Here is a 576,716-nt window from a genome sequence, read left to right on the forward strand (position 1 = left end):
AACACAGCGGGAGCAAATCAAACTGAATAAAACATCTTGTGGGGCGGCGGGTGGAAATTTTTGTTATTATATGTGGAATGTAACGTAGTTGCAGATAATTGTTGTTATTTATATATGTAGAAAAGATGCATTTCCCTGCCGTTTAACCATATGTGGGGCGGCGGGTGGAATTAATTGTTATATAAATATTCCTGTTACTTATGCTGTCTTTTGCCGTTCTCAACACTGGCTCTCTAACTACAATATTGGCAACCAGAAAGTGATTAGCAAAACGCGAAGCCTGTAATTAGAATTCCTAGTGCCCACTTCATCTGAGAAATACACTTATAGCTACAGCTTATAGCTTTGAGGAATTAGGAGATTGTCCGGGATTCATAATCAAAACGATCCTGTAAAAACGTTCGCTATATTCTGAAAGTCACAGATCAAAAAAAGGAATCCACACAATCCAACTACCAGAGCAGTTCAGAGTCTAATGCGCTGATGCAACTATAACTGTCCAAATTAAATGTGAATGCTCGCCATAATTTGATGATAATGTTCATCAAACGCCACGCTAAATAATGTCTGTCCCGCGGCGGCACGTAAAAATACGACATACGCAAACTGAAGATAGATTATTAAAGTCATCCCAGAATTAACACTTCACTCGAAAATGATTTCATGGTTACGCGTATCCCAAGTAACTTATTACGGCATCGGAGGCTGTTTATAGCAATGATACCGACGCGACGCGACTCCCGGCACAGATGGTGCGCACATCAGCGTCTGGAGAGAACTGGGGGCTTTCCTTTCTCCGCGGTGCGGACGGCTAAGGGAACGCCTGATCAAAATTGCTCTCCCGACTAGCCGCTGGGCTAGTAATGCACCACTTCAAGTTATTGAATAAATCATCGCTTCCTTTGCTGATGGCTGTTGAAGCTCACAATTTAAATGTGCAATCAGCACACTGGTAAGTAATCATAATAAAAGTCTGACGTGGCTAAGTCAAATATTTTGGGCGAGAGAATTAATTTAATTACACTACACACAGTAGACGAGCTCTGAACTTACCCTTTGGAGATAGGCTATCGCTATAATTTTATAGTTGTTCTGTTGAAACTTCTCACATTTTTATTATTATAGCGGATCTCCCTTCTACTTAAGTTTAAACATCCTAGCCCTATTTATTCGCCTACTTAATCTATCTTGCTTCCTTAATTTCTAAGACAAAAACCAGAAAATTATGAATTTCAACTAAAATTTTAATTTGTGAGATCCAAAATACTGTTTCTACTAAATTATTATGAAAAAGGAATCCAAATATAAATTTTTAAGTTTCTAGCTCTTTTCTGTTGCGCCAATGATTTTTACAGAAAAATGTCCAAATTTCGAAAATGGTTAAAGTTATTGAAGTGATATTCAACACATATTGATTTAGTATTACTCCTGACATGCTAGAACCGTTTCAGGTTATTTACTTGATTTTTAAAGTATTGCGCAACATTTATGACGTCAGAGCTAGTTACAGCGGACTAGGCTGGCACACAATGGAAAGACTGATGAGAATTTTATAATGCGTGAGTTGGCTGCTTCCCTACATCACCCACTACTTAATTTTTTTTAATGTTAATGAACGAAAAAGAAATTTAATTAAAAAAAGGGAAGCAAGAGTACAGCTTAACTCCCTATGAAAAAATTAAAATTGAAATGTACACATATAGAAATATTAAAAGAAAACTGATTACCTATTTCAATTATTTAAATTTCTGGCATGTTCACTGCCTCTTAGGCAACATTATCACTCAAAATCTAAGCAAAATCAATGAAACACTTTGGCATACATATTGCCTTAGACAAACAAACACATGAAAATATGTAAAATTATGAAATTCTTAAATCTATTAAATACATTTTTACAAACACAAATTCAAAGAAAATAACATTGTTATTCACGATACATAAGCAGATGATTATATCTTAGCAGTCTTTTCTAAACCTGAAAGAAAATTTCACAAATAATGACAATTTCATTCTTACACACGTGGTTGTAGCCGCTTTGGCTGGCTGTTCTACACTTCCATTCACAAGCGTAGAGGAGGGGAAGTTGCTATGGTGTGCGTCCTTCACGTTCACTCTAAATTACATGGGGAGAGGGGAGGGGTCACTGTGAGTTGTGTCCAAGTCACTCCACGCTTTCACGCAGCTACCAGGCTGCCATTATCTGGTTTGTCCTGTAGAACAAACAAAAAGAGTGCCTCAGACTCTGTTCACTTAATATCTAAGGGTTGATCACAACGAAATGGGGATGTATACATTTTATCTTTCAATATGTTACTGGAACAAAGTTAACAGAACTTTCTCAATTGTACTCTCGCAGTTACTTAATTGTCATAAAATCGGTAAACAAATGGCTCAAAATGCCGTTATTCACGTACTAGAGAAAATTTATGCTCAAGGCATACAATCATGAATCCTATTTAATCTCAATTTATCATTTCTGGGCCGGAACACTGAAGCAATGCTCTGTACATTCCTGATACATTTGTATTTAATTTACTTAGCTGACTCATCTTCGATTACCTTACTCTTAGAGATAGTATGAGTATATTTGGTTAGTAGTTGTCTTCTCAGCTTCTTTGTACATGTGAGTAACTTGTGGTAATAGTACAGTTCTGAATGTTCAAAACACACTACGTTTAGTTCACTACTAAATCCACTTATTGGTCCTCTGCTGCTGTGTCAGTTCCACATCTGCAATTCATTGTTGTCCGTTGTTGTTGGACTTAGAATTTTTCTCTGTCTATTATTTTACTTGTCTGTTTGTTGCTGGAAAACTCACTTCCGGTTGCGCAACCTTGTAGATAAGCACTTCCTGTACAGCGTTAGCAGTTAGTTCTTAAAATAGATTGAAGTGTATTTATGCTGAGCTACAAATACTGCTTCACGTCTGCCATTATGTTACTCAATTGTGTTGCTAGTGTTTGTACTTATTTAACACTCACCTATTAACATTTAAAGCATAGGATAGCACATTTATTTCACATCTATAGTATATTGCAGCTGATCAGTTTGCTCACGTGGCAATCCATTTCCACTCGATCGTACGCTGAAACCACAGGTAGTCTCTCTCGACCTACCACTAAAGTGCATCAAGTAATTACGGACGAGCGTAATGCTTAATTCCTTAAACCTATAGGACACCATGAGCTGCTCTGTCTCATCTAACATAAGGTACCTATGGTCGCATTCACGCCTCCAACTCATAACCTCAATACGTGTAGGTGTGCCCTGCCACACACTACACCAAATAACGGCCAGCTCCAACCTTATAAATACTTCAGGGACGTGTCCTTCACGTCTCAACCACAAACACTACTCAATTCTATTACACTGCCATTCCTTGCTACACAAGGTGAGTTCATTCTTACAACTTATCTGCATATTTTTCATAACACTAAGCAATCTCTTTTACTATTAATTAGTTAGCTCTACAGCATACAATAGGTTTCACTGCCACTTCAGATCCTGCTTGTACACGAATTCGTATATCTTTTTAATTTATTGTGGTGGACCATTTCAAATAAAACAACACTTTCTACTTACAATATTACCAGGGTTCTATACATAATTGTTACTCAAATACATTTGTATCTTAATTACGTCATACTTCTCTATTGTTTATGTCACTGTTAGGTTTGTCACATTAGGTATTTTCTTCACTAATCGGTGGATAGAATGGTTACAGAACTAATGGCTTGATAGCCATGATGGAAAATTTTTGTATTGCAAAGAAGGAGTCGAAACTTTGGTGGATAGGAAAGATGAAGATAGAGTGAGACCTGAAATGTGAAAGAAGATCTCACACAGCTGGGACTGCACAGCTGCCACACTGTGTAGAGGTTGCAGAACAACCTCCTCCCTACAGAATTCATTGGTTTCAGAAAATTTTCGTATTGGAAAGAAGGGGTCGAAATTTTTGTAGATAGGATAGATGAAGAATGAGTGAGACCTGAAATGGAAAGAAGATCTCACACAGCTGGACTACACAGCTGCCACACTGTGTAGAGGTTACAGAACAACCTCCTCCCTACAGAATTCATTCACTACCTATGAACTTCTTTAGGTCGATCACGTTCCTGAGACCTAATATCTTTTTACTCTTAGGGTACTCTAGCCTATATGCATTGGCATGTGGTTTTCCTATGATCCTGAAAGGTCCTTGATATTTACTAAGATTAACACCTTCGTCCCAATACCTCCTATTTTTCAAAACTCGTATAGGCAGCTCCCAAGTTTCATCATTAGTCACAACATGTTTATCACTAAAAGGTACTGTAATTACTCCAGTTATTGGCAAGACCATTTTTAACTGGCTTCTTTCAAAGTCGACAACACTCTGATATTTTGACAAGAAATCTATGCCAATTAAAACCTCAATACTAAGATTATTTACAATTAAGCATGGATGATCAATTAAATTACCATTAATGTTAAAGGGCAGCAAAGCTTCTTGCTTTGCCGTTTTTGACACCTTGCCAGTAGCACCAATTATTCTTAGTCCTGATACCCTCATTACTGTAAGCTTGTCTTTACCGGGTAATGCATCAAAGAAAGATTGAGATATCGCACTCACCTCACTTCCACTGTCTAAGAGACAATGTACATTGATACCCAACATATTCACTATTATTATAGGGTGGCTTATTCTAGTTTGTACAGGTGGTTCCTCAAACTCATCCAATAGTTACTTTTGGATTTGTCTCCAGCTAAAGTGATCGACATCTGTCTTCATTACATTTAGGTCAAAGTGTGTAGGGGTTTCCTGAATTACATTTTCAGCTGCCTTTTCCAGTCGGTCTATTAATTTCAAATCAGACACCGCACGACTTCATTACATTTAGTTTGTTGAACATGATCCAAATCACTGTAGTCTGAGCGATTCTGCGCCTCCAGACCGGGCATGACACTAGTTACAGCTAAACCACTTTCACTATTATCATCGGGTTCCTTCTAAAGTGACAACTGGTCACAGCTACTGGTTTCATCGACCCCCAACAGGCTATCCTCTACATTCTCACTTACCTACTGTCCTAAATCTATTAGTTCAGTATCAACATCCTGCACAGGCACTTTAGATAAGAGCACATCATCCTCATCGTAAATATAAGCATGAATTTCTTCTGCTTCTTCACCTGACAATTCAGTATTTTGTAGCTCTTCCCTATCGTTACACTGCTGCGCCTTCTCTTTCCCTTCCCACTTAGAAAGCGTCTATAACACGGTACCTATGAAATAATGTGAGTGATCTAATACTTCTGCTGTATTCTTAGATGCTACCTACCCTTCATCCACATGTTCAGTCTGAGTATTCTGATCTGCCTTACCAATTACTGTAATTACTGGCTTAGGAAAAGTAACCGCCTGGTGAGCGCCAGTGTCCTCATAGACGGGAACTAGTTTTCCTGCCTCGGCCTACTACTGTTTCCTTTATTTCCATCATAGTTAACTGGCACAGCATTGCTTTCCACACTGTTGTTTACCAGCATAATTTTGTTCAGAACAAAATTACTATCATTTGGATGCCATTGTTGGTTCTGATAATTATTTATCCAATTCCTACCTCTCTTAGGATGGCGAACACCTACTGTTCTGATGTTTACGTTGCCATTCTGCTCGTTCTTAAAATTACTACTAGCGTTATTAGCATTTCTGTTATTACGTGCTTGCTCCTCATTGGCAGCAACACGCTCTACACGTTCCAAATATTCGATGAAACGATCCAGATTGTCTCTACGGGCAGATATAATTCTAGTTTGCCAATACCATGGCAGTTTGGCTTCAAGACCTAGTATAATCATTTCCGGTTTTAGCTTTTCCGCCAAATGTGACAAACGTGAAATCCATGACCTAGCAAACTCTTTAATAGATTCCGTGCCTACATTGAAGCGTTTTACACTCCAAAATTCTCTCAACACTTCATTTTGCTTATTGCTAGACCAATACTCATTAATGAAAGCTTTTTTAAATTCCGCTAATGTTTTACACTTCAACATAACATCAGCTGACCAACGCATGGCGTCACCTGCTAAATGGCTTCTAATAAATGAGATTTTCTCTCGTTCAGACCAAGTTGGTGAAATCACATCTTCAAAATCGTTCCAGAAATCTAGCGGGTGGATATTTTTATCTGGATCGAACCGCAAGAACTGCCGACACCCGATAAAAGCGGCGTTTGCAAATACAACTTGTTGTATACTACCATTTCCAGAAGTTACTAAAGCTACTTTATTCTCAATGTTAGCAATGTTAGTATTAATATTTTCTACTCTCATTTCAACATTATCTACTCTTTGCACAATATGAGTAGTATCAGTTTTGATTGTGTCTACTTCTGCTTGACATATGTTTACCTTTATATCAACATCTTTAAACCTATCTGAGCACAGTTTAGATTCCGCCTCGATCTTTTCTGTTAACGTGTGCTCCAGCTTCGCATCTTCCATTTGGAAGTCACTGCGAACCTCACCAACTTCGGATTTTACTGTTTTATACATTTCAGAAAAATGTTGAGCAACCTTTTTCTTAATATCCTCATGGTTGTAATCAATTTTATAATTTAAACTGTTCAGATCCTCTTTCAACTTATTGCAACCAGCCTTGAAGGAAGTTTCTAATTCAGCATTATTGGATTCTAATTTATTATCCATTACCTCAAACCGTTTATTAAAATTGGTTTGGCTGGCCACAATTTCAGACTTTAATTCAGCTGTCATTTTAGCATTACTGGCTGACATTTTTGCGTTACTGGCTGCTATTGCTTGTAATATAACATTTAAATCAATAGCCCCAGTATCTTTGGGTTGCTCACTAGCTGGTTTTTTATCACACTGAGGTGACAAAAAACTAGCTCCAACACCAGAATCATCAAAACTAAATGAAACTTCTGATTGATCATATACACTCCTGGAAATGGAAAAAAGAACACATTGACACCGGTGTGTCAGACCCACCATAATTGCTCCGGACACTGCGAGAGGGCTGTACAAGCAATGATCACACGCACGGCACAGCGGACACACCAGGAACCGCGGTGTTGGCCGTCGAATGGCGCTAGCTGCGCAGCATTTGTGCACCGCCGCCGTCAGTGTCAGCCAGTTTGCCGGCATACGGAGCTCCATCGCAGTCTTTAACACTGGTAGCATGCCGCGACAGCGTGGACGTGAACCGTATGTGCAGTTGACGTACTTTGAGCGAGGGCGTATAGTGGGCATGCGGGAGGCCGGGTGGACGTACCGCCGAATTGCTCAACACGTGGGGCGTGAGGTCTCCACAGTACATCGATGTTGTCGCCAGTGGTCGGCGGAAGGTGCACGTGCCCGTCGACCTGGGAGCGGACCGCAGCGACGCACGGATGCACGCCAAGACCGTAGGATCCTACGCAGTGCCGTAGGGGACCGCACCGCCACTTCCCAGCAAATTAGGGACACTGTTGCTCCTGGGGTATCGGCGAGGACCATTCGCAACCGTCTCCATGAAGCTGGGCTACGGTCCCGCACACCGTTAGGCCGTCTTCCGCTCACGCCCCAACATCGTGCAACCCGCCTCCAGTGGTGTCGCGACAGGCGTGAATGGAGGGACGAATGGAGACGTGTCGTCTTCAGCGATGAGAGTCGCTTCTGCCTTGGTGCCAATGATGGTCGTATGCGTGTTTGGCGCTGTGCAGGTGAGCGCCACAATCAGGACTGCATACGACCAAGGCACACAGGGCCAACACCCGGCATCATGGTGTGGGGAGCGATCTCCTACACTGGCCGTACACCACTGGTGATCGTCGAGGGGACACTGAATAGTGCACGGTACATCCAAACCGTCATCGAACCCATCGTTCTACCATTCCTAGACCGGCAAGGGAACTTGCTGTTCCAACAGGACAATGCACGTCCGCATGTATCCCGTGCCACCCAACGTGCTCTAGAAGGTGTAAGTCAACTACCCTGGCCAGCAAGATCTCCGGATCTGTCCCCCATTGAGCATGTTTGGGACTAGATGAAGCGTCGTCTCACGCGGTCTGCACGTCCAGCACGAACGCTGGTCTAACTGAGGCGCCAGGTGGAAATGGCATGGCAAGCCATTCCACAGGACTACATCCAGCATCTCTACGATCGTCTCCATGGGAGAATAGCAGCCTGCATTGCTGCGAAAGGTGGATATACACTGTACTAGTGCCGACATTGCACATGCTCTGTTGCCTGTGTCTATGTGCCTGTGGTTCTGTCAGTGTGATCATGTGATGTATCTGACCCCAGGAATGTGTCAATAAAGTTTCCCCTTCCTGGGACAATGAATTCACGGTGTTCTTATTTCAATTTCCAGGAGTGTATATTTAACTTCTCCTTTTTAAACTCTACCATCTCTGATGACTGTTTCATTTTTAATTCATCAGAGTAACTATCATCCAATAACTTAACAATTTCTGATTTCTGCTTTACTACATGGGTCTCTGTTATTGAATCATTGCCCTTTTCACACTACTGTCAGGAGACAATACTTCATATTTCACTTTAACATTACTATGTTCATGCATATTTACACTTGAACCGTTGTCTGGATTTACAGTTCCCTCAACAGACATAGTTTCTGATTTAAGTTTAACCTCAGTTTCTTCTGGCGGTTCCATCGCTGACAGTCTTCTAGTGCAGGTTAGTAAAATTTTAAACAGCTTTTCACTTAACTTAGTTCCTTCTACACGACGTATGGCGTTGCCGGCGCGGCGTACCAGGATTACTGATGAGACGCGGTGCGTTGAACTGCAGACGGCACTCCGACGGCTGCTGTGTGTTTGCGTGGCCCGCAACTGCAGGCGCGGCTCCGTTTGCTCCGGCAGACGACTGTGGTGAGGCGAAACTGGCTTCTCGCGATGCCGGCAGCGCCGATAGACTTAGTGCCAGCTCCATTAATCCAGATGCGTTGTTAATCCAATTGCGTCGCCCACATGCACATGTAACACTATCGCTGTTATATTACTCAGTTGCATGTCGCATTTCACTCCCGAATCCAAATATTTAAAAATCACTTTCACTTTCATTCAGTTTCTTTCTGGCCGATGCACCATATGTGGGGCGCCGGGTGGAAATTTTTGTTATTATATGTGGAATGTAATGTAGTTGCAGATAATTGTTGTTATTTAAATATCTAGAGAAGATGCATTTCCCTGCCGTTTAACCATATGTGGGGCAGCGGGTGGAATTAATTGTTATATAAATGTTTCTTTTATTTATGCTGTCTTTTGCTGTTCTCAGCACTGGCTCTCTAACTACAATATTGGCAACCAGAAAGTGATTAGCAAAACGTGAAGCCTGTATTTAGAATTCCTAGTGCCCACTTCATCTGAGAAATACACTTATAGCTAAAGCTTATTGCTCTGAGGAATTAGGAGATTGTCCGGGATTCATAATCAAAAACGATCCTGTAAAAACGCTCGCTATATTCTGAAAGTCACAGATCAAAAAAAGGAATCCACACAATCCAACTACCAGAGCAGTTCAGAGTCTAATGCGCTGATGCAACTATAACTGTCCAAATTAAATGTTTAAGTAAATGCTCGCCATAATTTGATGATAATGTTCATCAAACGCCACGCTAAATAATGGTAGAATGTCTGTCCCGCGGCGGTACATAAAAATACGACATAAGCGAACTGAAGATAGATCATTAAAGTCATCCCAGAATTAACACTTCACTCGAAAATGATTTCATGGTTACGCGTATCCCGAGTAACTTATTACGGCATCGGAGGCTGTTTATAGCAATGATACCGACGCGACGCGACTTCCGGCACAGATGGTGCGCACATCAGCGTCTGGAGAGAACTGGGGCCTTCCTTTCTCGCGCAGCGCTCTTATATATAAAGCCGCGGTGCGGACGGTTAAGGGAACGCCTGATCAAAATTGCTCTCCCGACTAGCCGCTGGGCTAGTAATGCACCACTTCAAGTTATTGAATAAATCATCACTTCCTTTGCTGATAGCCGATGAAGCTCACAATTTAAATGTGCAATCAGCACACAGGTAAGTAATCGTAATTTAATTACACTACACGCGTAGACGAGCTCTGAACTTGCCCTTTCGAGATACGCTATCGCTATAATTTTATAGTTGTTCTGTTGAAACTTCTCGCATCTTTATGATTATAGCGGATCTCCCTTCTATAAAATAAATATAATAAAATAAAATAAAATATTAATTATGTATAATAGTGATAGTGATTGGTTGTAATAAACGTTGCCATATCTGGAACGTGGACGTTTAATTATTCGGTATCAGACGCTTGACAATGGCTATTTGGAAAAGGCAATGTAACTCGTAGTTGACCGTGAAAGAAAACTAAAATAATCGGACTTCGTAATTAAATCGTTTCCAAAGACTGCTGCGGTAGGTACGGACTCATGATCTAATCTCAATATTACAATGATTTGCCAGCCATGCCAATACGTCGTACAGAGGTGATTGTCTACTAAACATAAAAAAGTTACACAGTTAGTTAAATCAGATATATTCAATGAAATATCCTACAGTTCATAATCCTACTTACTTTCATAAATATAAATTCATTACAGAATCGAGTGCCTAGTGTGGTTGCAACTCGCAGTATTCTTCTATAACATGAAAATATGGCAGTGTGCCAGACAATAAAATAAAATACGTGCTTCTCGCACCACTTCTACCTGAGCTCTCTCTCTTCTCTTAAACAGACATAAGAGTAACGTAATTATTCTTTTGTCTTTATCAGCGACACAGCGCTGCAGTTGTGTGCCATAGGCTTTATTTATTAGTCACTGATTATTTATTTAATTAATATTTCGCGTTTCCGCGGAAACTCACGCTCGGCATGCAAATGTGCCTTTATATTGCCCCCTGAATTGCGAGGCGAAAGGACACACCTGCAGGCGAGCAATTCACCTAAAGGCACAAGTAAATCTAAGTTATCTACAACTATTCACATGACTTACATTACACACATTATACACATTATATACAAAATTTGAATGACGCGGGTGCGCCGTAAAAGTTCTTATGTTGGCAGATAGAGTGCGCGCATGCGCAGAAGCGTCTGTGTGACTCCGGCAGTGCCGTTATATCATACAGTTAGATCATGCGGCACAGTAATGCAGTTCATATTGTTCGTGTGCGCGCGTATCTTAGTCGTTGCACAAAGAAAATATTCAACCAAGATTACATATGAAGACTACATTCTATAACAGGTAACTTAGTTTTAAATTTACAATATTTGTTATATCACAATACAACTCAGATTGTTGAATGTTCTTAGTTACATAGTATTGTTTTGAAATACTTCAAAGAAAAATGTCCGTATGTTTCAGGTGCGTCGACCTATTCACATCGTGTCGTTATTACAGTTCATATTCATCTGCTGCACAATAATTTTTTACAGGTTAGTGTCGTCGTGGCGAAGTTTTTTGATCACAGCAATATCGCTGTATAACAACGTGATTGATACATAAGCATGTCCATTTCCTATTTCCATTATAGTCGTTGTGATGCAGTTCGTTGTGACAAAAAGCATTGTTTATTACAGATCAGACGTGACCCGTCGAGTAATTGGTCCATATGCAGTTCGTTTTCGATATTCCGTGGAAGCTTGGTTGCAGAACCTCGGACGGCACATAGCTGGCGTCGATCCTTGGACAGTCCAGGTAAGTGTGTCCGTCACATTTCGAGAACATTCCATTCCCTGAGGTTCCAACCAAAATTCTTCCACTCGTCGTGTTGTTTTCTGGACAGGCACTTTGTGTCCGTTTAATCCAGTTAACATCTTGAAGTTAGGTACTGTAGTATTGTCACTAGACGATGCACGAATTACGCACTTCACATTTTCAGTTTTTTGCTGAATATAGCTCACCTAAATGTTCGTAGTTATTAATCAAAGAAATGGTTCATCGCGTTTACATAGGTACGATGCATAATGAATGTCATTAACAGTTTCTTTCCCATAGGTTTCTGCGTAGTTGCAGAGTTAGTAATGTTCATTAATGTCCGTGAACAATGGTTCACTATGCAATGACCTTTTGGCACTCGTTTTGTTCAAATTTCTTTTACATAGTAACAGTTACATTATACATCATTGAAAGAGAAGAAAAAAAAATATAAGTAATCATACATACACACGTCACATATTTTCTTAGCATAAACATAATACAGTTGCACATAAACATGTTTACATCATTATTACATAGCTATAAATTATCTCATTGTGTCACATTTGATTACATGAATTGCAGATATTTACGTCCTCTTTATCAGTTTTGCTGGGATTTTATCGATGTTTATTTTGTGATGTCATCTGAAATTAAGATAGGTTAGACACAACATTCATTACATCAGTAGGCAAGACCAGGCGTTTTCACTACTCAATAAATATTCAAAATAATAAGAGACGGAAAACTGTTCGATTCCTCGCGTTTTGTGCGTGTGTGTATAGTGTCTGTGTGGCCTTGGCTACTGGTAGATGCTTTTCTTGCTGAGAGATGTGCGTCTAATCTATTTCTCGAAGTAAAAGATCGCTTCACAGATGACGTCTGTCGGTTCGTCAGGTGTCATACCAAGTCAGTGGTACCTACAGTCACAAATGTTCCGTGAAAAATTTATGTATCATTCACTGCTACGTAATCATAAATTTTACTTTAATATTCAGTCTTCTCGGTGGTGCCGCGGCGTTGAAAGAAAAGTTCTTCTGTCTTCAACTGCGTCACTGGAACCGCTGAAATGAAAATTTCTAGACTACTTATAATCTATGTTGTGATTTGTTTTAGTTCTTGCCACACAGCAGGTCGTTGAGATAACGGTACGTTATATGTCTTGTGGTAGAAGATCTTGTGAGGCTTAACTTCAATCTTGTACGCTTACGTGTTGATAACACCTATTCGCTTGGCAAAAACTTGTAAATATTTGGATAACACTTCCTGTAGTTTTATACGTTCATGTACACTGAGAGCTGTAGCTTCATTTATCTTATGATCAAGCAATGTTTTCAAGTCCATTAGCTCTGTGTCAGATGAGTGTGTGTGCGTGTCTTGAATGTCATTGTCAAGTACTAACTGAACCTTGTACCCTGTACAGTGTTTGTCATGCTTTAGAGTTCTCCTGTCCAAATCAATAATAATTACACTGCCTTTATCATTTAAAATACATTTACCTTTGGAGAAGTCTATAATGCAGTCCTTCTCGCTCATAATATCTATTCCTAATATGCAATTTGTCACAAGGTTTTGTACAACCAGGAATGGCCATTGTACGGTTCCATTCCCTATTTTAATGTTTACAAAAACTTGCTTCGTAACCCTACATGACTTATTACCTAGAGCAGTAGTTATTTTACAGTTTTGAGCAGGAAACTCAGGCACAGGCTCCAATTCACACATCTTTTTATAGAAATTAAAAGACAAAACGCTCACAGCTGCACCTGTATCTAAGATAATAGTAGTTGGAATCCCACCTACTACACCAGTAGTAGATGCTAAAACAATTTCATTTGTGTTTGAACGACATTGTGTACTGTCTTGCAAAAGTTCATCTGATATATTGTCATTATGGTTGTATCTTATAAATAAAACAGGTAGTTTTTGTTTAGAATTATTAGGCATATCATTATTTTGTTATTCAATTGTGGTGTCAAATAACTGATTAACATTGAAGTCGCCCCCCAAGAATTCTTCAGCCACGACCAGGGGCATAGAAGTGACTGTTTCTAGTTTGTTGGATTAGCATTTGTACTAGGTACTGACACAGATTGAGGTTGTGTGTCAGGTGTCATTTCTATTATATTCACATTCGGATATTGCCTATTGTGATCTCCAAACTTTTGCGGTTGTTGTTGCTGTTGCGCATTATAACTTACCTGTCGGTCATAAGGTATGCTCCAATTTTGTCCTGGTGGCTGCTGTGGTAAAGCAGTGTTTGAATGAAAGTACTGATCGTTACGAGTCCAGCCTTGACGCTGTCTAGGCTCGTAGTTATTATTATTTCTGTTTCTGTTTGTGTTTTTGTTGTTGCCTATGTATCCGTTGTTACCGTTGTAGTTATTACCGCGGTGCCTTTTGTATGGATTGCCGCATGAAGTGTTATTACTGTTGTAACTATTGTTTGTATTGGAATACGCGTGTTGATTTTGATTTCCGTATTGTGACGGCATGTGAGTTTGCTGTTTTTGTTGTACCGCGTATCCAACTGTGGGCGCGCCAGAATTGAGTTGGCAAGCCTGCATGTTTTGCATACCACTAGTATAAACATTGTGGCTGCTGTTTTGCCGCGCGAAGCGCTGATCTTCTAGTAACATGTCGACCGAATCTAAAGCTGTTAAAAAATAATCTGGATCGTCATCCGGAATATGTAAGAGTTTTTCTTTAATGTTGAAAGGCAATTTGGCCTTCAACGCACGGAGTATATCACGTGTTGCGACTGGTTCGTCTAAAAAATGTCCCATGTTCAAGTATTTTTCAAAATATCTGCGTAAGTTACCATTTTTACTGTTAAAAGTTTCAGGTTCTAAAATTTGTCTTCTGAGTCGCTCCTGGACGGATTGCGACCAGAATTTGTTCAGAAAGGCACGCTCAAACTCACTGTACGTGGTACATACGTCAGCTTGACTGTATGCCCAGACAGCTGCATCGCCTTGGATGTAACCGACAATATATGAAATCTTTTTCCGGTCACTCCAAGTGCGTGGAAATGCGTTACTAAAAGATTTAAGAAAAATCACCGGATGAATGGTTCGTTTTTCTGGGATAAAAGCCTGAAATTGCCTGTGTTTTATTAAGCTTTCTTCTTCCTTTGCATTATGATATGGATTTGTTCCACTGTAATTACTGCAATGCTCAGCTGGCGAGTAATTACGATAATGTTGCTGTGGTTTACCACGATAATAGCTTGTGTTTGTGTTTGCCCGTTGTGGTATGTGTTGTTGTCGTGGTGTGTTTTGTTCTTGTGTGTATGTTGTGTACGGTATGTGTGCGTCACACTCGTATGTATATTGGTTTCTGAACTGTACATTTTGACTGATATTTTCGTTACATTCAGACTGTGGTTGATCGGTGAATTGCGTCACTGGTGCAGTGACAGTCTGTACTGCGTCACTAATCAGCTGTTTGTTATTAGTGATGTATTCCGCTACGGAGTCGTGCACAATTGTTGGTAAATTTTCACGTATGCATCTATCAAAATGTTTGTCTTTGTTCTCTACCCAATCATGAAATTCTTTATTAATATTTTGAAAATGAGCTGTGGCATCAGATTGTAAGATGTCAGTCAGGTGTTGTTCAACATCGTCAAATTTATTCTGCACGTCAGTAATTCGTTTTTCAAGGTTGTCGTGTACTGATGGATATGTTTGAATTTGTTCAGTAAGAGCTTCACACGTGACATTAAGGTTTTTTACTTGTCTGTAAAAGTGCTACGTCATTTGTAGTCTTTTCTTGTATTAAGCTTGGAAAATTTCGTACTGAGTTCAGTCATCTGTTTGGTCAGTGTGGCGTCTATAAGTTCCACACGTTTACACAAAGTGTCACTACCTGTCTTGAGTGCTATGAGATCAGATTTACTTTCGTCATTTTGTGTCTTTAACTGTTCATTTTGTGTCTTTAAGGTTGCCATGTTTTCCGCGTTCTGTTTCATTAACATTTGTAACATGTTGGCAATGTTTACTGTTTGCAAGGTCTCTGCCCCCGCCGCGTCATTAGACGTGACGTCATGTATTAGCATGGGCTCTGACTGAGACTTTGAAATTTTTGTGGTGGACGGCCTATTGTCAAAATTTCCGTTAACACTTGCGTCAATATTTGATGAATCGTCACTACCGGTTGCTGTCGTAAAGTCATTTTCTAACATTTGTCTCTCGTCCGAGTCGGATTGCGCCTGAATAGTATGTCTTTGCTGTTCCATCTTTGCGTATTGTTTTCTAGTTATGACCATGCCACACGTGATATATGTTTCAAGAAAATAATGTTTGACACTGGTTTTAAAATAAAATGCAGTTGAGCATGAATCGCTCGTAGCAACAATGGCTGTTTGTTAAATTTAAAAATGTAGACTGAATATCGGATTATTCTTAATGGCTGCTGGCCATGTTACAACGTATCGTACAGAAGTCGGCCATATTGTACACTCGTGTATTGGTATTGTTGCAGGAGTTATTGTTTAAGGAAAAGTACTGAGAATGAAATTTATCACTGAAAACTGCTACGCGCGAAAGAAATACTACAGAATCTACTGAAGAGCTAATACATTGAATTATGCGTCTGGTCAAGCCTGCCAATGCAAAGATGCTGCGTCTTACCTTATTTTGCTGGAAGCTTCATTGCGTCTTCCCGCAAAATTTTATAATTGGCAAATATCTTCAGATTTTTGTTATTTCTCATATAGTCAAGTCCAGGTCCAGAAAGTTGATTTTTCACATGAAACAAAGAGAACAATGTAACAAATGACAAAATAACAAGTCCGACACGCAGTCGCCAATATAAAATAAATATAATAAAATAAAATAAAATATTAATTATGTATAATAGTGATAGTGATTGGTTGTAATAAACGTTGCCATATCTGGAACGTGGACGTTTAATTATTCGGTATCAGACGCTTGACAATGGCTATTTGGAAAAGGCAATGTAACTCGTAGTTGACCGTGAAAGAAAACTAAAATAATCGGACTTCGTAATTAAATCGTTTCCAAAGACTGCTGCGGTAGGTACGGACTCATTATCTAATCTCAATATTACAATGATTTGCCAGCCATGCCAATACGTCGTACAGAGGTGATTGTCTACTAAACATAAAAAAGTTACACAGTTAGTTAAATCAGATATATTCAATGAAATAGCCTACAGTTCATAATCCTACTTACTTTCATAAATATAAATTCATTACAGAATCGAGTGCCTAGTGTGGTTGCAACTCGCAGTATTCTTCTATAACATGAAAATATGGCAGTGTGCCAGACAATAAAATAAAATACGTGCTTCTCGCACCACTTCTAACTGAGCTCTCTCTCTTCTCTTAAACAGACATAAGAGTAACGTAATTATTCTTTTGTCTTTATCAGCGACACAGCGCTGCAGTTGTGTGCCATAGGCTTTATTTATTAGTCACTGATTATTTATTTAATTAATATTTCGCGTTTCCGCGGAAACTCACGCTCGGCATGCAAATGTGCCTTTATACTTCTACCTAAATCTTAACATCCTAGCCTTATTTATTCGCGTACTTAATCTGTCTTGCTTCCTTAATTTCTAAGACAAAAACCAGAAAATTATGAATTTCAACTAAATTTTTAATTTGTGAGATCCAAAATACTGTTTCTACTAAATTATTATGAAAAAGGAATCCAAATATAAATTTTTAAGTTTCTAGCTCTTTTCTGTTGCGCCAATGATTTTTACAGAAAAACGTCCAAATTTCGAAAATGGTTAAAGTTATTGAAGTGATATTCAACACATATTGATTTAGTATTACTCCTGACGTGGTAGAACCGTTTCAGGTTATTTACTTGATTTTTAAAGTATTGCGCAACATTTATGACGTCAGAGCTAGTTACAGCGGACTAGGCCGGCACACAATGGAAAGACTGATGAGAATTTTATAATGCGTGAGTAGGCTGCTTCCCTACAATCTCTTCAAATGGTGTTAACCATCTCCGAGTTAGTTAGAGGCTGCATCCATCGCCCGCGAGTCCTTTTACACAAGTATCTTGCCATGGCAGCAGTGTCGTCTCCCAACCAGCTGGCACAACGAAACTTCTACAGGCCAGTCAGGAGCCGGTACTTTCCTCCTCGTCAGTTTTGATTTCAATACATTTTATAAAGTAATGCTCAATTTGGAAACCAATTAACATTCTCAGATGATTTGGAGATATAGAGTCCCTCTTGAAATAAAATGCCACTTTTATTTACAAATTGGTCATACAAAAGTTAAATACAAGGCTGTTTTCGTAGGCTCGGTGTTTTGGAGAAAACCGGTGCACCGTTGTCCCCTCCCCAAGAGCGAGCTGTATTCTTTCTGGCACCAGTGTGTGTGTGCATTCCGTCTCTCTGTGCAGCCTACAAAGTGTTGAGTGGTACTTAAGATAGGTAAATAAATTAGTGAAGTCAATGTGAAGTGAAGTAGAAATTAGAAAATAAATGATAAACTTAGTTGATTTTAGAAGAATTACACACTGGTAAACAGCGGACAGAGCAGCAGTGGCAATGGCCGGCGCTTGCAAGTCAGCACGTTGAAGAGAAGCCATCGCCCTCCCCACATAAGCGGAAGCTATCGATTCAGCCTTCAGGGCATCGCCCGACCGGCTCACGTGTTTCTCAATTGTCACATGTGAGCAAAGGCCCTCGCCTACATTCCAAGAGCCAATGACCGACGTTAAGAAGATTCTTCAAGGAGCTTTTCAACGTGACAGAAGAGGCAATGACCGTGAAGTCGTTCACTTCCAGTGAACTGAAGTGAATAAATACACGAGACGCTGTGGGCTCGAGAGGAGTAGTTTTCAGTTCACTTTCGGTGCTGAAGACCGTCATGCAGGAAGAGACTACATCGTGCACAGAAACACCAAGTCCGCCGCTGTAATGGAATAGCAAGCAGCAGCCTCGCCGTCAGAAGACAGAAGTTAGAAGGTGTTTGAAGACTGATTTTTACGTACCCGGGTGACTCGTGAGGACGGGAAGGAGACGGCCTCACATCAGCAGTCACCTGTGAGCTGGGATGAAGATCGGACAGCCGAAGACTGGCACGCTGGAGTCCGTTGTTCAAGCCCGGGACACCGGCCTTCTCCCGCCGCGCCGCACCGCTGGCCGACGCACAACACTGACACACGCGGCCGATTAGAGAAGAGAAACACTGGCACGCCACATCCAAGGTATCACCATCCGATGCACGACTTCGTTCTCAATAATTAAACGGGCCACAGCACAATGCGCGTCTCCTGTCAACTGGGCGAGACAGCGACACGAGATACACACCGCCACGCGTAATCAGACGCCGCCGCTGCCGCAGCAGAAGGCTTCGCAAACGACACAGCTGCCGCTCTCCCAGCCAGAACATCCAGTAAGGAAACAGTTGTACAAAACTTTCAATAAAAGTTATCTTATGTAAAAATGCTGTTTCAGTCTACTTCATACCCGAGCCAAGGAAGAACCCACCATGCCCACATGTTGTTAAGAAAGAAAAAGTAATTTATTTAGCGTTTTTCACCCTGACTTAATGCTTTAGAATCAAAGGCCCTTTGCAGTAATGCTCATCCTGACAATTGACTAGCATCAAAAGAGAAAACTCAGTTACAAAAGATCTATCCTGGTCATTAAATCGTTGGTTCTACTGTCTACGCCTGACTGATGCTTTCAATTTCTAAACCACTTTAAAAGCAACCTCAGCACCAAACATTAAAGCTTGTGGTCCGCTTTGTAAGTGTTTCGTCCCGTTACAAAATTTCGATTCGGGTCAAGAAAAATAGTAAGTTCCAAAATTTATATTTCTTCTTATCACTACGACAGAGAAACTATAGGACTACAGCCTTACATATTAGCAGTTGGAAACAAGGACAACTATCAGACGTAAATAAAGGAGTGACGACAATCAAACTTCGTGCTGCACCGGGACTCAAACCTGGATTTCCCGCTTACAGCGAGCGGTCCGAGCATGACTCACAGCGAGATCGAAACTTCCATACCTCGTCAACCATGTGTCTACAACCTGTACTCGTACATCCATTATGTATATTCCAGTACAGGGAAGACGTTTTGTTGTGGTTGGCAGGAGAGCCAACACCGTGTTGCGAGAGGAGGCCGAAATGCACGCGTTTTAGCTCACGCAGGCTGGCGTGAGGTCTGGAACAGGACAAGGAAAATAGAATTTAGAAAAACGGACGTAGCTGGTGGAATACTTAACCTTAATCCATTAAGGGGCTCCGGAACGCCCTATACTTGCAATGTTAAAATAACGCTTATAAATTACATCTTTCCTCACAAAGTATTTGAGGTAGGAAGTTGAACTTTTTACAGATTATTTATTGGAATATGGGCTACAACTTAACACAGGGATTTTACAAAATTTTAGTTCAGTTATTAAAGATGATTTTTTTTCAATTGTAATGAAAATTTACAACATTTTTTTGCAATTTTTTATATATATATATTCAAAAATGTACAGTTTTTTGGAAAAAGGTTGTGTTAAATTATGCAGAAGGTACTGTGTAACATTTACTGAAAGTTTGAAACAAATATGTTTGGAAGATCCTTAGAAAACATGTATTTAGTATGAGAAAATAAAAGTTTTGGGAATCGAGCGACAAAGATTGGATTAACTTTTTAGTGCATTCCAGGTCCATAGGATGGATTATCTTCATCCTCTGCAAACTCCTCCTCCAGCTTCCTCTTGTTCCTCCTCCTGTTTACTCTTGCTTGTATTTCTAGACTCTTTACAGCCCTGTCTGCAGCCCGAAGGCGTTCCTTGTCTAAAGCAAGCATCGCTCGTACCATGTTAGAACCTATCTTCATTCCCATATTTCTAAATACCTTTGGCTTTCCAACATTTCTCCTTTTCTTAAAAGCCTTCAGAGGATTGCTAATAACTTTACTTTTACTCATTATTATACTTCAACAAAACAGAGACTCAAGAAACAGAATTAATTACGAATATTTTCGAGATAACGACAGAGTAAATAAACATGAAACAATCGACAATCACACCAGCGATATATATTGAACCATCACAGGTTAGCCACAACACATACTTTATCTCACATCACTAAAATCTACCTGATGAACACGGACGTTAATAATAACACCATTTGACAGCAATTTAACAGCGCCACAGTGGGTCACGCCCATGTAGAACACATTTCAAAAAAAATTTAAAAATAGTTGTAGTCTTCGGAATTGAATAAATTATATATCTATTAAAAGGTAATAGTCTGCAGATTCAGAAAACGCAAAAAAGTAAAAACTGAACTTTTCATGATTTTGAGCCTTTCCGGAGCCCCTTAATGATGAACGTCGCTCTTGACCGTACATGATTCACAATATCAATAGTAACTGAATATGGCGCCTTGCTAGGTCGTAGCAAATGACGTAGCTCAAGGCTATGCTAAACTATCGTCTCGGCAAATGAGAACATAAGTAGGCAGTGAACCATCGCTAGCAAAGTTGGCTGTACAACTGGGGCGAGTGCTAGGAAGTCTCTCTAGACCTGCCGTGTGACGGCGCTCGGTCTGCAATCACTGATAGTGGCGACACGCGTGTCCGACGTATACTAACGGACAGCGGCCGATTTAAAGGCTACCACCTAGCAAGTGTGGTGTCTGGCGGTGACACCACACGTTTCATTTGGAAGTCGCTCGCCCCGTTTCGGCGGATAAACACGATAATGCAATGCCTCTGTTATTCCGAGTTACGATGCAGTGCTGCTTTCGAAGGAGAGCGGATGCTTTGAACTATGACACATCCACGAAAATAATGTCACTGAGATTGTAAAAGTTTCGGGAAGGGATCGATGAAACTGTGACACATTCATGACCTCAGCGTAACCCATATTTGGTGAATTTCTGGGAAAACTTGTGAGCTCTTCGGAACCTCAATCTCGTCATCACACGTGACGTGACATTCAAAAAGATTGTTTCCAGCGTGGCTGGTGAGCGTCGTGATATTTTCGGCTACACATAGGTGGCGCCTGTCACACAGATTTTGCTTCCAAAACAAACACACGTCAAATACAGTAAATTCATTAGCGATTTTCATAGACGCCTTCAGAAAATCATAGTGGACGTACAGGAGGTTTCAGTGGGTTAACAACTCCAGACGCGATGAAAAAGAGAGTCTAAAATATTGTGTTTCCTCTTTATCACAACATAGCTGAATATTGAAACCTAGATCCTGACATTTGTAGCGAGATAGTCTCTTACGTTTCACGAGAAATCGATCATTTTCATATACACATGAACTGAGGAAGAAACACGCTAACTCTGTCTACGATGCAAGTATCGTAGTAGTATATCTCATACACGGATCCACAGTCCGATAATGGGCAGGATCACTCTTTGATACTGTCTCCCCCACCTACCCACAAAATACAACCTGCCATCGTGCCCCATTTTAATGCGCCACAGACGCCTACAGCTTTAACAACAATAGTAAATAAAATAATTAAAATGCTTGATTACAATAAAATGTATAACAAAACTTAAGACGATAATCTGTTTACATTAGTGCCTAGTACATAGCCTTAGTACAATGTCAAAGACATTGTATTTCAGGCTAATGTGTCACATGAAAATTTACAAAGTACGTGTGTTATATGATTAATTTTATTTTATTATAAGACATAAGTTCTCACTCCTCTGACATTGGCGTTATTTACACACTATAAAATCGAATTGGGCATTCACCACTATCAGTATTCCACATAGCAAAAAAAAAAATGGCTCTGAGCACTATGGTACTTAACATCTATGGTCATCAGTCCCCTAGAACTTAGAACTACTTAAACCTAACTAACCTAAGGACATCACACAACACCCAGCCACCACGAGGCAGATAAAATCCCTGACCCCGCCGGGAATCGAACCCGGGAATCCGGGCGTGGGAAGCGAGAACGCTACCGCACGACCACGAGATGCGGGCTCCACATAGCACTATGACTGTGAACATGAGTCTGCAGACTATGATTAATGTGGAAAACCTGTCAAGTAAATAACTGGGAAGTATCCTGTGTTAAATGAAGTTTGTGATTTCTATTATTACTCGCCATTTTAGAGGCTCCTATGTTTCAAGCTTAATTGTAGAGTCTTATAGCACAAGGAAGCAAGGGAGTGGATGTTGTTGTGGGTGGCCAGTATCCTCTATCTACGTCAAAAATGCGCACACGGATTAATACCGTTCTTTATTTACATGAACTGGAAACATTTACTCAACTTCAATAAAGTCTTGTTTTGTAGTAAAAGCCCATCAGTAATAAATAGTCCTCTTGCAAGCTGATGTAATGTTAATATCGGTAATCTTGCTATTGCAAAGTTTAGTTCCTCAGTGCTAGTAAGGTACAGTTTTGGTTCAGGTAAACTACTCCCAATATAGTCAGTAACCTTAGCGCTAAGTACTGTTGTAGCCTCTGACAAAAAAAACCCGCTCTCGAGTAAACTGATAGACACCAAACTCGATGTCTCAGTGAGGTCCTCCGGTTAGTTCCAGCGGCCTAAATACACTACTGGCCATTAAAATTGCTACACCAAGAGGAAATGCAGATAATAAACGGGTACTCATTGGACAAATATAATATACTAGAAGTGACATGTGATTACATTTTCACGCAATTTGGGTGCATAGATCCTGAGAAATCAGTACCCAGAATAACCACCTCTGGCCGTGATAACGGCCTTGATACGCCTGGGCATTGAGTGAAACAGAGCTTGGATGGCGTGTACAGGTATAGCTGCCCATGCAGCTTCAACACGATACCACAGTTCATCAAGAGTAGTGACTGGCGTATTGTGACGAGCCAGTAGCTCGGCCACCATTGACCACACGTTTTCAATTGGTGAGAGATCTGGAGAATGTGCTGGCCAGGGCAGCAGTCGAACAATTTCTGTGTCCAGAAAGGCCCGTACAGGACCTGCAACATGCAGTCGTACATTATCCTGCTCAAATGTAGGGTTTCGCAGGGATCGAATGAAGGGTAGAGCCACGGGCCGTAACACATCTGAAATGTAACGTCCACTGTTCAAAGTGCCGTCAATGCGAACAAGAGGTGACCGAGACGTGTAACCAATGACACCCCATACCATCACGCCGGGCGATTCACCAGTATGGCGATGACGAATACACGCTTCTAATGTGCGTTCACTGCGATGTCGCCAAACACGGATGTGACCATCATGATGCTGTAAACAGAACCTGGATTGATCCGAAAAAATGACGTTTCCCTTTCGTGCATCCAGGTTCGTCGTTCAGTACACCATCGCAGTCGCTCCTGTCTGTGATGCAGCGTCAGAGGTAACCGCAGCCATGGTCTGCGAGCTGATAGTTCATGCTGCTGCAAACGTCGTCGAAATGTTCGTGCAGGTGGTTGTTGTCTTGCAAACATCCCCATCTGTTGACTCAGGGATCGAGATGTGGCTGCACGATCCATTAGAGGTATGCGGATAAAATGCCTGTCATCTCGACTGCTAGTGATACGAGGCCGTTGGGATCCAGCACGGCGTTTCTTATTACCCTCCTGAACGCACCGACTCCATATTCCGCTGTCATCGGATCTCGACCAACGTGAGCAGCAATGTCGCGATACGACAAACCGCAATCGCGTTAGGCCACAATCCTACCTTTATCAAAGTCGGAAACGCGATGGTACGCATTTCTCCTCCTTACACGAGGCATCACAACAACGTTTCACCAGGCAACGCCGGTCAACTGCTGTTTGTGTATGAGAAATCGGTTGGAAACTTTCCTCATGTCAGTAAGCTGTAGGTGTCGCCACCGGCGCCAACCTTGTGTGAATGCTCTGAAAAGCTAATCATTTGCATATCACAGCACCTTCTTCCTGTCGGTTAAATTTCGCGTCTGTAGCACGTCATCTTCGTGGTGTAGCAATTTTAATGGCCAAAAGTGTACATGCTGTCGAGAGGGTATTGGCGGTGTGTTGCCTGTGGGTGTGTTCTCTGACTTCTCCTGTGATAGGCGCATTTATAAAAGCAAACTAAAATCCGGATCTTAATATTAATAAGTACCTTAAAATTTTATTTGCATGCCAGTATGATATATGCAACGTTACACCCTTATGAAAGCAAACTAAAACTGGGATCTGATATTAAAGAGTACCTCGAGCTTGTATTTGCGTACAAGTATGACATATAGCCAGGTAATGCCGCAACTAACGACCGTTTCTGGTAGCAAGACGGCAACAACAACAGTAATGATCAGGGACAAGCCCTCAGACCTTGGAAATATGTTGTTGTTGTGGTCTTCAGTTCTGAGACTTGTTTGATGCAGCTCTCCATGCTACTCTATCCTGTGCAAGCTTCTTCATCTCCCAGTACCTACTGCAACCTACATCCTTCTGAATCTGCTTAGTGTATTCATCTCTTGGTCTCCCTCTACGATTTTTACCCTCCACGCTGCCCTCCAATGCTAAATTTGTGATCCCTTGATGCCTCAAAACATGTCCTACAAACCGATCCCTTCTTCTAGTCAAGTTGTGCCACAAACTTCTCTTCTCCCCAATCCTATTCAATACCTCCTCATTAGTTACGTGATCTACCCACCTTATCTTCAGCATTCTTCTGTAGCACCACATTGCGAAAGCTTCTATTCTCTTCTTGTCCAAACTGGTTATCGTCCGTGTTTCACTTCCATACATGGCTACACTCCATACAAATACTTTCAGAAACGACTTCCTGACACTTAAATCTATACTCGATGTTAACAAATTTCTCTTCTTCAGAAACGATTTCCTTGCCATTGCCAGTCTACATTTTATATCCTCTCTACTTCGACCATCATCAGTTATTTTACTCCCTAAATAGCAAAACTCCTTTACTACTTTAAGTGTCTCATTTCCTAATCTAATCCCCTCAGCATCACCCGATTTAATTTGACTACATTCCATTATCCTCGTTTTGCTTTTGTTGATGTTCATCTTATATCCTCCTTTCAAGACACTGTCCATTCCGTTCAACTGCTCTTCCAAGTCCTTTGCTGTCTCTGACAGAATTAAAATGTCATCGGCGAACCTCAAAGTTTTTATTTCTTCTCCATGAATTTTAATACCTACTCCGAATTTTTCTTTTGTTTCTTTTACTGCTTGCTCAATATACAGATTGAATAACATCGGGGAGAGGCTACAACCCTATCTCACTCCTTTCCCAACCACTGCTTCCCTTTCATGCCCCTCGGCTCTTATAACTGCCATCTGGTTTCTGTACAAATTGTAAATAGCCTTTCGCTCCCTGTATTTTACCCCTGCCACCTTCAGAATTTGAAAGAGAGTATTCCAGTTAACGTTGTCAAAAGCTTTCTCTAAGTCTACAAATGCTAGAAACGTAGGTTTGCCTTTTCTTAATCTTTCTTCTAAGATAAGTCGTAAGGTTAGTATTGCCTCACGTGTTCCAACATTTCTACGGAATCCAAACTGATCTTCCCCGAGGTCCGCTTCTACCAGTTTTTTCATTCGTCTGTAAAGAATTCGCGTTAGTATTTTGCAGCTGTGACTTATTAAACTGATAGTTCGGTAATTTTCACATCTGTCAACACCTGCTTTCTTTGGGATTGGAATTATTATAGTCTTCTTGAAGTCTGTGGGTGTTTCGCCTGTCTCATACATCTTGCTCACCAGATGGTAGAGTTTTGTCATGACTGGCTCTCCCAAGGCCATCAGTAGTTCTAATGGAATGTTGTCTACTCCCGGGGCCTTGTTTCGACTCAGGTCTTTCAGTGCTCTGTCAAACTCTTCACGCAGTATCTTATCTCCCATTTCATCTTCATCTACATCCTCTTCCATTTCCATAATATTGTCCTCAAGTACATCGCCCTTGTATAAACCCTCTATATACTCCTTCCACCGCCGGCCGCGGTGGTCTCGCGGTTCTAGGCGCGCAGTCAGGAACCGTGCGACTGCTACGGTCGCAGGTTCGAATCCTGCCTTGGGCATGGATGTGTGTGATGTCCTTAGGTTAGTTAGGTTTAAGTAGTTCTAAGTTCTAGGGGACTGATGACCACAGCAGTTTAGTCCCATAGTGCTCAGAGCCATTTGAACCACTCCTTCCACCTTTCTGCCTTCCCTTCTTTGCTTAGAACTGGGTTGCAATCTGAGCTCTTGATATTCATACAAGTGGTTCTCTTCTCTCCAAAGGTCTCTTTAATTTTCCTGTAGGCAGTATCTATCTTACCCCTAGTGAGACAAGCCTCTACATCCTAACATTTGTCCTCTAGCCATCTCTGCTTTGCCATTTTGCACTTCCTCTCGATCTCATTTTTGAGACGTTTGCATTCCTTTTTGCCTGCTTCATTTACTGCATTTTTATATTTTCTCCTTTCATCAATTAAATTCAATATTTCTTCTGTTACCCAAGGATTTCTATTAGCCCTCGTCTTTTTACCTACTTCATCCTCTGCTGCCTTCACTACTTCATCCCTCAGAGCTACCCATTCTTCTTCTACTGTATTTCATTCCCCCATTCCTGTCAATTGTTCCCTTATGCTCTCCCTGAAACTCTCTACAACCTCTGGTTCTTTCAGTTTATTCAGGTCCCATCTCCTTAAATTCCCACCTTTTAACAGTTTCTTCAGTTTCAATCTGCAGTTCATAACCAATAGATTGTGGTCAGAATCCACATCTGCCCCTGGAAATGTCTTACAATTTAAAACCTGGTTCCTAAATCCCTGTCTTACCACTATATAATCTATCTGATACCTTTTAGTATCTCCAGGATTCTTCCAGGTATACAACCTTCTTTTCTGCTGTCGAAACACCAAAAACATCGTAAGCAATCACCGGCCGAAGTACAGAGGACATAAATAAAGACGCAACGTGTTACATACTTGCATATTTGGATAGTGCTTTCAAATTAATAGCTTCCTACTCTTATGGATAAGTTTGAACTAACCACAGTTTTTCTCTTTATTAATGTAAAAGATGTAGTCTTGTGAAATTGGATGAATCATTCTGAAACACCCTGTAATTTATCTACTCAGACATTGGTCTCAGTTCTACTAGATGAACAGAGATGCTCAAAGACACTGAGCAAAAGGTCTATAAAGGTTTACATTCCAATCCTGTATCCTTATACTAACAGATAAGGTAACGTTTTTAAGTACTGATCTACAGTTCGGTGACATTTTATTGTTTAGATAGTATCAAAAATTACCTTCTGATATATTTTTTATTGCCAGAGCCTTTAACTAAACATTCTCGAAGCACACAAGTTGTAACAGAAGACAAAACCCCTAAATGCGGAATTTCAGCTCTGGCAAGCTGGATTCCAATATAGCGTCTGCTCTGTTAAGCCTGTAATGTATGGGTTCACGTTTCGTAGTACAATAGCGAAATGCGGCAGAACGTAATACGCTGGTGTCGCATGTAAATTCCACATTATGACGCCACAGACCTCGTTCGGATTCACGTCCACGTAGCTTTCACCTTCCTTGTAAATATGGCTTTAGCTTCTGTTGAGTACGCTTGACACTTCAACACATCTGTAAAGATCATATCTCATAGAACCTAGTGTTGGCACCTGCCAATGAAGAGCGCGACGTAGCGACTAACAGAGCTGATGTTGAAAGTACTAACATTATTATTGATCCAGGTCATAAAATAAAAGATGATGGGTCTGGTTTGACCTACAGTCATCAGACTGTTTGAAGGGCGTTATTGTCTTCACCAAGACCGCATGTTTTCTGAGAATAGTGTTTATTTGTGCCGCTACTGGCGAGTTCAAAGTTTACTAACATGAAGTTAGGCCACTTGTTACAGAATTTACTAACTATTATAACCATTGGAAATAGAAAATAAACGAATCCTATATGATTGCACAACACTATAAATAAAAGTAGTAAGATGTTAAAAATAAGGAAGTTACCACCATACATAAACAATTATGGCGTCTTACCACGATGTATTTGTATTAGCGCAGTATGTCAAACCCAAATTATATGAGGTATGTGCATAATTTCCTAGCATTTTTGTTTTGCATGTTGCTATTACGGTTGCTATTGGTTCATTTATCGACTGTTACTGTTGTCATTTGTGTTTACATATTTCCTGATTTGGAGACAATGAATGGAGCTGTGGACCCCATAAAACTGAGTATTAAGTGGAAAAATCGGAACGTTCCCGACATATTCCTCAGACTGAGCTCAATTGAAAGGTGACAGCAGTTGAGACAGTCGGAAACTTTTGCGCCGCGATCTTGGGGATAATGCCACTGGACAAAGCGTTGCAAGAAAATAGTTTTCTCATTTTAAGAATGATAGTTTTGACGTAAGTAACTCTCCATGTTCAGGGAAACCTTCAGGGTTTGAGGAAGAAATTTCAAACGCATTAATTCACAATGATGCAGACAGTGTACTCGAGAAGTGGCAAATGGGATGAAGTATGGTCATTCCACCACCGTGCGACATTTGCATGCATTGTAGGAGGTTCAGAAATCGGATATATGGGTACTGCATGTTCTAAGCCGAAATCACAGAAATCAGTGGGTGCATCTCTGCTTGCTCTTCGCCAATTGGTTCGTAGACAACACCGTCTGTTCCTACCCTGTGTCGTTACTGGTGGAAGGAAATGGTGACTTTACGCTAACATAAGTAAATGGAAGGAATTGCTGAGGCCAAACAAAGCAGCGGGTCCCCGCACAAAGAGTTGCACATCTGGTGGAACTGTGATGGTGTGGTGTGCTATGATTGCCTCCCCAAGGTGTCACAATCACTGCTGACATTCATTGTCAACTGCTGAGACATCTTTAGATTAGATAAAATTAGATTCCATAAACGAGATGATTCTCGTCGGTGGGGAACATGTCAGAAACTGTAACATGAAAAACAAAGATCATTTGAATATACGGGGTGCATTCAAGTTCTAAGGCCTCCGATTTTTTTTTCTCCGGACTGGAAAGAAACATGCGCATTGTTTTAAAATGAGGCCGCGTTCATTGTCAATACGTCCCAGAGATGGCAGCACCGTACAAGAGATGGAATTTTACCGCCAGCTGTGAGAATGAGAGCTGTTTTAAATACTTAAAATGGCGACGTTTTCCTTACTTGAACAGCGTGCAATCATTCGTATTCCGAATTTGCGTGGTGTGAAACCAATTGAAATTCATCGACAGTTGGAGGAGACATGTGGTGATGGAGTTATGGATGTGTCGAAAGTGCGTTCGTGGATGCGACAGTTTAATGAAGGCAGAACATCATGTGACAACAAACCGAAACAACCTCGGGATCGCACAAGCCGGTCTGACGACATGATCGAGAAAGTGGAGAGAATTGTTTTGGGGGATCGCCGAATGACTGTTGAACAGATCGCCTCCACAGTTGACATTTCTGTGGGTTCTGTGCACACAATCCTGCATGACGACCTGAAAATGCGAAAAGTGTCATCCAGGTGGGTGCCACAATTGCTGACGGACGACCACATGGCTGCCCGTGTGGCATGTTGCCAAGCAATGTTGACGCGCAACGACAGCATGAATGGGACTTTCTTTTCGTCGGTTGTGACAATGGATGAGACGTGGATGCCATTTTTCAATCCAGAAACAAAGCGCCAGTCAGCTCAATGGAAGCACACACATTCACCGCCACCAAAAAAATTTCGGGTAACCGCCAGTGCTGAAAAAATGATGGTGTCCATGTTCTGCGACAGCGAGGGCGTAATCCTTACCCATTGCGTTCCAAAGGGCACTACGGTAACAGGTGCATCCTACGAAAATGTTTTGAAGAACAAATTCCTTCCTGCACTGCAATAAAAACGTCCGGGAAGGGCTGCGCATGTGCTGTATCACCAAGACAACGCACCCGAACATCGAGCTAACGTTATGCAACAGTTTCTTCGTGATAACAACTCTGAAGTGATTCCTCATGCTCCCTACTCACCTGACCTGGCTCCTAGTGACTTTTGGCTTTTTCCAACAATGAAAGACACTCTCCGTGGCCGCACATTCACCAGCCGTGCTGCTATTGCCTCTGCGATTTTCCAGTGGTCAAAACAGACTCCTAAAGAAGCCTTCGCCGCTGCCATGGAATCGTGGCGTCAGCGTTGTGAGAAATGTGTACGTCTGCAGGGCGATTACGTCGAGAAGTAACGCCAGTTTCATCGATTTCGGGTGAGTAGTTAATTAGAAAAAAAAATCGGAGGCCTTAGAACTTGAATGCACCCCGTAATATTCACTTACCTCATCATTTGTCAGGAGATTGTCGTGATTTGTGAATTCTGCTCTCTCACGATGCCTAATGACTACTGAAATCGCTGATATTGAGCACCTGGCAGCACAATGCTCCTTGTATGAAAAACGTGTTTTTTGAGGGGATGTCCGGATACGTTTGATCACATAAAATATATGGCACTTTCTCATACATCGCCATTTTAGAGAAAAATTGTAAAAAATTGTCCCATGTTGTTTCAGCTACTAGATCACCAAGAGTACATTACAAGACTACACAAATGTATACATTAGTTTTGTGTATTCTGACCAGTAATGAGACAGCTGTTCATCATACGCTGTGTTGAAAATCGCCATCGGCAGTGGCAATACATGCTTTCATTCTGGTACGGAATGACTGCTGCATACGTGCTAGCATTTCAGCAAAGATGTCCGACCCGGCTGCAGTAATACGTTATGGTAAATGTAGTTTCAGCATTAAACAAGATACGTGATACATCTGGAGTACCATGTAGCTCTTGATGGGAAGAAATGTCATTCGGACGGAACCTATGTCGATGGAGAATGCATAGGACACTTGCCTGACTCATGCCACTTCCTCAAGCGATTCTTCTTCTTCTTCAGTAGCGCTACAGCCTTTGGTGAGGCTTGGCTTCTTCAACAATCTTCCTCCACACTTCTCGGTTGTTTGCTGCTCTTTTACACCCCCAGACTCCCATATTATTGATATCCATTATTAACTCGTCGATCCATCTTCTTCTAGGTCCCCTTTTCGCCTAACTGAATGGATCATACCTTTCATCATTTTCTTTGGGATCCTATTGTAACCTCCCCCTCACTTATCGACCTTAATGACAGTAATAATTAAACTGCGTGCACCTAATGGAAATTTGGGAAAAGCAATCGTCCCCGAAGTAAATTTGTTGGTGAAGAGGGAGGAAAGGATTACATTTAAATGAAAAGAAAAATGCAAATGAAATTGGTGGAAATTAATTTTCAGGAAAGGGTAAAATTAATAAAGAAAGTAAATGTGCGGTCGTTACGTTAACAATTAATTGGCGTTAATTAGGTATTTGAGATTTGGGGAAAATTACGGACGCCAGTCCTATGGACAACTACTATAATAACTGAAAATGTAAGATTAATGCACATATAATTAGCACTAAAAGCGTGGCAACTGAAGGTTGACACGTATTGTGTGAAAACTGAATGTTTGTCAGAAGTAATAAATTTCGCTACACTCTGACGTAATTTAGCAAAAGAATTAATAAAACCGGAAAATTGAAAGTTAATTTAGTGACTGAAATTAATAGTGAACTTTGTTTCTGAAGCACTACGAAATTCAATAAAATAAGGTTAGTCTTGGGCTACCTCAACAATCATATCAAAAGCTACTTGAATCTACACAATTTAGAAATAAGAGATTTAACTTTGAACCTGAATTAAATGGTTCTGAACAATTAACAATAGTAAAATTTAGTACATACCAAGCTGAGCTGCAGTCACAGGTAAGCTAAAATATGGTAACAAAACTCGCACTCTTAATTTGTGCTTGTGTAATCTAAATATAGTAGCCAGCTATGAATACCTTAACTGAACTTTGAAATTAAAGCAGTGAAATGGAATGATATTACTTTAATGCTGGTGTTTGAATTTCAACGACACTCAAGTTCATTTCGGAAAAGGAAGGGTTCCCTGCTTGGTAATGCAATTGGGACAATGAGCAACGAATGTTCATGCTAAGTTGCTGTAATTTAAAGAGGCAAAGGGAACAATTTTAAAAGCTGAGGTCTGCCATACAGTTCTAAAACTATACGTGCTTCCAGTATTCCTTGTTGGTTGATTGAAAGTTTGAAGTCGTCGATCGAGGAGGTGGTGACAATCACTTATTGTCGGACGTCGCTGTTGCAGAAGCTGGATGTTGGCGCGCCTTCTTCTCGACACTGTCACCAGGCGAAACGGGCTCTTGATGTGCGCCAGCTAATGCTTCCCGTCCGCGACGCCGTGTCAGAAACTAACATAGCAAATCGAGCGCAATTACATGCTGCCAAACCCCGAAAGCGTGGCAACGCGTGGGAGCGTCACACAACAAACCTGCTCCACTAACCTACTCCAGCCAGACTCTGCTCTGCCCGCGCTCCATGCGGCAGAGTTAACACTACCAAAGATCCTAACACTTTTGTTCTCCACACGACCTATCGATGTAGTCGTTCGATAGCATAGTTTTCCCTAGGCCAGACCCAGCGTAAAAATACAAATAATATTTACAAAACAAACCAATTATACATCGACATAAATGCATAAATAGTAAAACAATTACAATATATAAAGACACAGAAATGTCATATCTTCAGGTAACAAAAGAAGGAAAAATATTTATAGTACAATAAATGGAAATAGGAGGATATGCATTTCCGGCGTTACACTATCCTCTGCCATTCTCTCCAAGTGTCCTAGCCTCGTATTCGCTGTGATTTCACATATTTTACTATGTCCTTGCCTTGTATTAACTCTTGTAATTCGGCATTGTAGCGTATTCTCCAGCCTTCTTCCTCCCTTATAAGCCCATAGATTTTGCGTAGTATTTTCTGCTCAACGCTTCTTAGTGCATTTTTATCGTGTTCTGTCAACGTCCATACCTCTGAGCCGTATGCAATAACTATGCGGACTAGGGAATTATATATTAAAGTTTAGTTTTTCTTGTAAAAAGGCTATTTTTGAAAAGCTGCATATTTGCAAAGTAAGCTCTGTTTCCTGCTTGTTTTCGTTTCCTTATAGCCTTTCCAATACTGTTATCATTTATTATTAGGGCTCACAAGTAGTTAAAAGAGGACACTCCATTGAAGCATTTCCCATTGATGTTTAGGTTTTTAGGGGTTCTTCTGGCCTCAGATTGTGATATTACCATATATTTTGTTTTGTTTTCATTTACTATGAGACCAATTTTTAAGACTTCTGTTTCCATTGCCCGGTATGATTCTAGGAGTGTATTGGTATTTCTTCCTACTATAGCAATGTCATCAGCGTATGCACATATCTGGCTAGTTTTCATAAGTATGGTGCCTCTTTTGTTGATTTTATTTACTACACTGTGCAGGGCTATATTGAATAGGACAGTGGAGAGACTATCCCCTTGCTTCACACCTTTATTAAAGTCAAAGCTTTCACTTGTTCTGCTAAGGACCTTTACTTTTGCTCTTGTCTCTGTCATTGTCATTCTGATTAGTCTTATTAATTTAGCACATATACCAACTTCTTTCGGTACTCTGTATAGTTCTTGCCGATTTATGCTGTCAAAGGCTTGTTTGAAATCGATGAATTGGAAATGCAGATCTATATCATATTCATAGAACTTTTCCATCATTTGTCTTATCACAAATATTTGATCAGTTGTTCCTCTGCCTGGTTGAAAGCCACACTGATATTCCCCTAGTATGCCTTCTGCACACTTCTGTATCCTTTCGTTTAATATACTTGTGAAGATCTTATAAGCTGTACTTAGGAGCGTTACACCTCTATAGTTTTCACATACTGTTCTGTCCCCTTTCTTATAAATGGGGACTATTATTCCAATTTTCCAATTATCTGGCATAGTTTCTGTTTACCATATATCTGATATTAATGTGTGCAGTTCCTTTATTACAGCCTCACCTCCACTTTTTATTAATTCAGCAATTATGCTGTCTTTCCTTTCCCAGGGGCTCGATTGTGTTTTGACTTGTGCACAGCCTGGGAGACCTCTTGTAGTGTTGGCTTTCTTGCCTCATTGGTTTCATTGTCTACTTCCAGCTCCACTCTTCCCTCCTGTGCGGCTGTCTCTTCACCTTCTAGGCTGGTGCTTAGTGTATCTTTGAAATACTCTGCCCATCTTCCCACTATCTGTTCTTCCTCCCTTATCATTTTCCCATCTTTACTGGAACAGGCCATTGTCTTTGGTTGGAATATATTCTTCATTTTGCTGTGGCATGATAGAACTTTCTTATTTCACTCTGTTCCTTTAGTTTTTCTAGTTCTTGAAATTTCTTCTTATTCCACTCTCTTTTCTTTCTCTTGCACAGTCTATTACCTCTTCTCCTTAATTCTCTATATTGCTCCACATTATTTCTGGTTCCTCTCGGTAGCACTTTTGTTCTTGTCCTGTTCATTTCCTCTATTGCTGACGTGCAATCTTCATCAAACCATTCCTGGGTTCTTCTGTTCCTTCTTATGCCTATTATTTGCTCCGCAGCATCCTTAATGGCTTTTTCAAACCTGTTCCACCTTTCATCTACTCCTACTGTGGTCTCTTCATTACTCAACATTCTGCTTAGTGTTACTTGATATTTTTTTACTTCATCAGGCATGTTCAGTTTTTCTGTATTCCATGTCATCATCTATCCCATTATGTTGCCATTTGTTAGTGACAGTTTCTCTCTCAAGACTGATTTTATCACAAAGTGGTCTGAATCACAGTTTGGTCCTCTGCAGCTCCGTACACCCGTAACTGACGTGGAGTGGCGTGCAATCACTAAAATATGGTCAATCTGATTGACTACTCCATTGGCTGCAGACTTCCAAGTACCCAGATGGATCCTTTTGTGTGGAAAGCAGGTAAATTTAATAATCATATTATTCCTTGCTGCGAATTGGCGTAGTAAGTCTTCGTTTTCATTGTTTTCTTCATGTAGTGAATATTTTCCAGAAACTCCATATGGTTGTTCATTCCTCCCTACTTTTGCATTAAAATCTCTTATTACTAGCATCAGGTCATATTTAGGTACTGCACAGCATACTCTTTCCAAGTCTTCATAGAACTGTTCTTTAATTATATCCTCTTTTTCCTCTGTTGGTGCATGTGCGTTAACTATTGATATATTCCTAAATTTACCTTTTAGTCTGAGTCTGCACATCCTTTCATTTATGGGTTCAAATTCTAGGAGGGTTTTCCTAACTTCTCTAGTTATTATAAACCCTGTTCCAAGTTGGTCTGTTCTTTCTTCTGGTCCACTATATACCAATGAGTACTCACGTTTATCTATCTGCCCATTCCTCTGCCGCCGGCCTGTGTGGCCAAGCGGTTCTAGGCGCTACAGTCTGGAACCGCATGACCGCTACGGTCGCAGGTTCGGATCCTGCCTCGGGCATGGATGTGTGTGATGTCCTTAGGTTAGTTAGGTTTAAGTAGTTCTAAGTTCTAGGGGACTGATGACCTTAGAAGTTAAGTCCCATAGTGCTTAGAGCCACTTGAACCATTCCCCTGCCATCTTATTTCCTGTAGCCCTACAATATTATATTTGAATTTTAAAATTTCATTGGCTGTTTCTTTCATTTTTCCAGGCATAAGCACTGTCCTCACATTCCATGATGCTACTGTTAGATCCTTTATCCGTTTCGTTTGCCGGGGTCGTGATACATGCTTTCCATCCAGTTTCCGGAACTTCTGTTGAATTTCCGTAATATTCTTTTTTTTTTTTTTACAGTATGGGTTTATTAGCCCCATGCCCAACCCCCAACCTGGAGGACCAGGATTTGTATTAGGTTTACTCCTCTAGGGAAGGTGGCTTCACTACGCCTCTAGAGCCCTCCCTGCCCTATGTTGTGGGACACACTTTGTCTGGCTCCTCTGTCGAGACCAATCCGCCTTGTTAGGCCCTGCCAGTAGCTATGCTACCGCCGACATAGCTCTCGACTTCACCGAAGCATGCAAACCCTCCCGCCCGGCACTGAAGGTGCCTACTATAAGGCGGTGTCCCATGGGAGGGACCTCAAGCGATTGTGCGGGAATTAACGTGCATATTAACTGTAACAGCAGCAAGAACAACAATTTTCCCCTCTTCTGTCGTCGCTTGTTTCCTCCTGTTACGTCGTCTAGCTATTACACTACCACTTTCACATAACTGGATGAAGATGTTGATACATGATTGGCGAGATGGTTGAATTCTGTTCGGATGTCTTGACGCATACATCGTACAAGAACCAACTACGTTCTACTTACACTCTCCATACACCACGGGCATGCTGGATTTTTCTATGTTGGTAAATCCCATCATCCACTCGTGACCTACTGCTTTGACTGTGACACACTGACTACCAAGTCGCAGTGCACTCAAGGAACACACAAGCACACAGTAAGCAAACATAACAACATCGTACCTAGCAACTACGCAGGTTGAATGGCACAAACAAGTGTCGATGTGGAAAAATTTCAAAATACACTCCTGGAAATTGAAATAAGAACACCGTGAATTCATTGTCCCAGGAAGGGGAAACTTTATTGACACATTCCTGGGGTCAGATACATCACATGATCACACTGACAGAACCACAGGCACATAGACACAGGCAACAGAGCATGCACAATGTCGGCACTAGTACAGAGTATATCCACCTTTCGCAGCAATGCAGGCTGCTATTCTCCCATGGAGACGATCGTAGAGATGCTGGATGTAGTCCTGTGGAACGGCTTGCCATGCCATTTCCACCTGGCGCCTCAGTTGGACCAGCGTTCGTGCTGGACGTGCAGACCGCGTGAGACGACGCTTCATCCAGTCCCAAACATGCTCAATGGGGGACAGATCCGGAGATCTTGCTGGCCAGGGTAGTTGACTTACACCTTCTACAGCACGTTGGGTGGCACGGGATACATGCGGACGTGCATTGTCCTGTTGGAACAGCAAGTTCCCTTGCCGGTCTAGGAATAGTAGAACGATGGGTTCGATGACGGTTTGGATGTACCGTGCACTATTCAGTGTCCCCTCGACGATCACCAGTGGTGTACGGCCAGTGTAGGAGATCGCTCCCCACACCATGATGCCGGGTGTTGGCCCTGTGTGCCTCGGTCGTATGCAGTCCTGATTGTGGCGCTCACCTGCACGGCGCCAAACACGCATACGACCATCATTGGCACCAAGGCAGAAGCGACTCTCATCGCTGAAGACGACACGTCTCCATTCGTCCCTCCATTCACGCCTGTCGCGACACCACTGGAGGCGGGCTGCACGATGTTGGGGCGTGAGCGGAAGACGGCCTAACGGTGTGCGGGACCGTAGCCCAGCTTCATGGAGACGGTTGCGAATGGTCCTCGCCGATACCCCAGGAGCAACAGTGTCCCTAATTTGCTGGGAAGTGGCGGTGCGGTCCCCTACGGCACTGCGTAGGAACCTACGGTCTTGGCGTGCATCCGTGCGTCGCTGCGGTCCGGTCCCAGGTCGACGGGCACGTGCACCTTCCGCCGACCACTGGCGACAACATCGATGTACTGTGGAGACCTCACGCCCCACGTGTTGAGCAATTCGGCGGTACGTCCACCCGGCCTCCCGCATGCCCACTATACGCCCTCGCTCAAAGTCCGTCAACTGCACATACGGTTCACGTCCACGCTGTCGCGGCATGCTACCAGTGTTAAAGACTGCGATGGAGCTCCGTATGCCACGGCAAACTGGCTGACACTGACGGCGGCGGTGCACAAATGCTGCGCAGCTAGCGCCATTCGACGGCCAACACCGCGGTTCCTGGTGTGTCCGCTGTGCCGTGCGTGTGATCATTGCTTGTACAGCCCTCTCGCAGTGTCCGGAGCAAGTATGGTGGGTCTGACACACCGGTGTCAATGTGTTCTTTTTTCCATTTCCAGGAGTGTACGAGATCTCCTAAACGACTCGCACTAGAATCCTGGAGCGAACACCACTGACATTCTAATTCAGACAGAGTTTAGTTCGTCAATATCGATAGGCAATATTCTATTTTAAAATGTATTTTTGCAAAAAATACACTTTCTAACTATTATTAAAATTTGTTTATTGACTAACAATACCAGCCACTGACTACCAGTGTTTTCTGTGAAAACCGCACATCAATAGCACTTTGCATTTGGGCAATATCTGCGGTGCTTGTTTTAGGTGATTTACCCTTCATATATACAGGGTGTTTCAAAAATGACCGGTATATTTGAAACGGCAATAAAAACTAAACGAGCAGCGATAGAAATACACCGTTTGTTGCAATATGCTTGGGACAACAGTACATTTTTCAGGCAGACAAACTTTCGAAATATCCACCATGCGTAGTAATAATATGGCGTAGTCTCTGAATGAAATTACCCGAAACCTTTGACAACGTGTCTGGCGGAATGGCTTCACATGCAGATGAGAAGTACTGCATCAGCTGTTCAATTGTTTCTGCATTCTGGCGGTACACCTGGTCTTTCAAGTGTCCCCACAGAAAGAAGTCACAGCGGTTCATGTCTGGCGAATAGGGAGGCCAATCCACGCCGCCTCCTGTATGTTTCGGATAGCCCAAAGCAATCACACGATCATCGAAATATTCATTCAGGAAATTAAAGACGTCGGCCGTGCGATGTGGCCGGGCACCATCTTGCATAAACCACGAGGTGTTCGCAGTGTCGTCTAAGGCAGTTTGTACCGCCACAAATTCACGAAGAATGTCCAGATAGCGTGATGCAGTAATCGTTTCGGATCTGAAAAATGGGCCAATGATTCCTTTGGAAGACATGGCGACCCAGACCAGTACTTTTTGAGGATGCAGGGACGATGGGACTGCAACATGGGGCTTTTCGGTTCCCCATATGCGCCAGTTCTGTTTATTGACGAAGCCGTCCAGGTAAAAATAAGCTTCGTCAGTAAACCAAATGCTGCCCACATGCATATCGCCGTCATCAATCCTGTGCACTATATCGTTAGCGAATGTCTCTCGTGCAGCAATGGTAGCGGCGCTGAGGGGTTGCCGCGTTTGAATTTTGTATAGATAGAGGTGTAAACTCTGGCGCATGAGACGATACGTGGACGTTGGCGTCATTTGGACCGCAGCTGCAACACGGCGAACGGAAACCCGAGGCCGCTGTGGGATCACCTGCTGCACTAGCTGCGCGTTGCCCTCTGTGGTTGCCGTACGCGGTCGCCCTACCTTTCCAGCACGTTCATCCGTCACGTTCCCAGTCCGTTGAAATTTTTCAAACAGATCCTTTATTGTATCGCTTTTCGGTCCTTTGGTTACATTAAACCTCCGTTGAAAACTTCGTCTTGTTGCAACAACACTGTGTTCTAGGCGGTGGAATTCCAACACCAGAAAAATCCTCTGTTCTAAGGAATAAACCATGTTGTCCACAGCACAATTGCACGTTGTGAACAGCACACGCTTACAGCAGAAAGACGACGTACAGAATGGCGCACCCACAGACTGCGTTGTCTTCTATATGTTTCACATCACTTGCAGCGCCATCTGTTGTTGAAAATTGTAAGTACTGTAATTTCGAAAGTTTGTCCGCCTGAAAATGTACTGTTGTCCCAAGCATATTGCAACAAACGGTGTATTTCTATCGCTGCTCGTTTAGTTTTTATTGCCGTTTAAAATATACCGGTCATTTTTGAAACACCCTGTGTATATATATACTGGCCAACAAAAAGGTGTAGCAGCCAGAAGACAACGTCATATGTCAGTGTATATTCGAATACCATTGGTGGGTATGTAAATGATTAGAGCTGCAATTCTCTGTGACAGGTAGAATGGCCACCAGTGTTGTTTATGTTTAGTGTTGCTACCAGACCTAGACATGGTGATACCGTGGATTCGTTTGAGGCAATTATATCAGCACCTGACGGTTTGAAAGGGACCTCGTTATTGGTCTCCACTTTTCCATCTGATCAAATCGTGTGGTACCCCGATTAGTGAGGTATTTGGTTGTGACAGTGGCCCAATGTTGGACTGCATGTGAACATGAAGGATGGCATACTCGTTGACTAAAAAGGACAATCATCATATTACGCTCCAAGCGCACCTTAACCTCTTCACGTATGTACATGCCAGCCGATAATAAGTAACAGACTCCATGCAACATTCTGTATCATCCTACACAACTGGTCATTGTTTTCAGTGAAGACTCACGGTTATCCACTATGCCAGATGACCGTCATTGGTGAGTATGGCAGCAGATTGTGAAGAGGTCTCATTCCTGCAATATTTTAAAGTGTCACATAAGGGTTATTCCGGGCTTCATAGGTTGGGGATCTGTCAGATGTGAATGCAAGTCACAGATGGACGTGTTTAAGCGAGAATGTAAGTGAATGCAGGTGAGTAGGGAAAGCATCCTGTAATGCACGAGGACAGCGTTAGTAGTGTATTGCTTGACACAGGTACATCAATTAAATATCCAGGCATAGCGTTGAGGAGTTATACAAAATGGAATGAACATCTAAGGACAGGAGCAGGGAAGGCCAATCATCGACTCCGATTCATTGAAAGAATTTCAGGAAAAGAAGGCCATGTACATACCACTAGTGTGACCCAGTCTGCAGTACAGCTCAAGTGTTTGGAAACCCCACCAGGTCAGATTAAACCAGGTGGGCTGCTAGGTTTGTTACCGGTAGTTTCGATCAACATGTGATCGTTATGGAGATGCTCCATCAACTCAAATGAGAATCCCTGGAGGTAGGGCGAAGTTCTTGTTGGTGGAGCACTATTGAGAGAACTACCGCCAACATACAGTTTTAGATAGGGCAACGCCGAGAAGATAAGGGAAACTAGGACTCGTACAAAGCCATAAAGACAGTCGTATTTCCTTCGCTCTATTTACGATTGGAACAGGAAAGGAAATGACTAATAGTGGTAAAATGTACGCTCCATCATGCACCATACAGTGGCTTGCGGAATATGTATGTAGATGTAGGACTCTGCAGGTGCAATGATACATAACGGACATTCAGCGAACCCATGTGTTACCGTTCATGTGACGACATCATGGTGCGATTTATGAACAGGAGAATGATCGTCCACACCTGGCACGTATCTCAGTGAATTGTCTACATGATGCTAAAGTACCCCGTGCTGAGCACGGTCCACTGGCCTGCCCCAGTAGAACATGTATGGCAGGAGCGTGGACTTCAACAGTATCCAGGAGATCAAGGACTAACTACAGTTGTAGGCCAGCTCTCCTCAGCGAAGAATACAAAGGCTTTCTGACATCCTTCCGAACAAAGTTATAGCATTCGTCCAGGTGAGAGGGGATGCAACGTTGCACTGATCAGTCCACTCACAGCCTAATTCTTTGTAAATTTCATTCAGTATTGTAATCATTCAAATAACACACTCACGCTATGAGTCATAAAGATTCATTTCATTTCATCCTCTTCTGTGCAGTCACTTTTCATATACCAGTGGCTACTTACAAGGGAATCTCCTCATCGCACCCCCCTCAGATTTAGTTACAAGTTGGCACAGTGGATAGGCCTTGAAAAACTGAAAACAGATCAATCGAGAAAACAGGAAGAAGTTGTGTGGAACCGTGAAAAAAATTTGTAAAATATACAAACTGAGTAGTCCATATGCAAGATAGGCAACATCAAGGAGAACGCGAGCTCAGCGGCGCCGTGGTCCCGTGGTTAGCGTCAGTAGCTGCAGAACGAGAGGTCCTTGTTTCAAGTCTTCCCTCGACCGAAAATTTTACTTTCTTTATTTTCGCAAAGTTATGATATGTCCGTTCATTGACGTTTCTGTTCACTGCAATAAGTTTAGTGTCTGTGTTTTGCGACCGCACCGCAAAACCGTGCGATTAGTAGACGAAAGGACGTGCCTCTCCAATGGGAACCGAAAACAATTGATCGCAAGGTCATAGGTCACCCGATTCCTCCACGGGAAAACACGTCTGATATATTCTATACAACAATGATGACGGCATGTGCTTCACATGACAGGAATATGTTGTCGACTCACCTAATTTGTACACTTAGCGAATGGGTAAAAAGATTCTTCTACCTTGCCCGATTTAGGTTTTCTGGCAGATGTGATAATCACTCCCAAAACAGTGATAAAAACATAAAAGTTTGTCACATAAACTGAAAATAAAAAATTAAACTTTTCACTCGAAGGAAGACTTGAACCTAGGACCTCTAGTTCCGTAGCTGCTCTCGCTAACCACAGGACCACTGCGCACCTAGACTCCCACTCTCCTTGATGTTGCCTATCTTCGCATGGACTACTCAGTTTGTATGTTTTACTAATTTTTTTCGTAGTTCCACACAACTTCTTCCTGTTTTCTCGATTGATCTGTGTTCAGTTTTTCAAGGTCTATCCACTGTGCCAACTTATAACTAAATCTGAGGGGGGTGCGATGGGGAGGTTCCCTTGTTAGTGTGGCTACTGTGTGGAGTACCATGCCACTCGTGTGCTGATCCCGTACCCCACCATACAGAACCAGCACTGACACCATTGGTAGGGTATGGTATGGTAGTCGTTCAGTCCCAGAGCTTTACACTGAGTCATGGGATAGCGATATGCACAAATACAGATTTCGGTACTATCGCCTAAACACGGTATATAAAAGGGCAGTGCTTGGAGGAGGTTTCATTTCTACTCACTTCAGGTAAAACAGTTTCTGACGTGATTGTGACTGGGTGATAGGAACTAACAGACTTTGAACACAGAATGGTAGTTGGAGCTACACGCATGGGACATTCCATTTCTGTTATCCACTGATCCACAGTGTCAAGAGTGTGCCGAAAATACCACATTTCAGGTATTACCTCTCACCACGAACAATGCAGTGGCCGATGGCCTTCACTTGACGACCGAGAGCAATGGCATGTGTGTTGAGTTGTCAGTGCTAGCAGACAAGCACAGCTGCGTGAAATAACAGAATAAATCAACGTGGGACGTACGAAGAACGTATCCATTAGGACATTGCGGTGAAATTTGACTGTGGTGGGCTAAGACAGCAGACGACATCGCCTGCAGCACTGCTCCTGGGCTGGTCGCCATATCGGTTGGACCCTAGACGACTGGAAAACCGTAGCCGCGTCAAATGAGTCCAGATTTCAGATGGTAAGAGCTGGTAGTAGGACTCGAGTGTGGCGCAGACCCAAAAAATCCATCGACTCAAGTTGTGGTTCAAAATGGTTCAAATGGCTCTGAGCACCACGGGACTTAACATCTGAGGTCATCAGCCCCTAGAAGTACTTAAACCTAACTAACCTAAGGACATCACACACATCCATGCCCGAGGCAGGATTCTAACTTGTGTCCGTAGCAGTCGCGCGGTTCCGGACTGAAGCGCCTAGAACCGCTCGGCCACCGCGGCCGGGTCAAGACGTCATCAAGGCACTGTGCAAGCTGGTTCTGACTTCATAATTGTGTGGGCTATATTTACATGGAATTGACTGGAAACGGTTATGTTCGGCCACTTAGAGACAATTTGCAGCCATTCATGGACATTTTATGGATGACACCGCGTAACATCACCGGACCACAGTTGTTCGCTATAGGCTTGATAAAGATTTTGAACAGTTCGAGCGAATGCTTTGGTGACCCAGGTCACCCGACGTGAATCGATACGAACATTTATGGGACTTAATCGAGAGATCAGCTCATGCACAAAATGAAGTGCCGGCAACACTTTAGAAATTATGGACTTCTATAGAGGCAGCATGGCTCACTCTTCCTGCAGGGGTCTTCCAACGACTTGTTGCGTATATGTCACGTCGAGATGCTGCAATACCCCAGGAAAAATGAGGTCCGACAAGATATTAGGAGATATACCATGACTTTTTTCACGTCATCGTATACACAGAAGTGAAGCACATCGTTCATCCACACACCGTGCAAATTGCTCTCTGTCAGTACATTCATATTTGAGCAGACAAAATCTTGCTCATTCACTGCAAAACGTTTTTTACACTGCCAGAAACACTCGAATGTGTATTGCTGACTTCTTTCATTTATGTATGGCTTTTTCTCCAAAGCTATCACTAAAACTCTTTGTCTTAAGATCCTTCACTTAGTTTAACTATCAACATTTGCAAGGGGTGCTTAATTATTTAAATATGAAATGCAAATACTTTTTTTTAGTAGCTGACTGACCAGTTACGCAGTCTCGTAAACGGTTGGCCCTGACTAGTATTTGTACGCAATCTGACTGCATAAAATAACAACAAAGAATGAAAGAAAATTTCCGTTAACACAATTAATTAATTAAGTTCCCAGCAACTATAAAACGTACGAAACCAAAGCACAAGTGTAACTGTTCTGTGTGTGGAAGTGTGATTCAACGTACACATCTGGCACGATTCTTCTTCAATAAGACAAGAAATTTTAAATACCATTTATACTGAAGTAATTAAAAAAATAGAAATACTATAATTGCGTAAGGAAACCAGAATTACACTCTAATACAAGAACACGAGCCAGATGCTTTGTTGACTGAACCTGTGATGACGCATTATTTAAGACATTGAAATAATGAAAAAAAAGGATTTTTTTTACCTTCATATATATTGTCGAAAAGCACTCTAATAATTACAATATCTCCATTCGAACAACATCTGCTGTCTAGCCCATCAAACAACTGCATAAAACATGGAACAAGCACTCCCTACTACAACATCTCAACACCGACTCTCTACCACCACATCTCGATAAGCACTCTCCACCACGACTTCTCGACAAGAACTGCCAGTGGAGGCGGCAGAATAATACTCTCTGGCGCGATCTCTGGCGCTGTGGCTCAGTGTAGCCACCTTTCATATGCCCCTCCTCCACGGGCTAGAATTTGATGGTATTTTTGCCAGCATTGGTGGTGAAAATACCACCAAATTCGTCCACAAAAATACAGACAAAAAAAATAATGTTAATACGTAAATATCAAATAATTAGATAAAATTTTGGCTTTGCACTGACCTTTCAATAACCTAATATATAAAATACAGTAAGCAATACAAATTCTTTCATACATGTGACTTTACGTAATAGTTTACACAATACACAAAAAATCAGTTCATACAAATGTTCATATAACATGCATTCCATAGTTCAAGAAATAAGTAGTTGATAGTTCCAGCAGTAGCACCCAGCAATGGTCAACAGGTGCAAATACCAACAAGTGACATCATTTTAGTAGAAGCAGTTCCAGATGCAGTCCATCAGTGGCACCCAGTAATGTTGAACAGTTGCAGACACCAACAAGTGACATCATTTCAGTAGAAGCAGTCCATCAGTGGCACCCAGCAATGTTGAGCAGGTGCAGACACCATCAAGTGACATTATGTCAGTAGAAGCAGTCCATCAGTGGCACCCAGCAATGTTGAACAGGTGCAGACAGCAGTCCATAATATTCATTCTCACTAACCACACTGTTCATCAGAGTTTATCAGCAGAAATTAAACATGTCCTAGTGGCACCAATCATGTAGAAAAAGTGCAAGTAACAGTCCATAATATTCACTATCACTAATCACACTGTTCGTCAGAGTTTATCAGCAGAAATTAAACATGACCTAGTGGCACCAATCATGTAGAAAAAGTGCACGTAACAGTCCATAATATTCACTATCACTAATCACACAGTTCATCAGCAGAAATTAAACATTTCTAAGTGTCACACATCAATGTTGAACAGGTGCAGGTATGAACAACAGTTTGAATGCCCACACAATTGCTTTTACAAAATTATTCTCAATGCTCTTACACTAAACATTCAAATTATAATAAACACACAAATGATATCAGATAATTGTCATATTAAATATTACAAATACACAAATATCAGTAAACCTATAAGATTTATGGGTGTCAGTGCAAGCCACAACAAACAAGTAAAATAATATTTAGGAGATAGGTCGGTACCAATTATCTGGGATTAGGAGGGGAAAACACACAAAACACACTCACTCATCTTTCGTCCACATTAGTGCTACTGTGTAATTGAATAGTGTTAACTGTGTAAATGCAATTCTGTAAAAATTTGATGTTCATCATGTGTATCAAGTAGTAGTGGCAGCAATGTATAACAGTCAATAATAGTTAGTCAACGTCATAGTCATCATGTCACGACCAATGTTTGCCAAGCCAAATCAAATGTACGGTTGCTGAACAACTGTCAGTGTGCCAAGATATGCAAATACTTCCTCTCTCCAAAAAAAGTATGTACTGCTTATTGATTTAACAAAGTGTGTGTAGACAATCTTCCTTCCACTTTAGTGTTCTAGTCTGCCATCTTCATCCTCCTTGTTCCATATAAACCAACAAAAAAAATATGCTCCTCACTTACTTTACCTCTTATCCACCAAAACTCCAATAATCATCAGCATCACATAAACTTAATACTTCAATAATACCTCTTACGTCGATACATATAAACCTTATCATCAATATCATTTACCTTACCTCTTGTCCACCAAAACTCCAATAATCATCAAATTCACACGATCTCAGTACCTCAATAATACCTCTTCAATACGTCGATACATATGAACCTTAACACCAATATCATTTCACTTCCATAACAACTCTCTCCTCTAGTCAGTCTCCTTGAACAAGTACAGATAAAATCCTAGTGCTAACTTCAATTTATCATCCCATGCAATCCGAAGACACAATGTCCACACACAACCTTTGTGTAATCCATCTGACCCAAATCTTCTACTCATTATGAATTATAAGATACATTTTGGTTACCTTGTCCATCATTAAATAAAAGAAATGCATACATGACCTCTAACAGCCTTTAGTTCGAATAACTCTCAGTAATTAAGTACGATTACGCAGTGTGAATGATCATAATATTTCACAGTGTGTACACCACTTCAAGAATCATGGCAGAAGCAAACATGTGGAGTACTTTTTGTATCAAGTGTCACTTGCTATTTCAATTGCTCACGAAGAATGCAGTGTAATAGCTGTCAATGGTCTAAACCTAGTGTTAGTATGTCATGTCATTAGCTTCCTTCCTATTAGCACAAATTTATACAGCTTCCATGAAACCTCTAGCTCATGTGACTTCTATGAAGTTTCTTGTACTAATGTCGTTCGTAGAATTATAGCAGTTCATTTTCTTATCTTAAAAATATAAGGCACTGAGCGTAAGCAAAACATGCAATAGCGAGTAAATATACCAGTGGAGAACAGAATGTCAACAAGTGGATGCAGCACAATTCCTACAACGAGGCTCTGCCAAGCAAACAATCTATAATTAATACCATAGTGTGACCTAAACTCCACGTTCGTACCCAGTATATCAGCATTTCTATATACCAAATTAAAGAGTAGTTATGCCAACAAACAGAAATGTATAAATATGCAATCCATACGCAAAGCAGCAAACATGTATCTTACATAATAAACAGGTCATTACCATCACATCAGCATAATCAAATAAATGTTCATATGTAATCTTAATAAGTAAACATGAAGGCGCAAGCAGATAAATCACAAAGTGTAACCTACATACATAACCATATCAGCACAACTAATCAGGTGACAATTATAATTTAAATAAATAAGCACAGCAGGCACATAATAAAAAAAAGTGACATCAGTGAAAAAGCAGTGCAGCCAAGCGATGCATAATACACACAAGTAACAACCTTGTTCATTAATCCATCATTGTCAAAATCAGTTAACACGAAGTATGAATCACATAATCGCGAGCAGCAAATTACGTCTAAAGTACGTACCTAAGTGGAAATATGTTACCTGCAAAATAAACTCAATTAATAGTTACTTTTTAGTTTATTACTTTCTTCTTCGAAATGACATTCTTCCTGAAATTTTCTCGATGGCAAGTCCTCTTAACGTCGGACACACACAGAATTTACCTGAAGTTCTTAAATATTTTATACACCCGTATCCTGAAAAATACTGAAGGTTAATAACATAATTTATCAAGTCACTATAGCTTTATACTGAATTTAATCGGAGAAATTCGACTGTGTATTTGTTTACGGCTGTCAGTGCATTCGCACTGAGCGCTCGATCAGCTGTAGGTACGCGTGATGTAGGAAGTAACTGTTTGCGGTCAACGACTGCCTTGTGCGCCGCGCAGACTTGACTGTTGCTTTGAGTATGTGCCGCCGCCAGAACACGGCGCGGTATGTTTGTACTCTCCGTGTGTTTACGTATAACTGTTAGTTTCTCGAAAGTATGTCATTCCACAAAAATTTTAACGTTTGATATATGATGTATTCCCTTAGAGCGTCGAGATTTAGGAGTTTCTACTTCGACAGTGTTATCATGAATAATATTGCGAATTCTATATGGACCGTTATAAAGCAGAAAAAATTTTCGACACAAGCCTTTTCCTTTGTGAGACAAACGATGAGACTTAATTAACACCTTCTGACCAACTGACAAGATTTTTAAACGACCAGGATGTTTAGCTGATTTCTCTCTTCTAGCAGCCGCAGATGCAATATTTTGCAGAGCCAGGTTGACAACTTCAGAATGCCGCAGTTTCCGTGAAGGCGGAAAAGGAACGATTTCAGCAATGCGATTTGTCGGTGCTTTATTTTTTAATATCAATAGAGGCGGTAAAGATGTTGAATCATTAGGGAGTTCATTCAGAATATTTTGAAAAACATGAAGATACTGATCCCATGTTCTGTGATTCTGATGACAATAAAGACGACACAATTTATTGATTTCCTTCATCCGTCTCTCTGAAGCGTTAGATTGAGGGTGAAAAAGTGAAATGAAAATTGGTTTAATCTTATGATGCCGTAGAGTACGAAGCCAAATTTTAGAACGAAATTGTGATCCATTATCTGATATAACCTTATCAACATGACCCACTTCTTTAAGAAAATGTTTGATGAAAGCATTAGATACTGAACGAGCTGTTGCTTTGCGTAAAGGTGTAAAACACACATATTTTGATGTCAATTCCACTGCTACCAAAATGTACGCATAACCATCAGTAGAACGAACCACTGGACCGAACAAATCGACTGCAGCCATCTCCTTTAATTTCGCTGGAATGATAGGAAACAACGGTGCTCTGTGAGAAATAGTTGGCGGCTTAGCCTTTTGACATAATTTGCATTTGGCAAGAACAGATCGAATACGTTTTTCCATATTACTGAAGTAGCAATTTTCTCGTAATTTATGAAAGCATTTTCTGGGACCAAAGTGTGCATAACTGAAATGTGTGTACCAAATCAATTTATTGGCCCACTCATCAGGAATACAAACTAACCAAAAAGAGTTGTCAACCGATTTTCGTTTAAAAAGAACTTCCCAGATAGTTCGCAAAAACGGGGTGTGGCCAAATTGTCCAATCTAACAAAGTGTCTAAGAAAATTACAGACACCAAGGAAACTACGAACATCACGTTTTGTGGTAGGAACAGCATAATTACGAATAGCATCTAGTTTCTCTGAATCAGGAAGAATACCTTCTGTAGAAATAATGTGACCGAGAAATTTCACCTGAGAACGACCAAATTCAGATTTTTCCAAGTTCACTGTAATGCCAACTCTTGCAAAGATACGTAATAATGAATCCAAAATTTTGTTATGCTCACTCTAAGAACGTTTAGCAATAAGAATATCGTCAACATATGAAGTAATATTGTCACGAAGATAAACAGGTAAAATTTCGTTTAAACTACGAATGAATGCTGATGGAGATACAGTAAGTCCAAATGGTAATTTCCGAAATCACTTTTGGGTAAATTAGTCATATCCGGTTATTCTTTACCTACTGTCTAGATAGATTGATAGTCGAAGAGTTGTTTTGACAGATGCAAAGAATAGTAAAAGAGTAGGCAGCGGTGCAGAAAACTAAAAGGGAAATAGCACCAGTACAGCTCGGGGCCCTAAGCACGCTACGGCACATATTCACTTAGTGTAGTGAATCCCCTGAGGACATTAATAGCTGCACATAAATTTCAGTTTGTGACTTAGTGGCCAATTTGGTGGAAGTGCGTACATAAATTGATCTAACCATGAACATGGATGTATGTCATTCTTAGAATTGCGAAAGATCTTAAATTTCCGAACAGTCAAAAAGTGTTTATAGTCAAAGTTTTCGCCTCGTGGCGACAAAGACCTACCGCGTCTGTCCCTGTCCCAATGTCGATTATTGTCAAGTTCGCGCGCCTGGCGCTCTCTTGTTGCTTCTCGTAAATGAAATAAATTACTTTCTTCAAACCCCTCTGCTATCTGTGATTCTAAATTTCTTGTACTGTCTTTTCCTACAATTTCGCCTTCGATTTGTTTGACTTGCTTTCGTAATGCCTCAACTTCCCTTTTAACGCGTTCATTAAATTTTCCCTGATTTTCAACATGTTTATTTATGTTCTGATACTCTTCGGTTTCTGCAAATGGCAATGGTGCTGTATCATCTGAATTTCTGTCCCCATTTAAACTAAGACTTGTCAATTTGTCTGAAATCTCCTCAACTCTTTCCGATAAATCACCTATTTGTTCTTTCTGTTTATTTACGTCTTCTGTAAGTGTCGCGACTCGGGTTTCAGTATTGACACATTTAATAGTTAACTGTTCATATTGTTGTGTTAGATTATTTATTCTGTCATTTGGTACGGATTCCTCGATTGTCTCAAATATTTCCTCCTTATCGTGTGCACGTTGTAAATTTAACTCTGAAAATTTTTGTACTATCACGCGATCTCCTTCTTCCTGTTCTCTATCCTGTTCCTTTTGTCTAATTTCTATCGAAATTAATCTATTATTGTGAGCATTCAAAATCGGTTGTACCTCTTCTCTGATTTCTTTCTTTAACTCATCTTTCATATTTTTGAAACGTCCCTATTCGTGAGTCTAACCGTGTTTCCATTGTTCCCATCTCAGTTTTAATTGTTCCTATCTCTGTTTTTAATTCAGATCCTAACTGTGATCCCAGTGAGTCTAACCGTGTTTCCATTGTTCCTATCTTAGTTTTAATTGTTCCAATTTGTGAGTCCAACCGTGTTTCCATTGTTCCCATCTGTGTTTTTAATTCAGACCTAAACTGTGTTTCCATTCGTGCTCCCAAATTTAATATAGCACCCATCAACTGCTCCATATTAGCCGGTTCGAAATTCTTTTCGCCCCTAACATTTCCCGCAAAACTAACTTCCTTCTGCATAGCCATAAAGCTATCTGTGTTCGATACTATTTCAGAATCTTCTATCGTTAATCTCGTATTCTGTGAATTTTCTGATTGAGAAAAATTTTGAAATGGTTCCGGATTATTTTCCCGACTTATTAAATTGTTTTCCACTTCATTATTCATCATACTGTTCTCCTGTGTTGGCGTGTTCGCCATGTCAACAATTTCGTCATTCTGACTATCCATCATTTTTGCCTTTTTCATCGATCGCGTAATCATTTACAAAACATACAAAACTCGTCACTGTACGAAAATTACACACAATGACACTTTATCTCCAACAATACCATTCACACGAAATGTTTCCCTCAAACACGATTAACGAACAATTGAAATAATTGCACTAAATTGTCAAACCCGTAGACAAGACAACAAAAATTAAATTTTGCAAAAAAAAAAAATACCATTAGAAGAATGACAATTACCAAATCTACACATGCAATATATACTACAATTACTAAACTACAAATTACTACAACAATACTACTGTCTGCTATTTTCACAATCAGAAGAATTCCAAGGGACGATCCGAAGCAGCGGTCGCCACGTGCTTGGGGGCTTAATTATATAAATATGAAATGCAAATACTTTTTAATTTTTAGTAGCTGATTGTCCAGTTACGCAGTCTCGTAAACGGTTGGCCCTGACTAGTATTTGTACGCAATCTGACTGCATAGAATAACAACAAAGAATGAAAGAAAATTTCCGTTAACACAATTAATTAATTAAGTCCCCAGCAACTATAAAACGTACGAAACCAAAGCACAAGTGTAACTGTTCTGTGTGTGGAAGTGTGATTCAACGTACACATCTGGCACGGTTCTTCTTTAATAAGACAAGAAATTTTAAATACCATTTATACTGAAGTAATTAAAAAAAATAGAAATACTATAATTGCGTAAGGAAACCAGAATTACACTCTAATACAAGAACACGAGCCAGATGCTTTGTTGACTGAACCTGTAATGACGCATTATTTAAGACATTGAAATAATGAAAAAAAAGGAATTTTTTTTACCTTCATATATATTGTCGAAAAGCACTCTAATAATTACAATATCTCCATTCGAACAACATCTGCTGTCTAGCCCTTCAACAACTGCACAAAACGTGGAACAAGCACTCCCTACTACAACATCTCAACACCGACTCTCTACCACCACATCTCGATAAGCACTCTCCACCACGACTTCTCGACAAGAACTGCCAGTGGAGGCGACAGAATAATACTCTCTGGCGCGATCTCTGACGCTGTGGCTCAGTGTAGCCACCTTTCACATTTCTTATTTAGAACAAAGTCACTAGCGGCGGTATCAGCAACGATGTCTTCGACTGACACACAACGATGTTTTCGACTGACACATCCGGTGTGATGCGACGTCACAGGTCCAAGTAAACAATGAGAACACTAACGATTTGCTTATGTTCCGCAGTGCAGCAGCTAACTTCGAGCATAGAGAATTGTGTTATCTCGGTACTTTTCTACAGCCATGAAGTATTTGTGCCTGGTCGCAGTGTAAATGACAGATAGGGACTGATTAATTTTCATTTTCCTCTTAGACATACAGCGTCAGGTCATTTTTAGTGTTTTGTATCTCATTCGGTAAAAAAGGAACGCTTACAGAATTACTTCGCCGTCCGTCTGTCTCTCTGTCCCTTTTTATCAGGAATGGGTAGGAAGTAGGTTACCGTAGAATTGTTCGCCCACTACTTGATTATTGCTCACCAGTGTGGATTCCGTACCAGATAGGGTTGATAGAAGAGATAGAGAAGATCCAATGGAGAGCAGCGCGCTTCGTTACAGGATCCTTTAGTTATCACGAAAGCGTTACGTATATGACAGATAAACTTCAGTGGAAAACTCTGCAAGAGAGACGCTCAGTAGCTTGTACGGGCTTCTGTTGAAGTTTCGAGAACATACGGTCACGGAGGAGTCAAGCAGTATATTGCTCCCTCATACGTATATCTCGTGAAGAGACCATGAGCATAAAATCAGAGAGATTAGAGCCCACACAGAGACATACCGACAATCTTCCTTTCCACGAACTGGAGTAGAAGAGAGAACCGATAGAGGTACTCAAAGTACCCTCCGCCACACACCGTCAGGTGGCTTGCGGAGTATGGATGTAGATATCAAGTTGAAATTTATGTCACTTACTAGGAGCTATGGTTCCGTGTCGATGCAACAAAATACATTCTTTTTATCATATGTTATCCAAGATGGCTGTACCGTAGGTGCAACCACAACGGAGGGGTATCTGTTGAGAGGCCAGACATACATGTGGTTCCTGAAGAGGGGCAGCAGCCTTTTCAGTAGTTGCAGGGGCAACAGTCTGGATGATGGACTGATCTGGCCTTGTAACATTAACCAAAACGGCCTTGCTGTTGTGGTACTGCGAACGGCTGAAAGCAAGGGGAAACTACAGCCGTAATTTTTCCCGAGAAAATGCAGCTTTACTGTATGATTAAATGATGATGGCGTCCTCTTAGGTAAAATATTCCGGAGGTAAAATAGGCCCCCATTTGGATCTCCGGGCGGGGACTACTCAAGAGGACGTCGTTATCAAGAGAAAGAAAACTGGCGTTCTACGGATCGGAGCGTGAAATGTCAGATCCCTTAATCGGGCAGGTAGGTTGTTGTTGTTGTTGTGGTCTTCAGTCCTGAGACTGGGTTGATGCAGCTCTCCATGCTACGCTATCCTGTGCAAGCTTCTTCATCTCCCAGTACCTACTGCAACCTACATCCTTCTGAATCTGCTTAGTGTATTCATCTCTTGGTCTCCCTCTACGATTTTTACCCTCCACGCTGCCCTCCAATGCTAATTTTGTGATCCCTTGATGCCTCAAAACATGTCCTACCAACCGATCCCTTCTTCTAGTCAAGTTGCGCCACAAACTTCTCTTCTCTCCAATCCTATTCAATACCTCCTCATTAGTTACGTGATCTACCCACCTTATCTTCAGCATTCTTCTGTAGCACCACATTTCGAAAGCTTCTATTCTCTTCTTGTCCAAACTGGTTATCGTCCATGTTTCACTTCCATACATGGCTACACTCCATACAAATACTTTCAGAAACGACTTCCTGACACTTAAATCTATTTTCGCCTGTCTCATACATCTTTCTCACCAGATGGTAGAGTTTTGTCATGACTGGTTCTCCCAAGGCCATCGGTAGTTCTAATGGAATGTTGTCTACTCCCGGGGCCTTGTTTCGACTAAGGTCTTTCAGTGCTCTGTCAAACTCTTCACGCAGTATCTTATCTCCCATTTCATCTCCATCTATATCCTCTTCCATTTCCATAATATTGTCCTCAAGTACATCGTCCTTGTATAAACCCTCCATATACTCCTTCCACCTTTCTGCCTTCCCTTCTTTGCTTAGAACTGGGTGGCCATCTGAGCTCTTGATATTCATACAAGTGGTTACCTGGCAGGTAGGTTAGAAAATTTAAAAAGGGAAATGGATAGGTTAAAGTTAGATATAGTGGGAATTAGTGACGTTCGGTGGCAGGAGGAACAAGACTTTCGGTCAGGTGAATACAGGGTTACCATCTGGTGAGCAAGATGTATGAGACAGGCGAAATACCCACAGACTTCAAGAAGAATATAATAATTCCAATTCCAAAGAGAGCAGGTGTTGACAGATGTGAAAATTACCGAACTATCAGTTTAATAAGTCACAGCTGCAAAATACTAACGCGAATTCTTTACAGACGAATGGAAAAACTGGTAGAAGCGGACCTCGGGGAAGATCAGTTTGGATTCCGCAGAAATGTTGAAACACGTGAGGCAAAACTAACCTTACGACTTATCTTAGAAGAAAGATTAAGAAAAGGCAAACCTACGTTTCTAGCATTTGTAGACTTAGAGAAAGCTTTTGACAATGTTAACTGGAATACTCTCTTTCAAATTCTGAAGGTGGTGGGGGTAAAATACAGGGAGCGAAAGGCTATTTACAATTTGTACAGAAACCAGGTGGCAGTTATAAGAGTCGAGGGGCATGAAAGGGAAGCAGTGGTTGGGAAAGGAGTGAGATAGGGTTGTAGCCTCTCCCCAATGTTATTCAATCTGTATATTGAGCAAGCAGTAAAGGAAGCAAAAGAAAAATTCGGAGTTGGTATTAAAATTTATGGAGAAGAAGTAAAAACTTTGAGGTACGCCGATGACATTGTAATTCTGTCAGAGACAGCAAAGGACTTGGAAGAGCAGTTGAACGGAATGGACAGTGTCTTGAAAGGAGGATATAAGATGAACATCAAAAAAAGCAAAACGAGGATAATGGAATGTAGTCAAATTAAATCGGTTGATGCTGAGGGGATTAGATTAGGAAATGAGACACTTAAAGTAGTAAAGGAGTTTTGCTATTTAGGGAGTAAAATAACTAATGATGGTCGAAGTAGAGAGGATATAAAATGTAGACTGGCAATGGCAAGGAAAGCGTTTCTGAAGAAGAGAAATTTGTTAACATTGAGTATAGATTTAAGTGTTAGGAAGTCTTTTCTGAAAGTATTTGTATGGAGTGTAGCCATGTACGGAAGTGAAACATGGACGATAACCAGTTTGGACAAGAAGAGAATAGAAGCTTTCGAAATGTGGTGCTACAGAAGAATGCTGAAGATTAGATGGGTAGATCACATAACTAATGAGGAGGTGTTGAATAGGATTGGGGAGAAGAGAAGTTTGTGGCACAACTTGACTAGAAGAAGGGATCGGTTGGTAGGACATGTTTTGAGGCATCAAGGAATCACAAATTTAGCATTGGAGGGCAGCGTGGAGGGTAAAAATCGTAGAGGGAGACCAAGAGATGAATACACTAAGCAGATTCAGAAGGATGTAGGTTGCAGTAGGTACTGGGAGATGAAGAAGCTTGCACAGGATAGAGTAGCATGGAGAGCTGCATCAAACCAGTCTCAGGACTGAAGACCACAACAACAACAACAATCCAACTGTCTGTCTTTTCGTCTGTAAAGACACCTGTTTCTAAAGAACGTTTAATCGAAATTTATGTCGAATAGTAGTGTCTGTGGTCCACTAGTGGTGTAACAATATTACACTTATAATTGAATGCAATCAAAAGATACTCCCATTTATCTCACGTATTTTGACACTGGCAAACTCACTCATTACAGTCTACAGGATACTTTCCTTTAACTCAGAATCATGAAATTTGGCGAGAAGCAAGATTCGTCAGCACAACTGAAGGAAAATATCAGAAAATTTAATTTGTAATCAAATCACACAAAAATGCTTCTTTTATCATTTGTTCCCGGCTTCAAATTTAAAGCAGTCTCGAAAGTTTCGGGATTCTTGAAACCGATATCGCGCCAGCAACAATGTCAGCAACATCGGTGAGCCCTACTTACACTATATCCGAGTTTTTCTTGAATTTTTATGATGATCTAAGATGTTCTATGCCCAACTTAGGCGCCTGTACGTACAACATGCTTATTTGTTAGTATTTGATGTTCGGAAATAATTTCTTATTTAAGTTTCTGGCGGATACTTGGCGTTCAGTGAAAGCAAGTTACTGCATGGCTCACGTGGTATCAGTGTGTCGTTTCAGCATGCAGCGCTCGCAGATAATGGAGATTTGTACAGAGCTGTAAGTGATATTCTCTTGTCTAAATTCCTGTAGTGAATTTCCTGCTGTATCCGCCAGTATCATGCTGGTAGGCTTTACCCAAGCAATTTGAGTATATGCATGACTGCCTTTCATTGTTTGGAAATCCTCTCTTTGCCTCGTGACCAGTGTCTAGCTGAGAATACTGCGAGTCATTGGAACTGCGATTACTGATCCGTATTTATTGGTGGTTCTTTAATTTATCGTAGCTTAACTGGAGCTATACGCGGGATTAATGGTCTGCTACTCTCTCTCTCTCTCTCTCTCTCTCTCTGCGTAAATCTTCTGACCTTCTTATTTGCATTGTGACATGCTTATGGAGATGGAATTAGACAGGCATTGCTGTGTGATAAACATCCATCTCATTTAGTTCAAGAGGAAAGATTTTTTTTTTTTGCCGTACCAGAGTATATTCAAATGTCATTCTGAACAGATAACTTGTCCTTGATATTAGTTAGCGTGTGTCTTCCTCTCTCTGTTGCAAATATCTATCACTTTCATGCCTGTTCATTATTCTGAGGAAGGACTTATACTTTTGTACCAGTGGTCAGAGGGACTCATCCGAGACAAAATCATAGTCTCGCACTTTCTTCTTCAAAGAGACAGCTACGACCTACCATTTCCCTTCTCTCAAGCTGACGGAATGGACTGCGGGTACACTAATAAAGTTATCTTTCTGAAATTTGGATGAAATACCTCGGGCATATCCATAAAGAAAAATTGGTTAATTTTTTATTTTAATTTATTTATTGGTTATTGCAAAAGACGTGACCAAATCACACGACAAAATTACATCTTTGTTTCAAACGTCCGCCATTTTATTACTTTTTCAGTTTTCCAAAAAACTGTGCTATTACTCTGTGCACATTTTCCTGTAGATTTTCTTTCAGATAAGATTTGCAGACTGCAGGACTTGCATTGTGGACCCACCTCATTTTGGACAGAGCAACTTTAACTTCCCGGATGGTGGACATAGTGATGACTGAATTTATTTAAAAAATCAGAAAATCTTGTCTAAGAATCAATAAACAATGTGAAACAAGATTTACGTTGATTGCTTCATTACTTTTTCTAAAAAATCGTTAAAGTCGCTTTTCTTGTAGGCTGACTAATGAGAATGAACCCTTAAACTACTTCCGAGTAGGCTCTTTAATTAGGTATTACTCTCGTATATGAGTGTATCCATCCAAAGCAGTTTCAATTTGAATGGTCACGCCAACATAGTTATGGGAGAGTATAAGCCAGGATAAGATTCCTAAGGATAAGAATCCTAAGAGAGTATAATTAAGCTCACTCCTGAGTCCCGGACAGTTGCTAAGCTGCATCAATGGAAGGTTTAATAAAAGTTGACAGACGTGCTCCTCGATTCATTTATAATTTTTTATCGGGAGGGATTAACAGAAACGCACAACATTCTAACCATTCTCCTGTTCGGCAATATACACTCCTGGAAATTCAAATAAGAACACCGTGAATTCATTGTCCCAGGAAGGGGAAACTTTATTGACACATTCCTGGGGTCAGATACATCACATGATCACACTGACAGAACCACAGGCACATAGACACAGGCAACAGAGCATGCACAATGTCGGCACTAGTACAGTGTATATCCACCTTGCGCAGCAATGCAGGCTGCTATTCTCCCATGGAGACGATCGTAGAGATGCTGGATGTAGTCCTGTGGAACGGCTTGCCATGCCATTTCCACCTGGCGCCTCAGTTGGACCAGCGTTCGCGCTGGACGTGCAGACCGCGTGAGACGACGCTTCATCCAGTCCCAAACATGCTCAATGGGGGACAGATCCGGAGATCTTGCTGGCCAGGGTAGTTGACTTACACCTTCTAGAGCACGTTGGGTGGCACGGGATACATGCGGACGTGCATTGTCCTGTTGGAACAGCAAGTTCCCTTGCCGGTCTAGGAATGGTAGAACAATGGGTTCGATGACGGTTTGGATGTACCGTGCACTATTCAGTGTCCCCTCGACGATCACCAGTGGTGTACGGCCAGTGTAGGAGATCGCTCCCCACACCATGATGCCGGGTGTTGGCCCTGTGTGCCTCGGTCGTATGCAGTCCTGATTGTGGCGCTCACCTGCACGGCGCCAAACACGCATACGACCATCATTGGCACCAAGGCAGAAGCGACTCTCATCGCTGAAGACGACACGTCTCCATTCGTCCCTCCATTCACGCCTGTCGCGACACCACTGGAGGCGGGCTGCACGATGTTGGGGCGTGAGCGGAAGACGGCCTAACGGTGTGCGGGACCGTAGCCCAGCTTCATGGAGACGGTTGCGAATGGTCCTCGCCGATACCCCAGGAGCAACAGTGTCCCTAATTTGCTGGGAAGTGGCGGTGCGGTCCCCTACGGCACTGCGTAGGATCCTACGGTCTTGGCGTGCATCCGTGCGTCGCTGCGGTCCGGTCCCAGGTCGACGGGCACGTGCACCTTCCGCCGACCACTGGCGACAACATCGATGTACTGTGGAGACCTCCCGCCCCACGTGTTGAGCAATTCGGCGGTACGTCCACCCGGCCTCCCGCATGCCCACTATACGCCCTCGCTCAAAGTCCGTCAACTGCACATACGGTTCACGTCCACGCTGTCGCGGCATGCTACCAGTGTTAAAGACTGCGATGGAGCTCCGTATGCCACGGCAAACTGGCTGACACTGACGGCGGCGGTGCACAAATGCTGCGCAGCTAGCGCCATTCGACGGCCAACACCGCGGTTCCTGGTGTGTCCGCTGTGCCGTGCGTGTGATCATTGCTTGTACAGCCCTCTCGCAGTGTCCGGAGCAAGTATGGTGGGTCTGACACACCGGTGTCAATGTGTTCTTTTTTCCATTTCCAGGAGTGTATGACAAAAAGACATGACGTCAAATAAAAACTTACCCTTAGAATTTTAACAATACACATTCCAAGGCGAGCTAGAAGACATCTTACTTCTTCCACATGCATTCAGCAGAGTGGCCTGGACAGCACAGGAAAACATAGCAATATATTTCCCGAGCATTATCCGAGATGGAATCGGATCGAGTTTGAAACGATATTGGTACTTCACTTACCCTCTGAGACATACTGCACTGTGGTTTGCAATCTGCACTGTATATACAGAAACAGAAGTAAGCATTGCTGATAACAGCAACAAACAAAACTGCCGATGGTGCCAGAGAATTGCAAAATAGTGGATTGAAATGTAAAGTGCCAGTCACTTTTTCACGGTAAATTTCGCGCTACAGCGGGACAGTTCTATTTTGAAGAGATGGGAATTATGTCCGTACAGAGCAACTGAGACCAAAATGCACCGAGCTTCATCCAAAATTGGGTCTTTCAAAGTATTTGACTGGATACCCAAATACGAGGGCAGTTCAATAAGTAATGCAACACATTTTTTTTCTGAAACAGGGGTTGTTCTATTCAGCATTGAAATACACCAGGTTATTCCCCAATCTTTTAGCTACACAACACTATTTTTCAACGTAATCTCCATTCAATGCTACGGCCTTACGCCACCTTGAAATGAGGGCCTGTATGCCTGCACGGTACCATTCCACTGGTCGATGTCGGAGCCAACGTCGTACTGCATCAATAACTTCTTCATCATCCGCGTAGTGCGTCCCACGGATTGCGTCCTTCATTGGGCCAAACATATGGAAATCCGACGGTGCGAGATCGGGGCTGTAGGGTGCTGAGGAAGAACAGTCCACTGAAGTTTTGTGAGCTCCTCTCGGGTGCGAAGACTTGTGTGAGGTCTTGCGCTGTCATGAAGAAGGAGAAGTTCGTTCAGATTTTTGTGCCTACGAACACGCTGAAGTCGTTTCTTCAATTTCTGAAGAGTAGCACAATACACTTCAGAGTTGATCGTTTGACCATGGGGAAGGACATCGAACAGAATAACCCCTTCAGCGTCCCAGAAGACTGTAACCATGACTTTACCGGCTGAGGGTATGGCTTTAAACTTTTTCTTGGTAGGGGAGTGGGTGTGGCGCCACTCCATTGATTGCCGTTTTGTTTCAGGTTCGAAGTGATGAACCCATGTTTCATCGCCTGTAACAATCTTTGACAAGAAATTGTCACCCTCAGCCACATGACGAGCAAGCAATTCCGCACAGATGGTTCTCCTTTGCTCTTTATGGTGTTCGGTTAGACAACGAGGGACCCAGCGGGAACAAACCTTTGAATATCCCAACTGGTGTACAATTGTGACAGCACTACCAACAGAGATGTCAAGTTGAGCACTGAGTTGTTTGATGGTGATCCGTCGATCATCTCGAACGAGTGTGTTCGCACGCTCCGCCATTGCAGGAGTCACAGCTGTGCACGGCCGGCCCGCACGCGGGAGATCAGACAGTCTTGCTTGACCTTGCGGCGATGATGACACACGCTTTGCCCAACGACTCACCGTGCTTTTGTCCACTGCCAGATCACCGTAGGCGTTCTGCAACCGCCTATGAATATCTGAGATGCCCTGGTTTTCCGCCAAAAGAAACTCGATCACTGCCCGTTGTTTGCAACGCACATCCGTTACAGACGCCATTTTAACAGATCCGTACAGCGCTGCCACCTGTCGGAAGTCAATGAAACTATACGAGACGAAGCGGGAGTGTTGGAAAATATTCCACAAGAAATTTCCGGTTTTTTCACCCAAAATTGGCCGAGAAAAAAGATGTGTTGCATTACTTATTGAACTGCCCTCGTACGTTTCCAACTTCATCCCGCATCATTTGATGACTAGAGTATCGTCTAAGATAATGTGTTACTCAATTAAAGCTATTGTACAACGAGTCTAAATCGCTGCATCATGTACTTGACATTTGTTGGGCATAAAAACACTATTCAAAACATCCCGTAAGTGACGAGGGTTGAATTTAAAGGAGGACCTCTTTCCGTGAACGTATTTGATCACTACCGTTATGTACGCCGGATAAGGAGGGGAGCGATTTAGGAGAGTGGTGTGGCGGTTACTAGCGCTGGTGGGGCCAAATGGCTGCTTTTAGGCGAATTGCCAGTTTGAGCGAGCAATCGTTACTCTTAAACGGTGGTGCGAGAAACCTCCAATTTGGCGGCGGCTCGAGCCTGGTAGTGTAAATTTTTTGAAAAAAAATCCTGCGTCATTCGCGCTCTAGAAGCACACCTACGACTTTATCTGACCAGTATTTTCAGTAAGTTTTCGCAATCAAGAAGTCTTTGAGAATCTTACTAATGAGTGGAATACCAAGTGCTCTCCAATATTAAATGATTTTTTTTTACTCCTATAGTGCTACATATTTTTCCTCACTTCTGGCCAGCTACTGATCATGCGCCATTAGCGTTCCTTCTTACTACCTGTTTCCTTTCCCTCAAATATTTTGTTCATGTTTTCACTATGTCTTGTTTTACTTCTATCACATCACATCATGACTTTTTTCTGTTCGCTTCTGGGTTGGAACCCTAGTCTTAATTTTTTCTTCTTAAATGCTTCCTTCCACTGCTTCTTCTTTTATGTTGTTTATTTCAAAGTCTTGTCTGCCTTCCTGGATCCCTTGTAAATCGTCTCTCTAACAAATCTAGTTCGTCTGCGTGTCATCTGCATACGCGAATTTTGATTTCACTATCGTCTTCTAATGCGTTATTTTTGCGTTTGCCACAGACACTTTTTACTGTAAATTTTCTTAGTTACTCCACGTGTTCTTTTATCATTTCCTCCATGGTAATTTTTTCTAGTCTACTTCCTTGAATAATCTCTCCAAGAAGAACTTAATTTTTTCTATCTAGTAAAAGGTTTTCTTACCTTTTCCCACAGGTGAAGGATTTAGTTTCCTCTGCAAATATTGTTAAAACTAATCTACAGGTCATCTATTCCTGGATATGGACTTGATATTCTGCGTCTACTACATTTCCAGACAGCAGAACAAAATCATCTGCAAATACAGGTAGGTTCCTCTCGTATATTCTCTATCCGCATCCAGCTTTGTTGATGATACTTTAATTTTTAACGCCAGATTATTACTAATTTTTTTGTCACACAATTAAAGAGGGCTTAAGATAAGCGCTAATCTTTTCTTACATCTGTATTTATTTTATATTGCTCAGGGATTTCGTCCTTCAGCTTTACTGTGTCTGTAGACGTTTTATAGATTAGATTTGGCAGTGTAGATTTACGATGTCTCGGATTACTTTATCTGAGCGTTGTTTGTCAGTTAAGTTGTATTTTACTGATCAAAAACAAATTGTCATATTTAGTGATTATCCGATTTTGACATTCTCCTTTCCATGCGCAACATCACTCATTCGAATGTACAGTTTCAACAAGTCGTATACAGCAGTGCTTTTCAAACTTTTTGGTTCCGCGGCTTCCTTGACATGAAATTAAACATGCACCGCTCCTATGGCACTTCCGACTCGAAGTATGGGATAAATTGAGTTAAGCTGAGAAAAAAAATAATTAATAGAGTTATTTCATTATTAACTGTTGGCATTATATATTTTAATCAATTAATTTGATCACATCTTATTCTTCAAACGAAATCAATGGAAAGGATCAGCTCGCTCCTTCATCATCAGTTCTTCAAATCTCGCATAAGATTGCAAAATGCGGCTTGTGTCTCTTTCTCCGCATTCATTCACGATTTGTAGTTTTTGTTGATGACTGCCAACGCTGATGAACGTACCTCACATAAGAACGACACTACAAAAGGTATCAAAACGCGTTGGACATTTTAGCCTACTTGTGCACACTCCTACTACACCAAGCTCCAAATCTGAAGCATGATGAGAAAACCAATTTTGTTTTCAACATGGAGTCTGAAGAAATATCAAAAATTTGCTTATGTTCTTCAGTGGTAAGTACTTAAGGGAGTTCCATACTGAAAGGATCTTTGATCCAGTAGTGTTGGTATACTATTTCAGAAACTAATCACTGAGATACGCTAAATGATCCACAAACACAGACTTCAACTCTTCCCTAAAATGAAAGTCACTGAGAGCGTATATAGAGTGAGCATAATGTATATTTTTATCATCAAATTATTTGTTCCATGATAATAGTTTATTTCTGAAAGCTGAATTTTTGTCTAAGAGTTGCAGAATGTTAGTATTATTAACTTGAAAGGATACACTTAGTGAACTGAGTTTTTGATACATGTCACGAAGATAGGTACGTGCATGTCTGAAAGAGCAGACAATGTTGACGATCCAAAGTTGTACGAAGATGCACCAGCTTCGAAACAAAGTCACAGTCTATGAATGTGTCAGAACCCAAATGTTTCACTTCAGCAACGTAGGAGTAAAGTTTATTCGTGAGTTCGTACAGGCTTTTCGACACATTCGCACCCAGTGAGATTGTTGTTGTGGTCTTCAGTCCTGAGACTGGTTTGATGCAGCTCTCCATGCTACTCTATCCTGTGCAAGCTTCTTCATCTCCCTGTACCTACTGCAACCTACATCCTTCTGAATCTGCTTAGTGTATTCATCTCTTGGTCTCCCTCTACGATTTTTACCCTCCACGCTGCCCTCCAATGCTAAATTTGTGATCCCTTGATGCCTCAAAACATGTCCTACCAACCGATCCCTTCTTCTAGTCAAGTTGTGCCACAAACTTCTCTTCTCCCCAATCCTATTCAATACCTCCTCATTAGTTACGTGATCTACCCACCTTATCTTCAGCATTCTTCTGTAGCACCACATTTCAAAAGCTTCTATTCTCTTCTTGTCCAGACTGGTTATTGTCCATGTTTCACTTCCATACATGGCTACACTCCATACAAATACTTTCAGAAACGACTTCCTGACACTTCAATCTATACTCGATGTTAACAAATTTCTCTTCTTCAGAAACGATTTCCTTGCCATTGCCAGTCTACATTTTATATCCTCTCCATTTCGACCATCATCAGTTATTTTGCCCCCTAAATAGCAAAACTCCTTTACTACTTTAAGTGTCTCATTTCCTAATCTAATCCCCTCAGCATCACCCGATTTAATTTGACTACATTCCATTATCCTCGTTTTGCTTTTGTTGATGTTCATCTTATATCCTCCTTTCAAGACACTGTCCATTCCGTTCAACTGCTCTTCCAAGTCCTTTGCTGTCTCTGACAGAATTACAATGTCATCGGCGAACCTCAAAGTTTTTACTTCTTCTCCATGAATTTTAATACCTACTCCGAATTTTTCTTTTGTTTCCTTTACTGCTTGCTCAATATACAGATTGAATAACATCGGGGAGAGGCTACAACCCTGTCTCACTCCTTTCCCAACCACTGCTTCCCTTTCATGCCCCTCGACTCTTATAACTGCCATGTGGTTTCTGTAAAAATTGTAAATAGCCTTTCGCTCCCTGTATTTTACCCCTACCACCTTCAGAACTTGAAAGAGAGTATTCCAGTTAACGTTGTCAAAAGCTTTCTCTAAGTGAGATTTACTGCAGTAAATTAGGGAGGTACGATCACTCTTCATATCAACTTACATTTCTCGAAATATCTTGACTTAAGCGGCCGACTTTAATTGAAGTTCGCCACTTCGATTACTAACAACAGAAAATCATGAAGGACATAGCTCACGAGTTTTTATGCCAGTGATTGAATGCCAGTGATTGCCGGAGAATAAGAAAATGTGTCCAAACAGCACGAGATCCTGTTTTCTGATCAGAGTTTGCAATCCGGCTTGACCTCCACCTGTGCACATGCTCACACAGTTTTCTCAACTAATGTTTTTCTTCCACAAAAGAGTATACTATTTCAAATACATCTGTTGTTTTTTTTCCACGAGCTATTTTTCTGAAGAAAGAAGAGTCTCATGAAATTTGTTGTTATGTATAAACCTCACGTAACAAATTAGGTCCGCAGGGCTGCGGTTGCCTGTAGTTTCATCCAACTGAATAGCGATATCGCCATTATATTTGAGTTTTTCAATTACCTAATACTTGTTTTCGTTAGCCATATCGAGTATGCGGCAACAAATAGTGTTGTCTGGCAATGGAACACTTGCTAGATACTTGGCTGCTGACTCACCTGTCATAATAATAGACACAACAGATATCATATCTAGAGAACCAGGAAATATAAGGTCTTCTGCTGTGGTGAGAGATTTCTTGCTATTTGCTACCTGGAAAGCACTTTATAACTTTTGTAGGAATCGTGGCTTGTTTAGTACAAGTTTCTTTTTTGTTCTGTCACTTCTTTCAACTCGTGGGAAAATTAATCTCATACTTGTTTGTCAAATTACATTATTTGACTCCAAATGTCTTTTAGTTTTATTAGAACGCATGTTTTCAGTCGCTAGGACTTTGAAACGGATGACCCATTTAATCGTTCCTCGTTTCCGATAGTAGTACACATAAAAACCAAAATTCAGGTAAATGTGGTCATACATCCTATGTTTTCGTCTATTTACCTCTTTAGTACCAAATGACTCATTCTAAATATTGCCTTTTACACGCACATTTAAAGGTTTGTTGATGCTGACTACTGGCGTCCTTAATGTCGCTTATGTCAAATAGCAAAGAAACCCAATTATTATATTTGTGAAACGATTGCGACATCCCTAGTGTAAGGCGGCAACGCCCCTGGGAGTCACGATGCACAGTTTGAAAACCAATGGTATACGGTAGCCGTTAAACGTTCATAACGTAATTACGGTATATTACACATAAATCTTAGCTTCAGAAGGGAACAAAAACAAAGACGCAGTATAGTAACAATAAACAGTTCATTCAAAGCTCCGAACTGTAGAGCTCTTTAACCATACTTCCCATGTTTGTAACGCAGATTATGGACAACTACTCTTCTATCAGGAGCGAGAACGAATTGGGATTGGTTTCCACAACTAATATCACAACTAATATTCTGCCGGCGTGCGATGCACATGGAGTATATGCATCCGTAGTTCTGGGAACCCTGCAGCCCACGAAGATAAACACGTTTCTCGCTGCCAAGGATACTTTTCTCACCATCAACAAACAAGTATCCAGAATGAGATTTTCACTCCGCAGCGGAGTGTGCGCTGATATGAAACTACCTGGCAGATTAAAACTGTGTGCCCGACCGAAACTCGAACTCGGGACCTTTGCCTTTCGCGGGCAAGTGCTCTACCACTGAGCTACCGAAGCACGACTCACGACCGGTACTCACAGCTTTACATCTGCCAGTACCTCGTCTCCTACCTTCCAAACTTTACAGAAGCTCTCCTGCGAACCTTGCAGAACTAGCACTCCTGAAAGAAAGGATATTGCGGAGACATGGCTTAGCCACAGCCTGGGGGATGTTTCCAGAATGAGATTTTCACTCTGCAGCGGAGTGTGCGCTGATATGAAACTACCTGGCAGATTAAAACTGTGTGCCCGACCGAGACTCGAACTCGGGACCTTTGCCTTTCGCGGGCAAGTGCTCTACCACTGAGCTACCGAAGCACGACTCACGACCGGTACTCACAGCTTTACATCTGCCAGTACCTCGTCTCCTACCTTCCAAACTTCACAGAAGCTCTCCTGCGAACCTTGCAGAACTAGCACTCCTGAAAGAAAGGATATTGCGGAGACATGGCTTAGCCACAGCCTGGGGGATGTTTCCAGAATGAGATTTTCACTCTGCAGCGGAGTGTGCGCTCATATGAAACTACCTGGCAGATTAAAACTGTGTGCCCGACCGAGACTCGAACTCGGGACCTTTGCCTTTCGCGGGCAAGTGCTCTACCACTGAGCTACCGAAGCACGACTCACGACCGGTACTCACAGCTTTACATCTGCCAGTACCTCGTCTCCTACCTTCCAAACTTTACAGAAGCTCTCCTGCGAACCTTGCAGAACTAGCACTCCTGAAAGAAAGGATATTGCGGAGACATGGCTTAGCCACAGCCTGGGGGATGTTTCCAGAATGAGATTTTCACTCTGCAGCGGAGTGTGCGCTCATATGAAACTACCTGGCAGATTAAAACTGTGTGCCCGACCGAGACTCGAACTCGGGACCTTTGCCTTTCGCGGGCAAGTGCTCTACCACTGAGCTATCGAAGCACGACTCACGACCGGTACTCACAGCTTTACATCTGCCAGTACCTCGTCTCCTTTCTTTCAGGAGTGCTAGTTCTGCAAGGTTCGCGGGAGAGCTTGTGTAAAGTTTGGAAGGTAGGAGACGAGGTACTGGCAGATGTAAAGCTGTGAGTACCGGTCGTGAGTCGTGCTTCGGTAGCTCAGTGGTAGAGCACTTGCCCGCGAAAGGCAAAGGTCCCGAGTTCGAGTCTCGGTCGGGCACACAGTTTTAATCTGCCAGGTAGTTTCAACAAACAAGTAGTTTGCTGCGTGTCCACAAATCCACCTCACAGAGTTCGTCCCCACTTGCGGAAAGTGTCCTGCGTCCGGAAAGAGGAGCAGTTGACCTCTTAACCACCGTGAACATTTACGTTCAACACCTACGCATAGATACACCCGTTACGCAAAACGTGCATGAACTTCTCTTCCGATTTACACAGAGTTGCCTGACTAGTGCACCATGCTCTCTGCACGTTATGTTGTTTTAATCGCCCACTAAAGGTGTACAAAGCTTGAAGTAAATCTGTCATCCCAACGTCGTGGCCTCCACTTTTAAGAGAAATTATGTCAGGTATTTGTATAATATCACTGGATAATTTCGATACTGTTCACCTTCAAAGGAGTGTGCGATGCTTTTAACTAATCCGTTGTACCCTCACCATGGATGATGTTTAGTAACAGCAACCTGTAAATATGTAATGGGACAATGGTGAAAATGTATTTTATAAAATAAGCTTCTCAGTGACCATGTTCTTCATTACGAGGTGCGGCTGGAAAAAAACCGGACTGATGCTGGAAAAAAACATTTATTTACAATTATTTACAATTTCATGTTATCTCCTTCAATGTACTCTCCTCCCAGGTCTCTACACCGCTCCATACGAATTTTCCACTGTTCATAGCAATGCTGCAGATCATTTTCGGTAAGTCCATACATTACTTCCGTCGCTTTTTCTTTTACTGCTTCAACAGTCTCAAATCTAGTTCCTTTCAAAGCTGACTTGACTTTAGGGAAAAGAAAAAAGTCACAGGGGGCCAAATCAGGTGAGTAGGGTGGATGATCTAAGATGGGAATGTTGTGTTTTGCCAAAAACGTCTTCACTGACAACTCACTGTGAGCTGGGGCATTGTCTTGGTGAAGGATCCATGACTTTTTTCTCCACAAATCGTTCCGTTTTCTCCGTACTCGCTCACGTAGGGTAGCCAGGACGCTAATGTAGTAATGCTGATTCACTGTTTGTCCCTCTGGTACCCAATCAATGTGCACAATCCCTTTGATGTCAAAAAAAAAAAACAATCATCATTGCCTTGAATTTCGATTTTGACATTCGTGCTTTTTTTTTTTTGTCGTGGAGAACCAGGAGTTTTCCAATGCATCGATTGGCGTTCAGTTTCGGGATCGTAAGTAAAAAACCACGATTCATCGCAAGTAATAACATTTTGTAAGAAGGTGGGATCACATTGAATGTTTTCCAGGATGTCAGAACAAATCATTCTTCGGCGTTCCTTCTGTTCAATTGTGAGACACTTTGGAACCATTTTTGAACACACTTTGTTCATGTTGAAACTTTCATGAAGAATCTGCCTAACACTTTCCTTGTCAACTCCTGTTAACTCAGACACTGCTCTGATTGTTAAACGGCGATCTTGTCGAACAAGTTTACCGATTTTTTCAATGTTTGCATCAGTTTTTGCTGGCAATGGTCTGCCAGTGCGAGTGTCATCACTGGTGTCTTCGCGGCCATCTTTATATCGTTTAAACCACTCAAACACTTGTGTTCGCGATAAACAATCATCGCCGTACACTTGTTGTAACGTTACAAACGTTTCACTTGCAGATTTTCCTAGTTTGAAACAAAATTTAATGTTAACACGCTGTTCTTTCTGTACACTCAACATTTTCCGACGCGCAGACAAAACAACTACTTAAAACAGACGCCACGGGCAGACTGAGTGCAGGAGGCAGATGAAACTCGAGCAGTAGGCGGAGCGAGAGTCACGTGACAGGCCACGCGACTTTCAGCCTTATTGCATTCGTTTTATTGTTTCACCAGTACTAGTCCGGTTTTTTTCTAGTCACACCTCGTATAAAACGTGGCCCGGAGACAAAATTTGTACAGCGTCAAAAGGGAAGAATTATCGGGAAACTGGAAGAAGAGCGAAGACGACTTGTATAGCCCAGGACGTTGTTGTTGCTCACAGCACTGTTTCACGTGCATGAGGAGCGATCCGAACCACAGGCAGTGCTGTCCGAAGGAGAGCGGGGAAGCGACCGCTATCGCCTACGACAGGGGGAGGGAGGGTCGAATGTGCAGTCTGCAAGAGGGGACCCACGGTCGACAGCGGGTGCAGTTGCGACCACAAAAAGGACTGCACGGTAAGTAGTCTTACGCCCCACAGTGACCTCATGGAGGTGATCTCATTGCCTGACAACCAGCAAGATGTGTTCCATTATTGTGAAATATCAGGTGCGCCAAGATCGCTTGTAAATCTTTTTATTGATTACAGTTTTAGACAGATCTCTGTGATCATCGAATCTTATAACTTATTAACGCAAGTTCATGATCTTTATAAACTTGTAAGTTAATGACAGCAAAACCAAACAAACAAAATGATACATGGAGATTCAATACCCAACGAGAAGAAGCTAGGTTACATTAATACCATATTTGAGAAAGGGGGTCGCAAAATTTGCTGAAACTACCGAGGAATTTGTGGTACAAACACATTAATGATAATTTTTCGAAAGTAATTAAAAACAAACTGAAAAAAAATTAGAACTCAAGAAGAACAATGTGGTTTCACGGCTGGGAGATCATGTGTAGACCATATTTTCACCCTACGACAGATTTTGGACAAACATAAGGAAAAATCAAAAAATATAGGATCAATCTTCATAGATGTAGAAAAAGTATATGACACTGTTCCAAGAAAATTACTTTGGAGAGCACTACATATGGCAAACATAAAACCTTCCTTGATTAAAATAATACAACGGATGTATAAAGCCGCGAGGGATTAGCCGAGCGGTCTAGCCGCTGCAGTCGGGGACTGTGCGGCTGACCCCGGCGGAGGTTCGAGTCCTCCCTCGGGCATGGGTGTGTGTGTGTTTGTCCTTAGGATAATTTAGGTTAAGCAGTGTGTGAGCTTAGGGACTGATGACCTTAGCAGTTAAGTCCCATAAGATTTCACACAAATTAACATTAAGATGTATAAAGATAACATTTGCCAAGTGAAAGTTGGTAATAAACATTCACAGAAATTTAGAACAAGCAAAGGCCTTTTACAGGGCTGTCCCATGTCACCATCACTATTTAAAACCTATGGATATTAACCTTGGAGCACGGTCTCGTAAATGCAATAGTATGGGATTAGAAATAAGAGATAGAGTTTACCTACATCATTTATTGTTTGCTGATAATCAAGTAGTCATAGCACAAGATGGGGAGCATGCTAACTATATGTGCAATCAACTAGCAGTAGCATACATAACTTGGGGTTTGAAGATTAACTACCAAAAAACAGAATAAGTGACTAATGATTCAGATGAGTTATACATTGAAGGAAAGAAAAGCAAAAAGATACACGCTTTCTGTTATTTGGGATTCATTTTAGAAATCGAGGGAAAATCAGAGTCAGAAATCAATAAAAGAATTAGTAGCGGATTGAAGGGTTTTGGGATGCGTAACTCAGTCTTATGGAGCAGGAATGTAACTAGCAGAACTAAAAAATTAATATACAAATCTATACTACAGAGTGAGGTTCTATGGAACGTAGACCTGGACAATTAACCTGAAGCATATTACAAAATTCCAAGCTCTAGAGATGGACCTATGGCGCAGATCGGAAAGACTCTCCAGGAAAGAGAAGATAAGGAACACCGAAGTAATAAGGAGAATGGAAATAAAAGAAAGAATATATGACGTAATGGATAGGAAGAAATTACAGTGGTACAAGCATGTACGACGAATGGAGAAAACTAGAATACCAAAATTGATACTGTAGTGGGAACCGGAGGGGAGAAGAAGAAGAGGACGACCTATGACCTCCTGGCTCCAAAATGTACAGCACACAATGAGGAGAATGGGCGCAGAGGAAGAGGACACACAAGATCGAAACACCTGGTGGAATATTTTGAAAATGTAGATTAAGAACGTTTATTCTTTTTACAGTAATTCCCGAGTAAATTATCATGTCGGAGATAACCCTCTGTAATGAGGAAAAGCTCAAAAATAATGTAAAGTCAATGGTGAAGATGATGGAGCAGGTCTGTCGAAACAGGTAATCAATAAAAAAGATTTACAAGCGATTTTGGCGTACCTCATATTTCAGAATAAAATAACAATTCATTTCGTCCCCAGCTGTTGATACTATATCAAACGTGAAACATCCACTTAGAAAAATTCATGAATTACTGTGCTAATAAACCTTTTACGTTATTTGATTTTCAAACAGCTGGGCAGAACTGAACGTACTCAGACATTTCTCTGTTTACTTATTCTGATCAACACCAAACTGACACACAATATGGCAATGACTAACAATAACCTATACCTTTCATGAATCACTTACCTCACAAAAATCTTCGTTACTCAAACTACTGCAATACAGCGAGCGCCAATACTGCCAGCTAAAAAAAAGATTCTAACTACTGAAGGCACTAACTACTGATAGGCATAGTTAGCAAATGAAAGATTTTGATAGAGAACAAACAATGTATTTACCTTAATAATACTCAAAAGTCATCATATATATGTTCATGACATCCAGCCGTACAAATTTACTCTTTCTGGCGGACACACGTCCATATCGTCCGCTCTTAAAAGTCTGCCATCTCTCTCCACACATCCACCACTGCTGGAGGGTCACTTCCAACTGCGCAACGCTACGCGCTGTTCACATCCAACTGCCCAACAATACAATAGCGAATATTCCAACAATGCCAACCAGCCACAGACTGCACACAGCACAGTCAGTGATTTTCATACAGAGCGCTACGTGGCGTTACCAACCTAAAAACCCAAACAGCCTACTTACAAACGTTTAAAACGTTGCGTTCCGTTGACACCAGCACATCGGCGTCACCGTTTGCGATGGTGACGAGAGCACAGCGACTGGACTAACGAGGAGGAGGGCCGCGTGCTCTTCTCGTTCCAGAGCAGATTTAGTCTAACTGGTGATTCTGGACGTCCTTCCGTTTAGTGAGAGGTGGTAACACGTAATCCGCCCAGGAATATTGTCGAATCTGGTCTTTGTGGTGGCCCAGGCTTTATTGTGTGGGGAGACATAACGCTGCATGGGGGCACCGACATCCAGATCGTCAATTCCAGTACACTCATCGGTCAACGTTACTGTGACACTGCTCCCCTTCTCCGTGGGGTCTTTTCAGCGGTACATTCGGCGCCGAATTCACTTTTATGAAAGCAATGTTCGACCGCGACCGCGCCTTCGAACAGCACAGGTGGTGGAGTTCATGGAACGAGAGAATATTCGGCGAACGGTCTGGTCTGCTTGATCCCCGGCTTAAATCCCACCGAACACGTGTGGAATGCGTTGCGGAGACATTTTGCAGCGCGTCCATGTGCACCATCGGCCACTCAGCAGTTGTCAACCGAGCTGGTGCAGAAGTGGAACGCCCTACCACAAGGACTCCTTACCAAACTTGTGGCCGGCAAGGGAGCGCACTGCAGAGCATGCAATGCCATCAGTGGTGATCACACACCATATTTTAAGAATCAAGTTTTTGTGTGTCCATGGTCGGCTGTGGTGGCCGAGCGTTTCTAGGCGCTACAGTCTGGAACCGCGCGACCGCTACGGTCGCAGATTCGAACCCTGTCTCGGGCATGGATCTGTGTGCTGTCCTTAGGTTAGTTAGGTTTAAGTAGTTCTGAGTTCTAGGGGACTGATGACCTCAGAAGTTAAGTGCCATGGTGCTCAGAGCCATATGAACTTTTTTTTTTTTTTTTTTCCATCCTTTTGACTGGAGGTCTTGGGGAATACGGCCGTTCACTATTGTAAGACAATGAAACGCCTACAACCGCCCTTATGATCTTATTTATTGTGTAGCTACCGCTGCTGAAGAGATTATCGCAGTCACAGGTCCTTCGGCGTCAATTAAGGCCTGAAGATGGCGCATTGAAGGGCCGAAACTGGTAGCTACACAATAAATAAGATCATAAGTACGGCTGTAGGCGTTTCATTTCCTTACAATATTTAGAATCAAGTCGCTCCTTTTATAATGTCCAGGGGACCATCAAAATCGCCATTGACTTGAGTGTCAATGTTGTCTTTGAATAAAAATATCACTGCTGCTCGTCTCATTGACAATGAGGCCGGGGAACAGCCACTTTCCACCCGCTGGCAGCTCCTCCTGGTGCGCCAGTTGTGTAAGTTTCTTGCAGCTCCAACCACGCCCGCTCACGTTACTGTTGCTCATCCGCCTCTGGACCGTCTTTTTTCCCACCGTCCCCGAGGCACGGTGCCCTCTGGGATCCGTGTGCAGTGTGTGCTGGAGTCCCTCGGTTTGGAGCCCATACGGCCCCAAGTCCAGGGTTTCAACCGCCTGCCACTCTGCTTACTGGAGAGGCACAGTGTGATTTTAAATATGGTGCGGTGCAAGAGAGATTGCACTCCTGCTTCCGTTTTAATACATTTTCTGCCATTTTATCTGAGCACCACGACTATGTAGCTATTGTTACGGATGGGTGGAAACAGGGGGATTCCGTTGGTTGCTTTATTGTTTTCCGGATCGTGTCGTCAAGGTCCGACTGCCTCGAGCGTTTACTGTCTTTGATGCAGAATTGTCTGCGATCTTGCGGGCACTGGAGAAGATGAGACGCTCTTCCCGTCCTAAATTTCTTGTCTGTTCCGATTCACTCAGTGTCCTTCACTCATTGCAACGTTTGTATCCAGCAGATAAAATAGTTCAGACCATCCAGGATGCCCGCTACAACGACTAGGGAAAGAGGTGGCTTTCTGCTGGGTTCCAGGGCACGTCAGCATAGCTGGGAACGGAAGGGCAGATCTCGCAGCGAAGGAGGCGTGTCTCGATACGCACTCACCTCGCCGTCGAGCTCACGAGTCAAGCGTCGGTGGCAGGATGAGTGGCTGGAAATGACTGACAATAAGCTCTGTTTAGTCAAGCCGAGAGCGCGTGTGTGGTGGTACTTTCTTCCAGCCACGTAGACGGGACAAGGTTCTCCTCAGTCGGCTTCGGATAGCCCACAGTCCTATGACGCATGGCTTCCTGCTCCGGCGACAGGACCCTCCAATGTGCGGTACATGTGGAGTCCAGGTCACTGGGCGCCACGTTTTATTGGACTATTTTTCATTTTCTGACCAACGGGCCGCGGCTAACTTGCCGGCCGATCGGCCATCTCTTTTAAGAAATACTCAAATGAATGTGATTAAAGTCTTAAAGTCCTGTGACTTGTCCAATGTTTTTACCAAGATTTTAGGGAGAGGGTCTTAATTTGTTCACAGGGTGACTGGCGCACCCATATTTTACGTAAGTGGCCAGCCAGTACCACTTTCCTGTGACATCCTTGACGCTCCTTTCTCGTTTTCCTTACGTTTTATTTTCTTAGACAGCATTTTTCATCTTTTCTCGCTTTCTTTGGGTGTATGCTTCCATTGTATTTAATTTGTCCACATTCGTATCTTTTAATGTGTGTCAGGGCGCTGATGACCTTGACGTTGAGCGCCCGTAAGACCCAACACACACACACATACATACAAACACACACACGCGCGCGCGCGCGCGTACGCACAGGAATCATGTCCCTCCTTTTGTAATGTCCAGGGGACCATCAAAATCGCCGTTGACTTCACTGTCAGTATCGTCTTTGAACAAAAACGTCACTCCTGCTCGCCTCATTGCGTATTTCTTTCACTTACCTCCTGTACCATACTGTAACAGTTCTTTCTGTATGTGGTCCAAGTCTGGTTGAGCTAAGTTACTTAACAGTGACACAACAGGCGAGAATTACTTTCGTCCTTAAGTTCTGCTCACCACTGTATAATATTCTCTCTCATTTCGTGACTGTCACGTTTTAATTCTTTTTTCGTTTATTTCTATTGTCATTGAGGTCATTCCACCGTGTTCGAACAATGTATGACCATCAAAACGTTTCCCTGTAGTCCAAATATGTCTGCTTGACGGGTTATGCTTTTTAAGTCATTTTATTTTTATTTGATTTTAATTTTTTCAACCTAACTACTTTTACTAAGTTACATCTGGTATATGTTTCACGCACTTGCATATGTGCATTAGTGGAGAATGCTAGATGAATGGATATTTTAATCGTATAAACGACAGACAGTGTGACACACTGTATCATTCAGAAAATTTGTTTTGATGTGGGCACTAATGTAAAGTAAAAAATCTCCTCCACTTGCAAGGGCGGGAAAAGTGGTGTCGTTCTGGTTAAAACTGACCACCTGACAGTGAGAACAGATGTGTGTGGTCTGAATAATACGTCCCGCATTGCCACCTATCATTTGTGGTAACATTGTTGAGAAGACGTGTCGTGCATCAGAGGGAGCCTATCTGCTGGAAGTGCCTGATAACAAGCTGAGGATTGCCAGATCAGCAACACTAGCCTTCCCTTTCTCTTTCCTGCCAGTTGGACGAGATGAACTACCTCTCATCAGACATGGAATACCCTGCTCCCTGTTGACATACGGATTCCTACTCTGTCTAGAGGCCTCAGGTTATACGGAACTTGGAGCACACCACTCTCGGTGTGACACGGTTTAGTTCATTGCTTTTCATCTGATAAAAAGATGCCTAAGATAACGATTTGCCCTCTGTTTTTATATGATGGTAGGATGAATAGATTAAAAATTTTGTGCAACGTTTGGGCTTCTCTCTCAGCTGTTAAGGCATAGGTACGACGTGCACCTTTTCCTTTCTCCGTGTCAGTAGTAAGGTAAACCAATCAGGTTTTGTGGTGCGTGAAGTTCAGAGCTCAAATATCAGTTGCCCCAAAGCAGTTCGATGCTGCTCTCTAAAGTTGTCTAGAAACTCGACTTTCGACTTGTCCAACGTTCTATAACTCACCAAAATAACACAGCTTTTTTCATGGGCCGCGAGGTTCTGTGGTCGAGTGCTTGTCTATGTGCAGGCGGCCTTCGATCGATTCCTGGCCCTCTCAAATCCTTAGAGGTGCATATCCTAGAAGAGTAAAATACATACAAACTGAAGGAAAACAAAAGCGTTCGGGGTTTGAGTCTCGTCTCAATTGTTATGTTTTCGTTTCTTTTTCATTCAGTCTGAATCTCTACTTCATTTAAATATAAAATTCGTTAAATATGTGCTGACTAACACATATCCAATAATTTTTATGAAAACTGCATGTGAGTTGATGGGAAACACGATAAGAATACAGAGTTTTTACGGAGTCCTCGATGCTGCGAAAATTATTGTTCTCTGTGTTTTTTACGACATTTATCATCACTTTAGCTCGTGTGTGACCACATCTTTGTTATGAAACACTGGACACAGTTCAAATAAAATGCATTTTATTTCGCATTTTTGACCTGAAAATTTAATTCGCGATCTTTTTATCAATTTAAACAATCTTTGTCAACAATATTTAACAAAAACTATCGGTAGCTAAGAATTCATACATGAACTGGCCACTGAAGGTTTGCTTCGATAGACTTTTGCCTGCGGTATGTAATTTTAAGTAAGAAAATTCCTATTTTCATAAGTAATTACAATTATATATGTGTTAATTAGCATACATTTGATGAATTTTGTATTTAAATGATACAGGTAATCTAGCCGAACTAAAAGAAAAGAAAAAACTAATGACGAAAAAGAGACTCGATTTAGCGATTACCAGTGTCGAACGCTACCGATTTTTTGTAATGTTTTTATATTTTGCGCTTCAAGGAAAGGCGCCTTTATTTAAGAATGTACGTCGCCCAGGAAACTGTGGTGCTCGTGTGGCAGACACACTACTACAGAACCATGCGGTGCTTAGAAAATTTGTTCTAATTTTAGTGAATTAAACATGCTCGAAAAACTTCAAACAACATCGAACAGCTTCGGTGATTTTTGAGCTCTGAAGGTCAAGTGCCATAAAAACAAAGAAGTACTAAAGTCGAGTTGCCATGTGGCCCCTTGTAAAATCAGGTTTAAGTATTCTTTACTGCCCTGCATCAAGAACAATTTTATGTGATAATCATATTTTATCATATTTCAGAGGATTATTCCTCCCTTTTTATGCTAGCAGTTAGACAGCCACATTTATCTCAATTACCATTTAAAGCATTCTTATCCTGTTTCTGGACTTCTTAAATGACATTTTTCTTTGTACATCTCGAGACCATTGCCGTTGCTTTAACATGTTGGAGAGGAACCCCTTGCGTATTTTAACTTATTCGTACAAAGAATGGGTGCCTCTAAGATAGACACTGAACACCTTAAACTTTGCTTCGTTCACTATTTTCTGACTCATCAATAATTTGAATTTTTCATTATTTTGATTTTATCCTTTAATTTGTCACTGTAGCTAGATCTTAGGTAAGTATTTATGTTCAGCTGTTTCTGTATGCTTCTTAATGAATGTGTAATACAAACTGTAAATTACCAGGAAACTTATTTATTTTGTAGCGTAATATTACGAAAATGTACTTCATCGACCCACTTATCGTGATGAGATGATAGTTGCATAAGTGTACAGTAAATAATAAATAATGTGATACTTGTCATAGTATAGTTGTATAACGATGGAAAGGGTCAGTAGCAATTTTGAAGTAGCATGAATTACATTTTTGTAATACTATTAATTTGAAAGCGGCATTAATTAGATCACACAAAAGTGATAACATGACGTATGTGGTTATACAGTACGGTTTAGCTAGAGTAATATATGTTCTAATTAAGAAAAGATAAATAAATTTATTATTTATAAATAACCACAGAAATATAACGAAATGCAGGATTCTACAACGAGAATTTTGTCAAGTATCAACCTCCCGTGAATACTAGCCAACATGTTTTTGATGTAAATATAATGAAAGCAGTTAAGGCAGTGAATAGCCATAGGACAAAATTCGTAAACTTCCATGCTTTTCTAGAGACCAGAAATTTCATTTTCTCTTACTGTACCAATAAAGAGCTTTTAAAGTAACATTGGCTACGATATTACACAAAATATGGGGCAAAGGCGTAAAGTATGAGAACCTGCTTAAACGCTTTTCTCTTCGCGAAGGAGAAACAAGGAACTTAATACAGGAAAATGGAGTTCACGTAATTTTCATTTACCTTAAATTTTCTGTGCCTGTTCTAACACTACCACCTCTTGCAATGTAGGTTAGAAACCAAATTAATAATGTTGCTCGCGCAGCATATGTTCGCTTTATCGGGCAACAACAAGGTTATTGACTTTGGATGGTATCGTCAGAATGGAAGTAATGAAGTCACTGTATAAAAGTCATTAATTTTGGCACTTATCTTGAATGGATTCCTACGTAGATTTCGTCGAAGTTCTTATGGCTCATCTTGTTGATTCTAGGGTGATTCCACTTTGACTGCTAAAAGGTCCAGATCTGTATTTTAGCAATATCTGAAGACCAAACAAATGCGTTTTTCAGGAAATTCTTAATGATCAAACAGTCCGAGATCAGAACAATGGTATGGTAGAAGTAATTTTTGACTTGGTGTTCACGATCCACATTTTTATTAAACTTCTTGTAAATTCACATATACTTCTTCTTAATTGTCACATCATCAAGAAAACAGTTTTGTATCAATCTTCATATATTTAATTTCCACTTTAAGCAAACAAAAGACTTGACTGTTCTTTTACAAAGAGAAATAACAACTTAACTTCTGCAAAGTGAAACAAAGACTGCTCTCTGCACATTCGCGCCAAAACGGTTACAAGTAAGCCAAAGATTATGACAGTCTCACAGAAATGAATACACACAAGAACCATATCACTGTAATATATCGATACATCGGAGTACCTATACATTAATAAAACCAAATGTGAATATTGTCACAAAAATATGTCTGTTACTTCGCAGAAAAGTTGTACGATATTTCTGGTATCGAGAACTGGGGTTGGAGTGCCGTAATGGTCACGTAAATAAAGAACCATTACACTGTGTAATAGGCGTAATATTTTCTTAAAGACAAGATATTTCTTTGTGAGTCGCATTTGATTATTAGAAACCAACCACGCTGTTTCATTTCTTGATAAATTCGTTAAGGATTTTAGCTATTAGAATTTTTTTCCTTAACTAAGAAGTATATTTGAATCATTCCCTCTGCAGGGGATAGTCCACTGATTTGAAACTATGGGTAAGATTAAAATTGTGCACTGGGTAGAGACACGAGCACGGAAATGATTTTTTCGCGGGTAGATTTACTTATTGAGCAGTTCAGACACAAATCACAACACACCTTCACAACAACTGGCGGTAGTAAAGATGTGAGGACTGGTCGCGAGTCAACTGGATTGCTCACTGGGTAAAAGCATTGCCCTCGAAAGGTGCGGTCTTGTGTTCATGTCTCTGTTGCACAGTTTTAATTTTCGAAAGCAGAAATTATTCACTGACCTGTGAGTTAACATTTACATCCCCAATTGCAATTCTGAAACCACAGTATACAGTAAGATGCAGAGAGCGCACAATCATCTACTCTGTTCCACTTCTGTTCACGTATTGTACGCAGTAAGAAAGGTTGGTAGTGTTTCGCTGTAAAAATTTGATTTTTCTCCGTTTGCTGTAGAACACAAAAATCATAAGTGAATAACCGATATATTTAAAGTGTGTCACCACTATAGCGCTATAGCAACTGATTCAAAACTGGCTGCATGCATCCCATTCAATCTGCGTTGTCCAACTCAAAATATAACGAGATAGAACAAAATAATAGCCACTGGGCGTCAACTTATGGACACTCTCTCCTACCATATCTATTCCCCTAGAGCCACTCCATCAGCAGAGTCATGTACAAATCTAGAGATTTAGTATTTATGCGTTAATTCATATTAGTTAAGACAATTCATGATTTAATAACATATATGTCTGTCTGTATTCACACCTGAAGATGGGAATAACATGCTCGAAACGTGTAGTCTAATGTTAAATTAAACACTAAATAATATAAATCTGACTTGTACCAGATTAATACAAATAGTTATTTAATATACAGTGTGGTCATCGTGTAACCACTATGATCACAATTAATTAATTATATATGCCCATGTGCTAAGCACGGCAGTTGTTGCATCATTGATCAATACCACCACCACCAGCGTCTCACGTTTGGCAACAGAAACGCACGTTTCCGACAGACAACGATAGCGGTCGCGTGAGGACCCTGCAGATCCAACGACACGCGCCAGCTGAGCCATGCCTTCAGCGGCTGCGACTTCGAGCTCCCTCTGCTGTCGCGATATAGGGTAACCGGCGTCAGCTACACGACCCTGTCTCAGTCGCAGTCTTCGACAGTCTTTCGTCTTAGTCAGACTGCACTTATGCATTGGTAGTGGGAGCCTCACAGTGCATGGTGGTCTTTGGTTTGCTACTTGTAATAACTGAACTTTAATGCTTTTTCTTCTTTTGTGATGTCTCTTCGAAGTGTTTGGAGAAAGCTACAAGTTAAGTAAAACTTCTATTTACGGTATTTACGTGTTCGCTAATCATTTCTGCTCCTGTCCTGATTCCCTACGATGACAAACTGTTGGCTGGCCGATTTGGCCGAGCGGTTCTAGGTTCTTCATTCAGGAACCGCGCTGCTCCTACGGTCGCAGGTTCGAGTCCTACCTCGGGCATGGATGTGTGTGATGTCCTTAGGTTAGTTAGGTTTAAGTAGTTCTAAGTCTAGGGGACTGATGACTTCAGATGTTATGTCCCATAATGCTCAGAGCCATTTGAGCCATTTTTTGACAACTGTTGCACCACTCTGTAGCTCATCTCCCCTTACCGCTGTGTAAAAAGTAGTACACAACAAACTTTGTGACGAGATGTTTTCGTTTTCGCGTGTGGCAGACTTCAAGTCTAGTTAACGTCTTACTTTAGTGTCATCTGTTTGGATGTTTTTTTTTCTGTTGTGGGCTTTTATTCTGTGTCCGGTATGTTTGCTATGCTTGTGCTTTTTATTTTCTGGGTTCTGAGGTTGCTGCTTTTGCACCCCTTTTCTTGCGTATTATTTTGAATTGCTTATCGCGTCTTTGTGTACTGCTCAGTTCAAAGTGACTACCACGCCACCATCGCCTCCTGCGCCGCTTGAAGGTCTTGTATGTCAGTTTATTCAGTTTCAGAATCAACAAATGGCGAAGCTGCCTGAAGTGATAAATCGGTTCACGACGGCGCAGATGGTTTCGAAATCGACGCTGGATCCAACGGCGGCGCCACTGCCCACACGGCTTGAGTGTGTGCTTCCATTTCGTGAATCTGATGTGATGAAGGAAGACCAATGAATACTTCGCACAGTTCAGTGCGCACATCCCAGCGTATCAGATACAAGGTACTGACAAACATTCTTATTTATTGGCCACGGCAGTACTGACAGTCTGCGGATTGTGTACCGTACTCTTTCCCACTTCGCACCCAGAACATGTAAAATATGGGAAATTATTACAGGCGTTTACAAAATACGGGGTGTTCAAAAAGTCGCTCTGCAGTGCCGTCTGATTGTTCGCCGCGAGTGCTGTATGCCGCAGTGAATATACCGAAATGAAACTCAGTGAAGTAGGAGTTATTAATTTATTGAACATTTATTTTTACTTACAAATTTTCACATTAAACGCTGAAAGTGTCCTCCCTGTTGTTGAATACACAATTCAATTCGTCTAATCATGTTCCCAAACACAAGCTGTAAGATTTCTTCCGTAACAGAAGCAGTGAAATTGGATATTGCAGTTTTCCATTCATCGATGGATTTTGGACGGTTTTTATAGACAGTTGCTTTCGCTGCACCCCAGAAGAAAAAGTCAGGTGCTGTTAGGTCAGGCGATCGTGGAGGCCAAAGTCGCTGTGAAATTATGCGATCACAAAAAACATCAGCAAGCAGTGACATTGAAACGCGAGCTGTATGCGCGGTTGCACCATCTTGTTGAACATAACCGTTCAGTATTTCACTAAACACAAGTTCTCCTATGAATGGGTACAGAATATCACTGCAGTATCGTTGTGCGTTTATTGTTTCGTTTAAAAATATGGGACCGATATTCCGACGTGTAGAAATTGCAGTCCAAACTCCTTTTTTCACAGAATGAAGTGTTTCCTCATGAACACACAATGGATTCGCAATACTCCACATACGAGAATTTTGCGAGTTCATGTACGCGGATAAATAAAACCACGCTTCATCAGTGAAAAACGTTTCATTAAGAATATCCCTTCCATTTAGTTGAACGAAATTTTTGAATCATTGACAATAATGCAGTCTCTCGCCGTGATCAGTATTTTTCAGTTCTTGCACGACTGTCTCTTTGTATGGGAAGAGCTCTAATTCTTTCCTTACAGCTGCGTGAGCCCTTCCGGCACTAACATCGATTTTCTGGGCGAGTTTCCTTACGGACTTGTTCGGACTCATGGACATTTTATCGGAAATATCGAGTAGTTTATCCTCAGACAAAACGCTAGGACGACCACTTCTCGGTGCATCTGTCACTGAACCCGCACTTCAAAATTTGTTAATCAAATCTCGCACAGTATCGCCTGGAGCGGCCGAACGGTTCTAGGCGTTACAGTCTGGAACCGCGCGACCGCTACGGTCGCAGGTTCGAATCCTGCCTCAAGCGTGGATGTTGTGATGTCCTTAGGTTAGCTAGGTTTAAGTAGTTCTAAGTTCTAGGGGACTGATGACCTCAGAAGTTAAGTCCCATAGTGCTCAGAGCCATTTGAACCATTTGAACAGTATCGCGATGTGGGAGTGTTGTCTCCGGGAAAACTGAATTAAATGTTTGCCGAACTGAAACTGTGAATTTACCGGCAGCTTTGAACACTTGTTCGACTAAAAACACACCTTCTTCAATGGTTAGCATTTTAACAGCTACAAAAACGAACAAGGGAGCTAAACGTAAACGTTCATGTCAACACGTAACGACACACGCCAACGATACTACTGGTGCTGCCTGAGATAAACGAAACCTAGGTATGCTGGGAGAGCCCACTTGAAGCGAAGTAACCCAGGCAGGCGAACAATCATACGGCACGCGCGGCTAACTATCATACGGCATTGCGGTGAGACTTTTTGAACAGCCTGTATTATGAGGATAGGATAAAAGTAGCGGTTGGCTATTACAAAATTCTTTAGGTTGGGTAACCACCAAGGACAGACGTAACGTGAGTGGGTGACAGGTTTGCATTGTAGATTCAGAAGTGAGTGTGGCAAATACTACAGTGGTGCTGCGGTTCGTGATGCCATCACGCTCAATGTAGCTGATTCTCGAATTCGGGGACAGATTATTGCATACCCAGATCATTTCTTGCAACAGCTTCTACAGAATCTTGACTATCACTATTCCTGCGAAAGCGCGGCAGACAGTTTTGAGGTGGTACCTGTTTGTTCTGGAGATCAAAAAGGCAAACAGACCTCACAGCCGGCTCGCAAACAGCGGCCCAGGTTGCTACAAGGTGTGACGTCATGCCCTTGCTGCAATGTGGCGCCGAGCGGTTCTAGGAGCTACGGTCTGGAGCTGCGCGACCGCTACGGTCACAGGTTCGAATCCTGCCTCGGGCATGGATGTGTGTGATGTCTTTAGGTTGGTTAGGTTTAAGTAGTTCTAAGTTCTAGTGGACTGATGACCTCAGAAGTTAAGTCCCATAGTGCTCAGAGCCATTTGAACCATTTTTGCAATGTGGCACATGATCGCCGTTCTTGCCCTTCACATGGAGCGACTTGTTTTTTGCTGCAAACGCGGACATGGAGAGTCTGTATGCCTACAGAAACGCAAGGCCAACCCTTCTGCAACTCTATGCAAGTCCAAGTCACGCACAGTGTACAGTGTGTTTTCGAAGACCCCAGCGCCGTTAGTGCGAAAGAACTGTGTAATGGCCGTTCAGGAAAAGCTGCCAACTCATCTCCAGTGATACGTATGGAAGACAAACTCTTTCTCTCTTACCAGTGCTGAGCCATCAGTCCGCTTGCAACTTGACACCGGAGCTACAGTGACTGCTCAACCATAGCACTTACGAATTGCTTAACAAACTTTAGTTGTGCACATCGCACAATACGCTGATGGCGTATAATGGACAAGACATTCTGTCTTCGACACTTGTAGAATTCCTGCAACCTTCCCAAATCTAAGACAGTGACGTTTACAGTGCTTTCCTCCCGAGACACTGCTTATATTTGTGGTCTAGACACTTTCAATTTATTTCGATTAAGCATTCAAGGCAATTTACTTTCTGTTACTTCCTTTGATCTTTGGGACAGTGTTACTATGTTGTGTACGAGGTGTGGCTGGCAAAAAACCGGACCAGTACTGGTGAAACAATAAAACGAATGCAATAAGGCTGAAAGTCGCGTGGCCTGTCACGTGACTCTCGCTCCGCCTACTGCTCGAGTTTCATCTGCCTCCTGCACTCAGTCTGCCCGTGGCGTCTGTTTTAAGTAGTTGACGTTTTGTCTGTGCATCGGTTCAAAAATGGCTCTGAGCACTATGGGACTCAACATCTGTGGTCATAAGTCCCCTAGAACTTAGAACTGCTTAAAGCTAACTAACGTAAGGACATCACACACATCCATGCCCGAGGCAGGATTCGAACCTGCGACCGTAGCTGTCACGCGGTTCCAGACTGAAGCGCCTTTAACCGCACGGCCACACCGGCCGGCTCTGTGCGTCGGAAAATGTTGAGTGTACAGAAAGAACAGCGTGTTAACATCAAATTTTGTTTCAAACTAGGAAAATCTGCAAGTGAAACGTTTGTAATGTTACAACAAGTGTACGGCGATGATTGTTTATCGCGAACACAAGTGTTTGAGTGGTTTAAACGATTTAAAGATGGCCGCGAAGACACCAGTGATGACACTCGCACTGGCAGACCATTGTCAGCAAAAACTGATGCAAACATTGAAAAAATCGGTAAACTTGTTCGACAAGATCGCCGTTTAACTATCAGAGCAGTGTCTGAGTTAACAGGAGTTGACAAGGAAAGTGTTAGGCAGATTCTTCATGAAAGTTTCAACATGAACAAAGTGTGTTCAAAAATGGTTCCAAAGTGTCTCACAATTGAACAGAAGGAACGCCGAAGAATGATTTGTTCTGACATCCTGGAAAACATTCAAAGTGATCCCACCTTCTTACAAAATGTTATTACTTGCGATGAATCGTGGTTTTTTACATACGATCCCAAAACTAAACGCCAATCGATGCATTGGAAAACTCCTGGTTCTCTTCGACAAAAAAAAGCACGAATGTCAAAATCGAAATTCAAAGCAATGATGATTGTGTTTTTTTTTTTTTGACATCAAAGGGATTCTGCACATTGATTGGGTACCAGAGGGACAAACAGTGAATCAGCATTACTACATTAGCGTCCTGGCTACCCTACGTGAGCGAGTACGGAGAAAACGGAACGATTTGTGGAGAAAAAAGTCATTGATCCTTCACCAAGACAATTCCCCAGCTCACAGTGCGTTGTCAGTGAAGACGTTTTTGGAAAAACACAACATTCCCATCTTAGATCATCCACCCTACTCACCTGATTTGGCCCCCTGTGACTTTTTTCTTTTCCCTAAAGTCAAGTCAGCTTTGAAAGGAACTAGATTTTTGAGACTGTTGAAGCAGTAAAAGAAAAAGCGACGGATGTATGGACTTACCGAAAATGATCTGCAGCATTGCTATGAACAGTGGAAAATTCGTATGGAGCGGTGTAGGGACCGAGGAGGAGAGTACATTGAAGGAGATAACATGAAATTGTAAATAAATGTTTTTTCCAGCATCAGTCCGGTTCTTTTCTAGCCGCACCTCGTATAGAGTTTCATGATTTGTTTTCTGAGGTTTTAGGCAAAGCCATTAAGTTTGTTGCCCATATCACACCGCAGGACAAGCAGCGGCATGTTTTTTTTTTTTTTTTTTTTTCTCGTTTTCTTTTACGAATTCGTCCTGTTCCTCATGCTCTTCGAGAACAGTGGACTCCGGAACTTACTTCGGTCGTAACACCCATTACAGCCAGTCAGTGGCCATCCCCTCCTGTTTTTCTAAAGAAACCACCCTGCAGATTTCGGTTGTGCGCTGATTCTAACAGAACTGTGAGTCCTCAAACGGTCATTGAAGTTATCCAGTGACGCGCCCGAAAGAACTGGACCAGTTGGTTTCCAGGGATTACTTTTCTAAAACTGACCTGTGTGACGCTTGCTTGAAAATGCCTCTGGATGAGGACTCGCAACAGGTCTCTGTCATTAATGCTCATCTGGGTGTCCAGATTGTTGAGACTGCCATTTGGAAGTGCTTCCGTACCCGCCATATTTCTGTGTTTTTTGCTTTCTTTTGTTTATATGACATTGTCGTCTCAGGCTGCACTCCAGAAAACACATTAAAAATCTTTGTACTCTGTTTCAAGTGTTGTCCGCTCCTGATATCAGGTGCAACCGGGACGAATGTCTGACATTTCGGACAGAACTTGAGTACTTAGCCCATGTCATTAATTGTGTACTCTGTCATGGGCAAGGGGTAAGTTCGCCTTTACTCTTGTTCGGCATACGAGTGCATATGGGTCTGAAACCATGGTTTCTGCATTTAAAAATGTGTGTTACATACTGTGTATTTTTCATGTAACATTATTCTAGGTATATGGTTCGTTGGAGGTCCAAACGACATTAACGTACGAAGTAGCAGCGAGGCAGCCACTAATCGTCGCAGAAACCAGAGATGTAACTCCGCTGCGAAGTACCTGGCCACGATAATAGTGAAGGCAGACGATAATAAAGAAATCATTGCGAAAAGTTGAGTGGTTTTGCGCGGTTGTTCTCAGTGATGATTCCGAATTGATTTCTATGTCAGAAGGACAGGCAGTCTGTGTGTGAGCTTCGCAGGAGTACGCCAAAAAGCGGAAGATCATAGTCCGTCTTGATTGAGTTCTGATTTGTGGTCAGGTGGGATCCGACTTTCTGATAAGCAGACTTAGGGGTTCGGTAAGTTTAAAATCGTGTGTAAGTTTGAAACTGTTAAATGCAGTGTTTTTTTCTCCCAAGGCCGATTTGTGACCGAGTTTGATCGAGTAAGTTCTGCTGGTAGTATTCCCTACTACAAATTGTTTGATACTAGAAAGGGAGATCTTTATTGATTAATAATGTTTTGTGGGAGGAAGTAATCGTTTGCGTGTATCGTGGAAGGAACTGTAGTAGTCAAGTCTGAATTTTGGTGCTAGTCATTGGTGTACCTGACTGTATCAGAAATTATCGGAATATTGTCCGTGTTCTCCTGGTAATTGTATGAAAGCAATACCAAGGGTAATTGGGCTGTTGCTCTTATTTCGAGGAGAACTGGGTGTTTTGTGGTGCCTCGAGCGAGGTAATAAATCGAGTGCATGCTATTAGATGTATAGGCACTAGTAGATTACCGCAGGGATTATTTGGCTTGTTGATATTGACTTTGCCCCAATAATTTGAGTTGATCCTGCCCTTGACTGTTGTTCAAAGCAAAACCCAGTAAACAAGAACCATCAAAAAGAACAGCGCGTAACAAAACGGAGACTAGATTGACTGTTAAAGGCGAGTGGCAAAAATTCATTTAAGGAAATGTAATGAGTCGCGAATCGCCAACGTCTGAAGAGGCAGAGCTGTGTTGAATGGTATTATTTCCAGGAATCAAACACGTGGTGGCACTTAGGACATTTGTTTCTTGTTTTTGGGTTTCTTTTTGATAGTACTTACTAGGAAAACTTAATTTTACTAAGAGAAAAAGACGTTTACAAATTGCACTTTCGCTTAGGAAAGCTAATGTTACGATTATTTGTGAGTTAATTTCGTTAACGGTGGAGAAAAGCTATAAGAAAAGTAACTGACTAGAACTGATTAATGAGAAGTATAGAGTATTCATGTCTTTGGTCGGTGAAAAGTCAGTTGGTCGCATATTTGCTATATCATAATTAAAGCAGGAAAGAAAAGGTAATTACGTACTTAACAACAAACTAAAAAAAGAAAAACAATTAAAGGAAAAGAACTGAAAGTCATTCTTGATTGGAATATGAATTTTGTTCAGAAAGCAAACATTTGTTTTATGATTTTTTTTCCGTAGTTACTGAAAGTGATCGCATATAATCAGAAGTTGCATTATCACTGCGATACGTTAGGACCAGGTAAGAAATTCACAGATATTCCGAATTAGGGAGAGAAATTTTTATAATAAAAGAAGATATTTCCACAAGATCTTAATACAACCTATTGTAAAGAAAGAGAAATCAGTTTTTCTCATATTAATAAGAGAAAAACAATCTGCACCAATTTAAATTGCCAATACTCTTTAACAGTGGAGGATTATCTCAGACTAAACACTCATATAATTTATATGTCTAGATTGAATTTATCGCTACAAACAAAAGAGAGCAATTGTCACATCTTTAATTAGGACGAGTCTTTTCAAAGCTTTTGCTCGTAAGTAACTGTTCTCCCATATAAGTGTTGCCCCTTAATATTAGTCTGTTAATTGTTTATTATGATCGAGTACCACCTGTGATAATTGAGTTATTAATATAAGTCTTTTAAGCCGGCGTTGTGTATTTGTAAAGTACAGCGTGTTTATATATACATATTTTTAAGCCTGGTTTTCCTTCCTATCAAGCAAGAGCAAATATCTATTCATTAAAAGAGAGTAGGGCTGTGTGGTATTGTTTTACTTATTTGACAAATTTTATTCAGAAACTATTACGACTCTCAAAACCATGGAGTCTAACATGAAAAGTCTGCCGTAACGGTTAACAATATCTTATATTATAAACACTGCATGAATTTATGGTGTGCTGGACGGCCGATGTAACTGAGTACTAGCACAACAGGAAGCTAGTTAAAAACAGAGTGACGTCTTGATCAGTAGCTGACTCTGTCGCAACATCTTAAACATAAATAGGACTCTACTTTAAACGCCGCCGCAATACAATAGCCAGGCTGTTCACCCATTACAATCACATTTGCTTGCTGTCAATGACCTTCCAACCCCAAGCAATATGGGGAATTGCAGTCTATGTTAGCGAAGCTCATGTACTACATTCGGTTTATTTCTAACGCGGTACGCTTATATCACTTTCGCGGGTAAAATGTTCCTCTTATTTGCTTAATTTGGTGGCAAGAGTGCAAGTTGCTTTCCAGACGTTGAAAGATGCTTTACTTAGTGGTCGATGCCTTGACCTTTTGATGCAGCCAAACCGGTGCTCTCGGCTCCGGATACTTCATCTTCCTGTGGTAGTGCAGCTACGTCGCGTAAATTTGGTTCTGATGACAGGCCAACTGCCTTTGCTTCAAAGTTGTTGACCAAAACTCAGCGTAATTATTGCTAAACTGAAAAGGAGGCTCTCGCGAGTGTATCTGGTGTAATCAAGTTTCGCCAGTATCTCTTTGGCAGAAAATGTTTCTTGTGGCTGGTCATAAACCTCTTCAGTCTTTGTTTATCCCTTCTCAGGCAGTCGGAAATCGCGCAGCGCAGAAGCTGCAACGGTGGACTCTTCTTTTGTCAAATTACCACTATGAGATTGTATATCGGCCCACATCTAAGCATGCGAACGCCCATGCTCTTTCTCACCTCCTTGTTGATCCACATTCAGTTTTCGACGTGTACTCTGCTTCTTGTTGCCACACTGATACATAAGACACACATACTTTGTATGGCTTTCCGCTTAATTACTGGAAAATTGCCCAGGCCACAGCAGCAGATCCTGACTTGCAGGTTAACACCTTTGCAGTTCACCAAGGTGTCGTTATGCTTGACACCGATAATGACCAATGGTGTGTTGTTCCCAGGTTCTCCATTCTGACGTGCTTCGTTTGCTACAACCACGATGACAGGAGCGTCGTTCGTACCAAGCAGCCGGCATGACGTCATTGAACTTGGCACAGTCTGGATTCACAGACTGAACAGTTGAGTCCTCGGTGCCAAGCCTGTGCTGAATATCAGTCATCCCCGCCTCAGCAGTTCTTTGAATGGCCCAAACCTCAAACACTTTGGCAATGTTTGGACTTGGATTTAGCGGTAATATTAGATACAGGCTCCCAGGTAGATGCTATTTTTCTTGACTTCCGGAACGCGTTCGATACAGTTCCGCACTGTCGCCTGATAAACAAAGTAAGAGCCTACGGAATATCAGACCAGCTGTGTGGCTGGATTGAAGAGTTTTTAGCAAACAGAACACAGCATGTTGTTATCAATGGAGAGACGTCTACAGACGTTAAGGTAACCTCTGGCGTGCCACAGGGAAGTGTTATGGGACCATTGCTTTTCACAATATATATAAATGACCTAGTAGATAGTGTCGGAAGTTCCATGCGGCTTTTCGCGGATGATGCTGTAGTATACAGAGAAGTTGCAGCATTAGAAAATTGTAGCGAAATGCAGGAAGATCTGCAGCGGATAGGCACTTGGTGCAGGGAGTGGCAACTGTCCCTTAACATAGACAAATGTAATGTATTGCGAATACATAGAAAGAAGGATCCTTCATTGTATGATTATATGATAGCGGAACAAACACTGGTAGCAGTTACTTCTGTAAAATATCTGGGAGTATGCGTGCGGAACGATTTGAAGTGGAATGATCATATAAAATTAATTGTTGGTAAGGCGGGTACCAGGTTGAGATTCATTGGGAGAGTGCTTAGAAAATGTAGTCCAGCAACAAAGGAGGTGGCTTACAAAACACTCGTTTGACATATACTTGAGTATTGCTCATCAGTGTGGGATCCGTACCAGATCGGGTTGACGGAGGAGATAGAGAAGATCCAAAGAAGAGCGGCGCGTTTCGTCACAGGGTTATTTGGTAACCGTGATAGCGTTACGGAGATGTTTAATAAACTCAAGTGGCAGACTCTGCAAGAGAGGCGCTCTGCATCGCGGTGTAGCTTGCTCGCCAGGTTTCGAGAGGGTGCGTTTCTGGATGAGGTATCGAGTATATTGCTTCCCCCTACTTATACCTCCCGAGGAGATCACGAATGTAAAATTAGAGAGATTAGAGCGCGCACGGAGGCTTTCAGACAGTCGTTCTTCCCGCGAACCATACGCGACTGGAACAGGAAAGGGAGGTAATGACAGTGGCACGTAAAGTGTCCTCCGCCACACACCGTTGGGTGGCTTGCGGAGTATGAATGTAGATGTAGATGTAGATGTATGTGCATTGGCTCTTCATAGTTGACGCTTTCAATGAATCTCCCTTCGTGGGACCTATGCACTCTACCGCGGTTCGTTCCACAATCCAGGCCTTGTCGTCGATCTTTCGAGTCGAGGGATTGTACGAAACGATTGTGACTGACAGTGGACCTCTGTTTGTTGCTGCCGAGTTTGAAATTTTTTGCACTGCCTCCAGCGTCAGATACATCATAAATACACCATTGAACGCCAATCCTACGGTGACGGTGTTGTGTTCCTACCGCTCCCAGGCACGCGACACATCATCGGCGGCGGAGGCTGTAACGTGCCGGGCTGAATCCTTGTATTAGTGCCACTTAAAGTTCACGTCACAACCGGATGTAGTGAAACATTTCCTCACCCAGTAGATAGTGCGCAGTGTTCCTGATCTACCTTGCTTTGCTTGTTCAATATTGTCTTCTCGGTAGCTGCGTACGTCTCACCCAAATCACACTGCAATTAAAAAGCCAGGATCCTAGATTATGTTTTCCAAAATCAAAAGTCAAGACCGTATTCATTGTTGAACACTTATGACAACCACAGTGCGATTTATTTGTTATCACTCACACACACAATATTCGAGGTGACCAGGCATCTTACACTTAATAATCGTCACATTAGGTAGGTCAAAAACTTCCAGTCTTTAACAATGTTCACAATAGGCGTAAAATGTTCAAAGCCGAATACAATTACATTTTCTTGGTACCGACCGGAAAAGTTAAGCTTCTGTTTCAAGTATGATCACATCACATTCCGGCACCGACTTGCCGCACTTTTGCTGCATGAGAGTGTGACCGAGAACTAACTGAGAACTGCACCAGCTCGGACCTTATGTAGACGAGTGCTTGAATATTTGACTATTTCTGTTGATATATTATAGTTTATAATTTCCCAGGGTTAAAATGATCCTTTCTAATTGGTTTTGAAGTTAAGCTATTGGGTTTTATTACTTAAATAACATGAGTGAGCTGTATCAATTTAAATACGCATAACTAACTTATGCATCCCCAGTGGGAATTCGCGACTTATAACCATGGCAGCCCTCTTGAACAATAATTTTTACTTATTCAAATTTACTTAATTCTTAACTAATGCACTTACAAAGTTGAGACTGGAGTCATTTTACGCAGAAAAATATAGGTAGCAAAAGTATCAAAACAGAGCTCGGAACTATTCAGTAGTTTGGTCACAATTGGCGCTGGAAGTCATACAGGCTACAGATTTCAAGTCTTAATATCTATTTAACTAATAGACTTTAGGTTAATTTAAACACTTTGCTGGAATCAGCAAAATTTAGGCTTTCTTTTGGATGAAGTCTTATAGCTGAATTCGATCTATTAGCTCACTCGAATTTTACTTAATATGTATTGCACAATATACGTCATTGTTCATAACTTTTAATAGGATGCATTTCCAATAAAACTAATTAGCTCATTACTTTCAGAATAGACATTAGAATGTACTGAAATAATAGATTTTACGAGGGGAATTTTATTTAAGCTATTTCTGATTTCTGTGCTATGAGACTACAGGCCACAGAATCTGTAGTCGGAATCTGAGTAGTTCCTTGCTTAACTATGTTACTGAAGGAGTGTAAAACCAAAACAGGATAGCAGTGGGCAACCATGCTTCGTTACAAGCTGTTACATGGACGGCGCCGGCGTACCTTGCTTGAGTTGCTGCACCTACCTCGGTGGGCAGCGTCCATTGTACCCAGTCAGGCAACTTATCACGCTAACAATTCGATCGCTTACAGATTGTAAGGCGGACAGAGACACTAGGAGCGTGGCACCATTGTATTACTTCCTGGGTGTACTAAATTTTACCCCAGGGACCAAAACGATTCCTGAGAAGCCACGGTAATCAAATTCGTCCATGTGAATTGCATGGACCTACCACAGGCTTTGTGCTTTCAGTTTCTGTGCCTCCCTGGGCGCAGCAGTCCTCGTTCCCTCCAGCTCCTGGGGACCCCACACCAACGGCGCCAGTCCTGGAGCCAATGGAAGTTGACGCCCATTCACGGTAGTGGCCATCTCGGCAGTCAAAACCACCTGAGGATGAGCCACTCTTCTACATCTACATCTACATCCGTACTCCGCAAGCCACCTGTTGGTGTGTGGCGGAGGGTACCCTTCCCGGCGGCTTCCCACATGCCACCTCGGATCCCTCTGCAGTCGTCGAGATGCCTCCATCTTCATTTGCTGCAGCACTTTTGGATGTGGGTGTACGCCTTCTGCCTGGTTTTTTTAGCTGGCGTTCCCGGCTTTAGCCAGGGATCTCGGCACCAGCCTTTGCTTCGGCTCCCATCGAATCATCGCACGTGCATCCAGCCCTCAACCCTTCCCACCATCGTCGTTTGCTTATCCACATTACACGGCGGTGGTGAGGAGGTTTTAGGGTGTGGGGCAGTGGGTAAATAATCATACTGGTCTTTGATTCTCGTTTCGTCGTCATGCAAAAGATTCTTTAATTGTTTGTGCATGGATTACACATACCTTCATCGTATTCAAGAGCCTGAAAAATAATTTTGTGGTCAGTGAGAAAACGATGGAGAACATACTGACCATAATTCCAGTCTGCAAGTCCATATTACTCGTTGTGCTCACTGAAAGTAAATGTTCTTATTTGCTATTTACTCAGCGGGGTCAGGAAATATGACTATAAGTTTTGAGTTTTAACTGATTGATATATTCGGTAAAAGTTCACATGCACAAAATACAATAACTTACTAACAATAATAATAATAACAATAATAATAATAATAATAATTTATCGATATAAAAAACCTACATTATGGACAGGTAGACAATTTAAGAAAATTCTTTATAGAACGAGCAGAAACTAGCAAAATACACAAAGCAATCACTCATATAAATACATCGGCTACACCACTACAATTTCATAACCACCTCTACAACCCTTTAGACCACATAACATCAACAGATACGAAGAAAGTAAATTGGAAAAAGAAAACACTTCATGGCAAGCACCCGTATCATCTAACACAGCCACACATCGATCAAGACGCATCCAACACATGGCTAAGAAAAGGCAATATATACAGTGAGACAGAAGGATTCATGATTGCAATACAGGATCAAACAATAAACACCAGGTATTACAGCAAGCATATTATTAAAGATCCCAATACCACAACAGATAAATGCAGACTTTGTAAACAACAAATAGAAACAGTAGATCACATCACAAGCGGATGTACAATACTAGCAAATACAGAATACCCAAGAAGACATGACAATGTCGCAAAAATAATACATCAACAGCTTGCCTTTCAACATAAACTTTTAAAACAACAAGTTCCTACATACAAGTATGCACCACAAAATGTACTGGAGAATGATGAATACAAATTATACTGGAACAGAACCATTATAACAGATAAAACAACGCCACATAACAAACCTGACATCATACTCACCAATAAAAAGAAGAAATTAACACAACTAATCGAAATATCCATACCCAATACAACAAATATACAAAAGAAAACAGGAGAAAAAATTGAAAAATACATCCAACTGGCTGAGGAAGTCAAAGACATGTGGCATCAGGATAAAGTTGACATCATACCAATTATACTATCAACTACAGGAGTCATACCACACAATATCCACCAGTACATCAATGCAATACAGCTACATCCAAACATATATATACAACTACAGAAATCCGTAATTATTGATACATGTTCAATTACCCGAAAGTTCCTAAATGCAATATAACACATACCGTACAGTTAATAGGAAGTGACGCTTGATCAAGGTCCGCGTCACTTTCCATTCTCAACCAGACTTAACGTCTGAGAAAGTAAAGAAATAATAATAATAATAATAATAATAATAATAATAACCACAGCGACTGCATAGAAGCGATGGAAAAAAACAGATGCCTATAAATATCTAGGATACAGGCGAAAAATAGGAATAGATAATACAAATATTAAAGGAGAACTAAAAGAAAAATATAGACAAAGACTAACAAAAATACTGAAAACAGAATTGACAGCAAGAAACGAGACAAAAGCTATAAATACTTATGCTATACCAATATTGACCTACTCATTTGGAGTAGTGAAGTGTCTCTTACCACTGCAACTGTGGCTGAGTTTATGTGTGGGCACAGCGAACCGTCAAACGGAACATGTGCTGTCAACGTCATAGGCACAGCAGTCTCTAAATGACTCATTCTTCGGACAAACATTAATTAATATCTCTGTTGTTTGACAATTTACTATGTTGTTAATTTTTATCTGAATGGAGTTACGTTTGTTTTAGTTACTGAAATAGTTTTAGCTCGACAGCATTTAAAATTTACCGGCTAGAATTTTTAGAAAGGACCAGACAGTAGAACATGACCTCTGAGCTCTCTCTTTAACATCCCTTGTAATGGTTGTTGTTTGCAACAACGTCTTGGAACTTAGTATAACTTTTTTGTTTCATCAACGTCATCGAGTGCTGTAATGAGAAATTTTTATAACAAATACAAGTGGTACTTAAAATATTATGAATAAGGACGTGTTCGTTTCAAATGTGGTTTTTAGTAAATAACTTGAAAACTAATACAGGTAGCTTACTGGTATCACAGATATAAAGCTTTCAGATAAAACTGAGTATAATAAAGAATTTTCAAATTTCTCGGTCTAACATTTAATACCTTCAATTTTTCGTAAAAACGCTGATTTTGACAGAAATACTGTTCTGATCAAGTTCAGACTTGTAACTTTTGATTGTGACATACATTTGCACCATCTGAACAGTATTTAGCTTTGCAGCTTCATTACTTAGCGCCACTTATTTTTTTCTTTAAATAATATATTCAGTGAAACATACCTATTTGATCATTCTGAGACTTCACTATGTTAACTTTAATATACTGACGCATACACTGACGAAGTTTGGAAAAGTTATTTTAATCTTTAATTTCTCTCTTAGATTGTGGTACAATCCTTTGTATGCTATGCACAGGCGCGTTATGATGATATCGTGTTTGTAGTACTGAACAGGAGTAAGCCCTCGCACACTCGCTCGCCTCCGTACCTCCCATAATGATAAAGTGCTCGTTCCGCCTCAGGGGGAGAGATGGGGTATCGTAGATCGATACCACCCCCACTGGTATTTGATAGTTGGCAACAGAAACGCTCGTTTCTGACAGGCGCCGATGGTGGTCGTGCGTGGACTGAGCGGATCCAGTGATGCGCACCTGCAGACGAACGTCTTCAGTGGCTCCGACTAAGAGCGTCCTCGGCTGCTGCAATATAAGATGGCTGATAGCTGCGCAGCCCAGCCTCAATCAGTCTTCGACAGTTGGCTCATGCATTAGTAGTGGGAGCCTCATACTGCACGATACTCTTAGTTATCTTCTTGTAATTGCTGGACTATTTGTTCTTTTGTAAAGCTTCTTCACAACATTTGGAGAAAGCTACAACTTAACCAAAACTTCTGTTTACCACATTTCAATGTTCGCAAATAATTTCTGCACCTGTCCGCCTTTCCAACAACGGCTGCTGCTGCACCACTCTGCAGCCTACCTCACCTCACCATTATGCATGATGTGGTACAGAACGCAAATGTCATTCACAATCTGTTAAATATTGCGGCATATAACTTGCGATAAGAAGTTGTAGGTTTTGTGTGTGGTTCTATTACACAGCAGTTGAGTAACCGAAGATAATAAATTTTGTCTCTGACGATACATATATACACTCCTGCAAATTGAAATAAGAACACCGTGAATTCATTGTCCCAGGAAGGGGAAACTTTATTGACACATTCCTGGGGTCAGATACATCACATGATCACACTGACAGAACCACAGGCACATAGACACAGGCAACAGAGCATGCACAATGTCGGCACTAGTACAGTGTATATCCACCTTTCGCAGCAATGCAGGCTGCTATTCTCCCATGGAGACGATCGTAGAGATGCTGGATGCAGTCCTGTGGAACGGCTTGCCATGCCATTTCCACCTGGCGCCTCAGTTGGACCAGCGTTCGTGCTGGACGTGCAGACCGCGTGAGACGACGCTTCATCCAGTCCCAAACATGCTCAATGGGGGACAGATCCGGAGATCTTGCTGGCCAGGGTAGTTGACTTATTACACCTTCTAGAGCACGTTGGGTGGCACGGGATACATGAGGACGTGCATTGTCCTGTTGGAACAGCAAGTTCCCTTGCCGGTCTAGGAATGGTAGAACGATGGGTTCGATGACGGTTTGGATGTACCGTGCACTATTCAGTGTCCCCTCGAGCAACAGTGTCCCTAATTTGCTGGGAAGTGGCGGTGCGGTCCCCTACGGCACTGCGTAGGATCCTACGGTCTTGGCGTGCATCCGTGCGTCGCTGCGGTCCGGTCCCAGGTCGACGGGCACGTGCACCTTCCGCCGACCACTGGCGACAACATCGATGTACTGTGGAGACCTCACGCCCCACGTGTTGAGCAATTCGGCGGTACGTCCACCCGGCCTCCCGCATGCCCACTATACGCCCTCGCTCAAAGTCCGTCAACTGCACATACGGTTCACGTCCACGCTGTCGCGACATTTCCAGGAGTGACAACAAAGTTTCTCTTCCCAGTTGTACGCTATTTTACATAATTACTGGTGTGCAAAAATTAAGGACGAAAATAACTTTCAGACAATGTGTCACTCACAGGTAGCAGCATACCTCGACGGAACTTAGAAAGAACTGCTAAGGTATAATACAAATCGTAACTGAAAGAAATATGCAGTGAAACGAACAGAAATGACTCATTTATTTGAAGACAATAATTACATGGAACTCATCGCAATTTATGATGCTCCTCTGGACACTACAAAAGGTGCAACATGATTCTTGAGAGCGGGACGCATGCTCTGCAATGGCATTCCATGCTGGCTACAAGGTTGTTAATGATTTCCTGGATGTGTTTTGTGTTCCCACCCCTCACTATATGACGATATGTCCCGCACTGACGAACATGATAGTTTCTGTGGTCCATGTGTAATGGTGTGGGGAGGTATAATGGCCCATGGACGTACTGTTCTCCAGATCACCAAAAACGGTACTCCCACCGCTCAGCATTACTGTGACAATGTATTCCTTCCTCATGTGGGTCTTTACAGGGGTGCATTCGGCGACGACTTTACTTTAACGGATGACAATGCGCGGCCGCATCGAATTGTGTACGAGGTCTTGGTACGAGAGGATATTCGGCGAATGATCGCGAATGGCGTTCCTCCGACTCAAATAACATCGAGCTTGTGTGGAATGCTTTGGGGAAACATTCTGCAGCACGACCACATGCACCAGTGACCATTCAGTAACTGTCAAGCGCGTTCTAGGCGCTTCAGTCTGGAACCGCGCGACCGCTACGGTCGCAGGTTCGAACCCTGCCTCGGGCATTGATGTGTGTGAAGTCCTTAGTCAGGTTTAAGTAGTTCTAAGTTCTAGGGGACTGATGACCTCAGATGTTATGTCCTATTGTGCTCTGAGTCATTTGCACCATTTTTTGGAGGAATGGAACGCCCTATCACTGTACCTCCTTACCAACCTCATGCCCAGCGTGATAGACGTCGCAGTGGAAGAACTATCATCCAATGTGATCAGACACACACTACGAAAAATCATACGCCGCCTTTTGTAATGTCCAGGATACCATCATAAGTCACTTTGACTTCAGTGTCATTATTGTCTTTGAATAACAGTGTGAATTCTGTTCGTCACAGTGAGTATTTCTTCCAATTACCTTCTGTACTATACTGTAGGCATGGTTCAAGTTTTATCAAGCTATGTTACTTGGGAGTGGAGCATCATATGGAAGTTACTTTCGTCCTGAACTTTTCCAGAGAAATGTATGTCGTTCTGAAACTTATACGAGCTCTTCGTCCTAATCTTTCACCAACACACTCTCCACATCCCATCCCAATACCGCTTAAACGACGGCGCCCTGTCTGGTCAAGAAATACTTCCAGCTTTAACAGAGTACTTATTTCCCTCTCCATATCAAAACTTCTCTTTCCACACTTTCTGACCCCATCAGCTTAATAGTCTGACATCCTTATGTGAGTTAACGAACATTTCGCTCTCATTTAAATATGTGGCCGAAAGAGTCAGCCTTCAGGAATTGTGAAACGAGCCCTATCGTCCAACACCGTGTGCCACAAAGAGCGCAGGTTCGCCACGAGATGGGGAAATTCACAGGCGTCTATAGCCTATTGAGGCCCAAACGCTGTAGTGTGCGAGTGAGATAGACGAGAACCTATGTTATAGAGAAACCCAGTAGAAGGCTTTTGTGGCCAAGGAGACGTAGCAGTGTTAAATATGGCGGACATAAGATCGGCCATAAAGGGAAACATTTATGAAAACTATTTAATTCTGTAGCAAATCAGGGAATGAAGCCACAATAATTTTAATCTACCATCCTTCATAGATTTTCATGGAGATCCTAATAAAACTTGAATATTGATCATAATTATAATAGTTTAGGATTTACTGTTAAAGTGAAATTCACAAGTTTTGTAAAAAAATACCTGAATGCTAAAATCTGAGCGCTTTGGTCGATCTTAACGATCGACATTTCATGTAGGAGCGCATCAGTAAAGTGACAAATATTGTAAATATAGAGTCTGTAACTTCAATTGTTTAAAAGATACAGTAATTTTAAATTATCAGTATTTTCACTTAAGTATCAGATCATCATTTCCTCCACACAAAATACACTGAAAGATGACAGCATGGCACCTTATTGAATTACTAGGTAACAGAATATTTGTTGTAAAGTTTAGTGAATAATAGTTACTTTGTCCTTTATTTATTTATCAGAAAGCACATTGGTGCAGGGCTATTGACCGTGACATTCAAAGTTATGAATAAAATTGAATTGGCTTTATGTAAATGAATTTAACGTTTACTATGTAATGGATATTATTGTTAGTTTATTTAGAACGTGAAAGTGGTCAAGCTTTGATTATTTAAATATGTTAAAATGTTAAATAATACAGAATAAGTTGTAGCCAATCAGATGGACGGCTTCAGGAAAGGGAACTGCCCTAGTCAGTTAAGCGACGATGTTCGGTAAGCGGGGGATGCGGCCGGAGACGGGGAGAAGGACAGTTCTGGTCTAGACACGGTTCGGATTGAGACGCTAAAGCGGACAGTCGGTCTTTAGGTAGCTAGGAAGTGAAACGACCTAGAAAATTTCACGTCGTGTGTTATCGCGGGACTTATTCTCTGAGCGGTACGCAGCCATGAGCCTGGTTTGAACTCTTAACTTTTCGTGTAAATAACGGGGTGGAGTGTTGGACTTGTGTTTCGAGATGAGATTGTGAATGATCGAACTGTGTTAAATGGATATGCGCTCAAGTGTGACAGTAACTCTAAATACGACCACTTTCGGTATTAGTTTGCTTTCTGAATAGACATTATTCTAACCAAATCGCAACTGTGTGGCCTATATCATTTATCGGTCGTTAATTTAGCTCCCGATATTATTATTACTGTTGTTAAATGTTATATTAACTTTGAATGGTTCGTACAATTTCACACACTTGCCATCAGCCAGACAATTCAACCAAACGGTCACAAGTGTCTAATTTAGGGCGTGTAATGCGACACGTGCGGTTCAATCCCTAGACGAGTCTGAGCCAAGACATTTCGACGAAGAGGAACCGCATGTGATCCCAAACATCACTGGGATGTTAGCTCGCACTTAACACACATCTTTCCCATTCCACGACTTTTCAAAGCGATCGGAACATTCCCCCACCATAGCCGTCAACACGTACTGCTTAGTTGTTCCTCTAAATTAACAAACTCCATTACTTATTCGGGCCTACTCCGTAGTAGTGCCAAATGATTTACCACCATCGGCACCAACTCAAACGGCAGCACAGATAAATTTTATTTCTGTAATCACCAAAGAAATCGACTTTTACCTCGTAAGTAAAACTCAAAGCATGTCATCGACTATTTAAATTATAAAATATAAAGGTTTTAAATGACTTTTGAATATGTTTTAAATGTCTTTCGGTGTCAACGCTGAAAGGTCTACGGCAAGGGGAGTAAACTATCAACAAAGAAAGAAAAGTCAGCTATCCATACCAAATCGTATCAAGAAGAAGGCAGCGAAAATGAAGCAAGTGTCGAGGGATTTGTCATGAATTACACTCCTGGAAATGGAAAAAAGAACACATTGACACCGGTGTGTCAGACCCACCATACTTGCTCCGGACACTGCGAGAGGGCTGTACAAGCAATGATCACACGCACGGCACAGCGGACACACCAGGAACCGCGGTGTTGGCCGTCGAATGGCGCTAGCTGCGCAGCATTTTTGCACCGCCGCCGTCAGTGTCAGCCAGTTTGCCGTGGCATACGGAGCTCCATCGCAATCTTTAACACTGGTAGCATGCCGCGACAGCGTGGACGTGAACCGTATGTGCAGTTGACGGACTTGAAGCGAGGGCATATAGTGGGCATGCGGGAGGCCGGGTGCACGTACCGCCGAATTGCTCAACACGTGGGGCGTGAGGTCTCCACAGTACATCGATGTTGTCGCCAGTGGTCGGCGGAAGGTGCACGTGCCCGTCGACCTGGGACCGGACCGCAGCGACGCACGGATGCACGCCAAGACCGTAGGATCCTATCAGTGCCGTAGGGGACCGCACCGCCACTTCCCAGCAAATTAGGGACACTGTTGCTCCTGGGGTATCGGCGAGGACCATTCGCAACCGTCTCCATGAAGCTGGGCTACGGTCCCGCACACCTTTAGGCCGTCTTCCGCTCACGCCCCAACATCGTGCAGCCCGCCTCCAGTGGTGTCGCGACAGGCGTGAATGGAGGGACGAATGGAGACGTGTCGTCTTCAGCGATGAGAGTCGCTTCTGCCTTGGTGCCAATGATGGTCGTATGCGTGTTTGGCGCCGTGCAGGTGAGCGCCACAATCAGGACTGCATACGACCGAGGCACACAGGGCCAACACCCGGCATCATGGTGTGGGGAGCGGTCTTCTACACTGGCCGTACACCACTGGTGATCGTCGAGGGGACACTGAATAGTGCACGGTACATCCAAACCGTCATCGAACCCATCGTTCTACCATTCCTAGACCGGCAAGGGAACTTGCTGTTCCAACAGGACAATGCACGTCCTCATGTATCCCGTGCCACCCAACGTGCTCTAGAAGGTGTAGGTCAACTACCCTCGCCAGCAAGATCTCCGGATCTGTCCCCCATTGAGCATGTTTGGGACTGGATGAAGCGTCGTCTCACGCGGTCTGCACGTCCAGCACGAACGCTGGTCCAACTGAGGAGCCAGGTGGAAATGGCATGGCAAGCCGTTCCACAGGACTACATCCAGCATCTCTACGATCGTCTCCATGGGAGAATAGCAGCCTGCATTGCTGCGAAAGGTGGATATACACTGTACTAGTGCCGACATTGTGCATGCTCTGTTGCCTGTGTCTATGTGCCTGTGGTTCTGTCAGTGTGATCATGTGATGTATCTGACCCCAGGAATGTGTCAATAAAGTTTCCCCTTCCTGGGACAATGAATTCACGGTGTTCTTATTTCAATTTCCAGGAGTGTATGTTGTTCAGTCCGAGAGCGCCAGAAAACTGTGTAGTAAGCCATTTGGGGACGCAAGTATTCTTCGCCACGTATTCGATGATGGATGTTACATATCCCGAGAACATAAAAAACGCTTAATGGATTGTGCGGAACTGCAATCTCATAGTTTCTTCAAGCGCTAACCGCTGCCCTTAATTGCATACCTTCGGCACCGTGCGGCGTCGAAGTTCGAGAACGGTGGTCTAAAGCTTCTTCGAACTGAGTGCGGTATCGTAATTAGTTACACGGCCCATTAGCCAACCGTGTAAAGCGAGCGCACAGCCTGCGCCCGTGGTGACGTAAGTTTATATTGTGCGCATCGGAAAACTGGAAGTTTTTCAAAGGAGAAGCCATTTGCGGAAATGTGCCGGAATACCGTACATTATACACAGCCCGTGAGCCCAATTTACGCTGATGAGTAATGAGTTAAATAATTAATTAGGATACCAAACGCAATCCGAAAAAGCTTTGACATCACCATTCTCAAAGTTCGATGTCACACTGCGCCGGGACAAAATGTTTCCTGGTTGGAACTCCGTCTTGAAAAATAACGAGTCTGCCGTAGCACACAGCTTACTATGCGTAGGCAGCTTTTTTATCGTAGGCACAATGTAATAAATTTTGGCTCCTTAAAGACGAACACGTCTTCACAATTTCACCAACTATAATACCCTTGACAAGATTTTACTGAATATAAGTACAGTGAATGTAGCTATCCTTGTGTTGTTGCTACCATTTGAATGATGGGACATGGGATATAGCACAATTGAAATGCCAACAACAACAAGGCTAAAATTTCCGTGTCCAATGTATTTTTATTTAGTGTTCTTATAAGACATTACAAAAGAGTTATTTCACTGAACTTGTCTTATACACATGTGTTTTGTTGATGCCAAAAAGTATTGTTGTACCATTTTAAAAAATCGAAGTTGATTCTTATACCTAAATAGCTAATGATTTAAGCATTACCCTTTGGTCTTTGTTTCTAAATCAGTGATATCAACCTGGTGGGAGTTTCGAATTCATGGTAGGGGCTCTAAGAACAATTTTAGTATCACTATAGTTGAGATAATCGTCTTGAGAGGTTCAGAAACTATTTAGATAAGAGTATTCTCATTTATTGTTTCATCTCATTTGCACATTTTTAATTAGATTACATATTTCGACCACTCTAGCTCATCTTCAGATCCAAAACTAAGTAAAACCAAATACGTATCATATAATATTTTACAATAAGTACAAAAGCCAGGAACTGTACATTACGTAGAATTTACTTAAGTAGTTGCATCCGAAACCCATCTGGTCTACTCGGAAACATATATCAGAGTATTATGTTTTGCAACTGTAGTCAGTGTTTTAAATAAGTGTAGAGGTGGGGGGGGGGGGTAGAGGGGAGGGGGAAGGAGAAAGGGAGTGAGGGTAATGGGGAAAGTAAAAGGAAGTAGAGATAGGGTGGAGGGGATTTCATGAGTTTAGCAGTACAGATCATGCTAAAATTATAGAATGTATATTTATATAAAAATTCTCGATGAAAAACTAATAGTGTAGAACAATGGGAATTTAAAATGTAAACACCATAAAATATTGAAATTATAAAATGGAGCGAAGGGGTATTGAGAGTGGGCTAAGAAGATACGGGAGGGGGGTGGGGGAGGGATAGTGGTGGGAATGCTATGGGTTTAACAAACATTTGTTTCCGTATATAATTTCACTTTTATTATTTATTGTCTTATATTTTTTATGTCTCCATAACTTCAATTTTTTTTTTTTTTTTTTACTTTCGTAATATTTAATCACACTTCATGCAGTTCTAGGTCCTCAACGTAATCCCACTTCCGTAATTTTACGATCTTTATGTCTCTCACTATTTATACATCCATTGTTTTAGGCCTATACTTTTAATATTTTAACGAAAAAAACTTTATATAATTTTATTTTTATGCTTTCAGAGTAAGGTGTTATGACTTCAGACTTTCAAAGGTTCACACTTTGAATATATTCAGATACTAATTCAAATCCCGCCACTTAATTTCCACATTTATAATCTACTATTTTATCCCCTTTTACAGTTTTACGCATCCGGCCGGCCGAAGTGGCCGCGCGGTTCTGGCGCTGCAGTCTGGAACCGCGAGACCGCTACGGTCGCGGGTTCGAGTCCTGCCTCGGGCATGGATGTGTGTGGTGTCCTTGGGTTGGTTAGGTTTAACTAGTTCTAAGTTCTAGGGGACTAATGACCTCAGCAGTTGAGTCCCATAGTGCTCAGAGCCATTTTACGCATCCATTCTGGTATTTTAGCATAAGGTTTTTCCCATTATTGGCTTTTTGCAATTTTAGTACTGAAAGATGGACATCTATAGGTCAACTGGACTTTTATTTACGGGTAGTTTCAGAAGAATGTAAATTTCATGTTCCAACAGATAAGAGGTGCGTCTAATATCTGTGGAATATTTGTCATACAGTAGTGTCAGCAGTATCTCTGAACTTCTGTATCTTTGGCTCATTTGTAGAGCGAAGAGCAGTCGAGTGTTGCACATCTTTTTGCAGAACTTTTAGTATAGGGGGAGGATTTTCCTGAAGAAAATTGTTAGGAATTATTAATCTGATGGAAGGACTTACGGACGCACTATTTATGGAACAGACAGAATGGATTAGCATTATAGAGATGTTTTTAAGGTAATAATTTTTGCTGGAACGTACTGATAACGTTAGCGATTCTTGAAACAGAACAGCCCACCTCCCTGTAGTGGACTGACAAGGCAGCCAGTCCACAGTGACGGGTAACCGAAAGGCACGCGTACACACACGCCGACTGGCGTTAAGTCTGAAACAGGATATTTAATGAATGCTATAAAGAAAGGAACGGAGCTTCTCGTATACTTATCTTTAATTCATTGTGGTACATTTCTCTTGATAATACAAGTGAGACTCTCTCCAGATATGGTTAATGGCGCCTTGCTAGGTCGTAGCCATGGACTTAGCTGAAGGCTATTCTAACTGTCTCTCGGAAATTGAGAGAAAGGCTTCGTACGTGTAGTCGCTAGCAATGTCGTCCGTACAACTGGGGCGAGTGCTAGTCCGTCTCTCTAGACCTGCCGTGTGGTGGCGCTCGGTCTACGATCACACAGTGGCGACACGCGGGTCCGACATGTACTAATGGACCGCGGCCGATTTAAAGCTACCACCTAGCAAGTGTGGTGTCTAGCGGTGACACCACACTCCCCACCTCAGTTTAGGTCTCTACTGTTTAATTCATTTCAATTTGCATAATCGTAAACGCCTTGCCCTGTAAAACCTTTGTATAGTTTCTGGTTATCTGTGAGTTTTATGTTCTTGGGAAATAAGAATTTAAAATTCAGAATTGTCTTTATAGTGGATGGATTAGTATTTTCACTTCAGGTAGGAAGCTTTTTTTTTTTTTTGTATGAGAAAATCTTTCTCCCATGTGTTTAGTTTTGCTTTAAAATATTTTTGCTGGAGCGATTTCTTCATGCAGTTCTGTTGTTGCTGAATGTGCTGTAATTTGCTGGTGAGATTCTTTTCATATTTTGTTGGTTCTTTCGTTTCTCGTCTCACGTTTCCATTGAGAAAATTATAATCGTTTTCTTTATAATTCATACGTTTAATGGGCCAGTGAACAATGTGTTTCATAACAATGAACGTAATTTCAGTGTTCTGATTATTTTTTTGGGCAGTGCACAGTTTGATTTTGACAGTGGTTTTCGAGTAACAATTGTGATTTAATTTCTTGTACAGTTAACCCCAGTTAGTTTTGTGTTTATGGAAATTTGTGTACTAGACGCGCTGCTTGCAATCGTAATTTCAGTTCAGCCTTTTGTAACAGAGGAGAGTACATTCAGATTTGAGTAAAAAGCAGACGAAGATTTTAATGCTCATGAACGAACCAACAATCGATTCGGAGGAAATAACTTTGAGTGCAAGACCCTCTCTTGTTAAACCTATAGCATCCAAGCCACTCCCTGCCTTTGTTAAGCCTGTATCCAGGCCACTATCCCTCCCTCCTGCGCCCCCCCCTTTTTTTTCACTCCCTTGCCATTCTCGCCCACTCTGTATCTGAGTTTGCTCCACTGTTCTACACTATTAGTGTTTCAACGACAATTTTTATACAAATACATATTACAGGCATGACCTCTCTCGTTAAACTCATGACATCTCCACCATCCCCTCGTTGCTTCCTTTCCCTTCCCCCAGTCAGCCTCACTCCATTTCCCATTCCCTCCACCCCCTTACCTCCAATATATACCTATTTTTTAAATACTGACCGCAGTTGCAAAACACAATGTCATAATATGTGCTTCTCAGTAGACAAGATGGCTTGCTGACGCAACTACTTAGGCAAGTTGTAAATTTACGTACAATGCTTGTTTTTTTTACTTATTGTAAAATGTGAGATGGTAAATATCTAGTTTTACTTTGTTTTAGCTCTGAAGACTATCCAGAGTGATCGAAACATGTAACCCAATTAAAAATAATAAATGACAATTGTCTTAAACATATTTTTCATAGGATCTCATACAGTTTTGACGTAGATCACTTGGTAAATAATAATAATTATTATTATATGCTCCAACTCCCTGTAATCGCGCTTTATAAATTTTATAAGGCAAACTTAGTGCCCTACTTTATAAATGGTAGATGCTGTGGAACTCTATGGCACTTAGAAAATTTTACTACCCCTGGCCAAGGTGAAAACAGATCATAGATATCTATAATGACTCAAACGTTATATAAGATGAAATAGTTGGGCTCGCACTGAATAATCTTGCTCCTCAAGGTAGTGTGTGCCACACTTCATTTGTCTGACAGTAAAATGTCTTACCCTGACTCGACAGTTAACTTGATATAAGAGCAGGACATGATTCATCTCACCAAACCCTCCGTTTTCATTCAGATATGATCTGGATTTATATCTACATCTGCATGCATATTCGGCAAATGATAGTAGGTACTTCAAACTGCACCTCATAACAAGGTTACCTCTTGTTCAGCTCTCTTATAGTGTGTGGGAAGAATGTTTAAATGCCTCTGTGCATACTGTTTCTAATCTAATCCTGTCTTGGCGGTCCCTACTGGTTCTTCAAACTTTCTACATAGTTTTTCGCGAGATAAATCTTCAAGAGACTCCCAGGTCAGGTATTTCACAATTTCCGCAACGATCTTCCGTGAATCAAACGAAACCTATCCCTATCCGTGCTAGCCAGCCTTTCTTATAAAGGATGGGCTACATAAAATGGCCTGGAAAATAGTTACGGCACTGACATGGAACTGACCCACATAATGAATGGGAACACGGCTTATCACAGAAAAAGCTGGGAACTGTGATTTCAGTGCACCAGTCCATTGCCGTCAAATGTCTGACATGTTCGTCTCTCGCATGATCTATCTCACGTACTTCACATTGTCATTACGTTTGAGTGAATGAGAAGTGAGCAGTGGCGTCATTGAGTTAGTTGATTGTTCTGTGATATATATATAAGTGGTTCGATGGCCAGAGAGGGAGGCACGAAGATTGCGGATTGGCGGTAGCGTCGCGACAAGAGGTGGTCACGAGGTCAGGAGCTGCACAAGGAGGGCCTGCGCAGAGCGAAGATACGGGAGTACTTCACCGGGGTCAGCGTAGGCTACAAGCAGCAGGCCGACACCCCGTCGGCTGGTTGGCAACATTCGTGTCCCACGACCGTTCGTGGCCTGGCTGCCCTCTTCTACCTGGCTTTCATCGGCACCACTCAGTAACCGCCGCGACGCGCCGTGGATCCATGGAACTGCGTGCTGATAAAGGGGAGTAACATTCTGTAATCCTCGTGGTGATTTGTTTCATTGTCTACCTGTCCTCATTATTTTCTCGTTTGTACCCAACCCTCAGGGCTTTACTCGGTCGGCTCCCTGGTAGTAGATATAGGCAGTAGTATTGTACTAAGACACTAGTTGTCTTTTGAAAATTTGCCCCCATTCCTTTCTGGTTTGTACCCGATATTTAACGTTGTAATTAATCAGCTCTTTCTTAGCAATCACATACAACCGCTGACTTGACGAAATGCCTGTTCCTAAAGACTGGAAGGTAGCACAGGTCACACCAATATTCAAGAAAGGAAATAGGAGTGACCCGTTGAATTGCAGACCCATATCACTGACCTCAATTTGCAGTAGGATTTTGGAGTACACACTGTACTCGAACTTTATGAATCTCCTTGAAGAAAATCACTTATTGATACATAACCAACACGGATTCAGAAAATATCGTTCTTGTGAAACACATCTAGCTCTTTATTCTCATGAAGTAATGAATGTCGTCGACAAGGGATCTCAGATCGATCCCGTATTCCTAGATTTCCAAAAGGCTTTTGATACCGTTCCTCACAAGAGACTATTAATAAAATTGCGTGCATATGGAGTATCGTCTCAGTTGTGTGACTGGATTCGTGATTTTCTCTCAGAGAGGTCACAGTTCGTAGTGATAGACGGTAAACATCGAGTAGAACAGAAGTGATGTCTGGCGTTCCGCAAGGTAGTGTCATAGGCCCTCTGCTGTTTCTGTTTACATAAATGATCTAGGTGATAATCTGAGCAGCCCCCTTAGATTGTTTGAAGATGAAGCAGTAATTTACCGTCTAGTGAAATCATCAGACGGTCAGTTCCAATTACAAAATGATCTAAAGTCTATTCACCAACAGCTGGGACGAAACACAAACAGCGTCACGTGAGCGACTACGCTCATTTCCCGAGAAAGCATTCGGTGTTCACGTGGTACGTAGGGGTGTGGAAAATCCTTGGCGCATGCTTTGCAGCTGGCGGCGTTCGGCTGGCTGCCGAGCTGTCACAGCGGACCGTGAGAAACCTGGGCAACAATGTACGAAATAAATTTAACAATAATGTTAAACTGAGTTCATTCTGTCGAAGCAGATTTATTTACATTGAGGTTGCTAACAAAACGCTCAATTCAAACACAAATAATTGTTGATTTTAATAACAATACCAGTAATAATAATGATAAAGGACGAAACAAGGTTCACTCTGTCGAACTTGAACTGTTTTCATTGAGGTTTATAACAAACCGCTTCTCTCTCTCTCCTCTATAATGCAGTCTAATTTCCACATTTGAGTTTCCACTTTTTCTACGACATGGATGACGCACTTGTTCCAATCCTCTGCAGTCACTGTTCTTACTGCTTCTTCTAGCAGTACTTTAACTTCTGGGATTTTGTATGTTTTGTTTTTCGCAACATAGCTTTGGTTGTGGTCCACACTAACTCGATGGCGTTTAATTCACAGTGGTACGGAGGAATTCTGAGAACAGTTTTCCCAGCATTCTTCACCATTTCATCTATTGCGTATTCGTTGTGCGCTGTTCTGTGATTTTTAACTATATCTAAAAGTTCTTTCTTCAACATACCGTCTTCGAAATCGACGTTTCGTGCTTATTGGAATTCGGATTGGGAACTTTTTCTTTTCTCCGAGAATGGTACGGCGCGTTATCAAGAACAATAACTGCATTCTCCTGAAGCCGAGGAAGAACATCTTGAAACCACTTCTCGAAGGTTTCGGCGCACATCTCCTCATGATAATCTCCACTTTTCTTGGATTCGAAAGTCCACAAACATCCTTCAACGAACCCTGATTTGCTGCCAATAGAGAGAATTTCTGTATGGTGTGGAAAGAGGCAATTGGCACTAAACAATGAAAAGTGCGAGGTCATCCATATGGATACTAAAAGAAATCCGATAAATTTTGGGTATACGATAAATCGCATAAATCTAAGGGCTATTAATTCGACTAAATACCTAGGAATTACAATTACGAGCAACTTAAATTGGAAAGACCACATAGATTGTGGGGAAGGCGAAACAAAGACTGCGCTTTGTTGGCAGAACACTTAGAAGATGCGACAAACCCACTAGAGAGACAGCCTACATCACACTTGTCCTTCCTCTGTTGGAATATTGCTGCGCGGTGTGGGATCCTTACCAGGTAGGATTGGACCTGCCCCTACCATTTCTCTGATTACAATGCGTATTTTCGCAGCCACGGAGTTGAGAGCCAAGGCTATAAAATAATCTGTTTCAGTTTTGTGGGCAGTGCATTCCTAAGTGCCCAAATCCTCAACAATTAGAACCATAAGGCACTAAACAAGTATCATCAATACGACTGGCGCAACTGCATCTGCCACAAACTGATTCATTAGTAAACAAACGGTACGACTCACTGTGCGCTGCGGAGCCTCAACAAAGTGTACGGCTTCTTGAAGTAATAGTGTTAGGCAGACTGCTTCACCAATTTGTGGATAGATACCTCATGGATGAAGACATCTGTTCCATGTGCCTCAGCCTCTTCAAGGAATATTCAATGCAGGTTGTATCCTAAGCAAGAATATACAGTAAGTTTTGAATGAAATAGTTGTTATGCAAATAGCTCAAAATCTTTGCCCGACCTTTGTCTGAGGGTGGACAGTCTGTCACGCTAGTAACTACACCAAGTTGTTAGAATACCACTCTACTAAACCTTTTGTCAGGGATTCATATCAGTCATCACATTTTAATGTGTCAACTGACTCTACATAGACACGTGCATTTCCAGTTAACTTCAATCGTGTCACATTCAACAGAAAAGTATTAGGTCAAACGCAAAAGCAACTCAAGTCACGAACATTTTGCAGAAAGGTTACCGCATTTTATGTTGGTTTCCACGAGAAGTAGAGAATAAAATTGACTGCGAGAAAACTACTGGCAGTACTAGATTGGGTATGAGAGGCAGTAGCCGGGCTAGTTTCAACACTCCTTGCCTCACGAAGGGTAACTTCAACATTGCAATCCACCTTGGGATGAGCTGCTTGGGCTGCTAAGCTTCGTATTCAGCATTTCTCTCTCCTAAATCTATATTTCTGACCAGGCATCATTAAGTCTTCGGCATTCTCTGAGGCATTTTCACCTCAAGGCCCGTTTTTTGAGGCATGATTATAACAAATGGGGCATGTAGCAAACAATAATAAATAAAAATAGCGCAACAAATAAAGGAAACCCTGCTGGGTGAGGAATTTCTACTTCTCCAGGCTCCTAGGTGGTACATACATCCCCCAGAAGATCGGCGACAGGATACAGAAGCAGATGTTCCGATACTCACGTAAATGATGTCGTGTGAAGACGGCAGTGATGGCGGCGGTTTTGTGGTGGGGGAGGTGGTGCATCAGGATGTTCTGGATAACATGGAGGTCGCAGTGGCGTGGGGAAGGCGGCTACTGGGAAAGGACAATTCGAGCATCGAATGGATTCTCGGACTCACACGGAAGTGCCAGGTACAGGCAGCAAAGACACCGAACGCAGCCCAGCATCAGGTATCAGGTGGGTAGGCAGCAGCGAGCAATGAGTAGGACAGGACTTGAGCAGTGGCGTAGTGTTGGCCGGCTAGAATTCAGCGGAACCGAGGACAGCAGTGGAAGCAGAATGAGCTAGATGGCTCACGCACAGCATGACAGAACTTCCACGCACACATGTGTGTGCCAGTGGTACTATGCCAGAGGAGCGTGGCGTAGCAGGGACATAGTCCATGCACTTTTCAGCAGTGGCCCAACTTGAGCCAGAGGCGGTCAAAGGCCACACCAAACGTTGTTCATTGCTCACTTTAACTGTTCACAAGCAGGATACTGGCAGAAACCAGCAGCAAAAGGACCATTACTCTGGACGTGAAAGGTATCCCACTTACCCAACACCAGAATTGTGCAAGAAGGCGCAAAAGGTGATGCAACGGGCATCCAAATTATAGGGTCAAACGAAGGACAAAAAGTTATCCGAAAAAAAAAAGAACTAACCCGCGAAGAGGTTTATTTCCGAAAGAGGGTGTACTTTGGTGCCTAGAGAAAGGGAGGGGCGACCACAGAAACCCGAAGTGTAGCTCAGAGAAATCTAACACATTCCATGTGGGAGTGGCAAAGGAACGTGTTTGCAGGACAAGCGCCGGTAGACATGAGAGGGCAGCATCTTCCCGCAGTCCCTGGACAGCCCACACATAAGGTACCATGTGACATCTTGTAACCTGCCCCTCACTTACCGACCTTAATGACAGTGAAAAATTAAACCGCTTGTACCTAATGGAAATTTGGGAAAAGCAATCGTCACCGAAGAGGGAGGAAAGGGTTACATCTAAATGAAAGGAAAAATGCAAATGAAACTGGTGGAAATTAATTTTGAAAAGGGGTAAAGTTAATAAAGAAAGTAAATGTGCGGTCGTCACGTTAACAATTAATTGGCGCTAATTAGATATTTGAGATTTGGGGGAAATTACGGTCGCAAGTCCTAAGGACAATTACTATAGTAACTGAAAAAGAAAGGTTATTACACATATAATTAGCACTAGAAGCGTGGCAACTGAAGGTTGACACGTGTAGTGTGAAAACTGAAAGTTTGTCAGAAGTAATAAATTTCGCTACACTCTGACTTAATTTAGCAAAAGAATTAATAAAACCGGAAAATCGAAAGTTAATTTAGTGACTGAAGTTAATAGTGAGCTTTCTTTCTGAAGCACATCGAAATTCAGTAAAATACGGTTAGTCTTGGACTATCTCAACAATCATTTCAAAAGCTACTTGAATCTACGCAATTTAGAAATAAGAGATTTAACTTTGGACTTGAATTAAATGATTCTGAACAATTGACAATAGTGAAATTTAGTACGTACCAAGCTGAGCTGCAGTCACAGGTAAGCTAAAATACGGTAACAAAACTCGCACTCTTAATTTGTGCTTGTGTAATCTAAATATTTTAGCCAGCTATGAATACCTTAACTGAACTTTGAATTTCAACGACACTCGGGTTCATTCCGGAAAAGGAAGGGACCCTGCTTGGTAATGCAATTGGGACAATGAGCAACAAAGGTTCATGCTACGTTGCTGTAATTTTGTGATTTGAATAGTTTGAAAAGCTGAGGTCTGCCATACAGTTCTAAAACTTTACGTGCTTCCAGTCTTCCTTGTTGGTTGATTGAAGGTTTGAAGCCGTCGATCGAGGAGGTGGCGACAGTCACTCATTGTCGGCCGTCGCTGTTGCAGAAGCTGGATGTTGGCGCGCCTTCATCTCGACACGGTCACCAGGCGAAACGGGCTCCTGATGTGCGTCAGCTAATGCTTCCCGTCCGCGACACCGTGTCAGAAACTATCACAGCAAGTCGAGCGCAATTACATGCTGCCCAATCCCGAAAGCGCGGCAACTCGCGGGAGCGTCACACAACACACCTCCTCCACTGCACCACCCTAGCCAGACTCTCTCTGCTCTGCCCGCACTCCACGCGGCAGAGTTAACACTACCAAAGATCCTAAACATTTTGGTTCTCCACACGACCTATCGATGTAATGGATCGATAGCATAGTTTTCCCTAGGCCAGACCCAGCGAATAAATACAAATAATATTCACAAAACAAACCAACATAAATACATAAATATACATATATACAAACAGTAAAACAATTACAATATATAAAGACACAGAAATGTCATATCTTCAGGTAACAAAATAAGGAAAAAAATTGCAGTGCAATAGATGGAAATGGGAGGTTATGCATTTCCGGAGTTACAATCTCTTGGACAACTCCATTGACCGAGACAGTTAACTAACATGAAGTGAAGATGTCCCTTGCTAGCCGGCCGCTGTGACCGAGCAGTTCTAGGCGCTTCAGTCTGGAACCCCAGAGCCGCTCCGGGCGGCCGGCTGCTCAGCTCTAGTTGACGCAGGCCGGCCGCGGTGGTCTAGCGGTTAAGACGAACAGTCCGGAACCGCGCGACTGCTACGGTCGCAGGTTCGAATCCTGCCTCGGGCATGGATGTGTGTGATGTCCTTAGGTTAGTTAGGTTTATGTAGTTCTAAGTTCTAGGGGACTGATGACCACAGATGTTAAGTCCCATAGTGCTCAGAGCCATTTGAACCATTTGAACCCACAGCCGCTACGGTCGCAGGTTCGAATCCGGCCTCGGACATGGTTGTGTGTGATGTCCTTAGGTTAGTTAGGTTTAAGTAGTTCTAAGTGTAGGGGACTGATGACCTCAGATGTTAAGTCGCATAGTGCTCAGAGCCATTTGAATTTTTGTCCCTTGCTCAGTACCCCTCACTGTGAGACCTCTAGGCAGCTACCCAGCACCTAAGATAGCTATCCAGTCTCAACAAAGAGTTTTTTTTTTTAAATTCTCTTAATTATTGACTGGTTTATCCTTTCGAGGTGGGGGAGGGAGGCGTGGGTATGAGGCACGTGCACAGCATCTACACAGTCTTTCTTCTCTGTATTTCAACCTGTTGACCGAAGAAGCAATGATGGAAACAAAAGGACGTTTGATCAATGGAATTAAATTTCAGAGTGATAAGGTATCAATGATAAGATTACTGGGGGCATTGTTTTCCTCCATCAGAATGAGGAAGAATTACATGATCTGTTAAAGAAAGACGAATGTATTAAGGAGCAGCAGAAATGAGTAATCCATTAAATTTCGGGCATGCAGCCGCGCAAATAAAATTTCTTCTACTGATATTTCGGCCGCGTATCGTCCGGCCATCTTCAGAGCGAGTCACAAGACTTGACGGCTGCATGCTCGAAATTTAATGGATTATTCATTACGCCGCGAGAAGTTGAAAATGCAGCAGAAATGAGATTTGCAACATACTTAGTGCCAAAGCTGGGCATAATTTTACTAGGTTACATGAAGATATTCTGCATCCCAGGAGGATTAAAGGAGGTGATGAGAATCAGACTATCGGAGGCACAGAGAGCTTTCCTCTCCAATAGAAATCTACTGGTACGGAACGCTGTCATTAGTATGAAAACAAAGTTTAGAAGGATGTAATTACGTAATACAACACTGTATAGGAACGTATGATGCACTGCGGGAAAGTTGGAAGAGAGGAGAATTGGAGCCTTTCAGATATGTTGCTACTGAAGCATGCTAAAATTTAAGCAGACTGATAAGATAAGTAATGAGCAAGTTTTCCAACAAACAGGAGAGGAAATGAGTATGTGGAGAGCAGTAACTAAGAGAAAAGACAGAAAGGAAGAAAATTTTTCTAGATGGTGCCGAGCAGTGCAAAATTTATAGAGGAAGACACAGATTAGAATTTATATAGTAACAAATCGAGAAGTATGGGTGCCGGTACTAGCTTGAGACTGTGAGATTAGCGAAGAAGAGGAATCACGTCAAATCAGTCATAAGAAGGACGAAATACAAATAGTAGTCGAGTGCATGAGAGTGAATGACGGTGGGTTCTAGTGGCAACAGTGCGAAACCAGGCGACTACGAGCTGAACTGCTATGGAAGTGTTTGGGGTCAATTAAACTGAAAGTCATTACAGTAATTAGGACCCGGCGAGGGTTCGAGTCCTCCCTCGGGCATGGGTGTGTGTGTTTGTCCTTAGGATAATTTAGGTTAAGTAGTGTGTAAGCTTAGGGACTGATGACATTAGCAGTTAAGTCCCATAAGATTTCACACACATTTTTTGAGTAGTTAGGAATCTGGAAGTTACTTGCGCTCCACCTGTTATGTTAGTGAAGGCCAACACTAAGCACTGCATTTAGAGTAGATCCTGGAATACTATTGTTACTTTCTCAGCACATTTAGTCGTTAATGGGTTCAGTCGCTGATAGCGAAAATGTGGTGTGATTTCCACTGTCACAGTACAAAACACAAAAAATATGTTCATGTTGACGTTGTCTCTTTGTTCCAATGGTGTTACGTACCACGATGCAAAGTGCATAGGTACACAAATACACAAACACCATTCCTACATAAACTTAAAAGGAATAGAAGGAAAGAATACACTCAAATACAACATATCGGAAAAACTGTGAACATCAAACCTCTAGAAACATATGTCGCTTTAAAACAGAGTTGTTCATATTTTCCTTTTAAAGAAGACGTTTTTATAAACCTTCCAATTTGCAACTCATTTGTTGTTTTACTATTTCTACAAGAAGATTTCACTCTATGGCTGCTGCTCCAGCCACGTACAAAATTTTCAGTTATGCCTGAATTGTTTTTTTAGATCTAAATAACAATTTTCTTTGGAAATAACAATGTAATCGAGTAAATACTAAACAACCAATAGGCGCGTACCTAGTTATGGTCGCTAGCACACACTTGTGCGGTGGCGCTGTACTCGGAAGTACGCCGGTTCGAATCCTGGTGGCCAGCGAGAGAGGAGAGGTGATGGCGTAAAGTTCCTGAGCAGCAGGGCGCCAGTGTCCTGGATTAAATTTCAAACCCCTGTGCCGTGTCTCACGAAGTGACGGCATGTGACAAGTATCGATGGTAATCCGTCCGTCGGATGGGGACGTCAATTTCGGCGGCCGCCTTGGCGCTATTCAACAGGAGAAGATAAACGACAGCTATTTAATACAACTGAGGAGGCAGCAGCTGTTTTCTTAAAGTAATGCTTTTACGTCTGATTTACTAAGTTACAATGAATCTTATGGATTAAAGTTAATTGTTAATACAGAATACATGTTAGTTTCTGCTAGTTACATGTCGTCTTTTAATCCATAATTTGACTCGTTCCATAATCTGCAGGATCTATGAAGAAGAACTTGCAGATTATGGAACGAGTAAAGTTAACTGTTGGCGAATCAATGGGTGGTTTTAGTTAAAATACTGTCCCCCGCCGGTAGCTAAGTGGTCAGCGCGATGGAATATCAATCCTAAGGGCCCGGGTTCGATTCCCGGCTGGGTCGGAGGTTTGCTCCGCTCAGAGACTGGGTGTTGTGTTGTCCTAATCATCATCATTTTATCCTCATCGACGGGCAAGTCGGAGAAGTGGCGTCAAATCGAAAGGCTTGCACCTGGCGAACGGTCTCCCCGACGGGAGGCCCTAGTCGCACGATACTGATTTCATTTAGTTAAAATATTGAATGTGGTGTTAGAAGGTGACACCTCTGCCCTGTATATTTGAATGTTGAGTGTTCATTATAATCAATAAATATCATTTCCAACGCTGCTTAGACCGGCATCTGCGTGCGACCTATTATTTCGTTACTAACGGTACATAATAACAACACTTAAAAACCTCTTACATGTGACATCTTGGGTTGTCGGGTGTTCTGCCGGATATCAGCGTCGAACTTGCACGATATTTCGGTCACGTAGCTCGTAACCTTCATCAGGTGCGACCTGAGACTGCTCTTCGAGTGGACCTGGTCCAGTATTTATGCCTATGGCCTTCCCCCTCCACCAACGGCTGCAGGCGCTTCCTCTGTGGTCCGCGCCCATTCCCTGCGACCTGCTGGAGCGTTGCTGCTCCGTTTTCCGTCCGCTGCGGTTCTGGTGTTCCCTCTGCGGTCCGCGCCCACCAAACCCGCTCCCGGGGGGTTTCATCTACGGTCTGGGGTACCAAGCGTTCCCCCTGCGGTCCGCGCCAGCTCACCACGACCTGTTGGAGCGTTGCCGCTCCGTTTTTCGTCCGCTGCGGCTCTGGATGTTCCCTCTGCGGTCCGCGCCCACCAGTCCCACTTCTGGGTGTTCCATCTTCGGTCTGGTGCGCCTGGCAGTCCGACAGGGGCTCGTTTTCCATCTCCATGTCTCTGGTTCTTCTGTTTGTGTAGTGTTGCAGCTGGCCCCGTTGCTCCTATTCCCTAGTGGCGGACCGCTTGTCAGAACTGCAGACTAAAAGATAAGATGTTCAAAAATTCTTATGTAAAATTAGAAATGAAAAAAATGAAAAGAGCATAAATGAAAATGAGAAATCTGTAAAATAGAAATGTTTTTTCTAAAGACATCAAACAAATGCATTATAATACAGGGGTACCGTATTTTAATCGTAATTTAAAACTTCCGCAGTCCCGTGATCGAATCTCGCCTCTGCTTAAATTTTGATTAATAATCAGCATTGGCAGTCGAAGACTTCCGGCGTAAGAAGTCACCCTCATTCTGCCAACGGCCTTAGCATAGAGGGCGGAAGAGCGAACAGAGGTTCACGGCACTGTTTTGCCCTAGGGGTGGGAAACTGCCCCTACAGGCGAAAGAATCAGCAACTATCAACGGTATAGGATGCAGAAAGCAATGGAAACAAATGCATTAAAACATTTAACGTGTACCTAAAAGACATGTGGCCTATAATTGAAGAAGTGTCATGATGATCTCTCCATTGGAAAAAGATTCTGGAACAGTCACCAATTCGGATCTCCGGGAGGAGATTGCCAAGGGGAGGTTACCATGAGAAAAAGATTGAATAATCAACGAAAGGATAACGTTTTACGAGACGGGGCGTGGAATGTCAGAAGCCTGAAACTAGAAACTCTGAAAAGGGAAACGCCGAAGCTCAATCTAGATATACACTCCTGGAAATGGAAAAAAGAACACATTGACACTGGTGTGTCAGACCCACCATACTTGCTCCGGACACTGCGAGAGGGCTGTACAAGCAATGATCACTCGCACGGCACAGCGGACACACCAGGAACCGCGGTGTTGGCCGTCGAATGGCGCTAGCTGCGCAGCATTTGTGCACCGCCGCCGTCAGTGTCAGCCAGTTTGCCGTGGCATACGGAGCTCCATCGCAGTCTTTAACACTGGTAGCATGCCGCGACAGCGTGCACGTGAACCGTATGTGCAGTTGACGGACTTTGAGCGAGGGCGTATAGTGGGCATGCGGGAGGCCGGGTGGACGTACCGCCGAATTGCTCAACACGTGGGGCGTGAGGTCTCCACAGTACATCGATGTTGTCGCCAGTGGTCGGCGGAAGGTGCACGTGCCCGTCGACCTGGGACCGGACCGCAGCGACGCACGGATGCACGCCAAGACCGTAGGATCCTACGAAGTGCCGTAGGGGACCGCACCGCCACTTCCCAGCAAATTAGGGACACTGTTGCTCCTGGGATATCGGCGAGGACCATTCGCAACCGTCTCCATGAAGCTGGGCTACGGTCCCGCACACCGTTAGGCCGTCTTCCGCTCACGCCCCAACATCGTGCAGCCCGCCTCCAGTGGTGTCGCGACAGGCGTGAATGGAGGGACGAATGGAGACGTGTCGTCTTCAGCGATGAGAGCCGCTTCTGCTTTGGTGCCAATGATGGTCGTATGCGTGTTTGGCGCCGTGCAGGTGAGCGCCACAATCAGGACTGCATACGACCGAGGCACACAGGGCCAACACCCGGCATCATGGTGTGGGGAGCGATCTCCTACACTGGCCGTACACCACTGGTGATCGCCGAGGGGACACTGAATAGTGCACGGTACATCCAAACCGTCATCGAACCCATCGTTCTACCATTCCTAGACCGGCAAGGGAACTTGCTGTTCCAACAGGACAATGCACGTCCGCATGTATCCCGTGCCACCCAACGTGCTCTAGAAGGTGTAAGTCAACTACCCTGGCCAGCAAGATCTCCGGATCTGTCCCCCATTGAGCATGTTTGGGACTGGATGAAGCGTCGTCTCACGCTGTCTGCACGTCCAGCACGAACGCTGGTCCAACTGAGGCGCCAGGTGGAAATGGCATGGCAAGCCGTTCCACAGGACTACATCCAGCATCTCTACGATCGTCTCCATGGGAGAATAGCAGCCTGCATTGCTGCGAAAGGTGGATATACTCTGTACTAGTGCCGACATTGTGCATGCTCTGTTGCCTGTGTCTATGTGCCTGTGGTTCTGTCAGTGTGATCATGTGATGTATCTGACCCCAGGAATGTGTCAATAAAGTTTCCCCTTCCTGGGACAATGAATTCACGGTGTTCTTATTTCAATTTCCAGGAGTGTAGATGGGGGCCAGTGAATGAAATGGATTTCTAGTCAAATGAGTATAGGGTAATATCAGCAGACGCTGAAAATGGTATAACGGGAGTAGGATTCGTTATGAATAGGAAGGTAGGGCAGAGAGTGTGTTACTGTGAACAGTTCAGTGACAGGGTTGTTCTTATAAGAAGCGACAGCAAACCAACACCGACAACGATAGTTCAGGTATACATGCCGACGTCGCAAGCTGCAGACGAAGAGATAAAGAAAGTGTATGAGGATGTTGAAAGGGTAATGCAGTATGTAAAGGGGGATGAAAATCTAATAGTCATGGGAGACTAGAATGAAGTTGCAGGAAAAGGTTACAGGAGAATAGGTGCTTGGGACAAGGAATGAGAGAGGAGAAAGACTAATTGAGTTCTGTAACAAGCTTCAGGTGGTAAAGGCGAATACTCTGTTGAAGAATCACAAGAGGAGGAGGTATACTTGGAAAAGGCCGAGTGATACGGGAAGATTCCAGTTAGATTGCTCGTGGTCAGACAGAGATTCCGAAATCAGATACTGGATTGTAAGGTGTACCCAGGAGCAGATATAGACTCAGATCACAATATAGTAGTGATGAAGAGTAGGCTGAAGTTTAAGACATTAGTCAGGAAGAATCAATATGCAAAGGAGTAGCATACGAAAGTACTAAGGGATGACGAGATACGATTGAAGTTCTCGAAGGCTATAGATACAGCAATAAGGAATAGCTCAATAGGCAGTACAGTTGAAGCGGAAGGGACATCTCTAAAAATGGCCATCACAGAAATTGGGAAGGAAAACTGTAAGTAGCCTGTTCATGTGTTTGTGTGTTGGAAGCGCTATGCACCGCTATAGACTGCATTAATATCTCTGACAGCGCTGTGCGCCCTCTGTAAGAGACTCTGTGGCTGGAAGGACTCGCAGTTAGAAGTTAATAGTTAACAGTGACGGAGTTTAGAAGCAGTGGTAGCGCGAATGGACGGCCAGGACGTGTGTCCGTCGCGGAGATTTAATATTGGTTGGACATGGATTGTAAAATGTGGGCAATGGAATTATTGACTGGTTATATAAATTTTGGAACTGGATGTCACGGACGAGTATATAATTTTTGAAACTGAATGTAACACGTTTAAGGTAAAATCTCCTAAATACATTGTTTGCTCTGCAACAAAATCTTTCCATTGCTAACCACATGCCTATTAGTAGTTAGAGCCTACAGCAGTTAGAATCTTTTTATTTAGCTGGGTGCATACTTGTTGTGTTTGCTGTAGTTCGTGTCATGAAGATTTCCTGTGAGGTAGGTGACTTACGAAATGCATGGGTTATTGTTAGGATTTATTCTAATTCAGGGCCATTCTTTTGTGTTAATTAATAGTCAGACTGCATTATCCTTGTGTATTGTGGGTGATTAATGAATAGAATAAGTTTGAGCTGTATTCGTCAGGGAAAATTCTGTAGGTCAGTGTTCAAACGATAAAGACAAGCAAAGTGACAGTACCTCAGTTTCACTAAGCAGTTTAGAATTAAATAAAAAAGTTTCAAAATGTAGGCACAAAGAAGGTAACTGCGAAGAAACTACGGGTAACAGAAGAAATACTTCAACTGATCGATGAAAGGAGGAAGTAAAAAAAATGTCCCAGGAAACCCATGAATACAGAAATACAAGTCGCCCAGAAATGGAATAAATAGGAAGTGCAGGGAAGCTAGACGAAATGACTGCAGGAAAAATGTGAAGACATCGAAAAAGAAATGATTGTCAGAAGTGCAGACTCAGCATACGGGAAAGTAAAAACAACCTTGGGTGACACTAAAAGCAAGGGTGATAAGATTAAGAGTGCAACGGGAATTCCACTTTTAAATACACAGGAGAAAGCGGAATACATTGAAACCTGTATGACGCGGAAAATTTGTCTGATGTGATAGAAGAAGAAAGAGGAGTCGATTTAGAAGAGATAGGGGATCCTGTATTAGAAACAGAGTTTAAAAGAGCGTTGGAGGTCTTTAGATCAAATAAGGCAGAAGGGATAGATTACATTCCATCAGAATTTCTAAAATCATTGCGGAAACTGGCAACAAAACGACTATTCACTTTAGTGTGTAGAATGTGTGAGTCTGCTGACATACCATCTGACTTTACAATCAGCTTAACAGCTCATGCAAGCAAGTTGCTTACAGGAATAATATACAGAAGAATGGAAAAGAAAATTGAGGATGCGCTAGATGACAATCAGTTTGGCTTTAGGAAAGGTAAAGCCACGGGAGAGACAATTCTGACGTTGCGGTTCATAATGGAAGCAAGACTAAAGGAAAGTCAAGAGACGTTCATACGATCTGTCGACCTAGAAAAAGCGTTTGACAATTTAAAATGGTGCAAGATGTTCGAAATTCTGAAAAAAAGTAGGGGTAGGCTATGGGGAGAGACGGGTCATATACAATGTGTACAACAGCCCAGAGGGAACAATAAGGGTGGACGACCAAGAACGAAATTCCCATATTAGAAAGGGAGTAAGACAAGGATGTACCCTTTTGCCCCTACTGTTCAATCTGTACATCGAGGAAGCAATGATGGAAATAAAAGAAAGGTTCACTAGTGGAATTAAAATTCAAGGTGAACGGATGTCAATGATACGATTCGCTGATGACACTGCTATCCTGAGTGAAAGTGAAGAATTGCATGACCTGCTGAACAGAATGAACAGTCCAATCAGTACACAGTATGGATTGAGAGTAAATCGAAGAAAGACGAAGGTAATGAGAAGTAGTAGAAATGAGAACAGCGAGAAACTTAACATCAGGTTTGATGGTCACGAAGTAGATGAAGTTAAGGAATTCTCCTACCTACGGAGAAAAATTACCAATGACGGACGGAGCAAGGAGGACATCAAAAGTAGACTAGCAATCTCAGAAAGGGCATTCCTGGCCAAAAGAAGTCTACTAATATCGGCCTTAACTTGAGGAAGAAATTCCCGAGAATGTACGTCTCGAGTACAGCATTGTATGGTAGTGAAACATGTACTGTGGGAAAACCGGAACAGAAGAGAATCAAAGCATTTCAGATGTGGTGCTACAGACAAATGTTGAAAATTAAGTGGACTAATAAGGAATGAGAAGGTTCTATGCAGAGTTGGAGAGGAAAGGAATATGTGGAAAACACTGATAAGGAGAAGGGACAGGATGATAGGGCATCTGTTAAGACGTGAGGGAATAACTTCCGTGGTACTAGAGGGAGCTATAGAGGGCAAAAACTGTAGAGGAAGACAGAGATTTGAATACATTCAGCAAATAATTGAGGACGTAGGTCGCAAGTGCTACTCTGAGAAGAAGAGGTTAGCACAGGAGAGGAATTCGTGGCAGGCTACATCAAACCAGCCAGAAGACTGATGACAAAAAAAAAGCAGAAGTCCTCTGTGGGTTGAAAAAAGACTTTTATCTGGATGTAAAATAGCATCAGAAGATTTAGGAAGAGAAGAAAGAAGAATCCTACGAAAAATATTAGATAAAATCAAGAACAAAGGTGAAAATAGGGTTTTGAGACCTTTTAAGGAAATATATTCTACCCTAAATTATTAGATGAGCTCAGGAAAGGTGTGTTATACTCGAAGAGCACCTAGAGGTACTGAAGGAATATCGGTTAACAAAGAAGGTGTACACATTGTTCCTGAACACGAAAACAGACAAAGAAGATGGGTAGGAAGGCAAGACAAAAAAGTTTCAGAAGAAAAGCAAATTGCGCAGGATGCCTTACTCAGCAGGGACCAATTCAAACTACAAGCCAAGAAAATCCAAGGGTTTTAAGCAAGATAAAACAAATGTAAAAACAACAGTAATTATATGCTCATTCTGAGAACATGAAAGAGTTTGTGAGTAGGATGAAGAAAATAAATAGTTACCTTGGTGTAGCCTGTAGCAGGCCAGAAACGAAATAAAAGAACAGAAACAAAGAACACTCATATATACGCAGAAAAAAAGAACATACATAGGGGAAGGTGGGGGAATTACACACATGTGGGTAATCCCACGCAGGCTGATTTATGCAGTTTGAATATCACAAGCTGTTCCCAGTTGGTGCTACACCCTGCCGGCAGGAGTAACAACTACTATGCAGCTTACGCCAGCCATTTTCCAGTGCCATTGTTGGAGCAGTGAAGTATTGTTTATTTTCGGCGTGTCTGATGTAATTTTGGTCAGCTGTATGTTGCAAGGTAAGTGCTACTATAAGTTGCTTTAATGTAATTCTTGCGTATCAACTACTAACCCTAGATGAAACCTTTAATTATATCTTAGATTTGTCCCGCTATTTGAATTAAGTGCCGAGTTATGCTTAGGTTAGTCATCGAACTTACGGTGGGGTAATGCCACGCAGCTGTTGAAGTGCGTGGTATCCCCCCTTCCAGGTTATATTTTCAATACTAACGAGGTATTTTTAATTTCAGATGGGTAGATATTATAAAAGAAAAACCCAGAAAGCAAAATGGACGCAAGAGGAACTTTGTAAGGCTCTTGACGCCATCAAATCTGGAAGAAAAATAAAAGAAGTATCAAGAGCTTTCGGGATTCATGAAGCTACACTGCGAACGAGAATGAAGGTTAAAAATACCAAGGGTCCAAAACTTGGAAGAAACCCTACATTTTCGACAGAACAGGAAATTGAGATTAGGGATCATATTATTACAATGGCCAAGCTGTTCTATGGCATTACATGCATCCAGCTGCGAAAGATTGCATTTGAGTATGCAGAGGCTAACAACATTGCAAACAATTTTGATAAGTCATCTAGGTTAGCTGGAAAGGATTGGCTAGCTCTGTTTTTAAAAAGAAACCCAAGTATTAGCATGAGAAAACCTGAAGCAACTAGCATTAACAGAATACAGGCATTTAATGAAGAAGAGGTTAATGCATATTTTAAAAATTTAGAACGTGTCTTTGAAAAATGTAAATTTAAATAGGGGTGAGTGTTCAACGTCGATGAAACGGGCATAAATACTGTACAAAAGCCTGACAGAATTTTGGCTCCTAAAGGTGTTAAACAAATAGGTGGGGCCACGTCTTGGGAAAGGGGGAAAAACGTGACTGTGATATGTTGTTTCAGTGCTGCTGGTACCTACATCCCCCTATGTTTATCTTCCCCAGGAAGAGGATGTCAAATCTCTTAAGTAAAGGTGGACCAGTTGGAGCAATATATGGTTGTTCCGTCAATGGCTGGACCAATGAGTCATTATTTTTCGAATGGATCCAACATTTTCAGAACAATGTAAAATCAACTATTGCTGATCCTGTGCCGCTGATTTTAGATAATCACAGCAGCCACATTTCACTTGATATTTTTGAATTTTGTAAAAAACATTCTATTGTCATGGTAACCATACCTCCACACACTTCTCACAAGCTTCAACCACTAGATGTAACATTCTTTTCCTCTTTGAAATCAGCCTTCAATCGTGAATGTGACATGTATATGAAGTCACAGGTGTATCAAAAAATACACCATATGAGTTAGCAGAACTTTTTAATAAGGCATATATTAAGGTCGCTACCAGGGACAAAGGGCAGTCAGGGTTTAAGGCATGTGGGATTTGCCCTTTCAATCTAAACAAATTTCAGCATGACGACTTACAACAATGTGAGATCTTCAGAGATGTTGTCCTTGAAGATGAAGATGTTCCGAATGCAACAAATGGAAATGAAGTGATTGCATCTACAAACGAGCTGCATATCCCCAAAAGGAGTCAAGAACAGATTCCTGGATCTTCAGCAGAAAATGTTCCACTTCTAGTAGGCCTAGAAGAGGTCACAACAACATCAACTAAAAGTGCACGTGTCAAGCACGTTAGTGTATTTGACATATCTCCTGTTCCAAAACAAAAACAAGTTCTTCCTAAGACGAAACAAGCCAAGGGAAAGCCGAAGGGAAAGTCAGTTATCCTTACAGCAACTCCAGAGAAGAATAAACTGCTAACGGAGTTATCAATAAAGAAACGAAAAGAAGCCATGAAAAAGAAAGCTGAAGGAAACAAAAAAAGAAATCTTAAGGATAAAGCAGATAAGTGCAGAAATCTGCAACTTAAAAAAGTCTCAAAGAAGAAACAGACATTATATAAGAAGAAGCATCACCAAGAAAGTGAAAGTAGCAGCGAGGATGACCTAAATCTGGACTTGCAGAACATTTGTGATGACGATGAAATGGGTGATATTGATCCATTGGCGGTTTCAGAAGATGTCTGTTTAGTTTGTGGAGAGTTTGGGAAAGATGGAGAACTATGGTACCGATGTATTTATTGTAGCAGATGGAGTCATGAAGAATGTAGTGGCTGGAACACTCCAAAAGGTTACAAGTGCGATCTTTGCTGTATGAGAAAATGAACTCTTTTCACATCAATAAAAATGCAAAAAACGAAAATTATAAGAGATGTTTGTAGAATTACATTATTTCGTTCTTAAATATACTGTTTACTATTTGTAGTAACTAATAAGCAAATAAAAATAGCAATTATTGTACATTTTTATGGTCTGTTTGTTTTACGTGTTATTACCAATAATTTGCGTGTCATTACCCTCAGGTGTGGGGAATACCACGCATTTGCACTTTTTGTTATTTTAACGTTCAAAATTAAGGTACTGTATATAACAATTTACAGACGATTGGAATATGTGGAGAAATGTCCAGTGTATGGTATGTACTTATTTTCGTAGGTTTTAATGACGTAACGAATGGTTCACATCGATTTTTCCTTAGGTGCGTGTATTTCCCCCACTCTCCCCTACTTACGCAGAAACATATTCCCAGCACGGTCAACCGAATGTTGACCGCCATGAATGAAAATTCCTCGATGTGCATCTCCGCAATTTTAGGTCATATTTCCTCCTTTAAATGTTCTGAGCTCTTTCTTTCTTCGCTCCATAGCTTTTCAATTAACAAAATTTGATGATTTTTTTCTCTTGTTAAGCTGCCAATGAACGAACTCAATTAAAACATTTCCTACTGTGGTTTTCTTTTCGTATGCAGACGAATACTTAACAAAGCTCTTGACTGGAGCTGTATTAAGTGTTATTTCTGACGTTTCTTACACAACACCGTTTCGTGGTCTCTGCCTCATTTGCAGGTGGCACTGTAGATGAAAGTGAAACTAATTATTAGAACAATAAGACCGATAAAACGCCACCATTAGTAAAAAATAGGGCCAAAACTATTAACATCATTAAACATACCACAAACTATCCAAAATGAATATATATAGGTTAAGTTAATAGGTAGTGCATCTGGCGTATTTGGTTCATCAGAGGGGCATTAAAAAGTGACAGTGCTGAAACAACTTTTAAATGTGTCTGACGTAAGCCTACCACAACAAAAACTCTTGCTCATAGTTCAAGGTAACTGAAATTACTGTTGCCACCATAAAGGTATATCACAGTAATGCAGTGATAGCTACACACTTGACATATACAGCACAGTTTGTGTGCCTGCTTAGTTTTGGCTGGTTCTTATCATGTCGTTGCTTGTGACGTCATTGTCAGTCATAATACCTTCAGGTCATAATGAAGTCATGACCGCTGAAGTATTTTAATATTTTTAGAATTTTAATTTAGCCTGTAGAGTCATTTTCTGTTGGTTCAGTGTTTTATTTGAAAATGCGAGTTCATCCCAAATTGCCAGTTCTGTACGCATGCAAGAGGAGTTTATAGCACGTTGACTGAACTGAAATGAGATTCGATGTGGTGAAAACGTAATTAAAAATTATTTAGGCCTACATAATATTACCAAAATGAAAACATAAGGGAATGTTACACTGATTCTCACCAAATGATTACGCTAAATGTAAGGATTACGGTACCGTCTAGGCAATGTGTAGGAAAAGTAATAGTCGTTTTCATATCTATTTCTTAATTAGTTCATATTGATTGAAATATTATCGTGTGTGAGAAACTGTGTTTCTGAGTCTAGGTATTTTGACCTCCTGCTACGATTCATTTAGTTCAGTAACCTCAGTAGCCTGATTCTAAAACACTCTGATGATCACGTCGAATAAAAGAAGATTTTGATTAGCAATAAATGTTAATTTCGTTGAATATCATTTCTAAAAAGGAAATGTGAGGTGAAAACTTCAATCATGTGATAGTAAATGATTGAGTGGTTGCACAGTATACAAAGAGATAGGATTTCGCAAGCTGTTGTGTAATGTTGTTCAAAATACTTTTATTACCTGAAAATATATGCTAAAATGAAAAGAGTTTTCAGTGAGAATCAATTATTAGCTTTTATTAGAACTCTTGTTGTGGATCTTTGAATGTCGAGAGCGAGTGATTCGTGAGAACTGAATAGTAATACATTCACGTGTGCCTTGTTATCATGCTATAAAACGACAAAACGTTGAAGCAGACTAAGATTTTAAAGCTCGTAACAGAACGGTTATATTTTTAAAAACACAATTTAACATGCGTATGGAAACCTCCTCCATACATTCTGTCACTGATTAAGACTCTTTTGTGTTCTCACACACAGCAGAGCCAAAGACAGTTTTGTTGGAACACTGGATATCCTCTTACCTCTTATCTTAATCTAAAATTCTCGAGCCCACCATCCATTAATAATGAACTCTTTACGATTTATGCTTTTCTTAATTCTCTTTCCGGTATATATTCTTTACTTTCTCCGAAAGAGTCCATTACGGTGAGATATTCTCGCAATTTCGAGAAAAAGAGGCTGAGAGAGTAAACTGAAGGAATGGACGTCGACTTGCCTGGGGATCTGAAATAAATGTTGAGAAGACAATCCATTAGTAATACATTCTTTATACCATGACCTGTTATGTATTAACCTCTGAACGTGAAGTATATTTAATGAATTAATATTTTAGTCTGCTTCGTAAACGGTGGAAGTACGTTGTAGTATCTGGGTCTAGAGATGCAGTCCGCAAGTAATATGACCTGATGTGGGAACGAGATAAACCAACTTGTGTAGCATAATGTCACGAATCCAGGAGGATGTGTGTCACAACCTTCCTTGTTATTCCGAACTCTAATTCCTTCTAACATACGAGGTGTGGCTAGAAAAAAACCGGACTAGTACTGGTGAAACAATAAAACGAATGCAATAAGGCTGAAAGTCGCGTGGCCTGTCACGTGACTCTCGCTCCGCCTACTGCTTTAGTTTCATCTGCCTCCTGCACTCAGTCTGCCCGTGGCGTCTGTTTAAAGTAGTTGACGTTTTGTCTGTGCGTCGGAAAATGTTGAGTGTACAGAAAGAACAGCGTGTTAACATCAAATTTTGTTTCAAACTAGGAAAATCTGCAAGTGAAACGTTTGTAATGTTACAACAAGTGTACGGCGATGATTGTTTATCGCGAACACAAGTGTTTGAGTGGTTTAAACGATTTAAAGATGGCCGCGAAGACACCAGTGATGACACTCGCACTGGCAGACCATTGTCAGCAAAAACTGATGCAAACATTGAAAAAATCGGTAAACTTGTTCGACAAGATCGCCGTTTAACAATCAGAGCAGTGTCTGAGTTAACAGGAGTTGACAAGGAAAGTGTTAGGCAGATTCTTCATGAAAGTTTCAACATGAACAAAGTGTGTTCAAAAATGGTTCCAAAGTGTCTCACAATTGAACAGAAGGAACGCCGAAGAATGATTTGTTCTGACATCCTGGAAAACATTGAAAGTGATCCCACCTTCTTACAAAATGTTATTACTTGCGATGAATCGTGGTGTTTTACTTACGATCCCGAAACTAAACGCCAATCGATGCATTGGAAAACTCCTGGTTCTCCACGACAAAAAAAAGCACGAATGTCAAAATCGAAATTCAAGGCAATGATGATTGTTTTTTTTTTTTTACATCAAAGGGATTGTGCACATTGATTGGGTACCAGAGGGACAAACAGTGAATCAGCGTTACTACATTAGCGTCCTGGCTACCCTACGTGAGCGAGTACGGAGAAAACGGAACGATTTGTGGAGAAAAAAGTCATGGATCCTTCACCAAGACAATGCCCCAGCTCACAGTGCGTTGTCAGTGAAGACGTTTTTGGCAAAACACAACATTCCCATCTTAGATCATCCACCCTACTCACCTGATTTGGCCCTCTGTGACTTTTTTCTTTTCCCTAAAGTCAAGTCAGCTTTGAAAGGAACTAGATTTGAGACTGTTGAAGCAGTAAAAGAAAAGCGACGGAAGTAATGTATGGACTTACCGAAAATGATCTGCAGCATTGCTATGAACAGTGGAAAATTCGTATGGAGCGGTTTAGAGACCGAGGAGGAGAGTACATTGAAGGAGATAACATGAAATTGTAAATAATTGTAAATAAATGTTTTTTCCAGCATCAGTCCGGTTTTTTTCTAGCCGCACCTCGTATGTTGGTGTCGAGAAAGCCTACATGATATAATTTATAATAACATGTCTTTATCACACACCAGTTAAGATTCGATGGTGTCGATTTAACAATAATTTCCAGCTTAAGGTGTTTCGTCAATGGACTGTATTTTTACTGTGAACAAGTAATTACGTTTTACACTTAACAAATATATACAGTTCAAGTAAAGCTAAAGACGACCTCTTTGTAAGCAAATTTTCAAATGAGAAACACTGCTCATCTTAATTAGCAGGTCCTTATTATAAGAATCCTACAGGTCTAATTTAGTTCTAGGGAGTTAAAGATCCATTGTCGCTCATTTTTCAATACAAATGCAGACAACAGGCGTTAACAATTCTTCATAAGGCATCGGAAGCTTGCCTCTATCTCATGATAATTTGTTGCATGTGTTCGATTAATTTGTCACAGTATCAGGCTCCAAAAACTACTACAGTGACTCAAGAACAACCAGTTAGAAATGAGTCATGACATTCTTACCAAGCAAAGAAGGACACTCTGTGAATAAGAGAGGAGTTCCACATGGCAAACGTGAACGGAGCTAGAGATATCACAGCCAAAAATATCACAGTGAGATTATTCGGACACTTGTTTGCGTCATTCTCGTTTTCAAGACGGGTCCGATGCACGTAATTAACTGCTGTAGAATTTCGGAAAACCTTCTATGTTTACTTATTATAATCTTTTTGCTGAGTGAAAATTCCATGCATTGGAATCATTGGAAAAATGGATTCCACGTACCTCTGTGTTCGTCCGCGAGATCCAGAGTGGAGTGAATAACTGCGTCCAGGCTGATGTTGCTCCACATTGAGCCACACCACACCAATCGATACTCTTTTTGGTTAAGTTCCTACTACTGCAACCTACACCCATGTAAATCTGCTTGCTGTCTTCGTACCTTGGTCTGCCTCTAGAAATTTTAACCCCCCCCTCTAATAAACTTCACTCCAATTCCAAAGTAGCGTTTCCGTTTTGCTTCAGATTGAGCCACACCAATCGATATTTCTTTCAATTAAGTTCCACAAATTTCTTTTGTCCCCATAACGTTTCGGTACGTCATCATTAGTTAGGCGATGTATTCAACAGTTCAGTAGCTTGTATTATCTTCACAGTAACGGCGTACATCGGCAATAGTACAATACTTAGCAAGGGACTGTGGTATTCAAACCAGTCATTGGACTGATGACGGCTTTACCTTTTTACCTTTCTTAAATACAGACGTAAGTTACGAGAAAAAAGAACATTATGAGTTAAGAGTGAAATTAAAATCGGTACCTCTTCGGGGCTCAGTACGAGTGACAATTCTAAAATCTTGACCTGTCTTTACAGCAGTTGTCCGTGTCATATAAGTGTGCTCGAAATATTGCGAACGGAAGAGTAGTTTATAGTAGTATTCTTGTAATTTCATTGTACACCTTCAGTTTGCCGTAATTGTTATAGGTTGTCGTTCAGAGAGTACTAAATGCACTCTTAAACAAAAACGATACACTCACTTACAAATCCTACCTCGGGCATGGATTTCTGTGATGTCCTTAGGTTAGTTATGTTTAAGTAGTTCCAAGTCTAGAGGACTGATGACCTCAGATGTTAAATCCCATAGTGCTTGGAGTCCTTTTTTGAACTGACGTACATGTGCACTCGCAATAGAAGCTGTTTACTCTAAGATATGCCATAGAGACGTTTGTATGCCCTTATGACGCTGCTGTCCCTGTGCCGTAGCACTCCTAAACGTCTCAGGCGATCCGAATTTGCCTCTCTGTTTACAAAAGCACTGCACACGGCGAGCAGATGCTGAACAAGGCCTGGTGAGTAGGTGGGACCTCTAAAAGCTGCACACAGTACCGAGACCGCGAGGAACGAGACACAACTCTTCGGGTACGGAGATGCTGTTGCGAAAAGAACTAACGAAACTTTTTCCCAGTATGCATTACAGTTCTTTCTTTTTCAAAGCAGTTGTGCTCTTTCTGTCTTCCCACGGCCGCTGCTCATCATATTTACATAGGATGACGCAGGAAGAGTCATACGACGCTGCCGGCTGGGAGACCACGTGGAGTAGCTTCGGCCGCTTAATCGTAAACGCTGTTCTTCCTACTTGCACGAATTGCTCTTGCACTCGTAGTGTACGGCAGCTGTTCCACAAACGTACCTGTAAGAATTTAAGTCACACTAGTGGGTGGGTATATAGTGTGATGTGATATTTGTATTGTATGATTATGAGACAAGGGTGCTCCCATCCGACGAACAGATCACAATTAGCTGGGTCGCATGTCCTCAATATGTGGGACACAGCGGATAGATCGATAAAAAAAAGTCTTCATTCAGAAAACAAGGATTCTTTAATCGTGAAACAAAATATACTCTGTCACTGCATGTACAAAATCTATACTTTTGATGACTAAGGCTTCATATTCTTGTAGGTTAAAATTCTTCTCCTTTTTCTGTGCTTCGAGGCTTCGGCAAAATGCCCGTCCCGTCTTCAAATAACGAATTCCACCTTTTTCTCGATCATTCTATATCTCTCCTTCCTGATGACTTGTACTTATTTACATTGACTGGAAGTCGTCTTCATTCAACCCCTGTGCTCTTCAGTCTTCTCATTTACATTATGAATTCTCAGGTCTGCCCGGATGTTAGAATTTTTATGTGGTCCCTCCTTGAGCAACGTTTGATAGTTCTTAAAAATCTCATTTCTGCCGACTCTACGTTATTTTCATCTGTTTTTCTCTTAACCCAGGTTTCACTGACATAAAGTAGCATAGGAACTGACATTGTTTTACACAGTCTCAATTCTGTGGCTTTTCCAACTTCTTAAAAGAAGTCGTGTTTATAGGTCGACATATCTGTTGAAATTTGTTGTTTATCTTTTCCAAGTATTTGTCTATGTCCAGACTTATGTCACTGCCTAAGCAGCTGAATCTGGAGACTTGCTCAAGCAGCTTGTTTTCGATAACTTTTTCAATTCATGTAATTTATACACAGAATATTGTAAGTATACCTCTGTATTTTGTAATGCATTTGGGTGATAATTACTTTTCAGCTCTGCACCTTCGTGGCCTTGTAACACTAACCAAAACGGCCTTGCTGTGCTGGTACTGCGAACGACTGAAAGCAAGGGGAAACTACATCCGTAATTTTTCCCGAGGGCATGCACCTTTACTGTATGGTTAAATGGTGATGGTGTCCTCTTGGGTAAAATATTCCGGAGGTAAAATAGTCCCCCATTCGGATCTCCGGGAGGGGACTACTCAACTGGACGCCAGTTTCAAGAGAAAGAAAACTGGCGTTCTACGGATCGGAGCGTGGAATGTCAGATCCCTTAATCGGGCAGGTAGGTTAGAAAATTTAAAAAGGAAAATGGATAGGTTATAGTTAGATATAGTGGGAATTAGTGAAGTTCAGTGGCAGGAGGAACAAGACTTTTGGTCATGTGAATACAGGGTTATAAATACAAAATCAAATAGGGGTAATGCAGAAGTAGGTTTAATAATGAATAAAAAAATAGGAGTGCGGGTAAGCTACTACAAACAGAATAGTGAACGCATTATTGTGGCCAAGATAGACACGAAGCCCATGCCTACTACAGTAGTACAAGTTTATATGCCAACTAGCTCTGCAGATGATGAAGAAATTAATGAAATGTATGATGGGATAAAAGAAATTATTCAGGTAGTGAAGGGAGACGAAAATTTTATAGTCATGGGTTACTGGAATTCGAAAGTAGGAAAAGAGAGACAAGGAAACATAGTAGGTGAATATGGATTGGGGATAATAAACGAAAGAGGAAGCCGTCTGGTAGAATTTTGCACAGAGCATAACTTAATCATAGCGTACACTTGGATCAAGAATCATAGAAGAAGGTTGTATACATGGAAAAATCCTGGAGATACTAGAGAGTATCAGATAGATTATATAATGGTAAGACAGAGAATTAGGAACCAGGTTTTAAATTGTAAGACATTTCCAGGGGAAGCTGTGGACTCTGATCCACAATCTATCGTTTATGAACTGTAGATTAAAACTGAAGAAACTGCAAAAAGGTGGGAATTTAAGGACATAGGACCTGGATAAACTGACTAAACTACAGATTGTACAGGGTTTCAGGGAGAGCATACGGGAATAATTGACAGGAATGGGGGAAAGATATACAGTAGAAGAAGAATGAGTAGCTCTGAGGGATGAAGTAGTGAAGGCAGCAAGGGATCAAGTGGTTAAAAAGGATGAGGGCTAGTAGAAATCCTTGGGTAACAGAAGTAATATTGAATTTAATTGATGAAAGGAGAAAATATAAAAATGCGCTAAATCAAGCAGGCAAAAAGGAATACAAACGTCTCAAAAATGAGATCGACAGGAAGTGCAAAATGGCTAAGCAGGGATGGCTAGAGGACAAATGTAAGGATGTAGAGGCTTATCTCACTAGGGGTAGGATAGATACTGCCTACAGAAAAATTAAAGAGACCTTTGGAGGAAAGAGAGCCACTTGTATGAATATGAAGAGCTCAGATGGAAATCCAGTTCTAAGCAAAGAAGGGAAAGCAGAAAGGTGGAAGGAGTATACAGAAGGTCTATACAAGGGCCATGTACCTGAGGACAATATTATGGAAATGGAAGAGGATGTAGACGAAGATGAAATGGGAGATATGATACTTCATGAAGAGTTTCACAGAGCACTGAAACAAGGCCCCTGGAATAGACAACATTCCATTAGAACTACTGACGGCCTTGGGAGAGCCATTCCTGACAAAACTATACCATTTGATGAGCAAGATGTATGAAACAGGCGAACTACCCTCAGACTTCAAGAAGAATATAATGATTCCAATCCCAAAGAAAGCAGGTGTTGACAGATGTGAAAATTACTGAACTATCAGTTTAATAAGCCACAGCTGCAAAATACTAACGCGAATACTTTCCAGACGAATGGAAAAACTGGTAGAAGCCGACCTCGGGGAAGATCAGTTCGGATCCCGTAGAAATGTTAGAACACGTGAGGCAATACTGACCTTATGACTTATTATAGAAGAAAGATTAAGGAAAGGCAAACCTAGGTTCCTAGAATTTGTAGACTTAGAGAAAGCTTTTCGACAATGTTGACTGGAATACTCTCTTTCAAACTCTAAAGGTGGCAGGGGTAAAACACAGAGAGTGAAAGGCTATTTATAATTTGTACAGACACCAGATGGCCGTTATAAGAGTCGAGGGGCATGAAAGGGAAGCAGTGGTTGGGAAGGAAGTGAGACAGGGTTGTTGCCTATCCTCGATGTTATTCAATCTGTATGTTGAGCAAGCAGTAAAGGAAACAAAAGAAAAAGTCGGAGTAGGTATTAAAATCCATGGAGAAGAAATAAAAATGTTGAGGTTCGCCGATGACATTGTAATTCTGTCAGAGACAGCAAAGGACTTGGAAGAGCGGTTGAACGGAATGGACAGTGTCTTGAAAGGAGGATATAAGATGAACATCAACAAAAGCAAAAGAAGGATAATGGAATGTAGTCAAATTAAGTCGGGTGATGCTGAGGGAATTAGATTAGGAAATGAGACACTTAAGGTAGTAAAGGAGTTTTGCTATTTAGAGAGTAAAATAACTGATGATGGTCGAAGTAGAGAGGATATAAAATGTAGACTGGCAATGGCAAGGAAAGCGTTTCTGAAGAAGAGAAATTTGTTAACATCGAGTATAGATTTAAGTGTCAGGAAGTCGTGTCTGAAAGTATTTGTATGGAGTGTAGCCATGTATTGAAGTGAAACATGGACGATAAATAGTTTGGACAAGAATAGAATAGGAGCTTTCGATATGTGATGCTATAGAAGAATGCTAAAGATTAGATGGGTAGATCACATAACTAATGAGGTGGTTGTAGCACAACTTGGCAAGAAGAAGGGACCGGTTGGTAGGACATGTTCTGAGGCATCTGGGGATCACAAATGTAGCATTGGAGGGCAGCGTGGAGGGTAAAAATCGTAGAGGGAGACCAAGAGATGAATACACTAAGCAGATTCAGAAAGATGTAGGTTGCAGTAAGTACTAGGAGATGAAGGAGCTTGCACAGGATAGAGTAGCATGGAGAGCTGCATCAGACCAGTCTCAGGACTGAAGACCACAACAACAACCTTCGTGCACTTCCACCTTCCAGTTTCTTATGAAGTTTTCAAAATAGATGTTAAAAAGTCTGTGACATTCTACATTCCTATCTGACAGCTTGATTTATTATTATCTTATCTGCTTCTGAGGTGCCATGATAATTTTGCTGTTTTCGTATATGCTTTTGATTCAATAGATAAGATGCATAGTGTATCCCCGCTTGTCCATTATTGTCCATAGCCTATTTCTGAAGGTCAAGCCGAAGGTTTTTGGAAGTTAATGAAAGAAAATGTGATATTACCTTCTCGTCGACTTTCTAAAATGCTCTTGAGGCTGAAAATATTATCGCTGCACGAGCGTTCTTTCGGAAAACCACTTTGCTTTCCTCCCAAACATGCATTGTTATTACTTTCATTCGATTGTTTATTATTTGTGAGTAAGCTTCAGAAATAATATTCGAGAGACTTATACTCTAGCAGTTTCCTTTGTCACTTTTAAAAACAGCACGTATTCGGTGGTTTTCATTCATCAGGGATTTCATAACTTCTCCAGCATTCGTTGAATAAATGTAGCAGTCTTAGTTCGCACATCATCCCTCCAGACTTAACCAACTCAGCGTGTGTTCCGTCTGGACCACAACTTTTGCGATTCTTCAAACTTTTCAGCACATTGATTCTGGCAACAAGCTAAGTCGGAAATCTAAACCCACAAGTTGTAAAGGGAGTGCAGGAGAAAACTATCGAACGTCATTGGTTACAAAGGACACTTTAAAACAATTTACTAACATGACAAGGCTCATCTGAGAAAAACACATTAAAGGTTAAACTTGAGCTTTCACCGTTTTAAAAATGAGTATTATATGTGAACCATCGGAAGCAAACAATTTAGATAGTCTTTAAAGTTTTTCACCAAAAATTAAGATTGATCAAATCATTAAATTTTGATTATTTACTTTTAAACTCATGTCGAGGCACACCATAACGTGAAAATTACAAGAAAGCGATAGAGCGGCGCTACGTCAGGTCAGGTCAAAAACCCGCAGACGACACAACAGACCCAAGACGTAGACCTCGGCAGCCAGCACCCGTGGCGGTAACAAGCCGAGTGAGGATTGGTACTGCACTAGAACATGTACAGCAAAGCTCTCTTAAGCAGTGAACAGCTTAAATACAATCAGAGTCTTTATCCTCGCTCTAAACCACTGAATGTTAACTCGCCTCGTGATGCTAGCTGAAGTTTACAGATTCGAGCGACATTCACACTTAAATCCGGAATTACTACTGGACAAGAATTAAAATGGTTGAAATGACTCTAACCACTATGGGACCTAACATCTGAGGTCATCAGTCCCCTAGACGTAGAACTACTTAAACCTAACTAAACTAAGGACATCACACACATCCATGCCCAAGGCAGGATTCGAACCTGCAAGCGTAGCAGCAGCGTGGTTCCAGACTAAAGCGCCTAAAGCCGCTCGGCCACAGCGGAGCCCTTCGGTGACATTTTCATCCGGCGGTATACTCGAAGTGCAACTGCAGCATTACTGTTGTTTTGATAAGAGAGCTTCACGAGTTTCACCAATAACGCCCTGACCCTTTTATCCAAGCTCATGTTGGCGCTTCAACAAGTGCACTGCGACTGGTCAGGTGTGTGAGGCTTTAAAAAACAAAGTATATATATATATATATATATATATATATATATATATATATATATATATATATATATATATACTCCTGGAAATTGAAATAAGAATACCGTGAATTCATTGTCCCAGGAAGGGGAAACTTTATTGATACATTCCTGGGGTCAGATACATCACATGATCACACTGACAGAACCACAGGCACATAGACACAGGCAACAGAGTATGCACAATGTCGGCACTAGTACAGTGTATATCCACCTTTCGCAGCAATGCAGGCTGCTATTCTCCCATGGAGACGATCGTAGAGATGCTGGATGTAGTCCTGTGGAACGGCTTGCCATGCCATTTCCACCTGGCGCCTCAGTTGGACCAGCGTTCGTGCTGGACGTGCAGACCGCGTGAGACGACGCTTCATCCAGTCCCAAACATGCTCAATGGGGGACAGATCCGGAGATCTTGCTGGCCAGGGTAGTTGACTTACACCTTCTAGAGCACGTTGGGTGGCACGGGATACATGCGGACGTGCATTGTCCTGTTGGAACAGCAAGTTCCCTTGCCGGTCTAGGAATGGTAGAACGATGGGTTCGATGACGGTTTGGATGTACCGTGCACTATTCAGTGTCCCCTCGACGATCACCAGTGGTGTACGGCCAGTGTAGGAGATCGCTCCCCACACCATGATGCCGGGTGTTGGCCCTGTGTGCCTCGGTCGTATGCAGTCCTGATTGTGGCGCTCACCTGCACGGCGCCAAACACGCATACGACCATCATTGGCACCAAGGCAGAAGCGACTCTCATCGCTGAAGACGACACGTCTCCATTCGTCCCTCCATTCACGCCTGTCGCGACACCACTGGAGGCGGGCTGCACGATGTTGGGGCGTGAGCGGAAGACGGCCTAACGGTGTGCGGGACCGTAGCCCAGCTTCATGGAGACGGTTGCGAATGGTCCTCGCCGATACCCCAGGAGCAACAGTGTCCCTAATTTGCTGGGAAGTGGCGGTGCGGTCCCCTACGGCACTGCGTAGGATCCTACGGTCTTGGCGTGCATCCGTGCGTCGCTGCGGTCCGGTCCCAGGTCGACGGGCACGTGCACCTTCCGCCGACCACTGGCGACAACATCGATGTACTGTGGAGACCTCACGCCCCACGTGTTGAGCAATTCGGCGGTACGTCCACCCGGCCTCCCGCATGCCCACTATACGCCCTCGCTCAAAGTCCGTCAACTGCACATACGGTTCACGTCCACGCTGTCGCGGCATGCTACCAGTGTTAAAGACTGCGATGGAGCTCCGTATGCCACGGCAAACTGGCTGACACTGACGGCGGCGGTGCACAAATGCTGCGCAGCTAGCGCCATTCGACGGCCAACACCGCGGTTCCTGGTGTGTCCGCTGTGCCGTGCGTGTGATCATTGCTTGTACAGCCCTCTCGCAGTGTCCGGAGCAAGTATGGTGGGTCTGACACACCGGTGTCAATGTGTTCTTTTTTCCATTTCCAGGAGTATATGAGTATATATATATATATATATATATATATATATATATATATATATATATATAGGGTGGTCCATTGATAGTGACCCGGCCAAATATCTCACAAAATAAGCATCAAACGAAAAAACTACAAAGAGCGAAACTCGTCTAACTTGAAGGGGGGAATCAGATGGCGCTATGGTTGGCCCGCTAGATGGCGCTGCCATAGGTCAAACGGATATCAACATATCAACTGCGTTTTTTTTAAAATAGGAACCCCCATTTTTATTACATATTCGTGTAGTACGTAAAGAAATATGAATGTTTTAGTTGCACCACATTTTTCGCTTTGTCATAAATGGCGCTGTAATAGTCAAAAACGTATAAATACGTGGTATCACGTAACATTCAGCTATTGCTTCGTGATACATTAACCGTATTAAAATGGGCCGTTTACCAGTTGCGGAAAAGGTCAATATAGTGTTGATGTATGGCTATTGTTATCAAAATGCCCAACGGGCGTGTGCTATGTATGCTGCTCGGTATCCTGGACGACGTCATCAAAGCGTCCGGACCGTTCGCCAGCTGGTTACGTCATTTAAGGAAACAGGAGGTGTTCAGCTACATGTGAAACATCAACCACGACCTGCATCAAATGATGATGCCCAAGTAGGTGTTTTAGCTGCTGTCGCGGCTAATCCGCACATCAGTAGCAGACAAATTACGCGGGAATCGGGAATCGGGAATCTCAAAAACGTCGGTGTTGAGAATGCTACATCAACATCGATTGCACCCGTACCATATTTCCATGTATGAGGAATTGCATGGCGACGACTCTGAACGTCGTGTACAGTTCTGCCACTGGGCACAAGAGAAATTACGGGACGATGATCGATTTGTTGCACGCGTTCTATTTAGCGACGAAGCGTCATTCACCAACAGCGGTAACGTAAACCGCCATAATATACACTATTGTGCAACGGAAAATTCACGATGTCTGCGACAAGTGGAACATCAGCGACCTCGGAGGGTTAATGTATGGTGCGGCATTAAGGGAGGAAGGATAATTGGCCCCCATTTTATCGATGGCAATCTAAATGGTGCAATGTATGCTGATTTCCTACGTAATGTTCTACCGATGTTACTACAAGATCTTTCACTGCATGAGAGAATGGCGATGTACTTCCAACATGATGGATGTCCGGCACATAGATCGCGTGCTGTTGAAGCGGTCTTGAATATCATATTTCATGACAGTTGGGTTGGTCGTTGAAGCACCATACAATGGCCCGCATGTTCACCGGATCTGACGTCCCCAGATTTCTTTCTGTGGGGAAAGTTGAAGGATATTTGCTGTCGTGATCCACCGACAACGCCTGACAACATGCGTCAGCGGATTGTCAATGCATGTGCGAACATTACGGAAGGCCAACTACTGGCTGTTGAGAGGAATGTCGTTACACGTGCCCGCATCTCGTGGTCGTGTGGTAGCGTTCTCGCTTCCCACGCCCGGGTTCCCGGGTTCGATTCCCGGCGGGATCAGGGATTTTCTCTGCCTCGTGATGGCTGGGTGTTGTGTGATGTCCTTAGGTTAGTTAGGTTTAAGTAGTTCTAAGTTCTAGGGGACTGATGACCATAGATGTTAAGTCCCACAGTGCTCAGAGCCATTTGAACCATTTAGCCATTCGTTACACGCATTGCCAAATGCATTGAGGTTGACGGACATCATTTTGAGCATTTATTGCATTAATGTGGCATTTACAGGTAATTACGCTGTAACAGCATGCGTTCTCAGAAATGATAAGTTCACCAAGGTACATGTATCACATTGTAACACCGAGATAAAATGTTCAAACGTACCTACGTTCTGTATTTTAATCTAGAATCCTACCTTTTACCAACTGTTCGTCTAAAATTGTGAGCCATATGTTTGTGACTATTACAGCGACATCTATCACAAAGCGAAAAAAAGTGGTCCAACTAAAACATCCATATTTCTTTACGTACTATCCGAATATGTAATAACATGGTGATTCCTATTTAAAAAAACGCAGTTGATATCCGTTTGACCTATGGCAGCGCCATCTAGCGGGCCAACCATAGCGCCATCTGGTTTCCCCCTTCAAGCTAGACAAGTTTCGTTCTTAGTAGTTTTTTCGTTTGACGCTTATTTCCTGAGATATTTGGCCCGGTCACGATCAGTGGACCACCCTGCATATATATGTATATATATGAGCTAGTTAACTTACTTATGATGATGATTTTGATATTATCCTGTTAATTATTATTATTGGTAAGATTATTTGAAAGTGCTTCACCTGACTGGACAGATTATTTGAATTATTATTCTGAATCTTTATAGAACGAAGCCTTTGGTAGTTACACTTTAAGCGCACAATGAAGAGTATGGTTGCAGGTGCGACTGTAATCTCCGTTGGCTTCGTGGCTCTGTGCGCCGTAGCTCTCTAAGTTCAAGGGCGCTTGTAAGAGAACCTACTCCACCGGACAGAAACAGCAGATCCTGTCGGTAGTGCCATGACAGGTTCGTAAAATATTGCTAAAATGATTTAGCTTTTAACGTAGGTTCCATGCAGATCACCTATGAAATTAAGCATTCAATGACCTGACCGTGTTAGCAGGTTTCGTACAGGGGTCACTTCAGCAACAAAATCACACAGTCTCCGAAGATATTACATATCCACATAAGCTAGTCGATGGAAAAAGGAAATCACTCGAAATATACTCAGCGAATCTTATAGCCGTTTTCTCGAAAGACTTCTTCGAGTATAAACTCTTTATATTTAAGTAAAATGCTTTAAACAATAAACTGTCTTAATGGCAGTCGAAACTAGCTCTCTCTGCTCAGGTTCCTAATACGTCCGTAATAGTCAATGCCTACATCAGCAAGAGTCCTTGGTTCATCACTGCAATCACCTACATTGACTTTCCCACAGAGTAATAAAATTGGAAATTTGTGGTAAGGTCTTATGGGACAAACTGCTAAGCTCATTGGTCCCTAAGCTTACGAACTACTTAATCTAACTTAAACCAACTTACGCTAAGGACAACACAAACACACCCATGCCCGAGGGAGGACTCGAACCTTCGATGGGGGCAGCCGCGCGGACCGTAACAAGACGCCACAGAGTAATATACCAGTCAAGTGTCAAAAATGTTACACATTTTCGCAGTTGTTAAAATATTCTATCGTATTCAAACTATTTTTGCCCCTTCTGTGTACACACTGTTCTGTCAGACTACTACGTAAACCTCGCATTGACGTGGGGAGAAAAAAATGGTTCAAATGGCTCTGAGCACGATGGGACTTAACATCAATGGTCATCACTCTCCTAGAACTTAAAACTACTTAAACCTAACTAACCTAAGGACATCACACACATCCATGCCCGAGGCAGGATTCAAACCTGCGACCGTAGCAGCAGCGCTGTTCCGGACTGATGCGCCTAGAACCGATCGGTCACAGCGGCTGGGGACGTGAGGAAAAGTCATGTAAACGGTACACAACGAAATTCTGCAGCATATGTAGTAAATGAAGCAGGCAAAAATGAATACAAACGTCTCAAAAATGAGATTGACAGGAAGTGCAAAAGAGCTAAGCAGGGATAGCTAGAGGATAAATGTAAATATGTAGAGGCATATATCACTAGGGATAAGTTAATATTGCCTACAGGAAAATTAAAAAGAACTTTGGAGAAAAGAAAACCACTTATATGAAAATATCAAGAGCTCAGATGGGAACCCAGTTCTAAGCAAAGAAGGGAAAGCAGAAAGGTGGAAGGAGTATATAGAGGGTCTATACAAGGGCGATGTACTTGAGGACAATATTATGGAAATGGAAGGGGATGAAGATGAAGTGGGAGATAAGATACTGCATGAAGAGTTTGACAGAGCACTGAAAGACCTAAGTCGAAACAAGGCCCCGGGAGTAGACAACAAGCAATTACAACAACTGATAGCCTTGGGAGAGCCAACCATGACAAAACTCTACCGTCTGGCGAGCTAGATGTATACGACAGACGAAATACCCTCAGATTTCAAGAAGAATATAATAATTCGAATTCCAAAGAAAGCAGTTGTTGACAGGTGTGAAAATTACCGGACTATCAGTTTAATATGTCAAGGCTGCAAAATACTAACACGAATTCTTTACAGACGAATGGAAAACTGGTAGAAGCCAACCGAGGGGAAGGTCATTTTGGATTCCGTAGAAATGTTGCAACACGTGAGGCAATACTGACCCAACGAACTATCTTAGAAGATAGATTAATGAAAGGCAAACCTACATTTCTAGCATTTGGAGTCTTGGAGAAACTTTTGACAATGTTAAGTGGAATACTCACCAGATGGCAGTTACAAGAGTCGAGGGGCATGAAATGGAAGTATTGGTTGAGAAGGGAGTGAGACAGGGTTGTAGCCTATCCTCGATGTTATTCAATCTTTTATTTTGAGCAAGCTGTAAAAGAAATAAAAGAAAAATTTGTAGTAGGAATTAAAATCCATGGAGAAGCAGTAAAAACTTTGAGGGTTGCCGATGACATTGTAATTCTGTCAGAGACAGCAAAGGACCTGGAAGAGCAGTTGAACGGAATGGACAGTGTCTTGAAAGGAGGATATAAGATGAACATCAACAAAAGCTAAACGAGGATAATGGAATGTAGTCGAATTAAACCAGGTGATGCTGAGGGAATTAGATTAGGAGATGAGACACTTAAAATAGCAGGTGAGTGTTGGTATGTCGGGAAGTAAAGTAACTGATGATGGTAGAAGTAGAGAGGATATAAAATGTAGACTGGCAATGGCAAGGAAAGCGTTTCTCAAGAAGAGAAATTTGTTAATATGTAGTATAGATTTGTCAGAAAGTCTTTTCTGAAAGTATTTGTATCGAGTGTAGCCACGTGTGGAAGTGAAAGATGAAAGATAAATAGTTTAGACAAGAAGTGAAATGTGGTGCTACTGAAGAAAGCTGATGATTAGATAGCTAGATCACATACCTAACGAGGAGATACTGAATAGAAATGGGATTTGTGGTACAAATTGACTAGACTAAGGGATCGGTTGGTAGGACATGTTCTGAGGCATGAAGTGATCACCAATTTAGTATTGGAAGGCAGCGTGGAGGGTAAAAACCGTAAAGGGAGACCAAGAGATGAATACACTAAGCAGATTCAGAAGGATGTGAGTTGCAGTAGGCACCTGGAGATAAAGAAGCTTGGACAGGATAGAGTAGCATGGAGAGCTGCATCAAACCAGTCTCAGGACTGAAGATCACAACAACATGCTTTGTGGTGCAAGAAATTCATTCGAAACTACTGGGCAATCGTATGAGGTCATATGCTGCACAAATGAACGCAATTATGATTGTCATTGCTGTCAATATATTACCTTGTGACCGTTTTCGTTGTGGAACGGTATTCTGTTGTTCTTTGAATGGCGCTATGGTCGTTTTTATGTAGCGAAATTTGTAAGATCGACACAGCACGCTGTGTAATCATTGGAAGTGTAATAGTTACTCCAGACCCCGTCGCAGAGTTAAGGACGTTTTAAATACATCTTTGGAGGTTCCGTGAACTTCAGCGTAAGTGTACATACTTATTTACACGGCGTGTTTCGACCCCGAAGGACACGTGCCGATTTTATAGTCAGACAAATCGGTAGGCATGCGAGTGACTGTGGTAGAAAAAGAATGTTCAAATGTGTGTGAAATCTTATGGGACTTAACTGCTAAGGTCATCAGTCCCTTAGCTTACACACTACTTAACCTAAATTATCCTGGGGACAAACACTCACACCCATGCCCTAGGGAAGACTCGAACCTCCGCCGGGATCAGTCGCACAGTCCATGGTTGCAGCGCCTCAGACCGCTCGGTTAATGCCGCGCGGTGACTGTGGTAGGGGCAGTACAAAAAATGTTGTGGAAAAATTGAAGATGATAGAAGAAATGATTAAGTGAGAAGGAAAGGACATCAGGGTTTAACATCCCGTCGACAAAAAAGACATTAGAGACGGGGATTCAATAACGCATGTGAGAATGCTATGAAAGCTAGAAGAAAATCAGTGAACCCATATATTCGAGAAAACGGTCTCAGAGTCGAAGGTAAGCATTCAAGAAAGAAAGGAAGAGACAGTTCTCATCTTCCACAACGAGAAAAGCGAGTTCCTCTTCAACGTGACAAAGCAATGAGAAATTTGTTTATTTACTTATTTCCTTTTAGTCTGTTATCTAGATGCAAGAACAAACCAAACGTTGTACATGAATTGGCATGAATATAGCACATAATATTTGAACGTACCTTCAGATAGTATAGTCTTTAACAGGGTGAGTGTTTGAGAGTGAATAATCGACGGGTAGATGTTCAGTGTACCTACGGGCTGCCGGTCACGTGGCAACATCAGGGTCGCCTGACTCCACGTCACGTCTGCGTCACGCATGCGACGAAAGAGTGTACGGCGGTGAGCGCCGGCGCAGGAGCATCGTGCGCATGCGCAGTTCCCACAGATAAACAAGTCTCACGTCACGTACTGGTGATGTCATACATACTCTGCGCAAAAGCTCTCACGTGAAAACGGCCATTATCTTCGCAATCGAACGGAGAGATCTAAATTAGCAGAGGTAAATTTTAGCCTTCGGGTGTTGGTGGATGTAACTGCAGTAGATTAACAAAGAAGCACCAACTAACTTAGTTGCCTAACAGAGCGCTCGCCTCTGTATCTTCTGTCTCAGGCGTCGGACTTCGTTCATTGTAGCAAGTATCTCATTGCTTAGTATTGAATTGATTTACGAAGGGGGCAGCAGGGAAGCTACAGACAATGAAAGAAGGGATCTGGAGAAACGTGTATCCAAAAATGAACACACAAAGGAGAGGTAGCCTTGTCACAAGTTTACATAAATTATCACTCACAGAATGTAGCCGCTGTAGGACAAGTTAGAAGTACACAAGCTGACACAAGAGAACAATCTGCAGAATAAAGACCTGCCCCAGAGAGAGCACCGAAATGTAGTAACGGGTGTCATTATAACAGAAGATACTAACCATGGCTCATACTTACGATAACAGTAACAGAGATCGACCAAAGCCGCTTACCATGCACATGTCGTAGCAGACATGGCGGTAGTACAGACATGGTGGTCAGTAACTCTTAAGCATCATGAGTCGTTCGCGGATGACTAAACTACACTTCTTGCAGTGTATTGGAAATGCTAGCCACCAAATGGTGGTAACTGCCCTACACTGTACCTCGCAATATGGACATCTCTAGAAACTGCAACGGAATGGGCTGGAGATGCGCTCACCAGGTTTTATGAAGACTCGATCGATGAGCTACGGTGCACCTCCGCGGTAAACGCAAACGTCCCTGTAGCCAACCTAACAGGGTTGAGAGGTGGAAGCCTCCCCGCTGTCGTGGCCGCCTGGAGTAGCTGAGATCCGGCCCTCAAGTTGAGTGACGCGAACAGGCGCGAATTCTCAGACCGCGGGAGAACTGTGCGTTCCTTCGCCTCCGCCTGGCCTCCACGACGATTCGAAACAACTGCCAGAAACCCAAGCTAGATTTAACGATCTTGGGCATTTTCTATGTTAATTAAATGGGCAATGTTAAATTTCTCCAGACCTCTCCAACCGTCGGTCCTCTATGTATGCAGTACCTCTGTAGTTTTTGTGGACTTGGGAAAATTAATTTAGTACTATCATTTCAGTAATTAAGTTTGATGCGTTGTTAATTAATTAATCGACTTGTGTGAGTCAGGTATCAATTTCCTCGATTTACTCGGAATTTTAACTGAATTTAGAATCCGTGACCAGAATTAAGGTACTAATTTTATTACTCTCTCTTCCTTTGTGGTGACGACTGGTTTGGACAGATGCTGTGACTTTTCCACATGCGTTTTTTGGCTGACAAAGTCACTGCGTTACAAAATGTTGAAAGAACTGCAAAGGATACCCCCATTGCAATTCCGCTTCTGGGTAGTCATGTTTAGACTCCAGTCAAATCTGAAATGGTGGTTTGACTGCCGAATTTCAGTATCTACAATCTACATTCGGCTTCACATGAACGCTCTATCGCATTTGAGTTGCAGTTGTGTTGTCAAACTGCTGTTTTCTTTTAAATAACTTCGTTAATGTCGACGAAGTGATTTCCAGTGGAGTGAAAGAAAAGAAGACGTACTAGAATAACCAGTGAGTTATTTATTTAACTGATGAGAAGCACATTTATTTTTTATGAAAGAAGAGATAAATAAATGTTAATATATTTATCAGATAGCATACTCGAAGTGGTAGCTACTAACTTACATCCTCCGTAGCAGGCTAATTTCTGAATTGATATACCCACTCTTGTTTATTGCGGAAAAGTCTCCCGTACACAGTCCATGGCTGGAGACAAGATATTTACTTATTTTATGCAGAGGTTCAAGAATATGTCTTTGCTCGTTAGGAAGTTTTCTGTTGCACTCTCTCTTTGCTAAAATGTATTACATGTATACCGATAAACTCATTTCATTGCAGTGATGATATCAGAATATTTTGTTTACAGATACCATTCGCGCCAAAATACTGACGTTCCGAAAAACCTTTCTTTTATCAGGCTACCGGAATAAGTTTTGGTCTTACGCCCCAGCGAAAACCTGTACCTGATATTTTATCAACGTCTTCCGAAAACTGTGTTGGATGTAAGCATGGCAAGTGACACTGCGTGGATTAGTATTTTAGCTTTGCTCATAAGACGTTCTGAAAGTCATAATCGAGGTAGTCAGGTAGATGAAGTACTTCATTTCTGAAAAGTGTTTGACCAAGTTTCACCCAACGCTTATGCTACATCTACATTTATACTCCGCAAGCCACCCAACGGTGTGTGACGGAGGGCACTTTACGTACCACTGTCATTACCTCCCTTTCCTGTTCCAGTCGCGTATGGTTCTCGGGAAGAACGACTGCCGGAAAGCCTCCATGCGCGCTCGAATCTCTCTAATTTTGCATTCGTGATCTCCTCTGGAGGTATAAGTAGGGGGAAGCAATATATTCGATACCTCATCCAGAATCGCACCCTCTCGAAACCTGGACAGCAAGCTACACCGCGATGCAGAGCGCCTCTCTTGCAGAGTCTGCCACTTGAGTTTGCTAAACATCTCCGTAACGCTATCACGCTTACCAAATAACCCTGTGACGAAACGCGCCGCTCTTATTTGGATCTTCTCTATCTCCTCCGCCAACCCGACCTGGTACGGATCCCACACTGATGAGCAATACTCAAGTATAGGTCGAACGAGTGTTTTGTAAGCCACCTCCTTTGTTGGTGGACTACATATTCTAAGGTCTCCCCCAATGAATCTCAACCTGGCACCAGCCTTACCAACAATTAATTTTATATGATCATTCCACGTCAAATCGTTCCGTACTCATACTCCCAGAGATTTTACAGAAGTAACTGCTACCAGTGTCTGTTCCGCTATCATATAATCATACAATAAACGATCCTTCTTTCTATGTATTCGCAATAGATTACATTTGTCTATGTTAAGGGTCAGTTGCCCCTCCCTGCACCAAGTGCCTATCCGCTGCAGATCTTCCTGCATTTCGCTGCAATTTTCTAATGCTTCAGCTTCTCTGTATACTACAGCATCATCCGCGGAAAGCCGCATGGAACTTCAGACACTATCTACTAAGTCATTTATATATATTGTAAAAAGCAATGGTCCCATAACACTCCCCTGTGGCACGCCAGAGGCTACTTTAACGTCTGTAGACGTCTCTCCATTGAGAACAACAAAAAACATTAATGATAGTACGATTATACTGGATATCGAAAGAAAATTGTGAGTGGGTTGAGGATGTATTAGTGACGAGGAAGCAGCGTTTAGTGTGGATGAAGACTCACAGACAGGTGTAGAAGTAACTTCAAGTGTGCCACAGGGGAGCGAGTTGAAACCCTCGATGCTCACGTTGTATTTTAAGGACATCAAACTTTCCACAGGTGATGCATTTATGTACAAGGAAGTGCTGTCTAAAAAATGCTCCACAAATATTCTTTCAGATGCTGCTGTGACTCAGAAATATTGTAAAGACTGGCAACTCGCTTCATATGTTTAGAAATATAAAACTCCGCTCTGTGTGAACGGAAATGACGTAGTACCCTACATCAATGAGTCACAAGTAAAATCAGTTAACTCATTGATTTAACTTGTAAAACAAAACAACAGTTGTCTTAGCCTCCTGTTGACCATACTTAGACTAAGTTTATCGTACGGTATTTCTCCCTGTCGCTCTAGAACTTGCAGAGTAGTAAATGTTCCTTTAGTAGATCGAAGTTAGCCACAATTACTTCAGTAATTAATTACCCAACTACTTTGTGACTTCTGGTCTCCAGTGCTTCCCGTTCTATGATTACCTGTAGTCTGCCCTTACGAGTCTCTCTCTCTCTCTCTCTCTCTCTCTCTCTCTCTCTCTCTCAATTTCCTTTGTGTGCAGGTGTCTCTTCAAGTTCTCATGACCAGTCGTTAAACCAATCAAGGGTTTAATCTGTTCAAACCCAGAATTACAAGAATTCTCATTAAACGTGGTTTGGGATCATTAACTTGCCATGACAACTCAATACCTTAAAGTAAAAGTAATGAATGATTAAGAAGGCTCCATCATAGGTACAGCAGATTCTAGACATTGATTTATGGCTAGGATACTGGGAAAATGCAATGAGTCTACAATGGAGTCTCCTTACAGCACTCTTGCGACCCACGCTAGAAAACTACTCAGTTGTGTGGGGCCCATACCAGATATGATATAAAAGGAAGGGCAGCACACACGGTCGTAGCTTTGACGCATGGGAGAGCATCGAGGAGGTGATGAAGAAGCTGAATTATCAGATATACGAAGATGAGCACCAACTACCATGCGAAAGCCTACTTAAAAAGTCTCAAAAACCAGTATCACATGAGGATCCACAGATCGATATTATTACACGAGTAAACAGCTGCAGGTTGCCTAACTAACAGCTTCCAGGGGTAAGAAAAATTCGATTTTCCATGTTTCCTAATTGGCCGAATTTAAAAATTTAAAGTTCTGCCATAATCTACTCATTAACAGATATAACATTATGGTAAAGATTTAACACAGTAAAACAAGTGTTATAGTTAGAAACTGTGTATATGTCTTTGAGGTAACATAAGACAGAGCGCACAATTTAGGCAGGCTACGTATATCCATCCAGTATTCGAGAATCAGAGCGCTTATCAACTCCCAACAAACTTAACACGTAATTACAAACAATTAAGAAACATTTTAATGCTGATGCCGCCTTCAAAATGATGAAACAAAATTATGAAAGGAAAGTTACATTTTCACTGCTCACACAGTAAAACTTCAGCTTTAGGCATCACGTTTCAATTGATTACGTTTTTTGCTACTAGCTCTATTCCCAACACTTTTCGCAGACAGTATCCCCACATACCGCTGAATTTACCTGCAAAATTATTTCACTGTCTGTCACATTGTTCAGGCGAAATTGAGTCATAAATACTGAGATGCGCGGAAGACTAGTTCAAAGTTAAAAATCAGCGCAAATTAGCCAGAGTTTCATAATGAGAGAGCTTAGTGAGTACCAACTAATTTTAAACATAATTTCAACGATTTTCTTCTCGCTTACATGCTTAACGTCATATATTTGACATATTACCTCAGATGTAAAACTGTCAGACGTCTGCTGCTGTCCTATACGTGAGGGTTCGATTATTTAAAAGATCGGGCAGCTGGGTTTACATCGTGTGTGTCGCCCCCATAAGAACCATGAAGACAAGACTAGACTGATTATAGAGTGCCATGAGGCGTTTGTGGAAGAAGAAGGAACCCTACACGATGGTCCAGTGCGGAGCAACCTCTGACATGCACTTCACAGTACTTTGCAATATTGATCAACTTCGAGTATTAATTGGGGAATACGAAATACCGTGATTTCTCATCCCTGGAGTAGTGCTCCCAACTGGCAGTCGCACGAACTATTTCAAAATATTCTCGTGATGCTCTGCAGCGAGTCCAATTCGTCTCCATACAACACAAAATCATTATTTTAGTAGTCTGACAAATATTTTCAAAACACAAAAAGGATTGGAAACGTATGAAACGTCCCCTTAGAAAAATTATTAAATTACTGTGCTGATAAATCTCTTACATTATTTGATTTTCAATCAGCTGAGCGAAACTGAACGTACTCAGACATTTCGCTCTTTACCTATTCTGATCAACACTAAACTGACACACAATATTTTTAAGCGCAACACAATCAACTTTCAATAATCCATACAAAAGAATGGCCCTGACTAACATTAACCTATACCTTTCACAAATCACTTACCTCACAAAAATCTTCATTACTCGAACTACTGCAATACAGCGAGCGCCAATACTGCCAGCTAAATAAAAGATTCGAACTACGGAAGGCACTAACTACTGATAGGCATAGTTAGCAAATGAAAGATTTTGATAGAGGACAAACAATGTATTTACCTTAATAGTGTTCAAAAGTCATAATATATATAGCAGTTCATGACACCCATTCTTACAAATGTACTGTTTCTGATGGACACACGTCCAGATCATCCGCTCTCAAAAATCCGCCATCTCACTTCCCCACATCCACCGCTGCTGCCGGCTCACCTCCAACTGAGCAACGCTACGCGCTGTTCACATCCAGCTGCCCAACACTACAATGGCAGACAACAATGCAAACTAGCCACAGACTGAACACAGCACAGCCAGTGATTTTCATACAGAGCGCTACGTGGCGTTACCAATAAGAAAACATAAACAGCCTACTTACACGTACATTGATCAAAATCATGCAATTTGTTAAGTAAAAGAGTAGTAGATCCTTACGTATTGCTCGATTCTTGGTTATGGATACAGTTGATTCTGTTGTTATGTCGTGAAGTCCAAAATGGCATGTCGGGTAATACGGAACACTGATATTCCATAAAACCCTAAAACCCCACTTCAATGTGCAGATGCTGAGAACGAAGATTAGATTTGTGACTTATGCAAATATCTGCGTTTTAGAACCCTGTGTTACATTCCCCGGCTATTCTATATTAGCCTCCAGGCGCAACTTCTTTTTAAAAGCTTTTTTCGTTGGTAATTTTCTTACACTTTATAGAGAGAAATATAAACATGTATTTTCAAATAGCTGAAATTTATAGTAAAGCGTATTTTAGAACTAAGAATGAGTTGACATGAAACTATATGATTCCAGGGACCTTTTCAAGTCTCAAACATCAATGACGTACGTATATAGACAGATGTGACGAAGGAACATTTGTACCAAAGCAGGAATTAGAACCCAGGTCTCCAGCTCATTAGGCAGATGCACTGAGCACTACGCCGCTCTGGCACTATGGCTTTGCACAACTGCACAGACTACCCTAACACACCTCCCTCCTAAATTTAAATTCCCATTCACAATGCAGTGGCCGGCTGCTGTGACCGAGAGGTTGTAGGTGCTTCAGTCCGGAACCCGGCTGCTGATACGGTTGGAGGTTCCAATCCTGCCTCGGGCATGGCTGTGTGTGATGTCCTAGGTTAGTTAGGTTTAAGTAGTTCTAAGTCTAGGGGACTGATGACCTCTGATGTTATGTCCCATAGTGCTATGAGCCATTTGAACCATTTTAATCACAATGCAGCCCAGTTGGTATTCCCTCTTAACTCTAACAGCATTGTAAAGGCTCTCCAGTTGTAATGGAACAGCGCCTCAGAGTCAAAAGAAAGAGAGATCCGGCCTGAAACCTAGGCATGAGTGCCTTAATTGAATAAAATTAAGGTTCCAGAAATATTTCCAGCTCTCAAACGTCTGTTACGTATGTATGCAGACTAAAGTGACGAATGAAAATTTGTACCAAGGCCGGGATTCGAACGCGGGTCTCCGGCTCACTAGGCAGATGCGCCACTGTGCCAAGATGTCGTGGTGATTAGCGCAATTTCCTACTCAGCAAGAGACCTGGGTTCGAATCTGTCCTTGATACAGATTTTCATTCTTCGTTTCAGTCTACTTTCATAAATACACTACTGGCCATTAAATGCACACCACGAAGGTGACGTGCTACAGACGCGAAATTTAACCGACAGGAAGAAGATGCTCTGATATGCAAATGATTAGCTTTTCAGAACATTCACACAAGGTTGCCGCCGGTGGCGACACCTACAACGTGCTGACATGAGGAAAGTTTCCAACCGATTTCTCATACACAAACAGCAGTTGACCGGCGTTGACTGGTGAAACGTTGTTTTGACGCCTCGTGTAAGAAGAAGAAATGTGTACCATCACGTTTCCGACTTTGACAAAGGTCGTATTGTAGCCTATCGCGATTGCGGTTTATCATATCGCGACATTGCTGCTCGCGTTGGTCGAGATCCAATGACTGTTAGTAGAATATGGAATCGGTGGGTTCAGGAGGGTATTACGGAACGCCGTGCTGCATCCCAGCGACCTCGTATCACTAGCAGTCGAGATGACAGGCATCTTATCCGCATCCCTGTAGCGGATCGTGCAGCCACGTCTCGATCCCTGAGTCAACAGATGGGGACGTTTGCAAGACAACAACCATCTGCACGAACAGTTCGACGACGTTTGCAGCAGCATGGAATATTAGCTCGGAGACCTTGGCTGCGATTACCCTTGACGCTGCATCACAAACTGGAGGGCCTGCGATGGTGTACTCAACGACGAACCACGGTGCACGAATGGCAAAACGTCGTTTTTTCGGATGACTCCAGGTTCTGTTTACAGCATCATGATGGTCGCATCCGTGTTTGGCGACATCGCGGTGAACGCACATTGGAAGCGTGTATTCGTCACCGCCATACTGGCGTATCACCCGGTGCGATGGTATGGGGTGCCACTGGTTACACGTCTCGATCACCTCTTGTTCGCACTGACGGCACTTTGAACAGTGGACGCTACATTGCAGATGTGTTACGACCCGTGGCTCTACCCTTCATTCGACCCCTGCGAAACTCTACATTTCAGCAGGATAATGCACGACCGCGTGTTGCAGGTCCTGTACGGGCCATTCTGGATACAGAAAACGTTCGACTGCTGCCCTGGTCAACACATTCTCCAGATCTCTCACCAACTGAAAACGTCTGGTCAATGGTGGCCGAGCAACTGGCTCGTCACAATACGGCAGTCACTAGGCTTCATCTACATCTACATACATACTCCGCAATCCACCATATGGTGCATGGCGGAGGATACCTCGTACCACAACTAGCATCTTCTCTCCCTGTTCCACTCCCAAACAGAACGAGGGAAAAATTACTGCCTATATGCCTCTGTACGAGCCCTAATCTCTCTTATCTTATCTTTGTGGTCTTTCCGCGAAATGTAAGTTGGCGGCAGTAAATTCGTGCTGCAGTCAGCCTGAAATGCTGGTTCTCTAAATTTCCGCAGTAGCGATTCACGAAAAGAACGCCTCCTTTCCTCTAGAGACTCCCACCCGAGTTCCTGAATCATTTCCGTAACACTTACGTGATGATCAAACCTACCAGTAACAAATCTAGCAGCCCGCCTCTGAATTGCTTCTTTGTCCTCCCTCAATCCAACCTGATAGGGATCCCAAACGCTCGAGCAGTACTCAAGAATAGGTCGTATTAGTGTTTTATAGGCGGTCTCCTTTACAGATGAATCACATCTTCCCAAAATTCTACCAATGAACCGAAGACGACTATCCGCCTTCCCCACAACTGCCATTACATGCTTGTCCCACTTCATATCGCTCTACAATGTTACGCCCAAATATTTAATCGACGTGACTGTGTCAAGCGTTGTGTTACTAATGGAGTATTCAAACATTACAGAATTCTTTTTCCTATTCATCTGCATTAATTTACATTCATCTATATTTAGATTTAGCTGCAATTCTGTACACCAATCACAAATCCTGTCCAAGTCATCTTGTATCCTCCTACAGTCACTCAACGACGACACCTTCCCGTATACCACAGCATCATCAGCAAACAGCCGCACATTGCTATCCACCCTATCCAAAAGATCATTTATGTAGATAGGAAACAACAGAGAACCTACCATACTTCCCTGGGGCACTCGAAATGATACCCTCACCTCCGATAAACACTCACCATCGAGGACAACGTACTGGGTTCTATTACTTAAGAAGTCTTCGAGCCACTCACATAATTGGGAAGCAATCCCATATGCTCGTACCTTAGTTCTGAGTCTGCAGTGCAGTGCAGTCTTGATGAACTGTGGTATCGAGTTGAAGCTGCATGGGCAGCTGTACCTGTACACGCCATCCGAGCTCTGTTTGACTCAATGGCTCTGAGCATTATGGGACTTAACGTCTGAGGTCATCAGTCCCCTAGAGCTTAGAACTACTTAAACCTAACTAACCGAGGCAGGATTCGAACCTGCGACCGTAGCGGTCGCGCGGTTCCAGACTGTAGCGCCCAGAACCGCTCGGCCACTCTGGCCGGCTTGACTCAATGGCCAGGCGTATGAAGGCCGTTATTACGGCCAGAGGTGGTTGTTCCGGGTGCTGATTTCCCAGGATCTATGCACCCAAATTGCGTGAGAATGTAATCACATGTCAGTTCTACTATATTTGTCCAATGAATACCCGTTTATCACCCGCATTTCTTCTTGGATGTAGTAATTTTAATGGCCAGTATTGTATAGTGCCCTAACTAGACAGGTAGGTAGATGAGTTGCACCTGCCTACGAGACGCAGCGCTTGTCGCTGCAAGTCTACCCAGTCCGGAAGACGTGCGCACCGGCCAGCAGTAGGAAGTGTGCAGCTGGGCGCGTAGCGCTCGCAAGGTCGCCGTCCTAAGTGGCCTAAGCAGGAGTTGCGGAACAGGTGTAGCGACAGGGCGCCGACGTCACGTCACGTCACGTCACGGCACGTCACGTGCGCAGATACGGCCGCTGATAGGCTATCGCGCGGCGGGGCGGGGCGGCGGCGGGCTCAGTCGCCATGGGAGGCCGCCGGGCGACGCCGCGCCACCACGCGCTCGCGGGCGCGTCTACGTCTGCGTCACCGGCGCTGTCCTCTCCACCACCACTGCCGCTGCCGCCGCCGCTGCTGCTGCTGCTGCTGTTACTGCTCCCCGAGCCGTGCCGGGCCGGTGAGTACCTGCCAAGTTTCTCTTCCTTCTTATGTACCTCCTCAGGACTTCGGTTGTGTCACACGTCAGCGAGAGCAAGGTGCAGGAGGGGGTACTGTCAGGCAGTGTGAGAACATCAACACCAGTTTAATTTAGCACCGAGCCGCGGCGATCATTGTGTATGGTAGAGGACGCAAAGTTTCTCTTCCATCGTACTACGTCTTCAAGACTTCGTTTCTGCCTATTTTCATGCAGCATGTTATAGATCGTGGTATGAACAATCTTGACGCAAATGCTTGGGAGAAGTAATTGAAACGATGATTATAAGGCGCTGCAGTCATAGACTGTGCGGCTGGTCCCGGCGGAGGTTCGAGTCCTCCCTTGGGCATGTGTGTGTGTGTTTGTCCGTAGGATTATTTAGGTTAAGTAGTGTGTAAGCTTAGAGACTGATGACCTGAACAGTTAAGTCCAATAAGATTTCACACTCATCTGAACATTTTTGAAACGAAGACTCTCGCTACAACTGGGAACGTGACATTAGTACAAAGAGATGGCTGTGGTGAAACTGCGGTTTACGGTTTAGTGTCACATAGTTATCGTAATAATAATATAATAACTGCATACCGCGTTTGGACGATTGAAAGTCTTAGATTGCGAGAAACAGTGCGAGAAAACTATTTTCGAGAAACCGATCATAAACAGTCTGCTTTCTGTCAGCATCTTGCGGCCAGTTTCGTTACACAACCATTCACAAATCCAATTATCTACGATGTGGTGGCAGTGTTGGCAGCATCTGCTACGTGTCTGTTACTTACCTTACATAAGCCACTTGAACTTCAAAGAATGCATTACTTCACCGCCGTTAACACCTCTCCACGACGGGACGATGACAGATTTTTTGCACGCGTTCTATTTAGCGACGAAGCGTCATTCCCAACAGCGGTCACGTAAACCGGCATAATATGCACTATCGTGCAACGGAAAGTCCACGATGGCTGCGACAAGTGGAACATCAGCGACCTCGGCGGGTTAATATATCGCGCGACATTATGGGAGGAAGGATAATTGGCCCCCATTTTACCGATGGCAATCTAAATAATGCAATGTATGCTGATTTCCTACGTAATGTTCTACCGATGCTACTACAAGATGTTTCCTGCATGACAGAATGGCGATGTACTTCCAACATGATGGACGTCCGACACATAGCTCGCGTGCGATTGAAGCGGTACTGAATAGCATATTTCATGACAGGTGGATTGCTCGTCGAAGCACCATAGCATGGCCCGCACGTTCACCGGATCTGATGTCCCCGGATTTCTTCCTTTGCGGAAAGTTGAAGGATATTTGCTATCGTGATCCACCGACAATGCCTGACAACATGCGTCAGCGCACTGTCAATGCATGTGCGAACATTACGGAAGGCGAACTACTCACTGTTGAGAGGAATGTCCTTACACGTATTGCCAAATGCATTGAGGTTGACGGACGTCATTTTGAGCATTTATTGCATTAATGTGGTATTTACAGGTAATCACGCTGTAACAGCATGCGTTCTCAGAAATGATAAGTTCACAAAAGTACATGCATCACATTGGATCATCCGAAATAAAATGTTCAAACGTACCTACGTTCTGTATTTTAATTAAAAAAACCGGCCTGTTACCAACTGTTCGTCTAAAATTGTGAGCCATATACACTCCTGGAAATGGAAAAAAGAACACATTGACACCGGTGTGTCAGACCCACCATACTTGCTCCGGACACTGCGAGAGGGCTGTACAAGCAATGATCACACGCACGGCACAACGGACACACCAGGAACCGCGGTGTTGGCCCTCGAATGGCGCTAGCTGCGCAGCATTTGTGCACCGCCGCCGTCAGTGTCAGCCAGTTTGCCGTGGCATACGGAGCTCCATCGCAGTCTTTAACACTGGTAGCATGCCGCGACAGCGTGGACGTGAACCGTATGTGCAGTTGACGGACTTTGAGCGAGGGCGTATAGTGGGCATGCGGGAGGCCGGGTGGACGTACCGCCGAATTGCTCAACACGTGGGGCGTGAGGTCTCCACAGTACATCGATGTTGTCGCCAGTGGTCGGCGGAAGGTGCACGTGCCCGTCGACCTGGGACCGGACCGCAGCGACGCACGGATGCACGCCAAGACCGTAGGATCCTACGCAGTGCCGTAGGGGACCGCACCGCCACTTCCCAGCAAATTAGGGACGCTGTTGCTCCTGGGGTATCGGCGAGGACCATTCGCAACCGTCTCCATGAAGCTGGGCTACGGTCCCGCACACCGTTAGGCCGTCTTCCGCTCACGCCCCAACATCGTGCAGCCCGCCTCCAGTGGTGTCGCGACAGGCGTGAATGGAGGGACGAATGGAGACGTGTCGTCTTCAGCGATGAGAGTCGCTTCTGCCTTGGTGCCAATGATGGTCGTATGCGTGTTTGGCGCCGTGCAGGTGAGCGCCACAATCAGGACTGCATACGACCGAGGCACACAGGGCCAACACCCGGCATCATGGTGTGGGGAGCGATCTCCTACACTGGCCGTACACCACTGGTGATCGTCGAGGGGACACTGAATAGTGCACGGTACATCCAAACCGTCATCGAACCCATCGTTCTATCATTCCTAGACCGGCAAGGGAACTTGCTGTTCCAACAGGACAATGCACGTCCGCATGTATCCCGTGCCACCCAACGTGCTCTAGAAGGTGTAAGTCAACTACCCTGGCCAGCAAGATCTCCGGATCTGTCCCCCATTGAGCATGTTTGGGACTGGATGAAGCGTTGTCTCACGCGGTCTGCACGTCCAGCACGAACGCTGGTCCAATTGAGGCGTCAGGTGGAAATGGCATGGCAAGCCGTTCCACAGGACTACATCCAGCATCTCTACGATCGTCTCCATGGGAGAATAGCAGCCTGCATTGCTGTGAAAGGTGGATATACACTGTACTAGTGCCGACATTGTGCATGCTCTGTTGCCTGTGTCTATGTGCCTGTGGTTCTGTCAGTGTGATCATGTGATGTATCTGACCCCAGGAATGTGTCAATAAAGTTTCCCCTTCCTGGGACAATGAATTCACGGTGTTCTTATTTCAATTTCCAGGAGTGTATGTGTGACTATTACAGCGCCATCTATCACAAAGCGAAAAAAGTGGTGCAACTGAAACATTCATATTTCTTTAAGTACTACACGTATATGTAATAAAAAAATGGGGGTTATTATTTAAAAACACGCAGCTGACATCCGTTTGACCTATGGCAGCGCCATCTAGCGGCCGACCACAGCGCCATCTCGTTTCCCCCTTCAATCTAGACAAGTTTCCTTCTTTGTAGTTTTTTCGTTTGACGCTTATTTCGTGAGATATTTGGCTCGGTCACGAGCAATGGACCACCCTGTATAATTTTATGTCGGGGATTTATTGACCCATGAGCCTGAACAGTAAGATCAGATCTGTACGGCAGCAAATAGCACGTGTAGGTCACATGGAGAGCACGTGACGAGACACAAAACGCAGAGGTGCTAATATTGCAAATGACAAAATTTTCGCGATCGAGTGCAGAGGAATAGATTTAAGAGATTGCTGCAAATGGCAGATCGTGGTGATCGAGAGATTGGGACCGAGTAACAATGGAAATGATGGACCCCTTTCCGTAATCATGTTCCGGCATCATTACTAATTACCAAAAATAGGTGCGACCAGACTTTCAGCGTACATTCTCCTCTCATACAGCGAGAAAATATCTTTCGTGGACACAGGAATCTACATTGCTACGTTAGCACAGTTTCCGCAGCTCTTCATAGTACATTAATTATGGGGTGCAGACAGGATCAGAACGTACCAGCATACCACATTAAGCACTTTCTCACACGAAAGTTCAGAATTCCCTCTTGATTCTAATTCTTAGGTTCACCACCAGTGTGGTTGCTTGACGGGTACATGGAAAAGGCGGACCAATCCCGTCGCCCCCACTTTCATCGGCGCTAAGCCTGCTAGACTCTGATCTGCGATACTATTTGCAAATTTTGTTATCGAATTCCAGTAAACATTGCGGAGAGTTTTCGTATCCATATAGCGGAAGGGAGAAAGAAAACTGGCATTCTACGGATCGGAGCGTGGAATGTCAGACCCCTTAATCGGGCAAGTAGGTTAGAAAATTTAAAAAGGGAAATGGATAGGTTAAAGTTAGATATAGTGGGAATTAGTGAAGTTCGGTGGCAGGAGGAACAAGACTTTTGGTCAGGTGATTACAGGGTTATAAATACAAAATCAAATAGGGGTAATGCAGGAGTAGGTTTAATAATGAATACGAGGGTCAGTCAAAAAGTAATGCCTCCTATTTTTTTTTCTACGTTTAATTGTCAGGAAATTTAAATGCAATTACATAGGTTGAAAACCACAACATTGAGGAGCATTTTGTCATTTTTCAAATGTAATCTCCGCCCATCTCTACAGTTTTGGTCCATCTTTGAACAAGGGCATGTATCCCAGCACGGTAAAAATCACAGCTCTGCTTCCTAAGCCATTGACGCACGGATGTTTTGACGGCCTCCTCATCTTCAAAATGAATCCCACGATGAGCTTCTTTTAGTGGCCCGAACAGATGGAAGTCTGATGGTGCCAGGTCAGGGCTGTATGGGGGATGAGGCAAAACTTCCCATCCAATTTTGACAATCTCGTCAGAGGTGTGACGACTGGTGTGTGGTCTTGCATTGTCATGCAAAAGAAGAACATCTGCCATTGATTTTGTTGGGCGAACTCGCTGAAGACGTGCTTTAAGTTTTTTGAGGGTTGTGACGTATTGAACAGAATTTATTGTGCATCCCTGCTCCAAAAAATCAACCAGAATCACATCCTCTGTATCCCAGAAAACTGTTGCCATAACTTTCCCTGCCGATCGCACAGTTTTGAATTTTTTCTTCCTCGGCGAGCTTGTGTGACGCCACTCCATTGACTGCCTCTTTGATTCGGGTTCAAAAAAATGCACCCATGTTTCGTCCCCGGTCACAATTTTTTTCAGAAACTCATCTCCCTCCAAACGGAAGCGCTGCAAGTGTTGGGAGGCTATTGTTTTCCTTGCCTCTTTATTCTGATCGGTTAACATTCTTGGAACCCACCGTGCACAAACTTTTGAGTACCCCAATTGTTTAATAATCGTGATCACACTGCCTTTACTAAGAGAAATAATGCGACACACTTCATCTGCAGTCACCCGACGGTCACCACGAATGATGTCATCAACTTGCTGAATGTTGTGTGGAGTCACTGCACTCACCGGCCTGCCGCTCCGCTTTTCGTCAGTCAACGGTGTTTGCCCTTCAGCTTCCTTACAACGACGAACCCATCGTCTAACAGTGCTGACATCCACTGTCACAACACCATACACCTTCTTCAGTCTTTCATGAATGCGTATGGGCGTTTCACCTTCTGCATTCAAGAATTCAATCACACAACGCTGTCTCAAACGAACATCGATGTCAGCCATCTTACAAACTTCTGCTGTGCTGCCACCTGTTGACACAGAAAGTTACTACTGCAGTGGATTGCAGAAGAAGGTTTGAGGAATGGCGCCAAATTCAAATTTTTCACTTAACTTAATTTCTTTAAGTAGAAAAAAATGGGAGGCATTACTTTTTGACCGACCCTCGTAAAAAATAGGAGTGCGGGTTAGCTACTACAAACAGCATAGTGAACGCATTATTGTGGCCAAGATAGACACAAAGCCCATGCCTACTAAAGTAGTACAAGTTTATATGCCAACTAGCTCTGCAGATGATGAAGAAATTGATGAAATGTATGACGAGATAAAAGAAATTATTCAGGTAGTGAAGGGAGACGAAAATTTAATAGTCATGGGTGACTGGAATTCGTCAGTAGGAAAAGGGAGAGAAGGAAACATAGTAGGTGAATACGGATTGGGGGGAAGAAATGAAAGAGGAAGCCGCCTTGTAGAATTTTGCACAGAGCATAACTTAATCATAGCTAACACTTGGTTCAAGAATCATAAAAGAAGATTGTATACCTGGAAGAATCCTGGAGATACTAATAGGTATCAGATAGATTATATAATGGTAAGACAGAGATTTAGGAACCAGGTTTTAAATTGTAAGACATTTCCAGGGGCAGATGTGGATTCTGACCACAATCTATTGGTTATGAACTGCAGATTGAAACTGAAGAAACTGCAAAAAGATGGGAATTTAAGGAGATGGGACCTGGATGAACTGACTAAACCAGAGGTTGTACAGAGTTTCATGGAGAGCATAAGAGGACAATTGACAGGAATGGGGGAAAGAAATACAGTAGAAGAAGAATGGGTAGCTCTGAGGGATGAAGTAGTGAAGGCAGCAGAGGATCAAGTAGGTAAAAAGACGAGGGCTAATAGAAATCCTTGCGTAACAGAAGAAATATTGAATTTAATTGATGAAAGGAGAAAATATAAAAATGCAGTAAATGAAGCAGGCAAAAGGGAATACAAACGTCTCAAAAATGAGATCGACAGATAGTGCAAAATGGCTAAGCAGGGATGGCTAGAGGACAAATGTAAGGATGTAGAGGCTTGTCTCACTAGGGTTAAGATAGATACTGCCTACAGGAAAATTAAAGAGACCTTTGGAGAGAAGAGAACCACTTGTATGAATATCAAGAGCTCAGATGGCAACCCAGTTCTAAGCAAAGAAGGGAAGGCAGAAAGGTGGAAGGAGTATATAGAGGGTTTATACAAGGGCGATGTACTTGAGGACAGTATTATGGAAATGGAAGAGGATGTAGATGAAGATGAAATGGGAGATAAGATACTGCGTGAAGAGTTTGACAGAGCACTGAAAGACCTGAGTCGAAACAAGGCCCCGGGAGTAGACAACATTCCATTACAACTACTGATGGCCTTGGGAGAGCCAGTCATGACAAAACTCTACCATCTGGTGAGCAAGATGTATGAGACAGGCGAAATACCCACAGACTTCAAGAAGAATATAATAATTCCAATACCAAAGAAAGCAGGTGTTGACAGATGTGAAAATTACCGAACTATCAGTTGAATAAGTCACAGCTGCAAAATACTAACGCGAATTTTTTACAGACGAATGGAAAAACTGGTAGAAGCGGACCTCGGGGAAGATCAGTTTGGATTCTGTAGAAATGTTGGAACACGTGAGGCAATACTAACCTTACGACTTATCTTAGAAGAAAGATTAAGAAAAGGCAAACCTACGTCTCTAGCATTTGTAGACTTAGAGAAAGCTTTTGACAACGTTAACTGGAATACTCTCTTTCAAATTCTGAAGGTGGCAGGGGTAAAATACAGGGAGCGAAAGGCTATTTACAATTTGTACAGAACCCAGATGGCAGAGTCGAGGGGCATGAAAGGGAAGCAGTGGTTGGGAAAGGAGTGAGACAGGGTTGTAGCCTCTCCCCGATGTTATTCAATCTGTATATTGAGCAAGCAGTAAAGGAAACAAAAGAAAAATTTGGAGTAGGTATTAAAATTCATGGAGAAGAAGTAAAAACTTTGAGGTTCGCCGATGACATTGTAATTCTGTCAGAGACAGCAAAGGACTTGGAAGAGCAGTTGAACGGAATGGACAGTGTCTTGAAAGGAGGATATAAGATGAACATCAACAAAAGCAAAACGAGGATAATGGAATGTAGTCGAATTAAGTCGGGTGATGTTGAGGGTATTAGATTAGGAAATGAGACACTTAAAGTAGGAGTTTTGCTATTTGGGGAGCAAAGTAACTGATGATGGTCGAAGTAGAGAGGATATAAAATGTAGACTGGCAATGGCAAGGAAAGCGTTTCTCAAGAAGAGAAATTTGTTAACATCGAGTATAGATTTAAGTGTCAGGATGTCGTTTCTGAAAGTATTTGTATGGAGTGTAGCCATGTATGGAAGTGAAACATGGACGATAACCAGTTTGGACAAGAAGAGAATAGAAGCTTTCGAAATGTGGTGCTACAGAAGAATGCTGAAGATAAGGTGGGTAGATCACGTAACTAATGAGGAGGCATTGAATAGGATTGGGGAGAAGAGACGTTTGTGGCACAACTTGACTAGAAGAAGGGATCGGTTGGTAGGACATGTTTTGAGGCATCAAGGGATCACAAATTTAGCATTGGAGGGCAGCGTGGAGGGTAAAATTCGTAGAGGGAGACCAAGAGATGAATACACTAAGCAGATTCAGAAGGATGTAGGTTGCAGTAGGTACTGGGAGATGAAGAAGCTTGCACAGGATAGAGTAGCATGGAGAGCTGCATCAAACCAGTCTCAGGACTGAAGACCACAACAACAACATAGCGGAAGGCTGTGACAGCACATGCAGTACTCCAGGGATACATCAGTGAGCGATGTAAGTGGCAGTCAAATGAAAACGAGACAGATGGTTGGTTCAAATGGCTCTGAGCACTATGGGACTTCACAGCGGAGGTCATCAGTCCCCTAGAACTTAGAACTACTCAAACCTAACTAGCCTAAGGACATAACACACATCCATGCCCTAAGCAGGCTTCGAACCAGCGATCGTAGCGGTCCCGCGGTTCCAGACTGAGACACCTAGAACCGCTCGGCCACTGCGGCCGGCGAGACAGATGGAAAATGTAAGTAAATTGTCTATTATTTCAAAAGTAATCGTCAGAAGTGCTAACACATTTTCCCACTGGGATACAAGACGGTCAAAGCCTTCGTGAAAAAGTATTTGTGATTGGCTACGGACCTATGATTGTATCCAGGCTTGCAACCCTTCAGCCGAAGCAAATCGAGCCCCGAAGAAAGTCACTGCTGGCTGAAGCAAATCGGCGGTCACCAGTCTCTTACTTCAGGGCTTCGTCTACATGCTGCCCAAGTTGTTTTGTCTACGCTGCAGAAGATTCGCTGGGAAACTCTTACACATCCTCCATACAGTCCCGATCACTCCTCATGTTCAGGAGGAAGACAGTTAAAACCCGCGTCCGACCATCCTGATTTAGGTTTTCTGAGATTTCCCTTAATCGCTTCAGGCAAATCCCGGATGGTTCCTTCGAAATGCCAAGGCTGACTTCCTTCCCCGTCATTCCTTAATCCGATTGGACCGATGACCTCGCTGTCTGGTACCCTCCCCACATTAGCCAACCAATCCCCCCTTGCGATTTTCATATTTTTGGAGCCATGAAGAATGGTGGTCATCGACTTGCTTTGGACGCAGAGGTGCACGCCTGGGTACAACCACGTTTCCGTAAGTAACAGCAAATATTTTCCCATGAAGGCCTTGACCATCTGGTCCCACACTTGGATCAATGGACTAACTATTATGGCGATTATTTTTGAAAAATAAACAATTTACATGCTTTTCCTCCATCTATTCAGTTTTTATTTGGCTGGACCTTATAGAATTAATGTGACTGCGGTTCGAAACATGTATCAATTACATGTACAACACTTTGGACATTTTATGCAAGAAAGAGGTGTATATTGTATGCTGGTACCTTCAGTTCCTACTTATCTCGCTTGATTGGTGTACTATGAAGAGTGGTACAATACGGGTTGTACTACACAAATACGTCGTTTCCACACAATGTTCGTATAACATATGCTATGTAATAAAAAGTAACTGGACACATATTCATTGATATTTATATGGAGTGTGTTCACCCTTTACCTCTATGACGGCTTGAAATCTGCTGGAGACATTTTCAGTCTGTGCAGGGATGGCAGCCCACTCTTTCCCAAGAGCTGAAACCGGAGGAGTTGGACCCTGGGAGCGAAACTGACGTTCTCTCTCATCCCAGACGTGTTCCATTGGACTCAGGTCCGGACTCTGGATGCACCAGTCCGTTTCAGGAATATTATTGTCCACAAATCATTGCCTTACAGATGTTGCTTTATGACAGGGTGCATTGTCATGTTCATACAATCATTATCTCCAAACTGTTCTAATAATGCACACGGCATACAGTGCATTTAGAGTTTTCTTAGGTGCAATGATGGGACCACACCCGAACCATGAAGATCAGCGCTGTACTGTACAACCAAAGACCTCCTCCTCCATACTTGATTGTTGCCACTACAAATGATGGCAGATAACTTTCTTTAGCCGTTCGAGGCCGGCCGCGGTGGTCTAGCGGTTCTGGCGCTGCAGTCCGGAACCGCGGGACTGCTACGGTCGCAGGTTCGAATCCTGCCTCGGGCATGGGTGTGTGTGTGATGTCCTTAGGTTAGTTAGGTTTAAGTAGTTCTAAGTTCTAGGGGACTTATGACCTAAGATGTTGAGTCCCATAGTGCTCAGAGCCATTTAGCCGTTCGACAAACACAAATCCATCACTCGGATTGCCACAAGGGACAGCGTGATTCATCATCGCAAAGCACTCGTATACAGTCGTCCAATGTCCAATGGCGCCGCTCTTTACTCCACCTTAAGCATTGCTTAGCATCGACTGCACAGTTAGGTCGACCGCTGTGGCCGAGCAGATCTAGGCGCTTCAGTCTGGAACCGCGTGACCGCTACGGTCGCAGGTTCGAATCCTGCCTCGGACATGGATGTGTGTGATGTCCTTAGGTTAGTTAGGCTTACATAGTTCTAATTCTAGGAGACTGATGACCGCAGATGTTAAGTCCCATAGTGCTCAGAGCCATTTGAACCATTTGAACAAAAATCATGATGTACGTGGCAGTGAAACAGGGAATCTTATTGTTAATGCGTGTATCTGGTGTCCTACAGTTTCATCCTTAATATCTTAGGTAATACTCAGATCAAAGAAACCAGTTAAATTCGTTGACTAACGCATTCAAAACGATATTTTTTTATCTGTCGTGAAAGCTGAAAATTTGTGCCTGACAGTGTTCATGAGAAGTAATTAACCAAGTAGAGATCGTAGCATGCGCCGTTGGGACGTATGTAAGATATTAGATTCGCAGTGGCATGAACTGTTGTGTACAGTTTTCGTACATAACAGCAAGGAGAGATGGGCTACAGAGTGGGGCAGCAACTATCGTCATAGGAAAGTTGGGCAGGAGAAGAATTAATTAGCGAATAAGTTAACACAGCGGACAGGTTCACTTAAATTGCCTTTCTCCAAGCGAACGAAGACTACAAATAATAGAGCAAGAAATAGAGTCCAGCCCTCACAACGTCAACTAGCATTAGTCATGCTGCATTATGCACGAAGGATCCTGTCATAGAGAAAAGACTCCAAGTGCAAGTGAGCTGTGTTGCTGCTGCCGGCCATCCTATATTGCTGTTGCTTAGGGCGTTCGTAGTCCTGAGTCGCTGGAGACGTGGCTCAGTGGGCAACCACCACTGGGTCCATCAGATACTTTGCGACTGCTGTGGGCGTCAGATGAAAACTCGCGATCCCGTTACTAACTTCGCAGCGCCAGTGGGCAGGTATTGATACTCGATACCACATGGATGACATTCCACATTCCGTTCCAGTTATCCACAGATTTCTGTGGTTTTCCCCTAAATCGATTAAGGCAAATACTGCAATGGTTCCTCTGAAGAGGATACTGCCGTTTACATTCTCATTTATCGCCAGTCTGAACTTCTCCACCCTTATTGTTTGAGTACATGATCAGTGAACATACACTGAAAAAAAACACATTCATTAAATATTAGGACGTATGTGAACCAACTCCATAAAACAAATAGTAGGAAAGGCAGATGCCACTCTGCTGACAGTGAGATTAATTTGAAGACTCCTCGGGAAGAGTAGTCCACCCACAGAAGAGTTAAATGATAAAACCCTCGTGTGCCCGAGACTTGAGTGTTGTTCAGCGGCCTGGGAATTTTATCACGTAGGATTGATAAAGGGAATAGAGAAGACCCAAAGAAGAGCAGTGCGCTTCGTCACAGGTTAGTTTCGTAAATAACAAAGTATCATAAAGAGTGCATCTTATATATTTACAACTGTCTGCTGACTTCCATGCGTACTGGAACATTACATGCAAAAGTTCGATAACTACATACTCCTCCACGTAATATTTTAGTTAAATTTCGACTGCACAGTACATAGTTTTGACAAAACCATAATTTTGCTCGTAATTTTCTTATATATATTTTGTCTACATCTGCATCTACGTGATTACACTGCTATTCACAATAAAGTGCCTGGCAGAGGGTGTCAGATACAATAAATACGACCCCTAGTGCAAAGAACTGCGAATGAATCCAATATACAAGTCCCGTTGTCCATTGTTGTGTACACAGCAAACAATGATAATATTTCCAGAATGAGATTTTCACTCTGCACCGGAGTGTGCGCTGATATGAAACTTCCTGGCAGATTAAAACTGTGTGCCCGACCGAGACTCGAACTCGGGACCTTCGCCTTTCGCGGGCAAAGTCCCGAGTTCGAGTCTCGGTCGGGCACACAGTTTTAATCTGCCAGGAAGTTTCAATGATAATATTTATTGGAAGATTGAAGGACCCACAGTTTCGGTGACGTTGAAGGCTGTGTAATGGACTACTTTATTAAAGTGATCCATCACAACAGATATGATGTGGTGATTTGTATAGGTCGTATTGCACTATTTTTATTATATAATACATCAAAGATATTACGGTGTTGCAGGCGATACAAGATGTGAAATTACCTCGGCACAGGACATATTTTAATCTCCAATGCGTTAGTTAATAGAGACACTACGAAGTAATAATTACATTATGAACATACCCTATAGGAAAATTAATGCAATACGTTTCTATATCTATGAAACTGAATGAGCCGGCCGTGGTGGTCTCGCGGTTCTAGGCGCTCAGTCCGGAACCGCGCGACTGCTACGATCGCAGGTTCGAATCCTGCCTCGGGCATGGCGAATTTTAAATTTCCTTTCATTTCTTCCGTTGTTTATTCGATATACACTTTGAAACGTACGTGACGAACCGTTCATCTATGCCTTATTTGCTTTTAACCCAAAAATTTCTCTTTTGCCTGTCCATTCTTGTAGTATGTTGACGGTTCTCGTAAATACTGCATATTACCCGCCTTCTCCCATAGCCCACACCTTTCTCATTAACGATTTCAATCTTTTTAAGCAACTTTCCATTATCAAATACTTTTTGTAAGTCGACAGTTTCTATGAAAACATCTATATATTTTTGTCTTGCGTGCATCATTAATCATAAAGTGAGGACAGTCTGACTGAAGCCTTTACTTTTCGTAGTCCCATACCGAAAGAGATCTCATCTTCCTTTACTTTCTTTGGTTTTATTACACTAGCCAGTAGTTCCAACTTACGAAATATCAAGCTGTTTATGCAATATATCTCGCATTTATCTGCCCTACAGTTTACAGTTCTTCATTATTACTATAGTGTGGTGCAAGGTAAGCGAATATTTTTTACTATTTTATTTTGTAACACGCAGAAACATTGATGGACAAGCGTTGAGATAAATGGTTTAGAAGTTGCTAGGCATTCTCCATTGTAAAATAATTTGAGGGTGACTTCAACATGTCTATTACATCCGATGGTCATCAGGAGTGCTAACATTACGAACATGTTACCAGCCTAAGTACACTGAGACCACTCATCTAGCAAACAACCATCCGATTCATGAGAGGCCTCAGTAAGAACTGTTTTTTTCTCCGAAGTCGTTTAGTTCAAATGCAGCATTATTTACATCACCGATTAAGAGATGAAAGGTATTTTGTGCGACATTATTTTTGGTGAAGATTAGATTAAAAAATAAATAAATAGTGTAACTTTCAAAGGTGTCCCCTGCAGAATGCCAGTTCTTTTGATTTGGAATAACCGTTTATATTTGTTTAATTGGTCTGTGGTGGCAGGAAAAGACAAAATGCGTAGCACTCACAATTAAAAAGAAATAGCTTTACCCTAAATTTAAAACAATAAAACTAATTTCCAGATGCATTTAAAGCTCATGCATTTCTTATCAACAGCTTCATTCTGGTATTAAACTCTTGCAGTTATGTACGTTCATAAGGTAATAAATGTTTTAATTTTGTTGTTTCATTTAATTCACTAGTAATTAAAGCATACCGTTTTTCTCGAATTCAGTTGTCAGTACTGAAGTAATTTCACTTTTTAGGGCATCTGCAATAGCGCAGTCACTCAGGTTATGTGTTCTATCCGAAATGATACGTTACGATCTGTGGAAATTAACACGTACCACATGTCAGGAATCAGTGCAATGAAGCAGCCCGCTGCAGGTCGTTTTGTGTCACTACGATCTGTGACTGTGACCACCCGTCTTCTATGAAATTTATTTCAAGCTTACATAGAATCGAAAACTTGACTGATGACCACACGAATAAATATACACTCCTGGAAATTGAAATAAGAACACCGTGAATTCATTGTCCCAGGAAGGGGAAACTTTATTGACACATTCCTGGGGTCAGATACATCACATGATCACACTGACAGAACCACAGGCACATAGACACAGGCAACAGAGCATGCACAATGTCGGCACTAGTACAGTGTATATCCACCTTTCGCAGCAATGCAGGCTGCTATTCTCCCATGGAGACGATCGTAGAGATGCTGGATGTAGTCCTGTGGAACGGCTTGCCATGCCATTTCCACCTGGCGCCTCAGTTGGACCAGCGTTCGTGCTGGACGTGCAGACCGCGTGAGACGACGCTTCATCCAGTCCCAAACATGCTCAATGGGGGACAGATCCGGAGATCTTGCTGGCCAGGGTAGTTGACTGACACCTTACAGAGCACGTTGGGTGGCACGGGATACATGCGGACGTGCATTGTCCTGTTGGAACAGCAAGTTCCCTTGCCGGTCTAGGAATGGTAGAACGATGGGTTCGATGACGGTTTGGATGTACCGTGCACTATTCAGTGTCCCCTCGACGATCACCAGTGGTGTACGGCCAGTGTAGGAGATCGCTCCCCACACCATGATGCCGGGTGTTGGCCCTGTGTGCCTCGGTCGTATGCAGTCCTGATTGTGGCGCTCACCTGCACGGCGCCAAACACGCATACGACCATCATAGGCACCAAGGCAGAAGCGACTCTCATCGCTGAAGACGACACGTCTCCATTCGTCCCTCCATTCACGCCTGTCGCGACACCACTGGAGGCGGGCTGCACGATGTTGGGGCGTGAGCGGAAGACGGCCTAACGGTGTGCGGGACCGTAGGCCAGCTTCATGGAGACGGTTGCGAATGGTCCTCGCCGATACCCAGGAGCAACAGTGTCCCTAATTTGCTGGGAAGTGGCGGTCCCCTACGGCACTGCGTAGGATCCTACGGTCTTGGCGTGCATCCGTGCGTCGCTGCGGTCCGGTCCCAGGTCGACGGGCACGTGCACCTTCCGCCGACCACTGGCGACAACATCGATGTACTGTGGAGACCTCACGCCCCACGTGTGGAGCAATTCGGCGGTACGTACACCCGGCCTCCCGCATGCCCACTATACGCCCTCGCTCAAAGTCCGTCAACTGCACATACGGTTCACGTCCACGCTGTCGCGGCATGCTACCAGTGTTAAAGACTGCGATGGAGCTCCGTATGCCACGGCAAACTGGCTGACACTGACGGCGGCGGTGCACAAATGCTGCGCAGCTAGCGGCATTCGACGGCCAACACCGCGGTTCCTGGTGTGTCCGCTGTGCCGTGCGTGTGATCATTGCTTGTACAGCCCTCTTGCAGTGTCCGGAGCAAGTATGGTGGGTCTGACACACCGGTGTCAATGTGTTCTTTTTTCCATTTCCAGGAGGGTACTAACCGTGCCTGACATAAACTAAAACTAAAACTGCCATAATTACTATGTGAGTACAGAATGGTTTAGACGTCCTTACATGTTCATTTTTATGTTTCCATACCGTATTCGGAAAAAATGGAACCCTTAACAGGATCACGTTGTTGTCCCTCTGTCTGTTTGGCTGTCCGACTGATAAAAACCCCCTTTTGCACAGGAATGAGTTAATGTATCAATTTGAAATTTATGTCACATGTTAATGTCTACGGTCCCTTGACGGTGGAAGAAATTGAAGCTTCTAAGTCAACGCGATCAACAGATATGACCATTTACGATATTTTGATACTTGCTAACACATTCATCAAAATCCGTCGAGTACTTCCCGTTCACCTAGAATCATGAAATTTGGCAAGAAATAAGCTTTCATAGTGCAACTAACGGAAAAAATCCTAAACTTATTAAGTTGTATTTATAACACTAAAATAAATTTTTGGTCATTTGTCTGTCTGTCTGTCCGTTCGTAATTTAAGACCCCTTTTTCATAGGAACGTATCATATTGAAATTTGTCACATACTAAGGTCCATAGTTCCTTGGCAGTGTAACAAATATATGCTCTTAAGTCAGTGTAATCAGAAGATACAGACATTTATGCCGCAAATTTTCATACTCGCAAACCCACTCAAGAAAACTTATAAAGTACTTTCCGATAACTTAGAATCACAAAAATTGGCAAAAAGCGAGGTTTCACAGTAAAAGTAAAGGAAAATAATGCGATATTGTTAATTTATAATTATATCACATTCTGTGATCTGTTATCTGGCTGCCTGCCTCTCCTACTTCTCAGGAACGGGTTGAAGATTCAAGTCGAAATTTGTTTCATATGCTGGGGCCCACGGTCGCTTGGCGATGTCGAGAAGTTAACCACCTAAGTCAATGCAATCAAACGAAACGGTCACTTATAAATTCCGATACTCGAAAATTCACTCATAAAGACCAAAACGGTAGTTCCCGATGCCCTGAAATCATGAACTTTGGTAAGAAGCAAGGTTTCAAAAAAATCCGATAAGTGTTAATTTGTAATTATATCGCATGAAAAAATTCTTTTTGTCATTTGTTATCCAACTGTCTGTCTGTCCCCGTGTTAAGGCAACTTTTTCCCAGGAATGGGTAGACGTATATCTTGCCACCATCAATATCAATATGGGTCAGACCAGGATCGAATCCGGGCGGTGGATTAACGGCCGTGGCTGGAGCAACGGCCGCGTACACTGAGGCTTTTAGGCACTTTTCCACGCTCGTATAGGCAAATGTTGGGCTGGTCCCCAGGCTGCCTCAGAAAATACGGTACACAGACTATTAAAATACGATCTCTCTCCGAACACTTCCCTCCCTTAGGTATCTGACGCATGCGGCGATAAGATCGGCATCAGCAAATTAAATAAATCATTGGCTACAGTGGATCACGTACTACGCGGGATTGTCACCAGGGGGAGTAGAAAAACAAGTTTGCTCTTTTGTCAATAGGTGGCTCGCTAACACTCCTACCGATTACGACTGCAGACCTTGGAAACTGCATTCTGGACCGATGGCGTACTGTTTTCTAAGGGTGCTGTACGAATTTCCCTCGGGGAAGTTTGGCGCTCCTTTCTACTCGCAACAGCGTCCAAACGTGGGGCGTGGTGCGGGCGCTGGTGGGGGGGGGGGGGGGGGGGGGGGTGTTGCGTGCTGAGCTTTCCGACAGGGCGGAACCCCCAGTCGTAATTATACGCCGTGATGGCACAGCGGAAAAACGCAGAACACTCTACACCAGGAAACTCTCGTGTGCGTTTCAGGGGTTCCTAGTAGGCACGTTGGCCGGTACTTCCGTCTGTAAAAGTCTAGACACAATGTACGTAACTCACAAGAGAACCTCCCCATCGCACCCCCCCTCAGATTTAGTTATAAGTTGGCACAGTGGATAGGCCTTGAAAAACTGAACACAGATCAATCGAGGAAACAGGAAGAAGTTGTGTGGAACTGTGAAAAAAATAAGCAAAATATACAAACTGAGTAGTCCGTGCGCAAGATAGGCAACATCAAGGACAATATGAGCTCAGGAGCGCCGTGGTCCCGTGGTAAGTGTGAGCAGCTGCGGAACGAGACGTCCTTGCTTCAAGTCTTCCTTCGAGTGAAAAGTTTAGTTTCTTTATTTTCGCAAAGTTATGATCTGTCCGTTCGTTCATTGACGTCTCTGTTCAATGTAATAAGTTTAGTGTCTGTGTTTTGCGACCGCACCGCAAAACCGTGCGATTAGTAGACGAAAGGATGTGGTCTTCAATGGGAACCGAAAACATTTGATCGCAAGGTCATAGGTCAACCGATTCCTCCACAGGAAAACACGTCTGATATATTCTATACGACACTGGTGACAGCATGTGCGTCACATGACAGGAATATGTTGTCGACCCACCTAACTTGTACACTTGGCGAATGGGTAAAAAGATTCTTCTACCTTGCCCGATTTAGGTTTTCTTGTGGATGTGATAATCACTCCCAAGAAAGTGATGAAAACTTAAAGAGTTTGTTACATAAACTGCAACAAATGAATGCAACAGTTTCACAGTCGCACAGTTTTCCCTGTGTTCTGTCAAAACATGTTTTTAACGTTTTCAAATTTTTCCGTGTGCAGACCGTCAAATTCTGCATATGTCCAAGCAAATCTGAACATGTCCTGGAATTTTGTAGAGCGAAGTTGATTATGTGTGAGTGCCTGAACTTTGATAATTGTCTGAAAATAAAAAATTAAATTCTTCACTCGAGGGGAGACTTGAACCAAGGACCTCTCGTTCCGCAGGTTCTCACGCTAACCACGGGACCACAATCCTTAATGTTGCCTATCTTACGATGGACTACTTAGTTTGTATATTTTGCTTATTTTTTTTCATAGTTCCACACAACTTCTTCCTGTTTTCTCGACTGATCTGTTTTCAGTTTTTCAAGGCCTATCCACTGTGCCAACTTATACCTAAATCTGAGGGGGGTGCGATGAGGAGGTTCCCTTGTCAGCTGCAAATAGAAATTAAGAGTTTCCGATACACAGTGTAGAACTTAATTATTTAGCTCCTTTATAGCATGTTCTATTGATATTTGGCACCATATGTCTCTAAATTATTTATAACGTGTCAATTAACAAGTTACATACACATGGTTTATTTCCCAGCGTGGCTTCACGTCCGTCGTTTACAGATTCCTGAATAGCAGGAGGTACGAATTTAATATCGACGAACAAATTATCTCATCATTTCAGCATCATCCTATTATCTGATTTTACTTATCTGATTTTTACCTTTCCTTTCCTACCTTCCAGCCTGTAACATTTCTTTTTACATTGACACAGTGTCTACAGGTTGTGTTTGATTTTTGTTCAGGAAAATGGCCACGGCGTCAAGCAAATGCTAGAGATTCACCTGTAGACTTTGTTCTACGACAAAAAAAAATACATTGGATTTGATTAATAGAAGTAAAGAAAGTAAATAATCACCTATTTAACCAGAGGTGTAGTTAGAGTTTAGAATATAGCGTAGCAACGCCTCGAAATAATAATGTTAATGCGTGAACATGAAAATTGAGGTACCGGTACCGATTTTTGATGTTAATTATACAAGGAGGCCAATGAAACTTACAAAATTCGAAAGGTTCTTGGTCATAGAAGTGCATAAAGAAAAAATTGCGTATACGTAGCCATTAAGAGGGGTAATGAAAGTAGGTGCTTTCGTATTCATAACTACGACAATACCTTTGCTGTCGCGCAGTAAAATCTCCAACACGTGAACATCGAAAAACTGAAGTGTTGCCAACTTCTGCCTTCTATTGATCAGGTGCTATGGTAGAAATGACATCGAAAAGTAACAACGTGTGTTGAAATCGCATTCTAGTGACGTTCATGTTCTCAAGGTTCATTTGCAGTTAGTTATACATGCATATCGGGCAGATGCAACGCGATAACTACTAAGTTGATGATGTCAGCAATTGAAATCAAAATATTGTAGTAATGATGTCCGTAAATAACGTTTTATATTTGCGTTATTTTCTGTGAGAGTACCGTCGTGATCATTTGTCACAGTTACCAGGAAACTTGAAGTAAATATCTAATTCTTAATTTCTTCATTTTGAATAACTATGACTTCTGACTTCCCTTGTTATATGGAAACTATATTTGTTCTAGGCTATGCCTAGAAGGAGATTGCTAAAGGATCAGACTGAAAGAGAAAGAGCTACAGATAGAAATTTTTTCCATGGATGGTGTAATAGAAATAATGTTGACATTGATGATGATAATTCTATTGTTCTTTTGAAAGATACATTTAAAGGCTCACTGAACATAATTGCTTTGATGAATGCAGAGTGCAGGGTTTTGTAATGCAAAACAATTCACACCTGAAGTTACTTTGTGTGATACAACAGCATTCACATTGTATTGCCATAATGGAAAAGTTAATTTGCCGTTGTTGATACAAAGTTAATTTTTCAATGCAGTATACCAAAGACTCACTTGCAACGATCGAACAATTAAAGAGGACCCATGGAGTTATTTTAATAATATTCGTAGCTACAATGCAACAGTTTCCATTGCCAGTTCTGAGGAAAACATTTCAGACCGTTTTACATGAAGTACCTGTATATCACTTTAAGCTACAAAACATTTCTTATCATAGGTTACTTCCAATAAATTCTATGTATGGTCGTTCACCATGTTACGGGCAGTTACGTTTTTATGACACTGATAATGCTTGCCCTTCGCCCTTTCTTACTCTTTTCCTCATAGCGTTTAGGTAAGAAACAAAATTCCCCATGTGTTCATGTAAAAATTAAGAATCTGCATATGAATAAATTCCAGTTAATTAAATAAAGAAGTTTGACTTTTACTTTATAAACTCAATTGGTCGAATTTCGACCACAGGTGATTCTAGTATATATTAATCGTTCGTGTTGTGTGACGTCCATAAAACGAAAGACGACAATCTAATCTACATCAGACAAACGAAGAAAACGGCAGCAGTGATACAGTTGCTCTAAGGTAGCTTCGTATACGATAAATACCGTAATGAAACAACACACTCTCCCGCCAAAGTAAACGGAAAGACTGTTGTTGGTGACGTGAGAGATGTATACACCACAACCCAAGCTAAAAACTGTTTCACTGGGGAAAGAGAGGAAACACTTGGATTGCTATTCCTCGACGTCCTGCTTTACAAACAACACATTGATTAATATACAACTTGGACAGGAAAACTACAACTTCTAAGAGATAGTTGCATGAGGATTGCCAACACCACACTGGAAAAAGGCAATCTCATTGTACTGGTAGGAAGACCACATCTAATCAGTGACAAAGTCGTTGCACAATATCAATTAAAGAAAAAATGGAGATTGGAAGGTGAAAAGATTATGAATCCTTTAGGAACTGAATAAAACAATGCTGACTTTAATGCAATTTCTTTACCAATCGGTTCAAGTCCAGGACCATGTTCATGGTAGTCAAATAGGCAATTATTGGGATTCGAAACCCAAGCAGAACAATTCTGTACGCGTTAACTATGTGAAATGCTGTTGTTACCGGTTTAATGTTTTCATTTGTTGTGATTAGCGCCTGGATTACTCATGTTTCTTGTGTTGAAAATTGTTCTGTTTGACTTAAATTATGTACCTTGGATTTCGAAGAATATGTGATATGTAATATTCGTTTTGTTATTGCTTATTTGACTGCGGTGGACATGGTGCTGGACTGAAAACGGTCAGTAAATTAACTGCATTAAACTCTGCATCTGTGTTACGCTTTTCCTACACTATATATATATATATATATATATATATATATATGTTGATATCTGTCTTGACAAGAGGTTTTAATCTCATTTTGTCATGAGTACAAAAAAGAAAACAATGCTTCTCTCTCTGTACAAAACTGTTTGCATCCAAAAAACTGAGAAAGTATTCTGATACCGTAAAATTATACTGATCGCCGCACCACGGCAAAAAATAATGAGACTAATCTCGAAATAAATCCTTTATTATGAACTTTCCAAGTGCCGTACCAGGAAGTTGAATGTCTGTAACACAGCCAACTAACATTAAATAAATAACAAAGACGCGGAAATGTGTCTTCCTCTTCGGAAGCAGACGGAACAAAGTCACTTCAGCGGCAGACTTATCTGCCAGACTTCTCCATTGCCCCCCTCCAACAACAGGAGCTGATTTTGCCAGCCGAGTGACTCGTCGAGATACGTTCAATTTAGCTGCTGACGTAAGTTGCTGGTGCGAAAACAGGTGCTGCCTCTGCATCCACTTCAGCTTCTATCTGCAGATTAACGTGTTCAGATTAGCCGCGAGAGTGAGTTGGACCGTAGGGACAGTCAAATAATTTTTACTGTGTTTCAGTAACTTCCAAGCTTTATTCTGAAGACTTGCTTTTAGATTTTACGATCAATATTCTTTCAGTTCCGGCCACAGATATAAATGTATACCCTTCTATAGTGCCATCTGCCACTTAATACTTACATTTCAACGAACATCGTATGACCTGACTTGATGAATGTTATTGTCTTATACTGAGACACAGTAATCACATTCAGATCCCAGACTCTTTACACAGATTTGCCCAAGGTAATAGTTTCTTATGGTCAATGTCTGTGTCAAACGATTTAATGTGCAATTTAATGCAATAAATTGATTTAACTAAGGTTCTCGTTTAACTTCATAGTTAACGAATTCCTTTTCATCATTTGTAGGCCTTACTATTTATTTATGTCACATTAACGGGGCCAAGTTACATAACTTAAAAGAGTAAAACACAGCATCCACTAGTACCAGATCCACTAGATGCGCTATCCAATGATACACGTTTAAAAAGCTTTCTATGTGATTTGGCACCTGGATGAAGTATAGGGGCATGCAACAGAGTAATGAGAGCACAATAGCATTGAACACACCTTTTTTAACGGCACTTAGACTTTTTTCCATGTTCACCCTTCCAATGGCTATGGCGCAATGTCAATGGCCTACGATCTGAAGCAGAAGAAAGTAACATGCAAAAAAAAAAAATGGGGAACTGGACACCAAAACAATTCAGTTTGTGTTTGCAACATACGTGAAGTGCGTGACCGACGGCATTAGAAAGGTGCTTCGACGTAACGTTTTAAGGCTTTTTCTTAAACCACCAAAACCAAAAGTTACTTTATGGTCGCCAACCAGAACCGCTACAGACAATCGGGTGAACGAAATGAGATACAAGAGTAAAAAAATAATTGTTGGGGGAGACAAGATGTGCAGTTAAAGAACTCTTAAAACAGCACTATCGAATTGTCCGCCTCAAGCAACCCAATAAGTCAGCTGCCTCTGAAAGGAGTGCAAAGTGTGGTCAGCATACAGAGTTTCCCATTTTGACCAAGGTATCGTACTCTTGTAAACGAAAGGTCAGAGAGGCAATCGCGATTGCTAAACATCGGAACAATTTGACTCTGGATGACGGCTTTTGGGTGTCGGTGCGATCACTACCTTACATCACAAGACACCCCTTGACCGCGAAGTCGCAAGTTCAGTCTTTAGTAAGGCTCGATTGAAAGTCTTGTGTTAACAGTTATGCCAGGAAAGATATTAATTGATAATGACTCATGCTGTGCACCAGGAGGGCAACCGGGGTATGCAGAGATCAAGCTTCTATGGGATGTATGTATTATACTTCACAAAACAGACATGGTCGACATTCAAGAAATGTTCAAAACAAACCATTAACATGCACCATGAACGCCGAATGAAAAACGGCGAGTCACAGTGATCAAAAAGGTTTGCGTCATGAAGATCGAAGGTGAACTCCTTGGGAGTTCAACTATTCTTAAAGAATGTATACAGAATCATCTTGGTGCAACGGGGTGATGAGAACTGATGGAATGTGATGGCATGCGAAACAGTCTGTCATGGAGCTTAAAGTGAAACTGGCTATCCTTTAAAGGGTGGCTTCAGATAAGCGATAATATGTTTTATAGGCACGGAAAAACAAGCTTCCAGACTCTGAATTCGTCCAGTGGTTCCAGGAGGTACGAATTTGCAATGTCACATCCTTTTTTAGAAGGGATAGTTTGCTATAAAGGAATATGATTTTTATACACAGAACAGGAATCAGGCAAATGCCACTTACTGTGACGAGATATTAGCCAAACCATTTTCCCACTCCTGTTTACTGTGACACAAATATTCCCTACTGCACTTGGAAGATCACTTCCCAGCCAATTTATCATCCAGACTAGCAGACAGTATAATTGTTTAAGAATGCGCTAGGGCATTGATGTTAGTTGAACTTGGTACAATTCTCTTGTTACCTCCTATTTTCAAGGTTCCTTTCACATGCAATCCCTCTTCTAATTCCGATTAATCAGAGTTTCAAACAAATTCCCTACTAAATGATGGAACAAGTTTGTGTATCTCATGTAAAATTTTCGGACCTATTTCGCAGTTTCCTTTGCATCGTCTACTTGACGGTTATTTCAAATTTCGTTATCTTACGTCTTCCAATTCCGTATCACTGTTTTAACTTACGCAACCATCCACTGCTTTCCTTGAAATCACTGTAATCTCGAGCATCGTCGAAACGCGCAAACGTCAGTTATTGTGACAAGTGCGCATTGTCCTGCCTTCGATATCCCTAGTTTTCCTTATGCACTACACTATCAAATTGCTGCGGACTTATTCGAAATCTGTTCAACTTTTTTTTAACTATGCTGCGAACGATGTTCCAAGTACATAATTATATTTAGTTCCCGCTCCTTGGACAACGATTTTCCTTTACTACGTTTCACTGGAGACAGGATTTGTGGCTTCCTGTCCGACGAGGATGGTGAACTACACACATCAAAAAATGTTTTGCATCACCTCGGTTCTGTGAGTTACGGACCCTGTACAGAAAATTGGAATAGAGATCAACATAAACATCATTTCCGAACTTCTTATTGCTCAGGAAAACCACGCAATGCATGTTGTGCCACCATACAGCGAGACTTTGAGATGTGGTGGTCCAGACTGCTGTACACGCCGGTACCTCTAATACCCAGCAGCACGTCCTCTTGCATTTACACACGCCTGTATTCGTTGTGGCATACTATCCACAAGTTCTTCCGGGCACTGTTGGTCCAGATTGTCCCACCCTTCAACGGCGATTCGGCGTGGATCCCTCAGAGAGATTGGTGGGTCACGTCGTCCATAAACAGCCCCTTTCAATCTACCCCAGGCATCTTAGATAGGGGTCACGTCTGGAGAACATGCTGGCCGCTCTAGTAAAGCGATGTCGTTATCCTGAAGGAAGTAGTCACAAGATGTGCGAGATGGGGGTGCGAATTGTTGTCGGTGAAGACGAATGCCTCGCCAATATGCTGCCAATATGGTTGCACTGTCGTTCGGAGGATGGCATTCACGTATCGTGCAGTCGTTACGGCGCCTTCCATGACCACCAGTGGCGTACGTCGGCCCCACGTAATGCCACCCCAAAACAGCAGAAAACCTTCACCTTGCTGCACTCGCTGGACAGTGAGTCTAAGGCGTTCATCCTGGCCGGGTTGCCTCCAAACACGTCTCCAACCATCGTCTGGTTGAAGGAATATGCGCACTCATCAGAGAAGAGAACATGATGCCAATCTTGAGCAGTCCATTCGGCACGCTGTTGGGCCCATCTCTACCGCGCTACATGGTGTCTTGGTTGCAGAGATCCACCTCGCCGTGGACTTCGAGAACATCATGCAGCCTATTGCGCACAATTTGAGTCGTAACACGACGTCCTGTGACTACACGAAATGCATTATTCAACATGGTGGCGTTGCTGTCAGGGTTCCACCGAGCTATACTCCGTAGTTAGCGGCCATCCACTGCAGTAATAGCCCTTGGGCGGCCTGAGCGAGGCATGTCATCGACAGTTCCTGTCTCTCTGTATCTCCTCCATGTCCGAACAACATCGCTTTGCTTCACTCAGAGACGCCTGGACACTACTCTTGTTGAGAGCCCTTCCTGGCACAGTGTAACAATGCGGACGCGATTGGACCGCGATATTGACCGTCTAGGCATGGTTGAACTACAGAGAACACGAGCCGTGTACCTCCTTCCTGTTGGAAGATTGGAATTGATCGGCTGTCAGCCCCCTCCATCTAATAGGCGCTGCTCATGCATGGTTGTTCACATCTTTGGGCGGGTTTAGTGACATCTGTGAACAGTCAAAGTGACTGTGTCTGTGATACAATATTCACAGTCAACGTCTATCTTCAGGAGTTCTGGGAACCAGGGTGATGCAAAACGTTTTTTAGCGTATGTACTTGGCTCGACACCTGTATTAATATAATTTCACTTGTTCAGTATGTATCGTCATTATTGTACTCATCATGTACATTCTCCAAGCAGTCGAGCGTGAACGACACCACACATCACTTACTCATCTCGCAGTAACGCTAATATACCAACTGCCACTTCTTTCCTACTGTGCGAAGTTCCTTGGGTCCTTTCTGAAGAAGTGTCAACTTCGGCAACTGTTATTGTAGATATGATGGAATGTTTGCTTTGTTAATCGTTGCTATTGCTCTGCTTTGTATCAGCAGCACTAATACTGTCGCACAATTGCGTGTTCCTCGTGGACTAAGCAGTTCTACTACGCTCCGTAGCCTCATGCTGTCCTCACCATTGGATACCTTTAGTCCCGCCCCCACCTGTCATTAGCAGCCAATATTGTGGTTACGTGGTAGTCAATATGTGGAGCATCGAAAGCCGTGAACATCATTGCCCTCTTGCGACCTCGAATTGGAGGTATTCCTTGTCAGAGCTACGAGGACACCACCGGCATAATATGCAGACGCATACTCAAACAAGGTATGCCCCTGCCTCCAACAAGTAGAAGGCCTTCCAACAAAAAACCGGTGTTGTCAACTAAGAGCCAATAATCGCTATCAGCGGTGATAAATGCGGGAAGATCTTGATCTTCGATTAACGGTAGTTTGAAAGTGTACACTCAGTTCCAGGAAGAGAGCAATGTTCAAATGTGTGGGAATTCTTAAGGGACCAAACTGCTGAGGTCGTCAGTCCCTAGACTTACACACTACATAAATTAACTTATGCTAAGAACAACACATACACCCAAGTCCGAGGGAGGGCTCAGACCTCCGGCGGAAGGGGCCGCGCAATCCGTGACAGGGCGCCTTAACCGTGCGGCCACTCCGAGTAGCAGGAAGAGTGTATCAACAGGATGACTGAAATTCTGGCTCAGAAGATTCTTCAAGAATGTTACGCTATCTATGCACAAGATCTCTTAACATAAACGACAAAGGTTGTGAAACATTTCGTTCTTACGGAAGATACGAAAAAATGGCTCTGAGCGCTATGGGACTTACCTACTGAGGTCATCAGTCCCCTAGAACTTAGAACTACTTAAACCTAACTAACCTAAGGACATCACACACATCCATACCCGAGGCAGGATTCGAAACTGTTATCGTAGCGGTCGCGCGGTTCCAGACTGTAGCGCCTGGAGCCGCTCGGTCGCTCCTGCCGGCGGGGAATATACGAGTATTATTAATCTTCGATATTAGTCCTGTTGCTAGTGAATCATACTTATATTTAAGAAATTAAACATATTTGTCTCCTGTACTAACATGTTACTGTGAAGAAATACTAAGGTTTAACGTAACTGCTGCGACAATATCATTAGAGGTGAAGCACAACATCGGATCAGGGAACCACGGGAAAGGAAACTGGTTGTACCCGAAACCATATGAAGGGTTCCGAAATTTGCATCTAATGTTTAGGGAAATCTCGGAAAATCTGTTTGGTCCGATGGACGGGGATTCGAACCACCATCGTGGCGAATGTGATTCTGTTGCATTAGCAGCTTTTCTCTTGCCTCTGTGCTTCCTTGAATCGATGAAGACTGCTGTCAGCGATTATAAAGAAGAGTTGTACGATTGTTTCTGCGGTGTGAAGAACTTTACGAGATTCTTTCTCTAGGGGGAAAGAACTTGTTGAGTGCCACGTAGCGGATTTTCTGCCAGAGGCGCAGATACTTCTGAAGTCGTCTGAGAGGTTCTCCCCTTAAAGATCTGCCGCCAGTGTAAACAATCTGAGCAAGACTAAGCAGATGTGTATTTTGGTCGTACTCAAGGTCGCAACACTGCAACACTTGCGCCTGTTCTACGTATCTTACGGGTGCAGCGAAAGAAAAAGTTCTGTGGCGACAACAGATATTGCACTTGGTTTTTTTACTTACAGGGTGAATACCCTCAGACTTCAAGAAGAATATAATAATTCAAATCCCTAAGAAAGCAGGTGTTGACAGATGTGAAAATTACCGAACTATCAGTTTAATAAGTCACAGCTGCAAAATACTAACGCGAATTCTTTACAGACGAATGGAAAAACTGGTAGAAGCGGACCTCGGGGAAGATCAGTTTGGATTCCGTAGAAATGTTGGAACACGTGTAGCAATACTAACCTTACGACTTATCTTAGAAGAAAGATTAAGAAAAGACAAACCTACGTTTCTAGCATTTGTAGACTTAGAGAAATCTTTTGACAATGTTGACTGGAATACTCTCTTCCAAATTCTAAAGGTGGCAGGGGTAAAATAAAGGGAGCGAAAGGCTATTTACAGTTTGTACAGAAACCAGATGGCAGTTATAAGAGTCGAGGGGCATGAAAGGGAAGCAGTGGTTGCGAAAGGAGTGAGACAGGGTTGTAGCGTCTCCCCGATGTTATTTAATCTGTATATTGAGCAAGCAGTGAAGGATACAAAAGAAAAATTCGGAGTAGGTATTCAAATTCATGGAGAAGAAGTAAAAACTTTGAGGTTCGCCGATGACATTGTAATTCTGTCAGAGACAGCAAAGGACTTGGAAGAGCAGTTGAACGGAATGGACAGTGTCTTGAAAGGAGGATATAAGATGAACATCAACAAAACCAAAACGAGGATAATGGAATGTAGTCAAATTCAGTCGGGTGATGCTGAGGGAATTAGATTAGGAAATGAGACACTTAAGGTAGTAAAAGAGTTTTGCTATTTAGAGAGTAAAATAACTGATGATGGTCGAAGTAGAGAGGATATAAAATGTAGACTGACAATGGCAAGGAAAGCGTTTCTGAAGAAGAGAAATTTGTTAACATCGAGTATAGATTTAAGTGTCAGGAAGTCATTTCTGGAAGTATTTGTATGGAGTGTAGCCATGTATGGAAGTGAAACATGGACGATAAATAGTTTGGACAAGAAGAGAATAGAAGCTTTCGAAATGTGGTGCTACAGAAGAATGCTGAAGATAAGGTGGGTAGATCTCGTAACTAATGAGGAGGTATTGAATAGGATTGGGGAGAAGAGAAGTTTGTGGCACAACTTGACCAGAAGAAGGGATCGGGTGGTAGGACATGTTTTGAGGCATCAAGGGATCACAGATTTAGCATTGGAGGGCAGCGTGGAGGGTAAAAATCGTAGAGGGAGATCAAGAGATGAATACACTAAGCAGATTCAGAAGGATGTAGGTTGCAGTAGGTACTGGGAGATGAAGAAGCTTGCACAGGATAGAGTAGCATGGAGAGCTGCATCAAACCAGTCTCAGGACTGAAGACCACAGCAACAACAACAACAACAACAGGGTAAATTAACTTACTTACACGGTAAATTAACCATACTTATTAAATGAACTGACCATTAAGCGGATAACGGACTTACGGGTAATGCAGTACCACAAACAAAAAATTGTACTAAATACCCATATATTCTAAGCAATACATAGCACAGTCGCATACTAAATCCAAGAATTCAAACAGCAGAAAAAGGACAGGAAAAGTGCCTGTAAAGTCATCACAAGGGGTAGTGACGATGTTCGGATCGCGGATTTACTTCAAACTTTGTACAGTTCTGGTAGTGAATTAGGACAACATAACGTGCGAGGAGTAAAGAGTATTACTTACGCAACTTCGAGATAATCGCAAAAGAAAATTTACGAATCAATGATGTTCCGATGCGTTGCAACACTAGGCACGAACTGGCGACGCTCGTGTGGTGAACACTAATGCTCCGTAATCGCTGGATCGAGTCCCGTTTATGTGTTTGTTTTTAATTTATATTTTTTCAACACTAGTCGTACTATCTCATACATATTATATGTTGAAACTCTCATTAAATTTTCAGTCTGGTTGCTTATTAACTTTTATTATCACGTCACATATTATATTTATAACTGTTGACAACTAAACGATCAAACCAATGAAGTTTTCCGGAAAATTTATGCACGTCATAATTCCTGTAATCCCTTATAACTGCAATCAGTTAAGGTACCGAGAACTGCTTTGCAGGTAGACAAATCGATTTGCAGACACAGCTTTCAAGGACGAAGGACGGTTTTGGAAAGCCCCAGCCAAACATCGATAAATAAAGGTGTGAATCACTTCTTTCAATAACACGATAAGTTACAATAAGTCAGAAAATTTTTCACGAAAAATATAAATCAAAAAGGCATCCTCTCCGTCGAATAAAAGCAATTCTAATGAATGCAGTTCTCCCACATGCATAAGGAATCTTCAGAGAATCTAAGGCAGAAAAAGCTCGTTGACATTTGGATGCAAACCATGCATAAGGCAACATTTTCGTAAATATCGGTGCCGAAAAACTGGCGATGTACGATTAAATGTATTTTAACAGCAACTTTACGAAAAGCAGTTTCTTGATCGTTGTCAATAAAATATGAACGAGTCTGAAACTGCTTGATAAAACTTTAACTTGCTTATAGAAATAAAAATCGCATAATATTTGTCGTAATAATAAATATTAGTAAACAGCCAAATAACATTGGAAATTCAGTAAAAGTTCATGCACATACACTTGCTTTTCATCATATTGTTTTTCAAATGTAATTTGTACGAAATAAATAATATTACTAGTGTTGAAAAAAATATAAAGTAAAGAAAAGAGCTGTACTTGATCCAGTGATCCACCGATTTCGGAGCTTGAACAGTAACAACACGACCGCCGCCACCTCATTCGCAGGGTCGTAGCGCGTCGGTACATCACTGGCGCCTGAAATTTCTCTTGCAATTTTCTCAAACTTGGCTAAGTAGTTCAAAATGGTTCAAATGGCTCTAAGCACTATGGGACTTAACATCTGAGGTCATAATTCCCCTACATTTGGAACTAATTAAACCTAACTAACCTAAGGACATCACACACATCCATGCCCGGTGCAAGATTCGAACCTGCGACCGTAGCAGTAGCGTGGTTCCGGACAGAAGGGCCTAGAGCCGCTGGGCCACAGCGGCCGGCGGCTAAGTAGTACGCCTTGCAACTTGCACATTATGTTGTCCTAATCGACTATTAAGAGTGCACAAAGTGTGAAGTAAATCCGTGTTACGAATGTTGCTGCCTCCCCTTGTGAATATTAAATTATCCGTCTCAGCTGAAGGAGGTAGACTATACGTAGAGTGACGAGAGTAACAGGTGATAGGTGTCATAGCTCCAGTAATGGGAAACCAGGTGGTGAGTTATAGTGAAGTAAAACAATCTTTAAGAAAGCCTTGGTCCAGCTGGTCCAGTTGGTTGTACCTTCTAAGAGTCTTCCGCCGGGTTACAGGCGGATATAGTCAACGGTTTTGAAGGCGGAAGAGGACCACGCTGAGCCGGATCTCTGATCGCCATCAGCGATCGGCTAGTTTATCTTTCCTATTTACGGTTGGTGATCTTTTTCAGAGAGGTTAATGAGAACAGGGGGAGAGTCTTTGGAGGGGTGTGCAGTAGAGAGTCGCGCTTTGGCTGGTAATGCGAACGGTCATGCAGTACGTTCCGGATTGGCTTGACACGTGATAGCGTGTAGGTTGCACGGTGTGTGCTTTAAGCGGGAATTAGTGGCCTGTATGAGGAAGTAAACACGCCCGGCCCTCCTGGAGAGGAACGAGTACACCGTACGCCGCTGCTTGTGGAAGTTTGAATACGGGCTGTTGGTTGGTTGGTTGGTTGGGGAAGGAGACCAGACAGCGTGGTCATCGGTCTCATCGGAGTAGGGAAGGATGGGGAAGGAAGTCGGCCGTGCCCTTTCAGAGGAACCATCCCGGCATTTGCCTGGAGCGATTTAGGGAAATCACGGAAAACCTAAATCAGGATGGCCGGACGCGGGATTGAACCGTCGTCCTCCAGAATACGGGCTGTTGGCACGGTGCAATATGCTAGTTGCAACCCGTAAGGAATTATGGAATGACGGCGGCGGTGTTTATGAGACGCACAGGCAGAATTGGTTAGAGACTATCCATTCCGCTTTTGCTAGATCAGCATTGGAATCAGCAGCCTGCTGTTACGTTGAGCATAATTATTATTTTCTCCTGCAGAGCACTACGAAGGTGTGTGTCACCTCCTCAAGATTGTTCCTCTATCGCCTGCCGTTCTAGTTAGTCGTTACGCAATTTGAATAGCCTGACTCTGCTTATGGACCTGACCTCTGTGTCCGTTGAATCTTCCCCTCCCTATACTAAGATATTTTATTCTCTGTTTCGTTAACAACATCACGCAGAGAGTTTGCTGTGTACGATTTGTCTGGCGTGTTGGTTTCTCACGTGTGTTTGTTTAAAATGGCGGCTGGGGTCGCGAACTTGTATTTCGGTAAGAAAACGTTTCCTCGAGGCGCCAACTTATTAACATGGGGCCAGCATAATTCAGTTCTCATTTCTGTTATTATTGTATTTGTCAGTAGCAGCTCCCTAATAGAGGGTAAATCATCGAGTAGAGCAGAAGTGATATCTGGCGTTCCGCAAGGTATTGTCATAGGCCCTCTGCAGTTCCTGATTTGCATAAATGATCTAGGTGATAATTAGATTTCTTGCAGATGATGCTGTAATTTACCATCTACTAAAATCCTCAGACGATCAATTCCAATTACACAATGATCTAGAGAGAATTTCTGTATGGTGCGAAAAGTGGCAACTGGCACTAAACAAATAAAAGTGTGAGGTCATCCATATGGGTACTAAAAGAAATCCAATAACATTTTGGTATACGATAAATCGCACATATCTAATGGTTGTCAATTCGACTAAATACCTAGGAATTATAATTACGAGACACTTAAATCGGAAAGACCACATAGATAGTATTGTGGGGAAGGCGAAACAAAGACTGCGCTTTGTTGGCAGAACACTTAGAAGATGCGACAAACCCTCTAAAGAGACGGCCTACGTTACGCTTGTCCGTCCTCTGCTGAAATGTTACTGCGCGGTATGGGATCCTTACCTAGTAGGATTGACGAAGGACATCGAAAAAGTGCAAAGAAGGACAGCTCGTTTCGTGTTATCGCGCAATAGGGGCGAGAGTGTCACTGATATGATACGCGAGCTGGGGTGGCAGTCACTGAAACAAAGGCGGTTTTCTTGGCGGCGAGATCTATTTACGAAATTTCAATCACCAAATTTCCCTTCCGAATGCGAAAATATTTTGTTGACACCCACCTACGTAGGGAGAAATGATGATCATAATAAAATAAGAGAAATCAGAGCTCTAACGGAAAGATTTAGGTGCTCCTTTTTCTCGCGCGCCATTCGAGAATGGAATGGTAGAGAAGTAGTAAGAAAATGGTTCGAAGAACCCTCTGCCAGGCACTTAAGTGTGAATTGCAGAGTAACCATGTAGATGTAGAGCTGAAAGTCGAATGTTTTAGTCTGTTGTAGACTTGTGGACACTCCCGCGCCAAACAGGTGGTTAGCGAGCTGTCTGCAGTGTGCCGGCCACCTCATGTATGAGCCAGAGGTGAAGCAGCTTGCACTAATTTAGAGTTGAGAACCAAATCTTCAGTTATTTTACTGCCGATTGGTACACTACTGGCCATTAAAATTGCTACACCAAGAAGAAATGCAGATGATAAACGGACATTCATTGGACAAATATATTATACTAGAACTGACATGTGATTACATTTTTACGCAATTTGGGTGCATAGATCCTGAGAAATCAGTACCCAGAACAACAACCTCTGGCCGTAATAACGGCCTTGATACGCCTGGGCATTGAGTCAAACAGACCTTGGATGGCGTGTACAGGTACAGCTGCCCATGCAGCTTCAACACGATACCACAGTTCATCAAGAGTAGTGACTGGCGTATTGTGACGAGCCAGTTGCTCGGCCACCATTGACCAGACGTTTCCAATTGGTGAGAGGACTGGAGAATGAGCTGGCCAGGGCAGCAGTCGAACATTTCATTTTCTGTATCCAGAAAGGCCCGAACAGGACCTGCAATATGCGGTCGTGCATTATCCTGCTGAAATGTAGGGTTCCGCAGAGATCGAATGAAGGGTAGAGCCACGAGTCGTAACACATCTGAAATGTAACGTCCACTGTTCAAAGTGCAGTCAATGCGTACAGGAGGTGACCGAGATGTGTAACCAATGGCACCCCATACGATCACGCCGGCTGATACGCCAGTATGGCGATGACGAATACACGCATCCAATGTGCGTTCACCGCGATGTCGCCAAACTCGGATGCGACCATCATGATGCTGTAAACAGAACCTCGATTCATCCGAAAAAATGACGTTTTACCATTCGTGCACCCAGGTTCGTCGTTGAGTACACCATCTCAGGCGCTTCTGTCTGTGATGCAGCGTCAAGGGAAACCGCAGCCATGGTCTCCGAGCTGTTAGTCCAAGCTGCTGCAAACGTCGTCGAACTGTTCGTGCACATGGTTGCTGTCTTGCAAACGTCCCCAACTGTTGGCTCAGGGATCGAGACGTGGCTGCACGATCCGTTACAGCCATGTGGATAAGATGCCTGTCACCTCGACTTCTAGTGATACGAGGCCGTTGGGTTCCAGCATGGCGTTCCGTATTACCCACCTGAACCCACCGATTCTATATTCCGCTAACAGTCATTGGATCTCGACCAACGCGAGCAGCAATGTTGCGATACGATAAACCGCAATCGCGATAGGCTACAATATGACCTTAACCAAAGTCGGAAACGTGATGGTATGCATTTCTCCTCCTTAGACGAGGCATCACAACAACGTTTCACCAGGCAACGCCGGTCAACTGCTGTTTGCGTATGAGAAATCGGTTGGAAACTTTCCTCATGTCAGCACGTTGTAGGTGTCGCCACCCTCGCCAACCTTGTGTGAATGCTTTGAAAAGCTAATGATTTGCATATCACAGCATCTTCTTCCTATCGGTTAAACTTCGCGTCTGTAGCACGTCATGTTCGTGGTGCAGCAGTTTTAAAGGCCAGCAGTGTATTTAAATGAGACTCAGTATTACTCAGTCCTACAGTGTAGTTGATTAGAAAATAAGGCCAAAAGCTGGCATTGTACGGAATGTTGCTCTGTATATCAAACTATAGTATTTGATTTTCGGAGCACGAATTTGGAATCTGATTCTGTCAAGGCGATGCATCTGGAAAGACATGTGCTCCATATCCAATGTTGAAACAATTTATATTGAGTGAATTCAAAACCTCTAAAAGGGTGTATTTTTTTCGTTTAAGAAGGAAATAGTGTTACATCGTCGCAATACCGGTAAGAAGGAGCACACAGGAAATGTAGCTTTCTGTTCCATTTCAGGGCTTTGATAATTAGGGTTTGATAACCTCAGAGTTGAGCGCCCGTAAGCTGGAAACACACACTGTTTGTTTATTTCGCAAGTATCGAATGCTGTTTACCTTGGAAGAAATATATCTTTCACAAACGAAAAGAAATTGGATATACAGGAAGGAAGAGATCAGTTGAGTATGCGCAAGGGTATCCTGACTACGGTGTCCAAAAACAAAAACAATTTGGTGCATATGCCTAAATTTGTTTTTGAACTGGGACTGGAATGATACGCAGAAGGTAATGGACAAGCCTTCAGCGAAAGGAGCGAACGAAAGAGTTGTTCTGACATCTGTTGCTCAGAATCCATTGCTCAGAATCCACATATTATTTACAGAAAAAGTATCAGGGTATCTGGAACAAGACGAGCGCTTTACGCACTTATCGTACTAACAGCTTCTTTCTGAAACCAAGTGTCAGTTCCCAAGCAGATTAATATAGCTGTGACAAGTGACTATACGCCGTTTAGTGAGTACCTTCGTACAAATAATCTGTGCAGAAACTGACTTACAAAATCTTAAATTTTTCCTAAAAGTTCTGAGGTGAACTGCTTAGCTGAAGTCATCTATATACCTGATAGCATACGTTCACTCAGTTAAAAAAACGGGTGCCGTTATCATTGTGAGAAAACTTCCCACGCCTTTATGTGAAAAAACCAGGTCTCGGTGATTCACGCCAGCCTCGGCCGCCTTACGTGCTATCGCGCCTCTATCACGCTTGCAGTTGTCATCTAAACAGAAGGAGAGTGTGACGATTTTACAATAGACTCTTTGTCAGTAACCACGAACTACACTGTCTAGTCACGTTAGTTGGACCACCTGCCGAAAGCCTTTAGCAGTGCGAACCGCTGCGAGACGAGCAACATCGGTTGAGGATCCATTGCGCGAAAAGCCCGATCGAAGTGGTCCCATAAGTGCTCAATGGGGTTTAAATCTGGGAAGTTGTGTGGCCAGCAGAGTACGGTACTCATCCTGGTGTTCTTCGAACGACGCTGCGAGCTGCGTGAAACGTTGTTATGTTCTGTTGGTAGACGGAAAAACAAACTGCGCTAGGGCTAGATATGGTCGCCAAGGATAGATACATACTTGTGTCGATCCGTTGCGCCTTTCAAAATGACGAGATCGTCCAGGGAGTGCTACGAAAACAGTCCCCAGACCACAACTCTCCCTTCTGCGGCCTGGATACTTCCGACGGTTGTTGCAGGGTATTTGCTTTCGGACTTTTCACTCCGATGAAGCGTACAACGTGATTAATCTTAAGAGGCCACCTGTCACAACTCAGTGGACATCCAGTTGTGGCACTGATGCGTAAATTACAGCCTCCGTCGCCGATACACGGCAGCCACCTTGGTGCATGAATCAGGCGCAGAGACCCAAACGCAGCAACATCCGCTGAACGGTCGTTGACGAGACTGTACTGGTAGCCCCTCTGTTCATCTGGGCGGTCAATTGTTGAACAGTTGCACGTCTATTTACCCGTACTCATCTCTGCAGCTGTCATTGACCGCCGTCATCTATGGACCGTTGCGCAGCACAATTACCTCGGCGCCGGTTTTAGATAGCGCTATTCTGCCATCCGCGATATACTTAAACCATGGCGGCACGCCAATAGTGTACAGATTTCGCTGTTTCATAAATGCTTCCACCCTTGGTCCGAAAGTAAATGATCATATCCTTTAAGGACGGTAGTGTTTTCTGCGTCCTCCGAACACACTTTATATACCCTCCACCGCCAGTACTGCCTCTTTTAGTCTACGGGTGGTTATTACACGTTGACTTAGAACATATGAGATGGTCACATTAGACTGGACCGTGTGTCTCAAAAGCGTGAGCCGAAGAAACGTCAGAACGCACTTTGTGATGGTCGCCAAAATATAACTTCTCATTCTTTACGTTTTCTTAGCTTGGTCACAGAGCCAAATGGAATAGAGCCGCTCGGGGTAGGCGCGTGGTCTAGGGCACCTTGACACGGTTCACGCAGCTTCCCCCGTCGGAGGTTCGAGTACTCCCCCGGCATGGGTGTGTCTGTTGTCCTTAGCGCAAGTTCGTTTAAGTCAGATTAAGTAGTGTGTAAGCCTAGGGACCGATGACCTCAACAGTTTGGTCCCATAGGAACTTACCACCACCACCAAATAGCATGGACCGAATAACGGACTCAGGTTGTCATAAATGATACTGCACAAAAGTTTACCCTTAATTAAACGATGAGTCACTATTCCATTCTTGGCATGTCATCCTCGGAAAGGTCGTGGTGCCACGTAAGTTCTGATGAACGTTACGGTTCGAATCATACAGGTCCTATAGCACCACAGAGTACATTTATTGGAGATCCCGGAACATTTATAAAACTGCCTTAATCCCTTGCTTACTAACAGAAAGATTGTTTTTAGAATTAATGATTTCTGAAAATCAGTTAAACACAAACGCGAATACATGTCAGATTAACGTAATTGCAGTCATTTCCACAAAAAAATGTGTTACAGTATTTTTATTTGACATGACTTCAGAGAGAAATCACTGATGAACCGGAAATTGTTTACTTTTTGTCGTACAGTGTTAAATTATTATTTTTCATATGAAAGTCTACGATTAATGGGCGGAACATTCGTTTTATACGAAGGGGTTGGGGCAGGTGTTACGCAGCGCATATCACCGTGCCGTTTCATTTCCAATCCTATGTGCTCCTTCATTTACCACTTTGGTACGTGGAACATACTTCAACTGATTCATAGTGTCTTATTTTCTCTTTCTCTGGACGAACACATTGATACCCCCACAAGCCCTGCAATGACATCAACATTAAACTACTTTAAATTCGTTCTATCTTCTTCATTAGGTTTGCTGAAGATTAGCATAGCACTGGCTTCAGCCAAATCAGCAAAACGCTACACGATGCGCTGTCAACATTTCACTTTGTCTCTATCTGAGATAACTGACTTCTGACCACTTACGTGACACAGTAAGACACTGGTTACGTCAGCAGCACGTAGTTAGCACGATCCCACGACTGAGAATAGAAGATGACTCGACAGTTATCTGCCAATCAAACACGTTATCGCGATCAGTGTGAAACCTGACTTTTAACTAATAGCTTGTGGCACATAAAATGTAATCTCAAACACAATTCAACAGTTAAAATTGACAAAAAATAAAGGTATCTCAACTGTATAATCACGAACAAGAAACAAATGACAGAGAGCGGAGAATACAAAAAGCATGAACTACAGCCACGAAAACAGGAAATGTGTTCCATTCAACACCGAGAACTTGAAATGGTCGTTAGATATCTGTAGCTACAAACAAACGTAATGGCTCCGCTATTCCAACACTGGTAATCTGCGTAGTTGGCCTAAAACAGGTGGTCTCGCACAGTAACTATTGGCCAACACAGGATTAATAAAGGTCGATTAACAAAGGTCTTCAGCATCGGGGGACAGGGTAATAATTATCGCTACTCGAACACCATTGATAGATGTCGCTTTGGAGTACAGCTGCACTCAAAAAGATAGATCCCTAGACCCAAACGTTAGACTGGAGAAAGTTCACGCAAGCGGCCAATAAATCGCCGCCATTATTTCTTTGGAATTTTACGCATAAGTCTCTTTTCCTTGTTGTGAAGTCCTACAGCTGTTGCCGCATACATTATCTCTATCGCCAAATGCCTCGATGTCGTCATTCTTCCTCATCCTATTCTATTCCTCTTCTCTCTATTGCTTCTTGGATATCCATTAGCCACTCTCTCTGAGATCTTACCCTCCTCTCCTTCCAGGAGGTTGCCATGATCATTGGCCACCTTTCTTCTTCCATTCTTCTGACATTCCCTAACCGTCATAGCTGGCTTTCCTCTATTCGATCCTTAATACTATAATGAGTCTACGTCCTTTTTCTTCTTTCGTCATTTCTTACGTGATCCAGTTGGGAAATTCTACATAAACTTCTCAGGTGATCCATTTCAAAAGCTCTGTTGTTGTTGTGGTCTTCAGTCCTGAGACTGGTTTGATGCAGCTCTCCATGCTACTCTATCCTGTGCAAGCTTCTTCATCTCCCAGTACCTACTGCAACCTACATCCTTCTGAATCTGCTTAGTGTATGCATCTCTTGGTCTCCCCCTACGATTTTTACCCTCCACGCTGCCCTCCAATACTAAATTGGTGATCCCTTGATGCCTCAGAACATGTCCTACCAACCGATCCCTTCTTCTGGTCAAGTTGTGCCACAAACTCCTCTTCTCCCCAATCCTATTCAGTACCTCCTCATTAGTTATGTGATCTACCCATCTAATATTCAGCATTCTTCTGTAGCACCACATTTCGAAAGCTTCTATTCTCTTCTTGTCCAAACTATTTGTCGACCATGTTTCACTTCCATACATGGCTACACTCCATACAAATACTTTCAGAAAAGACTTCCTGACACTTAAATCTATACTCGATGTTAACAAATGTCTCTTCTTCAGAAACGCTTTCCTTGCCATTGCCAGTCTACATTTTATATCCTCTCTACTTCGACCATCATCAGTTATTTTGCTCCCCAAATAGCAAAACTCCTTTACTACTTTGTCTCATTTCCTAATCTAATACCCTCAACATCACCCGACTTAATTCGACTTCATTCCATTATCCTCGTTTTGCTTTTGTTGATGTTCATCTTATATCCTCCCTTCAAGACACCATCCATTCCGTTCAACTGCTCTTCCAAGTCCTTTGCTGTCTCTCACAGAAGTACAATGTCATCGGCGAACCTCAAAGTTTTTATTTCTTCTCCATGGATTTTAATACCAACTCCGAATTTTTCTTTTGTTTCCTTTACTGCTTGCTCAATATACAGATTGAATAGCATCGGGGAGAGGCTACAACCCTGTCTTACTCCCTTCCCAACCACTGCTTCCCTTTCATGTCCGACTCTTATAACTGCCATCTGGTTTCTGTACAAATTGTAAATAGCCTTTCGCTCCCTGTATTTTACCCCTGCCACCTTTAGTATTTGAAAGAGAGTATTCCAGTCAACATTGTCAAAAGCTTTCTCTAAGTCTACAAATGCTAGAAACGTAGGTTTGCCTTTCCTTAATCTTTCTTCTAAGATAAGTCGTAAGGACAGTATTGCCTCACGTGTTCCAACATTTCTACGGAATCCAAACTGATCTTCCCCGAGGTCGGCTTCTACTAGTTTTTCCATTCGTCTGTAAAGAATTAGTGTTAGTATTTTGCAGCTGTGGCTTATTAAACTGATTGTTCGGTAATTCTCACATCTGTCAACACCTGCTTTCTTTGGGATTGGAGTTATTATATTCTTCTTGAAGTCTGAGGGTATTTCGCCTGTTTCATACATCTTGCTCACCAGATGGTAGAGTTTTGTCAGGACTGGCTCTCCCAAGGCCGTCAGTAGTTCCAATGGAATGTTGTCTACTCCGGGGGCCTTGTTTCGACTCAGGTCTTTCAGTGCTCTGTCAAACTCTTCACGCAGTATCGTACATCCCATTTCATCTTCATCTACATCCTCTTCCATTTCCATAATATTGTCCCCAAGTACATCGCCCTTGTATAGACCCTCTATATACTCCTTCCACCTTTCTGCTTTCCCTTCTTTGCTTAGAACTGGGTTGCCATCTGAGCTCTTGATATTCATACAAGTGGTTCTCTTCTCTCCAAAGGTCTCTTTAATTTTCCTGTAGGCAGTATCTATCTTACCCCTAGTGAGACAAGCCTCTACATCCTTACATTTGTCCTCTAGCCATCCCTGCTTAGCCATTTTGCACTTCCTGTCGATCTCATTTTTGAGACGTTTGTATTCCTTTTTGCCTGCTCCATTTACTGCATTTTTATATTTTCTCCTTTCATCAATTAAATTCAATATTTCTTCTGTTACCCAAGGATTTCTACTAGCCCTCGTCTTTTTACCTATTTGATCCTCTGCTGCCTTCACTACTTCATCCCTCAAAGCTACCCATTCTTCTTCTACTGTATTTCTTTCCCCCATTCCTGTCAATTGTTCCCTTATGCTCTCCCTGAAACTCTGTACAACCTGTGGTTCTTTCAGTTTATCCAGGTCCCATCTCCTTAAATTCCCACCTTTTTGCAGTTTCTTCAGTTTTAAGCTACAGGTCATAACCAATAGATTGTGGTCAGAGTCCACATCTGCCCCTGGAAATGTCTTACAATTTAAAACCTGGTTCCTAAATCTCTGTCTTACCATTATATAATCTATCTGATACCTTTTAGTATCTCCAGGGTTCTCCCATGTATACGACCTTCTACCATGATTCTTAAACCAAGTGTTAGCTATGATTAAGTTGTGCTCTGTGCAAAATTCTACCAGGCGGCTTCCTCTTTCATTTCTTAGCCCCAATCCATATTCACCTACTACGTTTCCTTCTCTCCCTTTTCCTACTGACGAATTCCAGTCACCCATGACTATTAAATTTTCGTCTCCCTTCACTATCTGAATAATTTCTTTTATTTCATCATACATTTCTTCAATTTCTTCGTCATCTGCAGAGCTAGTTGGCATATAAACTTGTACTACTGTAGTAGGTGTGGGCTTCGTATCTATCTTGGCTACAATAATGCGTTCACTAAGCTGTTTGTAGTAGCTTACCCGCATTCCTATTTTCCTATTCATTATTAAACCTACTCCTGCATTACCAAAAATGGTTCAAATGGCTCCGAGCACTATGGGACTCAACTGCTGAGGTCATTAGTCCCCTAGGTATTAGAACTAGTTAAACCTAACTAACCTAAGGACATCACAAACATCCATGCCAGAGGCAGGATTCGAACCTGCGACCGTAGCGGTCTTGCGGTTCCAGACTGCTGCGCCTTTAACCGCACGGCCACTTCGGCCGGCTCCTGCATTACCCCTATTTGACTTTGTGTTTATAACCCTGTAGTCACCTGACCAGAAGTCTTGTTCCTCCTGCCACCGAACTTCACTAATTCCCACTATATCTAACTTTAACCTATCCATTTCCCTTTTCAAATTTTCTAACCTACCTGCCCGATTAAGGGACCTGACATTCCACGCTCCGATCCGTATAACGCCAGTTTTCTTTCTCCTGATAACGATATCCTCTTGAGTCGTCCCCACCCGGAGATCCGAATGGGGGACTGTTTTACCTCCGGAATATTTTACCCAAGAGGACGCCATCATCATTTAATCATACAGTAAAGCTGCATGCCCTCGGGAAAAATTACGGCCGTATTTTCCCCTTGCTTTCAGCCGTTCGCAGTACCAGCACAGCAAGGCCGTTTTGGTTATTGTTACAAGGCCAGATCAGTCAATCATTCACACTGTTGCCCTTGCAACTACTGAAAAGGCTGCTGCTCCTCTTCAGGAACCACACGTTTGTCTGGCCTCTCAACAGATACCCCTCCGTTGTGGTTGTACCTACGGTACGGCTATCTGTATCGCTGAGGCACGCAAGCCTCCACACCAACGGCAAGGTCCATGGTTCATTTATTTTTATTTTCTGCGAATTCCCAGCACTCGCTCCCGTAGTTTACTATTTATTCCATGATGGATTTGTATAAACGCATTTTCATCTTTTAATCCTTTTTTGAGCACGGAAGTACACGATTTATTTTCTGGATAGCCACCCTTCCCCGCCTGATTCTGTGGTGGAACCACACGAAGAATGACACACAACGTCCCGTCATTCCTGCATCCAGTCTTAACGTTTCCTTTGCTTTTTTTGTCAGGCTCGCAGACCTCGAAGAAAACGGTCTGCCTAGGGAACGACAATCCGAAATATTGCCCGCTCTTCCATGCGTGAATCGTTCGGCCAGCTCCTCAGCATTTGCAAAAAATATTTTCCTGGGCTCGAGATCTCAGTCAAAAACTTCCGAAAAGTAACGGGACTGGATCACACGGCGACTGAAATGACTACTAAAAAGGACTATCTTCTTGTAGAATTAGTAAACAGCATATCAGTTGCAAATTGGAAGGTATTTTAAACCCGCCTACATGGTGTCAACGTTTATAAAAACATCTTCAGAAGGAAATATGAACAGTTTGATTACATGTCGTGGCAGAGGTACCCTGGCTATACATTGGTGAGGAAATGCAATCCGACAAAGACCGTGTTGTGCATCTTTTAGTTAATATGGAAATAAAATTTTATTTTGGAATAATGCCTTTCAGCTATATTTTAACATACCTCCGCGAAACATATAACATAGTTGTCCATATTTCCTTCTGAAGAACACGTTTTTATAAACGTTGAAACTATGGTAAAGGGGTTTTAATAAATCTTCCAATTCGCAACAGACTGGCTGTTTATTGATTCTATAAGAAGATTCCATTCTACGGTTGCTGCTCCAACCATGTAAAACATTTCATAAAAGTAAAAGGATTATGTTTATATCTCTCTAGAAATGCAAAACAGGGTAGCAGTTAAAGTAGTAGATCAGGTCGCACCATAATAAGTGAAAATACTTCCAGTTTTCAAGAACTCAAAAGCAGTTTTTTGGCGGTTCCACTCTTCCATCAAACACCATGTCAAAGCAGGTCCGAGTTTCACGACCTAATGGAAGGCCTCCGTCTACCAAACTCGTGAGCCCGCACTAAACTGCAACACTAACATACAAAAACCGATAAAACTGAACATACTTCTCCACCAGTGCACGAGAACTAATTTGCAAATTATTTGAAGCTTCCAGTAGCGCAAAAATCGGAAGTCGTTAAGTTTGGAACACTGGTCCTAGATCTGAAACCAGCAGCTATCGTCCGTTACCTTTAGCTCCTCACTTCCATATCTAATTCCACCAGTATTACCTAATTCGTCTACGCTGGTTTACTCTTCTTTTACTTTCATCGTTGTTCATCCTATAACTCCTTCAATTGATCTTAGAAGTCCTTTCCCGTCTGTGACCTTCCACCTTTTTTTTCCTGAACTTTAATTTTTTCGCCATTTATCCTTCTTTTTTTATTACTTGCTCTCTGTACAGACTGAATAACATGGAGGATGCGCAACAGTCGTACCTCATTCCGAAATTCAGTCTCCCTTTCATGAGCTTCAACTCTTATAACTGGAGTCTTATTTCTACATAATCTGTAAAAATGTATTGTAACCCACATTCCTTCAGAGTTTAAAATAGTTCACGTTTCGGTAAGAACTGTCAAATTGCTTTTCCAAACCTGCCAATTCTATAAATGTGGGTTTGTCGTGGCTACAAGCTATAAAAGATTCACATTTTACAACTACAATAGTTTCAGTCGACTGAGAAGCACTATAGAGGAAAAAATTTCATGCTGAAAGAAAGCTAAAATATTTATTTTTTGTTGCTTTTGCACTCAAATCGATATAACCACGTCTTAATGGCTTAAATTTTTTTTTAGAATTTTGTAGGGTAGGATTAGATTTACTTTAAAATTTCATGATTGGTTATATATTTGGAGAAGGAGTGTGCTGCGACATTAGCTAGTAACGGTTGAAGACGTGTTATTAACTGCTGTGTGGAATCAAGTTGTTGGTTTTCATACAATTTACATTAAAAAATGTGACTGATGTCTCCTATCGTTACTCCATCACATTCACACCTCGAACATGTATTCGGGGAAGATGACTGCAAAATGATCCAGATGAAATGTCATGTGAATTATAGAACAACGAGCATATTATTTACCGCAATTGTGTAGACCCAGGGCATTGGGGGAATATTTGCCTGTATTTGTCTATGATACTTCCCATTACTGTATACAGGGTGTTACAAAAAGGTACGGCCAAAGTTTCAGGAAACATTCCTCACACACAAATAAAGAAAAGATGTTATGTGGACATGTGATCCGAAACGCTTAATTTCCATGTTAGAGCTCATTTTAGTTTCGTCAGTATGTACTGTACTTCCTCGATTCACCGCCAGTTGGCCCAATTGAAGGAAGGTAATGTTGACTTCGGTGCTTGTGTTGACATGCGACTCATTGCTCTACAGTACTAGCATCAAGCACATCAGTACGTAGCATCAACAGGCTAGTGTTCATCGCGAACGTGGTTTTGTAGTCAGTGCAATGTTTACAAATGCGGAGTTGGCAGATGCCCATTTGATGTATGGATTAGCACGGGGCAATACCCGTGGTGCGGTACGTTCCAGAACGAAGGTGTCCCGACAGGAAGACGTTCGAAGCAGTTGATCGGAGTCTTAGGGATCACGGAACATTCCAGCCTATGACTCGCGACTGGGGAAGACCTAGAACGACGAGGACACCTGCAATGGACGAGGCAATTCTTCGTGCAGTTGACGATAACCCTAACGTCAGCGTCAGAGAAGTTGCTGCTGTACAAGGTAATGTTGACCATGCCACTGTATGGAGAGTGCTACGGGAGAACCAGTTGTTTCCGTACCGTGTACAGCGTGTGCAGGCACTATCAGCAGCTGATTGGCCTCCACGGGTACACTTCTGCGACTGGTTCATCCAACAATGTGTCAATCCTCATTTCAGTGAAGATGTTCTCTTTACGGATGAGGCTTCATTCCAACGTGATCAAATTGCAAATTTTCACAATCAACATGTGTGGGCTGACGAGAGTCCGCACGCAATTGTGCAATCACGTCATCAACACAGATTTTCTGTGAACGTTTGGGCAGGCATTGTTGGTGATGTCTTGATTGGGCTCCATGTTCTTCCACCTACGTTCAATGGAGCACGTTATCATGATTTCATACGGGATACTCTACCTGTGCTGCTAGAACATGTGCCTTTACAAGTACGACACAACATGTGGTTCATGCACGATGGAGCTCCTGCACATTTCAGTCGAAGTGTTCGTACGCTCCTCAACAACAGAATCGGTGACCGATGGATGGGTAGAGGCGGAACAATTCCATGGCCTCCACGCTCTCCTGACCTCAACCCTCTTGACTTTCATTTATGGGGGCATTTGAAAGCTCTTGGCTAAGCAACCCCGGTACCAAATGCAGAGACTCTTCGTGCTCGTATTGTGGACGGCTGTGATACAATACGCCATTGTCAAGGGCTGCATCAGCGCATCAGGGATTCCATGCGACGGAGGGTGGATGCATGTATCCTCGCTAACGGAGGACATTTTGAACATTTCCTGTAACAAAGTGTCTGAAGTCAAGCTGGTAGGTTCTGTTGCTGTGTGTTTCCATTCCATGATTAATGTGATTTAAAATGAACTCTAACATGGAAAGTAAGCGTGTCCGGGCACATGTCCACATAAAATATTTTCTTTCTTTGTTTGTGAGGAATGTTTCCTGAAAGTTTGGCCGTACCTTTTTGTAACACCCTGTATAAATTACTTATATTTGTCTTTCTATTGGCGCTTTGTTCAGCTGCGTAATGTACTTACCAGGTCTGATGGCAGTATTCCGATGTTTTTAAATGTGTCATTTTGAGCAACGGTCTTCACTAGGTATCGACTATTTCATTGTACATAATGTTAGTGAGCCCCTTGATCCACATAAATTTTACATTCTTCGCGAGACTTTTGTTTCTCTTGGCCGCTTTCTTCATGTCTATTATCAGTGGGTTTTCTTGAGAACGCCAGGAGAAAGGTTCTGTAAGCCTTCAAAATAAATATATTTTCTGTAATTGATGTACAACTGGCCTTCAGCAGAAAACTAATAGTATCACTCAGAAGCGTTGTCAGTTCCCTGTAAGCTGTGCTGGGACACGGGAGCGCACAACCAACTCTGCCTTTACCTGTGGATTTGGGCCATCGGTATATACCTCGAAATACTCCAGGAAATTATCAGCAATGCGTGTTATTACTAGTTACTTTGGTCTAACGAACGTTTTTGTTCAAAAGTAGAAAAGGTTGTCTGTTAAAGTTATTTCGTTCTACTGGCCATCGTAATTAGGATAAGTTGGTCTTCTTCGTAGATTTGGTAATATTCACTTTAAATCTTCTTTGACCATTCATTTTTGCACAAGACAACCTTTCGAGTTTCTGTATTAGTGGCTGGTCAGTCACAGAAAGTCTTTTCTGGAGGAATATAACTGTCTAATTTCCATATTATGGCATTGGGCATTTCTGCAGCTTCCCCTAACAGTTCATTTGTTGGTGTGGGACGCATAGCTCCAAGACAAGTCCTGAGCAAGCTAAATTGTTTTCTTGTTTCGAAACTGATTTCTTATTGCCTCTGCAGAACAACATGCTACCATAACCGATTTCAGGTCTTAACACACTCCTGTATACGAACAACATAATATTATGACCTGCAGTCCAGTATAGTAACCGAACCCACTACGTGTATGCAAGGCTAGATCTTCTATATAAGATGTGCAATATACCCCGACCACGAGAAGCTTGAGGTGATTATGAATTCTAGAAATCTAGTTTGTCCCTTCACTGGGAAAAATCTCATAGCGTACGGCAGTCCTTGCGTAATCTAGACGTCTTGACAGTTGAAAGCTATAAGCCTTTATATGCCAGCCAGGTTTCTAACGTGGGCCAAGTTGAACTTCTTACACTCCTCGTTTCTTCAAGAATGGCAGCAAAAAATGGTTCAAATGGCTCTGAGCCCTATGGGACTTAACTTCTGAGGTCATCAGTCCCCTAGAACTTAGAACTACTTAAACCTAACTAACCTAAGGACATCACACACATCCATGCTCGAGGCAGGATTCCACACTGAAGCGCCTAGAACCGCTCGGCCACTCCGGCCGGAAGAATGGCAGCAGAAAACATATCGTTAGTATATTTAATTATCTGAACAACTCTCGCAGCTTGGTTCCTATAGCCGACGTGTAATCATTGAACAGTATTGGACTTAATATTAATGGACAGAATGAAGGATTTCACGACCAGATGACATTGCTGTTGGTAAATCTTTCGAGGTATAAGGCCGTGGATCACGAAACTCTTCTGTTCCTGGCGTTTCGTCCAGAACTGCGCTGGACAACTTCAGAGGCCTACTCCTCTATTGAGTCTTGCCGACTGATGGGTCGGCATATATACTGAGAGCGACGTAAATATTGTTGAAGAAGGGGCGTGGCCGGAGACACACGTGATAAGCAGAGATGAACCTTCTCAAAGATAAAACTTAACGATCTATTGTCGTCTTCTCAAAGATAAAAAACTGTTTAGCGATTCTGCAGAGCTACAGTCTATACGTCGTTAGGTTTCAAGGTCTCTTCTTTCCTTTTAAAATTCTCCCTACGTTTATAAATTTCAATGGCTTCTCAATAGCCGTGAATAACAGTTCGCCGTCGTAGATAAAATCTTTCTTTCAGAAAACTTCTCTTCGTGACTCCCTGGCTGACGAGCACGCTCTATTACAGCCGATTTGTCTATTTTCCCTGTTGGCAAAGACTCTTGGGTTCTTTCTTTTATGACTGGGCCTTCAGTGAAACATACACCTTGAAAAGACATTCTAAGTAAGGTTCTAGTATAACTTCTTAAAACATTTATTGATTACTACGACAACTGTTTTGGAAGATTTCCATTTTCAAGTACGACTACGTTGTCCAGACGTATATATAACGTCTGGTGTGACTGTATCTGGTGACTGTTTACCTTAAATTTTACATGAAATTGTAAAATATCGATTTCACGTCTATTTAGTGCTTTTTTATAAAGTGTGGATTGATATAATATTGCAGATATTTCCGGTAATTTTCTGACATTTTCCCTAAAGGTTTTTCATAATTCTACACGTAATATAAAACATCTACGGTGAGAACTCTCAAGTAATGTTTTATATTTATATATTTACATGTAAATATAAAACATGTATGGTGTGCACTGTCAAAAAAATTATAGGAAATATCTATAATATTACATCAAAATATTACGCCACCCCGAGTAAAACAGTACAGAATCGGCATGAAATCGATATTTTAGAACGTCACGTGAAATATAACAAGAACAGTCACCAGATACAGCCACACCAGATGTTAACACTGAAGCGCCAGAGGAAATGGTATAGGCTTGAATATTCAAATACAGAGCTATGTAAGCAGGCAGAATACGGCGCTGCGGTCGGCAACGCCTCTATAAGACAAGTGACTGGCGCAGTTGTTAGTTCGGTTACTGCTGCTACAATGGTATGTTATCAAGACTTAAGTGAGTTTGAACGTGGTATTGTAGTCGGCGCACGAGCGATGGGACACAGCATCTCCGAGGTAGCGTGGAAGTGGGGAATTTCCCGTTAGACCAATTTCACGAGAGTACAGTGAAAAACAGAAATGCAGTAAAACATCAAATCTATGACACCGCTGCGGCCGGAAAAATATCCTGAAAGAACGGCACTAATGATGACTGAAGGAAATCGTTCAGCGTGACAGAAGTGGAGCCCTTCCGCAAATTGCTGCGCCATCAACAAGTGTCAGCGTGCGAAACATTCAACGAAACATCATCGATATGAACTTTCGGAGCTGAGGCACCAGTCGTGTACCCATGATGACAGCACGACACAAAGTTTTACGCTTGGCCTGGGCCTGTCAACACCGACATTGGGTTGTTGATGACTGGAAACATGTTGCCTTCCAAATTGTATCGACTGGATGAACGGTTAGGGTATGGAAGACAACCTCATGATTCCTTGTACCCTGCATGTTAGCACGGGACTTTTCAAGCTGGTGGAGGCTCTGAGAATGATATAGGGCGTGTGCAATTTGAGTGATATGGGACCCCTGATACGTCTAGATACGACTCTGACAGGTGACACGTACGTAAGCTTCCCATCTGATCGCCTCCATCCATTCATGTCCATTGTGCACTCCGACGGACTTCGGCAATTCCAGTAGAACAATGCGATACCACACACGTCCAGAATTTCTACCAAATGGCTCCAGGAGCGCACTTCTGAGTTTAAACACTTCCGGGGGCCACCGAACTCCCCGGACATGAACATTATTGAGTACATCTGGGATGTCTTGCAACGTGCTGTTCAGAAGAGATCTCCACCCCGTCGTACTCTTACGGATTTATGGACAGCACTGCAGGATTCATGCTGTTTGGTCCCTCCAGCACTACTTCAGACATTATTCGAGTCCATGCCACGTCGTGTCCATGCTGACAGATGAGGGCGTTTATCCTTTACAGATCGGAGTGCTTGGATGAAACGTTAAGGACAGAAGGGTTTCATGGACCATAATCTTATACCCTGGAATGTTTATATCGATCCCTGTGGAAGGCGTACAGTGGCGTATCTCGGGCGTATAGTTTTATTTTTTAAATTTAATAAGACAGTTCTTCTAACGAAAACTTTGTTTCTATCATAAACGAAGTTGTAGGATGGTCCAGTCTCTACCATTGTTTGCCGTAATAATGGAGTTATAAAATTATCGCATGCCCTTTCAATATTGTCAACATGAATTTAACATACCGTATTTGCTCAAATGCTCTTTGTATGCCGAAAGGGAATTGTGTCACATTGTGCATTTTAGAATGATGCTTACAATTTTGATAGCCTTAATGCATATTGTTAGTTTCAAGCCATCACTAAAAATGATTTGTATACTTTTCTTAGATTAGACCCGTGGTGTAGGGGTAGCGTCTTTGATTCATAATCAAAACGTCTTCGGTCCCGGATTCGTTCCCCGCCACTGTCTACATTTTGATAAATAATCAGCATTGAAGTCAGCCTCATTCTGCCAACGGCCTTGTCAAAGAGGGCGGAGGAGCGGATAGAGGTTCAGGGCACTCTCTTGTCCTGGGGGTGAGAAATTGTCCCTAAAGGCGGAAGAATCAGCAATGATCAACGACATGAGGATGCAGAAGGCAATGGAAACCACTGCATTAAAGACACGTAACGTGTATCCACAGGACATGTGGCCTGTAATTGAAGAAGTGTCATGATGATCTCTCCATTGGCAAAAGATTCCGGAATAGTCCCCCATTCTGATCTCCGGGAGGGGACTGCCAAGGGGGAGGTAACCATGAGAAAAAGATTGAATAATCAACGAAAGGATAACGTTCTACGAGTCGGGGCGTGGAATGTCAGAAGCTTGAACGTGGTAGGGAAACTAGAAAATCTGAAAAGGTAAATGCAAAGGCTCAATCTAGATATAGTAGGGATCAGTGAAGTGAAGTGGAAGGAAGACAAGGATTTCTGGTCAGATGAGTATCGGGTAATACCAACAGCAGCAGAAAACGGTATAACAGGTGTAGGATTCGTTATGAATAGGAAGGTAGGGCAGAGGGTGTGTTACTGTGAACAGTTCAGTGACCGGGTTGTTCTAATCAGAATCGACAGCAGACCTACACCGACAACGATAGTTCAGGTATACATGTCGACGTCGAAAGCTGAAGATGAACAGATAGAGAAAGTGTATGAGGATATTGAAAGGGTAATGCAGTATGTAAAGGGGGACGAAAATGTAATAGTCATGGGCTACTGGATGCAGTTGTAGGGGAAGGAGTAGAAGAAAAGGTTACAGGAGAATATGGGCTTGGGACAAGGAATGAAAGAGGAGAAAGACTAATTGATTTCTGTAACAAGTTTCAGCTAGTAACAGCGAATACCCTGTTCAAGAATCACAAGAGGGGGAGGAATACTTGGAAAAGGCCGGGAGACACGGGAAGATTTCAATTAGATTACATCATGGTCAGACAGAGATTCCGAAATCGGATACTGGATTGTAAGGCGTACCCATGAGCAGATATAGACTCAGATCACAATATAGTAGTGATGAAGAGAAGGCTGAAGTTCAAGACATTAGTCAGGAAGAATCAATACGGAAAGAAGTGGGATACGGAAGTACTAAGGAATGACGAGATATGTTCGAAGTTCTCTAACGCTATAGATACAGCAATAAGGAATAGCGCAGTAGGCATTACAGTTGAAGAGGAATGGCCATCTCTAAAAAGGGCCATCACAGAAGTTGGGAAGGAAAACATAGGTACAAAGAAGGTAGCTGCGAAGAAACCGTGGGTAACAGAAGAAATACTTCAGTTGATTGATGAAAGGAGGAAGTACAAACATGTTCCGGGAAAATCAGGAATACAGAAATACAAGTCGCTGAGGAATGAAATAAATAGGAAGTGCAGGGAAGCTAAGACGAAATGGCTGCAGGAAAAATGTGAAGACATCGAAAAAGATATGATTGTCGGAAGGACAGACTCAGCATACAGGAAAGTCAAAACAACCTTTGGTGACATTAAAAGCAACGGTGGTAACATTAAGAGTTCAACAGGAATTCCACTGTTAATGCAGAGGAGAGAGCAGATAGGTGGAAAGAATACATTGAAAGCCTCTATGAGGGTGAAGATTTGTCTGATGTGATAGAGGAAGAAACAGGAGTCGATCTAGAAGGGATAGGGGATCCAGTATTGGAATTTAAAAGAGCTTTGGAGGACTTACGGTCAAATTAGGCAGAAGGGATAGATAACATTCCATCAGAATTTCTAAAATCATTGGGGGAAGTGGCAACAAAACGACTATTCACGTTGGTGTGTAGAATATATGAGTCTGGCGACATAGCATCTGTCTTTCGGAAAAGCATCATCCACACAATTCCGAAGACGGCAAGAGCTGACAAGTGCGAGAATTATCGCACAATCAGCTTAACAGCTCATGCATCGAAGCTGCTTACAAGAATAATATACAGAAGAATGGAAAAGAAAATTGAGAATGCGCTAGGTGACGATCAGTTTGGGTTTAGGAAAAGTAAAGGGACGAGAGAGGCAATTCTGACGTTACGGCTAATAATGGAAGCAAGGCTAAAGAAAAATCAAGACACTTTCATAGGATTTGTCGACCTGGAAAAAGCGTTCGACAACATAAAATGGTGCAAGCTGTTCGAGATTCTGAAAAAAGTAGGGGTAAGCTATAGGGAGAGACGGGTCACATACAATATGTACAACAACAAAGAGGGAATAATAAGAGTGGACGATCAAGAACGAAGTGCTCGTATTAAGAAGGGTGTAAGACAAGGCTGTAGCCTTTCGCCCCTACTCTTCAATATGTACATCGAGGAAGCAATGATGGAAATAAAAGAAAGGTTCAGGAGTGGAATTAAAATACAAGGTGAAAGGATATCAATGATACGATTCGCTGATGACATTGCTATCCTGAGTGAAAGTGAAGAAGAATTAAATGATCTGCTGGACGGAATGAACAGTCTAATGAGTACACAGTATGGGTTGAGAGTAAATCGGAGAAAGACGAAGGTAATGAGAAGTAGTAGAAATGAGAACAGCGAGAAACTTAACATCAGGATTGATGGTCACGAAGTCAATGAAGTTAAGGAATTCTGCTACCTAGGCAGTAAAATAACCAATGACGGACGGAGCAAGGAGGACATCAAAAGCAGACTCGCTACGGCAAAAAAGGCATTTCTGGCCAAGAGAAGTCTACTAATATCAAATACCGGTCTTAATTTGAGGAAGAAATTTCTGAGGATGTACGTCTGGAGTACAGCATTGTATGGTAGTGAAACATGGACTGTGGGAAAACCGGAACAGAAGAGAATCGAAGCATTTGAGATGTGGTGCTATAGACGAATGTTGAAAATTAGGTGGACTGATAAGGTAAGGAATGAGGAGGTTCTACGCAGAATCGGAGAGGAAAGGAATATGTGGAAAACACTGATAAGGAGAAGGGACAGGATGATAGGACATCTGCTAAGACATGAGGGAATGACTTCCATGGTACTAGAGGGAGCTGTAGAGGGCAAAAACTGTAGAGGAAGACAGAGATTGGAATATGTCAAGCAAATAATTGAGGACGTAGGTTGCAAGTGCTACTCTGAGATGAAGATGTTAGCACAGGAAAGGAATTCGTGGCGGGCCGCATCAAACCAGTCAGTAGACTGATGACCAAAAATAAAATACTTTTCTCTCAGCTCCAGGCTGTGACGGCTTCGGTTACATAGGGTGAAGCTGCAGTGGATGGGCATCACTGTTGTGGGCCAGCCGTGGGGATCGAACGGACGTCCAGTACGTCTGAGTCCACAGATCGGTCCGCACCAGTGGACAGCCAAGTAAATGCTCGCACTGAGGTTGACCTCTCACCCGTGATCGAGTGATCGAGTGGGAGGTCACCTGGGGATGTGGCAGACGGTGAAAGACTTGCCAAGGGGCCGAACATAAGGCCTTCCTGGTTAGTCTGACAAATAGGTTCCAGGTGCTGTCTATGTTAGACACTGTCCTCCAGTCAGATGAAATCGTTTGTCCGTTCAGTGGAAACATCTCAGCCTGCAAGATCCGGGCAATCACAGAGCATCATTGGTAGTTGGAAGCTCAAATGTTAGGCACGTTGTGGGGCCCCTTAGGGGCATGGCTGCCAAGGAGGGGAAGAAAGCCAGGTAGAGTCATTCCAAAAGACGAAAGTGTCCTTCCGGATGCAACTTAGAGCACTGGGTGCAGCGAACTGCACGTGGTGGCCCACGTCGGTACCAATGATGTTCGCTTTGGGTCGGAAGAGGTTCTCTCTGGTTTCGAGCGGCTATCAGAAGTGGTAAAGGCTGACAGTCTTCGTTGCGAGATGAAAGTAGAGCTCACCATCTGCATCTGAATTCGGAGGTCTGGTACAGAGCCGAGTGAAGGGTCTGAATCTGAGGCTCAGAGGGTTCTGCGACTCTGTAGGCTGCAGCTTCCTCAACTCGCACCAGAGTGTGGTTGGGTTTTGGGTTCTGCCAAATAGGTCAGGAGTCCACTACACACTGGTGGCGGCAGGGGCAGTGTGGCGTGGAATGGGCGATGTAAGTTAGAGGGTTTCGGGGAAATACAAAGGTGCAGGTCGAACACAGGAATAACGTTGATCTAGGAACGATCGGTATAACGGTTGTAAATTGTCGTAGTTGTCTCTCGAAGGTATCAGAACTTTAAGCGCTAATAAAAAGCACTGATGCTCAAATCGTTATAGGCACTGAAAGCTGGCTAGAGGCAGAGATAAATTCAGCCGAAGTTCTTGCGAAGAACGTAACGGTGTTCAGAAAGGATAGGCTAAACACACTTGGCGATGGCGTGTTTGTCACTGTTAGTAGTAGGTGATCTTATAGCGAAATTGAAGTAGATACTCTCTGTGAGTTGGTGTGGGTACATGTAATTCTTGACAACCCAAATAAAAAAATAATTGGATTCTTTTATCGATCTGCAGTTGCTGAAAGATTCAAATAAATCTTGAGTCTAATTTCAAACACTCATATAATCATAGTTGGGGGTGACTGCAATTTATCTTCAATATGTCTGAGAAAATAAAACTTCGTCCGAAATTGTGCTAAACACGTTCTCTGAAAATTATTTCGAACAGTTAGTTCATGAGCCCAGTCGAATAGTAAACGTTTGTGAAAATACACTTTAAGTCTTTTCAACATATAATCCTGTGCTAATAAAGAGCAACAAAAAGCTTACAGGGATTAGCGAACAATATACCTATTCAAAAAAGCAGATAAAAATTCGCCTGACGACTTCCTGAGAGACAGTCTTCACTCCTCCGAATTAACATTCTGAGTGTAGACCAAATGTGGCTTGAATTGAAGGAAATAGCATCGACGGCAATTGAAAGATATCAAATAAATTAACAAACGACGGAAAAAGCTTGCCAAATTTAAACGAACACAAAGTCTTCGGGATTGGCAACCTTTTAAAGGAGTTCGAAATTTTGCGCGGATTTCAGTGCGAGATGCTTATAACAGTTTCACAACGAAACTTTGTCTCGAAACCTGGCAGAAAATCCAAAGAGATTCTGGTCGTATGTGAAGTACGCTAGCGGCAAGACACAATCAATGCCTTCTCTGCGTGACGGCTACGGAAATACACTCCTGGAAATGGAAAAAAGAACACATTGACACCGGTGTGTCAGACCCACCATACTTGCTCCGGACACTGCGAGAGGGCTGTACAAGCAATGATCACACGCACGGCACAGCGGACACACCAGGAACCGCGGTGTTGGCCGTCGAATGGCGCTAGCTGCGCAGCATTTGTGCACCGCCGCCGTCAGTGTCAGCCAGTTTGCCGTGGCATACGGAGCTCCATCGCAGTCTTTAACACTGGTAGCATGCCGCGACAGCGTGGACGTGAACCGTATGTGCAGTTGACGGACTTTGAGCGAGGGCGTATAGTGGGCATGCGGGAGGCCGGGTGGACGTACCGCCGAATTGCTCAACACGTGGGGCGTGAGGTCTCCACAGTACATCGATGTTGTCGCCAGTGGTCGGCGGAAGGTGCACGTGCCCGTCGACCTGGGACCGGACCGCAGCGACGCACGGATGCACGCCAAGACCGTAGGATCCTACGCAGTGCCGTAGGGGACCGCACCGCCACTTCCCAGCAAATTAGGGACACTGTTGCTCCTGGGGTATCGGCGAGGACCATTCGCAACCGTCTCCATGAAGCTGGGCTACGGTCCCGCACACCGTTAGGCCGTCTTCCGCTCACGCCCCAACATCGTGCAGCCCGCCTCCAGTGGTGTCGCGACAGGCGTGAATGGAGGGACGAATGGAGACGTGTCGTCTTCAGCGATGAGAGTCGCTTCTGGCTTGGTGCCAATGATGGTCGTATGCGTGTTTGGCGCCGTGCAGGTGAGCGCCACAATCAGGACTGCATACGACCGAGGCACACAGGGCCAACACCCGGCATCATGGTGTGGGGAGCGATCTCCTATACTGGCCGTACACCACTGGTGATCGTCGAGGGGACACTGAATAGTGCACGGTACATCCAAACCGTCATCGAACCCATCGTTCTACCATTCCTAGACCGGCAAGGGAACTTGCTGTTCCAACAGGACAATGCACGTCCGCATGTATCCCGTGCCACCCAACGTGCTCTAGAAGGTGTAAGTCAACTACCCTGGCCAGCAAGATCTCCGGATCTGTCCCCCATTGAGCATGTTTGGGACTGGATGAAGCGTCGTCTCACGCGGTCTGCACGTCCAGCACGAACGCTGGTCCAACTGAGGCGGCAGGTGGAAATGGCATGGCAAGCCGTTCCACAGGACTACATCCAGCATCTCTACGATCGTCTCCATGGGAGAATAGCAGCCTGCATTGCTGCGAAAGGTGGATATACACTGTACTAGTGCCGACATTGTGCATGCTCTGTTGCCTGTGTCTATGTGCCTGTGGTTCTGTCAGTGTGATCATGTGATGTATCTGACCCCAGGAATGTGTCAATAAAGTTTCCCCTTCCTGGGACAATGAATTCACGGTGTTCTTATTTCAATTTCCAGGAGTGTACTATCGATGATGATGCTTTAAAAGCAGAATTAATAAACACAGTCTTCCGACATTCCTTCACCAAAGAACACGAAGTAAATATTCCAGAATCCGAATCAAGAATAGTTGCCAATATGAGTAACTTAGAAGCAGATATCCTCGGAGTAGGGAAGCAACTTAAATCACTCAATAAAAGTAAGCCTCCCGGTCTAGACTCTATACCAATTAAGGTACTTTCAGAGTATTCTGATGCGATAGCTCCAAACTTAACACTCATACAACCGCTCGCTCGACGAAAGATCCGTACCCAAAGATTGAAAAGTTGCACAGTTCACAACAATATTGAAGAGAGGCAGTAGGAGTAATCCACTTACAGGCCCATATTAATAACGTCAGTTTGTAGCAGGGTTTTGGGATATATACTGGTTCAAACATTATGAACTACCTCAAAGTGAACCTCTGTTGCACACACTCAACACATGTTTAGAAAACATCGTCCTTACGAAAAACAACTAGCTCTTCACTTACACGAAGTGTTGAGTGCTACTGACAAGGAATTTCAAATTGATTCCGTATTTATAGATTTCCACTAAACTTTTGACGCTGCACTTCACAAGTGGCTTGTAGTCAAGTTGTGTGCTTATGGAAAGTCGTCTCAGTTATGTGACTGGACTCGTGACTTCCTGTCAGAGAAGTCAAACTTCGCAGTAATTGACGGAAAATCATCGAGCAAAACAAAAGAACCTCTTGCGTTCCCCAAACTACTGATATAGGTTATTTGCTGCTCATTATCTGTGTCACCAGTTAGCAGCACGTATTGTAGAATCGTGGAGCGTGGCACTGACGGAATACAGCATATATCATTTTAACACAAGAACCAGTAGTTGCGGCGGGATCCTCACGAAATTTGAGTCACCAACTTTCTCCTCCGACTGCGAGAATAATTCATGATCATCATAACAAAATTAGGGAAATCAGAGCTCGCACGGAAAGACTTAGGTGTTCGTTTTTCCCGTGCGCTGTTAGAGATTGGAATAATAGAGAATTATGGTGAAAGTAGTTCGATTAACTCTCTGCCAGGCACTTAAGTGCGATGTGCAGAGTATCCATGTAGATGTAGGTGTATTAATCGTTCCAAGGTGTTAATAACGACGAGTGTGCTATGGATATGAAGGAGGCAGCAGACGCTGCATCATTTGCAAATTTCAGACTAGTATAATAATCTGTGTAGTCCAGTCTCCAAGATATGAGTAGCAAAACCATATTCAATTGTAAATTTACAGCAGCGATTATTTTTTGGATCAGATAAATTCTGCAAGTTAAGAAAAAAGATAAGCATTCAAATAAGATAAGCAAGGGAAATCGCCAAACAGCCGTACGTTTTGAAAAGTTATTTTATTTTGGTACCCGGTTTCGGATTTCAATATGCAATCTTCAGGCCCCACATGAATTTCATGTATAGACAATCAGATGTACCAATATTAGCATACTGGAGCCGTTAGTATATGTATTATGTGAATAAGTCAATTATTATAACATAGTATGTAGGAAACACTACATCTGACGTAGGCTTAAAAAGCGTTTCGAGTGTGCTGTGACATGTGCTTCACTTCGATGTAATCTTCTATCAAACTCTATGAACTGGATGCTGATGATCGTGTATTCCACTGTAAACTTTTAAGTGTCATCCCGTGTTTCCCCTATATTTTGCACTTATACATTTTCACCTCCCGTTGATTTTACTTGCTCCTTTGTAGCCAAAATTAAATTGAAGATACCGACCACTAACCCGTGATCGTCTCTAGATTGACTCTTAGCGACGTTTACCCTGTGAGGTGAAGGTGTGCGCAAATTTGAAGTTATTGTCCGTTTGTCACTGAGTAGGTATGTAAGCTGATCGATGCGTACCCCAGTTTAATTCCCTATCGTGCCGTGGAGTGAAAAGGATTGCTCTTAGCTATGGCTTTTGGTTTCCGTTCACCTCTTGGTTCAAATGTTCAAATGTGTGTGAAATCTTGTGGGACTTAACTGCTAAGTTCATCAGTCCCTAAGCTTACTCACTACTTAACCTAAATTATCCTAAGGACAAACACACACACCGATGCCCGATGGAGGACTCGAACCTCCGCCGGTACTAGCCGCACAGTCCATGACTGCAGAGCCTTAGACAGCTCTGCTAATCCCACGCGTCTCACCTCTTGGTGCACGTTGTCCGTTATTCTGGAGGAAATACACCGTGTTATTTATTCGGCACTGCCTTTTGTTTCGCAAAACTATGGTTATTCTGTCCTAATCAATAATTTGCTGCAGTGGCATGAATTTTAACAAGACGCTTTCTCGATCATATGTTGTCGATTTCTTGTATTTGTTTCCTTCCATTAAATTCAAGGCCTCTTCTGCCTTTCAATAGATTTATTATTGATGGGAGGCATATAAGAGGCTTGAATGAAAAGTAATGCCTCCACCTTCGTTAGTTGTGTTTGGTCGGGAATGTTTTAATAAATCAAATGCAGAAATAATCCTTAGAATGTGATCTTTAATTACCAATATCTAATTTTCCACATAATCACAAACCAATTGGATACATTTCTGCCAACGATGAACAAGTTTTCTGAAGCCATCAGCCGGCCGGAGTGTCCGATCGGTTCTAGGCGCTACAGTGTGGAACCGCGTGACAGCTACGGTCGCAGGTTCGAATCCTGCCTCGGGCATGGATGTGTGTGATGTCCTTAGGTTAGTTAGGTTTAAGTAGTTCTAAGTTCTAGGGGACTGATGACCTCAGAAGTTCAGTCCCATAGTGCTCAGAGCCATTTGAACCATTTTTTTTGAAGCCATCACGGAAGAAGTCGACACTCTGTTTCCGCCACCACAGTCTCACAGTTCTCTCAACGTCATCAGAAACATAATGATGTCCTCCCGCAGATCGTCTTTCATTATCAGACTGACTTTCCGTCAGTTATTACTAACTTCCATCCTTCTGACAGGAAATCGCAAATTCAGGAACACAACTGAGACGATACTCCGCGTGTTAAGTGGAGCCCATAAATAAGTAATAGCTTATAGTTACCTACATCCGCAGTCTGGTACACCAGATACAGTCGGGAGTCACGCGTCGCAGATGCGGCGTAAACACGACTGCGTCATTAGGCTAACGAGTAGCGATTTACAAACCGTGTCACGTGTTGCATCGCTGTTTGCCCGTCTGGCTGTGTGACCCATAAAATTTATGGCGACTGCGTGCCTGGGCCGTGGCACACCTTGGCTCGCTGCAGAAGGCTATCGCCTCTGGTCCGTTTCTGCAGCGTAAACAAGCGGCGACAGCTGGAGGAGGCACAGCTGGCTGTCCACTGGCGCAGCAGTGTGTAGGGGCCGCACGGGGTCTCCATTGACACCAGCAGTAAACAACAGAACGCGCTCCGTGTGTAAATGGACCCATACACGTTCCTGTTCGCCTCTCATTCTGCTGTTTACCAAGGCAAGCGGTAGTTCAGGATAATGGAGCAGAAAACTTCTGTTCCGACACTGACAATGTTGAGTGTTTATGGAAAAAGTTCAAGGCAATCGTAAAATGCGTTTTAGACAGGTACGTGCCGAGTAAAACTGTGAGGGACGGGAAAAACCCACCGTGGTTCAACAAAAAAGTTAGGAAACTACTGCGAATGCAAAGAGAGCCTCACTGCAAGTTTAAACGCAGCCAAAGCCTCTCAGACAAACAGAAGCTAAACGATGTCAAAGTTAGCGTAAGGAGGGCTATGCGTGAAGCGTTCAGTGAATTCGAAAGTAAAATTCTATGTACCGACTTGACAGATAATCCTACGAAGTTCTGGTCTTACGGTAAATCAGTAAGTGGCTCGAAACAGCATATCCAGACACTCCGGGATGATGATGGCATTGAAATAGAGGATGACACGTGTAAAGCTGAAATACTAAACACCTTTTTCCAAAGCTGTTTCACAGAGGAAGACCGCACTGTAGTTCCTTCTCTAAATCCTCGCACAAACGAAAAAATGGCTGACATCGAAATAAGTGTCCAAGGAATAGAAAAGAACCTGGAATCAATCAACAGAGGAAAGTCCACTGGACCTGACGGGATACCAATTCGATTCTACGCAGAGTACGCGAAAGAATTTGCCCCCCTTCTAACAGCCGTGTACCGCAAGTCTCTAGAGGAACGGAAGGTTCCTTGATTGGAAAAGAGCACAGGTAGTCCCAGTCTACAAGAAGGGTCGTCGAGCAGATGCGCAAAACTATAGGCCTATATCTCTGACATCGAATTGTACAGAATTTTAGAACATGTTTTTTGCTCGTGTATCATGTCGTTTCTGGAATCCCAGAATCTACTCTGTAGGAATCAACATGGATTCCGGAAACAGCGATCGTGTGAGACCCAACTCGCTTTATTTGTTCATGAGAGCCAGAAAATATTAGATACAGGCTCCCAGGTAGATGCCATTTTCCTTGAATTCCGGAAGGCATTAGATACAGTTCCGTACTGTCACATGATAAACAAAGTAAGAGCCTACGGAATATCAGACCAGCTGTGTGGCTGGATTGAAGAGTTTTTAGCAAACAGAACACAGCATGTTGTTCTCAATGGAGAGACGTCTACAGACGTTAAAGTAACCTCTGGCGTCCCACAGGGGAGTGTTATGGGACCATTGCTTTTCACAATATATATAAATGACCTAGTAGATAGCGTCGGAAGCTCCATGCGGCTTTTCGCGGATGATGCTGTAGTATACAGAGAGGTTGCAGCACTACAAAATTGCAGCGAAATGCAGGAAGATCTGCAGCGGATAGGTACTTGGTGCTGGGAGTGTCAACTGACCCTTAACATAGACAAATGTAATCTATTGCGAATACATAGAAAGAAGGATCCTTTATTGTATGATTATATGATAGCGGAACAAACACTGGTAGCAGTTACTTCTGTAAAATATCTGGGAGTATGCTTGCGGAACGATTTGAAGTGGAATGATCATATAAAATTAATTGTTGGTAAGGCGGGTACCAGGTTGGCGGAGGAAACAGAGAAGATCCAAAGAAGAGCGTCGAGTTTCGTCACAGGGTTATTTGCTAAGCGTGATAGCGTTACGGAGATGTTTAGCAAACTCAACTGGCAGACTCTGCAAGAGAGGCGCTCTCCATCGCGGTGTAGCTTGCTGTCCAGGTTTCGAGGGGGTGCGTTTCTGGATGAGGTATCGAATATATTGCTTCCCCCTACTTATACCTCCCGAGGAGATCACGAATGTAAAATTAGAGGGATTCGAGCGCCCACGGAGGCTTTCCGGCAGTCGTTCTTTTCGCGAACCATACGCGACTGAAACAGGAATGGGAGGTAATGGCAGTGGCACGTAAAGTGCCCTCCGCCACACACCGTTGGGTGGCCTTCGGAGTATAAATGTAGGTGTAGATGTAGATGAAGCAGCTAACAATGGCTGCTTGGAAAATAAAATTTCCGAATGCGCTGCCGTTGTACACGCAGTTACGACGCTGTTGGGGACAGGGTCAACTGTCCCTGGGAGGAGAAATCATATAGGTTGAGTATCAGGAAGGTGTGGTCGGAGAAGAAAATCACACGGCCAAGACGTCCCTCCTTCCGGCCGCTGTGGCGGGAGGACGTACTATTAACGCGCGTGCGGATACGACACTGATGTATGGTTTTCTACCCTGGTGGCAGTATCCGATAGTCTGCAGTGTTTGTTGAGTGTAGATGTCTGTACACCACATCTTAGCCGAATGCATTTTATATCAAGAAATGAGGGATGCAAACGGCGTATCACCCGACCTGCCCTCTATTGTAGAAGACGATGAAGCGATTGTGCTCGCGTTTTAGGGTTTTGTGTGATGCCTGACCTTAATAGTTTGTTATATAGAAGATTTCAGTGTGTTTCAGGAGTGACTGCAACGTCTTTTATTTTCCCGGTTATCAATCAGGCAAGTTTCCCTGTTTGGCTGATATATGGTTGAAGTCTGTAATTTCAACCATAAACTGACTTGAGGCATGCGTCGTTTGTCGTTTGTGTGAAAGTGTAGAAGGTTGGCTGCGAATTACATTTTAAATTTTGCCTTTGGTGCATACTTTTCATAACAAAGAAACTAAACACATCGGTCTCCAGTTACTTTAGTAAAGGCGCTGATGACCTTACTGTTGAGCACCCTACACATACCACCACCACCACCACCACCACCACCACTACCACCACCACCACCACCACCACCACCAATGCCACCTGTACGGCCGGCCGCGGTGGTCTCGCGGTTCTAGGCGCGGAGTCAGGAACCGTGCGACTGCTACGGTCGCAGGTTCGAATCCTGCCTCGGGCATGGATGTGTGTGATGTCCTTAGGTTAGTTAGGTTTAAGAAGTTCTAAGTTCTAGGGAACTGATGACCACAGCAGTTGAGTCCCATAGTGCTCAGAGCCATTTGAACCATTTGAACCACATGTACGTGTGACCTGTAATAGTGAACTTCTGTGCTCCTGCCAACAAAACTGTGCAGGTGAACCCAATTAAATAGTTGACTGGACAGGAATCAAAAACCGATTCTTGGCAACTGTGGAAGTTCTAACAACACTGACTTCAATGTCCATTATTATTATCCGGGCTGTTATGCCGTGGTCGGTTGATGAATTCTGAGGTGATTCCCAACGTTTCGTCTCCGACTGCGGGAGACATCTTCAAGGGGGTCCGTAGCTTGATGGAAGGTCCAACACACACACTGGCTCACTACTGACTGCCGCTAAATTCCGTGTCCGCGCGCCCCCGCGCCGCGGCGTGACGTCACGTGTTTTGAAAACGTCAGTGCAATTGGCCGCTGTCCGTCGCCGTCGATCGCCGTTGCCATCACCCAGTAGTGGACGAGTGGTACACATCTTCTTTAACACCGGCATCCATACACCGTTTAATTTGACGCCCTCCTCCTTTCGGTTGAAATTATTTGGGTGTTTAGCGATTTCGATTGCCTCCCTGTAGAACCTTTCGTAATATCCGCTCGTGGCCGCTAGTACTTGCCTCTCCTCGAAACGAATATTGTGGTTCCCTGGCTGGAAAGCATGCTCCGCAACAGCTGATCGTTCCGTTTCTCCTCTTCTACAATTTCCCTTGTGCTCTTCCAAACGTTTAGAAACAGTTTCTAAACACAAGCACATCAAGGAAATGTAGTTTGCCGTCTACCTCCTCCTCCATAGTAAACTGAATTCTTGAGTTTATACTGTTCAGATGTTCGTGGAACCGGCTTAGTTCCTCCGTACCATGTCTCCACAACACAAACGTGTCATCCACGTATCGGAACCATACATTTGGTTTCTTGCTGGCAGTACCTAAGGCCTGTTCTTCGAATTTCTCCATAAAGAAGTTTGCAATTACGGGACTTAGGGGGCTTCCCATAGCCACGCCATCCGTTTGCTCATAAAACTGTTCATTCCACTTGAAGTATGTGGTCGTCAAACAACACTTAAACAGCTCTAAAATATCGGCAGGAAAAATTCGATCCAGTTGTTCCAATACATCATTAAGTGGAACCATGGTAAACAGCGATACCACATCGAAGCTGACCAATATGTCCTCCGGCTGGACGACTATGCCATTCAATCTGCTGATGAAATGTGTCGAATTCTTTATATACGAGTCCGAACGGTCCACATGTGGTTTTAACAGCGTAGTCAAAAACTTGGCTAACGAGTAGGTGGGCGAACCAATGGCGCTTAGTATCGGTCTTAACGGAACATTTTCTTTATGAATTTTGGGCAATCCATAAAGCCTCGGTGATAGCGCAACCGAACTGCAGAGACCTTTCTGTACACTCTCTTCAATGGAGGACTTTTTTATTAACCGCGACACAATTCTGAGAACGTTGTTAGTGGGGTCCTTATTCAGCTTCCTATATGCTTGCGGATCCAGTAGATCCGTAATTTTTCTCTGATAGTCGGCCACATCCATAACCACCGTTGCGCTTCCTTTGTCAGCTGTTGCGGAGCATGCTTTCCAGCCAGGGAACCACAATATTCGTTTCGAGGAGACGCAAGTACTAGCGGCCACGAGCGGATACTACGAAAGGCTCTACAGGGAGGCAATCGAAATCGCTAAACACCCAAATAATTTCAACCGAAAGGAGGAGGGCGTCAAATTAAACGGTATATGGATGCCGGTGTTAAAGAAGATGTGTACCACTCGTCCACTACTGGGTGATGGCAACGGCGATCGACGGCGACGGACAGCGGCCAATTGCACTGACGTTTTCAAAACACGTGACGTCACGCCGCGGCGCGGGGGCGCGCGGACACGGAATTTAGCGGCAGGTAGTAGCGAGCCAGTGTGTGTGTTGGACCTTCCATCAAGCTACGGACCCCCTTGAAGATGTCTCCCGCAGTCGGAGACGAAACGTTGGGAATCACCTCAGAATTCATCAACCGACCACGGCATAACAGCCCGGATAATTATAATGGACATGATATTTCCGTCCGTGAAAGTTTACATTTTAGTAACTGACTTCAATACCGCGTAAAATGCGATTTTTGTAGTTCAAACAGTGAATAAAAGCGTGTTGGTAACAAATTCTATGTTAGTCCCTAAACATGACACGGGCACATTGCTTGCGCGTAAAACAATGGAACAATAAGTCGGATCTCGTTTCTTCACCACAAATTATACAGTTATCTCCGTTATGAGAGTTCAGTAGATCAATATCGCCATATGAGCGTATCGGACATCTATCGAATTGGAAGCTTGGGAAGAGCTGAGCTATTGCTTCGAGGGCTTTTCCTTTTTAGCAGGAATCAATGGTTCAGGCATTTAATCTTGGTGACTTGAATATTTTCCAGCCGTTATCGTCTGCGTGTCTCCTCTTATTCACCTTACTACTTTTTTGTGAGGTGTTGTTTCTGTCACCGTAGTGCTATTAATTTTTTATGTTCCAAAGATATTTTTTTCCTTTGGAAAGTCGGAATTAAGAGTAGAATTCGAGTTGGAGGTTAAGTAAATATTGTTATAGATCTATCACATAGATGCAGACGGGAAAGTGGTTGTACTGAATCTAAATCAGTGGTCTACCGATATATTTGTACGTTTGTGTAGGTAACGGAAATCTCAAGTTCGATTCGCCTCAATATAAATGCCAACAATTCCATGGCCACAGATCTGAGGGGTTTCTTGATGATAAGGCAACTTTCGCAACACATGAAAAAATTGAACGTCATCAATCGATATCTCACCTTCTGTCCAATTCTTCGTCTTATGACACATTGTTGTTGTTATTTCAAACAACGTTTCAGAAAATTAATTTATCGGAAAGCAAAAGTTGGCGTTTTCTGCACACTTCTTCAAGAATATCAGATGAGGCTGTTAAAAATATTTACTGCACAAAAGCTACCGCTTAGGAGGTGACGTCAAAAATTTAAACGCAGTAAGCTCCAAAACACACTTTCGATTATAGTCGCCTAAATGAAATGCAGGATGAAATGTTTAGGTTCGACACACTTGGCTAGCTGTCAGAGACACATAACTTTCATCTGGTGCCATCTTCAAGAATTATGAAATTCATTGTCTTTCTTCTTCATCTTACCTGACCTCGGGGATTCTTGATTCACTTTATAGGAAGTACCAGTAATTAGTTTCATGTGGTGACTTCAATATAGATTTTGTATATCATGCTATAAGAAAAAGGATGTTAGTTGATCTCCTAAATTCATATGATCTGATGCAGATAGTATTTTTTCCAAGTAGGATGCAGGGGAAAAGTAGCACAGCCATAGATACTATTTTTATTCATTCTTCATTACTAGATGGGTATTCTGTTAGTAAAAGAGTGAATGGCCTTTCAGGCCATGATGCACAAATTTTAACACTAAAAGGCTTTTGTACTCTAACAAATGTCACATATAATTACAAATTATGTAGGAAAGTTAATCCAACAGCAATAGAGAGTTTTTTGAGCCTTGTCAAGGGAACAAGAGTGGCAGGATGTTTATGGTGCGGATAACAGAGATGAAAAGTATAATGCTATCCTTAAAACATTTCTCATGCTCTTTGAGAGTTCTTCCCATTACAACGTTCTAAACGGGGTACTGGCAGTAATAGGCAGCCCAGGTGGCTGACTAGTGAGATATTAAAATGTTAGAAGTAGTCACAATCAAGCTACAGTAGCCCATTACAAACAGTATTGTAAGGTCCTTAAATATGTTATTAGGAAGGCAAAGAGTATGTGGTATACAAATAGAATAGCTAATTTACCGGATAAAATTAAAACTATATGGACAGTTGTGAAGGAAGTGTCTGGTTAGCAACAAAGGTCGATTATATAAGGTCAGTTCGTAGTAAAAATATTTCTGTTACTGATAAATCAGATATATGTACAGTATTTAACAATCATTTTCTGAGCATTGCTGGTGAATTAATGAAAAATTTAGTTTCACAGGGAATCATATAATTTTCTTGGCAAATGCCTTTCCGAGACTGATGTCTGAAATATACCTCTGTGATACAGACAAGCGAGAGATTGAGTCAATAATTAAATCAATGGAGTCTAAGTACTCTCACGGATATGATGGAGTGCCTAGTAGAATATTAAAGTACTGTGCTGCACATATTAGCCCTGTATTTAGCCTTATTTGTAATTTTTCCTTTGGGAATGGTCAGTTTCCTGAACGATTAAAGTACTCAGCAGTAAAGCCACTTTATAAAAAGGGAGAAATGGATAATGTAGACAATTTTAGACCTGTTTCTGTGCCATCAGTGTTTGCTAAAGTTATTGAAAAGACTGTGTATGTAAGGATAATTAATCATTTTATATAACACGATTTGATATCAAATGCACTTTAGAAGTCATTTAACAACAGAAAATGCCATATTCTCTTTTCTCTGTGAGTACTGGATGGGTTAAACAACAGGTTTCGAACGCTACGAATATTTTTTTATTTAACTAAGGCGTTTGATTGTGTCGACCACAAAATATTGCTCCAGAAGTTAGACCATTACGGAATACGGGGAGTAGCTCACAATTGGTTCACCTCTTACTTTAGCAACAGACAGCAAAAGGTCATTCTTCACAATGTTGAGAGTGGCTGTGATGTGGGGTCTGAGTAGGGTACAGTTAAGTGGGGGGGGGGGCTTGGAAAGTAAACACTTCACTCGAGCAAAGTCATATTTTACGAATAATGTACTGAGGTAATATGCTTCATGATAGCCTGGGAAAGAGCTTCGTAACAATTGATTAATCCATACTTATATTACAAACGCGAAAGTAAGTCTGTTACGCTTTCACGACTAAACCGCTGAAACGATTTTGGTCAAATATGATATGGAGATAACTTGAGCCCTGAGGAAGAACATAGGCTACTTCAGAAGGTCTGCAGTATAACATATTTATTGATTTCCAGAATTAATGCCAAATAGGGAACAATAATTACCCTTTAAAAAAGCTATTTATTCTTTGACTTTTTAATTTCATCATATTTATGCAAATGCTTTTATTGGTTGATATGTTCTACATAAATACAATACTTATACAGTTCTCTCCATGTTTAACCCGTAGTTCCATAATAATATCAGTCTCGCATTAGAGTCGCTTAGCATCACGCGTCTCTTGTAGCTTCCAAGATGCTTGAAGACTCACAACTATGGCGTCATTCAAAGGCTGTACGACAAACAGAGAGACGTCTTACGTTTACACGTGGAAAGTAGGAGGCTTTTGGTGAGCTGCATTTAGTTATGGCCTACTAATTGACTATGTTAATCATAAATTAGCAATCTTAAGGGGATGGATAAAGAATGTAGGCACAATAATCAACTGAAACGGAAAGAAGAAACTGCTGGTCTGGTGGAAAAATCTCACGTCCAGTACTGGGTATATCAGACGAAATCCTTGAAACTATTTCTATACGAATGTAGTGACCCGAGGCATCCTTTAAACACGATCAGAAAATATAATACATTGTTTCAGATTCGAAATACAGCAAAACCACAGAAATACGTTCATTATGCACCTACATACCGGCACTGCCTATTTTTTTACATACGTCTCTACAACTCTATGTACACAAAACATTTATATTTAGCATCACTTATCTAACAAAGCTACTGATATGCGAAAAGCAGCCGCGTGCAACAGCTAGTGTTTTATATAGTACATTTTCCAAATGTTATTGTGATTAGTAACAGACTAGTGGCCAGGTTCTGAAACGTGGAATAGTGTGATGCTTTGAAATTAGTGATGAAACCGCTGTAAGTTGCTGTTAAACAAAATGTGAAAGCTAACCGGCATTAAACTACGTTTCACCTTTTCTGTTATTCATTCTGGGTTTGCGAACTTTAGATGGTTTCACGAAGTTCAGTGCAATGCCAGCTAGTCACATTTACTGAGGTTACTCATGTTCTACGCAGATATTTTCTCGGATCAGCGATTTCCCGTTTCAAGAGTTGACATCGGTAATCATTAATTTGTGTACTAAATCATAAGCTCGTTGAAGACATACTTAAAATCTTACAATTATTATGTGAATTTCGGCCTATATGCCAAAATAAATTACGTAAAAATGTACAATTAACAAAGTCTTTTTTTTGTTATTTTTGAATAGATATCTGACGAAAATCGCGATGTTCTTTCTGCTGCGGTGTGTACAAATGCTGCGTTGCATCAAAATGCACACACGCGTTATCGCAATGATCTGCCCTCCTTTGCTAAGAGCTCATCATACGGAAGATATTTCTAGCGCCAGCAGCGAAAAAAAAAGAAGGCAAGTGACTTTCGTTATCAGTCGGTTGTTTATCAGCCTCACGACTTTGCGGCTCAGCGTTGAGGTGTTTGGCTGAGGATCAAAAGGCTTTTGCGTTCGGTCTGTTGCCCCCCGGGAACAGCTAAGTTAACCAACTGCTGGGAAAAAGAACCTGTTATTTCCAGCACTCACTTCTACTTATGATCTTACAGAATAGCAAAATACAAAGTTGAAGGAAAAAATCAGAGTAACAGTAGACTGGATAGGAATGGTAAGGAAGCTCACTTGTAAGTGCAGCTAGTGCTCATTGAAATAGGATTTAACTATTTATAATGTTATTTCTTTGCTCGGTTATTTGCCCTGTCCAGGTCTCTAGATTCAGACCATATGCTATACCGGCCAGACAACTGTACGTGTCAGGAAAATGTACAAACACATTATAATTCAGGACCATACATGTTCTTGATGTATGTGACAATAATAACAAAGCAGAAACAAATACTGCAGTAAAAATATTATATCCTAATAAAAGGTAAAAAGAGCAAATGAAGGTAATAAAACATACATGAAAATTTAGGTGACAAATGATGAGAGACTGTAGTTAGTAAGATAAAGGTATTCAGTACGCAGTACAAGATTTCAGCAGATATGTATTTATAGTTTCAGTGTACATACGTGTGACACCGAAGAAGCGCAGCTGTATTCTTATACTCATCTTTTGACTCATATGTTCTGTGGCAAAGTATGTTCATCCTGCGATACATGTGCATTTCCTTGTCTACTAATTTTTCAGCTCTATGTACACATGGCATAGTAGTTATTGTCAGCTGTTGCTCGTTACCGAGTACACATGTTTTACACATATAGCCCACTTTTCCTAGCGTACATGTATCGTCTGACTCATGTAAGACTTTGATACAAAATTGGCAGTGACGCTCAATGATGGACCAAGTCGAGTTTGACGTGGCTTCTGTATTCACGTTTCTCTTTTAAGATACCATCAGCCTTATGAACGATTTGGTGTCAGCGTTCATAATCTTTAGCAAGTTCTATTTATCTGGACTGACGCTGGTCATGTCGACAGTGATTATAAGTCGGTCCTTTTAAGTAGAAATGTAAGTCTCCAAAATACACGTCACACTATCACATACTCAGTCATCAATATAGTAGCGCGCTATATAATAGAAGGCATAGGTGGACTTTGTGTATTCTCAAAAACATTGGTGTCTGAGACGTGAATCACTGACAAGTTATGGCCACTAAGAACGTGACAATAGCGCTCTTCGAATGAGGGCAGAGTCATCTGCCGGTAGTCGACGGAAGCTTCTTTACAAGCACAGAAAGGCAGCGCATCACACAATAAAGTATGATATACACACTAGGACAAGAAAAGACGCACCACGAAGGAGTTATCAGACTTCAGCGGTAGTTTCAGTGTACCATGTACAGACAAACAAGTGATTACCATTTCAGAAAAACTGGATGATTTTTTTTTTCAAAAGAGCGAGTTTCGCGAATTAATGGATATGGATACCGTGTTGGTCCACCTCTGGCCCTCATGCAAGCAGTTACTCGGTTTGGCTTTCAGTGATAGATTAGTTGGATGTCCTCCTGAAGGATATCGTGCCAGATTCTGCCCAACTGGCCAGTTAGATCGTCAAAATCACGAACTGGTTGGAGGGCGCTGCTCATAATGCTCCGAACGTTCTAAATTGGGAAGAGATCAGGCGACCTTACTGGCAAATGTTAAGCAGTAGAAACTATCGCTATGTACAGGCGCGGATTATCTTCCTGATGTGTGCTCACGTTGGCTTGCCATTAAGGGCAACAAAATTGGGCCTAGAATACTGTCGACGTACCGCTGTGCTGTAAGGTTGCCGCTGATGGCAACAGAAGGGGTCCAACTGTGAGATGAAATGGCACCACAGACAATCACTCCTGGATGTCGGGACGCATGGCGGACGGCAGTCAGATTGGTATCCAACTACAGTCTGGGGCGTCTCCATATACGTTTTCGCTGGTCATCAGGATTCAATTGGAAGCGGGACATCACTGAAGCGTCCAGAACTGCCACGTTAAGCTCTAATCTCCCTCGTCCCCCCCTCCATCTCATCCCCTCTGTGACGGTTTCCATGGGGGGCCATCCGCAGTTCTTAGTGTGTTCAGGGACAATTATCCGCAAACTGTCTGAAGGTGGGTCCACCAGTAATATGTCCAGAATATAGTTCACCACAGATCTGGTGATGTTACATCCTGCGAAATATCCAGTGGCGGATCCACTAACATTACTACTGGGATATTGTTCATGGTGGATCCACATGCATTATGTCCAGGATAGATTGCAAAGAGGAATCCACTTCTATTAACTCTGAGGTAGTATCCGGAAAGATAGAGGAACCAGAGAAGCAATATTTGCTCTAAAACTAATAATAGAGAAACGACTAGATAAGAACCTGACAACATACATAGCTTTCGTAGATGTAGAGAAAGCCTTTGATAATGTTAAATGGGATAATATGTTTGAGGTACTCAAAAAAGTAGGAATAGACTATAAAGATAGAAAAATGATATGGAACCTGTGCAAAAACGAGACAGCAGTTATCCGTGGACGGACAAAACAAGAAGAGGTGCAGATACGGAAAGGTGTCCGACAAGGTTGCGCACTATCCCCTGTTACCTTTAACTTATACATTGAAGAGGCACTGAAAAAAGTAAGGGAAAATTCACAGACAGGTGTAGTAACTCACGGCCAACGAATAGATATGATAAGATATGCCGATGATATAGCTGTCCTAGCTGAAAGTGACGATCTTATAGTCCTACTGAATAGAATGGATAAAGTTGATAAAGTTAGGGGAAAACAATATAATATGAGAATTAATAAAGCAAAAACAAAAGTAATGGCATGCGACAACAAAGATCAAGTGAAAGTCCAAGTTCATGTAGGCAATGAACTGCTTGGACAAGTTGATAAATTTACTTATCTGGGCAGTAATATTACCAGGGATGGAAGGAGCAAGGCGGAAATGAGAAGCAGAATTGCTCAAGCAAAGGCTGCTTTTAACAAGAAGAAAAGCATCTTAGCATCTAAGAGCATCAGCCTTGAAACCAGGAAAAGATATTTGAAATCATATGTGTGGAGTGTGGCATGCTATGGGTGTGAAACATGGACTCTCGGGACAGAAGAAGACCAGAAGCTATGTTGTTGTTGTGGTCTTCAGTCCTGAGACTGGTTTGATGCAGCTCTCCATGCTACGCTATCCTGTGCAAGCTTCTTCATCTCCCAGTACCTACTGCAACCTACATCCTTCTGAATCTGCTTAGTGTATTCATCTCTTGGTCTCCCTCTACGATTTTTACCCTCCACACTGCCCTCCAATACTAAATTGGTGATCCCTTGATGCCTCACAACATGTCCTACCAACCGATCCCTTCTTCTGGTCAAGCTGTGCCACAAACTTCTCTTCTCCCCAATCCTATTCAATACTTCCTCATTAGTTATGTGATCTACCCATCTAATCTTCAGCATTCTTCTGTAGCAACACATTTCGAAAGCTTCTATTCTCTTCATGTCCAAACTATTTATCGTCCATGTTTCACTTCCATACATGGCTACACTCCATACAAATACTTTCAGAAATGACTTCCTGACACTTAAATCTATACTCGATGTTAACAAATTTCTCTTCTTCAGAAACGCTTTCCTTGCCATTGCCAGTCTATATTTTATATCCTCTCTACTTCGACCATCATCAGTTATTTTGCTCCCCAAATAGCAAAACTCCTTTACTACTTTCACTGTCTCATTTCCTAATCTAATTCCCTCAGCATCACCCGACTTAATTCGACTACATTCCATTATCCTCGTTTTGCTTTTGTTGATGTTCATCTTATATCCTCCTTTCAAGACGCTATCCATTCCATTCAACTGCTCTTCCAAGTCCTTTGCTGTCTCTGACAGAATTACAATGTCATCGGCGAACCTCAAAGTTTTTATTTCTTCTCCATGGACTTTAATACCTACTCCGAATTTTTCTTTTCTTTCCTTTACTGCTTGCTCAATATACAGATTGAATAACATCGGGGAGAGGCTACAACCCTGTGTTACTCCCTTCCCAACAACTGCTTCCCTTTCATGTCCCTCGACTCTTATAACTGCCATCTGGTTTCTGTACAAATTGTAATTAGCCTTTCGCTCTCGCTACGGTCGCAGGTTCGAATCCTGCCTCGGGCATGGATGTTTGTGTTGTCCTTAGGTTAGTTAGGTTTAACTAGTTCTAAGTCCTAGGGGACTAATGACCTCAGCAGTTGAGTCCCATAGTGCTCAGAGCCATTTGAACCATTTTTGAACCTTTCGCTCCCTGTATTTTACCCCTGCCACCTTTAGAATTTGAAAGAGAGTATTCCAGTCAACATTGTCAAAAGCTTTCTCTAAGTCTACAAATGCTAGAAACGTAGCTTTGCCTTTTCTTAATCTTTCTTCTAAGATAAGTCGTAAGATCAGTATTGCCTCACGTGTTCCAGTATTTCTACGGAATCCAAACTGATCTTCCCCGAGGTCGGCTTCTACCAGTTTTTCCATTCGTCTGTAAAGAATTCGTGTTAGTATTTTGCAGCTGTGGCTTATTAAACTGATAGTTCGGTAATTTTCACATCTGTCAACGCCTGCTTTCTTTGGGATTGGAATTATTATATTCTTCTTGAAGTCGGAGGGTATTTCGCCTGTCTCTTACATCTTGCTCACCAGATGGTAGAGTTTTGTCAGGACTGGCTCTCCCAAGGCCGTCAGTAGTTCCAATGGAATGTTGTCTACTCCGGGGGCCTTGTTTCGACTCAGGTCTTTCAGTGCTTTGTCAAACTCTTCGCGCAGTATCGTATCTCCCATTTCATTTTCATCTACATCCTCTTCCATTTCCGTAATATTGTCCTCAAGTACATCGCCCTTGTATAGACCCTCTATATACTCCTTCCACCTTTCTGCTTTCCCTTCTTTGCTTAGAACTGGGTTTCCATATGAGCTCTTGATATTCATACAGGTGGTTCTCTTTTCTCCAAAGGTCTCTTTAATTTTCCTGTAGGCAGTATCTATCTTACCCCTAGTGAGATAATCCTCTACATCTTTACATTTGTCCTCTAGCCATCCCTGCTTAGCCATTTTGCACTTCCTGTCGATCTCATTTTTGAGACGTTTGTATTCCTTTTTGCCTGCTTCATTTACTGCATTTTTATATTTTCTCCTTTCATCAATTAAATTCAATATTTCTTCTGTTACCCAAGGATTTCTACTAGCCCTCGTCTTTTTACCTACTTGATCCTCTGCTGCCTTCACTACTTCATCCCTGAATGCTAAATTCTTTTTAAATGTGGTGCTATAGACGCATGCTGAAAATAAAATGTAGCGACAAAGTCACAAACGAAGTGGTTCTGGAAAGAGCAGGTGAGAAGAGAAGCTTCTGGAGTTTCATTGTTAAAAGAAGTGCAATTTACAGGCCATCTATTAAGCCATTAAGGACTCCTTAACACAACCATAGAGGGATATGTCGAGAGAAAAACACCAAGAGGAAGACCACGGCTGAGGTACATGGATCAAATCGTGAAAGATGTGCGATGTAACACCTATAAAGAAATGAAGAGAAAAGCTGAAAGACGCACGGAATGGAGACAAGCTGCCATTGTAGCTGTTGCAAACTAATCCTTGGATTGACCACTACAGAAGAAGAAGAGCATCTTCATATGGATACACCCAGCTGTAGGTGCGGGATAGGATCTGTATTGAGGGCCTCCATGGGAAACTGTCACATAAAATATCATAACAGAATAACATCAACACTCAGCCTCCACAGTAATCCATATTTGTGCATGTGTCATTGGTATGTTTTGGCACTTTGTGTTATGTGGGTTGATCCTTTGAAAAAGTGTAGTTCGTACATACTCGGGCTGGGTTGGGATTCTGTATAACAGATGGACGGTAAAAGTATCACACCACACCTGCTAATGTAAACAATACAAACATATATATACTAGTGTATTTATATACAAAATATAGAAAAATATGGAAATTGTGGGAAAACTTAAGAAACTGAAAAAATGTGAAAAAATGAAGAAAATATGGAGAAAACGTAAAAAAATCAGAAATACTGTGAAATCCGGAAGCAATGTGAACAAACAGAAGTTCAGTATTATCTTATCTCTAAGGAGTCATCCACTCTATCTGACAGAGATTGTATACAGTACGATAATATAGAACTTGTCAGGTGTATTGTAGACTGTGTCTATTTACTAGATTTCCCTCACATTCTAATTGTTCTGCTGTTGGCTAACCGTTTCACATGAGATATAAGATTACGTTCCAGGAAACCCATGTCTCAAATTCAAGTCATTGCTTTCCTTGTGCATCAAGTTTCCCACCTGTGTCTACTGATCTGCTGTGTTTGCTGATAATGACTGCCCACAGCAGCTTGTAGCTGGCGTAGTTCCCTCCTAACTACAACAACGTTTGTCCCGTATCCAAGGTTCTCGGGTGTCCAGCCGGATCCGATTGTCGAAGTTCCACGATATTTCGGCGAATAACCGTTCCGCCATCACCAGGTGTGCTGATGGTCCATCAGCGCATTCGCCGGGAAAGCCTCCGATCACATAACGTTTGTCCCATTGTCGCTACACACGCTTCGGCACAACAGGACGCTTCAGTAGTCTTGTTACCAATTATCTACAAATTCACTGCTTCTGACACCAGGTCGTGACACACACACACACACACACACACACACACACACACACACACACACGACATGCACAAATAGGACAACATAGCACCTGCGCATTGAGTGTTGGCAGCCATCTGTAATGGTTCTACGATCAACACGAATTCAGAAATGGATGATGTTTCAGATGAAGCAATTCAATCCCATTTAAGTTAAAATTATTGATTATTACCTTGTACTAAGAAAATTTATTATAAAGCAAGAAGCTAATAAAGATAAGCTTACTCTCGTCAGCTTAGAGGCAACAGGGCCATAAGCGTGTGTGACATCGACAAACATTAATGGCGATTCTCTCTAACGTAGCAAGGATTTCCACAAAAATGCGTATCGTAGCGGGCGCCCTTGCTGGCGTATGAATATCTGTTAATCACTCCTGCTACAGTGACAGATAAGACGGCCAAATCTGCCAGGAAGTGTGAACTGGAATTTCTGCTAGGCACTGAGAACCTAGCAGGAGAGCTTCTGTGAAGTTTGGAAAGTAGGGGACGACGTACTGGGTGAAGTAAAGTTGTGAAGACGTGCTTGGATAGCTCAGATGGTGCCGGCACGGTAGCTCCGCGTGTTCGGTCAGAGGACTACCTGCCCTCTGTAATAAAAAAACTGAGTTAATAGATCAACAACAAACTTAAAAGGGTGTCTTACGACGTCCACCCCGATCAGATAGATGCAACGAACGAAAACGAACAAAGTGAAATTAAAAAAAAAAAAATGGTAGAGCACTTGCCCGCGGAAGGCAAAGGTCCCGAGTTCGAGTCTCGGTCTGGCTCACCGTTTTAATCTGCCAGGAAGTTTCACAACGGCTAATGTATCAATATTTTACTCACTTAACGATATTATAACATAACTAATGAACCGCAGTTGCCGTACACACGGAACACCTCCCTATACGACTGACGAATGTAGGTAACTTGGATACATAGGAACTACACTCCTGGAAATTGAAATAAGAACACCGTGAATTCATTGTCCCAGGAAGGGGAAACTTTATTGACACATTCCTGGGGTCAGATACATCACATGATCACACTGACAGAACCACAGGCACATAGACACAGGCAACAGAGCATGCACAATGTCGGCACTAGTACAGTGTATATCCACCTTTCGCAGCAATGCAGGCTGCTATTCTCCCATGGAGACGATCGTAGAGATGCTGGATGTAGTCCTGTGGAACGGCTTGCCATGCCATTTCCACCTGCCGCCTCAGTTGGACCAGCGTTCGTGCTGGACGTGCAGACCGCGTGAGACGACGCTTCATCCAGTCCCAAACATGCTCAATGGGGGACAGATCCGGAGATCTTGCTGGCCAGGGTAGTTGACTTACACCTTCTAGAGCACGTTGGGTGGCACGGGATACATGCGGACGTGCATTGTCCTGTTGGAACAGCACGTTCCCTTGCCGGTCTAGGAATGGTAGAACGATGGGTTCGATGACGGTTTGGATGTACCGTGCACTTTACGACCATCATTGGCACCAAGGCAGAAGCGACTCTCATCGCTGAAGACGACACGTCTCCATTCGTCCCTCCATTCACGCCTGTCGCGACACCACTGGAGGCGGGCTGCACGATGTTGGGGCGTGAGCGGAAGACGGCCTAACGGTGTGCGGGACCGTAGCCCAGCTTCATGGAGACGGTTGCGAATGGTCCTCGCCGATACCCCAGGAGAAACAGTGTCCCTAATTTGCTGGGAAGTGGCGGTGCGGTCCCCTACGGCACTGCGTAGGATCCTACGGTCTTGGCGTACATCCGTGCGTCGCTGCGGTCCGGTCCCAGGTCGACGGGCACGTGCACCTTCCGCCGACCACTGGCGACAACATCGATGTACTGTGGAGACCTCACGCCCCACGTGTTGAGCAATTCGGCGGTACGTCCACCCGGCCTCCCGCATGCCCACTACGCCCTCGCTCAAAGTCCGTCAACTGCACATACGGTTCACGTCCACGCTGTCGCGGCATGCTACCAGTGTTAAAGACTGCGATGGAGCTCCGTATGCCACGGCAAACTGGCTGACACTGACGGCGGCGGTGCACAAATGCTGCGCAGCTAGCGCCATTCGACGGCCAACACCGCGGTTCCTGGTGTGTCCGCAGTGCCGTGCGTGTGATCATTGCTTGTACAGCCCTCTCGCAGTGTCCGGAGCAAGTATGGTGGGTCTGACACACCGGTATCAATGTGTTCTTTTTTCCATTTCCAGGAGTGTAGTTTCAGTTCTCAACACAGCAAGAATAACAGTGAGAACATACAATAAGAAAATCATACTCAGCTTCAGTGTATCAATTTGGTTACCATTTTGGCCGCCCAATGTAACGATCCACATAAGAATTAATAATATCTGGTAACGAATCATGTGAATGGATAAAAATATGTCAATATTGCTGGGAATGTTCACGATACCTTGCTAAGAAGGGCAACAAAAAGGGGCGTAGAATATTTTCGATGTATCACTGTGGTGCAAGAGAGCGCTGGGATACCAACGTGACTGTCGCCCGCCTGTGGTCCAGCAGCCAGGGGTTGTGGTCTGGGGCGCCATTTCTTTACGAAGCAGGATTACTCTGGTGGTCATTCGCGGCACCTTACAGCACAGTGGTATGTCGACGATATTCTATGCCCAGTTTCATGGGATTACATTTCAGCAAGATAATGCCCATCTGCACATAGCGAGAGTTCTCCATAGAACAGTTTCTACTGATTGTCTTCGTCGTTGCCAAACCCAACCTTCGCCAGGAACGTCGTCGGACCTCTCCCTCGTTGAGAACGTTTGGACCATTATGAGCACGGCCCTCCAACCATCACAAAATTTTCACAATCTGACACGCCAGTTGGACAGAATTTGGCACGATATTCCTCAGGAGGATATCCAACAAATCTGTCAATCAATGCCAAGCTTAATAACTGCTTTCACAAAGAGCAGATGTGGACTAATGCGTTGCTGACTTGCTCAGTTTGTCGATCACTTTATCTTGAATAAGTCATCCAACTTTCTGAAATTGTAATAATTTGTTTGTCTGTACCAAAGACCTTGTAAAAAATAACTAGACTCACTGATGGCGCTGCAGTCGCGGGATAATTTGAACCTTCGGCTGGACGCCATTATAGTGGTTGTAGTCTGATGTGTTGGGTAGTATTGTTGTTTATGAAGACCCTGATTCAACGTTGTATATTTGTTGGGGCGTAGATACAGTATTTGTTACTCGTAATTGTACTGTCTGTACGTTCCAATCAAAACAAGCACAATAGTGAAGAGTTGTGCAGCGATTAATTGTACAAATAAATTCGAGAAACGAACGAATATTACATTTCACAGGTATTTGAATATTTTAAGTTGTTTTGTATGCCAGTGCACTTGCTTAATAAATGTTTTTGTAACACGGTATTAAATTTGCAGGTTTCCTTTCTCAAAACCACAGCTGTTACAAAAATGGTTACACGCTGTCAGGAGGCTAGATTTCCGACCGACAGAATACCATTTTATATGTTCTGATCATTTTGAAGAAAGTTGGCTGATCGGTAGTGTTTTCATGGTCTAGGTTAGGTTGAAACTTGATAATTTGGTAGTGAGTTGCCAAAGCACTATGCCATATATAACGCACTTCTCGTCATAAAATCTAAAGCACAATATCTATTAATATAGTGGGCAAATCTTCGAGTATTTTGATGCATTTTGCGTACATCTATCGTAAATGAACTACGAAAAATGCTAGGGGACCAGTACATAACTTTAAGCTACGGCAGATTCCATGCAGTACGTAAGATAAATTCATAAACAGTGACTAGTTGTTATTTGTTCATAAATTAAAAGTATATTGTAGTAACGTGTTTAAAAGAGGCATTATGTTTGTGACCTAACTCAAGGGAAGTCATTTTATAACCAAAAGCGATGTATAAACATTCGAACTCCGCGCGTCGGTTTACCACTCTAATGGCCGCCGGCCAGCTATTCAATTTGTCCGCTCTTCACAGTCGACCACTCGTGCGGTTGTGGAGGCCTGGTCTGTACATGTACGTTACACGTACCGATTCCCGTCCCATTCGGCTAATTCCTTCGTGGTGCGTCGTTTTCCTATCTTTCTCGAAGTTTATATTTATCGTCCACTTATCAAAATAACCTACCTGACAAATGATAAGCGAGCAACTATCAATAAGGTAGGAAACAATTTTTTTCCGCGTTTTCTGTTCAATTTTATTCTTGGGGCAGCTAAGTTTTGAAACTCACCGAATCGGTTCTATAACAAATGGCAAATTTAAAAATGTTGGTATCTCTTACATGCACTTCTGCGAACGTTCATGCTCACAAAGAGCGTTAATGCGAAGGATATGTTGCACAACATATGAGAATGAAAAGGAAAAGATTTCGAAGTAGGCTGTTTAGGTTTTATGTTGGTAACGCCATGTAGCGCTCTGTATGAAAATCACCGACTGTGCTGTGTGCAGCCTGTGGCTGGTTTGCATTGTTGGAATATTTGCTATTGTAGTGTGGCGGAGTTTTGAGAGCGGATGATCTGGACGTGTGTCCATCAGAAAGAGTAATACTGTATATCATGAACTGATATATATGATGACTTTTGAATATTATTAAGGTAAATACATTGTTTGTTCACTATCAAAATCTTTCATTTGCTAACCATGCCTATCGGTAGTTAGTGCCTTCAGTAGTTAGAATCTTTTATTTAGCTGGCAGTGTTGGCGCTCGCTGTATTGCAGTAGTTCGAGCAACGAAGATTTTTGTGAGGTAAGTGATTCATGAAAGGTATAGGTTATTGTTAGTCTGGGCCATTCTTGTGTTGGAATTATTCAAAGTCAGATTGCGATGCGCTAAAAAAATATTGTGTGTTAGTTTAGTGTTGATCAAACTAAATAAAGAGAGAAATATCTGAGTACGTTCAGTTCTGTTCAGCTGTTTGAAAATCAAATAACGTCAGAGATTTTCCAGCACTGTCATTTATAAAATTTTTCCAAGGGGATGTTTCAGATTTACTGCTCATGTAAACACTACATACGTGGATACAGTAGCTGACAGAGTTAACAGGACACAAAAACTAAAATTTTCTTGAACCGAAATTCTATAACGAACAACATTATGTGGTGCTGTCTTTAGGTTTGTGTGCATCGGATTACTGATGCGACATTACTTTGCAGCTTGAGAGACCTGCACTTTTTGTGGTATAATTTTCCAGCGCTGGTAGTAAAACGGAATTAGCGCGCGGATGGAAGTTGTGTGGGGTATCAGCCATAGCCGCAAGGGCTCTTTTGTTCACCATAAATGGCAAGCTGTGAATTCGGTCTGCAGCTGCTGTGCACATTCGCAAGCCCATCATTTCGCAACTTGTATAATTATACCTGTGCCGTTGTCCAATTCACGTGTTTACAGCCTCTGAAGTGTCGTAAGCCATCTCTATTGTCTCTTTTCCTATCAATTCGAAAATGCCTTGGTGATAATTAGTAGCTAAGAAACGATCTTTATCTTATTAATGCCAAGACCACGCTAGCTAACCCAATCACAAATTTAGCTAAAAGAATTTCACATTTCCAGCAGCGCAAAATGGCATCTGTTACTCTAACAGAACCTTCCACATTTCAGATTAGGGCATTTGAAATACAGCTGAGTTAGAGAGTAACGTTTCGCTTGTTAAACATGTTTGTAACGTTTTCTGCCGAGAGAAATCGTGACAGAGACTCACGAAACAAAGAACTATGCGTATTCGCAGCCTTATTAATCACCGAGATACAGACTTTAAGTTAGACTTTACTTTTTTAATGGAAGTGTGTTATGATTGGTAGTCATATCAAGCTTGAGCGTGGAAGTTAATGAAGGTGTCTGTCTTTCCGTAGCGATTCATTTATCAATGTAACAATTCCTTCTCATCGACGAATAACTTGGTGGATATTTACACTGAAGAACTGCTTTTTCACTGTTCATGAAAGGTTGGATCTCGAAAATCACCTCTTCCTCATTCTCTAGATGTCATCACTTTGCCGTATGACGGTTGAGTATTCCCGTTTTATGGACAATGATGAATCCACAAGTTTACCCTGCATGCTTAGCTCATTTGTCTCAAGGTCATAGCGATACACACGGCATTTGTCCATGGTGATTGTGCTGTTATGACACAGAACAGTAATGGATATGAAACTAGAGATTCTAATTAAGAATCATTCACACTGCAACAAGCAACATGCAGTTAAACCAGAGACAGGGACTGAAGCAGGAAGCATACAGGTATGTCGTAAGTTGGTCAGGCCATCGATACATTACGACACTGTGTGAGTGAGAAATACGCATTCGGCGGAGATAACACTGCAGTGGAAAGCAAGCGGAGAGAGACAAGCATATTAGTTACCTTGTAAGACACGGCACAAAAACTCTCTCTCTTACACAAGAGTACAAAGTGAGGATCTGGTACAGCAGTTAACAGTGTGAGGGCATATGGCAGAATAAGGGGAAGACATGCACTCATTAACCAAGCCTCACGCAATAGCGATTTAATTGCTCCGGTTTTCCAGCTCTCATGAGTTGATCATTGGGATCGATGGCTTTCACAATAATAGTAATCGATTCTATGATTACGATACTGTAGTAAATATATGTCCTAGATGTTCCAGAACAGTGTATAAACTAATCAAAGATGATGATAGTCTTCACCTGATAAACTACATGTTGCTTGCCACCTACCATCTCCTGATGGAGAAACTGACTGTCTTCCAGCAACGCCACAACGCAGAGTCCTGCTAGCACTGAACTCCAGAAGTCAACAATATGGCCTCTTGGGCCTCCACATTATTCATCACCCAGGCATCACCGGGTGCTGAAACCTGTCAAGGTGGTAGGGAGGACATCAACTGACGACACGACTAGTGACACCAAATACATCGATGTTGGGGCGTTAAGGGTCATCATAGAATTTGCAGTGGTAACATAGAACACTCCAACAGCCGGCATCAGACCAAATTCTCACGCTGACCATGGCCGCCACCTCCAAGCTGGCAACCTGCTAAGATGCCGAGTTTGCTAACACCATTGCCGAGGAGTACAGTTGCTGAGAGGTTAAAACAGATATCAGCTACAATTCAACACACAGCTGAAGGAAGCATCAGCCAAGTCTGGTACGAGAGCAACGAATTGTAAACACGGTGAATAAATGATTGAACTTTAATAATGTTTTACTGGCGTCGAAGGCGCTTCACAGTTTCCGAGCAGATCTCAAACATGGGTGACTCTGCATGGCCCCCCTGCAGAGCGGTGATGGAAGACAATTCGACACAACTGCAACATTTCTGCTGCTGCTTCGGTTCAGCGGGGCGTCTGAACGGGTCTGAGCAGTCTTCGAACCCAATGGGCGGCGGCCTTTGTTATGTTCAGCATGTTGTGCAGCATGTTGAGAACCAATGCACGACAGATTTTTACTTTTTGCACAATCGTCCAGATTGTGATACGCTGTTATTCAAGCACCAGGACTTCCAGTTCTCTTGGAAAATCAGGTTCTTCAGGAGAGATGGCCTTTATGCGTCGTTCAGACTTTTGACCACATTGGATGCATCTGCGTCACCTAACCATCATTCCATATGATGGTATATTGATGTATACGTCCACCAACTATGAATGGATTGCTGCAACGTCGTTCCCCTTCAAATACAGGAAACCAGTAACTGTTCAATATTCCACTACTCTGAGGTGACAAAAAGTCAAGGGATATCTCCTAATATCTTTACGGACGTCCTATTGCCTGGCACACTGCAGCAGCTCGACGTGAGATGGAGTCATCAAGTCGTTGGAAGTCCTCTGCAGAAACATTTAGCCATGCTGCCTCTACAGCCGTCCATAACTGAAACAGTATGGCCGAAGCAGGATTTTGCGCACGAACTGATTCTCGATTATGTCCCATGAATGTTCGATGAGATTTATGTCGCACCATCCGGATGGCCCAACAATTCACTCTGTCCAGAATGTTCTTCACACCAATCGCGAACAGTTGTGGCCCAGTGGCATGCCACATGGTTGTTTGGAAACATGAAGTCTGTGAATGGCTGCAAACTGTCTCCAAGTAGCCGAACATAACCATTTCAAGTGATGGATCGGTTCAGTTGGACCAGACGACCGAGTCCATTCCATGTAAACATAGCCTGCGCAGTGCCTTGTTGACAACCTGGGTCCATGGCTTCGTAGGGTCTACGCCACACTCGAACCCTACCATTAGCTCTTATCAACTGATATCGGGACTCATCTCACCAAGACATGGTCCTCCAGTCGTCTAGGGTCCAACCGAAATAGTCACGAGTCCAGGAGAGGAGTTGCAGGGTATATCGTGCTGCTAGCATAGATAATCGCGTCAGTCATCTGCTGCCATAGTCTATTGCGACAAGTTTCGCCGACCTGTCGTAACGGATACGTTCATCGTATGTTCCACAATGATTTCTGCGGTTATGTCATACAGTTTCGCTTGTGTATTAGCAATGTGACTCTAATCAAACGTCGCTGGTCACAGTTACTGCGTTGTCCGTGGTGAGAGGTAATGCCCGGCACACTCTTGACACTGCTGATATCGTTATATTGAAATCTCTAACTATTTCCGAAATGGAATGTCTTAGGCGTCTAGCTCCACCTAACATTCCACGTTCAAAGTCTGTTAATTCTCGTCCTGCGGCCATAATCACTTCGGAAACTTTTTCACATGAATCACTAAGGTACAAATGGCCGCTCCGTCAACGCACTAACCTCTTATACGCGATACCACCGCCATCTGTATACGTCCACATCGCTATCCCATGACTTACGCCACCTGAGTGTATATCAGTGAGTTGCGTCATTTGGTTTCCATTGGTCTATCGTCATGCTGCGGCACTACTGTCGCCCGGGGATTTCAGTCAGTGCCAGGGCCGCCGGCATATACCAGCTAGCAAACGCAAAATTAATTATGTAACTTTTATTTTCTCCACGTGATAATTAGAGCTATGTGACTATCCTATTATATATTAACAGCTTAGCAGATTTTTCAGGAAAAGTCAGTGGCACAATTCATATGCGTGCCTGACCGTAAATTACAGAGTGAAAATACAACGATTTGAGGATTTTTGTGCTGTTGTTGGGGCTGTTTGGATGGGGCGCCGCCCCGCCCAGAACCTTAATCCAGTCTCCCAGGAAACATGTGTCACCGAGCTGAGACTCGAAGTGTTGCTTTGAGCGTAACACTTAACAACTGTCTAACATTTTTTGTACCAAAGGGAATCTCTCTTACCGAAACAGTTCGTATAGTGGCAACACACTTCACTCATGGTCGGGAAGGTCACAGCTCGAACCTCTGTCCGAGTTTCCAGTTTTAAGTCTTCTGTAGCTTCCCAAAATCTCTTTAGGCCAGTGCCGGCCAATTTCATTCCCAATACTAGCCCAATCCCAGCCTGTTCTTCGCCTCTATTGACCTCACTGTCGACGGGGCGTTAAACCCTAATCTTGCTTCCTTCAATGAATCTCTCATATTCTTATTACCTCTGTGCAACATATAAGATAGTACTAGTAGAATTTTCGCCCTACCTTCATCGAATACAGGATATCTAAATTTATGGAGTTCATTAAACCAGACATATTCGTCATCAGGCAGTCAGTCTCGATACTTATAAAAAATAGATTAAAATTTTAATTTCTGGCAAATTTTGATGAAGTTCTTTCGAAATAATTTTAAAAAATGGTTCAAATGGCTCTGAGCACTATGGGACTCAACATCTGAGATCATCAGTACCCTAGAATTTAGAACTACTTAAACCTAACTAACCTAAGGACATCACACACATCCATGACCGAGGCAGGATTCGAACCTGCGACCGCAGCGGTCGCGCGGTTCCAGACTGAAGCGCCTAGAACCGGTCGGACACACCAGCCGGCCTGAAATAATTCACTGATATTAAATTCCACATCTATGTTTCATACGCTATACTTGGAACATTTTTTACAAATAACATCATTTCACTTTCTAGAGATAGAGGGTGGCTTTCATCGCTGCAGATGCTGCACCAAACAGGTTCCTTATAACAGTTTTACAAAGCCTCAGTAGGCTGCTGTATGGTTACTTTTGACAGTGAATTTCCAGTTCCGTGCTCTGCGCGTTGCTGTGTAACTTTAACAAATCGTATTATGGGCAACCCCTGTATTGTAACTAATTTCCTAAGAATTTTGAAGCTTTCTAAAAATAATAATTACACCATTTTTAGTTTGAACCAATTGCAATTCAATTTTTTTGTAATAGAACTGAAGACGTGTAGCTGGGCCGATACTGGTTATTTGGAAATAAAGAAATTTGATCTGGTGACAATTTGGACAATTTAATGCAGGAGTGTTTCACTACAAAAACGACACCTCATTTTTTTACCTCCAAAACATGTACTTTCAAGATACTGTTACACATTCGTGTGGGATACATCGATCTGTCACGATCGTTCGATCTCTGCTCCTGTGTCTACTTGAAAAGGAATTCAAACGATGATGCAATACTTTAGAACTGATCCCAGTAGCATATTAAAAGTGGATGCACTGCAGTTACCCAAAGTCCTTCCAGGAAATTCGCGTCTTCCATTTACGTTACCGATTACAAATTTTACGTATTCGGCGCATTTCATATCACTAATTAGTGTTGTCCTCAAATATTTAAACGAGGTGCACCAGGTGTTCTGGCTAATCTTGTAATTGGACTCTTTCGTTATAGGCATTGTCTTCCATTTATCTACATTTTAAGACAGCTGCCATTCATTTCGTCAAGTCAATATTTTGTCCAAATCTGTCTGCATTTCCTTACGATCAGCCAACGACGATACATTACTGTTCACAACAGCATGATCAGTGAACAATGTGATACTGCTGCTGACACTATCCGACAAATCATTTCTACATCTACATATATGACCGACAAACCACTTCACGGCGCACAACGGAGGGTAGTGTGACGTCGGTGGCATTTGTTGCGTCATATAGAAAGGAAATTACATATATACAGTATTTTATATATTTTTATTTTTAATTTATCAGTATGATTCTTTCTCTCAGGGATATTGTCTTTTCTTTATCACTTTTACTTACGTGCGTAAGTAAATATGAAACGGGTTCTTGAAGGGCCTGTTATTCATGTATGAACATCAGATGTTGATCGTGATGACTAAAATATAGTTGCCGTTAACTGGATTGAATGTAATTTTGTCAATTTCTATTTATTGATTGCAAAGAAAGGCTTGAGAGAATTTCGATTGTTGCCGTGGAACGGCCAAGATAAAACTTACTGAACTCATGGAATCTGTATAATTTAAAAACATGAACTTTAACGTAAATTAATTATCTATTGCAATTTAAAAAAGTTCTGATAACGAAATCTCTCGCATTTACAGTTACTGTTAACACTTTGAAAAATAAATTAATACTTCGGTGCGTAATGGCCGACCAGAGGCTGCATCGGAAGATGAGCTTCTCGCAGCGCAATTACTGAAAAAATGCTTATTAAAAATAATTAGCCACTGCGAGCATCTGAGGTGAGAACTATTACAAAGAAATTCATTTTGTGATAATAATAACAATTTTATTTTAGTAATAAATACGAATAACATAAAATATGCGTAGCCGCTCAATGGCCGCCTTCCGTACCACGAAACAAAGCAGTGTGGTACCACAAAATACGTCCTTCCTCCTCGGCCGTACAATCGCGTCCCTTTCGATCCTTTTTTATTTTCATAGACATTAAATAAAGATGCTACTCTAAAATTATCGCTGCATATCAGTTGTTTCAATAGCATTAACTATATCTTTTACACTAATTATATTCATAAAATACTTAAACCACCGTTTACAACCGATAAAAATGTCAATATTTATGTGACGTATCATCACAGTAGCTTGTGCCACTTCTAGCCATTCCCTTTCCTGTTCCACTCGCAAATGGAGCGAGGAAAAACGGCTATCTACCTGCCTCCAGACGAGCATGAAACTCTCCTGTCTTCGCGGTCGGTACGCGACGTGTACATTGGTGGCAATAGAATAGTTCTGCAGTGAGCCGCTAATGTTGGTTCTCTAAATTCCTCAATAGTGTTTCAAGAAAAGAACTTAGTCTTCCCTCCAAAGATGACCATTTGCTCTCACGGAGCATTTGCTTAAGACTCACGTGTTGATCTAACCTACCGGTAAAAAACCTGGCAGCACGCCTCTGAATTACTGCGATGTATTCCTTTAATTCGACCTGGCGGGGATACCAAAACTGGAGCATTACTTAAGAACGGGTCGTTCCAGCGTTTTTCACGAGGTGTCCTCTACAAATGAGGTATACTTTCTTAGAATTTTTCCAGTAAACCGAAGCCTTTCCTACATCGTGCTTTTTCCATTACATACCGCTTCTCGATATTACACATAGATACTTAATCTACGCGACTGTCTCAAGCAATACATCACTAATGCTGCATTCAAAGAGAGGATTGTTTTTCGTACTCGCCTGCCGTAATTATATTTTTCTACATTCAGAACAAGCTGGAATTCATCATAACAACTAGGAATTTTGTCTAAGTCATCTTGAACCCCCGTACAGTCACACAACTACGACACCTTCCCGTACGCCACAGAATCGTCAGCAAACAGTCGCAAACTGGTGGTCACCCTTTTCCATCAGATCGTTTATACGCGAGAATATACGAGTAGCGTTCAATAAGTAATGCGAGACATATTTCTTCTTAAACCAGGTAAGTTTTATTCAGGATTCCAATACACCACATTATTATTTTGGCTACACATCCCTGTTTCTTAACATGATCTCTTTTCAGGGTGTCAGCCTTACGACACCTAGCTGGGAGGGCGTGTTTGCCTACATGGTACCACTCTACTGGTAGACATCGAAGTCAACGTCCTGCCACAACAACCTCCCCATAATTCAAGTACTGTTTCCCGCAGAGTCCATCCTTCATTAAGCCAAAGAAATGGAAGTCGGAATGGGGGAGATACGTGCCGTAGGGTGGATGAGGAAGGGCAGTCCAATGAAATTCTGTGAGCTCCTTTCGGGTGTGCACACTTGCGTGAGGCCTTCTGTTGTCGTGGAGAAGGGGAAGTTCGTTCGCATTTTTGTTGCGACGAACACGCTGAAGTTGTTTCGTTAGTTTCCTGAGGATAGCACAGTACACACCACAGTCGATAGGTGCACAGCGGCGGAGGATTTCCAACAGAATAACCTCGTTGGAGGGCAGCGTGGAGGGTAAAAATCATAGAGCAGATTGAGAAGGATGTAGGTTGCAGTAGGTACTGGGAGATGAAGAAGCTTGCACAGGATAGAGTAGCATGGAGAGCTGCATCAAACCAGTCTCAGGACTGAAGACCACAACAACAACAACCTCGTTAGAGTTACAGAAAACCATTTCCATGTTCTTTCCTGCTGAGGGTGCCACTTTGAACTTTTTCTTTCAAGAAGAGGGTGGGTGGCGCCACTATATAGATTGCCGTTACGTTTCCGGTTCGAAGTGATGAAACCATGTTTCATCGTTTTTGACAATGTTCTACAAAAAAACTGTCACCATCAGCCTCGTAACTCGCCAGCAATTCCGAACAGATGGTCTTTCGTTGCTCTTTATGGCGTTCCGTTAGGCGGAGAAGACTCTGCCAGGAGCAAACTTTTGAGTGCACCTATTGGTGAACGAGTGTGTCGGTACAAGCAGCAGAGACGTCTACTTGAGCAGCGACGTATTTGACTGTGATCCATCGACCACCTCCAATGAAAGTGTTCACACGTTCCGACAGTGCAGGATTGACAGCTGTCTGCGCCATTTTTTTATCTCATTTTGTTCGTTATTGTTCGTTCTATTTGTTCGGGGCGGACGTCCCATTACGCCTGTTGAAGTTCATCGTTGATCATTAACTCAGTTCTTTTATTGCAGAGGGCAACTAACCCTCTGACCTAACCGCTGAGCTACAGTGCCGGCTGACTAGATCGGACAGATATCCTTGACCTTGTTGCGATGATGACACACACCTCGACCAACAACTCACGATGTTTTTGTTCACTGACAGGTCTCCGCAGACATTCTGGAAGCGTCTGTGAATACCTACGATGCTCTGGCTCTCTGCCAAATGAAGCTCAATAACAGCTCTCTGCTTGGAACGCACCTCCTCTAGAAACGCTATTTTGAAATCTACGTATTACCGACGCCGAGCCAACGGCCTTGCCGAAGTGGTAACACCGGCTCTTGTCAGATCACCGAAGTTAAGCGCTGTCGGACTGGGATAGCACTTGGATAGATGACCATCCGGTCTGCCGAGCGCTGTTGGCAAGCGGGATGCACTCAGCCCTTGTGAGGCAAACCGAGGAGCTACTCGGTTCAGAAGTCGCGGCTCCGGTCTCGTAAACTGGCATACGGCCGGGAGAGCGGTGTGCTGACCACATGTCCCTCCATATTCGAATCCAGTGACGCCCGTGGTCTGAGGATGGCTCGGCGGCCGGTCGGTACCGTTGAGCGTTCCAAGGCCTGTTCGGACGGAGTAATTGCCGATTTATGAAATCCTTAAGGCGGAAGCGCGAATACTTTACGATGTCTCACAACGAATTCCGCATTTTTTAACCGAAACTGGCGGTGGAAAAAAAGTGTTGCATTACTTATTGAATGTCCTGCGAGGAGAATAAGAGAGGTCCTGGGGTACTCCGAACAGTAGCCTTGTGTCTGACGAACACTTGCCGTCCAGGACAACGTAGTGGGTTCTGTTAGTTAAGGAGTTTCCGAGCCACCACGTATCTGAGGACCTATTCCCTATGATCGATCATTCTTTAAAAGTCTGCAGAGGGGCATTATGTCGAACGCTTTCCCGAGATCCACGAATGCGTATTGAGAAAAATATAGATGTTACTGCGTTTCCCTGGGACATGCACATTGTCGTTTTCGTTTCTGTTGAATATAGATGGAGCAACCGGCTGCCCGCGTGTTGGATCCGGCACGCGATTGCTTTCTCCTGGAACGCATTTTTGGAAATTTCCGCCGACGCTCTGTTTGCTTCGGGCTTGCAGGGCATGACATGGACCAGTGAAAATTTTGGCCACTCCGCAATGGCATTTCGCCATTGGTGGAATAGAAGAACAAAGAGAAACGTGTTTCCAGTCTGAGTGCGAAGTTGCGGATCACGTGCTCACGTACGTGGGGAGAGTGAGGGAAATCGCTTACCTCTTTGAAACACTGCGGAGATAAGTATTGCTCACTGGCTACGTCTGTGCTACACACTGTTAGAACGCAAACGTTGGTAGAAGGCGACAGTGGCACGAAAATTACCGTCTACTAGCGAAATTTGCCGATTTAAACAACTGCAGCAGGGCCAATAACCTGGTGAACAAACTATTTATTTCAATAAGTTTCCTTTAATTTACGTCTATGGTCACAAACGTTTTGTTAACAGATTACCGGTTTTGGTCTATAATGGCCATCATCAGATCTGTCATTATAGACCGAAACCGGTAATCTGTTGACAAAAAGTTTGTGACCTTAGACGTAAATTAAAGGAAACTTAGGACTTTGTTTTTATAAAACAGATCTGATGATGGTGATTATAGACCGAAATCGGTAGTATATTAGCAAAAAGTTGTGACCATAAACGTAAATTAAAGGAAACTTGTTGTATATACGAGTCACTGTTTTATTCGAAACAGTGTCTCAGCTTGTGGAACTATTTATTTGTTCACGTGTCTATGTATACAACATTCACTCCTTTTCAAATGGCTCTGAACACTATGGGACTTAACTTCTGAGGTCATCAGTCCCCCAGAGCTTTGAACTACTTAAACTTAAGTAACCTAAGGACATCACACACATCCATGCCCGAGGCAGGATTCGAACCTGCGACCGTAGCGGTCGCGCGGTTCCAGACTGTAGCGCCTAGAACCGCTCGGCCACCCCGGCCGGCTAATATTCACTCCTGTTGGCTGATCGCCGAGTTCTAAGCGTCCGATGTCACCCTAGGACACAATTTTTCTTTTTCATCTCAGTGGCATCAATTTTACTTTTTTACGGATGAACATAGAATTAATGTATCCCCATAACCGCGTGTTTTGAGACATAATTTGTTGGCGTGTCGTGTCGGGAAAGGGGTGCTATTCGTACAGATGCGTTACAACATTAATGTCACAGACACTACACTCTATAGTTTTGACATGTGCTAGGAGCGCTGCTGTCTCGTCACTTGTCAGGGTGACCTACGGGTCACCAAATCTTCAGCATACCTTCTGTAGAACGTGCACCGTCCAGTATATAAAGTTCTTCCAGCCAGTTGGATATCTGTGGATATACTACATTCGATCGTATATACGTCATTAGCTGACGACGTGACACAGCATCTAACGCCTTTAGGAGATGTAGAATGACGGAAGCTACATGCTCATCTGAATTTACTATTTGCAAAACATCGCGGTTGAATAAAACAAGCTGTGATTCACACGATTTCTGGAAGTGAAGCGCTGTTCTACATTCCTGGGAACACTGTTGTTTAAGGAAACACGATACTGCAACGTCAACACACAACTCGCTGCGTGGTTCTCCGCTGCCTCTGACGGCACCAGCTTACCGGCGGGCACAGACTATTTTTCTTGCTGTCCGCAGTAACAAGCTCCGGCCTCAATTCTCGCACAGTGGCGGAGGGAGGGCTTAGCGCAGCGGTGATCCTTCCCGCGTTGTGACATGACTGCGCTTGTCAGGTACTGTATGCACCGCCTCTGAATGCGGGCCAGACGGCAAGCTGCGTTGTATTGAGAAGTTTTACTCCACGGACCCAGCGGCAGGAAGGAAAGGAGTTTTCTATTCGTGTTGTCACATATTTGTAGGATGAAAGCTATACAGACCATAGAGTGTCCTAATTGTGGGTTCTGAGGTCACGAAATGAATACTTCAGGTGTTACAATTATTTAATGCGTAATGGAAGCTCATATTTCATATCAGAGAACAGAGTACCTCATCAATGTTGGCGGCAGTACATTGAAAACCATCACGCAGCCGTCTGTGATGTACCCAAGATGCGGTTTACCACTCATGACTGGTTAGTCTACGATGGAATATTTTTCGTTGCCTGAATTTCCCCGATGTGAAATTAATACGAGGTCGCAGCACAAGTTTATGCTCCGAAACCAAACGAATGTACAGAGAAGAGTTTCGCAAGAAGAAACAGATTGACGTGGATAAAAACGTGCGTGAAACTGGTAGTTGAAGATACTCGATAAAGCATTGTTCTGACTGTAGACTTTGAGTGGATGGTGTTTTGGATTATGTGTGTAAAGGATCATTAGTAAACACCCGTATAATGTGCACTTGAAAGGAGCACTTGTACACATACTGTGTAATGCTGGGCTACCTGTTACATCCCGATCTTAAAAATATTGTGACCTACGAAACGACCAAATGATTTTCACTCCAGGATTCAGTCCCGTCAGTGGGTAATAGATAGTAGTAATGCAATGCCGAGCTTGCTACAGTTACGTTGTCCACGTATAAGGTCTTTATCAGTCATAATGGTCTTCCCAAATACCACAATATCCACGCCTAGAATGACCAAAAGCTACATTCCACGCCCGTATCCGATCACAAACTGTTTTATCGACTTACGGGCTCGAAGTGTACGAGATCAACTACTAGGGTCTTATTTGCTGCCACCATGGACGTCGGCAGAAATTTATCAAAGACGGGACAAGGTTCCAAGATGCTGCGTTTTTAATGTAACTCATTCGGCGTTTTGAGAACGAGTCATGCCTAAAAATAAAGTTTGAGAGAATATAGAAATCCAGTGAATACATCTTGAGAAAGGTAGATTACTTTGACATCCTTAAAGCAAAAACATATTTCTTTAAGATATGCACCGTAAATCATCTCGGGCTCACAGTTCCATCCCATGTCCTCAATTATTTGCTGAATTTATTCCACTCTCTGTCTTCCTCTACAATTTTTACTCTCTGCAGCTCTTTCTAGTACCGTGGAAGTTATTTCCTAGTGTCTTAATACATGCCCTTTCATCTTGTCCCTTCATCTTCCCAGTGTTTTTAATATGTTCCTTTTAAAATTCTGCAGAGAACTCCTTCTTTTCTTATCTTATTAGCCCACTTTATTGTCAACATCCTTCTACAGCAGCAACTTTCAAACGCAACAGTTCTCTTCTGTGCCTGTTTTACCACATTCCACGATCCACGAACACTAATTGGGTGATCAACTGATTTATGCAGGATGACAAAATGACAGTGGTTCAAGCCCTGGGTTCATTGTGCGATTTCTCTCGATGTAACTCCAGTACGACCAGCCGGTACCTTTAAAGACTGATAGGATGCCTTTTACTGTTTCGTCATGAGGCACAGTTTCTTCAAGAATTAATAACTCGAATTTTTTGCGTCTTTTGGCCTCCAGTGCTTGGCATTTGAAGATTAAACGTGGTGCTATTCCATCCCCCCCGCACACACACACCACATAGTCTTCACTTAGGCACTCATTTCTCTATATACATCTTGTATAGATGCTTCTTAAAGCCCCCATCGCCAGTTATCAGTCCTACCATGCTTTGCTCTGCATAGAATGGGGAAGGTGCGCGATCTGTCTGAGGACAGATTGTGATGGTCCTCGCAGATACCGATACCAGTGTTAACAGAGTGGTAAAATTTTGTGAACTATCAGCCCTCATCCCTAAACTGGTGGGAAAGAGCGGCAGACTTTAGTAAGTTTTAAATTGCTCTGCATGTGGGGACAGCCTTCGTCCCCACCCATGACATTACATGTTGACTTTTGTCAGGGCGCTGATGACCGTGATGTCTAGCGCCCCCTAAACCCAACTCATCATCATCATCATATCCCGACACCTTCTTCATCATGCCGATGGGAGAGCGCGAATCAGTTGTCTTCCAAGGTATAGCTCCTTGACACGTGCGGTGCTGGACGCCATAAGCTTGCGGCGCCTTCATTCACCTGTGGGAAACATTCACGTGCGCTTCCAAGGGTCCAGTGGAGATCTTGCAGGGCACTATGACGGCTAAGAAGTATCGTACACTGGTTGCAGACCATGTACACCTCTTCAAGACGCCCTTCTCAGTAAGATAATACTGCATCTCACAAGGCAAGGAGCGTGATGGAGTGGTTCGAGGAACACAGCGGTGAGCTCCAGTTGATGTGCTGGCTCCCCAGCTCGCTAGATCTGAAGCCAATCGAATACATCTGGGATGTGATTGAACGTGTAGAGCTCATCTCCCCCCTCCCTGGAATTTACGGTAATTAGGTGAGTGGACTTCACAAGTCCTCTTTGCTTCCATGCCACTACGCGTCGTCACTCTTATCCGTGCCAAAGAATAACTAGGTGGCCCTAACGTTCTGGCTGTATAGTAATAGGCATCTCTGGTGTAGAGAAACATCTGAAAGAACTGAAAACAAAAAAGTTGCCATGTTCGGATGGAATTCCAGTTCGGTTTTACGGAGAATGCTGTGCAGCTTTGGCCCTTTGTAAAAAATGCGTGTGACTCGTGCTTGTATGAAGGGTAAAAGACAGACCTGCAAAGTTCAACGGTTTCCTACAGAATTCTTGAACATATTCTCAGTTCGAATTTAATAAAGTTCCTTGAGATGGGAAAGCTTCTGTCCACGAATCAGCATGATTTTAGGAACCATTACTCATACGAAACTCAGCTTATCCTTTTCTCACATGATTTTCCGCGAACTTGGACGATGGGCAGCAGGCAGATCCACATTCCTAGATTTCCGAAGAGCATTTGACAGCCCGCCGGTGTCGCCGAGCGGTTCTAGGCGCTTTGATCTAAGTAGTGAAGAGATAAAATAAATAATTCAAATAAGAGAGAGCAAAATTTAAACATGATGTGAGATTGGAATTTGATAGTAGTGAAGGGAAGAGAAGGAAAAATAGTAGTTTGCTCAAACCTGTGCAAGCGATTTCGACCAGTTGAGCGATATGTGTATGTGTAATATGCTCGATGTCTACACGCAAACGGTATTTGTTTTTCGATGTATCAGTGGAGAGAGAAGGATCCAATTTGAACGAGAGAATGCATCGCCGGCCGTTGTGGCCGAGCGGCTCTGGGCGCTTCCGTCTGGAACCGCACGACCGCTACGGTCGCAGGTTCGAATCCTGCCTCGGGCATGGCTGTGTGTGATTCCCTTAGGTTAGTTAGGTTTAAGTGGTTCTAAGTTCTAGGGGACTGATGACCTCAGATGTTAAGTCCCATAGTGCTCAGAGCCATTTGAACCATTTTTGAGCATTTGACATGATGGCACACTGTGGGCTACTAACGAAGGTACGAGCACACGGAATAGGTTCCCAGATACGCGAGTGACTCGATGACATCTTAAGTAACAGAACCCAGTACGCTGTACTCAAGAGCGAGAGACAATGGTATAGTCAGGAGTGCCCCATGGAATTGTGATCGGACCGCTATAATTCTCTATATACATAAACGATCTGACGGACAGGGTTAGCAGCAATCTCTGGCTATTTGCGACTGATGTTGTGGTGTCCGGAAGGTGTTGTCGTTGAGTGACTATGGGAGGATACTGATGACAAAATTTCTAGTTGGTGCGATGAATGGTACCCAGCTCTAAATGTAGAAAAATGTGAGTTAATGCAGGTGAGTGGGGAAAACAAACCAGTAATATTCGATTGAAGCAGTACTATTTAACTGCTTGATACAGTCACGTCAATCAAATATCAAGGCGTAACGTTTCAAAGAGTTATGAAATGGATCTTCGCAGGGTAGACGGATAGTCGATTTCGGTTTATTTATCGTATTTTAGGAAAGTGTGATTCGTCTAAATGAGGCCGCATGTAGGATACTAGTGCGACCCATTCTTTGTTACTGCTCCGGACTAGATCGGATTAAAGGAAGACGTCAAAGAAGTTCAGAATACGTACTGCTAGAATTGTAACCAGTAGGTTCGAACAACTCGCAACTATTATGGAGGTGCTTGGGAAACTCTGATGGGAATCTCTGGAGGGAATGCGATGTTCGGGGCACACTACGGAGAAAATTTAGAGAACCGGCATTTGAAGCTGGCAGCAGAACGAATCTTCTGCCGTCAACGCACATTTTGCTAACGACTACAAAGATAAGAGAAATTTGGTCTCGTACAGACAGTCGTTTTCCTCCTGCTCTACGTGCTAGAGGAATAAGGAAGAAAATTTCTAGAAGTGGTACAGAGTACCCTCCCCACGCATCGTACGGTGGCATGCAGAGTGTTTATTCAGATGTAGATGTAGATCGTAACCCGTAGGCGTAATGGAGGCACGTCCAGCATGGTCTCAATCCCAGCAGTTGGTTTGCTGCTAACTTCGTCTGTTATTGGTAGGCTGGACAATCTCTGCATCTTGCCAAGCTCCCTATTAACCACCTTCTGTTGTACTTTATTCCACCATAATATAACCCCATAACTTATCATAGGTCTTATTACAGTTACGTAAATCCACTACTTGCCCCAGTTTCTACCACAGGTGCTTCTACTGCACGTAAGATACCTTTCGTCTTTAGAGCATAAATTGGTTGCGTGTGCTATCCAAGATGGTTTCGCATCCAGGATTAACCCCAGATTCTTCATTGCTCCCATATTAGTAGAGTTTTGTAGAAGAGCTCGAGCTTTCAGCATGTGTCCTGGATATGCTTCCTCATGAACGGTTTTACAACAGTTTTATTGGGACTGACATTTATATCGTGTTTGCTGCATCGGTTTTGCACAAGTTCAGTGCTCATTGTGCTGTTGTTCTAACGGTGCTAGGAGGACCTCCACGTTCCTTATCAGTCCACCTAGTTTTCCACATACTTCTATAGAACCAAACATCAAACACTTCGATTTTCTTCGCTCCATATTTTACAACAGTCCGTTATTCACTGCCATACAGTGGTATGCACCAAACGTGCAATTTTGGTTCTCCGTCAGATTTAGGCGGAGCCAGCAGACTTCTCTTGTCCAATAATTCCCTCTTTGCCTTTACTAATATGCCTTTTATACCCTCCTAGCATCGACCGTCAAGCATTAATTTGCTTCCAAGGTAGCAGAATTCCTTCACCTCGTCTACTTCGTGGTAACCTTTTTTTTATGTTAAGCTACTCGCTATTCTCATTTCCGTTACTTCTCATTACTTTCGTCATTCTTCGTTTTAAACTCAAACCATGTTCTACTTCCATTAGACTCTTCATTCACTTCAAGAGATCGGAATTTTCCTCATTTTCACGGAGTATAGCAACGCCATCACTGAATATTATTGTTGAGAACCCTGAACTCTAAACTTTAATCCCACTTAATTCTTTTATTTCCGTAATTGCTTCTTCGATGTCTAGATTGGACAACAATCTAGACAAGAGGAGCGAAAGACAGCACTCGTCTCACACCCTTTTTAATCTGAGCACTTTGTTCTTTGTCTTTCAGTCTAATTGTCCCCTCTAGGTTCTTGTACATATTGTATATAACTGTCTTTTCTAGTAGCTTACTCTTATTTTTCTCAGAATTTCGAACATCTTGCACCATTTTACATTGTCGAATGCTTTTTCAAGATTGACAAATCCCACGAACGCTTCTTGTTTTTTTCTTCATTCTTGCTTCCATTATCAAGTTCAACTATCTCTCTTGTGCTCTTACCTTTCTAAATCCAAATTGATCGTCATCTAATAGATCCTCAAATTTCTTTTCCATTCTTCTGTATACTATTTTTGTCAGCAACTTGGATGCGTGAAATATTAAGCTGAATGTACGATAGTTCTTGCACATATCTGCAAAGATGTATTACATTCTGACTCTAATACTAGACAACATATGTATTCCAAATCGCCCCCCTCCCATTTCGTCATCCGTCAAGTCAAATCCTCTGTCCTGTAGAGGACTTCGATGTCCTCCTTACATGCTCTGTTCTCGGTGGTGGTTAGTGTTTAACGTCCCGTCGACAACGAGGTCATTAGAGACGGGCTCTGTTCTCTGGGTTTAGCAGTGGAATTCCCGCAGCTCTCCTAATCTTGGTGCCCTTGCTTTTACCTTTATCGAAGCCTCTTTTGACTTTTCTGTTTTCTAAATCAGTCCTTCCAACGAACATTTCTTTTTCGATTTTTTCACATTTTACCTGTAGCGCTTGCACCTTAGCTTCCCATAATTTCCTATGTATGGCATTCCTACGTGACTTATATTGCTGTATTCCCGTGTTTCCATGAACTTTTTTGTACTTCCTTCTTTCGTTGATTAACTGAAGTATGTCTTCTCTTACCCAAGATTTCTTGGAAGTTACTTGCCATCTGCCTACGTTTGTCTGTCCAGCTTGAGTGATTGTCCTTTTGCCCTTTTTAGAGATGTCCAGTCCTCTTCAACTGAACTGCCTACTGTAATGTTCATTGTCGCAGTATCCACATTAGAGAACGACCAGTCCATCTCATCGCTCCCACTACTTTCTTCCCGCAGTATTCTTCCGGACGATTCTCTTGAACTTCAGTTTACTTTTCAACATCGCTAAATTGTGGTCTGTCTCTGTCGGCTGCCTTGTACGCCTTACAGTCCAACATCTGATTTCGGAAACTCTGTGTGGCCCTATTATAATCCAGCTGGAATCTTTCCGTGTCTCTGGACCACTTCCAGGTATATCTTGTTACACCATTTCGTAACCGATTATCGATAATCGAAACAAAGTCGATCGCAACACCTAGCAACAAGCTCTTTGAGAAAAAATTAACTTTATATCACGTAAATTCCATTTATTATATATAACCCAATTCTATAGCAATAGCACTACATTACTTATTACTGATCCAAAGATTTCTTTTTAGGAATCCTGTAAGAAATCGATATTTAGAATGTTAAAACCTGTTTAATTCATCACCCTATACTCCGCTACCATGAAATCAGGATCTGTAGCAGTAGTACGGCAAATTACTATCTGGATCACTTTGTTTACATTTGTGATGTCACGTGACCAATGCCAGTGACGTTTCGATGAGGTCAAAAGCCGCACCCCTATGTGTGATGTCGTAGTTGTGGCATCACAAACCACACCCCTTTTTAGAAGAAATTACCAGGATTGGAGGTAAATTTACAATTTTAAAGATAGTGGTAAATTTGAAATTTGGCAGAGAATTTACTAATTAAAGACGGTGGTGAGCCATAAATTTATAAAAGAACTTATTTTTCTCAGCCAATACCATTGTGGTTCAAAATGGTTCAAATGGCTCTGAGCACTATGGGACTCAACATCTTAGGTCATAAGTCCCCTAGAACTTAGAACTACTTAAACCTAACTAACCTAAGGACATCACACACACCCATGCCCGAGGCAGGATTCGAACCTGCGACCGTAGCAGTCCCGCGGTTCCGGAATGCAGCGCCAGAACCGCTAGACCACCGCGGCCGGCAATACCATTGTGAACACACACACAAACACACACACACACACACACACACACACACACACACACACACACACACACACTCGCGCGCGCGCACACACCCCACACGAAGGAACACACAAATGTTTATGCCAATTACGGTACCTTCTTCAGTAAATTTCATTACTTTTATCCTTTACTCTTTCAGTGATACGTGTAAGTGTGTATAGTACCATTTCATGAAGGTTAGCTCAAGTGTTTCAGAATGAACAACGTTATAATGTATCACATTGATGGCAAACCTCCTACTAAACTGCATGAAACTTTCAGATCAAATAAATAAAATTGATATATGTCTTTTGCACAAAGTAAATTAATCACCACATTTAATGTTTTTACACTTTCACATATACACAAAACCATCTTTATAGCCGAATGCTTACCGTCACTACCTTCGTAAGGACCCAGATTGGTTACCTGGTACTCCTCAGATGTTAATGAGATAGTGAGGTCTGGAACACGTAGACCGAGTGAAAGTCAAAAAGAAGCCACTTGAAACTATCAAAAAATGCCATTTACACGGCAATGCTTTCATAAAAGAATACATTAAGTCTACTTAGTTCAATAGCGGTTAAATTTTTGTGAAGATGGTACTCCTTCGAAAATTTGGATTTTTATTTAACGCATCTGCTCCATGTTGGCTTCCCCAGAAAGTCGATAGTATTATTTCCAGCGTCTTTTGCACATTCTGCAAGGTTTCTTCAAACATGCATTTATTTGTGAGTCCGGTGAAATTATTTACTGTCTCACTGCATGTACTCAGGAATTGTTGTGCATTATGCGCAAGGTATGGCGTCATCCAGGGAGCTTACTAAACGATAAAATTCTATAAATATTTTTAAAACTAATTTATAATGTAAACATTGTATCAGATCGTTTTCATTAATTAATTTACTCATTTTCCAGAAACATGATTTCGAAAGCATGTGGCCGCATGCTGCACTGAACTTTAATATCTTATTTTTGTGCATACTTCGGATAGTGAAAAGTGAAAGTGACGAATTTTATTTCTGCTACCAAGTTTAGTAAGATGTGTATTTTTTGTATCATTTTGTCAATTAACCATCAATGCCTCCCAGCCTGTAACCTTTTCGACAGATAATTTGTGTGCCATTTCCATTCTCTGTAACAGAACCCATCATGCGTTCGGAGAGTGATGCTGGTTGTCTGTATGGAAATATAAGCTGTCATCTGCATAATGTAGGTAGTATGAGTTTCTGACATGCAGGAAACCACTTTCAAGCAGGTTTTTTAAATTATCACACCTCATCAGACACTGGCTTCAAAAGGATAGTTATCAGCAGATAACATAAGCTATCAGCAGATATCTCAAGTAACATGCGGCTCCTACAACGCGCTGTGCAATGACAGACCACTATCGCAGTAACAAGTCTCGTAAGATGTGCTGCCTATTGTATGTGTTCTGCGATGAAATTCAGAATTTTTTAATCGAAAAAGCAATCGTCTCAATACCAAATACAAGCCACATTCGTTCTAGAAAAATTTTCGATCGCATAAGGAAATTATACAATGTGGAGCTGATACAGAAAACCGCTGACAATGGATTGTGGAGATTTTAAGAGAGGAGTTACTGTGATACTAATTATGGACAATAAATATCATTTGTAAGTTCAATAACAGCGCATATGTATTTCTCCATCAGATTTTTAAAATTCTTGCAGCTACACTAATTTCAGTTAGCAAAATTCGCTCATTGACGATGGAAAGGTATGATGTGTAAGCAGGCCTAGATGTTAAATGGTAAAGCAGATGCAGCTCTCCAGCGTCGTTCGACCTGCTAGATTAGAACGTAACCAAAACGTACTAAACTATGGAATGCAGTGCACTAATGTAGTGATGAAACTTATACCAAGTAGATAGTTGTTCGATAGTTCATGTTTCTCGATCCATAGCAACAGAAGCTTACAAAGAGCGTCGTAAGAAGATGGGATTCAAGAATCATTTATTTCATTCCTCATCAATGTTTATGATGCCTGATGAAAACAAGGTGACTGTTGTTATTAAAAGTGTAACATAAAATATGTAACTGCTCCATAACAGCAATCGCATACAGCTGATCGAGACCTAAGCATCTGACTCTCGACTTGGTGCAATATGCATCTTGGTTAGATATCAGCAAGTCTCAACTTGCTGACTATGCACCTTAAAAACCTCAACTTGTCCTGAGAAAAGAAAACATGCCTTTTGTCGAGTCAGTAATATATAAAATGCTTTAAGATTGTAGACATATTGACTTGTTGAATAAGTACTTCTGAACATGTCAGCAGTTATTGTCTGAACAGGAAAATATGCTATTCTATGGAAGCGTCATGTACACTACTGGCCATTAAAATTGCTACACCAAGAAGAAATGCAAATCATAAACGGGTATTCATTGGACAAATATATTATACTAGAACTGACATGTGATTACATTTTCACGCAGTTTGGGTGCATATATCCTGACAAATCAGTACCCATAACAACCACCTCTGGCCGTAATAACGGCCTTGAAACGCCTGGGCATTGGGTTAAACAGAGCTTGGATGGCGTGTACAGGTACAGCTGCCCATGCAGTTTCAACACCATACCACAGTTCATCAACAGTAGTGACTGGCGTATTGTGACGAGCCATTTGCTCGACCGCCATTGACCAGACGTTTTCAATTGGTGAGAGATCTTCAGAATGTTCTGGCCAGGGCAGCAGACGAACATTTTCTGTATCCAGAAAGGCCCGTACAGGATCTGCAACATGCGGTCGTGCATTATCCTGCTGAAATGTAGGGTTTCTCAAGGATCGAATGAAGGGTAGAGCCACGGGTCGTAACACATCTGAAATGTAACGTCCACTGTTCAAAGTGCCGTCAGTGCGAACAAGAGGTGACCGAGACGCGTAACCAGTGGCACCCCATACCATCACGCCGGGTGATACGCCAGTATGTCGAGGACGAATACACGCTTCCAATGTGCGTTCACTGCGATATCGCCAAACACGAATGCGACCATCATGATGCTGTAAACAGAACCTGGATTCACCCGAAAAAATGACGTTTTGGCATTCGTGCAACAGGGTTCGTCGTTGAATACGCCATTGCAGGCGATCCTGTCTGTGGTGCACCATCAAGGGTAACCGCAGCCATTGTCTCCCAGCTGATAGTCCATGCTGCTGCAAACGTCGTCGAACTGTTCGTACAGATGGTTGTTGTCTTGCAAACGTCCCCATCTCTTGACTCAGGGATCGAGACGTGGCTGCACGATCCGTTACAGCCATGCGGATAATATGCCTGTCATCTCGACTACTAGTGATACGAGGCCGTTGGGATCCAGCACGGCGTTCCGTATTACCCTCCTGAACCCACCGATTCCATATTCCGCTAACAGTCATTGGATCTCGACCAACGCGAGCAGCAATGTCGCGATTCGATAAACCGCAATCGCGATAGGCTACAACCCGACCTTTATCAAAGTCGGAAAGGTGATGGTATGCGTTTCTCCTCCTTACACGAGGCATCACAACAGCGTTTCAGCAGGCAACGCCGGTCAACTACTGTCTATGTATGAGAAATCGGTGGGAAACTTTCCTCATGTCAGCACGTTGTAGGTGTCGCCAGTGAATGCTCTGAAAAGCTAATCATTTGCATACCACAGCATCTTCTTCCTGTCGGTTAAATTTGGCGTCTGTAGCACGTCATTTTCGTGGTGTAGCAATTTTAATGGCCGGTAATGTAATTTACACTGTGTGACAGCAGAAGATGAAGTTAATTCCCTAATATAGAGCCACTCACGTTACACACAGAGCAAAATATGTGAAACAGCTTCTGTTAATAGCTTAACCATTAATGATTACAGACAATGTTTGGTGGATTCGCAAGTATGACTGTGGAGTACACGAGTCAGTTAAGAAACATGCTGTTTCTATTATTAAAGAACAGAAACATGTTTTATCTGCGCAGTAGTATATAACTTCCATGGTTGTATAAATATGGTGCCCTTACCACGTGAAAAACGATGGTGAGTAATTTTATTAGGAGTCTGAGTGAATTTCGTCTGAGACCGCAGATCTCTACGAATATTCTAGCAAAATAAAATTCTATTTTTTCGTGAAATACTTTTTTGTGTGTGGTTTCTAACACTTTTCAAGCACAGTGGACCTTCAAATTAAATACTGGGGCATTTACACTGTCTGTGTTACTTGTTAAAATTCACACAGTTTGCGTATTGGCAATACTGCCAAAAACTTTTAGGTTCAGCAGCACTTGTTAACGACAAAAGTTTGCAAACACAATGAACCTTCAAATTAAAAATTTCCACATCTAGATTGTCTATATGCTTTATTAACATCCATACCCAAATTATTTTTGCAGTTTTGTATTCCACGGGGAAAGCGGATCTTTTATTCTTTCAATGTTACCCACATTCTGTTCTTCTTGTAAACGTAACTGATACGTGCGTTCATAGTAGTAACACACTTGCCGTTGGATAGAGGGTTTACCTCGCAGAGTACACACCGATCAGCCTGAACATTGACTACCGGCCTACTATCGATAGAAAACCGTCCACGCGATAACAGCGTCACCTGACGAGGAATGACTGCTAGTCAGTCACAAGCACGGTGAATGTAGTATCAGTGAGCGTGCTGTCCATGTGTAGAATGGGGAAGGTGCGCGATCTATCTGCGTCTGACCGAGGCCACATTGTGATGACCCAGACGCTCGGCTCGAGCATTTCGGAAACCATAAGACTTGTTCAATACGTGGCGAAACCACGTCCAGGAGACGTGGGACTGGGCGGCCGCCCTCATTACAGATGTCGGACGTCGTAGGCTGGGCAGACTGGTAAAACAGAACAGGCGGCGAACTTTGGCGGAACTATCATCAGACTTCAATGGTGGGTAGAGCACAAGCGTGTCTGAAAACACAGCGCGCCGTTCTGAGGATGGGTCTCCGCTGCCAACGATCCATGCATGTGGCAATGTTAACACAACGACATTGGCAATTACGACTGAAATTGGCGCGTGACTATCGGCACTGGACGTTGGCGCAGTGGCAGAGCGATGCGCGGTCTGATGAACTCAAATACTTTCTTCATCACGACGACGGAAGGTCGCGGATCCGCCCTCTTCCAGGGGAACAGCTCCTTGACGCTTGTACTGCAGGAGGAGACAAGTTGGCGGCTGCTTCATTATGCTCCGGGAGACATTCAAATGTGCTTCCATGGGCCCATTGGAGTTCGTGCAAGGCTCAATAACGACCAAGAGCTATTGTACACTAGTTGCAGATCACGTACAACCCTTCATGACGAACTTGTTTCCCGAAGGCAGTAGATTTTTCAAGAAGATAATGCGCCATGTCACAAGGCCAGGGGTGTGATGGAGTGGTTCGAGAAACAAGGTGGCGAATTGCAATTGAAGTGCTACTCCTCCAAACTCGCCAGCTCTGAACCCGATCGAACACATCTGGAGTCCAACGATCCATGCATGTGGCAATGTTAACACAACGACATTGGCAATTACGACTGAAATTGGCGCGTGACTATCGGCACTGGACGTTGGCGCAGTGGCAGAGCGATGCGCGGTCTGATGAACTCAAATACTTTCTTCATCATGACGACGGAAGGTCGCGGATCCGCCCTCTTCCAGGGGAACAGCTCCTTGACGCTTGTACTGCAGGAGGAGACAAGTTGGCGGCTGCTTCATTATGCTCCTGGAGACATTCAAATGTGCTTCCATGGGCCCATTGGAGTTCGTGCAAGGCTCAATAACGACCAAGAGGTATTGTACACTCGTTGCAGATCACGTACAACCCTTCATGACGAACTTGTTTCCCGAAGGCAGTGGATTTTTCAAGAAGATAAAGCGCCATGTCACAAGGCCAGGGGTGTGATGGAGTGGTTCGAGAAACAAGGTGGCGAATTGCAATTGAAGTGCTACTCCTCCAAACTCGCCAGCTCTGAACCCGATCGAACACATCTGGAGTCCAACGATCCATGCATGTGGCAATGTTAACACAACGACATTGGCAATTACGACTGAAATTGGCGCGTGACTATCGGCACTGGACGTTGGCGCAGTGGCAGAGCGATGCGCGGTCTGATGAACTCAAATACTTTCTTCATCATGACGACGGAAGGTCGCGGATCCGCCCTCTTCCAGGGGAAGAGTCCACGAAATACCTTTGGACCTCCAATTAATTGTTGTTTATTGAACTGTTCAGAAAGATCAATGTCTATCGCCTTCAAAGCACGATAGACAGGAACGCTGCGCCGCCAGCGACTATGGTAACCTCGTCGCCGCGGCATTGCTGTGGCACGTTAATACAGGTAAACGTAGCAAGCCAACGCCCAGCGATACACCCAGGGCTATGCGTCCGCACCCCTCGACGTTCGCAGAGCGAATGACGCTCCGTGCTGCGGCGCAGCTGCAGCCAGCAATCCTTATCGTGACGTCAACGTCCGGTCCCTGCGCGCCAGTTCGGCGCCATCGCGCCTTATCAGAGTGTTGCGCAAGAGACCGGAAGTGAATTTTCCAGCAACACGCTCCTAGTAATACTAGGGAGCGTGTTGCCCAGGCCGTTTGAATCGCGCGCCACAGGCTACCCAGCCAATCAGAAGCCGCGAGGCGTTGTGTTAACATTGCCACATGCATGGATCGTTGGACTCCAGATGTGTTCGATCGGGTTCAGAGCTGGCGAGTTTGGAGGAGTAGCACTTCAATTGCAATTCGCCACCTTGTTTCTCGAACCACTCCATCACACCCCTGGCCTTGTGACATGGCGCATTATCTTCTTGAAAAATTTACTGCCTTCGGGAAACAAGTTCGTCATGAAGGGTTGTACGTGATCTGCAACTAGTGTACAATACCTCTTGGTCGTTATTGAACTTGGGCAACAGATGTCATCGCCCCCCTCACCGGAATTTACGGGAATAAGGTGACTTGTGTGTGTAGATGTGGTGCCAACTACCTCCAGCAACCTACCAAGGCTTCATTGGATCCATGCTACCACAGGATGACGCTGTTATCCGTGTCAAAGGTGAACATACCGGCTTTACAAAACTGGTTCAAATGGCTCTGACCACTATGGGACTTAACATCTGATGTCATCAGTCCACTAGAACTTAGAACTCCTTAAACTAACCTAAGGACATCACACACATCCATGCCCGAGGCAGGATTCGAAACTGCGGCCGTAGCGGTCGCGCGGTTCCAGACTGTAGCGGCTAGATCCGCTCGGTCACAGCGGCCGGCACCGGCTTTGCAGGTAGGTGGTCATAATGTTCTACACGATCAGTGTACATCTGGCAGCTGGCTCCTTGGTTTGGCCGGGGTCTTAAGTGGGAGCCGTCAGGGAGTCGGAAAGGGAGTTTGCAGAGGAAGGTGGTGGACAGCCGGTTCGCGAACAACACGGAGAAGGCAGCCGCGTGCTGATGGTGGAACGGCGGCATGTGTGAAGGTGCGGTAGAGAACCGAGCAGAACTATTTATATGCAGGCTTCAAGGTGAAAACCTAGCGACATAGTGCATTGCTTAGCATTAGGCTGGACGACGGTTCAAATCCGGATTCGACCATCCAGATTTGGGTTCGCGTGACGACACTAAATCGCTCTAGATGAATGCCTGGGTGATTCTTTCGAAAGGGTACGGCTGATTTCCATTTCCATCCTTAAAATAATCGAAGCTTATACTTCATCTGTAATGGTCTCGTTGGCGAAGGGATATTAAACTGTAAGTTTCCTTCCATCGTTTTTGAAGGGGGAAGCTAAACTAGGCATAATTGCTGTCAACAGCTATTACCGTGAATGACTGGAATAAATTTGTTTCCCAACAAGACACTTCGTCGACATTTGTCGCAGATGTTATCAGTGCTACACCGTACGAAGGTTCTCACAACCGTACCACAACAAAGGTCAAAAATTAATTATGATTGTAGTGATGCTCACGCTACTAAATATTGCATTTTCGGGCAACAACAACGTTGTATTATGTGCAGGTGTCATTAGAGCACAGTTAATAAAGTCATTTCATGAAATAATGGATAAACTAGGCACTCATCTTTTCGTGTTTCCCACGCTGGTCTCGTTAACTCATGGCTCAATCGTCGAAAATCTAGGTGGTGATGATTCCAAGCTCGGATGCAAAGAGGCCTAGGAGCTATTCTGCGATATTCAAAAGTTTTATAGATGTGTTTCTTAAACCATTCTTGAAGATTAAACTTTTGTAAGTTAGAATATTTGTGATGTAAAATAGTAATCAGCACTCCGAATTTAAGTTACACTTCTTTCTTATTACTTTTGTTGCAATATCACGTAACTCACAAAACATCCCTTCACAATATAAAACATACTTGAAAATATCTTCCTCACTGTTAACGTTCACGTTTTACAAACTGACTACAATTTGTGTCTTTTCAACATGACGACCAAGACTTGACTCTCCAATAAGCGCTTACGCGCCCAAAAATCAGAGTTACTAGTACGACAAAGAGCATAGTGATAAAAGACAGAATACACATAAGAATAATATCATTGCAATATAAACATATGGATGTATCAAAGGACCTCTACATTAATGAAATCAAATCTGAATGTTGTATCAGAAATATGTTAACTACTTTACAGCAACACAGTAGAATATTGCTGGTATCAAGAGGTTGAGGTGAGGTGCCGTAATGGTTACGTAATTCAAGTACCATTACAAGGTGAATGGACGTATGACAACCTCCGAGATTAAATTGGTGAAGCTAAGCTTGAACCCGTATTTTGAATTGTCCCTAAAATTGAATCAGATCCGGTTAAGGTAGTCACAAAATAATACCTTGGTATGCGAAACTTAAGGATGAAAATATCTTTCGCATGATGTATAACTGCCAAGTAAACCAGATCGATGAAAGTGCGACCGTACATAGAAAGGACTGGTACACAATAGTACACAAGGTAACTGAAAGAAATACGCTATGGGACCAAAAAAACGACTCACTCAAAGACAGTAACTACAGTGAAGTTACCTCGATTTATGATGGCACCCTGGACATCACTAATGTTTGAGTGGTGGAGTCCGTCCACGCCCACACTGGCATTATGACCAACATAAAAGGTCTACTGCCGTCTCTACATAAGGGTTAGTTTTCAGTAAAGTGAGGTGTCGCAGGATGTGGGTACCGCTAGGTTTGCTTACGTCTGGTTAAGATTAACCATTAATACGCGCTCATATGGAGATAGATTGGGTCGAAGATTAAACGAAGGGTAGCGGTTTGAAGGGCAGAGGGAAGAAAGTGTCAAGCCAAGAGCCAAGGAGAAATAAAACTCTACGATAGTTGGGTCGGGTTGTAAGAGCAGTAGCGGTTTTCTTGCTGCCTGCGACAGGTCATGCAAGGATAGGCTTTGTTAGTACCTTTGACGTTGTGCGGCGGTGTTACTCGGCAGCTGTCGCTGGGTGCCGGCGTTGATTTCTCGGTCAGCGTACCTGTAAGAGTTAGGTTCATCATCGTTTTGTGTCGAATAGGTCATAGATCAGATTCACAGTATAGGGTAATGTTGGCGGTTTGTCAGTGTGCGAGCTTGTCGGTTTTCCTGCTGTAGCCTGTTTATCGGCTTTAACAGCAGCTGGTACATCCAGTCAACGTTGCTGATATGCAGGGACTCGCCGACATTGTCGCTTGCTGGTGTATGTTAACTTGTCATACATCTACATCTACATCCATACTCCGCAAGCCACCTGACGGTGTGTGGCGGAGGGTACCCTGAGTAGGTGGTTATACCCTAGCTAGTACTTACTAAAGGCGGGACAAGGTTATTTATAGCGTGTGTGGTCAGCATGGACAGCAATGAATTCTCTGAAAAGTGCTCCCATGCTGGCCACAACGTTGGTAAGTTCTTGTGGGCTGGATGGTCGTTGGTGGATGTGGACGTCCTGCAGTACACCACACGTGTTCGAAGTAATTTAAGTAGTGGGAACTACCAGCCCAGTCCTGTCGCCGAATATCATTTTGTTCGAGGAGCTCCTCCACCTGCGCTATTGGATGCGGTCTCGGATTGTCATACATAAAAATGAAGTCAGACCCGAACACACCCCTGATAAGACCGATAAGGGCAAGAAATATAATGTCACAATAATGTAGACTGTTGAGTGCACCATGTTCAAATATTTGGAGGTCAGTACGTTTGTGCAACATTACGGTATGTCTCCCGACATCAAAACACCTGGACCACCAAAACGATCATGTTCGGCAATGTTCCAGGGTGCATCACATTTTCCCACCCCTGACGATATAAGGGTACGTGCAATGTTGTCGAACATGATCCGAGCGTTATGATATGAGTTGGCATAACATTGGTTGAGCGTACTGACTTCCCAATTTTGAACACTTTACAAACACACTGTCAACGTTACTGTGACACTGTATTCCTTCCCCAGGAGTGCATTCGGTTCTGACTTCATCTGTATGGATCACAATGCGCGACCGCGTGGAACAGCATATCCGGAGCAGCTCTTGGAACGAGAGGATATTCGGCGAAGGCACCATACTGCCTGTTTCCCAGACTCAAATCCCATCGAGCACGTCTGGGATGAGTTGTGAATACGTATTGAAGTACGTCCAGATGGGACAACGGCAATAGAGCAGTTATCGACGTGTCTGATGGAGCCACACCAGAAGAACTCCTATCCAACTTTGGGCCAGCCTGGGCGCACGTCGCAGAGCATGCATTTCTGTCTTTGGTGATTACACACTGTGATGGTTAAAAACCATGTCCAGACTTTTGTAATGTCCAGGGGTCCGTCGTAGGTCTAATGAATAGAGGAGAGACTGGGCGTGGTTTATAGTGACCGACGGGAGGTTTGTATTCAATTGTTATTCGGTTGCGGTAATTTAGTGGAGCGCTCATTTTGTGCTGAAGTGGTGTAATTCTCGAATTCCCACTCGATCATTGCAGTGCAACGTGCTTTTCGTTTGTGATTTGCAGTACCCCCACGCGGACGCGTTTCTGGACGGCGATCAATTTTAAATTGGGTAAATGCACCCAGAACAGCAGGGATGTGTCATCTGCACGAAAAGGAGCTGAGAGAAGCGTTACAACACCACAAAATGTCCAACGAGTTAGAGCAGCAGTACTGAAATCTCCGAAACGTACTTCCTCTTGGCATTTCATGACGTTCTCTCCACCGTATTCTCCATAATGAACTGAATTTTCACCTGTATAAAATGTGCGTGACCCAGCAGTGGTCAGTATGCGATTGTGTAACACGAAGAACATATTGTGAAGACATGCTTGCAACCGCACCCCATGACGCAAATGTGTTTCTTTTCTGCTGAGGCCGGCCGAAGTGGCCGTGCGGTTAAAGGCGCTGCAGTCTGGAACCGCAAGACCGCTACGGTCGCAGGTTCGAATCCTGCCTCGGGCATGGATGTTTGTGATGTCCTTAGGTTAGTTAGGTTTAACTAGTTCTAAGTTCTAGGGGACTAATGACCTCAGCAGTTGAGTCCCATAGTGCTCAGAGCCATTTTTCTGCTGAGGCACATTTTCACATCAGTGGGTGTGTGAACAAACAGAATACGCGCTACCGGAACGACACGAACCCCAGGCAAATTCACCAGAGACCCCTGCAGTCAAACTGCGTGAATGTGTGGTGCACCATATCACGAGTAGGCCCAGGAAAATCGTCGTGCCGTAACTGTGAATTCGGACCGTTACTTAACTATGCTGCAAGAGTTTTTCCAGCCAGCTTTCGAGGCAATGAAATTATAGGATACCTGGTTCCAACTACACGGTACTACTGCTCACACAGTGGGTATCACCATGAATTTTTTGAGTTCAAACGCTTCTTCGAAGGCTTATCTCTCGGACGGAGGATCTCAACTTGTCCGCACTATCACCGGACTTGCCCCATGCGATTTTTTTCTTTGGGGTTACCTGAAGTCAAAAGTGTATTGCAACCATCCCAACACCCTGGAAGAACCACAGAACAATATTGAGGCTGAAACTGCAAGAATACCAGAAGACATGCTTGAAAGAGTGCACGAAAATTTTAGGAAACGGCTGCAGCAGTGTGCGTATTGTGAAGGTAGACGTTTGTCAGTTAAACGAAGATTATTCGGAAAGTAACGAAAGATCGGTCGCGAAATGGAAAATACAGTGAAAATCTGATGGAGCTTTGCACAGAAGCGTTGGGCACTGTGTCTAGTACGCCCGTCGATCGCATCATGTCGCTCTCTTCAGTTCTGAGCTCACAGTGAGAACGTAAAGTTGGCTAGAAATTAGCATCTCCCACGAAGTACGAGGACATGGCGAGAGATTTCGCCTGAAGCAATGCGTTCCACATAACATAACTGTCATGCAGTTCGTTCTACACAACAATTCTCGGTCGCACACTGCAGGGGCAATGAAGATGCTCCTGCAGCGTTTTCGATGGGAAGAGATTGATAACTCACAATATAGCCCGTAATTGGCTACCCCTGAGGTTCAACTCCGCTCAAATGAACCGCGCCGGCCGAAGTGGCCGTGCGGTTAAAGGCGCTGCAGTCTGGAACGGCAAGACCGCTACGGTCGCAGGTTCGAATCCTGCCTCGGGCATGGATGTTTGTGATGTCCTTAGGTTAGTTAGGTTTAACTAGTTCTAAGTTCTAGGGGACTAATGACCTCAGCAGTTGAGTCCCATAGTGCTCAGAGCCATTTGAACCAAATGAACCGCTGGCTATGACGATAGTATTTTGACACAGACAATGAGCTGCAGTCTAGAGTAGAAAATCGTCGAAAAGCACTGGCGGTAGTCTTCTATAACGAGGGAATAGGAAAGTTGGTACTACGACAGACGTCTAAGTCTGTGTAGAGAAGTAGCTGGAAGGTGTGGCTAACCGTTGCAAATAAAACAGTTTTGATTTTCACTGTGGTTTCCATTTCGCGACCTATTGCTCCTTATTTTCCGAATAGCACTCGTAGTGTTTAAACCATGTAATTGGAATCTTCCATTATTGTCCAGTATGAGAAAAATAAAAATGTAAGTTGCTTAGTGTTAATTGTTTTTTTATTTCATTCCCAAATCAGTAATTTACTTCGCTCCACCATGTATATACTATACCGTAACAGTTCCTTCTGTGTATGGGCCAGGTTTCATCGAGCTGTGTTACATGGCAGTTACACACCATGCGAAAGCTACTTTCCTCCTTAAGTTCTGCAAGTTTTGCACACCAGAGTATTATCGTGTTTTCGGCTATAACTGGGCTATCGTGTGGACTGCGTATATAGATGGTGCGACTGAGTAGTAAATCTCATCTGTTGTACAGGCCACGTCAACAGACATGTCGACAGAATACGTGGATTGATCAGAGGTGTCCTATCACGCGACACCTGCGTGACATGATAATGTACCAGCGATAACATTCGACAGATAAGGCCTTCCTCTGCCACAATATTGAATCGGATGACAAAAGGCTCGTGTCAAGCGTTCGGCGATCGTGGACACCCGCTGGTATTATTTCAGCCACATGACGAACCGTATTGTGAAGTGGGAAGCAGGAACGACTGATGTGGCGATGTGATTGAGTAAGGCACGCGAACCGCGAGTGGCAGTAGCGGCGCTCGAACCCACCTGCAGACGCACGGATCTGAGATCTCCTGGCATTAGTTTCTTTCTGCTGGATTCCACAGCATCTAAAAATCTTGCAGGGGCATTCATTATTTCCTCACGATGAGCTAGTTTCAACTTTGAAGACAAAACCACATTACTGGCTGCAGTTCATTAGTAGGACATTGGGGAACTTCTACTTTTATAAAAAAGAGAACGCATACCTAACACGTTGTGCGGCCCATATTTGATACTGAGGAGTTATGTGGGGCCTACGTGAGGTGCAGCTAACAGGCCATCTCGATCGTCTATAAAGACTGGAGGTGAGAATCGTGACAGATTCCTTTCGACACCGGTTAAGTGTAAGAAAAACATTAAACAATCTTAACTGACAGAAATTCTAACAAAAGACTATGTCCGTATCGTGGCAAACTTATTGCCAGAATTCAAGAAGCGTCTATCAGGACAGAGACAATGAATGTCCTTTAAACCGCGTTCTGTGTATCCCGTGCGCTACCTATCTCGTAGAGTTCATGCAGATAAGATTAGGCAACTAACATATCAGTCAGAGGCGTGCAAGAAAGCGTAAGAAAAACATTAAACAATCTTAAGTGACAGAAATTCTAACAAAAGACTCTGTCCGTATCGTGGCAAACGTATTGCCAGAATTCAAGAAGCGTCTATCAGGACAGAGACAATGAATGTCCTTTAAACCGCGTTCTGTGTATCCCGTGCGCTACCTATCTCGTAGAGTTCATGCAGATAAGATTAGGCAAACAACATATCAGTCAGAGGCGTGCAAGAAAGCGTTCTGCCTACTCTCACGCCACTGGGTTGTATCACAACTACGTCATCTTTCTTCCAGCAATTCCCATTCAAGCTCCATGAGAATTTCTATTACAATATCGTATGGATTATACCGATCCTTGTAGGGACCTGGAAGAGACATAGAAATAATTTGTTTATTTATGCGAATAACGCTTTTACAGAGCATATTAAATCAATATTTCCATTCCTACTATATGCATTCTTCTTCCTCTTCGGCACATTCGTTACAAATGTTTAAAGAATTGTTATATGATATTGTAAGTCGGCTGCTTCTGTGTTGGCAGCGCTGTGTAGCGCTTTGCCTTGGATCTCTGACTGCCCTCTCCTTGTAAGAGACTCTGTGGCTGGTCGGACTCGTTGTTGGAAGTTAATCGCCAGTACTGTTGGGCAGCTGGAAGTTAGTCGCCAGCGGTGATGGAAGTACTGTTGGGCAGTTGGAGGTGAACAGCCAGTAGTGATGGATGTTAAATGTGAGAAGTTAGCATTGACGGAGGGTAGGGGTCTGAAGTGTTAGCGTAGGCTAACGATCTGGAAGTATCCGACTTGGAGACTGAAAATCATTCATGATTATATATCTTTGTACTGGATGTCAATGACGATTTATTTTCGTGTTTGAACAGGATGTCACATTATTAAGGTAAAAAAATACCTTATTTGGTTTGCCACAAAATCTTTCCTTTGCTAACCACATGCCTACAAGTAGTTAGTGGCTTTTGTAGTTAGAATCTTTTATTCAGCTGGCAGTATTGACGCTCACTGTATTGCAGTAGTTCGCGTAATGAAGATTTTTGTGAGGTAAGTGCTTACTGAAATGTATAGGTTATTGTCGGGATTGCTTCTTATTCAGGACCATTCTTTTGTGTTAATTATTTGAAGTAAGGTTGTAATTTTTTTGAGCAGTCAGATTGCGTTGCACTAGAATATTGTGGGTCAGTGTTCACTCGATAAGAAAAAGTAAAGAGAAAGTAGGCTCAGTACATTCAGTTCTACTCAGCTGTTCCAGAATCAAATAACGTAGAAGTTTCATGTTCTCAGTCATTCAGCAATTTAAGTACAGTTTAAATAAAGAAGTTTCAATATGAAGCTGCTTTATTCTTATTTCTTGTTCGTCCAAGAAGCTCAATTTCTGAATTTTGTTCCTAAATACAATTCTGTCATGTGTGCCCATTATTATGACGTTTGCTTCTTTGTGGTCATTCAGTGTCTGTGAAAACCATGCTGGTCGTGCTTTCAGTTTCCTAATTTTACAAAGGATTTGCTTCGTCAATCTGTTGTCATCCATTTCAATCAAATATCCGAAGAATGACATTCTTGTTTCTAGCATGATGCGCATTATATTCTCTACACGCTCGTGGTTTCTTTTGTTTGGCCGTGGCCTGGTACGATCTGTTGTCCTTGAGCTTCTAACCAAACATCCAATTTCATGATTTCATCTATGTCACCTTGCTGCACTCGTTTCAGTGTTTCAGCACTATACACAGCCTCAGATATCATTAGCGTATTCTGAAGTTTAATTTTGGCGTCCCATGACAAAGCCTTCTTGTTGTATATTTTCCTGGTGTTCTCGAAGTCAATGTTACTCTGCTTTGCTCTTATAGAGATAAGAAAGGCCTAAATATGTGATACATCAAAACGTACCCTTTGGCAAACACGTGACAATTATTCACAAGGAATAGGTGTAGATGTAAAAGTCTTTTTCTCCCTGTGACGTTTTCCTCATTCTATTTTAAAAAGCCTACACCAACCGAACAACCATATAGATATCGTCGTTTTTGTATAAATTCGGGAGTTGAACGAATGTCTCAGTGAAACTTCACTTGGCAGTCGTTTCGAAGCTTGTAAACCACTTCAAACTGACAAGCAGAACATTCAAAGTCACTGAAAATCTAGTACCCTTCTTCCTTATTAAGGGCTTACGTGCCTCACAACTCGTATCATCAAACAAACTGCTGTCCTTATGGTAGATGCGTGATCGTAACATCAGACTAGGAGCAGAGACTTCCACATTAGTTACTCCGCAACTTTTTTAAACTGAAGTTGCCGAAGTTTAGCGATTCATGGATGCATGAGAACAGCAAGCTCCTTTATTTTAACTATTGACACTTCCCTTCGGTGCATTTTCTATCATTTTTTCGCTAATACGGTTCCATGTCCTCTACAATAGAGCAACCTTGTTTGGTTGCTTGGTTAATTTGCAGAAGGGAACCAAACAACAAGGTCATCGGTCCCATTGGATAAGAGAATATGGGGAAGGAAATCGGCCGTGCTCTTTCAAAGGAACCATGCCGGCATTTGCCTGAAGCAAGTCAGGGAAGTGACGGAAAACATAAATCAGGATGGCTGGACGCGGGTTAGAACCGTCGTCCTCCTGAATGGGAGTCCACCGTCTGCTGCCCACTGAGCCACGTCGCTCGGTCCAGCCTTGTTTGCCAACCACAGGAAGTAAAAGGTTAATGAGGAGATCATCCACATTTGATTCACCTGCAATTCTGGGACAGTCATTAGGCGATCTTCTTGATAAGATCTGCATATCTATGACCATTACCGTCTGTATTGCATACACACACCTGTGTATGTTAGTCTGATGCCGGGAGAGGGATACAACCGCGCAGTGTATGCTGATAGTAAAAGTACATTGTAAAGTAGGCGACAGTTACACGAAGACTATTACGAACTGCGTTCTGTTTACTAGTGCTTGTCTCTGGTGTTATTTACAACGTGTTTCGACTCATAAATGGTGACTTTTTAAACAGATCCGCTATACACAGAAGTCAATGCTGCGTTCTCTTAGGCATCAGAGGTGTGTCTGAAAGATAATTTATTAGAAAACTTTAACTTGGTAACTCATTAACCATGTTTGTATGTAAACAAGTGAAATGTTACTAGTTGACTGTGCACTTTTAAATTAATGAATTGTCATCCAGCAACCCAGTCATTTTCAAACAATGAAATTGTGAACTTATGGACACTATTTAGGCAATCGATTACAAAGGCAAGTATTTTCAACTGTTCACGAACGTCACAAATAGAGGTATTGCGTAAAGGGTTAGCATAAAACACGCACACACACACACACACATACATACACAGATACACACGCGCTCTCCCAGTGACGTGACATCTGTCGCGCGAGACATATTGGAATAACGCTGTCTGTCGTGCACTCAAATCTGCAGGGCATGTCACCAGCTTTTGCAAATCTTTCAAAATTGACATATTTCTCTCATATTAAAACCCATCCATCAGTTCTGTTGCCTCTGGCGTTCTGTACGTTGCAGTGTGCTGATCCCGGCCCAGATTTGTAGTAACATTTCTCAAAGCACTTGTGATATTTTACTCTGAAACTGGCATTGCTCCACTGTTTTTACATACATTTTATACGAACAGTTTTGATATTATTTTTGTATTAGCTTTAAGAGAGCTGACGATGGGGGAACACTCCTGTATTGGGATAACGACAGTTAGCTGCAGGAAATGATACGAAATCACCGTCTGATTAGTGATATTTAAAACCAGTTAAGACTTTGAATACTTAAATAAGGCTGGTAATTGCCGCAAGCTGCTGCTTTCGTTTCAACGAAAAATTATCCGATAAGGTTAAAATTTCGTTGACATCGCTGTGTGCTGAAAGAGTCGCAGATCTCTGTCGACATTATTCATCATCGTCATTTACTGACCTCTGGACTGATTAATTTATTTTACATTCCCTTCATTTCTTTGTAGTTACGGTGCACATGATTCAGCTCCAGTTCTTCTGCGAAATTACTTCTCGGGTTTCTTCTTCACTTCTTTTCAAGAAATTTTCGTACATAAAAATTTTTTAAAGACGCTCGTACGTACCCAAAAATTATGACTTTATTGTTCAAAATTTTTTGACGTACTTTCTCTATGCACTTACTAATTTTAATGCTGCTTAATTTGTCTTCCTCTCTGCCAGACTGGTTTTCAGTTCCCTACCTCCAACAACCATCTTTCCATTGCTTTTAGTCGTATTACATCGCATATTAACTGACTCCAGATGCAGTCACATAGTAATGTGAGTCAGATGCATATTTTGACAAAATCCTACATTTTTTGTTGGTTAATACTCTATATTTTAAAAGCTGTTTTCTATCTCCAAATGCTCTTTTATTCAGAGATATTGTTTTTCTAATCTGTGCAAAGCGTTTGTTGTCAGTTGCAACGATCCAGCCTAAATAACAGAACTTGCTCGATTGCTTAATTTGGTTCTTGTATTTCTTTCGTAATCACGATAATATTGGTTTAGCGAACATAATCTCCTGACTGACGCTATGGTAAAATATTTAAGAACTTATTTTATCCACGCTGGATCTTCTGAACTCCACGGTCGTTAATGACAGTTGTTGAATGATGCAACACTTTTTAAATATTTTATTTTAGTGCCGTAACTGGTTTCAGGCTACCACGCTCATCTTCAGTGTCTAATATTTTCAGTTACATACATGTTTTTATCACAACAGTTCATCAGCCCCTACACTGCACAAGAATATTTGAATATTTACTACTACTGTATCTGTAATGCTCAACACTGGTATTGAGAATAGTATGAAGTGTGCCACAGTAATATGTTTACAATACGTATGCTGTTTGCTATCAACTTGGAAAATCACATGGTCCAAAACAAAACAAATCACCATCTATTGAAATGTATATAAGTGAACAGAACTATTTCACATTACATCTAAATAAATTCAAGTACTTTAGCGTGGTTTTTACTAATGAAACGACATATAAAATATTGAAATATTCTTGTGCAGTCTGAGAGCAAAGGACATAATGTTGATCAAAAAATCTATGCAACTGAAAATACTAATCATGTGAAGATGGGCATGGAAGCCCGAAACCGGTTATAGCACTAAAATAAAACATTCAAAAAGTATTTGTGGCTGGTTGCGTCATTCACCAACTATTTAACAACTTATTCTCCATTTTCTGCTTGTTATTATCGGTGTCAACTACTACTGCTATGTCATCAGCAAACCAATGTTCGACACGACAGCCATACAGAATCATGAAAGTCAGATATCGGTATCAGTACCACGAATTTTGAAATAAAAGTCTGGTGAAAACGAACGAGGCGCACATCACTCCTGTTACAAAAGAAAAAAAGAAAAAAAGGGGGTAATGGTTCAGAATGACAAAATTACGGACCATTATAGTCGACGTCCATTTCAGGAATCTAGAGCAAATTCAACACTCGAATATTGTGACGTTACCAGAAAAACTTTTGCCTTCCCTCAAAGAATCAGCACTAATTCAGAATAAATAACTCGTTTTAAACCCAGTTTGCATAACTCATTTACTCCATCTTGCAAACAATAGATGCAAGTGAACGACTCCGTCATTCTAGATCAACGAAAGGCAATCGACACTATACGACATCGTCGACTACCGAGATACGATAATACGGGGTATCTTTGTAAATATGTGATTTATTTGCTTGTCTGAGTCCAAAAATAAAAACTCTAAGTCACAATATCATTTACACCTACACTACTGGACATTACAATTGCTACACCAAGAAGAAATGCAGATGATAAACGGGTATTCATTGGACAAATATATTATACTAGAACTGACATGTGATTACATTTTCACGCAATTTGGGTGCATAGATCCTGAGAAATCAGTACCCACAACAACCACCTCTGGCCGTAATAACGGTCTTGATACGCCTGGGCATTAAGTCAAACAGAGCTTTGATGGCGTGTACAGGTACAGCTGCCCATGCAGCTTCAACACGATTCCACAGTTCATCAAGAGTAGCGACTGGCGTATTGTGACGAGCCAGTTGCTCGGCCACCATTGACCAGACGTTTTCAACTGGTGAGTGATCTGGAAAATGTGCTGGCCAGGGCAGCAGTCGAACATTTTCTGTATCCAGAAAGGCCCGTACAGGACCTGCAACATGCGGTCGTGCATTATCCTGCTGAAATGTAGGGTTTCGAAGGGATCGAATGAAGGGTAGAGCCACGGGTCGTAACACATCTGAAATGTAACGTCCACTGTTCAAAGTGCCGTCAATGCGAAGAAGAGGTGACCGAGACGTGTAACTGGTGGCGGCCCATAACATCACGCCGGGTGATACGCCAGTATGGCGATGACAAATACACGCTTCCAATGTACGTGCACAGCGATGTCGCCAAACACGGATGCGACCATCATGATGCTGTAAACAGAACCCGGATTCATCCGAAAACATGACGTTTTGCCTTTCGTGCACCCAGGTTCGTCGTTGAGTACACCATCGCAGGCGCTCCTGTCTGTGATGCAGCGTCAAGGGTAACCGCAGCCATGGTCTCCGAGCTGATAGTCCATGTTGCTGCAAACGCCGTGGAATTGTTCGTGCAGATTGTTGTTGTCTTGCAAACGTCCCTATCTGTTTACTCAGGGATCGAGACGTGGCTGCACGATTCGTTACAGCCATCGGATAAGATGCCTGTCATCTCGACTGCTAGTGATACGAGGCCGCTGGGATACAGCACGGCGTGCCGTATTACCCTCCTGAACCCACCGATTGCATATTCTGCTAACAATCGTTGGATCTCGACCAACGCGAGCAGTAATGTCGCTGTACGATAAACCGCAATCGTTTATCGAAGTCGGAAACGTGATGGTACGCATTTCTCCTCCTTACACGAGGTATCACAACAACGTTTCACCAGGAAACGCCGGTCAACTGCTGTTTGCGTATGAGAAATCGGTTGGAAACTTTCCTCATGTCAGCATGTTTTAGGTGTCGCCATCGGCGCCAACCTTGTGTGAATGCTCTGAAAAGCTAATCATTTGCATATCACAGCATCTTGTTCCTGTCGGTTAAATTTCGCATCTGTAGCACGTCATTTTCGTGGAGCAGCAATTTTAATGACCGAGAGGATTTCACACTTCGTTAGTCCAACATTCAGCAGCCAGAACGGCACGGTCTTTCCTTGTAAACGAGTATTCCACGTCACATGGTTTGCTCACCTTATTGCAAGCCAACAAATTTTCATAATCCTGTCTTTCTCCACATTCACAAAATTCATCACTGATACCCCACATCTTACACCTTATTATCTCTGTTTTCACTCTGTTGCTGGTCTTCTCGTATTAGAGGCGGCAGCCTGATGGTAGCTTCTCCTTTGCTGTCCATAATCCTCCAAGAGTCATTATTCTCCACAGCTCAGTACGGCGAGCGTCTGCTGAAGTTGGAATTGGTGCCGTTGTAAGGGGAAAGCTTTCTTCGGATTTAAGCCGTGATGAATAAGCGTAAGTTAAGAAGAATGAATGCCTGGAGTCTGTTTCCTGTTCCTTCTTTTCATTTTCCGCTGCTACAGTCTTCATACAGTACATATGGAGGTGCTACTGCCACGACCTGAAAAGATCTTATTGACTGAGGGTGGTCTCAGGCACACTGTGACCATGCGGCCTGTGTCATGAAGGGCCACATCAACTTGCTTAGCATGTGTAGAGTTCCTCCATACTCGTACAGTGTACTTCGCAGCAGAGAAACACTGAGCAAGATAGTGGGGCTGAGCGTATGACTCTGGGTTGCGCCATTTGAGCATGAGATTGCTCCAGGTGCTTATTTTCTAGCTGGTGTCTGTACTGTGTTGCCGGCAGGTTAAGGCACGCTCCAAATTTAAACCTACTGAGGGTTAAAACGGTGATTTAAATTGTGTCCTTTCCAGATGATGTTCAACTTTCTTCTTGTGTCCTTATTGCGTAGGTGGAACACACACAGTTGCCTTTTATCCGGACTGGGTATGAAGTGACCGTCGTCATAGTAGATAGCAAGTTTATCGATGTTGGCTTGGATTTTGCTCATTCAAATGTCGCTCCATGAACAGCGAGAGCTGTGTCGCCTGCGTAGATGAAGTACCCGTGTTCCAGCGTTGAGTAATGGCCATTGGTGTATATGTTACATAACACCGGAGCCAGCTCACATCCCTAGGAAACACCAGTCATCAGCAATCTCCGTCAATTCTTTTTTGTCATGTGGAATAAAAAAATCGACTCTTCTGCAACAACCATTGACTAAACTGTGCCATTCGGCAGTCCTTAATTGTTGTGTACAGCTTCTTCTTTAGTTTTTTGTGATTCACAGAACCATAATCAGCTGCAAAATCGATATGGGCAGCTCCTCTAACCTGCTTTCTTTCATCTAATTCTACGTGAATATGAGTACTCTGTATTTCACAATTAAGTGCCTGGCAGAGGCCTAATCGAACCATCACGTTATTTCTCTACCGTTCCACTCGAACAGCGTGTGGCGCGGGTAAAACGAACTCTGAAATTTTTCTGTGCGAGATCTGATTTCCCTTATTTCATTGTGTCTATCATTTCACCTTATGCAAGAGAGCACCAACAAAATATTTTCACATACTTGGGGGAAATTTCGTGATTGAAATTTCGTGAGAAGATCCTGCCGCAACGAAATCCGCCTGTTTTCATGATTAGCACCATACTTCGTATATGACATCCGTGGAATTCTCTACCCTATTTCTATTTCGCGATAATACAAAAGAAGCTACCCTTCTTTGAACTTGTTCGATCTCCTCCGCCGACACTATGTGGTGCGAATTGCACACGACACGGAAATAATCCAGAAGAGCGCGTAAATGCGTAGTGTAAGCAGTCTCTTTTAGGAGGCGTTATCCAACTGTTCTGCAAATAAACTGTAGTCTTTAGTTTGCTTCGCGCACAATACCATCTGTGTGGTGAATGCAGTTTAAGTTATTCGTAATCGCCATCATTAAGCATTTAGCTGAATTTACAAAATTTAGATTTGTATGATTTATCATGTAACGGAAATTTAGCGGATACCTTTTAGTACTCAGTTGGATGGCTTCACACTTTTCCGTATTTAGAGTCAACTGCCACTTTCCGCACCACGCGGATTTCTTGTCTAAATCATTTTGCAATCGGTCTTGATGTTCTGATGACTTCACAAGACGGTCAACGATTGCATCATCTGCAAAAAATCTAAAATGGCTGCTCAGATTGTCTGCTAAATCGTTTATGTAGATCAGGAACGGCAGAGGACCGACAACTCTTCCTTGGGAAACTTCAGATATTAGTTCTATTTTACTCGATGACTTTCCGTCAGTTACTGCGAGCTGAGACCTTCCTCACAGGAATTCAAGAATTCAGTCGCGCAACTGAGACGATACTCCATAGGTACTCAATTTTATTACGAGTCGCTTGCGAGGAACGGAGTCAAAAGTCTTGTGGATCTAAAAATATGTAACCAATTTGCAGTCCCCTGTCAATAGCACTCATTATTTCGTGAGAATAGGGAGCTAGTTGTGTTTCATAATGTTCGAGCACAGTATATGTTCATACTCTTCCTCGAGTAAAAACGATTGGTTCAAATGGCTCTGATCACTATGGAACATCTGAGGTCATCAGTCCCCTAGACTTAGAACTACGTAAACCTAACTAACCTAAGTACATCACACACATCCATGCCCGAGGCAGGATTCAAACCTGCAACCGTTGCAGCAGCGCGGTTCCAGAGTGAAGCGCCTAGAACCTCTCGTCCACAGCGGCCGGCGAGCAAAACTGATTGGCACTAGGAATATTTCACTAATAGATCCCAGTACGTCATACTGACGGATGAATGTTCTAGAGAAACGAAAATAACATCGCATGTATCCAGGAAAGCGTAATAGAACCTCTAAGGTTGGACAATAAACAGCAGCTCTGTCAGATACTGCTGTGTACAAGAAAATATCGTCGCAGTACGATGGTAAGAAATTGCTTAAGGACGTAGACAAAACTTCTGCTTTATGTAATGTATGGCATCTCTGCATAAACGCTAATAAGTGCTACATTATCTGTAGAGCCCGATAGTATCCTATTTCAACACTAACCTTGAACATCTTAGGCACGTCATAAAGTATAATAATTCAGAAGCAATACTAAGAAGTTTTATGGATTAACATCAGTATTAGGACAGGCGATTGTAAAACTCTGACTTGTTGGAAAGGTCCTAGTAAATTTCAGTGCATTTGTAAAGGAAATGGCATACAGGTCGCTAGTGTGACAAACTCCAGAGTATTGTGCTTATCAAATACACTCCTGGAAATGGAAAAAAGAACACATTGACACCGGTGTGTCAGACCCACCATACTTGCTCCGGACACTGCGAGAGGGCTGTACAAGCAATGATCACACGCACGGCACAGCGGACACACCAGGAACCGCGGTGTTGGCCGTCGAATGGCGCTAGCTGCGCAGCATTTGTGCACCGCCGCCGTCAGTGTCAGCCAGTTTGCCGTGGCATACGGAGCTCCATCGCAGTCTTTAACACTGGTAGCATGCCGCGACAGCCTGGACGTGAACCGTATGTGCAGTTGACGGACTTTGAGCGAGGGCGTATAGTGGGCATGCTGGAGGCCGGGTGGACGTACCGCCGAATTGCTCAACACGTGGGGCGTGAGGTCTCCACAGTACATCGATGTTGTCGCCAGTGGTCGGCGGAAGGTGCACGTGCCCGTCGACCTGGGACCGGACCGCAGCGACGCACGGATGCACGCCAAGACCGTAGGATCCTACGCAGTGCCGTAGGGGACCGCACCGCCACTTCCCAGCAAATTAGGGACACTGTCGCTCCTGGGGTATCGGCGAAGACCATTCGCAACCGTCTCCACGAAGCTGGGCTACGGTCCCGCACACCGTTAGGCCGTCTTCCGCTCACGCCCCAACATCGTGCAGCCCGCCTCCAGTGGTGTCGCGACAGGCGTGAATGGAGGGACGAATGGAGACGTGTTGTCTTCAGCGATGAGAGTCGCTTCTGCCTTGGTGCCAATGATGGTCGTATGCGTGTTTGGCGCCGTGCAGGTGAGCGCCACAATCAGGACTGCATACGACCGAGGCACACAGGGCCAACACCCGGCATCATGGTGTGGGGAGCGATCTCCTACACTGGCCGTACACCACTGGTGATCGTCGAGGGGACACTGAATAGTGCACGGTACATCCAAACCGTCATCGAACCCATCGTTCTACCATTCCTAGACCGGCAAGGGAACTTGCTGTTCCAACAGGACAATGCACGTCCGCATGTATCCCGTGCCACCCAACGTGCTCTAGAAGGTGTAAGTCAACTACCCTGGCCAGCAAGATCTCCGAATCTGCCCCCATTGAGCATGTTTGGGACTGGATGAAACGTCGTCCCACGCGGTCTGCACGTGCAGCACGAACGCTGGTCCAACTGAGGCGCCAGGTGGAAATGGCGTGGCAAGCCGTTCCACAGGACTACATCCAGCATCTCTACGATCGTCTCCATGGGAGAATAGCAGCCTGCATTGCTGCGAAAGGTGTATATACACTGTACTAGTGCCGACATTGTGCATGCTCTGTTGCCTGTGTCTATGTGCCTGTGGTTCTGTCAGTGTGATCATGTGATGTATCTGACCCCAGGAATGTGTCAATAAAGTTTCCCCTTCCTGGGACAATGAATTCACGGTGTTCTTATTTCAATTTCCAGGAGTGTAGGAATGACAACAGGCATCGAAAGAAATCAGAAACATGCTACTAAGATCAGTATAACCGATACGAAAATGTAATTGAAGTTCTCAGGTAGCTTGAACGGAAATTTCTGGAACAAAGACGACCAGTTGTTGTGGTACACCGTAGCGTAAATTTAGAGATTCCTTATTTTGAGAAGATGGTGTGCCATTTGTGCTGCCACCATAGCATATTTCATGTTGGGATTACGAGAGTTAAGATAAGAAAGAGGAGGACACGTACAGATGCACATAAAGGGTGCCCCAGAAATATTGCGACTAAGTTCTAAGGGTTGTAGGGGATGTCTTGAGGAAGAAATCGAGGATAGGAACCCGTTTCCGGAAACGTCATTCAAAGACGCTGCAAAGCGTCGACGTTGTAGGCACTGGCGCCTGCAGCTAGGCCACCCTTCCGGCAGCAAACGTGATTTTGTACGCAGAAGAACTGTAGGGCGGAACGTCTCGATCGTAGTGTTGTTTTGTTATTCAGTGATCGCGACAGATTGCCACAATCGCCAGTGGAGAACAGGGAGCTGTTTGCTGCGTAGACTTGCCTAGTCTCGTATCAGTGCGATGCTCTGTTGCCTTGGTGGATAACGGTTTCGGATACGGGTTTCCAGCTGCAGTTTATTTTTCTCCCGTATACCGAAAAACATTGCAGATTTTAGAGGCTGCCAATGGAAACCTACGTCCAGAACCGTCATCCACCAAACCAACTGCACTTCGCTTTCGTAGCGGACAAAGCCTTTCTATGCAGCAGCTAGCTCTGCCTTGTCGAGTGGGAATTGTTGGAATCAGTCGCGGTCACTGAATAATAAACAACATTGTGAGACGTTCCGCACACGGTCCCTCGCCATTCAGTCACGTCTTCTGCCGACGGGGTGGCCTACTATCAGGCGCTGGCAGCTGTAACTACAACACTTGTTGGCTGATGTTTCCAAACATGGGCTCCTATCCTCGATTTGCTCCTCAGGACACCCTCGACAACCTCTCGAAGTTTGTTGCAGTGTTTCTGAGACACTCTGTAGACACCAAGTGAAGAACACACTTTATGTTCCAAGATGTCTGGTTTCAACAGTCTTACGCTGCCATCATCTGATCTCATGGAACTTGTTACAAAGTTGCCATGATACGTTACATGAAGTCAAAGCGTATAATGTGACACAGCAATGTTACAACAAGTTCCATAAGGTCAAATTATGGCTGCATAAGTCTGCTGAAACCAGTCATCATGGAAGAATAAAAGTGTCTAAACTGCGATAGTGGTGTACGAACTGTGTTCTTCGTTTCAAGTCATACATATCGCCCCACAACACAGCATGTGTGTCTTAAAATGCCGCTTAGACAGCCATAGCGTAAGATGCTAGCCAATCTATTTCGACCATAAAAACTGCACAAGTTGGGCTGACTAAGGATCAGTGTTGGGGCCACTCCTGTTCCTTATTTATATAAATGATATGCCAGGTAGTATTGCGGGTAACTCTAAAATATTTCTGTTTGCTGATGACACTAGCTTGTTAGTAAAGGATGTTGTGTGCAACATTGGCTCGGTTTCAAGTAGTGCAGTACATGACCTCATCAGTTCATGGCTTGTAGAAAATAAACTAACGCTGAATCACAGTAAGACTCAGTTTTTACAGTTTCTAACACACAATTCAACAAAACCTGACATTTTAATTTCACAGAATGGGCGTATGATTAGTGAAACTGAACAGTTCAAATTTCTAGGTGTTCAGATAGATAGTAAGCTGTCGTGGAAAGCCCATGTTCAGGATCTTGTTCAAAGACTTAATACTGCCATTTTTGCTATTCGAACAGTATCAGAAGTGAGTGATAGTTCCACACGAAAATTAGTCTACTTTGCTTATTTTCATTCGTTTATGTCGTATGGTATTATATTTTGGGGTAACTTTTCCCATTCTAAAAGGATATTTTTGGCTCAGAAACGGGCGGTTCGGGCAATAAGCGGTGTTAGTTCACGAATCTCCTGTCGAACTCGGTTCACGAGTCTGGCTATTTTGACATTGGCTTTTCAATACGTATATTCCTTATTTTCGTTTCTTGTTAGCAATATTAGTTTGTTCCCTAGAATAAGCAACTTTCACTCGGTTAAAACTCGGCAGAAATCAAACCTGCATTTGGATCGGACTTACTTAATACTTGTGCAAAAAGGTGTGCAGTATACTGCTGCATCCATTTTCAATAAGCTGCCACTCGAACTCAAAAATCTTTGCAGTAATCCACGCGCTTTCAAATCGAAACTGAAGAGTTTCCTCATGGGTCACTCCTTCTATTCTGTTGAGGAGTTCCTTGAAAAATTAAGCTGATTTTTATTGTATTGCTGATAGCGTTTACTTAAACTTATGGACTGACGTTTTTAAGGTTCGTGAACATTTATTTTTATCTGTTATTACGTTTATGTTGTATTTCACCTACTAACACGATCCATGGCCTTGGAGATTTGCTCCTCAATTTGGTCCTACGGAACTTGACGAGTAAATGAATAAACAAATAAATAAATAAGGGACAGACTGCTCCCCATGAACACAGATGCAAATATGAATCCTTCTTGCGACGGATTGAACGATGCGAATAGAATTCCCCTTCTAAATGAGTTCCGGATGTCGGTTCTTATAAAAGTCATTAAGGATTTGATTGATTACAAGGGAGTTTCTGTAACTACTGGTTTAAGTCTAGGCCCAGTTTAACCCCAAATTATTACAGTTACCAATTAAAAGCATATATACATGCGTTAATGAGAAAACAATAATTACATTTTTAAGTCAGCAATAAATGACAAAGTGAAAGGAACTGTCAGTTATGACCATTGAAATGAACTTAAGTCAGAGCTAGGATTATTTGGTGAAGTCCACAAAGAACATCTGTGATAGGGGTGATCGACATCTCCACAGATCATTCTTGAAAAAGTGTAACTGCAGATGAGTGTGCAGGGATTGGCCCGATCATGCCAGGAAGGTGTATGAAATCTGCATAAAAAGACAAAGTCTCCTGGATGTGCCCTAATATCCCTGACCAGGTACCTAACCAAGTTTAGAAGCAACAAACTAAAAAACACGTAACAGCTTTTCTTCCTGGGAAGCCTGTGCTGCGAGAGAATGTCACCATAGTTCACGAGTAAGAGAGTCCAGTTCTGTATACTGCGGAGCCTACTGCCATCTGTTGATCACCAGCCACCATGTGACGAGCTGACTCTCAGAAAAGCATGTCCAGCTTTTACGGCATTCCGAAGTCAGAATGTCTGATTTTACATGTCTCGAAGGTATCTGTGTCCGCTTCTGTGCCGCGCAGGATTAGGCGAGCGGTCTCGGCGCTGCAGTCATGGACTGTGCGGCTGGTCCCGTCGGGGGTTCGAGTCCTCCCTCGGGCATGGGTGCGTGTGTTTGTCCTTACGATAATGTAGGTTAAGTAGTGTGTAATCTTAGGGACTGATGACCTTAGCAGTTAAGTCTCATAAGATTTCACACACATTTGAACATTTTTTTCTGCTTCTGTGCCTCCAACCAAAGTGTCTTTTCTCTCAGGTCTGCACAAAACTTGCTCAAAAGAATATGCCACCTTTGAGAAGACAACACCAAACGTTTGCCACGCTGCTATTTCTTTAAAACTGCAGGCCAACGCCGTACCTAGCAAATGCTTTATATGTAATCGAATGATCTCCCTTACGGAGTACTCATTTCGAGAAACTCCACTTCTCAAATATCTTTTGATGTCGCCCTACGGGTTATTTTTCTGTATTTGAAATTTCTAGGAATCGGCATTCTGAACTCCCACATACAGATAATTTTTTAAATCGCCCAGTGAGCTACATCCTCGCCTTGTGTTTGTTACAGAAATTCTCACTTCGGTGGCCACACCTCCGCCCCCCACGAGGGAAGAAGAAAGACTTGTAACAACAAAACCACCACTGAGATTCCCTTGATAAAGCAGAGATGAGTATCTCCTGACCAACTGTGCACACACTGGTTTTCTAGGAACAGCATTATTAGTGAAAAAAAGCATTCCATCAAGCTATCTTTACAAATTATTTATCCTGCACTGGCTAAGCATGCGACACGGTTGTTTATACTGGCCCTTTCAAGCAGAATCTGGGACTGCACAGTGCCTGACTTGCAGTCTGTGGAATGTTGACTGTTCGCGCCGTGCCAATGCTAAATCGACAATGCAGGGGCCCCATAAATGTCTTAGTACCTCGATCGCTGCCCTGCTCCATGTGGCCTAGTCCTTAGAAGCTGCGCTGGCCACCACTGGCTCCCCTGACCCTGCAACGGTGAGTTTCATCGAAGGCTCCATCAGATTCACGCAGCGCAACAAATACAGGACATGCAATTAAATACAGAGGTAGAGGGAAATTAAGACTTGCGTTAGTGGCTCTATCTTTGCAGTCAGTGACATCATCCATATCATCAGCATCAGATATTCATCAGTCGTTAGAAACTTGATATGGATTAAATGGCTCTGAGCACTATGGGACTCAACTGCTGAGGTCGTTAGTCCCCTAGAACTTAGAACTAGTTAAACCTAACTAACCTAAGGACATCACACACATCCATGCCCGAGGCAGGATTCGAACCTGCGACCGTAGCGGTCTCGCGGTTCCAGACCGCAGCGCCAGAAACGCCCGGCCACTTCGGCCGGCTTTGATATGGATTACGATAAAGTGAATCAATACCTACGATATCGTATACGAGACGTGCCAGACCACCGTTTGACTGACGTATTTTAACAGTTAACTCGCTCAATACGTGGTGGATTAAAATTGATAATTGTGGTACAATGTGCCTTCAGCCAAGCATTGTACAGCGGTTTGCGGAGAATATTACACTCCTGGAAATTGAAATAAGAACACCGTGAATTCATTGTCCCAGGAAGGGGAAACTTTATTGACACATTCCTGGGGTCAGATACATCACATGATCACACTGACAGAACCACAGGCACATAGACACAGGCAACAGAGCATGCACAATGTCGGCACTAGTACAGTGTATATCCACCTTTCGCAGCAATGCAGGCTGCTATTCTCCCATGGAGACGATCGTAGAGATGCTGGATGTAGCCCTGTGGAACAGCTTGCCATGCCATTTCCACCTGGCGCCTCAGTTGGACCAGCGTTCGTGCTGGACGTGCAGACCGCGTGAGACGACGCTTCATCCAGTCCCAAACATGCTCAATGGGGGACAGATCCGGAGATCTTGCTGGCCAGGGTAGTTGACTTACACCTTCTACAGCACGTTGGGTGGCACGGACTACATGCGGACGTGCATTGTCCTGTTGGAACAGCAAGTTCCCTTGCCGGTCTAGGAATGGTAGAACGATGGGTTCGATGACGGTTTGGATGTACCGTGCACTATTCAGTGTCCCCTCGACGATCACCAGTGGTGTACGGCCAGTGTAGGAGATCGCTCCCCACACCATGATGCCGGGTGTTGGCCCTGTGTGCCTCGGTCGTATGCAGTCCTGATTGTGGCGCTCACCTGCACGGCGCCAAACACGCATACGACCATCATTGGCACCAAGGCAGAAGCGACTCTCATCGCTGAAGACGACACGTCTCCATTCGTCCCTCCATTCACGCCTGTCGCGACACCACTGGAGGCGGGCTGCACGATGTTGGGGCGTGAGCGGAAGACGGCCTAACGGTGTGCGGGACCGTAGCCCAGCTTCATGGAGACGGTTGCGAATGGTCCTCGCCGATACCCCAGGAGCAACAGTGTCCCTAATTTGCTGGGAAGTGGCGGTGTGGTCCCCTACGGCACTGCGTAGGATCCTACGGTCTTGGCGTGCATCCGTGCGTCGCTGCGGTCCGGTCCCAGGTCGACGGGCACGTGCACCTTCCACCGACCACTGGCGACAACATCGATGTACTGTGGAGACCTCACGCCCCACGTGTTGAGCAATTCGGCGGTACGTCCACCCAGCCTCCCGCATGCCCACTATACGCCCTCGCTCAAAGTCCGTCAACTGCACATACGGTTCACGTCCACGCTGTCGCGGCATGCTACCAGTGTTAAAGACTGCGATGGAGCTCGGTATGCCACGCAAACTGGCTGACACTGGCGGCGGCGGTGCACAAATGCTGCGCAGCTAGCGCCATTCGACGGCCAACACCGCGGTTCCTGGTGTGTCCGCTGTGCCGTGCGTGTGATCATTGCTTGTACAGCCCTCTCGCAGTGTGCGGAGCAAGTATGGTGGGTCTGACACACCGGCGTCAATGTGTTCTTTTTTCCATTTCCAGGAGTGTAGTTAAACCTAACTAACCTAAGGACATCAGACACATCCATGCCCGAGGCAGGATTGGAACCTGCGACCGTAGCGGTCTCGCGGTTCCAGACCGCAGCGCCAGAACCGCGCGGCCACTTCGGCCGGCTTTGATATGGATTACGATAGAGTGAATCAATACCTACGATATCGTATACGAGACGTGCCAGACCACCGTTTGACTGACGTATTTGAACAGTTAACTCGCTCAATACGTGGTGGATTCAAATTGATAATTGTGGTACAATGTGCCTTCAGCCAAGCATTGTACAGCGGTTTGCGGAGAATATTATGTAGGTGTAGATACAGTCAAACGCTTTTCCTACCCAAGTGTTTTATTACGCTCTAGTCTCTTCTCTGGTAGGATTCTGAGGGATTTTACTGTATTGGAAAGACGGGACACTTAGTCTGCTGCCCATAATGTTCCATGGTCGACTTCGGTTTGTTGTGGGAATTTTAGGAATGTGTGGTTGGTCTGTAAAGGAGAACGCATGTAATACACTAGTGTGACTCACTGTTGAGTACTGTCCGAGTTTTTTGGATCCGCACCAGACTTCGAAGCGATTCAGAGGTGAGCCGCTAGTAGGTTCTAACAAAATGGTTCAAATGCCTATGAGCACTATGGGACTTAACATCCGAGGTCAGCAGTCCCCTAGAACTTAGAACTACTTAAACCTAACTTACCTGTGGACATCACACACATCCATGTCCGAGGCAGGATTCGAACCTGCGGCCGTAGCAGTCAGTAGGTTCCAACAGTTGCAGCAGTGGTAAGACCACTTCCCGTCAGATCACCGAAGCTAAGTGCAGTCGGCCTGGGCTAGCACCTGGATGGGAGACCATCTGGTCTGCCGAGCGCTGTTGGCAAAGGGGTAGCACTCAGACCTTGTGAGGCAAACTGAGGAGCTACTTGATCGAGAAGTAGCGGTTCCGGTCTCGTAAACTGACAAACAGCCGGGAAAGCGGTGTACTGCCACATGCCCCTCCATATCTGCATCCAGTGACGCCTGTGGTCTGAGGATGACACGGTGGTCGGTCGGTACCACTGGGCCTTCAAAGGCCTGTTCGGACGGAGTTTTGAGTTTTAGGTTCTAACAGGTTCGGACAGAGACATACAGACAGTCGTTTCTCTTTCGCTCTATTTGCAAGTGGAACGGGAAAGGAATTGACTAGCAGTGGTACAGAGTACCCCCTACTGGTGTCGGGACATGACTTCAAGACATTAGAGAGGCCCTTCCCAGCGGTTCTCGACGGTAGAGATAGCACCTGAAATGCTACAGCTTGAACATCGGCGATGGTCTTGATGAGAGACGGCTTCTGAGCGTCTCTGCTGTTGACACCAGGCACACAGATCTGGACGCCGCATCCATACCACCGCAATGGGATACTGAGAGCTAGCGTCCGCGAGTATTCAGCGGCCTGGCCATTGGTAGGCCAATGACTCACTCTACATCACTCCCGTAAAAGTCCTGCAGCAATCGATGTGTATTTTTAGCAGCAACGGTTAAAACCCTGGTTACAACCCCGAGAGTCTCTTCACTTTTATTGGGTGTGTTATTAATTTGTTTCATTGGCGTTACTGGAAAGAGATTACGTACTTGTAACAGAAATTTGTACGGTATTTATAGCCGTGGTCCAAAACACTTGCCGGCCGCGGTGGTCTAGCGGTTCTAGGCGCGCAGTTCGGAACCGCGCGACTGCTACGGTCGCAGCTTCGAATCCTGCCTCGGGCATGGATGTGTATGATGTCCTTAGGTTAGTTAGGTTTAAGTAGTTCTGAGTTCTAGGGGACTGATGACCACAGATCTTAAGTCCCATAGTGCTCAGAGCCATTTGAACCATTTGAACCAAAACACTTTTGTTGATCAAAATAAATGTTTTTGGCAATCTGTTGGGTTGACACATAAATCCATACATTTAATAAACACAACAGATACACATAAAAGAGACTTTAGTGATCAATAAAATATTCTTCTTCGCCATTTGCAACAGTTTGCCAATACTGGAGTAAATTTTCGATTACACGAATGTCTAAATCATGTGGTTTTGCGGCGAAGACGACGTCGAACCATGTTTGGAGAGCATTTTCATCTGTTGAGGAAGTGCCTTTGAGGTTGTTCGATAGAGCGCGGAAAAGGTGAAAATATGAGGGCGCAAGATTAGCTGAATAAGGTGTGAGCGAAATGACTTGCCAGCCCAAATCCTGTATAGTTATTTTTGTCAGTCCAGCAGAATGCATGCAGCCATTATTGTGGGGTAGCATCACTTCATGCAGCCTTTGTTGTTGTTCTTGGATTGTGTCTGCAAAATGTCTTATTTGTCAGAAATAAATGGTTCCAATGGCTCTGAGGACTATGGGACTTAACAAAAAAATGGTTCAAATGGCTCTGAGCGCTATTGGACTTAACTACTTTGGTCATCAGTCCCCTAGAACTTAGAACTACTTAAACCTAACTAACCTAAGGACATCACACACATCCATGCCCGAGGCAGGATTCGAACCTGCGACCGTAGCAGTCGCGCGGTTCCGGACTGCGCGCCTAGAACCGCTAGACCACCGCGGCCGGCTGGGACTTAACATCTGAGGTCATCAGTCCCCTAGAACTTAGAACTACTTAAACCTAACTAACCTAAGGACATCACACGCATCCATGCCCGAGGCAGAATTCACAGAAATAAATGTCAGCAGCGATGATTACAACCTGGGGAAGCAATTCATACTACACCATCCGTAGCTGTTCCACAAGATGCATAACATTATCTTTTGTGCACGTACACAGACCTTTGTACGGGGAGTTGCTGCTTTCGAAATGAGATTTTCATTCTTCAGCGTCTGACACTCCACTCCTTTTTTCTTTTGTCAGACACCAGCAGAAACGCCTGTGAGTGCATAATCGTCTGTAGAATAAATGGCTGGGGTAAGGAGTGTACCCTTATTCTATGACAGAGCACAACAGTGTTTAAGCTGTACAGAAATTGGCTTTAATGCAGAATTATTGTCAAGGAAATACACGAATTTACGTAAGTTGTAATGTAACAATGTTAGGACAGTTGTTAAGATAACGCATTTCGTCCTGACTAATCGAAATAACTCTAAACACAACAATATCAAATTTCTTACCAGAAGTTTCTTTACAAACTTATTCTTACTGCTATGTCGTGAAGTTGGCCAAGATTACGACAAATCATCCGATTCGGGTTCTAAGTTGGGTACTGTTTAGGATGATAATCAAGTCTACAGAGGATGGTCAGTGTTTGTGACAAGCTGAGCAAACGAGTTTGCTCGAGTGCACAGTGGATGCAAGTTGGTGAACCAACAAGTTTAGGTCTCCACTCGTGGTATTTACCTTAGCTGCGATGAATTGTTGGCTGCATGTCTGCTCTCGTCCTCTGAAATACCTATAAAAGCTAATCAAACCCTTCGCTGATTTTATCAGCAGAAACTCTCCTATGTTTCTCGTTAGGCAAGAAAACATGCACTCATCCCTAGTTTCGAAATAAGGCGATATGCTCACTTGGGGCCTTTTGTGCTCCACATCATGGCTTTTTCCGACCAATAGGAACATTCCTCTCATTTTGCAGAACTCTCTCTGCCAATCGCAAAGGGCCTGCATCGAAATTTCGGCACTTTACTCCTTCCTAGTCCATGTCAGCCAATCAGACATTTGGTGCCCGCTCCAGAAGCCTAAAAGTTACATGCTACATCATGAGCATACCACGCACAGTTCACGGGATCGACTGCGTCACTGGTTTGTTCGTATCCATCTGGGAATTCCCCAACACAGTTTTCTAAAGCTTCTTTCCATACCACTCTGGTAGCCCGCTACTTGCTCTGCTGAATGAGTCACCTGGTCTGTTCGTTGTCACTCACTGTGAGTCGCTTTTAAGAGCTTTCCAATTCACTCCATGCGTGATGCACCCGGGACATCACCCCTTGCATTTTCTTCCCAAACGAAACGTTTCCTCCAGCAGCTTGTTTCACCTCTTGCTCATTGACACGCAGGATATAGGTTCAGTGTGTTAGTACCGCAGCCGCGCGGGATTAGCCGAGCGGTCTGAGTCGCTGCAGCCATGGACTGTGCGGCTGGTCCCGGCGGAGGTTCGAGTCTTCCCTTGGTCATGGGTGTGTGTGTTTGTCCTTAGGATAATTTAGGTTAAGTAGTGTGTAAGCTTAGGGACTGATGACCTTAGCAGTTAAGTCCCATAAAATTTCACATATACACTCCTGGAAATTGAAATAAGAACACCGTGAATTCATTGTCCAAGGAAGGGGAAACTTTATTGACACATTCCTGGGGTCAGATACGTCACATGATCACACTGACAGAACCACAGGCAAATAGACACAGGCAACAGAGCATGCACAATGTCGGCACTAGTACAGTGTATATCCACCTTTCGCAGCAATGCAGGCTGCTATTCTCCCATGGAGACGATCGTAGAGATGCTGGATGTAGTCCTGTGGAACGCCTTGCCATGCCATTTCCACCTGGCGCCTCAGTTGGACCAGCGTTCGTGCTGGACGTGCAGACCGCGTGAGACGACGCTTCATCCAGTCCCAAACATGCTCAATGGGGGACACATCCGGAGATCTTACTGGCCAGGGTAGTTGACTTACACCTTCTAGAGCACGTTGGGTGGCACGGCATACATGCGTACGTGCATTGTCCTGTTGGAACAGCAGGTGCCCTTGCCGGTCTAGGAATGGTAGAACGATGGGTTCGATGACGGTTTCGATGTACCGTGCACTATTCAGTGTCCCCTCGACGATCACCAGTGGTGTACGGCCAGTGTAGGAGATCGCTCCCCACACCATGATGCCGGGTGTTGGCCCTGTGTGCCTCGGTCGTATGCAGTCCTGATTGTGGCGCTCACCTGCACGGCGCCAAACACGCATACGACCATCATTGGCACCAAGGCAGAAGCGACTCTCATCGCTGAAGACGACACGTCTCCATTCGTCCCTCCATTCACGCCTGTCGCGACACCACTGGAGGCGGGCTGCACGATGTTGGGGCGTGAGCGGAAGACGGCCTAACGGTGTGCGGGACCGTAGCCCAGCTTCATGGAGACGGTTGCGAATGGTCCTCGCCGATACCCCAGGAGCAACAGTGTCCCTAATTTGCTGGGAAGTGGCGGTGCGGTCCCCTACGGCACTGTGTAGGATCCTACGGTCTTGGCGTGCATCCGTGCGTCGCTGCGGTCCGGTCCCAGGTCGACGGGCACGTGCACCTTCCGCCGGCCACTGGCGACAACATCGATGTGCTGTGGAGACCTCACGCCCCACGTGTTGAGCAATTCGGCGGTACGTCCACCCGGCCTCCCGCATGCCCACTATACGCCCTCGCTCAAAGTCCGTCAACTGCACATACGGTTCACGTCCACGCTGTCGCGGCATGCTATCAGTGTTAAAGACTGCGATGGAGCTCCGTATGCCACGGCAAACTGGCTGACACTGACGGCGGCGGTGCACAAATGCTGCGCAGCTAGCGCCATTCGACGGCCAACACCGCGGTTCCTGGTGTGTCCGCTGTGCCGTGCGTGTGATCATTGCTTGTACATCCCTCTCGCAGTGTCCGGAGCAAGTATGGTGGGTCTGACACACCGGTGTCAATGTGTTCTTTTTTCCATTTCCAGGAGTGTATTTCTTTGTTAGTACCGTCGATTGAGTGTCGTCCCTCTGCATTGCATACTGTACATTTTGATACGCAAATCTGCTCATTTTCACTGAAGTATGTCAGGTGACATATTCACCTTCCCATTATGATGAATAAAACTCTCATGTAAGGTGCGAAATTGACCTTCATTTAATCTGCCACCTTACAAGCAGAGTGTGTGCTGTTATGAAACTTCATAACAAATTCAAGCTGTGTGCTGGACCGAGACTTATAGGTCTTTGCCTTTCGTGGCAAGTGCTTTGCCCTTATTGTAAATTGAATTTGGTCGGTATGGACGTCACAGACATTCGTTTAAGTTCATTGTTGATCCCTTCACTCAGTTTTTTTTTATTATTATTTCAGAGGGCAGCAATCCCCGTGACCGGACAGACTGAGATACAGTGTTGGCAACCATTTGAGCGACCCAAGCAAGACTCACGATCCTCCTCCACATGATCACATCCATCAGTAAAAAAAATGGTTCAAACGGCTCTGAGCACTATGGGACTCAACTTCTGAGGTCATTAGTCCCCTAGAACTTAGAACTAGTTAAACCTAACTAACCTAAGGACATCACAAACATCCATGCCCGAGGCAGGATTCGAACCTGCGACCGTAGCGGTCTTGCGGTTCCAGACTGCAGCGCCTGTAACCGCACGGCCACTTCAGCCGGCATCCATCAGTACCTCGTCTCCTACCTTCCCGCCAGGACTGTTAGTACTGCAAGTTTCGCAGGAGAACTGCAAAGCTTGAAAGGTAGGAGACAAGGACAGGTAGTGACTTGTGCGTGGACAGCTCAGGTGATAGAGGACTTGCCCCTGAAAGTCAAAGGTCCAGAGCTTGGGTCTCGGTCCAGCACACAGCTATAATTTGCGAGGAAGTTCCAGTTGATACTTTTTTTGTGCTCAGCCACTCCTTTCTTTTCCTTTTGATGGCATAAAAGCACCATATCTCGTCTACAGTAACGACTACCCGTTGATTTTTGTCATTTTGGCTTAGAATATGCAGTACCGATACATCCGATTTTTGAACCTCCTCCACTGCATGCAAATGTCGCACGATGATGCAGTTATCACAATTCCTTACATTTGCCAGTTCTCGAGTACACTCACATTGATCATTGTGCGTCAATGCGGTTAAATGGTCTTCATCAAACCACGAAGGTCTTCCTGAATGTAGAGAGTTTCTTTCTTTCTTTCACTGGTGCCACGTCCCACGATGACGCAGGGTCGGCATTATTAGGAACGGATTTGGCAAGGTTAGTGGAAGGGGGTGGCCGGATGCCCTTCCTGCCGCCACCCTGTACCTCCCGGGACGGAATTACTGTACCCCAGCTGTCCTGTCTGCGTTTAGTGTAATTCATGGAATAGTGCGAAACGTGTTCAGATGTCTGCGAGTCGTGTAACTGAGGCGCAACGTGGGGACCAGTCCGGTATTCACCTAGCGGGATGTGGAAAACCGCCTAAAAACCACATCCAGGCTGGCCGGCACACCGACCGACGTCGGTAATCCGCCGAGCGGATTCGATCCGCGGCCGGTGCGCCTACCCGAGCCTAGGAAGCAGCGCATTAGAGCTCTCGGCTAACGTGGCGGGTCTCCGGAATGTAGAGAGTTACTATTGTCAAAACGATCCTCCTTAAAAAGACAACAACATTTTCTTGCCGTGCTCTGTGCATTGGCATTACCGCCAACCACGGCGCAGATTTTGCGGGCGGCCTCCGTCGCTGTCACCGCTCTATGGCCCTCAGACACAAGAATATGTCGTGAATGTTCAGGTTTCTCCACTCGGCACTCCATTTTCTACCGTCCACGGCTCCATTCACTATCTGTAAATGACAAAATGACAATATGTAAACTCAATTAGCAACAGTGAACTACACTACTGGCCACTAAAATTGCTAAACCGAGAAGAAACGCAGATGATAAACGGGTATTCATTGAACAAATATATTATACTAGAACTGACATGTGATTTAATTTTCACGCAGTTTGAGTGCACGGATCCTGATGAATCAATACCCAGAACAACCACCTCTGGCCGTAATAACGGCCTTGATACGTGTGGTCATTGAGTCAAACAGAGCTTGGATGGTGTGTACAGGTACAGCTGCCCATGCAGCTTCAACACCACACCACAGTTCATCAAGAGTAGTGACTGGCGTATTCTGACGAGCCAGTTACTCGGCCACCATTGACCAGACGTTTTCAATTGGTGAGAGATCTGGAGAATGTGCTGGCCAGGGCAGCAGTCGAACAGTTTCTGTATCCAGAAAGGCCCGTGCAGGACCTGCAACATGCAGTCGTGCATTATCCTGCTGAAATGTAGGGTTTCGCAGGGATCGAATGAAGGGTAGAGCCACGGGTCGTAACACATGTGAAATGTAACGTCCACTGTTCAAAGTGCCGTCAATGCGAACAAGAGGTGACAGCGACGTGTAACCAATGGCACACCATACCATGACGCCAGGTGAAACGCCAGTATGGCGATGACGAATACACGCTTCCAATGCGCATTTACCGTGATGTCGCCAAACACGGATGCAACCATCATGATGCTGTAAACAGAACCTGGAATCATCCGGAAAACTGACTTTTGCCATTCGTGCACACAGGTTCGTCGCTGAGTACACCATCGCAGGCGCTCCTGTCTGTGATGCAGCGTCAAGGGTAAGCACAGCCATGGCTGATAGTCCATGCTACTGCAAACGTCGTCAAACTGTTAGTGCAGATGGTTGTTGTCTTGCAAACGTCCGCATCTGTTGACTCAGGGATCGAGACGTGGCTACACGATCCGATACAGCCATGCGGATAAGATGCCTGTCATCTCGACTGCTAGTGATACGAGGCCGTTGAGATCCATCACGGCATTGCGTACTACCCTCCTGAAACCACCGATTCCATATTCTGCAAACAGTCATTGGATCTCGACCAACGCGAGCAGCAATGTAGCGATGCGATAACCCGCAATCGCGATAGGCTACAATCCGACCTTTATCAAAGTCGGAAACGTGATGGTACGCATTTCTCCTCCTTACATGAGGCATCACTACAACGTTTCACCAGGCAACGCCGGTCAACTGCTGTTTGTGTATGAGAAATCGTTTGGAAACTTACCTCATGTCAGCACGATGTAGGTGTCGCCACCGGCGCCAACCTTGTGTGAATGCTCTGAATAGCTAATATTTGCATAACACAGCATCTTCTTCCTGTCAATTAAATTTCGCGTCTGTAGCACGTAATCTTCGTGGTGTAGCAATTTTAACGGCCAGTAGTGTATAAATAAAGAATGACAATAGATCAATAAAGCATAGCAACCGAAATATATATTTATTTATTTATTTATGCATTTATTTTACCTGGCAAGATTAGGGCCTTCAGGCCCTCTCTTACACCTAACCAGGCATACTCAGATTCAACAAATTTCAGTTTCTACAGAACATTAAGGACATATTACATGTTATACAGTATTAATGTTAAGAAAAAAAATAGAGATTATAAACGTAGTACAATGATAATTATAACAATCAAAAATTAATTATAACAATCAAGAATAATAATAATAGTAATAATAATAATAATAATAATGACTATGTATATGAAAGTAAACATATTTTTCTTTTATGAATGTCAGTCCTATTGCTAGTTGGGAATTTTCTCGTTATATTCTTGCAGCTTGTGAGTTATTCTCATCAAGCAGAGACATAAGACGATAGAATGGGGTGAAAGAGATATAGAAGAGGTAGATAGGTTAGAGGAAGAGAAATAGAATGGTAAAATTCGAAGCTATGATGGAGAGGAGAAAGAAAGAGATGAGAGGGGCACAAGAATGGTGGCTATACCGTCCCTAATATGTAAGTCTTGAGTTCACTCTTGAATGTTGAGTGGTTCCGGATAAGACGCAGATCACAGGGGAGCGCGTTCCATAGTCGTATGGCTGAGATGGAGAATGACATGGAGAAAGATTTTGTGTTATGTAAAGGTACAGCCAAGATGCTAGACGTATCCGATCTGGTATTGCGGTTGTGGAATGATGATAGGTGTTTAATGTGAGAAGATAAGTATTGGGGGCACCAGTGGCTAAGAAATCGATGAATTAAGCACATCGTGTGGAGATCGCGTGCCTTATGTGGGCGTATCCAACCTAGCTGGGAGTATGAAGGACTGATATGATCATACAACCGTATATTGCATACGTATCTAACGCAAGCGTTCATCACTAGCTCGAGGCGTCTCGAATTTTCACTATTTGTGCCGTGTTGAACTACATCACAGTAGTAAAGATTAGGCAAGACTAGTGTTTGGACTAATTTTTGTTTAACATGGGTTGGAAATATTTTTCTAAATTTCTGAATTGCATGTAGGGAGGAGAGCGATTTCCGACAAGCTGTAACTGTTTGTTCTTCCCAGTTTAGGTGTTCATCCAAGATTATTCCAAGGTCTTCTACTGTTTTTTGGTATGGTAGTTGGGTACCATTGAGGTGTATTTGAGGGACTGTTTCGTGAAAGTGCCGACTGGTTAACTTTGGATGAGATATAAGTATGACCTGGGATTTCTTGGGGTTTAGTTTCAGACCTAGGTTCTGTGCCCATCGAGAAACAGAGCAGAGATCTGCGTTCATACTCGCTACTGCGTCAGCAATGTTCTTGGGGCTTGCACTTATGTACAGTTGGATGTCGTCGGCATATAGATGGTAGTTGCAGGAGTGAATCACTGAAGAAATATCATTAATGTACAGTGAGAAGAGTAATGGACCAAGGACGGAGCCTTGGGGAACTCCAGAGCGCACGTTTTTCCATGATGACTTTTCCGACCCACAAATGACTTGTTGACTTCTGTTTTTGAGGTAGCTGTCGAACCAGTGTATTGCGCTGTTTGAGAAATTCAGCTGCTTCATTTTAATTAGTAATATATCAAAGTCAACTGTATCAAAAGCCTTGCTAAAGTCAAGCAGTGTTAGGATGGTAGCTTCACGTCTGTCCATAGCATGTTTAATGTCATCAGTTACTTTGATTAATGCAGTTGCTGTACTATGGTGCTTTCGAAAGCCTGACTGATATTTGTCATGGATGTTATGAGTTTTGAGGTAATCCGTCAGCTGTTCATGGACGATGTATTCTAGGGCTTTAGATATTGCAGGTAGTATGCTGATCGGCCTGTAGTCACCTGGCGACTTAGGGTTGTCAGTCTTGGGTATAGGTTGAATTAAACTTTGCTTCCACTCGGTAGGATATGTACTACTGACAAGAGACAGGTTGAAGATGTCTGTGATAACTGGAGTAATAGTGTCTACGACGTTCTTGATCATGCCAATGCTCACTCCATCATTTCCTACTGCCTCGGAAGAGATTCTCGTAATTGCCTTGTGTACTGTGCCGGTAGTGACATGTTTTAGGAGAAACTTGTCTCTCGAGAGATTGATATCTTGGGGCTGGTAATTTGTCGCTGCGTGGCAGTTTACAGCTGTTGAGAAGAAGTCGTTTAATTCTTCTGCAGACGCTTGATAAACAGCGTCAGATCTTCGCTTCCCTATACCGAAACTGCGCAGCTTTTTCCACAGTGCAGCAGGTTTTGATATGCCGCATACGACAGAGCGGGCATGTCTGATTTTGGCATTCCTCACGCTCTGCTTGGTTCTATTTCGGAGTTTCCTATAAGCTTCGTACGCCTCGGGAGTTGGGTTACGCTTGAATGCCCTATGTGCAGCATCACGTTTATTCATTAACTGGCGTAATGCAGTGGTGAGCCACGGAGCGGGAGCTCTCTTTACCTTGACAGTGCGTTGAGGAGCATGTTTATCATACAGTGCAATGATTTTGCGACGTAATTCCCGAATTTTCCCGTCTAAAGTCGGTTCATTGCTTATATCATACCAAGGGATGTCTGAGCAATCCTTTTGAAGAGCGTCATGGTTAACATTTTTTAGGTTTCTGTAGGTTACCAGGTGAGATTTTTCTTTGGTAGTATGCACTGAGTAATTTAAGAATATCACGTCATGAGCAGAGAGTCCTGGAGCGGATGTCTGATTGGCGCGAATTATTTTATCTGGTCGCTTTGTTGCCATTATATCTATGAGTGTATGGCTGTGTGGCGTGTGATGAGTTGGGTCCAGCGGTGTTAAACTCATATCATTGGAGTGGAACAGTCTCCTTAGTTTTTCTGCAGAGGGAGATTTTAACTGTAAGTCGATGTTTGTGTCGCCCATAATGATTATGTGTTCATACAGTGTCACGAGCGAGGACAGGGCAGACTGAAAGGAGGACATAGCACCGACGTTTGGAGGTTTATAGATTACTCCAATTAGCAGTTTCTGATTTGATGTATTTATTTCGAAAAACAAGAACTCTGCTTCTCCTTCGCACTTTGCATCCGATGTGCATAGTATAGTAGGTCTCAGATCAGAGCGAACATAGGCACCCACACCACCCCCGCGTCGTGTTTCACGATCTGCCCTTAGGAGAGTGTAACCAGTGATTCGGATAGCGTCGGAAGAGATGTTTGGTTTCAACCAAGTTTCAGAGACGAGGATAATATGGAACAGCGATTGGCAGAACAGGTTACAGAACTCGTCGAAGTGAGCCGTTAGCGACTGAGCGTTCGCGTGGGCCACAAAGAGCCCGCCGCCGGAACCGGTCCGTCCCATTGTGGCCGCCTGTAGGACCGAGCGCGCTCCGTCTACCTGCTGGCCGGAAGAGGGACAAAAGCTGGATTTCGCGGGGGAAGACATATTTACAGGTGTGTCCAAGGTCGTGACTGACTCAAGCGTCTGTGGGCTAAAGGTGAAAGACAAGCTGGAGGTATCGGAGAAGGGAGCGAAAAGAAAGATGGAAAGTGGCAGTGGTGCTTACGAAAAAGATAATAGTAGTAGTAGTGGTAGTGACGAGGATGAAAATAACAGATATAGAAAGGCGGTTTTAAGGAGATTCTTGTTAATGGTGAATGTTAATTCCCGTTTGAATATACATGAGCACTTATGATACACAAATAAAGAAGCAATATCTATGTGAAACAATTGACTGATTTTAAATAGAGTACTTATGGTACTTATAGAATTAACGAAGCAATATTTACTTAAAAATATGAAAAGAAAGAATACTAATTAACTTATATTAGACAGAGTACAATATGAGACTTTGTGTCTCGCGAGATTTCGCTCAGTCTTTCAGTTCGGACATGTTCGTCACCGTTTTCCTCCCTCCTTCCATCTTGACTACGATCCTGCCATCCTGGGTCCATACATTTTGAAGGCCGAACTGTGTGATCGCAGTGTTCAAAATTTTTAGTCTTTCGCGCGTCAGATCTTCCCTCAGGGTAACCCCACTCTTGGCGAGTTTTCTTTTCTGAGCAAACACTTCAGCTCTTTTCCGGTATTATTATGGGCCTGGGTTTCACGGCACCTGGTATCCTGCGCCCAACACGGTGGCTTCTGTCAATATCGGCCACGTCGATCTGCACGCCAAGTTTTTCACGCACGAGGCTAATGGCCAGGTCGTCGGTGTTTTCACGATCGTTTTCAGCTACCCCGAACAAGCGCAAGCTGTTCCTTCGCTGATACTGCTCGATTTCATCGGTGGCCGCAGACAGTTTAGCTTCTAGGTCAGCGGCTTTTTTCTCTTGTGCGGCCAGGGACTTTTTAAGAGACTGGATTTCGGTGCTGTTGCGCCCGACAGACTCTTGCAGTTTGTCCATGACCGCGGCCGTCACAGAATCCGTGATGGATTGCACGATTACGTCTAGCGTGTCTTTGCTGTGCAGCGCCGCACTCACCTGGGACCGGACGAGCTCCCCGATGTCGGGAAGCGAGGCCTCACCTGCCGCCGGAGACCGGGCGCCCGCGCCGCCTGCGCCCCTGTAGCCTCGCCTGCTGCCGCTTACTCGTGCTCTTCCCATTTTTCACTCACTTATCACTTATCACTTGTGGTAATCAACGGAGAACAACACACCACGGCAAGTAACTCTTGTTTAGTCGGATGCACGCGTTGTGGACTGCCGCACTTCTCTGTAACACCTTCAGTGAGCGGAAAAACTCGCGAGCCAAAGAAACGCGCGTCACTCAGTGGCCGCCATCTTAGCACATGCAAAACCAAAACGCTGTGAACTTATGCGCCTATCTAGTAATTATATTCCTGCTGCTGGGGCTCCCTTCACTTAGTATGCGAAGGCCGCATTCAAATGGGAATAGAATTAAGAGATACCCAGTGGACGTCAACCAAAATCTAGTCACTGCTACAGGCTGGAATGGCTTACACTGTTATTGATAGCTAATTCTATAAACCCGTCCCAAGGCACAGCTCTCTGTGCGCTTGGAAACGCAGCAACTGCCGCAGACGGTGCTGCACAGACAGGTACAAAGGAAGCGCGACGCTGTGTGTGCCGACGGCGTCTCGACCGACGCCGCTCTGTCGGCCCGCTCGAGGGACTCGTATTTCCTCTGCCGAAATGCGACTGGGAATCGCAGCGCCGGCGGCCAATTAAGCACGCACGCAGAGCCGGCGGAAAGGTAATTACAGACAGTGCCGCCTTGGTCGCCCCAGGGAACTGGCCCATTACCTGCGCAAACAGACCGAGCTCGGTCCTTACCCTCTCATTGTCAAGTTACATTTCATTCTCAGCGGTTTTTGGGAACTGATTGTTCCAACTGTCGGCTCCTCAAGGAGATTCGAAGAACAAGAACGTGTAACTAGGAAAGACGTGAATTGTTTCATACAATCTGTTGTAAGACTTCACCCCAACTGGGTGTATTTCCATCTTTATAGCGGTCACCAGTTTAATTGAAGGTAGCCGGACGTAATTTTGTTGACGGAGGTAAATAAGGTAATATCTGTGAACGTGTGTCTAGTACCAATGTCACGCCCCTGTTGCTGTTTTAATACAATTTTTGATTATATTCCAGTATCATAAATGGTAGGATTCATGATTAATTATTTATGCCTCATGTGTTCCATTGATAACATTCGTGATTAAAGTTATGATGTGGGAAGTCTCAGCTAACCAGACATAGAAGGCATATTACAAAAGCGAGGAAAAGATATTCTTACGTATAGTGTTCTCGTCTGACTGGATTTTGTTCCCCTTATGTAGACTGTATCTGAACATTTAGCGACATCTCAGGTTTGCTTTATACATTACTGGACATTAAAATTCCTACATCACGAAGATGATGTGCTACAGACTCGAAATTTAACCGACAGGAAGAAGATGCTGTGATATGCAAATTATTAGCTTTTCAGAGCATTCACACAAGGTTGGTGCCAGTGGCGACACCTACAATGTTCTGACATGAGGAAAGTTTCTAACCGATTTCTCACACACAAACAGCAGCTGACCGGCATTGCCTGGTGAAACGATGTTGTGATGCCTCGTGTAAGGTGGAGAAATGCGTACCATCATGTTTCCGACTCTGATAAAGGTCGGATTGTAGCCTATCGCGATGGCGGTTTATCGTATCGCGACATTGCTGCTCGCGTTGGTCGAGATCCAATGACTGTTAGCAGAATATGGAATCTGTGGGTTCAGGAGGGTAATACGGAACGCCGTGCTGGATCCCAATGGCCTCGTATCACTAGCAGTCGAGATGACAGGCATCTTATCCACATGGCTGTAACTGATCGTGCAGCCACGTATCGATCCCTAAGTCAACAAATGAGGACGTTTGCAAGACAATAACCATCTGCACGAACAGTTCGACTACGTTTGCAGCAGCATGGACTATCAGCTCGGAGACCATGGCTGCGGTTACCCTTGACGCTGCATCACAGACAGGAGCGCCTGCGATGGTGTACTCAACGACGAACCTGTGTGCACGAATGGCAAAACGTCATTTTTTCGGATGAATCCAGGTTCTGTTTACAGCATCATGATGGCCACATCCGTGTTTGGCGACATCGCGGTAAACGCACAGTGGAAGCGAAGCGTGTATTCCGCATCGCCATACTGGTGCATCACCTGGCGTGATGGTATGGTGTGCCATTGGTTACACGTCTCGGTCACCTCTGGTTCGCATTGACGGCACTTCGAACAGTGGACGTTACATTTCACATGTGTTACGACCCGTGGCTCTACCCTTCATTCGATCCCTGCGAAACCCTACATTTGAGCAGGATAATGCACGACCGCATGTTGTAGGTCCTGTACGGGCCTTTCTGGATACAGAAAATGTTCGACTGCTGCCGTGGCCAGCACATTCTCCAAATCTCTCACGAACTGAAAACGTTTGGTCAATGGTGGCCGAGCAACTGGCTCGTCACAATACGCCAGTCACTACTGTTGATGAACTGTGGTATGGTGTTGAAACTGCATGGGCAGCTGTACCTGTACACGCCATCCAAACTCTGTTTGCCTCAATACCCAGGCGTATCAAGGTCGTAATTACAGCCAGAGGTGGTTGTTCTGGGTACTGATTTCTCAAGATCTATGCACCCAAATTGCGTGAAAATGTAATCACATGTCAGTTGTAGTATAATATATTTGCCCAATGAATGTCCGTTTTTCATCTGCATTTCTTCTTGGTGTAGCAATTTTAATAGCCAGTAGTGTTGTGTATATCCACTTACTCTGCTCTGCTCTGGACCTCGTCGCAGCAGTGTGTACCTTCCAGGCAATGTCTTCTTAACCTAAATTTATGACGCCAGTTCTGCCCTGCTACCTATTCGAATGAAAGAGTTTCAGTATCGGTAATATACCCTCCCCATTTTACGTACCTAAATGATCCACTGGACTTGGAAGCACAATGCCATCTGAACCCTGAGAGATCTCCAATTTAGCTGTCCTGTATGTCGCAAAACTTTATTGCTTTGCTATCGTAATATTTCTTCCGGGAAGATCGGCGCTTTTCTAGCGCTGCGGCTTCTTCTTTCGTGGAACTTCGATAAAGGCGTGCCAGCAGGTATTTTTATCTCGCCGTGGTCTCACCCCGACAGCCGTCACGTATTGAAGCGGCGCGTCGCACCCTTTTTACAGAAACATAATAAACAGTACAACTGCTTTATCAAAACTAGACATGATTGTCTTAATGGGAATTCCGCTATCTGTTAGACAAAGTTAAAAATATAATTAATAAGAGAGATACAGTTAGTGATAGAAATATCTTAGTTTACAAAAAGAAATTTTTGAACGTATTAAATGCCAACATACCATATATTGCTGTTACAGAGTAACTTGTCCGTACAGAACAATTGGTTCACTGTCATAGGTAAACTGAATTTTAATCTGTTAAAACCTTATATCGCAGTTTTTAAGAGTAACCTGATTGGTAACTGTAAAAAGTGCCCTCTACCTATAACAATTGTGCATCTGTTATTATTTCACCGTATACAGGGTGTTACAAAAAGGTACGGCCAAACATTCAGGAAACATTCCTCACACACAAATAAAGAAAAGATGTTATGTGGACATGTGTCCGGAAACGCTTAATTTACATGTTAGAGTTCATTTTAGTCCACGGGCATACGGGATACTCTACCTGTGCTGCTAGAACATGTGCTTTTACAAGTATGACACAACATTTGGTTCATGCACGATGGAGCTCCTGCACATTTCAGTCGAAGTGTTCGTACGCTTCTCAACAACAGATTCGGTGATCGATGGATTGGTAGAGGCGGACCAATTCCATGGCCTCCACGCTCTCCTGACCTCAACCCTCTTGACTTTCATTTATGGGGTATTTGAAAGCTCTTGTCTATGCAACCCCGGTACCAAATGTAGAGACTCTTCGTGCTCGTATTGTGGACGGCTGTGATGCAATACGCCATTCTCCAGGGCTGCATCAGCGCATCAGGGATTCCATGCGACGGAGGGTGGATGCATGTATCCTCGCTAACGGAGGACATTTTGAACATTTCCTGTAACAAAGTGTTTGAAGTCACGCTGGTAGGTTCTGTTGCTGCGTGTTTCCATTCCATGATTAATGTGATTTGAAGAGAAGTAATAAAATGAGCTCTAACATGGAAAGTAAGCGTGTCCGGACACATGTCCACATAACATATTTTCTTTCTTTGTGTGTGAGGAATGTTTCCTGAAAGTTTGGCCGTACCTTTTTGTAACACCCTGTATATTATTGGCGAATATTCTTTTTAATAAAATAATTTTTAAAGTAATAACATACGAATAATCATTTTTGGAGTGGACCATGAAACGAAAAAATTTACAACTGCTGTCGAAGATTGGCTCTCTGATAGTAAAGACATGGAATTGCTTCGCCTCGGCGACAATGGAATGAGACGAAACACCCTTGCGGAGCGTTTCCAGGATTTGTTTCTGTATAAACGACTATTTTTTTGAATTCAAGAATTTTCTCTCTGTCACACAAGGAGGTGTTAAGAGAAGATATCCTTAATCTACATTTGGAAACACTTCTTCTAGCGCCATATGCCACCACTTCCTGTGCCATATTTAGATTTATTACGGGTAATGCAGATAATTTTTCCTTCTAGTGTTGTCATTGTGTGTATCTCTGTTACTCTCAAACTCAAATGGATTGTTGATAACAAATCTGATAAGTAATGAATGTACTCTGAGGCTACGATTGATATTTACAGCTGGTTCAAGAGAGTCCCGTAACAAGTACGTGTGTGAACCATACACGTAATCCTAATTACTTTCTTTTGTGGTATGATTACATTTTTCCTGAATGAGGAGTTACCGCAGAATATTATCCTGTAAGACATCAGTGAATCAAAATATGAAAAATATGGTGACGTACTGACGTCTTTATCCAAAAATTTGGCAACTATTCTCATGGTAGAGATAGCCGAACCTAAATGTTTTAGTAGGCCAACTGCACACAGTTTAAACTCAGTAATACAATCACTGCTTGTCAGACATCAGTTTGAGCTAACAACACTTCAGTCCGCACTCACGCATGTCACTGCCGTTACAACACTACACCACTCAGGTTAGTACCATCCTGGAAATTTCTCTGTGAAAATTACTGAAATTTAGATGAAATCTCGCGTAGGGTAATTACTTTTTCTCTTCATTCATATCCTATTATTAATAATAAATACTTGAACCGCTTATTCCGAATGCAGACTTCCTTAATGACTTCTCCTTACTATCGTTTCGTCGGAATTCGATAATTAATGTTCTACCTCTTATCGCACTTCCACTTCTTGCCTTCCGTCGACACTTATCTCGCCTTAATATTCATTAGCTATTTAATACAGCTTTGCTCCACTCGTGATTCTGCGTAACTCCCCTGACGAAGCGACGTACTGTCTCTCCATCCGACAGTCGGCGCCTAAATCTCTCTACTGTCTGTAAACGCACGCGTTCTCAAATCGAAGAACTCGCATTGTCGGATTCGCAGTGTCTAACCAATATCCATCTCCCAAAGAACTTGACGCTGGTAGGTGTGTTACCCTTACACTGTCATCTTTGTCAATTGCTACAGTTTCAAAACTCGATCGAATATTCAACTGGCGGTCACATCGAATCAAATTAGCCATTTTTTCGGTACTTGCATCTATTTTTGATGTGGAAGCGCGTCCCGGGCGTGAGTCCTCTTCAGCGTCTTCTCAGGTTTCTTGGAAACGCTTGAATCAATTAAGAACTGGCGAAAGTGATAAACACTCTTCGCCCTCCAGTTCTTTTACAAGAAAAAAAGGTTTCAATGGCAGTTTTTTCAAGTTTCATCTGGAACTTCACGACAATTCGTTGATTTATTGTCACACTGTGTCTCCACATTGATTTCTCGTCTTTTTTGTGTAAGTTGTTTCGAACTGGAAACATCGTCTGCGCAGCATCTTCCTTTACGGAAGCCTACTTGCTGTTCTAAGAAAAGTGATTCGGAAATGTTTGGAAGCCTTTCCAGTAATTACTTTGCTGTAGATTTTATAATATGGATTCACAAGACTGACTCCCGTGTAATTACTTGCGTTACTTCCGTCCCATTTTTTAAACATTGAAATAACTTGAGCACATATCCATTCTCCTGCTATTTCACCTGTATGCCAACACATATTACATATATGGAGCATTCTGAATCCAGCTCTGAGTTAATTCCATCTAATCCTGGTACTTTTTTGTTTTTTGTTTCCTTGAATGGATAGTATGTATCGACTTTGAGAAGGAATTTGACCGCAGCCACAAAAAAAGTTCTGGTCAATAATGGAGAAAAGGGGATGCCAATGTTTATACAAAAAAAAAAACACCGGAATGGAATAGATACTGTCAAAGAGCTGACACCAAAAATAGAGATAAACCAAGGAGTAAGGCAAGACTGTAGTATTTCACCAATCAACATGTCTTCAGAAAGGGATTCTGACATTGCTCAGCCCCATGAACCATGGACCTTGCCGTTAGTGGGGAGGCTTGCGTGCCTCAGCGATACAGATAGCAGTACCGTGGGTGCAACCACAACGGAGGGGTATCTGTTGAGAGGTCAGACAAACGTATGGTTCCTGAAGAGGGGCAGCAGCCTATTGAGAATTTGCAGGGGCAACAGTCTGGATGATTGACTGATCTGGCCTTGTAACATTAACCAAAACGGCCTTGCTGTGCTGGTACTGCGAACGGCTGAAAGCAAGGGGAAACTACAGCCGTAATTTTTCCCGAGCGCTTACGGCTTTACTGTATGGTTAAATGATGATGGCGTCCTCTTGGGTAATATATTCCGGAGGTAAAATAGTCCTACATTCGGATCTCCGGGCGGGGACTACTCAAGAGGACGTCGTTATCAGGAGAAAGAAAACTGGCGTTCTACGGATCGGAGCGTGGAATGTCAGATCCCTTAATCGGGCAGGTAGGTTAGAAAATTTGAAAAGGGAAATGGATAGGTTAAAGTTAGATATAGTGGGAATTAGTGAAGTTCGGTGGCAGGAGGAACAAGACTTCTGGTCAGGTGAATACTGGGTTACAAATACAAAATCAAATAGGGGTAAGGCAGGAGCAGGTTTAATAATGAATAAAAAAAAATGGGAATGCGGCTAAGCTACTACAAAGAGCGTAGTGAATGAATTATTGTGGCCAAGATAGATACGAAGCTCACGCCTACCACAGTAGTACAAGTTTATATGGCAACTAGCTCCGCAGATGACGAAGAGATTGATGAAATGTATGACGAGATAAAAGAAATTATTCAGATAGTGAAGGGAGACGAAAATTTAATAGTCACGGGTGACTGGAACTCGATAGTACGAAAAGGAAGAGAAGGAAACGTAGTAGGTGAATATGGAATGGGGGTAAGAAGTGAAAGAGGAAGCCGCCTGGTGGAATTTTGCACAAAGCATAACTTAATCATAGCTAACACATGATTCAAGAATCATAAAAGAAGTTTGTATACATGGAAGAATCCTGGAGATACTGGAAGGTTTCACATAGATTATATAATGGTAAGACAGAGATTTAGGGAATATTGCAGCGGCAGATATGAACTCTGACCACACACTATTGGTTATGAACTGTAGATTAAAACTGAAGAAACGGCAAAAAGGTGGGAATTTAAGGAGATGGAACCTGGATAAACTGACTAAACCAGAGGTTGTACAGAGTTTCAGGGAGAGCGTAAGGGAACAGTTGACAGGAATGGCGCCGCACGGGATTAGCCAAGTGGTCTAAGGCGCTGCAGTCATGGCGGAGGTTCGAGTCCTCCCTAGCGCAGGGGTCTGTGTGTTTGTCCGTAGGCTAATTTACGTGAAGTAGAGTGTAAGCTTAGGGACTGATGACCTTAACAGTTAAGTCCCAAATGATTTCACACACATTTGAACATTTAGACAATAATGGCGGAAAGAAATACAGTAGAAGAAGAATGGGTTGCTTTGAAAGATAAAATAATGAAGGCGGCAGAGAATCAAGTAGGTAAAAAGACGAGGGGTAGTAGAAATCCTTGGGTTGTAGAAGAGATATTCAATTCAATTCATGAAGGGAGAAAATACAAAAATGCAGAAAATGAAGCAGGCAAAAAGGAATACAAACGTCTCAAAAATGAGATAGACTGGAAGTCCAAAATTGCTAAGAAGGGATCGCTAGAGGACAAATGTAAGGATGTGGAGGCGTATATCACTAGGGGTATGATAGGTACTGTCTACAGGAAATTGAAGACACCTTTGGAGAAAAGAGAACCACTTGCATGAATATCAAGAGCTCAGATGGAAACCCAGTTCTAAGTAAAGAAGGGAAAGCAGAAAGGTGGAAGAAGTATATAGAGGGTCTATACAAGGGCGATGTTCTTGAGGACAATATTATGGAAATGGAAGAGGATGTAGATGAAGATGAAATGGGAGATACGATACTGCGTGAAGTGTTTGACAGAGCACTGAAAGACCTAAGCCGAAACAAGGCCCCGGGAGTAAACAACATTCCTTTAGAGCTACTGATTGCCTTGGAAGAGCCAGTCCTGACAAAACTCTACCATCCGGTGAGCAAGATGTATGAGACAGACGAAATACCCTCAGACTTCAAGAAGAATATAATAATTCCGATCTCAAAGGAAGCAGATGTTGACAGATGTGGAAATTACCGAACTATCGGTTTAATAAGCCACGGCTGCAAAATACTAACACGAATTCTTTACAGAGGAATGGAAAAACTGGTAGAAGCCGACCTCGGGGAAGATCAGTTTGGATTCCGTAGAAATGTTGGAACACGTGAGGCAATACTGACCTTACGACTTATCTTAGAAGAAAGATTAAGAAAAGGCAAGCCTACGTTTCTAGCATTTGTAGACTTAGAGAAAGCTTTTGACAATGTTGACTGGAATAGTCTCTTTCAAATTCTGAAGGTGGCAGGGGTAAAATACAGGGAGCGAAAGCCTATTTACAATTTGTACAGAAACCAGATGGCAGTTATAAGAGTCGAGGGGCATGAAAGGGACGCAGTGGTTGGGAAGAGAGTGAGACAGGGTTGTAGCCTATCCCCGATGTTATTGAATCTGTATATTGAACAAGCAGTAAAGGAAACAAACGAAAAATTTGGAGTAGGAATTAAAATCGATGGAGGCGAAGTAAAAACTTTGAGGCTCGCCGATGAAATTGAAATTCTATCAGAGACAGCAAATGTCCTGGAAGAGCAGCTGAACGGAATGGACAGTGTCTTGAAAGGAGCATATGAGATGAACATCAACAAAAGGGAAATGAGGATAATGGAATGAAGTCGAATTGAATCGGGTGATGCTGCGGGAATTAGATTAGGAAATGAGACGCTTAAAATAGTAAATGAGTTTTGCTGTTTGGGGAGAAAAATATCTGATGATGGTCGAAGTAGGATATAAAATGTAGACTGGCAATGGCAAGGAAAGCGTTTCTGAAGAAGAGAAATTTGTTAACATCGAGTATAGATTTAAGTATGAGGAAGTGGTTTCTGAAAGTATTGGTGAAGATTAGATGGGTAGATCACTTAACTAATGAATAGAATTGGGGAGAAGAGAAATTTGTGGCACAACTTGACTAGAAGAAGGGATCGGTTGGTAGGACATGTTCTGAGACATCGAGGGATCACCAATTGGAGGGCAGTGTGAAGGGTAAAAATCGTAGAGTGAGACCAAGAGATGAATACACTAAGCAGATTCAGAAAGACGTAGGCTGCAGTAGGTACTGGGATATGAAGATGCTTGCACAGGATAGAGTAGCATGGAGAGCTGCATCAAACCAGTCTCTGGACTGAAGACCACAACAACAACACTGGAAAACTGTTAAATTCTGAAGATATCATGCCTAAAAAATTGGAGACGAAAGCTTGTCTACAGTTTTTACAGGAATCATGTTGTAATTAATAGAGTCACGAAATAGCCCATGAGTCCACTGGGTTTCCAGACTGGATTAATTTGAAAAACAGAAAGAGTTAAGACGGTGGTTTTAATGCTTCAGGTTTTCTACGTGGTCTCTCACTAATTGAGTACAACGCACCTAATCTTCATACAACAATGTGAAATTTATACCAGCTTAATAATTTTCTCTTCTTTAATGTTTCGTATCCACACTGACGAAAAATGAAAATTGTGACACCATGAAGGAATTGTGCGACATAAACTAAAGTTGGTAGACGTGCTCCTACGTCTGAAACGTGACGTATATTCGTATTTCGCGCCAGAAGCATACGAGGATGCATATCAAGTTTACTTTAAATACATGCTAGCGTTAGTTACCTTCCAGACTGGACATGGTGAGTTGATATTAGCCAAGAAAGCCCTTAAGGAGACAAAGTCGCCATTATCAGCGCCTCACTGAATCTGCATGAGGTCGTGTATTAGGGCTACGAGAAGCTGGTCGTTCATTCTGCGATGTTGCAGAAAGACTTTCGCAAGAAGGTCGGGCTCCGGGTGGTCACATGGCAGCGCCGAGAGGGAAGATCATCGTGTTTGACGTATGGATACGGCGCATCGTACTGCACCTGCAGCAGCAATATGAGCAGCAATTGGCAGCACAGTGGCACAAAGAACTGTTACAAATCGGTTACTCCAAGGACAGCTGCGAGCCACACGCCCTGCACGTATACTGACCTCAAACGACCGCCATTTGTGACTTCAGTGGCGTCAAGCTGGAGCTCACTCGAGGACACGTTGGAGGTCTGTTGTGTTTTCTGATGAAGGCTGGTTATGCTTCAGTTCGAATGATGGCCATATATTGGTTAGAAGAGGCCAATTGATGATCTGCAACCAACCTATGTGGACGCTAGACACGCTGGTCCTAGACCTGGATTAATGGTCTGAAGTGTGACTTATTATCCTAGCCAGAGCACTCTCGTCGTTAACGCACTCACCCTAACGGCTTGTTTGTACGACAGTCAGGTGACTGGGCTGTTGCGTTCCCATTCATGAACAGCATTCCTAGGGATGTTTTCCAACAGGATAACGCTCGCACATACATCGCTGTTGTAGCCCAACATGCTCTACAGAGTGTCGACATGTTCCTTGGCCTGCTCCAACGGCATTCCTAGGGATGTTTTCCAACACGATAACGCTCTCACATACACCGCTGTTGTAGCACAACATGCTCAACACAGTGTCGACATGTTGCCTTGGCCTGCTCGAACATCATTCCTAGGGATGTTTTCCAACAGGGTAACGCTCGCACATACACCGCTGTTGTAGCCCAACATGCTCTACAGAGTGTGGACATGTTGCATTGGCCTGCTCGAACAACATTCCTAGGGATGTTTTCCAACAGGATAACGCTCGCACATACACCGCTGTTGTAGCCCAACATGCTCTACAGAGTGTCGACATGTTGCCTTGGCCTGCTCGAACAGCATTCCTAGGGATGTTTTCCAACAGGATAACGCTCGCACATACACCGCTGTTGTAGCCCAACATGCTCTACAGAGTGTCGACATGTTGCCTTGGCCTGCTCGAACAGCATTCCTAGGGTTGTTTTCCAACAGGGTAACGCTCGCACATACACCGCTGTTGTAGCCCAACATGCTCTACAGAGTGTGGACATGTTGCATTGGCCTGCTCGAACAGCATTCCTAGGGATATTTTACAACACGATAACGCTCGCACGTACACCGCTGTTGTACCCCAACATGCTCTACAGAGTGTCGACATGTTGCATTGGCCTGCTCGAACAACATTCCTAGGGATGGTTTCCAATGGGGTAACGCTCGCACATACACCGCTGTTGTAGCCCAACATGCTCTACAGAGTGTCGACATGTTGCCTTGGCCTGCTCGAACTGCATTCCTAGGGATGTTTTCCAACAGGGTAACGCTCGCACATACACCGCTGTTGTAGCCCAACATGCTCTACAGGGTGTGGACATGTTGCATTGGCCTGCTCGAACAGCATTCCTAGGGATGTTTTCCAACACGATAACGCTCGCACATACACCGCTGTTGTACCCCAACATGCTCTACAGAGTGTCGACATGTTGCCTTGGCCTGCTCGAACAGCATTCCTAGGGATGTTTTCCAACAGGGTAACGCTCGCACATACACCGCTGTTGTAGCCCAACATGCTCTACAGAGTGTGGACATGTTGCATTGGCCTGCTCGAACAGCACTCCTAGGGATGTTTTCCAACAGGGTAACGCTCGCACATACACCGCTGTTGTAGCCCAACATGCTCTACAGAGTGTCGACATGTTGGCTTGGCCTGCTCGAACAGCATTCCTAGGGATGTTTTCCAACAGGATAACGCTCGCACATACACCGCTGTTGTAGCCCAACATGCTCTACAGAGTGTCGACATGTTGCCTTGGCCTGCTCGAACAGCATTCCTAGGGATGTTTTCCAATGGGGTAACGCTCGCACATACACCGCTGTTGTAGCCCAACATGCTCTACAGAGTGTGGACATGTTGCATTGGCCTGCTCGAACAGCATTCCTAGGGATGTTTTCCAACACGATAACGCTCGCACATACACCGCTGTTGTACCCCAACATGCTCTACAGAGTGTCGACATGTTGCATTGGCCTGCTCGAACAACATTCCTAGGGATGTTTTCCAATGGGGTAACGCTCGCACATACACCGCTGTTGTAGCCCAACATGCTCTACAGAGTGTGGACATGTTGCATTGGCCTGCTCAAACAGCATTCCTAGGGATGTTTTCCAACAGGGTAATGCTCGCACATACACCGCTGTTGTAGCCCAACATGCTCTACAGGGTGTGGACATGTTGCATTGGCCTGCTCGAACAGCATTCCTAGGGATGTTTTCCAACACGATAACGCTCGCACATACACCGCTGTTGTACCCCAACATGCTCTACAGAGTGTCGACATGTTGCCTTGGCCGGCTCGAACAGCATTCCTAGGGATGTTTTCCAACAGGATAACGCTCGCACATACACCGCTGTTGTAGCCCAACATGCTCTACAGAGTGTCGACATGTTGGCTTGGCCTGCTCGAACAGCATTCCTAGGGATGTTTTCCAACAGGATAACGCTCGCACATACACCGCTGTTGTAGCCCAACATGCTCTACAGAGTGTCGACATGTTGCCTTGGCCTGCTCGAACAGCATTCCTAGGGATGTTTTCCAATGGGGTAACGCTCGCACATACACCGCTGTTGTAGCCCAACATGCTCTACAGAGTGTGGACATGTTGCATTGGCCTGCTCGAACAGCATTCCTAGGGATGTTTTCCAACACGATAACGCTCGCACATACACCGCTGTTGTACCCCAACATGCTCTACAGAGTGTGGACATGTTGCATTGGCCTGCTCGAACAACATTCCTAGGGATGTTTTCCAATGGGGTAACGCTCGCACATACACCGCTGTTGTAGCCCAACATGCTCTACAGAGTGTGGACATGTTGCATTGGCCTGCTCGAACAGCATTCCTAGGGATGTTTTCCAACAGGGTAACACTCGCACATACACCGCTGTTGTAGCCCAACATGCTCTACAGGCTGTGGACATGTTGCATTGGCCTGCTCGAACAGCATTCCTAGGGATGTTTTCCAACACGATAACGCTCGCACATACACCGCTGTTGTACCCCAACATGCTCTACAGAGTGTCGACATGTTGCCTTGGCCTGCTCGAACAGCATTCCTAGGGATGTTTTCCAACAGGGTAACGCTCGCACATACACCGCTGTTGTAGCCCAACATGCTCTACAGAGTGTGGACATGTTGCATTGGCCTGCTCGAACAGCACTCCTAGGGATGTTTTCCAACAGGGTAACGCTCGCACATACACCGCTGTTGTAGCCCAACATGCTCTACAGAGTGTCGACATGTTGGCTTGGCCTGCTCGAACAGCATTCCTAGGGATGTTTTCCAACAGGATAACGCTCGCACATACACCGCTGTTGTAGCCCAACATGCTCTACAGAGTGTCGACATGTTGCCTTGGCCTGCTCGAACAGCATTCCTAGGGATGTTTTCCAATGGGGTAACGCTCGCACATACACCGCTGTTGTAGCCCAACATGCTCTACAGAGTGTGGACATGTTGCATTGGCCTGCTCGAACAGCATTCCTAGGGATGTTTTCCAACACGATAACGCTCGCACATACACCGCTGTTGTACCCCAACATGCTCTACAGAGTGTGGACATGTTGCATTGGCCTGCTCGAACAACATTCCTAGGGATGTTTTCCAATGGGGTAACGCTCGCACATACACCGCTGTTGTAGCCCAACATGCTCTACAGAGTGTGGACATGTTGCATTGGCCTGCTCGAACAGCATTCCTAGGGATGTTTTCCAACAGGGTAACACTCGCACATACACCGCTGTTGTAGCCCAACATGCTCTACAGGGTGTGGACATGTTGCATTGGCCTGCTCGAACAGCATTCCTAGGGATGTTTTCCAACACGATAACGCTCGCACATACACCGCTGTTGTACCCCAACATGCTCTACAGAGTGTCGACATGTTGCCTTGGCCTGCTCGAACAGCATTCCTAGGGATGTTTTCCAACAGGGTAACGCTCGCACATACACCGCTGTTGTAGCCCAACATGCTCTACAGAGTGTCGACATGTTGCATTGGCCTGCTCGAACAGCACTCCTAGGGATGTTTTCCAACAGGGTAACGCTCGCACATACACCGCTGTTGTAGCCCAACATGCTCTACAGAGTGTCGACATGTTGGCTTGGCCTGCTCGAACAGCATTCCTAGGGATGTTTTCCAACAGGATAACGCTCGCACATACACCGCTGTTGTAGCCCAACATGCTCTACAGAGTGTCGACATGTTGCCTTGGCCTGCTCGAACAGCATTCCTAGGGATGTTTTCCAATGGGGTAACGCTCGCACATACACCGCTGTTGTAGCCCAACATGCTCTACAGAGTGTGGACATGTTGCATTGGCCTGCTCGAACAGCATTCCTAGGGATGTTTTCCAACACGATAACGCTCGCACATACACCGCTGTTGTACCCCAACATGCTCTACAGAGTGTCGACATGTTGCATTGGCCTGCTCGAACAACATTCCTAGGGATGTTTTCCAATGGGGTAACGCTCGCACATACACCGCTGTTGTAGCCCAACATGCTCTACAGAGTGTGGACATGTTGCATTGGCCTGCTCAAACAGCATTCCTAGGGATGTTTTCCAACAGGGTAATGCTCGCACATACACCGCTGTTGTAGCCCAACATGCTCTACAGGGTGTGGACATGTTGCATTGGCCTGCTCGAACAGCATTCCTAGGGATGTTTTCCAACACGATAACGCTCGCACATACACCGCTGTTGTACCCCAACATGCTCTACAGAGTGTCGACATGTTGCCTTGGCCTGCTCGAACAGCATTCCTAGGGATGTTTTCCAACAGGATAACGCTCGCACATACACCGCTGTTGTAGCCCAACATGCTCTACAGAGTGTCGACATGTTGGCTTGGCCTGCTCGAACAGCATTCCTAGGGATGTTTTCCAACAGGATAACGCTCGCACATACACCGCTGTTGTAGCCCAACATGCTCTACAGAGTGTCGACATGTTGCCTTGGCCTGCTCGAACAGCATTCCTAGGGATGTTTTCCAATGGGGTAACGCTCGCACATACACCGCTGTTGTAGCCCAACATGCTCTACAGAGTGTGGACATGTTGCATTGGCCTGCTCGAACAGCATTCCTAGGGATGTTTTCCAACACGATAACGCTCGCACATACACCGCTGTTGTACCCCAACATGCTCTACAGAGTGTGGACATGTTGCATTGGCCTGCTCGAACAACATTCCTAGGGATGTTTTCCAATGGGGTAACGCTCGCACATACACCGCTGTTGTAGCCCAACATGCTCTACAGAGTGTGGACATGTTGCATTGGCCTGCTCGAACAGCATTCCTAGGGATGTTTTCCAACAGGGTAACACTCGCACATACACCGCTGTTGTAGCCCAACATGCTCTACAGGGTGTGGACATGTTGCATTGGCCTGCTCGAACAGCATTCCTAGGGATGTTTTCCAACACGATAACGCTCGCACATACACCGCTGTTGTACCCCAACATGCTCTACAGAGTGTCGACATGTTGCCTTGGCCTGCTCGAACAGCATTCCTAGGGATGTTTTCCAACAGGGTAACGCTCGCACATACACCGCTGTTGTAGCCCAACATGCTCTACAGAGTGTGGACATGTTGCATTGGCCTGCTCGAACAGCACTCCTAGGGATGTTTTCCAACAGGGTAACGCTCGCACATACACCGCTGTTGTAGCCCAACATGCTCTACAGAGTGTCGACATGTTGGCTTGGCCTGCTCGAACAGCATTCCTAGGGATGTTTTCCAACAGGATAACGCTCGCACATACACCGCTGTTGTAGCCCAACATGCTCTACAGAGTGTCGACATGTTGCCTTGGCCTGCTCGAACAGCATTCCTAGGGATGTTTTCCAATGGGGTAACGCTCGCACATACACCGCTGTTGTAGCCCAACATGCTCTACAGAGTGTGGACATGTTGCATTGGCCTGCTCGAACAGCATTCCTAGGGATGTTTTCCAACACGATAACGCTCGCACATACACCGCTGTTGTACCCCAACATGCTCTACAGAGTGTCGACATGTTGCATTGGCCTGCTCGAACAACATTCCTAGGGATGTTTTCCAATGGGGTAACGCTCGCACATACACCGCTGTTGTAGCCCAACATGCTCTACAGAGTGTGGACATGTTGCATTGGCCTGCTCAAACAGCATTCCTAGGGATGTTTTCCAACAGGGTAATGCTCGCACATACACCGCTGTTGTAGCCCAACATGCTCTACAGGGTGTGGACATGTTGCATTGGCCTGCTCGAACAGCATTCCTAGGGATGTTTTCCAACACGATAACGCTCGCACATACACCGCTGTTGTACCCCAACATGCTCTACAGAGTGTCGACATGTTGCCTTGGCCTGCTCGAACAGCATTCCTAGGGATGTTTTCCAACAGGGTAACGCTCGCACATACACCGCTGTTGTAGCCCAACATGCTCTACAGAGTGTGGACATGTTGCATTGGCCTGCTCGAACAGCACTCCTAGGGATGTTTTCCAACAGGGTAACGCTCGCACATACACCGCTGTTGTAGCCCAACATGCTCTACAGAGTGTCGACATGTTGCCTTGGTCTGCTCGAACACTGGATCTGTCCCAAACCGAAAACAAATGGGACGTCATCGGGCGACAACATCAGCCTCATCTACGACCATCTTTGACCGTCCCTGTAATGACCGCCCAAGTGCAACAGGCATGGACCACCATCCCAGAAATTGACATCCGGCAAATATACAACAAATAAAAGTACGTTTGCATGTTTGCATTAAACATTCTGGCGGTTACACCGGTTATTAATGTACCAGCATTTGACATTTGCAGCCGGCTTGTGTGGCCGAGCGGTTCTAGGCGCTTCAGTCCGGAACCGCGCAACCGCTTCGGTCGCAGGTTCGAATCCTGCCTCGGGCATGGATGTGTCTGATGTCCTTAGGTTAGTTAGGTTTAAGTAGTTCTAAGTTCTAGGGGACTGATGACCTCAGATGTAAAGTCCCATAGTGCTCAGAGCCGTTTGTGAACCAAACAGGAGTCTTAAGGGGGTGTAGAGCCAAAGTTCAAGCATGATACAGAAAGGGAAATTGAGATTTGCAATGCATGTCATGAAGAACGACAACACGTTGACCATGCAGATACGGAATGCAACAAGCATCGCTGTGAAGAACAAAGCAAGCAAACATCAACGCTTCGCGTTATGGCTCAGAAGGGCCAGTCGGGACCGGCCGATTCTGCACTTCGTTATTTTGCGGTTCGTTCGTCTTGATAGCACCAAGTGCCGATATGATGATGATTTTTTCCAATTGTTTTCCATAAAAGTATTCTCCGCTTTTTACATTACAGTCAAGTGGCAGCAGGAGTCCAACAGTCCTCGTTTTCATACGGCAGTCAAGGTGTACGGGACAAACTTTCCACATACTTCTCGCTTCTTCGGAACATTCTGGAAGAGGTATTGAGCACCTGATTTAGAGAAATTTCTAACTGCGATTTGTTACAAAACTACGTTGACACGTCCACCACTTAACACTTCCTGCCCACAACTGATGGGGACGGGTCGAATGCACATTTATTGTTTACGACTCGTATTTGAAGCTGCCCCCGTAGTAACACTGCTGAAGATCCTTGTACGTCAGGAAAAAAAATTAGTCTCGGACATTTTTGGGACAGAGGGTGCGCACAAGTTCCTGTCAGAAGTGAAAGGACCAACTGGGAAACGAACCTCAGACCTCTGAATTTGTCCTTTGGTACTACGAAGCAACACAAAAGGTTTCAAACAATCCAAATACACTGACGGGAAAAAAACCAAACACCAAGAACGAGTTGTGCACGGTCAACAAAGGTTGGTAAGCGTGTTTCTACATCTGAAAAGTGACGTCTATTCAGGTTTCGCGCCAGTCGCATACGACCTGGACTAGTAGCGCCACTATGAGGATGCAAATTAGATTTGTTTTATGCACGCGCTGTAAAGGTCGTCAGTGTTAGTTACCTTTGAGATTGAACGTGGTGAGTTGATGTACAAGGGCGATGTACTTGAGGACAGTATTATGGAAATGGAAGAGGATGTAGATGAAGACGAAATGGGAGATAAGATACTGCGTGAAGAGTTTGACAGAGCACTGAAAGACCTGAGTCGAAACAAGGCCCCGGGAGTAGACAACATTCCATTAGAACTACTGATGGCCTTGGGAGAGCCAGTCCTGACAAAACTCTACCATCTGGTGAGTAAGATGTATGAGACAGGCGAAATACCCACAGACTTCAAGAAGAATATAATAATTCCAATACCAAAGAAAGCAGGTGTTGACAGATGTGAAAATTACCAAACTGTCAGTTTAATAAGTCACAGCTGCAAAATACTAACGCGAATTCTTTACAGACGAATGGAAAAACTGGTAGGAGCGGACCTCGGGGAAGATCAGTTTGGATTCCGTAGAAATGTTGGAACACGTGAGGCAATACTAACCTTACGACTTATCTTAGAAGAAAGATTAAGAAAAGGCAAACCTACGTTTCTAGAATTTGTAGACTTAGAGAAAGCTTTTGACAACGTTAACTGGAATACTCTCTTTCAAATTATGAAGGTGTCAGGGGTAAAATACAGGGAGCGAAAGGCTATTTACAATTTGTACAGAAACCAGATGCCAGTTATAAGAGTCGGGGGGCATGAAAGGGAAGCAGTGGTTGGGAAGGGAGTGAGACGGGGTTGTAGCCTCTCCCCAATGTTATTCAATCTGTATATTGAGCAAGCAGTAAAGGAAACAAAAGAAAAATTCGGAGTAGGTATTAAAATTCATGGAGAAGAAGTAAAAACTTTGAGGTTCGCCGATGACATTGTAATTCTGTCAGAGACAGCAAAGGACTTGCAAGAGCAGTTGAACGGAATGGACAGTGTCTTGAAAGGAGGATATAAGATGAACATCAACAAAAGCAAAACGAGGATAATGGAATGTAGTCAAATTAAATCGGTTGATGCTGAGGGGATTAGATTAGGAAATGAGACACTTAAAGTAGTAAAGGAGTTTTGCTATTTAGGGAGTAAAATAACTGATGACGGTCGAAGTAGAGAGGATATAAAATGTAGGCTGGCAATGGCAAGGAAATCGTTTCTGAAGAAGAGAAATTTGTTAACATCGAGTATAGATTTAAGTGTCAGGAAGTCGTTTCTGAAAGTATTTGTATGGAGTGTAGCCATGTATGGAAGTGAAACATGGACGATAACCAGTTTGGACAAGAAGAGAATAGAAGCTTTCGAAATGTGGGGCTACAGAAGAATGCTGAAGATAAGGTGGGTAGATCACGTAACTAATGAGGAGGTATTGAATAGGATTGGGGAGAAGAGTAGTTTGTGGCACAACTTGACTAGAAGAAGGGATCGGTTGGTAGGACATGTTTTGAGGCATCAAGGGATCACAAATTTAGCATTGGAGGGCAGCGTGGAGGGTAAAAATCGTAGAGGGAGACCAAGAGATCAATACACTAAGCAGATTCAGAAAGATGTAGCTTCCAGTAGGTACTGGGAGATGTTGGAGCTTGCACAGGATAGAGTAGCATGGAGAGCTGCATCAAACCAGTCTCAGGACTGAAGGCCACAACAATAACAACGAGTTGATGTTAGTCAAGAATGCCTTCAAGACGAACACACTTTTATAAAAACCTCTCTGAGTTTGAACGAGGTCGTTTAATAGCGCAACGAGAAGCTGTCTGTTCTTTTGCGATATTGCTGAAAGCCTTGGCAGGAATTTAGCCGCTGAATATGGTTCCTGGCAGCGGTTCTGACAGGTCAGACAGCCACGCAGCTCTACCGAGAGGGAAGACCCTAGTGTTCGGCGTATGGCTGTGGCGCATCGTAGTGTGTCTGCAGCAGCAGTTTGAGCAGCAGCTGGAACTACAGTGCCACAATAAACAGTTACAAATCGGTCACTTCAAGGACAGCTCCGAGCCAGATGTGGTGTAGCGTGCATTCCACTGAACCCAAACCACCACCGCTTGTGAGTTGAATGGCGTCAAGAGAGCTTATTGGAGGGCGGAGTGTAGATCTGTTATGTATTCTGATGAAAGGCCGTTCTGTCCTTGTGCTACTGGAAGTGTATTTTGGTTATAAGAGACCAGGTGAGGGTCTGAAACCAACATGTCTGCGTGCTTGACATACTGGGCTTTTGAGTTATGGTCTGGGGTGCGATTTCGTGTGACAGGAAGAGCGCTCTCGCGATTATCCCACGCACCCAGACTGCAAATCTGTAAGTCAGTCTATTGATTCGCCCTGTTCTGCTGTCATACATGAACAGTGTTACAGGGGCTGTTTTCCAACAGGGTAACGCTCGCCCACATACCAGTGTTGTAACCCAACATGTTCTATCGAGAATGTCGACATGTTGTCTAGGCCTGCTCGATCACCAGATCTGTCTCCAGTCGAGCACGTATGGAACACCTTCAGATAATTCCAGTGTCATCCACAACCATCGTCAACCGTCCCCGTATTGACCGACAAAAATGCAACAGGGATGGAACTCCATCACACAAACTGTCACCCGGCATCTCCACGACGTAATGCATGCACCTATTCATGCTTGCATTAGACGTTCTGGCAGTTACACCGGTTATTAATATGCCAGAATTTCACATAGGAATGATTTTTCTCGCGCTTACATTAATCTGTGATCTTTCAAGGTTAATCAATTAAATATGCTACCTCGACGAGAGTAGCAACGGAATTTCATTAATCTAGATTAATTATTTCTTGGTGTTTGGAATTCTTTCCGTCAGTGTAATAACAATATAATTGCTGTAATTATATGTCTATTCGCCCGCCCGGTTAGCCGTGCGGTCTAACGCACGGCTTTTCGGATTTGGAAGGAGCGCTTGGTCCCCGGCGCGAATCCGCCCGGCGGACTTGTGTCGAGGTCCGGTGAGCCGGCCAGTCTGTGGATGGTTTTTAGGCGGTTTTCCATCTGCCTCGGCGAATGCGGGCTGGTTCCCCTTATTCCGCCTCAGCTACACTATGTCTGCGACTGCTACGCAAACAAGTCCTCCACGTACGCGTACACCACCATTACTCTACCATGCAAATAGAGGGGTTCCACCCATGTGTTGTGAGACGTTCCGGGTGGGGGGTGGAGAGGGGTGGGGGTGGGGGTCCGCCGGGGGCCGAACCGCACAATAACCCTGAAAGAGTGATTTGGTGTGGGGCGGCGGAGGGGTGAAGTGGACTGCGGTAGTCGTCGTGGGGTTGTGGACCATTGCAGCTGAGGCGGGGACGGAGCCTCTACGTCTAGGCTACGTCTACGTTTCTAGACCCCCAGTAAACATATAGTACAATACAATACAATATGTCTATTATGTAGCTAGAACTCCTGTGCAAATATAGCATACGCTGTTTCGAGATGTAAACTTAAATATTTTCTCTGCAGTGCGCTGATGACACACCAACTGTTACTGTAATAACCTTTTATAATTTTGTGCGATGCTATCGAGAATTATTGACTTTGAAAATATCTCACGTAAGACTGAAATTTCTTAGCTGTAGAAATGCTATCACCAGATTTCAGAAACTCTTCCATTTCTTTGTTCCAGATGACAATGGTATTAATGGGTGAGTACTCAGTGGAATGCAGCGCAAAAAATATACAGCTGCTTGCAAGCGATCGCATGACTCTAGAAGCCCGGTAATCTTGTACTGCAGCTTATGGCTTCTATTTAATTATTGGTAAGTCATACACTTGGAAATACGTTTACTGATTAAACAGAGCGAACCCTTTTCTTTCCTAATGCGTGTCTGCAACTGATTCAGGCTTGTGTGTCGTTGTTGTGGTTTTTCCTTTCAATCTGTTTTGTGTTGTCTCAGTCTCTTATTCTCACCATTACGCCATTGTTCCCTTCGGAAAAAGGGACTGATGACCTCGTAATCTGGTCCCTTCCTCCCTCTTTTAAACCAACCAACCAAAATTAAAAGGGGATCCAGACTGAGACTGTGCACGTCTAGTAACTGGTTGGTTCTCCGTGTTCATCCTGATGTCACATTTCAGATACTCAGTTTTCTTGATTTTTAATCTTAAACCGCAATCGCTTAAGTGATTTTTCCAGCTCGTCGCCAAATTCTATAGATATTGCTGGGTTTATTCAGCGATAAATATGAGAGGAATGAGCTCAGATTGCTGGTTCACATCACTATTGATTAGAAAAGGAGGTGAAATCCCAGCACCTTAGCGAGACCCACTCTTAGGATACAATACACAGTTTCTTCCTGTCTCGTGCCAATGTGTTTCATTCTAGCCATACCTACAATCATCGATAGTACATAATACTGTGAATAACCGACTGTATTCAATTTCTGCAATGTTTTCCATTTATTGCCAGCTGTTTAAAATTAGCTATTGCTGGACATAACACAGGACTCTACTCGTACCAAGGAGACGTTTATGGCTTGTTCTGTCCAACAGTTCCATCATTCCATTTTCCTGGAATATGTATATATTTTTGTTTATAATATAATATTTAGCATACATTTAGGACGTTGTGTATAGAGGTTTTAAACAGTTCTGGTAATTTTCGCACTGCTATGAAGCCGTAATAATTTAAGTTTCTACTCGTGGAGTTTATCACAGCTTGCGCTTTTGTTCCTTTGTCATCGCTGGTTTATGACTGCCTTTTGAAACTTTGTTTTCCGACATTACAACACTTGGAACTGAATATCTGTTTTGTTGTTTTCTTTTGGTGTTGCCAACTGCCGAACGTTATTGCCAGCTACAGGTGTGTGTGTTTGTGTGTGTGTATGTGAAATGGTATTTGTTTTGCTGCGATTAGTTGAAAATGTATCTTTTTTTTATTTTTATAATTTTTATTTTTATTTTGTTTCTTAATGGTGTGTGTGTGTGTGTGTGTGTGAGAGAGAGAGAGAGAGAGAGAGAGAGAGAGAGAATGACTTCCGGGATGTGGTAGTTTTCCTGCATTTGTATTTGTCATGGTTGTTTAAAATGATTTTCTTCATGTTTTGTCGTGGATGTTGATCTACATGTTGTGCTTTTGTTCCTTTGCTAATATTACTGCATCACAGGAAAGCAAAACGTGCCATAACTGTCTGTAATCCATATATACAACACCCTAATGTAAATTAAATAGTTTAAACAAAAATATGTACCTATTGCAGGTCACTGAAGATGTCTTGCAAAGGATAAAAGCCAAACGCGTATGGCACAAAACCTGTATTTTATTCACCTGTAATTCCATGGTCCCAAAATAAAAATTATCAACACATCGTAGTGTTATGCGCAACGGAGGACGACAAGACTACAGAGATGGAAAATGCTATTATGAAAACACAGCATGACTTTAGAAAGAGGGTACTGTAGTAATTGAAATATCTTAATCGAAGCTGTATATCAAAACACTTGGTTTCAAACACCTGCCTTTCCACATGAGGTCACTCTTAAAGGTTATTTTTTTCTCTCACACGCTTTCTTTTAAAATGAGCTTCATATTAGGGTGACGCGACCCGCTACTATTTTCTCTCCTGGTGACAACACGTCCATCCCAGTGTAACACTCATACCCAACGTCCACAATTGTTTGTCGGACGTAATGCTGTGTTTCTCTTTACCTACAGTATTATAGCTCTTTGTGATCTTCGATTTTAGATTAGACGCTTGCAATAATGCCTCCTTCTCATATGTTACTACTTATAAAACTCTGTTGATTTCTGTATTGAGTACGGGTGCCCTTTTTATATTTACCCCTGCACCCGCCACCCATCCACCGATAACGAACACCTGTAGTGTATCTTTTCACTTTGTTGACGTAATGGTGTTGGTTTATATTCACTTACTCTTATCATTAGCCTCATTCTTTGATGACATATTATGTGTGTCTTATATTTGGAGCACAACCCAGATCTGTCTTCTGCTGATACAAGGGCACATATTTAACGTATAAATTTCAATTACGTACTTGATATGAAGTTGGTTGGAGTAGTTCCCGTCGTACGTTGTTCTAATTGAGCTGTTGTTTTAAACCGTTTCCCACTAAGTATTGTGGCTTCATTTAGGTTTTTTCCCTTGTTGTTATATACCCACATTAATTATGGGCACCTATCGAATTTTAATGGCACTTCGTCATCCACATGATAACAATATGTTTTTATATCTGGTAATTTTTTAGTGCCTACTTTATTTCTACTTAATTATGATTATAATTTTACTGTTATTTTAAATACCCTTTATACACTCCTGGAAATGGAAAAAAGAACACATTGACACCGGTGTGTCAGACCCACCATACTTGCTCAGGACACTGCGAGAGGGCTGTACAAGCAATGATCACACGCACGGCACAGCGGACACACCAGGAACCGCGGTGTTGGCCGTCGAATGGCGCTAGCTGCGCAGCATTTGTGCACCGCCGCCGTCAGTGTCAGCCAGTTTGCCGTGGCATACGGAGCTCCATCGCAGTCTTTAACACTGGTAGCATGCCGCGACAGCGTGGACGTGAACCGTATGTGCAGTTGACGGACTTTGAGCGAGGGCGTATAGTGGGCATGCGGGAGGCCGGGTGGACGTACCGCCGAATTGCTCAACACGTGGGGCGTGAGGTCTCCACAGTACATCGATGTTGTCGCCAGTGGTCGGCGGAAGGTGCACGTGCCCGTCGACCTGGGACCGGACCGCAGCGACGCACGGATGCACGCCAAGACCGTAGGATCCTACGCAGTGCCGTAGGGGACCGCACCGCCACTTCCCAGCAAATTAGGGACACTGTTGCTCCTGGGGTATCGGCGAGGACCATTCGCAACCGTCTCCATGAAGCTGGGCTACGGTCCCGCACACCGTTAGGCCGTCTTCCGCTCACGCCCCAACATCGTGCAGCCCGCCTCCAGTGGTGTCGCGACAGGCGTGAATGGAGGGACGAATGGAGACGTGTCGTCTTCAGCGATGAGAGTCGCTTCTGCCTCGGTGCCAATGATGGTCGTATGCGTGTTTGGCGCCGTGCAGGTGAGCGCCACAATCAGGACTGCATACGACCGAGGCACACAGGGCCAACACCCGGCATCATGGTGTGGGGAGCGATCTCCTACACTGGCCGTACACCACTGGTGATCGTCGAGGGGACACTGAATAGTGCACGGTACATCCAAACCGTCATCGAACCCATCGTTCTACCATTCCTAGACCGGCAAGGGAACTTGGTGTTCCAACAGGACAATGCACGTCCGCATGTATCCCGTGCCACCCAACGTGCTCTAGAAGGTGTAAGTCAACTACCCTGGCCAGCAAGATCTCCGGATCTGTCCCCCATTGAGCATGTTTGGGACTGGATGAAGCGTCGTCTCACGCGGTCTGCACGTCCAGCACGAACGCTGGTCCAACTGAGGCGCCAGGTGGAAATGGCATGCCAAGCCGTTCCACAGGACTACATCCAGCATCTCTACGATCGTCTCCATGGGAGAATAGCAGCCTGCATTGCTGCGAAAGGTGGATATACACTGTACTAGTGCCGACATTGTGCATGCTCTGTTGCCTGTGTCTATGTGCCTGTGGTTCTGTCAGTGTGATCATGTGATGTATCTGACCCCAGGAATGTGTCAATAAAGTTTCCCCTTCCTGGGACAATGAATTCGCGGTGTTCTTATTTCAATTTCCAGGAGTGTACATCCAGTTTGCATTTTTTCAGTAAAGCCTTTCGTAGGTCACCCACATGGTTTCTCTTCATTCTAACGTCTTTCTCCCGCCACATAACATCACGTTCGTTATCAAGTTGATGCAGGATCTTCACACAGTGACATTATCAACCCATTTCTTTGTTCTTGCGTTTTCCCTACAGATCGGTTATTTTAATCCGACTCCTACTTAATTTCACAGTCGGTTCTACTTAAGGTGATGTTCTCATTTGGATATAGCATATTCTCAATAATAAGATACATCCTATGACAATCCATCACTCTAAAGGCTAACTAAATCCTGTCCTGCTTAGTTGCCATCCCGTATTTCTTTTTCTATATAACTTGACAGGGACCCCGTACCTTCCATACCAATGGGATGTCCTTGCAGCTGTGTGACTGCTTTTTCTTACTGACTGTTCACTTGTTTTCGCCCTATGCACGTGTACCAATTTGTATTTTTACTATACAGTTCGGCATATTTTGTACATAACATGATCTGTCCCTATTTTCTCTTCAGCCTAACAAATAATTCATTTTGATGTTAGAAACAAAACTTATGCACAATCCTGTTTTAAACTATCTTACGTTGATGTCAATTATTGTCATCAGGTTACCATCTATTAGGAAAGTGGGTGCACTCAACAACTGTTATGTAATTTATAAATGATAGAGCGCAGCAATCATTTGTCCTTTTTCTTTGTAGGTTTTGTTAGGCAAATCCAGATTTTGGCTAATGCCTAGCCATTATCAACGCACTATTTTTTTAAATCTCCATGCATGTTAGTTTCCTGTTGTTCTGGCGTCAGTCACAGTTCTTTGAATACTACTGTAACAAATCTGGATTTGCGTAATAAAATCTTCCAAAGAAATAGGACGACTCATTATTGCGCTCTATCATTTAACAATTATTGTCATTTTCTACGATAACTTTGCACATATTTTTCATAAACCGTGACTACGACTTTTTACATCATCCTTATTACCTCTTCTTTATGATTTTCTTATATTTTATTTCTTACTAATGTGGTTCACATTTTGGCCTTTGAATATGTAGGTTTGCTACATCCCGTTACAGTGACACCTTTGTGTTCGACAGCCGTCTTTATAGACTTCATGTACTCACGCCTTATACCCGTTTTTCATATTATTTGTAATTCATAATAATTTATTTGCATCTATTTGATGTAACCTTTTATTGTGTAATTGAACTTAATTTACACTCTGTAGTTTTAAGTACTAATATATTTGGTAACCATGTAGTGGCCTGAAGAAGGCGTTACTGTGGCGCTGAAACTAGTAGCCTACTCAAAGTTTTCAAAAATAACGACTGATGACGTACATTTCTACGACATAGCGTCATGAGCTAAAGATCGGAAGAAGCTACCTCAGCCGAAGGTGGGCGGTGTGTTGCAGAAACTAGTAGACACACATAGTAATAAATCGAGTAATTCTAACTTTACTATTTTGAGAACCTTACATTCAGTTACCAACTGTATTTACGAAATCGAATAGAACGATACACTCCGCTCGTGTTTTGAGCCAATCGAAGCTTGTGACCAAACTACTTGCTTAGTAGAGTTACTTCATCCACTCTGAACAATGAAGTGTCCAACAGGCCACAAGCAGTTACGCTGCTTCGTGGGTGACAAGAATCTCCGACAAGGTAGTAAAGAGTATAACGCAGTGACCAGAAGACACCGTTGGTCAATGACAGTGCCCACATTTTCTTACCGGAGAGGAGATCCTTCCCGCCCGAAAAGCACCTTAGATACGGGTGGCTGGTTGGACACATTTATTATTACTCTCTTCACATAACAGCTTTTGGAAACGGGAGAAATTTGTCTTTCAGATGATGGCAAATTTGTTTTTTTCCGATTTTTCAGCCATTTTCACGTCCAGGTCCCCTTAAAGCAAATGGAGCACTGTGTTTCATTGCTACCGCACTTTGTAAAATAGTTCCGAACTAGGGTTGGTACCATTCTGCAGTACAGCCGAATGTGCGGGGACATAGCGAGAGGGTACGATACAGACGAGAGGGTACGATACAGACGAGAGGGAACGATACAGACCAAGTGGGACAAGTACTGCACTGTACCTAAATGTTTACCGTCTAGTAGGCCACGACACACAGCAACAGGTACCGTATTTCGAAGGAGAGACAATCTCCAGCCTCAATCGGGTATCGATATAATTCGATGGTGGAAGCTGAAAATTTTTGCCGGAGCGGGACTCGAACGCGTATCTGCCGCTTAACGCGAGCGGTTGCCTTAAGCGGCTCGGCCATCCGGGCACGTTTTCCATCCCACCCAAATTCTCAACTCGTCACACGCTAGCAGCGTCCACTCTCCGTCCACCTACTTGCTTCCAGAGAGTTCTGCGTTCCCGCAAGACGCTCCGACTCTGTTGTGCATCCGCACTAAAGTTACCAAGGCAGTCATGCTGACAGATTCACTATACATGCGTGTGACATCAGATCTGTGGAACATGGTAAGCGGGAGATACGAGTTCGAGAGCAATCCGGCGCAGATTTTCAGCTTTCATCATCCAATTATTTCAGTGTTTGGTTGCGCCTTGTGTCAATCACTCCTTCGAAATTTTATATTTACAGCCCGTATGAGACAACAGAGCGGCGCCTACTCTGTCAGACATGATCGGCACCATACATTTCGTAGGTACATTATTGTCTCTGCAATGCTGTGCCTATTCTTATGTCGTCTTTGTTGCTAGTTTCAAACTGTAGATGTTCTTATGAAAATAGTGCTGATCGCTTTTCCAGTTTCTCAGATATGGATTTTTTAACGAAAAAAGAGTACTCGTTTTTTTTTAATTTTATTTATAAACCAAAAGTGACACTTCAGTCTGGAACCGCGCGACTGCTACGGTCGCAGGTTCGAATCCTGCCCCGGGCATGGATGTGTGTGATGTCCTTAGGTTAGTTAGGTTTAAGTAGTTCTATGTTCTAGGGAACTGATGACCTCAGATGTTAAGTTCCATAGTGCTCAGAGACATTTAAGAAACCAAAAATCTCAGCGCTGCCGCTGTGGCGAATGTTAAGCCTGTATTTCAACCAGTTCGTAGTAGAAAATTGAAAGAATCCTGTTATAACCAAGACTAAACACATACCGAAAAAAACCGCTTGTTCAGGACTAAAATATCGGTATCGGATTTACCCGGCTGATAACTCCCATCCCTAGCGCACAGACCCATTGTCGCACTTACTGGTGACCAACTGGAAACAAGAAAGTGAATTAAATTACCTTTTTGCATGATACTTACAACTCCACTTTAGTCAATATATCTGTCCCAAAGGAATAAGTACCAGTGTTGATATTTAAAACATTTCTCATTTATTCTTCATTCTGCAAGTGAGACTGAAGAATGATGAAAGGTGTTTTAAATATCACTTGCAACTCCATTCCCCTCGCAGTTCTGCGTGCCACCCATTGTGTGCTCAAACAGGTCTCAGAAGACGAGTAATCAAGCCCGCAGGCTATCCATTCAGCCGCGGTCAGAAAGCAGGAGCAGAGAGAATACCAGCGACGCTGACACATGAAGCAAAGTGGTATACATGAGCCACCAACTACATGCGTTTTGGTTCGAACTGATACGGCTTGAAAACGGTAAGATTTTATTCAGGCATATTGCCGCATAAGACTTCGAGGATCGAAGCTACTTTTCACGCATCTCAGTGTTTATGACATTGTATCAGCTGGCCTACGCGAGTTACAACAACACAGGGTGACTCAGAGAAACGGGAACATTTCCACAATCCAATACAACTAGAAGTGATGAAGGAAAGAAATTGCATTCATAGTAATCGAAAGCTTACAACTTTGCCCTATACGAAACATTGATGGCATTTATCATTTTTTTTTTTTTAAATTACGTCCTTTAGATGGCGTCTTCCTGTACGAATGCATTCGTGAAACCTGCTTTTGAGATTCCTCATTCACCACTGCAACATTTCAGCTGGTATACTGTGAATTGCGTCCCGAATTGTCTGATTCAACTCATCCAGGGTTCTTGGTCGAGTCGTGTAGACTTTTTTCTTGAGGTACCCCACAACAAAAAATCGCAAACGGATAAATCTGGCGATCTATGAGGCCAGGGAACGTTACCGACTCGTGAGATCAGACGGCTGCCAAGCAATTCTCTCACCTATGCCATTGATTTCCGTGTAGTGTGTGATGTCGCTCCGTCCTGTTGAAACCAGTGAAACCTTCCTGTCACCTCTATGTCTCTTTTGTTACGCAACCTTCCCTTTTACAATAACCTATAAAACCTTCCCTTAGGATTTCTACCTCTTGTTTAATAATAACAAACGAATTCTTCCCTTTGAAATTAATTCTCTTTCTCAATCTTCGCATACAAATTTAAATGCTGCTTATTAAAAGTGATTTTCTGATTATTTCGACGAAACATAGAATGTGTCGTCGTCGTGGTCCTCAGTCGTCACCTACGATAACCCAAAACTGTTCCTTACCTTTTTTTACTGTTACTGGATCGCCACCTGACTGCTACATCGAACTGCGACATGAATATACTTACTCTGTTTTATTATACTCTATTAGCTGCTGGCGGGCTGTCATAATAAGTGGCTGTATTTATTACCGATGCTGATGTTATTCTTTAATAGCAAAGCTGACGTTATTCTTCATTAGCAAAGCTGACGTTATTCTTTAATAGCAAAGCTGATGTTATTAATTTGACTTAAGTTACGTAATTCATAGTTAAACTTTTTCTTGACAACAATAAAATTTTGCGAAGTTTTTCGTTGATGGTTTGTGAGATGGATTATGATCAGTAATGCAATATAGCTGGCAAAAATTAATTACATTCTGAATGAAATGGTTTTACAAACGTTCAAATGGGACTTACTTTTTACAATAATCTTACAACTAGCAATGCGCAAACATACCTTCAGTAGTCTTTAGGTTCTCAAAAAATTAATTCAATAATATTAGTTCCTCTTATGATAACAGTTAGCTGATGTCTCTGTACATACGTTTATAATCTCTTGTAAATCATAGGTAGTGGCTGGTAGACACACGACTCCTCTCAACCTCTCGTTTCAGACCTGCTACCGACTCGCTTCACATCTCCCTTACTACTGACTTCCTACGAACGCTAAAGTGCGGTCTCTCCCGCCAAAAATGCTTTCTGGTGCAGACAATCCCTGCTACCATTACAAAATGTATCAATGCGCGGTCTTTCCAGCTCTTTTCTTAATATGTATCCATACGCTGTCCCTCCCTCCCTTTTTAAAATTATATCAATGTGCGGTCTCTCTTGCCAACAATACTTTGGTGCAGACATTTCCTGCTACCACAGTTATTTCCAACATGACAAATATTAATTATTCCTACTTAATCCTATTAATAAAATATAAACATCTTTCATAAATTGTGGTTTGACAATAGACGATAGAAATATACACGTCATACACCAGGTTTCTTGAACGTTTGGAAATTTGTTCAATGCAGGTGTAACGAAAGTTCGTAGCATCTCCACGTAACGATCGCCATTCACAGTTATTGTGTTTCCCTGTTCACTTGCGAAAAAATACGGTCCGATAATCTCATGTGATGAAACACCACACCATACTGTCACTTTACTAGCTCGTAAAGGGCGCTCATGAACGTCATTAGGATTTGTGTTTGCCCAGTACCGGTAGTTCAGTTTATTCCCATAACCTGTGAGATGAAAATGTGCCTCATTTGACATCCACAATTTGTTTAGAAATTCATCGTCATTATTTTTGTTATCGTTTGTTGACAGAATCCTAATCTTAACCGCTAATCGTTGTCCTTCAATTGTTGCACCATCTGTAGTTTTTACGGATGAATTTTAAATCAAGATGATGAATTCTGCGTACACTCTCCCGGGACATTCGAACCACTGCTGCTTCCTTACGAACTGAACGCCGTGGGCTCCGTAAGTCGGACTCGCCCACACCATCAGTGCTCACTGGAGAACGCACACTTCTTGATCGTTCTGTTGTTTCTCCGATGAACGTCACCACATGTCTAGCCATGCTACTTTGCCAATGTATCGCGAAATACCCGTGGTCACCAAGCGGCCGGAACTGCGGTCGAAACCGAGTGACATCGCTAACCTGTGTCGAAAGTGATGAACGGTGGAACTTCACTGAAGCATAGCAGTGAGCAGTTATAGCGAAGACGTGACTGCAGGCAAGAGGGCAGCTGCTGATCCTTCCAAGAAGATTTCGCCGAATCGGCTGTTGCGGCTGCGGGCTGGGTTTTTGCTAGCAGGCCGGCGCTGCGAGCCAAGGCAGCTGGGCCATAGAACTGGCCGCTTATTTTTTGCCTCAGAACTTGCCCTCCCTGTCGCCACTACAACCGTCAAAACGGAGGGGTATCTGTTGAGAGAGCAGACAAACGTGTGGTTCCTGAAGAGGGGCAGCAGCCTTTACAGTAGTTGCAGGGGCAACAGTCTGGATGGTTGACTGATCTGGCCTTGAAACACTAATCAAAACGGCCTTGCTGTGCTGGTACTGCGAACGGCTGAAAGCAAGGGGAAACTACAGCCGTAATTTTGCCCGAGGGCATGCAGCTTCACTGTATGGCTCAGTGATGATGACGTCCTCTTGGGTAAAATATTCCGGAGGCAAATTAGTCCCCCATTCGGATCTCCGGGCGGGGACTACTCAGGAGGACGTTGTTATCAGGAGAAAGAAAACTGGCGTTCTACGAATCAGAGCGTAAAATGTCAGATCCCTTAATCGGGCAGGTAGGGTAGAAGATTTAAAAAGGAAAATGGATAGGTTAAAGTTAGATATAGTGGGAGCTAGTGAAGTACGGTGGCAGGATGAACAAGACTTCTGGTCAGGTGAATACAGGGTTATAAATACAAAATTAAATAGGGGTAAGGCAGGAGTATATTTTATAATGAATAAAAAAGTAGGAATGTGGGTAAGCTACTACAAACAGCATAGTGAACGCATTATTGTGGCCAAGATAGACACGAAGCCCACGCCTACTACAGTAGTACCAGTTTATATGCCAACTAGCTCTACAGATGACGCAGAAATTGATGAAATATATGATGAGATAAAAGAAATTATTGAGGTAGTGAAGGAAGACGAAAATTTAATAGTCATGGGTAACTGCAATTCGAGAGTAGGAAAAGGGAGAGAAGGAGACATAGTAGGTGAATATGGATTGGGGGTAAGAAATGAAAGAGGAAGCCGTCTGGTAGAATTTTGCACAGAGCATAACTTAATCATAGCTAACACTTGGTTCAAGAATCATAAAAGAAGGTTGTATACATGGAAGAATCCTGGAGATACTAGTAGGTATCAGATAGATTATATAATGGTAAGACAGAGATTTAGGAACCAAGTTTTTAAATTGTAAGATATTTCCAGGGGCAGATGTGGACTCTGACCACAATCTATTGGTTATGAACTATAGATTAAAGCTGAAGAAACTACAAAAAAAGTGGGAATTTAAGGAGATGGGATCTGGATAAACTGACTAAACCAGGGGTTGAAGAGAGTTTCAGAGAGAGCATAAGGGAACAATTGATAGGAATTGGGGAAAGAAGTATAGTAGACGAAGAATGGGTAGCTCTGAGTGAGGAAGTAGTGAAGGCAGCAGAGGATCAAGTAGGTAAAAAGACGAGGGCTGGTAGAAATCAATGGGTAACAGAAGAAATATTCAATTTAATTGATGCAAGGAGAAAATATAAAAATGCAGTAAATGAAGAAGCAAAAAGGAAAACAAATGTCTCAAAAATGAGATCGAGATGAACCGCAAAATGGCTAAGCAGGGATGGCTAGAGGACAAATGTAAGGATGTAGAGGCTTATCTCACTAGCGGTAAGATAGATACTGCCTACAGGAAAATTAAAGAGACCTTGAATAAATGAGAACCACTTGCATGAACATCAAGAACTTTGATGGAAACCCAGTTCTAAGCAAATAAGGGAAAGCAGAAAGGTGGAAGGAGTATATAGAGGGTCTATACAAGGGCGATGTACTTGAGGACAATATTATGGAAATGAAAGAAGAGGTGGATGAAGATAAAATGGGAGATACGATACTGCGTGAAGAGTTTGACAGAGCACTGAAAGCCCTGAGTCGAAACAAGGCCCCAGGAGTAGACAACATCCCATTAGAACTACTGACGGCCTTGGGAGAGCCAGTCCTGACAAAACTCTACCATCTGGTGAGCAAGATGTATGAGACACGCGAAGTTCCCTCAGACTTCAAGAAGAGTATAATAATTCCAATGCCAAAGGAAGCAGGTGTTGACAGATGTGAAAATTACCGAACTATCAATTTAATAAGTCACAGCTGCAAAATACTAACGCGAATTCTGTACAGACGAATGGAAAAACTGGTAGAAGGCAACCTCGGGGAAGATGAGTTTTGATTCCGTAGAAATGTTGGAACACGTGAGGCAATACTGCCCCTATGACTTATCTTAGAACAAAGATTAAGGAAAGGCAAATTACGTTTCTAGCATTTGTAGACTTAGAGAAAGCTTTCGACAATGTTGACTGGAATACTCTCTTTCAAATTCTAAAGCTGGCAGGGGTAAAATACAGGGAGCGAAAGGCTAAATACAATTTGTACAGAAACCAGATGGCAGTTATAAGAGTCGAGGGACATGAAAGGGAAGCAGTGGTTGGGAAGGGAGTGAGACAGGGTTGTAGCCTCTCCCCGATGCTATTCAATCTGTATATTGAGCAAGCAGTAAAGGAAACGAAAGAAAAGTTCGGAGTAGGTATTAAAATCTATGGAGAAGAAATAAAAACTTCGAGGTTCGCCGATGACATTGTAATTCTGTCAGAAACAGCAAAGGACTTGGAAGAGCAGTTGAACGGAATGGACAGTGTCTTACAAGGAGGGTATAAGATGAACATCAACAAAAGCAAAACAAGGATAATGGAATGTAGTCGAATTAAGTCGGGTGATGCTGAGGGAATTGGATCAGGAAATGAGACACTTAAAGTAGTAAAGAAGTTTTGCTATTTGGGGAGCAAAATAACTGATGATGGTCGAAGTAGAGAGGATATAAATTGTAGACTGGCAATGGAAAGGAAAGAGTTTCTGAAGAAGAGAAAATTGTTAACATCGAGTATGGATTTAAGTGACAGGAAGTCGTTTCTGAAAGTATTTGTATGGAGTGTAGCCATGTATGGAAGTGAAACGTGGACGATAAATAGTTTGGACAAGAAGAGAATAGAAGCTTTCGAAATGTGGTGCTACAGAAGAATGCTGAAGACAAGGTGGGTAGATCACGTAACTAATGAGGAGGTATTGAATAGGATTGGGGAGAAGAGAAGTTTGTGGCACAACTTGACTAGAAGAAGGGATCGGTTGGTAGGACATGTTCTGAGGCATCAAGGGATCACCAATTTAGCATTGGAGGGCAACGTGGAGGGTAAAAATTGTACAGAGTGACCAAGAGATGAATACACCAAGCAGATTCAGAAGGATGTAGGTTGCAGTAGGTACTGGGAGATGAAGAAACTTGCACAGGATAGGGTAGCACGGAGAGCTGCATCAAACCAGTGTCAGGACTGAAGACCACAACAAGGACATTGCACTTCTCACTACGAAGAAAACGTTTCGTTCAAAAATAAATCTTTTCAATGATCGCCAAATTTTAAGTTATTTTTAAGGTAAGGCGCCCATATTTAGAGTGGTTGCCTTATTCCAAATGGATGCAAATCTTCCCTGTTTCGTGATGCACACTGTAATCTTTCCAACGACCAGTAGTGAAGGGCATTTCCATAGGTCATTGCGAGTTTGTTGCTGCCGCTGTTAACGTTTCGTTCTCCACAGCTACTTTCGCATTGTGGTCAAGATAAACATTTTCTACAGGCTTCAGTTGGAAACCATTCCTCAAACCAGGTAAGACGTACGTTCAAAGTGTTGCATGTGAGACAGCAGTTTGAGGAATGCTCCTTCATATCCATCTGCTAGAACGTGTTTTCCACCGTTCACTTAGGGATTAGGTAGTGTCTAAATAAAAGAAAGAGATGGTCCTTATTAGCGCATAGTAACAGGCTGCTCTTTCTCTGGTACCTGAAATTTGGTATCATTTATACGAACAGATATTTTAATTTTTTTCTGATGCCTCCAAGAAAGTGACATTTTTGGGAACCGGAAGCTGTATGGAAAGCCTCGGAAGTTTTCCAAACAAAGAAATAGACTTCTCGAAGCATTCAAAAGCTTCAGCGCACCATCAATCTGTTTGGAAGACTATGTGAAGAAGTGCAAAGGACGAGATATAAATATAGTATCGAATTATAGCATTGGCAGAAAACCTATACTTCGGGCACAAATAGAAGATGATCTTGCCTACTATTGCAGGATTATTGACCACAGGTATTATGGACCTACGACTGAGATATTAGGCTTCTAGCATTCCAGCTTGCAGCGCGCAATAAATTACCACAGGATTTCAATGAGGATAAGGCTCCTGCGGGTAAAAATGGCTGGAGGGTTCCTGAAATGACATCCTGAACTGAGATTTCGGACACTTAGGAAGCTTTCTGTAGACAGAGGTAAGGGTTTGAAAGATAATACCAGACTCCTGCGATTTACTACTCACCGAATTTTCAATTCTGGCGAGACCGGAATCACAGCTGTACAGAATAGATCTAGTGGGGTTATAAGTCTGAAAGGCTAAAGATGTGTCTCAAAAATATCTCCAGCAAAATAAGGAAGTTATATGACTCTTATGTGTATGGCCAATGGCCTTGCCGCAGTGGTAACACCGGTTCCCGTCAGATCACCGAATTTAAGCGTTTTCGGGTTGGGCAAGCACTTGGATGGGTGACCATCCGTCTGCCGAGCGCTGTTGGCAAGCGGGATGCACTCAGCCCTTGCGATGCAAACTGAGGAGCTACTTGACTGAGAAGTAGCGGCTCCAGTCTGGTAAACTGACATACGGCCAGGAGAGCGGTGTGCTGACGACATGCCCCTCCATATCCGCATTCAGTAACGCCTGTGGGCTGAAGATGACACGACGGCCGGTCGGTACCGTTGAGCTTTCCTAGGCCTGTTCGGAGTTACATGTATGTGTACAACCGGTCATTTTGTACCTCCACGCATGATTTTTCCGCGTAATAGCAAAGGCCCTAACCTTGGCATTGGAACTCCTATAGGCTCTGTGATAGTCATACACCTGGTTGGATGTCGCTTTCCCATCTTCACTGAGTCTTTCGATCACTTCATAAACAATGTAAAAATTACAGACGAGGGATCCAGTGATCCTTATTTTCGATGGACATCACTATCACATTCGTAACATTGATGTTGTTGATTATGCACCATAACATGTTATCACACTATTCCGCCAGCAACCTCATGCAACACATCGGTTACAACCTCCTCACGAGTCTTTTAGGGACCCATTGAAGCGCTTCTTCAAGAGGTGGAAAAATAGCTGGCTGTGCATCCCCTCCAGTGTCTAAGAGACAAAGACGTTGGGCTATTGATGGGCAAGACACCTTTGAGAGCCGCAACAATAGTTGTGGGTGCAAATGGTTTTAATAAATGTGGGATTCATCCTTATGACCCCTGGCTTTTTCATCTACGGATTCTGTTCCTCACAATCTTCAACAAATGCTAATGAGGCCTCAGAAGCTACAGCAGGTTCATTGTCGACTGCAGTTAATAGAATAAAAATAACCGCTATATCTATTTTCGACATCAGTCCTCCTCCTTGACTTCCACCATCAAATCCAAAAACAAGACCAGATAAACGAGCAGTGTTGACTTCATCTTCTTTTTAAAACGCTTTGGAGAAGTCTTTGTCTAAGGGAAAAAAGAAAGAAAGTACAAGACCATTTTTTTTGGTCATCAGTCTACTGACTGGTTTGATGCGGCCCGCCACGAATTCCTTTCCTGTGCTAACCTCTTCATCTCAGAGTAGCACTTGCAACCTACGTCCTCAATTATTTGGTTGACGAATTCCAATCTCTGTCTTCCTCTACAGTTTTTGCCCTCTACAGCTCCCTCTAGTACCATGGAAGTCATTCCCTCATGTCTTAGCAGATGTCCTATCATCCTGTCCCTTCTCCTTATCAGTGTTTTCCACATATTCCTTTCCTCTCCGATTTTGCGTAGAACCTCCTCATTCCTTACCTTATCAGTCCACCTAATTTTCAACATTCGTCTATAGCATCACATCTCAATTGCTTCGATTCTCTTCTGTTCCGGTTTTCCTACAGTCCATGTTTCACTACCATACAATGCTGTACTCCAGACGTACATCCTCAGAAATTTCTTCCTCAAATTAAGGCCGGTATTTGATATTAGTAGACTTCTCTTGGCCAGAAATACCTTTTTTGCCACAGCGAGTCTGCTTTTGATGTCCTCCTTGCTCCGTCCGTCATTGGTTATTTTACTGCCTAGGTAGCAGAATTCCTTAACTTCAATGACTTCGTGACCATCAATCCTGATGTTAAGTTTCTCGCTGTTCTCATTTCTACTACTTCTCATTACCTTCGTCTTTCTCCGATTTATTCTCAAACCATACTGTGTACTTATTAGACTGTTCATTCCGTTCAGCAGATCATTTAATTCTTCTTCACTTTCACTCAGGATAGCAATGTCATCAGCGAATCGTATCATTGATATCCTTTCACCTTGTATTTTAATTCCACTCCTGAACCTTTCTTTTATTTCCGTCATTGCTTCCTCGATGTACAGATTGAAGAGTAGGGGCGAAAGGCTACAGCCTTGTCTTACGTCCTTCTTAATACGAGCACTTCGTTCTTGATCGTCCACTCTTGTTATTCCCTCTTGGTTGTTGTACATATTGTATATGACCCGTCTCTCCCTATAGCTTACCCCTACTTTTTTCAGAATCTCGAACAGCTTGCACCATTTTATATTGTCGAACGCTTTTTCCAGGTCGACAAATCCTATGAAAGTGTCTTGATTTTTCTTTAGCCTTGCTTCCATTATTAGCCGTAACGTCAGAATTGCCTCTCTCGTCCCTTTACTTTTCCTAAAGCCAAACTAATCGTCACCTAGCGCATTCTCAATTTTCTTTTCCATTCTTCTGTATATTATTCCTGTAAGCAGCTGTTAACCTGATTGTGCGATAATTCTCGCACTTGTCAGCTCTTGCCGTCTTCGGAATTGTGTGGATGATGCTTTTCCGAAAGTCAGATGGTATATCGCCAGACTCATATATTCTTAACACAAACGTGAATAGTCGTTTAGTTGCCACTTCCGCCAATGATTTTAGAAATTCTGATGGAATGTTATCTATCCCTTCTGCCTTATTTAACCTAAGTCCTCCAAAGCTCTTTTAAATTCCGATTCTAATACTGGATCCCCTATCTCTTCTAAATCGACTCCTGTTTCTTCTTCTATCACATCAGACAAATCTTCACCCTCATAGAGGCTTTCACTGTATTCTTTCCACCTATCTGCTCTCTCCTCTGCATTTAACAGTGGAATTCCCGTTGCACTCTTAATGTTACCACCGTTGCTTTTAATGTCACCAAAGGTTGTTTTGACTTTCCTGTATGCTGAGTCTGTCCTTCCCACAATCATATCTTTTTCGATGTCTTCACATTTTTCCTGCAGCCATTTCGTCTTAGCTTCCCTGCACTTCCTGTTTATTTCATTCCTCAGCGACTTGTATTTCTGTATTCCTGATTTTCCCGGAACATTTTTGTACTTCCTCCTTTCATCAATAAATTGAAGTATTTCTTCTGTTACCCATGGTTTCTTCGCAGCTACCTTCTTTGTACCTATGTTTTCCTTCCCAACTTCTGTGATGGCCCTATTTAGAGATATCCATTCCTCTTCAACTGTACTGCCTACTGCGCTATTCCTTATTGCTGTATCTATAGCGTTAGAGAACTTCAAACGTGTCTCGTCATTCCTTAGTACTTCCGTATCCCAGTTCTTTGCGTATTGATTCTTCCTGACTAATGTCTTGAACTTCAGCCTACTCTTCATCACTACTATATTGTGATCTGAGTCTATATCTGCTCCTGGGTACACCTTACAATCCAGTATCTGATTTCGGAATCTCTGTCTGACCATGATGTAATCTAATTGAAATCTTCCCGTATCTCCCGGACTTTCCCAAGTATACCTCCTCCTCTTGTGATTCTTGAATAGGGTATTCGCTATTACTAGCTGAAACTTGTTACAGAACTCAATTAGTCTTTCTCCTCTTTCATTCCTTGTCCCAAGCCCATATTCTCCTGTAACATTTTCTTCTACTCCTTCCCCTACAACTGCATTCCAGTCGCCCATGACTATTAGATTTTCGTCCCCCTTTACATACTGCATTACCCTTTCAATATCCTCATACACTTTCTCTATCTGTTCATCATCAGCTTGCGACGTCGGCATGTATACCTGAACTATCGTTGTCGGTGTTGGTCCGCTGTCGATTCTGATCAGATCAACCCGGTCACTGAACTGTTCACAGTAACACACCCTCTGCTCTACCTTCCTATTCATAACGAATCCTACACCTGTTATACCATTTTATGCTGCTGTTGATATTACCCGATACTCATCTGACCAGAAATCCTTGTCTTCCTTCCACTTCACTTCACTGACCCCTACTATATCTAGATTGAGCCTTTGCATTTCCCTTTTCAGCTTTTCTAGTTTCCCTACCACGTTCAAGCTTCTGACATTCCACGCCCCGACTCGTAGAACGTTATCCTTTCGTTGATTATTCAATTTTTTTCATGGTAACCTCCCCCTTGGCAGTCCCCTCCCGGAAATCCGAATGGGGGACTATTCCGGAATCTTTTGCCAATGGAGAGATCATCATGATACTTCTTCAATTACAGGCCACATGTCCTGTGGATACACGTTCAACAAAAACTTCTCTAGTCGCTTCATTTGATACATCTGATAGACCTCCAACTTCTGGGGCTTCCAAAACGAAGCTGTTCGTACGAAACTACTAGAGAGCCGCGAAATGGAAAGGTCGTGGTGAAGAAGTCTCAGATTCAAACCGTAATGAAGCCATGGTGAAAGACTCACCATCTGAATATGAAGAGGACGAGGAGTGCATTTACTTTCTGCTACCAATCATGGGTAACTGATAACTCCGAAGAGATCTGAATTCAATGCATCGGTTACTTTGTGCAGGTGTTGACAATGATACTTTTATTTGACTTCTGTAGCAAAAAGACTGAATATTTTTCTTGTTAGTGCCGAAATCTCTACAGAATGGCAAACAATTATGCAGCGCTCTTCACTTTTGAAACAAACGTTTGGTCCGAATAAAGGTTACGTTACGAACTCAATTAAATTTTAGTTTTTATTTCCAAACCGCAAATAGGAAACCCTAAAACCTGAAATTAGGAACAATGCTTTCTGGAGATAAAATTTACTTATTTTAATTCTTTGCCATACTCTTACTGAATGAGAAAATGTTGGGAACAATTTTTTTGCAAGAGTAGTATTTAAATATTCCTTAGCAATAGCAGAGCATATATTCCATAATTTAATTAAAAACTGTATACGATAAGCGGCACTTTCCCCTAATTTTTCTCAAACTGACGGCAGCCGAAATTTATTTACAGATTCTCGTGCCTCTGTTCTTTGGGAATTATTATTAATAAGGTTTCTTTCCTCTCTGTAGTTACTTTAATGCTCTAATCAGAAATTAAATTTGTAGGTAATTCAAGATAAAATTCATCTACATCTACATCTAAATCCATACTCCGCAAGCCACCTGACGGTGTGTGGCGGAGGGTACCCTGAGTACCTCTATCGGTTCTCCCTTCTATTCCAGTCTCGTATTGTTCGTGGAAAGAAGGATTGTCGATATGCTTCTGTGTGGGCTCTAATCTCTCTGATTTTATGCTCTTGGTCTCTTCGCGAGATATACGTAGGAGGGAGCAATATACTGCTGGACTCTTCGGTGAAGGTATGTTCTCGAAACTTTAACAGAAGCCCGTACCGAGCTACTGAGCGTCCCTCCTGCAGAGTCTTCCACTGGAGTTTATCTATCATCTCCGTAATGCTTTCGTGATTACTAAATGATCCTGTATGGAAGCGCGCTGCTCTCCGTTGGATCTTCTCTATCTCTTCTATCAACCCCATCTGGTACGGATCCCACACCGCTGAGCAGTATTCAAGCAGTGGGCGAACAAGCGTACTGTAACCTACTTCCTTTGTTTTCGGATTGCATTTCCTTAGGATTCTTCCAATGAATCTCAGTCTGGCATCTGCTTTACCGACGATAAACTTTATGAGATCATTCCATTTCAAATCACTCCTAATGCGTACTCCCAGATAATGCGCCGGCCGCGGTGGTCTCGCGGTTCTAGGCGCGCAGTCCGGAACCGTGCGACTGCTACGGCCGCAGGTTCGAATCCTGCCTCGGGCATGGATGTGTGTGATGTCCTTAGGTTAGTTAGGTTTAAGTAGTTCTAAGTTCTAGGGGACTGATGACCACAGCAGTTGAGTCCCATAGTGCTCAGAGCCATTTGAACCAGATAATGCAAATTATGGATGTAGAAGCGGTCTGTTCCTCCTCAAGGTCCACAGAGTGCCCCGAGATTTAATATTCACGGATTACTTCTCAACACATCCCTTGTTTTTCGTCTTGTGTGGCCACCTAGGTCTCGTCACGGTGTGTGGCGTTCTGGGCGGGCTTCGTAAAACGATGTGTTACAACTGCTTGTACCATTCTCATATATGCTGATGGTAACATCTTTTGAGTCATTACATGATGTCATATTCCTCATGAAACCTCTTCAAATCTCGATATTTCCTTTGCTGCGCTGACCGCTGTGGTCGAGCGGTTTTAGGCGGTTCAGTCCGGAATCGCGCTGCTGCTGTTACGGTCGCAGGTTCGAATCCTGTCTCGGACATGGATGTGTGTTAGATAGGTTTAAGTAGTTCTAAGTCTAGGGGACTGATGACCTCAGATGTTAAGCCGCATAGTGCTTAGAGCCATTTGAATCATTTTGAATCTTTGCTGGAATGTTCCTGAAAGTTTCACTGGTGTCTCTGTATATCTGAACGTTGTCGAAAGACAGAGTCGGGTTCACTTAAAAAAGAACTGTTCTCCCTCTTTTCTGGAGAAATTGAGTTACTAGCTAAAATTCTTCAAGCTGTCGTTTATAAGATGTCATCATTGTATATGTACTGAAAGCAGATATGAAAGCGCACGAGTGATGGGGCATAGCATCTCCGAGGTAGCGATGAAGTGGGGTGTTTTCCCGTACGACCATTTCACGAGTACATCGTGAATATCACCTATTCTGTGAAACATCAAATCTCCGACATAGCTGCGGTCGGAAAAATATCCTGCAAGATTGGGACCAGCGACGAGAGAAGAGAATCGTTCAACGTGACAGAAATGCAACCCTCCCGCAAATTGCTGCAAATTTGAATGCTAGGCCGTCAACAAGTGTCAGCGTGCGAACTATTCAAAGAAACAAAAGAAACATCATCGAAATGTGCTTTCGGAGCCATGGAACCTGCATATCAGTAGGGGACTGTTCAAGCTGGTGGAGGCGATGTAATAGTGTGAGACGTGTGCAGCTCGAGTGATTGGGACCCCTGATACGACACGTACGTAAGCATCCAGTCTGAACACTTGCTTCCATTCAAATCCATTGAGCATTCCGACGGACTTCGGAAATTCCAGCAGGTCAATGCGACACCTCACACGTCCGGAATTGCTACAGAGTGGCTCCAGAAACGCTCTTCTCAGTTTAAACACTTCCTCTGGACATCAAACTCCACAGACATGAACATTATTGAACATATCAGGGATGCCATGCAACGTGCTGTTCAGAAGATTTCTTCACCCCCTTGTATTCTTGCGGATTTATGGACAGCCCTGCAGGATTCATGCTGTCATTCCGTCCAGCACTATTTCAGTCATTAGTCGAGTTCATCCACCCCATGTTGCGGCTCTTCTGAGTGCTCGCGGGGGCCCTAGACGATATTGGGCAGGTGTACCAATTTCTTGGCTCTACAGTGTATATCAATGAGGCAAGAAGAAAGTTTGTATCAGACCGGGACTCGAACCCAGGTTTTCTCCTCGCTAGGCAGATGCGCTGATCACTAAGGCATCCTGGACACAGTGGTCACCGCAACTGCACGGACTACCCCATCACGTCTCCCGTCAGATCCAAATCTCAACTTATACCACACGCTACTGAAGTAGTGCCTATTCTCATTACCCTCATTACTCGCGGCATCCCGCTGACTCCCGTAAGAGTTCGAGCTCGGGTTGCGTTGCACTGAAGGAATCATCGGCCGACATCGCCGTAATGATATATTATGTGGTCTCCGTTCTTTCGGACATTCATACCACATATGTGAAAACATTATTCAATAAAATGGAAAAGCATGTGAATTTGTCAATTTCAGGTTTATTTACTTGATGACTAGTTTTGCGTCGTTGTATTTTTTATGACTAGGGAATATTGTGATAAATACAAAAGATGAAACCTCCTGGCAGACTAAAACCGTGTGCCGGACCAAGACTCGAACTCGGGAGCTTCACTCTGAATAACCGGATGTCACCCGTTGAGATTTTTTGTGATCTATCAAAGGCTTTTGATTGTGTAAATCATGGAATACTTCTAGATAAGCTCAAGTACTGTGGTATGAATGGGACATGGCTCAAATGGTTTATATCATACCTAACTGGAACAGTGCAGAAAGTTGAAATAAACAGTTCACATAATATGCAAAAAACTGGTGATTTCTCAAACTGGGGAACAATCAAGAATGGGGTGCCGCAAGGTTCGCTCTTGGGCCCTCTGCTGTTCTTAATATGTATTAATGACTTGCCATTCTATATTCACGAAAATGCAAAGCTGGTACTTTTTGCCGATGATACAAGTATAGCTATCACACCCAACAGTCAAGAATTAACTGGTGAAATTGTAAATGGTGTTTTACAGAAAATCATTAAGTGGTTCTCTGCAAATGGGCTCTCATTAAAGTTTGACAAAACACAGTGTATACAGTTCCACACAGTAAATGGAATGACACCATTAATAAATATAGACTTCGATCATAAATCGGTAGCTAAGGTAGAATATTCAAAATTTCTTGATGTATGCATTGATGAGGGGTTGAACTGGAAAAAACACACTGAGGATCTGCTGAAACGTTTGAGTTCAGCTACTTATGCAATTAGGGTCATTGCAAATTTTGGCGATATACATCTGAGTAAATTAGCTTACCACGCCTATTTTCATTCCCTGCTTTCGTATGACATCATATTCTGGGGTAACTAATCATTGAGTAAAAGAGTGTTCATTGCACAAAAGCGTGTAATCAGAATAATTGCTGGAGCTCATGCAAGATCATCCTGCAGACATTTATTTAAAGAGCTAGATATCTTCACTGTAGCCTCACAATATTTATATATTCACTTACGAAATTTGTTATTAACAAGCCGAACGAATTCAAAAGTAATAGCAGTATACATGGCTACAACACTAGGAGAAAGGATGATCTTCACTACTCAAGGTTAAATCTAACTTTAGCTCAGAAGGGGGTAAATTATGCTGCCACAAAAGTCTTTCGTCACTTACCTAATAGCATCAAAAGTCTGACAGATAGCCATATAGCATTTAAAAGGAAATTAAAAGAATTTCTTAATGGCAACTCCTTCTACTCATTCGATGAATTTTTGGATATAGTAAGTGGGTAATTTACCCAACCCCCACAAAACATTAAAAATATTAAGCGTCATGTAATATTTTGTGTAATGTAATATATTGTATAGACATCTTTTATTAACCTGACACGTTCCACATCTTTAAGAAGTGTCGTATTCATGATGTATGGGACAATTACTAATCTAATCTAATCTAATCTGCTATTCGCGGGGAAGTGCTGTATCATCTGAGCTACCGAAGCACGACTCACGCCCCCCTCCTCACAGCTTTACTTGCGCCACACCTCGTCTCCTACTTTCCAAACTTTACAGAAGCTCTCCTGCGAACCTCGCAGAACTAGCACTCCTGAAAGAAAGGATATTGCGGAGACATGGCTTAGCCACAGCCTGGGGGATGTTTCCAGAAAGTAGGAGACGATGTACTGGCGGAAGTAAAGCTGTGAGGACGGGGCGTGAGTCGTGCTTGGACATCTCAGATGGTAGAGCACTTGCCCGCGAAAGGCAAAGGTCCCGAGTTCGAGTCTCGGCCCGGCACAGAGTTCTAATCTGCCAGGAAGTTTCATATCAGCGCACACTCCGCTGCAGAGTGAAAATCTCATTCTGGAAACATCCCCCAGGCTGTGGCTAAGTCATGTCTCCGCAGTATCCTTTCTTCCAGGAGTGCTAGTTCTGTAAGGTTCGCAGGAGAGCTTCTGTGAAGTTTGGAACGTAGGAGACGAGGTACTGGCGGAAGTAAAGTTGTGAGGACGGGGCGTGAGTCGTGCTTTGGTAGCTCAGATGGTAGAGCACTTGCACGCGAAAGGCAAAGGTCGTGAGTTCGAGTGTAGGTCCGGCAGACAGTTTATTAATCTGCCAGGAAGTTTCATATCTGCGCACACTCCGCTGCAAACTGAAAATCTTAATCTGCCAGGAAGTTTCATATCTGCGCACACTCCGCTGCAAAGTGAGAATCTCATTCTGGAAACATCCTCCAGACTGTGGCTAAGCCATGTGTCCGCAATATCTTTTCTTCCAGGAGTGCTAGTTCTGCAAGGTTCGCAGGAGAGCTCCTGTGAAGTTTGGAAAGTATGAGACGAGGTATGGGCGGAAGTAAAGTTGTGAGGACGAGGCGTGAGTCGTGCTTTTGTAGCTCAGATGGTAGAGCACTTGCCCGCCAAAGGCAAAGGTTCCGAGTTCGAGTCTCGGTCTGGCACACAGTTTTAATCTGCCAGGAAGTTTCATATCACTGCACACTCAGCTGCAGAGTGAAAATCTCATTCTGAATACAAAAGATGTTTACTGTAATTAGATATGGCGCCCCCTCCCCAAGGTTTCCTTACGGCAGCGGGAGGAGTATACTGACAGTTATCTGTGTGTCTGTAATTCCTAATTTGCGCTTTGTTACTCGCATGTGAACGTTATTTTGCCTTTTTGATAATCGGGTGCGTATACCATAATAATTTGATAACATCTGTATTGTATTTGTATTATTATTGTATCGCCTTAGAAGTAGCTAACGTAACTGGAAATGACGAACTTCCAGGAGTAGGCGGAGGTCAAGCGCGTCGTGCTGTTCCTCCAATCGTAACAACAGCTGTGGAACCTTAAGCGTAACGGACGTGGCGCGCATTAACTGTTACTAGCTGGCGCCGTCGTTTCGTGCTGGGCAGGTAGTGCAGTAACGCTGTTAAGTGGTCAGCAGGTCGGGCCATTTCGCTGTCTCACGCAGACGGACCTTGTGGCCCAGAGCGCGAATTTTTGCGTTGCTAGCGAGCCCAATTTTTTCTTAGAACTGTCGCGCCGAGTTCTTGAAGCACTCGCTGAGGAGTAACTTCCCAGCCATTTCGTGAATTGTTCTATTAGGTTGCCAAGAAGGTACTTTCAGTATACGTTTTGAGGCGCCATTTTTCGCTGTCTGCAGTATCAACAGGTTCCGTTCTGCTGAGATGCCCCATACAATAGCAGCGTATTGGAATACTGGCAGCAGCAGTGAGAAGGAAGGTAAGACACAGGACTTAAGAAAGGTTAAATCTTCCTCATACACACAATTCAGAAGAATGTAAGAGCTCACAAGTTCAAGAATTATCACACAATCGGCATAATAGCTCATGCATTCAAGTTGCTGACAAGAACAATATTAGAAGAAAGAAACAGAAAATTTAGGAGCTGTTTGACGATGAGCAGTTTGGCTTTAGTAAAAGTAAGAACACCAGACAGGCATTTCTGATGTCGCATTTGCTAATGTAAACGAGACTGAAGAAAAATCAAGACACGTTCATAGGATTTTTCGACCTTGAAAAAGCTTTCGACCATGGAAAACGCTGCAAGAAGTTCTAAACTCTGAGAAAAATAGGGGCAAGCTACAGGGAAAGAAGGGTAATATGCAGTATGTACAGAAACCAAGAGAGAACTACACCCCTGGAAATGGAAAAAAGAACACATTGACACCGGTGTGTCAGACCCACCATACTTGCTCCGGACACTGCGAGAGGGCTGTACAAGCAATGATCACACGCACGGCACAGCGGACACACCAGGAACCGCGGTGTTGGCCGTCGAATGGCGCTAGCTGCGCAGCATTTGTGCACCGCCGCCGTCAGTGTCAGCCAGTTTGCCGTGGCATACGGAGCTCCATCGCAGTCTTTAACACTGGTAGCATGCCGCGACAGCGTGGACGTGAACCGTATGTGCAGTTGACGGACTTTGAGCGAGGGCGTATAGTGGGCATGCGGGAGGCCGGGTGGACGTACCGCCGAATTGCTCAACACGTGGGGCGTGAGGTCTCCACAGTACATCGATGTTGTCGCCAGTGGTCGGCGGAAGGTGCACGTGCCCGTCGACCTGGGACCGGACCGCAGCGACGCACGGATGCACGCCAAGACCGTAGGATCCTACGCAGTGCCGTAGGGGACCGCATCGCCACTTCCCAGCAAATTAGGGACACTGTTGCTCCTGGGGTATCGGCGAGGACCATTCGCAACCGTCTCCATGAAGCTGGGCTACGGTCCCGCACACCGTTAGGCCGTCTTCCGCTCACGCCCCAACATCGTGCAGCCCGCCTCCAGTGGTGTCGCGACAGGCGTGAATGGAGGGACGAATGGAGACGTGTCGTCTTCAGCGATGAGAGTCGCTTCTGCCTTGGTGCCAATGATGGTCGTATGCGTGTTTGGCGCCGTGCAGGTGAGCGCCACAATCAGGACTGCATATGACCGAGGCACACAGGGCCAACACCCGGCATCATGGTGTGGGGAGCGATCTCCTACACTGGCCGTACACCACTGGTGATCGTCGAGGGGACACTGAATAGTGCACGGTACATCCAAACCGTCATCGAACCCATCGTTCTACCATTCCTAGACCGGCAAGGGAACTTGGTGTTCCAACAGGACAATGCACGTCCGCATGTATCCCGTGCCACCCAACGTGCTCTAGAAGGTGTAAGTCAACTACCCTGGCAGCAAGATCTCCGGATCTGTCCCCCATTGAGCATGTTTGGGACTGGATGAAGCGTCGTCTCACGCGGTCTGCACGTCCAGCACGAACGCTGGTCCAACTGAGGCGCCAGGTGGAAATGGCATGGCAAGCCGTTCCACAGGACTACATCCAGCATCTCTACGATCGTCTCCATGGGAGAATAGCAGCCTGCATTGCTGCGAAAGGTGGATATACACTGTACTAGTGCCGACATTGTGCATGCTCTGTTGCCTGTGTCTATGGGCCTGTGGTTCTGTCAGTGTGATCATGTGATGTATCTGACCCCAGGAATGTGTCAATAAAGTTTCCCCTTCCTGGGACAATGAATTCACGGTGTTCTTATTTCAATTTCCAGGAGTGTATAAGAGTGGAAGTACAAAGTGAACGGATTGAGAAGAATTTAAGGCATGTAGTTTCTCGCCCCTACTGTTCAATATATACATAGAAGAAACAACGAGGGAAATAAAAGAAAGGTTCAAGAGCAGGATCAAATTCATGGTGAAAGATTACCAGTGATAAGATTTGCTGATGACATTGTTCAAAATGGTTCAAATGGCCCTGAGCACTATGGGACTTAACATCTATGGTCATCAGTCCCCTAGAACGTAGAACTACTTAAACCTAACTAACCTAAGGACAGCACACAACACCCAGCCATCACGAGGCAAAGAAAATCCCTGACCCCGCCGGGAATCGAACCCGGGAACCCGGGCGTGGGAAGCGGATGACATTGTTATCCCCAGTGAAAACTAAGAAGAATTACAGGAATTATTGAGTGGAATTACTACAGAATATGAATTGAGAGTATATCCAAGAAAGACGAAAGTAATGAGAATAGCACAAATAAGAGCAGCGAGTAACTTAACTTCAGAATTGGTGATCACGAAGTAAATGAAGTTAAGTAATTCTGGTATCTAGCCAGCAAAATAACCCATGATGGAGGGACCAAGGAGGATACAAAAAGCAGACTGGCACTGGCCAATAGGCATTCCCTACTAAGAGACGTCTGCTAGTACCAAATATAGGCTTGAATTTGAGAAAGAAATTTTTGAGAATGTACGTGTAAATTTGGAGCATAGCATTATATGGGGTGAAACATGGCCTGTGAGAAAATCGGAACGCAAGAGAGTAGAAACATCTGAGATGGGGCGCTGCAGAAGAACGTTCAGAATTACGTGGAGTGGTAAGGTACTGAATGAGAAGCTTCTACGCAGAGTCGGAGGGGAAAGGAATATACGGAAAACACTGCAAAGAAAAAAAGGGACAGGATGACAGGATATGCGTTAAGACATCAGGGAACAACTTCCATGGTACCAGAGTGAACCAAAGATGGTAAAAACCAAAGATGTAAAGGAAGACAGGGATTGCGACACATCCATCAAATAATTGGAACTTCTTCCCATAGGAACTCGAGTGCTGAGCGTAAGCTCCTGCTGTCACGGATGCAATCTACAAGCGAAGACAGTGTGTTCATAGCGGCTTGATTCGAGGCTAAGTGATAGGAAGATTCTCTGTAATTTTCTTATATCAGTTAATAAAAATTCTGGGGTTAATCTTTTGCAAGTAAGGCTGCAGATTTCTTTCACCATCGTCCTCCAGCCTAGGTACGTGCAGTGTCTCTAATGACCTCGACGCCGACGGAATGTTAGGCCCTAATTTCCCTTTTATCAGTGGTGCACATTGTCTGAAGAGTTTGGCTAGGTGTCTTGAACATCCAGGCTACTGCAATAACATTTCATATTTCCCTCGTCACAGAATGTCTGGTTTTGGTTGGAATAATATCATTCGTACCCAACGGCTGGCTTTCGGCGTCAACTAAAGTGCGCCGTGAATCTGTCAAATGGAACATGTATTTTCCCTGAATACTATGCATAGTAGCGCAAGCTCCTTACGGAAACTATACCAATCGAAAATTTTCTGCAGGCCATCGCTTTATATCGGAGGATGAGAAAGTGCCATCATTCTTCCGTCTAACCAGAACGTCCACAAATGGTAAACAGCTAATTTTTTTGAATGATAACTTGCTTATTTTTATGAAAGGAGCTATGATATTGAGAAAACTCGGTTATTGTTATTTCTCCTTCGTCGATAAACTTCTACAAAACTGACCTATGGGCTTTATTGTTGGAAAACACAGCTGATCATTTTGTTTTTCATAAAGGATTTTCTACTATGAAAGCAATACATGATCTCAAAAACTCAGATCTGGAAGAACTAACGTAGACCCATTGCACTTTTGCTGCCTCCTGTATATTTTTCATGGCCTTCGAACGTGTAGACTCTGAAACTGTACTGGTGCAACTAAATAGGTATGAAACATCCGCCGTGCATCCATAGAGATATTTTTCAGCAACAGAAAACAGAGTCACATTAGCGAAAGATAACATGCGAATGAAATTAAATTCTGAGTGAAAAAGCATTATATTTAATGGTTCCTCGCATGGTTCAGCACTTGATTCACTCTAGATCTTGACCTAGATAAATTATTTACCTTAGTGAGTGGAGCACACTTAAAAGTGGTACGTCTGATGATGCCAATGTTACTGAGAAAGAGTTCCAAAACATCTAAGCCAACCAGTAAATAGTGGAACTGGTTTACAACTGATACGTAACAAATATTCTAAATATTCTTCTTATAACATCTCATGATATGTAGTTCCTTAAGGATGACTTACAGCTACCAGAAAGAGAGATCAATGTTTACCACTTGCTTGATTGTTTTCTACATTAACATATAGGTAGTACAATTTTTTTCTTACTGTAATTTGTAGTGAACTCCATGTGCAATCTTTTTAACACATACACATACTCACGTACACATTACACCATTGCACATTCTGAAAAAGCTTCTGTAGAGTCGATGTTTTCAAATAGTTGAAGTTTTCAAATACATGTGATTTCAGTTTGAGTATGAACTTAACCATCAGCTATTAGATGTTTCACATCACTGGGTAAGTAGTCAAATATCTGTATGGTTGAAGACACTACTTCTTTCTTTGGCACAGTAAGGCTACATGAAGGATAAAGTAAGTCGTTTCCACTTGTAGCGTTGTACAGGATATTGCATTTAAAAAAAGGAGTGTACCATGTTCTCGAAGGAGATGGAAGTGCTTAAAAATAAGGAAAAAACCTGTAAACATATCTCTAGATATTCTGTTCTACGATAGACTTCTGTCTGTTGCCCCTGTAGGTGGTGCCCAGTGTTGTTACCACCCATTCCTACGCATCCTTCAGCCTCCTTGTCAAAGGATTACGAATTCACGCGAACGCACTTGATTGCCTTCGTATTTGTCATATACTTGGGATACACGTTTCCGATGGGTTTCCAGTATACCAATGCCCTTAAATTTCGTCTGAGCCAGAAATTAAAGGCATTATGGCCTGCTTATGAGTTACATTACTGTCAGTTTCGCTTTTGGGAATTTACATACACCAGAGAGACAGTTCCGCTGCCTGCTATTGGAAGCAAGATTTAAGAAAAGTAAATCAGCTTTAAAAATAAAAAAGAAGGATTTGTCAACCTGAAAAAAAATGTTGACAACGGAAAATGTTCAACGTGTTTTAAATACCGAGAAAAATAAGATTAAACAACAGAGAAAAGGGTATAATCCTTACAGAGCGGGATAAAAGGTTTTCGGTTTAACGGACCAGCGGCGTTTTGTGTAGCCATCCGAGTATCTTTCCTACTGTAGCTATGTTACAGTACATTAAGCAAGGTTTTAACAACCGACCGGGCCTGCAGCCCAGGCATATTGTGCGAATCGATTAATTCCTTTTATAAAAGATTTTAATTGGACTGAAATTAATGCCCAGCTAATGGCACCATGTGTATGAGCGCCGTTCGTTTTTCCGTGCAAAAACCGCCACTCTCGTTCCGGTTTTACATACAAAAATATTGGACATGGTCTAAGTTTTAAACGTTTGAAAAAAATTTGCTTCGTTTGGATTTTACGTGCAAAAAAAACGGTTTTCTTCGAGGTCTTTATTGTGCGCCACTTCCATATTTCAAACATGGATCAATCAGTTAAAACTTTGCACTAAGGTAGATAAATGATGAATGAAAACGAAACTTTTTATCTAGTAATCCTTATCCGTCGCCGAAATATGTACGATTATTTAAAGTTGAGCTAGGTGTAGCAAGTAAAATTTGTTCTTACGTTAAATGAATGCGCGAAAACGGTTTAAACTGAAGTAAATAAACAAAAAGTGCTTTCACACGATAAAATTGAAGACATGCTTTCAAAAATCCATCTTCGTTCGGATTTTGCGTGCACTATCACGTTTTTGTGAGTTTTTTTAGGCGTACCACTTCCATGTTTCAAACTTGTGCGAATCGGTACATATTCTCTAAGCAGGTAGACAAATGCATGTATTTAATCGTTGTCCAGTTGTTCTGTGAAATGTTTATCCGTTGCCACGATATAGCGGTCTTACGTTGCACATATAATGAACGCAAAGTCCGGTTTTGTGCGAATCGCACGTGCTGAGATGGTTTTCAGTGACACAGATGATAATAAAAAATATATACTTCCGGTAATTATAAGAAGCGTTGGAAGAAGTCATTCATCGATCGAAATTTACGTGCGAACTTTTAAATAGCATAATAATGTACAGTCTCATCTTGCTGTTAAATTAGCTGTAAGCTTTCTGCCGTCCAGGCGCCATTTGACAAGCAAACTTTTTTAACAGCAGTATGTGGACACCGAGAGATTAGCCCATCTTCCTAAGTTTCAGTGCTATTATTTCACTTAAACCAACTGGCCACGTCTTTTTTTTCGTATAAGCATCCTACATTTTTCTTCGCATCATAAATTTATCTATGTAATGTGGTCATATCGTTAGTTTCTCAATGTAATATAAGCTGTTCGCATACATTATTATCATAAACTTCGCAGAGTATTTAACATTTCGTTCGGTTTCATATTTAAGTTTGCTGTTATTCTGTGCAATGTGTTAAGTATTTATGGTTGTTATTCGTATGTTTGTGCTTACACTGTCATGCATACACGAATAAAATGCGTAACTGTAAAACAAAACAATAAAAAACAATAAAAAAAGTTAAACCAAATGTTAAAAATTAAAAAAAATACCAAAAATATTAAAACAATTAAAAATACGAAAAATAAAACAAAAACGCTCACGTGGTCATGTAACCTTGAAGTGGTGATGAAGCTTGTGTTATCTGAAGGTCCAGTATGCTATACTGGGCAGATTCAACCGTAGCAGGCAGGTAACCGTAGAGGCGCAAGACTAAAGGTGCCCAACTCAAGTAACATGGTTCGAAAGACAATAAAAAAAAGAACTATACCATTTCAGTCGCCTCCGGGTCAACAAAAACCTACGTTGATTGTCAAGCTATATTGTAGAGTAAAAACTGGGAACCAGTATGGAAACTGGGCAGAGATAGAGATGCAACAAGACGGAACTACCTATTCGACTTACTTGGGAACTTCAAAGACATTTGAATCAAAAAACCTTGACATGTTTGAATTTTTTTACGAGTTAACCCTCCTTCCCCAGCGTAGTGAGCTCTCTAAGCTGTGCAGTGTTGACACACCTGCATCTTGCAATTTGAAGCCCCTGATCCTGTGCCCAAAATCCAGAAGATTCCCCAGCCGTAGCAAACTGTAGTGGACTGACAAGGCAGCCAGTCCACAGAGACGGGTAGCCGAAAGGGCACACGTACACACACGCCGACTGGCGCGAAGTCTGGAACAGGATACGTGATGAATGTGATAAAGAAAAGAACGTAGCTACTAGAACACTTAACTTTTATATCGTCCTTTGGTATACAGCATTCTTGATGATACAAGTGAGACTCTTTAGATTCATGAAGTAACTAGTGGCGCCTTGCTAGGTCGTAGCCATTAACTTAGCTGAAGGCTATTCTAACTGTCTCTCGGCAAATGAGAGAAAGGCTTAGTCAGTGTAGTCGCTAGCAACGTCGTCGTACAACTGGGGCGAGTGCTAGTCAGTCTCTCCAGACCTGCCGTGTGGTGGCGCTCGGTCTGCGATCACTCACAGTGGCGACACGCGGGTCCGACATGTACTAATGGACCGCGGCCGATTTAAGCTACCACCTAGCAAGTGTGGTGTCTGGCGGTGACACCACACAAACAATATATAATATCATGTGGCTGAAAAGCACGCTCGTAACAGCTTAGAAAGATTTTCTTGGGGGATAGAATTTCCAGGCGTGGATTTGTTTCTGGAGGGACGCTAAGACAATTTCTTTTTCTGGGTGGTTGAGGGATTGGTGCTTTCTCCTAGGAGAACATTTCTCTCCAAACCCGTTCCCTGCTGGCTGTATGGTGAGGGATGTCAAGAACAAACACAGAGTGGGATGGGTCAACCATATGAAGTATCCGAGAGTTGCTGTCCATCTACATTAATAAGTGTCCCAGAGCGGGGATGCATCCATCTTAAATTTTAATGACACACTGTGGCGTATTGTGCGACATGACAAATGGCATGTTGAATGACATGGTGGTATGTGTCATGTTGTACGACATGACAACATGTACCACGTTATTTTATTTGGCACCATGTATTACATTACATGACATGGGTGCTAATAGTAACAAAAACGCACCATATAAATCTAAAATCTTGTCCCCTTCTCTTCTCGTCTCGTCTCTTCTCTTCTCTTCTCTTCTCTTCTCTTCTCTTCTCTTCTCTTCTCTTCTCTTCTCTTCTCTTCTCTTCTCTTCTCTTCTTTTCTCTTCTCTTCACATTTTAATTTTTGAGAACTTATATTTTTTTCTCTATAAAGAAAACCAACACAAAACATGAATGGTAGCACTGAAGATCTATTAACCGAAGTTAACAAATATCAATGGTTGTGCAGAGATGAAAAAACATAAATCTTACATCATTCAAGAGCTGAAATTTTCCGAATCAAATATGGTGAAAAAGTTTTATTATTTTTAGGTGACAAATTTAAAATTACTCTTCCAAATCGTTATACTAAAATCCTTTCAGAAAACGATGATAAATCAGAGAAAATTATTGGATGACATTTTATTTATCGCGGTAAAAAAACAAAATAAAGATCGTCCGAATTAATGTTATTGAATTAGAATAAATTTTAGATTTTTTCATTTATTTTAAAGGCCCCAAATCGAGGCTATTAAATTTTTTAATTTAATTTTTTTAGTATTAATATTTAATTGAATAATTTATTTTTTAATTAAATGAAAATTTCTTTTTTGGAGGTATAGATAAATTTTTGGACGGGTGATGTGGTGAAATTGAAATCTTGGCATTCTTAATCAATACGCTCTTTGAGCCGGAAGTCTTTCATATACTACTTTCATCGATTATGTTGCTACCCTCAGTAAAAGTAAAGAATTAATACAGGACGTATTGAATGGAACGACCACTCTTATGAGTACAGAATATGGATTCAGTATAAAACGTACAACGACCAAAGTAATAAGGAGTTTCCGGAATGAGACTAGCCATAATCTTAATACCGTTACTGGGGACCGCAAAGCAGATGAAATTAATGAATACTGGTAACTTGGAATAATACATGATGGACGAAACACATAAAAATCGAAGAGTGTATTCTTGGCCAAAACAAGTCTACAAACATCGACCTTGAGGACGAAATTTCTGAAAATGTGCGTTTGGAGCACAGCGTTGTGCGTTACTGAATCATGGACTGTGGGAGAAGTGTCATTTCTGAGACATGCTGCTACAGAAGAAAGTTGAAAATTAGATGGACTGATTATAAAAGGAATGAGGATGTTCTCCGTAGAATCGGCGAAGAAAAGAACACACGGTAATAGCTGACAAGCAAGAGAAAGAGGATGACTGAACGTATGTTGAGACATCAGGGAACAAATTGGAGGGAGCTATAGAAAGTAAAAACTCTAGAGGAATATAGAAATTGGAGTACAATCAGCAAATAATTGAGGACGTATGGTGAGACGATGAAGTGGGTCCAAGACAGAGGCAGGCCACATCGTACTAGTCAAAATACGAATGACCCAGAAAAAAAGAAAAAAGAAATTAGTGAAAGAGAAGAGAGTGCTACTGGGCCTCCTCGAGGGGTCCACCTCTTATTAAACGCTTCTATGCAACTAACAGTTACTACAACTCGTGTTCTTATAGGTCAATAAGACGCCATCAGACATCAGTAAATGGAAAGAGAAAAAGTATGTACACTTTTTGACAGTTTTACGTCCACAGTGTGCTATTATCGGTAATGCAGCAACTGTAGAGCGTAGGTGTTTCAGATCTGCAGCTTGTGACATCCAATTCAGGTTGATATCAACATAAACATCTATGATTTTAGAATAATTTTTTTTCATTCGTTGATTTAACCTGACGTATTATTTCTATTATTTGTGTGGTGCAGAACTTTAGCCACCAGGCGCGCTGTTGGTGCTACATTGGGGAATTTCCAGTTGGGGATAAGTATTTAGGAGGGGCTTACATGTCATGGTATTTACTCGAGAACCAAGGAAAGCCCCCCCCCCCCCCCATAAAACTTGGTCGGAATTTGTGGGCTCAATCTATACTGTCTGACGAGAATGTCAAGCAGAGGACACGGTCGGGCGTCAGTACAACTTCGTATGCGTCCACACCATGGGCGACTATGAAAACGATTAGAGCTGCAATTCTCTGCAACAAGTAAAATGACCGCCAGACTGCATTAGTGTTGCTGATATTTGGTGTTGTTAGGCCCGTTACTGTGTATGCGAAGGATACGGAGACGATGCGTACTCATCTCACACCGAGCGACGTGGCGCCGTGGATAGCACACTGAACTCGCATTCAGGAGGAAGATGGTTCAACTTTCCGTTCGGCCATTTAGATTTCAATTTTCCGTGATTCTCCTCAATCGCTCCAAGAAAATGCCGCCATGGTCTCTTTGAAACCGGTTAGGTCTTTTCCCTTCCCGAACTTGTGCTCCGTCTACGATCTCGCTGTCGACATGCCATTAAACTCTAGTCTTCCTTCCTTTTTCATATGAGACAGCGTTATCAGCAACTGACAGAGTCTTAAAGCGAGCCCATTGTGGGTCCCCATTTGGCGGGCTAGTAGGATCGTCCATTATCCAGATTCAAGGGGAATTCGAGTGTGACTGTGACCAAATGCTAGATTGCATGGGAACGTGATGGCACGCCATACATGTCGTCAGGGTTCCAGTGGACAATTTGGTAACCCGTCCGTGTCTGCACCTCCCATCCAACAGCAAGTAATGGAATCCCTGCAACGTTCTGTTTGCAACCACATCACCGCTCAGAGATACTAGCAGCAGCTGGCCTAGGGAATTACCATTCTATGCTTGGGCTGACGTTAACGTCACCACAAAATTTATAGTGTTACCATTTTCAGTATCGTCCCTTATTCTAAACTACATTTGTTTTAAGGTATGCCTCAAAGAAAAGCATAAACATGTCGGACTGAAAGACGGAGAGCTAGAGATACACAATTTTTTGTGTAGTGAAAGTGACAGGATTAATGCACATGTTGATAACGATAATTATATTCTCATTCTGAGAGATAGATTTAAATGTGCACTGGACATAATTCCAACTAATTCTGAGAACTGTAACTGAAGTTTGATGAATTTACAAAGCAGATTTTGTAACGCAATCATCTCGCGTCTGAGATCAGTTTACGAGATACAACGACCTTCACATTGTGTTGTCAACAGGGAATAGTTAATTTGCCGCCATTAACGCAAAATTTATTTTTCAACGCAGTGTATCAAAGACTTGCTTCAAATGATCGAACAAGTAAAGAGAAATCAAAGAATTATTTCAAGAATACACAGAACTACAATGCAGCATTTGCCACGGATCAGTTCTGCAGCTAAAATTTAAGACACTTTAAGATATCTGACATTTGTTGTCACAGATCAGGTACAATGACGCAACAGGTCTAATCTCGACCACAGGCGACACTAGTATAGGCAATTGAGCTTACTGATATTTAGATTAGATTAGATTAATTATTAATTCCACAGACCCACAAAAGAGGGAATCCTCCTGGGTGTGGAACAAGTCAGATAAACACATTACAAAAATGTAATTAGAAAAACTTGAGTTTCATTAATTTTAATGATCCTCAGTCAAAAACAGTAAAATTATGTACATGAATTAAATTTAAACTTCTAATATTTACGGGTTTAATACTTACATCTGCTGTCATTAAATCCATCATTCACACATTTGCTGGTTTCTTGAATATTACAACCAAGTATTGTCAAAAATTAAATTATTCATTTCAGTGATCCTCAGTTAAGAACAGTCAGATTATGTACAAGATTTAAAATTAAACTTCCACTATTTACAGACTTAAGACTTACATCTGCTTTCCATCATTCAGGCAGTAGGTAGTTACTTGGCTGTTACAACCAAGTATTGTCAAAAACTAAAGTATAATAAATTTTCATTAAAATGGTCTACTGCACTTGTTGAGAAACTCATGGAAGGAATAGAAGGAGTTGGCCACCAAAAATGCTTTGAATTGTGGGTAAATTGTGCCTTTTCTGAAACTAAACTCTTAATGGTTGCTGGCAACTTATTGAAAATATGCATTGCTGAATACTGGACTCCTTTCTGGGCAAGAGTAAGTCATTTTAAATCTTTATGTATATCGTTCTTATTCCTCGTATTGATACTGTGTACTAAGCAGTTAGATGGAAAAAGAGATGTATTTTCTACAACAAACTTCATTAAGGAATAAATATACTGAGAAGCTGTGGTTAATATGCCCAATTCTTTGAATATGTTTCGACATGATGTTCTTGAATTTACATTACTCATTACTCTTATTATACGCTTCTGTACTCTAAAATTTTTTTCTCTGTTTCTGGAGTTACCCCAAAATATGATACCATGTGACATAATGGAGTGAAAATAAGCAAAATATGCCAGTTTTTTAATATTAATATCTCCTATGTCTGACATCATTCGCATTGCAAACACAGACTTGTTTATGCGCTTTAGCAGTTCGTTACTAGGTCTATGTTGCTCCCACCTGAATTTATCATCAAGTTGTAATCCAAAGAATTTTACACTCTCAACTTCTCCTATTTCCATGTCATCATATTGTATACACACACCAGAAGGAAATCTCTTGAAGGTTCTGAACTGCATATAGTGGGTCTTTTCGAAGTTTAATGGCAGTGAATTGGCTATGAACCACTTGTCAGTAAAAATTTGATTAGCTGCCCTTTCTAAATTTATATTTGATTTACTGTTTATTGCAATATTTGTTTCATCTGCAAATAAGACAAACTTGGCATCTGGTAATGTAACAGATGACTGGTCATTAATATACACAAGAAACAGTAGTAGACCTAATATGGAACCTTGGGGAACACCACATGTAATTTCTTCCCAGTCAGATGACGTCTGATTGCCTACTGCTGAAGTGTCACGTAATGACACCCTTTGTTTTCTTTTATTAAGATGTTACTGAAACCACGCTCGTGTTGCAGGATGTGGCCGGTGCTGGGCGTGGCGCTGGCGACCTTCCTATGCCTGTCCATCTGCTTCTCCTGCTGCAAGGTCTACTTCATCCGCAGGCGCATGGAGGACGAGGCAGCCGCCACCAGGGCCCGGGCAGCACGTGGAAACCTCTCCTCCCGTGAGTTCCTTTCTCACCCGCCCACCTGCCTCTGCCATCGATCTGTACTGCACTTCGTAATTGTCTTGTTGATAATGCCACCTGTTCATCCTACGAACGTTATGTAAAATGGTATTCAAAAAGTTCTGATGATTTTATTCCCGACTTATAGCCGACGCCAGCGCCGTAGCTACGGTGGCAGCATGAACTAACAACAGTAAACAAGAAATGTACACTCGTCCAGCCACCGTGAGCACGCTGTGTTAAGTAGTGGACGTGCCACAAAGCTGTTTCAATGTCGTTGAGTAGGATATCGTAATGGAGTAATTTCAGTAGCGTTGTGCAGCATATCGTAATGTAGTAGCAGACACACTAAGACAAAAAAAGAATAACGGCGCACCACAAAGGAATCATCCGAATGGGACAGAAATCGGTAGATGTGATGTACATATGTTGTTGCTGTTGTTGTTGTTGTTGTTGTTGTTGTTGTGATTTTCAGACTGGTTTTATGCAACTCTCCATGCTGCTCTATCCTGTGCAAGCTTCTTCATCTCCCAGTAACTACTGCAACCTATAGCCTTCTCAATGTGCTTAGTGTATTCATCCCTTGGACTCCCTCTATGACTTTTACCCTCCGCACTTCCCTCCAGTACTAAATTGGTGATCCCTTGATGCCTCAGAACATGTCCTACCGATCTATCCCTTCTAATAGTCAAGTTGTGCCACAAATTCCTCTTCTCCCCAATTTTATTTAGTACCTCCTCATTAGTTACGTGGTCTACCCATCTAACCTTCAGCATTCTTCTGTAGCGCAACACTTCGAAAGCTTCTATTCTCTCCTTGTCCAAATTATTTATCGTCCACGTTTCACTTCCATACATGGCTACACTCCATACAAATACTTTCAGAAACGACTTCCTGACACTTAAATCTATACTCGATGTTAACAAATTTCTCTTCTTCAGAAACGCTTTCCTTGCCATTGCCAGTCTACATTTTATATCCTCTCTACTTCGACCATCATCAGTTATTTTGCTCCCCAAAAAGCAAAACTCATTTACTACTTTAAGTGTCTCATTACCTAATCTAATTTCCTCAGCATCACCCCACTTAATTCGACCTCATTCCATTATCCTCGTTTTGCTTTTCTTGATGTTCTTAAATCCTCCTTTCAAGACACTGCCCATTCCGTTCAACTGCTCTTCCAGGCCCTCTGCTGTCTCTGACGGAATTACAGTGTCGTCGGCAAAATATCGAAGTTTTTATTTCTTCTCCATGGATTTTAATTCCTACTCCGAATTTATATTTTGTTTTCTTTACTGCTTCCTCAACGTACAGATTGAATAACATTGGGGAGAGGCTACAACCCTGTCTCACTCCCTTCGCAACCACTGCTTCCCTTTCATGCCCCTCAACTCTTATAACTGCCACTTGGTTTCTGTAGAAATTGTAAATAGCCTCTCGCTCCCTGTATTTTACCCCTGCCATCTTCAGAATTTGAAAGAGAGTATTCCAGTCAACATTGTCAAAAGCTTTCTCTAAGTCTGCAAATGCTGGAAACGTAGGTTTGCCTTTCCTTAATCAACCTCCTAAGATAAGTCGTTGGGTCAGTATTTCCTCACGTGTTCCACCATTTCTACGGAATCCAAACTGATCTTCCCCGAGGTCGGCTTCTACCGGTTTTTCCATTCGTCTGTAAAGAATTCGCGTTAGTATTTTGCAACCATGACTTATTAAACTAATAGTTCGGTAATTTTCACATCTTCCAAACAAATGATTACAATTTCCGAAAAATTGGATGATTTCTTCAAGAGAAAGCTCTAGAAATTGTTCAAGTCAATACCGCATTGGTCCACCTCTGACCCTGAAACAAGCAGTTATTTGGCTTGGCATTGATTGATATTGTTGAATGTATTCCTGAGGTACATCTTGCCATCGTGACAGATTCTGTCCAATTGGAGCATTAGATCGTCAAACTCCCGACGTGGTTTGACAGCCTTATCTAAACATTCTCAACTGGTGATAGATCCGAAGTTTGGCAAGCAGTACAAACTCTCGCCGTATGCGGGCCGGCATTATTTTGCTGCATTGCAAGCCAAGGTCGGCTTGTCATGAAGGGCAACAAAAATATCGTCGACTTATCACTGTGCTCTAAAGGTGCTATGGATGACAACCAAAGGGGTCCTGCTATGAAAAGAAATGGTACTGTAGTCCATCATTCCTGGTTGTCTGGCCGTATGACGGGCAACAGACACGTTCGTATTCCATCGCGGTTTGGGGCATTTCCAGACATGTCTTCCGCCTGTACTCTCATAGATTGGAGTAGAATTGTCTTCAGTGATGAGTCCCGCTTAGAACTGAACCGAAAACGCGTCTAGAGATGATGCTTTCCCGCACAAGGTGAGAGTTTGTACTGCTCGCCTTCGTGCTTGCCGAACTCCAATTCGGCCAGCAAGGTCTCCAGACCTCTCCCCAATTGACAACGTTTGGAGCATTATTGGCAGCGCCCTCCAACCACCTTGGGATTTTGACGATCAAGAGGATATCCAACAACTCTGGCAATCACTGCCAAGCCGAGTAACTGCTTGCATGGGGGCCAGAGGTGATCCAAGCTCTATTGACTTGCTCACTTTATGAAGCTGTTTCTCTTGAATAAATTATCCTACACTGCTAATATTGTAATTTTGTTCGTCTGTACATGTACATCTCCTCTGCCGACCTCCGTCCCATTCGGATAATCCCTCCATGGTGCCCCTTCTTTATTTCTGTTTTTTGTTCAAATGGTTCAAATGGCTCTAAGCACTATGGGACTTAACATCTGAGGCCATCAGTCCTCTAGACTTAGAACTACTTTAACCTGACTAACCTAAGGACATCACACACATCCATGCCCGAGGCAGGATTCGAACCTGCGACCGTAGCAGCCGCGCGCTTCTGGACTGAAGCGCCTACAACAGCTCGGCCACAGCGGCCGGCCTTTTTTTTGTCTTAAATAAAGTGTTGAAGAAATTCCCCAGACTTTTCTGGAGACTAGAAATCTACTGTGGAGGAACCAGCATGGGTTTCGAAAAAGACAATGTGGTGAAACCCAGCTCGCGCTATTCGTCTACGAGACTCACAGGACCATAGACACGGGTTCCCAAGTAGATGCCGTGTTTCTAGACTTCCGCAAGGCGTTTGTTACAGTTCCCCACAGTCGTGTAATCAACAAAGTAAGAGCATATGGACTATGAGACCAATTGTGTGATTGTATTGAAGAGTTCCTAGATAACAGAGCGTAGCATGTCATTCTCAATGGAGAGAAGTCTTCCGGAGTAAGAGTGATTTCAGGTGTGCCGCACGGGAATGTCGTAGGACCGTTGCTATTCACAATATACGCAAATGACCTTGTGGATAAAAAATGGTTCAAATGGCTCTGAGCACTGTGGGAGTTAACTTCTGAGGTCATCAGTCCCTAGAACTTAGAACTACTTAAACCTAAGGACATCACACACATCCATGCCCGTGGCAGGATTCGAACCTGCGACCGTAGCGGTCGCGCGGTTTCAGACTGAGGCGCCTAGTTCAGCTTAAATTTTTTGCGAAAGACCTAACGATATTCAGAAAAGATAGGCTAAATACCGTTGACAGTGGCGCGTTTGTTACTGCTAGAAGTAGTTCATCTTGTAGCGAAATTGAAGTACACAGTCCCTTTTGAGTTAGTATGGGTAGAGGTCATTTTTGGCAACCGGAATAAAATAATGATTGGATCCTTTTATCAACCTCCCAACTCAGATGATACAATTTATGAAACATTCGAAGGGTGTTTGAGTATAATTTCAAACGCGTATCGGATTCATACAACTATAGTTATTGGTGACTTCAATTTACCCTCGATATGCTGTCGAAAATATATGTATTAAGTCAGGAGGTAGCGTAAAACGCGTTTTCTGATAATTATTTCTAGGAGTTAGTTTACGAGCCCACTCGAACAGTAAACGGTTGTGAAAACACACTTAAACTGTAACAACAAATAATCCTGAGCCAATAACGATCATCAAAACGGGTACAGGTGTTAGTGAATTCAGCGTTGTCGTAGCGATACTGAATACCGTGACTCCTGAATCCTCCAAAAATAAAGGAAAAATGTAGCTGTTCAAACAAGGAAATAAAAATTCGCTTCACACCGGTCTGAGGGATAATCTTCACTCCTTCCTAATTAACAATGTAAATCTGGACCAGATGCGGTTTCAGTTCAAAGAAATATTATCGACAGCAACTGAAAGAGTTATCCCGGTACCAAGTAAATTAATAAAAGAACGAGCTGATCCTCCATGGTACACAAAATATGTCAGACTTCTGTTGCAGAAACAACGAAAGAAGCAAACTAAATGCAAACGAACGCAAAATTCCCTAGATTCGCGATCTTTTACAGAAGTTCGAAATTTAGCGCGGACTTGAATACTTGTAATAGTTTCCGCAGTGAAATTCGTCTCGAAAAGTGGCAGAAAATCCAAAGAGATTCTGGTTGTATGTAAAATATGCTAGCGGCAAGACACGATTAATGCCTTTCCTGAGTGATAACAATGGAAATACTATCGATGACAGTGCTATTAAATCGGAGTTGCTAAACACAGCCTTCCCAAATTCCTTCACCAAAGAAGACGAGGTAAACATTCCAGAATTCGAATCAAAAACAGCTGCCAACATGAATAACTTAGAAGTAGATATACTCAGAGTTGTGAAGCAACTAAAATCACTCAATAAAAGCAAGTCTTCCTTTCCAGACTCTATACCTATTAGGTTCCTTTCAGAGTATGCTGACACAATAGCTACATTCATAACAATCAAGAAAGGCAATATGGAGTAATCTACTAAATTACAGGTCCATATCATTACCATCTATATGAAACAGGATTCTGGAACATACATTATGTTCGAACATTATGAATTACCTCGAAGAGAACCGTCTACTGACACACAGTCAATACGGATTTAGAAAAAATCGATCTTGTGAAACACAACTAGCTCTTCACTCACGGGAAATGTTGAATGCTATTGACAAGGGATTTCAAATTTATTCCGTATTTCTAGTTTTCCAGAAGGCTTTTGACACCGTACCTCTTCGTGATTTCCTATCGGAGAAGCCACAGTTAGTAAACAACGGAGAGTTATGGAGTAAAACAGAAGTGCTTTCTGGTAAATTCCCAAGGTAATGATGCCAAAATTGGCAATTGACCCTGAGTAATTAAAAGTGTGAAGTCATCCATATGAGTGCTAAAAGGAATCCGTTACACTTCGGTTACTTGAAAAATCAAAGAAATCTAAAGGCCCCAAATTCAATTAAATATCTAGGAATTACAATTACGAACAAATTGAATTGAAAAGAACTTAGAAAATGTTGTGCGGAAGGCGAACCAAAGACCGTCTTTTATCGGTAGAACACTTAGAAGATGCAACATATCTACTAAAGAGACTCCGCACACTACGCTTGTCCGTCCTTTTCTGAAATACTGCTGCGTGGCGTGGGATCCTTACCAGGTAGGATTAACGATGTACACCGAGAAAGTTCAAAGAAGGGAACTATGCTTTGTTTTATCGAGAAATACACTCCTGAAAATGGAAAAAAGAACACGTTGACACCGGTGTGTCAGACCCACCATACTTGCTCCGGACACTGCGAGAGGGCTGTACAAGCAATGATCACACGCACGGCACAGCGGACACACCAGGAACCGCGGTGTTGGCCGTCGAATGGCGCTAGCTGCGCAGCATTTGTGCACCGCCGCCGTCAGTGTCAGCCAGTTTGCCGTGGCATACGGAGCTCCATCGCAGTCTTTAACACTGGTAGCATGCCGCGACAGCGTGGACGTGAACCGTATGTGCTGTTGACGGACTTTGAGCGAGGGCGTATAGTGGGCATGCGGGAGGCCGGGTGGACGTACCGCCGAATTGCTCAACACGTGGGGCGTGAGGTCTCCACAGTACATCGATGTTGTCGCCAGTGGTCGGCGGAAGGTGCACGTGCCCGTCGACCTGGGACCGGACCGCAGCGACGCACGGATGCACGCCAAGACCGTAGGATCCTACGCAGTGCCGTAGGGGACCGCACCGCCACTTCCCAGCAAATTAGGGACACTGTTGCTCCTGGGGTATCGGCGAGGACCATTCGCAACCGTCTCCATGAAGCTGGGCTACGGTCCCGCACACCGTTAGGCCGTCTTCCGCTCACGACCCAACATCGTGCAGCCCGCCTCCAGTGGTGTCGCGACAGGCGTGAATGGAGGGACGAATGGAGACGTGTCGTCTTCAGCGATGAGAGTCGCTTCTGCCTTGGTGCCAATGATGGTCGTATGCGTGTTTGGCGCCGTGCAGGTGAGCGCCACAATCAGGACTGCATACGACCGAGGCACACAGGGCCAACACCCGGCATCATGGTGTGGGGAGCGATCTCCTACATTGGCCGTACACCACTGGTGATCGTCGAGGGGACACTGAATAGTGCACGGTACATCCAAACCGTCATCGAACCCATCGTTCTACCATTCCTAGACCGGCAAGGGAACTTGCTGTTCCAACAGGACAATGCACGTCCGCATGTATCCCGTGCCACCCAACGTGCTCTAGAAGGTGTAAGTCAACTGCCCTGGCCAGCAAGATCTCCGGATCTGTCCCCCATTGAGCATGTTTGGGACTGGATGAAGCGTCGTCTCACGCGGTCTGCACGTCCTGCACGAACGCTGGTCCAACTGAGGCGCCAGGTGGAAATGGCATGGCAAGCCGTTCCACAGGACTACATCCAGCATCTCTACGATCGTCTCCATGGGAGAATAGCAGCCTGCATTGCTGCGAAAGGTTGATATACACTGTACTAGTGCCGACATTGTGCATGCTCTGTTGCCTGTGTCTATGTGCCTGTGGTTCTGTCAGTGTGATCATGTGATGTGTCTGACCCCAGGAATGTGTCAATAAAGTTTCCCCTTCCTGGGACAATGAATTCACGGTGTTCTTATTTCAATTTCCAGGAGTGTAGATGACATAATCAAATCAAAGGCGTTTCGCGTGGCGGAGGGATCTGCTCTCGAAATTTCAATCTCCTGCTTTGTTCTCGGGATGCAAAAATGTTTTGAGGCCGACCTACACTGGGAGGAACAATCATCTTAATAAAATAAGAGAAATCGGAGCTCGCACCGGGAGTTATAGGTGCTCGTTACTCCGGGCACTGTTCGAGAGCGTAATAGCAGAGAATTATTGTGAAGGTGATTCGATGAACCATCTGGCATTTAAGTGTGCTTTGCAGGGTAGCCTTGTAGATGTAGTTGTTAAGAAATAGTCGGCCGAAGTAGCCGTGCGGTTAAAGGCGCTGCAGTCTGGAACCACAAGACCGCTACGGTCGCAGGTTCGAATCCTGCCTCGGGCATGGATGTTTGTGATGTCCTTAGGTTAGTTAGGTTTAACTAGTTCTAAGTTCTAGGGGACTAATGATCTCAGCAGTTGAGTCCCATAGTGCTCAGAGCCATTTGAACCATTTTTTTTTTGTTAAGAAATGGCATAATATGCGCAATACTTTTGAATTGACGACATTCGAATGTAGGCACAATTTACACAGATATTTCATATTGATACATTTGTGTACTTGATTTACATGTCAGGCTAGTTATAAATAAACGTGTAATAAGTTGGATTTGTAGTATTAATCATCGTTTTAGTTACTGAAATAGTGTATCGTGTTATTTACTAGCAATGAAATCTAGCCCTGACCAGTTCCATTACGACATGAAGCTTTAATTTATAGTGATTATAAGAATTTGACAATTTTTCACTCAAAATCGCCATTAAAAGCAACGTACGGAGACAGGAACCTAGTTTAAATATCCTTTTGGATTGTATGCGTCACTTATCACGTCCCAGCAGGCACATGGTAAATTCGTCACAGTCCTGCTGTTACACAGTGCGCATGATCATCACCGCCAAGGAAATCAATGTTGGTAGAACTTGGCACTTCTCGTCGCTAGACACACGAGGGCATGTTGAAATGTAACGTCTCTGAATTTTTCACGTGGAAACTCTCAAAACTTTTTAAGTAAAAGAAACTTTATTAACATTCTACATCTGTATTTGTCATGTCTACATATTCATTTCTGAACTTAGTCACGTTGGCGACGAATACATTTTTCAACAAGATACCGTCACTCCAGAATGTTTGACTTAGTTGTTGGAGCCACAATCTCACCTCTGCTTACGCCGCTCAATCACTACCAAAGTGAAGTCCTCGAAGGTTTGGAAAATAGGTGAAAACTGGATGACACCAAGTCGGGACTGCATGATTGATGACTTATGACAGCGAACCCAAGGCGTCGGATTGTTGCACACATCGCAGCATTGTCATGCTGAAGGAGGGAGTGCTCCATATGTGTACGAACTCTTGGAATTCGAAACTGGATTACGTTACACACCGCCAAGCTACACGCTACAATTCAAATCCCTCTAGTGGCAGCCGGCCGGAGTGGCCGAGCGGTTAAAGGCGCTACAGTCTGGAACCGCACGACCGCTACGGTCGCAGGTTCGAATCCTGCCTCGGGCATGGATGTGTGTGATGTCCTTAGGTTAGTTAGGTTTAAGTAGTTCTAAGTTCTAGGGGACTTATGACCACAGCAGTTGAGTCCCATAGTGCTCAGAGCCATTTGAACCAACCTCTAGTGGCAGAAGCTTGCAGATATGTATACATGAAGAATAAAGACGTAGGATATTAATTAGCTTCATTTAATAAGCTTTAGCAGCTTTCACGTACAAAATTTTATGGCATTACTTTCCAGCACAGTCTCGCACAAACAAACTCCAAACAAGCCGTATTACAGCGTGTGATGTGTGCGTCTGCAGCAGTACTAGAGAGCAATATCAAAACATTTCTTCTGAGAGACATCGCATAAAATTGCTGTTGGCTGTGATTTAGTTGTCAGTGTTGTAAAATGTAAGATAAATATTATAGTTGTAGTATTGTGAACTTGTCTACAGTCGGTAATAAAGGCATAATCTTTAATATATTAGATGTGCTGATTCTGAGACCATACGCTACTGGCAGTAGCAGATTAGGAAGAAAGATCGACACACAACCTTCTCTTAATAAAAAAAAAAAAAAAAAAAAAAAAACCAATAAAATTTTCATTTGCTCCTTGAAGTACAATAACTGTTGTAGAATATAATCTTATCATTACAAATTTACCTGAATTAATTTAAAGAAAAGACGAGAATCTCTGCTAAATTCAAGAAAGAAGATCTTCATAATCATCACTTTATTATAAATTATGTTATAAAAAAAAGACAAGAAACACTACTGAAATTTGACAAGTGAGATCGTTGTAATCAGCAGTTTACCAGCAGCTATTTTTTTTAAAGGACGGGACCAGGTAAATCTGCCAGTCATGTACAAGTAACATGATTACGATATTGTTAACGCTGACAAGCACCTTAAAATCATCTCATAATTAAAATTTAAACCCTCCAAAGAAACCCAAGAACACCGCTGTTGAAGTACAATACATAAAACCGTTAAAGGTTAACCGTATCAATAACAATTCCGTTGTATCAATACCTCTTGTAATAATTACTGCGAATTTACTACGGAAGGTTTGCAAGTCGGTATCTATTACCTTCGGTTATCCACATCAACAAGAAGCAGGGTCCATAGACATGCCACTTGTACACGCCACCAAGATTTCTTTTCTTACTGAAGTGCCGAGCCTTCCCTGAAACTTAAGTACTTTTGAAAAAGTTAAAATGATTCTTTTACACTCACGCTCATGACAAATTTGATGCCTGTACTCTCAAACAAGATATGAGACCCCACTAACTGCTCACTATTGTAAGGAGCAAAACGAGGAAGATAATCATGAAACAATCACATATAACCGGTATTATTCTTGTCTGACAAAGGTTGCATTAATATCGGAAGATCCACAACTTGCACTGCCTTACATATTAGGTTGGTTCATAAGTTTGTAGCTTTATTTGTTTTGCATGTTGGTGTTGCGGTTCCCATTGGTTTATTTATCGATTTTCACTCTTTATTTGTAATTCATTGTTGCTTATTTGAGTTTGCATGTTGTCCTTTTTCCGTTTGGAGATCCTGAGTAGAGCTGTGAACGTTAGAAAGTGGAGTGCCAATTGGAGAAATCGCAACATTTCCGTCATATTCTTCTGTTTGATTTCAGTAGAGGAGTGACAGCTGTGGAAGCAGCAGATACATTTTACGGCGTGTATCTACATCTACATCTACATTTATACTCCGCAAGCCACCCAACGGTGTGTGGCGGAGGGCACTTTACGTGCCACTGTCATTACCTCCCTTTCCTGTTCCAGTCGCGTATGGTTCGCGGGAAGAACGACTGTCTGAAAGCCTCCGTGCGCGCTCTAATCTCTCTAATTTTACATTCGTGATCTCCTCGGGAGGTATAAGTAGGGGGAAGCAATATATTCGATACCTCATCCAGAAACGCACCCTCTCGAAACCTGGACAGCAAGCTACACCGCGATGCAGAGCGCCTCTCATGCAGAGTCTGCCACTTGACTTTGCTAAACATCTCCGTAACGCTACCACGGTTACCAAATAACCCTGTGACGAAACGCGCCGCTCTTCTTTGGATCTTCTCTATCTCCTCTGTCAACGCGGTCTGGTATCCCATACTGATGAGCAATAGTCAAGTATAGGTCGAACGAGTGTTTTGTAAGCCATCTCCTTTGTTGATGGACTACATTTTCTAAGGACTCTCCCAATGAATCTCAACCTGGTACCCGCCTTACCAACAATTAATTTTATATGATCATTCCACTTCAAATCGTTCCGCACGCATACTCCCAGATATTTTACAGAAGTAACTGCCACCAGTGTTTGTTCCGCTATCATATAATCATACAATAAAGGATCCTTCTTTCTATGTATTCGCAATACATTACATTTGTCTGTGTTAAGGGTCAGTTGCCACTCCCTGCACCAAGTGCCTATCCGCTGCAGATCTTCCTGCATTTCGCTACAAATTTCTAATGCTGCAACTTCTCTGTATACTACAGCATCATCCGCGAAAAGCCACATGGAACTTCCGACACTATCTACTAGGTCATTTATATATAATGTGAAAAGCAATGGTCCCATAACCCCTGTGGCACGCCAGAGGATACTTTAACGTCTGTAGACGTCTGTCCATTGAGAACAACATGCTGTGTTCTGTTTGCTAAAAAGTCTTCATTCCAACCACACAGCTGGTCTGATATTCCGTTGTGTATCAGGCGACAGTGCGGAACTCTATCGAACGCCTTCCCGAAGTCAAGGAAAATAGCATCTACCTGGGAGCCTGTATCTAATATTTTCTGGGTCTCATGAAAAAATAAAGCGAGTTGGATCTCACACGATCGCTGTTTCCGGAATCCATGTTGATTCCTACAGAGTAGATTCTGGGTTTTCAGAAACGACATGATACGCAAGCAAAAACCATGTTCTAAGTTTTGCGCATCTGCTCGACGACCCTTCTTGAAGACTGGGACTACCTGTGCTCTTTTCCAATCATTTGGAAGCCTCTGTTCCTCTAGAGACTTGCGGTACACGGCTGTTAGAAGGGGGGCAAGTTCTTTCGCGTACTCTGTGTAGAATCGAATTGGTATCCCGTCAGGTACAGTGGACTTTCCTCTGTTGAGTGATTCCAGTTGCTTTTCTATTCCTTGGACACTTATTTCGATGTCAGCCATTTTTTCGTTTGTGTGAGGATTTAGAGAAGGAACTGCAGTGCGGTCTTCCTCTGTGAAACAGCTTTGGAAAAAGGTGTTTAGTATTTCAGATTTACGTGTGTCATCCTCTGTTTCAATGCCATCATCATCTCGGAGTGTCTGATATGCTGTTTCGACCCACTTACTGATTTAACGAAAGACCAGAACTTCCTAGGATTTTCTGTCAAGTCGGTTCATACAATTTTCCTTTCGAACTCACTGAACGCTTCACGCATAGCCCTCCTTACGCTAACTTTGACATCTTTTAGCTTCTGTTTGTCTGAGAGGCTGCATTTAAACTTGCAGTGAAGCTCTCTTTGCTTTTGCAGTAGTTTCCTATCTTTGTTGTTGAACCACGGTGGGTTTTTTCCGTCCCTCACAGTTTTACTCGGCACGTTCCTGTCTAAAACGCATTTTACGATTGCCTTGAACTTTTTCCATAAACCCTCAATATTGTCAGTGTCGGAACAGAAATTTTCGTTTTGATCTGGTATGTAGTCTGAAATCTGCCTTCTATTACTCTTGCTAAACAGATAAACCTTCCTCCCTTTCTTTATATTCCTATTAACTTCCATATTAAGGGATGCTGCAACGGCCTTATGATCACAGATTCCCTGTTCTGCGCTTACGGAGTCGAAAAGTTCGGGTCTCTTTGTTATCAGTAGGTCCAATATGTATGGGGTTAATGCCACTGGACAGAGAATGGCAAGAAAACAATTTTCTCGTTTTAAGGAGCATTGCTTTGTCATTAGTGCCTCCACATTCAGAAAGGCCTTCGGAGTTTGATGAAGATCGTTTAAACACATTAATCCACAATGATCCGAACCAGTGTTTGCGGTAACTGGCAAATGTGATGAACTGTGATCATTCCACCATGCTGCGACATTTTCATCCAATGGGCAACGTTCCAAAACCAGGTTTATAAGTACAGTATGCTCTAAGCCAAGCTCACAAAGATGAGCTGATGGCCATATGTGCATCTCTGCTTACTCGTCAACAATTGATTCGTGAAGAACATCGACAATTCAAATGGTTCAAATGGCTCTGAGCACTATGCGACTTAACTTCTGAGATCATCAGTCGCCTAGAACTTAGAACTAATTAAACCTAACTAACTCATCCATGCCCGAGGCAGGATTCGAACCTGCGACCGTAGCGGTCGCTCTGTTCCAGACTGTAGCACCTAGAACCGCACGGCCACTCTGACCGTCTCATCGACAATTTGTGACATTACAGCCTTTATCACTGCGATTTTTAACATGTAAAAGTTTTTTTTCTGTATTCGCGTCAGTATGTGCGAACTTTTAACATATACCAATGAATGTTGTAACCAGATATCTTTGCCGCGCTCCTGAAAAGCGCAGAATATCACGATAGCTATAAACTGTTATACGCTGCTATCGATCAGTAAAAAAACGATGCACCTATGTTTCAAAATAACAACTGCCATTTCTTACTTCTGCAGGGAGCCGCGCCGCTCTCTAGCTGTTCTGTGAATGTGTTGCGAGTCGGACGCAAAAGTATTGAGCTCCATACTGATATAATCATTTTATTGTAAATTTAAGAGTTTAAGTGATTAAAAATATATGTAGCCACAAACAAGCGAGAATGTGTATCATGAAAATTCGCTCCACCGCCACATTGGATGGCCATGTTAATGTAAGTTTCCGTTTCATAATATAATACTTGAAGCCTTGAAGTTTATTTAATTTCAAAGAAAATCTCTCAACCTTATTTTCATTAATTATACTTGTGATAATCTTTTCTGTTTAAAAGATTTATGCAGCTTATGATCCAGCGTGTGTTCTGTCGGAACAGGAGGCTGTCGTGACGACATCGTTATAGTATTTATTCCAAGTTCTTTCAGTTCCGTTTATATGTACGTACAAATCCAATTAGTTGGTCCCTTAGGTTTCTTTCATGTAACTTCTGTCTGTTTTCTCCGCGCGATCTTCCTCCGGAAAAAAATATTTATGTTCATTTTTTAGTAATTTTCGATATCGCGAATGAGAAAGGACAGCCGCCTCCTGCTCCGAACGGAACACCACGACTTTTCTAACGTCGGAGAGTACCGCACGAATTTTCCGCTAAAAGGTAATAGAATTTCTTAAAGCTGGAGCAATTACACATGTTGCTGCTGTTCTCCGACAAATCTGGTGTGATTAATAGTAATTTATTCTGTCACGACAAAAAGAACCAATTTTATTTTTACCAAAGCAATAAAGCTTTCAATTAAATTACTAAAAAAAAAAAATAATCATACCAGAAATTCCAATCCTATATCGTTACTTGTGACAAGAAATGGTGCCTTTATGCTAACATAAAGAACAAGGCAGCAACTCCCTGTACAAAGACCTGCGCGCATACACCAAAGATGACGTAATGTAATGCATCTCCTGGAACAGCGACGGTGTGAATGTACTACGAACTGTTCTCCCGAAGTGTCACCATCTTCGCTGACACATCACCCCTGACATTCATTGCCATCAACTGAGACGTGTTGTTGTTGTTGTTGTTGTGGTCTTTAGTCCTGAGACTGGTTTGATGCAGCTCTCCATGCTACTCTATCCTGTGCAAGCCTCCTCATCTCCCAGGACCTACTGCAGCCTACATTCTTCTGAATCTGCTTAGTGTATTCATCTCTTGCTCTCCCTTTACGATTTTTACCCTCTACGCTGCCTTCGAATACTAAATTGGTGATCACATGATGCCTCAGAACATGTCCTACCAACCGATCCCTTCTTCTCGTCAAGTTGTGCCACAAACTCCTCTTCTCCCCAATTCTATTCAATACATCCTTATTAGTAATGTGATGTATCCATCTAATTTTCAGCATTCTTCTGTAGCACCACATTTCGAAAGCTTCTATTCTCTTCTTGTCTAAACTATTTATCGTCCATGTTTCACTTCCATACGTGGCTACACTCCATACAAATACTTTCATAAAAGACTTCCTGACATTTAAATATATACTCGATGTTAACAAATTTCTCTTCTTCAGAAACGCTTTCCTTGCCATTGCCAGTCTACATTTTATATCCTCTCTACTTCGACCATCATCAGTTATTTATTCCCCAAAGAGCAAAACTCCTTTACTACTTTAACTGTCTTGAGACGTCTTGCAGAACGCAGTCCAACAACAACAACCAAGACAACTGCTGGTAGTGATGCTCGTCCACAATATCGCCCGCCCGCATTCCGCCACACTGATAAAAAACGCTATACGGGAGTTGGGTTGGGAAGTCATTCAGCACCCATCTTATTACCTGATCTTGTGCCCTCAGATTTTCACCTTTTCCGCTCTCTGTTGAACAACCTTCCAGAAAGTCACTTTCCCGATGGAAATGCGCTCCGAACAGGGCTCGACATGTTCTTTGCCTGAAAACCATGTGATTTGTACAGTCGCGGTATGGAAAAGTTACCCCAACGTCGGCAGATTGTTTTCAAATACTTATGGAGAATATACACTCCTGGAAATGGAAAAAAGAACACATTGACACCGGTGTGTCAGACCCACCATACTTGCTCCGGACACTGCGAGAGGGCTGTACAAGCAATGATCACACGCACGGCACAGCGGACACACCAGGAACCGCGGTGTTGGCCGTCGAATGGCGCTAGCTGCGCAGCATTTGTGCACCGCCGCCGTCAGTGTCAGCCAGTTTGCCGTGGCATACGGAGCTCCATCGCAGTCTTTAACACTGGTAGCATGCCGCGACAGCGTGGACGTGAACCGTATGTGCAGTTGACGGACTTTGAGCGAGGGCGTATAGTGGGCATGCGGGAGGCCGGGTGGACGTACCGCCGAATTGCTCAACACGTGGGGCGTGAGGTCTCCACAGTACATCGATGTTGTCGCCAGTGGTCGGCGGTAGGTGCACGTGCCCGTCGACCTGGGACCGGACCGCAGCGACGCACGGATGCACGCCAAGACCGTAGGATCCTACGCAGTGCCGTAGGGGACCGCACCGCCACTTCCCAGCAAATTAGGGACACTGTTGGTCCTGGGGTATCGGCGAGGACCATTCGCAACCGTCTCCATGAAGCTGGGCTACGGTCCCGCACACCGTTAGGCCGTCTTCCGCTCACGCCCCAACATCGTGCAGCCCGCCTCCAGTGGTGTCGCGACAGGCGTGAATGGAGGGACGAATGGAGACGTGTCGTCTTCAGCGATGAGAGTCGCTTCTGCCTTGGTGCCAATGATGGTCGTATGCGTGTTTGGCGCCGTGCAGGTGAGCGCCACAATCAGGACTGCATACGACCGAGGCACACAGGGCCAACACCCGGCATCATGGTGTGGGGAGCGATCTCCTACACTGGCCGTACACCACTGGTGATCGTCGAGGGGACACTGAATAGTGCACGGTACATCCAAACCGTCATCGAACCCATCGTTCTACCATTCCTAGACCGGCAAGGGAACTTGCTGTTCCAACAGGACAATGCACGTCCGCATGTATCCCGTGCCACCCAACGTGCTCTAGAAGGTGTAAGTCAACTACCCTGGCCAGCAAGATCTCCGGATCTGTCCCCCATTGAGCATGTTTGGGACTGGATGAAGCGTCGTCTCACGCGGTCTGCACGTCCGGCACGAACGCTGGTCCAACTGAGGCGCCAGGTGGAAATGGCATGGCAAGCCGTTCCACAGGACTACATCCAGCATCTGTACGATCGTCTCCATGGGAGAATAGCAGCCTGCATTGCTGCGAAAGGTGGATATACACTGTACTAGTGCCGACATTGTGCATGCTCTGTTGCCTGTGTCTATGTGCCTGTGGTTCTGTCAGTGTGATCATGTGATGTATCTGACCCCAGGAATGTGTCAATAAAGTTTCCCCTTCCTGGGACAATGAATTCACGGTGTTCTTATTTCAATTTCCAGGAGTGTATTATGGATGACTTAAGTCCGTGTAAGGCAGGGCCGGCCAGAAATTCTGCACGCGTGCGATGCTCCTGCACATGTGCAACTTCCGGGTTACAGTGTGCACGCCGCAGCCGTCAGCGTTCATGTAGTGCATGTTTCTACGCACAGATGTCGCTTTATCCACTTGCTGGGATACTCTGTACCGGCGCATTCTAGTGCTCTTTCCACAGCTTGCAAGCCAACCATGGGAAGTTATTTAGCGTATTAAACATTTAAAATACTGTCACAGTCTACTCATTGAGACGTCTACTTTTATGTTAACAGTTTAACCCAGTAAGACAAGTAATACAGTTAACAACCGTCGGTTTTTGTTAAGGCAGCTTGACTGACGGCACGTAAATACGAGTAACGTTTTTGATCTAGTATTTAAGAAAGAGAGCACTTAGCGACTTCCAACGAACCTTATTCATGATTTCAAATAACATTAAACTAATGCAAGGTTTCCTATAACTAATTCTCGGTGCCCTCAGTTACACCCACATAATTTCTGTTTCACTGACCTCTGAACAGAATGATAACCGCAGACCTCTCGATGATCACCTGTTATTTCAATACCATTATTGCTATATCTTTCATCAGTTCCGTCTGAAGTCTGCATATTAATCGACAATTAGATGAATTTTATGTTTTATCGACTTCAGCTGAGCGTAGCCCTTCACACATTAAAAAAAATCCCTAAATGTAAGTATACATTGGAACAATCGGTTTAATGAACAATTTTCCTGATAATAATGTAACATGGAGCAGAATGAGGCAATAATGCACAGTTAGTAAACAATAATTTTTAATTATGACAGGAATAAATCCAAACACGTTTATCACTGGTCATGAGAAATGATATAGTTAATATCGGGCGCAAAAGCACGGCTCATTGACAAACGCAAGCAGTTGCGAAGATTTTCATCACTTATGCTTGATCGAAGCCTTGATTTATTCATTTTCATCACCGAGAAAAGCCTCTCACAAACATATGTCGACCCAAACATGGACATAACTCTCGCGGCTTCTCGGTGCAGGCGTGGAAATTCTTCTTGTGAAAAATTTTCATAGAATTCTTTTGTGCTTTGCACCGAAAAGAACTTGTCCTTCAGTCTTGTATTGCACTGTAGGTCGATCAGTCACATCTGTAGATCATTCGGAGCATCTTCAACTGACGACGAGAAGGGTCGAGCAAAGAGGCGAATGACAGGACACAAACTCGTAACATCTGCAAATCGTGCTCGAAATTATTCCTTAATTTTTACAATTATTGACACGTATTCTTGAAATCTAGTACTTTCATGGACTAGTCCAAGAGTCGGTTAATATGCAGTGTTTTCTGTCAAGCTTCCTTTCAAATGCATTTACTTTTTCCAACATATCAGAAATTAAATTATTTTCACCTTGCAAACTGACGTTCAGGCTGTTCATGTGAGACATAATGTCCACGAGAAATGCAAGGTCTGATATCCAACAAGGGTCTTCCAACATAGGTTCACTTTTTCCCTTCTCACGTAAGAAAGTTACTATGACCAAACGTAAATCAAAAAATATTTTCAGCATTTTACCTCGACTGAGCCAGCGTACTTCGCGGCGACATACCTTACTATACAGTAAGGTATGTCGCCGTACTTCTCTCTTAATTCCTCCAAGAACCGCCGAAACTGGCGATGCGTAAGCCCATGTGTCTTCATATATTTTACAGCACGCACAACAATGTGCATGACGTATGCTAGCGTTACTGATTTTGCACAAAGCGCCTCTCGATGCAGAATGCAGTGAATTCCATACAACGAATCGTCTGTGAGCCCTAGCGTTTTGCGCATCCGTGCTATGAGTCCTCTCTGATGGCCTTGCATTGATGGTGCTGCATCTGTGGTCACTGAGACTAACCGATTCCAGTCCATACCGACACCATCAATGGCTTGCTCGACAGCTTGGAGTAAGTCCGCACCTGTAGTAGTCCCTTTCAAAGGTACTAAGTCCAAAAAGTCCTCTGTTACACAAAGTGCGTTATCGACACCTCGTATGTATATCACAACCTGGGCTGTATCTGTAAGATCTGTTGCTTCATCGCCGGCCGCGGTGGTCTAGCGGTTCTGGCGCTGCAGTCCGGAACCGCGGGACTGTTACGGTCGCAGGTTCGAATCCTGCCTCGGGCATGGGTGTGTGTGATGTCCTTAGGTTAGTTAGGTTTAAGTAGTTCTAAGTTCTAGGGGACTTATGACCTAAGATGTTGAGTCCCATAGTGTTCAGAGCCATTTTTTTTGTTGCTTCATCGAGCGCAACAGAGAAAGCAACAACGTCATTACCCTTATTTATTAGCTGCCTGTGCACATCGCCGGCCATAGCACTGATACGTCTTGTCACTGTTTGTTCGGATGGACTGATTTCTTGAAACCTGCTAACGTTCGTGGGACACACAAGTTCTGCATCATCATTCAGACACCATTTCACAATCTCCCCTTAGAAAAGGGGTTTCCCAGACTGAGCAATTCTTAATGCAATTTTAATACTTGCTCGCAGTGAAGATTTAGTGTGGTTGTCATTCTGGAAAATTGAAAACAGTACATTGTACGGCGTACAGTAAAATAGACATAAATGTAACACAAGAAACTAAGAGTTCAAGAAGTGTCAGGTACTTTGACGTACAGTAAAATCGAGTTGATGTGTCTCATCCATTTTCTTAAGGACATTTAATTTTGCTTGCCGTTCTTCACTGTTGAGTACACTACACTCGTCTTTGTGATATGTATTGTAGTGTCTTTCAATTGAAAACTTACGCTGGCCGCTTATTATTCGGTGGCACAGCAAACACTGTGAGTTTTCGCCAACGGCTACAAAAAATTATTGCAGTTCCCAGTCATTTTTAAACGACTGAGAACATAGATCTCCCGTCCTTTGCTTTTTCACAGCACCTGCCATTTCTCAGTACTTCTCTGTTAAAGTTACGGCCACCAGGGGTAAACGAGACTGGGTATGTTGCGCTCTTGCTTGTACCACATAAACAGGGAAGTGGAGCCGCCGCTGTTCATTTAGGACACATGTCTAATAACAGATGTCGCTGTCGCTCACTGTCGCACACGTGCGCACATGTACAGCACTTCCGCACGTCTGCACATTGTGCAGCGTTTGGCCGGCCCTGCTGTAATGTGTATCTGCTGTGTTTATTAAACTTATGGAAAAACGTTACGAACTAATCCGCCAACCTAATACGTCCACTGAATGCCAGCAGTTCTTAGCGTACAGAATGTACGATAAAAATACGGAGTCACGTTGGGTCCGCTTCACTATAACAAGCGTCAGTTTGGCAAACTGATGACGGAAGTTCCCAAAGCTCCACTCAAGGGCAAATATGTTTGGCACTCAAGCCTTTACATGTGTCTGTCAAACTGTTTCTGTCCGGAAGAACTCGAATCCAGTACCATATTGTCACTTCCGGAACCAAGGCGACTCATAAACAACCGCCTAGTCGCCGCAGTCGAGACCGTCAACCATACATTCCCACTGCCAAGAAATAATTGCTTTTCTGCTCATCCACACCCAAATCCGCTCAAGTCAAGTCCCATGACACACTCCACCTCTCTGCTTCGGCGATGCTGTTTCAGCGATGGTGTCAACCTTCGGCACACAGATCTTTACAACGGAGTTGTTACAGTAACTGCCGCTCATCTTCGTAAGTCCGACTGTGAAGATGCAGTGTTCACTAGATATTCCTCACACCCAAAACAGAAATGCTCCAAATTAACAAGAAAATAATTTCTTTGTTAAATTTTCGTAACTTATGCTTACAAGAAGTCATCGGTCTTCACCTGCCTTAGTAACAGAGGCCACATAAATATTTCGGCATGCAAAAACATGCATAACATTTCAGTTTGCTTGTACCACTGCATTAAGGGGCAACGACAGGTTGACGGACGAAAATACTGCTGAAATTCATGATTTTTTCTCCGTACTTGAATGTAGTACAAAGTGGGGTTTGCTGTAATGAATAAAGCATACAATGAATTTTTTATTGGTACTTTTTATTGAAAAATATTTATATCTTCACTGTGTATTTGGGTTTTCCAGAGGCATCTCTGAAAGGAGGTAGATCGACGGTTGTCGCTGTAACCACGGTTGTGGTTATCTGAAACATGATATTAACGTGTTACCCTGATCCCTACAGATGTAATTTTAATTCATTGTAGAGATTAGCAAAATAAATTTGTTTAGAGAAATTATAGATATTTGAAAAAAATGACCGTTTTTAGACTACTATTATTTGGCATAAAAAAATACTAAATATCAACATAAAAAAGTCGGCTACGAAGAACTGAAGAGAACTCAATTTGCTTCAAGGGAGACCAAAAATCATTAAAGTCGGATGAAAATTGTAGCGTGCACGACGACAACAACGCCGAAAACTATGGTTTTCGGAAAAAAGCGTTTAAAGTTTGACAAGTATTTCTCATATAAAAAAGAGACAAAGCTTGAAAGGTATGGGATATCATCGATGGTTGGTCGTAATAACTATCGCACCGGCTAGTGGATGGCCGCTTTCAGCTGCTTTGACCCGAGAAGCCCTCATTTTCGTCCTCAAAGCACTTTTCGTCGCTGAAAGCATCGCCGCATCGCTCTGTCATCACAGATTCGTCGCATTTCATCGCCGATTTTGGCACGTTGATGATGGAAGCTCCCAAAGCTCCGTTCAAGGGCAAATACGCTAGGCACTCACGCCTTTACAAGTGTCTGTCATACTGTTTCTGTCCGGAAGAACAGTACATTTATTCAGTATGGCCTACACTGAACAGACATCTACATCTACATCCATACTTCGCAAGCCACCTGACGGTGTGTGGCGGAGGGGACCTTGAGTACCTCTATCGGTTCGCACTTCTATTCCAGTCTCGTATTGTTCGTGGAAAGAAAGATTGTCGGTATGTCTCTGTGTGGGCTCTAATCTCTCTGATTGTATCCTCATGTTCTCTTCGCGAGATATACGTAGGAGGGAGCAATATACTGCTTCACTCCTCGGTGAAGGTATGTTCTCGAAACTTCAACAAAAGCCCGTACCGTGCTACTGTGCGTCTCTCCTGCAGAGTCTTCCACTGGAGTTTATTTATCAGCTGCGTAACGCTTTCGCGATTACTAAATGATCCTGTAACGAAGCGCGCTGCTCTCCGTTGGATCTTCTATATCTCTTCTATCAACCCTATCTGGTACGGATCCCACACTGCTGAGCAGTATTCAAGCAGTGGGCCAATAAGCGTACTGTAACCTACTTCCTTTGTTTCCGCATTGCATTTCCTTAGGATTCTTCCAATGAATCTCAGTCTGGCATCTGCTTTACCGATGATCGACTTTATATGATCATTCCATTTTAAATCACTCCTAATGCATACTACCGAACCATCAATTTAATAAGTTACAGCTGCAAAATAATAACGCGAATTCTGTACAGACGAATGGAAAACTGGTAGAAGGCAACCTCGGGGAAGATGAGTTTTGATTCCGTAGAAATGATGGAACACGTGAGGCAATACTGACCCTACGACTTATCTTAGAACAAAGATTAAGGAAAGGCAAAGCTACGTTTCTAGCATTTGTAGACTTAGAGAAAGCTTTTTACAATGTTTACTGGAATACTCTAACTCTGAAGGTGGCAGGGGTAAAATACAGGGAGCGAAACGCTATTTACAATTTGTACAGAATGCAGATGGCAGTTATAAGAGTCGAGGGACATGAAAGGGAAGCAGTGGTTGGGAAGGGAGTGAGACAGGGTTGTAGCCTCTCCCCGATGCTATTCAATCTGTATATTGAGCAAGCAGTAAAGGAAACGAAAGAAAAGTTCGGAGTAGGTATTAAAATCCATGGAGAAGAAATAAAAACTTTGAGGTTCGCCGATGACATTGTAATTCTGTCAGAAACAGCAAAGGACTTGGAAGAGCAGTTGAACGGAATGGACAGTGTCTTACAAGGAGGGTATAAGATGAACATCAACAAAAGCAAAACGAGGATAATGGAATGTAGTCGAATTAAATAAGCCGATGCTCAGGGAAGTAGATTAGGAAATGAGACACTTAAAGTGGTAGATGAGTTTTCTGTTTGGACAGAAAAATAACTAAAGATGGTCGAAGTAGAGAGGATATAAAATGTAGACTGGCAATGGCAAGGAAAGCGTTTCTGAAGAGTATAGATTTAAGTGTCAGGAAGTCACTTCTGAAAGTATTTGTATGGAGTGTAGCCATGTATGGAAGTGAAACACGGACGATAAATAGTTTATACAAGAAGAGAATAGAAGCTTTCGAAATGTAGTGCTACAGAAGAATGCTGAAGATTAGATGGGTAGATCACATAACTAATGAGGAGGTATTGAATAGAATTGGGGAGAAGAGGAGTTTGTGGCACAACTTGACCAGAAGAAGGGATCGGTTGGTAGAACATGTTCTGAGACATCAAGGGATCACGAATATGGCACTGGAGGGCAGCGTGGAGGGTAAAAACCGTAGAGGGAGACCAAGAGATGAATACACTAAGCAGATTCAGAAGGATGTAGGCTGCAGTAGGTACTGGGAGATGAAGAAGCTTCCACAGGATAGAGTAGCATGGAGAGCTGCATCAAATCAGTCTCAGGACTGAAGACCACAAGAAAAAACAACAATGCGTACTCCCAGATAATTTATTTAATTAACTGCTTCCAGTTGCTGACCTGCTAAATTGTAGCTAAATGATAAGGGATCTTTCTTTCTGTGTATTCGCAGCACATTATACTTGTCTACATTGACATTCAATTGCCATTCCCTGCACCACGCGTCAATTCGCTGCAGATCCTCCTGCATTTCAGTACAATTTTCCATTTTACAACCTCTCGATATACCACACCATCATCCGCAAAAAGCTTCAGTGAACTTCCGATCTCATCCACAAGGTCATTTATATATACTGTGAATAGCAACGGTCCTACGACACTCCCCTGCGGCCTAACTGAAATCACTCTTACTTCGGAAGACTTCTCTCCAATGAGAATGACATGCTGCGTTCTGTCATCTAGGAACTCTTCAATCCAATCACACAATTGGTCTGATAGTCCATATGCTCTTACTTTGTTCATTAAACGAGTGTGGGGAACTGTATCGAACGCCTTGCGGAAGTCAAGAAACACGGCATCCACTTGGGAACCCGTGTCTATGGCCCTCTGAGTCTCGTGGACGAATAGCGCGAGCTGGGTTTCACACGATCGTCTTTTTCGATTCCTACAGAGTAGATTTCTAGTCTCCAGAAAAGTCACACGGCCAAACCTGAAGCAATGTTGACAGTCTCGCTTCGAATGGGTGTTATTTCTTGAGCGTATCTCCAAATGAGACTATTGAAACTTTCGTTCACATTTTAAGTAAAACCGCTCAAACAACGCTCCAGCAGATCAGGTTTACTCAAAACCTTGTACATCTCAATGACGCAACGAGAGGAATGTGAGCGCCGAACCGGTTTCCTAACGTCGAGGTGTGCCGTGCACAGAATCGCTCACAGAATCGTTAATTTTTGGAGCTGGCGCCTAATATTTTGGGAAATAATTCTTGAGTGTATACACATTCTAATTACGTAATAAAAAGTTTCGATGTTTTCAGACCGTCACCCTGTCGTTCCTCCTTAAAACAAGGATTACCATGTGTTTACACCTTCATTAATAATTTATTTGATAACATATTGTCTTTATTTAAGTAACGAAGAGTACTTAAGATTCTCAAGTTGTCTGTCTCACATTATCACATTACATATTTGTCATACTGACGCGCAGAATTCTTTGACTTTTTTTCAAACTAATATTTCGGTTTTTAACATAATTGAAAAGCCACGATCGCTTCAATATCGTTTACTAGATGACCGGTTTCAGCACACTGAAGGTGCCATCATCGGATCTGTGAAGGTATAACGTAATAGGTTTGTGGGAGGGCTTACATGAGTCAACTATACAGGGTGTTACAAAAAGGTACGGCCAAACTTTCAGGAAACTTTCCTCACACACAAATAAAGAAAAGATGTTATTTGTGCATGCGATCGGAAACGCTTAATTTCCATGTCAGTTTCGACAGTATGTACTGTACTTCCTCGATTCACCGCCACAAGTGTGGGCTGACGAGAATCCGCACGTAATTGTGCAATCACGTCATCAACACAGATTTTCTGTGAACGTTTGGGCAGGCATTGTTGGTGATGTCTTGATTGGGCCCCATGATCTTCCACCTACGCTCAATGGAGCACGTTATCATCGTTTCATACGGGGTACTCTACCTGTGCTGCTACAACATGTGCCTTTACAAGTACGACACAACATGTGGTTCATGCACGATGGAGCTCCTGCACATTTCAGTCGAAGTGTTCGTACGCTTCTCAACAACAGATTCGGTGACCGATGGATTGGTAGAGGCGGACCAATTCCATGGCCTCCACGCTCTCCTGACCTCAACCCTCTTGACTTTCATTTATGGGGGCATTTGAAAGCTCTTGTCTACGCAACCCCGGTACCAAATGTAGAGACTCTTCGTGTTCGTATTGTGGACGGCTGTGATACAATACGCCATTCTCCAGGGCTGCATCAGCGCATCAGGGATTTCATGCGACAGAGGATGGATGCATGTATCCTCGCTAACGGAGGACATTTTGAACATTTCCTGTAACAAAGTGTTTGAAGTCACGCTGGTACGTTCTGTTGCTGTGTGTTTCCATTCCATGATTAATGTGATTTGAAGAGAAGTAATAAAATGAGCTCTAACATGGAAAGTAAGCGTTTCCGGAGACATGTCCACATAACATATTTTCTTTCTTTGTGTGTCAGGAATGTTTCCTGAAAGTTTGGCCGTACCTTTTTGTAACACCCTGTATACATTACAATTATTACAGAACCACATACCTGAAACTTGGAGTAACATTTATAATACCATATGGACATCGAGGCACATGATGGTAAAGTAAATACTTGTTATAAGGCTTGAAGTGTAGTTGGCCAGCTTCGCGAGTAAAACTTTACTGGATGATTAACATTGCCTGCCAAGCGTGTCTTCGTTACGTTCTTATTTTATTCATTTTTATATTTTGAAACGTCCCCTTAGAAAAATTATACAAGACTGTGCTTAAACTGACACACAATATTTTTAGCGCAACGCAATCTGACTTTCAATAATCCCTACAAAAGAATGGCCCTGACTAACATTAACCTATACCTTTCACAAATCACTTACCTCACCAAAAATCTTCGTTACTCGAACTACTGCAATACAGCGAGCGCCACTACTGCCAGCTAAATAAAAGATTCAAACTACGGAAGGCACTAACTACTGATAGGCATAGTTAGCAAATGAAAGATTTTAATAGAGAACAACCAATGTATTTACCTTAATAGTCATAATTGACATCCAGTCTTACAAATTTCAAAACTCCGCCATCTCTCTCCCCACATCCACCACTACTGGCGGCTCACCTCCAACTGAGCAACGCTACGCGCTGTTAACATCCAGCTGCCGCTGCCCAACACTACAATGGCAAACAACAATGCAAACTAGCCACAGACTGCACACAGCACAGCCAGTGATTTTCATACAGAGCGCTACGTAACGTTGCCAATAAGAAAACATAAACAGCCTACTTACAATTTTACAGACACATTTGTGTATGAACCCAGAACGCTTGTGTTTTTGGTATCGTAGTAATATGGTTCTTCATTATTCCCCATTCGGTGAGGGCCATGGATGAAACAAGTGCCATGCCGATGGGAACGTACGTGGAGTCACTGTGTATCTTGGTCCGCATGTCATTTCCCCCCTATCCCTGTGCCTTGCGGTTTGCTTCTGACCTGGCATTCCTTAATTCCATGTGCCTATGCAGGTTTTCGTAGTTGATTCGTACCTTGCTCATAACGAATGTATAGATGGTGAGAGACTTTACGGCAAGTTAATACGTTCTTCTTTATCGCTTACAATACCTAAGGCCATAGTGCCTAGACAAAAAAATGGCTCTGCGCACTTTGGGACTTAACATCGGAGGTCATCAGTCCCCTAGAACTTAGAACTACTTAAACCTAACTAACCTAAGGACATCACACACATCCATGCCCGAGGCAGGATTCGAACCTGCGACCGAAGCGGTCGCGCGGTTCCAGACTGAAGCGCCTAGAACCGCTGAGCCACAACGGCCGGCCAGTGCCTAGACAGGTAAAGCCCAGCATACACGTTTTAATCGCTCGCCACATTGGACCTAAGTCGTGTTATGAACAGCTTTCTGTGTGCATATTTCTGACGTCCTACCATGAATAAAGGTAAATTATAATATGTAGTTTTGTAAGGCGCTAATGGATAATGTCTGTGCCTCAGATGCTTTTACTTTGTAATTGACGTACTTTATAGTGGTTGTAGTACGTACAGGAAATGTATGTGCAAATGTGGGCTTTGCATGAGTATGTGACAAGCAGTTATAGTAAAGTTGTGTTTTAGTAGTAATGAGTGGTTATACCGTGTATGCGCTACTTGGACAGCGCTATCTGGTAGCCGGTTGTGAACCGCTAGAATCACACTAGGTAAGCCTGCGTGGAATAGGCCAGTGATGATGCCGACCGGTGTTAGGCGAGCAGTGGTAGCTTCATTTGGTGACTTCAGTTTTATATTTTATGGAAAGAACGAGCGTGAGAACAGTTTTTTATTATTTTTTGCTGGTTGTGACACTGATGTTTATCAGATGGTCTGCCTCATGTGCCATGATGTCCATATGGTTTTATAAATGTTAATCCACGTTTCAGGTATGTGGTTCTGTAGTAATTGTAATGTATTCATTGTAATGTACATATATGCAAGCCTTCCCTCAAACCTGTTACGTTCGTTATACACAGATCCGGTGATGGCACCTTCAGAGTGCTGAAAGTGGTCAGCTAGTAAACGATATTGAAGCGATTGTGGCTTTTCAATTATCTTAAAAACAGAGTGATCGCCCCACGACACACCATGTGTTCACTGCAAAATATTATTTCGGTATAACTTCCTTGAGCTTACGGATCAAAATTTACGAAGTTTGCGGTGTTGCATCCCGCTGGCGCTATTCATATCTTCGTCTGTTTAATAGAACGCGCTTCCATCGAATGGCAAAAGCTTCTCTCGGCATTCCGCGCCAAAACATCGTCCCGTACAAGTAATTAAACGAGCACAATTTTCGCAGCATGTCCCTTACTCTTACTTAAGCCAGCTTTATTTTGCGTCCACTTCAGTATCTTGTTTATAATGTCCCAAGACTTCCATTCGGAACTTGTTCGCATTCGTGTCGAAATGCAATGGAGGAAAGAAAGAAAACATTAAGTTGTGCCTGCTTATAAACTTGTTACAACACGTCGGAAGAAGTATGCCGTGACATCTCGACATCAGGTAGTGACCGCAGTATGGAGGCGATGGATGCCATGCCTTCATACATGTAACCTAGACAGTTTCCAAACGCGATTTCCACTCTGCAGCGGAGTGTGCGCTGATATGAAACTTCCCGGCACATTAAAACTGTGTGTCCGACCGAGACTCGAACTCGGGACCTGTGCCTTTCGTGGGCAGGTGCTCTACCATCTGAGCTACCCAAGCACGACTCACACCCCGTCCTCGCAGCTTTACTTCTGGCAGTATCTCGTCTCCTACCTTCCAAACTTTACAGAGGCTCTCCTGCGAGCCTTGCAGAACTAGCACTCTCAAAAGAAAAGATATTGGGGAGAGATGGCTTAGCCACAGCCTGGGGGATGTTTCGAAATGCGATTTCCACTCTGCAGCGGAGTGTGCGCTAGTATGAAACTTCCTGGCACATTAAAGCTGTGTGCCGGACCGAGACTCGAACTCGGGACCTGTGCCTTTCGTGGGCAGGTGCTCTACCATCTGAGCCACCCTAGCACGACCCACGCCCCCTCCTCACAGCTTTACTTCTGCCAGTACCTCGTCTCCTACCTTAGCACACACTCCGCTGCAGAGTGGAAATCGCATATGGAAACATCGCCCAGGCTGTGGCTAAGCCATGTCTCCGAAATATCCTTTCTTTCAGGTGTGCTAGTTCTGCGCCCCGCGGGATTAGCCGAGCGGTCTTAGGCGCTGCAGTCATGGACTGTGTGGCTGGCCCCGGCGGATGTTCGAGTCCTCCCTCGGGCATGGGTGTGTGTGTTTGTCCTTAGGATAATTTAGGTTAAGTAATGTGTAAGCTTAGGGACTGATGACCTTAGCAGTTAAGTCCCATAAGATTTCACACACATTTGAACATTTTTTTGCTAGTTCTGCAAGGTTCGCAGGAGAGCTTCTGTAAAGTTTGGAAGGTAGTAGACGAGGTACTGGCAGAAGTAAAGCTGTGAGGACGGGGCGTAAGTCATGCTTAGGTGGCTCAGATGGTAGAGCACTCGCCCGCGAAGGCATAGGTCCCGAGTTCGAGTCTCGGTCCGGCACACAGCCTTAATCTGCCAGGAAGTTTCAACCTAGACAGTTGTCACATGTCGTCCATCCTGCGCGACTATTAATCACCCACATAACAACATTGAAGAAAGCCACTGACTACTAACGAGGAGGATGGCTCTGTGGGGGTAGTGTCAAATGTTCAAATGTGTGTGAAATCTTATGGGACTTAATTGCTAAGGTAATCAGTCCCTAGGGGTAGTGTCATAGTAGTGGTTGCAGAAGTACCCTTCACCGCACACTGTGAAGTGCCTAGCGGAGTATAGACATGGCTGGTTCAAATGGCTCTGAGCAATATGGAACTTAACTTCTGAGGTCATCAGTCCCCTAGAACTTAGAACTACTTAAACCTAACTAACCTAAGGACATAACACACATCCATGCCCGAGGCCGGATTCGAACCTGCGTCCGTAGCGGTCGCTCGGCTCCAGACTGTAGCGCCTAGAACCGCTCGGCCACCCCGGCCGACCTATAGACATGACGCGGGTACAGATGGATTGATGGAGTCGTATGACCACTTCTTTTTTTTTTTTCTTTACCGGTAGTTCCATCTCTCTTATTTATTTGATGAGCCAAGGTAAACAGCAGTGAAGATCTGCAGAGGAAAGTGCCTTGTGGACAGAGACCGGATGGCGGCTAATGAGAGGCTATCTGGCGCCGGTACCGCCGCTTCGCCGATGCCCCGGGCAGACTCCGACATACGAAACCGGGCAGAAGCAGCCTCGGCGGCAGCCTCCTGCCGACATAACGAGATCTTTCTGTCTCCCTCCGCCTCTCTCTGCTTCCCTCTTACCTCAGCCCCGCGTGCGGCTCTCGGGTTTCCTTCTGCCTCTGCACTCGGGCTCCTCGGAAGGCACCTCCGTTTGCCGTTATTGAGGCCGGCGATGAGTTTCTGTAATTCTTCTCGATCTCTTGAGCCACGCGCCCCAATTACGCGGCTTCGCTGGCGATGCTCCCTTTGTGTGCTCGGCGTGCGTATCGCCCGGATGGCGCCGTTGATTTATATTGCATCGCCGGTCGGCCGTCGAGCTGTAAACTGGGTCTCGGAAAGGGCCAAAGCCGAGATACGTGCCGCTTTTCTCTGTGCCGGCGTTTCACTTTAACGTGTGCGGAAACAGAAGAATCTTTAAATAAGAAATACCCTTGTAACATAACTTTCTTTATCCACAGATGACTGACGATTATATTACTCATGTCGACTTAATGCAAAGAGGTATACAACTATGTTCTAAACCGCATCGCGTTGCAAAACAATATTTCAGTGTTTGAGCCACAAATAAAATGGGATTTTATTGACAGCTCTGTGAGACACATAATTTATATCATGAGAAAAATTATTTTTCTATATACTTATTTACAAATAGGTTAATAATATCTTCAAAAAAGTTTGGTGGACGATTTGTTCATATTGCTTTATTAGTCATCGTTTACATAAAACATACACACAGACACACACACGTACTTCCGGCTGGAGGATACTACGCTTTTGCGATTCGTGAATGCGTAATTTCATTTTTCTCCACATACTGCGCTAGTTGCCAGAATTTGTACTGGGGTGATATTTTGCCGAGATCTAACTCAGTTATACTAATTTCCTTAGCACACAATTTCATCATATGTGACCGAATCATTCGAGAAAGGATCGTGCAGGCCTACCAACTAATACTAACCGCAAGGTGGGCTTCCCAAGGATCTTAATCACGATAAGGCATCAGACTGAACACTTTGAGTATCCTGATACTCTGGTGTAACACTTTGTTTATTTTCAAGGTTAATGAAATTTTACAAAGTAGAGTACTGCCTTTGCAGGATTTTAAACACGAACTGAGCTCTCGATTACGTCCCATAAATGATTGTAGTGATTCATGCCGGGTGGTCTGGGTGGCCAAATCATTCACTCGAACTGTCCAGAATGTTCTTCAAACCAATCGCGAACAACTGTGGCTCGGTGACATTCCGCATTGCCATCCGTAGAAATTCCATCGTTGTTTGGGAGCGTGAATCCATGAATGTCTGAAAATGGTCTCCAAGTATCCGAAAATAACTACACTCCTGGAAATTGAAATAAGAACATTGTGAATTCATTGTCCCAGGAAGGGGAAACTTTATTCACACATTCCTGGGGTCAGATACATCACATGATCACACTGACAGAACCACAGGCACATAGACACAGGCAACAGAGCATGCACAATGTCGGCACTAGTACAGTGTATATCCACCTTTCGCAGCAATGCAGGCTGCTATTCTCCCATGGAGACAATCGTAGAGATGCTGGATGTAGTCCTGTGGAACGGCTTGCCATGCCATTTCCACCTGGCGCCTCAGTTGGACCAGCGTTCGTGCCGGACGTGCAGACCGCGTGAGACGACGCTTCATCCAGTCCCAAACATGCTCAATGGGGGACAGATCCGGAGATCTTGCTGGCCATGGTAGTTGACTTACACCTTCTAGAGCACGTTGGGTGGCACGGGATACATGCGGACGTGCATTGTCCTGTTGGAACAGCAAGTTCCCTTGCCGGTCTAGGAATGGTAGAACGATGGGTTCGATGACGGTCCCCTCGACGATCACCAGTGGTGTACGGCCAGTGTAGGAGATCGCTCCCCACACCATGATGCCGGGTGTTGGCCCTGTGTGCCTCGGTCGTATGCAGTCCTGATTGTGGCGCTCACCTGCACGGCGCCAAACACGCATACGACCATCATTGGCACCAAGGCAGAAGCGACTCTCATCGCTGAAGACGACACGTCTCCATTCGTCCCTCCATTCACGCCTGTCGCGACACCACTGGAGGCGGGCTGCACGATGTTGGGGCGTGAGCGGAAGACGGCCTAACGGTGTGCGGCACCGTAGCCCAGCTTCATGGAGACGGTTGCGAATGGTCCTCGCCGATACCCCAGGAGCAACAGTGTCCCTAATTTGCTGGGAAGTGGCGGTGCGGTCCCCTACGGCACTGCGTAGGATCCTACGGTCTTGGCGTGCATCCGTGCGTCGCTGCGGTCCGGTCCCAGGTCGACGGGCACGTGCACCTTCCGCCGACCACTGGCGACAACATCGATGTACTGTGGAGACCTCACGCCCCACGTGTTGAGCAATTCGGCGGTACGTCCACCCGTCCTCCCGCATGCCCACTGTACGCCCTCGCTCAAAGTCCGTCAACTGCACATACGGTTCATGTCCACGCTGTCGCGGCATGCTACCAGTGTTAAAGACTGCGATGGAGCTCCGTATGCCATGGCAAACTGGCTGACACTGACGGCGGCGGTGCACAAATGCTGCGCAGCTAGCGCCATTCGACGGCCAACACCGCGGTTCCTGGTGTGTCCGCTGTGCCGTGCGTGTGATCATTGCTTGTACAGCCCTCTCGCAGTGTCCGGAGCAAGTATGGTGGGTCTGACACACCGGTGTCAATGTGTTCTTTTTTCCATTTCCAGGAGTGTATTTTCAGTCAATGAACGATTCAGTTGGACCAGAGGACCGAGTGCATTCCATTAAATACAGCCCGCACCATCATGCAGCCACCACCGCCTTGTACAGTGTCTTGTTTGCAACTTCGGTCTATGGCTTCGTGTCGCCTCCTATGGTTCAATCATCTCTCACAAACTGAAATCGGGACTCATCTGAACAGGTCGCGGTTATCCAGTCGTCTAGGACCCAACCGATACGGTCGTATGCCCAGGAGAGAGACTGCAGGCGATGTCTTATTGTTCGTATTGTTAGCAGCTGCACTCGCGTCGGTCATCTGCTGCCATAGCCCATCAACGCCAAATTTCGCCGCACTGTCCTAATTGAAAAGTCGTCGTACGTCCCACATTGATCTCTGCAGTTATTTCACGGCGTGTTGCCTGTCTGTTTGCACTGACAGCTCTACGTAAACACTGCTGTTATCGGTCATTAAGTGAAGGGCGTCGGCCAATGCGTTGTTCGTGGTGAGAGGTAATGCCAGAAATTTGGTATTCTCAGCACGATCTTGACATTGTGGATCTCGGAATATTGAAGTACCTAACGATTTCCGAAATGGAACATCCCATGCTTTTAGCTCCAACTAGAATTCCGCATTCAAAGTCAGTTTGTTTTCGTTGTGCGCCCATAATCACGTCGGAAACCTTTTCACATGAATCCTTGAGTGCAAATGACAGCTCCACCAATGGTTCAAATGGTTCAAATGGCTCTGAGCACTATGGGACTCAACTGCTGAGGTCATTAGTCCCCTAGAACTTAGAACTAGTTAAACCTAACTAACCTAAGGACATCACAAACATCCATGCCCGAGGCAGGATTCGAACCTGCGACCGTAGCGGTCTTGCGGTTCCAGACTGCAGCGCCTTTAACCGCACGGCCACTTCGGCCGGCTGCTCCACCAATGCACTGCCCTTAGTATGTGCATATCGCTTTTGTCGCCTTAGTGAACCAAAACACCCAAAGAAAATTTGGCTGAAATAGCTCTGAAAAGTTGTCGATGGCGCTCGTGTTCGACTACCCCATTACTACAGCTTCCACTCATACTCCATACGAACTTCCTACTCCACTGCTACCCTCTACAGTTCCTATCATCCCTAGGCGATCGTAGCAGCTAGGTCAGGTGGTTGAAATAGGATGATAGGTTATGTGCAGTGAAATACGCTGCTGAGACATGCATCTGATGACATTTTCATCTACTTCTTAGACATCAGTGGCTTCCATAAAGCATAGGATACTTATTATATACTAATACATAATCCTCTGATTTCAACATGTTTAATATTAAATTAACATAAATAAAATATTGCATAAAGGAAAGATTGCATACCTCGTAACAAAGAATTTACAGTTAAACAATTATCTCTTTTAATTCTTTGTAGGTCTTAACACTGTTACATGAAATATATATCGTAAACACAATATTAAAAATACAAGCTTAAAAGATGTGTTGTATTATTTATTCTTACATAGATGATAAGCAGATGAAAAATGGTTTCATTTATGTAACAGCACAACACTATACAAACACGTGTCTGTGTCTAAATGTATTCAGCAATACGAGCATAACGATATCATAGGTCAGAGAAGTAACTGTACAGTATAAATGTAATCAAATTTAAGTCTTCGTGACGTTTTTCTAGCGTGTTCTCTCTACAAAAAATTCTTCTTCAAGATGGAAGATAGTTGATTAATTGTATGTTGCTCTTCTGAAGAACTGAATGAGGTACAGTAGAAGCAGTGCGCGCGTGAATCACGCGCACTGGGACATTTAATTTATGATTGTCTTAAAATATTTATTGTGGTAGCCTAATTAACTTGAAAGTGTTTAAAAAATCTACAAATATCTTGGCTATGACGAATTATGTGATATTGTGATGACCCACTGAGAACGCACAAACGGCAGTAGGATTCATCTACAACTATTCCGAAACCACGAAAACCGAGTAATTTCATTTGGAGAAACGACTTTGGTACCTCAGTCTTGTGGATAATATGATTATGATAACAAGTTGCTCATTTTTCACGAAACCATGCTCAGCAGCCAGCCGGAGTGGCCGAGCGGTTAAAGGCGCTACAGTCTGGAACCGCACGACCGCTACGGTCGCAGGTTCGAATCCTGCCTCGGGCATGGATGTGTGTGATGTCCTTAGGTTAGTTAGGTTTAAGTAGTTCTAAGTTCTAGGGGACTTATGACCGCAGCAGTTGAGTCCCATAGTGCTCAGAGCCATTTGAACCATTTAAACCATGCTCAGTATTCGCCAAACTGAAAATAGATCTGAAAGCCCTTCACTCCATTAAATTCTAACACGTGAATTCATAATGTACTAAGACTCTGGTTTTAATGTCCTGAAAACACACCCCTTTATGTGACGTCTGACCGTTAAGTGAACAAAACGCAATCTGAGTAACTTTATATTCTACGTTGTGGTAGCCAGGAGATTTCTCATAGATCAACGGAGTAATGAAAATCGCATTTTACGTACGTTTGAAAAATATAAATTGAAATCATAGCGTTTACAACAGTTCCTCATATAGCTACTTCCCATTTCTGTTTACGAATCACTCCTTGCAACAACGAATCGTGTAATGTCTACTGATTTGCACGTTATGTCCTGCACCTAATAAATTGAAATGATCTCGTACGGTAGCTAATGTCTTTGTCACTGCAAACACGTGCCTTGAAACTCCGCTGCATCATGCACACGTTATCGCCGAAAATTTCGTTTATAAATAAGAAAGTATCATCTCCGCTAATTGCAATGTCTTCTCTCTTGTTCTTAAACATAACAAAACAAAACGTAATTCTCTCTGAACGACGTTCATATGTGAGCACATGAGAGGATTTGAATATACATCAGATGACTGAATAACAGCTCCGTAAGAGTGGTATATTGTATCAAAACTGAATAACCATATATGTGTGACGTAGAAAATAAGTACTGAGTTTCATGTCTTCCATACAACTGCTCTTCAACGGCACACATGACTTTACGTAACCATACATCTACAGAAGTCAGTCATGCAATCCTGTATTCATATTTACGCATATAATATAAACAGCTGCAAAATACTAACACGAATTCTTTACAGACGAATGGAAAAACTAGTAGAAGCTGACCTCGGGGAAGATCAGTTTGGATTCCGTGGAAATACTGGAACACGTGAGGCAATACTGACCTTACGACTTATCTCTGAAGAAAGATTAAGGAAAGGCAAACCTACGTTTCTAGCATTTGTAGACTTAGAGAAAGCTTTTGACAATGTTGACTGGAATACTCTCTTTCAAATTCTAAAGGTGGCAGGGGTAAAATACAGGGAGCGAAAGGCTATTTACAATTTGTACAGAAACCAGATGGCAGTTATAAGAGTCGAGGGACATGAAAGGGAAGCAGTGGTTGGGAAGGGAGTAAGACAGGGTTGTAGCCTCTCCCCGATGTTATTCAATCTGTATATTGAGCAAGCAATAAAGGAAACAAAAGAAAAATTCGGAGTAGGTATTAAAATCCATGGAGAAGAAATAAAAACTTTGAGGTTCGCTGATGACATTGTAATTCTGTCAGAGACAGCAAAGGACTTGGAAGAGCAGTTGAACGAAATGGATGGTGTCTTGAAGGGAGGATATAAGATGAACATCAACAAAAGCAAAACGTGGATAATGGAATGTAGTCGAATTAAGTCGCGTGATGTTGAGCGTATTAGATTAGGAAATGAGACACTTAAAGTAGTAAATGAGTTTTGCTATTTAGGGAGCAAAATAACTGATGATGGTCGAAGTAGAGAGGATATAAAATGTAGACTGGCAATGGCAAGGAAAGCGTTTCTGAAGAAGAGAAATTTGTTAACATCGAGTATAGATTTAAGTGTCAGGAAGTCGTTTCTGGAAGTATTTGTATGGAGTGTAGCCATGTATGGAAGTGAAACATGGACGGTAAATAGTTTGGACAAGAAGAGAATAGAAGCTTTCGAAATGAGGTGCTACAGAAGAATGCTGAAGATTAGATGGGTAGATCACATAACTAATGAGGAGGTACTGAATAGGATTGGGGAGAAGAGGAGTTTGTGGCACAACTTGACCAGAAGAAGGGATCGGTTGGTAGGACATGTTCTGAGGCATCAAGGGATCACCAATTTAGTATTGGAGGGCAGCGTGGAGGGTAAAAATCGTAGGGGGAGACCAAGAGATGAATACACTAAGCAGATTCAGAAGAATGTACGTTGCAGTAGGTACTGGGAGATGAAGAAGCTTGCACAGGATAGAGTAGCATGGAGAGCTGCATCAAACCAGTCTCAGGACTGAAGACCACAACAACAAACAACAACATTATTGAATTAGTGGAAAATCGATGGTATAAGCAACTTGTAGACTCGGATCACTTCATTGCAAATGGGTGTCGATTCCCACGTGTTCATCCGAGTGATGAAACTGAACAAAGAACTTGCATTGCTCACATGAAATACAAATGCAAAGTACAGTATCTTGCGTGCATAAATCTGAAAAAGCACGAAACGCATAATCATGCGAAGGCAGCGCACGCCAGCAGTAATCCTGGACGAAGTCGCTTCAATGTGCCCATTTCAGTATCAAAAGACGAATCATCTGTACCAAACGTTTCGGCTCTTCCATGCAATAGAAAGCAGGAGAGGGAAGGTGTATACGGGCACTAAGCGGAAGCGATAAGAGTGTCCCTTTGACCACAAGCCATAGTATAAGATTTGCCAGCTGATCTCAGAATTTAAGTGGCTTTCTTTAATACATGACTTTCCGGATGTTGGACTGTATGGTGCGGAGACCTGGACATTGAGGAAGGAAGATGAAATAATATTGGAGGCACTAGAGATGTGGATATGGAGAAGAATGGAAAAAGTGGAATGGGAAGACCGAGCAAGGAATGAAGAAGTATTTAGAAGAGTTGGAGAAGAAAGAAGCAAGCTGAAAGTCATCAGACAAAGAGAACGGAACTGGATCGGACATTGTTTAAGGAGGGACTGTTTATTGAAGGAAGGAATAGAAGGAATGGTGGAGAGAAAAAGGGGAAGAGGAAAAAGAAGATATCAAATGCTGGACAATATCAAAGGAGACTCATATTCAGAAACGAAAAGATTGGCTATGGGCAGACAAAAGTGGAAGAGGCTTAGCTTATGACCGTAAGGCATACTACTACTGGATTCCCAACCACAGATAAAACTGCTGTAGCAAGCGGAAGATTGACTGTGCAGGGTGTTTCCGTAAGAGCGTGCAAAAATGTAACAGGACATAGAAAATGCTCCACTGAACAATTTGAGGTAGGGAACCTTGGATCGGAGAATACTTACAAGGGAACCTCCCCATCGCACCCCCCTCAGATTTAGTTATAAGTTGGCACAGTGGATAGGCCTTGAAAAACTGAACACATATCAATCGAGAAAATAGGAAGAAGTTGTGTGGAACAATGAAAAAAATTAATAAAATATACAAACTGAGTAGTCCATGCACAACATAGGCAAGCTCAGGAGCGCCGTGGTCCCGTGGTTAGCGTGAGTAGCTGCTGAATGAGAGGTCCTTGGTTCAAGTTTTCCCTCAACTGAAAATTTTACTTTCTTTATTTTCCCAAAGTTATGATCTGTCCGTTCGTTCAGTGACGTCTCTGTTCACTGCAATACGTTTAGTGTCTGTGTTTTGCCACCGCACCGCAAAACCGTGCGATTAGCAGACGAAAGGACGTACCTCTCCAATGGGAACCGAAAACTTTTGATCGCAAGGTCATAGGTCAACCGATTCCTCCACGGGAAAACACGTCTGATATATTCTATACGACACTGGTGACGGCATGTGTGTCACATGACAGGAATATGTTGTCGACCCACCTAACTTGTACACTTGGCGAATGGGTAAAAAGATTCTTATACCTTGCCCGATTTAGGTTTTCTTGTGGATGTGATAATCACTCCCAAAAAAGTGATGAAAACCTAAGAGTTTGTCACATAAACTGAAAATAAAAAATTAAAATTTTCACTTCAGGTAAGACTTGAACATAGAACCTCTCGCTCCGCAGCTGCTCACGCTAACCACGGGACCACGGCGCTCCTCGACTCTTAGTGTCCTTGATATTGCATATCTTCGCATGGACTACTCAGTTTGTATATTTTACTAATTTTTTTCATTGTTCCACACAACTTCTTCCTGTTTTCTCGATTGATCTGTGTTCAGTTTTTCAAGGCCTTTCCACTGTGCCAACTTATAACTAAATCTGAGGGGGGTGCGATTGGGAGGTTCCCTCGTTAGAAGTAAACTTGTCTACCCCTTTATCTAGCATTCCTGTTTTCCACCTTATTTACAATTAACATACGTACAAGTTTACACATATTGTGCTGTTTATTTACATGTACATTCCTTATTCCCTGCTGGGGAACGAGGAGGACGAGCCTGATTAGTAGGAAGTATTTCACGGTCACTGGATTGGCAGAGGATGTCCTAGTCCATGGTCTGCGAGTTCAACTGACCTGAATCCCTTTGATTATTTCCTATGGGGATATCTAAAGTCACTTCTGTATGAGACGCCAGTGGATACGGAGCTGGAACTAGATCCCACAACTGTAGCTGCCTGTAGTGTGATTCTAAATGCATCAGGGATATTTGTTAGAATCTCGTTCGCCTATGTCACGCTTGCATTGATGTTGATGGCCGTCAGTTTCAGCACATTTTGTAAGATACAGCACAAATGATACGTTCATTGTTTCACTGATGGTATTCGCATTCAACTGTAACTATTCTAAATAAAAAAGTAGACTCTAGAGTGATTTTATTTCTATTATATCTCCAACCTGGCTTCTCCGACACAGGTTCCCTGCCCCAAAATGTCCACTGGTGAATCCTCTACGTTCTGTTAAATTTTTGCGTGCTCTTACGGAAACAACCTGTAGATTCCAGAATGAGATTTCCACTCTGCAGCGGAGTGAGCGCTGATTTGAAACTTCCTGGCAGATTAAAACTGTGTGCCGGACCAAGAGTCGAACTCGTGACCTTTGCCTTTCGCGGGCAAGTGCTCTACCATCTGAGCTACACAAGCACGACTCACGCCCCGCCCAGGTACTGGCAGAAGTAAAGCTATGAGGGCGGGGCGTGAGTCACGCTTGTGTAGCTCAGATGGTAGAGCACTTGCCCGCGAAAGGCAAAGGTCACGAGTTCGAGTCTTCGTCCGGCACAAAGTTTTAATCTGCCAGGAAGTTTCAACCTGTAGAATCTTTGAGACATGCAGTGCTTATCGATAAGCGCACGAATGCATAGCATGGAATGGACTACAGCAGAAGTGTTTCGAATTACTAACGTCTATAGCGCCCCAGAAAATACACTCCTGGAAATGGAAAAAAGAACACATTGACACCGCTGTGTCAGACCCACCCTACTTGCTCCGGACACTGCGAGAGGGCTGTACAAGCAATGATCAAACGCACGGCACAGCGGACACACCAGGAACCGCGGTGTTGGCCGTCGAATGGCGCTAGCTACGCAGCATTTGTGCACCGCCGCCGTCAGTGTCAGCCAGTTTGCCGTGGCATACGGAGCTCCATCGCAGTCTTTAACACTGGTAGCATGCCGCGACAGCGTGGACGTGAACCGTATGTGCAGTTGACGGACTTTGAGCGAGGGCGTATAGTGGGCATGCGGGAGGACGGGTGGACGTACCGCCGAATTGCTCAACACGTGGGGCGTGAGGTCTCCACAGTACATCGATGTTGTCGCCAGTGGTCGGCGGAAGGTGCACGTGCCCGTCGACCTGGGACCGGACCGCAGCGACGCACGGATGCACGCCAAGACCGTAGGATCCTACGCAGTGCCGTAGGGGACCGCACCGCCTCTTCCCAGCAAATTAGGGACACGGTTGCTCCTGGGGTATCGGCGAGGACCATTCGCAACCGTCTCCATGGAGCTGGGCTACGGTCCCGCACACCATTAGGCCGTCTTCCGCTCACGCCCCAACATCGTGCAGCCCGCCTCCAGTGGTGTCGCGACAGGCGTGAATGGAGGGACGAATGGAGACGTGTCGTCTTCAGCGATGAGAGTCGCTTCTGCCTTGGTGCCAATGATGGTCGTATGCGTGTTTGGCGCCGTGCAGGTGAGCGCCACAATCAGGACTGCATACGACCGAGGCACACAGGGCCAACACCCGGCATCATGGTGTGGGGAGCGATCTCCTACACTGGCCGTACACCACTGGTGATCGTCGAGGGGACACTGAATAGTGCACAGTACATCCAAACCGTCATCGAACCCATCGTTCTACCATTCCTAGACCGGCAAGGGAACTTGCTGTTCCAACAGGACAATGCAAGTCTGCATGTATCCCGTGCCACCCAACGTGCTGTAGAAGGTGTAAGTCAACTACCCTGGCCAGCAAGATCTCCGGATCTGTCCCCCATTGAGCATGTTTGGGACTGGATGAAGCGTCGTCTCACGCGGTCTGCACGTCCGGCACGAACGCTGGTCCAACTGAGGCGCCAGGTGGAAATGGCATGGCAAGCCGTTCCACAGGACTACATCCAGCATCTCTACGATCGTCTCCATGGGAGAATAGCAGCCTGCATTGCTGCGAAAGGTGGATATACACTGTATTAGTGCCGACATTGTGCATGCTCTGTTGCCTGTGTCTATGTGCCTGTGGTTCTGTCAGTGTGATCATGTGATGTATCTGACCCCAGGAATGTGTCAATAAAGTTTCCCCTTCCTGGGACAATGAATTCACGGTGTTCTTATTTCAATTTCCAGGAGTGTATCTGAAGTGAAATGGGATTCGAGGAAGCGACGGCTCCGCAAAAATCGCTCCGTGTCCACTCTCAGATTAATGGAGAATTGTCTTCAGTGATGCGTCCCGCGTCGAACTAAGCCACACTGAGTAGTAAAGACGTACCCGGAGACACACGGACAGCGGTGGAATACCAACCGGCTGTCGCCCACCATTCTGGGCGACAACCAGGAGTGATGATCTGGGGCACCATTTCTTTTCTACATCTACATTTACATGGACACTCCGCCAACCACATTTAAGTGCCTCGCAGAGGGTTCATCGAACCACCTTCACAATTCTCTATTATTTCAATCTCGTATAGCGCGCGAAAAGAACGAACACCTATATCTTCCCGTACGTGCTCTGATTTCCCTTATTTTATCGTGGTGATCGTTTCTCCCTACGAGGTCGGTGTCAACAAAATAATTTCGCATTCGGAGGAGAAAGTTGGTGATTGGAATTTTGTGAGGAGATTCCGTCGTAATGAAACACACCTTTCTTTTAATGATGTCCAGCTCAAATCCTGTATCATTTCTGTGACACTCTCTCCCATATTTTGTTATAATACAAAACGTGCTGCCTTTCTTTGAACTTTTTCGATGTACTCCGTTAGTCCTGTCTGGTAAGGACCCCCATCGCGCAGCAGTATTCTAAAAGAGGACGGACAAGCGTAGTTTAGGCAGTCTCCTTAGTACATCTGTTACATATTCTAAGTGTAAGCCAATAAAACGCAGTCTTTGGTTAGCCTTCCTCACAACATTTTCTGTGTGTTTCTTCCAAATTGAGTTGTTCGTAATTGTAATTCCTAGGTATTTAGTTGAATTTACGACTATTGTATTTGACTGATTTAGCATGTAGCCGAAGTTTAACGGAATCATTTTAGCCCTCATGTGGATGACCTCACACTTTTCGTTATTTAGGGTCAACTGCCAATTTTCGCACCATTCAGATATCTTATCTAATTCGTTTTGCAATTTGTTTTGATCTTCTGATGACTTTATTAGTCGAAAAACACAGCGTCATCTGCAAACAACCTAAGACGGCTGCTCAGATTGTCTCCCAAATCGTTTATATAGATAATGAACAGCAAAGGCCCTATAACACTGCCTTGGGGAACGGACACAAATCACTTCTGTTTTACTCAATGACTTTCCGTCAATTACAGGGTGTGGTAGATAAGTAATGAGACTCAGTCTAGAAAAACAAATTTATTGATCCAATTTGTACAAAACGTTAATATTCTTCAAAGTACTCGCCTTGGGCGTCGACACAACGTTGCCAGCGCGTTTTCCAAGCTTCATAGGCCCCACTGTAGTCCGTTTGAGTTATCCCAGTTAGTGCCTTCATGACAGCACGTTGGATGTTCGGAATATCGTCGAAACGATGACCCTTCAGGCATCTTTTGACCTTCGGAAATAGGAAGAAATCAGGAGGACTCAAGTCAGGGCTGTATGGTGGCTGTGGCAAAACTTCAACTCCAATTCGGGTGAAGTAGGAGGTCACGAGGAACGCTGTGTGCGCCAGAGCGTTGTCGTGGTGGAGACGCCAGCGTTGAGCAAGGTCCTGTCGCTTCCGTTTGACGGCTCTGTGCAATCGCTGAAGTACTTCTTTGTAGAATTCGGCATTGACAGTCTTCCCCTGAGGGACAAACTCTTTGTGAATTAACCCCTGCTTGTCGAAAAACACAATCAGCATTGTCTTGATGCGGGACTTTGACATTCTTGCTTTCTTCGGCCGCGGGGATGCCGGTGTGTGCCACTCCGAGCTCTGGGCTTTCGTCTCCGGGTCGTACTGGAATGTCCACGATTCGTCGCCTGTTACTACGTTGACTAAAAAGTGTGGATTATTTTCCAAATCATTCAACATCTCACGGCAAACGTCCACTCGTTGTTGCTTTTGTTCGGCGGTGAGCACTCGGGGAACCAATTTTGCGCAAACTTTCCTCATCATCAAATCTTGCGTAACAATTTGGTGAACCGTAAATTTATTCACGGAGACCTCATCGGCGATCATTTTGAGACTTAAACGACGGTCGGAGTCCAGGAGTTCTTTCACTTTGGCCACCGTTTCATCCACACGACTCGTTGAAGGGCGGCCAGATCGTTCCATGACTTCAACGGATTCCCTCCCGTTTTTAAATTCATTAAACCACCGGAACACTTGAGCTCTTGATAGGGAGTCTTCTTTGTAGGCCTCCGTAATCATAGCAAAAGTTTCCGAAGCAGTTTTGCCCAAGCGAAAGCAAAATTTGATTGCATACCGCTGTTCTATCGAGCGATCCATCTTCAGCGTTTTCACAAGTGTCACGGGCACACAAGCAACGTAATACGCGAAGCTCGACCCTCACTGCACCAGAGCTCCGACGCGACTGCGAACCGGTTCTATTGTTAGCTCAGATCCCCCACCACGTGACGTACAGGTGGAGACCGCCCTGCGAGCGACTGGGGCGCCGCGCGGCGGCCAGTCTCATTACTTATCTACCACACCCTGTACTACGAAGTGTGACTTCTCTGACAGGAAGTCACAAATCCAGTCACATAACTGAGACAATATTGCATAAGCACACATTTTCACTATGAGCCGCTTGTGTGTTGGGTGGTACAAGACCCTATAGGTTGTCACACGCTTCACCTTTTCACCACGGCGGTACGTCGACTATATTCTACGCCCCGTTTTGTTGCCCTTCCCACGGCCAAGGTAATGGCCAGCCACACAAGGAGAGAGTTTCTACTGCATGATATCCCTCAGCAGAACATCCAACAACTCTATCAATCAATGTCGAGCCGAATAACTGCTAATATAAGGGCCAAAGGTGGACCAACGCGTTATAAACTTGTCAATTTGTGAAACTCTTTCTCCTGAAGAAATTATCCATTTTTTCATTATTTATTTATTTAGAATATACAGAGGAACTCAAAACTGCATGAAATGCGAGAAGACCTGTACAGCATAGTTGCTTGATGTAGAGACTGTCAGTTGCTACACTGTGTGCGTTAATACAATGAAAGGCTCATAATTCGTTGTGCTGTTACCGGGAAATTTCTGGAAAATGCCGCAACCTATAAATTCCTGGAAGGATGCTGGAAGGGTCCTTAACAGGTAGAACAAATAAATCAGATAGAGGAGATCCAAAGAAGAGCAGCGCGTTAGGTCACGGGTTCGTTCAACAAGCGCGAAAATCCAGAAAGATGCCATCCAACTCCAGTGGCACATTACAAGCGAAAGCTTTGCATTTCGGTTACTGCTGAAATCCTGAGAGCGTACATTTCTAGCAGTTCGCTCCATTTATTGTTTTCTCCTACATATATCTGACGATAATACCATGACGGTAAAATCAGAAAGTTACGAACTCAGAAGGAGTCTTAGCGCAGGTGCTCTCGCTTCGTAACATTCGTGACTGTAACAAGAACGTGTGGAAGTGAGATTGGTACACCACATACCGTAAGGTGGCTCGCGGAGTTTAGATGTAGGTGTGGAAATCCCTCTGTGGTGCACAGCGCCTCTCTTTCAGCGTCCGTAAGTAGAGTTTTATTTCCACAATGTTCTCTCACTTATCAAACGATACCGGAAATAAAATCCCCGCTCTTCTCTGGATATTTTCTGTCTTCTCCAATTATCATACGTTGCATGGGTTCCAGTCCGACCAGCAAACTTCAGTAATTGATGGTCTAACGGATGTTTTGTAAACTACTTCTTTACTAGCTGAATTACGTTTGCTTAGAATTTTTTTCAGTCACTGTCAGCCTGGCAACCGCTTTTCGGACGACTCGTTTTATGTGCCTGCCCCGTCGTGGGTTACCCCGGACAGTCACTCGGTTCCAGAGTGTGCATGATAATGCCTGCTGAATGGGCTGGACTGCACACGTGACACAGAATAAGGGTTAACGGTCAAAGCGATGGACTGCAGTAGGTGGAAAGAGGACCAGCTACGAAACATCAAAATTGAGTGAGACACACAGTAGTGTAAGAACTGAAAGAATTCTCCTATGTAAAGTTTCGTATCCATGCCTATGAAGAAAGTTTCCATGAGAAATAGAACTTTTCTGGAGCCTTTTATCAGCCAATAACCTAGATATTAAGCCCCTGAACGTGTTCAATCGGAACATACGGAATGTACAGGTGCGTAATATAGACAATAGAAGTTTTCAGAGAAGAAGGAACTGAAAACGTTTGAAATATGATTGTGTTAAAATTATTTCAGCAGCAAATTCGTCCTTTAATTTATATTTCATTCAATATTTGAATTGGCTTAAACGCCAGTAATGGCCTTCCACTGAAACATTTTCTATAAGATCATAAAAATGTTTACAAACAGCTGAACTTACATGAAAATTAAATGTACGAGGTGTGGCTAGAAAAAAATCGGACTAGTACTGGTGAAACAATAAAACGAATGCAATAAGGCTGAAAGTCGCGTGGCCTGTCACGTGACTCTCGCTCCGCCTACTGCTCGAGTTTCATCTGCCTCCTGCACTCAGTCTGCCCGTGGCGTCTGTTTTAAGTAGTTGACGTTTTGTCTGTGCGTCGGAAAATGTTGAGTGTACAGAAAGAACAGCGTGTTAACATCAAATTTTGTTTCAAACTAGGAAAATCTGCAAGTGAAACGTTTGTAATGTTACAACAAGTGTACGGCGATGATTGTTTATCGCGAACACAAGTGTTTGAGTGGTTTAAACGATTTAAAGATGGCCGCGAAGACACCAGTGATGACACTCGCACTGGCAGACCATTGTCAGCAAAAACTGATGCAAACATTGAAAAAATCGGTAAACTTGTTCGACACTTTCCTTGTCAACTCCTGTTAACTCAGACACTGCTCTGATTGTTAAACGGCGATCTTGTCGAACAAGTCTACCGATTTTTTCAATGTTTGCATCAGTTTTTGCTGACAATGGTCTGCCAGTGCGAGTGTCATCACTGGTGTCTTCGCGGCCATCTTTAAATCGTTTAAACCACTCAAACACTTGTGTTCGTGATAAACAATCATCGCCGTACACTTGTTGTAACATTACAAACGTTTCACTTGCAGATTTTCCTAGTTTGAAACAAAATTTGATGTTAACACGGTGTTCTTTCTGTACACTCAACATTTTCCGACGCACAGACAAAACGTCAACTACTTAAAACAGACGCCACGGGCAGACTGAGTGCAGGAGGCAGATGAAATTCGAGCAGTAGGCGGAGCGAGAGTCACGTGACAGGCCACGCGACTTTCAGCCTTATTGCATTCGTTTTATTGTTTCACCAGTACTCGTCCGGTTTTTTTTCTAGCCACACCTCGTATCTATATGCAGTGTATCATCAGTCTGTGCTGTTGCGGTAGATTTCGTGCGCTATTCACTGTGCACTTCGCGTTAACTGCACTGAAGAGCCAATGAAACTGGTGCACCTGCCTAATATCGTGTAGGGCCCCCGCGCGAACACGTATAAGTGCCGCAATACGACTTGGCATGGACTCCACTAATGCCTGAAGTAGTGTGGGAGAGAACTGACATTATGAATCCTGCAGGGCCGCCCATAAACCGGTTAGAGTATGAGGGTGGAAATTCTTCTGAACAGCACGTTGCAGGGCATCACAGTTTTGCTCAATAATGTTCACGTGAGGGGAGTTTGGTGGCCAGCGGAAGTGTTTAAACTCGGAGGAGTGTTCCTGGAGCCACTGTGTCGCATTGTCCTGCTGGAATTGTTCCCTAGCCCGTCGGAATGCACGATGGACATGAATGGATGCAGGTGATCAGACTGGAGGCTTAAGTACGTTTCACCTATCAGAATCGTATCTAGACGCACAAACTGCACACTCCCCACACCGTTAGAGATCCTCCACACATCTTGAACAGTCCCCTACTGGTATGAATGGTCCATGGATTCATGAGGTTATCTCCATATCCGTACGCTTCCGTCCACGCGATACAATTTGAAATGAGACTCGTCCGACCAGGCAATATGCTTCCAGTCATCAACAGTCCAATGTCATTGGTGGTGACGGTTCTAGGCGAGGAGTAATGCCTTGTATCGAGCAGTCATCAAGTGTACACGAGTGGGCCTTCGGCTCCGAAAGCAGATATCGATGATTGTTTCGTTGAACAGTTCTCACACTCACACTTGTCGATGGCCCAGCATTGAAATATGGAGAAATTTGCGGAAGGATTGCACTTCTGTCACCTTGAAAGATTCTCTTCAGTCGTCGTTGGTCCCCTTCTTGAATGATCTTTTTCCGGCCGCAGCGATGACGGAAATTTGATGTTTTACCAGAGTCCTGACATTCACGATACAGTCGTGAAATGGTCGTACAGGAAAATCCCCACCTCGGAGATTCTGTGTGCATCGTTCGTGCGCCAACAATAACAACACATTCAAACCCACTTAAAACTTGATATCCTGCCACTGTAGCAGCAGTAAGCTTTATAACAACTGCGCCAGACACTTTTTGTCTTATGTAGAAGTTGCCAACCGCAACGCCCTATTCTGCTTGTTTACATACCTCCGTATTTGAATAGACATGCATATACCAGTTTCTTTGGCGCTTCTGCGTACCACGCCACTTATTCATGGAATCATGTTCACTTCCTTTCCATTCTTCTTACAAACCCAACTTATGTTCAAATGTCCCACGTCGTGCCCTCAATAAATTTCTGCTCGATATCAGTGTCATATGCAAACTTCACCTCCCCCACCCTATAACCACCAACGTAAGTACAAAAATAATCCTTAGTCTCACGTGTCATAACACTTTATATATTTTACTGCTCCATTCCTCTTTGAGGCTGGAACTACATAATAACGGCCCACATGATGTCATTCGAAATTCTTATCATTATATTTCGTCACCTCTCCGTCTTACGACAGGTTGATACCAAATTTCTAGATTTCCAGAACGCTTTTGACGCCGTTTCTCACAATCGGCCTCGCGGGGTTAGCCGCTCGGTCTTAGGTGGCCTCGCCACGGTTCGCGCGGCTTAACACGTCGGAGCATGCGGCTTCCCTCGAGCATGGGTGTGTGTTGTCCTTAGCGTAAGTTAGTTTAAGTTAGATTAAGGAGTGTGTAAGACTATGGACCGATAACCTCAGCAGTTTGGTCCCATAGGAACTCAGCACCACCACCACCGTCACAAGCGGCTTGCAATCAAATTGCCTTTCTACGCAGGTTAGTGTCATGTGGGTAATTTGGATCGTGATTTTCTTTCATAGTGATCACAGTTCGTAGCAACTGACTGAGAGCGATATAGTGAAACTGATGACATCTCCATGGATGGATTAATGGCGCTCTGCTCTTTTCACCAGCAGACAATCGCAGCACACCGCTTAGAAAGTTTGCAGACGATGGTATCGTTTGCCTTCTAATAAAGCCATTAGAAGATCGAAACGAATTTCGAAATTGTTTTGTCAGGATACTCGTATTGTGTGAAAAATAGTAAATGACGCTCAATATCAAAGACTATTTCCGTTAAATTTTGGCAACACGATAAATCGATTGAGCTAAATTTCTTGGGATTACAATTGCGAACAACTCAAGCTGTAAGAATCACATATAAAGTGTTTGCAGAAGACTAACCAAAGACTCTGCTTTATTGGGCGACCACTTAAAAGCTGCAATATCTCAACGAAACACACCTCTGGAGTATTGCTGCGTTGTTGCCCGTTTTGAATTTTCACGAGATAGGTGGGTGTCACGGATGTGATAGGGAAGCTGGTGCGGCACTTACTAAAACAAAGGTATTTTTTCTTGTGGCGTGATCTTTTCACAGAATTACAGTCTCTTTCACCTCACATTCCCAATGTTTACTCCGGCCAACATGGGGGCAAACGAAGTTCGCACGGAAAGGTTTAGGTGTTCATTGTTCCACATGCTGGCGCGAGGGGTAGCCGCGCGGTCGGAGGAGCCTTGTCACGGTCCGCTCGGCTCCCCCCGTCGGAGGTTCGAGTCCTCCCTCGGGCATGAGTGTGTGTGTCGTCCTTAGCGTAAGTTAGTTTAAGTTAGATTAAGTAGTGTGTAAGCTTAGGGACCGATGACCCCAGCAGTTTGGTCCCATAAGGCCTTACCACAAATTCCAATTTTTCCACGTGCTGTTCGAGACTTTAACGGTAGAGGACTAATCTGAACGTGGGTCCATGAACCCTATGGCAACTAATTAAGTGTGAATTGCGGATAGTCACGTGGACGTAGATCCAGTTGCCACCTGTCAATGGAATAACACCGGTTATGGCCGGCCGTGGTGGTCTCGCGGTTCTAGGCGCGCAGTCCGGAACCGTGCGACTGCTACGGTCGCAGGTTCGAATCCTGCGTCGGGCATGGGTGTGTGTGATGTCCTTAGGTTAGTTAGGTTTAAGTAGTTCTAAGTTCTAGGGGACTGATGACCACAGCAGTTGAGTCCCATAGTGCTCAGAGCCATTTCAACCATAACACCGGTTATGCATTGCTCAATATACGGAGCCTAACACTGCAATGTTTTCAGTTTCTGTCCAGATTCTTTATTTGCAGTATCTTTTCGTCAGACAGTTCGCCACATGTGCTTGAACAGCGGACACAATTCGTTGTCACTCAGTCACTTATAAGTTCCCGTAAACAGAAACACGGAAGCCATATAAGTAGGAAACATGACTGGAGCCCGCTAGAGAATATTACGAGTGCTCGGAAGGCTAAATCTGCTGCGTTATATTCGACAGCCATACCCACTTGTTTTATAATATCTACAGTCTGTAATTTTTCAGGCCACCAATCGTCTTTTGGAACTTTATGTTGCCTTAAACGCGACTATTACCAGCGTTTACGACACGACATCGAAGCTCATCCGGTTTTTACGACCAGTATTAACTCCCCTTCGTTTTATGCCCAGTAAAATGCTTTTGTGGGTACCCAACGTCAGATTTGTGCCTGTTTGGAGTCTCTAAGAACGCTGAGCCACCATTTGTCAGGAGGTGCGTGGTTTTACACGGGGTTCCAAATGAAGAGTGTTGTGTCATTTCCAAGGGACGAAGTCATGACCCCAACGTATTCTTCCACATACCAGTACTTCAACTGAAGGTAAGTTATGAAGTGGTGACGAGCTGAAATAAATTAGTTGAAATGAAATGAAATCATGCATCATTGTACACTGTCGAACGCTTTTCTAGGTTGACAAACTCTATGAAAGTTTTTTAAAGTCGTCCTTTCAGTATTAAACGTCACGTCGGAACTCTTCCTTTCTTCAGCCAAACTGATTACCATCTAACAAAATCTTCAATTTTCTGTTGGCTTCTTCCGTGCATTATTATTGTCAGAAACTTATATGCAGTAGCTGTTGTGCTATAGTTCTCGCACTTGCCTGTCCTAGCTGTCTTCGGAATTATATGGATAATATTTTCCGAAAGTCGGATGGTATGTCTCCAGACTCAGATTCATTGATTCCCACTTCCCCGAATGGTTTTAGAAATTCCGAAGGAATATTATCTATGCCTTTCGTCGTATTTGATAGTAAGTCTTACAAGGCTGTGTTAAACTTTGACTGTAACACTACATCTCCTGTGCCTTCCACTTTGGTCTTACATCAGATGCCAGTTAATTCCCCTCGGAAAGGCCTTCAAGTATTCTCTTTCCACCGTTCTGATCTCTCCTGCAGTTTTCGCAGGGGGATTCCCATTGCACTCTTTGCCGAAGGTTGTTATACTACATCAATTCTTCGCACTTTTTCTGCAGCCTTTTCGTCTTGGTTTCGCTGCAGATCCTATTAACCTCATTTGTGACTTATATCGTATTCATGTTATTTCTGAATATTCCTGTAGTCGATCAATTGAAGTATTTCTTACGTTACCCAAGGTTTCTTCGAAGCTACCTTCCTTGTAGCTAGACTTTTCTGTCATTCATTGTGATTTCTCTTTTTAAGGAAGTTCATTACTCTTGATCTGAACTTTCTATTGTGGTACTCATTATCGTAATATCTACAGCCTTAGACTAAACACACCTCATCATTCCACAGTACTTGAGTATCCCACTTCTTTCGACAGTGATTTAGTGGGACGATCCTGTAAAACCCTTCTCTTCGTCTTCAGCAGATGGTTACCTCAGCGTATACCTGCTGCTGGGTACGCATTACAACCCGATATCTAATTTCGATAGCTCTATTTAATCATGACGTAATCCAGCTTCAATCTTCCCACGTCTCCAGGCCTGTGCTAACAAGGGAACCTCCCCATCGCACCCCCCCCCCCCCCCCAGATTTAGTTATAAGTTGGCACAGTCGATAGGCCTTGAAACACTGAACACAGATCAATCGAGAAAACACGAAGAAGTTGTGTGGAACTATGAAAAAATAAGCAAAATATACAAACTGAGTAGCCCATGTGCAAGATATCAGTATCATGGACATAATGACCTCAGGAGCGCCGTGGTCCTGTGGTTAGCGTGAGCAGCTGTGGAACTAGAGGTGCTTGGTTCAAGTCTTCGCTCGAGTGAAAATTTTACATTCTTAATTTTCGCAAAGCTATGATCTGTCCGTTCGTTCATTGACGTCTCTGTTCATTGTAATAAGTTTACTGCCTGTGTTTTGCGACCGCACCGCAAAACCGTGCGATTGTTATTGAAGTCGCGAGCTATATTTGCTGGATTCAATTGCCTCGGAATACATCTCACGTATTTAATGCACTCTCGTCCATAGTAGCGAACAGTCAACTGCCGTGCGCTGTTGTCGACTGACGTCGTGTGTTTCGATGTTTGTTTAGGTGTAGCGTCCCCATACTACGGCGCAGTTACCTCGCATCGGACGGACGGACTGACAGATAATAATTGTCTGAAAATTAAAAAGTTAAACTTTCCACTCGAGGTAGGACGTGAACCATGGACCTCTCGCTCCGCAGCTGCTCACGCTAACCACGGGACCACTGCGCTCTTGAGCTTCCACTATCCTTGATATTGCCTATCTTACACATGGACTACTCAGTTTGTATATTTTGCTTATTTTTTCATAGTTCCACACAACTTCTTCCTGTTTTCTCGATTGATCTGTGTTCAGTGCTTCAAGGCCTATCGACTGTGCCAACTTATAACTAAATCTGAGGGGGGTGCGATGGGGAGGTTCCCTTGTAAGTATACCCCTCCCACTTGTGAATTTTCAGAATATTTACTAATTCCAGCTTAAATTTTTTGCCGAACTTGTTGGTCTTTCCCTCTTTCATTCCTAGTACAGAGTATGAATTCTCCCGTTTCTCCATCTCCTACTGCTTCTGCTATAACAGGGTTCGTATCATAGATGATTACTAGGTTGTAATCTCCCTTCAGATATTGAGTTACACGTTCATTGTGCTCATGCTCTGTCTCTTCATCTTCCCGCATATACTACTTTTGTTGGCGTTGGTTGTTGTCGATTCTGATGACAGAAGACCTACCACCAAGCTGTTCACCCTCATCCCTACCCTCCTTTTCCCATTATAATATTTTCTGGTGTTACTGATATTTCTCTATATTCGTCTCAACATGAATCCTTATATTCCGTCCAGATCACTTCAATGACTCACACTATATCTGGAGTGAGCCTTTGTATTTCGCTTTACAGATTTTGTAGATTCCCTAGGACATTCAGACTTCTGATCTACACGCTTCAACTCGCACAATCTAATACTTTCGTCGGTTTTTCAGTCTTTTCCTCGAGGTCACCTCCCCTTTGGCACTATCTTTTTGGAGATATTAATGAGAACATATCAGGGCAAGCATAGTAGGCCATAGGAATACAGCTGTATTATACTACATGTGAGTTTATTTATTCATCATTTATTGGCCCAAAAGCATTAGGCGGGTAGGGAATAAGTAAAACGTAATAAAATAAAATACCGAGGTATTCTCATAAGTTTCGAAGAGAAGCCACATCCGGGAATGGGCATGACTTCGAACTCGACAGCGTTCAACAAGGCCTGTCACACATTTACAGAGATGCAAGTCTTACAACCTACTGGCACGGGGTGCAAACGTGCAAACTGGGGAGACGAGGGCCGTTCTGGATCGATCCTAGGTTGTTAAGAGCCGGTTCTGTCGGCTGATTTGTTTGATTTAACAGCGTTATCCACATTCACCTAGTCGAATGCTGGGTCTGGGTTAATCCAAACATGAACAATCCAAAAAATTTAGATTTATGTGTGTATTTAAGCTTATTTTCTTCTCACTGAACGCTAAACACTGGATCTGAAAGTAAAGTAGTAAATGTTTGTAAGTTAACAAAGAGTTACTCATGGTGAATACGTGATTAAGTTACAAACTCTCAGAGATGATGGAGAAGAGTAAATAATTTGAGCTGAGGGACCCTCGTCCAGAAGCGTTCAAGTCGAAAGTTGTAAGAGCAGATCTTTCTGATACTTCTGACAGTGAACCTCTTCTACTGCAAGCACGTTACTTTCCATACATTGGGAGGAAGTGGTATGGACCAAAAGAAGAAAAAAAAAAGAATTAAACATGGCTCTAACGTGCATACCTCAAGAGCTTTGAGTATCTGCTGATCTTTGCTACTGTGAAACATATCTTTTCTACTGAGCAAGTGCTCATCGTGCTGAAGGCACGCATTTTAGAGCCCACGTTTGGTGATAATCTTTTCTTATTTCGGTCCACACTACACCCTCCAAAAATATGGAAAGAAAAGAGCTTGCAGTAGAACAGGTCCGCTATCAGAGGCATCAGAACGATATTCGCTTTAACTTTCGACTAGGTCGTTTCCTGGCCAGACCACTTACCTCAAATTGATACATTTACCCTACTCCATCATCCCTGTAAGTTTGTAACATCATCACATAATCACCCTGCATATTGCTTCGAAGTTGAATAAGCATTTATTCATTCATTTCTTCCTCGCATTTCAAGAGTATTAGTCAGTGAAACGTTGTGGCCAGTCATGGCTACTGGTACCCCAAAATATTTTTGTCAATATTTTTGACTTCTTCAGTTGAATTTTTTTGTTCTTTAATGTCAGTCTGATGTCAGTTGTAGAGAAATAAAAATACATTTTCTAACTTTATTTCTAAACTTGTTGATCATTTCGTTACATACTGGATTTTTGTCTTATGAGGATAGGATTTCCGATCACTAAGGTCAAATATTATCATCCACACACCATTTAAAGATATTGAAAAATATACATCCGTTCATTTTAGCTATCAAATTAAATTATCAGTATAAAATATTGTTGTTCGGATATCAATCCTTAAAAGTTCTCTGTGCTTGTCCCGTAAAATATTCTTCTACCTACGTGGCACAACATTTTCTATATACAAGTTGGTTGTTACTCATATAAAGTTTGCCATTTAATGCACCGTCGACATCGGTATTAATGACAGGAAGCAAAGGCTTGGATTGCACAAAAATGTCTTGTTTAACCAATAATCTTAGTATTCGCATCAAGTGATTCACAGAAAACGTGTTTAAACAACATCTCGATGGGCGGACATGATTTCGAGCCCCTTCCCTCACAAATACGAACAAAGTAACATATCTTATGCAGTATTCGGCAGGGTGACACTCTATGAAAGTATTTTTAATGTAATTCCGTACACCGAAGTGAAGGGAAATTATGTTAAATCGAGCCCGATACAGAAATGGATTCTTTTCAGTAACGTCACAACTGAGGCAAAGCGTTTCAAAATTAGAGACACTGGGGACAGAGTTAAAGTGACAGAATTTCCCTTCCAAACAAGGGACACCTCCTTAAAACCCTTGGCTGGATTTGAACAAATAGAGCTACTTTTTATTTGTTTCTATGGCTTACGTCCCAGAAAAGAATATGAAGGCCTGTTTAACGAAGTTTCTGTTAGTTTATCTAAGAGAGTAAAGTGAATGACTTGCTATACTTGTACTGCAGTGTACGATACGTCACGGTGAAAAAAAAATAGTTGTCCCTTCCTCACCTACTTGCCATAATTAGTCGGTTACTTTCATGTTTCATGCATCGTATTCAAAATAAATGTAAACGTGCGTGTAGTTAGGGCCTCCCGTCAGGTACCCCGATCGCCTGAGGCAAATCTTTTTAGTTGACGCGACTTCGGTGAGTTGCGTGTCTGTGAGGAGACAGCACAACATCCAGTCCCCGAGAGAAGAAAATTTGGAACCGTTCGGAAATCGAACGCGGACCTGTCGCATGACATTCAGCCGCGCTGTCTACTCAGCTATGGATACAAATATATTCCGAATAAACAATCAGATGTGGCTATTAAGATCATATCGATAACTTAGGAAAATTGTATGGTGAGATACTACTCATTAACAGATTTTTGATTGACAGCTTATTTTTATTTTCGAATACCTCTGTGGTACGGAAGTACTTATTAATGAAGACAACTGTAATCTACATCTGAAAGCACTTCTGTTGACCGTCAGACATTATATTTTCATGGGCAGATTAACAAGGAGTTTCATAGCCCTGTATTTCATTCCTTTTGGTGCCAAAGTTATACTGACTAGAGAAAATAGCAGATTACTTTCACTGCTGGTATTGTACTAGTAAAAATATCTCTTATCCTCATACTGCAATGGAGTAACAATAAAGTATATCAATGAATAAATGTATTTTTTACTTTTTTTCTTTTCTACTCAGAGAAATGGAGTGTGCTGTTTGGAACGCAGCCCATTATACAGTTGGTGTTCTTTTTTGCCAGTTAGCAGACAAGGTCGTAGTGGAGCTGAGGAATTCCCCAGTCGGAATCAAATAAACAGGAGGGGATTATCATTTTCAGATAACCTTGTTCGACACAGGTTGCAGTGCACCAATTTATAATTTATTCCTGGAACAATATTGTCCAAGATACAGAGAAAGCACGTTTCTTTATGCTTTTCATTCCGTGCCCCTAAATGCAATGCTGGCTGTTCCCGTGTGAAGCAGTGACAAGCTAGGAACTTTTCAGCCCACTATTCAAAATGTTCAAATGTGTGTGAAATCTTAAGGGACTTAACTGCTAAGGTCATCAGTCCATAAGCTTACACACTACTTAACCTAAATTATCCTAAGGACAAACACACACACACCCATCCCCGAGGGAGGACTCGAACCTCCACCGGGACCAGCCGCTCAGCCAACTATTAAGCAAACGGGAAGTGTAGGGGCAGGGGAATCCCAATTGGGAAGTTCGGGACTTTTGCCACAAAAACAATTAAAACTCGCGCAAACCTTGTGACTACCAAGGGATTGTAAATACAGTCATGTCCAGAAGAAGAAAAAAAGAAAAAAATAAACACCTTGATCGACTACAGATAGGACATTCAAATTCAGGGGACATTTACATTAGCATGTTCTGCAGAAATGAATAAAATTTCAGTTCCATCGGTTCAGCACGTGTCTTGTTATCTGGTAGGCACAGGGCCCACCATGGACCCTAATTACACTACTGGCCAATAAAACTGCTACACCAAGAAGAAATGCACATGATAAACGGCCATTCACTGGACAAATATATTATACTAGAGCCGACATGTGATTACATTTTCACGAAATTTGGGTGCATAGATCCTGAGAAATCAATTCCCAGAACAACCGCCTCTGGCCGTAATAACCGCCTTCATACGCCTGGGCATTGAGTCAAACAGAGCTTGGATGGCGTGTACAGGTACAGCTGCCCATGCAGCTTCAACACGATACCACAGTTCATCAAGAGTAGTGATTGGCGTATTGTGATGAGTCAGTTGCTCGGCCACCATCGACCAGACGGTTTCAGTTGGTGAGAGATCTGGAGAATTTGCTGGCCAGGGCAGCAGTCGAACATTTTCTGTATCCAGAAAGGCCCGTACAGGACCTGTAACATGCGGTAGTGCATCATCCTGCTGAAATATAGGGTTTAGCAGGGATCGAATGAAGGGTAGAGCCGAGGGTGAAGGGTAGAGCCAAGGGTCGTAACACATCTGAAATGTAACGTCCACTGTTCAGAGTGCCGTCAATGCGAACAAGAGGTGACCGAGACGTTTAACCAATGGCACCCCATACCATCACGCCGGGCGATACGCCAGTATGGCGATGACGAATACACGCTTCCAATGTGCGTTCACCGCGATGTCGCCAAATACGGATTCGACCATCATGATGCTGTAAACAGAACCTCGATTCATCCGAAAAAATGACGTTTTGCCGTTCGTGCACCCAGGTTCGTCGTTGAGTACACCATCGCAGGCGCTCCTGTCTGTGATGCAACGTCGAGGGTAACCGCAGCCACGGTCTCCGAGCTGATAGTCCATGCTGCTGCAATCGTCGCCGAACTGTTCGTGCAAATGGTTGTTGTCTTGCAAACGTCCCCATCTGTTGACTCAGCGATCGAGACGTGGCTGCACGATCCGTTACAGCCATGCGGATAAGATGCCTGTCATCGGGACTGCTAGTGATACGAGGCCGTTGGGATCCAGCACGGCGTTCCTTATTACCCTCCTGAACCCACCGATTACATATTCTGCTGTCATTGGATCTCGACCAACACGAGCAGCAGTGTCGCGATACGATAAACCGCAATCGCTTTAGGCTGCAATCCGACCTTTATCAAAGTCGGAAACGTGATGGTACACATTTCCTCTCCTTACACGAGCCATCACGACAACGTTTCAGCAGGCAACGCCGGTCAACTGCTGTTTGTGTATGAGAAATCGGTTGGGAACTTCCCTCATGTCAGCACGTTGTAGGTGTTGCCAGCGGCGCCAACCTTGTGTGAATGAAAAGCTAATCATTTGCATAACACAGCATCTTCTTGCTGTAGGTTAAATTTCGCGTCTGTAGCACGTCGTCTTCGTGGTATAGCAATTTTAATGGCCAGTAGTGTACTTATTCCATGCCTGATGGCATCGACGCGCATAAGGCGGGAGTGTCGTACTGTGATATCAACGTCCTTGCTGCAGTCATTTGGTTCCAAAGTTCATCTGTGGTGGTAGGCATGGGGTCACAGCGCTGCACCCGTCGTTTCACCATGGGCCACACGCTTCTGATTGGCTACAACTCTGGTGATCTGACGGGCCAGGGCAAAAGGCTGACACCCTGTGACACCAGGGAGGCACATGTTGGTACGTCAACACGTGGTCGTGCATTGGCTTACTGAAAAATGGCGTCTGGTGTACTGTGCAAAAAAGGGTATGGTTACCGATCGCAGGATATGTCATTCACGTAGGTCACACTGATCACAGTGCCCAGGGCGCTCATCAGCTGTGATTTTTGGTTGAACCCAATAGCACTCCACACCATAAGGCCTCGAGTTGGCGCTGTATGTCTGGTGTGAATGCAGTCACTGTGATGCCACTCCCCCACTCTTCGGAAAACCAAACTGCGGCCACCTACATCTACATCTACATCCATACCCCGCAAGCCACACGACGGTGTGTGGCGGAGGGTACTTTGAGTACCTCTATCGGTTCTCCCTTCTATTCCAGTCTCGTATTGTTCGTGCAAAGAAGAATTGTCGGTATGCCTCCGTGTGGGCTCTAATCACTCTGATTTTATCCTCATGGTCTCTTCGCGAGATATACGTAGGAGGGAGCAGCAATATACTGCTTGACTCCTAGGTGAAGATATGTTCTCGAAACTTCAACAAAAGCCCGTACCGAGCTACTGAGCGTCTCTCCTGCAAAGTCTTCCACTGGAGTTTATCATCTCCGTAACGCTTTCGCGATTACTAAATGATCATGTAACGAAGCGCGCTGCTCTCCGTTGGATCTGCTCTATCTCTTCTATCAGCCCTATCTGGTACGGATCCCACACTGCTGAGCAGTATTCAAGCAGTGGGCGAACAAGCGTACTGTAACCTACTTCCTTTGTTTTCGGATTGCATTTCCTTAGGATTCTTCCAATGAATCTCAGTCTGGCATCTGCCTTACCGACGATCAACTTTATATGATCATTCCATTTTAAATCACTCCTAATGCGTACTCCCAGATAATTTATGGAATTAACTGCTTCCAATTGCTGACCTGCTATATTGTAGCTAAATGATAAGGGATATTTCGTTCTATGTATTCGCAGCACATTACACTTGTCTACATTGAGATTCAGTTGCCATTCCCTGCACCATGCGTCAATTCGCTGCAGATCCTCCTGCATTTCAGTACAATTTTCCATTGTTACAACCTCTCGATATACCACAGCATCACCCGCAAAAAGCCTCAGTGAACTTCCCATGCTATCCACAAGGTCATTTACATATACTGTGAATAGCAACGGTCCTACGACACTCCCCTGCGGCACACCTGAAATTACTCTTACTTCGGAGGACTTCTCTCCATTGAGAATGACATGCTGCGTTCTGTTATCTAGGAACTCTTCAATGCAGTCACACAACTGGTCTGATAGTCCATATGCTCTTACTTTGTTCATTAAACGACTGTGGGGAACTGTGTCGAACGCCTTGCGGAAGTCAACAAACACGACATCTACCTGGGAACCCGTGTCTTTGGCCCTCTGTGTCTCGTGGACGAATAGAGCGAGCTGGGTTACACACGATCGTCTTTTTCGAAACCCATGCTTATTCCTACAGAGTAGATTTCTAGTCTCCAGAAAAGTCATTATACTTTAACATAATGTGTGTTCAACATTCTACAACTGATCGACGTTAGAGATATAGGTCTATAGTTCTGCACATCTGTTCGACGTCCCTTCTTGAAATCGGGGATGAACTGTGCCCTTTTCCAATCCTTTGGAACGCTACGCTCTTCTGGAGACCTACGGTACACCGCTGCAACAAGGGGGGCAAGTTCCTTCTCGTACTCTGTGTAAAATCGAAATGGTATCCCATCAGGTCCAGCGGCCTTTCCTCTTTTGAGCGATTTTAATATTTTCTCTATCCCTCTGTCGTCTATTTCGATATCTACCATTTTGTCATCTGTGCGACATGATTTTTAAATAAACAGAAACTTCATTCGTCCGATAGCACTATCTAATACCATTCCTGTCCACACTGAGGTCGTTCCATACACCATTGCCGTCTAGCATGTTTCTGCACATTCGTCAAAGGTAGACGAAGAAGGGGACGAAGCCCACGTAACTCTTGCCGTACAAAGTCGGCCGACTGTCACCCCTAAAGTGTACGATGTGTTACGCTCTTCCAGTGTTGCGCCAGAGACGAGGAGGGCGCAGATCTGTCCTGCAATACCATTCGGGTGAGGTGTCGATCTTATCGCGGACTGGTCTGGATGGTGCGACCTGACCCATTTCTTAGTGTTCTACGGCCTTCCGGGACCTATTCTGCGCACACCCGTTGCGCTGCCGAAACTTTGGTCCTACATGAGCAGCAGTTTCCCGGATGGATGCATCGCATTCTCTCACGTCAATAACGCGCCCTCCTTCGAACTCACTGATTTGACGGCAGGTTTCGCGCATACGTCTGCGATGCATCTTGCACAGCTGCTCAAGTCACGCTCGTCCGTTACTTTCGGTTTATAGCGACAACGAGAGCCGCCGGCACATTTCACCGGTCGACGGTGTTGCTCCGCGATATCGATGTTCACCCTGAATCCGCGGGCCGACATGGTTCAAATGCTAATTATTTCTGCAGAACGTACTAAGGTATACAGAGTGATACCTGGCCAAATATCTCACGAAACAAGCATCAAACTAAAAACTACAAAGAACGAAACTCGTCTAGCATGAAGGCGGAAACCAGGTGCCGCTATGGTTGGCCCACTAGATGGCGCTGCCATAGGTCAAGCGGATATCAACTGCGGTTTTTTTTAAATAGGAAACCCCAATTTTTATTACATATTCGTGTAGTACGTAAGGAAATATGAATGTTTTAGTTGTATTACTTTTTTCGCTTTGTGATAGATGGCGCTGCAATAGTCACAAACATATAAGTACATGGTATCACGTAACATTCCGCCAGTGCGGACGGTATTTGCTTCGTGATACATTACCCGTGTTAAAATGGACCGTTTACCAATTGCGTAAAAGGTCTATATCGTGTTGGTGTATGCCTATTGTGATCAAAATGCGCAACGGGCGTGTGCTATGTGTGCTGCTCGGTATCCTGGACGACATCATCCAAGTTTCCGGACAGTTGGCCGGATAGTTACGTTATTTGAGGGAACAGGAAGTGTTCAGCCGCATGTGAAACGTCAACTATGACCTGCAACAAATGATGATGCCCAAGTAGGTGTTTTAGCTGCTGTCGCGGCTAATCCGCATATCTGTAGCAGACAAACTGCGCGAGAATCGGAAATCTCAAAAACGTTGGTGTTGAGAATGCTACATCAACATCGATTGCACCCGTACCACATTTGTATGCACCAGGAATTGCATGGCGACGACTTTGAGTGTCGTGTACAGTTCTGCCATCGGGCACAAGAGAAATTATGGGACGATGACAGATTTTTTGCACGCGTTCTATTTAGCGATGAAGCGTCATTCACCAACAGCGGTAACGTAAACCGGCATAATATGCACTATTGAGCAATTTAAAATCCACGATGGCTGCGACAAGTGGAACATCGACGACCTTGGCGCGTTAACGTATGGTGCGACATTATGGGAGGAATGATAATTGGTCAACATTTTATCGATAGCAATCTAAATGGTTCAATGTATGCTGATTTCCTACGTAATGTTCTACTGATGTTACCTAAAGATGTTTTACTGCATGTCAGAATGGCGATGTACTTCCAACGTGATAGATGTCCGGCAGATAGCTAGTGTGCGGCTGAAGCGATATTGAATAGTATATTTCATGACAGGTGGATTGGCTCTGAGCACTACGGGACTTAACATCTATGGTCATCAGTCCCCTAGAACTTAGAACTACTTAAACCTAACTAACCTAAGGACATCACACAACACCCAGTCATCACGAGGCAGAGAAAATCCCTGACCCCTCTGGGAATCGAAACCGGGAACCCGGGCGCGGGAAGCGAGAACGCTACCGCACGACCACGAGCTGCGGACAGGTGGATTGGTCGTCGAAGCACCATACCATGCCCGCACCTTCACCGGATCTGACGTCACCGGATTTCTTTCTGTGGAGAAAGTTGAAGGATATCTGCTATCGTGATCCACCGACAACGCCTGACAACATGCGTCAGTGCATTGTCAATGTATGTGCGAACATTACGAAAGGCGAAGTACTCGCTGTTGAGAGGAATGTCGTTACACGAATTGTCAAATGCATTGAGGTTGACGGACATCATTGCATTAATGTGGTATGTACAGGTAATGATAAGTTCACAAAGGTACATGTATCACATTGGAACAACCGAAATAAAATGTTCAAACGTATCTACGTTCTGTATTTTAATTTAAAAAACCTACCTGTTACCAACTGTTCGTCTAAAATTGTGAGCCGTATGTTTGTGACTAATACAGCGCCATCTGTCACAAAGCGAAATAAGTGGTCCAACTAAAACATTCATATTTCTTTACGTACGACACGAATATGTAATAAAAAATGGGGGTTCCTATTTAAAAAAAGAACACGGTTGATATCCGTTTGACCTACGGCAGAGCCATCTAGCAGGACAACCAAAGCGCCATCTGGTTTCCCCCTTCAAGCTAGACAAGTTTCGTTCTTTGTAGTTTTTACGTTTGAAGCTTATTTCGTGAGATATTTGGCCCGGTCACGATCAATGGACCATCCTGCACATCCTGTGAAGACGAACGTCCTATCTCTAGTCGTGTTCTGGTTTTTTCTGAACATGAGTGTACTTTTCAGTTCTGGAACTGTATTTTCCAGACACAAAATATGAAGCCTAGTGAATGTTTATGTGTATTTCTTAATGTGTGTACTGAGTTAAGTCGATCCTCGAAATGTAGACTGCATGTGATGTGAAAAAAGAGTGGGTGGGGTGGGGAAGGGGGAGGGGCAAGACTGTGGTTGATATTCGTAACTGAATAAATAAATGCGTGCAAAGGTGAACATGTATCAACCCGCAGAGTAAATCTAGCTACTACGGATGTTTTTTGCCAGCTTGAGCGGTTACCACACATTATTCCAGAGGACATCAGCAAATGAAAATAAGTATAATTGGTTTACTTACTAGCTTCTGTGCCAGCAAAGTTGGCAGTTATTCGCATGCGAAAAGTAAATGAACGCAAACGCTTTAGCTCAGTGGTAGTCAAACTGGTCCCTACTGACTACTAATGGGCGTTCCGGCTTTCATAGTGAACGGTAGGCGGTACGGATTTTGAAAACATTTTCGTTAGGTTTCTACAAAAATTTTGGCATACAGTTGTTGGCAAGTAATCACTAATATATGCTTTAACTTGCTGTAACTCGGGCATTAAATTTTATATAGTAAAGCTACATCCCTAATTTATAGATAAAAGGTACTGTGGAGATGGTTTGTGGAGATGGAGGTGGTTAGAAAATTTTACTCAAACAGAGACACAAAAAAGTTGACGGTGGGTAAAAAAAAGGCTGTCTGCTATAATGGGAAGAATAGAACTACAGTGAATAAAACAGATTCAAATGTCCGATTAGTATATTAATGATTTTATGTGTTAAACGTTTCACGTTAACAATGTAAGCGAGCAATAGTTTAGAAAACCATTTGAATTATGATTAAATTTTGTTGGACGTAGCGAAATGCTCTCATTGTCAAACATTGGATGAGTGTAATCTAAGTAATTTACACTCCACTTCAAGCGAAAGTCAGTTATTCACGCATCTCAGAGTTTATGACTTCATATACCCTGAACCATGTGTCGTACAATGACTTAATTTTGCAGGTATGTTCAGAGATATATGCACATACTGTATACAAAGAATGTTGGGAACAGAGTCAGTAGAAAAGAACTAGTAATCTAAAATTAAAATGTCGTGCTCTTTGTTGAGTCTTTACTGCTTGAACAGCTAAATGTAGTGAGCGATAAACTTTTTTTCCTTTCGTCGTTTTTGTGGGTAGTGTCAAGGATAAAAAGTCAGTAAAAGTTTGAAATTATATGTCAAGTACGTAAGAAGTGAGAAAGTGTTTTCAATTTCAACTACTTCATGATCATACGTAATTTGTGCACCATGAGTTACACTACCTCAAGACAGTTTCCTACTGTAACGCTTGTCTTATACCTGTAAGATTATTTCTGATGATGAGTCTATTCCGACAAAATTTTAAGTTTTTACGTTCTGTCAACTTATATAAACAAAATCGTAAGTGCTCCTTTGTAGAAAATCATAAATTTCTGGAAGTTCTTCACCAATTCCTTTGAAACTTTGACACAAAGTTGCATTCGAGTAAGCACCTGTTCTTATATATATATATAATTTGAAATTTTGACACGACATTAGGTTCGTATGTGAATACCTACGGGGCAGAGAGGGGGCAGGAAGACACGGAGAGAGAACAGGAAGGAGATGATGTACAGAGAAAAGTGGAGGAGGTTATGGGCAGAGATGCGGGGCAGAAGAAAGAGATGATAAAGGAGACGGGGTGGAGGAGATGGACAGAGACAGAGGGGGAGAAGGAGATAAGGACATATATCATATTGTCGTACAAATTAGAAACGTGAGCTTTCTTTTTCTTAAAATTGAAATAAATGAGCCCTCGGTCAAATTTTTTTGGTCTTATTAACCAGGTTTCAACACTTCTAAGAGTGCCTTCATCAGAATTTAGACATTTAGAGTGGTCTATAACATACCTGCAAATTTATGGGAAAATTTAAAGTGTAAGTACTGACTAACAATACAAGACAGAGACAGAACTTACATGTCACTTATAAAATAAATAACCGGCCAGAATGGATTTAGTCGCAAAATATTTAAAAGGAATGAGTGAAGGCGAGCCTATAAGGGCTGCTCACACCTGTACAGCCACAGGTTGCAACGGACTGAGGCGCCCGCGTTAACAAGTGCGGGCAGGTGAACACGACACGGCAGCGAGAGCGCCACCTAGTAGCCGTAGGTACAACTTGGCTGCTTGTAGACAGGCGAAAATTATAATGAATATTGTTCAGTAGATAATGTAAATGGCAATATTTTGTTTAAAAGTGACAGATAAAGTAACATTTTGTCTGCATCAGATGTTAGAAGTACAGTTTGAAGCATAAAAACGTCATTATAGAAAATACAGAAAGGACTGAATGACACAGCCTGCAGGAAACGATATAATGTGAAATGCAGCCAAAAAACCTTTTAAAAAACGAAAAATTATGAGATGACTTAGATGGAAAAAAAAACATTTCGGTGAACAGCATGAGGAGACCCGAAGTTAAATGTCAAGTAACGACTTTATAAAGTTGAAGAAATTTTTGTTACGCAACTGCAGCTGCTCATTAAGAAGGAGGCTATCATTTCGAGAAATATGTTTAAAAATCTCATATTCTTCAAGAATATCTAATCTACGCCCTTTCTTCTCGCTGTGCAAGATGTTGATATCGGAAACGGTTTTAGGCGCGTGACCTGTAATCAGAAGATGGTCGGCAAAAGGGGCTAGTGCCACTTTTTGTTAAAAGGTGTTCTTTATATCTGGTTGTAAAGGTACGTCCTGTTTGTCCTATGTAGTAAGAAGAGCAGGTACCGCAGAAAATTTTATAGACGCCAGAACTTTCTAAAAGGGAACGAATCGATTTTAAATTATGAATGAAGTTTTTTTTTTTTTCAAGTTATTGTTGGTAGAAAAGGCAACGTTGCAGTTGTATTTATTATGCAGAAGTCGTTGGATCTGACAGGAGATGGGCTGCAAGAAAGGAATAGAAAAATATTTTTTTGGGTTAGATTCAATGATAGAGGTGCCGAGGGTAGTAACTCTTTTAACAGTTTCCTTTATAAGGATATCTACTATCCCAGGTTTATACCCGTCATTAACTGGTATCGTTTTGATTAAATTGTTTTCGTCGTTGAATTTTTCTTTCGAAAGTGCAACGGAAGTAGCTTGGTGAATAGCAGAGTGAAAGAAGGCGTTTTTATGAGACTGTGGATGCGTAGAAGACGCAGGAACGATCTGATCAGTATATGTTTCTTTACGAAAAATATTGAATAAGATTTTATTTTCCTCTATTGTAAGCGTCAAGTCGAGGAAGTTTAATTGGCGGGCCTCGTTTTCAAGTCCGATGGTGAAAGATATTTCCTCATGAAATTCGTTGAAGAGATTATAAATACGGCCAGGGCATCAGCAGGTCCCTTATAGATGACTAAAACATCATCATCGTATCTGAGATAGGAGAGACTGCTTAGTGATGTAGCTGAAAAACAGTTAAGAAACCTTTCTTCTATAGAGAGTTGATAAAAATATCGGGAAGATTACCACCTAAGACATTTCCCATAACAAGACCGTCAGATTGCTGGTACAGTTGTTCATCACTGAATCTAACCCAAAAATATATTTTTTTATTCCTTTCTTGGGGCCCATCTTCTGTCAGATCCAACGACTTCTGCGTAATAAATACTATTGCAATGTTGCCTTTTCTACCAATACTAACTTGAAAAAAAACTTCATTCATAAGTTAAAAGATTCGTTCCCTTTTAGAAAGTTCTGGCGTCTATAAGATTTTCTATGATACCTGGTCTTCTTACTACATAGGAAAAACAGGACGTGCCTTTACAACCAGATATAAAGAACACCTCTTACCAGAAATTGGCACTAGTCCCTTTTGCCTACCATCTTCTGATTACAGGTCAACATCTTGCACACCGAGATGAAAGGGCGTAGATTAGATATTCTTGAAGAATTAGAGATTTTTAAACATATATCTTGAAATGATAGCTTCTTAATGAGCAGCTGCAGATGCGTAACAAAAATATCTTCAACGTTATGAAGTCGTTACTTGACGTTTAACTTCGGGTCTCTTCGTGCTTTTCACCGAAATGTATTTCCATGTAAGTCGCCTCATAATTTTTCATTTATTAAAAGGTTTATTGGCTGTACTTCATGTTATATCGGTTTCTAGAGGCTGTGTCATTCAGCCCTTCCTGTATTTTCTATAATGACGTTTTTATGCTTCAAACCGTACTTCTAAGATCTGATGTAGGCAAAATGTTACTTTATCTGTCACTGTTAAACAAAATATTGTCTTCAACGTTATGTACTGAACAATATTAATTATAATTTTCGCCTGGCTACATATGAATGTTAAGTAGCCAAGTTGTACCTGTGGCTACTAGATGGCGCTCTCGCTACAGTGTCATGTTCACCTGGCCCACATGTTACCGCGGGCGCCTCAGTCCGTTGCAACCTGTGGCTGTACAGGTATGAGCAGTCCTTAGAGTCTCGCCTTCACGCATTCCTTTTTATGAATTTTGTGACTAAAGCAATTCTGGGTTGTTATTTATTTCGTACGTGACATGTAAGTACTGTCTCTGTCTTGTATTGTTAGTGTGTACTTACACTTTTTTATATAAAAATTTTTCTCATAAATTTGTAATTATGTTATAGGCCACTTTAAATGTCTAAATTCTGACGAAGGCGCTCTTAGAAGTGTTGAAACTGGTTAATAAGTCTAAAAAGTTGTGACCGAGGGCTCATTTGTTTCAATTTTAAGAAAAAGAAAGCACACGTTTCTAACGTGTACGACAATATGATCCCTCCTTCTCTCCCTCTGTCCCTGTCCTACTCCTCCACCACCTCTCCTTTACCATCTCCTTCTCTTGCCCTGCCTCTCTGCCCACAACCTCCTCAACTTTTCCTTGTAAACCTTCTCCTCCCTATTCTCTCTCCGAGTCTTACTGACCCTCTCTCTCTCCTCCTATTGCCGGCCGGGGTGGCCGTGCGGTTCTAGGCGCTACAGTCCGGAACCGCGGACTGCTACCGTCGCTGGTTCGAATCCTGCCTCAGGCATGGATGTGTGTGATGTCCTTAGGTTGATTAGGTTTAAGTAGTTCTAAGTTCTAGGAGACTGATGACCTAAGGTGTTAAGTCCCATAGTGCTCAGAGCCATTTGAACCAACCATCTCCTCCTCTTTCTGCCCAACACCGCAACCCCATTTTCTCCTCACACTCTTTATCCATCTACTCCTGACACATCTCTCTGTCCACTTCCTACTTTCTGCTTTCTATTTTCAAATTCGCACACCCGATGTACATTTTCTCTGTCTTCACTCTCTCTGAACCTGAGCTTTGTCTACTAAAAAATGGTTCTAATCGCTCTGAGCACCATGGGACTTAACATCTGAGGTCATCAGTCCCCTAGATCTTAGAACTACTTAAACCTAACTAACCTAAGGACATCACACCCATCCATGGCCGGGGCAGGATTCGAACCTGCGACCGTACTTTGTCTATTCTACGAAGAAACATTTACATAAGACTAAAGTGTTGTGTCCGAGGGCTTATTTGTTTCAATTTTAATTTATAAACGGTCACTGAACCAAGCAGCCATGTTTAAACCTTTGCTGTTTTTTTTTCTACACTCCTGGAAATGGAAAAGGAACACATTGACACCGGTGTGTCAGACCCACCATACTTGCTCCGGACACTGCGAGAGGGCTGTACAAGCAATGATCACACGCACGGTACAGCGGACACACCAGGAACCGCGGTGTTGGCCGTCGAATGGCGCTAGCTGCGCAGCATTTGTGCACCGCCGCCGTCAGTGTCAGCCAGTTTGCCGTGGCATACGGAGCTCCATCGCAGTCTTTAACACTGGTAGCATGCCGCGACAGCGTGGACGTGAACCGTATGTGCAGTTGACGGACTTTGAGCGAGGGCGTATAGTGGGCATGCGGGAGGCCGGGTAGACGTACCGCCGAATTGCTCAACACGTGGGGCATGAGGTCTCCACAGTACATCGATGTTGTCGCCAGTGGTCGGCGGAAGGTGCACGTGCCCGTCGACCTGGGACCGGACCGCAGCGACGCACGGATGCACGCCAAGACCGTAGGATCCTACGCAGTGCCGTAGGGGACCGCACCGCCACTTCCCAGCAAATTAGGGACACTGTTGCTCCTGGGGTATCGGCGAGGACCATTCGCAACCGTCTCCATGAAGCTGGGCTACGGTCCCGCACACCGTTAGGCCGTCTTCCGCTCACGCCCCAACATCGTGCAGCCCGCCTCCAGTGGTGTCGCGACAGGCGTGAATGGAGGGACGAATGGAGACGTGTCGTCTTCAGCGATGAGAGTCGCTTCTGCCTTGGTGCCAATGATGGTCGTATGCGTGTTTGGCGCCGTGCAGGTGAGCGCCACAATCAGGACTGCATACGACCGAGGCACACAGGGCCGACACCCGGCATCATGGTGTGGGGAGCGATCCCCTACACTGGCCGTACACCACTGGTGATCGTCGAGGGGACACTGAATAGTGCACGGTACATCCAAACCGTCATCGAACCCATCGTTCTACCATTCCTAGACCGGCAAGGGAACTTGCTGTTCCAACAGGACAATGCACGTCTGCATGTATCACGTGCCACCCAACGTGCTCTAGAAGGTGTACGTCAACTACCCTGGCCAGCAAGATCTCCGGATCTGTCCCCCATTGAGCATGTTTGGGACTGGATGAAGCGTCGTCTCACGCAGTCTGCACGTCCAGCACGAACGCTGGTCCAACTGAGGCGCCAGGTGGAAATGGCATGGCAAGCCGTTCCACAGGACTACATCCAGCATCTCTACGATCGTCTCCATGGGAGAATAGCAGCCTGCATTGCTGCGAAAGGTGGATATACACTGTACTAGTACCGACATTGTGCATGCTCTGTTGCCTGTGTCTATGTGCCTGTGGTTCTGTCAGTGTGATCATGTGATGTATCTGACCCCAGGAATGTGTCAACAAAGTTTCCCCTTCCTGGGACAAAGAATTCACGGTGTTCTTATTTCAATTTCCAGGAGTGTATTAACCCGAATGTGCCAGAGCAACATGAGGCCAGGACCAGCTAAAAATAGTATGAAATACCTAAAGTCAGGTTTTGGTCGACGCTGGAAGATCTCGGATATGCGAACCGTAACCGGGACCGTGCATCACGACCCTTCGAGCAAGTTCGCCGTTTATTAATATAAATGGTTTACCTATTTTACATACTGGCCATTGAAATTGCTACACGACGACGAAATGCAGATGATAAACGAGTATTCATTGGACAAATATATTGTACTAGAACTGACATGTGATTACATTTTCACGCAATTTTGGGTGCATAGATCGTGAGAAATCAGTATCCAGAAGAACCACCTCTGGCCGTAATAACGGCCTTGATACGCCTGGGCATTGAGTCAAACAGAGCTTTGATGACGTGTACAGGTACAGCTGCCCATGAAGCTTCAACACAATACCACAGTTCATCAAGAGTATTGACTGGCGTATTGTGACGAGCCAGTTGCTCGGCCACCACTGACCAGACGTTTTCAATTGGTGAGAGATCTGGAGGATGGGGAGGCCAGGGCAGCAGTTGAACATTTTCTGTATCCAGAAAGGCCCGTACAGGACCTGCAAGATGCGGTCGTGCATTATCCTGCTGAAATGTAGGGTTTCGCAGGGATCGAATGAAGGGTAGAGCCACGGGTCATAACACATCGCCAAACACAATTGCGACCATCATGATGCTGTAACCAGAACCTGTATTCATCCGAAAAAATGACGTTTTTCCATTCGTGCACTCAGGTTCGTCGTTGAGTACACCATCGCAGGCGCTCCTGTCTGTGATGCAGCGTCAAGGGTATCCGCAGCCATGGTCTCCGACCTGATAGTCCATGCTGCTGCAAACGTCATCGAACTGTTCGTGCAGATGGTTGTTGTCTTGCAAACGTCCCGATCTGTTGACTCACGGACCGAGACGTAGCTGCACAATCCGTTACAGCCGTAAGATGCCTGTAATCTCGACTGCTAGTGATACGCGGCCGTTGGGATCCAGCATGGCGTTCCGTATTAGCCTCGTGAACCCACCGATGCCATATTCTGCAAACAGTCATTGGACCTCGACGAACGAGAGCAGAAATGTCGCGATACGAGAAACCGCAATCGCGATAGGCTACAATCCGACCTTTATCAAAGTCGGAAACGAGATGGTACGCATTTCTCCTCCTTACACGAGGCATCATAACAACGTTTCAGTAGGCAACGGCGGTCAAGTGCTGTTTGTGTATGAGAAATCCGTTGGAAACTTTCTCATGTCAGCACGTTGTAGGTGTCGCCACCGGCGCCAACGTGTGAATGCTCTGAAAAGCTAATCATTTGCATATAACAGCATCTTGTTCCTGTCGGTTAAATTTCGTGTCTGTAGCAAGTGATCTTCGTGGTGTAGCAATTTTAATGGCCAGTAGTGTATCTTGCAGCCTGGCGCCTCATTTATTATTTTTTGTTGATAAACTTGCAGACGCCCACGAGTGCAGCCCTCGGTTTGTGTGTTGCAGCGTACATCGTGGTGGCGATGATCTCGCGGGACTACGAGCGGCAGCCGCGCGGCCGGCCCGGGGAGCGGCCACTGCGGCCCTTCGTGGCCGGCCGCCCGCCGCGGCTGCCCCCGGACCTGGGGGGCGGGCAGGCGCTGCCGCCGCCCCCGTCCTACCAGGAGGCCACGGCGGCGCCGCCCCCAGGTGAGCGCGCGAGCGAGCCGCCCCAGCGTGCAGCGCGCAGCCGCCGCTGGGCGGGCAGATCACCGGCATTTGTTTGGCTTCCTTTCAGTGGTACTCCGTGTTTAGTGCACAATACTGTCATCCTAGCCACACGACACATCATAAAACAAAAACGATAAACAGTATAGTAGGCCTCTTAGCATCTATGAGGCGTTAAAGATTAAACGTATCCATTAAGGATGTATAAGAACCCGTGACTGTTTATTCAGTGTAAATACATGAAACTGCAACCAGTCACTTTTTGAAATAGTTATTTTTTCCATGAACCGGTTTAGGAACTTTTTCAGGCTCAAAACCTTTTTCCTGAGGGCATGAAGCTTTAATGAATGGTTAAATGACGACGGCGTCCTCTTGCGTAAGATATTCCGGAGGTAAAATAGTCCCCCATTCGTATCTCCGGGCGGGTACTACTCAAGAGGACGTCGTTATCAGGAGAAAGAAAACTGACATTCTACGGATCGGAGCCTGGAATGTCAGATCCCTTAATCGGGCAGGTGGGTTTGAAAATTTAAAAAGGCAAATGGATAGGATATAGTGGGAATTAGTGAAAATCGGTGGCAGGAGAAACAAGACTTTTGGTCAGGGGAGTACAGGGTTATAAAAACAAAATCAAATAGGGGTAATGCAGGAGTAGGTTTAATAATGAATAAAAAAAAATAGGCGTGCGGGTAAGCTACTACAAACACCATACTGAACGCATTATTGTGGTCAACGTAGTAGGTGAATATGGATTGGGGCTAAGAAATGCAAGAGGAAGCCTCCTGGTACAATTTTGCACAGAGCATAACTTAATCATAGCTAACACTTGCTTCAAGAATCACGAAAGAAGGTTGTATACATGGAAGAACCCTGGAGATACCAGAAGGTTTCAGATAGATTATATAATGGTAAGACAGAGATTTAGGAACCAGATTTTAAATTGTAAGACATATCCAGGGGCAGATGTAGACTCAGACACAATCTATTGGTTATGAACTGTAGATTAAAACTGAAGAAACCTCAAAAAGGTGGGAATTTAAGGAGATGGGACCTGGATAAAGTGACTAAACCAGAGGTTGTACAGAGTTTCAGGGAGAGCGTAAGGGAACAAATGGCAGGAATGGGGGAAAGAAGTACAGTAGAAGAAGATTGGGTAGCTTTGAGAGATGAAATAGTGAAGGTAGCAGAGGATCAAGTAGGTGAAAACACGATTGCTAATAGAAATCCTTGGGTAACAGAAGAGATACTGAATTTAATTGATGAAAGGAGAAAATACAAAAATGCAGTAAATGAAGCAGGCAAAAAGGAATACAAACGTCTCAAATATGAGATCGACAGAAAGTGCAAAATTGCTAACCAGGGATGACATGTAAGGATGTAGAGGCGCATATCACTAGGGGTAAAATTAATTAATGAGACCTTTGGAGAAAAGAGAACAACTTGTATGAAGATCAAGAGCTTAGATGGAAACCCAGTTCCAAGCAAAGAAAGGAAAGCAGAAAGGTGGAAGGAGTAAATAGAGGATCTATTCAAGGGCGATGTACTTGAGGACAATAATATGGAAATGGAAGAGGATGTAGATGAAGATGAAATGGGAGATACGATACTGCGTGAAGAGTTTGACAGAGCACTGAAAGACCTAAGTCGAAACAAGGCCCCGGGAGTAGACAACATTCCATTAGAACTACTGACGGCCTTGGGAGAGCCATTCCTGACAAAACTCTACCATCTGGTGAGCAAGATGTATGAGGCAGGCGAAATTCCCTCGGACTTCAAGAAGAATATAATAATTCCAATCCTAAAGAAAGCAGGTGTTGACAGATGTGAAAATTACCGAACTATCAGTTTAATAAGTCGCAGCTGCAAAATACTAACACGAATTCTTTACAGACGAATGGAAAAACTGGTAGAAGCCGACCTCGCAGAAGATCAGTTTGGATTCCGTGGAAATGCTGGAACACGTGAGGCAATGCTGACCTTAAGACTCATCTTAGAAAATAGATTAAGGAAAGGCAAACCTACGTTTCTAGCATTTGTAGACTTACAGAAATCTTTTGTCAATGTTGACTGGAATACTCTCTTTCAGTTTCTGAAGGTGGCAGAGGTGAAATACAGGGAGCGAAAGGCTATTTACAATTTGTACAGAAACCAGATGGCAGTTATAAGAGTCGAGGGACATGAAAGGGAAGCAGTGGTTGGGAAGGGAGTGAGACAGGGTTGTAGCCTGTCCCCGATGTTATTCAATCTGTATATTGAGCAAGCAGTGAAGGAAATAAAAGAAAATTCGGAGTAGGTATTAAAATCCATGGAGAAGAAATAAAAACTTTGTGGTTCGCCGATGACATTGTAATTCTGTCATAGCACAGGACTTGGAAGAGCCGTTGAACGGAATGAACAGTGTCTTGAAAGGAGGATATAAGATGAATATCAACAAAAGGAAAACGAGGATAATGGAATGTAGTCGAATTAAGTCGGATGATGCTGAGGGAATTAGATTAGGAAATGAGACACTTAAAGCAGTAAAGGAGTTTTGCTACTTGGGGAGCAAAATAACTGACAATGGTCGAAGTAGAGAGGATATAAAATGTAGACTGGCAATGGCAAGGAAAGCGTTTCTGAAAAAGAGAAATTTGTTCACATCGAGTATAGATTTAAGTGTCAGGAAGTCGTTTCTGAAAGTATTTGTATGGAGTGTAGCCATGTATGGAAGTGAAACATGGACGATAAATAGTTTGGACAAGAAGAGAATAGAAGCTTTCGAAATGTGGTGCTACAGAAGAATGCTGAAGATAAGGTGGGTAGATCACGTAACTAATGAGGAGGTATTGAATAGGATTGGGGAGAAGAGAAGTTTGTGGCACAACTTGACTAGAAGAAGGGATCGGTTGGTAGGACATGTTTTGAGGCATCAAGGGATCACAAATGTAGCATTGGAGGGCAGCGTGGAGGGTAAAAATCGTAGAGGGAGACCAAGAGATCAATACACTAAGCAGATTCAGAAGGATGTAGGTTGCAGTAGGTACTGGGAGATGAAGAAGCTTGCACAGGATAGAGTAGCATGGAGAGCTGCATCAAACCAGTCTCAGGACTGAAGACCACAACGAAAACAATTTTTCCATGAACCGGTTTAGGAACTGTTTCGGGCTCATAACCTTTTCAGGCTTATCTTCAGTTGGTGACAGGAGGCTATATAGCTATTTCAGAGCATAATGCTGGCTCTGTGAGAAGAAGATGAAACGTGCTTTAATGCATCCCCATGAGTATTTTTATATGCCAATTTGGCTTAAGAGTTTAGTTTTGTACTTACTGCGACAGTATGTGTGGCTTTTGTTGTTAATATGCATCTGTTTGTTTCCATTGTGATGGACAGCTGGTAACACACCACTCTCCTTTACAGAATACATGTTGTTGTTGTGGTCTTCAGTCCTGAGACTGGTTTGATGCAGCTCTCCATGCTACTCTATCCTGTGCAAGCTTCTTCATCTCCCAGTACCTACTGCAACCTACATCCTTCTGAATCTGCTTAGTGTATTGATCTCTTGGTCTCCCTCTACGATTTTTACCCTCCACGCTGCCCTCCAATGCTAAATTTGTGATCCCTTGATGCCTCAAAACATGTCCTACCAACCGATCCCTTCTTCTAGTCAAGTTGTGCCACAAACTTCTCTTCTCCCCAATCCTATTCAATACCCCCTCATTAGTTACGTGATCTACCCACCTTATCTTCAGCATTCTTCTGTAGCACCACATTTCAAAAGCATCTATTCTCTTCTTGTCCAAACTGGTTATCGTCCATGTTTCACTTGCATACATGGCTACACTCCATACAAATACTTTCAGAAACGACTTCCTGACACTTAAATCTATACTCGATGTTAACAAATTTCTCTTCTTCAGAAACGATTTCCTTGCCATTGCCAGTCTACATTTTATATCCTCTCAACTTCGACCATCATCAGTTATTTTACTCCCTAAATAGCAAAACTCCTTTACTACTTTAAGTGTCTCATTTCCTAATCTAATCCCCTCAGCATCACCCGATTTAATTTGACTACATTCCATTATGCTCGTTTTGCTTTTGTTGGTGTTCATCTTATATCCTCCTTTCAAGACACTGTCCATTCCGTTCAACTGCTCTTCCAAGTGTTTTGCTGTCTCTGACAGAATTACAATGTCATCGGCGAACTTCAAAGTTTTTACTTCTTCTCCATGACTTTTAATACCTACTCCGAATTTTTCTTTTGTTTCCTTTACTGCTTGCTCAATATACAGATTGAATAACATCGGGGAGAGGCTACAACCCTGTCTCACTCCTTTCCCAACCACTGCTTCCCTTTCATGCCCCTCGACTCTTATAACTGCCATCTGGTTTCTGTACAAATTGTAAATGGCCTTTCGCTCCCTGTATTTTACCCCTGCCACCTTCAGAATTTGAAAGAGAGTATTCCAGTTAACGTTGTCAAAAGCTTTCTCCAAGTCTACAAATGCTAGAAACGTAGGTTTGCCTTTTCTTAATCTTTCTTCTAAGATAAGTCGTAAGGTTAGTATTGCCTCACGTGTTCCAACATTTCTACGGAATCCAAACTGATTTTCCCGAGGTCCGCTTCTACCAGTTTTTCCATTCGTCTGTAAAGAATTCGCGTTAGTATTTTGCAGCTGTGACTTATTAAACTGATAGTTCGGTAATTTTCACATCTGTCAACACCTGCTTTCTTTGGTATTGGAATTATTATATTCTTCTTGAAGTCTGTGGGTATTTCGCCTGTCTCATACATCTTGCTCACCAGATGGTAGAGTTTTGTCATGACTGGCTCTCCCAAGGCCATCAGTAGTTCTAATGGAATGTTGTCTACTCCCGGGGCATTGTTTCGACTCAGGTCTTTCAGTGCTCTGTCAAACTCTTCACGCAGTATCTTATCTCCCATTTCATCTTCATCTACATCCTCTTCCATTTCCATAATATTGTCCTTAAGTACATCGCCCTTGTATAAACCCTTTATATACTCCTTCTATCTTTCGGCCTTCCCTTCTTTGCTTAGAACTGGGTTGCCATCTGAGCTCTTGATATTCATACAAGTTGTTCTCTTCTCTCCAAAGGTCTCTTTAATTTTCCTGTAGGCAGTATCTATCTTACCCCTAGTGAGACAAGCCTCTACATCCTTACATTTGTCCTCTAGCCATCCCTGCTTAGCCATTTTGCACTTTCTGTCGATCTCATTTTTGAGACGTTTGTATTCCCTTTTGCCTGCTTCATTTACTGCATTTTTATATTTTCTCCTTTCATCAATTAAATTCAATATTTCTTCTGTTACCCAAGGATTTCTATTAGCCGTCGTCTTTTTACCTACTTGATCCTCTGCTGCCTTCACTACTTCATCCCTCAGAGCTACCCATTCTTCTTCTACTGTATTTCTTTCCCCCATTCCTGTCAATTGTTCCCTTATGCTCTCCCTGAAACTCTCTACAACCTCTGGTTCTTTCAGTTTATCCAGGTCCCATCTCCTTAAATTCCCACCTTTTTGCAGTTTCTTCAGTTTCAATCTGCAGTTCATAACCAATAGATTGTGGTCAGAATCGACATCTGCCCCTGGAAATGTCTTACAATTTAAAACCTGGTTCCTAAATCTCTGTCTTACCATTATATAAATACATATGGATATTCAAATGGCTCTGATCACTATGGGACTTAACATCTGAGGTCATCAGTCCCCTAGAACTTAGAACTACTTAAACCTAACTAACCTAAGGACATAACACACATCCATGCCCGAGGCAGGATTTTAACCTGCGACCGTAGCGGTACCGCCGTTCCACACTGTATCGCCTAGAACCGCTCGGCCACTCCAGCAGGCAGAAACGTCAGGCGTGCTCAGTACTTGAATGGGTAACCGCCTGGTTAAGTCCTTGGTGTTGGTGCATTCCCCTTCCCTTTACAGCAGCAAATGGGAGAAAGGGTGGTGGCACAAAGTTCCTGATTACTAGATTTTGTGCCAATGTCCTGAATTAAATTCCAAACTTCTCGGTATTGTCTAGTGAAATGAGAGCATATGACTGTATTGATGGAGATTCGTCTGTCGGATGGGGAAGTTAGGGTCGGCGGCACGCTTTCTGTTATTCGAGAGGTGCCGGCGCCAGTTTTCATCCCCTCCCTTCGTCCAACATCATCCAGTACAAACATGACACCACACGACACCGCACTATACACACCCATCACTCCTACACTTACCACATACACCTAAAAACACACATAACTCTCACCCTTCGGGAAGGAAAGTATCCTTTGTGAGCGAAAGGCTGAATAACCTTTCTAATTATTGGCCTGTACCTACCTTAACTCTTCGTACTCAGGCTCCCATTAAATACTATGCGATTCTGCCTTGGATTTGTTATTTCATAACTGTCAGCTGTATGATAAAAGCGACAGGCAGCATTATGGATGGGCTTAACGTTGAAGAGTCGGTCCGTATGTACTGAAGCGCCTAGAACCGCTAGGCCACAGCGGCCGGCTGTATGGATATTCCAGGGCATTCATGTTAATGCTAGTCATGAGTAAAGCACTTGCCCATAAAGTGACTGGTTATATGATAACATAAGAATTGAAATAACACACCAGATCATTTGGAATTGTTCTTGCAGTTTTTATTTATTTCTTTTGTTTTGGGCATTCATGTTAACGCCAGTTCTGATTAAAGTATTTGCGCATACATAGACATTAATATTTGTAAATAAAAATAAATGGTATCTCTGAGTAAAGTAGGCCTACGTCATATCTTTGTGTAAAGATCTTTCTAACAAGTAACAGTTGTAAGCACGCACTCGATTCTGGAAAAGTTTCGTTATTCCAGTGTATATGAATACATATTCCGTAAAAGTGAGTGATGTAATATCAGTTGTCCATCTCGATGGGAGCAGAAAGATGGTTATTAACAACAAAAGCCGCCCATACTGTCGCAGTAAGTACAAAACTAAACTTTGGATCCAAATCGACATATAAACAAAACTCATGACGACATATTAAAGCATGTTCCATCTGATATGCCCGCTAAACCCGCTGGGCAGAACAAGTTATTAGGATTGTGGAAAGGGCCAAATAAGGGTGGGGTCAGTTTCACCTTAAAATCGTAATTTATTGTAATTTAATAACACATTTACAACGAAAGCGGCACATAGCCGAACTTTTACAATTACGAATTTCAAACTCCAAACCTTTCACTGCTGAAGGCCTCCAAACAAGAAATCTTAAAAATCAACAAGGTAAATTTCAAGTGACTGAAAACAGGGAGTTACAATTACAAATAAAACAAAAATCTCAGCTAGGCTGAAAGCCTCAAGGCAAGAGTGGATAGACAAACATAAACAAGATGCAATACACATGGCTGAAGACCGACAGTAAAATTTTCAAGATTTTAAAATAAATTACCATAACCCTTCAAAGCCCCAAAATTTAAGCTTGAATGGTAATTTTAAGAATAAGGTTCCATGGCTGAAGGCCCACAATTAATTTTCCTAAATCTAAAAAAGAAAATATAACCGTAATCCATAAGTTTTAAGTAGCTGAAACCGGACTAAAAGAAAAGACAACACAACGGCAATAACCTTTCAGCAAATATCCACTTGCCGGTATTTAAACATACTTACATAAAACACAGTAAAACCAAGAATTTTTCTTTTATCATTGGCTATGATAGACTATAGACAGACATTTAAACACCGGTGAGAAAGACAGTAAAGACAACAGCACTCAGAAGCCTCCCGGGGGGCCGTCTGCCCTCGTTCACTTAGGTGAGACAGGTGGTGAGCCCAGCTACACTTGATCCGTCGGAGTCAAACCAAGGGACAGCCACGGACCGACCGGCAAACGACTCGCTTGCCACCAATCGGTACATGAGAATTCAAATACAAAATGTTACGAGCATGTTCATGCACAATCAAACACACTCCTGGAAATTGAAATAAGAACACCGTGTATTCATTGTCCCAGGAAGGGGAAACTTTATTGACACATTCCTGGGGTCAGATACATCACATGATCACACTGACAGAACCACAGGCACATAGACACAGGCAACAGAGCATGCACAATGTCGGCACTAGTACAGTGTATATCCACCTTTCGCAGCAATGCAGGCTGCTATTCTCCCATGGAGACGATCGTAGAGATGCTGGATGTAGTCCTGTGGAACGGCTTGCCATGCCATTTCCACCTGGCGCCTCAGTTGGACCAGCGTTCGTGCTGGACGTGCAGACCGCGTGAGACGACGCTTCATCCAGTCCCAAACATGCTCAATGGGGGACAGATCCGGAGATCTTGCTGGCCAGGGTAGTTGACTTACACCTTCTAGAGCACGTTGGGTGGCACGGGATACATGCGGACGTGCATTGTCCTGTTGGAACAGCAAGTTCCCTTGCCGGTCTAGGAATGGTAGAACGATGGGTTCGATGACGGTTTGGATGTACCGTGCACTATTCAGTGCCCCCTCGACGATCACCAGTGGTGTACGGCCAGTGTAGGAGATCGCTCCCCACACCATGATGCCGGGTGTTGGCCCTGTGTGCCTCGGTCGTATGCAGTCCTGATTGTGGCGCTCACCTGCACGGCGCCAAACACGCATACGACCATCATTGGCACCAAGGCAGAAGCGACTCTCATCGCTGAAGACGACACGTCTCCATTCGTCCCTCCATTGACGCCTGTCGCGACACCACTGGAGGCGGACTGCACGATGTTGGGGCGTGAGCGGAAGACGGCCTAACGGTGTGCGGGACCGTAGTCCAGCTTCATGGAGACGGTTGCGAATGGTCCTCGCCGATACCCCAGGAGCAACAGTGTCCCTAATTTGCTGGGAAGTGGCGGTGCGGTCCCCTACGGCACTGCGTAGGATCCTACGGTCTTGGCGTGCATCCGTGCGTCGCTGCGGTCCGGTCCCAGGTCGACGGGCACGTGCACCTTCCGCCGACCACTGGCGACAACATCGATGTACTGTGGAGACCTCACGCCCCACGTGTTGAGCAATTCGGCGGTACGTCCACCCGGCCTCCCGCATGCCCACTATACGCCCTCGCTCAAAGTCCGTCAACTGCACATACGGTTCACGTCCACGCTGTCGCGGCATGCTACCAGTGTTAAAGACTGCGATGGAGCTCCGTATGCCACGGCAAACTGGCTGACACTGACGGCGGCGGTGCACAAATGCTGCGCAGCTAGCGCCATTCGACGGCCAACACCGCGGTTCCTGTTGTGTCCGCTGTGCCGTGCGTGTGATCATTGCTTGTACAGCCCTCTCGCAGTGTCCGGAGCAAGTATGGTGGGTCTGACACACCGGTGTCAATGTGTTCTTTTTTCCATTTCCAGGAGTGTACCTACAAAACTAATCTGGCCTTTGTTGAACTTTCCAGCAGAAACTTTCTCTATGTTTCTCGTTATGCGACAAAACATGTACACAGCCCTAGTCTTATTATGTGGCCATATACACGCGCATGGTTGGAGCAGCGTGCATATTATAGTGCCCTCTCAGTCTCGCAAGAACAGTTAACTAATTTGGCTGGTTCGTTTCTCCACAGTTGCAGCTAAACGTTGCTACAGCTAATTTTAGCTGGAGTGCAGCGGCTGTGAACGCAGTGTCCACACCAATTTCTTCTCTGCATCGTACAGGGCGTTAAGTGCTCCATTCTGCACTTGACGCCAGCTCAGGGAAGAGTCCTCACAAAATTTCTCTCTTTTCCTACTCATGGCAGAACTGCCTCCCTCCACTTGGATTCCTTTTTCACGTCATGTCTTTTTTCGACCAATAGGAGCGTTTCTCTTATTTTGTAGAAACACCCTCTACCAATCGCAACGTCCCTTCTATCAAACCGCGTCGAAACTTCAGTAGTTTTCTCCTTCCTAGTGAGTTTACACCAATCGGACGTTTTGTGCCCGTTCTAGACGCCTAAAGTACATTGACCCTTCCATGTGTCGCGCTCGCCAGACGAAAATGCGTCACTTGTTTTTGTTTGTATCCTGTTGGAATTTCGAAACGCAGTTTTCTAAAGCTTCTTCTCTGCCTTTGTACCGATGCCCTCGCTACAGGCGGCCTCCAGGCTGAATCACCTGGCCCGGGTTCACTGTCCTCCTTTCTGCCACCCCTTTAAGTGGTCTGTATCGTCTGTGATCTATTCTGCTCCTCGTTTTTATTCTCTGTGGGTGTTCTTTGTATTTGGAAAAAGGGACCGATGACCGTAGCAGTCTGGTCCCTTTAATCCCCCCAAACCAACCAACCTTTAAGTGGTTGCCGGCGTAACACCCGCAGCGCGGCTTCGCTACGAATTTCAAAACTAAGAGTGACTCAACTCGCGTTCCCTATTCTACTTTTCGGTCAAAGAAATGCATTGTATAGGAATGGTGTGGCGGGACCGCCAGCGGACTCAGCCGACTGCACCGCGCAGAGATAACTTCCCTGGTCTGCAGCAACCAACCGAGTCCTCTCAGAACGCCAACATCTAAAATAGCCATCAGTGGAAATAACGCCAACTACACAAACAACATGACAAACACCTGCACGAAGACCTGAATGATACCCAACAGTAACTAAGCACGCACGAAGACAAATCGGGTGTCGATGCACACACATACAGCTGACTCATGAACGATCGGCGAGCCAAACCGCGTCGTCCGGTAGGACGACCGACCGACGATCCACCAAGAGCGTGGCCCGGCTCAGGTGATGCGTGGCGGCAATGGTCGGGCGAGCCATGTCGACGCACACCTCACTGCTCCACCCCGACTGCACTAGTGCATCATTGGAACTCCTCAGCTGGCAGGTCCGGACTGTGCTCCAGATGCGTTCCAACTGACTGGCAGCCCACAGTCAGGACCCGAAATCCTCTTACGACAGACAACGCCAGGGAAGTAATAACAGTCGAGCAAAGATACTACAAGAGGGGGTGTATCAATATGAGCTGCTATGGCCAGTCATGGTCAGGCAAAGCAGCAACTCAGCGACAGTAGTAATTTACATTAACGTAGTGAGGTGGAAGTACGTTAAAAACAGGGTGTAAAACACATGATGGAGGGAACGTGAGCCACGCACGGCTCACCATCTTCTTGTCACAGAGTCAGAGCCCAACATCATGATCTGAAATTGCTATGTAACTTCCTGTACACCATCTGAAGATCAGCCTAAAAAGATTCGAAAACCGTTTCATGGAATAACTATTCAAAAAGGTGACAGGTTTTAGTTTTATGTATTTAAACCTACGAGGCGTGTTTTTAGGATAAGAAGCACTTGGAAATATGGCCGTTGGAGCTTCCGCCGCCGTGTGTGTGTGTGAAGCAAATGCTACGAATTTTTGAATGGGCAGAAAACGGATTGGGTTGGGTTGTTTTGGGGAAGGAGACCAGACAGCGAGGTCATCGGTCTCATCGGATTAGGGAAGGGCGGGGAAGGAAGTCGGCCGTGCCCTTTGAAAGGAACCATCCCGGCATTTGCCTGGAGCGATTTAGGGAAATCACGGAAAACCTAAATCAGAATGGCCGGACGCGGGATTGAACCGATTGCGAGTCCAGTGTGCAGAAAACGGTACAGAACATTTAAAGAAAAGATGGCTGTACAACTGTGAGAAATGCAAAAGTAGTTAGCGTCATCCGTCATTACTGATGATGAGGTGTAGAAAGTGGATAAAAAAACATAACAGTTTATTGGATAGGCATCCACATGTTTTGCATGTTGGACAAAAACCGCCGCACCTGTTGTTAATCCTGTTGATCCTTTATTAAAGACACGACTAGTTTCATAATTTAAATTACATCATCAGATGAAGATGTGAATAAAGAGAAGGAAGAGACCGTAAGCACTAACGCTAAGACCACACCAGAGTAAAGAAAAGTGTCTGCGAGACAGAATACATACATTATCGTGGTCAACCCACGTTCAAAGTACTATCCCTGGATTTCTTTAAAATTTGGGAAATTTCGCACAAAGCGATAGTTATGGATTAAACCGCAGAAATGAAGCTGGAACCTGTGAAGAAATGGGACGAGAGAAATGATTATAAAAAGCACCTGCAAGAGAGGGGAAGAGGAGGGGAGGAAACAAAGTATAGACTAAACACTTCCTCAGCTGAAACCACGCCCAGATGGAACGCTGCGACTGCCACATCCGAACTGACGGGATATCAGACACGTGGAAGCGGCGCATGCGCGGAAGCATCAATAGCATCTCACAAACTGTAAGGGCTGTACAAGTGGCTAGATCACTAAAATGTAATTACCAAGTCTTTCGGACAATTTTCATCTCCGTGATATGGTTTTTGTGTAATTTCGCTGGCGGTCTATTTCTTCTCATTATTCATGTCTGGACTAGACGACGTAATTTAAAATTCGAAACTTGCCATGCATTTAATAAAGGATTTACAACAGCTGCCACTATTTTTATTCAACATCAAAAGAAAAATCAAGAGGACAGATTATGCACAATTTCATTGTTACCTGCTGCCTTCCCACAGATGTCAAGAAGTGTTCCGTGTGAAGTGGTGTCAGTATTCATACATTACCGATAATTGTCAGCACGCCGGTTTCCAAAAATGCTGAGTGAGTTGCACAAAGTCAATCGTTTAGGCAGAGTGATAACTTTCCTTCAGAGGTACTGTGCCGAATGGAATAATACACTCCTGGAAATTTAAATAAGAACACCGTGAATTCATTGTCCCAGGAAGGGGAAACTTTATTGACACATTCCTGGGGTCAGATACATCACGTGATCACACTGACAGAACCACAGGCACATAGACACAGGCAACAGAGCATGCACAATGTCGGCACTAGTACAGTGTATATCCACCTTTCGCAGCAATGCAGGCTGCTATTCTCCCATGGAGACGATCGTAGAGATGCTGGATGTAGTCCTGTGGAACGGCTTGCCATGCCATTTCCACCTGGCGCCTCAGTTGGACCAGCGTTCGTGCCGGACGTGCAGACCGCGTGAGACGACGCTTCATCCAGTCCCAAACATGCTCAATGGGGGACAGATCCGGAGATCTTGCTGGCCAGGGTAGTTGACTTACACCTTCTAGAGCACGTTGGGTGGCACGACATACATGCGGGCGTGCATTGTCCTGTTGGAACAGCAAGTTCCCTTTCCGGTCTAGGAATGGTAGAACGATGGGTTCGATGACGGTTTGGATGTACCGTGCACTATTCAGTGTCCCCTCGACGATCACCAGTGGTGTACGGCCAGTGTAGGAGATCGCTCCCCACACCATGATGCCGGGTGTCGGCCCTGTGTGCCTCGGTCGTATGCAGTCCTGATTGTGGCGCTCACCTGCACGGCGCCAAACACGCATACGACCATCATTGGCACCAAGGCAGAAGCGATTCTCATCGCTGAAGACGACACGTCTCCATTCGTCCCTCCATTCACGCCTGTCGCGACACCACTGGAGGCGGGCTGCACGATGTTGGGGCGTGTGCGGAAGACGGCCTAACGGTGTTGGGGGGGTACCGTAGCCCAGCTTCATGGAGACGGTTGCGAATGGTCCTCGCCGATACCCCAGGAGCAACAGTGTCCCTAATTTGCTGGGAAGTGGCGGTGCGGTCCCCTACGGCACTGCGTAGGATCCTACGGTCTTGGCGTGCATCCGTGCGTCGCTGCGGTCCGGTCCCAGGTCGACGGGCACGTGCACCTTCCGCCGACCACTGGCGACAACATCGATGTACTGTGGAGACCTCACGCCCCACGTGTTGAGCAATTCGGCGGTACGTCCACCCGGCCTCCCGCATGCCCACTATACGCCCTCGCTCAAAGTCCGTCAACTGCACATACGGTTCAGGTCCACGCTGTCGCGGCATGCTACCAGTGTTAAAGACTGCGATGGAGCTCCGTATGCCACGGCAAACTGGCTGACACTGACGGCGGCGGTGCACAAATGCTGCGCAGCTAGCGCCATTCGACGGCCAACACCGCGGTTCCTGGTGTGTCCGCTGTGCCGTGCGTGTGATCATTGCTTGTACAGCCCTCTCGCAGTGTCCGGAGCAAGTATGGTGGGTCTGACACACCGGTGTCAATGTGTTCTTTTTTCCATTTCCAGGAGTGTATTTTAAGCCAAACTGTCAATGGTGGGAAACATCGGTTGCTCACGTTACACCGGAACAGCCATTGGAATGGAGGCATACAACAATCTCAAAGAAGCTGAAGTTCCAGCTAATTATTTCAATCCGAAAAATCATCCTGACTGTGTTTGAGGATAGGCAGAGTGTTGTTTTACTTGTCGACTTCTGTCTCGCGTCAATGTATACATTTATTGTGAGTGATTAAAGAAATTCCGCAATGCAATACAAAAAAAGGCTTGGCTAGCTCAGTACAGGGATCGTCTTGCTGCTCGGCAATTTCCGTCCACATATGGTTAACCGCACCAAAAATCTCATTGCGTCATATAATTGGGAAAAAAAATTTGATCACCCTCCGAACACCCCTGCCGTAGCATACAGTGACTCATTTATTCCTGCTCTTAAAGAAGCACCAGCCAACGCTCCGAGGAAGATGGCATCACAACGTCAGTACGGGCCTGGTTGAAAATTAGGCGACAGTATTACGTGAGGACGTGTTTCAGAAGGTGGTAGTAAGATAGTGCTGAAAAGTAGAGTAAAATTCAGGTTTTCATGGAAAAATAAAGCAGTTGTAATATTGTTTTGGAGTGCACAGTGCACCTGAACTCCCGGAAAGGTTTTGGAGATTGTTTAGGTGTATTTTATATTTTGGAGTATAAGACTCGTGGTCTCTGGAGGTTCGTTTCAGAGTAATTGGATTTTGTCTGATTTCTTACTTCGATTTGTCTTTGTATCTACAATGCACTGAAACTGTATCCGTGGCACAAGAATCATATATGCATTTGCAAAGATGGTGTAACTCCAGCTGCACAAAGTACTGGTGACAGTGAAAATCTCTGCCAGACTGGGAACAGAGACACCCGCCTTATGCGAGCGGTCACCTTAACTGCTATCCGAACACGCTCCCCGGGCATACCGCCAATTTCCACATATCAGAGTTACGTCATTGGTACTAATACACTGAGCAGCTGGAGATTCACCATATTAGAAAATACGAAAACGGTTCTTATATCTCATACAGTTGACGTTCACAGTAGTGCCTCTTCCTGCATACATGTATGTTTGAAGGGCATTGCAGAATGCATGGAAATGACAAAGACACGGTAGTATAATATGCACTACTTGTTTCGCTTGGAAACAAACTTATTCCATCCAGACAAGGCACTTGCTGTTGACAACAGTAACATCGCCAGCTCCTTTGCTTGGCTGAATACAGCTGTTCTCGTCATATCACCGAAGTTGAGAAATGTCAGGTGTGGTCAGTGCTTGGATGGGTAACCGCCTGGTTAAGTCCTTGGTGTTGGTGCATTCCCCTTCCCTTTACAGCAGCAAATGGGAGAAAGGGTGGTGGCACAAAGTTTACTAGATTTTGTGCCAATGTCTGAATTAAATTCCAAACTTCTCGGTATTGTCTAGTGAAGTGAGAGCATATGACTGTATTAATGGAGACTCGTCTGTCGGATGGGGACGCTAAGGTCGGCGGCACGCTTTCTGTTATTAGAGAGGTGCCGGCGCCAGTTTTCATCCCCTCCCTTCGTCCACCATCATCCAGTACAAACATGACACCACACGACACCGCACTATACACACCCATCACTCCTACACTTACCACATACACCTAAAAACACACATAACTCTCACCCTTCGGGAAGGAAAGGATCCTTTGTGAGCGAAAGGCTGAATAACCTTTCTAATTATTGGGCTGTACCTATCGTTAACTCTTCGTTCTCAGGCTGCCATTAAATGCTGCACAAAGTACTGGTGACAATGACCTTGTGGAGGCTTTTTGCGGATGATGCTGTGGTATATCGAGAGGTTGTAACAATGGAAAATTGTACTGAAATGCAGGAAGATCTGCAGCGAATTGACGCATGGTGCAGGGAATGGCAATTCAATCTCAATGTAGACAAGTGTAATGTGCTGCGAATACATAGAAAGATAGATCCCTTATCATTTAGCAACAATATAGCAGGTCAGCAATTGGGAGCAGTTAATTCCATAAATTATCTGGGAGTACGCATTAGGAGTGATTTAAAATGGAATGATCATATAAAGTTGATCGTTGGTAAAGCAGATGCCAGACTGAGATTCATTGGGAGAATCCTAAGGAAATGCAATCCGAAAACAAAGGAGGTAGGTTACAGTACGCTTGTTCGCCCACTGCTTGAATACTGCTCAGCAGTGTGGGATCCGTACCAGATAGGGTTGATAGAAGAGATAGAGAAGATCCAACGGAGAGCAGCGCGCTTCGTTACAGGATCATTTAGTAATCGCGAAAGCGTTACGGAGATGATAGATAAACTCCAGTGGAAGACTCTGTAGGAGAGACGCTCAGTAGCTCGGTACGGGCTTTTGTTGAAGTTTCGAGAACATACCTTCACCGAAGAGTCAAGCAGTATATTGCTCCGTATATCTCGCGAAGAGACCATGAGGATAAAATCAGAGAGATTAGAGCCCACACAGAAGCATACCGGCAATCCTTCTTTCCACGAACAATACGAGACTGGAATAGAAGGGAGAACCGTTAGAGGTACTCAAGGTACCCTCCGCCACACACTGTCAGGTGGCTTGCGGAGTATGGATGTAGATGTAGATTCTGCCTTGAATTTGTTATTTCACAACTGTCAGCTGTATGATAAAAGTGATAGACAGCCGTTGGTTAAGCAGCTGCAGCAGCAAGTCGTATACTCCTAGCTCACTCATTTCTTACATAGTTTAATTCTTAATTTCTTTGCGTGTTTTTGGTACTTGCATTGTTTGATACATAAATTTCGAGCGTATTATAGTATTTGAGAGTTGTAGCATCGCGTTTTAATACCTGAATAGTGTAAATTCGCGTAGTCGTTTGTCTTTGTTTTTGTTTTGAACGGCCAGTGTCGGTTGGTCAGTCAGTGTGCTCCCTGCCGCCGTTGGATAAGCAGCTGCAGCAGCAAGTCGTATACTCCTAGCTCACTCATTTCTTACATAGTTTAATTCTTAATTTCTTTGCGTGTTTTTGGTACTTGCATTGTTTGATACATAAATTTCGGGCGTATTATAGTATTTGAGAGTTGTAGCATCGCGTTTTAATACCTGAATAGTGTAAATTCGCGTAGTCGTTTGTCTTTTGTTTTTGTTTTGAACGGCCAGTGTCGGTTGGTCAGTCAGTGTGCTCCCTGCCGCCGTTGGATAAGCAGCTGCAGCAGCAAGTCGTATACTCCTAGCTCACTCATTTCTTACATAGTTTAATTCTTAATTTCTTTGCGTGTTTTTGGTACTTGCATTGTTTGATACATAAATTTCGGGCGTATTATAGTATTTGAGAGTTGTAGCATCGCGTTTTAATACCTGAATAGTGTAAATTCGCGTAGTCGTTTGTCTTTTGTTTTTGTTTTGAACGGCCAGTGTCGGTTGGTCAGTCAGTGTGCTCCCTGCCGCCGTTGGATAAGCAGCTGCAGCAGCAAGTCGTATACTCCTAGCTCACTCATTTCTTACATAGTTTAATTCTTAATTTCTTTGCGTGTTTTTGGTACTTGCATTGTTTGATACATAAATTTCGGGCGTATTATAGTATTTGAGAGTTGTAGCATCGCGTTTTAATACCTGAATAGTGTAAATTCGCGTAGTCGTTTGTCTTTTGTTTTTGTTTTGAACGGCCAGTGTCGGTTGGTCAGTCAGTGTGCTCCCTGCCGCCGTTGGATAAGCAGCTGCAGCAGCAAGTCGTATACTCCTAGCTCACTCATTTCTTACATAGTTTAATTCTTAATTTCTTTGCGTGTTTTTGGTACTTGCATTGTTTGATACATAAATTTCGGGCGTATTATAGTATTTGATAGTTGTAGCATCGCGTTTTAGTACCTGAATAGTGTGAAATCGCGTAGTCTCCTTCCGCTGCCGAGCAGTGTGTCAGCAGTGCGCAAGTAGCAGCATTACTGCATTTACTAGGCAATCTTGTATTTTAATAACCGTTTAAATTTTGTCGATTTGTTTGCGCTCTCTGTAGATTAGTTCAGACGTTCTTTGCAAAACAGTTTTTAGCATGGATAGGGACTGCAACTGCTGTGTTCGGATGCGGGCTGAGTTGGCATCCCTTCGCTCCCAGCTTCAGGCAGTGTTGGCTTCGGTCACACAGCTTGAGGCTGTTGCCAATGGGCATCACTGTGGGGGTCCGGATGGGGGTTTTTCGGGGACGGCCAGCTCGTCCCTCGCATCCCCCGATCGGACTAAGACTGTGGTTGCCCGGGATACTGCCCGCATTGAGGCTGATCCCTCACCTGTGGTAGAGTGGGAGGTCGTCTCAAGGTGTGGCAGGGGGCGAAAGACATTCCGGAGGGCTGAACGGAAGGCCTCTCCAGTTTGTCTGACGAACCGGTTTCAGGCTCTGTCTCAGGCTGATACTGATCTTCGGCCTGACATGGCTGCTTGTCCTGTTCCAGAGGTTGCCCCTCAGTCTGCAAGATCCGGGCGGTCGCAGAGGGTGGGCTTACTGGTAGTTGGGAGCTCCAACGTCAGGCGCGTAATGGGGCCCCTTAGGGAAATGGCAGCAAGAGAGGGGAAGAAAACCAATGTGCACTCCGTGTGCATACCGGGGGGAGTCATTCCAGATGTGGAAAGGGTCCTTCCGGATGCCATGAAGGGTACAGGGTGCACCCATCTGCAGGTGGTCGCTCATGTCGGCACCAATGATGTGTGTCGCTATGGATCGGAGGAAATCCTCTCTGGCTTCCGGCGGCTATCTGATTTGGTGAAGACTGCCAGTCTCGCTAGCGGGATGAAAGCAGAGCTCACCATCTGCAGCATCGTCGACAGGACTGACTGCGGACCTTTGGTACAGAGCCGAGTGGAGGGTCTGAATCAGAGGCTGAGACGGTTCTGCGACCATGTGGGCTGCAGATTCCTCGACTTGCGCCATAGGGTGGTGGGGTTTCGGGTTCCGCTGGATAGGTCAGGAGTCCACTACACGCAGCAAGCGGCTACACGGGTAGCAGGGGTTGTGTGGCGTGGACTGGGCGGTTTTTTAGGTTAGATGGCCTCGGGCAAGTACAGAAAGGGCAACAGCCTCAAAGGGTGCGGAGCAAAGTCAGGACATGCGGGGACCAAGCAGCAATCAGTATTGTAATTGTAAACTGTCGAAGCTGCATTGGTAAAGTACCGGAACTTCAAGCGCTGATAGAAAGCACCGAAGCTGAAATCGTTATAGGTACAGAGAGCTGGCTTAAGCCAGAGATAAATTCTGCCGAAATTTTTACAAAGGTACAGACGGTGTTTAGGAAGGATAGATTGCATGCGACCGGTGGTGGAGTGTTCGTTGCTGTTAGTAGTAGTTTATCCTGTAGTGAAGTAGAAGTGGATAGTTCCTGTGAATTATTATGGGTGGAGGTTACACTCAACAACCGAGCTGGGTTAATAATTGGCTCCTTTTACCGACCTCCCGACTCAGCAGCGTTAGTGGCAGAACAACTGAGAGAAAATTTGGAATACATTTCACATAAATTTTCTCAGCATGTTATAGTCTTAGGTGGAGATTTCAATTTACCAGATATAGACTGGGAGACACAGATGTTTAGGACGGGTGGTAGGGACAGAGCATCGAGTGACATTATACTGAGTGCACTATCCGAAAATTACCTCGAGCAATTAAACAGAGAACCGACTCGTGGAGATAACATCTTGGACCTACTGATAACAAATAGACCCGAACTTTTCGACTCCGTAAGTGCAGAACAGGGAATCAGTGATCATAAGGCCGTTGTAGCATCCCTGAATATGGAAGTTAATAGGAATATAAAAAAAGGGAGGAAGATTTATCTGTTTAGCAAAAGTAATAGAAGGCAGATTTCAGACTACCTAACAGATCAAAACGAAAATTTCTGTTCCGACACTGACAATGTTGAGTGTTTATGGAAAAAGTTCAAGGCAATCGTAAAATGCGTTTTAGACAGGTACGTGCCGAGTAAAACTGTGAGGGACGGGAAAAACCCACCGTGGTACAACAACAAAGTTAGGAAACTACTGCGAAAGCAAAGAGAGCTTCACTCCAAGTTTAAACGCAGCCAAAACCTCTCAGACAAACAGAAGCTAAGCGATGTCAAAGTTAGCGTAAGGAGGGCTATGCGAGAAGCGTTCAGTGAATTCGAAAGTAAAATTCTATGTACAGACTTGACAGAAAATCCTAGGAAGTTCTGGTCTTACGTTAAATCAGTAAGTGGCTCGAAACAGCATATCCAGACACTCCGGGATGATGATGGCATTGAAACAGAGGACGACACGCGTAAAGCTGAAATACTAAACACCTTTTTCCAAAGCTGTTTCACAGAGGAAGACCGCACTGCAGTTCCTTCTCTAAATCCTCGCACAAACGAAAAAATGGCTGACATCGAAATAAGTGTCCAAGGAATAGAAAAGCAACTGGAATCACTCAACAGAGGAAAGTCCACTGGACCTGACGGGATACCAATTCGATTCTACACAGAGTACGCGAAAGAACTTGCCCCCCTTCTAACAGCCGTGTACCGCAAGTCTCTAGAGGAACGGAGGGTTCCAAATGATTGGAAAAGAGCACAGGTAGTCCCAGTCTTCAAGAACGGTCGTCGAGCAGATGCGCAAAACTATAGACCTATATCTCTGACGTCGATCTGTTGTAGAATTTTAGAACATGTTTTTTGCTCGAGTATCATGTCGTTTTTGGAAACCCAGAATCTACTATGTAGGAATCACCATGGATTCCGGAAACAGCGATCGTGTGAGACCCAACTCGCGTTATTTGTTCATGAGACCCAGAAAATATTAGATACAGGCTCCCAGGTAGATGCTATTTTTCATGACTTCCGGAAGGCGTTCGATACAGTTCCGCACTGTCCCCTGATAAACAAAGTAAGAGCCTACGAATATCAGACCAGCTGTGTGGCTGGATTGAAGAGTTTTTAGCAAACAGAACACAGCATGTTGTTATCAATGGAGAGACATCTACAGACGTTAAAGTAACCTCTGGCGTGCCACAGGGGAGTGTTATGGGACCATTGCTTTTGACAATATATATAAATGACCTAGTAGATAGTGTCGGAAGTTCCATGCGGCTTTTCGCGGATGATGCTGTAGTATACAGAGAAGTTGCAGCATTAGAAAATTGTAGCGAAATGCAGGAAGATCTGCAGCGGATAGGCACTTGGTGCAGGGAGTGGCAACTGTCCCTTAACATAGACAAATGTAATGTATTGCGAATACATAGAAAGAAGGATCCTTTATTGTATGATTATAAGATAGCGGAACAAACACTGGTAGCAGTTACTTATGTAAAATATCTGGGAGTATGCGTGCGGAACGATTTGAAGTGGAATGATCATATAAAATTAATTGTTGGTAAGGCGGGTGCCAGGTTGAGATTCATTGGGAGAGTGCTTAGAAAATGTAGTCCATCAACAAAGGAGGTGGCTTACAAAACACTCGTTCGACCTATACTTGAGTATTGCTCATCAGTGTGGGATCCGTACCAGATCGGGTTGACGGAGGAGATAGAGAAGATCCAAAGAAGAGCGGCGCGTTTCGTCACAGGGTTATTTGGTAACCGTGATAGCGTTACGGAGATGTTTAGCAAACTCAAGTGGCAGACTCTGGAAGAGAGGCGCTCTGCATCGCGGTGTAGCTTGCTCGCCAGGTTTCGAGAGGGTGCGTTTCTGGATGAGGTATCGAGTATATTGCTTCCCCCTACTTATACCTCCCGAGGAGATCACGAATGTAAAATTAGAGAGATTAGAGCGCGCACGGAGGCTTTCAGACAGTCGTTCTTCCCGCGAACCATACGCGACTGGAACAGGAAAGGGAGGTAATGACAGTGGCACGTAAAGTGCCCTCCGCCACACACCGTTGGGTGGCTTGCGGAGTATGAATGTAGATGTAGATGTAGATGTAGTATGGGTGGGCTTAATGTTGGAGAGTAGGTCCATATGTACTTGGCGCGTAGGTTCGCTGAATGTAATGAAAGAGAGGCGTCACGCGGTATCCTGAGTCGTTCGTGCACTGACGGCATCCTTCGGTATTAGAATGCCACATAGTGGTAGCGCGAGAGTAACCAGAAGGCCCGATCTGGAAAACAATGTGTGACACTCGAATCGTGACATACGCGCCACAAGCAGTCCGATCGTTGCACGAGCTTTGAACCCAAACCAAACAACGGTTTTGAGGGTTGTTGCACTACTCTATTGTTTGTGTCTTACGCGTTTTGGTGACTGCATATTACAAGATTATCCACTGCTATGAAGGTTTTTTCACACAAACAGTGGTAAGTGGGTAACAGCTAATACTTACCTTTTATTTCTCAACTATCTACCAGAAACCATGAGTCCGTTATACCGTAGTACCAGAATAACCTCAGAAATTTCAACGGTGGTGTTCGGTCTCAACCTGCTTGCGTTGCACCTAGCAATTTCCCTTCTCAGTACACATTTTAACCTCACACATGAGTAATTTCTAATAACTTTTGTAGTAAACTAAACTGATTGCTGGACAGTGCAAAATAACTACAAGCTAATTTGACAAGCTGTAGCAATTTTGTGTATCTCTTGTATTTGGTTTCCCACTATTTAGCTGCATGTAGAAGGTATAACAAGGAGACTAGGCTCCAGATTTCTTAACTGGACGGACTAGTTCTTTCAGAACACTCTAAGAATATATAGCATATGTCTCGAGTAAATTCACTGTCGCATTCCCTTTGGGGGCTGTTCACAAAATCTGTTCAGAACTGATGAGCTGAGAAACTGCAGTCACTGGATGTTATTCTTACTGGACGTGCGACAAGATTTCTACCAATGTCTTGTTCTGTCGCTCAGTATAACAGAGAAAATTCCGAGTTGTTTATTGGCATACAACTTGGCTCTAATAGTACCAGGTTACTTTAAGTTTTCTATCCAACGTTGTCGACGTGTAATAGAATGAAACCTTATGTGATTGATGCCTGCTTCTGTTGAGCAGAGAAGCGGCAGTCATTTTATAAAAATTTATTAACGTTTCTTCTCATCTCCTAGAGATATCTGCGGGAATAAAACTACCAAACGCGAAGAAAGCTTATCTAGCATTCGCAGTCACATTATGCGCTGTATAGAGGGCACCACCATTCTTCACACAATGCCGAATGCATGTGATTATTCCTGGCTTGCCACATAATCCTCAATTTAAAATAATGGACCATTAGAATTGCTCTGTTGACTCACAGTAGTTGTCTATTTTATTTTAAATTTCTATTGCTCTGTACATGTACACCAGATAATTCTTGCTCTTTACTACACTGTTAGTCTCACTACATTTATTTCATCATCTCCAGATTGTAAACATATTCCTCTACAGCCACTTATCAGTTTGTCCACGTCGACAGTTCCTCTTATGTTAGGCTACAGGAGTTTAAATACTTGTTTGGCAGCTGTACAAAATTTTATATCCACCAGCTGATGCTTGTGATTTTGTACATCTTTTGCACTTTTGAGGCGCTCGATCAAAGGCTGTCTTGGAACCCACATCTACACATCCACTAACCATGCAAAAGAAATCCATTCACAGACTAAAACTACTAACTAGTCAACCATGGTGACTGAATCCCCAGAATAGTGTGCTTACCTAGGACACACTCATCCGTCCTATCCTCCTCACTTAACTGTTGCATGGTTCTTCACTCTTCCGCAGTTGTAGCACGCTCTCCAATCTTTGAACCTTGTACGGCATGCCTCACCCTCCGTTTCTAGTTACCCTCCCTAAATTCCCACATCTCCTCAAACTTCGCTACTCCTGTATCACCTCCGAAATCCCACTCTCACAGCTCATGGTATCCTCGATCTTTGGGAACCCTGCCCAGCTGCGACGCTTCTGTGACCACGACCGACGTACCTACCATCTTTGCACACTCCATGTCTTCCCACAAGGTAACGTCTCTCACCTTTCTCGTGCAATAATCTTCCCACATCCTTTACCAAATTACTTGCTCTCTCACCTGCTTTTAAGTCTCTCCTACAGAAAATATTAGGTGCACACAGCATACCATTCTCACCATTTTCAAGAAAACAAACGAACACACACACACACACACACACACACACACACACACACACACACGCTACTACCAACAGCACCAATGTCTCTTCATATATACAATGACAGCTTTGAATCGTTTTAATGTATTTTCGATAGTTGTATTCAGTGTTGAAGAGTGGCAATATAGCCCCCCCCCTCCCATCCTGGAAGGGAGTATGGGAAGCTGGCTGTTGTCTAATTAAGCTCTCCATGTGGCTCTGTTCTGTGCATGCATCTTGATCTTAGCATAGCAACTGCAACCTACACTATGTGATCAAAAGTATCCGGACACCCCCAAAAACATGCGTTTTTCATATTAGGTGCATTGTAATGCCACCCACTGCCAGGTTGTCCATATGAACGACCTCAGTAGCCATTAGACATCGTGAGAGAGCAGAATGGGGCGCTCCGCGGAACTCACGGACTTAGGCCGTGGTCAGGTGATTGGATGTCACTTGTGTCATATGTCTGTACACGAGATTTCCACACTCCTAAACATCCGTTGGTCCACTGTTTTCGATGTGATAATGAAGTGGAAACGTGAAGGGGCATGTACAGCAGAAAAGCGTACAGGCCGACCCCGTCGTTGATTGACAGAGACCGCCAACAGCTGAAGAGGGTCGTAATGTGTTATAGGCATACGTCTATCCAGACCATCACACAGGAATTCCAGACTGCATCGGAATCCACTGCAAGTTCTATGACAGTTAGGCGGGAGGTAAGAAAACTTGGGTTTCATGGTCGAGTGGCTGCTCATAATCCACACATCACGCCGGTAAATGCCAAACACCGCCTCGCTTGGTGTAAGGAGTGTAAACATTGGACGATTGAACAGTGGGAAAACGTTGTGTGGAGTGAAGAATCATGGTACACAATGTGGCGATCCGATGGCATGGTGTGGCGAATGCCCGGTGAACGTCACCTGCCAGCGCGTGTAGAGCCAACAGTCAAATTCGGAGGCGGTGGTGTTAGGGTGTGGTCGTGTTTTTCATGGAGGGGGGTTGCACCCCTTGTTGGTTTGCGTAGCACTTTCACAGTACAGGTGTACATTGATGTTTTGATCACCTTCTTGCTTCCCATTGTTGAAGAGCGATTGGGGGATGGCGATTGCATCTTTCAACAAGATCGAGCACCTGTTCGTAATGCATGGCCTGTGGCGGAGTGCTCACAAGACAATAACATCCCTGTTATGGGCTGGCCTGCGCAGAGTCCTGAACTGAATCCTATAGAACACTTCTGGAATGTTTTGGAACGCCGACTTCGTGCGAGGCCTCACCGATCGAAATCGATACCTCTCCTCAGTGAAACACTCGGTGGAGAATGGGCTGCCATTCCCCAAGAAACCTTCCAGCACCTGATTGAACGTATGCCTGCGAAAATGGAAGCTGTCATCAAGGCTAAGGGTGGGCATCACCATATTGAATTCCAGCGTTACCGATGGAGGGCGTCACGAACTTGTAAGACATTTTCACCAGTTGTCCGGATACTTTTGATCACATAGTGTATATCCACTTGGACCTGCTTAGCGAGGCCAAGCTTTGGCCTACCTCTAAAAATTGTACTCCCCCTCCCATACACACACTTGCCCCCGATACCAGACTAGTAGTTCCTTCATTGTTCAGGATATTTTCCTATCAAGTAAACACTTCTTTTCATTATGCTGTGTCATAATTTTTTTCTGCTCAGATTCAATACTCTTCATCAGTCTTCAAATTATTATTCTTCTGTAGCGCCACATTTCGAAAGCTTCCATTCTCTTCTTGTATGAACTGATTATTGTCCACATTTTACTTCCACACATCGCTACACTCCAGTAACCCGTCTCTCAGTTTTGCAGTTAGACTCATTGAGCTGATGGGTTCCATAATATTTACAACTGTCAGCACCTGCCTTCTTTGAAACTCGAATTACTGAAATCTTGGGATGCGTTTCGTCTAATGCAACTAAGTGAATGGCTGTTTTCATTTTGCCATACGCATTTCGCTTCTTTCTATTTGTGAAGCATCTTCATTGCCCTTTAATGTAGTTCAGCCGGCCGAAGTGGCCGTGCGGTTAAAGGCGCTGCAGTCTGGAACCGCAAGACCGCTACGGTCGCAGGTTCGAATCCTGCCTCGGGCATGGATGTTTGTGATGTCCTTAGGTTAGTTAGGTTTAAGTAGTTCTAAGTTCTAGGGGACTAATGACCTCAGCAGTTGAGTCCCATAGTGCTCAGAGCCATTTGAACCATTTTTTGAACTTTAATGTAGTTCAATTTTGTATATAATATCTGCATACCCAATAACAATTACGCATTTGATAGCACATTAGATATTTTTGTTATTCTTTTGTTGTTACGATAGAAACGACTTTTATAGCATAAGTTTCATGATACTAAAGTAATATTTGTTTCTTCTTAGGAGTTGTGCGTAGATGGTTTGATTGCTCACTATGTTCGATTTTCGGAGCTTTACAAACACATTTCGTCTTAACACGTCACTTTGACTAATTACTGCGATTTGATTTACTTTGTTTACTAGACGCCAACTGTCGCTCTGTGTTTTTTGTTCGTGTTTTGTTTGTGTTGTAGTGTTTGTATGTAGTTTAGTATTCTTTGTGTGTGTGTATGTGTGTGTGTGTGTTTCTTTTTCCTTTTGTTGTTAATATTATTATTATTCTTTCCTTTCTCAGTCGTTATGTCTGGTTAAAAATGGAAGGTGAGGCGGACCTTGATCAAGCGTGACTTCCTTTTAACTGTACGGTATATGTTATATTGCATTTACGAACTTTCGGGTAATTGAACATGTATCAATAATTACAGATTTCTGTAGTTGTATATATACGTTTGGATGTAGCTGTATTGCGTTGATGTACTGGTGGATATTGTGTGGTATGACTCGTGTAGTTGATAGTATAATTGGTATAATGTCACCTTTATCCTGATGCCACATGTTCTTGACTTCCTCAGCCAGTTGGACGTATTTTTCAATTTTTTCTCCTGTTATCTGCTGCATATTTGTTGTATTGGGTATGGATGTTTCGATTAGTTGTGTTAATTTCTTCTTTTTATTGGTGAGTATGATGTCAGGTTTGTTATGTGGTGTTGTTTTATCTGTTATAATGGTTCTGTTCCAGTATAATTTGTATTCATCATTCTCTAGTACATTTTGTGGTGCATACTTGTATGTGGGAACGTGTTGTTTTATTAGTTTATGTTGTATGGCAAGTTGTTGATGTATTATTTTTGCTACATTGTCATGTCTTCTGGGGTATTCTTTACTTACTAGTATTGTACATCCGATTGTACATCCGCTTGTGATGTGATCTACTGTTTCTATTTGTTGTTTGGAAAGTCTGCATTTATCTGTTGTGGTATTGGGATCTTTAATAATATGCTTGCTGTAATATCTGGTGTTTATTGTTTGATCCTGTATTGCAATCATGAATCCTTCCGTCTCACTGTATATATTGCCTTTTGTTAGCCATGTGTTGGATGCGTCTTGATCGATGTGTGGCTGTGTTAGATGATACGGGTGCTTGCCATGTAGTGTTTTCTTTTTCCAATTTACTTTCTTCGTATCTGTTGATGTTACGTGATCTAAAGGGTTGTAGAAGTGGTTATGAAATTGCAATCGTGTAGCCGATGTATTTATATGAGTGATTGCTTTGTGTATTTTGCTAGTTTCTGCTCGTTCTATAATGTAGGATTTTTATGCCGATAAATCCCCTTCCTGCTTCCTTTCTGCTTAATATGAATCTTTCTGTTGCTGAATGTATGTGATGTATTCTATATTTGTGGCACTGTGATCGTGTAAGTGTATTGAGTGCTTCTAGGTCTGTGTTACCCCATTTCAATACGTCAAATGAGTAGGTCAATATTGGTATGGCATAAGTATTTATAGCTTTTGTCTTGTTTCTTGCTGTCAATTCTGTTTTCAGTATTTTTTTTAGTCTTTGTCTATATTTTTCTTTTAGTTCTTCTTTAATATTTGTTTTATCTATTCGTATTTTTTGTCTGTATCCTAGTATTTATAGGCATCTGTTTTTACCATCGCTTCTATGGAGCCGCTGTGGTTATCCAACATGTAAACTTCTTGTTTAGTGTGTTTTCCCTTGACTATGCTATTTTTATTACATTTGTCTGTTCCAAAAGCCATATTTATATCATTGCTGAATACTGTTATCTTTAGTTATTATTATTATTATTATTTCTTTACTTTCTCAGACGTTAAGTCTGGTTGAGAATGGAAAGTGACGCGGACCTTGATCAAGCGTCACTTCCTATTAACTGTACGGTATGTGTTATATTGCATTTAGGAACTTTCGGGTAATTGAACATGTATCAATAATTACGGATTTCTGTAGTTGTATATATGTGTTTGGATGTAGCTGTATTGCATTGATGTACTGGTGGATATTGTGTGGTATGACTCCTGTAGTTGATAGTATAATTGGTATGATGTCAACTTTATTCTGATGCCACATGTCTTTGACTTCCTCAGCCAGTTGGATGTATTTTTCAATTTTTTCTCCTGTTTTCTTTTGCATATTTGTTGTATTGGGTATGGATATTTCGATTAGTTGTGTTAATTTCTTCTTTTTATTGGTGAGTATGATGTCAGGTTTGTTATGTGGCGTTGTTTTATCTGTTATAATGGTTCTGTTCCAGTATAATTTGTATTCATCATTCTCCAGTACATTTTGTGGTGCATACTTGTATGTAGGAACTTGTTGCTTTAAAAGTTTATTATTATTATTATTATTATTGTTATTATTATTATTTAGTCTGAGTATATTGTACATCTCTGTTGTTATTGTTATTGTAGTCTTGGGATCTGGTTCATCTTCTTGAAGTCTGAGAATATTTTTACTCCGTCATATATGTTTCATACTAGATGGAATACACTGCCAGAAAATAAAATAGTACACCTGAAAAAGAGGACGGGGATTTTCACCCGATGACGGCGTATGCCTCCTGGGGGATATTAGATGTAATGACGATGGTTTCAGCGTCGTCCACCAACAGACAGTGTAGTGGCATAGCAATCAGAGCGTCAACTGTGTCAACTGGTTAACAGGGAACGCTCACAGCCAGAAGCCTCGGTGTGGTGCATACACTGAAACGAGGAGACATGCCACGGAGACGCAGTTTTGATTCTTCCACTCAAATGAATGAGTGTGAAAGGAGTCAAATGTTGACCTTCCAAGTGGCGAGATGATCCTTTGGGAGAGCTGACACACTAGATGGACGGGCTGCGTGCGTCATTTGTGCAATGATGCTGCTATCAGTGGTCACATGAATATTCTTACATCTGTAAACGACTCTCTGCATGTTCACGCAGCATGTACACTCTCCGGGGTCATCCTATTGTAAGGGCAGCAGCGGCAGATCGTACAGTTACCAGAGTGCAGATAGGAGCGCTTTTGAGTCCAGACGTGTCGACATGACCTGTTGCAAGCCGGTTATTAGCTGTGTGACTACTGGCACGCACATCTCTAGCCTGTCTTCCACTCACACCACAGTAATGACGTACACAGCTTGACTGGTGCCATCAGAGGATCACTTGGAGGATGGGATGGCGCACTTTGGTCTTCAGCAGTGAGAGAATATTCTGCCTGCAGGCAAGTGATGGTCGACTGTGTGTACGCCGTAGACCTGGTGAGCGATCACTATCTCACAATGTGCAATCGTCCAAGACACAATGGCCTCACTCTGGGCAGTATCCGATACGCTACAACTCTCGTTCACGTTTGTATTTCTTCATGAGATGCTAACTTTTGTTCTCTGCATGTAGAATAGCATTAGACCCGTTCTTTTGCCATTATTGCAACAGGAAGGTAATGTGTTGTTCCAAAGGGATAATGCACACCCACGGACTGACCATGAAACTCAATGTGCTCTATAAGATGGGCGGCAGCAACTTCCCTGTCCATCACAATCTCCGTACTTCTCTCCAGTGTGGGATATAATGGGACGAGACGTGATTTGTGCGACTTGTCAACCGACATCTCTTACAGAGCTATGTGAACAGATCGAGCAGGTGAGGCATAACATATCCGAGGGCAGTATTGGCCATTTTTACGATCGACTGGATGCCAGATTCAGTGCCTTCATTGCTGCCCACAGAGGCTACACAGCGTACTAATACGGGTGTTTCAACATGAATCAGATGCCTGGTACCTCTGTAGGCGCCCCAGTGGCCCCGGTCGCCTACGGTGGACTGGACGGCCGAGCAGTGACCTGGACTGGAGGCTGAGCAGTGACCTCTCCAGTTGTCAGGATGCTAGTAAATGTCTGTGGACGCGTCAGAAACGCCAAAGAAACATTATTAATTCATAACACCTTTATTCCTGCCGAGTACAATGTGGCTCGGTGATATCAACGACCCTCCCAAGTCCTCGCTGACTCGTAGCGATGACACCAGCTCCGGGCCGCACAGTCTTGCTAGCGCAGCGCCGCGTGCTGTGACGTAGCGAAGCAATGTCCTTAGTTCGTACTTTGGCCGCACGTGGCTGGTGGCGCCAGGCTGGCCGGCCGGCTCGGCTGTGGACAGCAAGCTGCTGCGCGCAGGAGGCTCCGGGTTGGAGTCCCGGCGCTGTCGGCACGAGAGGCGATCTTGTAGTGCGGAGTGTACCCTATCGCAACCCATCTTCTACCCTGCTCCTCCTGGTGGCTCGTCCATGGTGGACGGGCGGAACGGGCTGCAATCCCCAGCGTCGTCAGCTCAACCGGTTGCACAGGGCCTAGGTCCCACACGATCTCGACGACGGCTCACTGGTGTGTTCAGCATTGGCGGCGAGCGAGTCTGCTGCGATGTCTGCCAATCCTGGGTCGATGACTGACAGCGGCAGCAGAGAGGACCAGAGCTGGTACTGTCCCCTCACGTCTGCTGCTGGATGGGCCGCCCTTACTGCAACATCTCCTTAATAAAGATTAACATGTCGATCACCGAGCTGAGCGCTGCGCAGCGACCCAGTACACATCTAACTGCAAGTCTAACTGCGAGTGCCTTGTTGCTATCAAAACTGGCGTATTTAAAGGAAGCACCAGCGACGTCCTGACGTCATGCTCATTTGTAATGAACGCATTCGTTCCACTTATACTGCTCATTCATCTGTCGTACTCGCCCCTTAGGTGTTCTTGCGACAGAGTTACGTGTTGTTACGGCAGACTTACGCAAAGTTGTGAAATGCAGTACAGCTGACGCTATACCTCTGTCTTGCACTCTACGAAAGTCTCCGTCTAACACAAACCCGCGTGCTAAGCAATTCTCTCTCGCCTGTTGTGTGTAACCAGGCCATTGCCCCTGCGTGACGACACATTCCGATCTACACTCCTGGAAATGGAAAGAAGAACACATTGACACCGGTGTGTCAGACCCACCATACTTGCTCCGGACACTGCGAGAGGGCTGTACAAGCAATGATCACACGCACGGCACAGCGGACACACCAGGAACCGCGGTGTTGGCCGTCGAATGGCGCTAGCCGCGCAGCATTTGTGCACCGCCGCCGTCAGTGTCAGCCAGTTTGCCGTGGCATACGGAGCTCCATCGCAGTCTTTAACACTGGTAGCATGCCGCGACAGCGTGGACGTGAACCGTTGACGGACTTTGAGCGAGGGCGTATAGTGGGCATGCGGGAGGCCGGGTGGACGTACCGCCGAATTGCTCAACACGTGGGGCGTGAGGTCTCCACAGTACATCGATGTTGTCGCCAGTGGTCGGCGGAAGGTGCACGTGCCCGTCGACCTGGGACCGGACCGCAGCGACGCACGGATGCACGCCAAGACCGTAGGATCCTACGCAGTGACGTAGGGGACCGCACCGCCACTTCCCAGCAAATTAGGGACACTGTTGCTCCTGGGGTATCGGCGAGGACCATTCGCAACCGTCTCCATGAAGCTGGGCTACGGTCCCGCACACCGTTAGGCCGTCTTCCGCTCACGCCCCAACATCGTGCAGCCCGCCTCCAGTGGTGTCGCGACAGGCGTGAATGGAGGGACGAATCGTCTTCAGCGATGAGAGTCGCTTCTGCCTTGGTGCCAATGATGGTCGTATGCGTGTTTGGCGCCGTGCAGGTGAGCGCCACAATCAGGACTGCATACGACCGAGGCACACAGGGCCAACACCCGGCATCATGGTGTGGGGAGCGATCTCCTACACTGGCCGTACACCACTGGTGATCGTCGAGGGGACACTGAATAGTGCACGGTACATCCAAACCGTCATCGAACCCATCGTTCTACCATTCCTAGACCGGCAAGTGAACTTGCTGTTCCAATAGGACAGTGCACGTTCGCATGTATCCCGTGCCACCCAACGTGCTCTAGAAGGTGTAAGTCAACTACCCTGGCCAGCAAGATCTCCGGATCTGTCCCCCATTGAGCATGTTTGGGACTGGATGAAGCGTCGTCTCACGCGGTCTGCACGTCCAGCACGAACGCTGGTCCAACTGAGGCGCCAGGTGGAAATGGCACGGCAAGCCGTTCCACAGGACTACATCCAGCATCTCTACGATCGTCTCCATGGGAGAATAGCAGCCTGCATTGCTGCGAAAGGTGGATATACACTGTACTAGTGCCGACATTGTGCATTCTCTGTTGCCTGTGTCTATGTGCCTGTGGTTCTGTCAGTGTGATCATGTGATGTATCTGACCCCAGGAATGTGTCAATAAAGTTTCCCCTTCCTGGGACAATGAATTCACGGTGTTCTTATTTCAATTTCCAGGAGTGTATGTGCAATCCTCCTACATCTTGGCTAACCTACTGCCTCTGGCTCTCGGCATAGGCAACGATACTTTGATAATATTCTACGTTTCCAACTCTTTACTATTCCACGACACTACACCCCAGTACCGCTTGTGCTACTGATCTGTAAATGTAATCATTTCATATAGTGTATTTGCAGTGTTGCAGCAATAAATCTAGAGTAAACTGGAAATCTCTAAAAGGGTGTACTTTTTTCTGGCAGTGCAATTTTACCATGATATCCTCTCCCAGTTATATCAGTAACTTTGAATGAATGTCGTTTACCCCAGGGTTCTTGGTTCTCCCTAGGTCTTCCAGTGCTCGAATTTAATAGGGCAGTTTACTCTTTTTCCTATTTGTATTTTATCCCTGGAAGGGTGAGTAATGTTTGAGTAAGGAAGACAATGAACTGCCGTGTCCGCCTGCGCTTGGGTCCCCTTTTAATGCTTCTGGATGTGCGCAGTTTTTCCAGACGAACCACCGCCCCGCTACTCGGTGGCGTCAGGGGACGCCAGCGCGACGCCCGTGGCCAGAGGTGACGTCACCAGCACGAGCGGTCCTCAGCAGCAAGGCGGAGCGGCGGTCCGCGTCTGACCCCACCTGCGAAACTCTGCCTCAGCAGCGGCGCCTCAGTCTGTGTTGTCCGCGCGGCTGCAACACTACGAACTATGACTGTGTTCTCACATGGCTTTCGTGTGACTCGTTGAATATAGAAAAAGAGACTTGATATTTATTTAGAAAGTTGAATTTAAATTATTAAGTTCCTGTATTCCTCCTAGTACCCCACGCTAAATGAGAATAATATATTTTTTGTGAAGGCTGATGACTTATTATTTACAACCTCAAAATGGACTTACTGAATCAATGCAAGAATGGAAGTTGTTTGTAAACCTCAAATAACTATCGCTCATCTATACCTACATGACGACACTTAATTTCACACACAATACTTGTCAGAGGTTTAATCGAACTAGTTTCAGACGATGTCTTATGACCGTTCCTCCCTCGAACAGCCCATGGGAAAAACGAACACTCAGATCTTTCCGTGCGATCTCTAATTTACCTTATTTGATTACGGTTAGCTTCCCTCTCTACGTGGTCGATTCTCGTCGTTTCTTTGCCGTGTACCCTTTGAGACTGGGGCCCTTTTTGATCTTTCCCAAGATTGTCTAACCTAAAAAACCGCCCAGTCCACGCCAACCAGCCCCTGCTACCCGTGTAGCCGCCTGCTGTGTGTAGTGGACACCTGACCTATTTAGCGGAACCCGACACCCCACCAGCTCGAGGAATCTGCCGCCTGCACGGTCGCAGAACCGTCTGAGCCTCTGATTCAGACCCTCCACTCGGCTCTGTACCGAAGGTCCGCAGTCGGTCCTGTCGACGATGCTACAGATGGTGAGCTTTGCCTTCATCTCGCTAAGAAGACTGGCAGTCTTCACCAACTGAGATAGCTGCCGGAAACCAGAGATCCATAGTGACACACATCATTAGTGCCGACACGAACCACCACCTGCAGTTGGCTACACCCTGTACCCTTCGTGTCATCCGGAAGGACCCTTTCCACATCTTGGATGACTCCCCCGGTATGCACACGGAGTGCACATTGGCTTTCTTCCCGTGCTTAGCTGCCATGTCCCTAAGGGACTCCATTACCCGCCTAACATTGGAGCTCCCAGTGACAAGTAATCCCACCCTCTGCGCTTGTCCGCACCTCTCAGGAAGACAGGCCACTGCCGCAACAGCCGAGGCCGCCGTTGCTGGCTCAGAAGTACTTACAGCAGTGGGCAGCACCTCAAACCTGTTACGGAGGCGTAGGGGTACAACCTTGCGGCCAGCACCAACTTTTGCCTTCCGCCCGGGGATTCTCTACCCCGTCACTGTTCGCCATTCACCGTCAGGCAAGTGTCGACTGGCAGGGACGTCCACAGTGGCATCAGAGGTCCCAGGCGATGCTACAGGTTCCAGAGGCGCCAAAGCGTTCGCCTCGGGTGTCGCAATGTCACCGTGGCGCAGGGCAACAGCATAGAGCCTGTCGACCACGGCCAACACAGCTTCCAGCTGTTTACGGACGGTGGCCAATTCCCCTGGCTCCGTACACAACAGGCGCAGTCAATATCCAGCCCAAACCATTTTTTCCTCTCTTTTATTCAAAACCAACAGATGACTGATGACCACACGAATTCACTATACTGGTACTGAAACGCGATGCTACAACTCTCAAATACTATAATACGCACGAAACTTATGAATTAAACTATGTAAGTACCCAAAAATACGCAAAGAAATTACGAATTAAACTATAAAACAAATAAGTGAGCTCAGAATACGACTTGCCACTGGCTGCTGCTTATCCAACGGCGGCAGGGAGACAAAACTAACTGCCGTTCACTGTGCAGAAAATTTAATCAAACTACCGAAAGCAAACGGTGAACTGCCCACGAAAATTGAAACACTGAAATTACGTAGCAACCCTATGAAACACACACTGTCCAATGATCCAACAAAAACCTGAATAACAAATAAAATGCTTAGAATTTGCGCAACAGAAATGTGACATGTGAAACGTAATAGGCAAGTAAATATAAAAAGAATGTCAACTGAAAAATTGCAGCATAATCACCAGGAACAGCGCAGCATAAACAAATCACGCCAGTAAAAATATGCTTAAGTTAAATTAAACTACCGGGACAAAGATTGGGACGATTTTCGCATACTAAAAAATATTCATACTTCAAATGAAAATACTAACTTGGTTCAATATAATGACAAGGCTGTATTTTAAACTCTTATTTCACAATAACATAGAACTCATACAAAACCAAAAACTTTACTTTCTTTCCAAACGGCTTACAAGGCCATGTTGTTGTTGTGGTCTTCAGTCCTGAGACTGGTTTGATGCAGCTCTCCATGCTACTCTATCCTGTGCAAGCTTCTTCATCTCCCAGTACCTACTGCAACCTACATCCTTCTGAATCTGCTTAGTGTATTGATCTCTTGGTCTCCCCCTACGATTTTTACCCTCCACGCTGCCCTCCAATGCTAAATTTGTGATCCCTTGATGCCTCAAAACATGTCCTACCAACCGATCCCTTCTTCTAGTCAAGTTGAGCCACAAACTTCTCTTCTCCCCAATCCTATTCAATACCTCCTCATTAGTTACGTGATCTACCCACCTTATCTTCAGCATTCTTCTGTAGCACCACATTTCGAAAGCTTCTATTCTCTTCTTGTCCAAACTGTTTATCGTCCATGTTTCACTTCCATACATGGCTACACTCCATACAAATACTTTCAGAAACGACTTCCTGACACTTAAATCTATACTCGATGTTAACAAATTTCTCTTCTTCAGAAACGATTTCTTTGCCATTGCCAGTCTACATTTTATATCCTCTCTACTTCGTCCATCATCAGTTATTTTGCTCCCTAAATAGCAAAACTCCTTTACTACTTTAAGTGTCTCATTTCCTAATCTAATCCCCTCAGCATCACCCGATTTAATTTCACTACATTCCATTATCCTCGTTTTGTTTTTGTTGATGTTCATCTTATATCCTCCTTTCAAGACACTGTCCATTCCGTTCAACTGCTCTTCCAAGTCCTTTGCTGTCTCTCACAGAATTACAATGTCATCGGCGAACCTCAAAGTTTTTACTTCTTCTCCATGAATTTTAATACCTACTCCGAATTTTTCTTTTGTTTCCTTTACTGCTTGCTCAATATACAGATTGAATAACATCGGGGAGAGGCTACAACCGTGTCTCACTCCCTTCCCAACCACTGCTTCCCTTTCATGCCCCTCGACTCTTATAACTGCCATCTGGTTTCTGTACAAATTGTAAATGGCCTTTCGCTCCCTGTATTTTACCCCTGCCACCTTCAGAATTTGAAAGAGAGTATTCCAGTTAACGTTGTCAAAAGCTTTCTCTAAGTCTACAAATGCTAGAAACGTAGGTTTGCCTTTCCTTAATCTTTCTTCTAAGATAAGTCGTAAGGTTAGTATTGTCTCACGTGTTCCAACATTTCTACGGAATCCAAACTGATCTTCCCCGAGGTCCGCTTCTACCAGTTTTTCCATTCGTCTGTAAAGAATTCGCGTTAGTATTTTGCAGCTGTGACTTATTAAACTGATAGTTCGGTAATTTTCACATCTGTCAACACCTGCTTTCTTTGGTATTGGAATTATTATATTCTTCTTGAAGTCTGAAGGTATTTCGCCTGTCTCATACATCTTGCTCACCAGATGGTAGAGTTTTGTCATGACTGGCTCTCCCAAGGCCATCAGTAGTTCTAATGGAATGTTGTCTACTCCCGGGGCCTTGTTTCGACTCAGGTCTTTCAGTGCTCTGTCAAACTCTTCACGCAGTATCTTATCTCCCATTTCATCTTCATCTACATCCTCTTCCATTTCCATAATACTGTCCTCAAGTACATTGCCCTTGTATAAACCCTCTATATACTCCTTCCACCTTTCTGCCTTCCCATCTTTGCTTAGAACTGGGTTGCCATCTGAGCTCTTGATATTCATACAAGTGGTTCTCTTCTCTCCAAAGGTCTCTTTAATTTTCCTGTAGGCAGTATCTATCTTACCCCTAGTGAGACAAGCCTCTACATCCTTACATTTGTCCTCTAGCCATCCCTGCTTAGCCATTCTGCACTTTCTGTCGATCTCATTTTTGAGACGTTTGTGTTCCCTTTTGCCTGCTTCATTTACTGCATTTTTATATTTTCTCCTTTCATCAATTAAATTCAATATTTCTTCTGTTACCCAAGGATTTCTACTAGCCCTCGTCTTTTTACCTACTTGATCCTCTGCTGCCTTCACTACTTCATCACTCAGAGCTACCCATTCTTCTTCTACTGTATTTCTTTCCCCCATTGCTGTCAATTGTTCCCTTATGCTCTCCCTGAAACTCTCTACAATCTCTGGTTTTTTCAGTTTATCCAGGTCCTATCTCCTTAAATTCCCACCTTTTTGCAGTTTCTTCAGTTTCAATCTGCAGTTCATAACCAATAAATTGTGGTCAGAATCCACATCTGCCCCTGGAAATGTCTTACAATTTAAAAACTGGTTCCTAAATCTCTGTCTTACCATTATATAATCCATCTGATACCTATTAGGATTCTTCCACGTATACAACCTTCTTTTATGATTCTTGAACCAAGTGTTAGCTATGATTAAGTTATGCTCTGTGCAAAATTCTACAAGGCGGCTTCCTCTTTCATTTCTTCCCCCCAATCCATATTCACCTACTATGATTCCTTCTCTCCCTTTTCCTACTGACGAATTCCAGTCACCCATGACTATTAAATTTTCGTCTCCCTTCACTACCTGAATAATTTCTTTTATCTCGTCATACATTTCATCAATTTCTTCATCATCTGCAGAGCTAGTTGGCATATAAACTTGTACTACTGTAGTGGGCATGGGCTTTGTGTCTATCTTGGCCACAATAATGCGTTCACTATGCTGTTTGTAGTAGCTAACCTGCACTCCTATTTTTTATTCATTATTAAACCTACTCCTGCATTACCCCTATTTGATTTTGTATTTATAACCCTGTAATCACCTGACCAAAAGTCTTGTTCCTCCTGCCACCGAACTTCACTAATTCCCACTATATCTAACTTTAACCTATCCATTTCCCTTTTTAAATTTTCTAACCTACCTGCCCGATTAAGGGATCTGACATTCCACGCTCCGATCCGTAGAATGCCAGTTTTCTTTCTCCTGATAACGACGTCCTCTTGAGTAGTCCCCGCCCGGAGATCCGAATGGGGGACTATTTTACCTCAGGAATATTTTACCCAAGAGGACGCCATCATCATGTAATCATACAGTAAAGCTGCATGTCCTCGGGAAAAATTACGGCTGTAGTTTCCCCTTGCTTTCAGCCGTTCGCAGTACCAGCACAACAAGGCCCTTTTGGTTAATGTTACAAGGCCAGATCAGTCAATCATCCAGACTGTTGCCTCTGCAACTACTGAAAAGGCTGCTGCCCCTCATCAGGAACCACATGTTTGTCTGGCCTCTCAACATATACCCCTCCGTTGTGGTTGCACCTACGGTACGGCCATCTGTATCGCTGAGGCACGCAAGCCTCCCCACCAACGGCAAGGTCCATGGTTCATGGGGGACAAGGCCATACTTTTACTATTATGCAAATTGAAATGAATTGAAATGACTTAAAGTGAGGTAGAGTAGTGGACAGTTCTGTTGCAAGAATCGCTTACATTATCAGTACGCGCGAGCAAAAATTATTACCTTGGAAACATACCCATCAGGCAAATTCATTTTCTCTGTTCCATAAAAGCTGCGTCTGTAAGCCCTTCCATCTGACTAATAATTTCTAACAATTTTTTCCAGCAAAATCCTCCTCCAGTATGCACTACGCTAAAAGTTCTCCAGCTTACTCCATGCCCAACGCTCGACTATTCTCTATCCACATCTACATCTACATGGATACTCTGCAAAACACATTTAAGTGCCTGTCAGAGGGTTCATCGAACCACCTTCACAATTCTCTATTATTCCAATCTTGCATAGCGCGCGGGAAGAACGAACACCTATATTTTCCCGTACGAGCTCTGATTTCCCTTATTTTATCTTTGTGATCGTTCCTCCCCATGTAGGTCGGTGTCAACAAAATATTTTCGCATTCGGAGGAGAAAGTTGGTGATTGGAATTTCGTGAGAAGATTCCGTCGCAGAGAAAAACACCTTTCTTTTAATGATGTCCATCCCAAATCCTTTATCATTTCTGTGACACTCTGTCCCATATTTCGCGATAATAGAAAACGTGCTGCCTTTCTTTGAACTTTTTCGATGTACTCAGTCAGTCCTATCAGGTAAGGATCCCACACCGCGCAGCAGTATTCTAAAAGAGGACGGACAGGCGAAGTGTACGCAGTCTCCTTAGTAGTCTGTTACATTTTCTAAGTGTCCTGCCAATGAAACGCAGTCTTTGGTTAGCCTTCCCCACAACATTTTCTATGTGTTCCTTCCAATTTAAATTGTTCGTAATTGTAATTCCTAGGTATTTAGTTGAATTTATGGCTTTTAGATTAGACTGATTTATCGTGTAACCGAAGATCAACGTGTTCTTTTTAGCACTCATGTGGATGAGCTCACACTTTTCGTAATTTGTCAACTGCCACTTTTCGCACCATTTCGATGTTTCTTCTAAATCGTTTTGTAGTTTGTTTTGGTCTTCTGATGACTTTATTAGTCGATAAATGACAGCGTCATCTGCAAACAACCGAAGACGGCTGCTCAGATTGTCTCCCAAATCGTTTATATAGATGAGGAACAGCTAACGTCCTATAACACTACCTTGGGGAACGCCATAAATCGCTTCTGTTTCACTCGATGACTTTCTCTACAACTGAGCCAAAGACACACGAGTTCAGAGATACTATTGTCACTATCGTAAGTCGACTATTCCACAGACGTCACTCGCGACCGCTTCGCTCTAACTCGAAATTTCCACTCATTCTGAAACTATCCGCAACTGAATGTCGAGTCCATCTATATACGTCCACCTTGCAACTGCAGCACTTGCTGTCCCAAAGGTTAGAGACAATACTCTCGTTCACTCGACTGGTGCCATGTGCTCCGCTTCCGCAGAGTATGGCGAATGCTGTAGGTCTTGCACTCCCCAAACTTGATGCAGCCCCAGCGTTAGTGGTGGATGCAAGTCAGAGAGCTACTGGTGCCGTGTTGCATGAATTGCCAGACGGCTCATGGTAGCCGTTTGCTTGCTATTCTCACAAACTGTCACTGTGACAACAGAAGTGTAATGCCCTCAAACTTCTAGCCATGTACGAAACAGTCAAGTACTTTCGACTGTACGAGTGCAGTTCAATAAGTAATGCAACACATTTTTTTTCTGAAACAGGGGTTGTTCTATTCAGCATTGAAATACACCAGGTTATTCCCCAATCTTTTAGCTACACAACACTATTTTTCAACGTAATCTCCATTCAATGCTACCGCCTTACGCCACCTTGAAATGAGGGCCTGTATGCCTACATGGTACCATTCCACTGGTCGATGTCGGAGCCAACGTCGTACTGCATCAATAACTTCTTCATCATCCGCGTAGTGCCTCCCACGGATTGCGTCCTTCATTGGGCCAAACATGTGGAAATCCGACGGTGCGAGATCGGGGCTGTAGGGTGCATGAGGAAGAACAGTCCACTGAAGTTTTGTGAGCTCCTCTCGGGTGCGAAGACTTGTGTGAGGTCTTGCGTTGTCATGAAGAAGGAGAAGTTCGTTCTGATTTTTGTGCCTACGAACACGCTGAAGTCGTTTCTTCAATTTCTGAAGAGTAGCACAATACACTTCAGAGTTGATCGTTTGACCATGGGGAAGGACATCGAACAGAATAACCCCTTCAGCGTCCCAGAAGACTGTAACCATGACTTTACCGGCTGAGGGTATGGCTTTAAACTTTTTCTTGGTAGGGGTGTGGGTGTGGCGCCACTCCATTCATTGCCGTTTTGTTTCAGGTTCGAAGTGATGAACCCATGTTTCATCGCCTGTAACAATCTTTGACAAGAAATTGTCACCCTCAGGCACATGACGAGCAAGCAACTCCGCACAGATGGTTCTCCTTTGCTCTTTATGGTGTTCGGTTAGACAACGAGGGACCCAGCGGGAACAAACCTTTGAATATCCCAACTGGTGGACAATTGTGACAGCACTGCCAACAGAGATGTCAAGTTGAGCACTGAGTTGTTTGATGGTGATCCGTCGATCATCTCGAACGAGTGTGTTCGCACGCTCCGCCATTGCAGGAGTCACAGCTGTGCACGGCCGGCCCGCACGCGGGAGATCAGACAGTCTTGCTTGACCTTGCGGCGATGATGACACACGCTTTGCCCAACGACTCACCGTGCTTTTGTCCACTGCCAGATCACCGTAGACATTCTGCAAGCGCCTATGAATATCTGAGATGCCCTGGTTTTCCGCCAAAAGAAACTCGATCACTGCCCATTGTTTGCAACGCACATCCGTTACAGACGCCATTTTAACAGCTCCGTACAGCGCTGCAACCTGTCGGAAGTCAATGAAACTATACGAGACGAAGCGGAAATGTTTGAAAATATTCCACAAGAAATTTCCGGTTCTTTCAACCAAAATTGGCCGAGAAAAAAAAAATGTGTTGCATTACTTATTGAACTGCCCTCGTAGATAGAAACAAGGGAATCTGCCACTTACACGGATCTCAGACACCGACATATGCCTCCAACTGGAACAGCAAAAACTGCTCACTCGTAGTATAACAACCTACAATTCATAGTTCATTTGAGCTTCGAAATCAAGCACCTTTCCGGAACTGACAACGTAGTTACTGATTGCATCTCAGTGTGATCTCTCAACAGACAAATTCCGTAAACTCCCAATAAAAAAATGACTAAGCTCCTAATCAAAATGTGACTTATATATAACCGTTCAAAAGAAATCTCGTAATGTTGTTGTTGTTGTTGTGGTCTTCAGTCCTGAGACTGGTTTGATGCAGCTCTCCATGCTACCCTATCCTGTGCAATCTTCTTCATCTCCCAGTACCTACTGCAACCTACATCCTTCTGAATCTGTTTAGTGTATTCATCTCTTGGTCTCCCTCTACGATTTTTACCCTCCACACTGCTCTCCAATACTAAATTGGTGATCCCTTGACGCCTTAGAATATGCCCTACCAACTGATCCCTTCTCCTACTCAAGTTGTGCCACAAATTTCTCTTCTCTCCAATTCTACCCAATACCTCCTCATTAGTTATGTGATCTACCCATCTAATGTTCAGTATTCTTCTGTAGCACCACATTTCGAAAGCTTCTATTCTCTTCTTGTCCAATCTATTTATCGTCCACGTTTCACTTCTATACATGACCACACTCCATACAAATACTTTCAGAAACGACTTCGTGACACTTACATCTATACACGATGTTAACAAATTTCTCTTCCTCAGAAACGCTTTCCTTGCCAATGCCAGTCTACATTTTATATCCTCTCTACTTCGACCATCATCAGTTACTTTGCTCCCCAATGTAATGTAACCTTTCAGTAATTAACTGACTGTGAATCTAAACTGGTAAATCTGGATGTCAGCGCTAGTATTATCAATCAAATTATTCAAGTCGGCTTTTTCACTCATTACGCATCGCGATGTACTGTTGGCAGCTTTTCGTGGCATTTTCACAAGTCAAAAGTAGGCACAAAATCAAACAAAGACAAAGCAAATATCGAAAAAATACAATAACAATAAAGAACAATAAATTACCGATGATTGTGAAACAAGGAGTGACAAATTAGTAAATGCGTTGCGCCAGATGCAAACTACATTGAACATTAGGTAAATATGAGCAGATATATAGCTGACTACTTCTCAGAAATTCACAAAAAAATACGATCCTGGCCGGCTGTCGCCAAGTGTAACCTCCCAACAGATAAATTCCGTAACCTCGCAATAAAAAAGTGACTAACCTGACAATAAAAATGTTACTCATATATAATCTTTCAAAAGAAATCTCGTAATGTAACATTTCAATAATTAAGTGACTGTGAATCTAAACTGGTAAATCTAGACGTCAGCAGTGTTGCGTCATGACTCTGAAAAATCATTCTGAATAAACTGAAAATTCTTACCTCAATAAGGTCGCCGGATAATGCGTACATATCTGCTCGTACAAGAAATTTTTCTGGCACAGTCCAGTGCAATGCTGGTCACCAGATTTTGTTATGTATGAAAAACAACTGATTTTCTTTACGATAATCGGCATGACTATGGATAGGAGAAATTAGTAAAAACTTTAAATTCAGATGAATGAGTGTCAACAGTTATCGGTATAAGAAAGATTATTATTGAAAGATTTTCAAAAACATTTTCATGGAACTTTGATATAACAACAGTACAAAAATCAGTTGTAGCATCAACATACACTCCTGGAAATTGAAATAGGAACACCGTGAATTCATTGTCCCAGGAAGGGGAAACTTTATTGACACATTCCTGGGGTCAGATACATCACATGATCACACTGACAGAACCACAGGCACTTAGACATAGGCAACAGAGCATGCACAATGTCGGCACTAGTACAGTGTATATCCACCTTTCGCAGCAATGCAGGCTGCTTTTCTCCCATGGAGACGATCGTAGAGATGCTGGATGTAGTCCTGTGGAACGGCTTGCCATGCCATTTCCACCTGGCGCCTCAGTTGGACCAGCGTTCGTGCTGGACGTGCAGACCGCGTGAGACGACGCTTCATCCAGTCCCAAATATGCTCAATGGGGGACAGATCCGGAGATCTTGCTGGCCAGGGTAGTTGACTTACACCTTCTAGAGCACGTTGGGTGGCACGGGATACATGCGGACGTGCGTTGTCCTGTTGGAACAGCAACTTCCCTTGCCGGTCTAGGAATGGTAGAACGATGGGTTCGATGACGGTTTGGATGTACCGTGCACTATTCAGTGTCCCCTCGACGATCACCAGTGGTGTACGGCCAGTGTAGGAGATCGCTCCCCACACCATGATGCCGGGTGTTGGCCCTGTGTGCCTCGGTCGTTGCAGTCCTGATTGTGGCGCTCACCTGCACGGCGCCAAACACGCATACGACCATCATTGGCACCAAGGCAGAAGCGACTCTCATCGCTGAAGACGACATGTCTCCATTCGTCCCTCCATTCACGCCTGTCGCGACACCACTGGAGGCGGGCTGCACGATGTTGGGGCGTGAGCGGAAGACGGCCTAACGGTGTGCGGGACCGTACCCCAGGAGCAACAGTGTCCCTAATTTGCTGGGAAGTGGCGGTGCGGTCCCCTACGGTACTGCGTAGGATCCTACGGTCTTGGCGTGCATCCGTGCGTCGCTGCGGCCCGGTCCCAGGTCGACGGGCACGTGCACCTTCCGCCGACCACTGGCGACAACATCGATGTACTGTGGAGACCTCACGCCCCACGTGTTGAGCAATTTGGCGGTACATCCACCCGGCGTCCCGCATGCCCACTATACGCCCTCGCTCAAAGTCCGTCAACTGCACATACGGTTCACGTCCACGCTGTCGCGGCATGCTACCAGTGTTAAAGACTGCGATGGAGCTCCGTATGCCACGGCAAACTGGCTGACACTGACGGCGGCGGTGCACAAATGCTGCGCAGCTAGCGCCATTCGACGGCCAACACCGCGGTTCCTGGTGTGTCCGCTGTGCCGTGCGTGTGATCATTGCTTGTACAGCCCTCTCGCAGTGTCCGGAGCAAGTATGGTGGGTCTGACACACCGGTGTCAATGTGTTCTTTTTTCCATTTCCAGGAGTGTATGTAATAAAAAAACAATAATTTTTGCTTTTACCTTATATTACATCGCTTAGGCACCGCCATCGTTCTCCACGACCGACCTTGGTAATTCCATAACCCTACTGCTCTTCTCGAGCTACAAAACACCACTACTGGACTGCATTGTCCGAACTCCAGGACACAATCGCCCGACTGCGAGCAACTACTACTACTACTACTACTACTACTACTACCACAACTACTCTGCTCTCTGGTCTGCGATTCTATTGTGGCTTACATATCGCAGGCAGCGCGCGAGCAGTCCATCCAAGTTACATCTGCTCGAGTACGCTAGCAATAAACTCCTTGGTCATGGACCTCTTACAAGTGTATCTAACCCTATTCATTTCAAATAACTCTTGCAAGCACAAAATGACCAGGAGCTCCGCAGTTTCCTAAGCGATGCTACATGTGCGTTGTAGTTGCAGATTGTCCACGTTCCTGGAGAAAATGTCAAGCTTTATTGCTATGCCTCTCAGGGAAGACCTCGTTCTTTCCTACCACCTCCATTTCAGACTATAGTCTGCGACATCCGACACAGCTTTTGTCACCCAGGGATCCATCGAGATTTCGCTTGGTATCGAAGCATTTTGCCTGGCCACAGATGTACAAAAATGTTTGTGAATTCCTAAGGGACCAAATGCTGAGGTCATCGGTCCCTTGACTTACACACTACTTAAACTAACTTATGCTAAGAAAAACACACACACCCATGCCCGAGGGAGGACTCAAACCTCCAGCGGAAGGGGCCGCTCAATCCGTGACATGATGCTGGATGGAAAGAGGCTGCAGTGAGTGGACACGTACATACATGTTCGCAGTGTCAACGTAGCTGAGTCTCTCGTCACACGCATGCGATAGTCGGTGATTCCGCTGACAATTTTGCGTTTGGTGCACATGTATACTGAAGTCGCAGGACTGTGGAAAAGAAAATTGAGGAAGTACGAGGTGTGGCTAGAAAAAAACCGGACTAGTACTGGTGAAACAATAAAACGAATGCAATAAGGCTGAAAGTCGCGTGGCCTGTCACTTGACTCTGGCTCCGCCTACTGCTCGAGTTTCACCTGCCTCCTGCACTCAGTCTGCCCGTGGCGTCTGTTTTAAGTAGTTGACGTTTTGTTTGTGCGTCTGAAAATGTTGAGTGTACAGAAAGAACAGCGTGTTAACATCAAATTTTGTTTCAAACTAGGAAAATCTGCAAGTGAAACGTTTGTAATGTTACAACAAGTGTACGGCGATGATTGTTTATCGCGAAGACAAGTGTTTGAGTGGTTTAAACGATTTAAAGATGGCCGCGAAGACACCAGTGATGACACTCGCACTGGCAGACCATTGTCAGCAAAAACTGATGCAAACATTGAAAAAATCGGTAAACTTGTTCGACAAGATCGCCGTTTAACAATCAGAGCAGTGTCTGAGTTAACAGGAGTTGACAAGGAAAGTGTTAGGCAGATTCTTCATGAAAGTTTCAACATGAACAAAGTGTGTTCAAAAATGGTTCCAAAGTGTCTCACAATTGAACAGAAGGAACGCCGAAGAATGATTTGTTCTGACATCCTGGAAAACATTGAAAGTGATCCCACCTTCTTACAAAATGTTATTACTTGCGATGAATCGTGGTTTTTTACTTACGATCTCGAAACTAAACGCCAATCGATGCATTGGAAAACTCCTGGTTCTCCACGACAAAAAAAAAGCACGAATGTCAAAATCGGAATTCAAGGCAATGATGATTGTTTTTTTCTGACATCAAAGGGATTGTGCACATTGATTGGGTAGCAGAGGGACGAACAGTGAATCAGCATTACTACGTTAGCGTCCTGGCTACCCTACGTGAGCGAGTACGGAGAAAACGGAACGATTTGTGGAGAAAAAAGTCATGGATCCTTCACCAAGACAATGCCCCAGCTCACAGTGCGTTGTCAGTGAAGACGTTTTGGCAAAACACAACATTCCCATCTTATATCATCCACCCTACTCACCTGATTTGGCCCCCTGTGACTTTTTTTCTCTTCCCTAAAGTCAAGTCAGCTTTGAAAGGAACTAGATTTGCGACTGTTGAAGCAGTAAAAGAAAAAGCGACGGAAGTAATGTATGGACTTACCGAAAATGATCTGCACCATTGCTATGAACAGTGGAAAATTCGTATGGAGCGGTGTAGAGACCGAGGAGGAGAGTACATTGAAGGAGATAACATGAAATTGTAAATAATTGTAAATAAATGTTTTTTCCAGCATCAGTCCGGTTTTTTTCTAGCCGCATCTCGTATCAGATGACGAGCAGTTTAGGAAAGGTAAAGGCACCAGAGGGGCAATTCTGACGTTGCAGTTGATAGTGGAAGCAAGACTAACGAAAAATCAAGACTGTTCATAGAATTTCTCGACCTGGAAAAAGTGTTCTACAATGTAAAATGGTACAAGATGTTCGAAATTGTAAGAGAAATTGGGGTAAGCTGTACAAAGAGACGGGTAATATTCATTATATACAGGGTGACAGTTACTGAACTGTATGAAAAAAAAGCGTCATCACTTCTGAACAGATTGCGTTAGGACCTTGTAACTGCATGGCTGGCCTCGGGGTATGTGGGAATTAGTATCCGAATGCATGGTTTGATTTAGCGACAAAGCTCACTTTCATTTGGATAGGTTCGTCAATAACCAAATTTGCGAATTTGGGGGACTGAGAATCCGCATTTCACGATCGAATTTTCTTCACCCCCAGAGGGTGACTGAGTAGTTTCCAGTGTCCAATCACGGAATAATCGATGCGATATTCCTTGACTACAAGGTGATTACCGAACGGTACTTGAAGGTTGTGGAAGATAATGTCATCCCCATTATCCAAAGTGACACAGATTTAGACAAGATGTGGTTCATGCAAGACGGAGCTCGACTCCGTCGAAGCAGGAGAGTGTTTGGTGTGCTGGAGAAGCACGTTCTGGACCGCATTCTGGCACTGCCCTCGATTGGTCGCCATATTCTCCAGATCTGAACACATGCGACTCCTTTTTGTGGGACTGTAGTAAAGACAAGGTGCACAGCAATAACACCAAAACCAATGTTGAGCTGAAATCAGCCATTCAGGAGGTCATCGACTGTATCGATGTTCCGACACTTCACAGGGTTATGCAGAATTTCGCCATTCGTCTGCGCCGATCACCGCCAATGATGGCAGGCATATCGAACATGTCATAACCTAGATCCGAATATCTGTAGTAATGTTTACATGCTGAATAAAGTATACGCACGCAGTACTTCGTAACTGATTTACGTTTCTTTCATAGAGTTCAATAGCTGTTACGCTGTACATGAGCCAAGAGGGAATAATAAGAGTGGACGACCAAGAACGAAGTGTTCAGATTAAAAGGATGTGCAGGGATGTAGTCTTTCGCCCCTGCTCTTCAATCTGTACATCGAAGAAGCAACGATGCCAGTAAAAGGTTCAAGGATATCTTTTCAAGATGAAAGGATACCAATGATACGATTCGCTGATGACGTTGCTACCCTGAGTGCAAGTGATTAAGAATTACATGGTCTGCTGAAGGGAAGGAATAGTCTAATGAGTACAGAATATGGATTAAGAGTAAATCGAAGAAAGACGAAATTATGAGAAGTAGCAGAAATGAGAACTACGAGCAACTTAACGTCAGACTTGATGGTCACGAAGTGCATGAAGTTAAGGAAATCTGCTACCTAGGCAGCAAAACAACCAATGACGGACGGAGCAATGAGAACGTTAAAAGCAGACCAGCACTGCCAAAAGGTATTCCTGGCCAAGAGAAGTCTGCTAGTATCAAACACAGGCCTCAGTTTTACGAAGAAATTTCTGAGAATACTTTCAGAGCACAGCATTGTATGTTAGTGAAACATGGACTGTGGGAAAAGCGGAATAGAACGGAATCAAAGCGTTTGAGATGTGGTGCTACAGACGAATGTTGACAGTTAGGTGGACTGATAAGGTAAGGAATGAGGAGGTTCTGTGCAGAATCGGAGAGGAAACGCATATGTGGAAAACACTAACGAGGAGAAGGGACAGGCTGATAGGACATCCATTAAGACACCAGGGAATGACTTCCATGGTACTAGAGGGAACTGTAGAGGACAGTAACTGTAGAGGAAGACAGAGTTTGAAATGTATCTGGCAAATAATTGAGGGCGTAGGCAGCAAGTGCTACTCTGAGATGAAGAGGTTGGCACATGAGTGGAATTCGTGGCGACCCGTATAAAAAAGAGAGAGGAAGAGAGAGAGCGAGAGAGAGATAGAGAGAGAGAGAGAGAGAGAGGACAGTTGCATCCGTCGAACGGCAACGATACTTGCTTACTATGACCGATCGATTTACTCGCTGGTTGGAAGTGGTGCCGTAAGACAATACAGGGTTATTACAAATGATTGAAGCGATTTGACAGCTCTACAATAACTTTATTATTTGAGATATTTTCACAATGCTTTGCACACACATACAAAAACTCAAAAAGTTTTTTTAGGCATTCACAAATGTTCGATATGTGCCCCTTTAGTGATTCGGCAGACATCAAGCCGATAATCAAGTTCCTCCCACACTTGGCGCAGCATGTCCCCATCAATGAGTTCGAAATCATTGTTGGTGCGAGCTCGCAGTTCTGGCACGTTTCTTGGTAGAGGAGGTTTAAACACTGAATCTTTCACATCACTGTGCGTGAGACTTGCCCGCACGCGTTCAACAGTTTCTTCACTCACTGCAGGCCGACCCATTGATTTCCCCTTACAGAGGCATCCAGAAGCTTTAAACTGCGCATACCATCGCTGAATGGAGTTAGTAGTTGGTGGATCTTTGTTGAACTTCGTCTTGAAGTGTCGTTGCACTGTTATGACTGACTGATGTGAGTGTATTTCAAGCACGACATACGCTTTCTCGGTTCCTGTCGCCATTTTGTCTCACTGCGCTCTCGAGCGCTCTGGCGGCAGAAACCTGAAGTGCGGCTTCAGCCGAACAAAACTTTATGGGTTTTTCTACGTATCTGTAGTGTGTCGTGACCATATGTCAATGAATGGAGCTACAGTGAATTTATGAAATCGCTTCAATCATTTGTAATAGCCCTGTATTTCCGCAGAAACATTGGGCTCCATTTTTCGTTCGGCGTTGTTCTCTAGGTTTAGTTGGACACTACACAGTACTACTTCCGTGCCCGACGATTTATGCCTGAGTCATTCGCCCAGCTCGCAAACTTCTACGGACACGTGCACCGTAAAACGACCAGCTATAGTCCGGCAAGTAATGGCATGATCGACTGATGGCACCGTTCCCTTAAAGCTGCCCTCGATTGTTACGACGCTAACTGGACGACCGCTCTTCCGATAGTTCTCCTTGGTCTGCAGAACACGTACCAGCCAGACATAAACTAGTCTTCAGCGGAACTTGTGAAGCACTACGTCTGTCAGGAAAATTTATAGATGCTAATTTTCTGCAGTCGCCCACTCAAGACCATCCAGACGTCATACGAGTACATCGTCTAAGGGATCACATTGCATTCGTCCTCGCAAAGCTTCCAGGCATAGCACGCCACTCAGTGACGTGCATCACTAATTGGACAGTTGCTCGCGGCAATGCTACGTACTGTCGGTGTGAAACCTTTATTACAAACTACTCATACTGGTCCGCACCGTGTTTTTTTTTTTTTTTTTTTTTTTTAGACCAGGGTAGAAATTCTTTTAGCCTGATTTTTTTAGTGTCTTACAACGTTTCTTAGGGAGCCTGTTTAAGGATTCATTCATATAAATGTCGTAAATGTTAAAACTGCGGTTTGCTGCATGAAGGTCTGGATCATCCGAGTGTTCAAATAAAACCGATGTAATACTAAAATAGATACCGACCTCACAGAGGCCCTGTTAGTTTCGGGTAGTATCACAGAGGTCATCGATATCAACTAAAATACTATTCTCAACAACATTCCTCTTCGTAACATGATTCGTTTATGGTTAACAGGCCAGCCGGGGTGGCCGAGCGGTTCTAGGCGCTACAGTCTGGAACCGCGCGACCGCTACGGGCGCTGGTTCGAATCCTGCCTCGGGCATGGATGTGTGTGATGTCCTTAGGTTAGTTAGGTTTAAGCAGTTCTTAGTTCTAGGGGACTGATGACCTCAGCAGTTAAGTCCCATAGTGCTCAGAGCCAATTGAACCATTTTTTTTTTTTTTTGTGGTAAACAGTCTGAAAGTACGTACTTGTCTCACATCTACTTGTCATTTCGATTTTTTTTATACGAAACAAAACTTGAGTGGTTGGAAAATGACAAATAAACGTGTTGATACGGATAGTAAACGTTCGAAAAGTAATCTCAGTCTTTCAAACAAAGCTTCGATAGGTAAACGGAAGACGGTTAATCGACATAAATTCGTCAAAATGAAAGTATTTCGAAATCAGCGAAAAAAGGCATTGCCGAGTAAAGGTTTCTTCCGTCTCAGTATAAAAAAAAACACAAGTTGAAACTTTAAACTCCTGCATTTTCAAAACAGCATCTTTCAAGTTGTCGGCAGCTGTAACTCATGAAATATACGTGGGCTGATCAACAAAGACTAAGACTGATATTTTCGTGTAGTTTCCGTGATAGTTTCCTATATGTACCATCAACATTCGAAAACAGCTGGTTTTATTGTATAATGTCCATAGGCGACAACACCTGTGCACTAGGTTAATAATGCCGCATTTTCCAGACGCTATTTGCATTTCGCATACCAAACAACAGAGGTGACGCGAGAGGAGCAGTACGATTCAGTAAAAGTCTTCGTTCGTTTAAACCGTACAGCCACTGAAACTTAACGAAAATCTGCGGCAAGCCTACTGTGAAGATGCACTACCTTGTGCAACAGTGTTTAGGTGGTTCAAGGACTTCGAAGAAGGCCAACGTGTCTTTGTTAAGCAAAGTTTGCCTTGTGTCTCTGCTTCTGCTGTGACTAAAAGTCATCAACACAAAGCTTCTGTGATTGTCCGTAAGAATCGGCGGTTAAACGTTACGTAAACTCTATGAAGTGTTGAGAATTTCACATGGTAGTATATTTACGATTGTCTGTGAATATCTCCATGTGACCTGTGTTTGTGCCCGTTGGGTGCCAAGTTCGTTGACTCCCGAACAAAAGCCGGCCGAAGTGGCCGTGCGGTTAAAGGCGCTGCCGTCTGGAACCGCAAGACCGCTACGGTCGCAGGTTCGAATCCTGCCTCGGGCATGGATGTTTGTGATGTCCTTAGGTTAGTTAGGTTTAACTAGTTCTAAGTTCTAGGGGACTAATGACATCAGCAGTTGAGTCCCATAGTGCTCAGAGCCATTTTGAACCCGAACAAAAGTCTGTGCTAATGGAGACAAGGCGTGAAGTGATGCGTCTACCTGCTGAGGCAGGGGATACATTTGTGGAATCGATTATCGCCGATTATGATTCATGGCTGTATCATAATAACGTTGTAGGAAAACCAGCCAACGCAGTGTGAAAATCGCCAGGTTCTTCAACACCAAAAAAGGTAAATGTTTTTCCATCTGCAGGGAGAATGATGGTGGTGATGTATTTTGGCCGTCAGAGAATGATTTACTAGCATATAGTCCCCCCACCCCCACCCCCCACGGCCGACCAGTGTGGCCGAGCGGTTCTAGGTGCTTCAGTCTGGATCCGCGCGACCGCTACGGTCGCAGGTTCGAACCCTGCCTCGGGCATGGATGTGTTTGATGTCCTTAGGTTAGTTAGGTTTAAGTAGTTCTAAGTTCTAGGGGACTGATGACCTCAGATGTTAAGTCCCATAGTGCCCAGAGCCATTTGAACTCATTTTTGAACCCATCCCACCCCCCCCCCCCCCCACACACACACACACTACCCTTAAAGCAGCATACTGCGCGTCAGCATTGGCTAAATGGAAGAATCACATCACAAGGAAACGATCAGTACTTTCCTGGTTCGGATGGCGATTTCAGCATGACAATGCTCTGCCTCACGACGCAAATCAAGTAATGAAGTTTCTGGCTCTATTCAACATTACCTGTGTACCAAATCCGCGCTGTAGCCATTATCTAGCACCCTGTGACTTTTCTTTTTGTCGCTTCGCTGAAGGAAAAGCTTCGGGGCACTTGATTTGAGAACTCTGAAGCGGTGCTCATAAAAAGTGAGGCCATTCTCATGGACCTGACAAAGAATGACCTGCATCATTTGTTCGAGGATTGGTAAAGACACGACAAAAAGCATTTAAGTAGGAGAATATTACTTTTAAAAAAATCATGTAAACATTGAAATGGAGTAATACGTATGTGTGAAAAAACTCAATCTAAATCTTTTTTTGATCAACCCTCTTACACGCAGTTACATACCACATCTTTTTGTAACTTGTGAATCGGCGTTTTTTCTTGTGTAGTACGTAGGATTTTTGCGATATATTTTAATTTCGATTTTTGATCAACGTTTTTACAACGACTATTTTGACGAAAATTTTGACTTCTATTTTAGAGGGCCGCCATTTTGTTGAAAATTATTTTTTTTAACATCTCTACGTACTACGTTAGACAACGTCGTCAGTTTCAAAGTAGCTTTCGAAATTTTGTTCTAGATTGACAATAGTGGCGTTCAGAACTCTCACCAACCGCGTCGCATTCCGCGACAGCGTTTCGTCGGTGTTGTGTAGTGTGCTCCGGTTGCAAGTTTTTTAGTCATAAAATATGTAACACAGTGTTAAGGAGGTACAGTAAAGGTCTAAAGTCATTTCTGTAATTTGATCATAATCATAAATATCGATTCTAAAATCGAATGTCGTCCTGATCTATCCCCTTAAGAAGAGGTGCCCGGACGGTGGACATTGTGGTGACCGGCGAGTCTATAACCGTTTCTCTCAATCGACCCCAGCCCGCGAACACTTTTCAGGATTCGCTACCAGCTAAAGCAACACCAAAACAACCTTATCTCCCAGTACCACGACAACAACCACACTCCAACGCAGAACCGGGGCAGGTGTGCACGACACGATTCGGGCGTCACGTACGCTTCCATGCCCGTTCTCTCGAGGACGCTCCGTTGAAGTAGCGTCATATCGCCGGCGTTTAGTACGTGTGTTGTGTGTTGTTGTCGCGGCAGTCTGATTTAACTAAGCGCCAGCCAGCGATTCTGTATGCAGCAAAATCAGTTACAGTTTATTCTTTGACTTTTGCTTTCCGCATTTCCATTCACTGTAATGTGCATATAGTTAGAGAGTTTTCTCCGTTGCGAGTTGATGCTTATCACGCAGGAACGGTTCTACTTGCAGATATAACGTCTTATAATCTGCTCATTGCTCGGAGATACTATGTGTTGAGTATGTTCATTCTGTTAAATAAAGTTCCTACTTTTCACGGATGACGAGAGTGATACTTGAGGCATTACCATTCGGCTTAAAAAAAAAAGCACGCTATTCAAAGGTGGGACAGTCCCTGTTCTAGCTAAAACCCGACAGCTCCACTCGTATTACAAATTAAAGATTTAAAATTTTGAAACTGACTGCAGCGAAACTTGGTGTATTAGAAACTTCTTTACTCCGTCCATCTAGAATAAACTTGTTTTCCAAATATCGCATCAACTGTTTCATTACTTTCGTCACAGAAGCTTGGTGATTTCACCCCAGATACCCCATAAAAACAATTTATTACCACAGGAAAGCATTTAATATTACCTTTACTGTTGTCGAAACACAGAAAAATGTGCCATCTTTTAATTCATTTTCTGCGAATTTTATCGAATCCGGCGCGAACACATATTGTACCAGAATCTGACAATGAAGATTTGGAAACTTTGAAAACTGTACTTCCTAACTTAACACCACAATCAATAGAAACATAATTATGGTTATGCTTAGCTCCATGATTTACAAGTGACAGTTCGGCCGCTGAAACTTCATTGACAAGAGAAGAACGTTTTACACTAAAAAACGATTGCGCAATCGATTTCCTTTTGGAAGTCGATGAAAGAGAAAGTTTATGTTTCTCTCTTGATAAATGCTTTCTCACGGCTCAGATCGATTTATTACTAAATGCGCACATTCTTTTCACTTTTTTCCTTCGGATTTCTTTCTGGCTGTCATACTATCATTAGTACACCACTACCACTGCAATTTGTATTTCCACTGAACCTACTGACAAGGGGAAACAATCACGATTTTACTTCAAACTTTGTACACTTTTAACTGTCTGATAGTACACTATAATGTGCAAGTAGTAAGGCGTACTACTTAGCCGACTGCGAGAAAATAGCAAGAGAAGTTTCACGCGTCAATTACGTTCCGGTGCTTTGCGACACTGAGCACGAGCTGGCGACGCTCATGAGTTTAGAATTTAAGCCCCGTAATCAGTGCAGCGCTGGTTCGAGTCTCGCTCATCTTCTTTTTATTTATATTTTTTTCAACACTAGTCATATTATTTCCCATACATTACATTTGAACGGTAATATGATGATGATTTACTAAATTTTCAACGTTATTTCACTGTTTACTTACTGTTATTACGGGACTATTATTTCTATAGCCAAGTCGAAAACTTTATCGAGCGCCTTCAGTCTTGTTCATATTTGGTTGTGAATGAACGGGAATTTTCTTCTCGTGAAGATGCTATTAAAATACTTCAATCGTACATCGCCACTTTTCGGCACCGAGACTTACGAAAATGTTCCGTTATGCCGGCCGAAGTGGCCGTGCGGTTAAAGGTGCTGCAGTCTGGAACCGCAAGACCGCTACGGTCGCAGGTTCGAATCCTGCCTCGGGCATGGATGTTTGTGATGTCCTTAGGTTAGTTAGGTTTAACTAGTTCTAAGTTCTCGGGGACTAATGACCTCCGCAGTTGAGTCCCATAGTGCTCAGAGCCATTTGAACCATTTTGTTCCGTTATGCACGGTTTCCATCTAAACTGTCGGAAGAGAAAGCAATTTTTCAAAAGATTTCTTGTGCATGCAGGAAAATTGCATTCATTCTTTGCAGTACGTGCTGTTTTAATTTATGTTTTCCGTGTCTGTACGAGAAATATCATCGTGCAACTTGTAATGTCAAAAGCACATCCGACGAATAATAGTACATTATCCTCATATTCTCGCACACTTTGACTGATTGTTATTTGTCGATGTTTGACCTGGGCTTTCCTAGCCTGTCCCTCGTCCTTGAAACCCGTGTGTGTAGATCGAAGCGTCCAGGTTGCGGGCTTTCAAACAGAAAAATGTTATGTCGGCGTGGTGGCCCTCAACTACGTACCCTCAGGACCAGAGATGAAATATTGAAAGTTTTGGCTGGTTTCGTTGTCTAGGCGGTGGGATACGTTGTTGCCGCATTACAAGCCAAATACTGCTGACTCTACAGTACGTAATATGAATATACACATGAATCGAATGGTCGAAGGTTCCTATCACTCGACAATCGCGAATGTAACGTAGAAATTTATAAATGAAATATTGCAATTAAATAAATTTTGCAGGTACTATTTTAACGACTTTAAATGATGGGTACGATAGCAAAAAAAAAAAAAAAAATGGTTCAAATGGCTCTGAGCACCATGGGACTTAACATCTATGGTCATCAATCCCCTAGAACTTAGAACTACTTAAACCTAACTAACCTAAGGACATCACACAACACCCAGCCATCACGAGGCAGAGAAAATCCCTGACCCCGCCGGGAATCGAACACGGGAACCCGGGCGCGGGAAGCGAGAACGCTACCGCACGACCACGAGCTGCGGGCGGTACGATAGCAGAAGTACCTTTAAGAATGCCCTTTATTGCTGTAAAACACCTATTGGTATCGATGGTTCAGCAATTAAATAAAATATAAGTTGAATAACAGGGAAACAATAGATTCCTACTTCATGTAATTAATTATGAACAACAACATAGCTCACAAGATTTTCACTTCTAAACGCATACTACGTCTTCACTGCAGAAGGCACGGAAATCTCATAAGTGCAGTAGTCGGCACTACGAAATATTTCTATCACCCACGACCACATGTAAACTGCTCCACCGTCCCAGTCTTTTCCGCGACGGTGCATCCATGATGCCATACTGTCCAGGACTCTCCGTGTCCTATGAGACCGTCCCCCGCAGCACACTGTTCAGAACTGCCTCGTGTCCTCTCCCGTACTCTTCTCCCACTTCCATCGAGTCTCCCCTTTCACGAGTAGTGTGATTGGCTAGAGCGCTCCCTCCATGTCTTCAAGCCAATGCACACTCACAGACTCAATGAAACACATTCGAAATACTGGATTTACATTTAAATAACTTGAGATTAAATAAATATTCCTACGTCTAGACCATAAACACGTTCTAACACACATTATTAAATACATATACAAATCGAATAAACATATATCAAAGGAAATAACTACGAAATACGGGAAAATACAGGTATCTAAACATTTTAAATAGCTTGGTGAACTAATTCAGCCTGTGGCAAAAGGTCATCCAGCCTGCAGGGCTAGAATACAAAAACTAGAGACAGCAACTCACTACTGCAGACAAATGTATTCAAAAAAATGTATATCCAAAAACATTAAACTCAGACACTACCAGACTGTCATTAGACCGCAGATACTATATGCATCAGAAACACTGGCAAATTTTACATACGCAGAACAGATAGAAAATCGTGAAAGAAGAATTGTGAGGACAATTCTTGGACACAGGAAAATAACAGATGATCAAGGCAAGCCTGTATACAGACTAAAAAGCAACAAAGAAGTGTATACGAAGTGCAGCAAAATTACAGACGAAATTAGAAAAAGAAGATGCTCCTTTTATGCTCACATCATGAGGATGAACCCGAATAGGCTTACAAAACAAATATTTTCGTACATCGCAAATCTAAAAAATAAAAACTTATGGTTTATCAACACAGAAAGAGATCTAAAAGAAATGGACATAGATCAGGAAACAATATTTAACATAAACCTTTTTAGAAAAAAACTGAATTCATTCACGGGTTTCGGTGTGAAAATTAAGAAGACTTGTGGAACTAAATGGTCTGAAGAGAGAAAAGCCGCCTTCAGCGCAAGAATGAAAGAAGTGTGGACTGAGAGAAAGAAGACTTCCCAGAAGCGCAAGAAATAACTGTTTTCACTGTCTTTAACGGCCAAATTTGTATAATAATAATAATAATAATAATAAAGGAATAGAACAGAAATAGGCCAGTAGCCTAATGTCTCTGTGATTTCTAAAAGACAGTAAATATTTGACCAATTTCTTCATGAATAGTATAATGGTTCAAATGGCTCTGAGCACTATGGGACTTAACTTCTGAGGTCATCAGTCCCCTAGAATTTGGAACTACTTAAACCTAACTAACCCAAGGACATCACAAACATCCATGCCCGAGGCAGGATTCGAACCTGCCACCTTAGCGGTCGCGCGGTTCCAGACTGTAGCGCCTAGAACCACTCGGCCACATGAATAGTATATATCGGATATAAACAAAGAATTAGACGAATAAATATATTTATAATCATGCTGCTAGCGTTTTTTCGCGTAACTGTGAAGTACTTGTGGCCTTTGCCCTTGGGCGACTGTTGTTCGTCATTACTCCTGATTCTCTGCCTAGAGCGAAGTGCTCGATCTATATCCTTGCTAGAATAGCCATTCTTCACTGAAGTTGACCGTAGATGTTCAATCTCATCTTCTAAATAAACAGGTTCACAAAGTTTGTATGCCCTGTCTACCAAAGTTTTCACTACATCCCTTTTTTGTCTAGGGTGGTGGTTTGAATCTTTTTCTTCCGTTCATTAGTAAGGTCACAGATCGCATTGGGAAAGTTTTAGGCAAGTATGAGGTGGAAACTATTTTCAGACCCACCAGGAAAATAAAAGAACTATTAAGGTCGGCAAAAGATGCACGACACTCTTTGGCTACACCGGGAGTATATAAAATTCCTTGTAGTTGTGGACAGGTTTACATTGGTACCACAAAGAGAAGTGTGAACACCCGTCTTGTTGAACATAAGAGGAATTGCCGGCTGGGTCACACGGATAAATCGGCTGTAGCGGAACATGTTTACCAGGAAGGTGATCATGAAATAAAATTCAGCGAGACGAGCGTCACATCAAAAACCTCGCATTATTATGCACACTTATATAGAGAGGCTATCGAGATTGATAAACATCGTAATAATTTTAACAGGAAAGACGAAGGTGTTAAACTGGATAAAATTTGGATGTCAGCGTTGCACCGCAAGCGTGACTATGGATTACTTTCAATCGAGAATGTTGGCATTACCAGAGGCAATCTCATAACTGACACCACGTGATCGACAGTGGCGCCCTCTGTACTGCCTATATAATCAGCGCTTCCTCGAGTTCTCTTCGCAGTTCGCCGCTTTACCTTCGAGGATGTCTCCCGCATTCGGAGACGAAACGTCAGGAGAGAGTTTTATACTTCAGCCACGGCCTATCAGCCCGGAGGTTTTAGGTGAAGACAATACCGGCCGTGAAAGCTTACATTGTATGTTACTTGTATAATTTATCGTCAGATACCAAACTTTATACTAATAAAGATATTGAAAATCTGATTACACCATCAGAATCGTCATGCAAATAATGGTAATGTACATGTTTCATTTTGAGGTATCACAATTCATCTGGCTACTATTAATTTCTATACAAACTGTGAAATGTCTGCCATTAAGGTTTCACAAAGTCCGCCATCTTTGGCACTCTCGGCGTGTCTCCTTCATAGACACAGCGCCACCATGGAATTCCCTGCCACGCGGTGGCTGGACCATACGCTGGGGCTACCCCTCTTGTCCAGCACCCTGCTGTCGTGTTGCCGAGCGGCCCGTGCGGCCACACCCACTCCGAACTTAGAATATTTTCAGGGCGCCACAACTCGCCCGTTACCACACGAGGTGCAAAGCATCTCTTGGTACCTTACCCTTCTGCAGCTATATGGGATTGCGGCAATCATGACAGGCACATTTTTGCAGGAAAACGTTATGCCTTTGGCCATATATTTGCCGATATTGTAAATGTACTATTTGTTGTGATGGTAAAAATTAGCAAACAACCAAATAAAATGGGAAATTCAATAAAAACTCACGCAAATATACGTGTCTTTTCATTATAGTACGTTTCAAATGTAATATGTATAAAATTATATGACTAGTGTTGAAAACACATAACTAAAAATGATTCATGAACGGGACTCGATCCAGCTATTTGCCGATTACTGGGCTTCAATGGTGACGATATAACCACCATTATCTCGTGCTCGACATTGCAATGCACCAGTGCATCATTGATGCATAGGAGTTCTCTTGCATTCTCTCGAAATCGCCTAAGTAGAAAGTATACCTTATCCCATGCACATTATCTAGTCCCAATGGACTTCTAAAACTGCACAAAGTTTGAAGTAAATGCGTGATCCGAACGCCGTGGTTTCCCCTTGGGAGTATTTTAAATAGGAATCATGCTTGGGAAATTCCTAAAATAACTGTTATGTTAATAATGTTTGGTTCTTAAGGATCAGCGAAAGTACGAAACATGTCAATACTCCTACACTAGGTCACTCTATAAATACAACTGCCTCTCCAACACCGACTATTATGAAAACGAGGCAGCGAAGTAACTGATTAAATTTAAACTCATCACTTTGTTGCTCTTTCATCTATTTCACACATTTTGGTTTTCATATTTTGGTTTTGGTTTACAAGAAGAAGATAAACCTTAGAATATGAAATTAAAAATGCAATAGGATGTAAAAAAGTAAAACTGAGAAAGTAAACCAAAAAATTAACGACCTGGGGGCATCCTGCCACACACAAGTAGAAACACAAGACAACTATATTGTAGAAAAGTCGGAACGACTCCTACGAAATTGGGGCAGATGGCAACTCTAAGATCACGACAGACGTCATGCGAAGCCGTGGACCTGCAACCTTCTGGTACATTTGTGCTCTTTGGTCAGCATACACTAGCCGGTGAGTATAGCATTCTGGCATCTTCGGTACGTTACGCCCGTTTTTTTTTCTGCATGGGAGCATTGTTGAGTCCACCGACATTGTTCTAGTACTTATCCAGCGGGGACTCGAGTAAGTGGCTGAGTGGAGTTAGACGTGCTGATCGGATCTTAAATATATTGATCGTTTGCAGTAAAAGCTAAGGATGATGTTGAGAGGAAAATGTATAGAAGAGCTCCAGTGGTTATTTATTAATAACCATTCATATAAAAGTTAAGCAGAAGAAGCGAGTGCAATCTTTTATAGTGTTAGTAGTGAAATCACTGATTAGAATTTACGTCATTTAACAGCATATAGAAGACTGCTATAAAAGCTGAAACATTTTCGGCGAAGGAATTAAATTCATTTAAATGGTGACTTCTCTGTGTGCAGAAAACATTTCTCAGAGGTCTACTCTACGTGACTTTGACCGTCAATTTTGATTATTTAAACTCAAAAGTAACCGGTTTACTTCAAAGTGAATTAAAGTAATCACGTCAGAGTTTGGTAACAAACCCAAAACATCGCAAAACAAATGAAGTACCGTATATGATATCTTAAACACATAAAGAAACGGCTGTAATTTTGTTCAGTTATAACTGTGAAAGCAAAATAAACCCGCATTTGCTCGTGGGTATGCAAGCATTGTTTACGTAGCTGACAGCTGTCAAAGTTCCCTACGATAATGTCCTTGCACCAACAGCAGACGAACAGCCTTGCTATGATTGGTCGGCGCTCGTAATCTATTGGCGGTCGCCACAACTTAACGCGGGCTACCACATAGCAAAACAAAACCTGTAACTGCTCCCAATAGAACACTGTCCACTTATATAAAACACATCCCTCCAAGAGAATACGTTGAAACGCATATAATAACAGTTACAACAAAATAAAAAGAAAGATGAGAGTAATAAATAGTGATGACTATTTTATATGGTGAAAGCAATAATGTCAACATTGATCGCAAACACATTTTACTGAAATTACTTTTATTTTAAAGAAAGTAAATATCTGTTTTTAGTCTTAGAAAATGAGAGCACTTTGTGTTGCAGCTTACTGTGTGTGTGTGTGTGTGTGTGTGTGTGTGAGTGTGTGTGTGCATGTGTGTGTGTGTGTGGTCGTTGTGATGTGATGATCGCTGCCCTACCGTAATTGTTGCTATATAGACCCATGTTTGGATATGTGTGCTTATAGATGTTCCTTTCACACATATTCTGTCACCAATATCCAGTAAACACGTTTGAAAGAGTGTAAAATTCACTTTGACATGCCGATTGCGATGGTACAGACCATCCGCTTTTAGCAGTATCGATGTGAAATTCATAGTTCTGTCAAAAACAGTGCAACACGTAATACAAAGATCCCCACGGCTAATGTTTTAATGCGTGCGGCAGCTCATTAAGTGACGAATGAGATAAGTATTTTAAAGTGCGTTAGTTCGGGAAACTCAGTTATATGTAAACAGCTCGGTCCAACAACTACAATCACTCCACGTCCGCGTCAGCATTGTCACTACTGTTTACAGCACGCTATGAAGCTCGCAATATTCAAACAGGATAACCTTTTGTTTCGTGACGTCCACGGCGAAATTTAATTGAAACTGTGACGGAAAAGCAGGAACGCGTCCATAGATTTTCGTTTGTTTTTGTCTAACATGATTATCAGTCGCCGGCCGGAGTGGCCGTGCGGTTCTAGGCGCTACAGTCTGGAGCCGAGCGACCGCTACGGTCGCAGGATCGAATCCTGCCTCGGGCATGGATGTGTGTGATGTCCTTAGGTTAGTTAGGTTTAATTAGTTCTAAGTTCTAGGCGACTGATGACCTCAGAAGTTAAGTCGCATAGTGCTCAGAGCCATTTGAACCATTTGATTATTAGTCGACAACAATATTGTTGAACCTGGGAGTGAGGGCGTTTCAGTCGGCTTATCGTGAGTTTTTATCGCGTTATTTCACGAGGACACGCTGAACCACTTGGTACTATTTGCACCACTAACCTGAAATCATCGACACTGCGAAGCCTTTTCCTTAGTCACCACTGACCTCGTTTGCTCTTAGGGTCACCGCGTGTTTCCGATAGCGACCACGGGAGGTCAGGAGCTACGGTATCGTGGGTGTATAATACACAACCATCCCGTCTGCAAGGGGTAGCCAAACCAGATTTCGTACACCGATATCCCAATACCGCTTCTGGGTGGTCGAGTAAACACTTCAAAATCGATTCTGGAAACCCGCTTCTAGCTGCCGGTTTCCATGTTTCACAATCGATTTTCTCTCCCATGTAAACGCAACCGGCATTGTAACGTGTTTGGGCTGTCAGGTTTCGTCTTCCTTTTAAAAAAATTCAGCTAATATGGAGGGGGTGGCTTTTTATAGAGCGATGACTAAGTTGAAGCCGGCCGGTGTGACCGAGCGGTTCTAGGCGTTTCAGTCTGGAGCCGTTCGACCGCTATGGTCGCAGGTTCGAATCCTGCCTCGGGCATGGATGTGTGTGATGTACTTAGGTTAGTTAGGTTTAAATAGTTCTATGATCTAGGGGACTGATGACCTCAGATGTTGAGTCCCATAGTGCTCAGAGCCATCTGAACTAAGTTGAAATATTAGACTGAAGCTGTTTACACCTCGACTAACTGAAGAGAAATGGCGAGTGTGGTGAGTAAATCAGAAACTGTAACAGTTGTTTCTCAGGAGCCATATTTAACCAGACTAGCAAATCCGCTTCAGACTTTAACATGTAAAAAAGACAGCGAGAAACGGTTTCCAAAATTCGGTTTTCGTCTTTCGGAAGATGTGTCGCATGTAGACATAGTGCATACATGACCGTACAAGCATCACACTGCATGCCAAAGACTGTCACTATTGGACTGCCACTACCGGCGCTACAGTCTAGAACCGCGCGACCGCTACGGTCGCAGGTTCGAATCCTGCCTCGGGCATGGATGTGTGTGTTGTCCTTAGGTTAGTTAGGTTTAAGTAGTTCTAAGTTCTAGGGGACTTATGACCTCAGCAGTTGAGTCCCATAGTGCTCAGAGCCATTTGAACCATTTGAACAGTTCATATTGCACTGCCGAGTCATAAATTTGGTTTCACGTGACACATTTCACGAAAGCGTTACAAAGAAGGTCAAACATATAAAATATTCTAAACCATCAAAGATACATGTACAGAGTGAAAGAAAGCGAAAGAATGAAGAGAAAGGAAAAAAAAATCTGTGTATCGCAGTAGGCTATTTTCGTATGTTAAAAACATGTTTCGGTTTGTTGTTATTCTGATTGATTATAACATTTAAACAGTATTTACGGTCAATATTCTCATAAAATATGTGTTATTTTTATGTAATTAAAGCTTAAAAGTCATTAAATATCAAGATTTGGTCACGTGATCGAAAACGCTCTGTTCTTGCTGATGCTCTAGTGACGCCACACACTTGTAAAGACGAAGCTTTACGTGCGTTGTAGTTTTAGCCAAAGTCACATGGTTTTTACGTAGTTTTTCTGCACGTAATTTATCTACTTAGTGATGGAAATCGCAATATTTGTACATTGTGCACTAGAGAATTGTCTGTTCCACGTAAAGGAAAGGGTGATATTGAAGAACACGTTAAAACAGATAACCTTCGAGTGCGACTAGAGATACTGCTTCCCCAAACATAAGTGATTTTTTAGATTTACAGATGGGAATAACAGTAATCTGGGGTGCGCTGCTAAGGAGGTTACATTTTCAAACAACACTGTGGGACGACAAGAACCCAGTTATAAAACCTCAGACTGCACATCTGCACTAATTAAAAAGTTATAAGACTCAAAAATTTTATCTGCACTCACCAAAATCGAGGCTGTTACTGCTCATGATATTTCGCCACTTATATTTGACAACGTTTTGCATTCTTTGGACAAAATTAACTATGTAGGAGTAAGAATGTGTAGCTCAAACAGAAGTAAAGTACAACTTCTTGAATTTGTTGATGATGTAATCAGAACAAACAAACCATTTCTGGAAGAAAGTCATATCTAGTTAAAAATATAATTTCATAACTAAAGTTTAATGTTTTAGTAAATTATTTAGAGTTTTAAGTACTTTCAGAAATGTACCATTTGGTTGGATCAAAAATATGGTGATATTTCCTGGGTTGGACCCAGAAAATTATGGTAAGCCTCTAGCATATCCTCAGTCGTATCTGAGGGAAGCGGCAACATTCATTTCATTGGTAGAAAATTACGAAAATGCAATCCGTCTGCTAAGGAGATCGCCTACAAAACGTTTGTGTGACCCATTCTATAATACCGTGCAAGTGTGTGGGACTCATACTGACTTGGATCGACAGGAGTAAAGGAAGACGCAGACTATCAAGCGGGAAACTGGTTACAAACGCTCAGAGTACAGTGTGTAGGAATCTAGAAATATAACACTGTCACCTAAGTATGGATCGTGAATTACAGAAAACACAGAGGCATTTAAACAGCCACTGCGCTCACGCTTCTTCCTCGAATGGAAAAGGAAAAAATCGGAAAACATGGCATGGCGTGCACTTCACAGTGTTTTGCAATGAGTGGATATAGATGAATCACCAAATATATATTTCTGTCTGAAAAATTTTTTATTTGGGAAACATAGCCTCTGAAATTATTTTGACATTTAGGAGGAAATTTTTTCCGGCGTTAAACTGAATAAAGGAAAAAAAAATATTTATTTACTCTAGGACTGATTCGAGAGCAAATGCAGACGCGCCGCTTTGCTACCTTTCTCGATGTCTGTTGCGACGTGTGAATGAGTGCTGCAACTTTAGCTGCAATGTTTACAGCCACGAGCTGTGGCAGCTTTAGGTGTGTCAAAGCTGGTCTTCTGGACTTGGTGGGCCTCATTGGTCACCGCGGTTCACATTGGCAGGCCGCTTAACTGCTATCAGCTATATGAGGTTTCGGGGTTGTGTCACGCCTGAGCAGCATTCAGCTTTCGTAATACCTTATGCTTCTGTCAGTCTAGCCTCTTGTCAGTTGAAGCTGACGTCATTAGCTGCTGCCGAGTAGAGGGTGTCAATACAATCTTTCGTAAAGCCGAGGGGATTTTATTATTGCCATGACAGAGCAGACAGAAATGGACTCGGCAAGCATTTCTTTCCCACGTTCAGTCGCTGTCGACTGGTATGATCGGTGTACGATGGGCTGTTCTTTTTCATGTTCGACTCCATGAGAATGATTGTGCCCCATCTAGGGTTATCGCATTTCCAAAAGAAAAACCTGTGGGTATCACATACAATGTTAAAGTTAACTATAACCCCTTACTTTTTGTTTTCAGAGGCATGAATCTCGTTTCCTCGAACCTTCTTAAGTGACACTATCTTGGATTTGATGTTATCTTAGTGTAATCCTTAACATCTGATCTCACACCATGTGATACCGAGAAGAAATACCTGGAAGTAAATAAATTTAAAACAACACTCGTAATAAGCTGTACATAGGTACAATTCACGCATGGACACTGTATGCAAAGCTGCAGGTTATGCACTCATTGTTTTGCTGCACATAATTATTTTTTTTTATATTTAGGACTTACCTGCACATCAAGGATTCTGTCTCTCATAAAGTTCTTCCACTTCTTCTATTCCTTCCCCCACAACCGCATTCGAAACCCCCATGACTATTAGATTTTCATCTTCCTTTAATTACTTGATTACCCGTTCAATATCCTCATATACTTTCTCTATCTCTTCTTCGGCTTGCGACGTCGGCATATATACCTGAACTACCGTTGTCGGAGTTGCTTTGTTTTCGATTCTGATGAGAGCGTTCCTATCACTGAAATGCTCACAGGAATTTACTCTCTGCCCTACGTTCCTATTCATAACGAATCCTACATCCGTTATACCATTTTCTGCTGCTGATTGTGGTATGCTATAACCATCCGACTAGAAATTCTTGTCTTTCCATATCACTTAATTGTCCGCCACTATATCTAGATTGAGCCTTAGCGTTTCCCGTTTCAGATTTTATAGCTTGCATACAATGTTTAAAAATCAGACAGTCCGCGCCCCCACTCGTAGAACGTTACCCTTTCTTTGGTTATTCCATCTTTTTCTCATTTTCACCTCCACCGTGACAGTCCCCACCTGGAGATCCGAATGGGGGACTAGTGCGGAATCTTTTGCCAGTGGAGAGATTATCAGACACTTTTTTCAATTACGAGCCACATGTCCTGTGGATACACATTATGTGTCTTCAATGCAGTGTTTTTTTGCATTCTGAATCCTCATTCCGTTGATAATTGCTGATTCTTCTGCCTTTAGGGGCAGTTTCCCACCCCAGGGACAAGAGAGTGCCCTGAACCTCTGTCCGCTCCTCCACCCTCTTTGACAAGCCCGTTGGTTGAATGAGGATGACCTCTTACGTTGGAAGTCGTCAGCCACCATTTCTGATGATTTCTATTCATAATTTAAGAAATGGCGGAGATCTAACCCACGACCGAGCATCTTTTCATTGTTAATCAAACACGCTAGATGGTAGGAATGAGATAGACTATTTGAGTTCTGCAAAAATTTCAGCAACTAACAGCGAATATTCTGTTCAAGAAGGAGGAGGTATACATGGAAAAGGCCGGAAGATACAGAAGAATTTCAGTTAGATTATTAAATGGTCAGGCAGAGATTCAGAAATCAGTTACTGGGTTGTAAGGCGTACCCAGATGCACACATAGACTCAGATAACAATTTAGTAGTGATGAACAGTAACTCGAAATTTAAGACTAGTGAGGAGGAACCAGTTCTCAAAGAAGTGGAATACGAAAGTACTAATTGCTCTGAAGCTATAGATACTGCGATAAGGAATGGCTCAGTAGGCAGTTCAGTTGAAATTGAATGAACATATTTAAAAAGGGCAATCACGAAAGTTGGAAAGAAAAAGTAGGTGTAAAGAAGGTCAGTGGCGAAGCATTGCGTTTCCTTGTATGTTGGGCTGAGAAATACGAATTACAAGAAAAAAAGTCATAAGACAAATAGCTCGTAAAATGAAACACTCCAAAAGTAGCTTAGTTACATATTTTACTAAGACTGAAACTAGTACAGAACTTGTTATAAATAAATGCATTAAAACTTTAAACAGCTATACATTAATAGAAATATAACACATAGTAACACACTGTTACATCTTTTTATAAATTAGTCCCGTCATTTTTCTGGGCGTAAACATCGATAACACGCTGAATATTTCAGAGTTCCCTTCTCTATAGCCAAATTCGCCAATTTTGACAGTCCGTCGTTTATCATTGTGAAGGTAGGTTTTAACGCGTTTTGCTATGTTTGCAAGAACCAACTACAGTAATTTCACACATTCAGAGGACAGTTTTTTAATCCATTGCTTATAATGGATTTTTGGAAGTCCTAAGGCTGCAGACGTTTATCCTCGCTGCTGTAAATAAGCGTAAACTCTCTTTCAGGTTTTCACTGTCAGGGAAAGGATATCTTTTAAGTAGTTTCTCGAATTCGGGTATCGGGAAACTGTTTGGCCTATTATAACTTGAGAACACTCTCTCATTTAGAATTTCTGTAAAATCTGTTACATGAAAGTCCCGAAATCTAGTTTCCATATTTACTACTACTGTGCCAATTAAACTACTAGCCAAGAAGAAATGCAGATGATAAACGGGTATTCATTAGACAAATATACAATACTAGAACTGACATGTGATTACATTTTAACGCAATTTGGGTGCATAGATCCTGAGAAATCAGTACCCAGAACAACCACCTCTCACCATAATAACGGCCTTGATACACCTGGGCATTGAGTCAAACAGAGCTTGGATGGCGTGTACAGGTACAGCTGCCCATGCAGCTTCAACACAATAACACAGTTCATCAAGAGTAGTGACTGGCGTATTGTGACGAGCCAGTTGCTCGGCCACCAGTGACCAGACGTTTTCAATTGGTGAGAGATCTGGGGAATGTGCTGGCCAGGGCAGCAGTCGAACATTTTCTGTATCCAGAAAGGCCCGTACAGGACCTGCAACATGCGATCGTGCATTATCCTGCTGAAATGTAGGGTTTCGGAGGGATCGAATGAAGTGTAGAGCCACGGGTCGTAACACATCTGAAATATAACGTCCACTGTTCAAAGTGCCGTCAATGCGAACAAGAGGTGACCGAGACGTGTAACCAATGGCACCGCATACCATCACGCCGGGTGATACGCCAGTACGACAAATACACGCTTCCAATGTGCGTTCACCGCGATGTCGCCAAACACGTATGCGACCATCATGATGCTGTAAACAGTACCTGGATTCATCCGAAAAAATGAAGTTTTGCTATTCGTGCACCCAAGTCGTTGAGTACACCATCGCAGGCGCTCCTGTCTGTGATGCAGCGTCAAGGGTAACTGCAGCCACTGTCTCCGAGCTGATAGTCCATGCTGCTGCAAACGTCATCGTCGAACTGTTCGTGCAGATGGTTTTTGTCTTGAAAACCTCCCCATCTGTTGACTCAGGGATCGAGACGTGGCTGCACGATCCGTTACAGCCATGCGGATAAGATGCCTGTCATCTCGACTGCTAGTGATACGAGGCCGTTTGGATCCAGCACGGCGTTCCGTGTTACCCTCCTGAACCCACCGATTCCATATTCTGCTAACAGTCATTGTATGTCGACCAACGCGAGCAGCAGTGTCGTGATAGGATAAACCGCAATCGCGATAGGCTACAATCCGACCTTTATCAAAGTCGAAAACGTGATGGTGCGCATTTCTCCTCCTTGCACGAGGCATCACAACAACGTTTCACCGGGCAACGCCGGTCAACTGCTGTTTGTGTATGAGAAATCGGTTGGAAGCTTTCCTCATGTCAGCACGTTGTAGGTGTCGCCACCGTCGCCAACCTTGTGTGAATGCTCTGAAAAGCTAATCATTTGCATATCACAGCATCTTCTTCCTGTCGGTTAAATTTCGCGTCTGTAGCACGTCATCTTCGTGGTGTAGCAATTTTAATGGCCAGTAGTGTACTTCGACTACTAGCCTTCTCAGTTTCTGAATGCTTTCTTCTGATTCGTTAAAATTTATTTCAGATACTCCTAATGAATTTATAAGGCTCTTAGCTTCCACTATGCGTTTCAGTATAATTTCCTCACATATTAGGCTTTCCACAGCATTAATGCAGCTTTCAATTTCGAGCTTACAGCGTCTTATTTCCACTGTTTTACTTTGCAAGATGTCAAACGAGATACTTGTATGCTGGAAAATCGAATTGTCAACTGCAGTCGAAAAATAAATGTTTGATCACCCAGTATACTATTTAGCCCAATTTCTTGATGTAAAGAATCATCTTCCCACCCCTCACGTCACTGAATGCTGCTTCAGGTCTGTATAGTCAAGTATAATAGTTTGTAAAGCGCTTGAATGAAAATTCCCCATTGTTTCACGAGTACTAGGTAGTTTAAATGGCCTTTCCTCAGAAGCTCACTTTTTTTATTGGAACGGCAGAAAAATGCGTGAAATTCTGATAGATTTTCCACAAAAAATTTTACTTGCGTAATTATTTTCAGAATCATAGAGGGAGATTAGGTTCAACTGACGTGCATAGCACAGGATAAAGAGAGCATGAGGATACAATATGCTTATTTCACGGTAGATTGAACACCATAGTTTTTCCCTGCCATTGCGCTGAAGCCGTCGTATGTTTGCGATACTAATTTGTTTTTATCAATATTCCAGCTGCTTACCTCTTGCAACAAAACAGTGGCTATGCCCTGTGCACTCTGGATATATCATAAAACTCTGCTAATCTCTCTTTTATTCCTCCTGATTCGTTGTTTGCAAAACGAAAAATTACACTCGTTTGACTTTTGGTTGAGACATCCGTTGTTTCCTCGTATTGTACTGATACAACAGGACCATTTTTAACTTCATTTGAAATTTGTTCTATAACAGCATCCGCAATACAAGCTATTAATTCATTCTGAGTGTCTGATGGAGTGCCTCTGAATACGCCATCGGATACTAAATGATCTTTCATGCATGGTTCTCCTTCCGCCAAGAAATCCGAAAGTTCTAAATAATTTCCTTTATTCATTGACACCTCATATTCGTCATGACCTCGAAGAGCTAACTCTTGCCATGATAAAAAGCTGATAGACGAAGTAAGTCTCTTCATTATAATTGTGTTTCGATCACCTTCTCGTTATGTTTCAAAACTTACTGGTGTGTTGCTTCTGAAAGAGACTTGTCAGTTCTTACTGTACGTAGTTGGCTGTATTTAACAGCTGCCGTGATATGTGAAATGGAGCACAACTTTTGTTGGGTTTTCAAAGAAAATTTTGAAGATTCTCTTCACCTGCTCCCCACTTAAGCCATTCAAAATTGTCATTGCCCATTCCACATAGTAAAAAGTAAAAACAAAAAAGTTTGTTCCTTACAACGCTGCCATTTAATCACAGTTTTGAATTGTACCATTGTGTTTGGAAACGTCTCACAAATTTTCCATAAATTTTAATAGACAGACTTGGTGTCGGCTTTCGTTCTTTCGCCAGGAAGTCATCTTCTAAAGAAAGACGAGGGAAGAATGCAGGATTTTCAGTTAAAAAATTCAGTGGATCTCGTGGTGAAATAAACACGTCCGTGGCAGTTTGAGGCAGTCAGCAATACCATACGGTGCAAGATAATGATTTACATATTAGATAACTTGTAACTTTCCTTTCGACAACAACGACGACAAATCACACGAGACAGGACACACCAAAATATAGTCCACTGATCACTACCACTACTAATTACATTTTAACTAAAAAACTTCACGATCCACGTTTCACCATAAGCAGGCTAGTACTGTTGATATGAAAACCTATAGATACGCTACGGAACTATCAAAGTTTGAAATAAGTAAGGCTACTAAATTTTGATCTGTGGAACAGTTAAAATACGTAGGCTATTTCCTATAATCCTGCAAGAACATCCAATGATGCATTCACATTTATTTTCTATGAATTATGAATGTCTTCCTGTTCTTTGAGTTTTAAATAAACACTTAAATATCAGTTAATGGTTTCTCATTCTGCCGGCTTCCTAATAGCGTGCTAGATGATGCGAAGTAGTGCTATCTCTTAGGGAACTGCTGAATGACTTGCGATTGCACTTAGGCGTGTATCCACCTACTGTCGAGAAGTAGAAACAAATCAAACGCCAGCTTTTAAAAACCGTATCCACGCTGTAGAAAACCCACTCCGTCACCTGAAGGAAACGATCTTTCTGTGCATGCTCGTAAGAAGCACGGCATTTCGAACTGCTATTGGTTACAAAGCAGGAGGAGTGGTGCATTGTACAGGCGGGTGCATATACATAGTTCAAACGTAAAATATTTCAAAACGTTTACGAAATAGATGATCAGATCGGATTAATTCCAATTTGGACGTACTATTTTAGATTTTTTTGGGTGGGTTCAGCCTTAGAACCTTAATGGACGTTTCGCCACTGAAGAAGGTAACTACGAAGAAACCATGGGTAACAGAATAATACGTCAGTTGACAGTTGAATGAAGAAAGCACAAAAAATGTTTAGAGAAATTCAGGAAAACGGATTTACAGGTCACTTAGGATTGAAATAAATAGTAATTGCAGGGAAAGTAAGACGAAATGTCTTCATGAAAAATATGAAGAAATCGAAAAGGAAACTATTTTTACAAGGACTGACTCAGCATATAGTAAAAGTAAAACAACCTATGGTGAAATTAAAAGGAAGGGTGAAAACATTAAGGTGCAGTGGGAACTCAACTTTTAAACGCAGAGGAAGAGCGGATAAGTGGAATGCGTACACTGAAGGCCTCTGTGTGGGGGACGATTTGTCTGATGACGTGATAGAAGAAGAAACATGAGATAGGGATCCTGTATTACAATTAGAATTTAGTGCGGCTGGTCCCGGCGGAGGCTCGAATCCTCCCTCGGGCATGAGTGTGTGTGTTTGTCCTTAGGATAATTTAGGTTAAGTCGTGTGTAAGCTTAGGGTCTGATGACCTTAGCAGTTAAGTCCCATAAGATTTCACACACAATCAGAATTTAAAAGAGCTTTGAAAGACTTAAGATTGAATAAGGCAGAAGGGATAGATAACGTTCCATCGAAATTTCTAAAATCATTGGGGGATGTGGACTATCCACGTTGGTGTGTGCAACGCATGAATCTGGCGATATAGCATCTGACTTTCGGAAAAACATCGTCCATACAGTTCCGAAGAGAGTAAGAGCCGACAAGTGCGAGATTTATCGGACAATCTGCTTAACAGCTCATCCATCTAAATTGCTGACAAGAATAATATATTGACGAATAGAAAAGAAAATTGAGTATATGTTAGGTCACGATCTCTGGCTCTAGGAAAGGTAATGACACCAAGAGAGGCAGTTCTGACGTTGCGGTTGATAATGGAAGCAAGACTGAGGACAAATCGAGATACGTTCTTAGGATTTGTCGACCTGCAAAAGGTGATCGACAATGTAAAATGGTGGAAGATGTTCGAAATTCTTAGGAAAATAGGATTAAGCTATAGGGAAGGACTGTTAATATACCATATGCACAAGAACCAAGACGGAACAATAAGACGAAAAACGAAGTGCGCGTATCAAAAAGGGTGTAAGAAAGGGATGTAGTCTTACTGTTCAATCTATACATCGAGGTAGCAATGACAGAAATAAAAGAAACGTTCAAGAGTGGAATTAAAATTAAAGTTTAAAGGATATCAATGATAACATTTGCTGATAACATTGCTATCCTTGTTACAGGGCATGTTGAATAGAATGAGCAGCCTAGTGAGTATAGAAAATTGACTGCAAGTAAATCGAAGAAAGGCGAAAATAATGAAAAGTAGCAGAAATGAGAACAGCGAGAAATTTTATCAGGATTGATGGTCAGGAAGTAGATGAAGTTAAGGAATTGTACTACCTAGGCAGCAAAATGACGAATGACGGACGGAGAAAGGAGGACATCAAAAGCAGACTAGCACTGGAAAATAGGTATTTCCTGGCCAATAGAAGTCTACTAGTCCAAACATAGGTCTTAATTTGAGGAAGGAACATTTGAGAATGTATGTTTGGAGTACAGCATTGTTTGGTAGTGAGACAGGGACTTTAGGAAAACAGGAACAGAAGAGCACAAGTGCTGCAGAAGAGTGTTGAAAATTAGTCAGACCGATAAGGTAAGGGACGAGGAGATTCTACAGAGAATCGTCGAGGAAAGGAGTATATGGAAAACACTGACAAAAAAAAGTGACAGGATGGTAGGACATCTGTTATGACATCACGGAATAACTTCCACGGCACTAGCGGGTGCTGCAGAGTATACAAACTGTAGAGGAAAAGAGATTGGAATACATCCCGCAAATACTTGAGGGCGTAGGTTGCAAGTGCTACTCTGAGATGAAAAAGGTTGGCACAGGAGAGGAATTCGTTGCAGGCCGCACCCACGGTCGATTTAAAGCGCGGTACACTACTCTAGAGTAGCGAAGCTGAAGATCGAGTCGCCGTGCCACGACGATCGATGATAGCCTGAAGTGTTGCCAACCTGCTTTTATTCCGCCCATTTTATGCCTAGTTTCAATTTCAGTCCGCCAGGTGACATCTGACATCACGAAAATTAGTTTAACATGTAAGTCCAAAAATCTGGATTTTCTCACTATTTTGTAAATTGACAACCGGTTGTTGAAATACAGCAATAAAAAAATGGTGGAATCCAGAAAACCGGGTGATTTGGTAACCCTGGCTGCATGACCGTGATGTAGTCCATGACAGAACGGAGATCAGCAGCGGCTCGTAATTTAATTTGTCTTTTTCAAGGCATTGCCGGTCTACATTTCAACTGACAGTGCGTTCTAAACAGACAGACTGCATGGCTCATTTTAATTACGTTCAGTCTACATGTGTATAGAGCATTGATGATAGCTACACTGCCGGCCGGAGTGGCCGAGCGGTTCTAGCCGCTACAATATGGAACTGCGCGACCGCTACGGTCGCAGGTTCGATTCTAATGTCCCGAGGTTAGTTAGGTTTAAGTAGTTCTACGTTCTAGGGGATTGACCTGAGAAGTTAAGTCCCATAGTGCTCAGAGCCATTTGAACCATTTGAATAGCTACACTGTCAATTGAAATCCAGATCTGCAAAGGAATAAACAAGACAAATGACACGGCGTCCGATGCTAACCTCCTTTCCCTCTTGCTTGTTCTTTTATTTCTTATATTTAAATACCACAACGTATCTATTGGCTTTTCTCCGTGTTACCGCCATGTTGTGTGGATCGTTGCCTCACCCATGCCAATTACATGACTATCCGCTGTAGAATAGTTGCTCACACGGATGAGCCTAAACGCTATGAACACCTCCTTATTAGTGTGTTAGTGCTTCTGCGCAACGCAGTACAGCAGCGATGCTGCGCAGTGTGGTGTAGACAAGCCCTTAGCAGGTTTTCAAACGTATGTGGCACCAGAAGTCTACTGGCATGTCACGAAAATCCCGTGGGAGCCGACCTGTCCCAGGGTTAAAATCAGGCGAATTTCATTTTGAATTCACTGTCGTGCTCCTCAAACAGCTGTAGCACGATTCCAGCTTCGTGACACGGTCATTTATGCCGCTGGAAGATGCCATTCCCATCAGGTAAGTCGTGAAGTTGAAAGGTGGCTACACTGAGCCACAGCGCCAGAGATCGCGCTAGAGAGCATTGTTCCGCCGCCTCCACTGGCAGTGATTATTGAGAACTCGTAGTGGGCAGTGCTTTGGGAGAACTCGTGGTAGTGAGTGCTGAGATGTCGTAGTGAGGAGTGTTTGTTGAGATGAGCTAGTAGGCAGTACTTGCTGAGATGTGATACTGAAAAGTTCTTGTTGAGATGTGATAGTGGCGAGTCGGTGTGGAGAGATTGTAATGTCTAGAGTGCTTTTCATCAATATAAATTAAGGTAACAAACTACTTTTCTTTTCTTTAATTCATCTTTCATGTTTTTGAAACATGTCCCTATTCGTGAGTCTAACCGTGTTTCCCAAGTTCCCATCTCTGTTTTAATTGTTCCAATCTCTGTTTTAAATTCAGATCCTAACCGAGTTTCCATTGTTCCCATTTGTGAGTCTAACCGTGTTGCCAAAGTTCCCATCTCTGTTTTAATTGTTCCTATTTGTGAGTCTAACCGTGTTTTTAATTCAGATCGTATCTGTGATCCCAAATTTAATATTGCACTCATCAACTGCTCCGTACTAACTTGTTCGAAATTCTTTTCGCCCCTAACATTTCCCACAAAACCAGCCTCCTTCGTCATAGCTGTAAGGCCATCTGTGTTCGATACTATTACAGGATCTTCTGACGTTAATCTCGTATTCTGAGAATTTTCTGATTGAGAAAAATTTTGAAATGGTTCCGGACTATTTTCCCGACTTATTAAATTGTTTTCCACTTCATTATCCATCATACTGTTTTCCCCTGTTGGCGAGTTCGCCATGTTAACAATTTCGTCATTCTCACTATTCATCATTTTTGCCTTTTTCATCGATCGCGTAATCATTTACAAAATATACAAAACTCGTCACTGTACGAAATTTATACACAATGACTCTTTATCTCCAACAATACCATTTACATGAAATGTTTCCCTCAAACACGATAAACGAACTATTGAAATAATTGCACTAAATTGTCAAACCCGTAGACAAGACAACAGAAATGAAATTTTGCAAAAAAAATACCATTAGAAGAATGACAATTACCAAATCTACACATGCAATATAGACTACAATTACTAAACTACAAATTACTACAACAATCCTACTGTCTTCTATTTCTACAATCAGAAGAATTCCAAGGGACGATCCGAAGCAGCGGTCGCCACGTGCATGGGGGCTTAATTAAATGAAATGAAAATAATTTTAATTTTTGGTAGCTGTATGTCCGATTACGCTATGTCTCGTAAACGGTTGGCCCTGACTAGTATTATTACGCTATCTGACTGCATAGAACAACAACAAAGAATGAAATGGAAATTTTCATTAACACAATTAATTAAGTCCCCAGCAACTATAAAACCTACGAAACCAAAGCACAAGTGTAACTGTTCTGTGTGTGGAAGTATGACTCAACGTACGCATCTGGCACGGTTCTTCTTCAACAACACAAGAAATTTTAAATATCATTTATACTGAATTAATTAAAGAAAATAGAAATACCATAATTACTCAAGAAAACCAGAATTACACTCTAATACAAGAACACAAGCCAGATGCTTTGTTGACTGAACCTGTAATGACGCATTATTCAGGACATTGAAATAATGAGAAAGAAAAGAAAAGTAGTTTGTTACATTAATTTATATTGATGAAAAGCACTCTAGACATTACAATCTCTCCACACCGACTCGCTACTATCACATCTCAACAAGAACTTTTCAGTATCACATCTCAGCAAGCACTGCCTACTAGCTCATCTCAACAAACACTCCTCACTACGACATCTCAGCACTCACTACCACGAGTTCTCCCAAAGCACTGCCCACTACGAGTTCTCAATAATCACTGCCAGTGGAGGCGGCGGAACAATGCTCTCTAGCGCGATCTCTGGCGCTGTGGCTCAGTGTAGCCACCTTTCAAAGTATAAAGGGATGCAGGTGGCTCACATTATTGTCGGTCGTACTCCACAGCTGTCGTGATGCCTTCGATTAATGCCACAGGTCCCACTGCATTCGTGTGATTCTCTCGCAACCATAACATTGTCCCCATCGATATGGATCCGAGGCGTGGTGTATGTTTCGAGCAGTCGTTCGCCCGGGTGACAGCGTGTTCGGACACGACTATCGACCAGGTGTCACAAGAAACGTCATTCATCAGACCAGGCGATACGTTTCCATTGATCCACGGGCTACACTCAGGTGACAAAAGTCGTGGCAAAACCTCCTAATATTATGTCTGATCTTCTTTTACCCAGTGCAGTTCAGCAGCTCGACATGGTATGGACCCTCAACTAGCCGTCGGAAGTGCCCTGCAGAAGTACTGAGCCATGCTTCTCCTGCAACCTGTAATGGAGGCGTGTGGCACACAATACTCATTAAAGCCTGTACTATGGTAAGTGAGTGGAGTTTACCTTACGAGACAGAGTTTTTGTATAAATATTGACCGCGTGTACCTGAATGGTGGCAAATCAGACTTACACCCACTCTGTAATAACAATGATACTTCAAGCAAGTCCGAAATGCAACTACACGTCAGGACGGACAAAAAGCAACACAGAAGATGCTACCAATTTGTTAATAATACGGTCGCCAGCCTAATTAGGCATTAACTGAGTTTCTTCCCTGTACAAGTTGGTGTATATTCATGCAAAACAACACGTAGTAACACTGCATAATATAGTAAATTTTAGAACCAGAAAATCTATTGAACTGATAGTTTCACTTTCTGTACTGATATGGAAAAACCATGAATACATAACACTACACTATAATGTATACTACAAAACTTCGTACTGTCTATTGATCTGATTAAAATCGGGCATAGGTTACCCTAGAAATAGCACTTTCGAGCCACACACAAAATGTCAATTTTGATAAAGATAAAACACTGATAAATTTTGACTTATATATTGACTTTAACTTTTGCTGGTCAAACCAATGTGGAACACTTCAGAATTCAAATGAATAAAAAGGGGGAGGGGGGGGGGCGTGAAACTGTTATGATTACTATATAAAAAAATTTATTACTGAAATTATCATGCGTTCAAGATTTCCAGTATATGAGGTACTACTCTTTTTATCTTATTTACTGCTCATTTAAATACCTTTATATCTGTCTCGAAATAATTGAACTTCATTACTATTTCAATATTAAAGTTATCTTTCAACTTCGTTAGACCTTCGTTATTCATTTACTGGTTCATTAACAAATCAGTTCTTTAAACACTATTCTAACATAGCTAGGTCTGCAAGTTATTATTATTAACACAAAATTTAATTTTTCGTTTCGGTGCACTCGGATTGCACAACATTTGGAAAGGACCCTATCTAGGTTAGTTGTGAGGATAAATAAATGATAGGAAAGTTCTGGTAAAATTTAAGTTGTTATTGAATAGTTCACTCTCTGGTTCATACGAATACAGTACTAAAAGTTTCAACCTGCTTGTATCGATGCGGCGGTCGGCGGGCGGCGAGATGGCGAGGCACAGAGCACACATACAACTCCAGCTATGGCTCTTGACGTATCCGCACTTTAATTCTTCTTAGCGTCGCAATACTTTTCCATTTAGTGCCTACGGAATTTTGCCATGCTGTGTGGGCGTTGGAACGGCATACCCGAGGCTCAATGAAACTACGTCTTCCAGGAGTGCCTCCTCGCTCCAGAACGTGTTGCTCAGACCAATGCCAAACTCCAACTACTACTGCTGAGCCCGTTGTGCCGTACAGTGCCCGCGTGCATTTTCCCGCGCTGGCCTGCCATCCACCTTTTACCGCTCCCTTACAGACAGGGTATTCACCCGAGGTTTTACATTATACATATCCTAACACATTGCCTGCGTATGGACCAGACGCACAGTTACAATTTTAAACATCTTGCAACAGTTTCAACATTTGTTACATTTCAATTCTATTACAATACTGCTTGACATTTGACATAAACATTAATATTAACATTGAAACTTGTTTACAGTTTTCTTAACACAATGACATGAAACATAAAAGAAATGAAATCAGAACATCAATTACACTAGTTTATCGAAAAATCAGATGGAAAAAATAATTTACTTATATGTACAATAGACAGCGTCGTTGTTGTTACAAACCGTCCATGATTGCGGAAGTGTTGCCGGTGCTGGATTTTGTGTACGAACCGACCTCTCGATTGTGACCCATAAGTTCGATCGGTTCATGTCGGGTGGTCTGTGTGGCCAAATCATTCGGTCGAATTGTCAAGAATGTTCCTAAAACCAATATAGAACAATTCTGCGAACTAACATTGCCATTGTGATCCATGAAAATGTATTGGTGTTTGGGATCATGAAATCCATGAATGGCTGCAGATGCTCTCCAAGTAGCTGAACATAACCATTTCCAGTCGATGATCGGTTGAGTTGGACCGAAGGACCCTATCCAGTCCGTGTAAACACAGCCAATACCATTATGGAGCCACGAATAGTTTGTACAGGTTCTTGTTGACTATCTGGGTCCATTACTTCATGGTATCAGCACCACATTCGAAGTGGACCATCAGCTCTTACCAACTGTAATCGGGATTCATCTGACCAGGCCACGGTTTTCCACTCCTCTAGGGCCCAACCGATATGGTCTGTACCCCAGGACAGGCGCTACAGGCGATGTCGTGCTGATAGTTGGCTGCAGACGCTCTCCAAGTAGCCGAACATAACCATTTCCAGTCGATGATCGGTTGAGTTGGACCGGAGGACCCAATCCAGTCCGTGTAAACACAGACAAAACGATTATGTAGCGACCAACAGTTTGTACAGGTTCTTGTTGACAATCGGGGTCCATTACTTCATGAGATCTGCGCCACATTCTAACTGTACCATCAGCTCTTACCAAATGTAATCGGGATTCATCTGACCAGGCCACGGTTTTCCACTCGTCTAGGACCAAACCGATATGATCTTTAGTCCAGGACAGGGGCTACAGGCGATCTAGTGCTGTTAGCTCAGGCACTAGTGTCGGTCGTCTGCTACCGTAGCCATATTTAGCCGCATTGTCCTAAGGATACGTTCATCGTACATCCCACATTGATTTCTGCGGTTGTTTCACGCAGTGTTTACAATGTTACTTACTGATTTCTGCTATCCTATTAGACATTATGTCTGTTTTTGCAAAGTCAGGCAGTGTTTCTTGTCTGTTTGCGTGGACAACTCTGTGCAGACGTCGCTTCTCTCGGTCGTTAAGTGAAGGCCATCGCCCAATGCTTTGTCCGTGGTGAGAGGCAATGCCTGAAGTTATCTCGTAATGTTGCATTCCCTAACGATTTCAGAAATAACATATCCCATGCGTCTATCTCCAACTACCATTCTGCGATCAAAGCCTGTTGATTGCCGTAGTGCAGCCGTAATCACATCGAAAACCTTTTCACGTGATTCATCTGAGAACAGATGACAGCTCTGGAGATGCACTGACCTATTACACATCGTTTACGCGATGCTACTACCATCTCTAAGTGTGTATATCGCTATCCCATGACTTTTGTCACAGTTTAATCATGATGGTACCACGCTCACCGCAATAGTAAGATTCGAGTCCTCCCTCGGGCATGGGTGTGTGTGTTTGTCCTTAGGATAATTTAGGTTAAGAAGTGTGTAAGCTTAGGTACCGATGACCTTAGCAGTTAAGTCCCATAAGATTCCACACACATTTGAACATTTTTTTTTGCAGTCGTAAATGGCGTCTTTTGATCAACGTTTGAGACACGTGGGAATTGTCTTCTGGAGGGCCTCATGTCCAACCATGTGCGCTGAACTGTGTCCTCAGATGTGCCACACGACGTCGCCTATCTTGCTGTACAGATTGCGCAAGCCTCCGACCTCCACTTTCTGTTTGAAGCGTAGACGTCCAACACCTAGTCGCCTGTTTTTGGTTTCAGCGCCCTTCAACCACTACCCACAGATTTTCAGTTCAATAAACTTTACACATAATGATCTTTTATTTTATTTCCAACGCAAACAGTTTCGGCAACTCATTTTGCCATCTTCAGGCCTCATACGCTCTTTTCGAATCAACGAGGTTATTATACAAGGCCATAAAACTGGATATCGTGAATCCCAATCGTTGTGTAGCTGATTCATACGAAAGCGTGACAACAACTCCATAGATGGGTTGGATTGGTTTGGGGAAGGAGACGAGACAGCGAGGTCATCGGTCTCATCGGATTAGGGAAGGGCGGGGAAGGAAGTCGGTCGTGCCCTTTGAAAGGAATCATCCCGGCATTTGCCTGGAGCGATTTAGGGAAATCACGGAAAACCTAAATCAGGATGGCCAGACGCGGGATTGAACCGTCGTCCTCCCGAATGCGAGTCCAGTGTCTAACCACTGCGCCACCTCGCTCAACTCCATAGATGCTCACGGCCCTAGTACTCAAACAGCCAATAGTTCAACCGTTGCCGAGATACTCGTTTCCACGTCGTGACAATTTACCCTTTCTCAATGTCACTCATTTCAGTGGATTTCTCCATTTTCGGCCCGAAACGCCACTTACATACATCCCTTATCGTTTCAGATGCACGCAACGACTCAAGGCTTTAAGTGTCGCGGATGGTAGTGGTCATAAAATTTGCCAGCGGAAAAATGCTCCTGTTCAAATGACTCACTGGAAAGTGGGGTATTATCTGCCTCTTTCTATCGTCCTCAGCACCTTTAAGATTACTCCCAAAACTGTGACATGCGAACATAATCGCGTTCTTTTTAACGAGCAGCTGTCCTCTCGGACAAGCACCACTAGCTGCAACTCGCTCTCACCCACCTGTCCATCGCTGTAAGTCGTTCGTGCCCATCCACTTTCACCTGTCCACTCTCTCTCACTCAATCAGCCCAACTCACTGTCATTATCTCTTTGTGTCTCTGTGTTTGTCACCGTCTCCCATCTCATAGCCAAAGTGTCCTTCGTTATGTCTTACTACTACTGCCTCCTCCCACTGTCCATGTGTCGTTCTTGCTCTCTGTTATTGCTACTACCTCATTCATACCTCCTTATTGCTGCTGTATCTTCTCACAGTCCCTCTCTCTTTCTTGTTGTCATTGTCATACACGCTACCTCTCTTTAAAATTGGCTATCATCCACTTCCACTTCATGTTTTTATTTATTCCTCTCCTACTGGAGAACTGTTCTGTCACTGTTAACAATGTTCCACTGCTATTGTGTGCATGTCACACTGGCATTGCCTCCTTCGCGCTTTCTGTATGACAACCCCGGTCTACTACCTTCCATTATTTATTATTTTTCCGCCTCATTCTCACTGATATTGTCTCCTTCTGTTTCAGCATAAAAAAAGGGCGAATATCGCATGCCAAAAATTTTGGAAACATTTTTGAAAGTACTGTGGAGGGTAGAATGAGGCAGCTGGTATCAGTCTTTTAAACAGGAGCATATTTGTCTTTTTTGTTCTTCGATAGAGGCATTCTTCCGCTGGTACCCTTCTTTTTCCCGCTACAGCAGTGCGAGTCACTCATATGAAACGGACTTTCTGAGTCAGTAAAATTTTTATATTTTATTTATGTGAAATTGAAACAATGAAAAGTTAATTTTATACTTCAGACTGGATTTTATGGGCAAAAAAGTTTTCAATGTGCTTCAGTACTACAACATGGTGTTCCTATAACCATTCTGACGATAACGGAGACACTACACAGTGTCGCTCCACACCGCATTATACCTGCGTATTTTACGTGTACAAGTAGGGTAACTTCTATATCCCGGAAAACTACACTCCTGGAAATGGAAAAAAGAACACATTGACACCGGTGTGTCAGACCCACCATACTTGCTCCGGACACTGCGAGAGGGCTGTACAAGCAATGATCACACGCACGGCACAGCGGACACACCAGGAACCGCGGTGTTGGCCGTCGAATGGCGCTAGCTGCGCAGCATTTGTGCACTGCCGCCGTCAGTGTCAGCCAGTTTGCCGTGGCATACGGAGCTCCATCGCAGTCTTTAACACTGGTAGCATGCCGCGACAGCGTGGACGTGAACCGTATGTGCAGTTGACGGACTTTGAGCGAGGGCGTATAGTGGGCATGCGGGAGGCCGGGTGGACGTACCGCCGAATTGCTCAACACGTGGGGCGTGAGGTCTCCACAGTACATCGATGTTGTCGCCAGTGGTCGGCGGAAGGTGCACGTGCCCGTCGACCTGGGACCCGACCGCAGCGACGCACAGATACACGCCAAGACCGTAGGATCCTACGCAGTGCCGTAGGGGACCGCACCGCCACTTCCCAGCAAATTAGGGACACTGTTGCTCCTGGGGTATCGGCGAGGACCATTCGCAACCGTCTCCATGAAGCTGGGCTACGGTCCCGCACACCGTTAGGCCGTCTTCCGCTCACGCCCCAACATCGTGCAGCCCGCCTCCAGTGGTGTCGCGACAGGCGTGAATGGAGGGACGAATGGAGACGTGTCGTCTTCAGTGATGAGAGTCGCTTCTGCCTTGGTGCCAATGATGGTCGTATGCGTGTTTGGCGCCGTGCAGGTGAGCGCCACAATCAGGACTGCATACGACCGAGGCACACAGGGCCATCACCCGGCATCATGGTGTGGGGAGCGATCTCCTACACTGGCCGTACACCACTGGTGATCGTCGAGGGGACACTTAATAGTGCACGGTACATCCAAACCGTCATCGAACCCATCGTTCTACCATTCCTAGACCGGCAAGGGAACTTGCTGTTCCAACAGGACAATGCACGTCCGCATGTATCCCGTGCCACCCAACGTGCTCTAGAAGGTGTAAGTCAACTACCCTGGCCAGCAAGATCTCCGGATCTGTCCCCCATTGAGCATGTTTGGGACTGGATGAAGCGTCGTCTCACGCGGTCTGCACGCCCAGCACGAACGCTGGTCCAACTGAGGCGCCAGGTGGAAATGGCATGGCAAGCCGTTCCACAGGACTACATCCAGCATCTCTACGATCGTCTCCATGGGAGAATAGCAGCCTGCATTGCTGCGAAAGGTGGATATACACTGTACTAGTGCCGACATTGTGCATGCTCTGTTGCCTGTGCCTATGTGCCTGTGGTTCTGTCAGTGTGATCATGTGATGTATCTGACCCCAGGAATGTGTCAATAAAGTTTCCCCTTCCTGGGACAATGAATTCACGGTGTTCTTATTTCAATTTCCAGGAGTGTATAAAGATACCAAGAAAATTTTCGAGCTTCTTCGAGATCGGTATCTTAGGAGTATATAGAACAAATTTCAGCCATTAATTGTGCATAGCCGTCTTGTAATCCGTGTCTCAGTTTCAGCGTGAAAAACACGTTTTTGGGGTGTTTCTCGATAACGTAAAAAGCTTTTAGAAAACGAGAAGATGGCATTTGTAGATAAATTCCTAGAGAATATGTCGTTAAAATTTGAGCAATTTACTGTGCTTAATTATTTAGGTAACCGCTGCTGACAGTGAAAAAGGCGTTTTTCGGGTTTTCTCAGGAACCGCCCATGAACTAAATGGTGGCTTCATAAGCCCCTTGTTGTGCAGCGTGTGTAATATTCAAGCTTTGACCCTGTGCTGCAGGATGGGTACAATAAGACGATCCTTCTGCTGGGTACACAATTGGTTCCTAATCCAAGCGCTATCCAAAAGACTTGATCCTACCTTACTGTCACCAATAGAACACGAGGCATGAGTCACGGAGTAATCCCATTTTTATGCGCACTGTTTTGTACATACTGGTTCGAAATGGTTCAAATGGCTCTGAGCACTGTGGGACTTAACACCTCAGGTCATCAGTCCCCTATAACTTAGAACTACTTAAACCTAACTAACTTAAGGGGCTCCGGAACGCCCTATACTTGCAATGTTAAAATAACGCTTATAAATTACATCTTTCCTCACAAAGTATTTGAGGTATGAAGTTGAACTTTTTACAGATTATTTATTGGAATATGGGCTACAACTTAACACAGGGATTTTACAAAATTTTAGTTCAGTTATTAAAGATGATTTTTTTTTAATTGTAATGAAAATTCACAACATTTTTTTGCAATTTTTTGTTTATATATTCAAAAATATACAGTTTTTTGGAAAATGGCTGTGTTAAATTATGCAGAAGGTACTGTGTAACATTTACTGAAAGTTTGAAACAAATATGTTTGGAAGATCCTTAGAAAACATGTAATTAGTATGAGAAAATAAAAGTTTTGGGAATCGAGCGACAAAGATTGGATTAACTTTTTAGTGCATTCCAGGTCCATAGGATGGATTATCTTCATCCTCTGCAAACTCCTCCTCCAGCTTCCTCTTGTTCCTCCTCCTGTTTACTCTTGCTTGTATTTCTAGACTCTTTACAGCCCTGTCTGCAGCCCGAAGGCGTTCCTTGTCTAAAGCAAGCATCGCTTGTACCATGTTAGAACCTATCTTCATTCCCATATTTCTAAATACCTTGCACCTTACAATGTTGCCATCATTGAAAGTCGCAACAGCATCATACACACCAAAGTGAAGTGTTTCTATTCCAACAAATACAGTCTTGGGGATTCTCGACCATATAACACTATTTACACTTCCATTGGGGTTTTGAGTTTTTCCGTGCATACACTTTTTCAACAGTTCAGGTGCTGCTAAGTCTCTGAAAATAGGTTTTATCACCTCCATTATTGCATGAGGCAGACTATGCTTATGAGTGTACACTTCACCAGTTAGCAATCCCTTGTTATATTTACACCAACTGTCTTCTTCTTTGGGACACAAGCTATGTTGGGGATTTTCATCGTCTTTATTGTTTACAGTATTAACACATACCTTTGGCTTTCCAACATTTCTCCTTTTCTTAAAAGCCTTCAGAGGATTTCTAATAACTTTACTTTTACTCATTATTATACTTCAACAAAACAGAGACTCAAGAAACAGAATTAATTACGAATATTTTCGAGATAACGACAGAGTAAATAAACATGAAACAATCGACAATCACACCAGCGATATATATTGAACCATCACAGGTTAGCCACAACACATACTTTAACTCACATCACTAAAATGTACCTGATGAACACGGACGTTAATAATAACACCATTTGACAGCAGTTTAACAGCGCCACAGTGGGTCACGCCCATGTAGAACACATTTCAAAAAAAATTTAAAAATAGTTGTAGTCTTCGGAATTGAATAAATTATATATCTATTAAAAGGTAATAGTCTGCAGATTCAGAAAACGCAAAAAAGTAAAAATTGAACTTTTCATGATTTTGAGCCTTTCCGGAGCCCCTTAAGGACACCACACACATCCATGCCCGAGGCAGGATTCGAACCTGCGACCATAGTGGTCGAGCGGTTCCAAACTGAAGCGTGTAGAACCGCTCGGCCACACCGGCCGGCGTACATACTGGTGGCGCACGCTGTTGCACGCCTAGCGATACCCGGTGTCCCTGCTACAAGTCTCCAGGCACATATTCTCTTGTGTCTCTCAACTATTTGTAGTTTCGAGTTTTGAATGAGTAGATGGAATTAATCCTAATAAATACTGGCCATCAAGCGTTTTACGCGATGACAGGGCTTAACAGGAAACGCCGGCTTGTGTATCGACAGAGCAGTATCAGATTCGTCTAGTGCGATATTCGGTTTAACGCTATGTGTTAACAGTGGCAATAAAACACGAAGAATAAGTAGAACTCCAGCATTTACTGTGTGTCGGTGCTGCATGTCGGGGATATCTAGATGGCATGGCATACAAGTCTTCACCTGCCTCTCTGTGTGCTTTTCTTATCAGGAGTATTAAATAAGCCAAAGGGAGCAGCATCACTATAGCCAACGATAGTACCATTTTAGGACTTCTTCTTCTTCTTCTTTTTTTTCGCGGATTGCCTGGTGTCTTGTTTCGATATTGACGACCTTTTACTTTGTTTTGGGATTAAGGAAAGCAGCTAGCTACAGGGTTCTCCAGCCTCGTGTACATCTGTTGGCTAAGTCTTCCTCGCCTGACGAGTCCTTTACTTTTCGTCTCGTATTCCAAACTGTCTGGCACCACCGCACAGTTGTTGCTGGAGTTCTAACTATTCTTCGTGTTTTGCTGTCCCTATCAATAGTAAACTAGTGTAGGACTGCTCTACCGAAAGGGCGCATAAAATTCGACGTTAAAAATCTTACACTCCTTAGAGACTTCAGAAACTAAGTTATACATGTCGTCCCAAGCTAAGACCATAGCGCAATAAGACTGTTGCGTTGTGAGAAGGGAGTACACATTTCAAGTTTGTTGCAAACGCAGTTCTGCTGTGGTACGATAACAGCTGTATCGCAGTCTGTGTGAGTGAAATGGCGCGGCAACTGGAGACGTGCTCCACAGTTGAAGTGTGGGGTCAGTACGATTGCTGTGGGTAGAACGTCTAAATTACAAATACAAATGGAATAAACACAATGAAATAGCGTCAACAATATGACCGACGCCGCACAAACGTTGGTGATACTGGTCAGCCATACAGTGCAGATCTTACGTCGTGGAATTTGCGTCTTTTCCGCAAACTAAAAGAACGTTTTGAAGTGAAAGAGATTGTCTAACGATAAAGTGGTTCACGCAACAGTCCTCGAATGTTGTCGAGGAACTGAACGATTGGTACCACATTCTGACCATTATTTACAGAGACTTGGTGACTATGTTGGAAAATAGTGCCGTGTGGGTGTTTCACTTTGAAGTTGGGTTCTACGCTAAAAAATAGGTATGGTTTACTCAAACCATTGTTTCCAGTTCGTGGTAGATGCCCAGTAATTGACCAACATCAAGTGTGCCTGTCTTAGCAAATAAGAAGAGACGCATTTGATTCCACATCTCATTTACGGTTTGTTCTAACGGTTGATGTTGATGTTCGAAATTTACTTCAGTGTTGCAAATTTGATTGTACAGTGCAATATGGTTAGCGCTTCTAACGTCTAGTTAGAAAGTACATTTAGCCTGACGCAGGAACATCGATGTGGATGTAATAGTTTTCTGTTCCCAATGGAACACTTGATCTCGGTGAGATGCCTTGCCTCTCACGTTGGGGTGCTCGATGTACGTAAGTATCGCTCATGGTAGGTGCGCCTTTCACTATCACTTCACGGAAATGTGCCTCATTACAGCGGTTGTGGTTTGTATTCCGCCAGTAGCCCCGTAGCGCCCAGCGCGAGAGTTACAGTAGTTGGATGGAAACTCAAACCGAAATCAGTCGCCCTGATGGCGTGGTTCGAGGGCAGCTATTGAAATTAAGCATTCAGATGGTTTGGGGACTCATCACAATCCAACCCGTAGGGAACAGAAAACTACAATACCATAAAAGTAACTTATTTGCCAGAAATACTAGTGTCTACCCATATTATTTGTACTGTACAATTACATTTGCAGCACTCAAGTTATGTTTGAACGATAACATCAACCGCTGGGCTACAAAAGGTTTACATTTACACCGTAAATGAATTTGTAGAATCAAATGCGTCGTTCCCTAATTGCAAAAACAGGCACACTTGATATTTGTCGATTACAGCGCCATCTGTCACAAATGGGAAACAATGTTTTGAGTAAACCGTACATATTCTTTGGCGTAGAACCCGAATATGCAATAAACATTGGGGAGGTGTCCCATTTGAAAGTACAAAGTTGACCCACCGCCGACGAGGGAGGGGTAATTAGGATGTGGCCAGATGTAGGATTAACTCATCACATAGAACATTTCTTTCCTACTATACGTCGTTTTCGACATGTTTGGTTACCTCAATTTAAAACACCCTGTACAGCCTACTTGCAGTGTTGGCCATTAAAACTGCAACATCAGGGAGTAAAGCAACTAACGAAATTTTACTCACTTGGCATATACAGTAGAATGGGAGGAATACAAGACTAAATCTGTAGATGACTTGGGAGTGTGCAGGGTACAGACAACTGCCACCAAAACCAGCTCCACTCTGGCTGGGCGTCGAGTCGGACTGAGCCTGAATGGCAGATACGTGTGACATGCTGTCATGGCTGGTGAATGATGTTTCCAGTGGGTGACATATTTGGAGAGTATGGTGTTCACTGCAATTGTCGGACCCCATCTGTATTGAAGTAGGTCTGCAAAACACATAAATTGTGCACTCTTTCTTGTGTCCACCTTTGGCACAGATAACAGCGGTGAAGCGTCATGTCATCGAAGCAGTGAGGACTTGGTAGGTCCTTGGAGGGAGTTGGTACCACATATGCACACACACACGTCACCTAATTCCCGGAAATTCCGGGGAAGGAGGCGATGAGCTCTAATGTCACACTTTCGATCATATCTCGTATGTAGAATGAGATTTTCACTCTGCAGCGGAGTGTGCGCTGATATGAAACTTTCTGGCAGATTAAAACTGTGTGCCCGACCGAGACTCGAACTCGGGACCTTTGCCTTTCGCGGGCAAGTGCTCTACCAACTGAGCTACCGAAGCACGACTCACGCCCGGTACTCACAGCTTTACTTCTGCCAGTACCTCGTCTCCTACCTTCCAAACTTTACAGAAGCTCTCCTGCGAACCTTGCAGAACTAGCACTGCTGAAAGAAAGGATATTGCGGAGACATGGCTTAGCCACAGCCTGGGGGATGTTTCCAGAATGAGATTTTCACTCTGCAGCGGAGTGTGCGCTGATATGAAACTTCCTGGCAGATTAAAACTGTGTGCCAGGCCGAGACTCGAACTCGGGACCTTTGTCTTTCGCGGGCAAGTGCTCTACCAACTGAGCTACCGAAGCACGACTCACGCCCGGTACTCACGGCTTTACTTCTGCCAGTACTTCGTCTCCTACCTTCCAAACTTTACAGAAGCTCTCCTGCGAATCTTGCAGAACTATCACTGCTGAAAGAAAGGATATTGCAGAGACATGGCTTAGCCACAGTCTGACGGATGTTTCCAGAATGAGATTTTCACTCTGCAGCGGAGTGTGCGCTGATATGAAACTTCCTGGCAGATTAAAACTGTGTGCCCGACCGAGACTCGAACTCGGGACCTTTGCCTTTCGCGGGCAAGTGCTCTACCAACTGAGCTACCGAAGCACGACTCACGCCCGGTACTCACAGCTTTACTTCTGCCAGTGCCTCGTCTCCTACCTTCCAAACTTTACAGAAGCTCTCCTGCGAACCTTGCAGAACTAGCACTCCTGAAAGAAAGGATATTGCGGAGACATGGCTTAGCGACAGCCTGGGGGATGTTTCCAGAATGAGATTTTCACTCTGCAGCGGAGTGTGCGCTGATATGAAACTTCCTGGCAGATTAAAACTGTGTGCCCAACCGAGACTCGAGCACTTGCCCGCGAAAGGCAAAGTTCCCGAGTTCGAGTCTCGGTCGGGCACACAGTTTTAATCTGCCAGAAAGTTTCATATCTCGTATGTGTTCGACTGGTTTCAGATCTGGCGAGCTGGTGGTGGGGAGGCACATCAATTCGAACTCGCCAGTGCGTTCCTCGAACTACTCCATCACACTCCTGGCCTTGTGACATGACGCATTATCTTGTTGAAAAATACCTCTGTCGCCGGGAAACATGATCGTCATGAAGGCGGTCTGCAACCTTTACGGTACTCTTTGGTCGTCATGGTGTCTTGCACGAGCTCCCCTGAACCCATGTATGTCCATGTGAACGACCCCAGAGCATAATGCTGCTGCTGCCAGCTCGTCTCTGTCCAGCAGTACAGGTGACAAGGAGCTGTTCTCCTGGAAGACAACGGATTCGCGCCCTCGCATCGGCATGACGAAGAAGGTATCGGGATCCATCAGACCACTCAAAGGTGTGCCGCTGCGCCGACGTCCATTGCCGACGGCCACATGCCCATTTCAGCCGTAGTTGCCGATGTGGTGGTAACATTGGCAATTGCACGGGTCAAGAATTGCGGAGGTCCATTATTAGAAGTGTTCGGTGCATTGTGTGTTCAGACACACTTGTACTCTGCCTAGTATTAAAATACGTTGTTAATTCCGCTGCAGTTCTCCGCCTGTCCTGTTTAAGGGGCTCCGGAAAGGCTCAAAATCATGAAAAGTTCAATTTTTACTTTTTTGCGTTTTCTGAATCTGCAGACTATTACCTTTTAATAGATATATAATTTATTCAATTCCGAAGACTACAACTATTTTTAAATTTTTTTTGAAATGTGTTCTACATGGGCGTGACCCACTGTGGCGCTGTTAAACTGCTGTCAAATGGTGTTATTATTAACGTCCGTGTTCATCAGGTACATTTTAGTGATGTGAGATAAAGTATGTGTTGTGGCTAACCTGTGATGGTTCAATATATATCGCTGGTGTGATTGTCGATTGTTTCATGTTTATTTACTCTGTCGTTATCTCGAAAATATTCGTAATTAATTCTGTTTCTTGAGTCTCTGTTTTGTTGAAGTATAATAATGAGTAAAAGTAAAGTTATTAGAAATCCTCTGAAGGCTTTTAAGAAAAGGAGAAATGTTGGAAAGCCAAAGGTATTTAGAAATATGGGAATGAAGATAGGTTCTAACATGGTACGAGCGATGCTTGCTTTAGACAAGGAACGCCTTCGGGCTGCAGACAGGGCTGTAAAGAGTCTAGAAATACAAGCAAGAGTAAACAGGAGGAGGAACAAGAGGAAGCTGGAGGAGGAGTTTGCAGAGGATGAAGATAATCCATCCTATGGACCTGGAATGCACTAAAAAGTTAATCCAATCTTTGTCGCTCGATTCCCAAAACTTTTATTTTCTCATACTAATTACATGTTTTCTAAGGATCTTCCAAACATATTTGTTTCAAACTTTCAGTAAATGTTACACAGTACCTTCTGCATAGTTTAACACAGCCTTTTTCCAAAAAACTGTATATTTTTGAATATATAAATAAAAAATTGCAAAAAAATGTTGTGAATTTTCATTACAATTGAAAAAAAATCATCTTTAATAACTGAACTAAAATTTTGTAAAATCCCTGTGTTAAGTTGTAGCCCATATTCCAATAAATAATCTGTAAAAAGTTCAACTTCCTACCTCAAATACTTTTTGAGGAAAGATGTAATTTATAAGCGTTATTTTAACATTGCAAGTATAGGGTGTTCCGGAGCCCCTTAACAGTCTGCCCAACATACGACGTCTGACATCTGTAATGAGAGGTCACCGCACAATTCCAGGATATCTGGACGTGGTTTCACCTTGGTTTCCCCACCACGGGTTGAAGACACTCGCCGCAGCACCCCTCGGACACCCAACAAGCGTGCAATACCCGAAATGCTCGTGCCGAGCCTCGGGGTAATCACAATCCGCCATCGATCAAACTCAGACAGATGGCACGCCTTCCCCATTCAACACACGAGCAGCATGCTCACTGATACATGGACTGTGTGTGTGTCTGACTAGCAGTCATTCCACGCCAGGTGACGCCGTGTGACGCTGGTCTCTCTCGGCTCGATGGTGATGGGTGTCCCAGTCGAGATGACGTGGAACGGCGTCCGTCGATCACGACAACGCCAATATGTAACTATTAGAAAAGAAAACAAACTCCTCGCGTGGTTTGGTTATTTTCAGATACTGTATCTCGAAACTGGTATCGATATCTTGATGGAGCAGAACGCCGGAGTGTGTACGCCGCCCTTGCTTGTAATGAAAGCAATTGTGTTCGTTGTCTGTCGATCTTCTTCACTTATAAATGTACCGACTACACCACTCGATAACGCGATGCCTCCATTGATCTGAAATAACCAAAAGTCCCTTGTGTGTTCGCGACAGACCCTTCAGCTTACGCGAACTTTATAACTGTAGTTCTTATGCCCTCTTTGAGAATGGTTATTCAAACGTTAGATAATAGTGTCTTGAATCATCATTCCATCACCCACGCCGAGGCCACATTATGAATTTTGCAAGTATATTAAGTCGTTAATTATTATTCCGTCGTCAAGGCGCCGCTACGTCGCGTATTCAACAATTGCACGACGTAACTCCAGAGATAACATACCCCTGAGCAATGTTCAGACTGCGTCGTAATTTGGGTGTAAAGTTATTGCTGTTCACATTTAAAGTACCAGTAATTTACTTGGCACTTTTAGGTTATCCGAAGATTCAGTCAATTCCACAAATACTCTTTAAATGCCCGTGAAATGATGTAGGCGACACGGAGAATTAAAGTTGACTTAATGTTTATTGTCTCTTATAATTATTGTCTGACCGTACGCTAAGCACACACACCGATACGTCATTTAGCGAATTATGTCCGTTAACATCAGTGAGCCTGACTTTGACGATAACCTCTGACAACACGGTGAAATTGTAATCTCTTCATGATTGCGTTTTGTTGTAGCCTACTCAAGTCTAATAATCGAGTTTATGTCGACGATCAGTCTCTTTCTGTGTCCATTGATGTTCGTGACTATTAAGTATCACGAAAGCAAAGTCCCATCACAAATCAGTTCAAGGCAATTGTAACATGCGTTTTAGACAGGTACGTGCCGAGTAAAACTGTGAGGGACGGGAAAAACCCACGGTGGTACAACAACAAAGTTAGGAAACTACTGCGAAAGCAAAGAGAAACGCAGCCAAAACCTCTCAGACAAACAGAATCTAAACGATGTCAAAGTTAGCGTAAGGAGGGCTATCCGTGAAGCGTTCAGTGAATTCGAAAGTAAAATTCTATGTACCGACTTGACAGAAAATCCTAGGAAGTTCTGGTCTTACGTTAAATCAGTAAGTGGCTCGAAACAGCATATCCAGACACTCCGGGATGATGGTGGCATTGAAACAGAGGATGACACGCGTAAAGCTGAAATACTAAACACCTTTTTCCAAAGCTGTTTCACAGAGGAAGACCGCACTGCAGCTCCTTCTCTAAATCCTCGCACAAACGAAAAAATGGCTGACATCGAAATAAGTGTCCAAGGAATAGAAAAGCAACTGGAATCACTCAACAGAGGAAAGTCCACTGGACCTGACGGGATACCAATTCGACTCTACACAGAGTACGCGAAAGAACTTGCCCCCCTTCTAACAGCCGTGTACCGCAAGTCTCTAGAGGAACGGAGGGTTCCAAATGATTGGAAAAGACCACAGGTAGTCCCAGTCTTCAAGAACGGTCGTCGAGCAGATGCGCAAAACTATAGACCTATATCTCTGACGTCGATCTGTTGTAGAATTTTAGAACATGTTTTTTGCTCGAGTATCATGTCGTTTTTGGAAACCCAGAATCTACTCTATAGGAATCAACATGGATTCCGTAAACAGCGATCGTGTGAGACCCAACTCGCTTTATTTGTTCACGAGACCCAGAAAATATTAGCTACAGGCTCCCAGGTAGATGCTATTTTTCTTGACTTCCGGAAGGCGTTTGATACAGTTCCGCACTGTCGCCTGATAAACAAAGTAAGAGCCTACGGAATATCAGACCAGCTGTGTGGCTGGATTGAAGAGTTTTTAGCAAACAGAACACAGCATGTTGTTATCAATGGAGAGACGTCTACAGACGTTAAAGTAACCTCTGGCGTGCCACAGGGGAGTGTTATGGGACCATTGCTTTTCACAATATATATAAATGACCTAGTAGATAGTGTCGGAAGTTCCATGCGGCTTTTCGCGGATGATGCTGTAGTATACAGAGAAGTTGCGGCGTTAGAAAATTGTAGCGAAATGCAGGAATATCTGCAGCGGATAGGCACTTGGTGCAGGGAGTGGCAACTGTCCCTTAACATAGACAAATGTAATGTATTGCGAATACACAGAAAGAAGGTTCCTTTATTGTATGATTATATGATAGCGGAACAAACACTGGTAGCAGTTACTTCTGTAAAATATCTGGGAGTATGCGTGCGGAACGATTTGAAGTGGAATGATCATATAAAATTAATTGTTGGTAAGGCGGGTACCAGGTTGAGATTCATTGGGAGAGTGCTTAGAAAATGTAGTCCAGCAACAAAGGAGGTGGCTTACAAAACACTCGTTCGACCTATACTTGAGCATTGCTCAACAGTGTGGGATCCGTACCAGATCGGGTTGCCGGAGGAGATAGAGAAGATCCAAAGAAGAGCGGCGCGTTTCGTCACAGGGTTATTTGGTAACCGTGATAGCGTTACGGAGATGTTTAATACACTCAAGTGGCAGACTCTGCAAGAGAGGCGCTCTGCATCGCGGTGTAGCTTGCTCGCCAGGTTTCGAGAGGGTGCGTTTCTGAATGAGGTATCGAATATATTGCTTCCCCCTACTTATACCTCCCGAGGAGATCCCGAATGTAAAATTAGAGAGATTAGAGCGCGCACGGAGGCTTTCAGACAGTCGTTCTTCCCGCGAACCATACGCGACTGGAACAGGAAAGGGAGGTAAAGACAGTGGCACGTAAAGTGCCCTCCGCCACACACCGTTGGGTGGCTTGCGGAGTATAAATGTAGATGTAGATGTAGATGTAGATCAGTAATCACATGATTCACTTTTCTGTCACATACATCAAAATCCCGTTATTTGTGTAACGGTAAAGATGATCCTACTTTAGTCCGACTTCTGACTGATACTTCCAGTCTACATCGTAAAACTTTAAACTTCAAATCAATTTTAAAACACTCTAGTAGCGCTTAACATGCGTACTACTGTTGCAGAATACAAGAGAAAAGTGAAGTCAACATCTCCATTGCCGAGTTACATTGGAGTCACCGCGAACTTACAGCTCGATGCGGCTACAACTCTCTTCTAGGATAAATGTTATCTTTGGTCGATTTATGGTCTGGGCTTTAACCTTCGTAAATAATAATTTTTGAATTCTTTCTTTAAAGTTTCGGTTTTGCATCACATGGTATTCTTTCATTCCGTCCTTTCTTTATGATAAGCATTAGTATTCATATAACATTCCTGTTAATCAGACTGAGAAGAGTGTAAATTTTGTTGTCAGTAGCTGTCGTCACTGTCGGGATGACTAATTTTGCTATTTTTTTTTTTTTTGTGCAGCAAAAGGGTGGTTATTATGCGTTCTATATTTAGCGTGTTACAGCTGCTATCGCTTGGACTGGTTTATATCGATAGCAAGTCGGTGGTCGTAATGTTCTGGCTGATCAGTGAATATTACAATGCAAATGGAGCTGGAAGCTTAAGATACGTGCTTAAAAATAACCAAAAGCCGAAACTGGCCAAACGCATAGGTAATAAAAAATAATACAGCCTATCTAGAACTTATTTTTATTCTCAAAATACTTTGAGGCTGAGAACACACACAAAAATAAAAAATTTAAAAGGTTTTGAATGTCTAGTTTCTGTAACCTTATTCTGTTTCAGCCAAATATGACCCCAGTTACATCAAATTTATTGTTTTTCCGGAATGTGTACTGCAGCTTTTCTATTTCATTCTAAGTGGCCAAAATAGTTCATTCTAAATTCCCCAAATGCATCTTAACAAACATGAAATTCGTTTTTCATATTATGTTAATCGGAAAAGTATATGCCTGAAAGAAGATGTTCTTCTTTCATGCTAATCTTTCTTCGGACTACTTGCATGCTGCCAGAATGTGGTTTTAATATCTACTAAGCCATATTTTTCTCCTATTACATTGAATTTTTGTCCTAAATTTAGAAAGCCTGTGTATTGCTACATGACCTCAAGTCCTTAGCACACATTTGCACACATTTTCAGCCACTAAGTCTTTGACCATTTTCAGAATATTTATGGAGTGAGGAATCTGCTTGTCAGATTTATAAACAAGTCGTAACATACTCGAGGTTCTAGAATGAATGTTTAGTAATTTTTAACTCTATTTTATTGCGTAACACCGACAGATTTATTTGAATCTGTCTCAGAAACACACGAAAACTCTTCCCCCGCTGCGCTTGCTCTGTGTTTCGTGGCTGGTATATACTCCCCCATAATTCTTAATTTCTCCTCAATCTCCTTTAAGTTTGGTTTGCTCATTTTGCTGCCCGCGTCGTTACGATAAACGAGCTGCAGTGAAACTACTTACGTCAACATATACCGGGCTGTTCCGTAGTCACGTTGGATTAATAGCGCAACCTGTTGCCAGGTGCAACGGGCTGAGCGCCTCCCGTGTAGTTTGCCAGGTTTGTGGAAACCCACGCTGGCCTGCTTTTACCACCGTTTCTCAGTACACATGCACGCTTGTGCCTCCGTTGCAGCAGGCTGAGCAGCTTCAATGGTTGCGGCGGAGATACTGGCAGGCAGGCTGAAAGCAGAATTTGTACAGCCCTGCTGACAACACACACTGCTCCTTCCGTCACGGCCTAAAACTGACTGCCGACATTAACGAGACGCGGGCAGACAAGGTCCCCACACCCCACTAGCGGTTGTTTCTCGTCCAGGTGACTTTTATGCCCGTTCCTCAGCGGGCACCGCCGCGTAGGTACGCGGAAGTTCGTTCCGACAGGAGCGGCCAAAGAGCACAAGCTAAGAAAGATAGACACTAGACGACAGGTCGGAAGGATGGATGGCGCACGGCACAGAACACACAAGAAACACATTGACTCCGCTCTGTGCTCCCCGTAAAGCGGGAGATTTGAAACTGATCTCAAAACGTATACTCCATCCAAACAATAACACTCTCGGACTTGCGTTCCTTATCAAGCCATGGAACCCTTACAAGCCTATAATATACACTCCTGGAAATGGAAAAAAGAACACATTGACACCGGTGTGTCAGACCCACCATACTTGCTCCGGACACTGCGAGAGGGCTGTACAAGCAATGATCACATGCACGGCACAGCGGACACACCAGGAACCGCGGTGTTGGCCGTCGAACGGCGCTAGCTGCGCAGCATTTGTGCACCGCCGCCGTCAGTGTCAGCCAGTTTGCCGTGGCATACGGAGCTCCATCGCAGTCTTTAACACTGGTAGCATGCCGCGACAGCGTGGACGTGAACCGTATGTGCAGTTGACGGACTTTGAGCGAGGGCGTATAGTGGGCATGCGGGAGGCCGGGTGGACGTACCGCCGAATTGCTCAACACGTGGGGCGTGAGGTCTCCACAGTACATCGATGTTGTCGCCAGTGGTCGGCGGAAGGTGCACGTGCCCGTCGACCTGGGACCGGACCGCAGCGACGCACGGATGCACGCCAAGACCGTAGGATCCTACGCAGTGCCGTAGGGGACCGCACCGCCACTTCCCAGCAAATTAGGGACACTGTTGCTCCTGGGGTATCGGCGAGGACCATTCGCAACCGTCTCCATGAAGCTGGGCTACGGTCCCGCACACCGTTAGGCCGTCTTACGCTCACGCCCCAACATCGTGCAGCCCGCCTCCAGTGGTGTCGCGACAGGCGTGAATGGAGGGACGAATGGAGACGTGTCGTCTTCAGCGATGAGAGTCGCTTCTGCCTTGGTGCCAATGATGGTCGTATGCGTGTTTGGCGCCGTGCAGGTGAGCGCCACAATCAGGACTGCATACGACCGAGGCACACAGGGCCAACACCCGGCATCATGGTGTGGGGAGCGATCTCCTACACTGGCCGTACACCACTGGTGATCGTCGAGGTTGGTTCAAATGGCTCTGAGTACTATGGGACTCAACTGCTGAGGTCATTAGTCCCCTAGAACTTAGAACTAGTTAAACCTAACTAACCTAAGGACATCACAAACATCCATGCCCGAGGCAGGATTCGAACCTGCGACCGTAGCGGTCTTGCGGTTCCAGACTGCAGCGCCTTTAACCGCACGGCCACTTCGGCCGGCGATCGTCGAGGGGACACTGAATAGTGCACGGTACATCCAAACCGTCATCGAACCCATCGTTCTACCATTCCTAGACCGGCAAGGGAACTTGCTGTTCCAACAGGACAATGCACGTCCGCATGGATCCCGTGCCACCCAACGTGCTCTAGAAGGTGTAAGTCAACTACCCTGGCCAGCAAGATCTCCGGATCTGTCCCCCATTGAGCATGTTTGGGACTGGATGAAGCGTCGTCTCACGCGGTCTGCACGTCCAGCACGAACGCTGGTCCAACTGAGGCGCCAGGTGGAAATGGCATGGCAAGCCGTTCCACAGGACTACATCCAGAATCTCTACGATCGTCTCCATGGGAGAGTAGCAGCCTGCATTGCTGCGAAAGGTGGATATACACTGTACTAGTGCCGACATTGTGCATGCTCTGTTGCCTGTGTCTATGTGCCTGTGGTTCTGTCAGTGTGATCATGTGATGTATCTGACCCCAGGAATGTGTCAATAAAGTTTCCCCTTCCTGGGACAATGAATTCACGGTGTTCTTATTTCAAATTCCAGGAGTGTAAGTTATGAATCTCCCTGTTGATCGCCATTCGGGACCGACTACGTATAGGACTACCACATTAAAAAATAGAAAAGCCGGAATGGGCATTATACACATCTCAACAAAAGTTTGGAATATGATAGAGTTTACTACGATTTTCTATAGTACACCCTTTGAGGTTTGTACAATACCACATTAGCAAAATAAACATAATCCCTTCTGAAAACAAGAACGATTTTGGTTAGTTACAAAAAACTCATTACAAAACAAATCAGGCTGCCTCTTAAATGTACATCTTGAAAAGAAAAACAGTGGAAATCTTTATCTCATGATGATGATTATTAGTCATTAGTAGTGAGTATGTCCTCCCCACATACGGATGACTTCTTGCACTCTGTGAGGTAGATTCTGGATATGACCATCAAGTTTATCTTAGCATATGAGGCCTCTCTCCTAAGTGGCAGCTTCAGCTTCAGTGAGGTCCTGTAGATTGTCAGGTGGATTCGGACGCTGTGCAATAGCCACCTCCAACAGGTCCCATGCGTGCCCTATTACACTCATGTATTGGGACTGTGCAGGCCAATGCATTCGGTTGATATGCGATCTTTGAAGATACCGAGATACTGCTAGAGGACGGTGCGGTGTTGCATTGTCATCGGCTAGGGTGAAGTTGTCACTGACTTCACGTCTGTAGGGCCTTACAATCGTTTGTAGGACCTCTTGGAGGTATCAGGGCCTGTCAGATTGGCGTAGATCGAAATTGGAGTGGTCCGCTACCCATCACTATTTCTGCCCTGAACATTACACTCCCACCTACAAACGGATGGACTTACTGAACGTATCGGCGTTCCTGGTCTCGTCTAGCGCTTCTCCAAACTCTACCACGTCTAGAGTCCGGTTGTAACGACAACTGTACATATAATAATTTTTTTTCTTTATGAATTTAGATAAATTAATGTAAGCAATGTTTTGAACTTCTTTTTCGGTTCGTATCGTTATGTTAAAGAGACTGTGAGCAACTTTTGAAATGGATATTATTATTTATGTTAGATTTCAAATAATGTGATGATCAAAAGGAAGTGTACTTAATGTTAAAACTATTGTAAGATGTGAAAATTGTAATTTAAACACTTGGTCCATACGTAGGTAATGCATTAGGATATGTGTAGTAGAAAACCTGTGGTGAATACCCTACCTGTAGGGGAGCGGGAAAAGGTGGAGGCAGGCGAGCGCGGGAAGACGCACACTAGCGCGGTTCGGCACAACGGGCTCAGTAGAACAGTCGGAGGCGAGCAACAGTCGGAGTTGTGAATCGGTCAGAGGAACACGTACTGTACCGAGGCGGCTACCCAGGAAAAGTGGATTCCATTGAGCCTCGGATGCACCGATTCCGACGACTACTTGGCATGGCTATATTCTGAGGCACAAAATTGGAAAGATTACGACGCTAAGAAGATGGAAAGTGCCGATGTAGTGTGAGCCTTAGCCGTACTTGTATGTGTGCCGTGCTGCCCGCCATCTCGCTGCCCGCCAACCGCCGCACCGACTTGCACAGGTCAAACATTTATTTCATCTTTAGAAGTGTATCTGTGTGGAACAGTGTCGAAACTGTTGCTAACTGTTCAATAATAACGTGACTTTTACCAGAATTGCTTTAGCCATGACTTATCCTGATCACTGACCTAGACAGGATCCTTACCTCGTATTGTGCAACCCGAGTATCCTGAACTGAAAGTTTAAAATTAGTGTTAATGAGAATTATTAGCAGACAAACCTATGCTGTAAAGAAGTTTAAAGTTCTATGTGTGATTGCAAATGTTGGTAAAGAACAAAAGTATGACTAAGTTGGAAGAGAGTTTTTTGAATTGAATTAGCGATGTTATTTAATTAATCTGAGACAGAAATAATTACAGTTAAATTATTCAGAAGTAAGACAAAAGAGTAGATATCCATAGATTGATAATTTTGAATGTTAATTTGCCTTCAGTACTTAATAGTTTCAGTATAACGACCATAACAGTTTCAGGGCCCCCCCTTCTCTTGTCCATTCTTTCAAACCTTGAAATGTGCTGATCAGATTTGACCAGTAAATCTAAGTTATATATTAATCCTATGTGTATTAGTGTTGTTTTCCAATTTTAATAGTGACATTGTATGTGTGCTTTCAAAACTGCTCATTCTAGGACAATCTATGCCCGATTTCAGTCTGATCAATATACAAAATGCTGTTCGTAGTAATCATTGCTGTGTGGTGTTGTGTAAATTTAGTTCGTCCAAATTAGTACAAAAAGAGAAAGCTTTAGTTTAGTGGATTTTTCTGGTTCCAAACTTTGCCATATAACGCATCATTACTACGTGTTACTATGCTTGTACATGCACCCACTTGTACAAGGAAAAAACTCACTCATTGCCTAAGTAGGCTGGCGACCGAATTATTAATTATAGGTAGCATCTACTGTGTATACTTCTAGTCCATGCGAACGAGCAATTATACTTTACATTTGCTTGATCCATCACTGTAGTTATTGACTGAGTACAAGTCCGATCTTGCTTCTATTAGGTACACGCGGTCAACTTATGTACTAAAATCCTTGTTTATAAGGTGAAGCCCGTGAACTTATAACAGTACAGGCTTTATACAGCTAACGGACGTCCGACTAGGGCGGGAGCGTTACACGGTAGCAAACCAATCCTAGTCTCGTCAGTAAACATGACATTACTCCTTTCTGCAATGGTCCAAAGTTGATGTGCAAAGGCCCAGATCCTTCGATTATGTTGGTTCCATTGGTTCTGTGCAAAACTTCTCATTGGTCTTCTGGAATGAAGACCACCCTGATGCAATCTTCTAGCACTGTTTGGTCTGAGATACGAATCCCTGTTACCCGGGAGAAGTCATTTCCAATATTTATGGCAGTAGATTTTGAGTGCCTGCGAGCCGACGCATGGAGGAAACGAACCTGTATTGGTATTTTCAAAAGAGTGTGACCACAGTGAGGTCTATCGTTCACACTGCCCGTCTCTCTGTACTTTCTTCACACCTTAGACAAACCACTTTGAGTTACTTGTAACCGGTTTGTCATGTATGACCTGCTGAAATTAAAGCCACTAGCCTGACTCTTATGAAAGTGTTTGTTGGCTCTACGTGGCATGATACTGCAAACTTTTGTTGAGCATTGTATTTAGCAGGACATTTTGCATTAAAGACAAGCCTATTTTAAACAGAAACAGTTGGTTATTTTCAGTCGTTTATTAACAAACAGTTTTTCGCAGGATCAGCTTTAAACATGCTTAAACTAAAAAGGAAAACAATCAGGTAACAACTGTAAGATTTGGAATGTATGACCGAAACTAAGTGATCAGTCTCCTTAATTGCTTAATATTCTTCCAAAGCTAATTTAATGTCAAACAAACTAAAAGTTCTACGTTAAACAAGTTCACCAATTATGCACTCTTCTGGGACGGAAAACGAAAAAATATTCAACAATTCTGCTCATTTCAGACATAAATAAATAACAATGATCTGTTATTAAGGATTAATATTGTCGCAGAAGAAGCTTAGTAGCACCGTGGCGTACTGGTTATGATGCTAAACTGTTGCATGGAGGATCGTGAGTTCAAAACTCACCTGAAATGAATAATTGTAATTTCTATATTCGGCTCGAGTATATTCTAGAAGTATCCACAAATGTCAAGAATCATTATACTGGAATGTTCTGTAGCTGTATATATACTACATTAGTTCTGGCCGGAGGCAGTTTGCTCCGCACTCTCGTATGTGCAACTGCTGAATAAACCTTCGTTAAGTGAAGTTAGTGTTCATGATTCACCGGATTACACCTTCTTCTACGTGACAATATTTCTCATGTGAGCCCACTTTACCATGAACGTTACTTTTCTTTCAAATAATTTCATGGTAATCTTGACAGGATAATTTTTAATCACAGAGCAACATTATCTTTGTGGTTGTGCTGGTTTGCAATTTTGCCTTCCTGTACCCACTGGGCGTTAAAGAAAGTGAATCCCTTTCTACGTTTCCATTATGACCTGGAATTACAAACTAATATTCTGCCAGGGTCAATACTTCCAATTCATCATTAAGCTCTGATTGGAAATAAACTGTTCACGCTTCTAGTAGACATAGCGGTTGGACATCGGCTGATCGGCGCTTTCTACTTTGCATACAACCCTGTAGGTAGGGCAGCCACAGCTGTGAGTAGTCATCTTGGGTATTAATAACCGCTTCCGCTGTATTTTAGTCCTTTATTATTTGATCACTACCGGTTCCCTGCACTAAAAGCCACATCTTCAGGCGAACATCTGAGTAATATAGATCCAGGAAGAATAACAACCCTGATATATATATATATATATATATATATATATATATATATATATATATATATATATATATATAGGTATGGTAATTTATTTAAGAATTTAATTTTTTTAAATATTAAAAAAACTTTACATGAAAATATGAAAATGTTAGTACTCACATGACTTAAACATTAGAGAGGAAAAGCTCGTAACTTTTTTACCCAACATTTCTTGGCTGTCAGAACGAAACACCGATAAAGGCGGCATGTCATACAACAGAACAGCCGGATTCAAATATAGTGGATAGGTCCTAAACAGATAGTAGCATAGTGGTCCATTGGTAAGGAGGAAATAAATGAAAACTATTAAGACGTAGTTTTGAGCCAGAATGAAAAACCAAGAATTGATTGCCACAAAATGGGGGGATGTTCTACTTGGACAAAATCGTCAAGTTAATAGCTACTGATGGAAAAGTAGAGCCTGAAAATTGCACTTACGCTTCTCCAATCTATACTGAATCGCGAACATTGGACGTGGCCATGTGCGCTGTCACAGTGACGGCAAGAAAGTAAACAGCTTGCCTGTGGACACCCTGAGCATGCGCTGATCATGCGAGTGCTCTACTGAATGATTGGTGGTCTTTTGGAGGATAGACTGGTCAATGAGAACAAGGAATATTAGGATAAAAAGTACAAAAATTTGTTTTAAAAAACAATCTGTTGAATAACAATAGACAGTTGACATATTTTTCGTTAATAACGCCCGTAAGTTTTGCTAAAGCTGGAGCATAAAAGTGAAACTTCATATGCAAATACGAGGACTATTTGGAATGTAAGGTCCGATTGGCAGCGAAATGGAAACCACAGTGAAAATCCGATGAAGCTTTGGACAGATGCGTTGCTCTTTTCAGTTCTGAGCTCACAGTGAGCACATAAAGATGCTTAGAACAATAGTGTCTCCTGTAAAGTACGACGGCCTGGTGCGAGATTTCGCCTGATGTCATGCAGCCCACATAACATAGCTGTCATGCGTTTCCTTCTGCCACTTCTCGGCCGCACCCTGCATGGGCAATTAAGGTTCTCCTTCAGCGTTTTCGATGGGAAGTGTTTGATCACCCACAACAGAGTCCGTAATTGTCTCACTCTAAGTTTCCTCTATGCACATATGAACCGCTGGCTATGAAGACAACGTTCTGGCACAGACGATGAGCTGTAGACCAGCGTAGACAATTGGCAGGAAGCACAAATGGCTGTCCTCTATGACGAGGGTATCGGAACGTTGGTGTAACGCTACGACAAATGTCTAAATCGGAGCGCCGACTATGTAGAGGAATAGCTGGATGTGTAGCTAACTGTTGCAAATAAAACATTTTTTATTTTCACATTTTGCAACCGACCGGACCTTACTTCCGAATAGGCCTCGTATTACGGCAACGAAACAGATCGGCCGGCAGAGTCGACCGGATAAACCTCAAAATTTTAAATGACTTTAAGCGCATTAAAATTCTAAAAATTATTGTTTCGTAAAAATGTTTTAAAAATTTTTCACTTCGATGGTTAAAAGGGTCCAAGGCTGTAGTGAATTTTGATAGTTACTAAGAGTAGATAATTTATGAACATTTTAAAACATACTTGAAAGGAATACGTGGGAAACCTAACATTATAAGGAGGGTGCATAGGAGGTTTGTTTAGGACCCCATCCGCTGGAATCCTGCTGTTTTAATCTATGACATGCCGCCTTTCAGCGATGTTTTGTTCTGACGGACAACGAATGCTGGGTAAAAAGTTTCCGAGCTTTTCCGCTCTAATATTACATTTGGATATTATCATGCAAAAGTCTTTAACAATTTTTAAATATCTCACGGTTGCTATGCGTTCTAGATTTATTGTTATACAGATGTTCAGCTGAAGATGTGGCTTTTAGTGCCACGAAACCGGGTGTGATCGAATAATACAGGACTAAATACAGCTGAAGCAGTTATTAATACGCAACATGCGTTCTATGTGGTCTTGCTCACCCTACGCGTAGCGTGGTTATGACATTCTGTGCTACGTACGAAGAAGAACATAGGACACAAAGAACGGCATTGGTTGGTATACGTGTGTAGCGTTATGGTATACCTCCTTACACATACTCCTCGCGCTTACGTCAGTACCTTGGAGTGGGCCTAAGCTGTGCGTTCTCTACACCATCATCGAACAAAAGCCAGACGAGCCGGACTTGTGTATATTTGGCAGGACGCGGTCCTAAAAAGCCGCAAACATTCGACTCAAGCCGGACACCTCACAACCTTGACTACGACCGCTCTTACAAGTGGAACAAAGGCCATAGCGAATAGAATGAGCGCAGTACAAGGCCAAATTTGATAACTAGAGCTTAGTCTGCAGATCGTTAGTGCAACAGTTCGGCGCAACTAGTAATCCCGGCCCTCAGTAATTAGTTAAGTACGTGGCTGTCTCTCGCAGCTGCCGTGTTTTGAGATAACCCCCGGCGGAGTTTGTACGAGGCAGCGAACAACGCACGCATCTCGCTGGATATGAGGCTCTGGCTGCGTGGAGCCGGCAGTATCCGCAAACTGCGCTGCCCGCGGCAGATCTGACAGCTGGAGCGCAGGCGGAGTGCAACGGCTGCCTGTCTGGATAACCGCCGGCGCCCCCTGGGGAGATGTGCAGTGCGCAGAACAGCTCGTGACCTGTCTGCTCCAGAGCCTTTCGTTCTGTTGTTTCTGAGCTGAAGACTCCGTGCAACGGACGGGCACACAGAAAGCAAGCGCCTGTTAGCACTCCCAGTATCTACATCTACATCTGCATCTACATCTACATCCATACCCCGCAAGCCACCTGACGGTGTGTGACGGAGGGTACCTTGAGTATATCGGTTCTCCCTTCTATTCCAGTCTCGTATTGTTCGTGGAAAGAAGAATTGTCGGTATGCTTTTGTGTGGGCTCTAATCTCTCTGATTTTATCCTCATGGTCTCTTCGCGAGATATACGTAGGAGGGAGCAATGTACTGCTTGACTCTTCGGTGAAGGTACGTTCTCGAAACTTTAACAAAAGCCCGTACCTAGATACTGAGCGTCCCTCCTGTAGAGTCTTCCACTGGAGTTTATCTATCATCTCCGTAACACTTTCGCGATGCCTAAATGATCCTGTAACGAAGCGCGCTGCTCTCCGTTGGATCTTCTCTATCTCTTCTATCAACCTTATCTGGTACGGATCCCACACTGCTGAGCAGTATTCAAGCAGTGGGCGAACAAGCGTACTGTAACCTACTTCCTTTGTTTTCGGATTGCATTTCCTTAGGATTCTTCCAATGAATCTCAGTCTGGCATCTGCATTACCGACGATCAACTTTATATGATCATTCCATTTTAAATCACTCCTAATGCGTACTCCCAAGATAATTTATGGAATTAACTGCTCCCAGTTGCTGACCTGCTATATTGTAGCTAAATGATAAGGGATCTTTCTTTCTATGTATTCGCAGCACATTACACTTGTCTACATTGAGATTCAATTGCCATTCCCTGCACCATGCGTCAATTCGCTGCAGATCCTCCTGCATTTCAGTACAATTTTCCATTGTTACAACCTCTCGAGATATCTACATCTACATCTACATTCATACTCCGCAAGCCATCCAACGGTGTGTGGCGGAGGGCACCTTACGTGCCACTGTCATTACCTCCCTTTCCTGTTCCAGTCGCGTATGGTTCGCTGGAAGAACGACTGTCTGAAAGCCTCCGTGCGCGCTCTAATCTCTCTAATTTTACATTCGTGATCTCTTCGGGAGGTATAAGTAGGGGGAAGCAATATACTCGATACCTCGTCCAGAAACGCACCCTCTCGAAACCTGGCGAGCAAGCTACACCGCGATGCAGAGCGCCTCTCTTGCAGAGTCTGCCACTTGAGTTTATTAAACATCTCCGTAACGCTATCACGGTTACCAAATAACCCTGTGACGAAACGCGCCGCTCTTCCTTGGATCTTCTCTACCTCCTCCGTCAACCCGATCTGGTACGGATCCCACACTGATGAGCAATACTCAAGTATAGGTCGAACGAGTGTTTTGTAAGCCACCTCCTTTGTTGGTGGACTACATTTTCTAAGCACTCTCCCAATGAATCTCAACCTGGTACCCGCCTTACCAACAATTAATTTTATATGATCATTCCACTTCAAATCGTTCCGCACGCATACTCCCTGATATTTTACAGAAGTAACTGCTACCAGTGTTTGTTCCGCTATCATATAATCATACAATAAAGGATCCTTCTTTCTATGTATTCGCAATACATTACATTTGTCTATGTTAATGGACAGTTGCCACTCCCTGCACCAAGTGCCTATCCGCTGCAGATCTTCCTGCATTTCGCTACAATTTTCTAATGCTGCAACTTCTCTGTATACTACAGCATCATCCGCGAAAAGCCGCATGGAACTTCCGACACTATCTACTAGGTCATTTATATATATTGTGAAAAGCAATGGTCCCATAACAGTCCCCTGTGGCACGCCAGAGGTTACCTTAACGTCTGTAGACGTCTCTCCATTGATAACAACATGCTGTGTTCTGTTTGCTAAAAACTCTTCAATCCAGCCACACAGCTGGTCTGATATTCCGTAGACTCTTACTTTGTTTATCAGGCGACAGTGCGGAACTGTATCGAACGCCTTCCGGAAGTCAAGAAAAATAGCATCTACCTGGGAGCCTTTATCTAATATTTTCTGGGTCTCATGAACAAATAACGCGAGTTGGGTCTCACACGATCGCTGTTTCCGGAATCCATGTTGATTCCTACATAGTAGATTCTGGGTTTCCAAAAACGACATGATACTCGAGCAAAAAACATGTTCTAAAATTCTACAACAGATCGACGTCAGAGATATAGGTCTATAGTTTTGCGCATCTGCTTGACGACCCTTCTTGAAGACTGGGACTACCTGTGCTCTTTTCCAATCATCCGCAAAAAGCCCCAGTGAACTTCGGATGTCATCCACAAGGTCATTTATGTATATTGTGAACAGCAACGGCCCCACGACACTCCCCTGCGGAACACCTGAAATCACTCTTACTTCGGAAGACTTCTCTCCATTGAGAATGACATGCTGCGTTCTATTATCTAGGAACTCTTCAATCCATATCTATTTGTTTTCAGCGTGTTACGTCACTCTATAGGGGTGTGAAGAAGCACATTGAAAGACGTGCACTTAGGGTGACCATATTTTCTTCGGACAAAAGAGGAACTCTCATACATTTTCTTGGCCAAAAAGTGGGACAATTTTTATTTCTTGTTAAATATCACTTTTAATGCTAATATTTCTTCTTCCTCTGCAAATATAGCCTTCACTGATATTTGTGTGTGTGTGTGTGTGTGTGTGTGTGTGTGTGTGTGTACAAAACCAAACAAAGAATGGAAAGACTGGAAAGAAGTACATTTCAAGTTTTCAGAAATTTACTTATTAAGAAATGTAACATTTATAACACAGAATGTAGAAAGACATACAGTAACAATCACTACAAAAAAAGTTCTTAGTGAACACAAGGAATTTATGGTTTTGTGGACTCCACACTGCAATCATATTTCTTCGAAGATGAAATTTCATTCAGCAACTCACGTTTGCCTAATAGGTATGAATAGAAGTCAGTGCAACTGTATCTACCGAAGTTTAAACAGATCAGTAAAATACACTTAACGCTCCTCACTGTAAATCTATTCCTCTCATCTGTCCACTGTGGCGATAGTAAGCTGAAATCTCTTTCAACATTTGCATTGTGGGCAGGGAGTGACTAGAAGTACTGTGTTAGATTAAGCGATTCTCTGAACTGTTCATTACACTGGCAAGATCTGAAAAACGTACACCATTTTTCATGTGCCATCAACTGATTCCATTGTACACTGTCTGTTTCCACTTGTTGGTTTACAAATGACTGTATATGAACTATTTCATTTACTAGAATGCGCTTTTCATTTAACCACATTAAAGTATTTTCAACTACTGACCATTCTGGTGGTTCTGTGAGCATCATCCATGAGAATACAGAAAACTCAGCTATTCCCTGTAACCATGAGGATAAATAGTCTACTGAAGCATCATAAAACGTTGATAGTGCTATGTCAAATTTCTTAACAGACTGGTCATCACAATCACACAGTAGTGCACGGTGCACTTCATTCACCATTCAGTGCTCGTATTTCATATTTCAAATCCCAGCATTCTGGTACTCGGTAAAATAATAATTCAGGTAATATTAGTAATTTTTATGGGTTGCCTGATTTATTTAACGATTTTTACAGCTTGTCTCACACTGATCTCTGAGAGGAGCGTGGCGCTAGAAATTTTCTTTATTTATGGGCGAGGGCAGCAGTCTTCCTGGCAGCCATGATGGCTTCCCGTTTCCCATCCCTTTTCCGATCGCCAGGGTAGCACGTGGTGTCGTTTGAACTTTCAGTAGTGGCCAAAGTTTCTCCTGTTCTCAGTTCCCCAACCTGCCTTACCAACCTTGTAAACGCTATTTCTGCTCAATTTTAACGTCGCGAGATCGCCTCCCTGTGAAATTCCGGCCCTATGATTGGCCAGTTCAGGTGCGCGCCCGTTTCTCGCGGGCGGGAGCCAACCGCCCTCCGCGGATGGGTGGTGGACAAAGGGGCAGCAGCGGCAGTTCTAGTGTGACCGTGTCGGAGACCGGAGGTGCAGCTTCCAGGAGATGAAGTTCGGTAAGCATGAGCGCCGACGTGCACTGTAGATTCGCGTCCTGCGACCCAGAGGGAACCTGATATGTCATTGTGATTAGTTTCGCGTCTTGCGGGTTTTATTGCTTTAGTACGGGATGCTACCGAGCGATTCACGCACAGTAGCATCTTCTTAGTCTTTGGCTAATTCCTGGTGGTGGTCGTTGCACGCCTGCAACCTCTTCCTTTACTAAATGGGATTCTATTTGATAATACGGCGATCGTTACTAAAATTACTTTCCTCCTGCTATCGTGGCGTGTTATGAACGTACGTTAGGGCAAGCTGCTGAACTCTAATCTTTCTTCCCCCCCCCCCCCACCCCCATTTGGTTGTATTATTGTTCGATTCTCAACTGTTTAATAAATGAGTCCGTAAATCTTACATTCTCTCTCTTTCCTTACGTGAACTCACCCCTAGTGTAACAGAATAATGCGAAACTATAGCGGTTGCTATTAGGTCGTGCAGGTCTCGCGCCACTAACGATAGTATAAAGATTCAATATCGCGCGCCTGGCACGACCATTGCACGCATGGCACCGATAACAGTAGTAATCATGTTCAGCTATTCCCCATTGATAAACTGGGAAGTGTTCACGGGTCAGTGTGAGTACGTGAGCACTAAATCCACTTGATGTGGTGGAAGTAGTGGCCTCTGTTTTGCCTTGCTGGTTTAGATAAAAAATATCAAAAATCGCAGCCCTTACAGCAAGGAATAGTAACCTGAAAAAAACGAGCCACCGCTTTTAACATCACTGAAACTGTTTTCAGTAGTTCTGCAGGAAATGTTGAGAAAATTAAACTAGAAAACATTTGAATCGCCTTCGTTTTGCCTATCGGAAGTACGCGTACTGTTTACCTCTTCTACAGCGAATGGAACAATTTTTTATGTGTCTAGATCGCAAATCCATACAATGATATGACCGATTCCGATTGTGATAGCAGACATCTTCAGGTCATAAAATTACCAGCGGAAAAATGCTACTATCAGAGCAAAAAGATGCGAATATGTTCCTATTTATTTAAAAGCCCGTTTGAAAAGTGCGGTACCTGCAACCTCAATCATTCTTCCCCAGCTCCATTTAAAACTTTCACAAAAATTTTGCCATGCTAACATGTTCGCCCTTTTTGTAACGTGGAACTTTCCCCCCACTACCACAAGCACCCCTAACTGAAACTTTCTGACACCCACTAGTTACTCATCCATTTCCAGTTACCCTTTCTCACTCACCCGTTCGGTCCAATTCTGCATCATTATCTCTTTGTGTCTCTCTATTTGTCAATGTCTCCTGTGCCGCACCTACAGTTCCTTTGTCCTGTCCTACTATTACTACAGTCCCCTTTCTGTGTCACTGCCTCCTTCTTCCTCTCTCTTGCTGCTAATATCTCTTTCCGTCCCTGCTGCTGCTGTCTTTTCTCGCTGTCACTACCTTTCTTTTCTTCGTCGTCGTTGTCGTATACTCTGTCTCTTATTATCACTGGCCCTTATCCATTTCCACTTTCTCTTTTTCTTTATTCCCTGCCGCCCCTCGCCCATCCACCCGCCCACCCGCGCGCACACACACACACACACACACACACACACACACCCTGGCACTGTCTCCTTCAATATTTTCCTAGCACTGTTGTGTCGATGTCAACTACGTTCCACTGCCACTGTGTTCCTCTCTTTCTCTCAAACTGCCGTCGTCTCTTTCTACTCGTCTCTGTCTACTATCTTCCAGTATTTATTACCTTTCCTTACCGCAGCACACTTGCCTCGCATTCGGGAGGACGATGGTTCAAACCAGCGTCCGGCCATCCTGATTTAGGTTTTTCGTGATTTCCCTAAAACGCTTCAGGCAAATGCCGGTATGGTTAGTTTGAAAGGGCACGGCTGATTTACTTCCTCATCCTTCCCTAATCCGATGGGACCAATGACCTCGCTGTTTGGTCCCCTTCCCAAAATCAACCAACCAATCAACTATTCAGTCTCTTTGCTACTGCCACTGTCTTCTTCTCAAAATAAAAAAGGGCAGATATGTTCGTACACCAAAATTTTTGGGAAAATTTTTCAAGGTGCTGAGGAAGGTAGAATGAGACATCTGGTACCCCACTTCTCAGTCAGAGTCTCTTAAATAAACAGGAACATATTCGCACTTTTTGTGCTGCGATAGGAGCATTTTTCCCTTAATTCCCTTCTCTTCTCTGCTGCCGCAGGGCATGTAACTCACATAAGAAGAAACTTATTGGCCAGTAAAATTTAGATAGTTTAATTCAGTGAAACAGAAATAACGAAAATCAATTTTACACCTCAAACCGGATTTTACGTACAAAATGTCTTCCATTTTCTTCAGTACTTCAACGTGGGGTTCCCAGATGACAACCGAGACACTTTACAGCATATTTGTCAGAGCTACGTCACTTCATAAACTGCGTTTCCGCCTCATACCGGATTCTACGTCCGTATTTTACGTGTACAAGTAGGGTAATTTTGAACAACTGTACCTTAGAAGTGTATAAAGATATGAAGAGAAGTTCAAGGTGGTTCGGGATAGGGATCTTTGGAATACATCGTTAAAATTGCAGCCATTTACTCTGCATCCAGGAGAAAATATAGTAAAAATTCCCTTTTTTCGGTTTTCCGAGGAAAGTCCCATCAATCCCCGTAACCACATCAAACGCAAAAAGAACCAACCGAGTTGCCCCATTTGCGTAAGTAGGTCGAAATGTGTAATATTCATACTCTAGTGACAGTAAGACGTCCTTCTATTGAGTATTCAAATGGCCCCTGGCCCAGTCGCTATCCAAAACACTTGACTTTACATTTTTATCACCGATAGAACCCGAAGTATGAGTACCGAAAAATTCCATTTCAATCCGCTGCGTTACGGAACATATTCGGTAGGCATGATGCAGCATGCATACCATGAATAGCTCGTCATACGCTATACATTCATATACTGAGTCATTAAATGACGTATACATCTACACACGGTTCTTTTATTGACTCAGTACTTGTACAACATGTGACGAGTTAACACGGCATAAATAATTCTAGGGAAGATGATTGCTGGCACGGTCTAAACCAGTTAGTACTATAAAACTAATACGGAAATTTTCAACTTAGTTCCATATTTATTTACAATAACACGAAAATAATGTATAGTACATCGGAAAGAAAACCGTACATGTTAATAATGAAGTCATGGAACTGCTTACAAACTTACTCCTCGGCTCTACAGCTCTTGCAGGGCCTTGGCCTGAATCACAATATCCTGCCATCCTATCCGGTCAATAACTTCCTGTCTCCATCCTCTGATTCCCAGCTTTTTCATATCTTCTTCAATTTTGTTCACCCATCTCTTTCCGTCGTCTGCCTCCAGCCTTGTCATCAAATATCCTCTTACATGTTCTGTCTGCCTCCATTCTGAACACGTGTCCTCCCCACCGCAGGCTTATCTCATGTATTTATATATTTATTAGCCTATCTCATGCATTAATTAAGAAGTAGGCATGATTGTTAAGATTTGCCCTATTATAATGTAAGGTTCTTGAACTGTCCGCTTACCATATTAGCCTTCTTGTTTTAATACTGGTAACAATGTCAGATTCTTCGAAAGGTGTTCTAGTTCTGCATTTGTACGGATGCACCAACATCCTGGATCGTATATTAGGCCATATGGCTCACGCAGAACCTTTCTATCGTGAACGCTAAAAATCCTTTCTTCATTTGCAGTCATGGCCCAAGGTACCATACGTAAGAACCGGTCTTATAACTGTTTTGTAAATGAGGATATTAGGTTTTCGTGATAGAAGCGAGTTCCTAAGCATGGGTAGTGCGGCAAAATAGCATCTGTTGCCAGCTGCTATTCTAGCTTTTACCTCGCTTCCAATGATATTTTTCTCTGTGATAGTCGATCCAAGCTACTTGAAGTCTCTCACTCTTTCACCTTGTCGGCAGTCCTGAATTTAGTAGGCTTCTTTGGTTGGTCATGGCCATATAGTTGGTCTTTTCGACACGTGACTACCAGACCAACTTTCCTTGTACCTCTCTCCAGGTGTTTACAGGCATCGGCCAGCTCAGCAGAGTTCCGTGCGAATAATGCACATCGCCTGCGTAGGCTAGGTACTGCAGTGAACGACTAAAATTGGTTCCTCCTCGATTTAACTCTGTCATTTTCTAGGCAGAGGTTGAATAGTAGTGAGGAGATATTGTCAACCTCAGTCTCTTCTTCACTTCCACTTCTCTGGAGATTTCGCCCCGTATTTTTACTTTACAGTTGGTTTCATTGAGGGTCGTCATAGTAATTTTAACGAGCTTCCGGGGTATTCCAGCCTCTTCCTTTACATTCCGCAGTACCATTCTTGAGATGCTATTATAGGTCTGTTTAAAATCTATTTAAAGCTGGTATATGTGTATTTGATGCTCATAACATTTTTCAAGTAGTATGCGTAATGTGAATATCTGGTCGGTTGTTGACCTACTTGTTCTAAAGCCACTCTCTCTAATTCTCTCTCCAACAAAGAGAGTAATCCTCCTAGTTATCATCTCTCCCTTTTTATGCATGGGGGACATTATAGCTGTTTTCCACTGCAATGGCATGCTCTTCTCCTGACAAATGCTCAGGATAATTTTATTTATTGCTTTCCACAGTGCTTCCCCACTATAATTGAGAAGTTCCTCCTGGATCTGATCTTCTCCAGGTGGAATCACTATCTATGTGCTTCTTCATACACGTTGGTTGTTCAGGGATGTTTTATGAGTACCCTCAGCCACAGTTACAGGGCCGCTGAAACCCAGTAATGGACCCGGGGCAGGACGTCTGACTAGGCGCTATCTCCAAATATAGACTAGTGTCCAAAATTAAAGTAACACAGGGAAATTTTATAAGGTTGCGTTTATTTTTCCACAAAACAATATAAAAGGGTGATAGACAAGAAGAAACAATGTAGAGAGTACAGAACTTACACAATCACAACATGCGTAACGGTAGAAAACAATGTTCTTCGCTTTTCCAACTTAACGGAAATGCACACACACTTCGACAAATGCTTGTTGTGCTCAGCATGGGGTGTGACCACCTCTGGCAGCAGTACAGGCCTGACAACGACGGGACATTCTGTGAATGACGTCATCAATCACATGTTGAGGCAGAGATGCTCGCAAGTCTTGGAGAATGGTTGGTGTATGTTGACGTCATGCACCACGTCTCCCGAGCGCATCCCAGACATGCTTTTTTTTTCTTTTTTTTCTTTCTTTATCAGTCTTCTGACTGTTTTGATGCGGCCCAACACGAATTTCTCTTCTGTGCCAACCTCTTCATCTCAGAGTAGCACTTGAAATCCACGTCCTCAATTATTTGCTGGATGTATTCCAATCTCTGTCTTCCTCTACAGTTATTGCCCTCTACAGCTCCCTGTAGTACCATGGAAGTCATTCCCTCATGTCTTAACACATGTCCTATCATACTGTTCCTTCTCCTTATCGCCGGCCAAAGTGGCCGAGCGGTTCTAGGCGATTCAATCTGGAACCGCGTGACCACTACAGTTGCAGGTTCGAATCCTGCCTTGGGCATGGATGTGTGTGATGTCTTTAGGTTAGTTAGGTTTAATTAATTCTAAGTTCTAGGCGACTGATGACCTCAGAAGTTAAGTCGCGTAGTGCTCAGAGCCATTTGAACCTTCTCGTTATCGGTGTTTTCCACATACTCCTTTCCCCTCCGATTCCGCGTAGAACCTCCTCAGTCTTTACCTTATCAGTTCACCTAATTTTCAACATTCGTCTGTAGCACCACGTCTCAAATGCTTCGACTCTCTTCTGTTCCGGTTAAAAAAAAAAAAAAATGGTTCAAATGGCTCTGAGCACTATAGGACTTAACATCTGTGGTCATCAGTCCCCTAGAACTAGGCAGGATTCGAACCTGCGACCGTAGCAGTCGCGCGGCTCCAGACTGTAGCGCCTAGAACCGCTCGGCCACTCCGGCCGGCTTGTTCCGGTTTTCCCACAGTTCATGTTTCACTATCATACAATGCTGTACTCCAGAGGTACATTCTCAGAAATTTCTTCCTCAAATTAAGGCCGGTATTTGATATTAGTAGACTTCTCTTGGCCAGGAATGCCTTTTTGCCATAGCTAGTCTGCTTTTAATGTTCTCCTTGCTCCGTCCTTCATTGGTTATTTTACTGCCTAGGTAGCAGAATTCCTTAACTTCATTGACTTCGTGACCATCAATCCTGATGTTAAGTTTCTCGCTGTTCTCATTTCTACTACTTCTCATTACCTTCGTCTTTCTCCGATTTACTCTCAAATCATACTGTGTACTCATTAGACTGTTATTTCCGTTCAGGAGATCATTTAATTCTTCTTCACTTTCACTCAGGATAGCAATGTCATCAGCGAATCGTATCATTGATGTCCTTTCTCCTTCAATTTTAATTCCACTCCTGAGCCTTTCTTTTTTTTCCATTATTGCTTCCTCAATGTACAGACTTAACTGTAGGGGTGAAAGGCTACATCCTTATCTTACACCCTTTTTTATAAGAGCACTTCGTTCTTGGTTGTCCACTCTTATTATTCCCTCTTGGTTGTTGCACATAAGGCGGCCGCTGTGAACGAACTATTGTAGGCGCTTCAGTCCAGAGCCGAACTGCTGCAGCGGTTGCAGGTTCGAATCCTGCCTCGGGCACGGATGTGTGTGATGTCCTTAGGTTGGTTAGGTTTAAGTAGTTCTAAGTCGAGGGCACTAATGACCTCCGATGTTAAGTCCTATAGTGCTCAGAGCCATTTGAACCATTTGTTGTACATATTGTATATGACCCGTCTCTCCCTATAGCTTATCCCTACTTTTTTCAGAATTTCGAACATACTGCGCCATTTTATATTGTCGAACGCTTTTTCCAGGTCGACAGATCCTATCAATGTGTCTTGATTTTTCTTTAGTCTTGTTTCCATTTTTAAGCGCAACGTCAGAATTGCCTCTCTCGTGCCATTCATTACCTTTCCTAAATCCAAACTGATCGTCATCTAGGGACTGAAATCGGGAGAACGAGCAGGCCACACCGTGCATGCAATATCTTCCATTTCAAAGAAAACATCAACGACTCGTGCTATATGAGCACTATCAGTGCGAAATCTGGGTCTACAGCAACTCGCAACGAAAGCACATGAGGTCCCAAAATGTCGTCACGGTTGATAGCAGTTAAACGTTGTCGATTCAACCGTACCATTTCATGAAAATGTGTTCGAGTGGTCAACACGATCCCTGTCCGCACCATTAGGGATCCTCCTCGATAACGTCGACTGGACCGACTGCGGACCTGTGGTACAGAGCCGAGTGGCGGGTCTGAATCAGAGGCTCAGACGGTTTTGCGACCGTGTAGGCTGCAGATTCCTCGACTTGCGCCATAGGGTGGTGGGGTTTCGGGTTCCGCTGGATAGGTCAGGAGTCCACAACACACAGGTTAGAAGGTGCTGTGTGGCGTGGACTGGGCGGCTCTTTAGATTAGACAGTCTCTGGAAAGATGACAAAGGGCTCCAATCTCAAAGGGTACAGGGCAAAGAAACGACGCGAATTGACCAATCAACAGTCGGTATTGTAGTTGTAAACTGTCGTAGCTGTGTTGTAAAAGTACCAGAGCTTTTAGCTCTGATAGAAAGCACTGAAGCTGAAATCATAGGAACAGAAATCTGGCTAAAGCTGGAGATAAATTCTGCCGAAATATTTACAGAGGTGCGAACCGTGTTCAGAAAGGATAGATTAAATAAAGTAGGTGGTGGTGTGTTTGTGTCTGTTGGTAGTAGTTTATCTTCTAGTGGAGTTGAAATAGATTATTCCTGCGAATTACTATGGGAAGAGGTTATACTCAACAGCAGCCGTACCAAAATAATAATTGGCTCGTTCTACCGACCCCCCCCCCCCCCGACTTAGATGATATAATAGGTGAACGGTTCTAAGAGAGCTTGAATCTCATTAAAAGTAAGTACTCCACTCATACAGTTATAATTGGTGGACACTTCAATCTCCCCTCGATTTGTTGGCGGAAATACATCATCAAACCTGGTTGTAGACAGAAAACATCTTTTCCGAAACTGTACTAAGTGCTTTCCCTGAGAATTACTTTGAACAATTAGTTCATGAGCGCACACGAATTGTAAATGGTTGTGAAAACACACTTGACCTCTTAGCCACAAATAATCCTGATCTAATAGAGAGCCTCATGGCGGATACAGGGATTAGTGAACACAAGGTCATTGTAGCGAGGCTCAAAACCATATCAACCAAAACCACTAAAAATAAACGCAAAATATATCTATTTAAAACAGCAGATAAAAATTCGCTTGATGCCTTCCTAAGAGAGTCTCCATTCCTTCCAAGCTAATTATGTAAGTGTAGACCAGACATGGCTCAAATTCAAGGATACAGTATCGACAGCAATAGATAGATTCATACCGCATAAGTTAATAAGAGACGGGACTGATTCACCATGGTACATAAAACACGTCAGAACACTGTTGCAGAAGCAACGAAAAAAGCATGCCAAATTCAGAAGAAAGCAAAATCCCCACGACTGTCTAAGTTTCACGGAAGCTCGAAATTTAGTGCGGAAGTCAAGGCGAAATTGTTTTAATAGTTTCCACAATGAAACTTTGTCTCAAAATATGGTGGAAAACCAGAGAGATTCTGGTAGTATGTAAAGTACACCAGTGGCAAAAAACAGTCAATATCGTCACTGCTGCTTCAGTCTGGAACCACGCAATCTCTATTGTCTCAGGTTCGAATCCTGCCTCGGGCATGGATGTGTGTGCTGTCCTTAGGTTAGTTAGGTTTAAGTAGTTCTAGGTTCTAGGGGAGTGATGACCTCAGATGTTAAGTCCCATAGGGCTCAGAGCCATTTGAGCCATGTTTGAACCGTCACTGCGCGATAGCGATGGAAATATTACCGATGATGGTGCCACTAAAGCGGAGTTACTAAATACAGTTTTCCGTAATTACTTGACGAAAGAAGATGAAGTAAATATTTCAGAATTCGAAACCAGAACAGCTGTTAGCATGAGTGACATAAAAGTAGATATCTTAGGTGTTGCGAAACAACTCAAATCACTTAAAGGTAAGTCTTCCGGTCCAGATGATATACCAATCAGGTTCCTTTCAGAGTACGCAGACACAATAGCGCCTTTCTTAGCAATCATATGCAACCGCTCACTTGACGAAAGCTGTGTTCCTAAAGACTGGATAGTAGCACAGGACACAACAATATTCAAGAAAGGAAATAGGAATAATCCATTGCATTACTGACCCATATGACTGACCTCAATTTGCAGTAGGATTTTAAAGCATATACTGTACTCGAACATTATGAATTACCTTGAAGAAAATGACTTATTGATACATGACCAACACAGATTCAGAAAATATTCCCATGAAGTAATGAGTGCCGTCGACAAGGCATCTCAGATGGATTCCATATTCCTAGATTTCCAGAAGGCTTTTGATATCGTTCCTCACAAGCGACTATTAATCACATTGCATGCATATGGAGAATCGTCTTAGTTGTGTGACTGGATTCGTGTTTTCCTCTCAGAGAGTAGTGATAGATGGTAAATCATCGAGTAGAACAGAAGTGATATCTGGCGTTCCGCAAAGGTGGTGTCTTAGGCCCTCTGCTGTTCCTGATTAACATAAATGATCCAGGTGATAATCTGAGGAGCCCCCTTAGATTGTTTGCAGATGACGCTGTAATTTACCGTCCAGTAAAATCATCAGACGATGAATTCCAATTACAAACAAAGAAAAGTGCGATGTCATCCAAATGGGTACTAAAAGAAATTTTGGGTATACGATAAATCGCACAAATCTAAGGGCTGTCAGTTCGACTAAATACCTAGCAACTACACTTACGAGCATCTTAAATTGGAAAGTCCACGTAGATAATATTTTGGGGAAGGCGAAACAAAGATTGCGCTTCGTTGGCAGAACACTTAGAAGATGCGACAAAGCCCTTAAAGAGACAGCCTACATTACACTTGTCCGTCCTCTGCTTGAATATTGCTGCGCGGTGTGGGATCCTTACCAGGTAGGATTGACGGAGGACATCGAAAAAGTGCAAAGAAGGGCAACTCGTTTCGTGTTATCGCACAATAGGGGTGAGAGTGTCACTGAAACAAAGGCGGTTTTCTTTGCGGCGAGATCTACTTACGGAATTTCAATCAAAAAAATGGCTCTGAGCACTATGGGACTCAACTGCTGAGGTCATTAGTCCCCTAGAACTTTGAACTAGTTAAACCTAACTAACCTAAGGACATCACAAACATCCATGGCCGAGGCAGGATTCGAACCTGCGACCGTAGCGGTCGTGCGGTTCCAGACTGCAGCGCCTTTAACCGCACGGCCACTTCGGCCGGCGAATTTCAATCGCCAACTTTCTCTTCCGAATGTGAAAATGCTTTTTTGACACCCACAACGTAGGGAGGAATGATCATCATAATAAAATAAGAGAAACGAGAGCTCGAACGGAAAGATTTGTGTGTTCCTTTTTCCCACGAGCCATTCGAGAGTGGAATGGTAGAGAAATAGTATGAAAATGGTTCGATGAACCCTCTGCCAGGCACTTAAGTGTGAATTGCAGAATAACCATATAGATGTAGATCTAGATATAGATGTTCCGGTCTCTTTTCCACAATGTTTGGTCCCGAAATCGTATTCCACGTGAAACGTCCCCTTAGCAAAATTAGTGAATTACTGTACTGGTAAAACCCTTACGTTATTTGATTTTCAAACAGCTGAGCAGAACTGAACGTACTCAGACATTTCGCTCTTTACCTATTCTGATCAACACTAAACTGACACACAATATTTTTAGCGCAACGCAATCTGACTTTCAAAAATCCCTACAAAAGAATGGCCCTGACTAACATTAACCTATACCTTTCACAAATCACTTACCTCACAAAATCTTCGTTACTTGAGCTACTGCAATACAGCGAGCGCCACTACTGCCAGCTTAATAAAAGATTCAAACTACTGAAGGCACTTACTATTGTTAGGCATAGTTGGCAAATGAAAGATTTTGATACAGAACAAACAATGCATTTACCTGAATAGTGTTCAAAAGTCATAATATATATAGCAGTTCATGACATCCATTCTTACAAATGTACTGTTTCTGATGGACACACGTCCAGATCATCCGCTCTCAAAATTCCGCCATCTCTCTCCCCACATCCACCACTGCTGGCGGCTCACCTCCAACTGCGCAACGCTACGCGCTGTTAACAGCCAACAGCCCAACACTACAATAGGGAATATTACAACAATGCTACCCAGCCACAGACTACACATAGCACAGCCAGTGATTTTCATACAGAGCTCTACGTGGCGTTACCAATATAAAAACCTAAACAGCCTACTTACACACATTCTCTCCAGATGCGAATCAGTCGGGACTCATTCTCCACGCCGGGCGGAGTGGCCGTGCGTTTCTAGGCGCTACAGTCTGGAACCGTGAGACCACTACGGTCGCAGGTTCGAATCCTGCCTCGGGCATGGATGTGTGTGATGTCCTTAGGTTAATTAGGTTTAAGTAGTTCTAGGGGACTGATGACCTCAGAAGTTGAGTTCCATAGTGCTCAGAGCCATTTTTTTTTCACTCTCCACGCCAAATCAGGACTAGTCTGTGAAAAGCACATTGTCTCACCGTTCGACCGTCCCGGTGACATGTTGATGATTCCACGTTAGACGTTCCCTTCTGTGAAGACGCGTCAAAGATACACATACAGCAGGTCTCTGACAATAAAGGCTACTGTTCAGAAACCTCATGTACACCTTTTGCCTTCCAGTGGACGCTGTGAGGTGAGATGCCAGTTGCCGTGCAGTACTAAGGTGGTATCGTTGTGCCCTTACAGCCAAATAACGGTCCCCTCTTTCTGATGTCACACGTTTTCGGCTCTGCCCTGGTCTTCGGGATACATTTCGATCTCTATTAACAGTCGCCACATCCGAGAAACAACACAACGATTCACATTAAATCGTCAGGCCACATTAGTTTGTGACTGCCCTTCCTCCAGTCTTCGTATGGCTCTCCACCCTCCGCAGAGAGTTTTGTAGGCATCTTCTCTGTGCCATATTGCACCCTTTGTGGCTGTGTACACAGCGATTGTGGATGTAAGACTAACCAGCACACTCTACACCATTTGTCAGGTGACCTGGCGCCATCAATGGTGTGATTTTCCGTGGACTGGTATGCCATCTTCCGTGGATAACACGATGGCACGGACGTCCGATCACAATTCGCACGATTATACCGTGAATTAGACACAGGATGGGGAAACAGCAGTTTCTTACTTTAATTTTTGACACCAGTGTAGCATTCAAATTCTATTCTTGTTTTAAGAAGGTTTGACATGATTTTAACATGACGTAACTCGTGGAATATTGGAAATACACAAAAAATGTAGAACAAACATAATTTCTTGTTAAACAATAACCACATGTTCACAAACGCAATTTATATTATGGCACTATAAGTTGCACCAGACATTCCAGCCGGAAAGTAGTTGTTCATGACCTAGTACGCTGAATCAGATTGTGATAGTAAGCAAACGTTTATCATCGAGCGACTATTAATACCACTAATTTCGGTTCGATGTTGGATTCAGTGGTACTCTGTATTCCAGAATCTATAAACTTTCTAAGAAATTAAACAGGTTGCGACACGTCATATTGTACACTACTGGCCATTGAAATTGCTACACCACAAAGATGACGTGCTACAGACGCGAAATTTAACCGACAGGAAGAAGATGCTGTGATGTACAAATGATTAGCTTTTCAGAGCATTCACACAAGGTTGGCGTCGGTGGCGACACCTATAACGTGCTGACATGAGGAAAGTTTCCAACCGATTTCTCATACACAAGCAGCACTTGACTGGTTCTACCTGGTGAAACGTTGTTGTGATGCCTCGTGTAAGGAGGAGAGAAGCGTACCATCAGGTTGCCGACTTTGATAAAGGTCGGATAGTAGCCTATCGCGATTGCGGTTTATCGTATCGCGACATTGCTGCTCGCGTTGGTCGAGATCCAATGACTGTTAGCAGAATATGGAATCGGTGGGTTCAGGAAGGAAATACGGAACGCCGTGCTGGATCCCAACGGCCTCGTATCAGTAGCAGTCGAGATGACAGGCATCTTATCCGCATGGCTGTAAAGAATCGTGCAGCCACGTCTCGATCCCTAAGTCAACAGATGGGGACGTTTGCAAGACAACAACCATATGCACGAACAGTTCGACGATGTTTGCACCAGCATGGACTATCAGCTCGGAGACCATGGCTGCGGTTACCCTTGACGGTTCATCACAGACAGGAGCGCCGGACGGAGTGGCCGAGCGGTTCTAGGCGCTACAGTCTGGAACCGCTCGACCGCTACGGTCGCAGGTTCGAATCCTGCCTCGGGCATGGATGTGTGTGATGTCCTTAGGTTAGTTAGGTTTAAGTAGTTCTACGTTTTAGGGGACTGATGACCTCAGAAGTGAAGTCCCATAGTGCTCAGAGCCATTTTTGAACAGACAGGAGCGCCTGCGATGGTGTACTCAACGACGAACCTGGGTGCACGAATGGCAAAACGTTATTTTTTCGGATGAGTCCAAGTTCTGTTTACAACATCATGATGGTCGCATCCGAGTTTGGCGACATCGCAGGGAACGCGCATTGAAAGCGTGTATTCGTCATCGCCTTAATGGCGTATCACGCGGCGTGATGATGTGGGGTGCCATTGGTTACACGTCTCGGTCACCTCTTGTTCGCATTGACGGCACTTTGAACAGTGGACGATACATTTCTGGTGCGTTACGACCCGTGGCTCTACCCTTTATTCCAACCCTACGAAACCCTACATTTCAGCAGGATAATGCACGACCGCATGTTGCAGGTCCTGTACGGGCCTTTCTTGATACAGAAAATGTTCGACTGCTGCCCTGGCCAGCACATCCTCCAGATGTCTTATCAATTGAAAACGTCTGGTCAACGGTGGCCGAGCAAGTGGCTCGTCACAATACGCCAGTCACTACTCTCGATGAACTGTGGTATCGTGTTGAAGCTGCATGGGCAGCTGTACCTGTACACGCGATCCAAGCTCTGTGTGAGGCGTATCAAGGCCGTTATTACGGTCAGAGGTGGTTGTTCTGGGTACTGATTTCTCAGGATCTATGCACCCAAATTGCGTGAAAATGTAATCACATGTCAGTTCTGGTATAATATATTTGTCCAATGAATATCCGTTTATCATCTGCATTTCTTCTTGATGTAGCAATTTTAATGGCCAGTAGTGTATTTAGAAAGCAGTTACCCCGAATAAATCGCACGAACTCTTCCGACACAGAAAGTTGATATACAGGTGTATCATATGGCGAATCAAGATTTACGTCTGTAGGAGTCCGGTCCCAGACTCCTACAGTCAGCAGGGCGGAATGCAGTGGTGAGAACCAAGCTGCGCTCGACAGCGTCAAAGAAACGTCTGACAGTAACACATTTATTAAACAGCAATACAGGATTATCTTTCGAAGTGCCGCACTTCGGCCGGGCCGTCAGAGCAGCAGACCCGTCAGCGGCAGAGGGCCAGAATGCGCTCCACTTGCGATTCCGCCTGCGCAGCGAAGCCTCGGGTGGCGTAGCTTACGTTACAGAGCCTCCAGCTCTCCGTCTCAATCTCCAAAGTGCTCTCAGAGGTCCAAGATTTGCACTCAGAGTCACGCCCCAGGTCCACCCGAAGTACTCGCTGGGGTCAGCAGGGGTCAGCTTTCAGCCATCAATTAGGAGCCGGCAGCATAGGTGTCGATCTGAGGAACGGGATGAGCAGCAGCGGCGAGCAGCGCTCCCCTCCCCCCACCCCCCCCCCCCTTTCGAATGCAGATGATGGACAGCGTCCAGATCACGCAGGTCAAGTATCCAGCAGACATGAAACCTGATGGCGGCCTCCACACCTCATCAGCATCTCCTCGGAAGGTGGCAGCGCAGATGGAAGCAGCAGCGTCCTCCCAGCAGGATTCGTAACTCCACAGACGGCCTAAGGCAGCTAGGTGTGACGAGGATCGAACTCCATAGCCTCCATCTCACTGCTCACTGGATAACTGCAACTGACGCAGGGGTTCAGACTACACATTGGGCACTTGGCAATCAGAATTCAGCAGTCATCCATTTGCTAAGAAGGGTAGGGTATTTACGCTGGCGCTTACCGTGCGGTCTGCGGCAGTGGGGATGGCTATGACATCATGTGTTCTGGTTTTCCCTCACTGTCAGCTGTGCTAGTGACAACCTTTCAGAACCTGTTTTCTGCTGCTTCGGCACCTGAATACTTATTCTTACGTTGTATCTAGGCCTCCTTACGATATTCTCCTTTGTCACTAGTACGACAGTTTCTCTCGTCTTTCATGATGTCATTACGCTTTTCTTGCAGACTTGGGAGCTCGCTCGCACCCCCGTCCTGCAAAAGCTTCTGTGTCTGCCGTAACTCGCTCAGCATTTCCCACTAGTTGCCAGTCTACTGGTCATTGACACTGGCGGCTCGGCTTCCAGGACGAATTTTTAGTGTACGCCGGCGATACTACCCTGGTTCGTAACACGGTAGCTTCTTAGGATAACCGAAATTTGCAGTACTACTTTCTTCTCAGCAGTATCCAATCAGATTTTCAGCTGCATATTTTGCTGTTCACGTTTTCCAAATCTTTATGCCATACTCTGGTGTACTTGGTAAACCTTCTACCTTTCCAAACTTGTACACAACGTAGTAGTTTCCATATTTCTATGAATTAATCTTATGCCAAGAAAATTAGTTTTTCTATAGATTCTACAGTGTATGAATTACCAAGAAGGCCACTTGTTTCGGATAACTACCAAGCTATCATTTATGTAATTATATATGACCGTAGTATCTGTTCCCGAAAAAACAGTTACCGTTGGTGACCATGCAGCTTTGCTAGAAATGAAATTACGAGTATAATAAAATGGACACCCTAGCTGCAAACAGGCGTTGATGTACTTCATTCGCCTCATGTTGGGAATGTAGGTCTCACGGGGAGCGTGCATGGGATAAGTCCGTGCAGGCGCACTATCCTCTGTGCCCTTGGTAACTCAGATGGATAGAGCATCTGCCATATAAGCAGGAGATTCCGGCTTCGAGTCCCGGTCGGGGCACACATTTTCAACATGTCCCAAATGAAGTACATCAACGCCTGTTTGCAGCTAGGGTGTCCATTTAATTATCATTTCATTTCTAGCAAAGCTGCATGGTCATCAACGGTAACTGTTCTTTGGGGAACAGATACTGCCCGCATCTCGTGGTCGTGCGGTAGCTTCCCACGCCCGGGTTCGATTCCCGGCGGGGTCAGGGATTTTCTCTGCCTCGTGATGGCTGGGCGTTGTGTGCTGTCCTTAGGTTAATTAGGTTTAAGTAGTTCTAACTTCTAGGGGACTGATGACCATAGACGTTAAGTCCCATAGTGCTCAGAGCCATTTGAACCATTTTTTTAACAGATACTACAGTCATATGTAGGTAAAATATGGCTTCCCGGCCTTTGACCTTCTCGTGCGAACCCACTAGCTATGTCAGAACTCGTACAGAAGTTGGTAGATTAATCTGCCGCGAGTAATGAGTATGATGGGCAAACATCTATTAGGCGCACTACGAATGTAGTGGTGTGGACATGTTGGGAATGTGGGCCTCACGGGGGGCGTGCAAGGGATACGTCCCTGCAGGTGCACTATTCTCTGTGCCCTAAGCCGGCACGGTAACTCAGCGTGTGCGGTCAGAGGGTTAGCTGCCCTCTGTAATAAAAAAAACTGAGTTGATGGGTCAACGACGAACTGAAACGGGTGCCTTGCGACGTCCGTCCCGAGCAGATACAACGAACGAAAACGAACAAAATGAGATGAGAAAAAAAAAGAGGTGGCTCAGATGCATAGAGCGTCTGCCATGTAAGCAGGAGATCCCAGGTTCGAGTCCCGGTCGGGGCACACTTTTCAACATGTCCCCAACGAAGTACATCAATGTCCATTTAATTATTGTTTCATTTATTTAATTATTCAAGACACCTTCATTCAGTAAATAGAAAACTGTTGTTGTGTATCAACAACAGGCTTAATTTTCCATAAAACCATCATGCAGTAGAAAAACCAAACAGTCTTACATATTTGAAATATTTAAAAACTTTAAAAATTATATATCATAATTATTTAATAAAAACTGTGCTACGAATTTTATCCTTATATTTTCGTAAACTTCGAAAGACATAACTTTGCTTAAGTTATTCACTACTGAAAAACAGGAAATCAATAAAAACCGTAATTTGAACCATTATCGTTTCTAGAGCATTCCAGACACTCATGTTCTAATGTATACAACAAATTCCGCCCGTATTAGTTCATTTACAGTCCTAGTTGAGACAACATCTAGTATGTAACTTGTGCGCCAAGCGCTTGTTCTTTGTCACAAACAGAAGTTGACAACACGTATGTGAGAACATCGTGCCTCGTGTTTACACTCGTGCTCTATGAATTGTGTTTATCATAAAAAGATGTTCTTACAGATAAGCCCTCTTTAATATGAGGAAAACTTTCTTTATGAATTGTTCGTATTCTAACACGCAATAGAAGTGAAATAAACCATCATAAAAAAGCATCATTCCTACGACGTAAGCCAATGGTTACCCCTGTTATCTAATAGCTTCTCATACAAGTAAACCAACTGCGACTTTACTTGATGTTGCTCGTACTTAAAGTAACTGGGCTATGCACGGCTCTGTATAAATAAGAATGGCTCTACAATGTTTCATGCGCAGCAACTGGCTCGCTGCAAATACTAAGTTCTAGGTGTAAACCTGCAGTCAAACACTTTATTCGGTCGCTAGACGTACGAATTAATAAAATACACAGAAACAGAAAGTAAAAGATAAATGAAAAGTTAATAAAAAGTGTTGTACTCTATAGTTTGAACTGATGAAGATGACAAAGAATTATGTTGAGTAACGTTTATTCAAGAAAGTACATCTCAAAATAAACAGAAAGTTCTCCTACGATATCCAATTAAAGAACATGTAGGATATAACCTTATAAAATTCAGTACAGTTGTGTTGAGAACGTTACGATAGTGGTAGCAGAATACGCAAGGTAAATTTTCATACAAGACGCGTGAAAAACTAAGTCCATTTCGTGATCACTGAACATGAAATATTCGTCAGCTCATAATAATTCAGGGTTCAGTACGACCAGTTGCACTATCACACACGAGCAGAAAGTCATACTCTGTCTATTCTCAATTATGTAATGCAATCGGAAAAAGTTACAAGTTCTGCACAGCAGCACATTCAGACCTCGCGAAAACTCTCTCCAAAAGTAAAAGTGTTGTAGCGGCCGTTCATAGCCCATAATCAATCACCCACTCGGCTGAAAAACGCACTACATAACTGCCAAATCTACCTTCTTCAAGAACGAACGCAAAAGTGTACAGAATCGCTGCCCTGAGCGCGCCACTCGAAAAGTGTCCGTCTCCAGTAGAATCCACTGTCTAACTCTCACTGGCTGAAGGCCATCCCCACCAAAAATACAGTGCACTCTCTATGGACATATCTGACTCAACCCGACCATTTCCTGCACCAAAATAATATAATAAAGCAGTATTTGAATTTAAAAAATTATAAACATGTCGTCACACTCGGACTCTTCCTCTTCTTTCCCTTGTGCCTTTGTCCACCATTTATCGCAGGATCTGCATGGCTAAGGACATATTTAGCATGGTTACATTTAAGGGATGGCCGGATGCCCTTTCTGTCGCCACGTTCCGTCACACTCAGACTATGCAGAATAAATATAAATTGATGTTCGTTCATAAATGAATAATTCAGCATTCCTATGCAATTTTCCCCCCGTAAATGACAACAGATTGTCATTAAAGATTATTTAAATAACATTTACAAATGTGTTTTGCAAATTTTCATTGCATTTAATTACAATAATTTTATAGAATAAAAACAGTTTTTAACACAATTGGGCGATGTGCCACTGCTAAGACCATGTTTGAACTTTCACATTCGTTTTCCAATGAAATCCTTCCAGTACTTTTATTACAATGTACAGTTTCCTTCATTCCAGTATGAGTTCAATAAGCCGCATTTCCGGATATTGCTTAGTTCAGAAATACGTTTAATTTTATATTCTTATTATATCAGAAAACTACACTACTGGCCATTAAAATTGCTACACCAAGAACAAATACAGATGAAAAACGGGTATTCATAGGACAAATATATTATACTAGAACTGACATGTGATTACATTTTCACGCAATTTGGGTGCATAGATCCTGAGAAATCAGTACCCAGAACAACCACCTCTGGCCGTAATAACGGCCTTGATACGCCTGGGCATTGAGTCAAACAGAGCTTGGATGGCGTGTACAGGTGCAGCTGCCCATGCAGCTTCAACACAATACCACAGTAGTGACTGGCGTATTGTGACGAGCCAGTTGCTCGGCCCCCATTGATCAGACGTTTTCAATTGGTGAGAGATCTGGAGAATGTGCTGGCCACGGCAGCAGTCGAACATTTTCTGTATCCAGAAAGACCCATACAGGACCTGCAACACGCGGTCGTGCTTTATCTTGCTGAAATGTAGGGTTTCGCAGGGATCGAATGAAGGGTAGAGCCACTGGTCTAACACATCTGAAATGTAACGTCCACTGTTCAAAGTGCCGTCAATGCCAACAACAGGTGACCGTGACGTGTAACCAATGGCACCCCATACCATCACGCCGGGTGATACGCCAGTAGGGCGATGACGAATACACGCTTCCAGTGTGCGTTCACCGCGATATCGCCAAACACGGATGCGACCATCATGATGCTGTACACAGAACCTGGATTCATCCGAAAAAATGACGTTTTGCCATTCGTGCACCCAGGTTCATCGTTGAGTACACAATCGCAGGCGCTCCTGTCTGTGATGCAGAGTCAAGGGTAACCTCAGCCACGGTCTCCGAGCTGATAGTCCATGTGCTGTAAGTGTCAACGAACTGTTCGTGCAGATGGTTGTTGTGTTGCAAACGTCCCCATCTGTTGACTCAGGGATCGAGACATGGCTGCACGATCTGTTGCAGCCATGCGGATAAGATTCTTGTCATCTCGACTGCTAGTGATACGAGGCCGTTGGGATCCAGCACGGCATTCCGTATTACCCTCCTGAATCCACCGATTCCATATTCTTCTAACAGTCATTGGATCTCGACCAACTCGAGCAGGAATGTCGCGATACAATAAACTGCAATCGTGATAGGCTACAATCCGACCTTCATCAAAGTCGGAAACGTGATGGTACGCATTTCTCCTCCTTACACGAGGCATCACAACAACGTTTCACCAGGCAACGCCGGTCAACTGCTGTTTGTGTATGAGAAATCGGTTGCCAACTTTCCTCATGTCAGCACGTTGTAGGTGTCACCAACGGCGCCAACCTTGTGTGAATGCTCTGAAAAGCTAATCATTTGCATATCACAGCATCTTCTTCCTGTAGGTTAAATTTTGCGTCTGTAGCGCATCTTCGTGGTGTAGCAATTTTAATGGCCAGTAGTGTATAAGTAGTTTTTATGATGTAACTTGCATAATGTTCTACCACAATCAAAACAAAACAAAAAATGGTCGTAAACCTTGTCTCCAATTTCCCACCGCAGGTTTGAAAGAACTAACACACCAATCTGATGGATCATGAATGTGTGTACAGAGATTAAATAAACCGAGAAAGAATATCAGCGCCATGACGCTTTTATTCAATCTGACTGAAAGAACAGTAAAAATTACTGGTTTGGGAAGTAGTGAAGTAGACAGCTACCAGGAATCCAAGACCACCACTGTTAGGGAAGCGGACGATAGCTCGGTCAAGGCCTTCCTGACAAGGGGAAAACCTGACACGACAGATGCTACCCAGTAATGAATTACTGTGAAAAGGTACTTGTCGTAGACAGATGATTGACGGCATATGGAAATTTGGGTCTAGCCCTGAGTTGCGCGCAGATAAGCAAATGGTAAGACGACACCTCGCGATAAGCGAGAAATGAGGGTTCGAGTCCCGGTTCGGCATAAATTTTCATTGTCGTCATTCCATTCAACAGCTGATGGTTTTCCTTATTCGCAATTGCATATTCATTTAATGTATTGTAAACAGGGGATACATTTGAACTAATTTTCTTTTCAAATTTGTTTATTTTACTTTCAGTTCACTTTAAAACAAAAGCTTCAGTATTATACTGTGTAAGTAGGCTGTTTATGTTTTCTTATTGGCAACGTTACGTAGCGCTCTGTATGAAAATCACTGGCTGTGCTGTGTGCAGTCGGTGGCTTGTTTGCACTGTTGTCTGCCATTGTAGTGTTGGTCAGTGGCAGCTGGATGTGAACAGCGCGTAGCGTTGTGCAGTTGGAGGTGAGCCGCCAGCAGTGGTGGATGTGGGGAGAGAGATGGCGGAGTTTTGAAATTTTTAAAATTGGATGTCATGAACGGATATGTATATTGTGAGTTTTCAACATTATTAATGTAAATACATTGTTTGTTCTCTATTAAAATCTTTCATTTGCTAACTATGCCTATCAGTAGTTAGTGCCTTCAGTAGTTTGAATCTTTTATTTAGCTGGCAGTAGTGGCGCTCGCTGTATTGCAGTAGTTCCAGTAACGAAGATTTTTGTGAGGTAAGTGATTTGTGAAAGATATAGGTTAATGTTAATCAGGGCCATTCTTTTGTAGGGATTTTTGAAAGTCAGATTGCGTTGCGCTAAAAAAATATTGTGTGTCAGTTAAAGCACAGTCTCGTATAATTGTTCAAAGGGGACGTTTCAACTGATTAGTACATATACGAATGTCTGTTGTCAGTAACGATGCGACATGGAGTCCTGTGCTCGGTCATTTCCAGGTATGCCCACACATTTCAGTAAACAGACATCAGCGCGCTCGCATGTAAACCACGATGAGCCCTGCAGTGGGTAATACATCGAAACCAGTTTGGCTATAACACTAGCAGTATACTCTGCGAGCCATTCGTTCTGAAAACGTTTGAATAATATTATTAAAGTATAGTTCCCTTACCAAATTAGATTCAGTTGTCAAAGTTCCCAAATCTTTGAGACGTTATTGATCGGAGGCAATTTCTGACACTAGCCAGAGTGCTGAATGACCTTTCTGCTTCAGCTACATACCTCTGGGAGAGTGCAAAATATTCACAAAGCTGCACATACATCAGGAAAGAGGCATGAAATTTTAAGGTCATATTATTATTCGAGAGACCTAATAGTTACTAAGTAATGTCTTCAAGCTACTGTCTTCAAACTCTGAAGTATGAATTGTTTTCAGATAATGAATTTATTGGTCTAGATCTGTTGTGAGATCATTATGTTATTTATAACCAAATAACTTGCAAAACTTCAGCGATCTGATCGTCAGTCATCTTTCAATATTTCCTTAAAACCTAAATGCTCATCTACAATCTTCACTGTTTCATATCGTATTGTCAGTACTAGATTGCCAATAAAGACAAGAAAAACATTTATCCTGAATAAAAGTTCTGAAGTCACACCTGCCAATTCATTCTTGCTTTTATGAAGAAATGATTTCCTGTTCTTCGTGCGCACTTTTCTAATTAACTGCACTAGCGACAACTTTAGATTAAGAGCCCTAGTTTTCGCGAAGATATTTTTTGTCATTCAGTACTCATTGTTTCTTAGCTTAACATCAAAAGGTAGTATTTCGAGCTTGTAGTAATTTGTTCCTATAGTCAACTGGTACCAACAACTCTAGCCAAATTTATGTCATGTTTAAACCCTTGGAAGTTTTCACATAATCCAAAACACCTCGTAGCACTAGTGTTTCGTGTGACAAATTTGACTTACTGAGTGTTTCAAAAGCAATGGAAATCTTACGCAAGTGACCTAAAATTGGTCTTACAGCGTCAAGTAAAGCACTGCAGTAGGTATCAGGCATGGAATATAAAGAACTTCCAACATACTGCTTGAGGATTTCCCACCGTTGTGAACTGCAGTTGAACAAGCTGTAAAATTTTTGAATCACTCTGAAAAAATTATCTGCTTTATGACAACTCTCATTCGCATTTACTCCACCCAGGTTAGCGTTATGACAATGACAGGGACAAATTTTTGCAAGAGGGTTCCACTGCATGAGCTCCTTTATACACGCCATTCATATTATTTCCGTTATTGTAACCTTGGTCTTGGCATTCACTCACAGGAATTGAGTTTTTCACAAGTGTTAATCGAATTAAATGTGCAACAGCAACTTCTGTTTTCTGATATAATCTACCAATACCAAAGCCGTTCATTTATTTCCTTACTGGGGCAAACATAAAGCCGGATGAATGTTATCTGTTCAACATAACTTGAATCAGGAGTTGCATCAACAGTAACTGAATAATACTTCGCATTTTCTCTCTGTTCCAAGATAGCACTCCCGGAATGACGAGAAATAAATTCGTTCGTAGGATCATAGTGATTCAAGAAAATTTCCATTATTTGGATCTCCAGTTTTCTAAGATGAACCTCTGAAGACCAGTTTCTTTGACTAAGAAATGATGCCACGTCAAGCAAGCATCTTAGTATCTGTTCCCAACCATAGGCTTCATTTTCAATCTGGTTCCCGATTCCTTGGAAAATAGGACCAGAGTGTTTTAACTCAATCTCAGAGTTCCGTCATTTCAAGAAACATTCTCTATGAAGATTGGTAGATTCACGTTCTAGGGTCCTATCGTTTAATGTTTTCAACTTTAATTGATATGAGTATCCTGATTTTGAAGAGAAGTGTGAACGAACTGTCTCAGCCAGACTAGAAAAAGGAAGGTAAGGAAAACAAAATATTGTTTGTTGACTTTCACTCCAAACTAACCAGCTACAGGACACACATTCATTGTCCGGAAGTTTACACTGACTTACAGATGTAAGAAATACGTGCATATAAACATATGTCGGAAAATGTTTTGGATGGTTAGGTGGACCACATATTGCTGCCCCTTCTATTTTTTGAGATGTAGACTTTAAAGTCTTTAAATTTCCATCATTAAAACCGTTATGAGTACAGATCGATTGTTCACCTGAAAATAAATAAATAAAGAAAGAATATAAAAATAGAAGACCGTAACTCAACGAGTCTTGGGAGAATCCCGAGACTGCAGTGAAACTAACAGAGGCTTAGGTGGATTTCGAGTCTCAGTAAATACACTCCTGGAAATTGAAATAAGAACACCGTGAATTCATTGTCCCAGGAAGGGGAAACTTTATTGGCACATTCCTGGGGTCAGATACATCACATGATCACACTGACAGAACCACAGGCACATAGACACAGGCAACAGAGCATGCACAATGTCGGCACTAGTACAGTGTATATCCACCTTTCGCAGCAATGCAGGCTGCTATTCTCCCATGGAGACGATCGTAGAGATGCTGGATGTAGTCCTGTGGAACGGCTTGCCATGCCATTTCCACCTGGCGCTTCAGTTGGACCAGCGTTCGTGCTGGACGTGCAGACCGCGTGAGACGACGCTTCATCCAGTCCCAAACATGCTCAATGGGGGACAGATCCGGAGATCTTGCTGGCCAGGGTAGTTGACTTACACCTTCTAGAGCACGTTGGGTGGCACGGGATACATGCGGACGTGCATTGTCCTGTTGGAACAGCAAGTTCCCTTGCCGGTCTAGGAATGGTAGAACGATGAGTTCGATGACGGTTTGGATGTACCGTGCACTATTCAGTGTCCCCTCGACGATCACCAGTGGTGTACGGCCAGTGTAGGAGATCGCTCCCCACACCATGATGCCGGATGTTGGCCCTGTGTGCCTCGGTCGTATGCAGTCCTGATTGTGGCGCTCACCTGCACGGCGCCAAACACGCATACAACCATCATTGGCACCAAGGCAGAAGCGACTCTCATCGCTGAAGACGACACGTCTCCATTCGTCCCTCCATTCACGCCTGTCGCGACACCACTGGAAGCGGGCTGCACGATGTTGGGGCGTGAGCGGAAGACGGCCTAACGGTGTGCGGGACCGTAGCCCAGCTTCATGGAGACGGTTGCGAATGGTCCTCGCCGATACCCCAGGAGCAACAGTGTCCCTAATTTGCTGGGAAGTGGCGGTGCGGTCCTCTACGGCACTGCGTAGGATCCTACGGTCTTGGCGTGCATCCGTGCGTCGCTGCTGTCCGGTCCCAGGTCGACGGGCACGTGCACCTTCCGCCGACCACTGGCGACAACATCGATGTACTGTGGAGACCTCACGCCCCACGTGTTGAGCAATTCGGCGGTACGTCCACCCAGCCTCCCGCATGCCCACTATACGCCCTCGCTCAAAGTCCGTCAACTGCACATACGGTTCACGTCCACGTTGTCGCGGCAAGCTACCAGTGTTAAAGACTGCGATGGAGCTCCGTATGCCACGGCAAACTGGCTGACACTGACGGCGGCGGTGCACAAATGCTGCGCAGCTAGCGCCATTCGACGGCCAACACCGCGGTTCCTGGTGTGTCCGCTGTGCCGTGCGTGTGATCATTGCTTGTACAGCCCTCTCGCAGTGTCCGGAGCAAGTATGGTGGGTCTGACACACCGGTGTCAATGTGTTCTTTTTTACATTTCCAGGAGTGTATGAGCAGAACGCTCGCAGCTGGGAAATGGTTTCTGCTAAGCAAGTATGCAGACGGTCTACGGAAAATGAAAAGATTAACGCGAGCAAGCGGCCGGGTATCACCAGCAGAGCGATTACAGGCGGCCGCAGAACAGCCGTGAAGGACTGCAGATAGCTGGACCCTAAAATATACAGCTGGCTAGCAGCAGAGGTAGTAAACACCTTAATAATCACGAAATATGATTAGGAAGACTCGTACAGTAAATGCAAGAGCATGAAATCAATAAACAGAGTACGATATATCGTAAAAAATTGCCATCTGAAATCATAAACATAATTACAATTAATCCATTCATTCCACCACTGATGTTTACACTTACTAAGTGATAAATAATTTTATGATACACTATAAACCATATGGCAGGTAAAGGCATAACATAGTAGCTAGCATCGAGATGAAAAAACGAGTATTGTATTGTCCTTGTTAAATATTCTACATTATTAAGTTTATATGTTAAAGGGTATCGAACCAGATCGCTCTTCACAATACAATGATATAAAGAAGCAGCATGTAGTTATTAGTGAATCGATTTATTGATCAGTACAATATGAATGAAAGTGCGCTAGAAGCACTAATAGATAAATGTTGATGAGAAATATAATTAAAAATTATAAGATTTGTTGTCAGCAGGCACTGTACTGACTTGATATAACAATTAGAATACTATTTTATTTACAGAATCATTAGTGTAAGAGTTTGTACATACGTCAAAGTGTTGTACGAAGTGTGTAGCCCGGTGGGGAGCTGCACGAGCTCTCGCTGGCTGAAGAGTTATGATGGTGGATGTTGGTCTTGGAAGAGGTTTTCTTAGGAGCAGGATGGACCAAGAGAAGGGAGAACAGTTCAGAGCATCGATCGAAAAGGAGAGCCTCTGGTTTTCTGCCTCTCGAGAGAACAGCAGAGTTGTATGATTGAGTTTATGTGAAGACAATAAGTTACGGGGGTCTAAGAATGCAGGTGAAGAAATTTATGTTATACTTTAACCAAGGCGGCAAGCGAACAGTTTACAAATGATTCCATTTCCGAAATGCTTTCACCTTCGGTCCGAAATCCAATGATCATATCATGCACTTCTGGACGTCAGATAAATCTGTCCGTTTTCGCGTTACGAGTACTGCACTGTTTCGTGCGTATATTCTCTACTGGAAGTACTGCTGCCTGCTATCTGTGAGTGGTTTTTGCACCTTGACGTGGAACATAGGCGGTGGTCACATTAACGTGACTGATGTTGTGGTTCTGTGAACCCATACCCTCGACCCGTAGCTCACAACAACGATTAATATTGCGTTGCGGTATGTTATTATTGCATTTAGAGGCAGCTGAAAGCTTGTAAGAGGTATGTGCTGCCTGCGATATGTAAGCTATAAGAGAATCTGAGACCAAAGAGCAGTGTTGACTGCAGTACGAACTGCGTAGCAGTAGCAGTAAGTTGCTGCTAGCGAGCAGTCGCCTGTCTGCGCTTGTCAGTTCTGTCTGGTGTATCATGTTGGCTGGGCCGGTCGCGGTGCAGCGATGCCGGAGCCTGAGTATTATTGTATAAGGTAAGAAAGCAGCCTCGCGCAGATCTAGTAATATTATGTAAACTCACATGTAAATCTTTTTAAAATGTCCTAATAATAATCTTTGTCTAATTTCTATCAAGCATTCATTTCAATTTAAAGAATTTAATAATTTTTTTTATGCATGATCATTCCGATTGTTGCAAAAGAAAATTCATTTGCGTCCTTTCATAAATAACGAATGTATAGGCCAGCATTGCACAGAGCTGTGCCGGAAAAGAGCTATTGTTAGAGCAGATAGTTGCCGACTATATAGAGGTGAGAATTTTTGCTTTTTATTCAGAATGATCTTACAGGGCCATGACGCAACACTGCTGCCGTACAAATTTTAACAGGTTACTGAATTTATTTTTTATTACGAGGTTTAGGAAATTTTCTGTTTCGAGCTTATATTAAATAAGAAAAGAATTTTGTGGGTACATTAAATGAGAACC

General features: G+C 43.4%; 1 protein-coding gene and 1 non-coding gene across 2 annotated transcripts; one reads left to right on the top strand and one right to left on the bottom strand.

Annotated features, from left to right (window-relative positions):
* Positions 1 to 68,296: 68,296 nt before the first annotated feature.
* Positions 68,297 to 68,370, bottom strand: Trnas-cga (transfer RNA serine (anticodon CGA)). Its single transcript has one exon. It is a non-coding gene; the product is annotated as a tRNA-Ser (tRNA).
* A 90,209-nt stretch (positions 68,371 to 158,579) lies between these two features.
* On the top strand, positions 158,580 to 471,718 carry LOC126262752 (uncharacterized). The gene is made up of 5 exons (XM_049959562.1): positions 158,580 to 158,730; positions 327,645 to 327,663; positions 366,261 to 366,409; positions 437,857 to 438,039; positions 471,365 to 471,718. Exons 1-5 carry the CDS (start codon positions 158,580 to 158,582, stop codon positions 471,493 to 471,495), a joined length of 633 nt encoding a protein of 210 aa, XP_049815519.1. The 3' UTR covers positions 471,496 to 471,718.
* Positions 471,719 to 576,716: the final 104,998 nt, after the last annotated feature.

Source organism: Schistocerca nitens, chromosome 6 (genome assembly GCF_023898315.1).
Source record: "Schistocerca nitens isolate TAMUIC-IGC-003100 chromosome 6, iqSchNite1.1, whole genome shotgun sequence".
Classification (NCBI taxonomy): Eukaryota; Metazoa; Arthropoda; class Insecta; order Orthoptera; family Acrididae; genus Schistocerca; species Schistocerca nitens.

Excerpts from the sequence above, each read along its gene's own strand:
- LOC126262752 (XM_049959562.1), top strand. The coding sequence starts at position 158,580 with ATGGGAGGCCGCCGGGCGACGCCGCGCCACCACGCGCTCGCGGGCGCG. Across the intron at positions 366,410-437,856 it reads ACGTGGAAACCTCTCCTCCC|CGTACATCGTGGTGGCGATG; the intron begins GTGAGTTCCTTT and ends TGTGTGTTGCAG. Across the intron at positions 438,040-471,364 it reads CACGGCGGCGCCGCCCCCAG|TTTTTCCAGACGAACCACCG; the intron begins GTGAGCGCGCGA and ends GGATGTGCGCAG.